The 576,716-nt window shown below is 35.9% G+C and overlaps 1 protein-coding gene and 1 non-coding gene across 2 annotated transcripts; one reads left to right on the top strand and one right to left on the bottom strand.

Annotated features, from left to right (window-relative positions):
- Positions 1 to 132,083: 132,083 nt before the first annotated feature.
- Positions 132,084 to 435,405, bottom strand: LOC125963493 (WAS/WASL-interacting protein family member 3-like). Its single transcript, XM_049705955.1, has 2 exons — positions 435,006 to 435,405; positions 132,084 to 133,348 (listed from the first exon to the last, which is right to left on the bottom strand). The coding sequence occupies exon 2, from the start codon at positions 132,788 to 132,790 to the stop codon at positions 132,344 to 132,346; it is 447 nt and encodes a 148-aa protein (XP_049561912.1). The 5' UTR covers positions 132,791 to 133,348; positions 435,006 to 435,405; the 3' UTR covers positions 132,084 to 132,343.
- Positions 161,277 to 161,349, top strand: TRNAG-GCC (transfer RNA glycine (anticodon GCC)). Its single transcript has one exon. It is a non-coding gene; the product is annotated as a tRNA-Gly (tRNA).
- Positions 435,406 to 576,716: the final 141,311 nt, after the last annotated feature.

The following is a 576,716-nucleotide window of genomic DNA, read 5'->3' as shown; positions in this document are numbered from 1 at the left end:
TAAGTAAATGTCAGATTTCCGTATAAAGAACACTATTGGTCATTTCTGAAGTGTAAATAATGTCAAGATTAAATGTATAATCTTTACAGTATCAAGAGGTATCTGGCTACAATTTCACCATATGTCATATGATTTCTCTTTCATGAATTTTGACTTTGCCTTTTCCTTGTCCATTTTCCTTGTTCTCCTCTCTCTATACTGTTTGAGCCTCTACTTATTCTCAGTTTCTTCTCCTTCACAAATTTAATATGCCTACAGATATCTCAGCTTCCTCAGTGTCTTGATATTTCCTTATTTAAATAAGAAAATCTAATTACTCTCCATTAGTTTCTCATGGCATTGCTCTGTATCAATTTCTCATATGCCCTTTGCCCCAAGTAGGCCACCTATCATTTACCCGAAAGTAATGTGTCCTAACCAGGTATGTACCAGCCCATCTAGCAAAAACATAACTACCTAAAGAGAGAAGCTATGATCAATGTGCCACTAGAAGATGTAAGTAGAGGCATTATCATGAATGACTTATTTGGTATAATAGTAATTACTTCCTTTTCAGTTATTTTTAATAAGCATTATAACTAGCATTCAAAATACTAGTGCTGAATATTACCATAATTAACTTATAAGTATTGTTTTTGTTCTCTTCTGAATCTTCAAAATTTGGGAAAAGTCATGGAACTGTGGCTACCTGTATCACTTTACTTTGATGATTGTACAAATCAAAACAAAACAAAACACACACACACGTGATTCAATAATTTGAGAAAGAAAACAGATTAGAATAAGTTGAGCCAGATTCAGTCCCTCTTTTAACAAGCTTGGTCTGTCCATATTATCTGGTCTATTTGATAAACATGATAGGTCAAATAAGCAAATTTTGGCATCAATTAGACAATGGGTCACAAGATCAAATGTCTTAGGCCAGGGCCCAGAACTCTGAAAGTCTACTGGCATCCAGGAATAGATGTGAGTTCTGTATACTTGTCACCAGCAAGAAACTGAGATAAGGAATATGTCAATCAATTATTTAAAAACAGACAACATTGCATTACACAGAATTAGACGCAAATTTTCTCCAAAACTAGCTCGACACATTATTTACTTTTAAAAGCTTTATTGAGATATAATTTGCATAACATGCAATTCATCTATTTAAAGTATAAAATTCAATGGTATTTAGTACATTCACCAGTAGGTGCAACCATCACCAGTCAATCTTAAAACTTTTTCATAACCTCAGAAGGAAACCCCTTACCCTGCAGCTTTCATTCCTTATACACACACACCCCATCACCCCTACGCAATCACTAATCTACTATATATGTGTATTCCTGCCCTGGATATTTTATATGAATGAAATTATGTAAATATGTGACCTTTTGTGATTGGCTTCTTTCACTTAGTATAATTTTTTCAACATTTATCCATGTTTTATTATGCATCGGTATTTCATTCCCTTTTATGTCTAAATAATATTTTCTTGTAGGAAATATTTTGCTTATCCATTTATCAGTTGATGGACATTTGGGTTGTTTCCACCTTCTGGCTATTATAAGTAATACTGCTACTAACATACATGTGCAAGATTTTGTTTGATCTGAAAAATTGTTTTCCAAAGCAGATATACCATTTTAGACTCCCACCAGCAAAGTATGAGGGTTCTGATTTCTCCACTTCCTTGTAACAATACTAATATCTTTTTTTTTAATTATTTATATCCTAGTGGTATGAAGCAGTATCTCACAGTGGATTTGCATTTCCTTGATGACTAATGATGGTGAGTATATTTTCATATGTTTATTGGACATTTGTTTATCTTCTATGGAGAAATATCTATCAAATTTTTTACCCATTTTAGGTGGGTTACTGGGTTGAGATCATTTATATTTTTTTACTAGAGGCACAATTATAAATTTCCCTGTTATAGCTGCCTCCTGTAAATTTTGTGTCTTCATTTCTATTCATCTCAAATGTTATTTCTGATTTCCCTTTTGATTTCTTCTTTGACCCACCTGTTATTAAGAAGCATGTGGTTTTATTAACACATATTGGTGAGATTCTTGATTTTTTTTCCGCTATTGATTCTGATTTCATTCCATTGTGGTCAAAGAAAATACTTCACGTTATTTCTAACTTTTTAAATTTATTGACGTTTGTTTCATGGCCTAGCATACAGTTTCTTCTGCAAAATGTTTCATGTACCATACAGAAGAAAGTGTATTTGTTTGTTGGGTGGAATATTTTAAAGATGATTGGTAGGTCTAGTTGGTTTATAACATTTTCAAGTCTTCTATTTCCTTGCTGGTCTTTAGTCTAATCTATCCATTAATGAAAGTGAAGTACTGAAGTCTCCAAATATTATTGTTGAATTGTCTATTCTTCTTTATTTATTTCACCCTTTCCTTCACACTTTTTGGTGTGCTTTTGTGCTTATAATTGTTTTGTGTTTATAATTGCTATATCCTCCTGATGAATTGACCCTTTTATCATTATAAAATGTCCCTGTTTATCAATAGTAACATTTTTTGTTTTAAAGTTTATCTTAGCATAACCACTCCAGCTGTCTTGTGGTTTTTGTTTGAAATATCTTTTTAAGTCTTTCTTTTTATTTTTGTGGTACGCAGGCCTCTCACTGTTGTGGCCTCTCCCGTTGCGGAGCACAGGCTCCGGAAGCACAGGCTCATCGGCCATGGCTCATGGGCCCAGCCGCTCCGTGGCATGTGGGATCTTCCCGGACCGGGGCACAAACCCGCGTTCCCTGCATCGGCAGGCGGACTCTCAACCACTGCGCCACCAGGGAAGCCTAGTCTTTCTTTTTTTTACTCTCACTCTGTATGTGTCTTTTGTGTTATTGCTGATATATTCAGACATATATCTACCATTTTCCTTTTTGCTTTCTGTATGTCTCATATCTTCCTGTTCCTCTATTCTTCCCTTACTGCTTTCTTTTGCACCAAGTAAATATTTTCTAATGTAGAATTTTAATTTATTTCATAATTTTAACTGTATTTTTGAGTTCTTTTTTACTAGCTGCTCTAAAGTTTACCATATATATCTCAACTTAACTGACTCAGCTTCCAACTTGTACTAGCTTAATTCCAGTATTATATACAAATATTATACCTATATATCTATTCCCTTTTCCATCTCATTGTTGTATTATCATCATGCATATTACATTAATGTGCAAACTCAACAATAAATTGTTATAATTACTTTTACCATCTGTAGTCATTTCCTCAGCCCTTGCTCTCATGTGCCTCTTTTGTGCTGTTACTGGCAAATATATTACATTTCTATATGTAGGCCCTAAAAGAAATTATAGGCCCTACAATAAATTATATATAAAAAATATATACATATTATGCAAAGACTAATATATAATAATATAAATATGGATTATATATTATCTATAACATATGTATAATTTTATATAATGGCTTTTTAAATGAAGAGAAAAATGACAAAAATATATATATTCTTACTGATTTATATAGTTATATAATACTCTTTACTAATGTGGATTTGAATTACCACCTGAGATCACTTCTCTCAGCCTCAAAAACTTCCTTTAGTATTTCTTGTAAGATGGGTTTTCCAATAACAGACTCTCTTATTTTTTCTATACCTTGGAAAGTCCTTAATATGCTTTCATTTTTCAAATGTAGCTGTACTTGATATAGGATTCATGTTTGACAGGTTTTTGTTCTCTTTGAGCACTCTGAATATGTTATCCCACTGCCTTTTGGCCTCCATTCTGGTCTTCTGTTCAAAAGTCAGCTATTAATCTTTTGGAATTTCCATGTAAGTATTGTGTGATTTTCTTTCCTTACTGCTTTCAAGATTTTTTCCTTGTCTTTGACTTTCAACGTTTTTATTATGCTGGGTCTGTTTGTGGGTTTTTTTGCATTTATCCTAGCTGGAATCTGTTAGCTTCATGAATGTGTAAGTTATTATTTTACAAAAACTTTGGGAAGTTTTCAGCTATTATTTCTTCAAACATTATTTCCTCTTCTTTCTCTCTCAATTCCTTCTAGCATCCTCATTATATACATGCTGGTGTGCCTACTAGTGCCCCATATTTCTCTGAGCTTTTTCATTTTTCTTCATGTTCTTTGGTTTGCATGGTTTCTATTTCTCTGTCTCAAGTTCACCTTTCCTTTCTTCTATGAATTCAAATCTACTGTTGAACCCATCTATGGAATTTTTTATTTCAGTTGTTTTACCTTTCCACTCTATCATTTCCACTTGGTTCTCTTTTATAATTTCTTTTATTGATATTCTCTATTTGATGTGACATTGTCATCATACCTTCCTTGACTGCTTTAAACCTTCCTTGACTTCTTTAATCCCTTATTCTGTTAACATAATGGCTACTTTAAACTATTTTTCTGTTATGTCTGATATCTGTTCACATCTACAGGCATTTTCTGTTGCCTGCTTTTTATCCAGGGTATGGGTCATACTTTCTTCTTTCTGTGTATGCATCATATTTTGTTGTTGCAGTAGTTGGAAACTGGACACTTTAAATAATACATGTGGTAGCTCTGGGAACTGGTCTCTCATTCTCATCAGGGATTTTTATTGTTATTTGTTTATTTGTTTAGTGATGATGAATTATTTTGGTGAACTATTTATTACCCCACTCCCCCACACACAAAGTGTTAAGCCTATGATATTGTTCCTCTGGGAGATACAACTTGAGGTGTGCCCAGGGGTCACACTGGGTTGACAGTGATTTTTTGTTTGTTTGTTTTGTTTTGTTTTTCCATCCTTTTATTTCAAATTTTGAGTGTGCCTCTTGTAAACAATATTTTTTTATTCATATATCCCCATGTGATTTGATAGGGCTTCTTTCCTCTCTTTCCCTGACAATGCCCAGCTGTTAAGCTCCACTAGTTGCCAGCTGATTGCTCTATTAGTTCAACAACACCTTCTGGCATAGATTACCTTATAAACTAATCAATCAAATTATGGCTCCTTTGAAGGGACAGTTTCTGAAGTCAGTGTCTGATATTTGCTCTGACCAGGAGGGCTTCTCTCAACTATCATATTCCCCATTCTTTCCCGCAAACTACATGATTTGCAGTTTAGCCTGTATCTTAAATTTCCTCCCAATTGCCTTTCACCACATTCTCCACTGTTCTTGAGAGCACTCTTAGGCTTGAGCTTCTCCATACTATGAAGTAATTGAAAGTTACTTTTGTAAAAGATTAAAAGCTCTCTCTTCTAAGGCCAGTCTTTTGCCAGAAAAATCAGTAAGCCAGGACTCTGGAGCTGGGGATGGTAACAATGGCAAGCTTCTCTCTGAGTGGCACCTCTGCTACAGAAATGGAGTCCAACTGAGAGCCAGAGAGAGAGAAAGTTCTGTGTTCTTGGCTGCATCAGTCTGGAATGGAGTCTCTGCCTTGTTAAATAATTATTAATTATTAGTAATAATTAATAATAAATAATTAGGAAACAAACCTAAGTTCATATTCAAATGTGATTATGCTGAGTTCTTAAGGTTTTCTTTAGTCTTTAATATTAAAATGAAAATCCTACATACAACTCTAATTTCATAAAAAATGTACATGGTGGGATGAATTATCAAGTTAGAATTAAGATAAAGTTGTTATACTCTGAACTTAGATAATTATTAAAATATAGGCTATAGAACTTCTGTTGGATGATTTATGATTGCCAGCCATGGTTAATTTTTTTAATTTTTCACTTAACATAGTAGGAAGCAAATCAAATAAATTTTCAACAATGAAAGACTGTTAGATGTGAATCCAGAAGAAATGACTCCTTCCACTTATTTTGTATCCTTAAGAAAATAATGAGATTTTTGAACCCTCAGTGTTTGTTCTATAAAATAATCTTAGCAGGTTATTTTGCTAAGTAAATGAGATGATACATGAATTATTAAAATACATGAATTTTATAAAATCATATATAAGTGGATTCTAATTTCTAGTTTATGTTTATTGACATAACTTAAATAATTTTGGTTAATATTTAGTGCATTTTCTACTATAATATACAAACTTGCCTCACCAGGACTGTAAGAGGGAAAAGGAAGTAATCAAATTGTCCTAAGGCAAAAAGAGCAGAACACAGCGTGTTGGAATATACTGACCTTGTAATGATTTCAGTACAAAATCATGTGTAATTAATGATGGGCAATAGATAAAACTGAGTTTGAGTTTTAGCTCTATCACTAAGTAGCTAGGTAATCATGGTTAAGGGGTTAACCTCTCAGGATCTATACTCTATCCATTCCAGTTCTACTGTATTATGATATAGAGTAATATTAGATAAGGAGAGGGGACAGCAGAAAAATCATTTGTGACTGATTGAGCCACATATCATATTATTACATAACATTTGGTACATTAACACTGGATGATAATGAAAACTCAGCATTTATATTTTCTACCAACACTATGGTTTCCAAAGTATTTTTATCAGTAATATGAAATATAGTCACATTGTAGATGGATGACACTATCTTAATTTTTCAAAGAGTAGGGTCAAAGAATTGTACCTGGGAATTGAGGGAAGGAAAAAAGATACATAAAAGTAAAGGGAAAGGGCTTCCCTGATGGAGCAGTGGTTGAGAGTCCGCCTGCCGATGCAGGGGACACGGGTTCGTGCCCTGGTCCGGGAAGATCCCACGGAGCGGAGCGGCTAGGCCCGTGAGCCACGGCCGCTGAGCCTGCGCGTCTGGAGCCTGTGCTCCGCAACAGGAGAGGCCACAACAGTGAGAGACCCGTGTACCGCAAAAAAAAAAAAAAAAAAAAGGGAAAGAAAAGAAGAAATACATCTTAGTCAATTAAAGAATGGAAAAGGTCAAAAAAACGCAGAAGTCTTATGATGTTTATTCCTAATAAGACCAAAGTTGGTTTAAAAAATAATAGCCCATGTAGAATGCAACTGAATTTCTAAGTCTTCTGCTGAGGTAAATGCTATGGCTGCAATAAATTCACATTTCTCAGCCTGAGATCCTGCCTATAACCTGCTGGTGCACTAAAGAATAGAATCAAGGTTAACATAGAAACATTAACTTCCAGCACTTTCAGAATTAGGTGGAATGATTGATTATGCAAAGAATAAGAAAACTCATTACTATACCTCTGAAGTTCATAATCTTTACTTATTTTAAATATCCCATTTTAAAATGTACGTTTAACGCAGTCACTAAAAATCACCCCATGTGGTGAAAATGTTTATATGTGTTTATGTGTATTATCTGCATTTTAATTTTCTTAAATTTTTTAATTGATATTTTAAAAATATTAATGCATGGAGTTATTTAAGAAACTTGAAGTGCTTTGATCCTGGCCCCATGGGCCTGTGCAAAGGTGCTTGCAGCTTCTGCCCCAGAGAGGCACATGGTCTATATAGTGGTTGCTGGGTGCCAGGGCCACTCCTGGGATACTGGAGGATGCTAAAAGAATTGTAGGCTTGGAATTGAGGTGCAAGGAGGTGAAGTGACAAGAAACTTACTGAACATAATGCAGCAGATTAAAAGCAGAGAGTTTAGGAAGGGGACCAAGATGGTGGAGTAGGACATAGAGCTCATCTCTCCCCACAAACACATTAAAAAATATATCTACATGTAGAACAATTCACGTGGAAAACTAACTGGAACCTGGCAGAAGAATTCCTACACAACCAAAGCTGCAAGAAAGATCTCCATGTAACCAAGTAGGACAGGAAAAAAAAGGCATGGGGTTGGAGGGATCTAGAAGGAGGAAAACATCTGCAAGGGCAGACTCTCACCCTGGTAAGTGAACAGGTCAAACCACAATCTAGGCATCTCAGTCCTGGGGTCCTGAGGAGAAGTGATGGGTCCCTTTGTTGTCTGGAAAATCCACTGAGACACATAGAAGGTCTAGTGAAGGCTAGACTCTACTTGGGAAGAGAGTGCGTGTGCTAGCTTGCTGACAATCAGGGAGGAGAGAGCCTTGCACAGGTGGCTACTGCCTGCCTCACTGCACTTCCCAATCTGAAGGTGCAAACGTCCTAGCCCCGGTTACTCCACACCACAGCCTGGCATGATATCTGGGCAGAGACTCAGTCTAGCTGCACAGAGACAGACCAGGGTGCCTGGAGTGTGATCTAAGTGGAACCCTGGAGGCTACTATCAGTGTGTGCACAGAGTGGTGAGGGTAGTCATGGGGTTATCTCCAGCATGCATATGGGGCAGCACAACAAACTTGTGCAGTGGCTACGTGCTGAATCTTGGGCAGACAGGCCCTGGGAGAGAACACATCTAGCTATGCTGAGACAGACTGGAGAGCCTGGGGTGTGGTCTGGTGGGGTGATGAGGTCATTGTCAATGTGCTCAGGAGTACCCAGGGTTTGTCTCCCAATGACAGTGCCCTGGTTCTACTCATTCCACACCACAGCTTAGTGCTAGATCTCGGGTAGACAGGTGTCCTGGGAGAAGTCTGCCACAGAGGCAGCCCAGATCTCAGGCAGCAGCACAGCCAGTGCAATCCCTGCAGCCAAAACACCCTAATCCAAAGCCCTAACCTACTCCATACCACAGCCTTGCACTAGATCTGGGATGAACACAACAGAGAAAGGTACTTGATCTTGGGCTGCTTCTAAGCAGAACCACAGGTGTTTACACACAAGGTGCATAGCTCCTCTGTGTCTGCACAGGCCTCACTTATTTCAGCAATCACCGCCTTTGGGGCAGGGCATGTACTCAAGGGCAACGGATCCTGATTGAACCAGACCCTCAGGATTTATACTTCACCAACTGGGGAGCAGACCCTTCCGCTGACAGGGCTGTAACAACCATGGAGCAGAGAGGAAGCCCTGCCTCATATCCATCATGGACTCTAGATACTACAACACCAAACTTATCTCCTATCAGGGGGAAAATGAGCAGCACACTCTGAGAAAAGACATGGCTGGCATCCAAACTGAAACCAGCCCTTGCACCAAAAACAGTGGACACACATAGTCTACCCCGGGACACTCCCACATAAATACACCATTTCAAGACCACAGTAGATAACTGTTTCTCCTAAATTAATAGAGACAGAGAAGGTTAAGTAAAATGAAAAGGTAGAGGAACAACTCCCAACTAAAAGAACAAGAGAAATCCTCTGAAAGAAAAAATAATGAAACAGAGCTTACCAGTCTACTAGACTACAAGTTCTAAAAGGAGATAATAAAAATGCTAACTTAATTAAGAAAGATTACTAATATAAATGCATAGCACTATAATAAAAAACTAGAAACTATAAAGATAAACCAATCAAAAATAAACAATTCAATTGCTGAGAAAAATAATCAATCTAGAAGCAATGAATACCAGGCTAAATGACACAGAAGAACAAATAAGTGATCTGGAAGATAGAATAATGGAAGTCACCCAATCAGAACAGCAAACAAACAAATGAAATAAAAAAATGAAATCAACATATGAGATCTATGGGATAATATAAAACATGTCAATCTATGAATAATAGGGATTCCAGAAGGATAAGAGAGAGAGAAGGGGATTGAAAATGTATCTGAAGAAATTACAGCTGAAAACTTCCCAAACTTAAAGGAGGAAACAGATATCCAGGTATAGAAAGCACAGAGAGTCCCAAACATGATGAACCCAAATGGACCCACACCAAAACAAAAGTTAAAAAACAGAGGATTCTAAAGTAAGTAAGAGAAAAACAAAGGGTAATTTACGAGGAAACCCACACAAGGCCATCAGCTGATTTTTCTTCAGAAACTTTGCAGTCCAGAAGGAAGTGGCATGATATATTCAAAGTCCTGAAAGGGAAAAACCTGCAACCAAGGATACTCCATCCAGCAAGATTATCATTTAGATTGGAAGGAGAGAGAAAGAATTTCTCAGACAAGCCAAAACTAAAAGAATTCAGCAACACTAAACCTATCTTAACAGAAATATTGAAGGGCTTTCTATAAATATAAAAGAAGCAAGAATCTATAGGAAAGGAAAAATCACAGCTGGAAAGGCAAACATATAAAAGGACCCATCACTTAAACAAGCCAGTACATACATTTAAAAACAATCAAAAAATTGTAAAACCTATTATAACTAAAATTAACAGTAAAAGAATAAGTATGAAGATATAAAATAGGACATCAAAATCATAAAATATGTGGGCAGGGAGTATTAAAATGTAGCTCTTTTAGAATGTGTTTGAACTTAAATGACGATCAGTTTAAAGAAAGTAGATATAGTTATGGGCCAACATACTTGAACTCCATGGTAACCACAAGTCAAAAATATACAATAGGTTCACAAAAAACAAAAAGAAAGAAACTCAAGTGTACTAGCACAAGGAATTATATTCAATATCTTGTAATAACCTATAAAGGAATATAACCTGAAAAAAAAGCTGAATCTCTTGCTGTACGTCTGAAACTAACATTATATTGTAATTCAACTATATTTCAATAAAAAAGAAACTTGAAATTCTTTAATCAAAAATCAATATATATCCCATTTAACTTACCAAGAAAAGGGCAATATAATCAATTCCTTATAAAAATTATGAGACTAATACATGTAATGTCTTATCAAATCATAGAAGTCTTAAATTGCAACAAAAATTGGTTAGCTAAGTAATATTTGAGGATGATGCAGATTCTCCCAATGGCTCAGCCAGTCCAAGTTTATGTATCTTTGAAATGCAAGTTAATCCATCAGGCTTTATAAAACTCTTGAAATAAGTGTCATCACTATTAAAAAATAATATCCCAAGTAATTGAAATAGTAGAAACAACAATTAACAATGCTCTATTAATAACAGGGCAAAGCATATCTTCTAGTAATATGACAGTGCTATGATTTTAGTTCCTAGAACATAATGTTTATATGAAATCTCATTGTCTCACATACTGAAAGTATCATAAAGTTACATTTTAATCTTTCTTGAAGGTACAAAAATTACTATTGTTTATGAATTCCAAGTGTACAAATATATAATGAATAGGGTGAAAGGTTTTCATCGGCTATGTAATATATCACAACTTTAAATATTATATAGATGAAGAAAATAGCAAGATTTCTCCATCTTTAGCTACTATTTTGCATCAGAAAAAATTGCATAACTTTTTTTGCATATACCAAAATGTGTGTTGCATTGTTAGAGCAAGATAGGAGAATATAAAAATATTAGAATCCATTAACGTAAATCCAATAATGAATTTGTTTCTTTTTTGATAAAAGTAATCTGGATAATCAATACAAATTAAAGTTAGCTTATTTTTAGACTATTAAATAATTTCCCCTTTGTTTTTAGTTATTTGTAGATTACATGAAAAAATAAAAATATATGACATATGTCCTTGTGTTCCCTATGTTTTTAAGATTTTGAACACTATAATATTTAAATAATGAGTAATATTTGTGATAAGTATAATTCATTTTATAAATTATAACTATATTTATATCATACAAGATTAAGTTAAAATAAAAGAGAACGTTATTTAGTTTAATAGCACTTGAGCTTATATATGTAGATATACAGATATATGAATAAAATTAACAAAATGGACATTTTTATAATAAAAAGTGATATATCCAAATACATATTTAGTAAAATATTTAAAACCTCACAATTTTAAGTTAAAGACATTTACCTTCCTTTTGCAACTCAGGTTGTTTCCATGGAAACAGCAGCTGGCACACAGAAGCAGAATGTTTATAACTTTGATATTTCAGCTGTACTTGTCAGGTAGATGATGGATATGTCATTTTTCAAATAAGCACCTGCAGCTTTTGGGTTCCAACAGGTTCACATACTCTAACATTTTACCTCCTGAAAAAAGTTTCAGTTCATGTTTCTGTATAAATCATAATTATGCCTGCTTTTAAAAGAGGCTTAATTACTCTAGGTTTATTTTAGAAAATGACTTTTTAAATGTAATAACTGAGTTGTGGTAACTTAGAATTATAATGATCTGCAGAGCCCTCAGAGTCACAATGAGGAAAATTATCATGGTAATTTGGCTTAGTTCAGACACTTACTGGGGGTAGATTCTGTCCAGAGCCACTTTGTTCTGTATGGCATCCCTACTCTAGTTCATTTCTCTTTGGCTGAAAATTCATGATTCTAGTTGGTTTTATTCTTAGTGGTAAATAACATCTGGGTAGTAGACTGGTTTACTGCTCTTTGCCTTTCCTTCCCCACCACCTCAACTAGCCAACAAGTATAATAAATTGCTGACTTTTTGACAACAGTCATATGTTGTTATTGACATATTTCCGCCAGACACAGACTATAAAGCGCTAATATTCTGCTGGTTCAAAAAATCCAAAGAATTGCTTATTTAGATGTTCATTATCCCTTCTTCCTGTCGCATTTAGAAAACTTGCCAAAGCCTAAATAATGTCCACAACAGAAACAGAAGTAGAGTGAAACAGAGATCACCTGTGCTAAATAAGAGGTTTCTCAATGAAAGTTTCAAGATTGTATTTTCAATTCAAGAAAATATAGCAGTGAAAGGAAACTAAAATTACATGCTTCTTAAAATATTACATTCTTAATTTTATATAAAGGACTCAAGCAAGATGAACTGAAAGAGTTGATAGATTAGGGTAGCACTTCAACATGAAAAAAGGTACTCAGAGCCTATAAACTTATACCAATATACATTTAGTCAAAACAGTCTAATCAGCTGGCCATGATAAGCAGTGGCTGTTTTTAATGGGAATTTACTTGCTATGGACAAGTGATCAATTTTCAGTAATTCAGTGGAGCTTATTGAGCAATGGCTGCACCTAAGACATTATCAGGCTTTTGAATAACAGAAAGTAATTAAAGAGAAAATAGTACCAATTCATAACAGCCCCAGAAATCTACATCTGAACCTGAGACAGGTCAATAGTTTTCATTAAAAATAGTGTGTCCAAACTTATGATGATGTTCAAATCTCAAATTCTATGTTGGCTTTAGACGACTTGTGTGTTCTGTTGAAGAATAAAAAGGCAAATGGACTTATCCAAACGTGTTCTGTGAATTAAGTAAAAAAACTAAAACACTTGTAAAACAAGTGGAAGTAATAATGAAAACTAAAAATGCATATACACTATGACCACGTAATCTCAATTTTGGAATTCACACCAGCAGAAATATTACAGTATGGCACTCTTTTCAGTGGGGAGAAAAGGAACAACTGACCATTGGGAAATTGTATGTAAATAATATATTTGTCTTCTCAAAAATATAGAGCTAAGGGCTTCCCTGGTGGCGCAGTGGTTGAGAGTCCGCCTGCCGATGCAGGGGACACGGGCTCGTGCCCCGGTCCGGGAAGAGCCCACATGCCGCAGAGCGGCTGGGCCCGTGAGCCACGGCCGCTGAGCCTGCGCGTCCGGAGCCTGTGCTCCGCAACGGGAGAGGCCACAACAGTGCGAGGCCCGCGTACGGCAAAAAAAAAAAAATATATATATATATATATATATATATATATATATATAGCTAAGTAAAAGAATTAATTATCACTGTTTCTGCTCAGTTGAAATTTTGTTCATGGTATTTTGTTAAATTATGTCCAAAAGTTGCAAATGAATGCATGTAGAATGTTTATTATTATGAAGATAAAATCATAACAAATGAAAACACATGTGTATATACCTATAAACATGTAAAAACATGAGAAAACTTCTAAAATAAATATACTAGGTTGGCAATATTTGGCTGATTAGGGATAGATAGGATTGGAGGAATAGGGAAGGAGCAGGTGATTGATATTTTCTTTGTGTATTTTTTGTCTCATTCTTACAACAAACACTACTTTTTAACTAAAAAATATGAAGAAATATATAAGAAACAAGGCAAAAGAAGGCACATATTACAGTTTTCACTCCATGAGTGTCACAAGCAAAATAATGTTACTGGATTGATGTATTTGAAAATGTTAAATGTCATGCACTTATTCATTCACTCATTAGATAAATGAGTCTGACACAGTTAAGATGCTTAGGAAACATCAAAGAATAAGACAGATAAATACCCCTGCCCTAGTGTACAGTATATTCTAGAGGGGGAAGACAAATCATGAACAAAAGAACATAATGATATGCAAATTATGTAGTATTTTAGAAGGCAACAATCGTTATGGAACAAACACTGAGTAGAACAGGGAAAAAGGATAAAAAATTTCACAGTTTTACTTTGAGTGGTCAGGTTAGGGCTTATTGGGAGGTGACACTTGAGCAAAAACTCAAAGGTGATGAAGGCGTGAGGCCATTGACCTGGGAGAAAAATATCCCAGAAAAAAAGGAATAGCCAGTACTTTTTGCATTAAAAAAAACTCACAGTGAAAAGTTAATTAAAAAATTTTACTCATTGTTCCACCATCAACTTTTCCTATGAACTCAGTCCTTTTCTTAAATGTCATGGTATCTATAACAACAATATGTAACTATATATAATGAAATACAGCACTTATATTTTAATTCATTGATGGTTTTACAACCACAGTTTTGTTTAACCCACACATTGTGCATGATTTCTATGAAACACATTACCAAATAGAAATCTGGGGATGTGAAAATGAAAAAGAAGTCCCTGCTCTGGAGGAACTTCCGTTTATATGAAAGAAAAAGTTATAAGGACACTATCACTTTTTGGTTTGCACACCTAGATAATGACACATTTTAATACATTTTTATAAAAAGGCTATTTTTAAAAGCTATTAGCCATATACAGTAGTAAACACTACATCCAAGCTGTGGTCTACCCAGCTAACAATAAACTATAACTCCCTTGACTGAACCCTAAATTTCTATTTTCTAAACTTAATATATTATTCCCACCTAGTATATATTTTATACATAGTGTCACGTTATGTGTTTACAGTGATTATTTTCATATGAAATCAATTAAACATGGTCTCCTCTATGCAATTAGGTGAGAATGTTTTTAACATAAAATTAACACTCAATAAAATAAAGATAAAAATAAGCATTGGCTGATTTCTTGCTAGAGTTGTTCATGTATTTATTTCTACAATTTTAATCACATCAATCTACACTGATAAGTTTCCAATGGAAATTTGGTTTGTTTATTTTATGTGTTCTATGGTTGGTTTTGGCTCATTTCACAAAAATGTTTCAAAAAAACCATTTTAAGTACAAAGGCAAGGAATTGGGCACAGCATAAACTACATGGCTTATGGAGGAGAAACACTCCAATTCTTTCTAGTTCCAGTTATGCTTTGAGAATATTATGGAATTTTAAGCAATTGAAACATCTTTTAAATTGTCAGCATCTTAATTTGTAAATGGGGATGAAATAATATCTTAACGAGTGGCTGTGATACTTCAATGAGATTTTGTGGATATTCTTCAGAATGCAGAGATTTTATGCAATTAGTGGTTGTTTAAAAACAAACAAGCTTGTTTCAAACATTGTCGATTTTTTTCTTTTATCTGTTTAATGTCCAATAGGGGTTCATAATTTTCTCAGTCCCTTTCTGTGACTTTTTTTTGTTTTTTTACAATATTCATGCCTTCATCTCCCTTAATCTCCTCGCTTGTCTTCCTGGCTTTTTAACATTCCTCATAATGGTTTCATGATGACAATGAATTTGTTTTTAGTACCTGAGAATGTGGTGCATCTGAACATGCATACTACTTCATTTAAATCACCTATATACATTTTCACTTTGCTAATTAATCGAGGAATTTAATTTGCTTTTTATAAGGGGTTTTAATATTTTAAATGATTCTTCTAATGGCACTACAAAAGAAGAGCAAACATTTGTGTAAACCAGGTTTTTATGCATCTTACACTTCTTAACATAAGATCATCTTGGGTAAGCAGTGAATCTTTGTCTTTTTTTTCTTTGAATACCTAAAACTTTTTCTAAAATTCAGTTTATTTTGGAGAATAAATTTTCTGATACTACGTTTTTACAAGGCTGTTTATATTAATAAATTTTGCTGCATAATAATCTACCCCTAACTCAGTGGTTTAAAACAATAAGCATTTATTAGCTCAGTAATCTGCAGGTCAGTGGGCAATTCTTTTAGTGTGGTTAGGTTCACTTATGTATCCTCAAACAGCTGCTAGATCATCTGTGATCTGGCTTTTTTTAGGAGAGCCACAGGTGTTATGTTATGTCTCTAGTCCAGGTTCATTTCCAATCTGTATAATCTATATGATTTTATTTCATTTTTATGCCTAATTACAGTGGCTAAAATCTTAGGTACTATGTTGAATAAGAGTGATAGAAGCAGACTTCCTTGTCTTGTTCCTGACATTACAGGGAAAGCCTTCTGTGTTTTATCATTAAGTGTGATGTTAGTTGTAGGTTTTTTGGTACATGCTCTTTATCAAGTTGAGGTAGTTCTCCTTTATTCCTAACTTGCTGAGAGTTTATATCATGAAGGCTATTGGATTTTGTCAAATTTTTTTCTGCATCAATTGATATTATCAAATAATTTTTCTTCTTTAGCCTATTGATGTGGTGAATTACATTGACTGATCTTCAAATATTGGATGAGATTATTTCTCCACCTCTGTAATCTGGGCTGACCCATTAACCAGTGATAGAAGTGACTCCTGCCACTGATGTCACATGAACAAGTCTGGGCCAGCCTTGGCATGGTCTTTCTCCATTGTCTGGATCCATGCATTATTTTTCTAGATTCCTGCCTCACTCCCAGTTGCCTTCACAATGTGTAAAGTTTGAGACTGAGCCCAATTCAGGCATTTCCCATCTGAATAAAGCAGGCACTTGACCTGGCTGTAGCTCTGGAGTGAACCCCACAAAAAAAAGGAAAGGAAGAAGTAAAACTGTTCTTTTTTGCAGATTATATGATTGCATATATAAGATATACCAAGAAATTTACAAAAATACTCCTAGAACTAGTAAGTCAGCAGTAAGTCAGCACAATATCAACATACAAAATTCAATTTCAATTCTATATACTAACAATGAACAGGTGGAAAACCAATTTTAAAACACAAACACACATAATTACTCCAAAGAAAATGAAATACTGAGGTATAAACTTAACAGAACATTTATGAATCTGTATGTTGAAAATTACAAAATTCTTTTTAAAAAATCATAAAAGACAAATAAATAGAGAGATTATTTATGCACTCAACACAGTAAAAATGTCAGTTCTCTTCAAATCGATTTACAGAGTTAATGCAACTAATAGAAATTCCAGCAAAGTTTTTGTAGATATAGACAAGCTAATTCTAAAATTTATATGGAAAGGACTGTCCCTAGAATAGCTAAAACAATAATAAAAATAATAAAGTGGGAATAATCACTCCCTCTGCTATTAAACCCTACTGTTCAGTACAGTGGTCAAGATAGACAATTTTGGCCCAGGGAAAGACATACAGATCAACAAAGCAGAAACAGATTAAAAAAACCCAGAAAGAGATGCACGCAAATATGTCCAACTGATTTTGCAAAAGTATACAAGAAATTCAGGGTAGGAATGATATATAGCCTTTTCAACAAGTAGCTCTTACACAGCAGTATAAAAACAAAGTACCTCTTTATGGGCAATAATCTCCTTGTTCCTTGGGGGGAAAATTAGTGATTTAAATCCGAAAAAAAAAAGAAAATTGAACACTGAATATCTTTTCCTTTGTGTTGGAGGAGGGGTTAGGTTGGTAGCAGATTCTTGTGTTATTTATTACTATGCTACCAAGAGGTGATCCTACTTAATTGTTGCTCCTGTTCTCACAAGTTCCATGAAAGCTCTGAGCTGCCAGCCTATGGACAAAATTCACTTAAAAACATACTAACCAGCTATTGTAAGGTTTGATGCACTATTATCATTATCCTTCACTAAGTACTTAATATTTTGATTAATTAAAAAGCCCTAGTTTGATGTTATTTCTATATTATGAATTATGGTACATAAATTTATAAAGGAAGGAATATTTTTAGGTAATACAATATAGGTTGCCATCTGTTTAACAATAACAGAAAATGCTTTGATTAGCGTCCTGTGAAGGAAATCTATGTGAAGACAATTTAACAGTGAGCTTTTAAATGTTGTTCTTTTTGCAATCACTTGGTTTTTCAGAAGCTTTTTTTTTTTTTCTTGCGGTACGCGGGCCTCTCACTTTTGTGGCCTCTCCCATTGCGGAGCACGGGCTCCGGACGAGCAGGCTCAGCGGTGGCCGTGGCTCCCAGGCCTAGCCGCTCCGCGGCATGTGCGATCTTCCCGTGTCCCCTGCATCGGCAGGCGGACTCTCAACCACTGTGCCACCAGGGAAGCCCAGGGAAGCCCTTTTGGAAGCTTTTTATTATGTACCAACTACAGACATGGAGAATATTTAGGAAAATTATATATTTACTGATATATCTAGATTTTGCAAATGTGCAGGTGAATATCACCAAATTAACAATATTATTAAATACAGAAATATGTAATGTTTGCAGTTACATATTGAGATTGTAATAGAGGAGCTGCCCACCCCAAAATACTTATCTCTAATTTAGTAGTCTCTAATTTTGGGAAAAAAATGAAAGAAAGGCAGCAATAAAAGTACTCAGAAATAATTATCAATTAATTAAAAATAGAGTATCATCTCTACCAGTTAAAATGCATATTTACTCAGTAATTAAGTACTCAAAAAAAAGCAAAATGCAGAAGTAAATTTTCAGATGATTATGAACTCCAGCCAACTATGTAATTTTAATAAACTGCCGAAGCCATAAATGTCCCTTTAATAGATGGGATAGTAAAAGGAAAGCCTAAACCAATATGCATTAAGGACAGATAAATTTGTTATTTATGAAAAGAGTCAATTAATAAAAGAACACCTAGAAAATTGTGAAAACTTTTAAAATCTAGAAAGATATTATTTTCAGTGTTCAATAAGTTTGAATGTCATTTCTGAGTCAAGAGGTTTCCGATAAAAAGTCTTATTGGTGGGGGCTTTCCTGGTGGCGCAGTGGCTGAGAGTCCACCGGCCAATGCAGGGGACACGGGTTCGTGCCCCGGTCCGGGAGGATCCCACATGCCGCGGAGCGGCTGGGCCGGTGAGCCATGGCCGCTGAGCCTGCGCGTCCAGAGCCTGTGCTCTGCAACGGGAGAGGCCACAACAGTGAGAGGCCCGCGTACCGGAAAAAAAAAAAAAAAGTCTTATTGGTGAAAAAATATGGAATATTAATGCAGCTGCCAGATCATTTTAGTGTGTGTGTTTAGATGTACATATATGTGTGTGTGTTTGTGTGTATATATATGTATAATGCCTTACTACTATTACTATAAGTAATAGAACCATATGCATTATATTAACTGACATTATTTCTTTAATTTTGCCCAGGTCATGCCAACATTCTAAGTTAAAGTGGCTGTATTGAATAGGGCCGTCTTTCATATCTAAGGTAAATATCCAAAGTTTGATTCTCAGAAAAATTCATTTAAAAAATAATTGAAGAAGGGAATGAGGAGGTAATGTTTAATGGGTACAGAGTTTCAGTTGCTGAAACAGAACATGTTCTAGAGATAGATGGTGGTGCTGGTTGCAAAAGAATGTGAATGTACTTAATGCCACAAAACTATACACTTAAAATGATTAAAATGGTACATTTTATGTTATGTATATTTTACCACAATTTTTAAAAAGTGATTAGCCACACAGATAGTGGGTACCTGTGATATGATGTGATGATGACAAAGTAAAAAACAAAAAACACCAAGCTGGGAGCCTTGAGGAAAGAATGAATAATTCAGAGACTTCTATCTCCAAGGTTAGAAAATTAAATTTATGTAATTCCCTTCCCTTTAATTACTTTTCTAATTTCTTCTCCAAATTCATCCTCTCACGTTTTATGTTTTGTTTTTAATATCTTTCTGCTAAATTATTTCAAATGTGTATATTATTAATAATTATACTATAAAGTTATTTTTATATTAAATTATATCATTCTTGGAACTGCAGTATTCAAGAAAATTTTCCCTAAGATTCTTGAACATTAGCACACTTTTTGCATCCTAATGAAGCAATAATTTTCCAAATTACCTGTATCTATACTACTATAACAGGCTTAGGCATTTCCAAACCTCTGAAACCACATATTTAAAAAACCACAGGGCTTCCCTGGTGGTGCAGTGGTTGGGAATCTGCCTGCCAATGCAGGGGACACGGGTTTGAGCCCTGGTCTGGGAAGATCCCACATGCCGTGGAGCAACTAGGCCCATGAGCCACAACTACTGAGCCTGCGCGTCTGGAGCCTGTGCTCCGCAACAAGAGGCCGCGACAGCGAGAAGCCCAGGCACTGTGATGAAGAGTGGCCCCCGCTCGCCGCAACTGGAGAAAGCCCTCACACAGAAACAAAGACCCAACACAGCCAAAAATAAATTAATTAATTAATTAAGAAAAAAACCCCCCACAGATCTCACTTATATGTGGAATCTAAAATTGTCGAACTCATAGAAGCATAAAGTAGAATCATGGTTAGAAGGGGTTGGGGGAGGGAGAAATAGGGGAGATGTTTGTTAGGCGATACCAAGTTTCACTTATGCAAGATGAATAAGTTTTGAGGTCTAATATAAAACAATGTGACTGTAGTTAACAATACTTTATTATACACTTGAGATTTTCTGTGTTCTCATCATACACAGAAAAAGTAATAATGATCTACAGTAATAGGTATATTAATTAGCTTGAATGTGGTGATTTTTTTCACAAAGTATATGCATATGAAATAATCAAATTGTACATCTTAAATATAAAATTCATAATTATCAAATATATCACAATAAAAATTAAATAAATAAAAACCACATGTTAATGTAAAAAGTAAAGTTGGAGAATTGAACAAATCCCCTTTCTCTAGGAAACCTGTTTCCATTTTTTCTACTTATTTTATCTGCTTTACATATACATAATACACTAAATTGTTGCACTTAGCACTAATCACCATAAGGTTTAAAAACTTACGATATAAATGCACTTAAGGTTCTAATTTTATTGGCAGTTTGGACACAGATACTATGGTAAAATAGAAATGTTACTTCTGAGTTAAGAGATTATATTGTTCTTATCAATTTTTTTCATTAACTTACTTGCTAAAGTTGATAATAAGCATATGATATGTTGATAGTTGAAACAGCATATTTAATTATGCATTTTTCATCTTTTGAAAAATACCATTTCCTTTCACTAAAGTCTGAGATATTATTTGCTTTTGTGTCAGTTTTTCTCTATGTATTTATACAATTTAATTTATTTCATTTGCAACTCTAATGTGGTAATTAGATGGCTAATTACAGAATATGTTAGTAAAAATAGGTAATATTTGAAAATACAAACCTCTGAGTTTAAGCATTTCATATCTTCATTCATTTTATGTTAATAGAGTTACATTAATAGATCTGAAGAAAATCCTATAATTTTCTCTACAAATGCTGAAAAGATCTTTGACAAAATCAAACATTCATGATTTAAAAAAACACTATTAAAAAACAAGAAAACACCACAAAAATGTTAAAAACTTCTGATGAAGTGGGAGAAAATATTTACAAACTATACTACAAAGGGCTAATTTTCCTAACATTTAGAGTATTCTTAAAAATGCAGAAAGGATGAAAAACACTAATAGAAAATGTGAAAAACACATGAAGAGACATTATGAAAAAAAGGTGTAAAAATGGTCCTCAAATATATGAAGAAATATTCAAAATCACTCTTAACTGGATACATGTAAATAAAACAACAGTAAATTCCATTCCCCGTGTGTCTAGTTAGTAAAGAATATATAACAACACATTCTGTGTAAGGCTGTGGGAAGACATGCACTCAAATATTGTTTGTGGGTATGCAAATTAGTATAAAATGTGGAGAATTTGATAATATCTAAAAAACTATGTATACGGTTAATCTTCTGATCTAGTAATATATCATCTAGGTATCTACTTAAATATAGACATCTAACAATGTGAAAATATATATGCATAAGGTTATCCATTTCAACATTGTTTGTAATAGCCAAATGTTGGAAAAATTCTAATTGTCCATACTTAGAAGAGTGGTTGAATATATTATGTTATGCCTACACTATGCAGCTATTAAACAAAGATATCTAGGAACTGATTTGGAGTTATTTTTAGGACATACTATTGAAAGAAACAGTCAAAGCATAAAGTAATATTAATGATATGCTTCTCTTCATGTAAGAAATAAGGATACATGCTCACTTGTGCAAAAGGAATTCAGAAAGAATAAACCATAAAATTAAGAAATTATTTACCTATAGAGAGTGGATGTGAACGTGGTGGAAAAAAAGATGGATAAAGAGGGAGAAATATTTCTTGAACTATACCTTTTTGTAGGGCTGGAAGTAACCAGGTAAGTAGGCAAGGTGCCTGGGGTCCTTATGCTTTGCCTTCTAGGTGCCTGACATACTTCACTCTAGCCTTGGTCCTGACTTTTTGTATAGCTTTGACACTTAAAACCATAGTAATATTTTACATATATACATACAAATATACCTACATACATACATAACTATAAATATAGAAGCAACCAAGATTTAGAGGAACCCAAGATGGAATACAAGCAGTAACAAACAGACCTATTTACATTGCAAATGAAGAACATAACCATACCAAACAAGGTGGGCAAAATAAAGTAATCTAAAGCTAAACCAAAAATAACTATAAATACTGTACTCTAGTTAATAAGTCTGTTTTGCATACAGATATGGTTGGCTACTCTGTAAATACTTTATATGTATACTAGTATTAAACAAATAAGTAAAGATAAGGTAGATATTGAGAGTCAGGTTTTCATGTTAAAGAAAGAAGTTACAAATAAGGGAAAGGGAAGACAAGAATGAATCTTGTGGTATTGGATTGGAGTCAGAGACATTAATATAAACTCATGGTTTTATTTATACACACACACACACATATATATACATATACACATATATATACTTACAGTTAGAGAAATAATTACATGTGTATGTGCATAAGTGGGTTAGCATAGCTGCATATATTTCATAGTTTTGCCCACTGAGAGTAGGCTTCTAGATTCATTGACATCTCAGTAGTAATAAGCACACCTAGGGCCAAGAGCTAGGTTTCTAAATACCATTTTCTAATTAAAGGAACAGGATTCCTTTAAGGAGAGTTTGAACCTAGGGCTGGAAGAGGGGGAAATATGAGTCTGGAACACCTTCTAATGCCAGATAATAATCAAGATCTCAAAAACGAATGGGGACATGTTAAAAGATAAAACAGCCAAACAAACAGAGCTCTCAATAGCCAAAGTGGGAACAATTTGAGGACCAACAACAACAAAAAAGCAGGTTTGAATTATATCCATATAATACAATAAAAATTAATGAGTCCATACTGATTTACAAACCTGTATGTATCCACACTGTTGTTATGTGTGTGCGCATGTATGAGAGAGAGTGAGAGAAAGAGAGAAACAGCTCTTAAGTACACAAGAATTCCAATTAATAAATGTAAAAGAGGTGAGAGAAACACACAATCACCATTAAACAAACACCACAGAAATAACTGATGCAGGCATGATTCACCAGTAAAATCAGTGGGCAAAACCTTGGAGAGAAACAGGATATTAACAGTCTCAAAGGATCTTCCTCAAGATATTTATTGATTACAAAAGGAAAAAATAGTGCTTTATAATGGAGAAACCCAGCAGATACCACCTTAACCAAGTTGTCAAGATTAACATCACTAGTAAAATACATATCAACATCAGGGAACGCCTGGTATGATGCACTGACAGGATATAACAAATTCATGTGATATTCTTACCCCAAATACATAACTTCAACCTAATCATTAGAAAACATCAACAAATCCAAACTGAAAGACAATTTATAAGATAACAGACCAGAATTCTTCAAAAGTGTGAAGGATATGAAAGACAGGAAAGAATGGGGAACTGTCAAACGTTAAGGAGACAAAACAATTAAATGCAATGTGGGATCCTGGACTGGATTCTAAAACAAACAAAAAAAATAGCATTAAGGAGGAAAAAAGCTGGTGAAATTCTCATAATGTCTGTAGTTTAGTTAATAGTATTATACCAATCTTAATTACTTGAATTTGATCATTGCATTATGGTTTTGTACTACAATGAGAAGCTGGAAGAAGAGCATATAGGAATTGCCTATACTATTTTGACAACATGTTTATAAGTCTAATATTACTTCAACATACAAAGTTTAAAAAATGAATGAAAACTCAATAACCTGTGGGATAATATCAAGCAATTTAATGTTTGTAATAATTAGAATCCTGGCAGAACAGAAGAAAGAGAATAGGACACAAAAATCTGTAAAGAAATATGGCAAAAAATTTCCCTATATTGATGTAAAATATCAACCTACAAATCTAAAATATCCAGCAAAGCCGAAGCAAGTAAAATCAAAGAAGGCTGTGCATAGATATACCACCATACAGAGGAACACTTTAAACTGTTGAAAACCAAAGCATCTCAATGCAGAATAAAGTTTATTTACATTTCCAATTATTTTCTACAGCTTGTCAATACTGTATGGAGAAAATACAAATTGTATACTTTTAAACAAATGCAGAGAGACTGATGAATTCTCTCTGACAGTTTATGACTTTTAAAATTCTCATTAGTCACTCAAATTTTTCTAAAACTATATGACAGGTAACAGAATAGCATCTTGGCAGCATACTCTATACTGTACATTTTTAATGTACAATGTACTTTTCTTGCACCAGGAATTCTTGTATTTTTTGTAACTTAGGATATTTATAATTGGATAACTTCATGACACGTATAATAAAACTTTGCCCAAAGCATGTTCCCCCTTTTTCTACAAAAGTCCTTTTCCCACATTTTCTTCATCTAAACCCTGAACCTATTATTACCCCTTTACTTATCATATCCTACATCTACTCTTAGCATCTTTTATTTCATCCATTCCAAAGAGTTTTTAAAATATCATTGAGAAGTTAAACAAAAAGGCGAAAGCTCAAAGACTATAAGTAATTAATTGTGCACATATAAGAGATTAACTTCTCTAAGTCATGGAGGAATTATGAACTGTACCCAAATTGGTATTAAATGAACATCTGACACTAACTCATTCATTACCAACCCTCCCTCCCCTTAGAGGTTGTAAATATGCCCAATAAGCCTAAAGTCATCCTAATTACTGACCTTTTTTAAACCATATTTTGCAATTTGTCTTTCTCTTAATATTTTCTGATCTCCTTGATTCTGTGATTCACCTGTCTGCTTAATTTCACTCCTGCTTTTTTGTGTTTTGACCCACTTCTGATCTAATATTAACATTATTTTTTATTATTTTGAATGCTTATCACTTTCATTCTGAGATTTCATCAAACATTCCTTGAACCATCTAGGCCTCTCCCTAATGTGAGAAGTTGGCAACTATCTGTCTCTAGGCTGGCAAAATTCACAATTAGAGTACAAACACATGGAGAACATTTTTGAGAAATATTAAAAGGAACAATGTGTGACTCAGCATTTTATTATAGTTTATGATCAAGTTAGGTACTGCCTCATGCTTTTTCTTTGAGTTGCACTTCAACTGCAAATCAGAGTTTAACTATTTGTCATACTTAAATAGAAAGGTTTAAACTATATTTAGATCTACTGATGCAGTATGAAAGGTAGTCACATCAGAATTATCCTCCATGAGTAATTTGGGCACTGTCATTTTCTCACTGGTTTTTAGGAAATGTGCCAAATTCTTAGTCATTAACTCTATTTCCTGTGGAGATGTGGTGGTAGACTTCAGGAGAAATGCAAATACAAGCTACAGCCATCTCCTCAGATTTGACAAGAGGAAAATCAACAGCTATATGACTCTGGACTTCTGCCATAAGCAATCTCAAATAAATAACTCTGAACTTAGGATATATGGGCATGTTGAAATTCAAATGAGGGCTTGAGAATTGCAAGGTTCATTTAAACACCCCAGGATGAAACATGTTTAACAGTGATCCCAAACCTCTAACCCAGATTTTCTGGGGCTCCTGCCTGCCTCTATGGAATTTAACCCTAAAGTTACTCTACTTATTCTGTGTATTAGGATTATGTGGATTAAAAAAGTATTTACTGTAAAATAATAATGAATGTGTTGTTGATAATAGAAAATATTTTTCCTCAGAAAATCATTAATTAGGCAAAAATCTACATAAAGGCATACGAATGATTTCATTTACTTAATGGCGTTTCCTTGATTCATATTTGTTACAACTGCCAGCAATTCCTAATGTGTGTAATAGACAAAAAAGAGGAACACATTACCTCCATTAGGAATTGTAAATAAGGTGACCATATAATTCATCACCCAAACCAGAACATTTCTGAGAATGATGAAAATTACTTTAGAATATCTCATAAGCTAGAAGTGTCCTGAGCAAATCAAGACATATGGTCCCTTGAGTTTTGGAGGATGTATAGACTTAGCTTTTTGAAAGTAGCAAATGTTACTCTCATTGGTGATTAATCTATACAACCAATCCTCCTGCTCTTACAAATAGATCAGAGTGTTCTAAATAAAACAAATAACATGGATCTGTGTTATTTTAATAGATTCAGTCTTATGAAGTTGTTTAAAATTCTTCTCATTTTTTGTGGCTTTTGAAAGATATTTGGCAATTATTTCTTGGTTTCTAAAGTTAATCATCTATTTAGATTTTACTCAAGTAATGGGAATAAAGATCATATTTAATAAAAGTTTAATTTGGATAAAAATCATATTTATATTGAATTAGGAGGGAAATTAGGATGTAAATTTATTTACATGGGATTGGGAGTGATATAGTTTTTATTCATAAATAACATTTTATAGCTAGTTTTCTTAAATATTTCTAAGGCTCAATGAACTCCACCGTTGTAGTGATTTTTAATATAGTAGACATTCCACAGTGTCTCACTGGAGGTATTTATTTATCTTTACATGTGTATTTATCTTTGATCCCTTACAATTACTAGAAGGATAGTCTGAGGGCTAATATTTCATTGGTAAAATTCAAGCTGGCTGCCACAGATTTGAGTAAGTCACATTCACTCTTTGATACAGAGGTGCAAAGCAGACATTTAACATTCAGTGGGGCATCCTATAGTCCTTACCCACACAGTCTTTGAGGCTTTCAAGAATGAAGCCAAAATAAAATTCCTTCCAACACCTCTTTTATCTTAGTCAGCCTTCATTATAAAACTTGAAATTACTTGAGATGACTGGCTATTACACTAAGATTTTCTGAAATTTGATTTCAAATTCTAGGTGGGAAAATGATTATTTTTGTCTCAGAACTAGAAGAAAATTGAGTTAAATGAATTGTTATTATTGCATCTAATAAGTATATTACATCCCTGAATCTCCCATAATTCATCATTCCATTCTTTAACAGGATTTGAATTGCATAACAACTGATATTCTGTTATATCCCTGCTATGATTTCAATGGCCCACAATGCAAAGTAGAGGCTGTCCTAGGTCTAATTATGAATTACGCAACTACTCTCTTTTAGTTTCAACATTGGTTCCAGGGACACAATTCATAAGAAAGAATCTACATTTTCTATTTTAAGAGTGATTGTTCTGGAAAGTTTTACTTTCTTTTCCAATGCCTACACTTTGAGAAAATATTTTTATTCTTTCCAAGTGTATATATTTTATATGATCGTGTGATTTTTGCCCACAAGATATCTTTTATGCCTCACCCTATGCCTGAAAGTTTTTTTAAAACCATGAAATTATTCTCAACTTTATCTTCTCACCCCAAATCAATCGGATTATAACAAAAGTAATTTACTTCCCTAATAATTCTAAATAGAAAACTCCCATATTGTGAAGAAATAACCATTTCTTATTCTAAATATAAATTATTATGTGATGGCTGACTTTTTGCTCTTTTGAAATTCTGTGATTCATGAAATGAAATGAAAAATTTCATTTTGAAATGAAAAATTCTTAAATTTTGAAATGAAAAATTCTCAGGACAAAAAAAAGTTTTTCAACTTGTTTTGGACAGTACAAAAAGTGCCACTAAGTGTAATTTTGAGGATTAAATATATTTTTGGTTCATAAAAGTAAGGTGTCCCTTGAGGACAATTCTATCCCCAAGTAGATTGGCAACACTACCATAAGTGGGTTTTTTGTTTTTCTTTAGTTCCTTGATATAATTATAATAGTTACTTAATGGCTAAATAAAATCTGAAATATCTAATTATCAATTTTATCTTATATTGAAGAAGTTGGCTTATAAATTGTCTATATTATATTTTCCCTTAGTTGTAAAATTAAGTTTACTCTTTGGGAAAATGCTCAACAGTTTAATAAGCATAGACCAGATATTTTACTATACAAAGTTGTAGTACAACTTTATGTTGGGAGAGTGGACTTAAAAGCACTTTTTGTTTTTTAATTGGGGTATAGTTGTTTTACAATATTGTGTTAGTTTCTACTGTACATCAAAGCGGAGTTCCCTGTGCTATACAACAAGTTCTCATTAGTTATCTATTTTATACATATTAGTGTATATATGTCAATCCCAATGTCCCAATTCATCCCACTCCCCCTTACCCCCTTGGTGTCCATACGTTTGTTCTCTACATCTGTGTCTTTTTCTGCCTTGCAAACTGGTTCATCTGTACCATTTTTCTAGATTCCACATATATGTATTACTATATGGTATTTGTTTTTCTCTTTCTGACTTACTTCACTCTATGACAGTCTCTAGGTCCATCCACGTCTCTACAAATGACCCAATTTCATTCCTTTTTATGGTTGAGTAATATTCCATTGTATATATGTACCACATCTTCTTTATCCATTCCTCTGTAAATGGACATTTAGGTTGCTTCCATGACCTGGCTATTGTAAATAGTGCTGCAATGAACATTGGGGTGCATGTGTCTTTTTGAATTATGGTTTTCTCTGGGTATATGCCCAGGAGTGGGATTCCTGGATCATATGGTAGCTCTATTTTTGATTTTTTAAGGAACCTCCATACTGTTGTACATAGTGGCTGTATCAATTTACATTCCCACCAACAGTGCAAGAGGGTTCCCTTGTCTCCACACCCTCTCCAGCATTTATTGTTTGTAGATTTTTTGATGATAGACATGCTGACTGGTGTGAGGTGATACCTCATTGCAGTTTTGATTTGCATTTCTCTAATAATTAGTGATGTTGAACATCTTTTCATGTGCCTCTTGGCCATCTGTATGTCTCTGGAGAAATGTCTATTTAGGTCTTCTGCCCATTTTTTGATTGGGTTGTTGTTTTTTGATATTGAGCTGCATGAGCTGTTAATGGGAGAAAATATTTGCAAATTAATCAGCGGACAAAGGATTAATCTCCAAAATATACAAACAGCTCATTCAGCTCAATATCAAAAAAATAATACTTCTGAAGTTATTTACATTGCAGCATTAAAAGGGTAGTTAATTGGTGACTTTGTTGACCTGAAAGGCTGGAAAGAGTGTAGTGTCTGACTAATGCACCTGTTGAATTATCTAAGATATTTTATCTCTCAGTAAAAGAGAGGTTTCAGTTATACACACCATTCATGCATGTACTGTACTGCCATTGAAAATTAAAGGTAGTTATGCTGTACTTCAGCATAAGGTAGTTCATGTACTTGCCAAAATGGGTGATACACAGGCACCTCTTCAGATGTCTGTGACTATGGAGAGCTCTCTGCCTACGTGTGATTGTTCACATCTTGGCTTCCACTTCTAAATGCAAATCCAACACTAAGGGACATTGTGAATATATGACACACGGGAAATCTGTTAATTCTGTGGACAAGTATTGGGCTTCTTCATGTATTCATCTTTTTAATGAGGCAAAGTGATACAACACAAAATGACGCTGTAATTTAATTAAAGTAATTTGTAGGAAGTTTAATTCAATTCTTAAAATGAGATTCTAATACCTATTTTATTCCAGTTACATCTCTTCACATTTAAAATGGTATTTAGAAATAAATTTTATTTAATGAGTGGAAACAGACGAATTCCTTCATTTGCTGGCTGGCTGGTAATAACTGAGTGATGGACTAAGTTATGTATTAATGATGCTAGGCCAATCACAGAACTACTTTCTTAAAAATACATTAATTAAAACACAATGTCTTCCCTGTTCACTTTGACCTACATTTTTGGAAGTAAGAAAATCTTGGTTTGACAACTGATTAGAATTCCATTAGGCATAAAAGGGGGGGAGTTTAAATCTAAGTGGATTGTTCATATTCAAGTTACTAAAATAGTAAAGTGAAATCCACAGCCATGGTATGTACTCAAAGAAAATATTTCCATCCACTATGTGGCAAAACAGTATCTTCTCACAGACTGGATTTACACCATTTTCTTGAATTTAATGGGAAGATTATTCAGAGCAAAATTCTATTTGTTTTGTTGTCAAGGCATACATCACTCATCCAGTGTGAGACAGAGCTAATATTTAAAGCAAAACTGAGCCTTTTCCTTATTCTTTATGACTGTCGATAGTCCCCAGATTCTCTACAGAATGGGGCTCTGTGTTCATTTTGTTTTAAGTTGCCCTATTTTCTAATCTTCTATATGAAAGCAATTTTAATTTGACTGAAAAATTGCAATGTAATAATGAAACTGTGGAATAATTTAGTAAGCTTTCTTATAGCTCTTCATGATGAAAGTAATGAGCACAAGTTTTTAAAATAATAGTTTGTATATAAATGGATTACTAATATAGAATCTTATAATCCAGATTAGATTATAATCCTTTTTCCTGTAATGATTCTCATATTTCTCACATATGCTAATGAATAATGGATAACTGCATAGAGACATGATAGAGTATTGTCAGAACTCATAAACTATAAGCGTCACTGATTTTCAGAAACCTTTTACAAAATTTTGAAATCTTAAACTTCTATTTTAATTCAGTTTAACAAACATTGTTTTATGAGTGATTAGGCGATTTTGGTGATACAAATATGCAACTTCCCAAATTGTTACAGCTTCCTGTTTCTAGCCTTCCACAATGGTTCCTCCACCTTGAAGTGAAATTGGCCTCTTAGAAAACTTGACGCCGTTCAGCTGTATTGAGTCCTGACAGCTATAAGTACATCATTATGATGCCAAAAAAAATTTTTAATTAACATATATGATAGAGGCCTGCAGCAACATGATTCCTAAAACAAGCAATCAAACAAACAATAAAAGCCAATATTCTAAATCTGAAAATAAGTTTAGGTTATATTTTTTGATTCACTCCTATTCTTCACACTTCTTGATGATGCTTCCTCTAGGTTTCTCCCCTAAATACACCTTCATTCACTCATTCTGTTTATATGTACTTGCATTCATTTTATAGCAGATGTATTCATTTTCATATCATACTACACTGATGAGAGGCATTTCCATAAAGATGACTGAATACCTCCCTGGATATTTGACTACTAGGAACTTTGAGAAGTCATTTTACCAATTTGTGATGCTAAACTATGGCCTATCTATCCCACTAGTTAGTTGTTTGTTACTATTATTATATGTAAATCATTTATAAATGAAACAAAGAATGTGATATTGGTAGAAATGTACATCAGGATGGGTGGAGAACAGTAATTATATGTACCTCTGTATTAATGATAATCTGAGTGCCTTTCATATTCATGAACTCTTAAGACATACAAAAGAATCTATAAAGCCACTATACTCACCCAAGAAGTTTACTAATTACAAGGCCTCACCCCACTCAACTTATATTTCATAGTTCTGCCTTTGTCTTCTTTTACATGTTTTAATACTGTCTCCTTTAGTGGGTCACGTAATTAGAATGTAGGTTTGAGGAAGTGAAAGTTTCTGTCATTATCTTGTTTCATGGACCTTGACCTAGTAGAGTAGAAAGAAGCATATGGAAATAAAAAGTAGCATAAAGATATGTGGGTTAGGGCAATGATTAAGATGCAAACAAGGATTTAGAATAAAGATAATCCACTTTATCCTGAGTTGATCAAGGGGAAATGATCTGAATGGGACTAAGAAGAAGTCAAAAATTCTGCCAAGAAATGTAGGCGCATGTATATGACAGGTGTGGGGATCAAGGAAGGGATATTGTGAGGGTGCTTCTTGTCAAAGAAACACAATGAACTTACATCTTAAGATATGAAATTAAAAAAAAAGAAGATGTGAAATAACAGGATGATGGGTCACTCAAATGTATTTAATGAGTAACTACGATAGATAACCTGTTTTGTTAAAGCTAGAAAATCTGTAGGAAGATTTTACATATATATAAAGTTTTATATATATATATATAAAATCTAGACATGTATATCTAGATTTTACCAACCATGTTCTTGAATACAAGACAGAGTAATTTGAATTTTATTTAGTACAATTATCTCATGGCAATGCTATACTGCCAGCACTAGAGGACTAAAAGTATATAAGCAAGAGGTCAGTTAAGAAGGCACTGCAATTGCAAATGCAGTACATAATACTATATAAGGTAGTGAAATGGCTATAGGACTAAAGGAGAAATAGATTTGGTAAAATGCAAAAAAAACAATCAATAAAACTTTATCACTGGTTCTGAAGAGTAAAATCGGTATTTATAGTTTAAGATAGAGCTATATTATTCTGTTACATTTTTAACTCTCAAATCATATCAAAGTGTTTGAGCATCCTTCCTTAATTATTTTATTAAATAGTGCATAAGCCAGCTGTAGTGACACAGTCCAGCATACCAGCGGGCCAATACCAACTTTGGGGAACCAAGAGCTCTGCAGCCAGAGACCACAGGACCTGGCTTTGCCTGCCAGCAGGCACTAACCTGCAGACTCCCTGAGCACTGGACCTACCCACTAACAGGCTGAATCCAGTCCCAAGCCCCCTAGGCCCTGGCCCCATCCACCACTAGGCAAACAACAGGTCTGAGAGACCTTGGGCCCTGCAGCCATGCACCCTAGGATCTGGTCCCACTCACCAGCAGGCCAACATCAGCTTTGGAACACCCCAGACCCCACAGCCAGCCATGTCAGGAACTTGCCCCACCCAGATCTAGGATCCCTCAGCTCCACAACCAGCCACACTGGGACCCAAGTTTACCTATCAGTGGTGCACCACGAACCCCAGGACCCTCTGCAGCTATGCAGCCAGCCACCTCATGACCTGGGCCCACCAACCAGCAGCTAGTCTATTTTTGTTTTAAAGTGTTAAACCTCATGGTAACAACAAACCGAAAATATAATAAATATATATGGAGAAAAGATAAAGGAATCCAAACATAACATTAAAGATAGTCATCAAATCACAAGGGAAGAGAGCAAAAGAAGAGCAAAGCAACAAAAAAGAACTACAAAAACAACTCCCAAACAAGTAACAAAATGGCAATAAGTACATACGTGTCAATAATTCCTTTAAATGCAAATGGACTAAATGTGCCAGTAAAAAGACAGAGTGGCTGAATGGATACAAAAAGAAGACCCATATATATGCTGTACACAGGAGACTCACATCAGATCTAAAAACATACACAGACTGAAAGTGAGGGGATAGAAAAAGTTATTCCATGCCCCCCCCCAAAAAAACAGCAGATTTAGCAATACTTAGACAAAATAGACTTTAAAACAAAACTTAAACAAGAGACAAAGAAGGACATTAGGTAATGATCAAGGGATCAATCCAAGAAGAAATAACAATTGTACATATATATGCTCCCAATATAGGAGTACCTAAATACATAAAGCAAATATTAGCAGAGGTAAGGGAAAAAGTTGACAGTAACACAATAATAGTAGTGAACTTTAACATCCTATTTATATCAATGGAGAGATCATTCAAACAGAAAATCAATAAAGAAACACTGGCCTTAAATGACACATTAGTCCAAATGGACTTAATAGATCTACATAGAACATTTTATTGAAAAGCAGCAGAATACACAATTTTTACAACTGCACATGGAAAATTCTCCAGGATAGATCACATGCTAGTATATAAAACAAGTCTCAGTAAATTTAAGAAGACTGAAATCATATGAAGTATCTTTTCAGACCACAATGCTATGATACTAGAAGTCAACTACGTGGAAAAAAAAAAAAACCTACAAAAACACATACATGTGGAGGCTAAATAATATACTACTAATCAACCAATGAAGGAATCAAAGAGGAAATCAAAAAATACCTTGAGACAAATGAAAATGAAAACACAATCCAAAATCTATGAGATAAGCAAAAGGATTTCTAATAGGGAAGCTTATGGTGATACATGCCTACCTCAAGAAACAAGAAAAATCTCAAATAAACCAACTAAGCTTACACCTAAAGAAACCAGAAAAAGAAGAACAAACAAAACCGTTAGTAGAGGAAAGAAATCATAAAGATCAGAGCAGAAATCAGTAAAACAGAGACCAAAAAAACCATAGAAAAGATCAATGAAACTAAAAGCTGCTTCTTTGAAAAGATAACAAAATTGATAAACCTTTAGCCAGACTGATCACAAATAAGAGTCCAAATCAGTAAAATCAGAAATGAAGAAGGAGAACTTAAAACTCACACCACAGAAAGGATCATAAGAGATTACTATGAACAATTATATGCCAATAAAATGGACAACCTGGAAAAAATGGAAAAATTCCGAGAAACGTACAATCCCCAAGACTGAATCAGGAAGAAATAGCAAATATGAACAGACCAATTATCAGTAATGATATTGAGTCAGTAATAAAAAAACAAAAACTCCCAACAAACAAAAGTCCAGGACCAGTTGGTTTCACAGATGAATTCTGCTAAATACTTAGAGAACATACCTATCTTTCTCAAACTATTCCAAAAAATTTCAGAAATGCTTCTGAACTCATTCTACAAGGCCCACATCAGCATGATACCCAAAACAAACAAAGACACCACCAAAAAAGAAAATTGCAGGTCAATATCACTGATGAACATAGATGTAAACATACTCAAGAAATATCAGCAAACCAATTTCAACAATATAATAAAAGGACCAAACATCATGATCAAGTGCAATTTATCCCAGGGATTCAAGGATGGTTCAATATCCACATAACAAACTGTTATGATACACCACATAACAAACTGAATAATAAAAATCATATGATCATCTCAATAGATGTAAAAAAAGCTTTTGACAAAATTCATCATCCATTTTTTATGTTAAAAACTCTCAACAAAGTCAGACTGAGTGTATCTCAACATAATAAAGGGCCATATATGACAAGCCCATAGCTAACATCATACTCAACAGTGAAAAGTGGAAAGTATTTCCTCCAAGATCAGGAACAAGGCAAAGAAGCCCACTCTCACCACTTTTATTCAACATACCATTGGAAGCCCTAGCCATAGCAATCAGACAAGGATAATAAATAAAAGGAATCCAAATTGGAAAGGAAGAAGTAAAACTGTCACTGTTTGTAGATGGCATGATTCTATATAGAGAAAGTCCTAAAAAAAAAAAAAGCCACCAAAAAATCTATTAGAACTCAGCAGAACTCAGAAAATCCTAAAAATGCCACAAAAAACTACTAGATCTCATCGATAAATTTGCTAAACTTGCAGAATAAAAAATAATATACAGAAATCTAAACTCTAACAACAAACTATCAGGCAGAAATTAAGAAAACAATCCCATTTACAACCACATGAAAAAGAATAAAATACCTAGGAATAAACCTAACTAAGGATGTAAAAGACCCATACTCAGAAAACTATAAGACACTGATGAAAGAAATTGAAGGCAACACATACAGATGCAAAGATATACTGTGCTCATGGATTGGAAGAATTAATATTGCTAAAATGCCCATACTACCCAAGGCCATCTATCAATACATATTCAATGTACTCCTTATCAGAATACCAATGGCATTTTTAACAGAACTAGAACAAATAATTCTAAAACTTGTCTGGAAACACAAAAGACCCCAAATCAATCTTGAGGAAGAAGAACAAAGCTGGTGATATCAAGCTCCCTGACTTCTAACACTACAAAACTACAGTAATCAAAATAGTACTGGCACAAAAACAGACACACAGATCAATGGAACAGAATAGAAAGCCCAGAAATAGAGACACATAGATCAATGGAACACTTATATGGGCAAATAATGTATGACAAAGGAGGCAGGAATATACAATGGAAAAAAGATAGCTTCTTCAATAAATGGTGTTGGGAAAACTGGACAGCTACATGCAAAAGAATCAAACTGGACTACTTTCTCACACCATATATAAAAATACAATCAAGATCGATTAAAAACTTAAATGAAAGTTGCAAAACCATAAAACTGCTAGAAGAAAACATTGGAAGTACACTCTTTGAAATCAGTCTTAGCAAAAATATTTTGGATCTGACTTCAAAGTCAAGGGAAACAAAAGCAAAAATAAACAAATGGGATTGTATCAAAATAAAAAGGCTTTGCTTAGTGATGGAAACTATCAACAAAACAAAAAAGCCTGCCTACTGAATGGGAGAATAAGTTTGCAAATGATATATCCTATATCAGGTTAATAGCCAAAAGTATACAAAAACTTGTACAACTCAACTTCAAAAACACAAACTACCTTATTAAACAAATAGGCAGAGGATATGAATAGACATTTTTCCAAAGAAGACATATAGCTGGGCAAGAGGCACATGAAAAGATGCACAATATCACTAATCATGAGGGAAATACCAATCAAAACAATAATGAGATATATCACCTTACACCTGTCAGAGTGACTATTTTTAAAAAGATAAGAGGTAACAAGTATTGATGAGGATGTGGTGAAAAGGGAACACTTGGGCACTATTGGTGGGAATGTAAATTGGTTCAGCCACTGTGGAAGACAGTATGGGGATTCCTCAAAAAATTAAAAATAGAATTACCATATGATCTAGCAATTCCACTTCTGGGTGTTTATCCAAAGAAAACAAAAACACTAATTAGAAAAGATATATGCATCCCTATGTTCATTGCAGCATTATTCACAATAGCCAAGATTTGGAAGAAATCTAAATGCCCATCAATAGATGAATGGATAAAGATGTGGTATATATATACAAACATAACAAATTAGAAACAGAGTCATAGATACAGAGAACAAATAGGTGGTTGCCAGAGAGTAGGGAGATGGGGGGAGGAGAGATATAGGTGAGGGACATTAAAACCTACTAATTTCCAGTTGCAAAATAAATGAGTCACGGGTATGAAATGTACAGTGTGGGGGGAATATAGTCAATAATTATGTAATATATTTATATGGTGATGGATGTAACTAGACTTATCATGGTGATCATTTTGAAATGTATAGAAATACTGAATCACTATGCTGTGTAATAGAAACTAATGTAGGTCATTTATTCTTCAAAAGGAAACCAACACAAACAAAGAAACACATAGAAAAGAGATCAGATGTGTGCTCCCCAGAGGTAGGGGGGTAGGTGGCAGAGGAATTGGAAGAATGTAGTCAAAAGGTACAAACTTCCAGTTATAGTATAAATAAGTACTGGGGTATAATGTACAACATGATAAATATAATTAACACTGCTATATGTCATAAATGAAAGTTATTAAGAGATTAATCTGGAAATCTCACCACAAGGAAACAATACATGTTTAAAAATTTCTTAAATTTTTAAATTTAAAATTTTTTTAACATTCATATGTGAGAAGAGAGATTCCTAGTTTTGAAAGAATGGAGTGTTTACCATTCACTTCTCTCAAAAGTCCATTGTAGTAAGTGTACATTCAAAATTTACTTTGTGGAAAACAAAAAAGATGGTATTTAAAGATAATTTATAACAGCAGAAACCACAACTCCATAAATACACTAAAGAAGGTTATGGTGAATTTGAGAGCATTTATTCCTGTGTAAGCTCTGAGAGGATCTAAATTTAGAATAGGCAAAAGAGAGGGAGTGGGCTATAAATCTGTTGGCAAGATAATATTAAATTTATGAGTTGCCTATACATACCATTATTTTACCAGTTTACCCAGGCACCACAGCATCTGTCAACTATACTCTGAGTTTTTCTAAACAAAATTAATATTTGTCTTTGGACAATATTCAGTTTTTTATTGGAGGTAAAGCATAAAGAAGATAAAAGCTAGAGATAACTTTGGTCATTCATAATGAAAATATGGAATGCAGGAGAAAAAGTAGTTCTATTCAGATATAAAGACCATTAAAGTACTCTATAACCAGAAAATAAAACTCTCTTCTTTTTAAAAATGTCAGGTCATAAATGTAAATATAATCTATGAGAGCTACCTATGTACTAATTGATAATACATTCTTAATTTGTAAGTGTGAATTTAGACTCAGCTCATACTTGAGAAAACCATTAGATACAAATAGAAAGAAAATTATTGAAAAATAAATCAATCAAATAAAAGTGCTAACCCTACAGATGAAAGAAACACAATACAAAGAATCATATATAATTCGCTAACCCTGCAGATGCAAGAAACACAATACAAGGAATCATATATAATTAGAACATAAATTTAGTGACTTAGAAAGAGTCTAGAGTATATTGCCTACAAAAACAAGAATGAGTTGCTGTGAAATAAGCACTATTAGAGAATAAAAGATTTAATTGTCAATGTATAATATATTTACATATGTAGTTATAGGACAAGTGAAGACAATCTTACCAGGACTTTTTGCAATGAAAAGCCCAATTTAGATACTAATATTCCAAATGTCTCAAGAACAGATCTACCAAGCCTCAAAAATCTTAAATTCTAAACTGTTTATACCAGCACAAGGAAACAGAAAAACTTCAACTTGTACATATACAACTTAATTTAGAGACACTCATAGTTGGTTCCAGGGTCTATAATTATTCTTTTTTAATGAAGGTGATATAATTCATCTTGTTATGAAACAAAAGAACAACAAAAGTAAGTATGTAGTTTTATTCATTAAAAAAAATGTATTGAGCAGAATACCTGAACTTGAGGTAATGAGAGAACTAGGGGGAAAAAAATCTCTGCTTAGTTAGGTACACTTAAATTACATGCAAAAAATATTGTAAAATTGTAACTGTTATTTGTAATCATATTGTATTTGGTGATATAAAAGCATAATCTGAGAAATGTTAACCTAATGATGGAGATGAGGAAGTTATAATAGAGCAAAAACCAGAAGAGGAGAAATTCATTAGATAAAGGAAGAGAAAACATTCTAGAAAGGGGAAACAGCATATGTAAAGGCACTTACAGTGGGATTGGATGTATGAGGAACAGGTAGAAAAGGCAGGAAGTGGCCAGATCATGCAAAGTCATCCACCATATTAATGATTTGTCTTTTTGTCCTGGGAGCATAGCAAACTTATTGAGGTACTTCAATCAGGTATAAAGGTCATGGGCACTGGTGTCAGCAATATAACCATACTTATATTTCTATAACATAACTCTGCCTGCTTTTAGGTGACTGTATTAAGGGTAGGCATGAATTGGCATCCCATTGCATTGCCAGCTGAGGGTCCTGGAGACGGGGATGCCTGGCCGTCTGAAACCATCCTTCCTTGACATATTCACTAGCTGTGCATGAAGGAGGAATCAAAGCCTTAGATCACTAAAATTATTAGTCATATTATAACTTAGTATGTACTACAAGTATGTTCACTTATATCAATCAGAAAATGAAAAAATAATGTACCAATGAGGACAATATCAAAAACTCTTACACTTTTATCATTGATGAATAACTGTTTTACTGGAGAGTGATTCTGAAGAATGTTCAATTAGATCTGTCTGTGTGATCAAATATTATCCTTCCTTTTCCAGAAAAAAATCTCCCTGTCAGGTCACTGTTTTCCGTAGCTTTGATAAAAGCTTAGTTCCTGATCTGATGCTCAGATTCATTAAATTCAAACTCTATAGCTTCTTCCTTTCCATTAGGAAACTGACATATTTTCAAGTATTATCCTTCAGAGTGGGGATAACTTGGCTGGTAAAAACTTTTAGGTTCTTGGAAAATCCTGAATGCAAACATAATGTTGGCAATTCCTATACAAAACTGGAAAAAGCAAAGATCAAAAACCAAAAACATATCTGGGGAAAATTACTCCCAGAACTAATTTTATAACAGAGATAATATTTTATTAAATGATCTCAAAGAATTTGAGATTTTAGAACTCATAAAATATGTTAATGATTCATAACCAGATAAAAGAGCTTGATTGATCTCTTCAATCTCCATTATCCACTTTACTGGCTGTATTTAGATTTTAGGCATGAGAGTAGAAGATTGAGTTGCTCCCAAAACTTCAAAGGCTGAGAATGTTATAAAGCAATTCTGACATAATTTTCTCCACTTGTCCCTTATTCACTCTTTTTAGATAATAGATAGGCAAGCTATAGAGCAAGGAAATTTGAGTAATATCCCTGAGGACACATGTGCTCATTGTATATCAGTATATTCCATATCATGCACTTAATACCATCTATAAGAAAGTAATGGCAGTGACAATTTCCCCAGAGATGATACAGGTGCCTGCTGAGATGGATCCTCAACGGGCTGGTGTTTGGCCTACGCTATGATCCCACAGGGTGGCTGACGAACGACAACACACTGCTCCTAATGCCACATGTAGCGTCCCCCTGCACTAACAGTGATCCCTCCTACTGCTGTGTACAAGTACAGCTGAAGAAGCTTTTGCTGTTCCTACGGCAGCCAGCAGTTTGAGTTTCAACTTTTTTCAAAATTTTATTTTGTCTTTCACTCATAGTGAGGAAGCTATTTTGAAATTCTAGGCAAGATTAAGGGGAAGGTCACGCTGTGGCTTTTGTGGCAGCCATAAGCACTAAACTAAATCCAAAAGGCCTTTTGAGCCTGAGGGATGCATTGCAGCATATGGGCTTCTTCCTGTCATTGCTGCTTTTTTTTTTTTTAACATCTTTATTCGAGTATAATTGCTTTACAATGGTGTGTTAGTTTCTGCTTTATAACAAAGTAAATCAGCTATACATACACATATATCCCCATATCTCTTCCCTCTTGCGTCTCCCTCCCTCCCACCCTCCCTATCCCACCCTCCCTATCCCACCCCTCTAAGTAGTCACAAACCACCAAGCTGATCTCCCTGTGCTATGTGGCTGCTTCCCACTAGCTATCTACCATCAGGCAGCTTTTCTAGGTCAGGCTCAGGCAGCTTTCTAGAGGATGCTGATTAAGAGCATGTTTCATTCTGGTATCTGGATTTTACTGGCAGCCTGTGTTCCACAGATACATACTTTTCTTTGTACCTTTATTTGATGTCAAGTGTATTCATAATTAAGCCACTTTTTTGTACACTCCTTAAACATTCCATTTCAAATCACATTTTGGTAACTAAAATTTTAATGGTAATGACAAGCTTCTGCTGTGGCAAAGCTATTGTGCTATTGGGTAAAAATCTATAATAGCAAAATTATACAGCATCATCTAGAAAACTAAGATTCAAGTCTGAGGAAACTACCAACCAAGGACAAATTAATAACTATATACTCACCTAAAACATTTATATAATTTACTTGCACTTGTACAAAAAGACTGATAATAATTTTATAAAGAAATTTGACTTTATAGAGAGAGATCCTATTGATTCTATTTCTCTGGAGAAATATACATTCTCTCTTCTCCACCTTAGTCTCTATCCCAGGAGACTGACCCATGTGAACTTCATCAAAAGGCTCCCTTGCACTCTGGCTTCTGACAGAGCTCAGCTAACTAGGGGACTTGTCAAGAGATTGAAGGAAAGGAGGAGAGTGAGGTTAGGTATGCCTCCCTTTGGCTCTCTTCCTGATGAGTAGCCACTGTATAACAGTGTCCCTTTACTGAAGGTTACTTCTCTCTGAATGCCCCTCTGTATATGACTCTCTCTTGGTTTCCAGGAACCACTCCCACCTCTCATTCTTTCTAGCCCCAGGTTGGTTACAATTCCACTAAAGCACAATGACACTGATTTATTCTCTGTAGCACCCCTATAATGGGTATAATAGTCCTTTTATTAAAATCTCTCTTTAGTTTGCCTTTGTTGAGTGTGCCCCTGGCTTTGGGTGGGACCCCACTGATACACATGGTAACAGAAACCCTCTTAAGTTGCTCTCTTTGTTTTGTCTATATTATTTTATTAATGATGATGGGGCCATTTAGAGATCATCCTTTCTTAAGTGATATAGGAAATAGTCTTCTCCATATTTTACCTGAGTAATCTCCTTAATAAAAGAAGGTTAAGAAAATAACTTTTGCCCTAGATAGTAGAAGATCATTTTCTACACATTTCCTAGTTAAAATTATAACGATATCAAATTTCAAAGGACTTATATGTGATTTCACTTGGTTTTCAGGGGGAAAAAAAGCTATCAAGAGATCCTTAGAATGTACCAGACTTTCATTTACTTATTATAAATAACACAAATTTAATGAATAATTAAATTATATTTCCCAAGGAATAATGAATGAGATAGTGATACTAAAGGGATTAAATGTGTCTCAATATTCAATAGTTTCAGCCTCCAGCTACTCTTTAATATGTCAAAAATACAAATACATGTATATGCCACATGAATTTATAGAGTAATATAAAAGGCAATTCTAGTGTAACTTTGGAGTTTATTTCATAATTAAAACACATCCATTTTTCTATTCTTGCTATGGAATTTTACTTTCTGTTCTATATTCATATAAATTCTCTAAGTTATGAAATTACTGAAGTTTTTCTGATACTGCCTTACTATTTATGGCTTTCATTTAACTGCTTAGATTTAAATAAATATTTTTTTCACCTCTGGTAGAAGCTGTACATTTTAAGTTTTAGTCAATTTTGTTTTCTGATAATATATTCTTCTTACTTGTATTTCACTAATTCCTTTAAGGAAAATGTAGAGCCCTTATAATAAAACATGACATCTTAAAAATAATTGCTATGGGGACTTCGCTGGTGGCACAGTGGTTAGGAACCTGCCTGCCAATGCAGGGGACACGGGTTTGATCCCTGATCCGGGAAGATCCCACATGCCACGGAGCAACTAAGTCAGTACACCACAACTAATGAGCCTGTGCTCTAGAGCCCGCAAGCCACAACTACTGAGCCTGCGTGCTACAACTACTGGAGCCCGTGCTCCGCAACAAGAGAAGCCACCCAATGAGAAGCCCGCTCACCGCAACAAAGAGTAGCCCCTGCTCGCCACAGCTAGAGAAAGCCCGCGCACAGCAATGAAGACCCAACGCAGCCAAAAATAAATTAATAAATAAAATAAATTAAAAATAAATAAATAAAAATATTTGCTATGCCTTAGTTTGTATACTTTCCTTTTTTGTAGTTCCTGACACAGTTTGAAAATAGTGATTATGCTCCTTGAAATAATGGGTATAATTATGTAATTTAATGTACTATATTATAATATTTATAAAGTATTTGATTGGATTTAAAATCAACATTTTCTGAATTCACACACTGAATTTAGTATCAAGTTAATATGTTGATTTTCTTTTACTTCAATTTCCCTAATTTTATCTGGTTTTAAAAGTGAATTCCCAGTCACCAGCTTTGTTTTTTGAAACACTTTCCCCCAACTAATATTCTCTATTCCTCTGATATTTTTCCATTCAATTGCTATAACCATTCTCTTTTTGTTTTGAAAAAAAAATCTTCAAAGAAACTTTCCATTATATCTATATCCAATGATATTTTGTCTTCTTTATTTTTTCATTAGTTTTTTTTTTTGGTAAGTTCTGCATATTGTTTTTTCCCTAGTACAGTATACACTGCTTTTTCTATTTCATTTTTCACTTTAGATTTCAATTATACTGAGAATCATAATTTCTCCATTTTATAATGGAAATCAGCAGAGAATTCACCAAATAAGTAATAGCAGATTTTTTACTAAGTTTTCACTTATGTGAATATGGCCAAAAAGGAAATGGCTCTATTATAATATTGAAGCCATTTAATTTTGGTTTTAATAGATTCTATGGACTGAATTGTGTCCCTCAAAATTCATATGTTGAAGCCATAAGTCCCAATGTAACTGTATTTAGAGATAAGACCTTTAGGAGATTATTAAGGTTAAATGAGGTTCTAAGGGTATACACCTAATCCAATAGAATTGGTAGCCTTAAAAGAATAAGAAGAGAGATCTCTGCCATGTGAGGACAAAGAGAAAAGGCAGTGTATGCAAACCAGGAAAAGAGATTTCACCAGGAACCAAATCGGCTTGTACTTTGATCTTGAACTTCCCAGCATCTACTACTGTGATAAAAAATTCATTTCTGTTGTTTAAACCACCCAATTTATGGTATTTGTTATGCCAGTCCAATATGACGAATACTACAGATAAAGAACATAGAAAAAATTTTGTATATTTATATGTATTTTTTTTCCTAAGCCAAAGAAGTTTATTAAGTTGTCAGATGGAATGGCTCAAGTCCTATACAAAGTATTATGCAAAAATGTTTAAATATCTTTATTGGAGTATAATTGCTTTAAAATGTTGTGTTAGTTTCTGCTGTCCAACAAAGTGAATCACCTATATGTATACATGTATCCCCATATCCCCTCCCTCTTGAGACTCCCTCCGACCCTCCCTATCCCACCCCTCTAGAACGTCACAAAGCATCTAACTGATCTCCCTGTGCTATGCAGCAACTTCCCACTAGCCATCCATTTTATATTTGATAGTGTGTATATGTCAATGTTACTCTCTCACTTCATCCCAGCTTCCCCTTTCCCCGCTGTGTCCTCAAGACCGTTCTCTAATTCTGCATCTTTATTCCTGCCCTGCCACTAGGTTCATCAGTACCGTTTTTTTTAGATTCCATATATGTGTGTTAGCATATGGTATTTGTTTTTCTCTTTCTGACTTACTTCACTCTGTATGACAGACTCTAGGTCCATCCACCTCATTACAAACAACTCAGTTTCATTCCTTTCTATGGCTGAGTAATATTCCATTATATATATATATGTGCCACATCTTCTTTATCCATTCATCTGTTGATGGACACTTAGGTTGCTTCCATGTCCTGCCTATTGTAAGTAGTGTAGCAAACAACATTGTGGTACAAGTATCTTTTTGAATTATGGTTTTCTCAGGGTATATGCCCAGTAGTGGGATTGCTAGGTCATATGGTAGTTCTATTTTTAGTTTTTTAAGGAACCTCCATACTGTTCTCCATAGTGGTTGTATCAATTTACATTCCCACCAACAGTGCAGGAAGGTTCCCTTTTCTCCACACCCTCTCCAGCATTTATTGTTTGTAGATTTTCTGATAATGCCTATTCTAACTGGTGTGAGGTGATACCTCATTGTAGTTTTGATTTGCATTTTTCTAATAATTAGGATGCTGAGCATCTTTTCATGTGTTTGTTGGCAATCTGTATATCTACTTTGGAGAAATGTCTTTTTAGGTCTTCCACCCATTTTTGGATTGTGTTGTTTCTTTGTTTTTTTTTTAATATTGAGCTGCATAAGCTGCTTGTACATTTTGGAGATTAATCCTTTTATATGTATCTTTAAAGTGAAGAATAGACAATATGAAGTGTTTGTGACAACCTGTAATTTAAATTTCTGAAATGTTATATTAGGATAAGATTTCTCTCTCATACATTGTTAACAATGAACTAAAGTTTAGTTTTTATTGAAATTTTATGAGAAAAGAACAATTTTATCATTACAAATAGTTGATCTTATCTGAATATGCATCTAGTGGAAGTATTGCCATTTTGAGTATGAAAAGAAGAGCTATTCCTTAAACTTTGGGTGTCATATAGATTGAAATGTAATATTATCAGAAAATATTGTTTTCTAAAATGCACCCTTATCTTTTTAAAAAATATAAAACTGATTAAGAATGAAACTAAATGGTATAGGATTATTTCTTGTGTATTTTATGAAAGCCACCAACAGCAATTTAAATAAACTGAGTTTTCACTGACTAAGTTTCCAAAAGGAGAATGGTAAATATTGTGCTCCCTTTGCTAGAAAATAAGAACATAAGAGACACCCAGTGTTTCTAGCTGGAGTTTTTGGCTGAGGTAGTGCTAGACTGCCATCTGGAGACTACTTAACCCAGATGCATCTTGAATGACTTTATTAATTTTTACATGCTTAGGGCTTTGCTGTTATTGTTTGTGTCTTTATTTTTGTTTTTTGCGGTACACGGGCCTCTCACTGTGTGGCCTCTCCCGTTGCGGAGCAACAGGCTCCGGACGCGCAGGCTCAGCGGCCACGGCTCACGGGCCCAGCCGCTCCGCGGCATGTGGGATCTTCCCGGACCGGGGCACGAACCCGTGTCCCCTGCATCGGCAGGCGGACTCTCAACCAGTGCGCCACCAGGGAAGCCCTGTGTCTTTATTTTTAAATGGGGTTTGTTTTGTGTCTACCATATTTTGCTGATCACACTTGGTGATTTCTATTTGCTTTATTAAAAACAAACATGGAAATGAAGAGATTTAAGCATTATAAAATATTTGAAATATTAGTTCCAAACTGATACATAAACATAAACAACACTATTGCCTGTGATAACATTTAATTCTACAGTCAATGTAATGGCCATACACAATGCATTATGGTATAATTTGTTTAAATTGTTGAGTAATTTAAATATATATTTTTGAGATAAATAGAGAAAATCTTTCACATATATGTTATTTTCTAAAGTACACACTTTTAAAGTAATTCTTTCTCTGGTAATAATAATCAAGTTCAGTCTTTTTTTTAAGATTAATTATATTTATTTAGCACCATCAAATATAATTCCTAACGTCAAGATGCTCATGGTTTATTGAAGACATAACGTGAATCAATGTATGCTCTGTAAAAGGCAAGTAGTTGCCTTTTTGTTGTTTATGAACATTTTTGTCTGAAATTCTTAATTATAATCTAGTTAAATTGATCTATCTTTTCCTTTATGCTTTGTGCTGCTTTAATAAATCTTCACTACACTGATGTATTGGAGATCTGATCAATTCCAAAATTAAGAGTAAAAAATTAATTCATTTAAAAAAATTTTTAAAGAGTGACTCCAGGATCACCAGAAAGGTTGGAGAATCAGAAACGTTCTAAAATGTTCCTAGCATCTTCCGTGGGTTTCAAAATAAAAGGTATGTTTTTATTTTACCTAATCTTTATGGTGGCCATTCTCTTTGACAAAATTCATCATTCAATCCAACATTATTTCTCCCTATTTTTGGCTGTGCTACAAGGAAGCAGAGCTAAGTGGTGGCCACAATTTCCAATTCATCTGGATTATCTCCTGATAGAAGTATTCCATTTTTGGATTTTCAATGCTCCAAAAAGCAGATCCCAGAGTAACAAAGAAGATTGTCAGAAATGTTGAGTATGAGCAAAGTTTATTTTTCCCTTTTTTTATTGGAACTTGGAGTATATATTTTCCATGGTATGAAAAGCAGTATATACTGGTGAATGTTTCAGAGAATATTTTGCAATCATTAGAATAGCACCTCAAACTTTCAAGATCTTTTCTCTGGACCATTGCTGTAATGAGATTTAATAGGTCATTATAGCCTTCTATATAGCCATTGCTGGGAGACTGAGGGAACATAAAAGCTATGGGTCTTAATCAATTATCTTCACATTTAACTGGAAAATAATTTCTTTGTACAGAAGATTATATGAGAAGCAATAATGATCCAAATATTCAGAAAATCCAAGAATGGCACTGCAGATGATGTAGGCATGTTTGCAGATAAAGAAAATGAAAATCTAAATGTCTATTCCAGTGGAGACAGATATATGATCTTTCCATAATGAAAAGTGTCCAGTGTAACCAACATTTAACCAATTGGTTAGCTAGTTCTCCTGGAAGATATTACCGTATTAGAGTGCAGGAGTGGACTTGCTGCTTATTAAAGGGAATGTCCACAGTACAGTGGTTTTGTTCATGTTGGGTAGTCATTTGTTGTCCTTGTATGCCATTTACTCTCTCTCTCAGAGCCATATATCATGTCAAAATTATTTCTCAAAAATAATACATTTACTTGCCTAAAAGGACTGGAATCTCCACTATACTTGTCTTATTAGGACTTGCCTCAGGTTCTATGTACTTTCTCACTAGCTACAGACATGCCAAGCACCATTGATTCTCTAGATAATAAGCTTGCTCTGTAGCCTACATTAGATTAAGAGACATTTCTTCTCCTTAAGAGTTGACAGGTTTTGAGTCAATTGTGCCATAGGTTTGAATGGTTTTCATAAATATCACATATGAACATGAATACTGGAGGGCATGGATGGCTGGGGACCAGCTACCAGACTAAGTTACCAGACTAGCTATCAATGCTTAAATGACTTTTTCCTTTTGATTTTTGACTTTATCCTTATCCCCCAGTGATATGTTGAAATTCTGACTTTAGTTAGAAATCTACAGATGACAGATAGTTTTATGGTACATGAAAACAATTGAATATGTGAACTCAAAGGGAATTTTTAAGGCAATGAAACTATTCTGCTGATATATAATGGTGGATGCATGACACTATGGCTTTTTCAAAATCAGCTGAACTTTACAACACAGAAAGTGAAGCTTAATATATGCAAATTAAATAAAAATCATTTAAGAGATATGAGGTTCCCAGGAGGAAATAAAGTCTGTGACAAAGAATGTAAGTAGTTTTACAGAGAATGAAATAACCTCACTGAAGGAGGTAAAAGAAAAAGGTGCTGACCAAAATAAATTTGGAACTGAGTGAAGAATGTAACACTAAAGGCAAAGGGAACTGCATATAAGCACTGTGTTCTAGTTGATAAAGTTGTTTTCCACAGTATAATGATTAATAATTCTGAAACCATTATACATGCATATTGAAACTGAACCATTAATAAGTGGATAGAAGATGGAGGAAGCCAAGTTTCATACTTTTGGAGTGACAAGCAATGCAAAAAATAAAAGCCTAGAATGATCTGTGTTGTAATAAATTAGAGTTGAAAACAGTAATAAGATTGTACTTTCTACCTGATTGAACTCCATTTATGAAGCTATCCCAGAAGTCCAACAGAATATTTTTAATCATATCTCATGCATAAATTTATTTACATGACTGTACTTAGCTGCAAGAAAGTCTTGCATATGTGTTTAGCTGAAAGCTTTGCCATCCTCATATAAATTCAGGGTTCTCTTACTGAGGAAGAAAGCTACAATTTAACTGAGTGATACCAAATACTCTCTACCATAGATGTCTTCCTCAGTCATAAAAAACAAACAAACAAAAAAAAACAAAAAAAACCTCTAAATTGTTTGAAGGTATAATTATTTAAAAAAACAAAAAGAAAAAAATATACATAACTGTTTTTTTCTAATTTAGGATTGGTCACATACTTTTATGTGTAAGATAAGGAATTTTTATAAAACAAAGGCTGATAAATGTACTTACATAAAATTTCAAGCTTATTTATGCCCCCCAAATATTTAAAATTAGTAGTAAACACAAATTAGAAAATACTTGCAACATATATTAAATATGTTCAATTTACTTCAGTATTCAATATGTCAAAAGCCCTTAAGAGTTACTAAAGAAAAATATCTATAGAGTCTATTCCACAAGCGTTGGACCTTTCCTAAAGTTTTAGAGATGCTATAGCATGGCACCTGACATCATAGCACTCATCAGATTCATTATGAAATATTTTAAAATACAAAGAATTACCAAATGAATGCCAAATTCCTCACTATTAGTAGTTCCTCTTTTGTTACAAAAACATGTTGTCATTCATTTATTTATGGCCAGTGAGAATTTATTGGATGTCTACTATATGGTTTGAAATTTTGGGTAGATTGGGAAAGGGAAATTTCAGGAATTAATCATACTAAAAATGGATTAAGAAATTCTAGTAATATGAAGTTACAGTTTCTCCCAATGTTAGAAGAAGGGAAAAAAAAAAAGAACACAGATCATTTGAGAAGTGAGATTTAGGATTAAAAAATTTTCCCGGGGCTTCCCTGGTGGCGCAGTGGTTGAGAGTCCGCCTGCCGATGCAGGGGACACGGGTTCGTGCCCCAGTCTGGGAAGATCCCACGTGCCGCGGAGGGGCTGGGCCCGTGAGCCATGGCCGCTGAGCCTGCGCGTCCGGAGCCTCTGCTCTGCAACGGGAGAGGCCACAACAGTGAGAGGCCCGCGTACCGCAAAAAAAAAAAAAAAAAAAAAAAAAGGTCCCACTTTTCATGTTATATTAATATATGGTCATATTATATTTGATGCTCTTGAATTACTTCATATATCTAAGTTATTTCTCTTATCTGGATTTCTTAACTTTCACTCTTCAAAATCAGAGCCTCTAATTTCTTTTGTTCAATTGCTTTCACATGCCCTGATTCCTAACTTGTCTTATTTTCTCCACTTTTGCTTTCCACTATCCTTCAAAATTGGTAAAGGCATAGTTTATACTGAACTTTCATTAAGTGACTTTAGTACCTTTCCTTCTTAAAGCAAAGAACTACAAGCTAAAAACTGTAATTTCTTAAAGCAGATATTTTGCCTATCACACAATTTAATAAGGATATCTTTGGAGTAAGATCAATGGTCAAGATTACATCCTGGAAGAAAAAATTTTACTTATCAACTTGGTTTCCTTTCATTAAAAAAAAAAGAAAAATTCTCTTCAGGAACTTTTGGGTCTTCAGTGAGAAACCCAGCATCACAGAACATTATGTCTTTTATAGATTTGTGTAATAGTTGGATAAAATGTCATTTTTTGATGTAAGAATATTATATTAATACATTTTGTTTATATTTAAATGATTACATTTGTTAGTGCTGTGATAGAAAAATAAAGAATCCAAATTATGTAGTAAAAATAGGCTTTGGGGATGGTAATACCTCTCACAATAAAAACATACAAGAATTTCTCTCACAGCTAAAGTAAATGACAATCTTCAGCTGAAGGTAATACTATCAGGGTACTTTAGATCAACTATGTGCTAGAATCAAGGAAGCAAGGGCATTACTATAAAGCAAGCAGCAAAGAGCTGTTGACTTTTTCCGGAACTATGCAAACATAGCAGTTTTTTGTGTTTTTTAATAAATTTATTTATTAATTAATTAATTTAATTTTTGGCTGCACTGGGCCTTCGCTGCTGCACACGGGTTTTCTCTAGTTGCTGAGAGCGGGAGTTACTCTTTGCTGCGGTGCACGGCTTCTCATTGCTGTGGCTTCTCTTGCTGCAGAGCACGGGCTCTAGGCGCGCAGGCTTCAGTGGTTGTAGCTTGCGGGCTCTAGAGCTCAGGCTCAGTAGTTGTGGCTCACGGGCTTAGTTGCTCCGCGGCATGTGGGATCTTCCTGGACCGGGGCTCGAACCCGTGTCCCCTGCATTAGCAGGCAGATTCTTAACCACTGCACCACCAGGGAAGTGTAAGAAGTTAATTTTCCTTTGTGAATTAGAAAAAATAAAACCACTAGATCAAGAAACTGCATAACTCAAAAGCAGCCCCAAATAAAAAAGCCATCAGAGGAAATGAAATAAGGCATTCTTACAGGTGTACCATGTATAAAAATAATAATTATGTAACATATATGTTAATGATCAAACTAATAAATAAAGGTAAATGTTTTAGTCATTGAAACAATTTACTGTATTTAAGCACTTAAGAACTGTGTTGCCACCAAGTTTCTGTTTCAAAATATACAGTAATACAATTAACCTAACACCTAAGACTGCATACTTTTAAGTGTTTGTTCTTCTAGGATATTAAAAAGGAACTGTGTAACAAACATTATCTGAATATAAATGATCAACACCAAACATAATATAGTTCTTATTTAACCCCCATTTGGTGTAGGCACAGTGGAAATGTTGTAAAAACTGGCGTGGGGGGATAAAAAGATTGGTCAGAATTTAAATTTCAGGCTAATCCATAAGAATGTAGAACAGAAAAAAAATTTACAAAATAGATGTAACTTGATATACTTTCCATTGGATTTAGTAGGCTATCATGAAGCAAACTCTAAACAAAACCATTACCTCAAAGTAAAAAGAAGAAAATGTAAATATCTTTGAGTCTTAGTTGAAGTTTATGTTCTGAAAGAAGGCTGATATTAGCTAGAACTGCAACACTATTTTAAAAAATTCTTGGTTTTTGCTTCATATGTGTATTTTAGTTATTAATAAGAGATAAGAGAGAAAATAATAGTAAATTATGAAGCCATGGGTAAGTATGTATGGCTGTTCACGAAATAAATTAAACTAAATGAATCAGTTGGATCAAGAATTTCCTACCACACTGTTTTTATCTGTAGCTAGCCATTGTCCAGTAATTCAGAAGATGTCTACCATTACCATGGACAGCACTTTTATAGTATATTAATTTTTTTCTATCTACTTTCCCCCTTACCACGTAAATAAATTAACCATCTGACAAAAAAATTTATTTTGTAAATGCTTTGTTTTAATTACTGAAGACGTGATTTAAAATTTAAGTAGATGCATCTGCTAAACCTGAGTTAATAGTGGTGGTGATGATGATGACCTTGGTAGTGAAAGCAGGAATGGTGATACTGATGAGAAAATTAAACCCAGATGGTTACATTTTTTCTGTTTTGTGCTTTTGTTTTTGTTTTTTTGAAGATGGTTGGTAGAATGAAAAGAATAGCCAAAATCATCGGAACAAAGCCTGAGTTCCAAGAAACTGCTTCCTCTACTGTTGTAAGCTGCTATAGATTTGTTCCTTCTCTGATTGCTACAAATGAGAGGTGTGCACCTAAAATGAAAAACATAAAACATATAGTAAAAGTCACCTTGTTTTTAAAGATTAAAATTTTCTGTGTGGATAAAATTTCAAATAAGACTACAGTGATTTCCACCTTGGAAAAAAAATCACTAAATGTTCAAATCCCTACAAATTTATTTCCACATATAGAACTCAGTATTTCACAATCACCTCTTAAGGATAATAAATTTTAAAACCCAAGAAAAGTTTCTAGAGAACAATTTTACAGCATTTATCACAGATCTTAAACAAATGAATATGCCCTGATCCAGAAATTTCAACTTTAGAAAATACTAATGTATATAAGTAGAGATCTAGTTTCAAGAATGCTTAACAAAGCATTATTATAGTAAGAAATCTGGAAACAATCTAACTATCCCAAAACAATTTGAATAAGTTGTCTTTCATCCTTGATAGAATATACCTAAAATCAGAAAGAAGTAGTAGAAGATGTATTGACATGGAAAAATATTCAAAATATGAGTAAAATAGCTTATACAGCTTATACAAGACTAAGCAACGAATGATCACATTTCATTAAAACTCAAAACTAATTGGAAAAAAATACTTTAAGGCTGAAGTTAACTGTCTCCAGCTAAATTCACCTGTAAAATGAGGAACTAGAAACAAACAAACAAAAAACTTTCTTCTGATCCCATGAGCATACTGTTTTACAAAATTCAAAATTACCCACGCAGATGTAATTTTCAAGATTGTCAATTTTTAACTAGTAATAGACAAGTTATTTCAATTATTTTTTTCAAGAAGATCAATTTCCATAAGTATTAACTGAAATTTTAAACTAATTCAGCAGACACTCAACATATGAGAAAAACCTGCTCTTTTTACTGGTATCTAAACAATTGAACTTAAACTGGAAGGAAAAGCAGAAAACTGTTACTAGAGAATCACTGAAATTCATGATACTGTATTTAAATGGATCTTTGTGTCCACTGATTAACTGCAAAATTAAGTGCAATCTCCTCAAAAGTAAGAATCTTTGTTGATCCTTGCTTCTTCCACAATAAATGTTGCTTTCAATGAAATGTAAAATTGGGACCAATTCTCTACTGAAAATTAAAGTTCAATATTTCAGTATTTGAAGAGATAACAAAGGAGAAAATTAGTTATAAAAAGGCACCTTGATTTTTCTTCCCTTCACCAGGAAAGACTGGAGTTTAAAAATCTTACTTAGTCCTGTATAATTAAAATAATACCCAGCAGAAAGTGCTCTTCTTTAAAGAGGTAAAACAAAAATATCTAAATCAACACAATCCAAAAGAAACTTCTGAGCATGTTTATGTAGTCCATGAACCATGACCCCAAATTATATATGATGGGGTACGTCTGCAAGGAGTACCCAACCAAGCCCAGCCGTACAGTTACATATGTAGGAGCTCTAACACAGCCTGAGTTGGGGGCCTCACCTAGAAAAATGTCAATTAAATGAAACAAAACAAAACAAAACAAAAAACCCTTTCAATGGCACAAGAGATATAATCACAGGCAATGTAATAAACTAATTTGGCAGATACAGTGCTATTCTCAAAATATAATGTAATCAAGGAGACGTTCTCTTTTATGGTCAACTGGCTGTGACCACTTCACTGCTTTCTCTGCTAAGTATTTGTACACAACTTGTTCCTGAACTAAATAGAAGAGAATGAGGCACCAAGTCCAAAATATCACTAAGCTGAGAAAATCTTTCATACACCCAAAAGATGAAGAAGCTGCACAGAAAAAAATGGACACCAATATAAAGCACGACATTCTTGCTGACCCAGCTTCTGTCCAGGCTACCTTCAGGTGTTCCACTGCCCAGCACCACAGGATGCCAAGTCCTGCTGCCTAATCCCCCCCGCCACACACACACACTGTTTCTTTATTCCAGTGAAGTAAATGGTCCTAGAGCTTCCTCCTACTTTGGACAAAATGTATTCCTATCTTTGTACACTCTATCATACCAAGCCAAAAACAGCATGAGACATGCTAGATAGGCCACAGAAGGCTATCTAGTCAAGTATAGACAAGTTAAAACCTTGCTTCAGAGTTCTGGGCCTAATACGCAACCAATATTTAAGTTTTTTTCTTTTTCTGGGCATTTTTCCTAAGTGCACACAACTTTGAGATAAAGAAAGCTGATTACCGGCAGGATCTAGGGGTCGTGGTTGCCATAATTACAGGTTCCTTCTCTTATATCTGATATAGTTTAATCGGGCAACTAATATTAATATACCCAAGGGGTTGAGAACTTAAAGAGGCTCCTAGGGCAATAATTCTCAATCCAGATGACAGAATATCTTTCGGAGAAACTTTTCAAACTATTCTCAAATCTAAATTCATATGCATTCTCTCACAACATTATTTCCTTCTCTATTAATGTTTCTATTAACTGTGTTTACCAGACTTTTCTGAAGGAAATATGGTGCTTGGATTTAGAAAAATGGTTAGAACTCACTCTTTTAATGTTTCAGGTTCTGCCTCAAGTAGACCTGGTGGGTATTTATTAATTTAATAAACACATATTTAGCACTACTATTTCCCTAACACTGCTCTAATAGGTTTAGATTATTAATTCATTTAACCTTATAATAATCATAACTAATTACCACTTTTTCATTTTGCAGGTGAAAAAATAAGGGATATTAGGATAAAGAAATTACCCAATGTCACACAGCTGGTAAATGATTGAGATGTATTTGAACTCAGTCTAAATCCCTGTGTCCATGCTCTTAACCCCAAACTTTGTTTGCAGTGTCCTGAATGCACAAAGAAAGGTCTATCATTAACAGTTGGAAAGAGCAGCAGCATCGTCTAGACCCTCCGAGAGTGACATGGTAGTCACCAGCAACGTGTGGCTATCTAAATTTAAATGCATAATCAAAATAATATAAAAATTTCTATGGACATCATACTATCCATATATCAAGTGTTTGATAAGCTACATGTTTTCAATGGTTAACATAATGGAAAGCACAAATAACGAACTTCTGTATCATCACAGAAAGTTCTACTGAACAGTGTTGAGTACCTCAGAACTTAGTTTATCAGCATTTGTTGTAGGAAAGTCCCACATCATAGGCATTGTTTCTACACTGGCAGGAAATCTGGTATACCAGTGCTTTTCAAGCTTCAGTGTGTATTTAAATCACTTGAAAATTTTGTTTAAATCCAGATTTTGGTTTACTAGGTCTGGGGTGGGGCCTGAGAATCTGTACTCTTAAAAAAAGAAAAGGTGTTGCCAATGCTACTGATCCATGGATAACACTATGAGTTGCGAGATAATAGTCAGAATCTTATCGTGAGGCATAACGGATTACTTCTTCTTTTCTTTTTTTTTTTAGTCTAAGGATCATTTTCCTTGGATATCTCAGATTGCAGAAATATCATTGCTTCTAGAGGTCAGAGCCACTTTGGGAAAAGTAAAAAGTATCTCCAGCATCACCTCTGGTGGCTATTAATCCAGAAACAATGTTAGTCTTATCTAGGACCAGGACAATATGCCCCGACCACAAACAGAGATGGATACTCCATCTTTGCACCACTGAGACTGTGCACTTGTAGAGGTCATAGTGTTTTTGTACTAGCACACATTTCCTTAGTTTCTTCTCTTCTCAATCAGGGCTTAGGAACTAAGATAAAGAAGTATTAGTAGTGGGAAAAAATAAAAGAATTAGATTTTGTTTTTCTACCTCTGGAGAAAAGAAGTTTATCCAAAGCCCAGTGAATTTATAGTTAGATAAAAGTGAGTTTTAAGAGGAGTTTGAATTGCAGCAATAAGGATGTAACTAGAGATTATCATGCTAAATGAAGTAAATTAGAAAGAGAAAGACAAATACCGTATGATATCACTTATATGTGGAATCTAAAATATGGCAAATTGAACCTATCTACAAAACAGAAACAGACTCATAGACATAGAGAACAGACTTGTGGTTGCCAAGGGGGAGGGGAGGAGGGAGAGGGATAGACTGGGAGTTTGGGGTTGGTAGATGCAAACTACTACATTTAGAATGGATAAACAACAAGATCCTAATGTACAGCACAGGGCACTGTATTCAATATCCTGTGATAAACCATAATGGAAAAGAATATTTAAAAAGAATGTCTCTATGTGTATAACTGAATCACTTTGCTGTGCAGCAGAGATTGGCACAGCATTGTAAATCGACTATACTTCAATTAAAAGAAAAAAAAAGGAGTTTGGTGAGAGGTAACATGTTGTACACTTTGATTTGGGGTCAAAGACCAAGTTGTTGCTCTGCTCACCATTTTCTTGCAGAATACCATCCCCTCATAGGCCTCAAGAAGCAGGATTGCTCATCAGGTCAGATTCAGATATTCCTGTGTCCCCTGGCCCAAACTATGCTAATATTAGTCATTATCTCCAGTAATTACTTTTCTTATTGAAGTATGATTGATTTACAACATTATATTAGTTTCAGGTGTACAACACACTGATTCAATATTTTTATGGATTACACTCCATTTAAAGTTATTATAAAATACTGGTTATATTCCCTGTGCTGTACAATATTTCCTTATAGCTTATTTATTTTATACACAGTAATTTGTATCTCCTAATCCCATACCCCCATTTTGCCCCTCCCTGCTTTCTTCTTCCCACTGGTAACCACTAGCTTGTTCTCTATATCAGTAAGTCTGTTTCTATTTTGTAACATTCATTTGTTTGTTTCATTTTATTAGATTCCATATATAAGTGATAACACACTGTTTGTCTTTCTCTGTCTGATTTATTTCACTAAGCATAATACCCTCCAGGTCCATCCATGTTGTTTCAACTGGAAAAAAATTCATTCTTTTTTATGGCTGAATAATATTTTATATATATATCTATATATATACCCGTGTGTGTGTATGTGTATATATATCTATATATATACCCGTGTGTGTGTGTATATATATGTGTATATATATATATATATATATATCCCACATCTTCATTCCTTTCTATGGCTGAGTAATATTCCATTGTACGGCATCTTCTTTATCCATTCATCTGCTGATGAACACTTAGGTTGCTTCCATATCTTGGCTATTGTAATTAATGCTGCTATGAGCATTAGGGTGCATGTATCTCTTCAAATTAGTGTTTTCATTTTCTTCTAATACTGTATATACCCAGGAGTGGAATCACTGGATCATACTGTAGTTCTACTTTTAGTTTTTTGAGGCAACTCCATACTATTTTCCATAGTGGCTGCACCAATTTACATTCTAACAACAGTGTACTAGGGTTCCCTTTTCTCCACATCCTCACCAACATTGTTGTTTTTGTCTTTTTGGTGACAACCATTATGATAGGTGTGAGGTGATATCTCATTGTGTTTTTGATTTACATTTCTCTGATGATTAGTGATGTTGAACATCTTTTCATGTCCCTGTTGGCCATCTGTATGTCTTCTTTGAAAAAAATCTCTCTTCAGGTCTTCTGCCTATTTTTTTAATCTGTTTGTTTGTTTGCTTGATATTGAGTTGTATGAGCAGTTTATGTATTTTGAATATTAACACCTTATCTGTCATATCATTTGCAAATCCTATACTATGAAAACTATAAACACTGATGAAGGCAATTGAAGATGATATAAAGAAATGGAAATATATTCCATACTCTTGGATTGGAAGAATTAAAAATGACCATACTACTCAAAGCTATCTACAGATTTAATGCAATCCCCGTCAAAATACCAGGGGCATTTTTCGCAATACCAAATTTCACAATACCAAGGGCATTTTTCACAATCCTAAATTTTAGGATTTCAAATAATCCTAAAATTTATATGAAACCACAAAAGACCCCAAATTGCCAAAGTAATCTTGAGAAAAAAGAACAAAGCTGGTGGTATCATATTGCCTGACTTCAGACTATACTATAAAGCTACAGTAATCAAAACAGTATGGTATTGCACAAACACAGACACACAGATCAATGGAACAGAATAGAGAGCCCAGAAATAAAACCATGCAATTAATCTATGACAAAGGAAGCAAGATACATGGGGAAAATACAGTCTCTTTAATAAACGGTGTGGGGAAAACTGGACAGGTACATATAAAAGAATGAAATTAGAACATTTTCTCACACCATATACAAAAATAAACTCAAAATGGACTAAAGACCTAAACGTAAGACCGGAAACCATAAAACTAGAAGAAAACATAGGCAGAATGCTCTTTGCCATAAATAGTAGCAATATTTTTATGGATCTGTCTCCTAAGACAAAGGAAACAATAGCAAAAATAAACAAATGAGAACTAATTAAACTTAAAAGCTTTTGCAAAGCAAAGGAAACCATCAACAAAATGAAAAGACAATCTCCAACAATTATTAGTTAGGAATATACAATTTTATTGTGTGTGCGTGTGGGTGTGCATAGCTGTGTATAATATGCATAATATGTATAAAATAATATATATTTATATAAATAGTTTCACTTGTGTAAAAGTTTGATAAAATTGTTGTATTTGTAGAAAATATTAAATTGTCTTTTCCAAATAAAAGTATCCTCTATCTAAAGAAATGGGCTAATTATTTAGATACAATGTGTGCATTTTAATAGCTATATGTAGCAAATATTTGTGATAACCTAAATCTGAGTTCTGAGAAGGTTTATGAAAAGTCTGACATATGAAAAAATGTATAAAAGCCATCCCTAAAATCCCCTCATTTTCTCATTCTGGCAGTAAAAATACGTAGTAATTTGCATCTCTGAAAAGGCTACAACAGTGCTAAGGCCTTCACTGTGATTATCATAAGCAAAGAAATATTATATTCCAATTACATACTCTTCCCTTAGAGGAAATTTGGATCTTGCATGTAAAAATAATTGTAGTTTGAGATGACAACATTTTTGAAAAATTAGAGCTATCCAGTGTTTTCTGGGATCAATATCTATTGCTTAAGGCTAATTTCATCCTTTTCAGGATGATCACATATAGTAGTGACTTCCACACAAACATTATTTTTCTCTTGCAGGCTTATTTACCAGCTGCTGTTCACCTGGTCTTAAATGGATTTAGCTGATACTGAATGAGAGCAGCTGGACTTCACTCTATGCCAAATATTGGGTTCAAGTCAATTTCATTCCTTGCCACATTCTGGGACCAGTAGCTAGCTTGGCATGCTCTTCTCATGGTGGAAGACAGGATCGCAAGAGGTCAAACTAACCCACTTGAGCACATACAAAGCCTTTGTTCACACAAAGTAAGTCACATGGATAAACATGTGGGATAAACTTTCAGTAGGAAAGTACAATGCTTCCATGGAAGGTGGAGGAGAAAGTTAATGTTTGCTGAGTATTAATATATTCTACTACACACGGTCTCTGACTTATGATTGTTCAATTTAGGATTGAGCAACTTTACAAGATAAGAAAGCAAACACACTCAGTATAAACTCTGCTTTGAATTTTGAATTTTGATCTTCTCCCAGGCTAGCAATATGTGGTACGGACTCTTTCCTGGTGCTGGGCAGTGAGTCTCAGCTTCCAGTCAGCCCCATAATCATAAAAATAAACAACCAATACACTTACAACCATTCTGTACCTATTCAACCATTCTGTTTTTCACTTTCAGTACAGTATTCAATAAATTACATGAGATATTCAGCACTTTATTATAAAATAAGCTTTGTGTTAGATGGTTTTGCCCAAGTGTAGGCTAATGTAAGTGTTCTGAGCACATTTAAGGCAGGTGAGGCTAAGCTATGATATTCAGCAGGTTAGGTGTATTAAATGTATTTTCTAATGATATTTTTGATTTACAAAGGATTTATTGGGTTGTAACTGCATCATAAGTCAAAGAAAATCTATATGTTTACTGACTGTCACACTTTTTAAAGGCTGAAGACACCCTCACTTCTGCCAAACTTGAGGTAATGAGTGTCAAGAACTGTGAAGGATCTGATATATTTATTCTGGTTGTAAGCTGACAACTTAGCCTGCCACAGTTTCATAGAACCTGGCAAAATAGGCAAGACTCCTGGATCAGCTGCCAAAGGCTTTATCATTCACAGTACAGCAAGCAGAATGAGCTTCATTTTTCTCATATGTTCCACTGTTCCCCTAAAGTCATACTGGGGAGATGAGATGGGCAGTCCAGGCAGATGCTGCACACAGAGTGGGTTTATGTTATAGCTAATGAACTCTGAGTTTAGGGAAACCCCAATCTTTTAAGGGAAGTACTAGCCAACCTGCCCAAGGTTTCCCTGAGAGGGAGACATTATCTTTATTATCCTACTCAGGAAACAAATCTGCTCTTCTTCTCCAAAAAAGGCACTATATCTTCCAAGAATTGTTTGTTATATAAATATCCTTGAATAAATATTCCAGAACAAAAACTGATACAAAACATGCATAAAGAACATGGAGAACTGTCTCTCAACAAGGAAACTGAAAGGTCTCTTACTTTCATGCCTTATATGCATGTCCTTAGAAATGTGATACCAGTTTATTATCATAGTAATAATATATAATATTGACTGTGAATTTATTTAATGCCAGGTATGACTTAAAGTATTTTTCATTAAGTTAGTGCTCACTATAACCCTATGATGTAGATGTACTGTCGTTATAATTTAATCAATAACAAAACTGAGTCAACAAACAATTAAGTAAACTCACCAGAGAAGCACAGTTTTAAAGTGATGGGTTGGGCTATGAACCTAGCTTGTCTGGCTCCAGGGTCATAGTTATTATGCTTCAAAACGGGATTACTTTCTCTTCTCCAGAGTTTGTTTATTTTTTGAATATTCATATAACAAGCAATGGCTCCCTTCAAATAATGGTTAATTGATGTTTCTGGAAGGTGGCTCTCCAATTTTGAGACAAAATGCCTCTCATGATCAGGAAGGCCCTTTACTAAGGCCCTTTAGTTCAAATTGTACTTCTAGGATTTCAGTTGAAACACAAACTGTGCTACTCAGAGATACAGGTCATGTTCACAGGAGTAAGTGTAGACAGCAAATATTCTAATATCACAGACCCTAGCAGATAATATTGTGTGTGTGTGGGGGGGTACTTTATAGTTCTTTCTCTGCCAAAATGTCAGTAGGAATGATTGTCCTCCAATGACATAACCTTTAGAAAACAACTGTCACAGATCATGTTAAAGAATCCTCTATGGAATGGCAATTATGTTACTCTGGTATTGCTCTATTCAACATTACCAACACCCAACCATATCATAAAATAAGCTTTTAAATCAAAGAGAAGTAACCAAGAGGTACTTTTAATCATTTACAAACAGTAAATATCAGATAAATATCAGGTAATATTTAACTTATAAATCATTCTTAATTCCTCACACATTCTTTGCTGACATCACATTTATCCTTAGGAAAGAAAGATATGGTTTTATGTTTTTTACTTGGTGTCCAAGATTGTCAACACCGTGGCTAATAAATTATGACTTCCCTCTATTCTTGGTTATACACAACATATTTCCATTTTCCTGCTATAACTGACCAAAGAAAGTGTGTTTTTTATTCACTCAAATATCTGTAATGGGACAAAAAATAGTACGAGGCTCACAGGAGACCTCTAAAAGAGGACAAATAGGAGGTGAGCACTATGAGAGAGATATATACAACTTGGAGAGATATGCAACTTGGAGCTGTGGTATCTCTCAGATATACACAAAGTAACTTGTGTACCATGGATAGACAGTGGAACTCCTTAGCTCATCTGAACAGAAAAATCCATTGCTTAAAAAGGGAAAAGGATGGGCTTCCCTGGTGGTGCAGTGGTATAAATATTCTTTCACAGACATATACTGCAAATAATCTCTTCTAACCTGTCTTATCTATATTTTTAAATAATATCTTTTGAGGAGCAGAGGTTTTGATTTTTATAAAGCCCAATCTACTTATTTTTGTTTTTAAGGTTATTGCTTCTTGAGTCTATATTAAAAATATTTTTAACCCCATTTGCACAAAGCAATCCTCTTATGGTTTTTTTTTTTTTTAGAAATTTTGAGGCTCTAACACTTACATTTAAATTTATGATCAGTTAATAATTTCGTGTATGGAGTCAGGTGGGCAAGGGTTCTTTTATCTTTTATACATTTACCCTGTTATTACAAAACCATTTGTTGAAATGATGTTTCTTTACATTTTTCATTGATTTGTCTGTCATAAAAAATTAATTAAACAGGTGTGTTTTTGTGTGTACATGGAATATCAGTTTTGTTCCTTTACATTATTTGTATTTTATGCCACTCTGTCTTATGATGAAACTAAGTTTGAAATTGGGTAGTATAAGTATTTCAACTTTGCTCTTCTTTTTCTCAAAAAAAATTTGATTATTCTAGAAACTTTGCTTTTTCATATAAATTTTAGTATCTGCTTGTCAATTTATATTTTTTAAAAAGCCACTTGTATTAAGACTGTTTTGTGCTGAACACATAATTCAGCTTTGAGAAAATTGATAATAATATCATTTATTTCAATTCATGAAAAGAGAAAATGGTACATTTATTTAGTTACTTCCACTTTAACATTTCTCAGTAATATTTTGTCATTTTCTAGAGTAATACTGCATAATTTGGTTTAGATTTATTCCTATGTACTAGGTATTGTCTTGGTGGTATTATAAATGGTATATTAAAATTATTTTCCAACTGTTCATTGATGCTATGTAGAAATACAATGATTTTTTTGTAATTCAGTACTGTGTGTCCTGTCACCTTCCTAAATTGATATGTAAGACCTAGTGTGTTCAGTAGAATCAATAGGATTTTCTACTTACAGAATCATATAATCTATGAATAAAGCAGCTTTACTTCTTTTCCTTAATAGCTTCATTGAGATATAATTTAATACCATAAAGCTCATCTATTTAAAGTGCACAATTCAAAGGTTATTAGAATATTCACACAGTTGTGCAATCAACACCATAATCTAATTTTAAATAATCTCCCTTTTAAATTTTATGTTTTTGATATCATTTTATTACCTTATTGCACAAAGATTTACATTAAATTATTTAATAAAAATGGTAAGAACAGATATCCTTGATTTTTTGTGATCAAAGAGAGAGAAAGAGTTTAGTTATTTACTACTTAAGTATGTGTGCCCTGTAGTTTTTCTTTCTTTTTTTTTTTTTTGCTGTACGCGGACCTCTCACTGTTGTGGCCTCTCCCGTTGTGGAGCACAGGCTCCGGACGCGCAGGCCCAGCGGCCATGGCTCACGGGTCCAGCCGCTCCACGGCATGTGGGATCCTCCCAGACCTGAGCACAACCCGGGTCCCCTGCATCGGCAGGCGGACTCTCAACCACTGCGCCACCAGGGAAGCCCTCTTTTTACTATCTTTTATCAAGTTTTTGATGCGTTTATGTTGAAACTTATTTAAATAACCTTAGATCTTATAGATAACAACTAAACTCTTTAAAAATTATTCACCAGATGTAAAAAGAAACGTAAAATTTGTTTTTTTTGTTTTTGAAGAAGGGCCTCTAATTCTATCATTGAATTAAAAAAAACACAAAAATACACAATTTTGTCTGGATATATACTAATTTATATTAATATATGATACAAATTTTTAAAATAATGTATACACTTGATGAAAAAATAATACTGTAGATGGGCTAATAATGAAAACAAGTGTGCCTTGGCCCCTACATTACCTAGTTTGTAAATTAAGAAAATATTTGATTTCTTGAAGAGTAATTTATTTCATATATAGCTCTAAAACATATGTTTAAATCACTATTTTTTGACTTATCCATTTAGGCATACCCTATTTATTCCCTAGTACAATATCTGAGGATTTATCACAAACCATCTCTTTCTTCCACTGTCACATAATTGTTATAACATGACTCTTAATTGTTCCATGTGTTTTATCTGTAATTACAAAATGTTAAAGATTTATTTCTTTTTCCATCACTTCTTGAAAACATATATGGACTTCTTACTTTATTATGTAAAATTACTATTTTTCTTTTGTTTTATTTGCAGCTTTTCTTCTTAACTGCTTATTCAGTTATTTCTACTTCTACTTTTACATTGTCAAGCTTTCTATCATTTCTATTCACTTGTATAATGTTAGTTAACACTTAATAGCATTGCTTGTCTATGGGTTGCTATTAAGTGTTCACAGTACACTTTAAATGTTTTCATGTCACAATTAGTTTTTAATATTATTTGTTGCACAAACAAGTAATGTGCTATGATTTCATTTTTTCTAATATAACATTTTGTGTTTCCTGAAGTTTTAGATTCCCATTCTTTTCTATAAAAATTAAAATTAACCTTTTTATCACCTTTTTAGGTAAACTCATATTGTTATGGATGATATAAAAATCTCTGGACTCCTCTTTGTTTCTTTATCCTTCTGTCATGATGCTCCTAAATATCTGTTTCTATATGAAGCAATTACTCTTCATGACTACTAAACATCTCTTATGGATTCTTCCCCCATATTTTGTACCTTCTTCTTTCTTGGTTATACTTAGATTTTACAGAAGAATATCCTTAAGAAGTTTCCTAATAAAGAGTGTGTGGGGAGTGAAATTTCTGAGCCCTTGCAAGTCTGAAAATATGGTTCATTTTTCCCTACACTTGATTAATATATTAGCTGGGTATATTATCCTACACCTAAAATAAATTTCCTTAAGTCTATTGAATCTATTGCCACATTCTATGCAAGTTTCTGAAGGTCATTATTTTTCAGATTATATTTTTTACTTTCTAGAAACTTTTAATATGCTGACCATTGATGTTCTGAAATTTTATATTACTATAATAAAAATTTTCAGTACACAAATATTATTTAATTTGTAGGGCTAGGCATTTACTGAGTTCATTAGATAAACTAATACTTTCATCCTTCAGCTCTAGGAATTGTTTTTACTTTAAAAAAAATTCATTCTTTCCATATTTTTGTTTATTTCCACATAAAAATCCTGCCATTTGGAGGAGACCTTCAAGATGGCAGAGGAGTAAGACATGGAGATCACCTTCCTCCCCACAAATACATCAAAAATACATCTACATGCAGGAAAAATCCTATAGAACACCTACTGAATGCTGGCAGAAGATCTCAGACTTCCCAAAACGTAAGAAAATTCCCACATCATGGGTAGGGCAAAAGAAAAAAGAAAAAACAGAGACAAAAGAATAGGGCTGGGACCTGCACCTCTGGGAGGGAGCTGTGAAGGAGGAAAAGTTTCCACACACTAGAAAGCCCCTTCACTGGTGGGGATGGAGGGAAGGGGGGAAGCTTCAGAGCCACAGAGGAGAGCACAACAACATGGGTGCAGAGGGCAAAGTGGAGAGATTCCCTCACAGAGAATCAGTGCCAACTAGCACTCACCAGCCTGAGGTGCTTGTCTGCTCACCTGCTGGGGTGTGTGGGGGCTGGGAGCTGAGGCTCAGTCTTCGGAGATCAGATCCTAGGGAGAGGACTGGGATGGGCTGTGTGAAGACAGCCTGAAGGGGGCTAGTGTGCCATAGCTAGCTGGGAGGGAGTCCGGGAAAATGTGTGGACGTGACGGAGGCAAGAGATCATTGTTTCCAGGTGTACAAGGAGAGGGGAATTCCTGCTCCATGTGCCCACAGACAGCAGAGGACCACCTAAGCGAGATCCAGAGAGCAGCATGAGCCACGGCTATCATCTTGAACCCCAGAGGTGGGCATGGACCCACCATTAACACTGCTGCCACTGCCACCAAGAATCCTGTGTGCAAGTGCAAGTCACTACCCACACCCATCTGGGATCCTGTGCAGCACACCATTCCCAGGGTCCCATGATCCAGGGACAACTTCCCCGGGAGAACACATGGTGTGCCTCAGGATGTTGCAACATCACACTGGTCTCTGCCACCACAGGCTCACCCTGCATTCCAATTATGAGTACCTAATGCCTCCCTCTCCCTGGCTTGAATAAGCAACGGAGCCCTAATCAACCGCTGCTTTAACCCCCTACTGTCAGGGTTAACCCCCTACTGTCAGGGCAAGGATGCCTGAGGGTGGCCTACATGCAGAGGCGAGGACAAAACCAAAGCTGAACCCCAGGAGCTCTGTGAACAAAGAAGAGAAAGGGAAATTTCTCTGTGCTGCCTCAGGAGCAGTAGATTAAATACCTGTGATCAACTTGATAAACCCTGCATCTGTGAAATAACTGAATAGACAATGAATGTTCCCAAAATTGAAGCGGTGGACTTTGGAAGCAACTGTAGACTTGTAGTTTGCTTTCTATGTCTGTTTTTGGCTTTACGTAGATCTTAGTTCAGATATTAGTGCTTGTTATCATTGGTGGATTTGTTTATAGGTTTGATTGCTCTTTTCCTCTTTTTTCTCTTTTTGTGAGTGTGTGTGTGTTTCTTTGTGTGATTTTGCCTGGTTAGGTTTCCTTTTACCATTTGTTTTGCAGTTCTATCTGTTCATTTGTTTTTGTTTTTTTTTTCCTTTTCTTCTGAGCCATGTGGCTAGCAGGGCCTTCATGCTAGGGCCAGGTGTTGGGTCTGAGTCTGCAAGGTGGGAGAGCTGAGTCCAGGACACTGGACCACCAGAAACTTCCTGGCCCCATGTAATATTAATCAGTGACAGGTCTCCCAGAGATCTCCACCTCAACACTAAGACCCAGCTCAACCCAACAGCCAGCAAGCTCCAGTGATAGATGCCCCAAACCAAACAACTAGCAAGATGTGAAAAGAACCCCACCCATTATCAGAGAGGCTGCCTAAAGTCATACTAAGTTCACAGACACCCAAAAACACACGACCAGACAGAGCCCTGCCCACCAGAAGGACAAGATCCAGCCCCACACACCAAAACACAGGCACCAGTCCATCCCACAAAGAAGCTAACACAAGCCATTGCACAAACCTCACCCACAGGGGGCAGACATCAAAAATAACAGAACTATGAACCTGCAGCCTGCCAAAAGGAGAACCCAAACACAGTAAGTTAAACAAAGTGAGAAGACAGAGAAATATGCAGAAGATGAAATAGCAAGGTAAAAACCCACCAGACCAAATAAATGAAGAGGAAATAGGCAGTCTACCTGAAAAAGAATTCAGAGTAATAATAGTAAAGATGATCCAAAAACTTGGAAAGAGAATACAGAAGAATAGGAGAAAATACAAGAAATGCTTAACAAGGATCTAGAAGAATTAAAGAGCAAACAAACAATAATGAACAACACAATAAATTAAAAACAGAAGGAATCAATAGCAGAATAACTGAGGCAGAAGAATGGATAAGTAACCTGGAAGATAGAACTGGAAATAACTGCCACAGAGCAGAATAAAGAAAAATGAATGAAAAGAATTGAGGACTGTCTCAGAGACTTCTGGGACAACATTAAACACATGAACATTTGATTATAGGGGTCCCAGAAGAAGAGAAAAAGAAAGGGTCTGAGAAAATATTTGAAGAGATTATAGTAGAAAACTGCCCTAACATGGGAAAGAAAATAGTCAATCAAGTCCAGGAAGCACAGACAGTCTCATACATGATAAATCCAAGGAGAAACACACCAAGACACATATTAATCAAACTATCAAAAATTAAAGAAAAAATATTAAAAGCAACAAATAACATACAAGGGAATCCCCATAAGGTTAACAGCTGATCTTTCGTAAGAAACTCTGCAAGCCAGAAGGGACTGGCAGGACATATTTAAAGTGATGAAAGGGAAAAACCTACAACCAAGATTACTCTACCCAGAGAGGATCTCATTCAGATTCAACAGAAAAATTAAAACCTTTACAGACAAGCAAAAGTTAAGAGAATTCAGCACCACCAAACCAGCTTTACAACAAATGTTAAAATAAATTCAATAGGCAGGAAACAAATGAGAAGGAAAAGACCTATGAAAACAAACCCAAAACAGTTAAGAAAATGGTAATAGGAACATACATATCGATAATTACCTTAAATGTAAATGGATTAAATGCTCTAACCAAAAGACACCTGACTGAATGTGTAAAAAAAACAAGACCAGTATATATGCTGTCTAAAAGTCACCCACTTCAGACCTAGGGACACACACAGACTGAAAGTGAGGGCATGGAAAAAAATATTCCATGCAAATGAAAATCAAAAGAATGTTGGAGAAGCAATACTCATATCAAAAAAAATAGACTTTAAAATAGAGATTATTACAGGAGACAAAGAAGGACACTACATAATGATCAAAGGATCAATTGAAGAAGAAGATATAGCAATTGTAAAAATTTATGCACCCAACATAGGAGCACCCCAATATATGAGGCAAATGCTAACAGCCATAAAAGGGGAAATCGACAGTAACACAATCATAGTAGGGGACTTCACACCCCACTTTCACCAATGGACTGATCATCCGAAATGAAAATAAATGAGGAAACACAAGCTTTTAATGACACATTAGACCAGATGGACTTAATTGATATTTATAAGACATTCCATCCAAAAATAACTGAATACACTTTCTTCTCAAGTGCTCATGGAACATTCTCCAGGACAGATCATATCTTGGGTCACAAATCAAGCCTCGGTAAATTTAAAAAAATTGAAATTGTGTCAAGTATCTTTCCCAAACAGCGCTATGACACTAGGTATCAATTACAGAAACAATTTGTATCTGTAAAAACTACAAACACATGGAGGGTAAACAATATGCTACTAAATAACCAAGAGCTCACTGAAGAAATCAAAGAGGAAATCAAAAAATACCTAGAAACAAAGGATAATGAAAACACGATGACCCAAAACCTATGGAATGCAGCAAAAGCAGCTCTAAAAGGGAAGTTTACAGCAATACAATCCTACCTCAAGAAACAAGAAAAACCTCAAATAAATAAACCTAACCTTACACCCAAAGCAATTAGAGAAACAAGAACAAAAAAACCCCAAAGTTAGTAGAAGGAAAGAAATCATAAAAGTCAGGTCAGAAATAAATGAAGGAAACAATAGCAAAAATCAATAGAACTGAAAGCTTGTTCTTTGAGAATATAAACAAAATTGATAAACCATTAGCCAGATTCATCAAGAAAAAAAAGAAGACTCAAATCAACAGAATTAGAAATGAAAAAGGAGTAGTTACAACTGACATGGCAGAAATACAAAGGATCATGAGAGATTACTACAAGCAACTCTATGCCAATACAATGGACAACCTGGAAGAAATGGACAAATTCTTACAAGTGCACAACCTTCCAAGACTGAACAAAGAAGAAGTAGAAAATATGAACAGACCAATCATAAGCACTGAAATTGAAACTGTGATTAAAAATCTTCCAACAAACAAAAGCCCAGGACCAGATGGCTCCCCAGGTGAATTCTATCAAACATTTAGAGAAGAGCTAACACGCATTTTTCTCAAACTCTTCCAAACTTTACCAGAGGGAGGAACATACCCAAACTCATTCTACGAGGCCACCCTCAACCTGACACCAAAACCAGACAAAGATGTAACAATAAAAAGAAAGTACAGTCCAATATCACTGATAAACATAGATGCAAGAATCCTCAACAAAATACTAGCAATCAGAATCCAACAGCACATTAAAAATATCATACATCATGATCAAGTGGGGTCTCTCCCAGTAGAGCAAGAATTCTTCAATATATGCAAATCAATCAATGTGATACATCATATTAACAAACTGAAGGACAAAAACCCTAGGATAATCTCAACAGGTGCAGAAAAAGCTTTTGACAAAATTCAACACGCATTTATGATAAAAACTCTCCAGAAATTAGGCATAGAAGGAACTTTCCTCAACATAATAAAAGCCATTTGTGACAAAACCACAGACCACATCATTCTCAATGGTGAAAAACTGAAACCATTTCCTCTAAGATCAGGAGCAAGACAAGATTGCCCACTCTCACCACTGTTATTCAACATAGTTTTGGAAGTTTTAGCCATAGCAATCAGAGAAGAAAAAGAAATAAAAGGAATACAAATTGGAAAAGAAGAAGAAAACTGTCACTGTTTGCAGATGACATGATACTATACATAGAGAACCCTAAAGATGCTACCAGAAAAGTACTAGAGCTAATCAATGAATTTGGTAAAGTAGCACGATACAGAATTAATGCACAGAAATCTCTTGCATTCCTACATACTAACAATGAAAATTATGAAAGAGAAATTAAGGAAAACTCCCATTTACCTCTGCAAAAAAAAGGAATAAAATACCTAGGAATAATCCTACCTAAGGAGACAAAAGACCTGTATGCAGAAAACTATAAGAACCCGATGAAAGAAATTAAAGATGATAGAATTAGATGGAGAGATATACCATGTACTTGGATTAGAAGAATCAACACTGTGAAAATGACTATACTACTCAAAGCAATCTACGGATTCAATGTAATCCCTATCAAACTACCAATGGCATTTTCCACAGAACTAGAACAAAAAATTTCACAATTTATATGGAAACACAAAAGACCCCAAATAGACAAAGCAATCTTGAGAAAGAAAAACGGAGGTGGAGGAATCAGGCTCCCGGACTTCAGATTCTACTACAAAGTTATCAAGTAATCTACTTGATTACTACAGTAATCAAGACAATATAGTACTGACACAAAAGCAGAAATATAGATCAATGGAACAGGAGAGAAAGCCCAGAGATAAACTCACGTACATATGGTCACCTTATCTTTGATAAAGGAGGCAAGAATATACAATGGAGAAAAGGCAGCCTCTTCAGTAAGTGGTGCTGGGAAAACTGGACAGCTACCTGTAAAAGAATGAAATTAGAACACTTCCTAACACCATACATAAAAATAAAATCACAATGGATTAAAGAGCTAAATGTAAAGCTAGACACTATAAAACTCTTAGAGGAAAACATAGGCAGAACAGTCTATGACATAAATCACAGCAAGATCCTTTTTTGACCCACCTCCTAGAGAAATGGAAATAAAAACAAAAATAAACAAGTGGGACCTAATGAAACTTAATAGCTTTTGCACAGTAAAGGAAACCATAAAGAAGACAAAAAGACAACCCTCAGAAGGGGAGAAAATATTTGCAAACAAAGCAACTGACAAAGGATTAAACTCCAAAATATACAAGCAGCACATGCAGCTCAATATCAATAAAACAAACAACCAAATCCAAAAATGGGTGGAAGACCTAAATAGAAATTTCTCCAAAGAAGATATACAGATTGCCAACAAACACATGAAAGGATGCTCAACATCACTAATGATGAGAGAAATACAAATCAAAACTACAATGAGATATCATCTCACACTGGTCAGAATGGCCATCATCAAAAAATCTACAAACAATAAATGCTGGAAAGGGTGTGGAGAAAAGGGAACCCTCTTGCACTGTTGGGGGAATGAAAATTGATATAGCCAGTATGGAGAACAGTATGGAGGTTCCTTAAAAATCTAAAAATAGAACTACCATATTACCCTGCAATCCCACTACTGGGCATATACCCTGAGAAAACCATAATTCCAAAAGAGACCTGTACCACAATGTTCATTGCAGCACTATTTACAATAGCCAGGACATGGAAGCAACCTAAGTATCCATCTACAGATGAATGGATAAAGAAGATGTGGCATGTATATACAATGGAATATTACTCGGCCATAAAAGGAAACGAAATTGATTTATTTGTAGTGAGGTGTATGGACCTAGAGTCTGTCATACAGAGTGAAGTAATTCAGAAAGAGAAAAACAAATACCATATGCTAACACAAGCATATGGAGTCTAAAGTAAAATGGTTCTGAAGAACGTAGGGGCAGAAGAAGACTAAAGATGCAGGCATAGAGAATTTACTTGAGGACACAGGGAGGGGGAAGGTTAAGCTGGGATGAAGTGAGAGAGTGGCATGGACATCTATACACTCCAAAATGTAAAATAGATAGCTTGTGGGAAGTAGCTGCACAGCACAGGGAGATCAGCTCAGTGCTTTGTGACCACTTAGAGGGGTGTGATAAGGAGGGTGGGTGGGAGGCACAACAGGGAGGGGATTTGGGGATATATGTATACATATAGCTGATTCACTTTGTTATACAGCGAAAGTAACACAACATTGTAAAGCAATTATACTCCAATAAAGATGTAAAAAAAAAAAATCCTGCCCATCAAAAGTTGGATTTTTTTAGATTGCATTTTCATGTTTCCTATCTTGGTACTGTATATGTTTCTTTTTCTTTCTGTTCTCTTTGAAAATAGTTCATCAACTTAAACCATACATTTTACCAGAAGTTTAATTTACAAGATGTTTGTGTTTAATTATTTTTTAGATTCTTTACTTGTTACAGATACAATATTCTTATTAATATCATTAAGAATATCTTAGGGTTTTTATGTTTCTCTGAAGATTTTATTTTGTTTATTTTGGACTCTATGTTCTGTATTCCAAGTTTTCCTCAAATACCTTGTGATTCTACATTACTTAAGAATGAGTCAACAAATATGGTTGCAAATGGGATTTTGTAGGGCTGGTCTAGAGATCTTCACTTTGGGGCAACTGGTCAAAAAATGGCCATTGCATTGGAAACTCTTAATGTCAAAATGCTGAGGTTTTTGTAAGAGGCTATTATTTTTTCCCTGACTGCAAAGTGTACTTCTAAGGTACTAGGAATATAACAGTCTGTTATTTTACATATTAACTTCCAACTGATTCTCTATTCTTAATCTTCCATCTCAATTCCACATTCCATATTGCCTGTTCATCCTCTCAAAGTTCTGAGTACTGTCAATGGAGCCCATATACAACTGATTTCTTTCTGACATATAGCACCCATTTTTTACTCTCAACTAAAGACTCAGTCTTATTTCCACCTTATGAATCCTTTTCAATGGAAGTGTCTGCTGATGGTGTGGCCCTCTGTTACATTCTAAAGAGCTTAAACCATTTAAAATATTTCCTTGCTATTTGTGATCTTTAGAGAATTTCCAGCCATTTTGAACATGAAGTTAATTTTTACTTTTTAAATGGAAAAATTTCCTTGCAAAAAGGAAAAAAAGCCATAATTATGGAAGTAAATAATTTTATGATCACATTGTCCAGTCTACTATTTATACTTTCATTCAAAAATATTAATAAATATTAATGTCTACCCACTCAATATTCCTGGTTACTACTACTACTATTTTTAATTATTCATATCTCATCAACTTCTTTGGATCCTATACGCTTAAAACATTTAATGTCGATAATATGTCTCAGCACATCTTAATGGCTAAAAAATGTATTTATATAAAAAGGCAAAAAGTATCTGGAAAAAAACACATCTGGTCTAGGCGGTCTATTTTATGAAAATTTCTAAGTAACAAAAGCTTTAAATTACTGAATATTTTTTGAATATGCTTAGTCAGACATGTTTAGTGTTTTACGTTGATTATCTCACTTTAATATCTTTAGTAGAACTGATACTAGAAAGTATTAATCTTATTTAAAGATGTAAAATCTTAGTCTTAGGTTGAAAAACATGTTCCAGGCTACAAAGCAGATAAAGATCAAAGCAAAAATTGGAACTCAAGATAACAGTTTCTGCAACTTCTGTTCATATCACATTATATTAAAATGTATTAAATTCATATAACAACCTTTAAATAAGTTTATCATTAGTTTTCTAAACCAATAAAAAACATAATTCCTAAGTAGTATACAATAAAATGTATTTTTAAAATAAGTTAGCAATATATAAGGCACTTTTAAATAGCTTTTTATCTTCTAAGTTAAAGAATATCTTTACATTTAATAATACTGATTATGAATCTCAGTTGTCAGTCTTTCTATCATCTGACCACTTTCAAACAAATAACAATGAACAACATAAATATACAGCAATCAAAATGTTTTATATAAAAATTAGACATCTATAAAGATACCAAACATGGAAAAATACATGTCTCTATTACCACAAAAAAAGATAATATGTGATTAAAATAAAGTCACAAAAAAAATTAGAAATGCATTCACAAACTTTCATAGTAAAGCCATCAGTTCTTATTCATTAAAACAAAGAATGATAACAAACTTGGAAGAGATATAATGAAAAACATTTTACTGTAGCTTGTGTCAAAAATATTCACAGTAAAGCAATTTGTTCCTGGAATTGTAAATACATGCATAGGAAAATAAGGTAATCGGGCAGAGCAGTAACTTGGTGCAGAACACAGTCATGTTGGCATTTTTGAATGAACAATTCCTGAAGTGATGCTATAGAGAATAAACTTTTCTGCAAGTGATGTGTCATGTGGTAAAAAGAAAGCTCCCACTGAAAAATGCTCATCCTTTTCTGCATTCATTATATCCTGAGATTGTTGAATTTTCAGGGCATATTTTTTCCTATTTCCACTCAAACTATGCTCTTTTCTGTAATGCAGCCACATTAGCAGACACAGCTTCAGACTCTTCATGCTGACAGGGATGCTGAAAATATTGTTGCTAAGCAACTGGATGCTGCACATTGGAACTCCATTTTTTCTGATGAAAGTGACAGGAGAAAGATAGTGACATCAATGGCTTTCTGATTTTTTTTAACTTAACAGCTGCAGTGAAAAGAGAAGATGATGGGCACAATGAAAGAAAAAAGTCAAAAGAGGAAGTTTGGACATCAAGAAAAGAACTGTGAAAGGAATGTTAAAAGAAGATTCGATTCATAGAAAGGAACAGAAAAGTATTAGAAACCAATCCAAAAAACAAATGAGAACTGTGTATGTAGAAACTTTCTTTGTAAATTAGATGGTCAACTAAGAAAACCAAAAATGAAATACAAAGTCTTGATCCTGAAGTTGAATGAATTAGTGCATCAAAACTTCCCTAGCCCTTCCAGATTCCACCTCTTTTCTTTTATTATACTTCCAGGTATAAATTTTATCTCTGAATCAGAAAACACGTCTGCAGTGAACATTTTTGGCCTTTGAAATTTACCAGATGGTACAAAGGAGATTCTGAATAATAATAAAAAGTTAATAGGGATAGATAGCTTTGAATCTCTCCAAGGAATTGAAAATCTGTGCTCTTATTCATCCTAATGAAGAAAGACCATCTAAGTAGTAATGACTTAGAAAGAGAGAAAAGAAAAGCCTTTGAATGGTTTTCAGTGCAATTGGACATGTACTGAACTGTGGATAACAAAGCGGTGATAGTCACGATAGATAGATGACTCTTCTTCCATTTCAACTTGAATGACTATAACATCAAACCAAAGTTGTAAAAAAAAAGATTAAAAAATCACAAATACCATTAACAGTAAGCTACAAATGATCTGTTTGAGATATTTTAGGTATGTATTTGTTCCTAATTTTAAAACTTTCTATGTGTTATTTAACTTCTCTCAACTTCAGTTTATGCCTCTGTAAAATGGCAATGACACCTAATTTTTAGGGTTTGAGTTGTAAATGAAATAATATGCCAAGCACCTACCACATGCCCTGACTTCTTTCACCAAGAAGTGCAATATATTCACTAATGCTTATAGTATAAAATGAAGTATTGAATATGTGATGTGCTACATTTTATTAATTTTGTCCATTAATATTGTTGCATACTCTACCACTGTTGGTTGAGCTGTGCAGCTAAGAAATACTATTCATTGATAACCTAAAGTTACAATTTCTAGTGAAAAAGTTCATCCTATTCTTCACTGGGAAAAATGCAGTGCTAAAATTTTAATTTATGAAATACTACATTCCCAGCTCTTCAATTCTTAAATATCTGGACTGTAAATTTGGTTCAGGAACTTTATCTCTTCTGGTCGGTCCAGCTCTGCCTTGAAACAGTGACTGGTCCATGTTCATGATAAACTGAAAGAAAATTAGAAACTTAGGAAGACAAATAGCAAACTATTGATTTCATTCTAATTATCTTTGTAACAGTTCGTTCCTGGCTTGGGTTCGTATTAATTACCCCTTGCAATCATATGGTATGTTATGTTCCTGGGACATGGCTCTCACCACCCTAAAGAAGGTGCATAGAATTAGGGTATCTGATTCTGGAAGCTAGATCCTTTGAATGGAGGCTTCTAAGTTACTATAAATTTAAAAATTGCCTATCTCTTCAAGTCAAGGATGAGACTTGACTGTAGATGGCATTTAACATTTTTCAAAGTTATTATAATTATTTAATTCATTTTTGCTAGTAACTTAGAGATATAAGCTATTTTCTATATTAACTATAAGTAAAGAAAGAAATATATGGAGTAGACTCTGTTTTCTGCAAACCTTTATTTTTCTGTGTTCTAAATCTGCATTGTTTTAGCTGTCTAAATGTACTTTGATTTTGATAGTTTTGGGGTCTTTGTTTTCCTCTACTCAAGATGCAAGCGTAATTTTTTTCATCAATCAACACACCTTTCATTTCGCTAATCAAAATCACTGTTTTCAACTCATTTAATCCTCATATCACCCCCAGAAATAGTAATTATTATTACTGTCAATGAATAGATAAGTAACTGAGAAAGCAACTTCTCCAAAGTAACAAGGAAAATAAAAAGCAAACTCATATAGCCTGCTCCCCCCAAAAAACCATGTATTTAATTAACTATGCTAAATAGCAAGTTAAGCCGTTGCCATGATTGACTTCTATTCATTTTGACATCATAATATATTCAAGAGGTTGAGTTTGTTCTTACCAATACCAGAAGTTATTTTCTTCTTGTGTAAGTAACTGTAACTCCTTTCTGTTAATTATTAAGGTCGATGAGTGATATGGTAGCAAGTGAAAGTCCCTGGCTCTACCCCTGGAACATAACTTGCACTCTTTATTCCTGTTTTCTTCAAGTACACTTAATCAAGTGCTTCTTCTGCATAATTTGCACACATCTTTGGGAATATGAAGATAAATGTGAATTAGAATGTGACCCTAATTTTGAGGAGCTCCCCAGATTGTTAGGGGCAATAAATTTGAAAGCAAATGAGTACAAGAGAGTGATACTGAGTTACAAGCATTGAATATATGGATGTGATGATTAAATCTGTCAACCTGACTGAGACACAGAATGCCCAGATATTTGGTTAAATATCATTTTGGTGTGTCTGTGAGGGTGTTTCTGGATGAGATTAACATTTGAATCAACAGACTGAGTAAATCAGATTGCCCTACTCAGTGTGGGGTGTGGGCCTCATCAAATCTGTAGGAAGCCTAAAGTGAACAAAGGAAAGGTGAGGGAAAATTCTCTCTCTGCCTGACAACTTAAGCTGGGATATGGGTCTTCTTCTGTCCTCAGACTGGAACATACATCATCAAAGTTCTTGGTTCTCAGCCTTTCAGACTAGGACTGGCTTTCCTGGGTCTCCAGCCTGCAGATGGCATATTATGGGATTCCTCAGCTTCTATACTTGCATAAGCCCATTCCTTATAATGAATCATGTATGTTTTGTATTTATATAAATATATATATATATATATTTATATATTTATATATATTTCTCCTATTGGTTCAGTTTCTCTGGAGAACCCTGACTAATACAACTGAAAAGTAAGAACACAGACATAGGGAGGGTCAGTTCCAAATCTGGGAGAAAGAAGGAAAATGATGAGGGCAGTTTTTATAAAGGAGGCCAAAAATGAATTAAATTTTATAGTGAAGTATTCATTACCAGAATTCCTTTTTTTCATACTTGTCTTTTTACCTTTCTTTTTTCTTTCTTCCTCCATTTCTTCACTTCTTTTCCCTTCCTTTCCATTGACACTTCCTTTGAGGTTTTGTATATCACACCGTAGTGGATAAACCCTAAGGTGACTCCATTCAGTTCTATAAGCTTATGTAATATTTCCCCCTGAGTGAAAACTGAACCTGCAACCTTCTTCTAGCCAATAAAATATGGTAAAAAGTGAAGGCATTTTGAAGACATAATCAAGATTCCAAATCAGTTCATTTTGAGATCATAAAAAGGAAGACTGTCCTGAGTGGGCCTACCTTAATCAGGTGAAAAATTCTTAAGAGGGACTGAGGCCTTACCTGAGGTCAGAGAGTCTCAAAAAATACAAAGAAGTCTTAATTCACATAGGAAACCACATTAGATTCTATTGTGCATTAGAATAGAATGCAGAATCTGCATTAGATTCTATTCTGTGAATTGACACTTACTTCAAAAAATAAAGCAAAGAATATTTATTTTCACTTCTAAGTTTTAAGTTAATTTTATATATTACTATATGACTTAAAATCTAATTTGCATTTTAGCACTATTGATCTATATCCTATTTTAAAATATAAATGGGAAGGAGTTAAGATACAAATATCAAAATTCTCATGAGTCTTAAAATCAAATCCTTTTCTGAACCTAGCATACACCCAACACAAATAAGAAAATGCACTCTATCATAACTGGACATATAATTGGTAACCAAATAAACAAAATACATATTTCATTTATTCCAATAAAAAGAATCACCAATAAAGGGCCGTAGGTCCCCTGGGGAAAGACTGGAAGAGGGATTAATAGTATAAATATGTGTCGGTATTGCAGGATTCTTTTTTAAGGGATGATGTCTTCCTCTTTATTCAAGGAATTCGGGGTCTTGAACTAACTCTAGTTTGAGAATTTATTGGAACTATGACTCGGTTATCTGGTGACTCAAGTCAGAATTCACTAGGTCTAGAGCTTTTCTTTTAAACAGATCAATTTGGACTGTAGCAGGCTGCTCAGTTCTCGGGACACCATTATCAACTAGCCAAAGCCAAAGGTCTGTGAGAGTCAAATTATTTTAAACGGCTTTGCTTTGTGGAAATAAAGGAACACCAACCAAATGACAAAGGCAGCGTCTATTTATTGAGTGCTTGCTAGAGCAAGAGAGCCACCCATCATCGATTATCTTTTGGCAGGGACTCAAAGGTAGGCAGGGGAGTGGGAAAGCTTTATAGTGGAAAAAAAAGGGAAGGTTTTGTGTATGCTCTGATTGGAGACCGTTGGCATGGGCTGGAGGTGGGCTAATTAGAAGTATTCTATGTGATTGGTTAGGAGTATGTACTTGACTTTCTCTGGTTGGTGCTAAGTTGGAAGCAGGGCCAAAAATTAGGGAAGCTGTCAGTCTTTAATAAAGTCCTCACCATTTGGGGGCCAATTGCTACAGAAGTTATTTTTTACCCTCCTGGATTGTTACTACAGACAGAAATCTGCAATTATGATTTACATCATGTTGGTTCCTGGGTTGTTTATTGTATATAACGGGTTGGTTTCCTGGGTAGATTGCTGCACAACTTCAGGTTATGGGTCATAGGTCTATTTTTATATATATATATATATATATATATATATATATATGATTTGACCATTGTCCATTTGTATATTCAGCCTCTCAGCTTCACTCTCCTTTATGGTAAGTAAGCCCATATTTTCCCTGGTGATTAGTGTGGACCCTGCTACCCCAGGATTCTAAAATTTCCATTGAATATAGGGATCCCAGTATGATGGAAGCAGATCTCACCGTGGCCTACAGAGAAAAGCCACCACAGATATTCAAGGGTGCTAGGGTCCCCTCATGAATTTCTTGCAGCTTTGATGAAGTAAATGCTCTCTGGACTTTCCCAGAGGATATAGTAAAGGGAAAAGTAGAGCAGGTCTTGCATGATAAATCTACTCAAGTATTCCAACAACCCTAAGCCTTTGGATACCTTTCTAAATATCTTCTGACATTTTAATTTATTGTAGGTAACTCTTGGGTTGATAATTCAGTCACCCAACCAAGCAAACTACTAGAGCCATTACCAGCTTCTCAAGCCTAGCCATGAATTCAGACTTTCTGCTTATGATGCTATATCAATAAATGTGTGCTGATTCAACTTATGTATTATTTATACTCTGACCCCACATCCTTAGCAACCACAGAATTCTGTCACTATAAATTGGCAAAGCGATGCAATTCTCTTGTTATGTAGCACATCTTCTCATGGGTCACATCTTGTATCTCACTCTTTAAGGCATGCTGGGAATTCAATCTAGTTAAAGATTTAGAAGCAGGAAAATGTGGTAGAGATAGATACTGGAAAGGATTAGCAATCTATTGTAATGAAATCACCACTGGAGAAACAGGTTCTTCGGGCAAGTAGGAAATATCCTCCATATGGAGAAGATGGAAAGGCTACTTCTGCTGGCAAAGAAAATTCTGTAGAATTTAATAGTTCAGGTTTTCCAGTTTCGTTGAAATCTGCCCATTTGGTCACATTCTAATTTTTAAGATCTCATCCCTTCCTGAGATACATTGTATGCTTAGGTGTATAATTTGTATTGTAAATCAGTCACCTGAAGGATAGATTTTGGATATTATGTTCAGAAAGCACAGCCTTGTGTCTACAAAAGGTAAAATTACTTTTAGAGTAATCACAGAAGCTTCTAGGTTCCTTATGTAGAACTTGAGTTGAGAACTAATGTAAAGGCTTGAGCTTAGCATTTTCTCTCCACATGTTCTCCAGTGCTCTTATGAGATATCAGTATAATCCTTCTACTTACTGACATTCTCTATGGCAACAAATGCCCTGTCACTAAGAATTTTGCCTTTTGTTGGTACTTGCATTAGATTCTATTCTGTCAGAAACACTATCAATACCAAAGTTTGTATTAGAGTTCTATGGAAGAAGCATAACCACTCCAATACATGCAGTGAGAGATATATTGCAAGGATTTGACATTATGCAGTTGTGGCTGCTGGTTAAATAATCTCTTTACTGTTGTTACCTTTGTGTCTGATACTGAATGTTGAAGTCCAAAGAGCAGAAAATCAAGATATTAAGAAGGAGAGAATAGAGACAAGCTTAATCTCATGAGAATAAGCTAGGACCCACGAGCACAAGAAGACTGGAATCTACAAGGAAAGACTGGAAATTTATGTTCAACCTACCATCTCCAACCTTATTAACCAGACATCCTAAAGGAGATGTTGGAAACTGTCTTTACAGTGCTAAATACACACCTGCTCCAGGAGACAGAGAAGCTGAAAGAGGTGGATCAGTTGCTGGCCCAAAGCTTTTCGACCCCAATGAAGTAAGGCAGCAGATAAGCAAAGATGTGTGAGGTACAACAAACACCTTCCCCAAACTTCCATGCATTAAAAACAAGATGGCTGTTGCTTCACTACTGATCTCAATCTCATGAAAAATGTCTCTTGTCACCCAGGCTAACTAGAAATGTGAAGGGAAGGGAATTCAAGGAAATAGAGTTCAGTCTAGCCAAGTTGACATATTACAAAGAGAGCACTGTAGAGAAGCAAGGTTAATCATGCACAAGTAAGTATGCCTAATAACTAGCCAATTAATTAAATTTACAAATTACCAGCATGTTTACCGTAACCTGTGTTCATAACTGCATACTGCAACCCTTTCCTTTGAATTCCTTTAAATATAACATACTAGTATTTTCTGGAAAATTTATAGAAATCTTCTGCCAGTCTAGTTATATCAATTTGTCTTTTGTCTAATGTTCCTTCTAACATTTCTCATTGATCTATTTTACCACTGTGCATTTAGGTATGGAATTAATTCTTATTAACCATCTAGGAATTAAGTGTATCTTTTTAATCCAACATATGTGCCTTTCATCAAATTATTAAAATTGGCTGTCACTATCTCATTTAATATGGCTTCTACCATGTCCTGAGGTAATTTTTAGGACTGTTCATAAATATACTTCTCCTCTTTTCTGTACATGTTAGAATTGCATATCACATCCCTCTTGAGTTAAGCTTGGATGTGTGACTTACTATGGTGAATGTACTCTGCCAAAAGTGACATGTATCACATTTCAGGTGAGGCTTTAAGGTCCCGTGCATAATTTCCCTGTTAGGAAAAGTGGCATTGCTCCAGATAATAGAAGTTCCATTAGTTTATGTGGGTAGCTGGGATAATTGGCCATGACCTTCACAACTGACCTAAACTTCCAGATTTCCCAAAGACAGTGTTCTGGCTATAATACCCTGCATTTTCAATGCTAAGGTAAGCCCTAAATTCTTACTATTAAATGGTTCCCTTTGCTTTCACTTCTGCTTTCCTAATTTAAAGATTGGCTAAAACGTTAACATTTTATAAAACGCTGGAAATTTAAGGAGTAGTGAACATAAACCTAGCACGTGTGTGTTTCGCAAAAGGTGAGATAGAAAGATCTCCTTGAAAACTTTTCTCTACATGGTATGGATGTTTAAGGGCTAGAAATTACCTCAGCCAAGAATGAGATGACTGCACCTGTACTCTTTATGGTCAGAGACGAGAACATAGCAATCACTATTTGTATAGATATCACTTACATTTTCTCATTCCATCTAGAGAAGCTCTGTCTAACACAGAAATCACTAGTCAAATGTAGCTATTGAGTATGTGAAATGTGGCCAGTCCAAGTTAAGCTGTGTTTTCGATATAAAATACACATTAGATTCAAAACCTTAGGACCAAAAGAAATAATAATAATGTGAAATATCTCATTGTCAATTTTTTATATTGAGTACATGTTAAAATGATGGTTTAGATATAATTGCTTAAATAAAGTTTATGATTAATATAAATTTCATCTGTTTCTATTTTAGATTTAAGTGTTTCTATGAGAAAAAATTTAAATTATGAACTTGACTTACATTATATTTCTATTGAATAGCATTAGTCCGGACATTGAGGATCAAATATTTCTATTATCTACAGAATGATTTCTAGTGAATTTTCCATTAAGTAATCATCACACTGAAGTTTAAAGTTTTTAGTACTTCTTCTTAAAGGAAACTCCTTTAAGAGATTTATTTATTATTGAGAATAAATTATTATTTATATACTTTTGAAAATTCTAGGGTAGTCTGAGCAGTATATATGTCTGAGTTGTGTTACAGAGCATTTGTTAATGGAGATGTTTGATATTTTATACTAGACACCCCAGAAATTGCTATACTTCAAGGTGTTATTAAAAATGGGATTAAAGATACCCAAAGTCGGACTTTATGTCTAGAGTGTCAATATCAGACTTCTAAGATGTACATTTCATTCCTTGTCGCTCAAATATATCTTTCAATTTGACTTAAAATTTATGACTTTCAAATATATCTTTCAATTTGACTTAAAATTTATGACTTTCAAATATATCTTTCAATTTGACTTAAAATTTATGACTTTCAAATTTGATCAGATGGCTGAAATTGTTTCTTATCCTTCACTGAACTTATTAGAAGTCCACACCACAAAGTTAGTGATATAAGTAATTGATCCAATTTCCTCTCTTCTCAAGTATATTTGCCTATATAACCCAAGTGCCAAATTTGAATTTTGCTGAGTGATCTTAGAAAGAGAAAAAATACTGTAAAAAGTATCTTTATCTGATAACAAATTGCAAAGTTTATGAAGGGATTTTCAGATTTCTTTGATAATGTTATATGCATGATTTATATTATATTATATTATATTTGTGTAATGAAAATATTGAGTGTTTTCAAAGTTATTCTAATGCTGGATAGAGATAAACATACAAACAATCTAGACTACTGATAAGAGTATCTCCTAGAAAACAATATTATGGCTAAGTTTAACTTTTGTATAACACTTTTTGCTTCTTCAAATTACTTTTACACATTTTCATAAAATAATTCACTTTAAAAACAGCATTACAATAAACTTCCCTCTTAGAACTGCTTTTGCTGCATCCCATAGGTTTTGGGTCGTCATGTTTTCATTGCCATTTGTTTCTAGGTATTTTTTGCTTTCCTCTTTGATTTCTTCAGCTATCTCTTGGTTATTAAGTAGTGTACTGTTTACCCTCCATGTGTTTGTATTCTTTACAGATGTTTTCCTGTAATTGATATCTAGTCCCATAGCATTGTGATCAGAAAACATACTTGATGTGATTTCAATTTTCTTAAATTTACCAAGGCTTGATTTGTGAGTTTATAGCAATACAATCCTACCTTAAGAAACAAGAGAGGAGCTTCAAGATGGTGGAAGAGTAAGACATGGAGATCACCTTCCCTCTCACAAGTACATCAGAAACACATCTACAAGTCAAACAACTCCTACAGAACACCTACTGAATGCTGGCAGAAAACCTCAGACCTCCCAAAAGGCAAGAAACTCCCCACGTAGCTGTGTAGGGCAAAAGAAAAAAGAAAAAGCAGAGGCAAAAGAAAAGGGATGGGACCTGCACCAGTGGGAGGGAGCTGTGAAGGAGGAAAGGTTTCCACACACTAGGAAGCCCCTTCGCTGGTGGAGACTGTGGGTGGCAGAGGGGGGGAAGCTTCGGAGCCGTGGAGGAGAGCGCAGCAACAGGGGTGCGGAGGGCAAAGCACAGGGATTCCCGAACAGACGATAGGTGCTGACCAGCACTCACCAGCCCGAGACGCTTGTCTGCTCACCCGCCGGGGCGGGCAGGGGCTGGGAGCTGAGGCTCGGGGCTTTGGTCGGATCACAGGGAGAGAACTGGGGTTGGTGGCGTGAACACAGCCTGAAGGGTGCTAGTGCACCACGGCTAGCTGGGAGGGAGTCCAGGAGAAAGTCTGGACCTGCCGAAGAGGCAAGAGGCTTTTTCTTTTTTTTTTTTTTTTTTGCGCTACGCAGGCCTCTCACTGTTGTGGTTTCTCCCGTTGCGGAGCACAGGCTCCGGACACACAGGCTCAGCGGCCATGGCTCACGGGCCCAGCCGCTCGGCGGCACGCGGGATCCTCCCGGACCGGGACACGAACCCGTGTCCCCTGCATCGGCAGGCGGACTCTCAACCACTGCGCCACCAGGGAAGCCCAAGAGGCTTTTTCTTGCCTCATTGTTTCCTGGTGCACGAGGAGAGGGGATTAAGAGCGCTGCTAAAAGGAGCTCCAGAGATGGGCGCGAGCCGCGGCTATCAGCGTGGACCCCAGAGACAGGCATGAGACGCTAAGGCTGCTGCTGCAGCCACCAAGAAGCCTGTGCGCAAGCACAGGTCACTGTCCACACCTCCCCTCCCGGGAGCCTGTGCAGCCCACCACTGCCAGGGTCCCACGTTCCAGGGACAACTTCCCCGAGAGAACACATGGCGTGCATCAGGCTGGTGCAATGTCACGCTGGCCTCTGCTGCCGCAGGCTCGCCCCACATTCTGTAGCCCTCCCTCTCCCAGCCTGAGTGAGCCAGAACCCCCGAATCAGCTGCTCCTTTAACCCCATCCTGTCTGGGCGGGAACAGACACCCGCAGGCGACCTACATGCAGAGGCGGGGCCAAATCCAAAGCTGAACCCCAGGAGCTGTGCGAACACAGAAGAGAAAGGGAAATTTCTCCCAGCAGCCTCAGGAGCAGTGGATTAAAATACTCCACCATAAACTTGATGTATGCTGCATCTATGGAATACCTGTATAGACAACAAATCATCCCAAATTGAGGAGGTAGACTTTGGGAGCAACGATATATATATTTTCCCTTTTTCTCTTTTTGTGAGTGTGTATGTGTATGCTTCTGTGTGTGATTTTGTCTGTATAGTTTTGCTTTTACCATTTGTCCTAGGATTCTCTCTGTCCATTTTTTTCCTTTTTTTTTTTTTTTTGTATAGTTTTTAGCACTCGTTATCATTGGTGGATTTCTTTTTTGGTTTGGTTCCTCTCTTCTTTCTTTCTTTTCTTTTTGTTTATTACTTTAAAAAAATTTTAATAATTTTTTATTTTAATAACTTTATTTTATCTTCTTTTCCTTCTCTTTTTTACTCCCTTTTATTCTGAGCCGTGTGGATGAAAGGCACTTGGTGCTCCACCCAGGAGTCAGGGCCATGCCTCTGAGGTGGGAGAGCCAACTTCAGGACACTGGTCCACAAGAGACCTCCCAGCTCCACATAATATCAAATGGCAAAAATCTCCCAGAGATCTCCATCTCAACGCCAAGACCCAGCTCCAGTCAATGACCAGCAAGCTACAATGCTGGACACCCTATGCCAAATAACTAGCAAAACAGGAACACAACCCCACCCATTAGCAGAGAGGCTGCCTGAAATCATAATAAGGCCAGAGACACCCCAAAACACACCACCAGACGTGGACCTGCACACCAGAAAGACAAGATCCAACCTCATCCACCAGAACACAGGCTCCAGTACCCTCCGCCAGGAAGCTTACACAACCCATTGAGCCAAACTTAGCCACTGGGGGCAGACACCAAAAACAATGTGAACTATGAACCTGCAGCCTGCAAAAAGGAGACCCCAAACACAGTAACTTAAGCAAAATGAGAAGACAGAGAAACAAACAGCAGATGAAGGAGCAAGGTAAAAACCCACCAGACCTAACAAATGAAGAGGAAATAGGCAGTATACCTGAAAGAGAATTCAGAATAATGATGGTAAAGGTGATCCAAAATCTTGGAAATAAAATGGAGAACATACAAGCAACGTTTAACAAGGACACAGAAGAACAAAAGAGCAAACAAACAGTATTGAACAACACAATAAATGAAATTAAAAATACTGTAGAAGGGATCAATAGCAGAATAACTGAAACAGAAGAACAGACAAGTGACCTGGAAATTAAAATAGCAGAAATAATTACCGCAGAGCAGAATAAAGAAAAAAGACTGAAAAGAATTGAGGACAGTCTCATAGACCTCTGGGTCAACAATAAACACACAAACATTCGAATTGTACGGGTCCCAGAAGAAGAAGAGAAAAAGAAAGGGACTGAGAAAATATTTGAGGAGATTATAGTTGAAAACTTCCCTATTAAAGGAAAGGAAATAGTTAATGAAGTCCAGGGAGCACAGAGACTCCCATACAGGATAAATCGAAGGAGATGCATGCCAAGACACATATTAATAAAACTAACAAAAATTAAATACAAAGAAAAAATATTAAAAGCAGCAAGGAAAAAACAACAATAACACACAAGGGAATCCCCATAAGGTTAACAGCTGAGCTTTCAGCAGAAACTCTGAACAGCAGAAACTCTGCAAGCCAGAAGGGAGTGGCAGGACATATTTAAAGAGATGAAAGAGAAAAACCTACAACCAAGGTTACTCTATCCAGCAAGGATCTCACTCAGATTTGACATAGAAATTAAAACCTTTACAGACAAGCAAAAGCTAAGAGAATTCAGCACCACCAAACCAGCTTTACAACAAATGCTAAAGAAACTTCTCTAGACAGGATACACAAGAGAAGGAAAAGACCTAAAATAACAAACCCAAAACAATTAAGAAAATGGTATTAGAAACATTCATATCACTAGAGTCTGTCATACAGAGTGAAGTAAGTCAGAAAGAGAAAGACAAATACCGTATGCTAACACATATATATGGAATTTAAGAAAAAAAAAACGTCATGAAGACCCTAGGGGTAAGACAGGAATAAAGACACAGACCTACTGGAGAATGGACTTGAGGATATGGGGAGGGGTGAGGGTGAGCTGTGACAGGGCAAAAGAGAGGCATGGACATATATACACTAACAAACGTAAGGTAGATAGCTAGTGGGAAGCAGCCGCATGACACAGGGATATCGGCTCGGTGCTTTGTGACCACCTGGAGGGGTGGGATACGGAGGGTGGGAGGGAGGGAGACGCAAGAGGGAAGAGATATGGGAACATATGTATATGTATAACTGATTCATTTTGTTTTAAAGCAGAAACTAACACACCATTGTAAAGCAATTATACCCCAATAAAGATGTTAAAAAATAAAAATTTTTTTAAATTTAAAAACAGAAACATTTATGTCAATAATTATCTTAAATGTAAATGGATTAAATGCTCCAACCAAAAGACATAGACTGGTTGAATGGATACAAAAACAAGACCCGTATATATGCTGTCTACAAAGACCCATTTCAGACCTAGGGACACATACAGATTGAAAGTGAGGTGATGGAAAAAGATAGTCCATGCAAATGGAAATCAAAAGAAAGCTGGAGTAGCAATACTCATATCAGACAAAATAGACTTTAAAATAAAGACTATTAGAAGAGACAAAGAAGGACAATACATAATGATCAAGGGATCAATCCAAGAGGAAGATATAACAATTCTAAATATTTATGCACCCAACATAGGAGCACCTCAATACATAAGGCAAATACTAACAGCCATAAAAGGGGAAATCAACAGTAACACAATCATACTTTGGGACTTTAACACCCCACTTTCACCAATGGAACAATCATCCAAAATGAAAATAAATAAGGAAACACAAGCTTTAAATGTTACATTAAAGAAGATGGACTTAATTGATATTTATAGAACATTCCATCCAAAAACAACAGAAAACACATTCTTCTCATGTGCACATGGAACATTCTCCAGGATAGATCATATCTTGGGTCACAAATCAAGACTTGGTAAATTTACGAAAATTGAAATCGTATCCAGTATCTTTTCCAACCACAACGCTATGAGACTAGATATCAATTACAGGAAAAAATCTGTAAAGAACACAAACACATGGAAGCTAAACAATAAAGTACTTAATAACCAAGAAATCACTGAAGAAATCAAAGAGGAAATAAAAAAATACCTAGAAACAAATGACAATGAAAACACGACGACCCAAAATCTGTGGGATGCAGCAAAAGCAGTTCTAAGAGGGAAGTTTAGAGCAATATATTCCTACTTTAAGAAACAAGAAACATCTCAAATAAACAACCTAAGCTTACACCTAAAGCAATTAGAGAAAGAAGAAAAAAAAAAACCCAGAAGTCAGCAGAAGGAAAGAAATCATAAAGGTCAGATCAGAAATAAATGAAAAGGAAACAAAGAAAACAATAGCAAAGATCAATAAAACTAAAAGCTGGTTCTTTGAGAAGATGAGCAAAATTGATAAACCATTAGCCAGACTCATCAAGAAAAAAAGGAAGGGGCTTCCCAGGTGGCGCAGTGGTTGAGAATCTGCCTGCTAATGCAGGGGACACGTGTTCGAACCCTGGCCTGGGAGGATCCCTCATGCCACGGAGCAACTAGGCCGGTGAGCCACAACTACTGAACCTCGTGTCTGGAGCCTGTGCTCCGCAACAAGAGAGGCCATGATAGGGAGAGGTCCACGCACCACAATGAAGAGCGGCCCCCACTTGCCATAATAAGAGAAAGGCCTCGCACAAAAACAAAGACCCAACACAGCAAAAATAAAATAAGTAAATTAATAAACTCCTACCCCCAAAATCTGTTAAAAAAAAAAAAAGAAAAAAAGGAAGAAGACTCAAATCAATAGAATTAGAAATGAAAAAGGAGAAGTAACAACTGACACTGCAGAAATACAAATGATCGTGAGAGATTACTACAAGCAAATATATGCCAATAAAACAGACAACCTGGAAGAAACGGACAAATTCTTAGAAATGCACAACCTTCCGAGACTGAACCAGGAAAAAATAGAAAATATGAACAGACCAATCACAAGCACTTACACTGAAACTGTGATTAAAAATTTTCCAACAAACAAAAGCCCAGGACCAGATGGCTTCACAGGAGAATTTTATCAAACATTTAGAGAAGAGCTAACAACTATCCTTCTCAAGCTCTTGCAAAATAAAGCAGAGGGAGGAACACCCCCAAACTCATTCTACGAGGCCACCATCACCCTGATACCAAAACCAGACAAGATGTCACAAAGAAACAAAACTACAGGCCAATATCACTGATGAACATATATGCAAAAATCCTCTACAAAATACTAGCAAACAGAATCCAACAGCACATTAAAAGGATCATACACCATGACCAAGTGGGGTTTATCCCAGGATGCAAGGATACTTCAATATATGCAAATCAATCAATGTGATACACCATATTAACAAACTGAAGGAGAAAAACCATATGATCATCTCAATAGATGCAGAAAAAGCATCTGACAAAATTCAACACCCATTTATGATAAAAACTCTCCAGAAAGTAGGCACAGAGAACCTACCTCAACATAATAAAGGGCATATATGACAAACCCACAGCCAACATCATTCTCAATGGTGAAAAACTGAAAGCATTTCCACTAAGATCAGGAACAAGACAAGGTTGCCCACGCTCACCACTTTTATTCAACATAGTTTTGGAAGTTTTAGCCACAGCAATTAGAGAAGAAAAAGAAATAAAAGGAATCCATATCAAAAAGAAGAAGTAAAGCTGTCACTGTTTGCAGATGACATGATACTATACATAGAGAATCCTAAAGATGCCACAAGAAAACTACTAGAGCTAATCAACGAATTTGATAAAGTAGCAGGATACAAAATTAATGCACAGAAATCTCTAGCATTCCTATACACTGATGATGAAATTTTTGAAAGAGAAATTAAGGAAACACTCTCTTTTACCATTGCAATAAAAAGAATAAAATACCTAGGAATAAATCTACCTAAGGAGACAAAAGACCTGTATGCAGAAAATGATAAGACCCTGATGAAAGAAATTAAAGATGATACAAACAGATGGAGAGATATACCATGTTCTCAGATTGGAAGAATCAACATTGTGAAAATGACTATACTACCCAAAGCAATCTACAGATTTAGTGCAATCCCTAACAAGATACCAATGGCATTTTTCACAGAACTAGAACAAAAAATTTTACAATTTGTATGGAAACAAAAAAGACCCCGAATAGGTAAAGCAATCTTGAGAAAGAAAAACGGAGCTGGAGGAATCAGGCTCCCTGACTTCAGACTATACTACAAAACTACAGTAATCAAGACAGTATGGTAATGGCACAAAAAGAGAAATATAGATCAATGGAAATGGATAGAAAGCCCAGAGATAAACCCACACACATACGGTCACCTTATCTTTGATAAAGAAGGCAAGAATGTATAATGCAGAAAAGACAGCCTCTTTCATAAGTCTTGCTGAGAAAACTGGAGAGCTACATGTAAAAGAATGAAATTAGAACACTCCCTAACACCATACACAAAAATAAATTCAAAATGGATAAAAGACCTAAATATAAGGCCAGACACTATAAAACTCTTAGAGGAAAACATAGGCAGAAAACTCTATGACATAAATCACAGCAAGAACCTTTTTGCCCCACCTTCTATAGAAATGGAAATTAAAACAAAAATAAACAAATGGGACCTAATGAAACTTAAAAGCTTTTGCATAGCAAAGGAAACCATAAACAAGACGAAAAGACAGCCCTCAGAATGGGAGAAAATATTTGCAAATGAAACAACTGACAATGGATTAATCTCCAAAATTTACAAGCAGCTCTTGCAGCTCAATATCAGAAAGCAAACAACCAAATCCAAAAATGGGCAAAAGTCCCAAATAGACATTTCTCCAAAGAAGATATACCGATCGCCAACAAACATATGAAAGGATGCTCAACATCACTAATCTTTAGAGAAATGCAAATCAAAACTGCAATGTTGTATCACTTCACACCAGTAAGAATGCCCATCATCAAAACGTCTACAAACCATAAATGCTGGAGAGGGTTTGGAGAAAATGGGACCCTGTTGCACTGTTGGTGGGAATGTAAATTGATACAACCTCTATGGAGAACACTATGGAGGTTCTTTGAAAAACTAAAAATAGAACTCTGATACGACCCAGCAATCCAACTCCTGGGCCTATACCCTGAGCAAACCGTAATTCAAAAAGAGTCATGTTTCTTTTTATGGCTGAGTAATATTCCATTGTATATATGTGCCACATCTTCTTTATCCATTCATCTGTTGATGGACACTTAGGTTGCTTCCATGTCCTGGCTATCGTGAATAGAGCTGCAATGAACATTTTGGTACATGACTCTTTTTGAATTATTGTTTTCTCAGGGTATGTGCCCAGTAGAGGGATTGCTAGGTCGTACAGTAGCTCTATTTTTTTGCTTTTTAAGGAACTTCCATACTGTTCTCCACAGTGGCTGTATCAATTTACATTCCCACCAACAGTACAAGAGTGTTCCCTTTTCTCCACACCCTCTCCAGCATTTATTGTTTCTAGATTTTTTGATGATGGCCATTCTGACTGGTGTGAGATGATATCTCATTGTAGTTTTGAGTTGCATTGCTCTAATGATTAAAGATGTTGAGCATTCTTTCATGTGTTTGTTGGCAATCGGTATACCTTCTTTGGAGAAATGTCTATTTAAGTGTTCTGACCATTTTTGGATTGGGTTGTTTGTTTTTTTGTTATTCAGCTCCATGAGCTGCTTGTAAATTTTGAGATTAATCCTTTGTCAGTTGCTTCATTTGCAAATATTTTCTCCCATTCTGAGGGTTGTTTTTTGGTCTTGTTTATGGTTTCCTTTGCTGTGCAAAAGCTTTTAAGTTTCATTAGGTCCCATTTGTTTATTTTTGTTTTTATTTCCACTTCTCTATGAGGTGAGTCAAAAAGGATCTTGCTGTGATTTATGTCATGGAGTGTTCTGCCTGTGTTTTCCTCTAAGAGTTTTATAGTGTCTGGCCTTACATTTAGGTCTTTAATCCATTGTAGTGAGCTGGATGGACCTAGAGTCTGTCATACAAAGTGAAGTAAGTAGAAAGAAAAAAACAAATACCGTATGCTAACACATATATATGGAATCTAAGAAAAAAAGAAAAGGTCATGAAGAACCTAGGGGTAAGATGGGAATAAAGACACAGACCTAGTAGAGAATGGACTTGAGGATATGGGGAGGGGGAAGGGTAAGCTGTGACAAACTGAGAGAGTTGCATGGACATATATACGCTATCAAACGTAAAATAGATAGCTAGTGGTAAGTAGCCGCATAGCACAGGGAGATCAGCTAGGTGGTTTGTGACCACCTAGAGGAGTGGGACAGGGAGGGTAGGAGGGAGGGAGATGCAAGAGGGAAGAGATATGGGAACATATGTATATGTATAACTGATTCACTTTGTTATAAAGCAGAAACTAACACACCATTGTAAAGCAATTATACTCCAATAAAGATGTTAAAAAAGAAAAATTAGAAACTAAAAAAAACAAAACAAAAAAAAGAGTCATGTACCACAATGTTCATTGCAGCTCTGTTTACAATAGCCAGGACATGGAAGCAACCTAAATGTCCATCGACAGATGAATGGATAAAGAAGATGTGGCACATATATATAATGGAATATTACTCAGCCACAAAAAGAAACAAAATTGAGTTATTTGTAGTGAGGTGGATGGACCTAGAATCGGTCATATGGAGTGAAGTAAATCTGAAAGAGGAAATAAATACTGTATGCTAACACATACGGTTATGAAGAACCTGAGGGCAGGACAGGAATAAATACACAGACGTAGACAATGGACTTGAGGACATGGGGAGGGGGAAGCCTAAGCTGGAACCAAGTGAGAGAGTGGCATGTACATATACACTACCAAATATAAAATAGATAGCTAGTGGGAAGCAGCCGCATAGCACAGGGAGATCAGCTCAGTGCTTTGTGACCACCTAGAGGGGTGGGATAGGGAGGATGGAAGGGAAATGCAAGAGGGAGGAGATATGGGGATATATGTATATGTATAGCTGATTCGCTTTGTTATAAAGCAGAAACAAATACACCATTGTAAAGCAATTATACTCCTAATAAAGATATTTTAAAAAAATAAAAAGAGAGCAGAATAACTGCATGCATTTCTCTTCCCTTTCAAAATGTCAGTAACCTGACAGTAATAAAGAATAAAGTATTGCTTATACATATAATGAAAATAGAAAAAAAAATAGTAGGCATGCAATTTCAATAAATTTTGAATAAGGGAACAACTGGCAGAATCTGTTTTAACTTATGAAAGCAATTACAAACAATGTTTGGAGTGAGAGAGACAAGTGAAAAGGGAGGCAATAATACCTACCATCCCCTGAAGGTCTGGCAATTGGTGGTCCACATACCACAAAATCAGTGGTCAGGAAACGGCCTAAACATCAGTAAATGTGTGAAAGTTTTGTGGTCAAACAGGACCACCTATCACCCTCTCTCTTCCAATGGAACTGATAAACTATCACCAACAGACTTCACATGTCTTGCATGCAAAATCCTCATAGTATAGTGTCTATTTCAATGCAAGACTCCAGACTTCTGAACCTAAACAGAAAGATAAAAATACAAAAAAGGCAGAGAACATCTCACAGGAAAATCTGGCTTGCCACCTAATCACCCTGTAGTAAAACCATTCACTTAATAAACTCAGCTCATGGCAATTCCAATCTACATTTAATGCCTTACTTTTAAGTTAAATGCTTTAACAAAGATAGCCAGATATTTGGGAAAAGGCCTTTATCATAAAGCAAAGAAACTAAAGCAAAGAAATTAAAAAGGCGGGCAATCTGGAGGAAATATAAAAATGTAGAAGGTAGAAAATATCTTTTAAAAAGTCAAATCTATAATTGATATCCTTAGAAAGATAAAGATGTTTTGTTCACAAAATAAGAATAAAATACAGAGATTAACAAGGAACTTCCAGATATTAAATTAGGATGTCTATTTTTTAAGTAAAAAGATAAAATTAATAAACAAAATTAGAGTAAAAAGACAAAGACTTTTATTACAGGATTTCCAACAAGAAAGAGGACAGAAAGAGAAAGAAATGACCTAATCAAAGGAATTTTACAAAAATATGTCCAAGACTTGAAGTCCAAATGTATTGACTGAATGGGCACACTTAACTACCAACTAAATGATTGAATGTAGATCACATCGGTGACAAAGCTTGAGTTGTAAATACTTTGAACCAAAAAGTATACAAAGACTCACAAATAGTATTCAGAATGGTATCAAAAAGTTCATTAGTATATTTTACCCTAGAAGACTTTGGAAATAAGCCTTCAGCATTCTGATGGAAGATTACTTCATCCTAGAATTCTATACATAGCCAACATAGTGATGTCTAAAAAAGTAATTTTGTCATTCAGCAAAATGAGAGAGTTAATGAAAATGAAGATAGGATTGAGGAGACTGGGAATTCAACAGATGGTCACAGAGTGAAAGAAATAGCAGGATGAAGACTTGCAGAAGGCTGAGAGAGATCCCAATCCACACTCTAGCATGAAGGCAGGGAAATATGTGAGCAAAGACTATTAAAAAATAATCTCAATTGATAGATTATTGATGTTTGGGGATTAAAAATGTATTGGTATTTGGAAAAATATCTGACAGGAGTTTTGGACTCAAAAAATTAACAAACTAAGCAAATACGGAAAAGTGAAATAGTACTTAATTCAAGGAAAAAGAAGGTTGTATAACAAAGGAATTACAGTACACTAATATTGTTCTTCAAAATGTGGTCCCCTGACTGGCTGCCAGTCCTCAACTGTGCATTACCATGTAGTTAAGAGATAAGTAGCTTCAGTAAATCAACTACATCAATAAGCACTTTGTTTTATTCCCAAAGGTATTCCTTTTTCATAAAAGATTTTCTCTAGGAACAAAGTATATCGATTTTATTTCCTACTTGGGCTCCTTTTTCTGTTGTAGCCCCTGCAGTTTGAGTATTAGTATAGCTTTCTGGCTATGAGTTTAAACAAAAATTCTGACACAAGTATTGTGAGGATTGAGGGAAAAGGAAATAAAAACAGCTAATGGTGAAAGAGCTATATTTTCCAATTACACAGCAGGAAGTTAACACTTACCTAAAATGTATGAATTAAAAACAGCAGTATAAGAAAAATATTAAGATATGCTGAAGAAAGTTTTTAAAAGCTAATGCTAACATTGGTTGTCTTTGCAAACAATAGTGAGGGTAAGTAAGAGTTGGGGAGGACAGTGATTGCTATTTTTCATTAAAGCTATTTAGCACTAGTATATCTTCAACCATATACATTTATTACTTTGATTAAAATTTAAATTGATTTTTAAATAAGAGTTTATAAAAACTTTATTAAGTTTGTTTATAATCAATTTCACATATATTGACAACTTATTTGCATATCAAATATCTGAACATTTTATGAAGGAAAAGAAAATAGCTGAACTATGTTTAAGAACTTTGACCAAATAAAAAAAGTAACAAAACATCAGATGAATCAGATATAAAAATAGAACTGCTAAGTAGCACTGAATAACTAGAAGAACCATTTGAAGATGAGAGGAAGAACAAAAATTATTAAAATTAAGGAGAGATACCATAAATAAATAATCACTAGCTTATAACAAATACAGAGAAGTATAATACAGGAAACATGTCTTAGAATCCTGAGTATTACAGAAATATATTGGGGACAAGAGTTAAACACATTCCATAAATATGAGAGTACTTTGTCAATAACTACTAAGAATTTCTGAAATAGCATACCTTGAATATTAATATAGAGCTTGTCACAATTTTATAACTACTAACACCTTGGAGCAAACACAAAACTTACTAAATTTAGGAGCCTGGATTTAATGGAAAAGTGAAGAAAAATATTTATTTAAACATGTGACTAGATTCTAAAATCCCTATAGAGAAGGACTCTTATTCTAAGAACTCTGCATCTTCTAAAGACCCAATCTAAAACAGCAACTTCAGTCTCCTGCTGAATGCTGACTAGATTAATTAAGGTAGGTAGAATCGACTGCTGTAATTGAATTACAGTCTTTTCTAAGAGTGGTTGTTGCCTTATTTTCTGTATTTTATCGACTCTTTTATGAGTTCTACTGCTAAATCAATTCTAATCACTGCATCAACTGGAAAAAATTCCACTTTCCACTGCCAGATCAATTACAGTCACACAATCAATAGCTGGTACGAAAGCCAAAAGAATGTTAAAAAAAAAAAAAAGAAAGAAAGAAAGAAAAGAAACTAAAACAGAACATAAAAATAATTCTATTCTGTATTAAGAGGAAAGTAAATTAATTTAACACATAAATATTCACATTGAATATAAAGTTCAATGATAAAAATTACTTGCGGTGAAATAGTATTTTCAAAGTAAGTATTTAACCTATCTTGATTTACCCTTAGTGAATCATTTCACAGTTTACAAAATTTTCTTGTGGCAGTTATATACATCAGATTGAAATTATTTACAATACCTAGATTTCACATTGAGCTTGGGACCCGCTGGCTCCTCTTCTATTTATTTCATCATTTCTTTGTCTATGTTGTCTCTCCAAAAATTATCTCCTTTCAAGGCAACACCACCCTTTCTTTCCCTGTTAAGAAGTAACTGCTAGCATGCATTCCCATTATCCTCAATGGTATCAAAACTTGATTAATAGGTTTCATTTCTTTTAACTTTTGTTATCCTAAATGACTGCAGTACCTTTTTTTTTTTTTCTTTTTTTTTGCTGTACGCGGGCCTCTCACTGTTGTGGCCTCTCCCATTGCGGAGCACAGGCTCCGGACGCACAGGTTCAGCGGCCATGGCTCACGGGCCCAGCCGCTCCGCGGCATGTGGGATCTTCCTGGACCGGGGCACGAACCCGCGTCCCCTGCATCGGCAGGCGGACTCTCAACCACTGCACCACCAGGGAAGCCCTGCAGTACCATTTTTAACTCACTAATAATGTACTTGTCTTGAACGTCTTTAATCTCTTCAAATATAATGACATTTACTTATATGACATAATTATAACTCAGATCATCTGTCAAATTTCCAACACATCAAATTTCATATTTTATTTTAGCTTTTGTGACTGTAAACACCTTACTGCTTGTATTTTCTTCTCCATGTTATCACTGAAAATTTATTAAGATTTCTGTTCAGTATCACAGTGATTTTCTAGCCACCACCACTTGCCTAAGTGGCTTGACTCCTGGAAGAGTCAGAAACCGGTAGAATTTCTTCCTTGATCTGCATTATTTTGATGAGCCTCAGGTAGCACCATTTTCAGTGCTGACATGCTGAAGATGGTACACTCATAAATAACATTAAAAGGGCATCGCACCATCAATTGTGTTCCCATGGTGCCCCAATATTAGTTAAAATACACTGTAAACATTTCGGCAGCATATAAGCAATTCTTACAGGGAGTCCTATATCATCACCAAATACTGTCTATCTTCTCTGGATTGCTGAGGTTCACAGAAACATAGAATTAGTGAATTCGGGTGAATTATCTTGGCTTAGGCTTTCTTTAGAATGTTACAAAACAAAACAAACAAAAACAAAACAAACACAGAAACAAAAAACCTTATCACTTAGAGTTCTTGGTGAGATTAGGATATGTAGCACCAAAGGTATTCTTCTAGTACTTGTTTGATATACTCAGTCTAGTTATCATTTTGTGGGTGGTGTCTTGTAGAGTGGTGGACGAAGACATGGAATCCTGGAGAGCACCCAACAGTTTCTCTCTCTGCCATTTTGTCAACATATATTCCATAATATCCCATTTAGTAACATTATAAAATTCTAGTTAAATTTATATCTTTTTAAAATATTTGAATAAACTTACACAAAATAAGAGATGTCCATGTCCTAATCCCTGTAATCTGTGAATATGTTATCTTAGAGGGCAAAAGGAACTTTGTAGATGTGATTAAGCTTATGGACCTTGAGATGGAGAAATTATCCCAGATTATCCAGGTGGGACCAAATCTGATTACATGGGTACTTAAAAGAAGAGAACTATTCCCAGTTGTGGTTAGAAGGAAATGTTATAAGGAAATAAGGTTCAAAGAGATAAAATGTTGCTGGCCTTCAAGATGGAGAAAAAGGGTCACAAGCTAAGGAGATGAAAAAAATAAGGAAATGGATGCCTTTCCAGAGCCTAGAGAAAGGAATGCATCCCTGATGATGACTTAATTTTAGCCCACTGAGACCCAGGTCAGATTTGTGACCTCCAAAAATGCAAGATAATAAATTTATACTATTGAAGCTTCAACATTATGAGAACTCATTATAGCAGCAACAGAAAACTAATATAGCCAGTAAGAAAGAGAATCCAGGGAAGAGATTCTGACTCTGCAAGATACATTGAGGGTACCTAAAATATATAGTGAATAAATGTTTTGGTTTTAATGGCCATATAAAGAGGATGAGACAAATATTTGAGTCCCTCTAGAATGGATAAACCAAAAATAAATAAAGTTTCAAACTTCAGATAAAAATTAGAAAATTTGTCTAGGTAAGACTTGGCTTTGATTTTAAATAAAATGAAATTCTCCCCTGGGGACTAGTTGCTGAAGGCCAGTTATTAAAAGGATAGCAAAGTTGAATTTACACAACTTATAAAAATAATTTTAGCAGTGGAGGCTAACACAACATTGTAAAGCAAGCATACTCCAATAAAAATTAATTAAAAAAAATTTAAAGCAAAGGCAAACCACAGTCCAATCTTAGAATGCTTTAGATATCAATATTATCAGATAAAGGACATACAATGAGTAGTATGTACATACTAGAATAAAGAGGGAATAAAAAGGATAAATAGGAAAAGACCAATAAAATTACCAGATATGATTTAAAAATATAACTTCTATAAAGGAAATATAATATCTGAAATTAGACCTAAGTGAAGAGAAAGTTAATTACTAAAAGATAGAATAAAAAAATTACCCCAAATGCAATAGAGGCAAAGAGAAGGAATATATGCAGAAGAAATCAAACAACTTTTTTCTTTAATTTATTTATTTTTATACAGCAGGTTCTTATTACTTATCTATTTTATACATATTAGTGTATATATGTCAATCCAAATCTCCCAATTCATCCCACTACCACCACCACCCTCTCCCCACTTTCCCCCTTGGTGTCCATACGTTTGTTCTCTACATCTATGTCTCTATTTCTGCCTTGCAAACCGGTTCATCTGTACCATTTTTCTAGATCCCACATATATGCGTTAGTATACGATATTTGTTTTTCTCTTTCTGACGTACTTCAGTCTGTATGACAGTCTCTAGGTCCATCCACGTCTCTACAAATTACCCAGTTTTGTTTCTTTTTATGGCTGAGTAATATTCCATTGTATATATGTACCACATCTCCTTTATCCATTCGTCTGTCGATAGGCATTTAGTTTGCTTCCATGTCCTGTCTATTGTAAATAGTGCTGCAATGAACATTGGAGTGCATGTGTCTTTTTGAATTAGTCTGTTGATGGGCATTTAGTTTGCTTCCATGACCTGGCTATTGTAATTAGTGCTGCAGTGTACATTGGGGTGCATATTTTCTCTGGGTATATGCCCAGTAGTGGAATTGTTCGGTCATATGGTAATTCGTTTTTATTTTTTAAAATTTATATTATTTATTTTTTATTTTTGGCTGCATTGGGTCTTTGTCACTGAACGCAGGCTTTCTCTAATTGCGGTGAGCAGGGACTACTCTTTGTGGTGGTGTACAGGCTTCTCATTGCAGTGACTTCTCCTGTTGTAGAGCATGGTCTCTAGATGCATGGTCTTCAGTAGTTGTGCTGTGTGGGCTTCAGCAGTTGTGGCACATGGGCTCAGTAGTTGTGGCTGATGGGCTCTAGAGCACAGGCTCAGCAGCTGTGGCACAAGGGCTTAGCTGCTCTGCGGCATGTGGGATCTTCCCCGACCACGGCTCAAACCCGTGTCCCCTGCACTGGCAGGCGGATTCTTAACCACTGTGCCACCAGGAAAGCCCTCATATGGTAATTCTATTTTTAGTTTTTTAAGGAATCTCCATACTGTTCTCCATAGTGGCTGTATCAATTTACATCCCCATCAACAGTGCAAGAGGGTTCCCTTTTCCCCACACCCTCTCCAGCATTTGCTGTTTGTAGATTTTCTGATGATGCCCATTCTAACTGGTGTGAGGTGATATCTCATTGTAGTTTTGATTTGCTTTGCTCTAATAATTAGTGAGGTTGAGCAGCTTTTCATGTGCCTCTTGGCCATCTGTATGTCTTCTTTGGAGAAATGTCTATTTAGGTCTTCTGCCCATTTTTGGATTGGGTTGTTTCTTTTTGTAATATTGAGGTAATATGAGCTTTTTATATATTTTGGAGATTAATCCTTTGTTCATTGATTCATTTGCAAATATTTTCTCCCATTCTGAGGGTTGTCTTTTCGTCTTGTTTATAGTTTCCTTTGCTGTGCAGAAGCTTTTAAGTTTCATTAGGTCCCATTTGTTTATTTTTGTTTTTATTTCTATTACTCCAGGAGGTGGGTCAAAAAAGATCTTGCTATGATTTATGTCAAAGAGTGTTCTTCCTGTATTTTCCTCTAAGAGTTTTTATAGTGTCCAGTCTTACATTTAGGTCTTTAATCCATTTTGAGTTTACTTTTGTGGATGGTATTAGGGAGTGTTCTAATTTCATTCTTTTCACATGTAGCTGCCCAGTTTTCCCAGCACAACTTACTGAAGAGACTGTCTTGAGAAATCCAACAACTTGTAATTACAGTTTCAGGACAGAGATAAAAAATGTTGGGGAGGGAGATAAAACATTTGAGGAGATTATAATTGATGATGTTTTCAGAATGGATAAAAGACATTTCTTTAGACTCAATAAGCACAGAAAATTCCAATAAGAATGAACAAAATATCTTCACCTAAATGCATTATAATAAAAACACAGAATACCAAATATATTGAGGCAATAATAGATATAGTAAGAATAACATGAGATATTAATAATAACATGTAACAGCTAAATACTTCATATGTCAGAGAAAAAAATCAAAATAAAGTGAGAAAATATCTATAATACATAAATACATATAAGGTCAATGAAAATATGACTTATAAAACTTTGTAGGATGCATCAACATCTGTACTTGGTGAGAAACATATAACATTAATTGATTATATTAGAATAAAAAGATGTTAAAAAATAATGACTGAAGAAACCAACAAAATAGAAATTAAAAGAGTAAATGAAAGTAAATAAAAGAAAACACATAAAATTAATATAACAGGGTAATATATAATAAAGGGTCATCCAGAACTTGGTTCTTTGAACTGATTAATAAATTTAACATAGCACTGGGAAGACTGAACAAGGATAATAAAGAGAAAATCCCCAAAAAGGATATATTTAGAAAAAAAGTAGGACATAGCCAGACATATTTGCAAACGATGCAATCAACAAGGGATTAATCTCCAAAATACACAAACAGCTCATGCAGCTCAATATCAAAAAAACAAACAACCTAATCAAAAAATGGGCAGCAAAAAAAAAAAAAAGGGGGCAGCAGACCTAAACACACATTTTTCCAAAGAAGACATACAGATGACCAAGAGACACACGAAAAGATGTTCAACATTGCTAATTATTGGAGAAATGCAAATCAAAACTTCAATGAGATAGCACCTTACACCAGTCAGAACGGCCATCATCAAAAAGTCTACAAACAGTAAATGCTGGAGAGGGTGTGGAGAAAAGGAAACCCTTCTACACTGTTGGTGGGAAGGTAAATTGGTGCAGCCACTATGGAGAACAGTATGGAGGTTTCTTAAGAAACTAAAAATAAAGCTACCATATGATACAGCAATCCCACTCCCATATATCTGGAGAAAAGCATGGTTCAAAAGAATACATGCACCCCAATGTTCATTGCAGTGCTGTTTACAATAGCCAAGACATGGAAGCAACCTAAATGTCCAACAACAGATTAATGGATAAAGAATATGTGGTACATTTATGCAATGGAATATTACTCAGCCATTAAAAAGAATGAAATAATGTCATTTGCAGCAACACGGATGGACCTGGAGATTACCATACTAGGTGAATTAAATCAGACAAAGACAAATATCATATGATATTGCTTATATGAGGAATCTAAAAAAATGATAGAAACAAACTTATTTACAAAACAGAAACAGACTCAGAGAATTAACTTACGGCTACCAGAGGAGAAGGATGGTCGGGGAGGGACAGATTGGGAGTTTGAGATTGACATGTACACACTGCTATATTTAAAATAGATAACCAACAAAGACCTACTGTATAGCACAGGGAACTTTGCTCAATATTACATAACAACTTAAATGGGAAAAGAATTTGAAAAAGAATAGATACACTTATATGCATAACTGAATCACTTTGCTGTACACTGGAAACTAACACAACATTGTTAATCAACTCTACTCCAATATAAAGTAAAAATTTTTTTAAATTGGACAGAAGATCTAAATAGACATTTCTCCGATGAAGACATACAGATGGCAAAGAGCACATGAAAAGATGTTCAACATCACTAATTATTAAAAAAATGCAAATCAAAACTACAATGAGGTTTCACCTCACACCGGTCAGAATGGCCATCATCAAAAAGTTTACAAATCATAAATGCTTGAGAGGGTGTGGAGAAAAGGGAACACTCCTACACTGTTGATGGGTATGTAAATTGGTACAACCACTATGAAGAACAGTATGGAGGTTCCTTAGAAAACTAAAAATAAAACTACCATATGATCCTGCAATCCCAATCTTGGGCATACATCCAGGCAAAACCGTACTTAGAAAAGATACATGCACCCCAATGTTCACTGCAGCACTATTTGCAATAACCAAGACATGGCAGCAACCTAAATGTCCATCGACAGATGAATGGATAAAGAAGATGTGGTACATATATACAATGGAATATTACGCAGCCATAAAAACAATGAAATAATGGAATTTGCAGCAACGTGGATGGACCTAGAGATTGTCATACTGAATGCAGTAAGTCAGACAGAGAAAGAGAAATATCATATGATATTGCTTATATATGGCATCTAAAAGAAATGATACAAATGAACGTATTTACAAAATAGGAATGGACACACAGACTTAGAGAATGAACTTATGGTGACTGGAGGGGGAAGGGAGGAAGCGAAGGGATAGTTAGGGAGTTTGGGATTGACATGTACACACTGCTATATTTAAAATGGATAAACAACAAAGACCTACTGTATAGCATAGGGAACTCTGCTTAATGTTATATGGCAGCCTGGGTGGGAGGGGAATCTGGATACATGTATATGCATGGCTGAGCCGCTCTGCTGTGCACCTGAAACTATCACAACATTGTTAATTGGCTATACTACAATATAAAATAAAAAGTTTAAAAACAAAAAGAATGAAATAATGCCATTTGCAGTAACATGGATGGACCTAGAGATTATCATACTTAGTGAAGTAAGGCAGACAGAGAAAGAAAAGTATCATATGATATCACTTACATGTGAAATCTAAAAAATGATACAAATGACCTTATTTACAAAACAGAAACAGACTCACAGACTTAGAAACCAAACTTATGGTTACCAAAGGGGAAATTTCCGGGGAAAGATAAATTAGGAGGTTTGGATTAACATATACACACTATTATATATAAAATAGGTAATCAACAAGACCTACTGTATAGCACAGGGAACTCTACTCAAATATCTACTCTGTAATAACCTATATGGGAAAAGAACCTGAAAAAGAATAGATATATGTATATGTATAACTGAATCACTTTGCTGTACACCTAAACTAACACAACATTGTAAGTCAACTCTACACCAATCTAAAATGTAAATTTTTTTTAAATAAAAATAAATGGCCTTTCAAAAGGAAAAAAGAAGAAAAAAGAAGAAAAGTGGGACATAGTCAGACATACACCAGAAATTTTTTAAATAACAAGACAATTCAGTGGACTAATTTTCTTTCTCTGAAATTTTTATGATATATGTGGACATTGCCTAAAGAGAACAAAAGTTGTAATAGGTACAATAAGAAATATTTGATTTTGTTTTCAATTTAAAATACCATAAATTGGAAAATGGGATTGTAATATAACTAATATATGGATATCAGCTTTTTAAACTATATTTTCTTCCCTCACTTGCCGTAGAGCACTGATGTATCACATTTAGAGTGATATTCCCAATTTAATTAATTTAACACTCATCTATTATATCCGGTCTTCTCGCTCTCCTCTGCATTACTCTCCTGAGATATTTTAAGGTAACCAGGGGAGGAGTGGAGAATTTGGAATACGCTTATATATCTGTATATGTATACATTTCTCTGGACTGCTTCCTACTGTTCCTCACTGTGTTCCACTGGCCCTTTTTTCTACACCTCATGATTTCCTCTCCATATCACTGTCCTTGAAAAAGTCTTTTTTGAATTACTGAACCCTTTCATTTCTGATTAACAGCTCCTTCAGTGGCCTTTTCTCTAGCAGTATTACTGCCTCATCTTCATTCCATTCTTTCCTTTATTCCGCACCTCTTCTCTTCTGTATGTTATTTAGACCTTTCAGGGATGGGCTAAACCAGGAAATGGCAAGAAACAGCTTTTAAAGTACATGTGAAATCACTGTTCTCTCCTTCACTTGAGGCTTGCTGCTAAGTGCGGCCCACACTCAAAACCTCTTCAAATTTCTCTCAGAAGTTCTATGCCCTTTTAAGTCTGGCCTACATATCAAATTTCTTATCCATCCAAGAGGTGTGTACACATCTTAAAAACAATTTTGAACTGGATTAAATTAGGGACTTTTTCACCCCAATAAAATCAATAGTTGTGGCTATCACAATGTCCTAGAACTCTTTTCAACAGGGAATAATCTCCCTAAAACCTCTATGACAATAGGCAGGTTATATCTAAAACACACAACATTTCTGCCCTAGTTAAAACACTGTACTACAATAGTGATTATTTGTCTTAGCCAAAATATGCAGATTTAATATGGGAACTAGATTATACTCTAACTTCTGTCGCTTTCTCTTATACTCATTCTATTTTAGACTCTCTGGCGGGGGTAGAGAATTTGTCATCTTTCACATTTGCTCCGTGCAGCGAGAGAGAGAAAACTCTGATGACAGAAGTGAACATAATTTGAAAATTCACCAAAATGTCATCTCTTGAACAATATTGATCCCTCAAACTTGCTACAGAAGTGAAAATTCCATTTTTAATAACTCTCTTTTGATAATTTTTTAAAGTCGTAGTACAAAAAAACTTTTATTTGTTGGGGTTTTTACTGTGTATAAAACACTTTTGAGGAACTTATGGTCTATTAATTTCTATAAGAATCTTCTGCAGTAGAACAGAGTAAATGCTTTGCACAAGATCAGTCAAGTGGATAGTGGCCATAAAAAATAGAATTTAGAGCATGTGTAATATGCAACACCTTATAGTAACCTACTTTAATTTTACTTGCACTCAGCCCCCAGCTAAATCCTGTTGTAGTTCTTTAAACTATATTTTAATAATTCTTCCTATTCATTTATATTACCAACCCTTTATTTCATATCATTATCAACTTATAGCTAGAGTACTGTCGAGTAATAACCAGCTAGCTGTTTTCTCCCTCCCTCCCCCAACAGCAGCTCCAGTTGTGTATCACGGCAAAGTTAAATCTTCCTACGATGCTGTGATTATCATGTGACTTCCTTATTGAAATCCTTCAATGTTCATTATTGCCTAGAGGATAAATTCTACACACCTTATCCTGACTTTCACCTTCTCCTTAGAGTGTTTAGTGTTGCAATATCACTAATTGTTTCATCCTGGAGACTCAAGAGAGTATACTGTGAAAGATTATTAACTTCGGAATCGGAGTAAGCTCAGCAAAATCCTCCTTCTGCCTCTTCCAGCTACTGGACACTAGCATGTTTGTATCCTCAATTAACTCAACTGTAAAATGAGGCTACCTGTTCGTAAGCCATAGTATTGTGTGGTTTGAATTATTATTTATCAAGGCTTCTTTTCTACTATTCCTTGACACCAAATTGTTTCATTGTATAAACTTAACGAATCACATAGAAATATTTTTTTTGCCACATATATCACCCTTATTTGCCTACTTGCATTATGTTATGCCCAATCAAAATCTCAGAATAGAAGGAGGCAAAGAAAAGTGTAAAATTTTAAAAATAAAAAAAACTCAGGTGAAATAGCTTTGAGGATTGTATTATTTAGCAATTTTTATCATAATAAATAAACAAAATGAATAATGAAATCAAAAGTATCTTTTTACACATTTAAACTACACTAACAACAAAGGTAATTTTTTTTTACCAATTTCTATGTTGGATAGAAGTTATTCATAGTAATGCTAACAAATATGCTCAAAATGCTTGCCTTAAATGTCAGAAAAAAAAATGAGGAGAAAAACAACTCTTGATATGGTCAAGTATGATGAGTTTTGGTTGTGAAATCACCAACCAGGGGAAGATATTAATCTTTGCTATAATAAATGTAAAAGTTGTCAGTGAATAACAAGATGACTTTCAGTCTATTCAAATATTAGTTTGCTGCATCAATCTGCCTACCACTTTTTTTTTTAGTTCCTTAGAATGGTAATGATATATTTCTTCTAGCCTCCATTAAACTTTTATAAGCTCAGTGATCCCAGATAATGCACATCTTCATTGGTTTACCAATTGCTTATTTTTATATTCTATCAGTAAGCATATTTTGCATTTACTAGCAATAACTCTAAATGTTTCAGTAGCTCACAGTCCATTAAATACAATTAGTATAAAATGTCTGCAGATGACAAAATGAGAAATTAAGTTATTAGCAAATCAATCAAAGAATATTGCAAGGATAGCAGAAGTGGATAATAACAGTTCCATGGCTGAGGAGCCCTTGTAAAAGCAAGTATGATTTTTTCAGCATCTGAAGATGGGGAACACTAAAATTACAGGTCCTTTTTTGAAAATGACTCCCACATTAGATGACACTTTATAGAAGTAGGATAGAGGAGTATCTTCACCACAAGGAAAATAGGTAGATTTTTATCATGGTAGAAAATGGTTATATGAGATAATGTGGTGAACATGACCCTCTTAACTATACTAGGTTCAATACTGAACTAAAATATTAGCAATTTTTCTCTCATCCTTATAAAGCTTAAGCACAATTAGAGAACTCTAATTTTTTTTCTGCTCATTTTCTGGCCCTAGCCAGCTGTGTACACAACCTTCCACATCTCCTTAATAACAACTTTACCTTTCCAGTTGTTCAGGTCATAAAACCAGACTTATCTTTGACACCTCTCTTTCCCTCACAAGCCTACATCCAATCTATTAGAAAATCCCCCTGGCTCCACCTTCAAAACATATCCAGAATCTTTTAAGTTCTTACCACTGCCGCTGAAACCATCATGACCTCAGCTTCCGCATCTATCCCAGCCTCCACTGATCTATATGCCCCTAAGTTTGTCCACCTCTCACCAATCATAACACAGCATCCAGAAGGATATGCTAGAATATGTCGCATCATGTTCCTCCTCTGTTTGAAACCCTGCAATAGGGAACCATTCCAATCAGAATAAATGAAACATTCCTTACAGTGACTTCTGATCACATCTTGTACTACTCCAGCCTTGCTCACTCTTGTTCCAGACACGCTGGCCTCCATCTAGTCCCTAGGATAGTCTAGTATGCTGTCCATATGCTTAGGGTCTTGATTTTAGCAGTTTTCTCAATCTGGGACACAATTTTCCCCAGATATCCATGAGATGAATTTCCTCACATCCTTCAAATCTTTGCTCAAATCTCCACTCTAACACTGTCACTCATTTCTTGTACTTCCATTCCTTGCTGCCTTCTAGGCCCTACACTCTCTATTCCCTCACTCAGCTGTAATGTTTGTTTTATGTTTCCACAGGACTTACTTCACTTCTGTCTTCCGTGCTGGAATGTAAGCTCCATGATGGCGGAAGTCTTTCTTAGTTTGTTCATTGATATACCACAAGCCTCCAAACAGGAATTGTATTTGAGGCATGTAATATGAAGGAATGATTGGTAAATTTATTAACTCTGTGTTAATAAAGCTTGATAATGCTATTTGTGCAAGAATTCCTACTAAGTGACAATTTATAATTCTCCCTTCTCTTCTCTGCCCAACAATTGAATGCCCTATCAATTTACAAAAAAAAAAAAAGGGGGGGGGCTCCATCCATTCACAGGAAATACACACAATAAAGAACTAGAGGTCTAACTTTTCAAAGACGGCATAACATTCACTGCTGTGTAAAATTCTAAACTGTATTAATTAAACAAATACAATAAAATATATAAAATGAAACATACTATACTACATTATATACTTCATTCTTTTTTTCTTTTCTTTTTTTTTTTTTTGTGCAAGGTACTGATCCTTGGAATCTTATTAAGTCATCTTATTTCATTCTCACAACAATGTCTAAAGCTATTATCAGCTTTTAAGTTACTATATGTGTACAAGTCATCTTGCCTGGAAGCAAATGAATGGAAAGAGGGAAGTTTAAGCAGAGAGGTGATATTTGATTCCTCCTTAAAGAATGAAGATTTCTCCAGTCAAATAAATGGAAAGCTTACCGGAGGGATACAAAACCAGCTGTGCAGGGCATGCTGGCATGACTAGTGTGTTTGTAGAATTTCAAACATTTGTTTATATTATGTGCCCAATAAACAGTAGTTACTGGAGTGCTGACTGTTTTTCCAGGCTAGCATAAAACTTCATTCTTTTTCTTAAAACTTTTATTGGAGTATAGTTGATTTACCATGTTGTGTTAGTTTCTGCTGTACAGCAAAGTGAATCTGATATATATGTGTATATATATATATATCCACTCTTTTTTAGGTTATTTTCCCATATAGGCCATTACAGAGTACTGAGTAGAGTTCCCTGTGCTATACAGTAGGTCCTTATTAGTTATGTTTTATATATAGTAGTTTGTATACGTCAGTCTTCAAAGTGATTTTTACCCCTGAGTATCCTCTTATTAGAGAGTTGATAATAGTTCAGTGAGATGAAGAATTAGTGCCTTTTCCCAGTTTGAAGCAGATCTAATGAGATTTACAATATGAATACAGAAGACCAGGTACTTTTGAGGTACCAGAAGACCAGGTACTTTTGACTCTTTCTCAAATAATATTGCTATTATTACTAGAATATCTTGTTCCTCCTGCTGTTGTTTTGTTTTCCTTTCTACTTTTTCTTCCATCCTGATTTTGTTCTTCTACACTCTGTACTTGCAATGCAATCCTCTTTTCTACACCTATCTGTACTGTACTTGCAATGCAATCCTCTTTTCTACACCTATCCTTTCTCTTTCTCTTCTTAAACTCTTCTACCCCTTGTGGCTCAGACACAAGCTATTGCATGTGGTCTTCTCAGGGTTTACCTATCTACAGTTGTAAGATTAAATAGTCTTTCAACGGCATACTTATTTCCATTTGGATAATGTCTTTGGGACAATAAAAGAGCTGCTTTATAGAAATTCAAATCTTCTTCATGGGCTTTAAAGCATCACCAGCACAATATTTGTAACATCTCATTGCTTATAATCCTTTCAGGTACACTACATAAATAATACAGATCTTCTTTAAAATACTGTCTATTTAATGCATTTCCTTTTTATAATCTTTCTATTATACCAATTAAGTTTTGCATTGCAACTGTAGTCTTTGCCCTCCCTTTATTCCTTTTAATAATCCAAGAATTCATAAAACCCCAGTGGTCTTTTAAAGCAGAATATTTGTATAAACATTCTTGCAGAGGGTTGAATTCATTGGCAAATTATTTCTCTTTGAATGGCCTTTACAGTTGTGGATATATACATGTGTATGTGTACATAATATATAGGAACACACTCTATTATTATTTACTTGTATCTTTTTATGCTGCCAAATGATCTGATACAAAATTTTGTTTGCACCACTCCATCTCCTTTAGGTCATATTAAATTGTTCATCATCTATGGGCTTTACAGGAAACAATGACAGCAATTCCAACCTCCTTTTACTTAATCAAGAGATTGACTAATATTATATCAAATGATACAGATTACAAAATAATGGTAGGTATAATAACAGTGAACTATTATTAGATTGTCAGATTGTTTGGAGTCTAGCTGACATTTCCCTCTTATTATTTCTTCATAGTCATCCAAAGCTAGGTTCATCTCACCTCTGGGATGATGCCAATATCAAACAAACAAATAATCAAGCCTCGATTATGAAAAGACGTTTGCTCACTAGTTCTTGTGGCATATGACTATATAAGCAATGATCAAAGTACTATCCAAATATCTCAGTGAATAATACATCCTATTTTTTCTCTTTTTGCCAAGACAATTCTGCAGTATTTCTTTAGGCTGAGAACTTGTTTATTCAGTTACAAAGTCCAATTTAAGACTGTAACAGCAAACACCTTCCTAGGCAATTGAAATGATAGAGACTATCTGTGTATATTTATTTGTCTAGGTTTTTGTCTGTGCATAAATTAATAAATATCACTACATACCCCCTCACAATTAAGATAGCTAACCATTGTAAGATGCACCAGTATTTTATATCTTCTAAGAGAAAAAAATGCTATCAGTTATAATTGTCAGATGCCACTGATTGTGAGATGCAAACTGCTTTCAGAAATGTTAAAATAAGAAAAAAAAAACTAATCTAAGCTTGGATGATTCAAAGGAAAGAATGTTACTCCTTTCTCTTATGAATAGAAAACACATATTTAGTAATACACAAATATGATTCACCTGAATGATGCTCAGATTGCAATTGGATATCATATTTTAGATCATATATTTGAAATCTCTTGAATATTAACCTCACCAACTTTAAGCTCAGCAGAATCTTATGACACAGTATTTTTCATTCAAAAGTATATCCTAATGTGACCACTTCATCTTAGTTTGCTCAGGATTTTGTCAGTTGTCACACTGAATGTCCTGTACCCCAGATGTGTTAGTCTGCTAGTTCTGCCATAACAAAATATCACAGACTGCATACTTTAAAAAACAGAAATATTCTTTTTCACAGCTCTGGAGGCTGGAAGGTCCAAGGTCAAGGTTTTGGCAGGGATCAGAGTCTGATGATAGCTCTCTTTCTGCCTTGTAGATGACCGCCTTCTCACTTCATTCTCACATGGCCCTTGCTCTGAGTGAGAGCAGAAAGAGAGCGATCTCTCTTCTCATGAGGCTAGGGCCTCACTTTTATGAACTTATTTAACCTTAATTACTTCCTAGAGGCCCTATCTCCAAATACACTCACTCTGGGGGTTAGGGCTGAAACACATAAATTTTGAGGGGACAAAATTCACTCCATAGCACCAGGAAAACCCTCAGTCCTGGGCAAACTGGGATGGTCAATCACTAAATTATGTTTTATTACATGAAAGATTAAAAAGAAAATAAATTTGGTTTTAACTCTTCCATGAAATCATTTAAAAATTAATGCAATCTTAATCAGAGATAAAACAGTTCTCTACAACTTATATTTTTCTTTGGTTAATTGACATTTACATTATTTAAATACACAAATAACGTTTTACATGTAGGATAGAAGATATAGGACATAGATTTAATAATCACTGACCACAGGGTAAATCATTGTGCCAGGATGTGCGAACCGTTCTTTCTCTCCTCGACACTCTCCTTGTTCTGCAGGGGCAAGAAGGCTAAAAAAATGTACATTTTATAAGCTACATTGCCAGCAGGGTTCCAATTTAAGTTTCTTTTGTAGAGAGACTTTGCACAAATTTTGCAAGACTAGATGAAGAGAATAAGATGTCATTATTGTCCCAGAAGCTTATAGCCAATAACTTCTACTGGAAAGAACGCGCTACTTGTTGCTGGCAGCTGAAATCACCAGTAGTTTCCTGGGATTCCTGTTTTCTCATTTCCTGCACCCTATCAGCAGCTTTTCTGACCTTCACTCCTATAAGCTATTAATTCTTTCTGTTAAATAGAAAGAGGGTTCCTTGAACTATCTAAAGTGTTTTCTACTGTGGTAAAGGAATTATAATGAATAAAATTATGTAAATTACTTTCTGGAAATAATACTGAAATAATTTTGTTTGGTTATTTGACTTTTCTTTTCCTAATAAAACATAAGAAAGAAGAAAATATTTTAGTTAATTTAGTGAGGATGAGTGTGATACTGGAAGATTGTTTTTCTCATACAACTTATGGCCTCCCATATTTCCTAAAGGTAAGGTAAAAATGTAAATTTTTAAAAAATAAAGCTATGGGTTTTAAATAAAGAAAATCAAAAGAATTATTTTCCTCACTGTGTTCAATACAATTATTTTTACTTTTTAAACACTAAATTTTATTTTCCAGAAGGAAAATTAAACTAATTAAAAATCTTGACAAAAATCACACACACAAAATAGGTTTTCCCATTTACTCCATCCCATCATCTTTTGCCCTGAGAAATGAGGTGTTCATCTAAATATCTTAGAAAATGAAACACCAGCTTAGAAAATGACAAGGAATCATATTGCTAGAACTACTTATTTATATATGATTTCCATTTAAATCTGTTTCAAATCAGTTTATTCCCATTTGAAAGAATCAAGGCAAAGAATCTCTCACTCGAATTAGGAAGATCAGCCCACTGTAGTAGCTAGGATATCTTCAGCAGTATCTTCTTATGTTTGCTTATATCTAAGAAATGATACCTTAGTTTCAAAAATAATTTCAAAATATTCCTATTATAACCTAATTTTCCCTATGCCCATTCCTCAAAGGAGAACTTTCTGCCTCAGAAATGAAGCAGAGCCTTTATTTTTTTTGGACACAGCATGCAGGGGTCTTATTTCCCCGACCGGGAATGGAACCCGTGCCCTCTGCATTGGAAGCACAGATTCTTAACCACTGGACCACCAGGGAAGTCCTGAAGAAGTCTTTTAAATAAAAATATTAATCAAGACAAACTGCTTGAAGGAGAATCTCTTTTCTAGATTTTGTCTTGTCAGCATCAAGCCAGCACAGCAGGACCACTATTTAGTATTGAATTATTTTATTTACTTATCATTAGTCACTCTGGCATTGTGTAGACTTGTTTGCATACTAACATGCTTAATTTAATTCAAATAACTTCCTACATTCCATAGCTCATAATCTTGTTGAAAGACTCTTTTCTCTGGGTTATCAATATAGATGATGCCATTACCTTTGTAATACAAATATATATCTCAGTTTACTTGTGATATTTTCAAATGTTACAACAAAGGTAAGATTAATATTCAAGATACAATTATGATTTGCTACCACATGCATATCTCTCTAGTAGTCCTCCATAAGTTATTGTTTGTTTTGAAAATTATAAGTCAAAAATCACAATCAGAAAACAAATTACACTTTTGAAATGGAGCCAAAGAGAAACTAGGCTAAAATTGCCTACATCATTGGATATTTTGGAAAGGATTTCATAGATTTCTTTGTGTGTACAATTACAGTTTATTTTTATACTGTTGACTCTCAGTTACTGTTGCTAAATATGGGAATCAAAGATATACATAGGTCAAGAAAGTTTATTCTCTAAACGTCATTTATGGTTTATTCTGAAATTTACAGTGTGACATTTTAATGCATCACCTTCTTAATCTCATTTGTATAGACTAATATAATCGGAGCACTTGAAGTAGCCAAAATTTTAATTTGAGTGTCTCCAAAATCAGCTATTTCAAACTAAGGCAAGACTTAATTTGTATTATACTTGTATAAAATCACACGTTCTCAGATATGGCACCCCATCCAAACTTAAGCATGTTATTTTGCTGATTGCTGGGGAGAAAACTAGTATTTAGGGGACTAGTACACATCACAGTATATGGCATGGAGGTTAGGTAAACAGAGAAACAGTCTTCTCCTTTCATATAGGTTATAAATATACATACATTTGATGGAATTATAAATATCTGTTCTCTTGTTTACATGTAGGAAACTGGATTGAAGTATGACTTAGATTGTAAATACAGGAAAATACAAATATTTCATATGATTCCATACTTAAATTTACTTTATGTTTACAACAACGCTCTGAGAAACAAATTGATGTCATTGTTTAAAAGACAGGATACCAGCTATCTGCAATGAAATACATACACTTTGTCAAAAAATTAGGACTCTTGACAAAAACTGATTGGTAGGCCCTAATCAAAAGGCTACACATGCACCTTGCCCAGGCACTAAAGCTAATTATAATTACTTGGAGTAGTCTATTTTTCCACTTTCTTTTCTTTTATTTTCTTTTTAAAATTTATTGAGGGAAGGACGTATTGGGAGGAAATATGTTAAATCTCTCACTATGTTTCACACAAACAATTTTTCATTCTTTAAAACAGATCACTAGGAGAATATCACTTAACACTTACTTAGCTAAAATGTTAGACAAGCCAACACCACTAGCCCATTTCTAGAAGCAAAGCAGTTTTTACAACAATATTAACAGTAACAATAATTACTAGCATGTATTGAGTACCTGCTGAAAAGCCATTATTATTAAAGCATTTGCATGCATGATCTCTTTTTGCTGTCTCAGAAATCCTGCCAGTGAAGTGCTATTATTATTTCCATTTTGCAGATAAAGAAAGTAATAGAAAGAATATTAGAGGAAAAAAGCCAAAGTGCTGTTCATACAGTATTCAACTTCAGAAGCTGAGCTCTAGAGCTCTGTAATAAGCAATAGAGTTTATTCATTATGACAGTGATATATCTCTCTTAAATTATTGTGCTTTTCCTTATCCTTGAAAAAGAGAAGTCAAGTATCATCGAGAAAAAACGGTATCTTTGATCAGTTTGAAGATCCTAGCAAGTGTGTAGCAAGGGAATGATTTTAAAAGGTAAGCATTGTGAAGAGGGGCATTTCCAAATTCTAAATCTCCTGTTTGACCAAGACAGGCTTGACTAAACATTAGACAAGCTTCATCCTGACTATAGGCCCCTTGATGCCTCTTTTTATACAGCATTTCCCTTAGAAATCTTGGAATTATAAATTCTTTCTCTGCCCCTTTCTCATTTAAATCATCTACAACTTGGGAATGTCTTTCTCAAGGACCTGGAATCTCTTCCTTTGAAATGCAATCATCAGGAAAGATAGGGACCCTATCTCCTAGTCTCTGTGGAAGCATAACTTCAATAAGGACAATTAGCAAACACAGATGGCCTAATTGCAGTGACCTCCTCCCCTCTAATATCTTCCAATACTTCCCATTAGCTTACCCCAGGGTTTCAAAATTCTCCCACCTTTTGTTCCAGCAGAGCTGAGTTCAATCTCTTTCCCCTATTGCAGTCATCTCAAATAAAATATTATTTGCTGTTTTTTAACATGTCCAATGCATTTTTTTCCCTTTACATGCTTTACACACCAAGAGCCAGGTCCTGAAGGCTGTAACTTAGTTATTATTTTCTTTTCCATGAAGGGAAACAGTGCAGAGAATCTGGATGAGGCTAGTGAGGTGAGAATCAAACTCCATGTTAAGAGTTTTGGTTTTCATTCTAAGAGCACCCACTGAAGGTCTTTAAGTTTTGGGTGCAGAGTGAAGGGGAAAGGAGTTGACTGTGACATAATATAACTTTCATGTTGAAACAAAAAAAAAACAGACAGTATAAGTAGAAGGAGCCCAGAGTGGTTTAAGTGTATTTGTAGGCTGTGATCAATCAGATGAGAGAAGATGATAGACCCAGGTAAGTCAGAATTATAAGTATACAGTATATATTTAAGAGGTAACTCTCAGGGGTGGAGGATGGGATTGAAAAAGGGATGAGGGAAAATAAGATGAAAGTTATTCTGAAATACAGTCTATATGCCTGGAACATTTATTTAGTATCCCAAACTTACACGTTTTATATAAATCTGGATGACTGATGTGTTAGTCAATATTCTCAAAACATTTTATACAAATAAGTAAAGGAAAATTAATTTCTAGAAAAGGTAGTCACAAAGATTAATCAAATCCATGTCAAAATTTGATTTTTCTAATTTCCTAAAGGTACAGATAGAATTTAATAAAATAGAATTAAGATTCTAATTTATCTCAGCAATTTTTTAAAGTTCCCACAATAAATCTGAAAGTTGCTTTTAGCATCCTTAACTAAAAAAGCCTTATAAAATATGACACTTCCACAATCATAACAATTGTCCTTTTTTCCCAAAGTTATGCATATTGATTTCTTTAATATTCAGAAACATGGGTTACTATGAATAATAAAGTAAAATGGATTATGTGAATATTTACTGTTTGATGAATGGAGGGTGTGATCATCTGAATCAGAGGAAAAACACTAAGAACACAGCATATCAATGCTCATTATAATTCATATCATAAAAGAATAAAAATGTGAATGTGATTAATATACTTTAAATATGAGAGCTGTGACTCCCCTATCCTTTCTTTCTTTCACTAAATTTTGTCATAAATAACCTTGCATGATCTCCTATAAAGGACCTAAAATTAAAAATATAATTGTGAGAAATTAAGAAAGCCCATTATCATTTCTAATAGAAGACTGAATATCCTTCAAAAGTCATTTACTGATCCTTTTGATTTGAAATAACATGATCATTATTCCGCAAATGACCCATGCATACAAACCAATAGAGAGGCCTATCCCTCAGAGTTCTATGATGAAACTGCATTTATAACTGTACATAACACAGCACATCTTAAAAATGAATAAAATCAGAATTTAAAACTTACATAACATGGTTTCACTTATGCCTAGTTTTTAATCTCTAAACAGCAGATTTCATCCTGCAAAATCCTTCCACGATGTTTCACATATAAACTTAGTTTCAATAATTCTAAAATACACTCATAATCCTTCCTCCCTACATACTTTATCACTGTTTATTAAACCATCTTGCTGCTAGTAACTAGGTCTTAAAATTGTTGATTCTCTTAGATGTTTCTCCACCCTTTAATATTTTATCAATTCCCAAATTCTGTTAATTTCTCTTTTTCACAATATTGTTCACCTCCATTTCTCCTTTCTCTCTCTAAACACAGCATACTGAATGAAACAGGTCCAAGTCCAAATCACTGAATGAGCACCTACTATACTTATATATGTGTGTCACAAAGTACAAAGATTAAGACCTAGCTACTTCTTTCAGGGGATTCATGCTCTAGATTTAGGTATGTAGGGTTTGTAATCTGAGAGATTACTATGCTGGCAAATTTGCCACTTTGTTAGGTCAATTTTTTCAAAATGATTGGGCTTCTTGTAGAAAAAGTATATAACCATTTCCACCTGGAAGGGTTTTTAAAAAACAAAGAACAAAAAGGAGAGGAAGAAAGAGATAGAATGTGGGCAATGCTTAGGAGGACATGAAACAATAGAAAACAGGAGGAAACAGACAATGGGGGGAGGGAAACAACATAAAAAAGAAAAAAGAGAGTCAGAGTTGTCCACTGGAGTCCCTGAAAGCCCCCAAAGTAAATCCAACAGGAGAATAAAATGGCTTTAGAGGTAATAATTATTTCAGCAAGAAAGTTAAGTGGACCATCATAGGAAATTTCTATTTAAAAACAGCATAAGACAGGAGAAAGCTAAACAGCTGACCACCTGGTCACATCTTTTCGAATAAACTCTTTTGTCAGTTCTTTATGTAAAGAGGGAATATAGGTTTAATGAAAACTACAGAGATTTCAGAGGCCTAGTAAATATGAGATATGAACAATATGAATATTTAATTCAAAAGATTAATCAATGTTTGACTTAATCTCAACCAAATAAGGTATGCATTGTATTATGTTTAAATTACTATTTTAATTAAATCTTCATTTAAGATTGATATCTAATGTTGATCTATGTCCACTATTATTCATTGATTGGCTAGAAGAAAGATGGGCAGAGACTCACAGGTGCATATTTGATCCCTCTGACTGTTGAAAGTCCTCTAAGAAATTATCGGATTAATACAGTTTGGTCAAATTACTGACTCATCTCAGTATTTCTCCACATAAATTCTTTTTTTTAAAAAAACATCTTTATTGGAGTATAATTGCTTCATAATAGTGTGTTACTTTCTGCTTTATAACAGAGTGAATCAGTTATACATATACATATGTCCCCATATCTCTTCTCTCTTGCATCTCCCTCCCTCCCACCCTCCCTACCCCACCCCTCTAGGTGGTCACAAAGCACCTAGCTTCCCTCTCTGTGCTATGCGGCTGCTTTCCACTAGCTATCTATTTTACGTTTGGTAGTGTATATATGTCCATGCCACTCTCTCAGTTTCTCCCAGCTTACCCTTCCCCCTCCCCGTATCCTCAAGCCCATTCTCTAGTAGGTCTGTGTCTTTACTCCCGTTATGCCCCTAGGTTCTTCATGACCTTTTTTTTTTTTTTTTTTTAGATTCCATATATATGTGTTAGCATACGGTATTTCTTTCTCTCTTTCTGACTTACTTCACTCTGTATGACAGACTCTAGGTCCATCCACCACACACAAATAACTCAATTTTGTTTCTTTTTATGGCTGAGTAATAATCCATTGTATATATGTGCCACATCTTCTTTACCCATTCATCTGTTGATGGACACTTAGGTTGCTTCCATGTCCTGGCTATTGTAAATAGTGCTGCAATGAACAGCTGTTGTACATGACTCTTTTTGAATTATGGTTTTCTCAGGGTATATGCCAAGTAATGGGACTGCTGGGTCATATGGTAGTTATTACATTTACATTCCCACCAACAGTGCAAGAGTGTTCCCTTTTCTGCACACCCTCTCCAGCATTTATTGTTTGTAGATTTTTTTTTTTTTTCTTTTTTTGCGGTACGTGGGCCTCTCACTGTTGTGGCCTCTCCCGTTGCGGAGCACAGGATCCGGACGCGCAGGCTCAGGGCCATGGCTCACGGGACTAGCCGCTCCGCAGCATGTGGGATCTTCCCAGACCTGGTCATGAACCCGTGTCTCATCGGCAGGAGGACTCTCAACCACTGCACCACCAGGGAAGCCCATGTTAGTAGATTTTTTGATGATGGCCATTCTGACTGGTGTGAGATGATATCTCATTGTAGTTTTGATTTGCATTTCTCTAATGATTAATGATGCTGAGCATTCTTTCATGTGTTTGTTGGCAGTCTGTATATCTTCTTTGGAGAAATGTCTAAGTCTTCTGCCCATTTTTGGATTGGGTTGTTTGTTTTTTTGATAACTGAGCTGTATGGTTGCTTGTAAATTTTGGAGATTAATCCTTTGTCAGTTGCTTCATTTGCAAATATTTTCTCCCATTCTGAGGGTTGTCTTTTGGTCTTGTTTATGGTTTCCTTTGCTGTGCAAAAGCTTTGAAGTTTCATTAGGTCACATTTGTTTATTTTTGTTTTTATTTCCATTTCTCTAGGAGGTGGGTCAAAAAGGATCTTGCTGTGATTTATGTCATAGAATGTTCTGCCTATGTTTTCCTCTAAGAGTTTGATAATGACCTTACATTTAGGTCTTTAATTCATTTTGAGTTTATTTTTGTGTATGGTGTTAGGGAGTGTTCTAATTTCATTCTTTTACATGTAGCTGTCCAGTTTTCCCAGCACCACTTATTGAAGAGCCTGTATTTTCTCCACTGTATATTCTTGCCTCCTTTATCAAAGATAAGGTGACCATATGTGCATGGGTTTATCTCTTTCTATCCTGTTCCATGGATCTATATTTCTATTTTTGTGTCAGTACCATACTGTCTTGATTAGTGTAGCTTTGTAGTATAGTCTGAAGTCAGGGAGCCTGATTCCTCCAGCGCCATTTATCTTTCTCAACATTGCTTTGGCTATTCAAGGTCTTTTGTGTTTCCATACAAATTGTGCAATTTTTTGTTCTAGTTCTGTGAAAAATGCCAGTGGTAGTTTGATAGGGATTGCACTGAATCTGTAGATTGCACTGGGTAGTAGAGTCATTTTCACAATGTTGATTCTTCCAATCCAAGAACATGGAATATCTCTCCATCTATTTCTATCATCTTTAATTTCCATCTTCCATGTCTTATAGTTTTCTGCATACAGGTCTTTTGTCTCCTTAGGTAGGTTTATTCCTATTTTATTCTTTTTTTTGTGATGGTAAATATGAATGTTTTCTTAATTTCACTTTCAGATTTTTCATCATTAGTGTATAGGAATGCCAGAGATTTGTGTGCATTAATTTTGTATCCTACTTTACCAAATTCATTGATTAGCCCTAGTAGTTTTCTGGTAGCATATTTAGGATTCTCTATGTATAGTATCATGTCATCAGCAAACAGTGACAGCTTTACTTCTCCTTTTGCACTTTGGATTCCTTTTATTTCCTTTCCTTCTCTGATTGCTGTGGCTAAAACTTCCAAAACTATGTTGAATAAGAGTGGTGAGAGTGAGCAAACTTGTCTTGTTCCTTATCTTAGTGGAAATGGTTTTAGTTTTTCACCATTGAGGACAATGTTGGCTGTGGGTTTGTCATATATTGCCTTTATTATGTTGAGGAAAGTTCCCTCTATGCCTACTTTCTGGAGGGTTTTATCATAAATGGCTGTTGAATTTTGTCAAAAGCTTTCTCTGCATCTATTGAGATGATCATATGTTGTTCTCCTTCAATTTGTTAATATGGTGTATCACATTGATTGATTTGTGTATATTGAAGAATCCTTGCATTCCTGGAATAAACCCCACTTGATCATGGTATATGATCCTTTTAATGTGCTGTTGGATTCTGTTTGCTGTTATTTTATTGAGGATTTTTGCATTTATGTTCATCAGTGATATTGACCTGTAGTTTTCTTTCTTTGTGACATCTTTGTCTGGTTTTGGTATCAGGGTGATTTTCCACATAAATTCTTAAATGTATTTAAAATTCCATGATCACTGCCCTACCTTTTTTCCTGAAGATCCAGCTTTGTTAGAATAAATCTCTTTCATAGCCTTTAAGGAGGTAAATAATCCTACTGAAGAATTGGATACCAGAAAATATTTTAAGCCCAATGGTATTTATACAGGCTTTCTCCCTCCCAAATGTTAGAGTATTTTCTTTCAAATTAACTAGCATATGCTTAATGTGTACTTCATGCCAGACTCACAGAGGTAGAGAGAGTGGTCTTATCTAAAGCCCCTCCCTGTGGATATGCCAAGAGTGGAATACAGGGGTCCCACTGTGACAAAATCCTTCTCCTGCACTCTTATTTTACATATTTTTATAACTCTTTACATTTTCCTCTATCTCATCCTTTTGTAAAGAGGCACTAAAGAACTGGTGTGAACTCTAATTATTCAAAATATTACAAAATATACTTTTTATACTTCCCTCAAAATCTCTCTTGATAAGAATTCATTTAAATAAGAAACAAAATAAAAATTAAACTCCTCACAAAATATTTAATCATTGTGACTTTCAAAAACAGAAAGTTTTAATGCTTAAGAAAAATAATACAAAATTTTCAAACTATAATTTATTCAAGCTTTTCAACATAAAATCCTTATTCAGCTAGCTCTGTCTTGTATGATATGAAGTTTTCAGTCTATAACTGTGTAATAAGAGAAGGTGATTCAGATACCTTGAGGCTCTTTTCATAAGCTAAAATATATTTTTCTGCATTTGGAATTTCTTTCTAGCAGGTATTCTATAACCCTAATATATGCTTCACACAGTAGCCACATCTGTTCCACCACAGGTGATACGGGAAATCTTCCACAGAATTGCTCAAACATTCAATAAAGCAGTTAGGCAGATGTCTTTGAGTTTCTTTGGTGAACAGTTTTGTTAGATTTCATGCTGATTATGCAACAAACAACTGCTGAAAGTGTGCAATGGTGAAATATTATTGACAATATTTTGAAAAGCTGAATTTAAATTTCAAATCCAACTTGTACAGCTACTTATACAGTGTGCCTAAAAGAGAATAAAAATAGAAAGATTGACTCTTTGGTGAGCTGTGTGGAAGAAAATTAGGTAATCATATAAAGCTCTTATATGTACCTACATATTATTAGGTATGTCAGAACTTTTTAAATGTGGCATCACACTCAACTAATGTTATCATTAAAGAAGTGGGACTTGATAGCTAATGTTGGTCTATTTTTACCTACTAAGATGAAAACAAGATAAAGAATCTCACTAAAGTGTCTGTCTCTATTCCCCAAGCTATCCTGATAATGGTTAATAGGATCTGTGGTTCCCCTTATAAGAGTGCAAAGCCTGGGTAATAGCTTAGAGTTCGGTGAACAGTGTTACCTTTTCTTTGCCTGAGTTGCTCTATATATAACTGAATGGATTAATGGCTTTGCATTGATGCTAACATTTTTTAAAATAATATCAGACATATTATTATGTCCTTACTCTGAGAGGCTTAAATTGTCTGCATAGTATTTTTAAAGGTAAGAGAAAACGATCTTAAGAATTTAGATTTTTGATATGATTGCCTTTTATACTTGACCTCTGAAGTGTGCTGCTCTAACTTTAGAGAAAGGATGGAAAAATTCTTCCATCTTGTTTTTCATCTTGTATGCAGATATTGTGGATTGAACACACTTTTATAAAATTACAGAGCTGTCCTATAGTTTCTTTCCTTCTGATTTATTGGTGCTAATGATATGCAAACCAAGGGTTCGATTTGTTATTCATTCATAATTGAATAATTACTTTCTCCTTGAACATTCTATATTTAAAAAACTAAAATAAAACCTTAACAGAGAAACTATCATTAAGTAATATGTTCATTAATTCATTTAACAAATATGTATTATGTGCCTATACTTTGCTAGTTACTACTCTAGGAACTGAGAACACAGTAGAAAAAACATTGATCTCCCCATGGAATTTACATTTTAGTGAAAGATGACAGATGATAAGTATAGGTAGAGATAGACAAATTATGTAGCTATATATATATATATGTTATGTATGGTATTTAAATAAATATAATTATATGTTAAATTTATATATTATAAATATATAAATAACATGTAGTAAATGTCTGTGAGTGCAATGTAGAAAAATGTAGAGGGGAACAGGAGAGATGCCAGGGTTAGAGAGCAAAAAGATAATTACATTTTGGAGTCAAATGCTTTGTAAAAATAATTTGGAAAAAGAGAATAATGCCTGTAATTAGTCAGTTTTGCTGTGTATGTATGTATACATATATGAATATATATTTTGAATATCAATATATAAATGTAGTTCTTCCATGCTTTATTCAGTTCAAATATGTCAACAAAATTGCTCTTCCACTTCTAGGGGAAGTGTTTAAAAGGCATGACTTCAAAAGAAAATCAGAGTACAAATAGAAACTATAAGATTAGAATTCCTCTTCTCCTAAGCAACCTGGAAATTTAGAGTCAGAGTTAGGAGAAGAAATACATAGGGCTGACTGGTACTGGTAATTTTAGATAGTTGAAAAGTGAATTCAGAATCTCTGAACTAGGTGAATTTAAGTTCAATATGAAAACAAATGAAGAATCAAGCAAGTCTAAGGGACTTGGTCTACAAACAAGCCCAGGGAAGACGTGAAACAGGCTAGGGGTCTGTTCTGGAAGAACTCTCCAGAGTGGAAGCTTTTTTATGCCACACCCACTTCAAGGCTACTAAAGGGACAGTACTTGTTGGAACATCAAATATGGAGGTATATCAGGACTTCTATGTAACAGCTCTAAAAGACTTCAAAGCAGTACCTCAGGGTCACCTTGGAACTGAGAAAGGTGCCACGAATAGACAAGTTCCTTGAAATACCACCCTGATCCAATCTGGCCATCACTCTTCTATATTTTTTGCTCATTTATGCTACGTTCTTTTGAAATGTATTTGTTAACATTGCAAAATTGCTTGTATGGAATAAAGATAAAAGAAATCAAAAGAATATGTAATCAATCAAGTACAATTTTCAGACATCTAGTTAAAGTATTATATAAACAGAATTCCTGTAAAAGTAGCTGTTCTAATCTCAGTCTTACCTTTTATCTAGTGATAGGTTATACTCTATAATAAATTCATAAGAGAGAATCTAAAATTTTATTTCCACAATAAACTAATTGATAGCAATTTTATGGATATTTTTATGTTTCTTCATAGAGTTAACAAAACTTTAGTATTTGTAATAACACTTAAGGCTTCAAGTTCAGAGTCTAAGGTTGTATACTCAAAAATCAGGAAATTTTATATTATCTTTTTAAGTGAAAACGCTGGTTACAAAGAGTATGAGAGTAGTTTAGTACACACACATAACACACACTCATACATGCATACACACACTACAAGGATCTATAAGTTTATGTATTAGTGGATTAATAGTTATTTCCCTTGGTGAATGTGGTTATGGATACTTTAATGTGATTTTACTATTTTCTGAAACATACTTCTTTATAAAAGGAAATAAACAATTAAAATGATAGGGGAGAGGGATGTGAGGAACCCGTTCTATAACAAAAGTATAAGGTCTAACCTTCTTTATATTTCTGTGAGACATGCTTATCTGTTTCTTAGTTAAATGGTTTGTATGATTCAATGGATGCGCTGCCTAGATTTTCTTTATGTCCTAACAGCACTAATACGCTGTCATTGTTCCTGTTATAAAGAACTCTCATTTACTTTCTTCACACCAACTAATTTACATTTCTCTCACCATGTATCATTAATTTCTTCTCTAAAGTCAAACCATAAGTTTCATTTTCATGTTGTTATTAATAGTTGCAGGAATCCCATAAAAATATTTTTATTCCCAACCACCTGTAAAAGTCATAAAATATTTAAATATTCTAAATTGTTAAAAACAATAACCCCATGAAACCCTACTATATAATAGCATCAAAATAACTAACTTTGATTCCTGATATGCCACTTCCTTTCTGAACATTTTGCAACACCATGCCAGAGATATTATTTAACTAAAACACTGCTGATTTGAACTTTCATTTTTAAGTACTTATATATTCTTCCTAAAATATAATTTGATAAGGTATTCTTAGCACTATATTTTGAGTCATCCTTGATAGATTGTTGGGAAAATTTAATTTACTAAAAAATCAACTTTTGCTACAATGGAATCCTCATAAAGTATGCTTCAATAACTTAGAAGTGGCAAAAATAAATTTGAAACGTCATAATTTTGTCTCCAAAGACAAGTGACCTTAATAATAATAAACAATGTGAATCCTTCCAATGTTCAGTAAATTGGCTTTGCAGAAAAATGTTGATTTTCACATTAACAAAATGAAATTCAGGTAAAAGAGGGAAAAAGTTTCACACTCTCTGAAATGGCTCTGAATATACAACCTCATTAGTTAACTAAAAAGGGAATCCTAAAAGGGATAAAACTTCTGTTTGTATCAAAGAGGCACAATTTATCACAATAGAAGACAAGTTTCCAAGGGTGCTTCAGAGTGAATGACAGTTTCATATTGTTGCATTCTTAAAAAATGAAATCACTACAAATAACTCAACTGTTGTGTAAACAAAATATATTCGCTCATTGAAGATGTTTTATCACTTCTGTTTACAAAGCAGAACTGAAGCAGACAGCATGAAATTAAGGTCAGAGTTGGATCTGAAACCAGCAATATGGTAATAATTGAATAGTATATATAGGATTCTTGTTTCCACTTCTCAGGAGAGCAAATTTCACTCTCATAGGCTTTACTTTTTATTCTTTTGGAAGGTTTAAACCTTTGATATCATATGTAAAATGATATAAGATGTAAATTAATTTTAGTGTAGAATTATTTCAAATAAGCCCTCTCAAAGCTAGGTGAATATGTAACTCATAAATGTGCAACTACCATACAGAAAATGTGTTGCTACAGTACAATTTACTAAATTAAATAGTGAAACATGATTTATATGATGTCAATTAGGTAAGCAGTAATTTGTGGAAATCTTGTCACAGAAGAAAAATGTTTCTACAAATCAGTTTCATTTCTATGGATCTAGTTTGTAAAAAAACTGGAAAGTTCAAAATATTACTCAAAATGTGCAATGTTCCACAAGATTATATCTTAGCACATAATTATTTTACACATTTTATTATTGGCATATTATATCCGTCTCTATATGACAAAGTGGTTTTTAAACAATATTCTAAAATAACATTTATATTAAAAATACATGGAATGGTTACTTTCTTTTTTTGAAAATGTTCCAGAAAATTTTTTTTCATTTTCATTACACTGAAAATATAATTCTGCTTACATATTCAAAAATCAAGCCTATCTAAAGTCAAATAAATATATTTCTGAGATACAAATAAAAGACTTACCCATTGAATAGGGGTGAAATGTTCAAGTGAATAAGAGAGTTTAAGAATTCATTCATGTATTAATACAACACAGTCTGCTAAGAAAGATCTAAATCGATGTTGCCTTTATTTTTATCTTACCCAACTGTTTCTCTTTATAAGGAATTCTAAGTAGTACCAAATTTTATAACATATTTCATAAGTTCCATTAAAATATTTCAAGTATATTTCTTATATCTATCCATGTCACTCAGAGAAATTGAAATTGTTTGAATTTATCTCAAAGATATCTATCTATATTACTCACAGAGAAAGTGAAACTGCCTTAAACTTATCTCTGAATTGTTTATTTATAATTAGAATTTCACCATTATAACAAATATCTTCACTGTATCAAATTAACACCATTGGTTTGTCACCTAACTTTTGTTTTACATAAAATAACAAAATGGTTTCCATACGGGGAGGGGTAAGAAAATATGTCTTGACTCATACGCTGAAGCAATAGTCAATCAAAAGCTGATTAATAAAAGAATGCATTTAACTAACATGATTAACGTAATGAATTTTCATTAATAATCTACTTGTGACTTATGTATAGAGCAAATCTAGGATATACAACATTTTGGCAGTCAGACTGACTATGAAGCGGCCAAATATGGCCTGAAAACACAATATTTCGGCCTATACTGTCTTTTAAATTCACATCTAATGCCCTTATTTGACACATATATGCTTTATTTACCAGTACTCCTTACCACAACCTTGTACTTGTGACACACACTGCCTTCTAAATGTGGTTACACACTTTCTTTACAGCCCTGGTCCTTGACAACATTTGAATTTGGGATGCACACCAGAATCTGGGCCTACAGCATTGATGAAGATACATGTCGGCCATCAAGGGTTTACAGTCTTATGTAGGGGACACCAAAAATAGCTGGTAAGATGACAGTAGCAAGGATATGGTGCTTTGGGACCACAGAGCATAGGAAACTTACCCAACCATGAGAAATCAGGAACATCACTCTGGTTGAGTGATAGCTAAGGTTAAAAAAAGATCAGGACTTGGTCATATCCATGTAATATAGGGAAAAATGATATCTAAGCAGAGGGAAAAATGCAAAAGCCTTGAAAAAAACATGACAAGTTTGGAGAGATGCATAGAGTTCAGTGAGGTGTGAAGAGAAAGGGCTCAGAGAACAGACATGTTAAGGGAATGATCCACCAGCCATTCCATTCACAAGGAATTCTGACTTTAGCTTGAGGGCAATCAGTGATGTTGGTACAGTCAGGAATGAGGATGAGATCTGATAATGTATATTGAAGGAGTTTCTGTAGGAGGATTCCAGTTTTAACAAGATCATCTTGACAATAGATGAAGAATAGTCCAAGAAACAAGACAGGAAGGAGAGAGAGGTTACAAGCTCTTAACTTTTGTAGGCAAGAGATAATGATTGGGATCTTAATAAAAATCATAACAAGCAGAACAAATTGGAAAGATTCAGGAAATATAAAGTACGTAATCTCAACAAGACTCTGTGCTTAATGTTGTATGTCAGAATAAGAAAGAAGCAGAAATTCAGTACTAGATTCTAATTCTGGTTTGGTAATTCACAATACCGTTCACTCAAAGAGAAGTAGGGTACTGGAGAAGGTTGAAGAAGATGACTTTTTTGAAGTGTTTGATTTTTACTTTGAAGTTACATGCCTGCAGAAAAAGAAAGTAGAGCTGTCCCTAGGGAATAGATCATCCAAGTCTGAAGTTTGGGAGAGAGACCTGGGCCAGAAGTATCCATTTGGGAGTAAATGATATGTAGATGGTAAATGAAACTACAAGAGTGGATGGAGTGAATAAGAGACACTAACATAGATAAGCAGAGGAAAAACAGCTCATATAAAAACATCAAAAACGATAGGCAGAGATGTAGGATTTAAAACTATAAGCATGTGGATATAATATAGGATTCTCTATTCATTTGGAATTGTAAACAAGCAGGACCCTATGAGGCTTTCCCAGAATAGACCCCCACCCATGTCTTACGCCTGCCTTTTGTCTGTAGAAAAACTGTAGTCAAAGAATAAATTTAATCAGAGAAGTGAGAAAATGACTGTTTTCAGAAAGGAAAACAGTCAAGCAAGACAAAATAGTAATACCTTAGCCATTAAACAAAGTCAAAGACCTTTAGTTCTTCCCCAACGACTATAGATAATATCCTGAGCCATGTCCTTTGAGTTGTTTTACAGAGATTGAAACCCCCTCCAGGTGGAAGAAGTTAACTGTATGCTGCCCATAAGCACGGAGACCCCAGACTGGTTGAATGCAGGTTGATGATGCCGACTCCCAATTACCTCACCACCAACCAATCAGAAGAATGTCCATGAGCTGATCATGCCCTGCTCCTTGAACACTATAAGACTCCTCACTAACCCCTCCAGGGTGGGACACACATTTTTGAGGACATTAGCCCACTGTGGCCCCCTTTGCCTGGCAGAGCAATAAAGCTGTTCTTTTCTACTTCATGCAAAACTCTGTCTCCACGTTTCAATTCTGCATTGGTGAACAAGAGGCCAAGTTTCGGCAACAGAATCCGTACTTTCTATCAAACAAAATAGATTTTCTCCATTAATTCCTCCTGACAAATAAAGGCAATATTAGTTTGTGCCCTAATTCTGATATTTGAATTATTCTCTGGCTCATAGTCACTCTTTGGATTTTCTGAAAATGACAGCAACAAATATAAACACCTATCACTTAAGCAAGAAAAGACTGATTACACTTTTCACTACAAATGCAGAGCAACACAGATCTAGAAGATCGTTAACTACAGCTAAAGCAATCTCATTGATGTCCTCTTAGCTCTTTAACTATCTTTCATTTCATTCATCCTATTTTAGGTATTCAACCTCCAGAGTGTAGTCAGCAAAGGATGTCAAAATTGATTATATGGTTCTAGTCTCCAACCCTTTAGATGTCACCCAATTAAGTTACATGTTTCAATTATATCATTACTAGAAGAGTTAGGGTTGCTATTCCAAAATGCCTTTAACACCTAGGGCTATTGACTGTTACCAATGACCACAAACTTGGTGGCTTAAAAACAACAGAGATATAGTCTCTCATAGTTCTTAAGGCAAGAAGTCCAAAAGCAAGGTGTTGATAGGGCTGCTCTCCCTCCAAAGACTCTAGTGGAAAATCATGTCTTGCCTCTTGCAGCTTCTGGCAGACTCAGGCATTCCTTGCCTTGTGGCTGCATAACTCCAATCTCTGTCATTGTCTTCACATGGGCTTTTCCTCTGCTCCCCGGTCTCTCCTTTGTAATCTTTTATAAGGATTTTTGCCATTGGATTTAGGATCCACCAGAATAGTTCAAAATGCTGTCATCTGAAGACCCTTAACTTAATTATATTTGTAAAGACCCTTTTCCAAATAAGATCACAGTCACAGGTTATGGGGATAAGATACAAACATATCTTTTGGAGGGCCACCATTCAACCCACTGCAATACCCTATATACAGTATTAGATCAAATCTGTCTGATGGTATGGGCTGTTCTTTCAATTACTGGTAATTGGAGAGAAGACTAATTTTAGAGTGCAAAGGGATCCTGAGATGCCAAAATTTGAGAATGGCTGCACAGCCTCGTGGAATGAGTTGCGTAGCTTCAAGAGATGAATAATTAATGCATTGATTTTCCAGTTTTTTATTTTTCAACATATTTAGTGTAGGTCATAAATGTCTAATTACTGCTTTCACTGAAGCCAACATGTTGATATGTAGTAATTTTTATTTTTATTTATTTTTTTTCTGTACGCAGGCCTCTCCTGCTGCGGAGCAAAGGCTCCGGACGCGCAGGCTCAGTGACCATGGCTCACGGGCCCAGCCGCTCCGCGGCATGTGGGATCTTCCCGGACCGGGGCACGAACCCATGTCCCCTGCATCGGCAGGTGGACTCTTAACCACTGCGCCACCAGGGAAGCCCAATACGTAGTAATTTTTATATCATTCAGTTCAAAATAGTTTCTCATTTCAATTTTGATTTCTTCTTTGACCTATGGGTTATTATATAATGCATTTTTAATGTCCAAACATAAGCACATTTTGAGCTGTACTTTTGTATTAGATTTCTAGTTTAATTCTATGTGGTCAAAAATAAACAAAGTTGATTGCATTCCTTTTAAATTTGTTGAGAATTGATCATAACGAATTATTTGGTCATTTATTCTAAATCCTCCTTATCCTTGGAAAAAACGTGTATTTTATTTTTTAATTTTTTATTGAAGTATAGTTAATTTACAGTGTTGTGTTAGTTTCTGGTGTACAGCAAAGTGATTCAGTTATACATATATTATTTTTCATATTCTTTTCCATTATAGTTTATTAAAGATATTGAATATGGTTCCCTGTGCTATACAGTGGGACCTTGTTGTTTATGTTTTATTTACAGTAGATTGTATCTGCTAATCCAAAACTCCTAATTTATCCCTCTCCCTCCCCCTTTAGTAACCATAAATTTGTTTTCTATTTCTGTTTTATAAATAAGTTCATTTGTATCATATCTTAGTTTCCACATATAAGTGATATCATATGGTATTTGTCTTTTTCTGACTTACTTCACTTAGCATGATAATCTCTAGGTCCATCCATGTTGCTGAAAATGGCATGATATTCTTTTTTATGGCTGAGTAATATTTCATTGTATATATATATATGTATATATATACATATACCACATCTTCTTTATTCATTCATCTGTTGATGGACATTTATTTATGCTTCCATGTCTTGGCTATTGTGAATAGTGTTGCTGCGAAGATTGGGATGCATGTAAAAAAAAGTGTATTTTAAATAAATATATAAATATATTCCTTGAGGACTTCCGGGAAGATGGCGGAAGAGTAAGACGCGGAGATCACCTTCCTCTCCACAGATACACCAGAAATACATCTACGCGTGGAACAACTCCTACGGAACACCTACTGAACGCTAGCAGAAGACCTCAGACCTCCCAAAAGGCAAGGAACCCCCCACGTACCTGGTTAGGGCAAAAGAAAAAACTAAACAGAGACAAAAGGATAGGGACGGGTCCTGCACCAGCGGGAGAGAGCTGTGAAGGAGGAAAAGTGTCCACACACTAGGAAGCCCCTTCGCGGGTGGAGACTTCGGGAGGCGGAGTGGGGGAGCTTGGGAGCAGCGGAGGAGAGCACAGCAACAGGGGTGCGGAGAGCAAAGCGGACAGATTCCAGCGCAGAGGATCGGGCCGACCGGCACTCACCAGCGAGAGGCTTGTCTGCTCGCCCGCCGGGGCGGGCGGGACTGGGAGCTGAGGCTCCGGCTTTTGTCGGAGCGCCGGGAGAGGACTGAGGTTGGCGGCGTGAACACAGCCTGCAGGGCGTTGGTGCGCCGCGGCTAGCCGGGAGAGAGTCCGGGGAGGGGTCTGGACCTGCCGAAGAGGCAAGAGACTTTTACGTCCCTCTTTGTTTCCTGGTGCACGAGGAGAGGGGATTAAGAACCCTGCTTGAGAGAGCTCCAGGGACGGGCGCGAGCCGCGGCTAAGACTGCAGAGCCCAGAGACGGACATGGGACGCTAAGGCCGCTGCTGCCGCCGCCAGGAGGCCTGTGTGCGAACACAGGTCACTAGCCACACGCCCTTCCGGGGAGCCTGTGCGGCCCGCCACTGCCAGGGTCCCGGGATCCAGTGACAACTCCCCCGGGAGAACGCACGGCGCGCCTCAGGCTGCAGCGTCACGCCGGCCTCTGCCGCTGCAGGCCCGCCCCGCACTCCGTGACCCTCCCTACCCCCCGGCCTGGGTGAGCCAGAGCCTCCGAATCAGCGGCTCCTTTAACCACGTCCTGTCTGAGCAAAGAACAGACGCCCTCCGGCGACCTACACGCACAGGCGGGGCCAAATCCAAAGCTGAGCCCCTGGGAACTGTGAGAACAAAGAAGAGAAAGGGAAATCTCTCCCAGCAGCCTCAGAAGCAGCGGATTAAAGCTCCACAATCAACTTGATATACCCTGCATCTGTGGAATACCTGAATAGACAAGGAATCATCCCAAATTAAGGAGCCCTGTGGATGAAAGGCTCTTGGTGCTGCAGCCAGGAGTCAGTGCTGTGCCTCTGAGGTGGGAGAGCCAACTTCAGGACACTGGTCCACAAGAGGCCTCCCAGCTGCACATAATATCAAACAGCAAAAATCTCCGAGAGATCTCCATCTCAACGCCAGCACCCAGCTTCACTCAACGACCAGCAAGCTACAGTGCTGGACATCCTATGCCAAACAACTAGCAAGACAGGAACACAACCCCACCCATTAGCAGAGAGGCTGCCCAAAATCATAATAAGTCTACAGACACCCCAAAACACACCACCAGACGTGGACCTGCCCACCAGAAAGACAAGATCCAGCCTCATCCACCAGAACACAGGCACTAGTACCCTCCACCAGGAAGCCGACACAACCCACTGAACCAACCTTAGCCACTGGGGACAGACACAAAAAACAACAGGAACTACGAACCTTCAGCCTGCAAAAAAGGAGACCCCAAACACAGTAAGATAAGCAAAATGAAAAGACAGAAAAACACACAGCAGATGAAGGAGCAAGATAAAAACCCACCAGACCTAACAAATGAAGAGGAAATAGGCAGTCTACCTGAAAAAGAATTCAGAATAATGATAGTAAGGTTGATCCAAAATCTTGGAGATAGAATGGACAATAGAATGGACAAATTGCAAGAATCAGTTAACAATGACCTAGAAGAACTAAAGATGAAACAAGCAACGATGAACAACACAATAAATGAAATTAAAAGTACTCTAGATGGGATCAATAGCAGAATAACTGAGGCAGAAGAACAGATAAGTGACCTGGAAGATAAAATAGTGGAAATAACTACTGCAGAGCAGAATAAAGAAAAAAGAATGAAAAGAACTGAGGACAGTCTCAGAGACCTCTGGGACGTTAAACGCACCAACATTCGAATTATAGGGGTTCCAGAAGAAGAAGAGAAAAAGAAAGGGACTGAGAAAATATTTGAAGAGATTATAGTTGAAAACTTCCCTAATATGGGAAAGGAAATAGTTAATCAAGTCCAGGAAGCACAGAGAGTCCCATACAGGATAAATCCAAGGAGAAATACGCCAAGACACATATTAATCAAACTGTCAAAAATTAAATACAAAGAAAACATATTAAAAGCAGCAAGGGAAAAACAACAAATAACACACAAGGGAATCCCCATAAGGTTAACAGCTGATCTTTCAGCAGAAACTCTGCAAGCCAGAAGGGAGTGGCAGGACATATTTATGGTGATGAAGGAGAAAAACCTGCAACCAAGATTACTCTACCCAGCAAGGATCTCATTCAGATTTGATGGAGAAATTAAAACCTTTACAGACAAGCAAAAGCTGAGAGAGTTCAGCACCACCAAACCAGCTCTACAACAACTGCTAAAGGAACTTCTCTAGGCAAGAAACACAAAAGAAGGAAAGGACCTACAATAACGAACCCAAAACAATTAAGAAAATGGGAATAGGAACACACATATCGATAATTACCTTAAATGTAAATGGACTAAATGCTCCCACCAAAAGACACAGATTGGCTGAATGGATACAAAAACAAGACCCATATATTTGCTGTCTACAAGAGACCCACTTCAGACCTAGAGACACATACAGACTGAAAGTAAGGGGATGGAAAAAGGTATTTCATGCAAATGGAAACCAAAAGAAAGCTGGAATAGCAATTCTCATATCAGACAAAATAGACTTTAAAACAAAGACCATTACAAGAGACAAAGAAGGACACTACATAATGATCAAGGGATCGATCCAAGAGGAAGATATAACAATTGTAAATATTTATGCACCCAATATAGGTGCACCTCAATACATAAGGCAAATACTGACAACCATAAAAGGGGAAATCGACAGTAACACATTCATAGTAGGGGACTTTAACACCCCACTTTCACCAATGGACAGATCATCCAAAATGAAAATAAATAAGGAAACACAAGCTTTAAATGATACATTAAACGAGATGGAGTTAATTGATATTTATAGGACATTCCATCCAAAAACAACAGAATACACATTTTTCTCAAGTGCTCATGGAACATTCTCCAGGATAGATCATATCTTGGGTCACAAATCAAGCCTTGGTAAATTTAAGAAAATTGAAATTGTATCAAGTATCTTTTCTGACCACAACGCCATGAGACTAGATATCAATTACAGGAAAAGATCTGTAAAAAATACAAACACATGGAGGCTAAACAATACACTACTTAATAATGAAGTGATCACTGAAGAAATCAAAGAGGAAATCAAAAAATACCTAGAAACAAATGATAATGGAGACACAACGACCCAAAACCTGTGGGATGCAGCAAAAGCAGTTCTAAGGGGGAAGTTTATAGCAATACAAGCCCACCTTAAGAAGCAGGAAACATCTCGAATAAACAACCTAACCTTGCACCTCAAGCAATTAGAGAAAGAAGAACAAAAAAACCCCAAAGCTAGCAGAAGGAAAGAAATCATAAAAATCAGATCACAAATAAATGAAAAAGAAATGAAGGAAACAATAGCAAAGATCAATAAAACTAAAAGCTGGTTCTTTGAGAAGATAAACAAAATAGATAAACCACTAGCCAGACTCATCAAGAAAAAAAGGGAGAAGACTCAAATCAATAGAATTAGAAATGAAAAAGGAGAGGTAACAACTGACACTGCAGAAATAAAAGAGATCATGAGAGATTACTACAAGCAACTCTATGCCAATAAAATGGACAATCTGGAAGAAATGGACAAATTCTTAGAAATGCACAACCTGCAAAGACTGAATCAGGAAGAAATAGAAAATATGAACAGACCAATCACAAGCACTGAAATTGAAACTGTGATTAAAAATGTTCCAACAAAGAAAAGCCCAGGACCAGATGGCTTCACAGGCGAATTCTATCAAACATTTAGAGAAGAGCTAACACCTATCCTTCTCAAACTCTTCCAAAATATAGCAGAGGGAGGAACACTCCCAAACTCCTTCTACGAGGCCACCATCACCTTGATACCAAAACCAGACAAGGATGTCACAAAGAAAGAAAACTACAGGCCAATATCACTGATGAACATAGATGCAAAAATCCTCAACAAAATACTAGCAAACAGAATCCAACAGCACATTAAAAGGATCATACACCATGATCAAGTGGGGTTTATTCCAGGAATGCAAGGATTCTTCAATATACGCAAATCTATCAATGTGATAAACCATATTAACAAACTGAAGGAGAAAAACCATATGATCATCTCAATAGATGCAGAGAAAGCTTTTGACAAAATTCAACACCCATTTATGATAAAACCCCTGCAGAAAGTAGGCATAGAGGGAACTTTCCTCAACATAATAAAGGCCATATATGACAAGCCCACAGCAAACATCATCCTCAATGGTGAAAAACTGAAAGCATTTCCACTAAGATCAGGAACAAGACAAGGTTGCCCACTCTCACCACTCTTATTCAACATAGTTTTGGAAGTTTTAGCCACAGCAATTAGAGAAGAAAAGGAAATAAAAGGAATCCAAATCGGAAAAGAAGAAGTAAAGCTGTCACTGTTTGCAGATGACATGATCCTATACATAGAGAATCCTAAAGATGCTACCAGAAAACTACTAGAGCTAATCAATGAATTTGGTAAAGTGGCAGGATTCAAAATTAATGCACAGAAATCTCTGGCATTCCTATATACTAATGATGAAAAATCTGAAAGTGAAATCAAGAAAACACTCCCATTTACCATTGCAACAAAAAGAATAAAATATCTAGGAATAAACCTACCTAAGGAGACAAAAGATCTGTATGCAGAAAATTATAAGACACTGATGAAAGAAATTAAAGATGATACAAATAGATGGAGAGATATACCATGTTCTTGGATTGGAAGAATCAACATTGTGAAAATGACTCTACTACCCAAAGCAATCTATAGATTCAATGCAATCCCTATCAAACTACCACTGGCATTTTTCACAGAACTAGAACAAAAAATTTTGCAATTTGTATGGAAATACAAAAGACCCCGAATAGCCAAAGCAATCTTGAGAACGAAAGAAGGAACTGGAGGAATCAGGCTCCCAGACTTCAGACTATACTACAAAGCTACAGTTATCAAGACGGTATGGTACTGGCACAAAAACAGAAAGATAGATCAATGGAACAGGATAGAAAGCCCAGAGATAAACCCACGCACATATGGTCACCTTATCTTTGACAAAGGAGGCAGAAATGTACAGTGGAGAAAGGACAGCCTATTCAATAAGTGGTGCTGGGAAAACTGGACAGCTACATGTAAAAGTATGAGATTAGATCACTCCCTAACACCATACACAAAAATAAGCTCAAAATGGATTAAAGACCTAAATGTAAGGCCAGAAACTATCAAACTCTTAGAGGAAAACATAGGCAGAACACTCTATGACATAAATCACAGCAAGGTCCTTTTTGACCCACCTCCTAGAGAAATGGAAATAAAAACAAAAGTAAACAAATGGGACCTAATGAAACTTAAAAGCTTTTGCGCAGCAAAGGAAACCATAAAGAAGACCAAAAGACAACCCTCAGAATGGGAGAAAATATTTGCAAATGAAGCAACTGACAAAGGATTAATCTCCAAAATTTATAAGCAGCTCATGCAGCTTAATAACAAAAAAACAAACAACCCAATCCATAAATGGGCAGAAGACCTAAATAGACATTTCTCCAAAGAAGATATACAGAGTGCCAACAAACACATGAAAGAATGCTCAACATCACTAATCATTAGAGAAATGCAAATCAAAACTACAATGAGATATCATCTCACACCAGTCAGAATGGCCATCATCAAAAAATCTAGAAACAATAAATGCTGGAGAGGGTGTGGAGAAAAGGGAACACTCTTACACTGTTGGTGGGAATGTAAATTGATACAGCCACTGTGGAGAACAGTATGGAGGTTCCTTAAAAAGCTACAAATAGAACTACCATGTGACCCAGCAATCCCACTACTGGGCATATACCCTGAGAAAACCATAATTCAAAAAGAGTCATGTACCAAAATGTTCATTGCAGCTCTATTTACAATAGCCCAGAGATGGAAACAACCTAAGTGTCCATCATCGGATGAATGGATAAAGAAGATGTGGCACATATATACAATGGAATATTACTCAGCCATAAAAAGAGACGAAATTGAACTATTTGTAATGAGGTGGATAGACCTAGAGTCTGTCATACAGAGTGAAGTAAGTCAGAAAGAGAGAGACAAATACTGTATGCTAACACATATATATGGAATTAAAAAAAAAAAATGTCATGAAAAACCTAGGGGTGAAACAGGAATAAAGACACAGACTTACTACAGAATGGACTTGAGGCTATGGGGAGGGGGAAGGGTAAACGGTGACAAAGCGATAAAGAGGCATGGACATATATACACTACCAAACGTAAGGTAGTTAGCTAGTGGGAAGCAGCCGCATAGCACAGGGAGTTCAGCTCGGTGCTTTGTGACCGCCTGGAGGGGTGGGATAGGGAGGGTGGGAGGGAGGGAGACGCAAGCGGGAAGAGATATGGGAATATATGTATATATATAAGTGATTCATTTTGTTGTGAAGCTGAAACTAACATACCATTGTAAAGCAATTATACTCCAATAAAGATGTTAAATATATATATATATATATTCCTTGAACATATAAAAGCTGTTAAACATTTAGCTTCCATTTACCCATTTATTCCCTCCAGTAACACCTTTACCCAAAAGTTTTTGTGTTTGAAAGTCTGTTCTTTTTTGTTTCATTTTAACCTCACTTGACTTCATTATTACTTTTTAATACAGCTAATCTTCAAATCATATTGTTTATATATCTACCACTTATTTTGCTCACCATTCTGTTTTTATTTTTAGACATTTCCTCTGGGATCACTTGTCCATTCCTGAAAAAATATTGCTTAAGTAAAAGACTTTAGGAAAAGTTCTCAGTTGACAAACTTAGATTTTGTTTGTGTAATAAAGTCATTATTTTCATTTAATTTGATATTTTTTCTGAGTAGATAATTCCAGTTTAGTATTTATTTTCTTTCAGATCACTGAAAATCTGTTTCACTGTTTAGTGACTTGTACTGTTGCTATTGAGGGGTGTGCCAACAAATTATTTTTGCTTTTTCTATTTCCTCTATTATTTTTAATATTTATCTTTTAAAAATTTTTATGTAGCTTTCATTATGACTTGTCTTGATGTATATTTAATCTTTACCTATTATGCCTGGAATTTGTCAGACTCCTTTAATGTATGGGTTATAATCTTTCCTCTTAGCCATTAACTCTTCAAATATTGATTCTATGCCATTCTTTCACTTCTCTCATTTCTTTCCTTCTGGAATTCCTATCAAAAATATGTTAGAGGGCTTCCCTGGTGGTGCAGTTGTTGAGAGTCCGCCTGCCAATGCGGGGGACGCGGGTTCCTGCCCTGGTCCGGGAAGATCCCACATGCCACGGAGTGGCTGGGCCCGTGAGCCATGGCCGCTGGGCCTGCGCGTCTGGAGCCTGTGCTCCACAACTGGAGAGGCCACAACAGTGAGAGGCCCGCGTACCGCAAAAAAAAAAAAAAAAAAAAAAAAGATTATCTGATTCTGTGGGTCTCCAATCTTGTCTCCTATAGATTCCATGTTTTTCCTTTCTGCTTATGGCTAATTTCACGAATCTATCTTTCAAATCACTAATTCTTAATTCTATTCTCAGAATCTGAAATAATATCCAACAGATATTAAGTTTCAGTTATATTTTTATTAAAGTTCTACTTGATCCTTATTTACACTAGCCATGTCATTTTTACAGTTTCCTGTTTCCTAGAGATATTTTCAATTTAATACATTTTTGAAAATTGAAATATGGCTTGTTTTATTTTTGGCAGTTCCACCATTTTAAGTCCTTTGAAGGTGTGTTCAGTAATATCTATTGGGTTTGTTCATATTTAAACATTATTCTGTGCTGGTAATCTTTGACTGGTTGCTGGACCTATACTTGTATATTTATTTGTAGCAACACCTAGAAACCATGGATGAATGTGCTATCCTCTTTAGAGGATTTGCATTTACCTTAAAGACTAAAAGCTCTGGGCTTCCCTGGTGGCACAGTGGTTGAGAGTCCACCTGCCAATGCGGGGGACGCGGGTTCGTGCCCCGGTCTGGGAAGATCCCACATGCCGCAGAGCGGCTGGGCCTGTGAGCCATGGCCGTGCAAGTAATGCTTGTCTCAAATCAGGTTCAAGCCCTTGAGGGCCCTTCTGTGTCACTACTCAGACATATGCCCAGAATTGTTTCTGTCATTTTCTTTTTTGCTTGTTTTTATAACTTTATTGAGGTATAATTCACATAACAAAAATGTGAGGAAAGGAAATTTAAATCTTTTGCATGTGAATAGCCATGTATCCCAGCACTATTTGTTAAAATGACTACTCTTCCACAACTGTATTATCTTGGCACTCCTGCTGAAAATCAGTTAGCCATAAATGCAAGAGTTTATTTCTAAGCCCTCAATTCTACGCCACAGATCAAAATATCTACCCTCACACCAGTCACACATTGTCTTGATTACTTACTTTGTAGTAAGTTTTAAAATCTGGAAATATGAGTCCTCCAACTTTTCTTCGTTTTCAAGATTATTTTGGCTATCCTAGATCCCTGCATTCCCTTATGTATTTTATGATCAGCTTGCCATTTTCTGCAAAAAGGAAGCTGGGAATTATAAAGATTGTGTTGTTGTACATCAAATTGGGGAGCATTTCCATTTTAGCCAAATGCAGTTGCCCAATAAATGAGTATGGGACATTTTTCCATTCATTTAGGTTGTTGCAAAGGTGTTGACAAAAGACTGGAACAAGTTAATAGGCCACAAAGCTTACCATTCTTACCAAAATTCAGTAATTGTTCTTGATTAAACACTTTGTGAGTTTTTGCAAACATCTGGTTAATTTTAGAGCTCTGAAAAAGTTAAATTTTAAAAATTTCCCCTTGGTTCTCATTATTTTACCAAGGAGTGGAGTTTTGAAGATTCTTACCTTGCCATTCTAGAAATGCTTCTTCCTTTCATTTTTAATGTCCTTTTGGCAAGGAGTGATTTTGTAGTCCAGATATAATGCCCCTCCACCCTAAAGTCATTGTCCCCTCTGACCCAACTCATTAAACTGTATCTCTCACAAGACTTCCTACTCTAAGTGGCTCTAGTCACAATCTTTGCAGGAAACTGTAAAAATGACATGGCTAGTGTAAATAAGGATCAAGTAGAACTTTAATAAATAAAAATATAACTGAAACTTAATATCTGTTGGATATATGTTAGCAGATTCTGAGAATAGAATTAAGAATTAGTGATTTGAAAGATAGATTCGTGAAATTAGCCATAAGCAGAAAGGAAAAACATGGAATCTATAGGAGACAAGATTGGAGACCCACAGAATCAGATAATCTAATATATTTTTTTTTTTTTTTGCGGTATGCGGGCCTCTCACTGTTGTGGTCTCTCCCGTTGCGGAGTACAGGCTCCGGACGCGCAGGCTCAGCAGCCATGGCTCACGGGCCAAGCCACTCTGAGGCATGTGGGATCTTCCCGGACCGGGGCATGAACCCATGTCCCCTGCATCGGCAGGCGGACTCTCAACCACTGCGCCACCAGGGAAGTCCTGAAAATGTATTTTATACAGCATTCCATTGAATGGAATAATCCCTGAAAACTGAGTAAGATCTCCTCAGGTGAGGATATGTGGAAAGAGAATTTTGAGCAGAGAAAATAATATGAGGGGAAAAAAAGCAAGTTTGAAAAAACTCTTTTTTTTCCTGAGTGTGGATAGACAAAGAGGCAAAATACCATTAATGCAATGAATAAGGATAATGGTGGCAGAAAATGTGACAGTGAGAGATTTTACATTAATATATTATCCTTAAAATAATAATTATCTAAGTCAACATTTTCAAAAGCTGTTCTGCTGATTAGAAAGGGAATTCAATATGGTAAAAATACTTAGGAAGCACTTTATTTTCTTTCTCTAAGATTTCACAATGACAATAGCCTATAAGTTAAGGTTTCTAAAACTTATTTATTAGTATTCTAGTTCAATAGTATTTACCTTAGGAAAATCTGGTTTGGTTATTGCATACCAGATAATTCTTCTGATTCTCTAGGTTTTAAGTAATATGTTTAAATTTTGATGAATTAAACATTAAAACACTCATTCTATTTTTTTTTTTTTAGGTTTTATGTGATGGTTTATGAATTACAATTTTACTGAAGACAAGACCTGAGAAGCTGTGTCATCTGAACTTAGGTCATTGAAGTCTTGTTAACAGATGTTATTTGCAATGGTATTGTTGTTTTCATTTTGTAAAGGTATTATCAGAGTGAGAATTCTACAGAAAGTGTACACAGTCGAGTTCATACAAAGTTCAATGCTTATAATAGACCCACTCAGGAGACAAATGCACATACTATGTATTTATCTGAGTCAGTACTATTTTATGGCCATGTGTTTCTATAAGATGAATAAAACACACAGGTGTGAATTATCTCTCCTTCTCCAGTGTTTGATAGTTTGAAAAAAAATTGAACCAAAGGGGTGGCATTTTTTCCTTTCATTGCAGCTAATTTTCTTTTAATTACATGTAGTAAGCTTGACAACTCAATTCTCCACATGCTTATTATTTATTATTACAACACTTTCATCTTCATCTTCCCTTGGAGAAATGGGTTTATGCGGTTTGCCCAAGTCAATATGAATTTGGAAGTTACGATAATTAATTCTATGCTTTTATAAAATATTTAAATATTTTGAAAAACACTGAAAACTTTCAGATAATTTTAGTACTTTTTGCTTTGCTAATTAATCATACCATTTTGATACTTAAGAGAAATGCAAGAAAATGGTCACGTCCAGTATTAATGTGACAATTATACCAAAGTTTTTCTTTTAAAGGTTATTTTCTCCTACATAGTTTGATAACCACATCCAACTCGTTTTGTGTTTTTGAATTATATTCCACCATACTTACCTTTTACTATAAGCTGAACAACTAAAAATGTCAACACTTTAAACCACAAAACCACATGAGATATTTTGCCTGGAAATTTGCTTTTATTAAAAGTGAAAGCATGGCACTTCCCTGGAGGTCTAGTGGTTAAAACTTCGCCTTCCAATGCAGGCAGTGTGGGTTCAGTCTCTCGTAGGGAAGTTAAGATCCTGTGTGCCTCAGGGCCAAAAAACCAAAAATCATAAAACATAAGCAATATTGTAACAAATTCAATAAAAACTTTTAAAATGGTCCCCATCAAAAAAATCTTAAAAAAAAAAAGTGAAAGATTTTCTCTTTATATCATTAGAAAATATGCCTCATATTAAAAGAGTAGAAAAAATGTGTCAGGAGTTTCTCTTTCACTCAGGAATTGCCATGGGAAAGTAAACAATTTACTTAAATTTATCTTGGAATGAAGGCTTTATGGAGTTTATATTCATCTCAAAGCGAGGTCTTGATATCTCAGAGTACATTGTTTTCATTAGCAGAGTTCACTCACCTTTCAGAAGAAAGATTTTAGACATTTTGGAGACAATAAATGGCCATTCACTTAAATACAATATTCCAGCCACTTGAAGCTAATTGTCCCCAAAGCATTAAATTCAATAATTTTTGCTATATTAAACTTCCTTATTGAACAAGCTGATATTAAAATACCACTAAGTATATTCACCTCTGTACAAAGATACAACTTCTTGACCTCTAAATCTTTCTGATCATAATATACAACTGAGAGTTGAATGACTGTCCTTGCTCCAGTCAAGTTCCGATTTTCTTTTATCTCCTTACTCTTCTCTCTTAATTTTATCTAAATCAAAGATTATGTACAAATTATGTTTCATTGAACTACTTAAAATTAATCTTTGGAAATACTTGAATTCAGGATTAATAATAATTAAGAGACAGATGTGCAGTATCTTACATTAACAGATTTTTTATAAAAAATCTATAATTTTTTGGATATATTATTTTTAAGGCACAATCCTAATAATAAATGACTTCAAATAATATCCTTCAAAATATTTTTGCATAATATTTAGTAAACAAGGAGTAGGAATTATGTTTCTTGTGAAATCTGGCTGCTTTGCTGTAAAATCTCTTGGCTATTTCTGAGATAATTAACCCTGTGAAGAAAGTGAAAAACATCTTGCTTTCTGGGAGTACTGTTTTGTGTTGTTTTGTTTTTTCCACAGATTCCATCATTGGCCTTCTCTTATTTTTATTATCTTGTTGTGACTTTCTCCCTTTCATTTTAAAAATATAAGTTGTAATTCAGGGCAATTCAATTCTCTCTCATGGTTTAAACTGCCATGTATACATTGATGTAACAAATCATAGTTCTATCACTTCCTCCACTGTGCCACTTACTGACTCCTAAATTCAAGAACTAATCCTCAAACTTGCTTTGTTTAATCTTCATTTAAGGGGAACATAATGCTAAAAATCTGACAATTATTTTAAAGCATTTCTCTCTTCTCCATTACTCAAATATTACGATTTATGCACTATTGTTTCTCATTCTGAGTGTTTCTCCTATTTATCTTCTCCTTTTGGTCTCACTTCTATAATCCAGTTTGGGTCTTCATTATTGTTTGCTTTGACATGTATAAAAGCCACCAAATAATTTTCTCTGCTTCCAGTTCCTTCCTCTCTCCAGTTAATCTATTAAAGACTACTAATGTTATATTTCTAAAATATGGACCTGATTATATTTTCACATGATAATTATAAAAGAGAAGATTTTAATGGCCCTTTAATATCTGGAGTAAATATTGTTAATCTTAAGCGTAGCCTATATTGTCTTCTATATTCAGGCCCCAAAGCTAATGCTCTATATACTGATATTTCCCCCATCAATCCATTTCAATTAACCTCTAGCAAGTTCAGGATAATTGCTATGTTTTGGTCTCATGCTTCCATGCAGTTGATGATATTTTATTTTCTACACAAAGTATTTTATATATAAACATATAATTCTACCCAACATCTCAGGTCATACATTATCTTTGTAAAGCCCTCCCCTTTTTTTTTCATAGAATTAACTGTCTCTCCCTATGCTTTCATAGCATTTGTGTATAGCCTCTCTAAAGCACTCATCACAAAATATTGGTGAGTTAATTTCTTTTTTTATTTGTGGTAGCAGGGTTTATATATTATTCATATTCATAGTCTATCACCTTAACACAATGCTTACCAAAAATACACATTTATTTCAATAAAAATATATTTAAAAAATTTTTAATCTCATGAGAAGTCTTGACATCTAAAGATAGTTACTGTTTATATTTCTATTCAAATGCTTTCTAAATGGTAATAGATACAAATGCTGTTTGTAGTGAAAAAATGTATTCTTCATTTAGCTAATAAAACCATAGCTACTGCCTAAATTACTTAGCCTCCCTCAAAGTTTCTGAGTACAAACCAGTAAACAATTAGTAAATTAATATATTAAAATGTACAATATTTTGTCATATCCTAACAATGTCATTGTTGAGTAAAAGTATATTGCAGAGGAGTAAGTGAAGGAGGGCAAGAGTGCCAGTATGTGGTTAGATATTTTGGGTGAGTAGGCCTCTGGTTAGCATTCTAGACATAGGAAATATTTTAGTGTGCTGCCTTGTTTCTGAAGTTTCTTTTTCTTCATTCAGTTCAGTATACCCTGGCCCTCCATTCAGTTCAGGACACCTAGGCCTTGGTCTCCCTGGCTAATGCAGCTTAACTAAGCTCATAAAAGGTGCTATCATTTTTATCAGTAAAGCTACCTCATTTCTTCCTTTTCAGAACAAACTTATAAGGACATCGAATTAAGAGTCAAAAACATGGATTCTTAAAGCATGCAGTAGACAAGAACAGGAAGTAGCACAAGAGCTACTTCCCAATCTTTTAATATTTACAAAATGTCTTCGTAAGCTTGAATGAGATGTAGATAGACAGATAAAATAATATATAAATATGTAACAAAATAATCTGACATTTAATATGCAAAGTTACATATGAATATAATTAGTTATAATTGAAAAGTATAAAGGGCTTGAAGCAGTCTTGTTATTTCAGAATTTAAGTTTAGGTTCTTCTAAAATATTTCAGAATTATTGGAGAGATTTCAAATGGATAGAACATTTCCAATAAATTAATAATTATCCAAGAAATGTGAACTGCAATTTACAATGACTGGAAATGTTTTAGCACTTTTTCTTAAACTCTGAAAAGCCTTTTAAGTTATTTTGTGTCACTCTTTGTACTATTTTTAAAGATATTTCAATTTCATATTTATGCTAATGAGATTTCAAATATAAGGAGCTCTTCAGTTATTCTTATTGTTTCATTACTATTTTCTCTATCTATGGCAAGAGAATGCACACATACTTAACAAAATATTTACAAGTTCCAAACGTATGGTGCAAAAGGTTGATTGAACAAAGGCAAATTCTAAAAGATGTTCCTGTATTCTAAGTGTGACCTTAAAAGCGACTGACCTCTTTTCAGTTTAATCGTAATGCATTAATTGTCTTATTGTTTTCTTTCCATAACATTTTCCATTTTCGTTTTGAAAGTAAGCATGTTTTCTATAGTAAGTGAATGGGAAGAGGAGAATAAAGGAAAAAATTTACAGTATCTCTTTACCTAACTTCTCCAAGTCTACTCTCTTAAAATAATGAATCTAACAGTTTGGTGTGTATGTACCTATACTATACCCCATAAACATATAAAACATATACATGTTATCTATCTACCTAACAAGGATTCTTATTTAATGTTTAATGAAGCACAACACATATGTGTAAGATGTTTAAAAATATACAACTCAATGAATTATGACAAGCAAATACCCATACGACCATCACCCAAACAAGAAACAGAACATGGATAGAGCCCCTAGAAGCTTCCTCCTGCTCTTATCAATAACCATCTTTAGCCACATTCCAATGCTAATTGCTACGCTGATTTCTAAGACTATATTTTAACTTTCTCTGTTTTTTAGGAAACTTATCTAGCAATATTTATTAATAAGTATGTATATTTTTGTGTCTGCCTTCTTTTGCTAAATATGTTTGTGACATACAGTTGTTACATAGAGTGATGTTTTATCAATTTTCATTGTTGCTTTTTTATTCCACTCTATGATATACCACAACTTAATTATTACTCTAATATTCTTGGATATTTGGGATGTTTCTGGTTTGGGACTTCTTATGGGTTGAATTGTGTTCCCTCAAAATTCATATGTTGAAGTCCTAACCCCAATACATCAGAATGTGATTTTATCTAACAATAAGGTCTTTACAGAGGTAATCAAGTTAAAATAAGGTCATTAAGAAGGTCCCTAATCTAATATGACTGCTGCCTTTATAAAAACTGGAAGATTGGAGACAGATACACCCACAGGATAAAACCCATGTGAAGATGAAGGCAGCAATCTGGGTGATACTTGTATAAGTCAAAGATTGCCAGAAAACCACCAGAACCTTGGCAAGAGGCATAGGAGAGATTTTCTCTCGGAGCCCTCAGAAGGATGCAATACTGCCAACACCTTGAGATCTTGGAGTTTTAACCTTCAGACATATGAGACAATTATTTCTGTTGTTTAAACCATCCAGATTGTGGCACTTGTTATAGCAGCCCTAGCAAACTAATACAGGACCACTATAAATAATGTGACTGTGAACATTCTTGTATCAGTCTTATTATATGCATAAACATGGATTTATATTGGGTATATAAATATGAGGGCAATTGGTGTGTGACAGGGAATTTTTGTGCTCAACCTCAGCAGATAATGCCAGTTTTCAAAATGTCTGTGTCAATTTACTACAAGGCGTGTGAAAAGATTTCCATTTCTTTCTATCTTTAATACAACAAGGTATTATAATGTATTTAATCTTAGACATTTTGATGGATGTTTTTCTGTGTATCATAATGATTTTAATAAAACTGCCATAGTTACTAGAAGGTTGAATACTTTTTCATATTTTTATTGGACATTTCATATATTCTTTTATGAAATACCTTTTCATATTTATTGCCTATTTTTCTTTTGTAATATTGTTCTTTTATCATATTGTGAAGATTCTCTATAGAGTCAAGAAATGAGCTCATTGCCTGTTATATATCTTACATTTTACATTTACATTTTAAGATATATCTTATATCTTCTCCTTATCTATATCTTGCATTTTCATTCTCTTAATAGTTTCTTTCAATGAATGAAAGTTTTTAATTTTAATGTAGTCCAATCACTTTAAGAAAATAAAACAAAAATTGTCAGACTCCCAAATCCTAAAAATAGTCTCCTTTTGTAACTTATAGAATATTATTTTGTGTTTTGCATCTAGCTTTTTCTTTCCTGTGTGATATATAGCAGTGATCAGATTTCATCAGTTTGCATATGGATATCTAATTTGCCTAGCATGGTTTAATACAAAGCTTTTTGTTTTAAATCAAATTTTCATATATGCATGGCTCTGTTTCTGGATTGTCTAATTAGTTCCAATTTTCTATGTGTGTATTCTTGTACTATAAAAAGCTACCTTCATACTATAGCCTTTTAATGTCTTTAAAATAAACCTTGATAATCAAGTTCTCAGAAAATGTTTCCACCTTCTTCAAAAGGGCCAAAAGGGCCATACCAATTCTATTTTTGACTTTTTGCATCTCTATAAATTTTTGGAAACATCGTGGCATTTTACAAATACTCACACACACTCTACTGAGATTTAATTCCTACCAAGGTGAATCCATAGATCACTGGTAAGAATTGATAGCTTTACAATATCGAATTTACTAATTCATGAACAAGGATCTTCTCACAGTTAAAATTTTTAATTTTTTTTTATGAAACTTCATTGATAGTTTCTGTGTAGAGGTATTGCACATATTTTGTTTGACTTATTAATTGAAGCTCTGTGCATTTGATGTTATAAATGGTAACTTTACTTTTTATTTCATTATAAATATTTATCTGTACACACAAAATATTTTTCTATTTAACCTGCATTGAGAAAACATGCTAAAAATCACTTAATTCTAATAAGTTAACTGCTTAATATTTTTGCATAAAAATGATTTCATCTGCTACTTGTGGAAAAAATTTTTTTTGAAAACTTTAAGTCTTTAAATTTGGGTTCTTTATTTTTGCCTCCTCACTGATTAGCATATGCAGTGTGAGGAACAGTAGTGTTGTTAGAGGGTACACTTGTCTTTGAACATTTCTTCTTAAGTAAGATATTTGCTATTTACATTTTACAGATATTCTTAATCAGAGGAAGAATTTTCTCTCTAACTTCTACATAGTTAGTAGTTTTAATCACAATTAGATGTGAAATTTATTAATCATTTTTCTGCATCTATTCCCATAGTTATTTGGAATACAGGCATACCTTGTTTTACTTCATTGAACTTTATTGCACTTCACAAATACTGTGTTTTTTACAAATTGAAGATTTGTGACAACACTGCATCAAGCAAGTCTATCAGCAGCATTTTCACAACATTTTCACTTAGCGTCTGTCTTACATTTTGGTAATTCTTGCAATATTTAAAACTTTTTTTATTATTGCACTTGTTATGGTGACCTGTCATCAGTGATCTTTGATGTTACTACTGTAATTATTTTGAGATGCCATAAACTGTGCCCATATAAGAAAACAAACTTAACCAAAAAGTTTTGTGTATGTTCTGACTGCTCCTCCAATCGGTCATTGCCCCATCTCTCACCTTTTCCTTGGGCCTCCCTATTCCTGAAACAAACAATATTAACATTAGGCCAATTAATAACCTTACAATGACCTCTAAGTGTTCAAGTGAAAAAAAAAAGAGTCCCACACATCACTCACTTTAAATCAAAAAGTAGAAATGCTTAAGCTTAGTGAAGAAGGCATGTTGTAAGCCAAAACAGGCCAGAAGCAAGGTCTCTTGAGCCAAACAGTTAGCCAAGTTGTGAATGCAAAGGAAAAGTTATTGAGGGAAATTAAAAGTGCTACTCCAGCGAACACAGGAGTGATAAGAAAGCAAAACAGCCTTATTGCTGATATGGAGGAAGTTACAGTGGTCTGGACAGAAGATCACACAGCCACAGCATTCGCTTAAATCAAAGCCTAATCCAGAGCAAGGCCCTAACTCTAATCCATACTAGGAAGGATGAGAAAGGTGAGGAAGCTGCAGAAGAAAAGTCTGAAGCTAGCAGGGCTCAGTTCATGAGGTTTAAGGAAAGAAGTCATCTCCATAACATAAAAGTGCAAGGTGAAGCAGCAAGGGCTGATGTAGAAGCTGCAGTAAGTTATCCAGAACATCTAGTTTAGATCATTAATGAAAGTGGCTACACTACACAATAAATTTTCAATGTAGATGAAACAGTCTTTTATTGGAAGAAGATGCCATCAAGAACTTTCATAGCTAGAGAAGAGAAGTCAACGTCTGGTTTCAAAGTTTCAAAGGACAGGTTTACTCTTGTTAGGGGCTAACGCAGCTGGGGACTTTAAGTTGAAGTCAATGAGCATTTACCATTCCAAAAATCTGAAAATTATGCTAAATCTACAGCCTGTGCTCTATAAATTAAACAACAAAACCTAGAGAACAGCACATTTGTTTACAACATGGTTTACTGAATATTTTAAGCCTACTATTGAGACCTACTGCTTCGAAAGATTTTTTTAATGTCACTGCTCATTGACAATGGCACCTTGTCACCCAAGAGCTCTGACGGCGATGTACAATGAGATTCATGTTGTTTTCCTGCCTACTAACACAACATCCATTCTGCAGCCCATGGATCTGGAGTAATTTCAACTTTCAAGTCTTATTATTTAAGAAATACATTTCATAGTCTATAGCTGTCATAGATGATGATTCTCTGATGGATCTAGGCAAAGTAAATTGAAAACCTTCTGGAAAGGATTAACCATTCTAGATATCATTAAGAACATTTATGATTAATGGGCTGAAGTAACAGTGGCAACATTAACAGGGGTTTGGAAAAAGTTGATTCTAACCCTCATGGATAAGAAGGAAGGGTTCAAGACTTCAGTGGAGAAAACAACTGTAGGTATGTTAGAAAGAGCATGAGAACTAGATCCTGGAGATGTGACTGAATTGCTGCAATCTCAGGATAAAACTTTAATAGTTGAGGGGTTGATTCTTATGGATGAAACAAGAGAGTGGTTTTTTTGAGATAGAATCTACTCCTAGTGAAGCTGCTCTGAAGACTTAAAATGACAACAAAGGATTTAGAGTTTAGGATTACATAAACTTAGTTAATAAAACAGTGAAAGGATTTGAGAAGATTGACTACAATTTTGAATGTCCTCCTGTGGGTAAAATACTATCAAACAACACTGCAGGCTACAGAGAAATCTTTGGTGAAAGGAAGAGTCAACTGATGTGGCAATCATCATTGTTGTCCTATTTTAAGAAACTGCCACAGCCACCCCAACCTTCAGCAACCACCACTCAGATCAGTCAGCAGCCACCAACACGGAGGCAAGACCCTGCACCCACAGAAAGTTTATAACTCACTGAAGGCTCAGATGACAGCAATTTTAGCAATAAAGTATTTTTAATTATAATATTACACTGTTTTTTTAAACATAATGCTATTTCCTACTTAATAAACTACAGTATAGTGTAAACATAACTTTGTTTGTGACTCACTTTAAGGTGGTATTCACGTTATAGCAGTGGTCTGGAACTGAATCCACAATAACTCTGAGGTATGCCTGTATTTTATCTGTATCTTAATCTTAATTTAGTTACTTTGCTTTGATGTATTTTCTAATTTTGAAGCAAACTTCTTTTCTTGCAAAAATCTAATTTGGTTTGTGTTATATGTGTGTGTGTTTATGTGTATATGTATGTTTGATTATACATTTTATACACTGTCAGATTTGATTTGACAATTTTTTTTTAGAATTTTCGCATTTATATTCAGGATTGAGACTGGCCTTTAATTTTCTCCCCCATTTTTTAAATCCCTTTCAGCTTTTGTTGTCAGAATTGTATTGAGCTTATAAATTAAATTAGGCAATGTTTTCTCATTTCCTATTCTATTTAAGTGTTTCTGTGTTTAACATTATTTAGTCCTTAACTATCTGAAAGGAGTCCCTGGTGACATTATATGTGCCTGAAATCTCCTTGAGGAAAAGTTTTTAATAATATATTCAATTTCTGTAATCTCTCCAATTTTCACTTTCTTGTATTGTTCAGATATTCTATCTTTCCTTCTGACAGTATTTATATAGAAGTGGACATTTCACCTAAATTTTCAAATTTACTGATATAAATTTACTTATGATATCCATTTATGGTCATTTTAATTTGTACTGATATCCCCTTTTTATCACTTTAAGGGTTTTTTCTCCTTTATCTTTTCTCAATTTTCCTTCATTAGGTAAGTGTATGCCTTTTTGAAGAAACAACATTCTTTTTTGGTATTATTTTCTTTTATATCATTAATGTCAACTCTAATTTTTATAATTTCTTCCATCTTTTATGATGTTGAATTTGCTTATCCTTTTTTGAGACAAATATTAATGCATTTTAATTTTTTTCTAATGTATGCATTTAATTCTTCAAATTTTTTTGAAGCACAGCTTCAACTCATCATATGCTTTTAATATGTTGTGTTCTGTCATAATTTATTTTAGAATATTTTTTAAGTTACAATGTGAGCCCTTCTTAGAACATGATATTTAGAAGGGTATTTCCTTTGCAGAACATAAAAAGACCCTCTGTTTTTAATATTTAGCTTAACTTCATCCATAAGTTTAACTGTACTCATAAGACGTTCTTTTTTTAAAAAAAATTTTATTGGAGTATAGTTGATTTACAATGGTGTGTTAGTTTCTGCTGTACAGTAAAGTGAATCAGTTATATATATATATATATATATATATATATATATATAATGTTCTTTTTGATTCCATTCCTTAGAAATATGTTGAGATTCTTTTTAAAGCACCACACATTTTAATTAAAATATGATATGTTAATGTAAACAGTAGTGGAGGCATTCTCTAGCTATTGAGCTCATGCGGCTCAATATGAAATAAACAAACAACCCAATCCAAAAATGGGCAGAAGACCTAAGCAGGCATTTCTCTGAAGAATATATACAGATGGCCAACAAACACATGAAAGGATGCTCAACATCACTAATCATTAGAGAAATGCAAGTCAAAACCACAATGAGGTACCACCTCACACTGGTCAGAATGGCCATCATTAAAAAATCTACAAACAATAAATGCTGGAGAGGGTGTGGAGAAAAGGGAACCCTCTTGCACTGTTGGTGGGAATGTAAATTGATACAGCCACTGTGGAGAACAGAATGGAGATTCCTTTAAAAACCAAAAATAGAACTACCATATGACCCAGCAATCCCCCTACTGGGCATATACCCTGAGAAAACCATAATTCAAAAAGCAACATGCACCCCAATGTTCACTGCAGCTCTATTTACAATAGCTAGGACATGGAAGCAACCTAAGTGTCCACTGACAGATGAATGCATAAAGAAGATGTGGCACATATATACAGTGGAATATTACTTAGCCACAAAAATAAATGAAATTGAATTATTTTTAGTGAGGTGGATGGACTTAGAGTCTGTCATACAGCATGAAGTCAGAAAGAGAAGAACAAATATCATATGCTAACAAATATATATGAAATGTAAAAAAAAAAAAAAAGGTTCTGATGAACACAGAGGCAGTACAGGAATAAAGACACAGACGTAGAGAATGGACTTGAGGACATGGGGAGTGGGAAGGGTAATATGGGACAAAGTGAGAGAGTTGCATTGACATATATACACTACCAAATGTAAAACAGATAGCTAGTGGGAAGCAGCCACATAGCACAGGGTGATCAGCTCAGTGCTTTGTGACCACCTAGAGGGATGGGATAAGGAGGGTGGGAGGGAGATGCAAGAGGGAGGAGATATGGGGATATATGTATAGCTGGTTCACTTTGTTATAAACAGAAATTAACACAACATTTTAAAGCAATTTTACTCCAATAAAGATTTTAAAAAAAGATGGGCACAAATATTAGTTTGAATAGGGAAATGGGAACACTTTCTCTGAGCTCAAAAAGGCAGACTCAAAGCCATGATTATGGCTGAACAGTTATTCCAGAGTATAGGTGTAGGAGAGAAAAATTAACCTAATGACCCACATGTAAAACAGACCATAACCAAGTGAATGAGATTTGAGGTTAACAGAGAGTTATCTTCTAAAATAAAGGAACCAGGTTATGACCGTAAGAAATATGTATTTGGTTTCTACCCCCAGCTCCTGCTCAGAGCTCCTAAAACCACTGTAATTTCCTAAATGATAAGAATGACAGGAGAATCTTTTGCTATAATATACGCAATAAAGATGAAAGGAGAATCTTTTGTTATTCATATCAAGGCCCTTTCAACAACATCTGAGTTTGTTAATGAGGTGACGTCTGCTAAGCTCCTAAGGATAGGGGGCTGGTTATAAGAGGAACCAATCAGATGATTAGAGGGTTGGAACTTTCATCCCCACCCTCCAACCTCCATGTAGGGGAAACTTACTGGAGGTTGAGTTAATCAGCAAAGACCAATGACTTAATCAATTATAACCTATGTCATAAAGCCTCCATTAAAAACACTTACTAAAGGTATTCAGAGAGCTTTCTGATTGGTAAACACAAGAAGGTGCTGGGATGGTGAGACTCCTAGAGAGGGTATGGAAGCTCTGCATCCATTCCCCATAGTTTGTCCTATGTATCTCTTCCATCTGGCTATTCCTGAGTCATGTCCTTTATGATAAACTGGTAATCTAATAAGGAAAAAATTTTCCTAAATTCTGTAAGCCACTCTAGCAAATGACTGAACCTGAATAGGGGGTCATGGGACCCTCCAATTTGTAGCCTGCTAGTCAAAAGCACAGGTTACGACCTGGGCTTGAGGTTGGCATCTAAAGTAGAGTGGGGATGGGGCACATCTTGAGCCCTTAACCCATGGGATCTTACACTATCCTTACGTAGATAGTGTCAGAATAAATTAAATTGTAAGACACCTATCTGATATGGCAGAATTACTTGGTGTGGGGGAAATTCTATACATATTTGGTGATGAATATTGTCTAAAGTGAAGTATTCTGTGAGTTGAGTATTGACAGTAGAGGAGAGTAGAAGGTGTTTTCCCAAAACAAAGAAGCATCCATAAATGAATAAATGATGCAACTTATTTACAAATTTCATATGATGCTTCAAAAAATTGATCTTTTAAGATAATTCCATGAATAAGTTGATCATTTTACTCATTAGAATCAAAAGTTCATTTTTCTAAAAGTTAAAATAATAGACTCCATGATAACTACTATTGTAAAGTCAGTTAAAATGTTCAAACAAAAATTTTTGTAGTGAAAATATGAATGCAACTTTGGTATATCTTGGCACGATGAGAAATGCCATGTTCTTACTAAATTAATGTACTTTGAATTGGTTGTGGTACAAACATAATTTGTTGCATCCAAAACATGACATTCTACCAATAAACACTGGAGTTATTTTCAAAGTGTAAAAATATATTATGTATACATAAAACAGTTGAACTACAATTTTTGTGACACAGCTAATATTGAAATATATATTTGCTAGTTTACATTTTAAATAAAGAAAAATAATTTAAACTATTTTATGAAAAAGAACCACATTTTATTTAGAATTAAGAATAATAAGTCTCTTTGGATTAATATATACACCATTAAATGTCTGAGCAACACCATTAGATAATTTGCCTATCTCTAATAATGATAGCTAAAAAGGAATCCAGGGTCTTAATAAATGAGTAGATTTATGCCAATATTTTGTGGCTGATATTGGCTTCAAGCTCAGCAGGAAGATAGCATTTTGTTCATTCACTAATTCAAAAGTTAGTTATTGAACTACTAACATATTCCCAGTACTGGGATAGATTTTGGGGACAAAACAGTGAACAAAACAGACAAAAAGCCATGTTCCCATATCTCTGTGGAGCTTATACTCTAGTGGTTGGAGATAGACAAAAAGCACACAATGTGTAAATGATATAGGATAGTAGGCAGTAAATGCTCTGAAAAAAAATAAAACATAATATGGGGATTGGGTGTGATTGAGCATGCGCAGTTTGCAATTTAAATGGAGTAGTCAAGATAGGGTTAATGAAATGTTTGACATTTAAGAAAAGGATTGCAAGAGGAGAGGGAGAGTTCCATGAAGATAGCTATGGAAGAGTGTTCTAGGTAGAATAACAGATGTTTACAGTTGCTTTATTCACAATTACCAAAACTTGGAAGCAACCAAGATGTCCTTCAGTAGGTCAATGGATAAATTAACTATAGTACATCCAGATGATGGAATATTATTCAGTGCCAAAAAGAAACTGAGCTATTAATCTATGAAAAGATATTGAGGAACTTTAAATGCATATTACTAAGGGAAAGAAGCCAATCTGAAAAGGCAACATACTGTATGATTGCAATTCCATGACATTCTGGAAAACGCAAATCTGTAAAAACAGTAAAAACATCAGTACTTGCCAAGGGCTATGGGGTGGGGACGGATGAAGAAACGGAGAGTGGAAGAATTTTATGGCAGTGAAAATATTCTGTATGATACTCAGAACTCAAACAGTTGCTTCATCAAAAGTAGATCATAATGGTAGGCTCCACATGCCCAAGGACATTATCAGCAGACACACACAGAAACCCGAATGGAACTGACTGGTGAAGATCTGTCTCTGTCAAAGCAGTCCTATAAAGCTGTAAAGAGGAACCTGATTACCCAAATGTGTAGATACCAAGGTAAGGAATCAAGGACAATGAAAACTCAGGTAACTATGATATCACCACAGGAAATTAATAAAGCTCCAATACTCACCCTAAAGAAATGGAGACCTATGAACTGTCAGGCAAAGAATTCAAAATAATCTTCTCAAGGATGTTTGGTGAACTACAAAAACATACAGACAACTAAGCAAAATTAGGAAAATAATGCATGAACAAATGAGAAATTTGACAAAAAAATAGAAACCATAAAATAAAACCAATCAGAAATCTTAGAGTTGAAAAATATAATTACTGAATAATTCAATAGAGACTTTCAAAAGTAGACTCAACCATGCAGAAGAAGGAATCAGTGACCTGGAGAATAAGACATTTAAATTTTCTGGTCAGAGGGACAAAAAGAAAAAAAAAAGTAAAGAAAAGCTGCAGGATTCATGAAACACAATGAAAATAAATAGTATTTGCATTATGCAAATTCCAGAAGGAGAAGAGAAAGAGAAAGGTACAGAAAGTATATTTAAAGCAATAATGGCTGGAAACTTCCAAAACTTGGGAAGAGAAATAGACTTTTCTTCTCTTATAGAGTTAGTTTAAATAAAACTTAAACTAAAAAAATAAGGCAATTTAAGAAAATAGTAACCAATAAAAAACAGGGGTAGCTATATTACTATCAGAAAAAATAGACTTTAAGTTAAAAATCCAGATCCAGGGACTTCCCTGGCGGTCCAGTGGTTAAAACTCCATTCTTTCACTGTAGGCGGCACAGGTTTGATCCCTGGTTGGGGAACTAAGATTCCACATGTCATGCTATGTGGCCCCCACAAAAAAAATCCAGGTCACTTAGCCCTAAAGGACACCAAATAGGTTGAACCTGAATAGGGCTATACCAAGACATTATAATTAAATTGTCAAAAGTCAAAGACAAAGAAGGAAACTTAAAAAGAAGCAAGAGGAAAAAAAAAAAAAAAGAGAGAGAGAAAGAGATGTTACATACAAGGGAATCCCCATAAGACTATTGTCAGATTTCTCAACATAAACTTTCCAGTCCAGGAGAAAATGGAATGACATATTCAAATATTGGGGGAAAAAAAACTGTTAACCAAAAATTCTATACTCAGAGATAAAGAAGGGATAAAGAATTTCCTGAACAAACAAAAGCTGGAGAAAAATCATTATCACTAGACTTGACTTACAAGAAATGCTAAAGGGAGTTCTTTAAGTGGAAGTAAAAGGACATTAATTAACATCATAAAAACATAAAAAGTTAACACAAAATTCACAGGTAATGGTAAATATACTGTTAAAGTTAGATTCTGTAATATGTTATTAGTGGTGCATAATACTTTTATGACTCCAGTTTAAAAGTTAAAAAATAAACGTTATAAAAATAACCATAACTGCAATACTCTGTTGTTAGTTACACAATATTAAAATACATAAATTGTACCAGCAATAACATAAAATGTGAGGAGAAGTAAAAGTTTAAACTTTAGGAATGTTGTTGAACTTAAGTTGTTATCAGCTTAAAATTGGGTGTTACAATTTTAAGATATTTCATGTAACCCTCATGGTAACCACAAGGGAAAACCTTATGGCTATTACATAAAAGAACATGATAAAGAAGTCAAAGTATACTGATACCAAAAGACATCAAAACACAAAAAAAGACAGCAGGATAAGAAACAAGGAATAATGGATCTCAAAACAACTAGAAAACAATGAACAAAATGACAATTGTAAATCACTGTTTACCAATAATTACATCAAACATAAATGGATTAAATTCTCCAATCAAAAGACAAAGAAAGGCTGAATGGATAAAAAAAGCAGGATCCAAAAATATGCTGCCTACAGACACAGACTTTAGCTTTAAAGACACACAAACCTACAAGGAAGGGATGGAAAAAGACATTTTAGGTAAATGGTAACAACAACAAAAAGCAGGGTAGCTATACTTATATCTGACTTTAAATGAAAAATAGTAAAAAAAGACAAAGAAGGTCATTGTATAATGATAAAGGAGTCAATCCATACAGAAGACATAACAGTTGTAAATATCTAAGCACCAAACATTGGAGCACCTAAATATATAAAGAAAAAAATAACACAGCTCAAAGGAGAAATAAACAGCAATACACTAACAGTTGGGGATTTTAATAACCCACTCTCAAGAATGGATAAGTTATCCAGACAAAGACAATAAAGAAACAGCAGACTTGAAAAATACTGTAGAGCAAATGAACCTAATAGACATATAGAACATTGTATCCAGCAACAACGGAATACATATTGTTCTCAAGTACACATGGAACATTTTCTAGGATAGACCAAATGTCAGGCCACAAAACAAGTCTTAGCAAATCAAGAAGACTGAAAGCATACCAAGTATCTCCTCTTATCACAATGGCATAAAACTAGAAAATAGCAAAAGGAAAACTGTAAAATTAAGCAACATTCTTTCGAACTACTAATGAATACAAAAAAGAAAAAATTAAAGGGGAAATTAAAAAGTTTCTTGACACAAACAGAAATGGAAATACAACATACCAGAACTTATGGCATTCAGCAAAAACAGTTGTAAGAGGAAAGTTCATGGCAATAAATGCCTACATTAAGAAGCAAGGAAACAATCTAACTCTACACCTTAAGGAACTAGGAAAAAAAGAACAAATTGAGCCCAAAGTTAGCAGAGGGAAGGAAATAATAATATTAGGGCAGAAATAAATAAAATAAAGAATAGAAAGACAATAAAAAATATTAACCAAACTAAGAGATAAACAAAATTGACAAACCTTAGCTACACTAAACAAGGGGGAAAAAAAAAGAGAAGACTGAAATCAACAAAAGTATAATGAAAAAGAGAACATTACAACTGATATCACAGAAATACAAGGAAAATAAGAGGCTACCATGAAAAACTATACACCAACAAACTGGACGACTTCTTTGAAACATACAACCTACAAAGGCTGAATCAGTAAAAAAGAGAAAATCTGAGTAGCCTAATTACTAGTAAATAGATTGAGCCAGTAATCAAAAATCTCTCAATGAATAAAAGCCCAGCACCAGATGGTTTCATTAGTGAATTTTACCAAACATTTAAAGGATTAATACCAATCCTTCTCAAAATCTTCCAAAAACTTGAAGAGGAGGGAACATGCCCAAACTTATTTTACAAGGCCAGCATTATTCTGATAACACAGCCAGATAAGGACAATACTAGAAAATAAAACTGTAGGCCAATATCCCTGATGAATATAGATGAAAAAAATCTCAACAAAATCCTAGCAAACCAAATTCAGCATCACATTAAAAGTATTATTCATCATGATTAAATGAGATTTATTCCTGGGATGCTGATGGTTCAACATACGCAATCAATCAATGTGATATATTGTATTAAAAGAATGAAAGAATAAAAATGATTTCATCATCTCAATAGACAAAGTATTTGACAAAATTCAACATCCATTCATGATTAAAACATTTAAAAATTAGGCATGAAAGGAACATATCTCAATATAATAAAGGACATATATGACAAACCCACAGCTAATATCATACTCAATGGTGAAATGTTGAAAGCCTTTCCTCGAAAATCAGGAACAAGACAAGGGTGTTCCTCTCACCATACCTATTCAACGTAGTACTGGAAGCCCTACCTAGAGCAATCAGGCAAGAAAAAGAAATAAAAGGCATCAGAATTGGGAAAGAAGAAGTAGAGTTAACTCTACTTTCAGATTACATGGACTTTATATATTTTAAAAATCCTAGAGACTGAACCAAAGAAATTGTTAAAACTAATCAATGAATTCTGTAAAATTGTAGGATATAAAACTAACATACAAAATTCACAGTGTTTCTATACACCAACAAAAAAATTCCTTAAAAAAAGAGAAATGATCACATTTACAATAGCTTCAAGAACAGTAAAATACTTAGGAGTAACTTTAACCAAGAAAGTGAAAGATCTCAACTCTGAAAACAAGACATTGATAAAAGAAATCAAAGAAGGCACTAATAAATGGAAAGGTATCATGTGTTCATGAACTGGAAGAATTAAATGTTAAAATGTCAATGCTACCAAAAGATATCTATAGATTCGAGGCAACTATCAAGATTCCAATGGTAATTTTTACAGAAATAGAAAAAACACTCCAGGGACTTCCCTGGTGGTCCAGTAGTTAAGACTCTGCACTGCCAATGCAGGGGGCACAGGTTTGATCCCTGGTCAGGGAACTAAGATACCACATGCCACATGGTGTGACCAAAAAAAAAAAAAAAAAGAAAAAGAAAAAACACTCTAAAAGTTTATGTGAAACCACAAAGACCCTGAATAGCCAAAGAAATCCCAAGATAGAAGAAAGCAGGAGGTAACACATTTCCTGATTTCAAGCTATATTATAAAGTTATAATAATTCAAACAGTATAGTACTGGCATAGAAACAAATAGACCAACAAATCAACAGCCCAGAAATAAACTCAAGTGTATATGATCGACTAATATTCAACAGTTGAGAAAAGACAGTCTGTTCAATAAATGGTGCTGGGAAAACTGGATAGTCACATGTAAAAGAATGAAACTTGACACCTATTTTACACCACTCATAAAAATTACTTGAAACGGATTAAAGACTTAAATGTAAGACATTAAACTCCCAGGAGAAAGCATTAGAATAAAGCTCCTTGACATGGGCTTTGGTAATAATTTTTGGAAATTACACCTAAAGCATAAGTAACAAAATAAAAAAGTGAGACTACATCAAACTAAAAAGCTTCTGCACAGCAAAAGAAACCATCAACAAAATGAAAAGACTACCTATGAAATGGGAAAAAAATTTTGCAAACTTTATATCTGATAAGGGGTTAATAATAAATATATAATAGCAAAAAATCAAATAATCCAATTAAAAATTAGGCAAAGGAAAAGTGAGTGGACATTTTTTTCAAAGAAGATACACAAATGGCCTACAGGCACAAGCATACCATGGAGATATTGGTGGTTTGGTTCCAGATCACCACATAAAAGCAAATATCACAAAGTATGTCATACAAATTTTTTGGTTTTTCAGTGCATATATAAAAGTTATGTTCACACTATACTGTAATTAAGTGTACAGTAGCATTATGTATAAAAAAACAATGTACATACCTTAATTAAAAAATACTTCATCGCTAAAAACTGCTATCCATTATCTGAGCCTTCAATGAGTCATAATCTTTTTGCAACAGTAGAATCAATGATCACTGATCATATCACCACAACAAGTATAATAATAATGAAAAAGTTTGAAATATATGCGGGAATTACCAAAATGTGACATAGAGACACAAAGTGAACAACTGCTGTTGGAAGAATGGTGCCAGTAGAGTTACTCAATGCACTGTTGCCGCAACTTTCAATTTGTAAGGAATACAATATCTGAGAAGCCCAACAAAACAAAGCACAGGAAAGCGAGGTATGTCTATACATGAAAAGATGCTCATCATCACTAGTCATTAGGAAAATGCAAATTAAAACCAAAATGAGATATCATCTCATGCCTGTTAGAATGGCCATCATCAAAAAGATAAGAGATAATAAATGCTGGTGAGGATATGGAGAAAAGGGAATCTTTATGCACTATTGAAGGGATTATAAATTGGTACAGCCACTGTGGAAAGCATTATGGAGGTTCCCCCAAAATTAAATATAGAACTACCATATAATCCAGCAATTCTACTTCTGAGAGTATATCTAAAGGAAATGAAAACAAAAACTCGAAAACATAGTGGAACCTTCATGTTCATAGCAGCATTATTTACAATAGCCAAGACATGGAAACAACCTAAGTGTCCATCAGTGGATGAATGGATAAAGATGTGGTGTATATATACACAAAAGAATATTAGTCAGCCATTAAAAAAAAAGGGGGAAATCCTACCATTTGTGATAACATGGATGGACCTTAAAGGGATTATGCTGAATGAAATGTCAGAAAGAAACAAATATTGTATGATCTCACTTACATGTGGAATAATAACACACACACACATCCAACTTATAGAAAAATAGATCAGATTTGTGGTTACCAGAGATAGTGGGTGGAGGATAGGGAAATTGGAGGAAGGTGGTCAAAAGGCACAATCTTCCAGTTATAAAATAAATAAGTACTAGAGATGTACAACATGTTGACTATGGTTAACACCACTGTATGACATCCAGAAAAGTTGCTAAGAGAGTAGATCCCAAGAGTTCTCATTACAATGAAAAATTTTTTTCTCTTTTTATTGTATCTATATGAGATGATGAATGTTAACTAAACCTACTGTGGTAATCATTTCACACTATGAGTGAATCAAACCATCATGCTATATACCTTAAACTTATACAGTGATGCATGTCAATTATCCCTCAAAACTAAAAAAAAAAACTAAAATAAAAAATAGTTTAAAATAGTCTCTGAAAAACATATATACATTTTTTTATGTAGATAAATAAATATATATACATATATTTTTATATGTAATTTTTATATAATTATGGAGTTTCTACATAGCTTTTCAACATCTCCTTTTGATCCTCTCCCTTTAAAATCCTATGTTCCAGACATATCAAATTATTGACACATGCTGAATGTAACATGCTATTTTCCTCAGTATTTTTGCAGAGATGCTACATGTACCTAAAACACCTTCTACTTTCCTCCTCCACTCACCCACATTCATCTGGCTCATCTTTGATTCCTATAGTGCCTAACTAAAAAAAAAAAGAATATATTTTTCTATATTCCATTTTCCAATTCACTTTTTATAGTTTATTTTGGTATCAGTGCTCACTGATACTTGGATTATCCATGAAAATACCTGATATAAATTACTTTTAATACCAAATAAATATAAAATGAATGGGAATATAGAACTACATCTTATGTATTTCTTCAAAGTGATAATTTAAAATAAATAGTTCAGAACTGAAAGTGAATATTTTGCTCACTTTTTTCAATTTGCTGGCCTGAGCCCTCATTTCATTTAAAGATTAAAAGCCATTTTCACCTCTCCCAGTGTCATTAAAAATAAATTAATATTTGTGAAGTATATTTTAACATTTATTTCAAATTAAACCTAAAAAATTGTAACTAGTAGAAATCCAGAGACAAGAGCCTCATTTTCATCATGTATCATTAAAAGGAGATTTCACTTAAGAAAACAAAAATAAATACACAGGCACAGACACACATGTACACACGCAAAATAAAAGAATCTGATATCATTGGTATGGCCTTGACTCAGACAACCATTGAGGAAGTTTCAGGACCTTGGAAGTTCACTAAAATGCTGCAGCTTTCCCATAATACTTGCTCTATCAATGTAGTCAATTTTTCTCCTAAAAAATAGAAATAATTCTCAAAATATACTAGATATTTGAAACTAAATTTTAGTGTTTATTAAATGCCAACAAGGAAAATAATTGTTAAAGTCATTATGAAACACCCTGCTTAAGAGGAATTGTTTCTAAGATTATAGATTCATTTTTACTTCATAGACATGTGATAAACCTGATTATGACTGAGGTCATATTTTAAGTCAACAAAAGGAATTTTCAATACAAATACTGGCCTGTAATCAAATGCTACCTTCTCAACCAAGTCTACTCAAACCACCCTCCTCCATATACCCCAAATTCTTAGCCCTTAGCCTGTTCTACTTTTCCCCATAGCACTTTGCTTTCTAATATCCTACAAAATTTATGTACTTGTAATATATATTTTTACTTATGTTTCCTCACTGGTATAGAAGCCTCAAAAAGGAAGGAAATTTTGTCTATTTTACTTCCTGATGTAGCTAAGAACAATATAATAGCGCCTCTGAATAAAATTAGGGCAAGTCAATCAAATTAAAGAATAAAATAGCAAAAGGGATTTTCTCTTGGTTGAAATCTAATATAATAAGCAAACAGAACTGTACTGATCCTATATCATGTCACAATTTAAACTTCTCTGTCATTAGAACAAGCCATCACCACCCATTACTCTACATCATCTTAACACAGCAGCAGAAGTAACTGTGTTTAACATGTCCTGGTTTCTGCACTTCAGAATACCATGGATTTACTACATCAGATACCTAGGTCATTTCATTTTTGTTTATTTTTACTATGAATTCTAAAAGTTTAATAGTAAAACCTACAGGTATAATATGTATGACTCCTTCTAAGATCCTCAAATTAAATGAAATTTTTACCCAGAAAATTTTAAAATATTGAAACTTATCTTTTTCTTGTTGAAGGTATCTTTGATTTATCAGTTTTAAAACTGTAATGAAGCAAAAAAATTACAATTATAGAAGAGGACCAAGATTTATTATTTGCTCTTTTTGATATGATGGATAGAAAATGAATCTTAAACTATAAAAAATGCATAATAAAATTACCAAAGTTTTTATGCTTTCCAAGCTAATAATTAGAAGACTAAAAGAACATCAGTACTTGATAGATGGAATAATCCTGTTATTTACACGTCAAGGTTTGTTTGACTTTGAACAGAAACAGTGTTGTTGATGGCTGTGCTTAAACTGTAATAAATATGCCACCCATGTTTCATTATTGAAAAGAAGCAAAATATGCCTGTGTTTGTTGGTTGGTGCATTTACTTTTTTTCTGAGAATTTTCCAGACATTTTACATCTTACTATTAACTCATTTTGAATATACTGCTTTGATTTGAAACACTAAGTCTTTCATCATAAGCCAAAGTGAGATTTATACAGATGAGATAAATATTTCCAAATATTACCTCATGAAAGTATTAATATCATAAAAAATAAAGGTGGGCATTGGTATGCTTCATAATGTTGAAAGTGGTGATAAAGTTCAACATTAAACTTGATAAATATTTTTTCTCACATATGGAATATAATTAAAACAAGATACATTTGCTGCTATATTCTGCTATTAATAAAATGGTGGCAGGGATAGAGGTAATCCATGAGCTCAGCATGTGTACTTCCAAGGCCAACCTAGCTACAGACAATGCTGAGTGCCCAATATGAGAGCAGCAGAAGCCCACACTAAGCCCTCGATATGGCACCTTTATCCAGGGGTGATCAGCCAGCTATCTTGTAGCCAGTTAATTACACTGTACAGCTTCTGTCATGGAAGTGATTTTTTTTTTCTCGTTTGAATAGGCATTTACTCTGGGTATGGATTTGATTTTCCTACATGCACTGCATTTGCCACAACTACCATCTGTGGACTTACAGAATGCCTCATCTACTGTAATGGTATTCCACACAGCATTGCTTCTGATCAAGGAACTCACTTCACAGAAAAATAAGTGCAGCAATGGGCCCATACTCTTGAAATTCACTGGTCTTACCATGTTCTGCACCATTCTGAAGCACCTGGCTTGAGAATGGTAGAATATCCTTTTAAAGACTCAGTTACTATGTCAGTTAGGTGACAATATTTCGCAGGCCTGGGGCAAGGTCTCCAGGAGACTGCATGTGCTCTGAATCAGTGTCCAACATATGGCACTGTTTCTCCCACAGCCAGGATTCACAGGTCCAGGAATCAAGGGATGGAAATGGAAGTGGCACCAATCACTATTATCCCAGTGACCCACTAGCAAAATAGTTGCTTCTTATTCCCATGACTTTATGTATTACTGACCTAGAGCTCTTAGTTCTAAAGGGAGGAATACTTCCACCAGGAGACACAACAGTGATTCCATTGAATAAGCAGTTAAGATTGCTACCCAGCCACTTTGGGCTTCTCATGCCTCTGAATCAACAGGCAAAGAAAGGAGTTACTGCTGTGGTTGGGCTGATTGATCCTGACCACTAAAGGGAAATTGCACTGCTACTCCACCATGGAGATAAGGAAGAGTATATCTGTAATAACAGGAGATCACTTAGGATATTAGTTTTACCATAACCTGTAATTAAAGTCAATGGAAGACTACAACAACCCAATTCAGACAGGACTACTAAAGGTCCAGACCCTTCAGGAATGAAGGTTTGGATCACCCTTACCCCCATCCCAAGTAAAGAACTACAACAATCTGAGGTGCTTGCTAACTGTAAAGGGAATATGGAATGTATTGGATAATACATAATAATAATGGAAAAAGGCAGTTTATAAATACCAGCTATGACCACGTTACCACTTACAGAAATGAGGACTGTTACTTTCCTGAATATTTCTTCCCTATTTTTTATGAATATGCTTGTGTTTGTGTGTATGTGTATGTCTGTCTACCTACCTATCTAGTAAATACCTTTGTTTTTTCCCTCTTTTATTCGCTTATCATATAACCTAAGATGTACTGACTTTACATCACATTATTTAAATTACAGGATATCAAGGAGAAGAGTAAACATTACCCAAGAACTTTTCATCCTCTGCTGTGCAAACGGTTAGTGTGTTTTCAGTTGTACACAGGATAGTTGCATCATGTTAAACAGAAGTATGATATTGTCATTTTCTTTAGAGATTAAGTATGGTTTAAGGAAGTGCATATGAGTATCAAGTTGACAAGGGGTGGATTCATCATGACTAACTTTATGTGAACTTGGCTAGGCCATGGTCTGTAGACTTTGGTCTGTAGATTACTATCCTGAATACGGGTGGACTTCATCCAATTGATTGAAGCTGCGACAAAGTGAGAGAGTGTCAGGGACAATATATACACTACCAAATGTAAAATAGATAGCTAGTGGGAAGCAGCCACATAGCACAGGGAGATCAGCTTGGTGCTTTGTGACCACCTAGAGAGGTGGGATAGGGAAGGTGGGAGGGAGGGAGATGCAAGAGGGAAGAGATAAGGGGATATATGTATATGTATAGCTGATTCAGTTTGTTATAAAGCAGAAAATAACACACCATTGTAAAACAATTATACTCCAATAAAGATGTTTAAAAATTTTTAAAAGGAGAGAAAAGAGGCAAAGCTCCCCTTAGAAAGAGAGAATTTGCCTCCAGGTTGGCTTCAGACTTGAGCTGCAACATTCACTCTTCCCTTGGTCTCCAGCCTGCTAGCCTACCCTACAGAGTTTGGGCTTGGTATTATGTAAACCAATTCCTGAAAATAACTCTCTCTCGGCATACACACGCACACACGCACACACGCACACAGTGCATACACACTCTCTATTAGTTCTGTTTCTCAGAGAACCCTGATTAATACAGGAAGTTGTCTCTATTTTATGGATAAAAAAGAAGAGGATGAGAATGAGTTGATTGACTTGCTTCCAATTATCTATTCAGCCTCGCCTCCCGGCAAATTACCCCCAAATAAGTTCCAACCCCAAAAAGCCATGCTTCTTCATGCTTCTGCAATTTTGTTCATTCTGCTACCATTCACTGGAATGTTATTCTGCCATGCCTCTGGAAACCTAATTCTCGCCCTTTAATGTTCAGCTCAATGTTTAATGTTCAGCTCAAGCAGCACTTCCCAGCATGGTTCCTTGACATCTTCCCCGGTAGTCCAATCTGGGTTACTTGCCATTCCTATAGAATGGCAATCTTTTGAAAACTGTGCCCTCTCCATTACCAAAGTAAACTCTAATTACTTGTTTTATTGTTGGTCTCCTTTAGTGACTTGTGATTTCCTTTGAATTAGTAAATTATTTTATTTCCCTAGTATTTTCAGTGCTTATGTTATTGTACTGTATGTTATAACCACCCATTCTTATGAATGCTGAATAAAAATAGGCTTAGAAAATGATTACACTCATTATACAGCTCTCTGTCCTAATTATACTGATGATAATAAGATACCCTTCCATCCCTGTTTTTAATGGGTTGGACTTCTAGTTATTCATGTGTTTTATTCCATTATCAGTGAAGTATTGTTAGGTTCTACTCTAGGATAAGAGAACATCTATTTTACACCATAAGCTCTTTTGTTTCTCAACCCTGATATTATGGCTGAACTTGAGTAAAACAATTTATATTTTTCAGAGCCATGCAGGCAAAAAGCCCAAAGTAGCTACTGAATGGAATAAACGTTAACAATGTTTAGCCACATTTCTGATGTAGGCAGAAATAAAATTGTCTAAACTATCTGAATCTAATCCCAGGTACCCATGAATAGAGCTCTGTTCCAATATTGGCTTAGGTTTTATGAAACTGTTAAAGAGTATTGCTTAATAAATATTCTCATTAATTGGCCTCCTGGTCAGCTCAGTTGCTCCTTTTTAAAAATCATCCTGTTCCCATATGGCTTCCTATTGTAAAAGCATTAAACTTTCTCAAATGTTTCATGCACTTTGTATTAATATCGGGGGCATTGTCAGAGCAAGTGATAGTAATGGTGAAAATTCCAGCATTATTTTAAGGAAATAAAAGTCATATAGTATATAAATCCCTATCTTTCCATTCACAAGCAAAGAAAATCAATCACATTAAGAGTGGTTGTATAATTTTAGATCTAATTAGGTAATGATGATATTGCAGTCGTTAGAATTTATAGAGTGTTTGGGGCTTTCAGGCATGGGTAAACAAAGTTCAAAATATATTTTCATTAATCAGCTCTCAGCTCCCTACCTGAAGTCACACCCAGTTAACATTTAAAATCTACACTTTCTTGTGATTTGATATCTTAGAATATAATAAATTTGTGAAACGAATCTCTCTGTGGAGAGTGTTTCCTGAGATCGCTTCCATTGTCAAAGGAATTAATTTGTTGACTCATTTTTCTTAAAACATAATAAACCTATTTTAAAAAATCTAAGAATCCAATTATCTTGTAGTATATCCACATAAGTTTAGGTTGGGTGAACTTGCAAATATTTAGAAAACTATATTAGTACTCTACATTATATGAACTAGACAAAAATGGAGCTCACTTATCAATAAAAGTGTTAAAAGAAATTTACTGGCTATTTACAATTGGCATACATTTCAGATTCAGAAGATTGTTTCATACATTCTTTCTGAAATGTTATTTAGCATAGAAATCTCCATAGAGCATGTAAACAAAATCTGGTTCCCTTGTTTGAAAGAGACTGGATTAGATCTGAGTATTCATGATTCTATAAATATTTATTTAACCTTCCATGATTGGTTACAGTCATATCATTGATACTTTTGTATAGCTGTTTTAGTATATATATAACTCTATATATTTGGGCTATATACCTCTAGAATGTAACCCACCTGAGAATAGCTAGGACTGTTCACAACTTCAGCAGTGCCTAGGATATCTCTGGACATAGTAAGCACTCAGTTTATAAACAGTTACTTTATAATAATGACTAATGTTATAGCACCAATGGCTACATTCATTTGAAATCATATAGTGTTTATGTAAGCATTGGGTAAACAAAGTCTGAATTTTTGCTATAGTATGTAGTCATTCTAAGGTTTTGGTTTTTTGTTTGGGGTTTTCTTGTTTCTTTGTTTTTTTCGGAGCCACTATATAGAAAACTGAACTGAGAAAGGTAAAAAGCAGAAGTCAAATAGTCTGTCTTCAACCAGGTTTCCCTTAAAAAGTGTAAAAATAAAAACATGCATGCTTAAGTCCATCGTTATATAGCTATACCAGCTATGCTTTGAAAAATACTATCTAAATGCTCTGGTGGCAGATTAATACATGACAGTCCTACTAAGTTTCAGAAATCAAGCAAGCAGCTAGGGAAACCAGTGAAATTTTCGCTAAAGGATACCTGCAGTTAAACAAACTGTACTTTCCATCTATAGCTTACAGAGCAGTGGACATCACCTCTTAATTCCATTCAGTTATTGAAATCCTCTAGATGAGATTAAATGAACAAGTTTAGTTTACTCTCTTCCCTCCCTCACAACCAGGACTCCAGGTTCTAAATGATTCTGACCAATGGCATGTATTAAGTAATTATACCCAAATTAGCCATTATATTGAAATTATCATTATTTTCCATTTCAGCAATGACACAAATATCTCAATAACATGAAGTTACAAAAATGCCTGTTGGCATTATACTAATACTGAATACGAAGGAAGCATCCATAAATTGATTGTATTTAGTTAAATTTGACTGTCACTTGCTTCTTTAGCCTCAACTCCAACAAATGCCCTGAAGCACAACTGAGCCCTTGTAGTTTCCAGCAATAAATGATGCTCTGCCCTGCTTCAATATCTTCACATACCTCCTATCTGTAAAATCACCTTAATGGTTTTTACCTAAATTCTGATTGTCCTTTTAGATTGGGCTCTGGCACAGGATTTCCTAAGAACCAGTGTCTATCTCAATTCCTAACTTAACCTGGCTTAAGGATCCCTGTTAGGTGCTCCCCTGGGGCTCAGTGTTTCCCTTATCAGAGATGTGTCACAGGGTTCTGCATTGCTGTTAACGTGCCCCTTTTTCCCACAATAAGTGTCTTGAAGTTAAAGAAAAATATTTCATCCATCTTTATATTGAATGTAATGAGAATAGTCTAAACTCAGTCTATGAATAAAGATTCAGTTTCTATGTTATTACTACCTAGAATTGTATCCTGGAAACTCTTCTCTTAAAACATTCTAATGATATGCTAAACTTTAATGTAATCTCAGCAATGGTTAAAGAGAACTTCTCTATATGATACTGGGGTTCACAATTATTTATCTTATTTAATTTCAGCCTAATATAGATTGATATATTAGGAACCACATACGAAATTTGTGATTACCATTAGTTTGCTGTTTTTTTTATTATTCTTTTTTTTTAACGTTTGGTAGTATATATATGTCCGTGCCACTCTCTCACTTTGTCACAACTTACCCTTCCCCCTCCCCATAACCTCAAGTCCATTCTCTAGTAGGTCTGTGTCTTTATTCCTGTCTTACCCCTAGGTTCTTTATGACTTTTTTTCTTAGATTCCATATATATGTGTTAGCATTCGGTATTTGTCTTTTTCTTTCTGACTTACTTCACTCTGTATGACAGACTCTAGGTCCATCCACCTCACTACAAATAACTCAATTTCATTTCTTTTTATGGCTGAGTAATATTCCATTGTATATATGTGCCACATCTTCTTTATCCATTCATCCGATGATGGACACTTAGGTTGTTTCCATCTCCTGGCTATTGTAAATAGAGCTGCAATGAACATTGTGGTACAGGACTCTTTTTGAATTATGGTTTTCTCAGGGTATATGCCCAGTAGTGGGATTGCTGGGTCAAATGGTAGTTCTATTTGTAGATTTTTAAGGAACCTCCATACTGTTCTCCATAGTGGCTGTACCAATTCACATTCCCACCAGCAGTGCAAGAGTGTTCCCTTTTCTCCACACCCTCTCCAGCATTTATTGTTTTTAGATTTTTTGATGATGGCCATTCTGACTGGTGTGAGATGATATCTCATTGTAGTTTTGATTTTCATTTCTCTAATGATTAATGATGTTGAGCATTCTTTCATGTGTTTGTTGGCAGTCTGTATATCTTCTTTGGAGAAATGTCTATTCAGGTCTTCTGCCCATACCATTAGTTTTTAATAAAACATAGGTAAGAGCTAACCCAACTACAGGTTTCATAGAGTACTAACATTCCAAGTGTTTCAAATCCTAACCTATCACTTATATGTTAAGAGTCATCCTGTCCCTATAAAATGTTTACCAAAGGTCTAAGAATTAGAGGGGAGTCTGATGCAGCTACATAGTAAATGCTCTTAATCTCATTCTCATGACCACAGAACTTCAAACTCTTCTTTAAAGCTCCCTAAAAGGAAGAGTGGGAACAAAATGGATGTAGTATTTTTAAAATAGAAACTTCATTTCCATTTCACCAAACCAATACTATGATTATAATTTTCCTGTCGCCTTGACCATATTTTATTGAAAGATCAATAAACACAAACAATCAAACCAGGGAAATAGCTAAAGTTAAATAATATACAAATATATTTATCCTTATGAATAAATATTTTTCATTTATTCTTATGAATAAATATTTTTCAAAGTCCCACGGACAAATATGCAAATATAATTTTGCTAAGACTCTAGCTTACATTACATATTACTTCCTAATCAATATCTTCCATGCCCTTCAAAGGAAATCATGGCTAAACGACCCACAGTTATATTACAATTTTTTTAACAATTAATTTTGTTAAAAATATATTCACACAAAATATACTTCAATTGCTTTTCGGGGGGACTACAATTTTTATCTTAGATCTTTCTGTTAAAGTATCCCATCCAGGATATTATGTTACTTTTACTTCTCATATCTCCTTAACTCATCTTGACTATGACAGTTTCACAGAGTATTCTTATTTGTGATGACCTTGACAGTTTTGAGGAGTACTGGTCAAATATTTTATAGATTGCACCTCAGTTGAGTTTTGCTCGCTGTTTTTCTCGCTATTAGACTGGGGTTACTTTTGGGGGGAAGAAGACCACAGAGGTAAGTTGTTATTTTCATCACATCATATCAAAGGAATCTTCTATCAACATGATTTATCACTGTTCATGTTGACCTTGATCACCTGACTAAGGTAGTGTTAGGCAGGTTTTTCCACTGGAAAGTTATTTTCTTCCCCCTTTCCATACTGTATTCTTTGGAAGGAAGTCACTATGCATAGCCCAAATTTAAGAGGTGAGGAGTTATGTTCCACTTCTTTGTGGATGGAGTTTCCACATAAATAAACGGAAATGAACTGATCAAGAGATTAGTCTGTCCCCTCCAATTATTTATTTATTCAATAATTTATGTATATCAGTGTGGACTCATGGATATTTGTTTTATATTTTGGGTTATAACCTAATACAACTTAATTTGGGGTGGAGAGAGGATTTACTAGGGAAATAAGTCTAGTTTGTTCTTGCTTAAGTTTTTCAAATTGTTCTTTAGCTTTGGCCAAGTATTCTTTTTAATAAAGCAATTTTTGAATCAGAATTTTGTTTGGAAGACTCTGTATAATAATTAATACTGTCCATTGTGCCTGGGAAATCTTATTCCCTTTCTTTTCTAAGGAGTTTCTCAAACAATTTTGTTCAAATTAAATGTTTCCAACAGAGCATTCTTGTTGACATTATGTCATTTAGAGAAATGGAAATACTTAGGATTGTAATGAGAGTATACACAAGAAGCAGGAGATTTTTCCTGGAAGAGGACAGGATTTAGACTTACAAGACCCCATGAAAGGTACTAATGGTAACTCTAAAGCAATATTTGTGTACTTTATGTCTTGGTCCCCCAAACTCATCACCAGCCACCTCCAAATACAGACCTAAAAATTTGCACTACCCAGTAGATGGAAAACTAGAGAAAACGTTCTTATTCTATCATAGCCAAGCTCTCAGGACAAAAGTTTGAGGTGGAAAATTAACCTCATCCAGTTTTATTGGTGTCCCTCAGCAAAAGGTTTACTCAAATAGATACCATTTTGATGAGAACCACAAACTCAACCAGTCTGTAAGGCCAGCTCTGACAACAGGCTTATAAGGCCTATGCCTAGTTTTAAACTGATTCAACCTGTGATTCTCTTTCTGATGACATGCAACACTGTTTTGTAGCACAATACAAAAACGGAAGCACAAAAGAGCAATATTGGAGGAAAAAGAATTGCCTGTTTCTTCCAAGGATGCTAAACAAATTGAAACGAATAACAAAACTTGAGTACCAAACTGAGACAATAGCCGAGGATTTTAATGCAGAGAGACTAGAGTTCAGACCTGAAGTGACTTAGTACATCAGCAGCAAGTCTACAAGCCAAGAGCAACAAGATGCAAGTGGCCTCTGTGAATATCATACCTGGTTGAAGATGAATCCACAGCAATGGGCAGTACAGACAGCATCTCCATGGAACCTCCAGGAAAACTGTGGAAATAAAAAAAGACCACCACATGAGAATACACAGAGGTTATTTATTCAGAGCTTGCTATATCAAGGGAATCAGCCATCATGACTCAAATTTGGCAGAAACGAAAAAAAAGGCAGGAGAGAGGGGGAAGATGGTGGAAGAGTAGGACGCGGAGATCACCTTCCTCCCCACAAATACATCAAAAATACAACTACACGTGGAACAACTCCTACAGAACACCTACTGAACGCTGGAAGAAGACCTCTGCCCTCCCAAAAGGCAAGAAACCTCCCACGTACCTGGGTAAGGCAAAAGAAAAAAGAATAAACAGAGACAAAAGAATAGGGACGGGACCTGCACCAGTGGGAGGGAGCCGTGAAAGAGGAAACGTTTCCACACACTAGAAGCCCCTTCGCGGGCGGAGACTGCGGGTGGCAGATGGGGGGAGCTTTGGAGCCGTGGAGGAGAGCACAGCAACAGGGTGCAGAGGGAAAAGCGGAGAGATTCCCGCACAGAGGATCGGTGCCGGCACTCACCAGCCCGAGAGGCTTGTCTGCTCACACGCCGGGGTGGGCGGGGCTGGGAGCTGAGGCTCGGGCTTCTGTCAGAGTGCAGGGAGAGGACTGGCGGCGTGAACACAGCCTGAAGGGCGCTAGTGCGTCACGACTAGCCGGGGGGGAGTCCGGGAAAAAGTCTGGACCTGCCGAAGAGGCAAGAGACTTTTTCTTACCTCTTTGTTTCCTGGTGCGCGAGGAGAGGGGATTAAGAGCGCTGCTTAAAGGAGCTCCAGAGACGGGCGCGAGCCGAGGCTATCAGCGCGGACCCCAGAGATGGGCATGAGACGCTAAGGCTGCTGCTGCCGCCACCAAGAGGCCTGTTTGCGAGCACAGGTCACTCTCCACACCTCCCTTCCGGGGAGCCTGTGCAGCCCGCCACTGCCAGGGTCCCGGGATCCAGGGACAACTTCCCCGGGAAAACACACGGCGCGCCTCACGCTGGTGCAACGTCACGCCGGCCTCTGCCGCCGTAGGCCCGCCCCGCACTCCTTACCCATCCATCCCCGCGGCCTGAGTGAGCCAGAGACCCCGATTCAGCGGCTCCTTTAACCCTGTCCTGTCTGAGGGAAGAACAGACGCCCTCAGGTGACCTACACGCAGAGGCGGGGCCAAATCCAAAGCTGAGCCCCTGGGAGCTGTGGGAACAAAGAGAAAGGGAAATTTCTCCCAGCAGCCTCAGAAGCAGCGGATTAAAGCTCCACAATCAATTTAACGTACGCTGCATCTGCGGAATACCTGAATAGACAACGAATCATCCCAAATTGGGAGCAACATAGATTATTTTTGCCCCTTTTCCTCTTTTTGTGACTGTGTATGTGTATGCTTCTGTGTGAGATATTGTCTGTATAGCTTTGCGTTCACCATTTGTCCTAGGGTTCTATCCATCCGTTTTTTTTTTTTACATTAAAAAAATTTTTTTTTCTTAATAATTTTTTTTTTTTTTTTTTGCGGTACGCGGGCCTCTCACTGTTGTGGCCTCCCCCATTGCGGAGCACAGGCTCCGGACGCGCAGGCTCAGCGGCCATGGCTCACGAGCCCAGCCGCTCCGCGGCATGTGGGATCTTCCCGGAACGGGGCACGAACCCGTGTCCCCTGCATCGGCAGGCGGACTCTCAACCACTGCGCCACCAGGGAAGCCCAATAATTATTTTTTTAATAATTTTATTTTACCTTACTTAATTTTATTTTCTTTTACCCTCTTTCTTTCTACTTTTTCTCCCTTTTATTCTGAGACGTGTGGATGAAAGGCTCTTGGTGCTGCAGCCAGGAGTCAGTGCTGTGCCTCTGAGGTAGGAGAACCAACTTCAGGACACTGGTCCACAAGAGACCTCCCAGCTCCACATAATATCAAACGGTGAAAATCTCCCAGAGATCTCCATCTCAACACCAACACCAAGCTTCACTCAATGACTAGCAAGCTACAATGCTGGACACCCGATGACAAACAACTAGCAAGATAGGAACACAACCCCACCCATTAGCAGAGAGGCTGCCTAAAATCATAATAAGTCCACAGACACCCCAAAACACACCACCAGACATGGACCTGCCCACCAGAAAGACAAGATCCAGCCTCATAAACCAGAACATAGGCACTAGTCCCCTCCACCAGGAAGCCTACACAACCCACTGAACCAACTTTAGCCACTGGGGACAGACACCAAAAACAACGGGAACTACGAACCTGCAGCCTGCAAAAAGGAGACCCCAAACACAGTAAGATAAGCAAAATGAGAAGACAGAAAAGCACACAGCAGATGAAGGAGCAAGATAAAAACCCACCACGTAACAAATGAAGAGGAAATAGGCAGTCTACCTGAAAAAGAATTCGGAATAATGATAGTAAAGATGATCCAAAATCTTGGAAATAGAATAGAGAAAATGCAAGAAACATTTAACAAGGACCTGGAAGAACTAAAGATGAAACAAGCAATAATGAACAACACAATAAATGAAATTAAAAATACTCTAGAAGGGATCAATAGCAGAAAAACTGAGGAAGAAGAATGGATAAGTGACCTGGAAGATAAAATGGTGGAAATAACTACTGCAGAGCAGAATAAAGAAAAAAGAATGAAAAGAACTGAGGACAGTCTCAGAGACCTCTGGGACAACATTAAATGCACCAACATTCGAATTATAGGGGTTCAAGAAGATGAAGAGAACAAGAAAGGGACTGAGAAAATATTTGAAGAGATTATAGTTGAAAACTTCCCTAATATGGGAAAGGAAATAGTTAATCAAGTCCAGGAAGCACAGAGAGTCCCCTACAGGATAAATCCAAGGACAAACACGCCAAGACACATATTCATCAAACTGTCAAAAATTAAATACAAAGAAAACATATTAAAAGCAGCAAGGGAAAAACAACAAATAACACACAAGGGAATCCCCATAAGGTTAACAGCTGATCTTTCAGCAGAAACTCTGCAAACCAGAAGGGACTGGCAGGACATATTTAAAGTGATGAAGGAGAAAAACCCACAACCAAGATTACTCTACCCAGCAAGGATCTCGTTCAGATGTGATGGAGAAATTAAAACCTTTACAGAAAAGCAAAAGCTGAGAGAGTTCAGCACCACCAAACCAACTTTACAACAAATGCTAAAGGATCTTCTCTAGGCAAGAAACACAAGAGAAGGAAAAGACCTAAAACAACAAACCCAAAACAATTAAGAATATGGGAATAGGAACATACATATTGATAATTACCTTAAATGTAAATGGATTAAATGCTCCCACCAAAATACACAGACTGGCTGAATGGATACAAAAACAAGACCCATATATATGCTGTCTACAGATTCAATGCAATCCCTATGAAACTACCACTGGCATTTTTCATAGAACTTGAACAAAAAATTTCACAATTTGTATAGAAACACAAAAGACCCCGATTAGCAAAGCAATCTTGAGAACGAAAAACGGAGCTGGAGGAATCAGGCTTGCTGACTTCAGACTATACTACAAAGCTACAGTAATCAAGACAGTATGGTACTGTCACAAAAACAAAAATATAGATCAATGGAACAGGATAGAAAGCCCAGAGATAAACCCACACACATATGGTCACCTTATCTTTGATAAAGGAGGCAGGGATGTACCGTGGAGAAAGGATAGCCTCTTCAATAAGTGGTGCTGGGAAAACTGGGCAGGTACATTTAAAAGTATGAGATTAGATCACTCCCTAACACTATACCCAAAAATTAGCTCAAAATGGATTAAAGACCTAAATGTAAGGGCAGAAACTATCAAACTCTTAGAGGGAAACATAGGCAGAACATTCTATGACATAAATCACAGCAAGATCCTTTTTGACCCACCTCCTAGAGAAATGGAAATAAAAACAAAAATAAACAAATGGGACCTAATGAAACTTCAAAGCTTTTGCACAGCAAAGCAAACCATAAAGAAGATGAAAAGACAACCCTCAGAATGGGAGAAAATATTTGCAAATGAAGAAACTGACAAAGGATTAATCTCCAAAATTTACATGCAGCTGAATAACAAAAAAACAACCCAATCCAAAAATGGGCAGAAGACCTAAATTGACATTTCTCCAAAGAAGATATACAGACTGCCAACAAACACATGAAAGAATGCTCAACATCATTAATCATTAGAGAAATGAAAATCAAAACTACAATGAGATATCATCTCACACCAGTCAGAATGGCCATCATCAAAAAATCTAGAAACAATAAATGCTGGAGAGGGTGTGGAGAAAAGGGAACACTCTTTCACTGCTGGTGGGAATATGAATTGGTACAGCCACTATGGAGAACAGTATGGAGGTTCCTTAAAAATCTACAAATAGAACTACCATATGACGCAGCAATCCCACCACTGGGCATATACCCTGAGAAAACCATAATTCAAAAAGAGTCATGTACCAAAATGTTCATTGCAGCTCTATTTACAATAGCCAGGAGATGGAAAAAACCTAAGTGTCCATCAACAGATGAATCGATAAAGAAGATGTGGCACATATATACAATGGGATATTACTCAGCCGTATAAAGAAACGAAATTGAGCTATTTGTAATGAGGTGGATGGACCTAGAGTCTGTCATACAGAGTGAAGTAAGTCAGAAAGAGAAAGACAAATACCGTATGCTAACACATATATATGGAATCTAAGAAAAAAAGTCATAAAGAACCTAGAGGTAAGACAGGAATAAAGACACAGACCTACTAGAGAATGGACTTGAGGATATGGGCAGGGAGAAGGGTAAGCTGTGACAAAGTGAGAGAGTGGCATGGACATATATACACTACTAAACGTAAAATAGATAGCTAGTGGGAAGCAGCCGCATAGCACAGGGATATCAGCTCAGTGATTTTTGACCACCTAAAGGGTTGGGATAGGGAGGGTGGGAGGGAGGGAGACATAAGAGGGAAGAGATATGGGAACATATGTATATGTATAACTGAGTCATTTTGTTATAAAGCAGAAACTAACACACCATTGTAAAACAATTATACTCCAATAAAGATTAAAAAAAAAAAAACAGGCAGAGGAGTAGGATAGATGTAGAAAGAGAAAGAGACAGAGACAGAGAGAGACAAAGGAGAGAGATGCTTCAAGTATGCTCCGATTGTAGGTTGCACATATAGGGAAACTGGAAGTGGACTAACTAGAAATGGGGCAACTTATGTGATGGGTTTCGGTAACATATTTGGCTCTATCTGGTTGGTCCTGTGTTGGAAGTAGGGACAAATTTGGCAAATCACTGAACAAGTACTGTCCATTCCAGACCAACTGCTGCAAAGGTTGTCATTTGGCTTCCTGGGCTGGTTGCTATAGAGGTTGTAGGTCATATGTTGTCAAATATGGTCTGACCACTGTCTTTTGTATATTCACCCTTCTGTTTTTCCAGATAAAATTTTGTCAAATTTAGTCATATTTAAGAATTATTTAACTGGAATAATTTACCTGGCATATATTAATATCCTTACACTACTAAGCATCCCTTATCAAATCAGTCAGGTTCTCCACATAAACAACCAGTAGCATATATAGGGAAATATACACACAGACACACACACACAGACACATATGTATATATGTATGATTTATTTCAAGGAACTGGCTTATGTTCAAGGTTTGGCTTAAAAAATCCATAGGGCATGCCAGCAGCCTGGAACTCTTGGGTAAGAGTTCATACTTCAGCTTTGAGGGAGAATTTCTTTTTTTTTTTTTCCCTCGGGAAAGCAGTTTTTCTCTTAAGGCCTTTCAACTGATGAGGCCCATCCATATCATCAAGAAAAATCTCCTTTACTTACAGTCAACTGATTGTAGATGTTTACCACATCTACAAAACACCTTCACAGCAACATGTAGATTAGTATTTGATTGAATAACTGGCTACTATACCCCAGGAAATTTGACACATAAAACTAACCATCACAGTCCACAACCTGGATTATTCTTTCCATTTGGTCAATTCTCTGCTTAAAATGATGGTTTTATTATTTTAAGTGAAGTTTTAGCATTTTTTGTAGGTTTCACTTTTCCTGTGTAAATTTCTTCTGAAAATGTGATGGGATCTTTATAAATTGTATATTATGACTGGTTATTACATTGGACAGCAATTTTAATGTAGTTATGTTGAACCAGCCACCTATTTGGAAAAGTAAATTTCATAAAAATGTTTGTCTGGATTTGGAAATGCAGATGCATCATTTGTTGAATTCTAACTTTTTTATTATATAAAGAGACATTAATAATTTAAATTATGACAGGTGCATTTAAATACCATTAGTCTCATCCAAAAAAAGAGACAAAACTAACATGTGAGAAATTTTTGTTAAAATTCTGGGAGTCTTTTTCTCTTTTTCATTGCTTTTCATTGAATTTTTATATGTGTAATAGAATATAGAATAATGGAATTGATGGTGTTCTAGAACAAATATATCAAAATTTAGGTTACTGGAGACACTTTCCTAAGTTGAATAGTGCAGAGAGCAGGCGATAAGACCAAAGACAGAGGGTAGACACCATCTCCTGAATATTAACTTCAGCACAGCATGATCATCCCTGAGACATACCTGCAGAGGGTTCGAATTTTCCACAAAACAATGAGACTCCATTACACCCTATATGAATTTTAATTCCATTGGCCATATTTTAACTGTTGATAATATGAACTCATTTTCATTTAGTTTTCTCTCCTCAGATTTTGCCATATATTAGTAGAATATAGATAGATGACCCACATTCAAATTTCTCAAGAACAATTTGAAAATAATTCTAAAATTTACTTCTATTTTTGGAGAAGAAACAAAATAAATGCCAAAGACCTACAGATGGAAAAAAATCTTTAAATTTTATTTTATTTCCTTTCAATGTCATTTATTACTTTCCACAGAAAGACAGGTCCTAAACATAATTCTAGAGTTACTTAAGTTTTAGACAAATTCAGACACTCCTCCCAAAAAAAGGTAGTAACATATGGTAATAAAAATCCCCAAAGTTAGAACTTCATTTTGCATCATTGCCATTTCTACATGGTTTTGAAAATAATACAAAAGTATGACTAAAGGAGGGAGCAATAGAATCACCATCTATATAGCTTAAGAAAACAGATGGTGTTGGAAAGCAACAGGATAAATATATAGAGTAACATATGGGGTGAAAATATTGTGTGTGGTGGTAGAGAAGCAGGGGGAAGGGAAGAAAAATACATGTGGTTATTTATATGTTATGTATATTCTGAAGTACCACAAGCAAGGTGCCATAGTAAAGAAGGGGAATTTACACTGAACCTGTTGTTTGAGTGCAATTCTCCAAATAAATGGACTTTTTAGTGTTATTGGAGAGGTCATTTTACATGGCCCAACCGGTTATTAAGAAAAGAACTGGAAAACTGTTCCTTCTACTGAACCCATTTGAACAAGAATTATAGACAAAATACCAGTGAGAACTATTTAACCAATGATTGTATTGGAAAGTACTTGCTCTACAAAGAGATATTCTTTGTAGATATATTCTCACAGTGTTTTCGTGAAGTCCCTAGTTTGCTGAGCTTGAATTAGATGCTTTTTTTTTTTAAGTTTTAAGACTTGCATCTCTGATTAGTAGCCATGGGTAAGCTACAGACAAAGAAAGTGAGACAAGTTGAATGCCCATGGCCATCAGAAAACCCACTGTCTACAGAAACACCTAGATTAGGGCACTAATTTTAGTGTATGAGTGGAGATGCTTCTTGAGTAAAAAGATTTCAGTGATGTTTCCTGAGTTTCTCCCAGGTGATGATGGTACAACTGTCAGAGGAATGGGGTTACACCGCCCTAAATCTGTCCCCTCAGTATCTACCCCCTTCTAACCTTTACTTTGAGGAATCATTCTAGAAAATCTTACCAACGTACAAGATTCTGAAAGCCTTCTAAATTACTGAAGAATAAATACAGATTTTAAGTTAGGGTTTTGGGGTAAATATATTGCTGTTCTTTGATTGCCATCAATCATGTTAAGACATAGATAGTAAATATTAGTCAGAAAATATCATTCCCCATTATTATTTTACTAAACTTATGATAAACAATAATTTTTCAATTTCAGCTAATTTGCTCTCATTTATCATCTACCCACATTAAAAATGCACACATAAAAAATGATTCATCCCAACAACAAAATGAAGTAGGATTTGTAAATACAAACAAATTATTTTAGCAACCAGCTCCCAAATTCTGACCTTTCTTTCTTAAATATTTTATTTTCCTTCCTTTCAAACTATATTTTCTTTTCTTTGCCTATGATATCTCTTCCTTATCCTCTATATTATTTATATCTCTGATATCTTTGCCCATATTCCCTATACATAACGATCAAGTAACAAATCGCCTGCACCTTTGCAGACACAGGTTTGTGTATCTATAGCAAGCCCCCTTCCTGATGACTAAAAAAACCAAAATCATTAATCCTATTTTTTCAGTCATGGTGCTATACCTCCTACTGATATAATATACTATGGATTGTAGGCAGATCTTGCCACCATAACATAATTAAGTGACATATTCTAACAGCAAGATCTCTGACAATATCAATTTCAAATGCTTTTAAATAAATAGATCTCATATGAAAAATGCAACGTACTTTTAATAAAAGAACCATCAAAACACATGTTTGTTGTGTATCTGCATTACCTATTCTGGCTCCATCAAAGGAGAGAAAAAGATTCTATGAACTTTAAGTAGCCTATCTGACAAAAGGAATCATTCGATCACCTGGGTAAGCATGTTTTCTTGTCCTACTGAGAGGAGATAAACAAAACAAAACAAAAAACAAAAGCTAATGTCAACACAAAATGTTAGGAAAATTTCTATCATTACAATTCATCCACTTTGCACTAAGCAAAGCAGGTGCAAGGTGCAGCTTGCAGGATCCTGATTCCCTGACCAGGGACTGAACCTGGGCCCTCAGCAGTGAAAGCTTAGAGTCCTAGCCACTGGACTGCCAGGGAATTCTCTGGAACATTTCTTGAAATATGTGCATACACATCCATTGATTATGTACTGAGAAGTGAAATTCCTGGGTATATTAGTCTGCTAGGACAGCCATAACAGAATATCACAATGACTTAAACAACAGAAATTTATTTTCTCACAGTTCTAGGGGCTGGAAATCCAATATCAAGGTGCTGGCAGGGTTGGTTTCTGGTAAGACCTCTCTGTTTTACTTACGGACATCTACCTTCTTGATGTGCCTTCATATAGCCTCTCCCCTGTGTATGCACACCCTTTGTGTCTCTTCCTATTCTTATAGAGACACCAGACCTATTGATTAGGACCCTATTTGTTTAACCTCATTTAACCTTAAATATTTTTTGAACACACTATCTCCAAAGACAGTCATGTTGACAGGGCTTAGGGCTTCAATGTATGAACTTGCAGGGGGGCGGGGGGCCAGATTCAATCTATAACACTGGGTCATGGTGACTATTTTTGTTCAATGAAAAAGGAATATCTTACAATTGCTTGGGGGGCAATTTGGATTGAGGCAAGTATAGGCCCTTATATGTCCAGGTCATAATTTTACAGGAGTATAATTCCTACAGAAGCTTATTTTGGAATTTTTAATTTTAGTGTCTGCCCTGTGTTTTATAACTCAAAATAGAAAAGCAACATATCACACTATTCCTCAGACATAGATCACTACATCATTTGATAATCCTATTATAACAGCTACAACTATGCTTCAGTGACCACACCAACTATAACTACACAATGTGCCCCATTGTCCAAACTCAAACATATATTACTATTTCACAGTTTACTTAGCTTGGAATATATACACATTCAGAAAACAAGACAGTACAGAAAATGCTGCAATCAGCATTAATTTATCCAAGTGCAGCCGAGGTTCTGAACCTTGATCTAACTTTGGCTGCATATCAAAACCACCTGGGGAGCTTTTAAAGTCCCTATGCTCATTCTAAACCAAGACAAATAAAATCAGAATCTCTAGAGGTAAGACCCATGCATCAGAATTTGTTTAAAACACCTCAGGTGATTCCTATGTACAGCTGAGGCTGAGAACCACTGATCTACAGCTTCAGATAACTACAGTTCATACTAGGATAATTTTATTAAGTCCAATTATTCACTCAACATTATTCTTAAACTCTTGCTATACTCCTCCCTTGCATGAAAAGCACAGCTGTACTTACATTAATGATAACATATTTCAAATCAACAACCTACATATGCATATAATATAATGCATTCAAAGGAAAAATGTGTATTATATTATTATTGAAAGAATCTTATGTTCTATATAAGAAATGTCCTACACATCGATGGTGCCGAAAGATTAAATATAAAATAATAAACTGAAATCAAAATTTAAAAATAAATTATATTTAGCTAAGTTTCGAAGAGAGGTGTGATACATTAACAAAAAGAGAGGTTAGACTAAATCATGTGGTACTAAATTAGAGTCAGACACATCAGAATGAACTAATATTTAGCTTAATATATAGACAGATATAAAAACAATTATAGATATGTTTTTCACATAGGTTATTATGCCTACATATATTTATAGTCTGTCTGCAGATAAGTCCTAGAAACAATAACATTCCATCAACAAGCACACCCAGTGTCCAGATCTTAGTTTCTAAATATCATTCTCTAATAAAAAGAACCAAGTTCCTTGGAGAAATGGCTGGTTCTAGGGCTGAGGCAGGCAAAATACAAGATGAGCATCTTATAGTACCAGAAAGTAAGGAAGTGCTCAAAATACAAAGGAATGAAGATGGGTTAGAGGAACAAAGGAGCCAACTCTAAAGAGACCCCCATGGCCAAAGCTGGAACAATTTGAGCAGCAAAACAAATAATGTAGTATTAGATTATAACCCAAAGTATAAAATAAACATACATGAGTCCATACTGAAATAAATAAATGATTGAATAAATAAATGGTGGGAAACAGTTGAATATTTCTTACAGAAGGAATTTATTTCATATATGTAGATATTCCTGCTTTGAGAGAGTGAAGCTTATAAAACACACACACACATATTCACATATACAAGCACAAACAATCACACACACACACTTTAGGGTGGGCTTGACTTAGTAACTTGCTTCCAAAGAACAGAATAGGTAAGGGGAGAAATAATAACTTATACTGGAGAAACCTGGCAAACAATACCTTAATCAAGTGATGAAGCCTAATATCCCCAGTGATGTTGGGTGCATATCATGTACCCCCTGATATAGTGTGATAAGAAGGGCATTTAACCTCTGTGGTATTCTTCCTATAAACCCATAAACTCGATCTAATTAACAGAAAAACATCTCAAGAACCCAGGTTGGAAGATGTTCTACAGGATGCTTGGTCAGTACTTCTCAACATTTGAGGTCATAAAAAACAAGGAAAGACTGAGAAATTGTCAGTGACCAGAGGAGACTGAGGAGACATGAGAACTAAATGCAATGTAGTGCTCTGGATTGGGTCCTGGAACAAAAAGAGAACATCAATGCAAAAAACTGGTGACATTGCAACTAAAACCGTAGTTTAGTTAAAAGTAATTTACCAAGGCCACGTTCTCAATTTTGACAACGGCACCATGGAAATGTAAGATGTTAACAATGGGGAAAATTGGACAAAGGGTACACAGGACTTCTCTCTACTATGTTTGCAATTTTTCTGAAAATCAAATATTATTCCAAAATAAAGGTTCATTTAAAAATCTATGTAATTAGAAAGATATTCCTCTCAGTATAAAAACATGAATAAACACATTTAACTATTATAGGTACTATGGAGATTTCTTCTTTTTCCTCTATTAAAGAGTATATTTTTAAAAGAAGGAAATATGATAGCCATTAAAACCTAAATTGCTCTTGCAAAATAAGTAAAATTGTATTTTATACTATTCCCAATGCAGCTTACTTAAAGACATGTGCTATACTTGTTCTCGGTATAAATCAAATATTGAAATTAAAAACCCATTTAGATAAATATTCCTTGGAGATTATTGTCACTATTATGTTTATCTGAGATTCCAAGTACATTGAAGCAGAGAGAGGAAATCAGTTGTCAAAATCTTTGTCTTGCCACAGATTTATTAGATGGAATTTTATTTCTCTCAACATTTCTTGAAACTGATTTCCATTGTGCAATATTATTTCTTTAGAAAACAGTTTAGTTTAATATCACCACAGCTCCAGCACATATTGTTTCTATTGAATTTTATTCAGGTCTTGAGAATCTTGGGTAAGGAAATGTTCCAGAAATTACATTTCAACTTTAAGTTTTAATTCTACTAACCCAAAATGGGCCTTAAGATTGTGTAAAAGACTGCTGCATAAAATGTAAAGCTTCAGCTAGTCAAGATCTAGATTTTAAGAGTCAGCTGAATGGCCTCTTCAATAATTTAATGCAAGAGGATGCTACAACCATTTTTTCACAGATTCATATAATTACAGTAAATTAAATGTTATAGTATTATATAAGGAACACCTTTTTTCACAAATGCAGTAGAACAAAGACAATCCTAGCTTTCATTTTAGTTTTTGAGTGTATACATGTTTCTATGCTCTCCCACCTCTATCGTATTTTTTCTTTTCATTCATTCTCTTCTGCTGTTTTCTATGTCTACTTTCAAATAAGAGTCATATTTTTTTGCCTAATGCTCAAATAATTGATAGATAAAAAGAAAATAAATGTTAGAAGTGAAATGATAATTAACTAAAAAGTAAATTTAACCAACTTCTCGATAACTACATTCATTCTGTAAATATCTGTGGGGGACTATTGCTTTAGTGATTCCTCAAAGGACCATGCTTCCCAGATTTCAAGGCTTATCTAAGCCCTCTCACTACTTGATTGATTTGACATAGAAAAAATCACTAGAAGTGACACTATGCCATTTCTGGGCTTGGCCCTTAATTTTCCTGATACCTTTCTACTTTCCCCTCTAGGATGCTGCTTTTTTTTTTTTTTTTTTTTTTTTTTTTGCAGTATACGGCCTCTCACTGTTGTGGCCTCTCCCGTTGTGGAGCACAGGCTCCGGACGCGCAGGCTCAGCGGCCATGGCTCACGGGCCCAGCCGCTCCGCGGCACGTGGGATCCTCCCGGACCGGGGCACGAACCCGTTCCCCCTGCCTCGGCAGGCGGACTCTCAACCACTGCGCCACCAGGAAAGCCCTAGGATGCTTCTTCTTGGAATTGTGCTATGAGGGAGCCCAAGCAGCCACATGGAGGAGAACTAAGGCTCCTGACTGATTGCCCCAGTTGAGATCCCAGTTAAGCCTCCAAATGACTGACAAACCAGTTAACCTAGAGAATCATGGGGGATAATAAACTGCTGTTTTAAGACACTGTTTGGGGACGGTTTGTTTTACAATAACAGATAACTAAAACAACTGTATAGTGAATACTTAGATTTATGGACAAGCCATTGTTACACATGGCTTTGAGGATGATTGCTTCTATTGTCAATGAGTCCCTGAGACAAGGAAAGATAAATGACAGTTTGGAAATAGCCCAGAAAAAGGATGAAATATGTTAATCCCTCTTATGATTGTGTTCTTCTAAGAGGAATTAGGAGGTCTTTGACCAGTAATTTAGAACTATAGTGTAGCACATTGCTACTGAAAAGATAGTTCTCAATTGGTAAAATTAGCATCACCTGGAAGCTTGTTAGAAATACAGAATTTCAGTTTCTGCAAACACCTACTAAATTAGAATCTGCATTTTAGCATGGTCCCTGGTTGACTAGTTTGTACATGGATCTAATAATGAGTTATCTGATAAAATTAACACAAAATTACATGATAGTATATGAATCTATCATTCCAACCAAATGAAAATTTCCTATCCAGACTAATGGTTCCCAAATAAAATTTACCTAAGTCAGAAATTAAAGTCTAATCACAGACTTCTCCTACCCTCATTTCATGCAGAAACTATAACTGTACTTCTTTAATACATGTTATATCCTCCTATGGCCTACATCCCCACTTGCCTGATCTATCCAGTGGTCAGTACCACATTTAGAATGGGCAAGTGAAACCCCTGCTCTGGATCTTATGCCTCAGGGTGTCTGTGCTTTGAAGTCTTTCCTCAAAACTTTAAGTCCTCCTCTGATGGCTGGGACTAATCATGGCCAACAGTACCACCCAGCAGGGTACACAGAGACTGGTCTATTGCCCATCTTGGCCCCAGACTGGTTCTCCCCTTCAACTCCATAATTGCCCCTTCTCCTCCTCTCACATTCCTCACCACATGGGATCACATGGGGTCAATCAGATACCTCAAGGACCTTTGGAATTCATGCCTCTGAAGTCATCCAAGGCCCTAGATACCAAGAAGATTGCTCCTGCTGACAGGTGTGATATTTCTTTTACGGAATTGCATAAGATTAGGCTACCAGAATGCTGCTGCCATATTGATGATTATTACACTAATTTGTCTCATTGGACATGGGATGAGTTCAGGTCCCTAGGGCTTAGATGCTATCAACAGCATGCAAATGACCCCTGAACTTAACTGTGTGTGTACACCCATGACTCAGCCCACTCCTGTTTATGTCCCCAACCTGGTGACACCTCCAGTCTGCAGCATCTGAGGGTGGCAGGAGTGGCATCAAGTGTCATTTATAGAATGCCTCCCTTCCCCACCCCTGTTCCTCCTCCCAGGTCAGTCATTAACTATGATGCATAAATGACACCATTCTTCTCACTCCACCCACAGGCCCCTCTCCTATGTTCCTGACTAGTGGGAGTATATGGAAAGTAGAGATGACAAAACTTTGAATGAGATCATATTCCAATATTCACTGATTATAGCCTAAAGAATTCAAGAGAAAACATAATCCTACCTTTATACTATAAAATGATGAACAGTGGTTTTAACATGACCAGAAAACAAGTTATCATTCATATACTGTTCTATTGTCCAGAAAAGACTTACATTTGGAGTCATCATAAGCTAAGCAGAGTAAAAACATTGGAGCAAGTCATTGGAAGCCTGCATTCATGGGTGGCATGACGAATGATGCAGTGTCATGACTAATAATATACCCTGCACTAAATAGTGTTAGAGATTGGCAGAGGCAAAATCTATGCTGTTTCAGTAAATCATGTCCCTGAGAGCCATGGTGTTGAATTAAAACGTGTAGCTACTATTTATTTACTCAAGGTGGGAGAAGTGAAATTAGCCAGAAATAACACACTTGACAATAAAGAACACAAAGAGGTGGTTCTTAGACCTGAATAGTAAGAGATGGAATCTGGACATTGCAAAAAAATCTTCATATGACTGATTGGATTAAGTACCACACCTTCAGATTGCAAGCTCATTGAGGGAAAGGATCATGTGTTATCACTCTATTTTATAGACATGATGTCTGATATACAGAGATCAAAAATAAATTTTAAATAAATAAATAAGTGAATACACATAAGTTTGTGATTGGACCACCTACAAATTATTTGTGTAACATTTAGTTTCATTGATAATACAAGATACTTACTGTAAAAAAAAACTTGAAAAATATAGCACATAATAAAGAAATTGAAAATCATTCATAATTCTTCCATAGTCATGTTGATATATTTCTTCCTAATTTATTTATAAAATATATGCACTTTTTCTAAAATTATAAGATAATTGCTGGACAATGAGAAAAAATCAATTTTTACCATTTTTCTACCAATTAGAGAGAATAGTGAGGATTAGAAGTAAAGTCAATCTAAAAATATTTTCTGGTTGAAGTTAAAGGGAGAAAATATCTATTTTAACACTCTTCTTGTCTTTATATTGTAAATGGAAGCAATTGTGGATAGACGGTACAGTAATGGGATGGTACAGTTCAGCTAGGTTTCATTGCATGGAGGGAGAAAGGAGAATGAGAAAATATTAATGACATTTCGCTGCACAATAATGTAAAATGCTATCCCCATCTTGGGCAGGGTAAATTTTTAAACATTTATAACAAATTTAAATTTGTTTTCCTTAACATAAATTTAAACTATGATATTACCAAGAATAATAACTTTTTTTAACTTGTGTTTGTATCTGTGTGTGTGAGAGAGAGAGAGACAGAGAGACAGAGAGAGAGGGGGAACAATTTCCTATGTATTGCCCAATAGTTTTCCATAAAAGACTGGAAATCCAATGAAGGAATGAGTGAATATACCCTCACAGGATGAAGGAGTAAATCAGAGTATTGACCATAAAGTGGAAATACCACTATAAACAATTCTGCCAAAACTGTCCTTTAACCTGAAGCACCACCTTTACTTGAACCCTGCCTTCGCTCTTGTGAATTATGGCAGTTAGTTGTATGGTTGTAGAGGTGGTGGGAGGGGGGAAGGTTGTGTACAAATCCCAGGGTGAGATCATTTCCTATGGGTATAAATTAGGTTCTTCTAAAGGGGGTGGAAGGCAGGTGGAGACTCTCAGAGAAGGCAAATAAGGGGAATCTAAATGAGACACTGAGAGTCACCCGTTAAGACATCCTGTATGAGGATTCTGCCATTTTTAATCTAATCTTGGAGTCCAGAAACAGTCATTTCTATTGATGACATTCAGCTTCCAGTTTCCATGGTTTTTTTTTTGGTTTTGTTTTTTCTTGAAATTTTATCTGGTTATTCCAAAAGGCACAGTTAAACACACAACTTCATAGTCTATGCAGAATTAACAGATTAGGCTTTGAAGAAAAGAAGTCCAGTTTGGCAGTATCAACACTGGATTGAAGAACAACAGTAGTCCCAGAATTCTATCCCTTCCTACTTCCCAAAGGAGTAACTTCTAGGTTGAAGATGTGCAAATGATTCATGTGGTGGCTCTTAAATTTTTACTGTACAATACATTGTGCCTAAAATAAGATGTAGCATTGTTCAGTGCACTTTAAAGATTTACTAAAATTATATGTAATATTTTTCAAGTTGCTGTATTCACTCATCATTACATTCACTCACATTGATATAGTTTATATACAGTCTTACTCGATTTACAATGGTGTTAAATCCTGATAAACCCATTGTAAGTTGAAAATATTGTAAATCAAAAATACATTTACTACATCAAACCTACTGAACAAACAATAGCTTAGCCTAGCCTACTTTAAACATGCATGGAATACTTACAATAGCCTAATGTTGGGCAAAATCATCTAACACAAAGACTGTTTTATAATAAAGTGTTGAATATCTCATGTAAAGTTTGAATACTGTACTGAAAGTGAAAAACAGAATGGTGGCATGAGTACAGAATTGTTTTTAAGGATATCTGTTGTTTACCCTTATGATCACAGAGCTGACTGGGAGCTACAGTTCATTCCCACTGCCCAGCATCTTGACACAGTATCCTACAACATATCACTAGCCTGGGAAAAGATGGAAATTCAAAATTCAAAGTACAGTTTCTACTGAATGCATATCACTTCACACCAGTGTAAAGTTAAAAAATCATAAGTAGAATGAAGCATGATAAGTTGGGAACTGGCTGTAGTTTATTTTAAACACAAGGTTGAGTAGCATTTTATAAATACCCTATGATTTATCTATCCCTCAGCTGTGGATAGTATCAGATTTACACCTTTTACTATTGCAAACAGTGATGAAATAAACATCCTTACTCAGATTACTTTGTGCACATGTAAGATGTTTTCTATGGGTTATGTTTCAAAATAGAATTGCTAATTGTATGTTATGTGCATTTTTAACTTGAACTAATATTTCAGAATTATTCTCCAAAGAGAGGCAATAGCATTGTGGGTGAATGCAGAAGGGGTTAAATACATATAAGTATAAATATAAATGTAGTAAATATATTTTTCCAAAATACAATTAGAACAGAGCTTCTCCAACCTGGTTGTACATTTGAATAACCAAGGAACTTTCAAAAATTACCAAACCCTAGGCTTGTACCAGAGATTCTGATTATAACTGAGCAGGGGTTGGTCCTTGCCATCAGCATGATTTTAAAGCCCCCCTCCCCGAGATGATTCTAGTTCGAAGTCAGGATAGAAAACTACTTCATCAGTCGTTATCAAATTTTAGCTAGCATCAGAATATCACCTGGACAGGGGGGCTTGTTAAAACATAGGTGGTTTGGCCTCACCCACAGGGTTTCTGATTCAAGATGCCTGGGGTGGGGTTTGAGCCTATACATTTCTAACAAGTTCCCAGTACCTACAGTTTGAGAACAGCTCCTCCAATCTAGAGTATGAAAAACAACCCTCGCAAGAGGGAAGAGATGCGGGAACATATGTATATGTATAACTGATTCACTTTGTTATAAAGCAGAAACTAACACACCATTGTAAAGCAATTATACTCCAATAAAGATGTTAAAAAAAAGAAAAAGAAAAACAACCTTGACATCTAGTACTAACAGCTAGGCTATGATGTTCCTAGTTAACCAATTTTACATACATCAAAATAATTTGAAGCCACTGTGCCCATAACGAACAAGATAAAAACAAAACCATTATAAAATTATGTCTCAACAGACAGAAACTGGAATTTGGTGCAAACCACAGACATGATCAAGCATCTTCCTCTCCTGACTAGTATTAGTAACTGCTCTTTCTTTATCCATTAAACTTTAGTCCCTCTCCTTTCTTTCTGCCTCCCATATAAAAATTACTAAATTACTCAATCATAGCATTAACCCCACTTTAATCCATGACCCAATTCAGCAAAAACTCCCCATATAAGCACAAATCACCTAACCCAAGCCTAAATCCTATAACCCTCACTCCAGTATGCTCTGAGTAAGACACCCATGTTTCTCCATGAGGTGCAGTCTCCCCTCCTGCAACAAGTATCAAACCCAACTTTGTTTGACTACAGTTGTTACTGGTAATCTTTGGAGGACACTAAGAAAGGTTAGCAATAAAGTGGGAATGGGGTTACACATACATATACGTGCACATGCACATACTCGGAACACTACTGTATACACTTAAAACATATTTTACTATTATACACATTAAATATTAATGAAAAATTAATAAACATAAACCTCAATTAAATAGAGGTAGGAGACCAGAAGACATTGTCATGCCTTGTGACAATAGCAGAGCCCAGCAGGAAAAAGGAAGACTCCTCTTCTTTCCTGGCAATGAAAAGCCATGGACTCTTTGTTTCTTACCGCTCTCCCAACTTCCTTTTCCTCTCTATAAAAGCATTCTCCTTTCCTTGTGCTGGGACTTACACATAGCTCGCCTGTGGTTGCAGATCCCAAATTGCAATTCTCTGCTGATCCCAAATAAACCCATCTTTGTTAGAGAAATATCTGGCAGTCTATTTGCTTCAGGTCAACCTTAGACATAGTCATTGTAGAAGTAAAGGGAATAATTCACAAAGGATAAAGAAGAAAAGCAATCAATCAGATATCCAAAGATATTGTCATATTGAGGATATCATCTTAGTTTTTTTCTAATGTAAATATTATATAATTAGTTATCAAACTATTTGTAATACCTTTTCCACTTAAAATATGTCAGACTTTTGCTATATTATTCAGTGGGAAATAACTAATTAATAATATTAATACTAATATTAATTAGTATTAATTTTAATATATACATTAAAGAATTTAACAAGTTCCAAATTTCATCTTTCAGAGCAGAAATTCAATAGATATTTTCTAATGTATATGTAAATTAGTATTAAATGACTCCAAAATCTTAATATTTTTCATTATTCTTTTCTTATTCAAGATAATTTTCTCCCTAATTGGATTCCAGAGTATATTTCTGTAGAGGAAAAACATCAACCTGAATTGAAGCTACTCCACCATTTAAGCTTCTTCTTTTAAATTTTAAGATATTTTTCTTTCCTATTGATGCCTATTCTTTGTTCTTTTCTCATAATTTGATGTGTTCATTTTTTTAAATTTGTGGGAAGTTTTTATGTATTTTCCATAACTAAACAATTTACATAGCATAATCATTTTCTATCAAACATTAGAAAGAAAGCTGTCATATTATCTTAACTATCTAGGAATAGTATATTTTTTGAGGAGCTTTTTTCATATTTTTATATTTTTCTAAGATTAATATATATTCTATGCTTTTTAAAGTAATGGAAGCACTTTTCCTTCAAAATATTATCTATAACTTTTTTACCATTATTTCATTAATAGTGACTGAGACACAATAAACATGTGCCAGTGATGCCCAGGACTTGGAAATTTTTTTCCCACATTGAAATTGCCAAAGAGTTTGCATGTCCTCCCTCAGGCTGTCACCTGAAGAATAAAGTGTTACATGCACATTCTTAATAGACTAGAAAGTCCCATGATCCTCTGCAGAAAGCAGCACCATAGCTGCCTGGGAATTCACAGACATTTGGCATGAGGTGTTTTTGTTTACTTATTTTTACTACAGTACCATATCTAAAGAAGGACGTAAGAGTTTCATGATAAAGATCTTTTACCCCCTCCATCAAAAACAACTACTCTGAACCAATCAATCATATACAGTCCCACTGGAATCTTTCCCTACTCCAAACTAAGAAGTCACGCCCAGGTGTAAAATTAGGATTGACTCTTTAAAGCAATTCATCTAGACTTACCAACTCTCTGTGGGCACAGGAACAGTTTTCCCTTTCCAAATCCCCTAGAGGGCTTTTTTCCCCTGTGCAATCCTTTCTTGATTCCATATCCCATGGATTCCTCAGTCTCTTTGACCCTTCTGCTCTCCTTACCTCTGATAGCTCAGCCTTCCCCTACCCCTTGTCAATCAGAGTTACAGTTCTTCTGTTCTATTTGTTGTATCACCTTTTTTGGACAGAGCTGGAAAGGGATTTTTATTTATTTATTTATTTATTTATTTATTTATTTTTGGCTGCATTGGGTCTTTGTTGCTGTGTGCAGGCTTTCTCTAGTTGTGTCAAGCAGGGGCTACTCTTCAATGTGGTGCGTGGCATTCTCAGTGTGGTAGTTTCTCTTGTGGAGCATGGGCTCTAAGCACATGGGCTTCAACAGTTGTGGCATGTGGGCTCAGTAGTTGTGGCTCATGGGATCTAGAGCGCAGGCTCAATAGTTGTGGCGCACGGGCTTAGTTGCTCTGCGGCATGTGGGATCTTCCTGGACCAGGGATCGAACACGTGTCCCCTGCATTGGCAGGCAGATTCTTAACCACTGCGCCACCAGGGAAGTCCCTGAAAAGAATTTTTGATATACAAGTTGAAGAAATGAAGGAGAGTTTCTCATTCTTGTTTAACTTTATTCAGGTTGCAATTCTTATAAGATAATTAGATTGTTCATGGTGCGAAGACTGACAGGTATTAACACCCAGTCCCTTATCTACTCCTTTCCCCAAAGCTAGGAAGCTCAAACATTTCCTTCAGTCTTTTCCTATTCTTTTCTTGGTTCTTATGTGAGTAAGAGGTATTTTAATAATCATAACTGTAAGCAGCTCTTTGCAGGAAACAGGCTTCAGCAAAAGCCCCCTTCCTTGTCAATTTAGCAAAGCTATATTGTTACTTTCAACCAGGGGCCCCCATGCTCTCCTCACGTCCAGCCTGAGCATACCTTTCAAATCTTTTAATCACACAATACCTTGCCTAACTTTTCAGTTCTTTCACTAGATCAGAGAAGTAGGAATGAAGAATAAGTAATTAACAGATGACCAGATCTCTTCCCTAGCTTCCACTTCAGTAATCTCCTGAACAAACTGTGTAACCAAACTATGTGAACAAGATAATGCCTAGAGGAAGATCATGAAGAATCAGAGTTGAGCATCCTGCATGCAGTGCGAAATGGCGATGACTCTGACCCCCTATCTCAATGATTATCTGAGATTACTTCCCTCCTTTCCTTTAAAACTTTCATGGCTGAGCAGAATCTTCAGAGGTGGTTCTTTGCGGACACTGAGTCCACCACCTCCCCAGATTGCCAGCATTCTGATTAAAGACAACTTTCCTTTGGGCTTCCCTGGTGGCGCAGTGGTTGAGAGTCCGCCTGCTGATGCAGGGGACACGGGTTCATGCCCCCGTTCGGGAGGATCCCGCATGCCGCGGAGCGGCTGGGACCGTGAGCCATGGCCGCTGAGCCTGCGCGTCCGGAGCCTGTGCTCCGCAGCGGGAGGGACCACAGCAGTGAGAGGCCCACGCACCGCAAAAAAAAACAGACAACTTTCCCCTCTACCAACGTTTATGAATTTGATTTTCAAAGCAGTGAGCAGCAGAGCCCGATTTATTCGGTAACATAACTGCACCTACATTCACTTGAACAACAGTAGTACACATACACTGGACATCATATTATTTTGTCAGGAAGGAAGAAGTTTTCCTCTACTCTTCTAAGTTCTGCTGGCTGGTCTAAGAACCAAACTGACATGAGACAATTAACAGGGAAAAATCAGACAAAAATTTAATAACATGTATACATGGGAGAGACCCAGGAAAACTGAGTAAGTCACCCAAATGGCCAAAGGCCTCATCTTAAATACCATCTTCAGCTAAAGACAAAAAGGGATGTTGAGAGTAGTGGTTTGGACTTCAAAGTAGAGGAAAGTCCACCGACATGGAGATGGAAAAGTTAATGTTTGGTAGATAAATGTTTGCTGGGCCTTACAGAGACAAGGGGACACAGAGTGGACTCTGATCTCTAGGCCCTGTCAAGTTTCCCCCTCCACATCTAGCCCAAATTGTTTGCAGACATTTCTGTTAATAGCTCTGTCTGGGAACAGGTCCTCTAAATTCTTTTAGGCAGTTAGGAGAAAGGTCATAGTTTCTTCCTGAGTCTTTTGGGTCTTGATTGTTTTCAGCTTGAAAGAATTCACATGCCAGAGACATTTCGGGATGGCAGATTTTGCTCCCCTACAGATCCAATCCACAAAATGTGCTTAGGAGATGAATAGACTCACAGATCACTATAGAAATACCTATAGTAAGGGATTATCATCTGAGGCTAAAACATAAAGAGAAAAGTTATTATTTTTTCATCTATTCATCAGTATCACTCATTCCTTTGCACAGTTGGAAGACACAAGAAAGCTACCAATCAGCCCTGTCAAAGCCTCTTTATTCACAAAGACCTCATTTTCATGAATCTTTTTCCATCTTTTTGTAACTTTTCCACTTGTTCAATAAGAAATACAGAATGTTTTTCTTTTTGAATGGTGTTATTTTTTAGCTATGCAGGTGGCATGTCTTCTTGCACAGGAAAACTTCAAGACCATCTTTGTATTCTTACCTTCTTTAAATATATTAATACTTCAAGTTTTCCAAATGATATTTCAAAAGGGAAGTGTGGAAGTGTTTAATCAGAAATGTAAAGCAATTTCTCCAGTAAAGATTTATCACTTCTCAAATTACTAGAAGAAAAAAATTTAAGTATTTTTTGTACACACACCTTTGTTTCTTGAGTATTTTGTTCCTCAGACAGTCTAATTCCCTCCATTCTATGAATTAGTTGTATTTTTCCACCTTAGGGAGCTCATCGCTGTTACTGACATCTGGTCCCTTATTTTATATAACAAAGAATTAATTTAATGTTCTCTTACTGATCATTAAGTTAATCTGTTTTTCAGAAGAATGTTTTTTTTAATACTGGTCTAACACTTGCTATTTACTTAAGAGGTTAAAAGTTAGTTTAATTGCCTGTTGAGACTAATACATTTTCAATAACATTGTTGCTTTTTAATAATTACAAATATAAATTTGGCCAAAATCCAATTAGACTAGAAAATAAAAACTTTTATTTCTAATAAAAGTTTAAAATAAATTATAATATTTTACTCTAATGATAAACCATTTGTAAATTTAATATCTTTAGTAAATATAGCATCTCTAATTTTTATGACTGAAAAAACTGACTTTTATAAACCTCTGTCCTTTCCACCAGACATAATTTTTGAGAAGAGACAGCATAAAGAGAACTCGATTTACCTAATAAAAAGGATTAGATTTGGGTATCCTTAGATTTGGTGTTCATCAATAGCTCCAGTGCATGCAAAAACTGTGTAACAGTAATTGCAAGTTTATTGGAGATGGTTTTAGATAGGTGCCAGGTCTTCTTTACAGGAAAAGCAGGTAGTTATAAATAGATAAGCCCAGAATTAAGCAACCTGGCTTAAAGTTATATATTCATGCTAAGCCAAGTATCTAGGATCAGAAGAGAATTAAGAGACCTCTAAAATTCTGTCATCTTGATTCACCTCAGCTTCTGAAAATCTTCTGAGAAATGACAAAACCATTTCTAGGTTTGAACTAAATTAGATTCACCAAGTACTTTGATCACATGTATTTAAGCATGGTTATTCTGAAATGTCTGGAATTTGTTATGATTTGTTACCTTAATTCTCAAATATAAGACATTTGGGAAACATTCACACTTAACTGTCCATGATTTTTTAAAAATCCTTGACTTTCTTTGTGAATTTTTGAACTAAGAAATAAAGACAAAAGAATAGATGTTAATTTATGCATGCCAAGTGCTGTGATAAAGAAACAGATGGAAACTCCTCCTGGTACACCTAGACAACTGCTGACTGCAAAATTTGATTTTACAATGTTTTTAAACTTTTTCTTCACTAAACAAGATAAGCATTGAGCCAAAATGAATAGGATCTGTTTCTAAAGCAGTTGCCTTAACAATAAATAAGCCAACGAAAAGTCAGTCCTGGCATCTCATGTAACCCTGTAGGGTAGACCGATGAATAAGGTCCAGGCCATGATACCTAGTGGGGGGATAGGGCTGAGAAATGCTGTGAGAATAGTCAGTTCTGCACACAGGATGAGAGGGCTTCTGTAACACATGGGTTTGTTCTTACAGGACTGTGTGATTCCTCACTTCTAAAATAGCAACTGGATATAGAGGCCCAATTTGAAAGATGCCAATGCATAGTCTAAAAAGAATTATTTGCATGTTATCTATTGTTATCTATTGTCAGCCCTATCTATCTAAAAGAAACGTGCTCAAGAGCATTTCACTGTGGTTCCAAGGTAGACCATGAGGGTAACTTGGGGATTGACCTCAGTTCTTCCTTATTTTACCACCCCAGACAAACCATTATACCGCTATATCTATCATTTATGTGCAAGCCCTCTGCCAAGAATTAAAACACATTCTTTTATTTAATGCCTCATAAAAACTTACCTATTAGATACTATTATTGTAATCCCCACTAAAAGAGGAGGAAAGTCAAACTAGAAAGGATATGTAACTTGCCCAAATTTACCCTGATATTAAGTTTCGGGGGGGGGGGAATGTAATTCCCAGACTGTTTGATTTGAATTCATGCTCTTAACCAGGGTCATTTAGTCACCATCATTAACCCTAAAAGGAGGTCAAATTTATCCTAGATTTGAAGATGAAGAAACAGCGTATGAGAGAATAGTGCCTTGCCTTGAGTCAGGAGAATTCAGAGGTTATAGAGAGTAGCAGTTCCTTCCTCCCTTCCCTTCCTGCCAGTCTTTTCTTGATCTTTCAACTTTTGTGACATTGAACTACTCACTGAAATTCATTGATTCCTTCACATCCACTGACTGTTTGGAAATATGTTCCTTTTAAGGGAAAATTTAAATGTACTTTAAAAAACTATCTTCATTGTATTACTGTTCATGTTTACTTTATTTAGGAGTTGCTTGAGTTTATTCCCCAATTCTGGCCAATTTGCTCATATTTCATATTTCTCGGGAAATAGTAGGCCACTTTTCTATTTTACTCATTCTGATGTCTTATGAGTAGGGGTCCCTGGATGCTGGCTGCTTCTTATAGGACTCAGAGAGCATTTGTGTACAATACTTAATCTACTTACATATATTCCCAACTTTATATCTTCTTGATCCTTTTTTCTTTTTTTTTTTTTTATATTCATTTATTTTTAATGACTTATTAGAACAAATACCTATAGATATCATTATATATATGATATATAAATTAATTATACAATATATCATGTATTAATTATTAAAACATACTCTGGTAAATATTATATATTCAATATGAAACAGGAGGAAAGGGGGCAGGGCACAACCTTTAAAAGAATTACATAGCCTGAGGACACAACATAAACTGATTAGAACAAAATAGGTCCAAGATGGCGGACGAGTCTACTTCCACTAGACCTTGAGCCTCAGTATACACTCATTGTAACACATCAGCAAGCTAAGCGACACACCCACAGGTGCCACGACAGTTCCAAGGATGACCATAAAGGTCAAAAAGTGGGCGGTGGCTCAATTCCTAGAAATCCCCACCCCTTCCCCAAAATAGCTCGAATACTCCTCCCACTCATCAGCGTATGAAATTACTCACCCCTATAAAACTAACAACCCCATACCCTGGTGCTGCCCTCGCCATTTAATTCTCACTTCTACCGCTTGGTAGCTGGATAGCCTTAGGCAAGTTTCATACCCTCCTGAAATTCACTTAATTCAGTCTGTAAAATGGCATAATAACTTATTATAGCATCCTTTTAGGAATTTTAAATCAGTTCTTGAAATAAAAGTACACAATATATAGACAAGTATGGATTCCTCAATAGATGTTTGACCTTTCATTTCTCCAGTACCCCACCCGCATCAAATAAAGAAAAATACTTTTTAAAATTTACGAATATTTCATTGTTGTAAAGTTAAAGCCATAAAAATAATCAAATGGCCTACTATCATACCGTTAGAAGAAAAAAAAAAGGTGTTCATGAGAGTTCCATATTAGAATACAAGTTTTCCTTAGGCACCTGTTTATGTATGCTATTCTGCTCTTTGCAATAAATAATTAAATTTAAAAGACTTAATTCCTCACTTTTAAGACCTTATTAGTTTACAAATTACATATTGACCTATGCTAAATTTTATACCGACCCATGCTAATGAATTCAGTACAGAAAACAAAAAACACTGCACTCAAGCAAACTACATATATATATATATATATATATATATATATATATATATAACTTATATGAGAATTGCTACTCCAGCTTTCTTTTGGTTTCCATTTGCATGAAATACCTTTTTCCATCCCCTTACTTTCAGTCTGTATGTGTCTCTAGGTCTGAAGTGGGTCTCTTGTAGACAGCAAATATATGGGTCTTGTTTTTGTATCCATTCAGCCAATCTGTGTCTTTTGGTGGGAGCATTTAGTCCATTTACATTTAAGGTAATTATCGATATGTGTGTTCTCATTCCCATTTTCTTAATTGTTTGGGGTTTGTTATTGTAGGTCTTTTCCTTCTTTTGTGTTTCTTGCCTAGAGAAGTTCCTTTAGCAGTTGTTGTAGAGCTGGTTTGGTGGTGCTGAACTCTCTCAGCTTTTGCTTGTCTGTAAAGGTTTTAATTTCTCCATCAAATCTGAATGAGATCCTTGCTGGGTAGAGTAATCTTGGTTGCAGGTTTTTCTCCTTCAACACTTTCAATATGTCCTGCCACTCCCTTCTGGCTTGCAGAGTTTCTGCTGAAAGATCAGCTGTTAACCTTATGGGGATTCCCTTGTGTGTTATTTGTTGTTTTTCCCTTGCTGCTTTTAATATGTTTTCTTTGTATTTAATTTTTGACAGTTTGATGAATATGTGTCTTGGCGTATTTCTCCTTGGATTTATCCTGTATGGGACTCTCTGTGCTTCCTGGACTTGATTAACTATTTCCTTTCCCATATTAGGGAAGTTTTTAACTATAATCTCTTCAAATATTTTCTCAGTCCCTTTCTTTTTCTCTTCTTCTTCTGGAACCCCTATAATTCGAATGTTGGTGCGTTTAATGTTGTCCCAGAGGTCTCTGAGACTGTCCTCAGTTCTTTTCATTCTTTTTTCTTTATTCTGCTCTGCAGTAGTTATTTCCACTATTTTATCTTCCAGGTCACTTATCCGTTCTTCTGCCTCAGTTATTCTGCTATTGATCCCATCTAGAGTACTTTTAATTTCATTTATTGTGTTGTTCATCGTTGCCTGTTTCATCTTTAGTTCTTCTAGGTCCTTGTTAACTGATTCTTGCATTTTGTCCATTCTATTGTCCATTCTATCTCCAAGATTTCGGATCAACCTTACTATCATTATTCTGAATTCTTTTTCAGGTAGACTGCCTATTTCCTCTTCATTTGTTAGGTCTGGTGGGTTTTTATCTTGCTCCTTCATCTGCTGTGTGTTTTTCTGTCTTTTCATTTTGCTTATCTTACTGTGTTTGGGGTCTCCTTTTTTGCAGGCTGAAGGTTCGTAGTTCCTGTTGTTTTTTGTGTCTGTCCCCAGTGGCTAAGGTTGGTTCAGTGGGTTGTGTCGGCTTCCTGGTGGAGGGTACTAGTGCCTGTGTTCTGGTGGATGAGGCTGGATCTTGTCTTTCTGGTGGGCAGGTCCACGTCTGGTGGTGTGTTTTGGGGTGTCTGTAGACTTATTATGATTTTGGGCAGCCTCTCTGCTAATGGGTGGGGTTGTGTTCCTGTCTTGCTAGTTGTTTGGCATAGGATGTCCAGCACTGTAGCTTGCTGGTCGTTGAGTGAAGCTGGGTGCTGGCGTTGAGATGGAGATCTCTCGGAGATTTTTGCTGTTTGATATTATGTGCAGCTGGGAGGCCTCTTGTGGACCAGTGTCCTGAAGTTGGCTCTCCCACCTCAGAGGCACAGCACTGACTCCTGGCTGCAGCACCAAGAGCCTTTCATCCACAGGGCTCCTTAATTTGGGATGATTCCTTGTCTATTCAGGTATTCCACAGATGCAGGGTATATCAAGTTGATTGTGGAGCTTTAATCCGCTGCTTCTGAGGCTGCTGGGAGAGATTTCCCTTTCTCTTCTTTGTTCTCACAGCTCCCAGGGGCTCAGCTTTGGATTTGGCCCCGCCTGTGCGTGTAGGTCGCCGGAGGGCGTCTGTTCTTTGCTCAGACAGGACGCGGTTAAAGGAGCCGCTGATTCGGAGGCTCTGGCTCACTCAGGCCGGGGGGTAGGGAGGGTCACGGAGTGTGGGGCGGGCCTGCAGCGGCAGAGGCCGGCGTGACGTTGCAGCCTGAGGCGCGCCGTGCGATCCCCCGGGCGAGCTGTCCCTGGATCCCGGGACCCCGGCAGTGGCGGGCCGCACAGGCTCCCCGGAAGGGCGCGCGGCCAGTGACCTGTGTTCGCACACAGGTCCCCCGGTGGCGGCAGCAGCGGCCCCAGCGTCTCACGTCTGTCTCTGGGCTCCGCACTTTTAGCCGCGGCCCGCGCCCGTCCCTGGAGCTCTCCCAAGCAGCGTTCCCAATCCCCTCTCCCCGTGCACCAGGAAACAAAGACGGACGCAAAAGTCCCTCGCCTCTCCGGCAGGTCCAGACTCCTCCCCGGACTCTCTCCTGGCTAGCCGCGGTGCACCAACGCCCTGCAGGCTGTGTTCACGCCGCCAACCTCAGTCCTCTCCCGGCGCTCCGACAAAAGCCGGCGCCTCAGCTCCCAGTCCCGCCCGCCCCGGCGGGCGAGCAGAAAAGCCTCTCGCCTGGTGAGTTCCGGTCGGCCCGATCGTCCGCGCTGGAATCTCTCCGCCCCGCCCTCCGCACCCCCGCTGCCGTGCTCTCCTCCGCGGCTCCCAAGCTCCCCCACTCCGCCCCCCGAAGTCCCCACCCGCGAAGGGGCCTCCCAGTGTGTGGACACTCCCCCTCCCTCACAGCTCCCTCCCGCCGGCGCAGGACCCGTCCCCATCCCCCCGTCCCTGCTTAGCCTTTTCTCTTGCCCTAACCAGGTACGTGGGGGGTTCCTTGCCTTTTGGGAGGTCTGAGGTCTTCTGCCAGCGTTCAGTAGGTGCTCCGTAGGAGTTGTTCCACACGTAGATGTATTTCTGGTGTATCTGTGGGGAGGAAGGTGATCTCCGCGTCTTACTCTTCCGCCATCTTCCCGGAAGTCCCCTTTTTTCTTATTTGTTTACTTGTGTGCTTAGTTTTGTACCCATCAGAGTTTTTAGTTGCAAGGAACTACTTGTTTGATTTAATCAGAAAAGGAAGTAATTGAAAGAATATTGGGTAGTTTACATGACCTCCAGGAAAGCAGGAGACCTCTGGGAAGGTTCAGACAAACTGGGAGACTAGTCAATTAGACCTAGAGTTGAAGACCCTGCTGCTGCTGCCCCTCAGCACAGGACATTGGCACCACACAGGCTGCTGGCCCCACGGGCAGTGCCACTCCTGAACCTGGATGCAGCTGCAGCTGGTCCAGCTGCAAATGAGTATGTACATATTAAGTACAAAAACTGCAGTGGTGGAGGAAACACAGCCAAGTCTAGAAAGATTTTGTGTTTTTCTGGGGAATACACAGTAACAAATGAAACCCATAGAACATATCATCTTATTCACTGGGTCAGGGGTCAGCAAACTTTTTCTGTAGAAGTCAGATAGTATTTTAGGTTTTGCAGGACATAGAGTCTCTGTAACAATTACTCAACTGCTTTTATAATGCAATAACAGCCATAGACAATATATAAATGGATGAGTGTGGCTGGGCTGATAAAACTTCACATCTGAACACTGAAATGTGAACTTCACATAATTTTTACATGTCACAAAATAGTCTTTAAAATTTTTTTTCAGCCATACAAAAACACTCAGTGGGCTAGATCTGATCTGCAGGTGGCAGACTGCCAATAGCTGCATTAGAGCATTATGATCTCTCTCATTAGTGGGGAACTTTAAATGCATTTACATGAATTACAAATATACTCACACTTTAGGCCCAAATGTGTGTGTCATTAATGCTCCAATCTTGTCCCTTCCAGGTCTGTGATCTACCCAATAAAACCATTAGGTGTATAGATACTAAGCTCATGTTAGCTTTATTTTCAAATACCTATAAGTTTGCTTTTGTTTAAACAATTAGTTTTCAATTTATTAAAGTTACCAACTTTAAAAAGGAGTTCTTTAGGCTATTAAATTTAGTGAGATAATTTTTCTTCTGTTTGCAAGAATAATATATTTTAAAAATCACTTTTTAGGGTGTTTGGTTCCATTTTACAATATTAAAGAAATACCTTCAAGTGTTTCACAACACACTGCATTTAAATGAGTTTGCCCATCCAGGAAGAACATAGGCACCATCCCAGTTAATTGAAGTTATTCACAATCAGGTGTCAGCTGAGTGTGAGACCTGGAGCTGCAGATATGCATATTGAGTATTCTCAGTGAGCCATTTTTAAAATAATTATTGTATCTTCAGCTATAACAGTCAAAGTGAGATTATCTAAGCACAGAAGCATATAACTCCTACCTATGTTTATCAGTGAAATGAAATTTTATCATCTGTCCTTGTTTTTACCCATTTATCTTCAATGACCCTTAAGGGATGATGGGATCCTAAGGTTTATTTCCAACCTAATAACAAAGGCTTTTGAATATCATGAAATATTACATTTTTTCATATATCTACTATCAATAAGAATAATTATTATGATATTCTAATTGAATTTTGGATAGCTCACATTGATTCATCTGACTTGTGATTAAAGTCCTGACAATATTCTAATAAACCCCGCTGAGATGAATAGTGAGCTGTAATGCTCAGAGTTCTGCTTTCAGTGTAGCTTTTTCTCTCCATTCTTCTTTAGAGCCACCTGTGGCTGGTGCCAATATATCCTACAGAGCCATCTGTGATTCACACTCAGTTTCTCCCCTCACCTCAGTTGAGCAGTCAAGGAAACATTCCATGAAACCACAGCTGGCACTGAGGGAGAGCAAGCGGTGTGGCACAACAGACATTTGGAAGATCCTACTTATGCCAACTACTTACACACACTGAAGCCCTACAGTAGGGATGCTGGCTGTAATCAAGTTTATGACTAGATGGATATGATAACATAAGAAGCCATGAATTTATCTGCTGTCAAATAGATAACTCTTTAGTGTACGTGAGGTAGCAGGAGTAAGCCAAGGTATATTTCTGAGGAGCAGAATGGTTATTAACCCAAGAAAGTTTGGCATCATTTCAAAACACTGGGGCCTTTCACTGTGATTTTCATATTGTGTTTGTTACAGATTCTATACAGTATCTTAATCAGCCATAGAAATTCCAACTACCAAAAGATCCAGTGGGTCATAAAGGATGAGTTGGCACAGATTATAGTGCAGCCTGGACCCATTAAAGATCCTTCTAATCAAAGCTAGCAGCATTTTAGGACACTAGGTCAACACTATGAGCAATACACTCAAACTTAGTATATGTTGAACACAAAATCAAAGAATTCAATGTAATATTTCTGTTGCTTAGAAGCAGAACCAGTCACTCACTTTAGTGGTGATATCCTTATGTGTCCCATTATAATGAACAGCAGAAATTTACTAACATAAGTATTACCATTCCGTTCCTGCTGCTTTCTGCTCTTCAAAGCCCATGATCAGTATATTATTAAAATAGTGAAGCAGCATGATACCTTGTCATGTGAGAGTGAGATTGTCATTGTCACTGCAGAAATAGGTAGTAGGTGTGGTCTAAGACATGATGGTGAAGGTGTACTGCTGTCCCTATTGGGTAAAAACAAATTACATTTAAAGTTCAAGTCTTCCTGGAAGAGGAAAAAAAAAGAAAATACAACCAATGAGATCAATGGTTTAATTTCACATATCTAAGACAACATTGATCTGTTCCTGCAAGAATACCACATTGGGCACAAGGTCTGCAATTAAAGTCACCAGCATATTAGACTTAAAACAATCCATCATCATTCTCCATGTCTCATTTATCTTCTGTATTCATCAAACTGGAGAATTAAATGTCAGTATGATACTAATAATCACACCTCAATCTTTCAAACCTTTCATAATTACACTAATCTCGCCATTCCCTCTGGAATGTGACATTATTTTCTCTTTCATTATTTGAAGAAAGGGCAAATCCAAGAACTTCTTCTAGAATCTTCCAACCTTTACTTTATTCACCTTCATAATTTATTCACCTGTGTAACCAATAGGATGATACTGATATTGCTACTTTCTGAAGAGACACATATATATCCTATTTCTGGATTTTTGACTACATATATATATATATATAATATATATATACACACACATGTATATCAAATATTAAATGTATATATATATATATAGCAAAATTAATTACCAGCAAAATTAAAACATCAGATCAATAAAATAGTATTTAATAAGAATTTATTGTGCATATAAGAACAGTTCATGAACTAGGACCTCTCAGAGCAACAGTGGAATGAGGCTCAGAAGTATTTTATTATAGGGTAGGTTATAGAGTAAAAATGCAAAGGCTGTTTATTCTTCAAAATGATTGGTTAGAGCATTAGACTTTCCCTAGTGATAAGGAATTGGTTAAAAGTAGTTACCTCATGTCAGTTTGGGGGGACCAGCTTAAGTTTCATTTATGATTTTCAGAGGTATTTGTAAGAAATAACCTACAAGCTAGATTCAGATTTGCTTACACAGCTTAAGTGGTTTCATCTGCTCAGGGAATTTTCAACTCTTATCTCCATTTTGTATTTAATTTTATTTACATTATATCATATTATATTATATCATATTATATTATATCATATTATATTATGTACAGCCATATACTCAGAAACTGAGAGAATGGCCATAGGAGTCTTTGGAGAAAATGATTCACGGTATGTATCTGTAAGGTTATAGCAAGGACCTTCCTCAAAAATACCTGGTAGGTGTGGGAAAAAGCAGTGGGGTTTGTCAGGTTCCCTGAGCAATCATCTCAGTCCAGCCACATATTCACCCCACAGGCCAGTGCCCCAAAATGACTCAGCTGTCGTGCCATTAGATCACTGGGGCTGGAAGAGCTGATCACACTCTGACTGATGCAGTAACTTGTAAACAGGTCTCTGTTTCTGACATTTTGGTGAACATAGCTGGCATAGTTGTCAGGATATGGAGTGACCACCCACGCAGCAGTCCAGCAACTCTTCTGACTCTATGTATGGTACCTAACGAACCCACTGTGTGAGCCTTCTGTTCAGTTGCATTGGAGCTGCAGGCAATGTGGCTGACAGGGTCTTGGTCCTCCAGCCAGGTGTCATACCTCAGCCTCAGAGGTGAGAGAGCCAACTTCAGGACACTGGACCACAAAAGGCTGCCTGGCCCCATGTAATATCAACTGGTGAGAGCTCTCCCAGGGATCTCTGTCTCAATGCTAAAACAGAGCTCCACTCAACGACCAGCAAGCTCCAGCGCTTCACACCCCATGACAAACAACTAGCAAGATAGGAACACAACCCCACCCATTAGCAGAGAGGCTGCCTAAAATCATAATAAGGCCAGAGACACCCCAAAACAAACCACCGGACGTGGTCCTGCCCACCAGAAAGATAAGATCCAGCCTCATCCACCAGAGCACAGACACCAGTCCCCTCCACCAGGAAGACTACACAACACACTGAACCAACTTTATCCACTGAGGGGAGACACCAAAAACAATGGGAACTACAAACCTGCAGCCTGTGAAAAAGAGACCCCAAACACAGTGAGTTAAGCAAAATGAGAAGACAGAGAAACATGCAGCAGATAAAGGAGTAAGGTAAAAACCCAACAGACTGAACAAATGAGGGGGAAATAAGCAGTCTACCTGAAAAGAGAATTCAGAGTAATGATAGTAAGGATGATCCAAAATCTTGGAAATAGAACGGAGAAAATACAAGAAACGTTTAACAAAGACCTAGAAGAACTAAAGAGCAACAAACAATGATGAACAACACAATAGATGAAATTAAAAATTCTCTAGAAGGAATCAATAGCAGAATAACTGAGGAAGAAGAACGGATAAGTGACCTGGAAGATAAAACAGTGGAAATAACTACTACAGAGCACAATGAAGAAAAAGGAATGAAAAGAATTGAGAACAGTACCAGAGGCCTCTGGGACAACATTAAAGGCACAAACATTCGAATTATAGGGGTCCCAGAAGAAGAAGGGAAAAAGAAAGGGACTGAGAAAATATTTGAAGTGATTTTGGTTGAAAACATCCCTAATATGGGAAAGGAAACAGCCAATCAAGTCCAGGAAGTGCAGAGTCCCATACAGGATAAATCCAAGGAGAAACATGCCAAGACACATATTAATCAAACTATCAAAAATTAAATACAGAGAAAAAATATTTAAATCAGCAAGGGAAAAGCAACAAATAACATACAAGGGAATCCCCATAAGGTTAACAGGTGATCTTTCGGCAGAAACTCGGTAAGGCAGAAGGGAGTGGCAAGACATATTTAAACTGATGAAAGGAAAACACCTACAACCAAGACAACTCTACCCAGCAAGGATTTCACTCAGATTCAACAGAGAAATTAAAACCTTTACAGACAAGCAAAAGATAAGAGAATTCAGCACCACCAAACCAGCTTTACAACAAATCCTAAAGGAACTTCTGTAGGCAGGAAACACAACCAAAGGAAAAGAACTACATTAACAAACCCAAAACAATTAAGAAAATGGTAATAGGAGCATATATATCAATAATTACCATAAATGTAAATGGATTAAATCATCCCAACAAAAGACATAGACTGGATGAATGGATATAAAACAAGACCCGTACATATACTGTCTACAGGAGACCCACTTCAGACCTAGGGACACATACAGACTGAAAGGGAAGGGATGGAAAAAGATATTCCATGAACATGGAAATCAAAAGAAAGCTGGAGTAGCAATTCACATATCAGAAAAAAGAGACATTAAAATAAAGACTATTACAAAAGACAAAGAAGGACACTACACAATGATCAAGCGATCAATCTAAGAAGAAGAAAAAAAATTGTAAATATTGATGCACCCAACACAGGAGCACCTCAATACATAAGGCAAAAACTAACAGCCATAAAAGGGGTACTCGACAGTAAGACAATCATAGTAGGGGATTTTAACACCCCACTTTTACAAATGGATAGGATGAACCAAAATGAAAATAAATAAGGAACACAAGCTTTAAATGACACATTAAACAATATGGACTTTATTTATAGGACATTCCATCCAAAAGCAACAGAATACGTTTTCATCAAGCACTCATGGAACTTTCTCCAGGGCAGATCATATCTTGAATCCCAAATCAAACATTGGTAAATTTAAGAAAATTGAAATTGTATCAAGTATCTCTTCCTACCACAACGCCATGAGAATAGATATCAATTACAGGAAAAAAAAACTGTAAAAAATACAAATGTATGGAGGCTAAAAAATACACTATTAAATAACCAAGAGAGCTCTGTAGAAATCAAAAAGGAAATAAAAAAATACCTAGAAAAAAATGACAATCAAAACACGACAACCCAAAATGTATGGGATGCAGCAAAAGCAGTTCTAAGAGGGAAGTTTATAACAATAAAATCCTACCTCAAGAAAAAAGAAAAATCTCAAATAAACAACCTAACCTTACACCTAAAGAAATTAGCGAAAGAAGAACGTAAAAAACCCAAAGTTAGCAGAAGGAGAGAACTCATAAATATCAGATCAGAAATAAATGAAAAAGAAATGAAAGAAACGATGGCCAAGATCAATAAAACTAAAAGCTGGTTATTTGAGAAAATAAACAAAATTGATAAACCTCTAGCCAGACCCATCAAAAAAAAAAAAAAGGGAGAAGACTCAAATCAACAGAATTAGAAATGAAAAAGTATAAGTAACAGAAGATACTGCAGAAATACAAAGGATCATGAGTGATTACTAAAATCAACTATATGCCAAAAAAGTGGACAAGGTGGAAGGAATGGACAAATTCTTAGAAAAGCACAACCTTCCAAGACTGAACTAGGAAGAAATAGAAAATATAAATAGACCAAACACAAGCAATGATACTGAAACTGTGATTAAAAATCATCCAACAAACAAAAGCCCAGGACCAGATGGAGTCACAGGTGAATTCTATCAAACATTTAGACAAGAGCTAACACCTATTTTTCTCATACTCTTCCAAAATATAGAAGAGGGAGGAACACTCACAAACTCATTCTACAAGGCCACCATCACCTTGATACCACAAGCAGACAAAGATGTCACAAAATGAAAACTACAGGTCAATATATCTGATGAACATAGATGCAAAAATCCTCAACAAAATACTAGCAAACAGAATCCAACAGCACACTAAAAGGATCATACACCATGATCAAGGGGGATTTATCCTAGGGATGCAAGGATTCTTCAATATACACAAATCAATCAATGTGATACACCATATTAACAAATTGAAGGAGAAAAACCATATGATCATCTAAATAGATGCAGAAAAAGCTTTTGACAAAATTCAACACCCAGTTATGAAAAAACCCGGCAGAAAGTAGGCAGAGAGGGAACTTACCTCTACATAATAAAGGCCATATATGACAATCCCACAGCCAACATCATTCTCAATGGTGAAAAACTGAAATCATTTCCACTAAGATCAGGAACAGACAAGTTTGTCCACTCTCACCACTATTATTCAACATAGCTTTGGAAGTTTTAGCCACGACAATCAGAGATGAAAAAGAAATAAAAGGAATCTAAATCCTAAAAGTACTAAAACTGTCACTGTTTGCAGATGACATGATACTATACATAGAGAATCCTAAAGATGCTACCAGAAAACTACTAGAGCTAATCATTGAATTTGGTAAACTAGTAGGATACAAAATTAGGGCACAGAAATCTCTTGCATTCCTATACACTAATGATGAAAAATCTGAAATAGAAATTAAGGAAATACTCCCATTTACCATTGCAACCAAAAGAATAAAATACCTAGGAATAAACCTACCTAAGGAGACAAAAGACCTGTATGCAGAAAACTATAAGACACTGATGAAAGAAATTAAAGATGATACAAACAGATGGAGAGATATACCATGTTCTTTGACTGGCAGAATCAACATTGTGAAAATGACTATACTACCCAAAGTAATCTACAGATTCAGTGCAATCCCTATCAAACTACCAATGGCAATTTTCACAGAACTAGAAGAAAAAAATTCACAATTTGTATGGAAACAAAAAAGACCCCAAATAGCCAAAGCAATCTTCAGAAAGAAAAATGGAGCTGGTGGAATCAGTCTCCCTGACTTCAGACTATACTACAAAGCTACAGTAATCAAGACAGTATGGTATTAGCACAAAAATAGAAATATAGATCAATGGAACAGGATAGAAAGCCCAGAGATAAACCCACACATATGTTCACCTTATCTTTGATAATGGAAGCAGGAATATACAATGGAGAAAAGACAGCCTCTTCAATAAGTGGTGCTGGGAAAACTGGACAGCTACATGTAAAAGAATGAAATTAGAACACTACCTAACACCATATACAAAAATAAACTCAAAATGGATTAAAGACCTAAATGTAAGACCAGACACTATAAAACTCATTGAGGAAAACATAGGCAGAACACTCTATGACATAAATCACAGCAAGATTCTTTTTGACCCACCTCTTAGAGAAATGGAAATAAAAACAAAAATAAACAAATGGGACCTAATGAAACTTAAAAGCACTTGCACAGCAAAGGAAACCATAAACAAGATGAAAAGACAACCCTCAGAATGAGAGAAAATATTTGCAAATGAAGCAACTCACAAAGGATTAATCTCCAAACTGTACAAGCAAGTCATGCAGCTCATTATCAAAATACAGACCACCGGGCTTCCCTGGTGGCACAGTGGTAAAGAATCTGCCTGCCAATGCAGGGGATACGGGTTCGTGCACCGGTCTGAGAAGATCCCACATGCTGCGGAGTGGCTGGGCCCACGAGCCATGGCTGCTGGGCCTATGCGTCCGGAGCCTGTGTTCCGCAACAGGAGAGGCCACAGCAGTGAGAGGCCCATGTACCGCAAAAACAAAACTAGAAACAAGCCAATCCAAAAATGCGCAGAAGACCTAAATAGATCTTTCTCAAAAGAAGATACACAGATTGCCAACAAACATATGAAAGGATGCTCAACATCACTAATCATTAGAGAAATGCAAATCAAAACTACCATGAGGTATCACCTCACACCAGTCAGAATGGCCATCACCAACAAATCTACAAACAATAAATGCTGGAGAGGGTGTCAAGAAAAGGAAACCCTCTTGCACTGTTGGTGGGAATGTAAATTGATACAGCTACTATGGAGAACAGTATGGAGGTTCCTTAAAAAACTAAAAATAGAACTACCATATGGCCCAGCAATCCCACTACTGAGCATATACCCTGAGAAAACCATAATTCAAAAAGAGTCATGTACCAAAATGTTCATTGCAGCTCTATTTACAATAGCCAGGACATGGAAGCAACCTGAGTGTCCATCGACAGATGAGTGGATAAAGAAGATGTGGCACATATATACAATGGAATATTACTCAGACATTAAAAGAAATGAAATTGAGTTATTTGTAGTGAGGTGGATGGACCTAGGGTCCGTCATACGGAGTGAAGTAAGTCAGAAAGAGAACAACAAATACCATATGCTAACACATATATATGGAATCTAAAAAAAAAAAAATGTTTCTGAAGAAACTAGGGGCAGGACAGGAATAAAGATGCAGGTATAAAGACGGACTTGAGGACACAGGGAGGGGGAAGGGTAAGCTGGGAAGACGTGAGAGAGTGGCATTGACAAATACACACTACCAAATGTAAAATAGAAAGCTAGTGGGAAGCAGCCACATAGCACAGGGAGGTCAGCTCGGTGCTTGTGACCACCTAGAGGGGCGGGGTAAGGAGGGTGGGAGGGAGATGCAAGAGGGAGGGTATATGGGGATATATGTATCCAAAAGCTGTTTCACTTCGTTATACAGCAGAAACTAATGCAACAATGTAAAGCAATTATATCCAATAAAGTGTTTAAAAAAAAAAAAGAATAACTGCTCATTCTTTCAAGGCCTGTGAATCTGTAAAGAAACTCAGGTTTTAATATCAGATAAATAGCCATGAATTTCAAGCATTTTGACTGAAGACACATGCCTTTTCCCACAAGTTGGGAATTAAATAGGACCTTAACATTTAGTGTAATCCTAGGGGTACAGGGGCCAAGATGAATTATTCCTTCAGTTGGGCCCTTTTGAGAATCATAAATGTCCTGCTAAGCATTATGTTAATTAATAGGTAAACATTGATAAAGTAACTCTGTGGAAGCATGTAGAGGTGAGCTTATTTTTTTCCCAAGATGGAAAAGTGGTAAAGACATTTATGAAAGTAAAGCAATATTCTTATCTAAAAGAATAAAACAGGAAATGTTATAGTTGAATAAAAACAATATTACAATGTGGTTAAACATAGGAATAATTAAACATGGGTAAATTACATATACATTTGGTGATAATCTTTATAATGGGTGGAATAGGGGAACTAGTTTGTAGACATGTATTTGTGTTGTGATCTTCATTAATGGCATGACCAGAATGGATTTGCTAATGTTCTTGTCTCTTTGTATCAGTAGCTCTGAATTCGAAATCATGGATGATTGTTTCTAACTGGCCAAGGCTAAGTTAAAGCTCTTGCCCATACTGCAAATCGTCTGTGTGCGTAGATGTGTGGAAGGGGGAATACTGAGTGGACCTGAAAATCAAAGGTCTTTCTTTTAGTTATAACAGGTGGTGACCTCTCTTTTCCTATAATAAACCTCTAGAATTTAAGTTTAATGAAGGCAGTGACCTTGCCTATCTTATTACCACTGCATATCCTGTCCAATGTTCACATAGTTAGCAATCCATGTATTTGTTAAATTAATTTGTATATGAATAAGTGGCAGCACTTGCCTAAATACTTTGAGGATTTTCAGATGCTCAGTCGCCAGAGAAATGACAACTGATATATGGTGTTTTCAACGTTGTTTTTCCTACATTAAACAGGCTTCTTGATTCTACTGCATTTATCTATACTTCCACCCCCAAAACCACTCTTTCCACTCTGATCTAGTTCAGCAGACAAAAAAAGAAAAAAAAAAAAAAATTGTGCGCTGGATATCTGGGCATCAAAAATTCATAAAGACTCCTTGCTCTAGAGATTACAGAAGGTATAAAGCATCTGCTCATATAATTTTTTAAAATTAGAAATAAATACGATCTTTTATAAATATGGTCACTCCTAGCCTTCAATGACTAAATATGGATAAAGTAATAAAATAACATCTCAATATGCATATCTCAGTGTATGCATTTGGTACATTTATTTTTTATTGATCACAGTTTGATCAAATGTTAATTATACTGTCAATTGCATGAATACATCTCAAATTTTTATTATGTTTAAATAGTTAAATCTTTTTATATATTTTTGTTTTCTTATTCTGTTTTGTAATAAAAAGAGAATATACAATCTATTTAAGTAATTTAAAATAGGGACAGATATTTAAAATATTACAGACAATTTTACGTAAATAATGTCAGAATCCAGTTGAGAAATTCAAGATGCTATGTGATAAGTATTCAATGACTGAATTGTCTATTACTCAGTTTGTAGTATTATCACTATTAAGCTACCCAATTCAGCTTTGCAAAAACATCCTTATGCTTTGCCTAGATGATAGGGGCTACCCACTCCACCTACATAAGTTAGGGAGAGTAAAGAACAGAGCACATACTTTACATCATCTTGTTACTACTGAATCATTAAGAAAGAGGGTGGATGGCAGTGAGACTGGAGATAGATGGGCCCCAGGCTGAGCAGATGGAGTTCGTCCCCTGTGGATAGAAACTCCATAACAGCAGGATAATAGAGGCTGGGTCCTGCCCAGATAAAAGATAAGAGACCACATATTTCCCATTCTTGGAGTCCAGGAGACCTTCCTGTCTATAAGCTCCTTGGAGGTCAAAAGGGGAGTGATGTCAATCTACCCATAGGCCTCATCTCTGGAATCCATCTTGACTAAGAGATGCATGCAGACACATGGGAAGATCCTGAGATATAACAACTACGGACTCAGAAACAGGTAAATCAAAATGATGAGCCAAAGGAAGCCCAGAAGAAATACCCCACATAAGTGATTCAAACTACTATTAACTCTCTCTCTGAGCCCGCCCATGTGTTTATCCACACGTACTCTTTTTCCTCCTAATAAAAACACTTTACTTGTTTCACTACTTTCTGTCTTTGTGGGAATTCTTTTTTGAAAAGCCAAAGAGCCAGGGCCTTGTCACTGGCCAATGGTCCCTGGTGGTCTAGTGGCTAGGATTCGGCACTTCCACTGCCGTGGCCTGACCTCAATCTCTGGCCAGGAATCGAAACCCTGCTTCAAGCTGCTGGCAAGCCGAGGCCACCCGAGATCAGCAGAACCAAGCTGAAAACAACTAGATTTCATAAGAAAACTATAATAATACCATATGTAAAGTAAGAGTTAATATAGTGTGAAGGTGTGGGTCATTCCATTAAGACAAGAAATGGGGGCTTCCCTGGTGGCGCAGTGGTTGAGAATCAGCCTGCTAATGCAGGGGACATGGGTTCGAGCCCTGGTCTGGGAGGATCCCACATGCCACGAAGCAACTAGGCCCATGAGCCACAACTACTGAGCCTGCGCGTCTGGAGCCTGTGTTCCGCAACAGGAGAGGCTGCCATAGTGAGAGGCCCGCAAACCACGATGAAGAGTGGCCCCCGCTTGCCACAACTAGAGAAAGCCCTAGCACAGAAATGAAGATGCAACACAGCAAAAATAAATTAATTAATAAACTACTACCCCCAACATCTTCTTTAGAAAGAAAAAAAAAAAAGACAAGAAATGCTCTTGTGTCCATTATCTCCTCCTCACAGAAATACAGTTAAATCTATATCATTCCTTGATAAGCTAAATAGTTGATGAAGAAATACTAATTTGAATCTCAGTTTCTGGAAGTAGAAATAGAGAATCAGGAAGAAGAAAAATTCAGTTAAGATAATAAAATTCTCTCCTAATTCCTGTGCAAATGTTTTCTGCTATGTTTCTCCACAGTTCTGGATGTCATTCTTTGCACAGACTTTTGCTAACAGGCAAAATATCAAATCAGCCTTTTCTATTGAAACACTTCTTTTTTTAAGAAACATACTATGAAATTGATCCTAAACTCTTACAATGATAAATAGCATTTCAAATACAATCATTCTGGTTCTAAAGTTATTTCAATTTGGACATCTAACTTTTGAAAGCATAAAACTGTAACTTAAATATGATACTGTAATTATATCAAAAAATCATTCTAACTTACCATGAGTGGGAAAATATGCTAAATGCTTTATATGGATTTCCTCATTTAATTCTTAAAGCTGTGACATTACTGTAACCATTTTATAGATGAAGTAACTGACTGAAGACTTTGAAAGGTTAATGACCCAAACAAATGAAATTAGTTTGATTTGTTGAGGTCCATTAAATTAGTTGAGGCCCCTACCAAGGAACAAAGAGAAGTTCTTTGCTTAAGGTGAATACAGAAAAGGTAGTGGGAAGGTGAGAAGTCTGACCAATACAGAGAGACTCAAGAGGAAGGCAAAAACCATGTAGAAGGGTGACAAGGATAAATTGTGTACATTACAATTTTGGCTCACTTCAGCCTGTTCCTAGACATGGCAAATAATTTTAGCATCCCCCTTTTGAAAGTAAGATTGCTAGTCTAGGGCTTCCCTGGTGGCGCAGTGGTTGAGAGTCCGTCTGCCAATGCAGGGGACACAGGTTCGTGCCCCGGTCTGGGAAGATCCCACATGCCGTGGAGCAGCTGGGCCTGTGAGCCATGGCCGCTGGGCCTGCACGTCCGGAGCCTGTGCTCCACTCCGCAACGGGAGAGGCCACAACAGTGAGAGGCCCGCGTACCGCAAAAAAAACAACAAAAAAAACCATTGCTAGTCTACACTTTATTCTATAAGTTACTGAAGATCATCAATGTTGTCAGGGAGAAAGAAATTTTCCTCTACCCTTCTGGTCTATGAATTAAATTGACATATGACAGATTAACAGGAGAAAATCAAACAAAAGTTTAATAACATGCACACCTGGGAAAGATTAAGGAAAACTGAGTAACTCATCAAAATGGTCAAAGCCCTTACCTTAAATACCATCTTCAGCTGAAGACAAAGGAGGATGTTGGGGGTAGTGGTTAGGCATTTCAAAGGGGAGGAAGGTAACTGACATGACATTGCTAGGTTCCTCCCTGTCTGCCACACCTAGTTCATACTATAGTTATATACTATATACTGTATATATATAGTATATACTATACTATATATAGTATGTATACTATATACATACTATAGTTATCCATGGTAATAGCTCCGTTCCTGGAACAGGCCCTCTATCTACATTCTTTTAGGCATTTAGAGGGAATGTCAAATTTTTTCCTAAATCTTTTGGGCCTTAAAAATAATCAGCCTAAATTAATCCTTATGCCAAAGAAACACATACTTGGGGTGGCAAATTCTGCTCCCCTACAATGTTCAAACACTTTTTATTTCTTGTTTGTTGTATTATGTTTTAAAGAAAATGCACAGTGGCATTTAACTAATATGTACTAAAGGGATTTCAGGGTTCATGTGTAATCTCTCATTTTCTCTCAATGCCAATAGAATAAGCTTTTTTTTCCAAGGGAACATTTTTGAATGGTACATCTCTAAAAGGCACTTAAGATGATTTAAATAGCACATATCGTCTTTGGCACTACACTATTGCTGCATGCCTTCAGTCAGTAAATAAGATAACATATCTAGTAAGATAAGATGAATTCTCAATTCAATTCCGACCATTACTAACATCTGTAAAGAACGTGGGTACTCGTGAAAACCCTATGACATCTATAGCATTATTATTGCACCTTTATAGATGAGGCAGTTGAATCTGAAACTAACTTGCCCAGTATGAGGAAAACAATAAGTGGCAAAGCAAGGTCTTGAACACTTTTCTTATCAAACCCTGTGCTTCATGCATAGCACTGTTGTGGGCCAGAGAGGCCCCTCAATACAATCCTCAATGGGATATTGGTTATTTTGGATTAAAGTTATGAAAGAAAGAGTCGATGCAAAAGGGATACCTTGGCCCTCTTCTCTGTCTCCCTGAAAGCTGGAAATAAGTTCCTCATGTGAAAGGTGTACTCCTGCATCTGGATGCAGAAGGACACCCTTATCACCAGAGATAGGGATAGGCAAGAAGCCTATATAAACAAACCCTGTAACTTCTTTAACTTACTACTGTTACTGAGTCCATGCTCTTGCTGCACATCACGACAGGCCAAAAATCGAGAGGTAAGTTGTTAGGGCAAGGAATATTGACTTTATTCGGAAAGCCGGCAGACCAAGAAGATGGTGGACCCGTGTCCTAAGAAACCATCTTGCCTGAGTTAGAATTCAGGCTCCTTTTATTCTAAAAGGGGAGAGAGTAAAGTCCAACATTTCCTGGTTCCCATCAGCCTCTGGAGGGGATGTGTTAATTTCTTCCTCCCTGCAGTCATTCACAGGTGGGCCTGGTCAGGATGTTTCCAGTGAGCTAAACAAAGGGATTTTAGCTTAGTGCTCATTACCTGGGAAGCAGGGTTCCCAGAGATGGGCCGTTATGTATAATTTAAGCTTACAGGCAACATCCCTTTAGTGATTAACTTGTAATAGAATACAACGGTTCTTCCCTATTACACTACCCCAAGCCAAAACCCTTCGCTAATTAAGCATCCAAAGCCTAAGTTCCTTTGTCCTCACAGATTTATTATTTCTTTGTCTAAAAAGTATGAAAGCTGTCTGCTTTGGCACTTCTTAGGTCCTATTTCTATGATACCTCCCTGCATGCACACAAATTAAAATTTGTTTCTTTTACTCTTGTTAATCTTTGTGTCAATTGTATTATTAGCTCAAGCACAAGAACTCACAATGAGTAGAGGAGGAAGCTTCCACCTCCTGGACAGCAGCATGCAGTTCACTTCAGACACCACACTGGGCTCAAATGAGTAAGAACTGAATTCTCTAACACAGAATGTGTCTAAATACAGGCAGAAAAACTCCTTGACAGAGAGGTGCAGGACTCTAGCTATAGCTTGACTAGATAGTTTCTAAAGAGCCTCTTAACTGAGAGGCTGAGTTAGGTTAACTATAACATCTCTGTGAATCATGATTATCTCAGTCTGAGTTGCATGTTCCATGATTTCATTGTTCTCAGGTTATTATACATTGACATTACAAGCTCAAAGTAATGTAGTGGATCTTCATGCAAAGGAGTGGCTTAAATTTTGTTACTATGCTTCAGAGTCTTGTTTTCTTTTTAACATCTTTATTGGAGTATAAGTGCTCTACAGTGTTGTGTCAGCCTCTGGGGTATAACAAAGTGAATCAGGCATATGTATACATACATCCCCATGTCCCCTCCCTCTTCGTCTCTCTCCCACACTCCTTATCCCACCCTTCTAGGAGGTCGAAAAGCACTGAGCTGATGTCCCTGTGCCATGCAGCTGCTTCCCACTAGCTATCTATTTTACATTTGGTAGTGTATATATGTCGGGGCTACTCTCTTACTTCATCCCAGCTTATCCTTACCCCTCGCCGTGTCCTCAAGTCCATTCTCTACATCTGTGTCTTTATTCCTATCCTGCCCCTAGGTTCATGAGAACAATTACTTTTTTAGATTCCATATATATGTTAGCATACGACATTAGTTTTTCTCTTTCTGACTTACTTCAATCTGTATGACAGACTCTAGGTCCATCCACCTCACTACAAATAACTCAATTTCATTTCTTTTTATGGCTGAGTAATATTCCATTGTATATATGTGCCACATCTTCTTTATCCATTCATCTGTCAATGGACACTTAGGTTGCTTCCATGTCCTGGCTATTGTAAATAGAGCTGCAATGAACATTGTGGTACATGACTCATTTTGAATTATGGTTTTCTCAGGGTATATGCCCAGTAGTGGGATTGCTGGGTCATATGGTAGTTCTATTTTTAGTTTTTTAAGGAACCTCCATACTGTTCTCCATAGTGGCTGTATCAATTTATATTCCCACCAACAGTGCAAGAGGGTTCCCTATCCCCCACACCCTCTGCAGCATTTATTGTTTGTAGATTTTTTTGAGGATGGTCATTCTGACTGGTGTGAGGTGATACCTCATTGTAGTTTTGATTTGCATTTCTCTAATGATTACTGATGTTGAGCATCCTTTCATGTGTTTGTTGGCCATCTGTATATCTTCTTTGGAGAAATGTCTATTTAAGTCTTCTGCCCATTTTTGGATTGGATTTTTTGTTTTTTTGATACTAAGCTGCATGAGCTGCTTATATATTTTGGAGATTAAACCTTTGTCAGTTGCTTCATTTGCAAAAATTTTCTCCCATTCTGAGGGTTGTCTTTCCATCTTGTTTATGGTTTCCTTTGCTGTGCAAAAGCTTTTAAGTTTCATTAGGTCCCATTTGTTTACTTTTGTTTTCATTTCCATTTCTCTAGGAGGTAGATCATAAAGGACCTTGCTGTGATTTATGTCATAGAGTGTTCTGCCTATGTTCTACTCAAAGAGTTTTATAGTGTCTAGCCTTACATTTAGGTCTTTAATCCATTTTGAATTTATTTTTGTGTATGGTGTTAGGAAGTGTTCTAATTTCATTCTTTTACATACAGCTGTCCAGTTTCCCCAGAAACACTTATTGAAGAGACTATCTTTTCTCCATTGTATACTCTTGCCTATTTTATCAAAGATAAGGTGACCATATGTGCATGGGTTTATCTCTGGGACTTCTATCCTGTTCCATTGATCAATATTTCTGTTTTTGTGCCAGTACTATACTGTCTTGATTACTGTAGCTTTGTAGTATAGTCTGAAGTCCAGGAGCCTGATTCTTTGAGCTCCGTTTTTCTTTCTCAAGATTGATTTGGCTATTCAGGGTCTTTTTTGTTTCCATACAAATTGTGAAATTTTTTGTTCTAGTTCTGTGAAAAATGCCATTGGTAGTTTCATAGGGATTGCACTGAATCTGTAGATTGCTTTGGGTAGTATAGTCATTTTCACAATGCTTATTCTTCCAGTCCCAGAACATGGTATATCTCTCCATCTGTTTGTATCACCTTTAATTTCTTTCATCAGTGTCCTTTAGTTTTCTGCATACAGGTATTTTTTCTCCTTAGGTAGGTTTGCTCCTAGGTATTTTATTCTTTTGGTTGCAATGGTAAATGGGAGTGTTTCTTTAATATCTCTTTCAGATTTTTCATCATTAGTGTATAGGAATGAAAGAGATTTCTGTGCCCTAATTTTGTATCCTGCTGCTCTACAAAATTTATTGATTACCTCTAGTAGTTTTCTGGTACTGTCTTTAGGATTCTTTATGTATAGTATCATGTCATCTGCAAACAGTGACAGCTTTACTTCTTCTTTTCTGATTTGGATTCCTTTTATTTCTTTTTCTTCTCTGATTGCCATGGCTAAAACTTCCAAAACTATGTTGAATAAGAGTGGTGAGAGTGGGCAATCTTGTCTTGTTTCTGATCTTAGAGAAAATGGTTTCAGTTTTTCACCATTGAGAATGATGTTGGCTGTGGGTTTGTCATATATGGCCTTTATTATGTTGAGGTAAGTTCCCTCTATGCCTACTTTCTGGAGAGTTTTTATCAGAAATAGGTGTTGAGTTTTGTGAAAAGCTTTTTTTGCATCTATTGAGATGATCACATTGTTTTTATCCTTCAGTTTGTTAATATGGTGTATCACACTGATTTGTGTACATTGAAGAATCCTTGCATTCCTGGGATAAACCCCACTTAATCATGGTGTATGATCTTTTTAATGTACTGTTGGATTCTGATTGCTAGTATTTTGTTGAGGATTTTTGCATCTACGTTCATCAAGTATATTGGCCTATAGTTTTCTTGTTTTGTGACATCTTTGTCAATTTTGGTATCAGGGTGATCGTGGCCACGTTGAATGAGTTTGGGAGTGTTCCTCCCTCTGCTATATTTTGGAAAAGTTTGAGAAGGATATGTATTAGCTCTTATGTAAATGTTTGATAGAATTCGCCTGTGAAGCCTCCTGGTCTGGTGCCTCTTTTTCTTGGAAGAATTTTTTTTTTTAAACATCTTTATTGGATTATATTTGGTTTACAATTGTGTGTTAGTTTCTGCTTTATAACAAAGTGAATCAGTTATACTTATACATATGTCCCCATATCTCTTCCCTCTTGCATCTCCCTCCCTCCCACTCTCCATATCCCAGTCCTCTACGTGGTCACAAAGCACCGCGTTGATCTCCCTGTGCTATGCGGCTGCTTCTTGGATGATTTTTAATCACAGTTTCAATTTCAGTGTTTGTGATTAGTCTGTTCATATTTTCTATTTCTTCCTGGATCAGTCTTGGAAGGTTGTGCTTTTCTAAGAATTTTCCATTTCTTCCATGTTGTCGATTTTATTGGCATATAATTGCTTGTAGTAATCTCTCATGATCCCTTGTATTTCTGCAGTGTCAGTTGTTACTTCTCCTTTTTCATTTCTAATTCTGTTGATTTGAGTCTTCTCTCTTTTTTTCTTTATGAGTCTGGCTTATGGTTTATCAATTTTGTTTATCTTCTCAAAGAACCAGCTTTTAGTTTTATGGATCTTTGCTATTGTTCCTTTCATTTCTTTTTCATTTATTTTTGATCTGATTTTTATGATTTCTTTCCTTTGCTAACCTTGGGGTTTTTTCATTCTTCTTTCTCTAATTGCTTTAGGTGTAAGGTTAGGTTGTTTGAGATTTTTCTTGCTTCTTGAGGTAGGATTGTATTGCTATAAACTTCCCCCTTAGAACTGCTTTTGCTGCATCCCAGAGGTTTTGGGTCATCGTGTTTTCATTGTCATTTGTTTCTAGGTATTTTTTGATTTCCTCTTTGATTTCTTCAGTGATCTCTTGGTTATTTAATAGTGTATTGTTTAGTCACCATGTGTTTGTATTTTTTACAGTTTTTTTTTTTTCCTGTAATTGATATCTAGTCTCATGGCACTGTGGTCGGAAAAGATACTTGATACAATTTCAATTTTCTTATATTTACCAAGGCTTGATTTGTGACCCAAGATATGGTCTATCCTGGAGAATGTTCCATGAGCACTTGAGAAGTAATTGTATTCTGTTGTTTTTGGATAGAATGTCCTTTAAATATCAATTAAGTCCATCTCGTTTAATGTGTCATTTAAAGCTTGTGTTTCCTTATTTATTTTCATTTTGGATGATCTGTCCATTGGTGAAAGTGGGGTGTTAGAGTCCCATACTATTATTGTGTTAGTGTCTATTTCCCCTTTTATGGCTGTTAGCATTTGCCTTATGTATTGAGGTGCTCCTATTTTGGGTGCATAAATATTTACAATTGTTATATCATCTTCTTGGATTGATCTCTTGATCATTAGGTAGTATCCTTCTTTTTCTCTTATAATAGTTTCTATTTTAAAGTCAATTTTGTCTGATATGTGAATTGCTACTCCAGCTTTCTTCTGATTTCCATTTGCATGGAGTATCTTTTTCCACCCCCTCACTTTCAGTCTGTATGTGTCCCTAGGTCTGAAGTGGGTCTCTTGTAGACAGCATATATACAGGTCTCTTTTTTGTATCCATTCAGCCAGTCTATGTCTTTTGGTGGGAGCATTTAATCCATTTACATTTAAGGTAATTATCAATATGTATGTTCCTATTCCCATTTTCTTAATTGTTTTGGGTTTGTTATTGTAGGTCTTTTCCTTCTCTTTTGTTTCCTGCCTAGAGTATTTCCTTTAGCATTTGTTGTAAAGCTGGTTTGGTGGTGCTGGATTCTCTTAGCTTTTTCTTATCCAAAAAGTTTTTAATTTCTCCATCGAATCTGAATGAGATCCTTGCTGGGTAGAGTAATCTTGGTTGTAGGTTTTTCCCTTTCATCACTTTAAATATGTCCTGCCAGTCCCTTCTGGCTTGCAGAGTTTCTGCTGAAAGATCAGCTGTTAACCTTATGGGGATTCCCTTGTGTGTTATTTGTTGCTTTTCCCTTGCTGCTTTCAATATTTTTTCTTTGTATTTAATTTTTGATAGTTGAGTAATATGTGTCTTGGCATGTTTTTCTCTGAATTTATCCTGTATGGTACTCTCTGTACTTCCTGGACTTATTGACTATTTCCTTTCCCATGTTAGGGAAGTTTTTGACTCTAATCTCTTCAAACATTTTCTCAGACACTTTCTTTCTCTTCTTCTTCTGGGACCCCTATAATTTGAATGTTGGTGTGTTCTATGTTGTCCCAGAGGTCTCTGAGACTGTCCTCAATTCTTTTCATTCTTTTTTCTTTATTCTGCTCCCTGGCAGTTACTTCTACCATTTTATCTTCCAACTCACTTATCCGTTCTTCTGCCTCAGTTATTCTGTTATTGATTCCTTCTAGAGTATTTTTAATTTTTGTAATTTTGTTGTTCATCACTGTTTGTTTGCTCTTTAGTTCTTCTAGATCCTTGTTAAATGTTTCTTGTATTTTATCCATTCTATTTCCAAAATTTTGCATCATCTTTACTATCATTACTCTGAATTCTTTTTCAGGTAGGTTGCCTATTTCATCTTCATTTATTTGGTCTTGTAGGTTTTTACCTTGCTCCTTCATCTGTAACAAACTTTTTTGTTTTTTCATTTTTTTTTTTTTTTGATGGGTCATGACGTATTCCTGTCTTACTGGTTGTTTGACCTGAGACATGCTGCACTGGAGTGTGCTGGCAGTTGGATAGAGTTAGGTCTTGGTGCTGAGATGAGGACCGCTGTGAGGCCTCACTCTGACTGATATTCCCTGGGGTCTGAGGTTCTCTGTTAGTCCAGTGGTTTGGACTTGGAGCTCCTACCACAGGAGCTCAGGCCCAACCTCTGGCCTGGGAACCAAGATCCCTCAAGTTTCATGGTGTGGTTAAAAACAAAAAAAAAAAGGAAGAAAGAAAGAAAGGATCAGTACAATATCAAAGAATAAAAAACAAAATAAAATTAGAATGATAAAAAATATATTAGGAAAAATAAAAGTGTAATTGAAATAACTGCAACAAGGTAAAATAAAACCACAACAGAAAAAAGAAAAAAAAAGGTGTGTGGGGGGAAACAAACCAAAAGGAGAGAGATCACTAACAAAGTATAAAGAATAAAATAAAATTAGAAGAATAAAAGATTAGGAAAAATAAAAATATAAAAGAATCAACAACAATGAATCAATGAGTTTAAACAGAACCCCAATGTAAAAGAGGAAAAAAGAAAAGAAAAAAACCCAAAAAATTTCCTTGGCTATGCGTGTGGAGTTTAGGTGGGGCATAGAACTTAGGCAGGGGTGGGGTTTTGGATGGCACAGGGCCTAGGTGTGGTGACATTCAAGCGTGGGGCGGGGCCTCTGCTTAGGACCTGCAAAAGGGGAGAAGCAGCATGTGGAAAGGAGGGCCTCTGGAGTGTGGAGTTCCGGAGCTTGGAGGTAGGGCCTGAGTGAGGGTGTGTGGGTGGGGTTTAAGCCCAGCTCGTTGGAGGGGGTCTCTGAGTGTGGAAGTAGTGCCCTGGGTGGGGGTGTAGGGGCAGGGCTTGGGCTCTGGGCGGCAGGAGAGAGGCTCCGAGGGCAGAGGATTAGGCCTGGGAGCCCAACAGATTCCCCCATGCCTAAGTGGACAGGGAAAGCACTGGCCCTGTTCCCTTCCATTACTTGGCGCCATTCCCCACTATCTCCCCCAGAGTGTCCCCTGTCGCCACTGGACCTCTAACCACGGGTGGGCCCCACTGGGTGTAGGAACTCCTCCCCTCCCCCAGTCACCCCTCACAGGTGCCGGTCTCAGAGGTCCGGCCTTCACTTTTGCTCCCTCTTCCCTCCCTCCCACTCCTTCAGGACCCTCGTGGCTGGTGGGGGCCTAGGTGGGCAGAGGATCAGGCCCGGGATCTCAACAGGTTCCTGGGGGTCCAAGTAGGCAGGGGAAACCTGGCCACACTCCCTTTTGATCCTCTGCCCTCCCAATGGTCCCCCAATTTCCCCCTTTGGGAGTGGGATCCCTTTCCCTCCCACAGCTGCCCCTTAGGGGCACCAGTCCCATCCCGCCTCCACTTCTCCTCCCCCTTCACTCCCCGCAAGCCTCACGTCCTACCCGGTCACTGGGGGTTCCTCCCACCCCCTTAGGTGTCCGTGGTCCCCCACCAGTGTTTGGTAGGTGCCCTAGTTGTAAGCAGACGTGAATTCTGCATCCTCCTAGTACGCCATCTTGACTCCACCCCACCGGTATGAATCTTTGTGTATCTGCTTTAGAGTTTTTAACACACGTTTATATACGTGATTTCATTTCATTTTTGCTACAACCCTGCATAGTAGAGAACATAACTGTTTTAATTTCTGTATAACAAATTTGATAATTAAGTCCCTGCTAGAAGGAGTGTGGCTTGGCCAGATTTCCATAATTAACAATTCATAGAATTGGGGCTAGACCTTAGTTCTTTCCCCTATATTTTCTGCCTTTGGGATCTGTACCCTATAGAATCCTCCCACCCCACCCTTAATTTTTCCAGCAACGGAAGAGGAACGTCTTTAAAGGTTACATTTCTCTTGTAATGTCCAGTGACTATTAAGTGTCATTTTGTTATCTGTAATTTTATGCTTGCTCTAAACCAGGAAAATGGAAAATTAACCAGGTAATGAACTGTTTTATCTCTGATGCCAAATAGTCCATGTTCTATTTGCCTCCTTTTAAATTTGCTGCTTCAGTGCTTTGTGGAGAGTCCTGGTCTTTATTTGTAAGAGCAGGCTGCAAGTCGTTAGCTGGAAAACAATTTGCCTTAGCCTTTGCACAGCTAGTGTTTTATATTTGAAGTGGTATTGACATAACACTTACAGCATTTGATAACTCAACTGCACAGACAAGAGAAGTTAACTGAGGAAAGAAAGAACAGCTGAGAATGTTGCAAGGCACTGCTATCTAATCAGGTGTTGCTACAGGACAAGCTAGAAGCTCTGCAGAAAGGAAGCCACCATGAAGAATCAGCTTGCATAGGATCAGAGAACATCTATTGCTCTGTGGCCTCTATATCCTTTTATATGTTGCCAATATTCTCCTACATACTATGTGATATGTTAATTGGGGTTGAAAAAGCAAGGGATCTAGACAGAAGCAAAGCTAATTCTACATTATTGAAACTCCTTTTTCTCTCAGAGGAGAGAATCTGTTTACTTTATTGTTCTAAGAAAGAACAATAAGCACATATTAACGCAACCCAGTCGCAACTTCCTAACTGCACAAAGAAGCCTCTAAGCTTCTTAGCTCAACAGAGTCTTTTAATATACCTATATGCAAGCTCTACACTGTGGTGCAATGCCATTCTAACTAAATGAGGGGCAAAGAGTCTCCTTTTTTATGCAAATGAGGTCACCACTGAGCACTCAAAATTGTAATTTAGCAGATGCCTGGCAACTGCAGGTTGCTAATAAAGGTGAACAAACATACGGGCAGTCGCCTCCAGGGATATAAAGCTTCAGATGCTGTGGAGAGCCTTGAAAGCAGAACAAACCCTATGCACACTGGAGGGGCCCTGAGTTGTCCCACCCTGCGTGTTTTTTTTTTAATTTTTTGGTACGTTGGGTCTTCATTGCTCTGCACGGGCTTTCTCTAGTTGTGGCAAGTGAGGGCTACTCTTCGTTGTGGTGCGTGCGCTTCTCAGGGCGGTGGCTTCTCTTGTTGCAGAGCACAGGCTCTAGGCACAAAGGCTTCAGGCTTCAGGGCTCTAGAGCTCAGTCTCAGTAGTTGTGGCACACAGGCTTAGTTGCTCTGCAGCATGTGGGATCTTCCCGGGCCAAGGATGGAATCTGTGTCCCCTGCATTGGCAGGAGGATTAACCACAGCACCACCAGGGAAGCCCCCCGCCCTGCATGTTGAGTCATGTTTCTCTGAGGCTGTTGTGTTTCCTGTAGTCTAATATTTTGCCAACACCTGACTTTATGGCAGGGATAGCAGCAGAGTCTGAGATAAATGAAAGAATAAACATCAGTAGAGGTAAAATGAAATATGTGTCATTTTAGACACTTTAAACAGTGAGAACCAGAAAAACCCAATTCAGGCCTGAAAAATTAAGAAATGTGTTCACAAAATTAGAAGTTCAGAGATAGAGCAAGTTCCAAAAGAACAGTCAGTGGGATCATTTTGCTCTCTGCTCTGTCTGCCTCAGCATCAGCTTTATCCCAAGGTTGTACCATCCCTCCCCCAAGTGGTTACAATGCGATCTCTGTGGCAATCAGGGAATCATACAAACTGAAAAAAAAAAATGCCATTCTCACTGGAGAACAAAACATTGCTTAGCCATGGACAACTAAATTTTCAATGAATTACTTCAGCTGAACATAAAGGGAAAACAACAACAACAACAACAATCAATTGCCTAATTTCTAGTGTAGCCTTGCAGATGGGAAGTGAACTTTCAAAGGTCATTTATTCTCTGAAAGCCCATTACTAACAGTTTATTATTTAAAACTTGAAATAACCCAGCAAAATAAATATTATTAACCCAGGTTATATAGATGAGAAAGTTAAGGCTCGAATGGAATTAATAATTGATATATATGGTCACAGATAACAATATCATCATGAAAAACTTCTCCAGATTCATTAGTTGGAATAGAACCAAACACTACAATGAAGAGAAAAATAGTCCTGTCTTTAACAAAGATTCATTTCATTAGGGCAACCAGAGATCCCTGTGCCGGGATATATGAGTTAGGAGGAAGAAATAGCCTCTTACTAATGGGACAAAATCAAGGAGGGATAATTTGAGCTGGGAACTAAAGGATAGTTGGAATCAGGATAGACAGAACTGAGAAGAAGGGCACCTGAAAGTACAGATTAGCTTGATCAAAATAAGCAAGTGGGGAAAGCAGAGATCAGATTTGGTAAATGGAAAGTAATCTAGTCTGTTAAAATGTAGAATAATTATAATGAATCAGATATTTCTTACTCACTGCTTCACGTTCTCTCCACTCATCTCTTATGTTGGCAATGAATGCAGCTGTTAGCGTCAAGCATTTTTGACCAGCATAGGCCAGCTTCTGGTAAGTGTAACTCAAGTGTACCTGCCCTGGCTGCCTACTGTGAGCCTCTTTCTTTCTGCCCTGAGGCTTCTCAGACACCTGGAAATCAGATAACTGCAGAATCCCTTGGTACTCAGATGCTTACAACTCAGAGGTCTGGAAGAATTAACAAGTACAGCAATCCTTTTCCAATAAAGCACTAAAGATTTTGGCTAAACACTTATCCCATCCATTTTTCCACTTGATGGATTTTTAGCTACACACCATAAAGTTTCTCTGAAATCCTGTAATCACAAGGTCATGGTCTCCAACTCCAGCTCTAATCTGCTTGCATCCTATCCCAGAATTTACATATCTGTCTCTCCCACTAATCCTTTGAGGTGTAATGGTTTCAAAATTCAGAAAGAATGAACAAATAAAAGCATGACAAATAGTGGTGTCATTTAGAGAACAGAAGTGAGCTAGAGGAATATCAGATATTGAAGAGAAGATGAGTTTGTTTACAGACTTAAGTTTGAAAAGTAAGTTATTCACATAAAGCTGTTAATACAAGACAGATTTGCATTTATATTGGAATTAAATGGAACAAAATGTGACAGTGTCACAAGAAAATGTTAGTTGAAGTGACCTAATCAAGTGGAAGACTATATAGAGAGAGAATAAAACAGAATCTGAAATAAAAGAATCATCAGAGAGTATGGAGAAGATCTAGACCTGCATAAAATTATTTTTCAAGAGAGGAAGGGGGTAATCAACAGGTATAAATGTTAAAGAAAGTCAAAGAAGAAAGGATGACAAAAGATGCTTAATTTGAAGACTAAAATGACTTTAATGATTTGAGAGTTTAATTTCATTAAAGGGACAGGAAAATAATACATATTACAAAATTCTGAGGAGTAAAAAAATGATAAGAAAGTAAAGTTTTATCAGTTCTGGTCTTCAGAAAATTTTTCACTGAAGGCATAGAAATGGGGCAAGCCAGGGGATGGTAGTTTTGAGACTTTGGAAAATATATGTTTGTTTGACACTCAAGGGAAAGGATCTAAAATAGAAGGCAAAACCAAAAGCACAAGGAACAGATCTGGTTAACATTAGACCATGTTTCTAGAAGAACTGGATGATAAGTAGCTCTCAACACAAACGGGTAAGAAGTTTACCTTGAAAATGAGATGATAACTTTCTCTGAGGTAATATGGTAAGAAAGACAATGGGTAAATGTTAAAAAAAAGATTTTAGGTAAGAAGATAAAAAGAAGATAAGGGTAATCATATTTGGTCACATTGGTATTTAAAGCAAATTTTTAAAATAAATAATTTAGAATTAAATAATTAACTCAAGCGCTATAAATGTCTATTCATATTCTGTTAGACTTAGGAAGCCCCCTGCCTTCAAAAATATAAATATATTTGTTTTATTTGTTATACACACACACACACACACACACACACACACACACACACACATAATGATGAAAGTAAAATAAATAGTGATTTTTGGAAAACTAATTGAAAGCAATTCCAAATATTAACTTGTTTCTCAATAAAATAAAACACACTTGAAATATAAAGCATATTTTAAAAATTGTGATGAGAGAAAAAGAAAGCACTGATTTAACTCTGAGAAGAAAATCTCTTCTCTTGACCCTTCTCCTTCTCTGCCTTCAATTCCAGCTATCCTCTAATCTCTCTCCATTCATTAGTAAGTTTCCACAGACAAGAAGAAAAAATCTGCTTTACTGACTTGCTAGGGCTACCCTTTTCACTCCTTGATACCTAGTCACATATACCTCAAACTTTGAAGTCATTTTAGACCCCAGATTTTTCAATCAAACACTAGGACCTCTGAGTACTTATCCAAAGAAAACAAAAACAGTAACTCAGAAAGATATATACAACCCTATGTTCATTGCAGCATTGTTTATAATAGCCAAGGTATGGAAACAATCTAACTGTCCAACCATGGACGAATGAATAAAGAAAATGTGGTATATATAATGGGATATTATTCATCCATAAAAAAGAATGAAATCTTGTCATTTGCAACAACATGGATGAACCTTGAACCTTAAGGGAATGGTGCTAAGTGAAACAAGTCAGACAGAAGAAAAATACTATATGATCTCACTCATATGTGGAATTGAAAAACAAAAAGAAAAACAAAAATTAAAAAAAAAAAAAAACCCAAGCTCATAAACATAGAGAACAGATTGGTGATTGCCAGAGGTGGAGGTTAGGTGTAGCTGGTAGATGAAAAGAGTTAAGGGGGTCAAAAGGTACAAACATCCAGTTATAAAATGAACAAGTCATGGGGATGTAAAGGAAACCATGGTGATTATGGTTAATAATAGTGTATTGCATATTTGAAAGTTGCTAAGAGAGTAGATCTTAAAAGTCTTCATGACAAGAAAAAAATTTTCACCTATGTATGGTGACAGATGTTAACTAGAATTATTGTGGTGATCATTATGCAATATGTGGGAATCATTTTGCAAATATCGAATCATTATTTTATACACCTGAAACTGAAACTAATATAATGTCATATGTCAATAATAACCACAACTGGGCTTCCCTGGTGACGCAGTGGTTGAGAGTCCGCCTGCCGATGCAGGGGACACGGGTTTGTGCCCCAGTCCGGGAAGATCCCACATGCCGCAGAGCGGCTAGGCCCGTGAGCCATGGCCGCTGAGCCTGCGTGTCCGGAGCCTGTGCTCCACGGCGGGAGAGGCCACAACAGTGAGAGGCCCGTGTACCGCAAAAATAATAATAATAATAATACCACAACTAAAAAAAAAAAACTAGGACCAATATATTCTACAATGATGCTTGGATTTCTTTCTATCCCTGCTTTCACTATTCAGAGCGATTTCCTTATTTACCCTCATCTAAGTTATTACTATACCCTCCAGAAGACCAATTTACTATAAGCCTTCCTTTCTAATCCATAAAACATCAGTAGTAGCTTAATACTCCCTCTATTGCCTAACAAATTAAATACGTAATCTTTTTCCTAGTTTAAAAAAAAAAAAAGTCCTTTATAAGGTAGCCCCACTAACTTCTAAATCCCGTCTTACATTTCTTTCAGATTTTTATTTTACAAAACTGGCAAACAGTATGACCAGCTGTTATTTGGAAACATCTCACAGTTTTCAACAGTTTCTTTACAGTGCAAGTAATCATCTTTTCCTGGAGTGCCCTTGTCTCACTCTTACCCTTAATTATTTCCTGTAACAAGTATAGCCATTCCCCAATCCTTTAAAATCCTTTTCAGTTGCTTTCACACTGGTACTTTTTTTAAACTACAGGCATGAACTTCATCTTTAGATTAAAGGGTTTTCCCTCTTTTTTAAGCATGTAAAGAACATAGATTGGAACTTTGTCACAATGATTACTTTATGCCTTGTATTGAAATTATATATCAAAGTGTGAAAATATATTAAATTTAAGAGTGAATACCCCTGTAACATCTACTTAGACTGCTACTTCCTTGAGAAAAGTGCTAGGTCTATACCTTATTTTTTCCCTATCACAGTGCCTCTTGCACATTTAAATTGGAATATATTTTACTAAAGCAGAATACACATGTATTCTGAGAACTTTACACTCAGTTAAATGACAAGATTTAGTGCTTCTAAACTCTTATCATTTTTACTTAACATTATTTGATTGTTTTAGGGGGGGAGGGAGGTCCAAGAGTGAGGGGATATATGTATACATATAGCTGATTCACTTCATTGTACAGCAGAAACTAACACAACATTGTAAAGCAATTATAATCCAATTAAAAAAGAGAAAAACAACATTATTTGATTTTATGTTGTTTTAAACTAGTGTATGTGGGACCTCCTCAGGCAGTGAGAAAATTGTTTTGTTAATTGTACCAGAAATTTAAAATTTGTTCTGTCCAATTTGTTGATTAAATTCTTTGCATCTGGAATATATTTGTTGAGTTGCACAATAATAATCATATCGTGAGCTAAATTGTTTATCTTTTTATCAAAGTACAGTTTCATAAGAAAAGTGCACAAATAAGTGTATAGTTTTACTATGCTGTGTATTCTTCTTTTGCTAATTAAACTTGTAAGATTCATGTTTTTTTAATTTTTCATAGCTGCAGTGTACTCATTCTATGAATATACAGATTTTTTATTGTCCTCTTATTGTCCTTCACTTCATAGCACTTCGCAAATACTGTTTTTTGTTTTTTTGTTTTTTTACAGATTGAAGGTTTCTGACAACCCTGTGTCAAGTAAGTCTATTGGCGCCATTTTCCACAGCATTTGCTAACGTCATGTTGCTGTATCATATTTTGGTAATTCTTGCAATATTTTCTTTTATTATTTTTTTTAACATCTTTATTGGAGTATAATTGCTTTACAATGGTGTGTTAGTTTCTGCTTTATAACATCTTGCAATATTTTAAAAATTTTCATCACTATTATATTTGTTATGGTGATCTGTGATCAGTGATCCTTGATATTATTATTGTAATTATTTGGGGGCACCAGGAATCACACCCATATAAGATGACAATCTTAACTGATAAATGCTATGTGTGTTCTGACTGCTCCACCGGCCAGCCATTCCCTAGCCTCTCTCCCTCTCTTTGGGCCTCCCTATTCCCTGAGACACAACAATATTGAAATTAGGCTTATGAATAACTATACAACGGCCTCTAAGTGTTTAAGTGAAAAGAAGAATCAATGTGGCAAACTTCATTGTTGTCTTATTTTTACAAATCGCTACAGCCGCCCCAATCTTTGGCAAACACCCCTCTGGCTATTCAGCTGCCATCAACACTGAGCAAGACCCTTTACCCCCCAAAAAATTATCATTCTCTGTAGGCTCATATGATAGTTAGCATTTTTTAGCAATAAAATATTTTTAATTAGGGTATATACATTGTTTTTCTTAGAAAATACTCTTGCACACTTCATGGACTACAACATAGTGTAAACAGAACTTTTTTTTTTTTTTTTTTTGCGGTACGCGGGCCTCCCACCGTTGTGGCCTACTCCCATTGCGGAGCACAGGCTCGGGACGCGCAGGCTCAGCAGCCATGGCTCACGGGCCCAGCCGCTCCGCAGCATGTGGCATCCCCCCGGACCGGGGCACGAACCCGTGTCCCCTGCATCGGCAGGCGGACTCCCAACCACTGTACCACCAGGGAAGCCCTAAACAGAACTTTTATATACACTGGGAAACCAAAAAATTCATGTGACTCACTTTATTGTGATATTCGCTTATTGTGGTGATAAGGGACTGAACTCACAATATCTCTGAGGTATGTCTGTATTATGATTTATTTTATAGTTGATGGAATTCTGGACGGTTTCCAACGTGAAGCTATTACAAACAAAGCTTCCACAAACATTCTTGTATATGTGTTTTATGGCATAAACGTGTGCACTTTTGAGGTGTATGCATATCTGGGAGTGAAATGGTTTAGTGAAAGCAACCCTTTTGTCTCTTTCCCATTTGTCTATCTCTGTTCTCCTTAAGTCTTAATTATAAAAATAATTCACTAGGTAACATTTAACCTAACTCCTGACTTATGCTCTACTAAATGCACACAATACCTTGCCTAACCTGCCGATTCTTTCCCTAGATTAAAAGAAGTAGGAATGAAGAATTAGGTAGTTAAAGAACGACTAGCTCTCAGCCCCCATCAGCTCCCTTAGCAATCCTTCAGGCAGACCATCTGAAGAAAGATCATGAGGAGTCAGCCATTCTGCACACAGTGGAAAATGATGCAGAACCTAACCTTCTGCCTCAATGATTAACTGAGATTACTGCTCCCTTTTTTTCCCTTTAAAAAACTGTCATGGCTGAGCAGAATCTTGGGAGTTGGTTTTCAGGACACAAGTCTGCCTTCTCCCCAGATTGCCTACCTTCTGATTAAAGTAACCTTTCCTTTCTACCAACACTTGCCTCTTGAGTATTGGCTTTTGGGTGGCAAGCAGCCAACCTGAGTTCGGTAACATTAGTAATAAGGTATATATATTTTGAGTTTCAGAAGATAGTGATAATTTTCCAAAGAATTTGAACCAGTTTACATTATTAAAACTTGGTAGAATTTTACACAAAACAAGATCTTAGTTCCAATATATCTCTTTCCAGTTCATGCATTTTTGTGTTCTATTTAAGAATATTTGCTTAACCAATGTTCATGAAAACATTCTCATAAATTATACTTTTTAAGCAAATTATTAAAAATGTTGACTAGTATTTGGTTTCTTTTCCTTTGGATCTTTGAGTATTTTTAAACATAGCTTCCTAGTATTTCACATTTATAAATGTTCTCACAGAAGCTCTGATCCTATAGCAGGTATTTGTATTGAATTTAGCTATTTTTTTCCCAAGCTGTTGATAAAAAATGCAGTTTCATAACTTTGCTTTCAATTGTATTTTAATGGCTCCATGTAAAATTTCAAAATGTGGATATTCAAATGAAGCTTAAATAATACAAATATTCTTTTTTTTTATTACATGAGAACTCATCTACTAGGAATTGTTTGCCTTTTCCAGAATGTCACTTTGGCAATACCTAAAACTGCCTAATTTTCATTATAATACTATTGCTCAAAGTCTTCTAAAATCAGAACTAATGTCACTATAAATTGTAGGTAGGCGTTACCATTTAAACAAAATTCTAGCAGGTTAATTACATGCCAAAACAAATGTATGATTGATAAAATGAATAGTAATCACACATATATGATTTGTTTTATTTTTCAAACATCCAAACAATGGGATAAATTAATAGCTAATGTCAATCACCATGACAGAACTGAAACTATTTACCTGAAATATGGTGAAGTAAATATTGAGAATGTAAGTGGCAGACACAATTTTCATAAACAGTGACTAAATCCAAATGTCTTACTATTTATCATGTTAAATATATAGTTAAGCACTTAGCACAGTGGCTCTCAAAACTCAAGAGTATATAAAAAGCCCAGGGGAGCTGGTTAAAAATACAGATTCCCAAGTCCTACACTTAATGATTTTAGCTCCATAGACCAGATGTTGGGTCTAGAAATCTGAATTTTATCTGGTACCTCAGAAGATATTGATACAGGCAAAGAGTACAAAATCCACTCAGGGTTGAACTTGTCCTGGGTAAATCTATAAAATAAAAGGAGTCTATTTACTGACATCCTTGTGGTTCCTATTTATCTCCTGCTCACCCTTTCTGCACACTTATTCATGGTACTGGCACTGACCAGACCCAGACTGAGCAATGTGTGTGGCAAGGGAGGCTCTCTCCTAACTGAGATTGACCATCGGAACTTACCTCTAATGAAACCCCCTGAAGAAACGTCTCCAAAATTGTATTTGTTATTATAAAAAGTGTTCTTAAAAGTACTTTACACTAAATGTTAATAGCTGATACATTTATTGATATTTTACTATCTTTACAAGGCCATTTCTATTCTAACAAAAATTAAAACTTTAATAATTAATAATGTAATATAAGGTCTCCTAGAAACTTGTTAGAATTGTGGGTAGAGGGAAAAGTGGCAAATGACAAGATTCTCATATTTTCTTGTGTGTGTGTGTTTACTTTGATATGTCCTATAGAAGTAGAAAGTTTGGCTCTGTACACACTGAACATTAAGTCCCTATAATGATAGGGAGCCTGGCTTGGAGTTGGTCTCTAACAAATATTCTTTGAATAACTGAAAGGAAAACTAGTTTGAGAAGCTAGGGTTTATAGGCTCTATGACAGGAGTCAGAGGAGGCAGGTTTGAGGGTACCACATAGACATGGAATGGATTCCCTGAAAAAATAGAACACTCTAGAGGCTATAGCTACAACTGCAAGCTGGAGAAGCAAGTTCACACAAAAGGTATCATTTTCTCTCGTTGAAGTCATAAGCACAGTTTACCTGCTAAAATTGAACATGTGTGAATAAAGTCTGAGAATTTGATAAATAATTGAATAGTTGTTATGAGAAATGGAAAATTTTTCATTTGCTTTCTCTTTTTTTGTTATTGTTTCTTTGGTTGGTTTTGTTTGATTGTTTTGTTTACATTGGGGCAAACAGAATTGCCTGGTGAATTAATACAGTTGAGTGGATAAACATAGAGTGGTGCCAATCTGTGGGTCTGTGATTGCCTACAGTGGTGCTCTGCAGCCTAAAAATATGAATAGATGTGGATGGCAGTACTGCTCTCTGCTGTTAGGTTAGAGAACTACTGAATTAGAAAGAAAAGGCAGCAAAAGGAGTAAAATTTATGATGAACACACAGAGTATAAAGGAAAAGAAGTAGAAACAGGGGTAGTTTGATAGTGAGAGAGACAACAAGGATGGATTTTAAGGGCATTATGTTAAGGGAGATAAATCAGACAGAGAAGGACAAATACTATATGGTATCACTTATATATGGAATCTAAAAAAGCTGAACTCAGAAACCAAGTAGAATGGTAGTTACCAGGGGATGGGGGATAAGGGGAAAGGGAAGATGTTGGTCAAAGTGTACACACTTGAAGTTAGAAGATGAATAAATTCTGGGGCTCTAATGTACAACATTGTAATTATAGTCAACGATACTGTATTATATAATTGAAAGTTGCTAAGAGACTCAATCTTAAATGTTCTCACCATAAAAAAGAAACAATAACTATGTGACATGGTGGAGGTGTTAACTAACTCTACTGTGGTCATCATATTGCAATATATAAATGTATCAAATCAACATGTTATACATCTTAAACTTCTACAATGTTATATGTCAATTACGTCTCAATAGAAATGTCAACTTGCATTTGAAGTGAGAGTAAAGAATATAGAGAACAAAAAATGTTGGAAGTTGTGGATGGAAATTTTAGTATTTATTGTTACACTTTCACAATAGAGTTGTTCTAGTTGTGTTCACTGAGATCCAACAGACAAGTGGATTACCTTACAGGTGTGATTTAGAGGTAAGGGGAGAGCATACCGACTATGAGGGAAGAGAATTGTATAGCTGTATAACATGAGTCACAATGGGAGAATGGATTTAATGACAATGGAAGAATGATGGAAAAGAAGTGGCAGTGGAGAAGAAAGATAATATCAACGTCCATCTTTTTAATTGACCAAGAGGTTTCCACTCAAGACATTTTATGAAGAATTATATCATAATAGAATCTACAAGTTTCAATTAAGAACAAAGACTGATAAAACATTTTTTAAAAAAGATTTGGGTTAGAATGAGATGACAACCCTGCACCCTGTCTCACAGCCCTGCTACCAGCACAGAGAAATACTGAATTACGTCTACGAAAACATATGTACCAAGGCTCTTAAGAAAGAAATATGCTTAGGAGCCAAATGAAAAAGTAACATAACCAAGATATGCAAGCCGACTCTGTCAGTTCTATTCCCACTGGCCTGGGAATAAAAATCCTAGTACTGTATCTTGGAAATGCAGGGGATGAAGGAACAGGTTAGTCAGCGCCATGAGAAAATGCAAATGTAAGTGTCTCCAAAAATCAGTCATATAAAAAGGGTTTGTGGACTCTTCTAGAGTGAGAGAGAGAGAGAATAATCAAATGCAATGATCCTGTTAAAAAAATAAAAAGCTTAAAGTAATATTCTAGAAAAATCACAGAAATTTTAACAAATCAGGATATTAAAGGAATGTTTATTAATTACTTTAAAATATTGGCAATTGTTGGATAAAGGTAGCATACACAAAACTGTTCATTATACTGTTCTTTTTTGTTTTCTTCGTTTAATAACTTTCAAAATAAAAATTGTTAACAAAAGCAGAAAAATAAAGTACAATGCTATCAACAATTAGCTATTCTGAGATAACTTTTTATTTTAGAAAATTTGATTCAAAGTAAAAAAAAAAACTTAGGTTACAACAGAAAATTAATTCTGGTAAACATTACCTCTTTTTTTAACAAGATAGCTGCCTTGTAGCTATTGTATTAAATAATATTTTACATATATAAAATGTACAGTACTGGAAGACTAATACTAAAATTATGGGAATTTTTATGCAGCTATGTTGTTTAAACCAAGCAATATATTTTGCTTGATTTCAAGGCAAACTTTAAAACCTTTTCAACATTTCATTTAAATTAGTTTCCTGCCAAAACCACTCTGCTTTAGGTAAAATATTCAATTGTTATTTCTTTCATATAATTTCTTAACCCACCTGCTGTATATGAACTCTTCACCCAAAGTATTTAAACTAAACTTTTACTTTGGGATTACCAAATTATTCAAACTTCATATTTCAGAGATATCCTTTCCTCATACCAACTTGTCTAATAGTATAATATTGACACATTTTGCTATGTTGAAGATACTCATCCTTATATGCTTTTTATGTTAGGATGTAACCTACAATAATCCATACCATACACTTTTTTAAATTGAAGTATTGATTTACAATGTTTCAGGTGTACAGCAAAGTGATTCAGTTATATATATATATTTTTTCATATTCTTTTCCATTATAGTTTATTATAAAATATTGAATATAGTTCCCTGTGCTATACAGTAGGTCCTCATTGTTTATATCTATTTTACATAGAGTAGTGCGCCTCTGTTGATCCCAAATCCCTAATCTATCTCTCCCCCCATTTCCCCTTTGGTAACCATAAATTTGTTTTCTATGTCTGTGAGTCTATTTACATTTTGTAAATAATTTCCTCTGTATGATTTTTTTTAGATTCCACATACAAGTGATATCATATGATATTTTTCTTTCTCTGCCTGATTTACTTCACTCAGTATGATAATCTCTAGGTCCATCTTGCTGCAAATGGAATTATTTCACTCTTTTTTATGACTGAGTAATATTCATACCATATGCTTTTATACAGTGTCTTTTCTCAAAGTAACTGCCATAGAATTCCTATTTCCAGTAATTGTTCAATGAATGATTCTCCTTCTGAAAGTTTTCATTTTATAGTAACAGGGATACTTCTTATTTTTATTTATTAAATGTTTGTTTAAATACTAATTTTATGACATATAGAAATGAGTAAATCTAATTAAATTTTCAATATCTTTATAATCATGTAATTCAATTGGAAAAAAAATGACAACTCAATTTCCTTCATCCATCATATGTTAAATTGGATTAATCCAGTAGAAGAAATATATTTATGCCTGAATAAGACTTAAGTATATATCCTTTTAGTCTTTTACTGTCTTTATGATGTGACAACAAAACAAATTATAAAAAATGAAAATTACATTGTTTGTTACTATACACTCCTAAACTTATGTCATACATCATGGAATTAATTGAATTGACTAGATCAATGAAGACTAGGCCAGTGCTATCCAACAGATTTTTCTGAAATGATGGAAATGTTCTATAACTGTGCTCTCTGATATAGTTTGGCTATTGAGTACTTGAAATGTGGCTAGTCTGACTGAGAACTGAGCTTTTAATTTCATTTAATTTTAATTAACTTAAATATACATTTAAATAGGCATATGTAGCTAGTGGCTGCCATATTGTATCATTCAGCATAGACAATAAAGACTATAGACATAAGATATGTTCTCTATTTATTTATACAACCTTTTTCTTTAAAAATACTTATATGTAAACATGCTTATGAAAAGTTTATAATTTCTAGGTAAGAATGTCATATCTTAGATCAATAATCATAATAATAGCAAATATTTATATCTACCTACTTCATGCCATGCACTAATATACTAATATTTAATCTTTATAACAGCCTTTGATACTGCTACTAGTATTATCCTTATTTTAAAACTGAGCAGACTGAGACACTGTGCACCTATGGTTGGTCACACAGTAAACAGCAGGGACGTGATTTGAACCAAGATGATCTGGCTCCAGAATTTTTAAACTGTCTCTGGTTAGAAATATTTCTTCCTAATCTAGTCATTTTCACTTATAAAATATACAGAAACAAATATACAGTTATTTGATATATCTTGTGCCTATTCTTTGAGATGAATTGAAATCAGTTTGGGAAGCTTTATTTTCAAATGACAGAGTGTTCTGTGCCCCATCTCTCCAGAGGTCTCATTAAAATGGCAGAATAGATATAAATAGACACACTCATAGATATACACATACACATTTATACACATACAAATGTGTGTATGTTTTCATACTTATATAGATCTTCCTAGACTTACTATGGGATTAAGTCCCAAAAAACCATCATAAATTGAAAATATTGTAAGTTGAAAATGCGTTTAAATACACCTAACTTACCAAATATCATAGCTTAGCCTAGCCTATCTGAAACATGCTCAAATCACTTACAGTAGCCTACAGTTGGGTAAAATTAACATAAATCATATTTTATAATAAACTGTTGAATATCTAATGTAATTTATTGAATATTGTACTAAAAGTGAAAAAGAGAATGGTTGTAAGGGTACAAAATGGTTGTAAGCATATCAGTTGTTTATATTCCTGACTGCCTGGTTGACAGTGAGATACAGCTCTCTGCGGCCACCAGCATCACAAAATATCCTACCACATATGACTAGTCTGGGAAAAAATCACAATTCAGAATTTAAAGTACAGTTTCTACTGAATACGCATCATTTTCACTTTACCACTGTAAAGTCAAAAAATAGTAACTCGAACCATTGTACCTCAGGGACTATCTGTATAATGAAACCATAACAGGATTTAAAAATAGAGAAGCCTGAGATTAGCAAATCCAAAACTTTAAGGAATACTTGGATTGATGAAATGTAATAACAGAGGCAACCATAGTCTGGTATAAATTCTTTCCAACAAGCCCTAGAAGATGCTTCAAGGTCAGAGTCAGCACACTGAAGAGCATCTGTACATCATCGATCAAACAGGAAGATAACTGAAGAACTATGCACAAAAAACTTGAGTTACTCATGCCATACCTTCTTTCAATTGCTGTCACCAGGGCTCACAGAGATATTTTCTAGAGGATATGAGACATCTACTATAGATTCCTATTATAAGTATTTGGGGGGAAAGGAGAAACAGATAGCAGAAAGGAAGAAAATGTAGCTCTATCTAAGAGTGAGAACTTCAAATATCTCTGCTGCCAAAGTAAAAGCATCCCTTACTTTGGCAACAGTGGGAGGAAAAAAACCTGCCTGTATGTAACCTACCCAAATGCCTGAAAGGGAATCCAACCACTTAACATCATCTCTTCACTTATGCCAATCTGCAGTGCCCCATCTAATTCAAGGAGGAGGCCTGTTGATAAATCAATCCTAATCTTTTACAGATGAAACAGTACCAGCCACTTCTATAAATCAATATAATTATTTGATTATTTTAAAAAAGAGGAAAGAACTTTATCGTTAATTTTAATTCCTTTGCTATTTGAATACTGTAACATATGCACGTGTTACTTTTATAATTATAATATCAATTACTTACATTCTAAAATATGTAATTCCTATTTTAAAATGGCTTTGGTTTGCTATACTTTTTATTCATAGAATTAAATTTTATCATAATTCATAACCAAATCAGTACACATGTTCACCTATGAGAGTTTTGTGCCATGCTCAAGGAGTTCTCAATATATGAGTAGCATATTTAATTAAGCAAACATTCATTAAGAACTTAACTATAACTGGAGCTCAGGTTTTTGAACCATGAGCCACCTGCTCTCCTTGCTTGGCCCTGTAATAAATCTTTCTCTGCTCAAAAAAAACCAAAAAACCAAAAACTATTACTTATTTTCTTTATCTGGATGTCTGGATATATCAAAATTGTCCTCTGCAGCAAAAGTTAGGAAACTTTTTTCTATAAGGGTCCAGACAGTAAATATTTTAGTCTTTGTGGGCCACAAGTTCTTCATTGCAACTACTCAACACTGCTATTGTAGCTTGAGAACAGCCATGGACAATACCTAAAGAATGAGTATGGCTAAGTTCCAATAAAACTATTTACAAAAACAAGTGGCAAGCTATATTTGGCACATAGGCCTTATTTTATCAACACCAGTTCTAAAGTAATCCAGACTTGTGTGCTTTCCTTCATGCCTACTCTCTTGCTACCTACTTGCACAATTTTGACCCATTATAACATACATGTCGATATTAAATTGCTGGGCATATTGTAGCAAAATTATGTACCAGTAGGTTTATAAATTTATTTATTTATTTTTTGGGGGCTGCGTTGGGTCTTCATTGCTGCACGCAGGCTTTCTCTAGTTGTGGCGAGCCAGGGCTACTCTTTGTTGCACTGCACGGGCTTCTCATTGCAGTGGCTTCTTTTGTTGTGGAATACAGGCTCTAGGCATGCCGGCTTCAGTAGTTGTGGCACACAGGCTCAGTAGTTGTGGTTCGCTGGTTCTAGAGCGCAGGCTCAGTAGTTGTGGTGCATGCGCTTAGTTGCTCCACGACATGTGGGATCTTCCCAGACCAGGGCTCAAACCCGTGTCCCCTGCATTGGCAGGTGGATTCTTAACCAGTGCATCATCAGGGAAGCCTTGTACCAGTAGGTCTAAATCATTCACAGTTGTCTCTGCTTCATGCTGGGCACATACGACTTTCCCAGTTTTCTCTCATCAGTTAATAGATTTATAACTGGTTTCATGACCTAGGTCCTTTACACTGATTAGAAACAGAAAGGTTTCCCACACTGTCCCTTCAGAGAATGTGAGCCACATTTTATTTCATTTTGCCTACCTGGAAAATACACTTGTGTTCAGTTCTGATTTCCTGCTGCTTATGACTAGAGTAAGAGGCCAAAAAACATTGTGAAGTATTTTGTTTTTTAAAAAAAAGCTTGCTATACTAAGATAAAAATGACATGCATTGTAATTCAATTGGGTCACTGACAGAATGACCTTAATTTCTATTCAGAATGCTCTGGTACAATTTCAGATATAGATGAGAGATAATGAGTCTACAATGAATATTGCCTACCAGCTTGATAAGACTGAGGAGATGAAGAGATAAGGAAGTTCCACTTCCTCTTATTTTCATGTTTAGCCCTTGGGGTGTTTTGTATGAGTATTGCTGTTGTTTTGTCTGGTAAAGCCAGGTTTATGGAAACATTGTGATGTGCTCGGAAGACAACTGACAACAATTGGAGACACACAATGAAGATGGAAATTTCTAAACAGAAATTTATGCTGATGCTAGGATAAAAAAAAGTCATTTGAATCCACTTAATGTTTAGCTTTAATGATAACACCACAGAGGCACATTATATAGTGGGCTTTTCCTTTATTTCTCAGAACTCAAAAGGAGGTGTGCATAGAGTTTTATGTTATAGTGTTTTATAGTTCTGCCCTCTAAAGTTTAGCAAAAGGGTCTGTCTTCAAGTGCTGGAAACTTAAGCCCTCACAGAAAAGAGGCTGAGTTCATAGTAAAACTGTGAAAAAATGAAGACATTTAAGGATGAGAATCTTTCCTTATATTAACTCTAGCACTGATAACTCCATGAGGCAAGATTTCCAATTTTAGTTACCAGTCTATAGAATTTCCTAAGAAAATAAAGTAAAAACAACAAAAACCTATAATCCTCTCAGAGATTAAACTGATCTGTATCGCTAAACTACTATTGCACAATTCCAATGACAATTCTCAGGCCCCATGATTGTGACAATAAAAAATGCATTGATAAAGTGGTGTGGACCCAGAAATGAAGTCTTCTGGTAGACAGGACTTGAACCAACTAAGTTTTTTGACCAATGAACCATTCCATTGCCAGAAAAAAATGACTTTTAGTGTTTCTGACCAGCATATGCAGCAAATGATATGGAGCAGTCATCATTATGGGTTTTTCCACTTTTACAAACAGAAAATTTTACATAGACTTTATTTTTAACCATATATTTTATTGGGAATTTTGAGGTCTTACATTTACCTGTTGGTTTCTATAAATGATGTATTAAAATAACTTTTCGGTTGTGAAGTTCAACCATAGGTTAACACCTAGTATGAAAGAGATGCCAAAATGAAAAGATAGAAAAAAGAAAAAGCCTAAGAGATATCTCTGAGAACTAGGAACAGGTATAGAGGGAGTGAGAGTTAAGCAGTTGGAATTTGTTGTTGGAATAGGATAATAAAATTATTTATTCTTCAGAATTTTAGATGATAACATGATCTTGAGAGTGACCATTACTGAAGCAGACAGGAGATAAGTGTAGAATATGAAGCAATCCAGAAATTGTGATGGTAGAGTCTGTTCAGAAGAAACAAAGATATTGGAAATGAAAAGAAAATGAGAAAAAAAAATACTCAGCATATAGATATAGACAAAGAGTTAAGTAGCAAGTTAGTAAATAGAATCATTTGCCCAGTTTAAAACAGAAATGAATTGAGGTATGGAAAATATAAAATAAAACAGGAAAAATAAAGAATAAATGCTAAAGTATAATATCTTATTAACAGGATGTTCAGAAAGAGAAAAATAATAAGGATATTTTTGAAAATTTGATAGTAAAAGATTCCCAGAACTGAAGTATGCTATATGTTTTCATAGTGCATATTTAAAAGGAACAAGGTTGTATAAGAAAAATAAATAAATTAAGAGCAAACCTTTCTATTTACATGGGAGTAAAATTTCTGAAATCGAGGATAAAGTGAAGCTTATAAAAAACTCAGAGATTACTAAAGTACCTGCAGTTAATTAGTATAAAATTGATAACTAATTTATCTTTAATGACACTGTAGGCAAACAATGCATAAAAGTTGAAAAAACAACCTCTGACAGTAAGTCAATTTGTAGCAGAGTAATATTTAAATAGTAGCTATTTTCAGACACATATATGATTCAGACAGTTTATCACCCAGAGACCTTGTCCAAAATGATTATTATATGCTATCCAATAAGAAAAAATATATATCCAGGAGGAAAATTAAAACATATAAAGAGCAAAAGTAACTGAATTTTTTTGTTGCCTATCCAATAATAATAGTATTTTCCCATAAACATCCAGAACTAAAATGCCAGAGGTAAAAATTTTGGAGCTGTGTTGGGAAAGGAAGAATAGAAGGGTAAGAGGTAGAAGGGAGCAAAAGGAAGGGAAATAATATTTTAAATAAGCACAAATAAAAAAATATGCTAAGGGATAGAATACAGTTAATATTTGTCTTTAGAATTTGTAGATAAAATAACAGAAAAATATATATCAGACAAATATTAACCAAAGAAGGAGAGAAGAAGAGGGAATAGCATGAGGAGGAGCAGCAGCTGAGGTGCCAATGAAGGGGACAGTGGTTAGTTTTGAAATCAACATATTTCTCCCATAAGCTAACATGTCAAGCAGACAAAAAATTAGAAGTGATATAGTTACATACCTTCAATCTTGTTATTCCAAAGAATTTATACCTAAGGAATAGAAAATAAAAATTTTCATCACATAATAAAAATATTAGGAAATACTGGCCACATAATACAGAATAGTGGCTGTCTCAAGAAATTATAAGAATTTTAATTTTAGAGTAAAAATTCTTAGTTTACAATGCAATTTAATTAGAAATCAATATTAGAAAGATAATTTTTATAATTCCATAAGAAGAAGAAAAAAACCCACCCATGTTTCACACACTCATCCCTGAATAATCTAAGGATACAGAGGAAATCTATGGAAGTTTTGGAAGAGAACTCCAGTGAAAGCACTACAAAACAAAATTTGCTGGAACAAACTAAAATTGACATAACAGGAAATGTTAGAGGGATAAAGAAAAACAAAGAGCTAATATGATTAACTATAGAAGGTAGAAAAAAGTACCATAGATAAAACATTTTATGTTTGAAAATATATAATAAAAGATTAGTAGTGAGAGAAAACAAAGCAACATGAATATACAAATTCATATAAATAGAAAATGGTAACTACAGAAAATATGGGCAGAGGCTATGAGGAGGCAATTCCTACATGAAACATAAAGATGCCACTCAGCCTCACTAGTACTCAAAGAAATGCAAAGTGAAACAAGGAGAAAACATTTTTCACCCAGTAGACAGACAAATTTAAAAGTATGATTGCACCTCCATTTAAGGGTATGGGGAAAAGAGAAACTCAAATATGTGGATGGTAAAGGTATATAACAATAATATTAAAGAACAATTTGGTAGTATAAGTAAAGTGAAAATTTACCTTTAGACCAAAGCAATACCCTTAGATATACATCCTAAAGAAATCTGCACATAGCACACATGGAGATACGTGTGAGGATGTTACTCATGCGTCCTAAGAAACAGCTTAGCGTACTTCAGTTGTGTCAATGGCTAGATAAAATATGGCATAACACGAGCTGGAATACTAAATAATTAATGAAATATATCACAAAATCTATGGATTTCTTTCAGCATGGATTATCTCAAAAAGTGCTGAGTGAAAAAGCAAGTTGGAGTAGAATATTGCATTAAACATGTACAATTTTTTTTTCTACAGCAGGATCTTATTAGTTATCCATTTTATACATATTAGCATATATCTGTCAATCCCAATCTCCCAATCTTCATCACACCAGCCGTCCCCCTGACCCCCGCTACTTCTCCCCTTGGTGTCCATACGTTTGTTCTCTACATCTGTGTCTCTATTTCTGCCCTGCAAACGAGTTCATCTGTACCATTTTTCTAGGTTCCACATATATGCGTTAATATACAATATTTGTTTTCCTCCTTCTGACTTACTTCACTCTGTATGACAGTCTCTAGATCCATCCATGTCTCAACAAATGACTCAATTTCGTTCCTTTTTATGGCTGAGTAATATTCCATTGTATATATGTACCACAACTTCTCTATCCATTTGTCTGTCAATGGGCATTTAGATTGCTTCCATGACCTGGCTATTGTAAATACTACTGCAATGAACACTGAGGTGCATGTCTCTTTTTGAATTGTGGTTTTCTCTGGGTATATACCCAGTAGTGGGATTGCTGGGTCATATGGTACTTTTTTTTTGGTTTGTTAAGGAACCTCCATACTGTACTCCATAGTGGCTGTATTAATTTACATTCCCATCAACAGTGCAAGAGTGTTCCCTTTTCTCCAAACCCTCTCCAACATTTGTTGTTTGTAGATTTTCTGATGATGCCCATTCTAACTGGTGTGAGGTGATACCTCATTGTAGTTTTGATATCATTTCTCTAATAATTAGTGACGTTGAGCAGCTTTTCATGTGCATCTTGGCCATCTGTATGTCTTCTTTGGAGAAATGTCTATTTAGTTCTTCTGCCCATTATTTGATTGGGTTGTTTGCTTTTTTAATATAGAGCTGCATGAGCTGTTTATATATTTTGGAGATTAATCCTTTTTCTGTTGTTTCATTTTCAAATATTTTGTCCCATTCTGAGGTCTGTCTTTTCGTCTTGTCTGTAGTTTCCTTTGCTTTGCAAAAGCTTTTTAGTTTCATTAGGTCCCATTTGTTTATTTCTATTTTTATTTCCATTACTCTAGGAGGTGGATCAAAAAAGATCTTGCTGTGATTTATGTCAAAGAGTGTTCTTCAATATTTTCCTCTAAGAGTTTTATAGTGTCCAGTCTTACATTTAGGTCTCTAATCCATTTTGAGTTTATTTTTGTATATGGCGTTAGGGAGTGTTCTAATTTCATTCTTTTACATGTACTTGTCTAGTTTTCCCAGCACCACTTATTGAAGAGACTGTCTTTTCTCCATTGTATATCCTTGCCTCCTTTGTTACAGATTAGTTGACGATAGGTGTGTGGGTTTATCTCTGGGCTTTCTATGCTGTTCCATTGATCTATATTTCTCTTTTTGTGCCAGTACCATACTGTCTTGATTACTGTAGCTCTGTCTGAAGTTGAGGAGCCTGATTCCTCCAGCTCCGTTTTTTTCTCTCAAGACTGCTTTGGCTATTTCGGGTCTTTTGTGTTTCCAAACAAATTGTGATATTTTTTGTTCTAGTACTGTGACAAATGCCATTGGTAATTTGATAGGGACTGCATTGAATTTGTAGGTTGCTTTAGGTAGTATAGTCACTTTCACAGTGTTGATTCTTCCAATCCAAGAATATGGTATATCTCTCCATCTGTTTGTATCATCTTTAATTTCTTTCATCAGTGTCTTATAATTTTCTGCATACAGGTCTTCTGTCTCCCTAGGTAGGTTTATTCCTAGGTGTTTATGCTTTTTGTTGCAATGGTAAATGGGAGTGTTACTTAACTTCTCTTTCAGATTTTTCATCATCAGTATATAGGAATGCAAGAGATTTCTGTACATTAATTTTGTATCCTGGTACTTTACCAAATTCATTGATTAGCTCTAGTAGTTTTCTGGTGGCATCTTTAGGATTCTCTATGTGTAATATCATGTCATCTGCAAACAGTGACAGTTTTACTTCTTCTTTTCCAATTTTTATTCCTTTTATTTATTTTTTTCTCTGATTGCTGTGGCTAGGACTTCCAAAACTATGTTGAATAATAGTCGGGAGAGTGGACATCCTTGTCTTGTTCCTGATCTTAGAGGAAATGGTTTCAGTTTTTCACCATTGAGAATGATGTTTCCTGTGGGTTTGTCATATATGGCCTTTATTATGTTGAGGTAGGTTCCCTCTATGCCCACTTTCTGGAGAGTTTTTATCATAAATGGGTGTTGAATTTTGTCAAAAGCTTTTCCTGCATCTATTGAGATGATCATATGGTTTTCTTCTTTAATTTGTTAATATGGTGTATCACATCGATTGATTTGCGTATATAGAAGAATCCTTGCATCCCTGGGATAAATCCCACTTGATCATTGTGTATGATCCTTTAATGCGTTGTTGGATTCTGTTTGCCAGTATTTTTTGAGGATTTTCGCATCCATATTCATCAGTGATATTGGTCTGTAATTTTCTTTTTTTGTAGTATCTTTGTCTGGTTTTGGTATCAGGGTGATGGTGGCCTCATAGAATGAGTTTGGGAGTGTTCACTCCTCTGCAATATTTTGGAGGAGTTTGAGAAGGATGGTTGTTAGCTCTTCCCTAAATGTGTGATAGAATTTGCCTGTGAAGCCGTCTGGTCCTGGACTTTTGTTTGTTGGAAGATGTTTTCCACAGTTTTAATTTCATTACTTGTGATTGGTCTGTTCATATTTTCTATATCTTCCTGGTTCAGTCTTGGAAGGTTATACCTTTCTAAGAATTTGTCCATTTCTTCCAGGTTATCCATTTTATTGGCATAGAGTTGCTTGTAGTAGTCTCTTAGGATGCTTTGTATTTCTGCAATGTCTGTTGTAACGTCTCCTTTTTCATTTCTAATTTTATCGATTTGAATCCTCTCCCTCTTAATCTTGATGAACCTGGCTAATGGCTTATCAATTTTGTTTATTTTCTCAAAGAACCAGCTTTTAGTTTTATTGATCTTTGCTATTGATTTATTTCTGCTCTGCTCTTTATGATTTCTTTCCTTCTACTAACTTTGGGTTTTGTTTGTTCTTCATTCTCTAGTTCCTTTAGGTGTAAGATTAGATTGTTTATTTGAGATTTTTCTTGTTTCTCGAGGTAGGCTTATTGCTATAAACTACCCTCTTGGAACTGCTTTGGCTGCATCCCATAGGTTTTGGATCATCTTGTTTTCATTGTAATTTGTCTCTAGGAATTTTTTGATTTCCTCTTTGATTTCTTCAGTAAACTCTTGGTTATTTAGTAACATATTGTTTAGCCTCCTTGTGTTTGTGTTTTTTACGTTTTTTCCCCTGTTATTGATTTCTAATCTCATAGCGTTGTGGTTAGAAAAGATGCTTGATATGATTTCAATTACCTTAAATTTACTGAGGCTTGATTTGTGACCCAAGATGTGATATATCCTGGAGAATGTTGCACGTGCCCTTGAGAAGAAAGTGTAATCTGCTGTTTTTGGATGGATTGTCCTATAAATATCAATTAAATCTATCTGGTCTATTGTGTCATTTCAACCTTGTGTTTCCTTATTAATTTTCTGTTTGGATGATGTGTCCATTGGTGTCAGTGAGGTGTTAAAGTCCCCCACTATTATTGTGTTACTGTCGATTTCCTCTTTTATAGCTGTTAGCAGTTGCCTTATGTATTGAGATTTTCCTATGTTGGGTGCATATATGTTTATAACTGTTATATCTTCTTCTTGGATTGATCCCTTGATCACTATGTAGTGTCTTTTTTTGTCTCTCGTAATTGTCTTTATTTTAAAATCTACTTTGTCTGATATGAGAATTGCTACTCCAGCTTTCTTTTGATTTCCATGTTCATGGAATATCTTTTTCCCACCCCTCACTTTCAGTCTGTATGTTTCCCTAGGTCTGAAGTGGGTCTCTTGTAGACAGCATATATATGGCTCTTGTTTTTGTATACATTCAGCAAGCCTGTGTCTTTTGGTTGGAGCATGTAATCCATTAACATTTAAGGTAATTATCAATATGTATGTTCCTATTACCATTTTCTTAATTGTTATGGGTTTGTTTTTGTAGGTCCTTTTCTTGTGTTTCTCACTTAGAGAAGTTCCTTTAGCATTTGTTGTAGAGCTGGTTTGGTGGTGCTGAATTCTCTTAGCTTTTGATTTTCGGTAAAGCTTTTGATTTCTCCATCGAATCTGAATGAGATACTTGCTGGGTAGAGTAATCTTGTTGTAGGTTCTTCCCTTTCATCACTTTAAATATATCATGCCACTCCCTTCTCGCTTGTAGTGTTTCTGCTGAGAAATCAGCTCTTAAGCTTATGGGAGTTCCCTTGTATATTATTTGTTGTTTTTCCCTTGTTGCTTTCAATAATTTTTCTTTCTCTTTAATTTTTGTCAATTTGATTACCATGTCTCTCAGTGTGTTTCTCCTTGGGTTTATCCTGACTGGGACTCTCTGTGCTTCCTGGACTTGGACTTGGGCTATTTTTGTCCCATATTAGGGATGTTTTCAACTATAATGTCTTCAAATATTTTCTTGGGTCCTTCCCCTCTCTCTTCTCCTTCTGGGACCCCTATAATGCAAATGTTTTTGCCTTTAATGTGTCCCAGAAGTCTCTTTGGCTGTCTTCATTTCTTTTCATTCTTTTTTCTTTATTCTGTTCCGAGGCAGTAAATTCCACCATCCTGTCTTCCAGGTCACTTATCTGTTCTTCTACCTCAGTTACTCTGCTATTGATTCCTTCTAGTGTATTTTTCATTTCAGTTATTGTATTGTTCATCTGTTTGTTCATTGTTTAATTCTTCTAGCTGTTTGTTCTTTAATTCTTCTAGGTCTTTGTTAAACATTTCTTGCATCTTCTCGATCTTTGCCTCCATTTTTTTCCCATGGTCCTGGATCATCTTCACTATCATTATTCTGAATTCTTTCTCTGAAAGGTTGCCTATCTCCACTTCATTTAGTTGTTTTTCTGGGGTTTTATCTTGTTCCTTCACCTGGTACATAGCCCTCTGCCTTTTCATCTTGTCTATCTTTCTGTGAATGTGGTTTTTCTTCCACAGGCTGCAGGATTGTAGTTCTTCTTGCTTCTGCTGTCTGCCCTCTGGTGGATGAGGCTGTCTAAGAGGCTTGTGCAAATTTCCTGATGGGAGGGATTGGTAGTGTGTAGAGCTGGGTGTTGCTCTGGTGTGCAGAGATAAGTAAAACACTAATCCACTTGTCTGCTGATGGGTGGGGCTGGGTTCCTCCCTGTTGGTTGTTTGGCCTGAGGTGAACCAATACTGGAGCCTACCCAGCTCTTTGGTGGTGCTGATGGCGGACTCTGGGAGGGCTCACGGCAAGGAGTACTTCCCAGAACTTCTGCTGCCAGTGTCCTTGTCCCCACGGTGAGCCATAGCCACCCCCACCTCTGCAGAAGACCCTCCAACACTAGCAGGTAGGGTTCGTTCAGTCTCCTATGGGGATACTGCTCCTTCTCCTGGGTCCCGATGTGCACACTACTTTGTGTGTGCTCTCCAAGAGTGGAGTCTCTGTTTCCCTCAGCCCTGTCATAGTCCTGCAATCAAATCCCTCTAGCCTTCAAAATCTGATTCTCTAGGAATTCTTCCTCCCGTTGCCAGACCCCCTGGTTGGGAAGCCTGATGTGGGGCTCAGAACCTTTACTCCAGTGGGTGGACTTCTGTGGTATAAGTGTTCTCCAGTTTGTGAGTTACCCACTCAGCGGTTATGGGAATTGATTTCATTGTGATTATGCCCATCCTACTGTCTCATTGTGGTTTCTCCTTTGTCTTTGGATGTGGGGTATCTTTTTTGGTGGGTTCCAGTGTCTTCCTGTCAATGCTTGTTCAGCAGTTAGTTGTGATTCCAGTGCTCTCGCAAGAGGGGGTAAGCACATGTCCTTCTACTCCACCATCTTGAACCAATCTCCTAGATAGATTCTTTCTATGTGATGGTTAAGATAGATGCCCACCTCTCTAGAACCACATTCTACCTGCTTAGCAACACCTGAGTCTAAATATATACAATTTTGAAACCACATATGACACAAAGTTAAGTATTAATCACTTATATGTACATCTATAAATAAAGGTAGAGATGGAGAATTGGCAGGTTATGTATTTTATTTGTGATAATGTGTTAGTATGATGAGAAGGAAAGTTATTGGAATGGGAGATTAAAAAAAAAATGAAAGAATTAAGGAGGATGACAAGGTGAATCAATCCAAATCTGTGCATATAAGATCCAACATGAAATGAATACCTCAAATGCATTAAAAATATGCAACATGAGCCAAGGAAAATTTTTTGTTTTTGATAGTCAGAAAAATATGCATGTATAACTATCACATAATAAATATCCTGGGTTTTGTCTTCTGTTTCTATTAATCTATGAAATGATTGTAAATATGACTTTATATATATATATATATTTTATATATATATATATATATATATATATATATATATATGACATTTTGCAATATTTCCAGCCCATATCAAACAGAAATATAACCAAATTGAGGTTGTTGCTCCTTATGTCTACAGAGTATGCCAGCTGGCTGGCTGGCTCAAGGCTGAGTTGTTAATTGTGCACAAGAGACTGCTGCCCTTAGACATAAAAATGTAGCAATTTCACTTTTTCAGGTAAGTAACTCCTAACAACACAATGGGAATTTAAGTGGACATGCTGAAATGCAAAAAAACAAAACTTCCTTCAAATAAATAGTGTAGAATGGTTTAAGTTTAGGCTAAGTAGAAGGCAGTAACATTTCTAAGTGGATGACTAGTATAGTTTTCAAGACAGAAACTTTCCATGAGGAAATGGATTGTGTACTACAGTGCAGAGGACTTGATTAGATACTTATGATAATGTGCTTTATTAATTACATTCAGACAGGTGCTGAGCAGAAGTAATTAAAAAACAAAACAACTTTGAAGATTCTTCTAGATTAAGGTTTAACTAATATTAATAAATTGAGATAAACAACTCACATAGTTATCCTGTGTGCTGTAAATGACTGATAAATTAATGAATGAATATTGGATCCGTTTCCATAGCTTCCCTAGTCCCTTGCTCTCTGCTATTTCTTATGCCTGTGCCTAGGGACATCCGTGGTCACTTCATCTCTTCTCCTGGCCTTGATGTTGCTTTTGTTACTGCCTCATAAAATAACTTTTCCAGTTATCCTTGACTTTGCATACCTGCTCAGTGTATATAGGAAAATTTTTGTCAAAATAACATCTTCTCATTCAATAATTATAATCTTCCTATTGAGTTGAAATGTGTTTAAAATTCATCTAATAGGCCAAAAATAGAGCCCTACGAATTTCTTACAATCTCTTATATAATTCTTGGATTATTCTTGACCTCATACTATAATATTTTGATTCAAATTCTTCCAAAGACAGGGTCAAAAGACAATGGATATGGCATCACACATGACATCCCAAGTCATCCATTCACATTAGCAAGTTCTCATGTACCCCCTAAACCAACTTGAAGCACTCGCACACTTCTTCCCCTAAATGAGTCTGTTTCATTTCAGGTAAAATGCTTTGGAGCTTAAGGATTGTGCTTACCACCAGACCTGTTCCTGTTCATTCTGATTGGGAGTTATCTCTTGATCTTTGAATAACTGACTGGGTACCTGGGCTAAAAAAATATTAATCCCATCATCTTGCCCCCAAATTCCTGGAGTAACACATAAACAATAAACACTTCCTTTTAACTTTACCTTGCTGTTCAAATTTAATCTTTATGTATAATTGAAGAAAAGTGTGGCTTATATTGTGACAGTAGAAACATCGTGTCCTATTGATAAAACAAATTTCAAAAGTATAATTCATTAAAGATCATTTAAAACATTACATTATGGGGCTTCTACGTATATCTTCCCTCCATTTATTTCCCTAACACATAGTCTACAATCCAGACAAACAAAACTAACTATAGTAAGTTGAATATGATATCTTGTTTTATTTGTCTATGTTTTGCATCTCCTATTTCTTATTTCAGTAGTGCAAAAAAAGAAAAAAAACTTTTAAAACTTTTTAGATGTTGACTCCCAATATGATTGGGATGTATTTTAAAGACCAGCCAAGTACACAAATATGTGCATGTATGCCTGTGTATACATATATAAGAAAAAAAGTTTCACATAAAAATCCTTAATCTTACTACTTGATACATCTCATAATTTCTATTCATCTATTTTTTTTTAAATATTGATCACAACTTACTGGACTGATTTTATGAATCTTTAAAGTATCATGTCTCTAAACTTAGGAGGAAAAAACCCAACAGAATTGACTTCTCTTTCCACTTAGGTATATCTGTGTTTCTTATCATCATTGTACCTAGTATCTACACTTATTATAGACATTACGCCTTATTAAAATTTACTTGACTGTTATCACCATGTACTCTTTAGATCAGGGCCCTTTTTAATTCATCTTTGTATCCCCAAATCTTAGCACAGTGATTGACATATAAGAGGTATTTAATAAATGTTTCTTCATTGAATTTGAGAATACTTAAACATTTCCCCAAACATATTTCAAATGCCTGAAATGAAAAAAGTTATATTACTGATATTTAGTTCAAGTAAAATAATACGGACTGGAGAAAACATGCTATATAGTTCATTATAATAGAGGCCCAAATTAGATAACATTTGAAAATATCTGATCCATTTAAGGGTCACCTAGTGTTATGGACTGAATGTTTGTGTCCCCCCAAAATTGACATGTTGAAATCCTACCCCGATTTAATGATATCAAGGGGTGGGGCATTTGAGAGGTAATTATGCTTAGATGAGGTCATGAGGGTTGAGTCTTCATGAATGGGATTAATGCCCTTATGAGAGTAAAGAGGGGAAGAGCTTGCTTCCCCTCTTTACTCTGCCATGTGCGTATACAGGAAGTTGGTAGTCTGCAATCTGGAAGAGCATCCTCACCAGAACGTGACTGTGTTAGCACCCTGATCTTGGACTTCCACCCTCTAGAGCTGTAAGAAATAAGTTTCTGTTGCTTATTAAGCCACCCAGCCTATAGTATTTTTATTACAGCAGCCTGAGATGTGTAAGACTCCTAGAAATGGCCAAGTTATCCTCACTAGTCTCTAAGAAGGCAGGAAGGGTTTTGAAATAGTTCCCTCTTATTTACATTAAAGATAATAAAATTAAACATTTTGATGTTTAGTTAGTTAGGCTTCAGTTATCTAGAAAATGTTCCTTGCCACACTGATTTTTTTCTTCGATTAGGCTAGAAATAGAAAAAATAGGGTTATGTTTTCTATTCCTCAAAATCTTTACTCAAAAATGCCTGGGTAAAAATACATTTAGAGTCCGATGTGTTTTAAAGTGATAAAATTAATTCTTTTTAATCTGAAATAATTTTGTAAGATATTACAGACTTTTATAAAATTTCAAGATTTTATTCCTAAAGCTTTAAGCCCTCGTGTAAGGGCAGATAAATGTAGTTAGATTAAATACAGTTTTTTTCTAAGATTTGGAGATGTCACAGTTACAGTTTACTGTCCTCCTATGAATTACTATGGATAAATGATTTGTGAACTCTGTAAGTCTATAACCCTCGGAGAAATTTTTACTCTTAGAAGCTGGGGAAATGTTTCTTAAAATGAGTTCATTGGGGGCTTCCCTGGTGGCGCAGTGGTTGAGAGTCCGCCTGCCGATGCAGGGGACACGGGTGTGTGCCCTGGTCTGGGAAGATCCCACATGCCGTGGAGCGGCTGGGCCCGTGAGCCATGGCCACTGAGCCTACACGTCCAGAGCCTGTGCTCCACAACGGGAGAGGCCACAACAGTGAGAGGCCCGCATACCGCAAAAAAAAATGAGCTCATTGAAATGCAAAGTTTTCTTCTCACCAAGTATCAGAAATAAACATAAGTGGACTAAGAAAGTGTTCTGGAAATGATATACAGTTGGCCCTCCATATCGATGCGTTCCACCACAGATTAAAAATATTCAAAAAAACAAAACACTCCAGAAAGTTCCAAAAGCAAAATTTGAATTTGCCACATATCTGCAACTATTTACACAGCATTTATTTTGTATTAAATAGTATAAGTAATCTAGATATGGTTTAAAGTATGTGAGAAGATGTGCATAGGTTATACACAAATACTACATCATTTTATACAAGGGGCTTGAGCATTGCAGATTTTAGTATTTGTAGGGTGTCCTGGAACCAATCCCTGATGGATACCAAGGGATGACTGTAAATCATTTTTTAAAATCTTTTAGCTGTCAGACTAGTATAGAATAGAAAACAATACTTCTAAAAATTATAACCCAGGTAAAAATTTATTTTATGGACATTTGATGCAAAACCACCAAGTGATAGCTTTCTTGATGAGAAATGTATTTACTTGATAGACAAACTAAATCAGAATTACAAAAACCTTAACTCAAAGTTAACTTTGAAATTTAATTTAAATTAAATTTGCATGTAGTCAACGTGAAAGCATTGCATATATTGACACGGAAAATTTTTCAAGCATATATTGCTTTTATCTTGGGGAAAAGAATAAAATTAATATATTACAGTACCCAAAATAAAGTGCACTTTGGGGAAACATGGAGTAAATTGCTTGAAATTACTATCATCATCAAAGTTCAGGCTAACAACAAGCTCTCAATGTCACAATTTAAACTGAATAATTTGTAGTCACATTGTACTCTCTAGTCAAGCACAAGTCTTGATTTTAGTATACAAGGCACAAATAAATGTATTAACAGGTAATTATCACAGTTAAATGTAGACTTTTGATGTGTGTATAAATTTAATGCAAATTAAAAGTTAAGTAAAATTACCTAAACACTACCCTACAAAGCTGAAGTACTTTTTTAAGACAATGTTTACTGAAATATATCATATATACCAAGAAATGCACAGACCATGAAATTACAGTTCAACAAATTTTCACAAGCTGCACATACACAAGTATAGACTTGTGTATGTGCAGAAAACTCAGTACAAAGGCTCTCATATGGCCCTCCCAGTTTCTTTACTTCTATTGCCAAGAGTCGTCTCCATCCTGACTTCTATCACAATCAGTTGGATGTTCTTGTTTTTATAATTCATATAAATTGAATCAGTAATTCATGCTCTTGCATAGGGTTTCTCTGATTCAACATCTATGAGATTCATCTTTCTACTTGAATGTAGCAATAGTTCATGAATTTTTATTGCTCTTTAGCATACCCTGAATATACCAAATTTACTTATCCATTCTACTATTAATAGACATTTGGGTTGTTTCCAAATTGGGGCAAATCCAAATAGTGCTGCTATAAATATTCTCCATATCTTTTGATGCATACATGAGGGTAAATACCTAGAAGCAGCATGCCTGAGTAATAAGATTTGCATATGACCAGCTTTTGTAGACACAATTATGCTTTTCTCCAAAGTGGTTTTACCAAATTACTTTCCTGACAGTAATCTATAAAATTTCCGATTACTCTACATACTGACCAAAACTTGGATTGTCAATTTTTAGGTTTCTTTTAAATTTTAGCCATTCTGGTAGATGTGTAATTGTATAATATTGTGGGTTTAATTTGCATATTATTAAAAATTAAGTTAAACAAATTTTAATGTTTATTGGCTACTTATTCTCTTTTGTCATACTCCAAAAGTCAGTTCTTCATATATTGTGTATGAGTTCTTTGATATATATTGAAAAATATCTTCTAATTTGTGCATTGTACTTTTACTTTCTAATGGTACTTTTGACAAATACAAATTAACTTAAAATAGCCAAATTTATCCATGTATATGATTAATGCTGTTTATTTCTTACTCAAGATATCTTTGCTGAACTCAAGGTCCTAAAGATCTTTCCATATGTTATCTTATATAAATTCTATTGTTTTAATTTCCACATTTAAACATCCAATTCATTTGGAATTGATTTTTGTGGTATGATGTAAGGTAGGAGGTGAAGATTTGCTTATGTTTTCAATTTTTTTCAAGGTAACTATCTAATTGACACACCATTCTTTATTGAAAATACCATCTTTTCTTCAATGCACTACATTATCATCTTTAAACCAAATAGCAGTTCTACGTGTGTGGGTCTGTTTACTGTCACTCAGTTTTCTTCTATTACCATATTTGTCTACCCTTGAATGAATAATAGACATTATTAACCAGCTTTATAATTAGCCTTTATGACTGGTGTGTTCATCCTTAGGCTTAATTCTTATGCTTAGGGAATACTGTGGCAGACAGAATTCTAAGATGGCCCTCGAGTTTCCCAACCCCTGGTATACATACCCTGCATAGTCCCCTCCCCTTGAGTGTGGACAGGACCTGGGGATACGGTGGAATAATTGCTCCCTTGATTAGTTTATGTTATATAGACAAAATGATGGCATTGTCATTCCCATGATTACATTACATTATATGACTATCATGTAGCAAAGTGAAGATTCTCCCGCTGCCTTTGAAGAAGGCTATGTGATTAGGTCATGAGGGCTACCTCTAGGAGCTAAGACTCACCCGTGGCTAACAGCCACCAAGAAAACAGGGACCTCAGCCTCACAGCTGCAAGGAACTGAATTCTACCAACAACCTGAATGAGCTTAGAAATAGATTCTTCCCTAGTCAGTCCTCCAAATGAACATGCAGCCTGGCTGACACCTTGATTATACCCTTGTATGACCTTAAGTACAGAACACATCTGAGCTGTGCCTGGTCTTGTGATCTACAGAAACTGTGAGATAACAAATGGATTTTGTTTTAAGCCACTACTTGTGGCAACTGTTTGCAGCAATAGAAAACTAATATCAGTAATTAGGTTTTTCTTGGTCATTTTCATTCCCATATACATTCTAAAATCATCTTATGAATTTCTAATTTAAAAATCTGCTGAAAATTTGAATGGAATCGTATTGAATTTGTAAATAAAATAGAGGAGATTTTAGTTTTTCTTTAGTTCCTTTTAATAGAATTTTGGTTTTTTTCAGCCTAGAGGACTTATATAACTTGTGTTAGACTTATGCCTAGTTATTTAATTTTCTTTAGATGCCATGGAGTTGAATATTTCAGCTTTATTTGCTAATTATTTTTTGAGAATATATAAAAATATTAAATTTTGGACACTGATTCTTATTAAGAAACTTTGATTAACTGTTAACTTTAATAAAGTCTGTAGATTCTTTTGGATTTTCTGTATACATTATAATGATATATTCATTCGTTTTATTTATTCTCTTACATTGTTTATATATTTTGTTTCCTAGCTTACTGCAATGGCTAATAACTCAAATATAGCATTGAATATCCTGAGTCTTAGCAGACATCCTTTTAATTTTCCTAGTCTTAGGATAAAAATTTTCAATATATAATCATTAAGAATGATAGTTTTTAAAATAAAATGTCAAATTAAGATAGTTCCATTCTATTCCAAATTTTCTATATTTTTATACAGTTTAAGTGTGGTTGAATCTATCAGATGCTTCTCCTGAATCTATTGAGATGACCATTTGCATTTTCTCCTTTATTTTTTTAATGACATAACAACGTAATAATTGAGTTTTGAATACTAAACCAAACTTGTATTTCTGGTATAGGTCCCACTTGGGCAAACATATTATCCTCTTTATCCATGCTGGAATTTATTTGAAATATTTTGTTTAGGCTATGCATGCATGTATGTTAAGATGCAGAAAGAAATTAACTTGTAATTTTCCTTTCTGTAAAGTTTTTTCATGATTCATTATAAAAACTATGCTAACCACTAAAAATGAATAGATTAGGAAATGCTCCTTTTTTCTATTCTCAAAAAAGATTCATGTAAAAATGGTATTTTATTATGCCCTTAACTATTTAGAAAAATTCACTAGTAAATTGTATGAACTTTACTTCTTTGAAAGAAGGACTTTTTTGTTTCAATTTCTTCAATAGAGGTAAACCTTTAATATAAATTTTAAATCTCAACTTGTGTCACTTTGGGTATATATAGCCATAAAATTATGCACAGTACTATTTTATTACCTTTAATATAGTTTATTATCTTTTTATTACCTTTTTAATATCTGTAGATCTAAGTCATTTCATTTTTATCCACTGAAATGATATATATATAAATTATTATATACATAATTATATAATACATATATTTTTATTAGTCTTATCAATCTTAGAAGGTTGTCAATTTTACATTTAAATAAACCAACTTTAAGCTTCGTTGATTTTTTTATTGCATATTTGTTTTCTATTTTATTGATATCTGTTCCTAACTTTATATTTTCTTGTACTAACTTTAGGATTAATTTGCTGTTATTTTTCTAGCCTTTAAGAGAGGTGCCTATATCAGTAAAACTCAGAAATTCAAAATTTCTAATATATGTCTTTAGGTCTATAACTTTTCTTCTGAAACACAAAGAAAATAATACAGGAAAAATTAAAATGAAGGAAGGTTCATAGAATGTAGAGTTTTCTATATTTACTAGAGGGTTATGGATGTCAAGGGAAAGAGCAAGGATCACCTCCAGAAGTGCTGGTTGAAATCACAGCATAATAAGATTGGAATATTTGATTAAGAAATTGTACTTAATTCTTATGTGATCTAATTGGCCCTAGAAAACATATCATCAGCTGTTTTAATAAGGTTATTTTTAGCAGTATGCAGAATACATTGGGGCATAGGGGCAAGTAATTGCAATTTCCCATGCAGAATGTTCTGCTGGTTCGCATTATTACAAAAGGTTCTCATGGACATAAAAACATGAAAGAAGTCTCACCAATCTGAGAAAGATAACTTAACATTTAAACTGTGAAGCCATTAATTAGATTTTAAAACAAAGTAAAGGGCAGAATCAACAATGTCTCTAAAGTTTTAGCCTGAGTAAAGATGGTAGAATGGGGTAGCTATGTCATCTAGGGAAAGAGGGACTTCTAAAGAATAATTGTCTTGAATGAGGCTAAGAATGGTGGAAATAAGAAGATTAAAAGGTTAAGGATTAAAAATGTTTCTGCTACCCCCTCTATTTGGTTTAGGATTGATTCCTTAAATGGTAAGTAAGGAGCAGGGACAACTCTTACTAGCAATTGCTCTGAAATGAACTAGACAACAAAGGTAGGAAATTGGGCACCATAATAATGTCAAATTACAATGCAAGCACAACAACAGGTTGTTGTTCCACAAAGCTAGACAGAGAGATGAAATGAAGATTTAGATTGGATGTGTTTCTCAAGGAATCAAGAAAGCTAAAGATGAAATTAGCAGCAAGCAATGAGGACTTGTTGAAGAACACTTTGGTAAATGATGGGCTTCCTCCAAGTCTTTCTATTTTTTTTTAAATAAATTTATTTATTTATTTGTTTTTTGCTGTGTTGGTCTTCGTCTTTGGGTCTTCACTGCTGCGTGCGGGCTTTCTCTAGTTGCAGCGAGTGAGGACTACTCTTCGTTGTGGTGCGCGGGCTTCTCATTGCAGTGGCTTCTCTTGTGGAGTTTGGGCTCTAGGTGCGTGGGCTTCAGTAGTTGTAGCACGTGGGCTCAGTAGTTGTCGCTCGCAGGCTCTAGAGCACAGGCTCAGTAACTGTGGCACACGTGCTTAGTTGCCACGTGCTTAGCGGTATGTGGGATCTTCCCGGACCAGGGCTTGAGCCCATGTCGCTTGCATCGGCAGGCAGATTCTTAACTACTGCGCCACCAGGGAAGTTCCCCTCCAAGTCTTTCTAAAAGCGAATTTCTCAATTTGAAGAAAGTCAAATCTCTACTTTCATTACCTCTGTTTTGGAATCATGAATGTTTCTCTAGCTAAAGCTAGAACATTTTCAAGGGTATGGATTAGTAGTTCTGAAGCTACTTTAGATATACACTAGGATTGGCCAAATAAGTAAACACAGAAAAAGAAAGCCAAGTTTCTCACTGTCAGAGAAGAAAGTTACAAATAAGGATAGGTGGAGGGCTAAGATGAACCTGGTAGAATTAGATTGAATTTAGAGGTATAAATATAAATTTATGTTTTTGTTAAAGCTATACATATACAGACAGACACAGAAATATAGATGTCTATGTGCTCATGAATTAGAATACATACTTATATTTCCTAGTTCTGTCTGATGAGAAGGCCTAGAAGCAAAAACCCCCTAGTAGCAGTAACAAGAAGCACACCAAGTACACATATCTTGAGATAGATATATTTATATGTGTGTATAATTTCATATATATATGAAATCGTGTTAGGTATCTAGAAATACATATCCAACAAAGGATAAGCATAGTCTCAATTATTTTTGTTTTAAAGTATTTGTGGTTATCTATACATAGTCATTGATTCTATCTATCACTCATCTATACTGCAATATAATTTCCCAGGCATGTGTTACATTCCTGTTTTATAACTTACACAATAAAGTTTTCTTTCCTCTTGCGTCTTATGTTCATGTGGGGAAGACAGATATTAAATAACAGAAATGAAATATATCTTCAGATTATGATAATTACTAACAACAAAATGGAAATGTATCATAAGACAGTAACCTGACTGGGTTGATGGGTTAAGAGTGGTCTCAAAATGATTAGGAATGACAAACCTCTTTAGCTTGGACACGTAAAGGAGATGAGTGAAAAAATTATTTTCTAGCTGGGGAAGTGGATTTAAGCCCTTTGTGAACAAGGCCTAGAAAATATTTTGATATATTGAACAAGTAGTAAGGAAACCACTCTGCCTGGATCTTAAAGCAGCAGGGGATGGGAGGGGAGTGGTAGATTATGAAATTAAGAGGTAGGCAGAAATAATTTTGTGAAACACTCAAAACCTGGATTTTACTTCAAAACTTCTAGCAAAGGCTCAAAATAATCAGAGATAAAAAATTTCCAACTTAGTACGGGCAGCAGAGGGTGAAAAATTTACTCTTATCTTCCTAAAACTAGAATCACATTTTCTTACACGCAAGGATATTTTACTTCGGGGGATTAACTTTCAAGTATAGAAATTGAGCAGAAGTATATAAAAAATTTTCCAATTTGGATTACATGACAATTAATCCCCCACCCCATTCCCAAACTGAGCCTGAAGCTCTTTCCACACAACATTTTTGAACACAAGTAAATACCTCTAGAAAAGTGTATGTACCTAAGGAATATAAATATCCTCTGGCTGCAGAAAATAAACACTACTGCCAAAAACATAAGTTATTAATAATGGGTTAGACACTGATTTTTCTTTAATTTAAAAGAGAAAGAAATACATTAAATGAGTATTTCCAAAAAGCTCTTAATTGTACCCTACTTTTATGAGAGCTGTTAGTATGATGTTTAACTCCGTAGAAGAGTATTTCAGGTCATTGCCTCTTTAATAGTGCTTTCATTGTTCATGGTTCTCTAAGAACAGCAGATATTAGTTAACAAATAGATGTATTCAGTAACTTTGTTGCCATTTGTGCCTTTCTTCATGAGCTGATTTTGGAAAGCCTATGATAAATGGTTATCTGTTTCTGTTCCTCATTAGGTTATCTCTGAATTCACTGTCTCCTGGTCTCAAGGACGATTGCAAGAAATATGACTATAAAACGGTAGCTTCTCATTACACCTGGAAGCAGTAGGAGTATAGTATTTATAATCTCATTATCTCAATGGATAGTTGTAGCTGGGCATATGCTCTCATTACCTCTACTGGGGATTGTAATGATATATATAGTCTCGTTTTCTGTGCTGTGGAATTGGAAAGTTACATTTAAAATTGAGGGTTCTGCACTGTAAGTAATACGAGGTGGGTGGATAACTGTTTCAAAGCTCATGTAGCTTTTTAAAATCTTATTAGAGTTTCCAGAGTTTCCATTTTTCATTTACATTTGATATTTGCTCCTCAAATTTTTACAATTAGAAAATTCTGGTAAAAGTAGGCAAATAAGAAAAGGAGATGAATAAAAATACCCCAAAAAATGAGTTAAAAATATAAGACAAACTATTAATATCATGGATGATACCCCCTCTTCTCCACCCCCATCCCACCCCCACCCACAAGATTGTCATTCAGGTAAAATACAAATGAGAGATAACATGCTTAACAGGTTCCCATGACAAAGAAATAATATTTTAGTTCTGACTTTCCTATTCTCATTGCAATCCTTTAGCTATCAGCTTTTTTACATAAGGCATTATTGGAAAATACATTTTGCTTATAATAATCCAAAATGTAAACAGTTTGGTTTTGAGCACTTTCATAAACATGATGTTATACAATCTCATAGCACTTTCAGGGTGGTAACTAAACCTCAGAAGGAGGGGCAAAGAAAAACTCACAGTTCACATAGTTTATAAATTATGTCTCCAAATAAACCATTCCAAAATAAAACCAAAAACAAGGGTAAAATTTTAGACCTCAAAGTGTAAATGGTGGTATATGTTTCCAAGTAGCCCACTAATGTGTTATACAAACAAATCTCCTGAACTGAAATTTTCCTACCTTTTATTGAGGAATTTAATAATTATTTAGACTCATGGCTTCAAATAAAGAGGAAGCATATAACATAAAGGTGGCCAATTCTAGCATTACTGGTAGGTTCCAACTCACTAGTCTTGGGAATAATTAAATCATTTCTCTTTCCCAAATTTACATTAAATTCTGGAGCCCTCACCTGCTCATATTAACAGGACATCAAATCTCTCATTTAATTTCTTCATTAAGATTATATGAGACATCAAATAAGATGAGACAATTTTCCTTTTCTATTCTCTAATACTGCATAGGATTAGGTTACTTTTATAGAATAAGAGAAAAATTATTCGTCCCAGATGTTATTTTAGCATAGATTTCAAGTATTTTAATGGTTATAATTTTTTCTCCTTAAAAATATCATTATATTTCCCCCCTAAAAATTATTTAATCTAATCTTTGCAAATAAATTCCAATACTTTTACATTTTCAATCCCTTTTTATAGACACGTTTTATTTCTTCTAACATTATATTTTTTTCTTGCTTTGATTCAACAAATAAGTTACTATTTAACCAAACTCTTCAGAGGAACAACTTCAAAAAGCCTAATAAAATATTTCTTTGTTTTCTATCTCATTAAGTACATTCCTATATTTATTAACCCTTCCTTCTACATTGTGTATGTTTATTTTTCTTTAATTAATGACTTTTATGGGGCTATTTAGATTATTGTGATTTTTATTACTGTATATAATTAAAGCTATAAATTTGTTTTAAATATTGCTATATTACTTCATATATTATGAAATATGTAAATTTTTCTTTATTCTTTAGCATTAAGTATATTGCTAAACTCTTATCTTTTTAGTTCCATCTCCCTCTTTACTATTTTAGATGTTATACATTCTATTAGTCTTTATGGATGGCAATACATTTTGAACTTGTATATTTGACATAAAAATTTAAAGTTCAGCACTATAAAAAATCTTAGAAAGTTTTAACTATAATTATCACCTCATGTCTTCTTTGATGTTTTTCCCATTACTTTTTTTTTACCTTGTTTTCACACTTCAAAATGAGTGACTATTTTCATTTCTTATGTGGATTTAAGTTTACTAATTTATTTGCTAATCTTTCCTACTTGCATCTCATTTCTTCCTTTGGAATTCAACTTCTTCCCCCTGAATTATTGTTTTCAGGTATGACAGGCTCACTCAGTCTTTACTTAATGGAAATATGTTTAGTTCATTCTCAATCTTGAATGCTAATTTAACTGAGTACAAAGTTCTTGATTGATAGTTATTTTATCTTACCAGTTTTAGCATTTTTAAGTTATTATTCCTCTTCCTTTTGGATTCTATTCTTGCTGTTGATATATCTGTTGTCAGGTTAATTTGTAATAGTAGGTCTTTTCTCACTGTCTTTGGTAAGACTTTTTCATTTTTGTGTTCTGCAATTTCACTACAATATTACAGGATGGTTTTATTTGTAAACTGTTCTGCTAAGGATTTCCTGTATTTGTTGATTGTGAAAATGTTTACTTTTTATATACTCCAGAAAATTTGCAGCTTGTATACCAGCATACATTTACTTTCACTAATTCTAATACCTTCCTGAATATGATGTTTGGAACTTGCCAACCTATTTCCCATATCTCTTACTATCTCAGTTAATTTCCACTCCTATATTTCTCCAAACTGCATTCTAATTCATAAGTCAGATCAGCTCCAGTTAACATATTCTGTTTTCAGCTGTGTCAATCTGCTGTTTAATTGATCCACTAAATTTTTGTTAACAATAGTGTTTTTTTCAATTATTTCTAGAGATTCCATTTGGTTCTTTTCCAGATCTGAATTTTTAAGTTTGCTTTCCTCATGGTTTTATTGTACAAATCATTTGGGTGAAGACATTTTTTAAAGAATAGTATTTCTCAACAGTGAAGAAAGAAGTTAATAATAGTGTTAAAAGTGTGATAATAATGATAATCATAGCATAAAAATTAGTTTCTCTATTTCCATTCTTGCTCCTTTACAGCCTTTGCTCAAGAAATCAACCAAAATATTTTAAAAATATGTACTAGAGCATGACACATCTCAGATTGTGGCTTCCCATCTCCTCTATCACATTTAATAAGATTCAAGTCCTTCCTATGACTCATAAAGCTCTACGTGATCTGGTCCTACCTATCTCTGTGATTTCAACTCATACCACTCTCTCCCTGCTTCCAGCCATACTGGGTTTCTTATTGTTCCTCAAATGTGCCAAGCACACTCCCTTCCTTGAAAATTTGCTTATGCTAGTCCTTCTCCTGGAACATTCTCCCAGATATCCTCTGTACATACAAGCCTTTACTAAAATTCATCTCATCCAAGAGGTGAAGCTAAATCAATCACTCCAGCTTAACTAACGCTCACTTATCACTCTCTATCACCTTATCATGCTATATCTATTTTTGTAACATTTATCACTATTTACGTATCAAGTGTCTATTATGTGTTAGATGATGTTCTAATGGCTAAGCAAAGCAGACAAAGATCCTTGCTCTCATAAAGCTTACATTTTAATTTCACGTCAGATTACACATTTATTTTTTATTGCCGTCTTCTGCCATAACTACCCACCTGTAAACCTGAAGTTTTTATCTCCCACTTTTACACACTGAGCCTCCAGAAATTCATCAATTAGAGTTCAGGTAAACTACTCTGGCCCTGACTTCCATGGAAGTTTCAGCTGGTAGGTTTCTGCTTTGGTTAGCTTGATTCTCTGTATCAGCATGTCAGTCTCTACAACTTGGGGAGGGGGGCAGCAGTTTACCCTGTGACCTCATTTCTCTTATGGAGCTAAGAAGAGTTGTTGATATTTTATTTTGTTCAGCATTTTATTTGTTGTTAGGATGGAGTGGTGTTTCCTAAGCTTTCTACATAACAAACTGGAAATTGGAAGTCTGCTTAAGGATGTTCAGAAATATATTTCTCCTAATAAAAATAGGACTATATATATATATATATATATATATATACACACACACACACACACACACACATACATATATATAAATACACATATATATGATTGTATATATAAGAAGTATATACATATATTATTGTCTTTATCACCTACCCCTCAATATCCTTCTTCCTGCTTTTGAATGTGTTTAGAATGTGATGATTGGAGCTGTTGCTGCCATCTTATAACCAGGAAGGACGACTTTGCTGACATACTAAAGATGGCAGATCAGAAAGATGAAAGGAATTTGGCCCCCAAGTTACAATCTTGATCTCTGTGCTACATCTGGGACTTTCCACCTCTGGAATCTTGTTATGTGAGATAAAAATAGGCCTCTGTTGTCTAAGTCACTTTTGATCAGTTACTCTGTGAATTTGCAGATAAAACTAGTCAGATAGATTCAGAAAAGAAGAATCAATGTTAAAAAATTAGCCAGTTTATGGTATTACAGCCTCTTTCATTTTAAACTATTAAATCAGTCATCTCTCTATGTTCTGCTCTCTCTCTATTATTCCTCCTAAGATGATATATTGGGGCTACAGAAAATATTACTATATTCTTGAGATCTCTGAAAAGAATAGAGTTCCATCTCTCCACTGTTTTCTGGCCCTTCTTAGGTCCCTGCTACTAAACTGGTGAGGATCAGTTTCTGCTGAGTACGACTACTCCTTCTGACCCTGGCAGCATTAGCATTTACTCTCCACCTAGTCACTATTCACCTTTTTGCTGTTTGAGAATAGTTTACTCTCCACTAGATAAGCTCCACAGGTCACCTCTTCCTGTTGACTCTGCCTCACATCAACTATTGTCAGTGCTTCATATCCCTTGAGTTTTGGCTATGACTTCTATTCAAATCCTACCAAGCAAGTGATGTCCCTGTGCTGTTGACCTCATAATCACATCTTGCTACATGACCCATGAGGGAACTACTTGATATCTTTTTGTGTCTCATTGGAAACAAAGTTCAAGAGCAACTCAAGGAAGCCAAAAGAAGACATTCATGGTGGCTAAACACTCTATAGCACAGGTAATATTCAGGTGTACTTATCCCATCTTGTTATATTTCAGTAAGTTTCCAAAGTCCAAAATAGATAGTTGAGGAATAAAAAGGCCCTATTTCTTTGACTTTGCCCACAATTCTTTTAAATACTCCCTCCTTCAGTAACTTCCATCCTGATAAGGGAGAGGAAGACACATTTATCTCAACACCTGCCACCCTTCCTCCATGCTCATTCTTCTTAAAATTTATCAGGGACCAAAAGAGTAGATTTTTCTACTTAATCATTTTTTTCCCACCTAGACTTCCTTAACACCTTAACTTCCACAATCCTACCCCTTCTCCAATGTTGTGATGATAAAATCATACTGAGGAGCATGATTTAGGGGGAAAAAAGTGAAAAGACTTAGCAGTTAAACAGTGTAAGTCTCTACAAGGTACCAAGAATTACTTTAGATGAGTAAGTTCCAATCTTGCTCAGCTTTTTCATTCATTTTGCCCAAAGTTCAAATTCCCAGGGAAGAATATCAGCTTAAGTTTCATTCCCATCGATTAGCTGAAACAGGACTTGGACAGACTCTCTTACTAGATCAACTGGTAGAAGGGTAATTTCCCACACACACAAAAAAGCTGTTTTCAGAAAGTTAAACAGATGCTGGGCAGCAAAATGGCAGACATCTATTACATGAGGAGAGATTTGGACATGGGATATTTTTCAACCTCTTTCTTCCTTTGAAAAATTTCCTCACTTAATAATCCTTAACATTGGGTTTCCCTGGTGGTGCAGTGGTTGAGAGTCCGCCTGCCGATGCAGGGGACACGGGTTCGTGCCCTGGTCTGGGAAGATCCCACATGCCGCGGAGCGGCTGGGCCCGTGAGCCATGGCCGCTGAGCCTGCGTGTCCGGAGCCTGTGCTCTGTAACGGGAGAGGCCACAACAGTGAGAGGCCCGCGTACCGCCAAAAAAAAAAAAAATCCTTAACATAATGCTACTGTCATTACCTTTACAGCAGAAGATATAGTTCCACATCAGTGAACAAAGAGAAATAAGGATTGTTTTACTAGTAAAATATTTTATTTTCTTAATCACTTTAGGGAATGCTAAGGGAACTCAGAAACATTAGAGTTCAACAAAGCAGCACAATTAACAAACAAATACAGGATGTGGATTTAGCTTTGGGAGCATCTCACCATCATCATTTAAAAATAAACACATATTTTTAGTTTTTTAAGGAAACTCCATACTGTTCTCCATAGTGGCTTTACCAATTTACATTCTTACCAACAGTGCAGGAGGGTTCCCTTTTCTCCACACCCTCTCCAGCATTTATTGTTTGTAGATTATTTTTTTAAAGACATTTTTTAATAAGATTTTTAATTTTATTTTTTTAGCTTTAATTGGCTTTTTTATATATATATATATATATATATATATATACACATCTTTATTGGAGTATAAATGTTTTACAGTGGTGGGTTAGTTTCTGCTTTATAACAAAGTGAATCAGCTATATATATATATCCCCATATCTCCTCCCTCTTGCATCTCCCTCCCATCCTCCCTACACTACCCCTCTAGGTGGTCACAAAGCACTGAGCTGATCTCCCTGTGCTGTCGGGCTTCTTCCCACTAGCTATCTATTTTACATTTGGTATTATATATAAGTCCGTGTCACTCTCTCACTTCGTCCCAGCTTACCCTTCCCAATCCCCATGTCCTCAAGTCCATTCTCTACATCTGTGTCTTTAATCCTGTCCTGCCCCTAGGTTCTTCATAACTTTTTTTTTCTTTTTTTAAATTCCCTATATATGTGTTAGCGTATGGCATTTGCTTTTCTCTTTCTGACTTTCTTCACTCTGTATGACAGGCTCTAGGTCCATCCACCTCATTACAAATAACTCAATTTCGTTTCTTTTTATGGCTGAATAATATTCCATTGTATATATGTGCCACATCTTCTTTAACCATTCCTCTGTCGATGGACACTTAGGTTGCTTTCATGTCCTGGCTATTGTACATAGTGCTGCAATGAACATTGCGGTACATGCCTCTTTTTGAATTATGGTTTTCTCAGGGTATATGCCCAGTAGTGGGATTGCTGGGTCGTACTGTAGTTCTATTTTTAGTTTTTTAAGGAACCTCCATACTGTTCTCCATAGTGGCTGTATCAATTTACATGCACCAACAGTGCAAGAGTGTTCCCTTTTCTCCACACCCTCTCCAGCATTTATTGTTTGTAGATTTTTTGATGATGGCCATTCTGATCAGTGTGAGGTGGAACCTCATTGTAGTTTTGATTTGCATTTCTCTAATGATTTGTGATGCTGAGCATCCTTTCATGTGTTTGCTGGCAATCTGTATATCTTCTTTGGAGAAATGTCTATTATGGTTCTGAAGAACCTAGGGGCAGGACAGGAATAAAGATGCAGACGTAGAGAATGGACTTGAGGACATGGGGAGGGGGAAGGGTAAGCTAGGCGAAGTGAGAGAGTGGTAGGGGCATATATACACTACCAAATGTAAAATAGATAGCTAGTGGGAAGCAGCCACTTAGCACAGGGAGATCAGCTCAGTGCTTTGTGACCACCTAGAGGGGTGGGATAGGGAGGGTGGGAGGGAGAAGCAAGAGGGAGGGGATATGGGGATATATGTATATGTATAACTGATTCACTTTTTTATACAGCAGGAACTAACACAACATTGTGAAGCAAGTACACTCCAATAAAGATGTTAAAAAAATTTAAAAACACATATTACTTCTTTACCCTGTGGGTAAAGAAGCAAGAGTTTCCAGTCTCAGTTACATAACTAATAGAGAATTATGGCAATAGAGTTTAATGAGCTTGGGTTCAAAACTTGACAGTCCTTGGGTCAGTTTCCCAATCTCTGAAATTGGGACAATAATAGTGTTTCCCTAAACTATCTTTTAGGATTCAAGAAAAATCAAATAATATCAATAAAATGTTTTAGAGTACAAATTATGTTTTTTATCATCAATACTAAAAGCCTGCATTAAATTAATGCTAGACATATGAAGACTTTCATCAAGAAATAATGCACTGAATATGGCTATGTAAAATTCATTATAAAATGAATCTTCACAGATAAACAATTTTTGAGTCAATATTGTATTTGTAACTCTCTCAAGGCTAACTTCAACATATCCAATTAAATCACTAAACTCTACTTCTCCCCCAGAGGAGACAACATTTAGTAAACTTCAAAAAAACATCTTTTTCTTGTCTTTCTGAAAGATAATCAACTGCCAGAGATTAAAAATAAGGCATATCAAAGATACATATCAACATACCAAATGGAGAATAATCTTATGTCTTCTGCAATGCAGCTTTACTCAAATTTTATAATCAAGAGTAAAATAAGCTTTGCTATTTTGTTGCCAATCCATTTTTGTAAAAGTGAATTTTAGATTACATATATTTTTTTGTTGAAAGGTTAAATATACAATTTGTTTCCCAAATTTAGCTTCAACTTATCTGAATTTCATAAAGAGTACAGAAGGATATTCTCTTTTCTCATAAAGGGTTTGGCAGAAGAAATTCCTACAATATTATGAACAGAGTCCTTAAATTACATTCCAAGGCAAAACAGATCTCTCCAGGATATATGATGTTCTAGGACCTCAGAAATTTACAGTTTTAAGAAGTTCCACCTTAGAGTATCCATTTTTCAGTCTGTCCCTAATGCCAATATACAAAACACAAGCAATTTATAATGCAGTAAACAGTCACTCAGATTGACCTTTCTTTGCTGAGCAGTTTAAACAAGGCCACTAAAACAATGACACCCTGAAAATAACCTCTTTCATCTGTGTATAAGCAATCAATATTAAGACACTAGAATGACTATAATGCCAAGATAAGTAGTTTAAAAAATTTGATCTAGAAATAATGACATGGAAAAGAATCTAGAGTGTGGAAATTTATTCTAGAAGTATGAAACATATGTAATATGAAAATGTATACATTTCTATATGAAAAAAAATGCAAATTAATGCATGAAATGATGATTGTGCTTAGTCATGTGACAAAAATCACTTGATCAAATAAATAATTACATAGGTCACCTAGTTGCTTTGTCCGGCCAAAAGCAAACCATGTCTTTTTCCTTTAATTTATAATTAAAAAATAATTATTTATTGCTTACATTTATGTATGTAATTTAGAAACCATAAATCTTATAAGAAAACTAATGTTTATTTTTTCTGATATAAATATGAGATTTACTTCATTAAAAACATGACATAATCTCACTTCAATTCACATAAATGAAATATACTGTTGACTATTTAAATATCTTCTAAGAATAGCATGAGTTATATTTGGATCAGCAACACAACAAATTCAGTAAAGAAAGTCATAGCTTAAACATAATTGTTTCTCAAAATAATAATATTCAGGATTTTTTTTGAATGAAGATAATAACAGTATTTATTATTTATTTATAGGTCCGATTTGAAAGAGCAGATAGTGATGTGTAGAGTCATGTTTCCAAGGAATATAAAGGAAAATTATAATTTAAATTAGGACTTTATCTGGAATTTGTAGAGGCTGGTACAATTTGCAAATATACTTTATTCCCCAAAAATGAAGAAATTGATATCCAAGGAGCAAAAATGTCATGAGTCTGTATTTTAGCAGAGGTTTATTTTTGGAAATAGCGGTTTTTATTAAACTAAATATAATTGTTAGTAATTTTCAATTTATGATCAGTAAAATATAAAAATAAAAGCAGCTCTCCTTTATTGAATATCTATTCTTTACCAAGCATTGTGCTAGTCACTAGCAACATGAAAGAATATCTCATTTAAAGATCTCATTTAAAGATCTCATTTAAAAATTATAACAATACAGTAAGTTGGATAATTTCCATATTATTGATAGGAACTTGAGGTTTAGAGAAACTAGCAACTTTTCCACGACAGTAACCTATATTATCCTGAAATATTAATTAGCATATTTAAGTATGGTAAATAATAGTCTCTTTTATTTCTTTGATAACAGAAGTACTAGTTAGTTCTTGTTTATTTATCTAACTCAACCTCCAATCTAGTCAGTGAGCTTAATTTTTCCCAAGACAGGTAAAGATAAGCAAATTTAAAAAGAAGAAGTACAGTTGACATATTATTTTTCATATTCTTTATCTCTACAGTACAGTAAAGAGCGAGAAAAGTGAGGCCATAGCATGAAGGAAGGAAGAGAATGGAATACTAGCCAAATTAATTTTCTTCTGTGATTTCTTCAGACTCTGAATTAACCATTTTTTCGTTTAATTTATTGTAAATTTACATAACAATTTAAGTTTTACATAGCATTTCAGTATAAGAACTAGACAATTCTCCTGCTGATAGATTTTAGAAATTTGGGAATTATCTATTCCTTTCTTTCTTCACAGCAAATAGAAACTTGGGGTGTAATAGGAATACCATGTACTTACAATATTCTTAAAAATATTTTAATGTGTTTTCATAACCATTATTTATTTTTTAAAATGCCTCTTGGAGGATGTGAAAGCAGATACAACTCCATTTTATAAAGGAAAGTTAATGATAAAGTTATTGTAAATAAATTCAAGAGTGTAATGAAAATTCACATGTCTTGATTATGTTCTTTCTTTTTGCAATTACATGCATAATTCAAAGATTTTACTTGTCATTTGATTTGGTTTATCAAGTATTAGTGAAAAGATATCCATCAAACATCACTGAATTTAAAATGCCATAAAATTTGACTATATACTTGAGTTGATTGATATATAGACATACCTCATTTTATTGCACTTCACAGATATTACATTTTTCACAAATTGAAAGTTTGTGGCAACTCTGTATTGAGCAAGTCTATCAGTGCCATTTTTCCAATAGCATTTGCTCATTTCATGTCTCTGTAGCACATTTTGGTAATTCTCCCAATATTTTAAACTTTTTCATTATTACTATATTTGTTATGTTGATCTGTGATCAGTGATCTTTGATGTTACTATTGTAATTGTTTGGGGGCACTATGAATTGCGCCCATATAAGACGATGAAGTTAATGGATAAATGTGGTGTGTGTTCTGACAGCTACACCTATTGGCCATTGCCCTTTCCCTCTTCCTCTCCTCTGGCCATCCTGTTCCCCAAGACACAACATTATTGAAATTAGCCTAATTAATAAGCTTCAAATCTCTCTAAGTGTTCAAGTGAAAGAAGAGTCACTTAAAATCAAAAGCTATAAATGATTAAGCTTAGTGAGGAAGACATGTCGAAAGCTGAGGTAGGCCAAAAGCTAAGCCTTGTGCCAAACAGTTAGCCAAGTTGTGAAGGCAAAGGAAAAGTTCTTGAAGGAAATTAAGAGTGCTGCTCCAGTGAACACAACAATAAGAAAGCGAAACAGCCTTATAGGTGAAATGGAGAAAGTTTTAATGCTCTGAAACAGAAGATCAAACCAGCCATAACATTCTCTTAAGTCAAAGCGTAATCCACAGCAAGAACCTAATCTAACTCTCTTCAATTCTATGAAGAATGAGAAAGGTGAGGAAGCTGGAGAAGAAAAGTTTGAAGCTAGTAAAGATTGGTTCATGAGGTTTAAGGAAAGAAGTCCTCTCCATAACATAAAGTTATAAGTGCTGATATTAAACCTGTAGCAAGTTATCCAGAAGATCTAGCTAAGATCATTAATAAAGGTGGCTACACTAAACAACAGATTTTCAATGTGGACACAACAGCTTTCTGTTGGAAAAAGATGCCATCGAGGACTCTGATAGCTAGAGATGTCTGTGGCTGGCTTCAGAGCTTCAAAGGACAGGCTGACTCTCTTGTTGGGGGCAAATGCAGCTGGTGACTTTAAGTTGAAGCGAATGCTTATTTACCATTCTGAAAATCCTAGGGCCCTTAAGAGTTATGCTAAATCTATTCTGCCTTTTCTCCGTAAATGGAACAATATAGCCTAGATGACAGCACATCTGTTTACAACATGGCTTACTATTTTAAGCCCACTGCTCAGGAAAAAAATTCCTTTCAAAATAGTACTGCTCACTGACAATGCACCTGGTCACCCAAGAACTCTGATGGAGACAGACAACGAGATTACTATTATTTCCATGCCAGTTAACACAGTATACATTCTGAAGCTCATGGATCAAGGAGTAATTTCAACTTTCAAGTCATATTGTTTAAGAATTACATTTCATAATAGTATAGCTGCCATAGATACTGATTCCATTGATGGATCTGGGCAAAGTAAAGTGAAAGCCTTCTGGAAAGGATTCATCATTCTAGATGCCATTAAGAACATTTGTGATTCATGGGAAGACATGAAAATATCAACATTAACAGGAGTTTGGAAGAAGTTGATTTCAACTCTCCCGGATGACTTGGAGAGGTTCAAGACTTAAGTGGAGGAAGTCATTGAAGATATGGTAGAGATAGCAAGAGAATTAGAATTATAATTGGAGCCTGAAGGTGTAACCAAATTGCTATAATCTCATGATAAAAATTTAACAGATGAGGAATTGCTTCCTATGGATGAGCAAAAAAAAGTGGTTTCTTGAGACAGAATCTACTGCCGGTGAAGATGCTGTGAAGATTATTGAAATGACAACAAAGGATTTAGGGTATTACATAAACTTAGTTAATAAAGCAGCAGCAGGGTGAGAGGATTGACTCCAATTTTAAAAGTTTTCCAGTGGGTGAAATACCATCAAACAGCATTGAGTGCTACAGAGAAATCATTTGTGAAAGAAAGAGTCAATTGATGCTGCAAACATCATTGTCTTATTTTAAGAAACTGCCACAGCTGCCCCAGCCTTCAGCAACCACCACTCAGATCAGTCAGCAGCCACCAACATGGAGGCAAGACCATCTACCAGCAAAAAGATTATGATTCACTGAAGTCTCAGATGATGGTTAGCATTTTTAGCAATAAAGTATTTTGAATCAAGGTTATGTAAATTGTTTTTTTTAGGCAATACTTTTTATACATATTAGACAGCAGTATAGTATAAACATAACATTTATATGCACTGGGAAACCAAAAATTTGTGTCACTAACTTTATGATGATATTCACTTTATCTCAGTGGTCTAGAACCAAACCCACAATATTTCCAAGATGTGCCTATAGTTAATGCTCTATTTTACTTAGTTTAAATACCTCCAAATAAACTGTGTAATTACATGTCATCAATGGCCTCTCAACAGCTAGTTCTAAAAATTTTTTTCTTCAAGTTCTCTTAAGCCTTCAAATCATTTGAACACATTTTACCACCAAAACCCTAACCTTTCACTTTCTTTCTCACCTCATCTGTTGAACCGCATTTTCTTTGTCTCTGTATCCAGCTGCTCTTGTTTATTCTGTTCTTGAATATAAATTCACAGGTTCATTCAGAGAATGTCTTCCTTTCCTTCACAGCTCCATAAATTCTCACAGATTGCCCTAGCACCTTCATGCAGATGACTCCAAACTTTTATTTAGCAATGATGGGTTTTGTTTTGTTTTGTTTTGTTTTATGAATATTTCATTGTTTTGTTATCTACCACATAATTACATTGCTATATAGTTTCTACCTTGAGTTTTGTACAAGAAAAAAATCATTTCAAATAGAAGGTTTGATAAATATTGGCAGGTACATTTTTCTACAAACTTTAATTTTTTCCTTTAACACATATTTAATCTGGGATATATTTTTATGACAGATGTTAGGTTAAAAAGCTTTGGTTAGTTCACTCTATTAAACAAAGTATGTATATTTTTAAGCTATGATCTTACTGAACTTTAATTTGGGATAATAATGTTTCAGTTAATTTGTTGGATTTACCCAGAAGATATTCATATGATTAGAGGATTATAGAAAAATGAGAATTTTATTGTCACTTTTCAGACATTTTAATTTTTTAAATATTTCTCTTATTTTTGCATTAGATAGATATAATACTGTGAATAACAGTAAGTAAAATGGTGATATTACGCACCCTCGAATTGTTCCAAAACAACTTGACTTTCCTCATTTTCAGCACCTTCCCTACCATTCTCCACACTAAAAGATTATTTTGAAACCTAGATCTGATTTTTCTTAATGTCTTCTAATGGCATCTCACTATTCTTTTTTTGTTTTTTTTTTTTTTTTTTTTTGCAGTACGCGGGTCTCTCACTGCTGTGGCCTCTCCCGTTGCGGAGCACAGACTCCGGACGTGCAGGCTCAGCAGCCATGGCTCACGGGCCCAGCCGCTCCGTGGCATGTGGGATCTTCCCGGACCGGGGCACAAACCCACGCCCCGTGCATCGGCAGGCGGACTCCCAACCACTGCGCCACCAGGGAAGCCCAACATCTCACTGTTCTTAGTAAAAGACTAGACCACTTAACTTGGCTTATGAGACCCTATCTGATCTAATTTACCATTCCCACCTCTTCAGGTCTATTTCTTTCCATACCATCTCCTCTCCTGGCTCCAGTCATCCTGGCTTCCTTTTAATGACTCACTTTCCACAAGACTTCTAACACTCACTATAAGGACATTGAACTTCATCTAGTTCGCATTCTCTTTCCCCGAGACATTTTCATGAAGAATATGTTAGTGGTACAATTTCTAAACTCTTCTATGTTGTGTCTCACACAAGATTAATACACTTTCTGTGTACAAAATTCTGAGATCACTATACTTCACATAAAAATATGCAAAAATTGTCTCAATAAATTTATTTAGAAAATTTTTTCAATTACAGAAAAAAACTTATCAATCTACTTCTTTTTTAAACTACAGAGTTTTTTTCTTTTTTTTTCTTTTTTGGCCTATATGCTTAAAGGATAGATTCATAGTCTCATAAACCACAGATACTTCATTATAGTAAGTTTATGGTGGCATTTGGTGAGATGCACTTCTTTCTTCAGCTCAGAGAAATTTTCTCCTGTTTTCTTCTTTCTTCACTAATTTCCCTTATCTTGTGTGTTTTTCTCCTTCCCCTACATTAAATCAGCAATGATACTACTGTAAAAAAATATATATCTGTAGTTAGGTAGTTTTTTTAGTATAGTGATTAAGAATGTGGCTCTGCACTCAGAATAAATGTATCTGAAAACTATCCCCACCATATTCTAGCTCTGATGACTTTAGGCCAGTAACTCAAGCTCCCTGCGTCTTAGTTTTCTCATTTGTAAAGAATTAAATGTTTAAAAAAAAAAAAAAGCACCTACTTTACAGGGTTATTGTGAAGATTACAGTGCTTGGTAGATTAAAAAATGGGAAATACAGTGCTCAAGGTTCAGAACGAACAAAAGGACGCATTTGATGTAAAGATATCTCACAGAAAAAATTAAATTAATTTTGGAAGGCATTTGTTTTCAATGTACTCTAATCAAAGTAATGGAGGATGTTCATAGGTCCAAGAACATGAGACCTATGATCAAAAATAAGAAATAGCAATAAACTACTAGAATTGGTCAAGTCCCATGAAATCTAAGAATTTCCTACTGTCTGTATGCACTCAATTTTTGTGCAGTCATACTAAGAAATGCAGGTCTCTAGACATATTGGCCCTTGCTACTGGTTCTTAGTTTTTGGCTTGAGTCAGAGTTTGCAAGTATCTGCCCTAACTAAGCTTAACCCAATGAATTACATAGCTGAAAGAAATGGAACATCTGTTCAACCAACAACAGAATAATTTTCATTTCTTTGAATGTGCCGTGTTCTCTCCTCTACATGGGCCTAATTGGGTATTATATATGGCATTTCCTCTGAAACTCTCCACGTCATTGCTTTCTTTACCTATTACTCATATTTCAGATCTCATTTTAAATAGTACTTCCTCTAAGAAGACTTTGTGACCCTATTAAGAGTACTTTCATATAACCATTATTCACTCTCTTAGCAACCTGTACTTCCCTGATCAGATAATTCATCATGCTTTACCATAATTACTTAATTTTCTGTTTCATTTGCTTGACTTTAGCCTCTTTCAGAAAAAGGACGGTGTCTGCTATGCTGTTAGGTCCCAAACAATCAGGATAGTGCTTAATATAAAATGTTAATAGATGCTCACTAAATACATAAAAGAATTAATTAAATGAGACTACACTGGGTATCTGAGATCTATTCTGTGTCTTCCATATTTTGTTTTTATGATTCATCAATTTCTTAACTTTATCTTCTATCTCACAAAATGGGTTTTCCTACTACCCTGTCTTATATTTACTCCCTCCAAGTGTGCTTTTTAAGCAAAAATAGTCAATCATATTTTCCTTGCAATTACCTTTCTTATACTTTTTTTCATGATTATGCTTTTATGCTCTTCAATCTAATCAAACGTCCTTCTGAATTTTATTAAAGAAATGAGTTGAAGTTTTATAAAGTTCTCTTCTTTGTTACAGGAACACTGTTTCAAAGGTCTGTGATTTCGTCCCAATAGAGCGATTGGTTCCTTTTCTCTGTGTCTTATACTAAGACTTTTACAAGTATCTGAATTATTTTCATATGATATTCATAAGATGTCACCAGGCCTTTGACCAGGGAATACACATTAACCTGGGTCCTGACTTGGTCCTGGCTGTCACACTATTTCCCAAGAGGACTCAAGCAGAGGAATACATACCAAGAAGTGAAGGAATTAAAACAGTATGCTAACTATAACTTGACCTTTGGTCCCAAACCACAATGCAGTGCACTAATGATGTGAAAGAACTGACATGGAACACTTTTTTTGGCTCAGCTGCAATAGACTAGTACCCAGATCAAAGGAAATAAAATGACCTATTTCCCCTAAGCCACACAAACATCAAAATTTTCAATTCCACTGAGATGAGATGTGCCAGCCCTTGATAAAACATATCTAGAGAGAGTAGGAAACAGAGTTCATCCCCAATGTCTATAATCTCCCACCCAGGCATTCCTAAACTGTAACAACTCTTGGCAAGCCTGTTATGTAAGAACAAGATGGAAAAGGAGGAAGCAACAAAGGTGGACACAGAGGAGGGAGGTAAGAAGGAGAAAAAAAGGGACAGAATGAAAGACAGAAAGATGCACTTCAACGAGCAGCACTGACCTGCTTACCATATGTGATTTTATTTTCCAAAGAAAGATGCAACAAAATCCCTCAATCTCTTAGATCTTCTCCAGTGTGACTTTTCCACTCTCCAAACAAAATTTGAAGTCTGTTTCTCTACTACCTTGAAATTGGGTAAGCCCTATAACTGCTTTGATTAATAGAATATGGCAGAAATGACACTATATCAAATCTACACATAGCCCTTATCAGGCCTAGCAGGTCCTGCTTCCTGATACTTCTTGCACACTTCTTTGCTCCTCTCAGAACCCAGTTACCATATTTTGAATAGCCAAAGTTATGTGGAGAGGCTATGCTTCAGTCAATAGGTCCAACTTAGCTTTCAGCCAACATCAACTGCTCGCCATATGAATGGGTCACCTGGGATGTGCAGAATTGATTATACTTTGATATATAAGAAATCTACAGTCTCCTTACCCACATGTTTTGCAAGCCAAGGCATTTGTGAGTCCTGCCCATATTCAAGGGTATGGAGAAATATTCTCCACCTTTTTGATGGGGTGAGAAGTTCACATATAATAATTATATCAGCTTGGACTGAAAAGAACAGAGACATTCATTAGAAATAGAAGTCTCTGAGCCCTCAGGTTTCTAATGCAAACATGGGCCATTTCATGTGGCGAATGAAGGATAACTCAAAGGGTGAAGCCAAGGTCCCCTGAGCACTACTTCCAAAGAGCAGGATGGAGCCCTAATCAAAGAAGTGGTAACATATGCTTGTGCTGGGTCTCAGAATGCTATGGATCAGTGCCTGTTCAAAAACATCCTATTCCATGGCATTATTGAGCAGGAGGGTCTACTGTGGATATCCTATGTAGATGAACACTGTGTGTTGGGTCTGAAGCAGATAAATAACAATTTTTATACGTTTCAGATCAAGAAGAACTACTTGAGAAACTGTTCCCAAGGAATCAGCACATGAACCTGGTTTAGATGTGAGATCTTGTACTCATGGATTTGGCTGCCATAATTATGAGAATTTAGTGAGCGTCAAGAAGGAGGTAGGTGTGTTTTGCTTGTGGGAAGGATGTGAAATGTTTTGGTAAGAGAGTAAACTGTAACTTATTGCATTTTCCAAAAATGGCTACAACAATATTTCCCATTCCACATGCTTTTATGCAATGTCAACGTCTCACCCCATCAAAAAGGTGGAGAATATTTCCCCATACCCTTGAATATGGGCAGGACTCACAAATGCCTTGACGAATAGTTTCATTATGTGCCAGGCTATACTGTAAGTTCCCTACATACAAACGAGTTCTGTTCCAAGAGCATGTTCCTAAGTCCAATTTGTTCCTAAGTCCAACAAACTTAGCCTAGGTACCCAATTAACATAATTGGCTATATATACTGTACTGTAATAGGTTTATAATCCTTTTCACACAAATAATACATAAAAAATAAACACAAAAAATAAAGAAAACATTTTTAATCTTATAGTACAGTACATTGAAAAGTACAGTAGTACCAGCTATATCACCACTGCTTTTAAGCTTGCTTCCAGACATCCTGGGCTTGAAATAAAGATACTGTACTACCATACTCTATACAGTACTATACAGTTAAGTACACCAAAGCACAACCACTTGTAGAGGGTGCACGCACGTGACAATATGTGCCAGACACGTGAACTAACTTATGTGACTGGACATGTGAACACAGGTTCACATCTTTGAAAGTTCGCAACTTAAAGATTTGTATGTAGGGGACTTACTGTATACCAATTGCTTACATTAATATCATATTTATTCTACAGATCAACCTATGAGGTATTATTTTTATATTATTTTTATTATTTGTCTTTTACAAGTAAGCTGATGCTTAGTGAATTTAAATATCTTACCCAAAGTCAAATACCTATTAATTAGTGGCAGATCAGAGATCCATACCCAGGTTTGTCTGACATGAAAGGCTATGCTTATTACTACTACCTAATATGTTGTGTAACTAGAAAGATTCTCACTATTCTGTAAGCAGAGGTGTTTGTTGTTCTTGACAGAAGTAAGGCAAGGAAGATTACTGAATAACTCCTAGAAACAAACACTAAGTCTAGTAAATTTTCTTACTCTTTTACCCCTAAAATAGAAAGTCTGTGTTTGCTATATTGGGAGGTGATGCCAGTTTATGCCACCAGTTAAGTAACCCAGCCTCTTGAAAGGAAGAGGAAGGTAGCTGAACCATGGGCTGTCCCAGTAGGTAAATGTTTTCTCTGTGTAGCCTCTCCTGTTTCTAGAGAGTCCTATGCACCAGGGCCAGATTCCATGACACAATATGACACCTTGTTCCTGGAGTTGCTGAAATAGTTGTTATCCCCAATGTATCAAGAAAGAGTCACAAAGGGGGGAGGTCACAATTTTTATCTTTATTGTCACATGTACCTTTGGTCCGCATACTCTAAATATATGTTGTGATTATCTATAGCTTCTCAGGTATTTGACTGCCATACAAATAAAGCACAGTTCATTTTGAAACCACTGATACAGTGGTTTCAGGCCGAAGCTAGATTTCCCAATCTGTCCTATGCATCACACTGTCTTCATCTCTGTGGTCTCCCAATAGATGTAACAGGATCTTAGTTTGTTTTCACATTTTTTAGGAAGGTGAGTTGTGAGTCAACGGTTGATGTCACCCTTCAGTGTCATGCCGTATGCGCTTGGTCTAGCAAAAAAGCATTGGTATTTATGGCCTGTAGATAGGACTCACTATTTTTTCAAGTCTTACATAAATTTCTGTTTTTATAGTGCTTTAATTATTACAACATTATTATATATAATCCTTTCAACAAGCTTAGGGTGGATGTTATTATCTACAGTTTTACACATAAATAAATTGAAACTGTGCTTGAGTAATATGTTCCAGGTAGTAGAACTGAGAAGTGGCAGGGTGAGAGTGTGCACCCTGGTCTGTCTGGCCTTTCTTACACATTCTCTAGTCCTTTACAAGATACAACCTGTCATACTTACATTGACAAAAAGAAAAGTGTGCTTTATAGAAAAGAACTGCTGTTTGAGACAAAATTCTTGAGTTTAAAAGTCTGCTTAGTAACTCACAGATTACATGACCTTAGTCTCTTTTAGACTTAATCATCTGTAATATAGGCAAATTATCATGAAGGGCTCTCTAATAAGACACCACCACCTGAAAATCAGGATATCCAAAACAAACAGTAATTTCTTCTTTAAAATCTGCTCTTTGTTTTTCCCACATTTTGTTACGGCAGAACAGCCCCAAGGGATTTAAGTTTGAGGTCAGTTATCTTTGACTCTTTTCTCACATTCATTTTTAATCAGTTACCTAATAGTATTAATTCTATCTTTAAAACCTATCAAAATCTTCTAGCTTTTTTTAATTTATATTGCCAAAAAGTATTTTCCTATTTCCTAGACAATTGTAACTACTTCCTTACTGCTCCCAGGCCAGAAATATTTCCAGAATAATGTTTCTAAATTCTGAAGCCATGTCTTCAACAAACTGGCCATACCAAAGCATCAGTTTTAAATTCTAGTGATCATGTATCTTCCACTGACTGAAACGAAAGTGAGTATTCTCTCCTATAGAGAACATTTTCCACATCCTCACGCTGTGTGCTAATGTTCACACTGCCCTCTCAACCTCTAACGCTTTCCTTTATCCCTGCCTACAGGAAACTTTGAAGTCAGGGCTCAGCTGCCACTTCTTCATATAAACTATTAAAGATAAGTCCAGATAGAGATAGCTTCTTCTACTGTGACTCTGTTTTATTTCATTATAAAAATTTATTTTTACTAAACTTATTAAAGCATTACTGAATTCTGCCTTGAACTAAAATGATTTGAATGTAAACCTCAGCTGAGTGTAGAACAACATAAATAACACTGCATTACTATTTCCCAAAGTCCTTATACATCATGTGAGTTTAAATTTGTTGAAGCTATTTTCCTTCACAATTTTTTTATCTTCGTCATATATTTTCACTTAAGCCCTTTTAAAAAGTCCTCTGCAGTCTTCTTATTCTGGAAAGATTCACTTTCAGGAATCAAAATATGAATGTGAGGATGCATCAAGCCATTTCCAGTGAAGCCCAGGAAACAAATTAAGATGTGACTTTGAGAAATAGCACCAGTCAAACATAATCCTAGAACTGGGCAAACAAGACACTTCTTGTTTCTTTGCGGAGACTCATTGCCAAGCCTGAAAATGATGAAGTGTTGATTTCTGTGAAAAGAGCCTCATGCACCTTGAGTTTTTAGGTGGGAACTGGCCATACGTATGCATCAACTTAGTCATAATTTTCTGGTTACTACACCACATAAAACTTACTGTGCCTTTTCCCTTTGATATTTTTTAATCTGAGTGAACAATATTTTCTTAAATATATCTATAAGGCATAAGTCAAAGCACATCTATAAAAATTCAGTGGCATTACTAAAACTGAGATATTTACAAGAAAATGTAAAATTTTTGTCAAAGTAATAAATGGCTAATGATTTCACCTTTGGTTGATTTAATGTTAATTTAACAATAATTGTTTATTATTTTAATAGTAATTAGATTTCTGCTAGAATTTTTTTCTTAAGGTACTTAAATGTGATTTAATTTTATGAACAAATTAGCAATTTAGGCCAAAGAAACCTAGCCATTTTGGTTCTGAATTGTACTGGAAACATGTCAGACATAGAGTATAATACACTGCCAAAAGGAAATTGGATTTTAAAGTAGGGTTATTTTGAAAATATATCTGAATTACCGTATCTCTAAACTAAATTCATAAGAAAATGAAATTGAAATGCAGACAAGTAATATATAAGTAGGAAAAATATCACTTGATAATGCAATTATTCCATATACCTTAAGAATTTTTAAGTATGCCTATGTGTGCATCAGATTATATATAGTACCTGTATGGATAATCTCTCAAGTCAATCATTAATATAGGTTAAAGTCTACTTGTTAAAACATCAAAAAATCAACATCGTGGGATGCTGCTATAATTCTCTACTGGTTTGTGACTGATTCTACTTTTGGCTCCCATTTACTTGTGAAAATTGTAGAATCAGCATCTCTAATTCATCCTCCTTAGGTCTCCAATTTGTACAGTAGCAGAATGAATGGAATTTGCCGCAGATTTAGTTATAGTGTCACAATGATTTATTTTCCCTTTAACATGAAATTTATATTTTTAATGTGAGAAAAACCTTTAAAAGGAAAAGAAAATAAGCTGTCTTTCCCTTTTGGTCAATGCCTAGAGTATTAATGGGACATCAAGATGTTCTCTTCAAAGTAGCGGAGCCAGCACACTTCAAATGCCTCTGCTGCCTTAGACAGCTAGCATTTCAAACCAAATTTTCTTAGCCCTTATTTGGAAAAAGGATAATAACACTTCTGTAAAGTCATTGACAGAGAAGTCCTCAAGTATTTAATAAATCTGTATTCAAGAAAATCACAGTTAATTGCTATAGCACATACCAAAAAATGTGTTTAATGCCCTCCAACCAAACATGGTTTTGAATATATATCTATTATATTTGTGGAAGATTTTAAAACATTTAATAGAAATACCTGAACATTTCAGCATGAATTTCTATTTAAGATTCCATTAAATGTTAGCAGAAGCATGCCCCAAAATATTTAATGCAAAAATAAAATTGCTACAGCATACTTGATACTGCTCAGGTATTCTGAACTAAAACCAGTTGAGATGGCAATAGACATTTACACTACTTAAAATTGATTTCAAAAAAATTAGAAAAAGAGGCAGAATGGGCAATTCTACCTTCAGTTTAAAAATATAACGATCTTAGAAGTGGTCACTCTGATCCTTACAACAAGGAAAACCTGGACAAATTGAAAACTGGTGACATTTCTTGGATCCATTAGAAAACTGAGGTCTCAGAGGAAACCACCACTGTTAAATCTGGACAGAAAGGTGAATCCAGAGAATCAGAGCCAAGATCTGCTTACCTGGAGCAGAAGCTGCTAGAGCCATAAGCTGGTGGGAACACTTAAATGGTAATTTTGATGAATTGCTACACAGAATGTAGACTAACATGAAAGTGAAAAACTTCTGGTGGTCTCAGAATTATGGGGTCCATACTTTCATGAGCATTCCTTCCAGGAACCCTATCATGTTCTTATGGTGAGTACCCAAGAAAGATCCATTGTAGCAATGGCAGTGGAAGAGGAAGAGTAACATTATGAAACATGTCCAGAGCTTTCTCCATAACAACGGCCTATTTATTCTCCATGGGATAGTACTCTGTTAGAGCACAATTTTGAACTCTTACCCAAACTGGGGAAAGGAATTCCTCCCAACTACAATCCCCACTAGACTTATTATTTCACCTGAGAATTAAAAATAGTAATCATGGCTCAGGATGGCAAGCAAATAGATTGAGAACATTGCAATCAGGGAAATGAGTAGGGGTGGGAGAAACACTTGTGAAGGTCTGAGATACAGGCCTACTGAACGACTGACACTGAATTGGATCGTAGAATGCTCCCTCTCCCCCACATTTTAGCACCACACTAAGGCTGCTCCAGGAGATAATAGCTGAGAGAGCTACAAGATGCTTACTCTTTCTGAGTAGCAGTATAGAGAAGCCCCAAAGTCAAGAGGAGAGATAAAAATAAGGACATCAGAGGAATCTGAACGCTCTGGCACGTACAGTTACAACAAACATTAAATACAACTCAGCTCCTAGCCAGATTAACATAAATTCTCACACTAAAAGCCTATTTACTTTACTTTCTATTACCCAGTATAATCTGTCTGATCTATAACCAAAAAAAAAAAAAATTAAAAGGCATGCCAAAAGGCAAGAAAAAAGCACTGTTTAAAGAGACAAAGGTGCCTTACTGGTATTGATTGCTAGTCTAATTCTAATCTAATTCTATTACAGTGAGAGAACTTACTGTGTGATATTTCAGTTTTCAAAATGTATTGAGAACTTATTTTGTCTTGAAATATATTTTGGTAATTGTTTTATGTGTGCTTGAAAAGTATTATGTTATCTGAGTTATTGGCTCCATCAGTGTAAATCAGGCCAGATTGGCTGACAAATCTGTTCAAATCTGTTGTTCAAATCTGTTCTATCAAATACTTCGAGAGAAATGTTAAAATCCTCAGCCACATTGGTGGATTAATCTACTTCTCTTTAATCCTATTAATATTTGCTTCATACTTTTCAGTTCTTTTATAAGTGGTAAACATTTTAAGCATTGTTGTGCCTTCCTGATAAATTAATCCTTTTTCCCTGATACTAATATAGGCAATGTTTTATTGTGTTTATTGTCTGCATAGCATATCTTTTACCATTTTTTGCCCCTCTATGTCTTGTTATCTGTCTCTTATACATATAATTTAGCTTTCTTTTTATCCAGCCTGAAAATATCTTTCTAAAAATTGGAATGTTTAGTTCATTTATATTTATCAGTATGTAGGATTAAAAATTCAGTGGTGCTATTAATTCATGTTTCATTTGTGTTCCTAAGTAATTTTTCTTTTATTTTGTCTTTGTGTTCCTCCTTTACTAACTTCTTTTTGGTTATCATTTCCTTTTTATTAATTTTTCATTTTAATGCCTCAATTGACTTTTTAACTATACCTCTTTGTATTATTTTTATAGTTATTGTAGCAACTATAATAAACATCCTTAAGTGGTCACAGTCTACAGAGTTAGCAATGTACCATTTCATATAAAACATAAGAACCTTAAAAAGTAAAATTACATGTATTACCCACATTTTTGTGTCACTGTTATATATTTTACTATATATGTATAATAAATCTCAAAATCAAAATTCCATGCTATTATATTTGCTTTAGGAGTTGCTGCTCAAGCAAAATAAAATAATTTTAATAAAGTGAAAAATAAAAATAAAAAGACAAAGCAATATCAGAATCTGATAGGACACAGATACTGGACTTAGTGAATTTAAAATATCAATGATTAAAATGTTAAAGGCTCTAATGGAAAAAAGTAGACAATATGCAGTGACAGATGGGTAATATTATCAGAGAGATGGAAACTACAAGAAGAAGCAAAAGTGAATGCTAGAAATCAAAACAAAGTAGCAGAAATGAATGTCTCCAATGGGCTCATCAGTAGACAATACAATTGAGGAATCAGTGAGCTTAAAGGCATATCAATAAAATTTCCTGAACTACCAAGAATGAACTATAATGTAAACTACAGACTTTGGATGATGATGTGCTAATGCACATGCATTGACTGTAAAAACTGTATCGCTCTGTTATGGGATGTTGATTGTGAGGAAGGTTGTATGTGTATGGAGACAGGGGGGATGTGGGAACTCTGTGTATGAGTTCCAATAAAAATTATGTTCCACTAAATTTTTCTGTGAACCTAAAACTGCTCCAAAAAAAAAAGTATCTTTAAACAAACAAAAACACCCAAAACTGAAGTATAAAGAGAAAATACTGGAAAAAAAAGTTGTAGCATACCTATAATTGGAGTAAGAGAAGAAGAAGAAAAAAAGAATGGAGCAGAAAAAAAAATATTTTAAGTAATAATGACTGATGACAAATTGAAATTGTAATTCAGTAATCATAGTTCAGACATACAAAAATGGGGTGATGAAGCCATTTAGGATCTGGCCCCAGATGCACCCATAGACCACTGAGAACTTGAATTTTCTCTGAATTGTATCAAACCCAAGTATTATCACCAGGTGTATTTGGAATAACATCCACAAGCTGCAACTTCATGGTCTTAAGTCCCTCCCCCCACCCCTTGTAACTATGCAACCATTTCGGACCCCAACCAATCTTTGCTTAACAAGCACCCTTCTTGCCAGCTCCAATCAGAATTCTTGACAAACAACTTATGTGACTAAGTGCAGCCTTGCAGCTTTTGCTTTTATAAGCTTCCTCCATTTTACAATCTAGCAGAACACAATTCACGTGCTTGTCGAATCTGTGTCTCCTGGGCTGCAGTCCTAACAAACCACAAATAAATATGCCTCTTTATTTCAGTCAGGTCTCCATTTCTGAAATTTCGGTTAACATGGTCAGGCTTCTATTAAAATTAATGGCAATCTCCAAAACACATATTATGGAAGTTCAGAGAACACCAAGCAGGATAAACATAAAACAAACAGAAAATCACCCAAGTGTAGTACATTTAAACTGTAGAACACCAAACAGAAAAAGTAAATAGTGAAAGAAGAAATAAACAAGGATTATAGTAAGTAATAGGAACAAGGATTATAGTAAATTTCTCATTAGAAATCGTGCAAGGAGAGAGTTAAGCCAATAAAGAGTTGAAAGAAAAAAAATACGCCAACCTGGAATTCTATATCCAGTGAAATTACTCTTCAAAAGTGAAGGAGAAATGAAGACTTTCTCAAACAAACATGAAACAGGAAATTAATTGCCAGCTGACTTACCTTTCATGAAATGTTAAGATCTTCAGGCAAATGAAAAATTATATGGGTCAGAACTTCAATCTGTGTAAATTAAAGAAGACTATCAGAGAAAAAATAAAGGTAAAATAAATTTTTTATTCTTAATTGATCTAAAAGATTGTAGTTTGCCTAAAGTAATACTAGTAAAAATGTACTGGGTGATTAGAGTATATCGGTAAGTGAAATGAATGACACTAATTACTATGGATTGAACTGTGTCCCCCCTCAAATTCATATGCTAAAGCCCTAATTTTCAATGTGACTGTATTTGGAGATAGGGCCTATAAGGAGATAATTAAGATTAATTGAGGCCATAAGAGTGGGGTCCTGATCCAATAGGATTAGTATCCTTATAAGAAGAGACATGAGAGAGCTCGGGCTCTCTTTCTGCCCTGTGAAGACATAGCAAGGAGGTAACCACACACATGCCAGGAAGAGAGCTCTCATCAGAAACTGAACTGGCTATCACCTTGTTCTTGGACTTCCCAACCTTCAGACCTGAGAGAAAATAAATTTCTGTTCTTTAAGGCACATCAAATATCACGTCTGTAGTATTTTGTTATGGCAGCCCAAGCAGACTAATACAGTAATATAAGAAGCAATAAGAGAAATTGGGAATGTTCTGAGTATCTACATACACTACATTTGAAGTGGTAGAGTGCTTTCTGAAGGTGGACTTAGTTAAAAACTATATTTTGTAAAATCCAGGGACACCACTAAATAATAGTTAAAACATTACAATTGATATGCTAAGAGAGGAAATAAAATAGAATCATATAAGCGCTTAATTAAAGCTAGCTAATAATCCAACTATAATAACAATAACTTTTAAGGTGGTCTGAAAATATCAACTGAAGAAACTGAAATTTTCAGAGTGGTTTAAAAGGAAAAAAGAAAAAACACAGAAATATGTTGTCTACAAGAAACATACTTTACATATAAATACTACATGTAGGTAAAAAGTAAAGGAATGGAGAAAGATATACTAACAACAATCCAAAGAAAGCTGGAGGAACTACACTAACTTCACATAAAGCATATTCAGAAGGAAGATTATCTGAAATAAAGAAGGGCATTGCATAATGACAAAAGGGTCAATCTTCAAATAACATAAAAATCCTAAATGTGGATGTACCTAACAGAGCATCAAAATACAGGTGGAAAAAAAATGACAAAACTGAAAAGAGAAATAGACATATTCACTATTACAATCAGAGACATCAACATCCCTGTCAGTTGACAGATAGATTCAGCATAGATTTGCATAACCTGAACAATAAACTTAATCTAATTGGCATCTATAGAATATTCTATTAAACAACAGCAGAATCCATATTTTTCTCAAGCTCATGTTGATATTCACCAAGATGGACCATGTTCTAGGCCATAAAACATACCTTAATTTTAAAAGAATAGAAATTATACAAAGTATATTCTCAGTCTGCAACGTAATTAATTTAGAAATCAGCTAACAGAAAGATAGATGAAAATCCCTAATAATTTAGAAATCGAACAGCACATTTCTAAATAATTTGTGGGTCAAAGTGAGATAGGCTGGGAACTGGGACCCTCTACCAGAGTGCTTGCACCTGGACAAATGTCTCCTTGAACAAGAGACTACAAAGAAACTATTAGGGACTAAAAATAACTGCACACTTACATGGTTGGGTCAGTTATGAACAAACCGACTGTCTTTCTTAGGTGCCAGGAGCAAAAGCAGGCTACTGCTTGTGATCTCTGCACACATCACCACCAAGGGGGTGGGCAGACCACTTAAGCTATGACTCCGGCCCAAGCCAAAGACCCACCCCCTCCTCCTTACCGCATTTAAGGAACCAACTGGCCAAGGGCACCTGTTTCTTGTTTTTGCTCACTCCTGCTGTAGCAGGAGCTCCATTAAAGCCTTGCCTGAAATCCTCACTGGCCTGTTGTCAATTTCTATTGATTAAAGAGTCCAAGGGCCTAGGTGGGTATCAAAAGAAGTCCCAAGAGAAATTGAAAAAATATTTTAACTGAATAAAAATTAAAATACAACTTACTAAAATTTACAAAATGCAACTAAATGTGGCTTAGAGGAAAGTGTTTAGGAATTTTGAAAACTCCTAGATCCCTCAAACTCTCCCCAGACCCTGGAAGTCTTGAAAACCAAGTGGCATCTCCAGCACAAATGTCTGGCAGCCCTGAGCAAGGCTTGCAGGAACACATTAGTTCTTATCGCTTAGAGAAAGACATTACATCCACCTGCCAAATCCTGGAAGGCCTTCTGGGAGGGGCCTCCCAAGACAGAACAGAGGACCGCACAGCGCGGAAGGGGAAAGCTGGCCGCGGACTCTCCTCCTCCGCTGCTTGGCCCCCGGGTACTTGCTTGGAAGGAGCCCCGCGGAAAGCGGGCCCCTCGCAGACCTGCTTGGCGAGGCTGCAGCCACCGGGAAGGATGATCCTAGTCCTGAGAACATGGACAGGCCTGCCCTCTGAAGTAAGGGCCACGTCTCCATGTCCTTAAAAGGAAGCGGCCAATGGCCAAATGGCTGACCCTTCCAGGAGTGGGCTTATATGCCTAGAATCTGACGTCTCTGAAGGTGCTGCCGGCAAAAGTACGCCCCGACCAAGGAACCTGGGAAAGGGGCCCGGCCTCAAACCTCCCTCTGCGAGACCTGAGGCGAGGCAGGAAGAGGCCCCAGAGCAGGCAGAGGAGGGTCCCATTCTCCCTCCTCCGCTGTCTTACAACCCGGACCGGGACAAGCTGGATGACGCAAACTTTAACCTGTTCCGAGATGGTGAAGAGACCCGGAACAGGCGGGCGGGGCCTGCAGCGGCTGGAACTCACCTCGGCGGAGCAAGGTACTTTCAGGCGCCGGTGGATGACACGCCTGCGCCGTAGACCGGGGCGGGGACCGCCAGCAGCGGCAGGCAAGCAGAGGATTCTTCCGCGCTCGGGCTCCGGCCAGCGGTGAGCCTAGGGCTTACCCGCGGAGCCACGCTGCCAGAGCTGCCTTGCGTCTGAATGAGGAGCACCTCCGCGACCCATCTGAGGTTCTAGGCACCGGGCGTGGTGGATTCTCTGGAGCAGTTTGGGGCTGATTCCGGTTTAAGGAATCAGCCTGGAGGAAACAGTCCTTAGACCGCGAGTTCCATGGGCTCCTTTAAGGAAGGCCTGTTGAGACCAATGCCCTGCCCGGGCCCGAGAGAAGCCTGCGCTCCACATGCCTTCCTCAGGAAGTCCGCTGGAAGCCAAGCTGGCAGAGCCTGGTTTCCTGGGAGCTCAGGATATTCCCGTGCCCAGCTGGCTCCTGTGTGTTTTCCTCAGCATGGGGACCAGCTGCTGCCCATGGGGCCCATGATGAAGGAGCAGGAGTGCGTCCACTCACTGGAGAAGACCATTAATAGAAGACAAAAGGCAGCAATGACCAGAATCTGGATGACCTCATTCCCAAGATGGAGATCTGACGTGGAAGTCAGGAAACTGGGAAGGCAGAGCAGAAATCAACGCCATACTATAATCCTTGCATATAAAGAGGTAAAAAGTATGACTATATTTACATTTGTTCTTAACTGTTCATGACCTATTTTTGGTTACCTTTACTATCAGAGAAATACTTTCAGATCTAGATTCCATGGGATTTGTCTTAGATTACTGTGAAAGGGTGTGAGGCAGGATTTTAGTAAGCATGAAAACGTAAAATAATAAACAACTTTGCCCCTTAGCAGTGATAGACCAAGATCCTAATATTTTCGCAATTTTCTTTATACTAATTTTGAAATGGAAGAGTAAGAGGCTGGAGATGCAAACAAATATAGATATAATTAAAAATTTTAAATTCTCTAATAAAAAGTAAATTTGGAACTGAGAAAACAAGTGTGTTTTAAGTATAGAATTTAAATTTGTTAAATATAATATTTTTTAATGACTTTAGAGGTCCAGGAGAATACGGCATACTTCTACCAATCTGAACTAACAGTTTAAAACAGTCCCAGGTGAGGGGCTTATTCATTTGTCCATAAGCATTTAGAAGAGACAAGTTTTTTTTAAATAAAATGAACCTGGAGAAAGTCAAGCTATTTGCCAAGATCCAGGTGCAATTAAAACGCTGATGGAGTAAACATGCATTTAGGTCAGGACCTTCATAATGGGCTATTGAGAAAAAGGTATCTTTTATGGCAGCAAAATCTGTACTTAAAACTTTTAGTAAGGACAAATTTACCATACTAAAGTAGACACCATAATGAAATCAACCCCCATGTACCCATCCTACAATTTTAATAATTATCAATTCATGGGACTCATGAGCTCATCCATTTCCCAACTCCATATCATTGTGAAGCAAATCTCAAACACCATGTCATTTTATCCATAAATATTTCACTGTATCACTCAATGATAGTTAAAAAAACATAACCATAGTACTATTATAATAAGAAAAAGTTGATTCTTATTATATTTAAGTAAGTAAAATTTCCAATTGTGTCATAAATGTCATTTCTTCTAGACAGTTTAAATCAGAATCCAAATGAAGCCCACACTTTGTGGTTTGTTGACATGCCTCATATTTCTTTAATCATTTTTTCCTTGCCACTTTCTTTGAAAAATCCAGGTACTGTAGAATCATGCTCCATCTGGATTTTGCTCATTGTGTTCTCAAGGTATAAACATCTTCCTCTATCTTCTAGATTTTCCATAAAATATGCATTCAACTTAGATCAAACTCCAGTATGACTTGGGGCATGGGGGAGTGGATTACTTTATAGGTGATAATTGACCATCAGTACTTACAGCCAATAAATTGATTAGGTGTTACAAAATGTTGATATTCTGATCATACCACTCACTCCTTCTTATATTATTACCTGGAAACTTCTTTTTTTTTTTTTTTTTTTTGCTGTACGCAGGCCTCGCACTGTTGTGGCCTCTCCCGTTGCGGAGCACAGGCTCCGGATGTGCAGGCTCAGCGGCCATGGCTTACGGGCCCAGCCGCTCCGCGGCCTGTGGGATCTTCCCCAACCGGGGCACGAACCCTTGTCCCCTGCTTCGGCAGGCGGACTCTCAACCACTGCGCCACCAGGGAAGCCCCCCTCATCTATTTTTCTTGCTTAATTCTTTCACCTTATTTTCCAAGTTTCAAAATAATGGATTGATTTACTTGTATTCTGCAACTTTGGAAAATTAGTATTTTTATGTATTAGTATTTTTATTAGTATTATCATCTCACTTCAATATTTTTGATATAAGGATTTAAAATATCTATTATTTTCAATGACGGGAAGTTATTATTGGACAAATTGTTCTATATTTGGGCAATGGAATCCCCTTCATGTTGGCTCTTGAGTCCTTTTGACACAACTGTTCCCAACCTGGATCCTCGGACTCTGTAATCAATAGAAATTGATTACAGGCCAGCCAAGGATTTCAGGCAAGGCTTTACTGGAGCTGGTGCTGCAGCCTGAGGGAGCAAAAACAAGAAACAGGTGCCCTTGCTTGCTCCCTGAGTGGGGGAGTAAGCTGGTTCCTTAAATGTGGTGTCAACGGGCGGATCAGTAGGTTGGCCAGGAGGCCTATGCCTTAGGTGGTCTGTCCACCCAACCCACTTGGTGGTGCTGTGTGCAGGGATCATGCACAGTAGCCTGCTTTTGCTCCTAGCACCTAAGAAGAGTGCAAGTGTGACTAGCAGAGGTCAAGAGGGTGGCAGCAGTCGTCCGTTTAGATCATAAATCACCACTGGAACTGACAGATTCAGAGAGAATGCAAGCAGGGGCAGTACCCAATAGAGGGTGCTGATGGCATAACCAACATTCCCTTAAATGTTCCCCTTCAAATATGATTTTGGCAGTGTTGATAAGTGAGTCTTTGTGCCATTGTCCCCTGATTACAGGGAGTAGTAAGGTGGACAGAATCAATAGGAGGGGCATTCTTGTGGTGGTGTGTTTCCCTAAGAGCCAATGCGGACAAAGGAGCTGCTTGCCTGGCGAGGGTGGCTAAGCAAACCAGCAAAATGCAAGCAAAAATACACTAACAAGAATGGCAAATAAGAATCCAATCCACCATTTCACTTTTTACTTAGCTATTGCTTGTGCTTGTCTATTGAATAGGTATCTCAGATCTTCCACTGGCTCACAGATGTATTGTTCCTCTGATGTGGCCTGCGAAGTTTTTGGAGGTAAGAGCCTTAATCTGGACAGATGTACCCAACTAGGTATCCCTTGCAGTGTCACAGCGGTGGGGGTGGCTAGGATTACTCTATAGGGACCCTTCCATTTTGACAATTGTTGATCTTCTGTGGATCCTTCCTTCCAAGTTTTAAGAAGAATTGGTCTCCAGGGTTAGTTTATGAAGAGACTGCCCCTTCTGCTGTATTCTTAGCAAAAGCTGGCAGTGCTTTGTTGGCATAGTCCAGGATTGTCTTTTGAATTTGTCCTAGATTAATAATATACTGCACAGTTTGGCTCATTTCCTCATCAGGTAGAATGTCAGTAGTAAGGAGAGGTCTCCCATAGGTCATTTCAAATGGGCTAAGCTGCAGACTACTCCTGGGGGCTATACAGACCCTGAGGAGTACAACAGGAAACAGGTTGGTCCAAGGTTCAAGAGTCTCTTGACAAAACTTTGCTAAAGTTTTCTATAAAGTATGGTTCATTTTCTCTACTTCCCCTGAAGGTTGGGGCTGCCAGGAGGTGTGTCGCTTGTAATCTATTCCCAGAGACATTGAGAGCAACTGTGTGACTTTGGCTATAAAAGAGGGCTGCTTATCACTCTGGAGAGATTTTTGGAAGTCCAAACTGAGGAATTACTTCCTTTAAGAGGAACTTACAGACTTCAGTAGTCTTTTTGGTTGGAGTAGGGAAGGCTTCAACTCATTGCATGAAGGTATCAACAAATAAAGGAGATATTTATATATTAATTGCCAGGGCATTTGGGTGAACTCTGCCAATCTTCCCCAGGGTATTTCCCTTCGTGCTGAACTGGCTTGAGTAATGAAGGGGTGATTGGATGGGCCTGTGCATTATTAAGGGTACACAAATCACAGGCAAGTGTTACTTATTTTGCTGGGGTTTTTTTGTTTTTTTTTTTGTTACGCGGGCCTCTCACTGTTGCGGCCTCTTCTGTTGCGGAGCACAGGCTCTGGACGCGCAGGCTCAGCGGCCATGGCTTACGGGCCCAGCTGCTCCGTGGCATGTGGGATCTTCCTGCACCGGGGCACGAACCCGTGTCCCCTGCATCGGCAGGTGGACTCTCAACCACTGCGCCACCAGGGAAGCCCTACTTTGCTGTTCTTTTAAGCCCCTTCCCTAAAAAGGTCTTTTGCATTAAGTTCCATCATGTATCCCTCCCCAAGTGGGTGGCATCATGTAAACTCTTAACACATTTCCACTGTTAAGCCTCAGGGATAAGCACCTTCTCATCCTTCATATACCAACAGGTGCTTCTTTTCTCATAACCCTATTTTTTCAGTGTTTTCTTGTTCTTGTTGGGAATACTGGGGAAGGACAGGGAGCCCGGGGGTGGGGGTGGGGCGGCGGTCAATCACTAGGGCCACAATCTGCTCAGGCTCTTGCACTCGAGCTAACTGTTTTGCAGTTTGATCAGCTTTTCTGTTCTCTTGGCTCACAAAAGATCCATCCCTCTGGTGGCCTCTACAGTGGATTACTTCCACCTGGGTCAGGAGCTGCACTGCCTCTGAAAGAGCCAGGATTAAATCTTTATGCTTTATGGGAGAGTTTCCAGCAGTTAACATCCCTCTTTCTTTCCAAATGGTGGCATGAGCTTACAGCACATGGAACCCATACTTAGAGTCAGTATAAATATTTAATTTCTTTTCCTTCCCTAATTGCAGAGCTCTCATTAATACAATTAGTTCAGCCTTCTGGGCCAAAGTCTGGGGTGGCAGGGCCTTGGCTTCTTTGACTTCTTCTAGACTGACCTTCTCATACCTCGCCTTTCAGGTTCCCGTTTCTATAAAACAGCTCCCATCAGTAAACCATTCAACCTCTGGGCTGTCAAGAGGTTCATCTAGAAGATCACACCTGCTGGAGTAAGTTTCTTCTGTAGTTTCTGTACACTGATGTGGTAAGTCTCCACTCTCAACAGCTGGAAGCAGAGTTGCTGGGTTCAAAGTTTGGCACATCTTTAAGGTAATGTTGTGGATGTCCATTAGGAGAGGCTGATATCTTGTTAACCTTCTCCCAGTCAACCAATGATGGCCTTTGACTTCTAGCACGGATTGTACTTGATGAGGGGTTAATACATCTAAGTTTGGTCCCAGGATGAGCTTGGAAGCCTCGTTAACAAACAGGGCTATAGCGGCTACTGCCCACAGGCAGCATGGCCATGCCAGGGCTACTGAGTCCAGTTGTTTTGAAAAGTAAGCCACTAGTCTTTGATCTGTCCCCAGCTTTTGGGTCAGGACACCTAGCACTATTTTTGACCTCTCACGAATGTATAGGGTAAAGGGGTTTGTATAAATTTGGAAGCCTCAGTGCTGGTGCTGTGCTCAATTTAGACTTTAGAGTCTTGAAGTCTCACCAGTGGTTCCTATTCCATTGAAGGGGTTTCGTTTCTTTCCCCTTCAAAGCCTCATATAGGGGTTTGGCTATAAGACCATTATTCAGAATCCAGATACAACAGAACCCAACCATCCCAAGAAAGCCTCAGAGCTGTCTCTTTGTGGTTGGAGATGATCATGCACTAATTGCTGTCTCTTCTGATCTATGGCCAGGGCTCAAACCAAATCTCAAGTATTGAATCTGTTACTGTGAGACCTGAGCCTTGGATGATGAGACTTGATACCCTTTTGCTGCCAGAAAATTTAAAACCTTAACAATATTCTGACCTGAAGCTCGCTTTGTCTCACTACTGATCAGTAAGTCATCAAGATATTTTAACGGAGTTCCATTCTCCCTCAGCTACTTTGTTAAAACATTTCCAGAAAGATGGGGGCTGTCCTGAAAACCCTGTGAAAGCACTGTCCAAGTGTATTGGGTAGCCTTCAAGGTGTTGGGGTTCCACCATTCAAAGGCAAAAAGGTATTAAGAGTCCAGTACAGGGGAATACAGAAAAATACACCTTTGAAGTCCAACACAGAGATTACTGAGCACCCCCGGGCATTTGGGTGAGGAGGGTGCATGGGTTTGGCACCATTGAGTGAATAGGGATGCCACATTACTGCTCTTAAGTCTTGCACAAACCAGTAATCCCCATTAGGCTTCTGAACAGAGAGACTCACTAGCAGGGCCTGATGAGTACGTGTTTTCAGAATTTGGTGAGCAGTGGTTGGATCCCCTCCAGGGCTTAGGGCTTTAAAGAATATCGTTTCTTCCAGGGGTATTTTCCCCTAGGCTTTAATCTTCTTTTTTTTAATTTTTATTTAATATTGGAGTATGATTGATTAACAATGTTGTGTTTCATGGGTACAGCAAAGTGATTCAGTTATACATATACATGTATCAATTCTTTTTCAAATTCTTTTTCCATTTAGGTTAATACAGAATATTGAGTAGGGTTCCCTGTGGTTTACAGTAGGTCCTTGTTGGTTATTTATTTTAAATATAACAGTGTGTATATGTCAATCCCAAACTCCCAATCTAAACCTGCTTCCCAGGCTTCCCCCCGGTAACCATAAGTTCGTTCTCTAAGTCTGTGAGTCTGTTTCTGTTTCATAAATAAGTTCATTTATATCATTTTTTTTTAGATTCCAAATATAAGTGATATCATATGATATTTGTCTTTCTCTGTCTGACTTACTTCATTTAGTATGATAATCTCCAGATCCAACCATGTTGCTGCAAATGGCATTATTTCTTTCTTTTTAATGGCTGAGTAATATTTCATTGTATATACGTACCACATCTTTATCCATTCACCTGTCAATGGACTTTTAGTTTGTGTCCATATCTTGTCTTTTGTCATCAGCACTGCAATGAACATTGGTTTATTTCTGGGCTTTCTATCCTGTTCCATTGATCAATATTTCTGTTTTTGTGGCAATACCATATTGTTTTGATGACTGTAACTTTGGAGTATAGTCTGAAGTCAGGGTGCCTGATGCCTCCAGCTCCATTTTTCTTTCTCAAGATTGCTTTAGCTATTTGGGGTCTTTTGTGTCTCCATACAGATTTAAAAATTTTTTGTTCTAGTTTTTTGAAAAATACCATTGGTAATTTGATAGGGATTGCATTGAATCTATTGATTGCTTTGGGTAGTATAGTCCTTTTCACAGCATTGATTCTTCCAGTCCAAGAGCATGGTATATCTCTCCATACGTTTGTTTCATCTTTTATTTCTTTATCAGTATCTTATAGTTTTCTGACTACTGGTCTTTTGCCTCTTTAGGTAGGTTTATTCCTAGATATTTTATTCTTTTTGATGCAGTGGTAAGTGGGATTGTTTCCTTGATTTCCCTTTCTGATCTTTCATCGTTAGTGTTTAGGAATGCAAGAGATTTCTTTGTATTAATTTTGTATCCTGCAACTTTACTGAATTCATTGATGAGCTCTAGCAGTTTTCTAACAGCATCTTTAGGTTTTTCTATGTATAGTATCATGTCATCTGGAAACAGTAGCAGTTGTACTTCTTCTTTTCCAATTTGGATTTCTTTTATTTCTTCTCTGATTGTCATGGCTAGGACTTCCAAAATTATGTTAAATAGAAGAGACGAGAATGGACATCCTTGCCTTGTTCCTTATGTTAGAGAAAATGTTTTCAGCTTTTCCCCATTGAGTATGATGTTAGTTGTAGGTTTGTCTTAAATGGGCTTTATTATGTTGAGGTATGTTCCCTTTCTGGAGAGTTTTTATTATAAATGGGTGCTGAATTTTGTCAAAAGCTTTTTATGCATCTACTGAGATGATCATATGGTTTTTGCTCTTCAGTTTGTTGATGTGGTATATCACACTAATTGATTTGTGGATATTGAAAAATATCAGGGATATTGCATCCCTGGGATGAATCCCACTTGATCATGGTGTATGATCCTTTTAATGTATTGTTGGATTCAGTTTGCTAGTATTTTGTCAAGGATTTTTGCATCTGTGTTCATCAGTGATATTAGCCTGGTATTTTCTGTTTTTGTGGTATCTTTGTCTGGTTTTGGTAGTAGGGGGATGTTGGTCTCATAATATGAGTTTGGGAGTGTTCCTTCCTCTGCAATTTTTTGGAATAGTTTCAGAAGGAGAGGTGTTAACTTTCTTTAAATGTTTGATAGAATTTGTCTGTGAAGCCATCTGGTCCTCGACTTTTGTTTGTTGGAAGATTTTTAATCACAGTTTCAATTTCAGTACTTGTGATTGGTCTGTTCATATTTTTTATGTCCTCCTGGTTCAGTCTTGGGAGATTGTACCTTTCTAACAATTTGTCCATTTCATCTAGGTTGTCCATTTTATTGATGAATAGTTGCTTGTAGTAGTCTCGTATGATCCTTTGTATTTCTGTGGTGTCAGCTGTAACTTTTCCTTTTTCATTCCTAATTTTATTGATTTGAGCCCTCTCCCTTTTTTTCTTGATGAGTCCACCTAAAGGTTTATCAATTTTGCTTATCTTTTTAAAGAACCAGCTTTTAGTTTCATTGATCTTTTCTATTGTTTTCTTTGTCTCTACTTCATTTATTTCTGTTCTGATTTTTATGATTTCTTTCCTTCTACTAACTTTGGGTTTTGTTTGTTCTTCATTTTCTAGTTGCTTTTGGTGTAAGGTTAGGTTATTTGAGACTTTTCTTGTTTCCTGAGGTAAGATTGTATTGCTATACACTTCCTCTTAGAACTGCTTTTGCTTCATCCCATATGTTTTGGATCGTCATGCTTTTGTTTTCATTTGTATCTAGGTATTTTTTGTTTTCCTCTTCTTCAGTGGTGCATTAGTTGTTTAGTAGCATATTGTTTAGCCTTCACATGTTTGTGGCTTTTTAGTTTTTTTCCTGTAATTGATTTCGTCTCATATTATTGTAGTTGGCAAAGATCCTTGATATGATTTTAATTTTTAAAAATTTACCAAGGCTTGCTTTGTGGCCCAGCATGTGATCAATCCTGAAGAATGTTCCATGTGCACTTGAGAAGAATATGTATTCTGCTGCTTTTGAATGGAATGCTCTATAAATATCAATTAAGTCCATCTGGTCTAATGTTTCATTTAAGGCCTGTGTTTCCTTATTGATTCTTTGTCTGGATGATCTGTCCATTGATGAAGTGGGTTGTTAAATTCCCCCACTATTTATTGTGTTATTGTCGATTTCTCCTTTTATGGCTGTCAGCGTTTGCCTTATATATTGAATATTAAATATTCAATATGTAAATATTAAATATTCCTATTTTGGGTACATATATATTTACAAGTGTTTATATCTTCTTGGATTGATCCCTTGATCATTATGTAGTGTCCTTCCTTGTCTCTTGTAATAGTCTTTATTTTAAAGTCTATTTTGTCTGATGTGAGTATTGCTACTCCAACTTTCTTTTGATTTCCATTTGCAGCGAATACCTTTTTCCATCTCCTCACTTTCAGTCTGTGTGTGTCCCAAGATCTGAAGTGGGTTTCTTGCAGACAGCATATTTATGGCTTTTGTTTTTGTATGCATTCAGCCAGTCTATGTCTTTTGGTTGGAGTACTTAATCCATTTATGTTTAAGGTAATTATTGATATGCATGTTTTTATTGCCATTTTATTAATTGTTTTGGGTTTGTTTTTGTAGGTCTTTTTCCTTCCCTTCCTCTTTTGTTCTCTTGTGATTTGATGGCTAACGTTAGTGTTGTGTTTCCATTCCTTTTTATTTTTTTGTGTGTACCTAATGTAGATTTTTGGTTTGCAGTTACCATGAGGTTTTGATATGGCTGTCTCTATATAAAGAAGATTGTTTTAAGTTGCTGGTCTTTCAATTTCAATTTCATTTCCAATATCCAGCATTTGTGCTCTCTTCTTCTCACAATTGCTGGTTTTGATCTCATATTTTTGTGCAGATTGTTTCCTACCTTTACTGTATGTTTGCCTCTACCAGTGAGCTTTTCCATTCATAATTTTCTTGTTTCTAGTTGTGACGTTTTCTTTTCCACCTAGAGAAGTTCTTTTAGCACTTGTTGCAAAGCTGGTCTGGTTGTGCTGAATTGTATTAGCTTTTGCTTCTCTGTAAAGATTTTGATTTCTCCATCAACTCTGAATGAGAGCTTTGCTGGGTAGAGTATTCTGGGTTGTAGATTCTTCCCTTTCATCACTTTAAATATATAGTGCCACTTCTTTCTGGCCTGCACAGTTTCTGCTGAGAAATCAACTGATAACCTTTTGGAAGTTCCCTTGTATGTGCTTTTCCCTTGTTGCTTTCAATATTTTTTCTTTGTCTTTAACTTTTGTCAGTTTGATTACTATGTTTCTCAGATGTTTCCTTCTTGGGTTTATCCTGCCTGGGACTCTCTGCGCTTCGTGGACTTGGATGACTGTTTCCTTTCCCCTATTAGGGAATTTTTCAGCCATTATCTCTTCAAATATTTTCTCAGGTCCTTTCTCACTCTCTTCTCCTTCTAGGACCCCTATAGTGCCAATGTTGGTGCCTTTAATGTTGTCTCAGAGGTCTCTTAGACTGTCCTGATTTCTTTTCATTGTTTTTTCTTTATTCTGTTCCATGGCAGTGATTTCCACCATTTTGTCTTCCAGCTCACTTATGCATTCTTCTGCCTCAATTATTCTGCTATTGAGTCCTTCTAGTGTATTTTTCATTTTAGTTATTATATTCATCTATGTTTGTTTGTTCTTTAATTCTTCTAGGTCTTTGTTAAACATTTCTTGTATCTTCCTGATCTGTGCCTCCATTCTTTTTTTAAGATCTTGGATCATCTTTACTATCATTATTTCTGAATTCTTTTTTTGGGAGATTGCCTGTCTCCACTTCACTTAGTTGTTCTTCTGAGGTTTTCTCTTATTCCTTCATCGGGGACATATTCCTCTTTTGTCTCATTCTGTCTAACTTTCTGTGATTGCAGTTTCTGTTCTGCAGGCTGCAGGGTTGTAGTTCTACTTGCTTCTGCTGTGTGCCCCCTGGTGGATAAGGCTAAGAGGTTTGTGCAGGCTTCCTGGTGAGAGGGACTGGTTCCTGCCCACTGGTGGGTGGACCTGGGTGTTATCACTCTGGTGGGCAGGGTCGTGTCAATGTGTGTGTTTAATGGGCAGCTGTGTGCTCAGGAAGACTTTAAGCAGCCTGTCTGCTGATGGGTGGGGCTGTGTTCCCACCCTGTTGCTTGTTTGGCCTGAGGCATCCCAGCACTGAAGCCTACAGGCTATTGGGTGGGGTCAGGTCTTGGTGAGAAAATAGTGGCCTCCAGGAGGGCTCACATCAGTGAGTACTCCCCAGAACTACCACTGCCAGGGTCTTTGTCCCCGCAGTGAGCCACAACCACCCCCTGCCTCCACAAGAGGCCCTCAAATACTAGCAAGTAGGTCTAGTCCAGTCTCTTATGAATTGCTGTTTTCTTCCCTGGGTCCTGGTGCACACAAGATCTTGATGTGTACCCTCTAAGAGTGGAGTTTTTTCCCCCAGTCCAGTGGAATTCCTGCACTCAAAGCCTGCTGGCCTTCAAAGCCAGATTCTCTGTGTTCTCCTCCCCCCATTTCCAGAACCCAAGGCTGGGGGACCTGATGTGGGGCTCAGAGAGAACACTCCTGCAGGAGAACATCTGGAGTATAATTATTTTCCAGTTTGTGGGTCGCCCATGCAGTGGGTATAGGGTTTGATTTTATTGTGATTGTGCCCCTCGTACCATCTCATTGTTGGTTCTTCTTTGTCTTTCGATGTAGGATATCTTTTTTGGTAGGTTCCAACACTTTTTGGTTGATGGTTGTTTAGCAGTTAGTTGTGGTATTGGTGTCTTTGTAAGAAGAGGTGAACTCACATACTTCTACTCCGCCATCTTGTCTCCGTCCCTCTAATCTTACTTCTGTTGGGGAAACACGTTTCACCCTTCCTGGCACTGAAATATCCCAAAGCCCTGGATGCACCTGTTCTCTAAGTTCTCAGGGAATGTCTTGGGGATCAGCATGCGGGCTGTCTGAGGTCACCTATAGGAGTATTCCCTGCTCTGGTTTGTCACCTTGTTGAACGTCACCTTGTTCTAAGAAAATACTGTCCCTCAGTTTATTTAGTAAGTCTTTTCCTTCTGAGGAGGGGGACAGGACATTCTGACATATACAAAAGTGAGTGAGCAATAATTATAGATCCAACTCCACAGGTAAGGGGAGATAAATCACCTTACCTTTGCCTGTCCGTCAACTCTTGTCACAGTACAGTCACAGTTGGAGAGGAGGCCAGCCAGCCAAGTTAGAACAGAGCAGGTGGCTCTGGTGTCCATAAGAAATTCCATTCTCCTACCTGCCACACTGAGGGTAACCCAAGGCTATGCTGGAGTGATGAGGTTGGATTGTGTAGGATCAGGCAGGCACTCAGCCCCATCCCTCAGCATGCTGGAATCTGAGAGATTTGGGAGGAACTGGAGCCAGCCAGGGTTGTCCTTCAGGCATCTCACAGGAGGGCACTTGGGACATTCCCCTTTCCCGTGGCCCCCCTTCCAAGAATAGGTACACTGATTTTAGCCCAGGAGGCTTCTCCACTCTCTGTCTGATCTTCTCGGCCCCCTAGGGTCCCCTCGAGGTGGTGGGTGAATCAGAGCATCCAAAAGCTTCATTTTGCTTACTAATTTCCTATCCTTGTTAGCCTCCTCTGTTAAATCTCATTTATTACAGACCTTGAAGGTCTCTTCTACCAAGGTTGACAGTGAGGTTTGGGGCCCAGCCTCAAGCTTTTAAAATTTTCTCCTGATATCAGGAGCAGACTGGGTGATAAAATTCATGGACAATAGCAACCTCCCTTCTGTGGAGTCAGGGTCTGTATCAGTGTACTTCCTGAATGCCCCTGTCACCTGGCTCAGGAAGACTGCCTGGTTTTCATCTCTTTCCTGTATAACTTCTCAGACCTTATCATAATTTACAGCCTTCACCATACACTTCTCATTCTTTCTGATAAACAAGTAATATAATGTCTCATTTTAGCCTGGTCCACACAGTCTTCATAGTCTCAGTGTGGGTCATGATCTCGATTGTACCACCACCTGTTTGATAAATCTGGTGGGGCAGATTGGTGGCCAATAGGCCATCTGCATGTTCTCTGGCCTTCCTTGGTATACGTTCCTGTTGTCTGGGGTGCAACAGTGGGCCAGAATAATTGTGATGTCCTGCCAGGTCAGGAAGAACCTTAACCCCAGCATGATAAACTCATCCCTAAACTTGTTGGGGTTCTCTGAGAACCTGCCAAACCTCTCCTTACAGATTCTTAGAACCCCCATCAAGAGGAGAGCATGCACTCTAGTACTTCTCCCATTCCTATCAGCTATTTCTGGAGGGGGTAAAGGCCCTGTGAAGCAAAAGTGGGAGCTAATTTTAACCTGATTGGAGTCCCATTGGGGACAGCACTGGGGGCTCTGATTTTGGGGTTTCTGATTTGAAAGGGTAAGGTGGAGGTCTAGGGGCTGAAAGCGATGTTAAAGGGAGGAAACAGGGTTCTGAGAAGAAGACTTAGTGAGCTGATGACTTATTGGCCATTGGAAGAGAGGGTCTGTGAGGAGGTCTGGCTCCCAGTCTTCTGGCAAATCGGAGAGGCTACACACACGCACGCACGCGCACGCAGCAAGAGTCCCTCAGACCAGGGTCTTGGTAACATTTCATAAAAGCCTCCACATAAGGGAGTGTTTACAAAATAGGTCCAGTTGTATAATGGTGTTAAAAGGGATCCATTCTGTGGCCAGTCCTCTCAGTCACCCAGGGCATATTGGGGCCAGGCTGTGTTGCAAAAGAAAATCCGCTTATTTCTTTTTAAATCATCTAATTTAAACTGTCCTCAATTGCTAAGAATACAAAAGAGGAGAATCTTTGGGGATTCCCTGGGCATTTCCCACATTTACATATAAGTCTGGGGGCTGACAACTAGAGATCCCGGGGGCCAGAGGGAGCCCTCGAGACCTAGAGTTACAAAACCAAAGGGGAAGATGGCAAAGGAGATCACAGAATTCCCATCCTCAGAGCTGGTGACACAAAACAGAAAGGTCTTAGGGGTCGTGAAGGGGGTGACCCAATACAGAGTCTCCAAGATGAAAGGAGACAGGAGTATAGGTATGGAGAGCAAGGGAGAGCAAGAGGGAGGAGAGGCAGAGGGAGAGAGATTACCATTTACCACCCCTCTGAGGGTGTCTATTCAGGCACTTCCAATTTGTTTCTTGAAAGGCCAGGCACCAGCCATTTCACACAGAAAAGTCTGCTGCTTCAGCCTGTTCCTGATGGGACTTCTCTTGATGACAGGAAAAAAAAAAGATGAGAATTTTGTGATGATCAGAGTGCTAGCCACTACGTGATGTGAGCGTTGAGCCTCTGTAACTCTCAGAAATCTCCCATCAGGGAGAGCTCGCTGGACCAAGATCTGCACAGTATGAGGTGAGCCTCTCTCACCTCTTTTTGTCACCCATCAGGGTGAGCTGTTGCCAGCCAGAGGGAGTATAGTGTCACAAGCTGCGAGGAGTTAGGCTGTAGCTGCCTGACATCCATTTTCTCAGAAGGTTAGAACACAGAAGGAGAGGAACAGAAAAAGAAGTATAGATAAAGAGAGGGAAAAGGACAGAGGGGCAGGGGAAAGTGTTGCCTGAATGAGGGTACTGAGGGGCCCGAAGGCAGATTTACTAAACACGGTGACACTGAAGCAAAAGGTTCAGGTGGCTGCATGTCAGCAGAGAGGAAGATTTGGCGGACCTCTGAGGGGCAAGATAAACAAAAGCCCCATGGGTGTCCCTTAGTGGTCACTAAAATATGTTACTGACCTAGGTTCTTAGACTCTTTAATAAATAAAAATTAATAAAAGGCCAGCAAGGATTTCAGACAAGGCGTTACTGGGGCTTGTGCTGCAGCATGAGAGCAAAAACAAGAAAACCTCACTTCCCAAGAGGAGGCAAGCTAGTTCCCTAAAGGGAGTAATAACAGGAGTGGATCAGTGGATTGGGCAGGAGGCTTTGCTTAGGGGGGACTGTCCCCCCCGCTTGGTGGTGCTGTGTGCAGGGATTATGCACAGAAGCCTGCTTTTGCTCCAGGCACCTAAGAAATGGTGGTTGGTTTGTGGCCTTTTTGTTCATAATTGCTCCAACTGCACATGTGTGCAGTTATTTTTAGCCCCTTATAGTTTCTTCATATTCTGTTGCTGGAGGAGAGGTTTGTCCAGTTTGACCCTCCTTTAGAGGGTCCCAGGTCGTGGACTATCTCACAATCATGACAGTTTTGGTTTTTTTTAGTTTCCTAGATTTCTTGTAGATAAAATACTCCAGGATCATCTTGTACATTTTGTATTCCAGATCTGACTCAGACAGTTCTCGAAGGAATACTGGCTGTTATTTTTTCTTTTTCATTGCATTTAAAGATCAAAACCTGGGTTCAAGTGGCCACTTTTTCTTAGGTCTTTTACTGACAGAGCTACAGACCATGCTTCTTTTTTTAAGACGAGATAGAATGAGTTTATAAAAGCTTTAAATCTATTACTACATACTGGTAAATAATTACAATATAAAAACTGAAGCTAACAGCCCTGAAGTGGACTGTGTTTTCCATCATGATAAGAAATTGGGACCCTTGGAAATTGACCCTTGATGGTCTATAGGGAATAATGACTTCATTTTTCTAACCCCTCCCAACCTTGCTAAATTTGACTGAAAGCAGTGAAATCTGAAAAAACAAAAAAACTAAAGTCATATTGAACACATACACCAAGTATATAACTTCACTAAAATTTCCTGTTTTTAAAACTCAGCAACTTTTTTTAAATTACAGAAAACGTCTGCCAATAGGAAATAAATTTATTAGCATTCACTGACTCAAGAACAAAATTATTTTCATCCTGGAAGAGATCAGTCATCTTACTATGTGCATTTTATAGGTAAGGGAACTTGCACAAATGGATTCAGTGATGTTTTCTCAATGAAAGTGATAGAGGTCAGTTATTTAAAGATAGTGCCATATCGCTTGCTCCTTTTGTTTTCCTATACCCCACAGGCTCATTACCTCTTTTTTAAAAAAATTTTTTATTGAAGTGTAGTTGACTTACAATATTGTGTTAGTTACAGGTGTACAGCAAAGCGATTCAGTTCTACGTATATATATATACTTTTTCAGATTCTTTTCTATTATACATTATTACAAGATATTGAATATAGCTCCCTGTACAATACAGTAAATCCATGTTGTTTGTCTGTTTTGTATGTAGTGGTATCTCTTAATCCCATACTCCTAATTTATCCCAGCCTCCCTTTCCTCTTTGGAAACCATAAGTTTGTTTTCTTTGTCTGAGTCTGTTTTGTATGTAGATTCATTTGTATTATTCTTTAGATTCCACATATAAGTGATATCATATAATATTTATTTTTCTCTGTCTAACTTACTCAGTATGATAATCTCTACGTCCATGCATCTTGTTGCAAATGGCAACATTTCATGCTTTTTTAAGGCTGAGTAATATTCCATTGTACACATGTATCACTTCTTCATTCATCTGTCAATGGACACTTAGGTTGCTTCCATGTCTTAGCCATTGTAAATAGTGCTACTATGAACATTGGGGTGCATGTATCTTTTCGAGTTAGAGTTTTCATCTTTTCCAGTTATATGTCCAGGAGTGGGATTGCTGGATCATATATTAGCTCCAATTTTAGTTTTTTAAGAAATTTCCATACTGTCCTCCATAGTGGCTGCACCAATTTACATTCCCACCAACAGTGTTGGAGGGTTCCCTTTTACGCACTCTCTCCAGCATTTATTATTTGTAGACTTTTGATGATAGTCATTCTGACGAGTGTGAGGTAATACCTCATTGTAGTTTTAAATTTGCATGTCTCTAATAAGTAGCAATGTTGAGCATCTTTTCATGTGTCTTTTGGCCATTTGTGTCTTTGTAGAAGTGTCTGTTCAGATCTTTGGCCCATTTTTTGATTAGGCTGTTTGATTTTTTGATATTGAGCTATATGGGCTATTTGTATATTTTGGAAATTAACCCCTTGTCAGTCACATTGTTTGCAAATATTTTCTCCCAGTCTGTAGATTGTCTTTTCATTTTGTGTATGGTTTCCTTTGCTGTGCAAAAACTTATAAGTTTGATTAGGTCCCATTTGTTTATTTTTGCTTTATTTCTTTTGCCTTGGGAGACTGATCAAAGAAAATAATGCTTCAATTTATGTCCAAGAATGTTTCGCCTGTGTTCTCTTCCAGGAGTTTGATGGTCTCATGACTTACATTTAGATCTTTAAACCATTTTGAATTTATTTTTGTATATGGTGTGAGGGAGTATTCTAATTTCATTGATTTACATGAGGCTGTCTAGCTTTCCCAACACCAGTTGGTGAAAAGACTGTCTTTTCTCCATTTTTTATTCTTGCCGCCTTTGCTGAAGAGTAACTGACCATAGGTGTGTGGGTTTATTTCTGGGCTTTCTATTTTGTTCCATTGATTTGTATGTCTGTTTATGTGCCAACAACACACTGTTTTGATTACTGTAGCTTTGTGCCATTGTCTGATGTCTGGGAGGGTTATGTATCCAGCTTTGTTCTTTTTCCTCAGGATCGCTTGGACAATTCTGGGTCTTTTGTGGTTCCATATAAATTTTAGGATTATTTGTTCTAATTCTGTGAAAAATGTCATGGGTAATTTGATAGGGATTTCATTAAATCTGTAGATTGCTTTGGGTAGTATGGCCATTTTAACAATATTAATTCTTCCAATCCAAGAGCATAGGATATCTTTCCATTACTTTGAATCTTCTTCAGTTTTCTTTATCATGTTTTATAGTTCTCAGTATATAGGTCTTTCATCTCCTTGGTTAGGTTATTCATAGGTATTTTTTAATGTGATTTTAAACGGGATTGTTTTTTACTTTCTCTAATATTTCATTGTTAATGTAATGAAATGCAACAGATTTCTGTATATTAATCCTGTATCCTGCTACCTCGCTGAATTCATTTATCAATTCTAAGTCTTCGTGTGGAGAAAATAGGGTTTTCTCTATAGAGTATCATGGCATCTGCATATAATGACAATTTTACCTCTTCCATTCCAATTTGACTACCTTTTATTTCTTGTCTGATTGCTGTGTCTAGGACTTCCAATACTATGTTGAATAGAAGTGAGAGTGGGCGTCCTTGTCTGGTTCTGGAATTTAATGAATGGGAAAGCTTTCAGCTTTTCACCATTGAGTATTATGTTGACTGTGGGTTTGCCTTAAGTGGCTTTTATTATGTTGAGATATGTTTCCTTGATACCCAATTTGGTGCGAGTTTTTATCATGAGTGGGTGTTGAATGTTTGGTAGAATTCCCCAGTGAAACCATTTGGTCCTGGACTTTTGTATGCGGGGAGATTTGTTGTTTTTTTTTACCAGATTCAGTTTCACTTCTAGTGATCAGTCTGTTCAAATTATATTCTTGACCCAGTTCTGAAAGACTGTATGTTTCTAGAAACTTGTCAGTTTCTTCTACGTTCTCCAATTTGTTGGCATATAATTCCTCATAGTATTTTCTTATGATTTTTTTGTATTTCTGCAGAATTTATTATTTCTCTTCTTTCATTTCCTATTTTATTTATTTCAGTCCTCTCTCTTTTCTCATTGGTGAGCCTGGCTAAATGTTTGTCAATTTTGTTCATCCTTTCAAAAACCAGCTCTTGGTTTTATTAATCTTTTCTATTGTGTTTTATCTCTATTTCATTCACTTCCTCTCTGATCTTTATTATTTCCTTCCTTCTGCTGACTTTGGGTTTTGTTTGTTCTTTTTCTAATTCTTTTAGGTGGTAGGTTATTGTTGTTTGAGATTTTTCTTATTTCTTGGAAAAGGCCTGTATCGCTATGAACTTCCCACTTAGGACTGCTTTTACTGCATCCCATAGAATTTTTGTAAGGTTGTGTTTTCATTGTTTTTCTCAAGGTATTTTCTGATTTCATCACTGACCCATTGCCATGTTGTTTAGTCTCCATGTAATCGATATTTTCCCCCACTTCTATTTCTGTGGTTGATTCCTAGTTTCATACCTTTGTTGTCATATTTTTATGATTTTTATGTCCTATTTTACATCTTCATGTTTATCCTTTTGCTATTCATTTTAGTTATAATCATTTTTACAAAATTTTTGATTGTTTTTTAATCTGTATACTGACTTATTTAATTATATTCAGTCCTCTTATATATTTGCCTTTCCTATTTTGTTTTCCCCTTTCCTATAGATTCTTGCTTCTTTTCTATTTAAAGAAGACCTTTCAGTATTTCTTTTAGGTTAGGTTTAAGTATTGCTGTGTTCTTTTAGGGTTTGGTTGTCTGAGGAATTCTTAGTTTCTCCTTCTATTCTAAATGATAATCTTGCTGGGTACAGTATCCTAGGTTGCAGATTTTCCCCTTTCATGACTTTGAATATATCATGCCACTCCTTTCTGGTCTGTGAAGTTTCTGTAGAGAAATCAGCTGGTGGCCTTATGGAGGGTTCCTTGCAACTCACTCCTTGTTTTTCTCTTGCTGCCTTTAGAATCCTCTCTTTATCTTTAACTTTGCCATTTTAATTATGATATGTTTTTGTGTGAGTCTGTTTCATTTCATCTTTGGGACCCTCTGTGCTTCCTATACATGGATATCTGTTTCCTTTTTTAGGCTTGGGAAGTTTTCAGCCATAATTTCTTCAAATACATTTCCAATCCTCTTTTCTCTTTCTTTTCCTTCTGGAATACCTATTATGGGTAGATTACCATGCTTTATATTATCCCATAGATCTCATGTGTTGCTTTCATTTCTTAAAAAATTTTTCTCTGTCTGCTGTTATAATTGGGTGATTTTCCATTATTCTATCTTCCAGATCATTTATTCATTCTTCTGCATTATTTAGTATGCTATTCATTGCCTGTAGCTTGGTTGTTATCTTGGCAATTGAGTTGTCTAATTTTGATTGGCACCTCTATAGTTTCTAGTTCCTTGTTACAGTGATCTGCATTTCTGTTGATAATCTTTCTTAATTCCTTTAGCACCTTTATTACCTTCTTTTTGAAGTCAGGGTCTGGTAGACTGGAGAGGTCTGTTTCATTGTTTGCTCTTTCAGCAGATTTCTCTTGTTCTTTTCATTGGGAGTAGTTCCTCTGCTTTTTCATTTTACTTAAATTTCTCTGACTTTGAATTTAGGAGAAACAGTTATCTACTGTGGTCTTGAAGGGCCGCTTTTATATGGGAGCATCCATGTGTAGACTGTTTGAATCCAATATTTTTGGTGCAAGTGCTCTTTTTGTTATATATGCCTGCCACGTCTTTACTCAGAGTGTGCAGACCATTGTCCCCTTGATGGGGGTGTGTTTGGTGTTGTGGTGACGAGAGCCTGCACTGGTTGTTGGGTGGAGCCTCCACTTTGCTCAACAGCTGTTCACAGCCGTGTTGAGGGTAGGGTCTGCTCCCCAGTTGTTAGAGTAGAAGCCCCTAGATCCAGTTCTAAGCTGCAGTATGGGATAGGTGGAACTGGATCAGTACTGCTGTGAAAATAGCCACTGTGTATTCCTCCTCAGGAGCTGTCTCCAGGACATATGATACTATGATGCTGCCTGCCACCCATTGTGTGCACCCACAAATTCCGTCACTGCTGACCCCACACCCTTCTCTGCTGTAGAATCACTGACAATTGGCCAGGCTGTCAGTACTGCTTCTGACAAGTCTGGGCTCTCAAAATCTGCAGCCACTGGAGCTGCACCCCGCTGTGAAACTGTTGACAGTGGGGCTCCTATGGCAGACCCATGCCCTACCCTTTGCATGCTGATGATGGGGCTCCTATGGTGGGCTGGCTCTCCATCATGTGCAAATCAACAATAGCAGCCTGGACCTCACTCTAGGCCCTTCAGGCTGTCTGTGTGCAGCCAGACTGAATCCTCTCCCTGGGTCTGTCCACTGAAGCCTGAATTTTGGCACTCAGCTGCTACAGGCACCAGCAGGAACCCTGGTGAAGGGGTTTCCCAGGGCAAGGGAACCTTTCCTATTTCACAGCTCCCTCCCAGGGGTGCAGGTCCCATTTGATTCCTTTTTTTTCCCTTTTGTTCTACCCAGTTACATGGGGATCTTTCTTGCAGCTTTCATTGTATAAGAGATCTTCTGTAGCTTTCAGTTAGTATTCTGTGAGAATTGTTCCACATGTAGTTGTATTTTTGATATGTTTGTAGGGGGAGGTGAGCTCCATGTCCTTCTACTCTACTCTTGATATTCTCCCCTATTTCTTTTTCCTTACTTTTAAATCTTGAATCTCTTGATATCCTTTATGCTATATGAATGTAAAACAAAACAAGAAAACATATTTTTTCAGGGGGTATATATTATTAATAAAGGAGGGAAAATATAATTGATAATCACTGGTGCATTCTGTTTTAAGTATTTGAAATAGATGTCTTTGAGCCAATGAGTTTCAAAATGTTTAACCTTCAAATTTGTTCAAATAAAACTTTAAACAATCCCTCAGACTTTAAAAAGAACTCTGAAAGACATTTTTCTAAATATTAACCTTCAGAGATTATCTGGACAGAATTTTCTTCTCCAGTCATGTTAAAACCACTGTAAAACTTTCCAATATTATAATAAACCTTGAATGGAGAAGCTGAACAGAGTTTCATTTTTTTTGTTTCTGAAACTTTCATTAATTAGAGTTAGCCTCCTATCAGGACAGAAAGAATACCTTTTGTCCATTAGTTTTAACTTTTAAATGGCAGAAAATTGCTTCAAGGCATATCATTAGATATTGGCGTGCCTACTCATTTTCTCCTGTCACCAGAAGATACCACTTGATCCCTGTCAGCACTTCAGCCTCCTTTCCATTCAACATATGATTAGCTAGGAGATGGGTCAGAGAGATACAGCTGCATGAAATTATACAACACATGCATTTGCACTGATTTTTGAGAGAATAGATTTTTGCTGCCCAGTAAATCAAACCTATAAAGGTTTGATTTAATTATGTTCCATAATTAACATAATACTCTGCTGTCCCTGTGTATCAGAAAATAAAGGGCAAATACTTTCTGTCAATAATTAGACCTTTTACAAGTTACTTCTTAAATCCTTACACTACCTATATCTGGTCAAGGTGCTGAGCCTCTGGGGAAGAGTACCATTATAGATAATGCTAAGTACTGAAAAGAACACATTAAAATAGAGATAAATTTATTTTGAAATTCAGTCCTTTTCTACATTTGCAATATTTTTCCATTTTAGAAAGAAAGTCCTTTTTCATATTTATAATACATACCTTGCCTCTAATTTCTAACATGCAAAGGATATAATTACAGGTTGTCATAAGGAATGCTATCAATGTTTTAAATGGATTAATTAAATGCCACTGCTACATTTTAAAAATATTTTTATGTACAACAATTGAAATTGTGAATGTTTGATTTATTCTCCACTTCTTTTCGTCAATTTTTAAAAGTATATTGGTATATGGTATCAGAATCATATAAATCTTTTTTATATTAAAACATGCTTTGTATTTTTCTGTTTTCATTGCACATATGAGTTAATAGCACCCATTAATAGGATAAAGCAAGTCAAAATAGTCAGAATCACAAAACACTTATTTCTGTATCCTGATAAATTTAATTTATGTAGTTTTTAGATAGATTTTCACTAAAAGAACATGCTTTTTTTTTCAAATATCTACACATAAATTGATATAATATGGAAAATTTAAGTGTCTGCATCATTTTGAAGTTGAATCTACAAGGCACTGAAATAAATATGTAAAGTTGCTACAAGGCAACTTTAAATAAATATAGAAATAATAGGCTGGAAAACGTTCCTGAAAAAAATATATTATTTGACTAATAGATAAAATAATCCACAAAAATGATCAATCAGCTTTCCCAGTATGAAACAAAGCTTGAGATGGATGTGTACTGACACATAAAAGTATAAAAAACAATGATTTTGATGGTCCATTTCCAAAGTCTATTCCTTGTAATTAATAAAACTAATCTAGAGAAACTATCTTATTTCAACTATTGGTATATCAGCAATCTTAGAGAAAATATTTTCAGCAAAGGTATTTGTAGGCTTTTGCTTTGGAGAAATAATACTGTTCTATTTGTTTTACTCAGAGTCCATCCAGTAATCTAAAGTTCACTTTTACTATATCAAACATTTTACTAGGATGTTCATGGTAGCAGCGACAGTCCCTTTATTTCCCTTTATTCTTCTGAAAGATATATTCTCTCTTTCTGATCTTTTAGTAACCTTTATAGAAATTTTAACATGCCTTCTAAACTTATCAAATTCTAAAATCAAAGTTACATATTGACCCTTCTGTTGAGCACTTTAGCTCCTATCCTCCCCTTCCTGACTTACAGGCTGTTGTTTTTGTGTATTTGAGTTCTATCTTATGTTAACCCAAAGAAATATTATTATTCCTTTTTAGAGTCAATATATGTGTAGATTTATAACTATATTTGACACTTTCTTTGCTCATCATATCTTTATGTATCTCAGGCCTTCTAGTGGGATCATTTTCCTCTGGCTAAATAATATCCTTTGGAATTTTATTTAGCAAGGTCTTCTTGGCAGCAAATTCAGTTCTGTTGTTGTTATTGTTGTTTTGTTTGGAAAAATGGGACCGGATGTTCAGTTCTAGGTTGATAGTTATTTTTTCTTAGCTCATTTTAGTTCATTGCTCGCTGCTTTCCATTGACACTTTTGAAAAGTCAGCTACTGACTGCTGCCATTCTTTGGAGGTGAACTGTCTTTTCTCTCAGGCTGCTTCTGAGATTCCTGTTTGCCTTTGGTGTTCTGTAGCTTCATTTTGATATATATCTGGTGAGAATTTCGTTAAAGGCTTTCATCTTAGAAGTCTGTGGACTTTCTGGGAGGCAGTGACTTCGTTGGTAAGCAGCTCTCCATGGGTCTCTTACATTCCTGTACATCTTGTGAAGAGATATTGGCAGCTTTGTTCTGGATTATCTTTTTAAGGGTGTCTGATACAAAACAGCCTTGGAATATAGAGAGAGTTTTCCTCCAGGTCAAAGGACAAATTTGTTTCCTGATCAGAATAATAAAAACGATGTGTCCCTCTGGGTAAATTGGGCAGGATTGCTAACATCACCTTTAAAATTTTGTGTTCCCTAAGCTCGGAGTTCCCCAGCTGTCACACAATATACTGTGAACACCATCCACCTAGATCTTCCTCTGCATCTCCCTTGTCAGATTTGGAGGTCAGGAAGAGCTTAAGCAAACATGAAGCTCCAGATCCCTACTGGTCCATGAGTAATAAAGTCCTTTCTCTGACCAGGGCATGTTGTGTCTTCTGTGGCCAACTAATTTGAGAGTAGTATAAAATCTCAAACCCTTCAAAGCTCTTGAAAGACATTTATTAGTTCTGCATAATTCTTGAAGCCATTATTTATTTGTTTATTCCCCTTGTCACATTCTTTTTCTTCTCTCCTTCTGGTACCCCAATGCAATATTGTTAGTACTTTTTACTCTATTTTTCTTCCTTGATATTTCTTCCATGTGTTTCATCTTTTTCTTTGCCACATTCCAGTTAATGTCTTCAGATATAATTAACAGTTCACTAAAACTATAATCTACTGTATTGATCTGTTAGGGCTGCCATAACAGAATACCACAGACTGGGTGGCTTAAACAACAGAAATTTATTTTTCTCACAATTCTGAAAACCAGAAGTTCAAGATCAACCATCAGGGTTGGTTTCTGGTGAGACCTCTCTCCTTGGCTTACAGACTATCATTTGCTCACTGTGTCTTCACATGGCCTTTTGTCTGTGCACATGCATCCCTGATGTCTCTTCCTCTTCTCACAAGGACAACAGTCCTATTGGATTAGGGCCCCACCTTATGACCTCACTTAATCTTAATTACTACCTCCTTAAAGGCACTATCTCCAAATACAGTTATGTTAGAACTTCAACATATGCATTTGGGGGTGGAGGGGACACAATTCAGTCTATAACATCTACTAATGGCCATTTTTCATTTAGGGGAACAGAGAGCAGACTATTTTATTTTCAGGAATGATGTACAAGAGACTCTTACATATAGCAGACACTATTGGGGAGAACAAGAGGTTAGGAGAGGAGGAGGGAAACTTTTACTTTCCATTGTCTTTTATGCACTTCATGTTATATATTTTTGTATGGCTTTAATTTTTACCATATGGTAGACAGACTCTAAGGTGACTCCCCATAATGCCTGTATCCTGGTATTTATGCCTGTGTATAATTCCCTGCTCTTATATAATTCCTTCTCCTTGAGTGTGGATGAGGCCTGTGACTTGCTTCTAACCAATAGAATAGGGCAAAGGCGATGAACTGTCACTTCCATAATTACATTATAAGAGATTTCATCTTGCTTGCAGGCTCACTCTAGAGGCTCTCCCTTGACTGGCTTGATAAAGTAAGTGACTATGTTGGGAGACCCATGTGCCAAGGAGTTGAGGACAGCCTCTAGACAACAGTCAGCAACAAGCCAGGGCCTTCAGTATTACACCTGCCAGGAAGTGATTTCTGCAGCAAGCTGAGTGAAATTGAAAGCAAATTCATTACATGTCGAGCTTCCCAGGGAGAACCCAGTCCTGGCCACCACACTGATTGCAGTCTTGCAGAATCCGTGGCCAGACTCCTGACCCACAGAAACTATGAGAAAAGAAATGTGGGTTGTTTTACACTGTTATGTTTGCAATAATTTGTTATACAGCTTGGGAAACTAATACATAATCATGCATATATAACTTTAAACTATAAAAATATATTTTATTAAGAGGTTACATCCTGTTTGACAGGCTAACAATAAAAATTTTAAGCTTTTTTAAAATTATGTATGTTTTTCATTTTTGGAATTTGTATTTTATTTCAGATATGCTTGGTCATGTTCTAATCTGTTTCCTTTTGCTCATATTTGTAATTCCTCCTTTCATTACTTTAAGAAGTACTTGTTTTAAACTATGTCTGATATTCAGTATCTCACATTATTGTGTTTGTGAACCTGCTTTGCATTGCTTCTGCTGGATCTAGCTCATGAAACTTTGTTTTCGTGTGAGTTTTCTGATTTCCTATGAGAGGCTCATGTTTCCTGGAACATTAAGTATGCGAATTATTTGAGGTCTGTGTGGAAATGGGTTTCTCCAGAGATGCTCTGCTTTTGCTTCTCCACAATCAACTCAGTCACTTCAAACTAAATTCAAAGCTTGAGGGTTTTAAGACAATCCGGTGGTGAAATCTCATGTTATGGCTGGCTTGTGGTTATTGTTTCCCTTCCATTTTTTAATCAAGTTTTAAGGCCAGCCTGACCACCTAAATTTTCAAAGTTTTCTAAAATGTTTCCTTTGCTTCAACTCACATTTACTCTCCAACTTATTGCAGTCAGTGTCTTCTGAATTCTTCTGAAACTACACTCAAGGACTACCAATAAATTTCATATTCAAAGCCACTGGCTTCCTTTAATGTCTTTATTTTACTGCTTTTAATGCTATATATCACTTTTTCCATGTCTTTTGTACTGTATTTTTTCTTGCTTCTCCTACCAACCATCTCCTTCTCTCCACCCCAATATCCTTCACATTCCTTATTCCTTTCCTGACTGACAAAATTCTTTCAATGCCCAATGTTCGGTCCTAACTCTCTCCTTAATTTTTCATGTTTTCTCCTTCATTTCTTGTCTTCAAATAGTAACTGCAATTTGATGTTACCCAAAACTATTAACTCCAATAATCCTGACATACACATAAGTCCAGATCTGTAGTCATAATAGCCTGTGTACTTTATTCATTAGATTTCTATCTAGCAGTCAAAGTGACCAAATATAAATTTACTCTGTTTTTCAAAGTCTGTCTCTTTTGCTTATTTTCAATAATAATAATAATAATATAAACAACTGACACTTATGTAGAAGGTACAATGTGCCAGATATTTCTCCCAGTGCTTTACAGATATTAAACTAATATAAAAAGAACCTGTAACATAGAGATTATCATTTTTCCTTTTTATAAATGATGGAACTGAGACACAGAGAGCTTAAATTATTTGCCTAAGTTGACACAGCCATTTAGTGGTTGATCTAGCACCCACTAGGCTCCAGGGTCCTTTCTTGGTAGATGTTCCCATAAAAAGCTAGTTAATATAGTAGGTCACCAATTCGTTCTTCCCAGACACTTACATACATACATGAATTCTATGTCTAAACTGTCCCGTTAACCAAACTGTCACATATCATAATAATCAATAGAAATAAATTAAAATTTTGTTGTAAATCCTAAGTCCTTAATTCTTACTGCTAGACTAATTAATGTGCTAGACATAATTAAATCAGCATAAATATCATAGTTGAATTTCATGAAAAAGATCAGTAAATGTTATGCCCATTAATAACTTCTGTAGCTATTCAAACAAATATAATGCAATACAGATAATTAAATCTTGTGCTTCGGGGAGCAAGTAGGTTTGCTTAAGGAACAGAAAGGAAAATATGCCTTTATTCTCTGCCCTAGGGAGAACAGTGAAATAACTGACTAGGTATATTAATGGGGTAGTAGAAAGGGTAACATCTGTCGTTCTCTGAAATATCAGATCTTTGGCTGAGGTAGAATTAACTGACTCATATCTGATATTGAATTATAATAACTTTCATTTACAACATGGTGGGAACAGCCTCTATTTTAATTTCATTTTAGTTTTAATTTACTAACTACAGTACAGAAAATGCATGCTGTCTCATAAATACAACACATATTACATTTTAGAAGGGCCTGACAGGATATTCTTCTAATGATTTATTTCTGTTTTCAAAGTTGATTTCAGTGGTATTGAGTTCTCAGAGCAAAAGCTTACTTTTTCTTTCTATGGTTCCCACACTAACCTGAATATGAATTATCAATAGACTATTGCAGGCAGCAGAAGTAAACATGTAGGTATTAGCATGATGAGTCTGAAAAACCAAACCAGTTATAGAGCAAAAATCCTCAATTGTAATTCATAGAACACTGTACTATTTTTAATACTTTAAGAATAAAGATGCTCTAGTATTGGTAGCAATTATCTGAATAGACCGTATTGAAGATTCAAATTTAATGCCTAAAAAAAATGATAATTTCTAATTTTCAATATATACCTGCTTGCACAATTACCAATCTGCCTACCTTAGTGGCCTCATATACTAATAGCGGTAAGTTTTAACAGGCTGAAGAACTCTAATTCCAAGTCTCAATTTCAGGTTGTGAGTGTATTTTTATTTTAATACCTTCCTAAAATTTAATTTTATTCCTATCCTCATTTTTTTTTCATGCCTGGGCCTCTGGGCTGTGCCAATTTGTATATTTGAATTAATGCACCAAATAATGTTTGAAAGTCTAATCTTATTAAATGCCTTTAAATCCAACACTTCCCCTGATTGGTTAGAGTTTATTAATTAACCCATATGTTATCAAAACCTTATGCTGGCTGCCTAGTTGGTTGTCTCTGTGGGTCATATGGACCAAATGGTTTCCTTAAAAAAACAGTATCGAGGCTGGAAAATTTATGTGAAGTTAGATTTCCAAAGTAGCTCACTTTTCCACTAACGCAAAATGCCATGAATTATAGAATTTATGGTTGACTAATTACTTAAGAGTTGACAGTTGTTGAGCTAAGGATTTTTCATCTCATTTTCCCATCCCTGAGTAAAGCTTTGTCACAAGCAATTTTAAAGAGGAGAGTGAAATGATTTATATGTTCCATATGCTACGATTGTACTAATGGTAAAAGGAATACTTCACCGGGTAGTAATAGGCCTAAGGAAAGAAGAAAGAAAATAACTGATAGTTAACTATAATAACACATCAAAATATGAACAACTTTCCTTCAAACAAAGATATAAATAAATTCCAGTGGCCTTATACAAGAGGAAGCAAAAGATACCAGAAGTGTAGGTATACTATAAACTGTATGGAATATAATGATACTTAAAAAGTGTATGTGTCTATGACTTATCCTGTCAGTTATGTATAGGACGTAATCAGTGATGAAATTAAGCAACAAACTATTTAAATGACACAAGTCTCAGAAGATACCCTACTTCTCAGGATTAAATAGGATGAACTCAAGATGGGAGATGATTTCCTTAGTCACCTCAGGTTGAGAAATAGCAGTTGGGGGACTTCCCTGGTGGTGCAGTGGTTGAGAATCCGCCTGCCAATGCAGGGGACACAGGTTTGATCCTTGGTCTGGGAAGATCCCATGTGCCACGGAGCAACTAAACCCATGCGCCACAACTACTGAGCCTGTGTGCCACAACTACTGAAGCCTGTACACCTAGAGCCTGTACTCCGCAACAAGAGAAGCCACTGCAATGAGAAGCCCACGCACCACAATGAAGAGTAGCCCCCACTTGCCACAACTAGAGAAAGCCCACACTCAGCAATGAAGACCCAACCCAGCCAAAAAAAACCCAGTTATTCTAGAGGAAAGGATTTCCTGCTCTAGAAGAGAATTATAGATAAGATCTTCTGAGTAAAGACAGCTAAAATAAAGCGTAAGACCACTCTCCCCAAGGGACTAGCCAGATAAGCATATTTATGGGATATTAGCCTTTACCATCCAATGCAAGTCTCCTTATGCATAAAGCTGCAAGAGAGGATTTGAAACAGGCCCAGTTGCTTACCCATTCTTTTTTTTTTAATTGAAGTATTCTTGATTTATAATATTGTTAGTTTCAGGTGTACAGCAAAGTGATTCAGTTATATATAAGTGATACCATATAATAATTGTTTTCCACTGTCTGACTTACTTTACTTAGTATAATAATCTCTCGGTCCATCCATGTTGCTACAAATGACAATATTTCATTCTTTTTTATGGCTGAGTAATATTCCATTGTATATATATCACATCTTCTTAAACCAGTCTTCTGTTGATGGGCACTTGGGTTGTTTCTGTGTCTTGGCTATTTTAAATAGTACTGCTATGAACATTAGGGTACATGTATCTTCTTGAATTACTGTTTTCTTTTTTTCTGCATATACAGTGTAGATAGGAACACTTGACAATAGGGATTAGAAAACCACATCACTTCTAAACCTGTGAACACAGATCTTAAGGAGAGACAGTCCAGTGCAAGGTTCTTCTGTTTATCATAATTGCTTAGTAATATTAACCTACTAAAATTTTTGCTTCTTTTAGTACCGGATGTAACCAATTTTTAAATTTACCTGTAAAAGTAATAATAATAACTTCTTTTTACATACAGTCAGGGTTTAAGACTTAGACTTACCTCCCCGAAACTTGGGTGGGTTTGTGGCTGTGTGTGTGACAGAAATAAGGAGCAGGCCCCTTTTAAAACTTGTGATATGTTTCTGAAAGAAATAGTACAATGTTGGCTGAATAGGTCTGTCATAATTACAATACAGTGATTAATAGGACACTACAAGTGCTGTTATAGCATTTTGTTGTACAAAAGAATGGTTGAATGCTTATTCTCAAAGTTTACTAAAATGAAAACTAAAATGAAAATTGCAAAACTATTATATCTGCTTAGCAAATGGAAATTGTTAACAGGTATATTCAAGAAACATTTCGAAGAGGAAAATCTAACCTAAAATTATTGTATTAAATATACCTTTTCTTAGCAATTAATAATATGTTCCTCTTATAATTAGTAATACAAAAGTTTAATAACCAGAATTCATAGTTGAAATTAGCATATATCATTAGCATAGCTATATAAGTGTATCATTATGTCATTAAAAATAGGACATTCTAACAGCATAAATATCTTTTAATGGTAGAATTATATATAAGAACAAAATTATAGTTAAAATATTTTATCAGCTTTCAAAACCTTTGTGTGTGTCATCATGACTATTTATTGTCTTAATGAAAATGTAGGTTTTTAATATGCCAAAAATGGGTATAAAATGAATTAAAACTGGTAATTCAGTTGAGAACAACATGGACACAATATACTGAGTCATTATGCTATGTCAAATCTTTATTGGAGATTTGCTATAGTGTATTATATATTCATTACAATAAGATTAGGTATATATTATTACTACCATTTTAAATATAAAGTGCAACCAAGAGTTAGTATTTAAAATTCTGGTTTAGCAACTCAGTATACTCTTAACCACTAGGCTATGGCTTCATTTTTAGCTGTACAGTTAGAGTAAAGATCATGTCTTCCTGAAAGCATCTGATTCTTTCTCCTTTCCTTATCACAGGACTTGGAAAAGTTTCACTCAATCATGACATCAGGTACAAAGTCCAGTATCTCTTGATCTGGTTGAGGTCTAGTTGCAGCGTCTCTTGATCTGAAGACCTGTGAACTAAAAGAGTCAAATTATCTGTTATATGATGGCAGAAAAGTGACAGGATAACTACAACAAACCCTCCCATTTGAAAGGGAAAGGATGGGAAGAATTTGGTAGTCACTGGTCCATAACAATTCTGAAATCCCACTTGACATTATCTGGGGCTAGAAAATATTCTGACTTAAATCCTGGGAATAGGTCCATAGACCATTGTTCTCAGCCCTGCCTTCTAGGAATTAATTTCTTTTTTTATCACCTCCTTGGCCAATTATGAAGAGAAGATTGGAAAACGTGTCTTTTTGGCAATCTGTTTAACCATCTGCAGAAATTTGGGGACCAAGAAGTATTTAACATCCCAAGAACTCTTAATCTCTTCTAGTTTAGGGTGGTGGTGCTTTTTGCTAACACAACTATATTTTACAAGGTTATGGGTTTTCTGTTTATTTTTCAGTTCCACTCTGCCAAAACCTATGTCCATAATTCTTTCCACAAACCTCTTTCTCTAGATTCAATTATGTGTGTTTTGGATGTATTAAAATACTACTTTATTCATCCTAGCATCACTTTTATCTTGCTGAATGGTATGTTGTTCATTTTAGAGGCATGATCTATAAGGGATGTTAATTAATTTAGAACTTTTAACAAAAGGTTTAATGATAACACCCTTCACTGGATCTTTATCCTGAGGTGATTTTTAGTGATAACCTCTGAGTTAGGCGTTTTCCTTGAGGCTGTGTCTTATTAGCCACAACTTTAATTTGTTGAAAAATAATTTCATTTAGCAGCTCTGCAATTCTGTATTGTCTCTACTACTTCCAAATACTGCTCAAAAACTGGCTGTTTCTTTTCAGATTTCATCATTTTTGGTACCTCTGTTTATCAGGCACATAATCCTCCAGTTGCAGGCAATAACTTTAGTAAATGTTTCAGTACTGAAATCCACAGGTCAAATTTTTCTGGTATCTCATAATAGTTTCCTCACTTTTTCTGGCCATTTATAGCAGTTTTCTTGCAGCCTACAGCCTTGATCAAAATCATATTTTGTTGAAATGGCACCTCATTTCCCAGTACCAACTTCTGTAATGGTCAGCTATTGCCATAGTAAAGCTGCAGGCTATATCACCCCAAAACTCAGTGGCTTAAAATAACACTCAGTTATTCTTATTCATGTGTCTGCAAGTCATGTGGGGGTGTCTCTGTTGTTACCAGCAAGTCTTAATTAGGTTTAGTTCCCAGCTACATGTTTGGTTTAATCTATTCTGTACCTCTCTCATCCCTCTGAGACAACCAACTCTTTTGAGTGTGGAAAAGAGGATACCAGCTCTTTCCCAGTAGCATAATCCAAATCGTGTGTGTATGTGTGTGTGTGTGTGTGTGTGTGTGTGTGTGTGTGTGTGTGTGTGTGTGTGTGTGTGTGTTTAGGTATTGTTCAGATCAATGTATTGGTGGTAGATGGATATAGCAACTTGTTGACTTTGAAGTGTTAGGCTTTATGTAAAATCCATTGCAAAAGATGGCTCTGGCTAGCATATTGGTGATATAAAATCCTTCTGTAGTTGGTGACAAGCAAAGGTAATAAGTATAGTGGATCTGCTAATGTCAGTCATTATATATATTATTATTCCTGATCAAAAAGATATTTTGAAGGAATCATTTAATGCCAAGGCCTGGAACTGGGGAGTAGAATAGGTTTTTCCCACTTAATCTGGCAGTGACAGCTGTCAAAATTATAAAGTACCCTTTATCTAGTGATCATATATTTAGCTTCTTGATCTTCAGGCAGAAACCAACATAAAGAGATTTCTTACTTTTCCCTCCACTGTATCTGCTGTTATAGATGTAGCTCATTTTGCAGGTGCAGCTATGGAAGCCATTGCTGCCTTGGCAGTGATCTCAGGAGCTCACACAGTCTGGAGGCACATGATCTTTTACCAATGGACAGGGTAAAGTAGCAGTGAATAGCACTAAAGTAACAGAGTAATGGTAATACAGTAACATGAAACCTTAAAACATTGTGTTGGATCTTTGCACGTATATCTGTATGTATTGCTAATGTAACTCTAAGCTGTCGGTGGTAGAATTGGGCAGAACGTCAAGCAAGTAACTATAATTGTGTGATTTACACATGGCCAAAAGTGATAAGAACTGAGTTATCTTCATTGAAAATCTAAGAATCCCTTCTAACTATGGAGTACAGACTTTGAAAGAACATCAGATTCCCTAAAGGGCTGTACTGTACGCAAAATTTGTGACCTGATACAACCATTTCAGAAATGCAAATTATTCACAGGCTAGTTAGAGAGTTATGCATCCTTCAGTCGTGAAGGAACTGGGTGTAGAAGCTTCTAGGCCCATTTCAAATAAGAAATGTCTTAGAATATTTTTTCTTAGTTTCAATATTCTTTAGGGAAAAAAATCCCAGTAAAACTTCAGACCAAGATAGAGCTTCCCAGGCAGTAGTGTATTAAATCTTAGAAAGTCAGCAGTAGAATGAACTGAAGATCTGTGGGAGAAGAAAATCTTTGTCTTATATCACCCTCTGCCACATTTGGACCTTAGGTAATAAGGAAAGGTCTAAGAAAACACATTTTATGTGTCACTAAGGTGCATTGCTTTCTGAGACAGGCACAGTGAATTGAGCCACTTCTCTATTACTGCTTGTCTGAACTTGGGGAAAATCTCATAAAACATTAAATCTTGATGTTCTTTAAAATGGTTATCATAATCGTACCTATTTCATAATGTGGTTGAGAAGATGAAATGACTTTATATATACAATGACATTACCCTAGTACATGGTAAAAAGCAAATACAGAAAAAATAGTACCACTCTGCTCCCTCTTTCCTCTTCTTTCTTTTTTTTTCTTCTACCCACTCTAGTCTTCTTCCTCTCTTCTGTATTTCCCCTACCCTTTTTATCCCCAAGAATCTGGATGCTTCTATAAACATTAGGTAGAATATTTATTTGATGAGTGCACAAAACTGAACCCTAGAGAAAAAATAATGAAAACAAAACTCATCTGAGACTTAGACACAAATACCTAGGGATTTAAAAACAAGGCGGAACAAATTTTAACAGCTATACAATGGGCTGTTTCTTGTGAGCATATAAACAGCATTAGAGTCAAACATTAACAAACAAAGTTGTGCAACATCTTGGTGTTAATGGCTTACCATTGAATAGATGTTCAGTTATGCATTCATATATTTAGAACACAGGTTGCAAAAAAATGTATAAATTTAAATAATTTCTTGTCTTTGATTTATTGACCACCTTTATTCTAAATCCTCTATTATAATTTAAGCAACTTCCAAGACATATCTTAGAAAAAATATTGGACCATGTATCTAATCCCCAAAGTACAAATCATAGCTAGTCTATTTCAAGCCTTTTTCTTAATAGCTAGAGTATTAGTGAAACAAACAGATATGTTTTATAGATATTCAGTTCCATAAAATATAGATTTGAGGGTGCTTTGAGGAAAACAGAATATTGTGTAGTGCTTTCTACTCATAATAATGCAAATTTGAAACTGTAGAGTTTACCTGTAAAGAAAAGAGATCATTGTATAGTGCTTCAAACAACTCAGAGCTTTATTTTTCCATGTTATAAAAAGTCAGAAAGGAGGCAGGTGCTGACATTTTTATCAACTGATGATGGCTGTCAGGGCCCAGGACTAAGGTCATCTTGGTTTACCTTCATAATGTGAAGAGAGATGCTACAATCCTCACATTAGAATCTGAAGCATGAAGAAAGAGGAGAAGCAAAAGAATAGAACAAAGGACCTTCCTATCAGGAAGCTGATTTTCCCCCTCTTTTAGGGTCCTTTTCTAGAAGCTCTCTAGTCAATGACTTCTGCTTATATGTAATTTGGTAGAACTGAATCTGGCTATTTCTGTCTGCAAGGAAGGTTGGGAAGTATAAATTTTTAGAGGTTGTTGGTGCTTACAACAAATCAGTTTGATTAGTAAGGAGTTTGATTAGTACATAAGGCTATTTATTATGTAAGCAATAAAGGGTCTCTCATGCAGTTCATACTTTGGCTCCCTAACATTCGTATATAACATTCACACGCATATGTCTTCCCACCTCCTCAAAGTAGATAGCCACAAAGCCCTATCCTTTTGGCATCCAGGTCAAAATATAAGATCTCTGGGTAATGTTTAATTTTTCTCATCAGGCCTGGCTATAACTCCTTGTGGTTTGATGATATGTAAACTAAATTACAAGTTACCTGCTTATGACACATTTGAAAAATGATCCAGGAGAATAAGGAAAATAAATATTAAACTACCATAAAGAATGGAGAATAATGGGAAATGAACGGCCCTCACTGATCTCTAGTAATTATGAAATCCTACTAGGAAGAGTATCAAGGATTCTGTGCCTTGTGAATAAAGAAATTTTCTTGATCAGACAGTCTGTCAATCCCGTGTTCTATGTACTAAGAATACCTACTTTAAATATTGTACTCAAAGGTACAGTTGAAGAGGATATTGGTATTATAGTGGCTGAGCACTGCTAGCATCCTATCACCTGTTGGTGCCAGTAGAGACACCCAGAATATACTCCAGATTTAAAAATCACTGGTTCTTTGGTCTCAGTAGAGAAACTTGTATCAGACTGACACTCCCAATGAATGCAAGTCTAAAACATGGATTTAAAACAACAAGCTTTAAGATTTGCATGACCAAGATCCAACAAAGAAGGGAAGGACATTGAGGTGTGGTGTATACTTCCTCCAGGTACCTGCAGGATTTCCCATGCTGTGAAGAAAGGACAAGTGTGTATGCGGCTAGGTACTTGGGAGAGTTTCACTGGGCTATGGAGGCAAAGACGGGAGTTCAGAAATGCCAAAGGGCAGGGATTTGAGGGGTCATGATACGAGAGAGAGAAATCATAGATGTGAGCCTGAAATTCTCCATTAACTTTTCCTCTAAGTATTTGCCGAATGCTAAACCTCTAATGCAATGAATAAAATGCTGAAAAATAAAACAAGCAGAAAACAGCCCTTGTAGGCTAAAAATCTAAGCAGGGATTTTGATTTTCTTATGGAGTTCACACAAGTAAATCTGCGTGTAATCTCCCTCTCTGCCAGAAGAAATACAGTCCTTTCAAAGCAATGAAGAAGTAAACATCATTCAAGTCCTCTACAATTTTCTCATCCAATATCAGGGATTCTATGAAAAATATTGGGTATGCCAATAAAAAGTAGTTTCAAGAGGTTCCATGAACTTTACATGAATCTGATATTAGTCTGTGTTTTGAATCTTATTTTTCATTTATTTGATTTTACAGTTACAGATTCAAGTCTGGTTTATTAAGTCTCTTGAACTTTCCTCTTTTTATGTTTTATTAGTTTTATAAATGTCCTAACCAATATACTACTTTGTTCCTAATTTTATGTTAGTTCCTAATTTTATGCTAGTCCTTTTTTGATCATATCACATAATCTTTCTGTATTTTCCATTTATTTTTTCTCTGTTCCTTGATCTTCTTATTCAATAATAAATATTCTCTTCACTTATACAACCCTGTGAATTAGGTACCATTATTATTCCTACCTGATGCAGAATCTGAGAATCAAAGGTTAAGTAACCAGTAACCAGCCCAGTATCACAAAATTGTGATTCGAACCTGGGCAGTCTGGATCCACAATCCATATACCTAACACTTATTCTATGCTGCCTCACACAAAATAAAGTGATGGGACTCTCATTATATAAAACAGAAATAGGAGGGAAGTCTTTCAAAATATTAACATTGATTATGTGTGGGTTTTGTGTGTGTACAAAATTATTAATGCTCTATCTTCACTATCATTTTTATTAAAGTTTTTCAAAATTTGTATAAGCACTGTTTTTATAGTTGAATATATTTACAAGGAAAAATCCTGAAGATCAGGAGTGGCATAAAATTATTCTGTCCTACTAGCAATGACTATAAAGAAGTGTTTTCTAGCTACAATGACTAAAATAGCAATAGTTACCTTAGGACAAAGCAAGTACTTCCGTTGTGGTTCATTCCATCAAATGCAAATATAATTTTATATATATCCTACAATTTTGGTTAAATATGAATTGGTTTTTGAAAAAATTGTAAGCGTATACTATAGCTGTCTATTCAGTTGGAAATAGTTCTTTTTAAGGTTTATCAACCATTTCAAGACACCACATTGTCATAAATTTTACTGGAATTAGCAATTTTCTTGTTATACTTTAATGCCCTTATTGAAGAGTTCTAGTGCATAAGCAATGTATTCCAATCACACTGTTAGAACGGAATTAAATATCAGAGTGTAGAATACTTCCCCCAAAATGCAATTTTAACAAGTTTTAACTGCAACATATGTAGTAAATCATTTTAATATATAACAGCAATAGTACTAAACATTTGGTAGGACAAACAATGCTTGGTAACTTAAACCACAGCAAAACTGAAAGTAGATTTTAAAAAAGTGCACTTTGTAAAAAAAAAAAAACAAAAAATCTATCAGCTTGTATAGCAGAAAAAGAAATTGAGCATGAAATCACACAATGGTATGAACAGTAACTGGTACCACAGGAGAGGAGTCATTGGAGATAAAAAGCTGCACACAGATAGATCACTTAAGCAGTTCCTGTGTCTGTGGCTACATTGCTTTTCTAAATGGTTCCTGCCATAACTCATTCACACTGATGAGACACATCCCTTCTCCTTGAGCCTAAACTATGCAGAAACTCATAAGTCATTCTGATGGTGACAGAAAAAGAAAAGCTTTTGTCCAAAGAACTTCTGATTAACAACCCTAGCAGCCACTAATTTTTAGATAAGTGTTTCTTAAGTGTTACAAATAACTAATCCAGCCAACCTGTTACATATGTTGCAATTTGTAATTATCAACCCAACCAAAACAAATCAAAATAATAAGTAATCAAATAAGTTACGGTGTGAAGTATACAACTGGCGCAATTTTTATTTATTTATTTTTAATGTAATTTTTCCAATTTTTCACAGGTGTAATCACAGAATCAGGGCTAGAGAAGCACATGTGCACCTGGACACAGAACAAAGTTCACTACCCACTTCTTTGGAAACACACTGCTTGTTCCATTCCCTTCAACATTTGTAAATAATGTTTGAATATAGTTTTGAGACTCCTTCCCAAACATCATACAAGAATAATGTATTTTAAAATGATCAGAAAATTCTCTAGTGTAATAAGAGTTTTGGCATATTATTTCCAAGGGGAGTATGAGGTGCTTCTAATAAATTTCTCTCTTAGAAAAAATGAGATAGTTACAGAGTAAAATATACATTATTTCTTTGACTCATTAGTATATTCTATATATGTGGCTTTTAAGTATCAAATATTTATGTATATATTGAATATGTGTGTGTATATTTTTATAGCTAGGCTGGGTCTCAGGCTTTGGAGTTAGCAATAATTATCTCTGGCCTGATTTTACAGATAATTTTTATTTTGTTCATTGAGTTATTCTATTTAAACATTTTTACACAATGGACATATATAATTAGAAAAATATTTGAAATCATACTGCAACAAAAATAGTCATTTTCATAGCAAATATTACAGATTTTTAAATTTAGATTTTGTAAATATAGATTGGCATGTACTGCTTTTATTTTCCAATTTTATTGAGATATACTTGACATAACATTATATAAGTTTAAGAGGTACAGCTTGATAACTTGATACATGTATATATTGCAAAATTATTACCAAAAAGAGTAGTTAACACATCCATAACCTCACATAATTACCATTTCTTGTTGTTGTTGTGGGAAGAACATTTAAGATTTACTGTCTTAACAACTTTGAAGTATACAGTATCGTGTTGTTAACTGTGGTCGTGATGCTGTACATTAGATCTCCAGAACTTATTCATTCTATAACAAGAAGTTTGTACCCTTTGACCAAATCTAATTTTCCCCAGCCCCTGGCAACCACCATTATACACTCTGTTTCTATAAGTTCAGCTATTTTATTATTATTTTTAATTAAGTTTTATTGGAGTATAGTTGCTTTACAATGTTGTGTTAGTTTCTACTGTACAGCAAAATGAATCAGCCATACATATACATATATACCCTCTTTTTTGGATTTCCTTCCCACTTAGGTCACCACAGTGCATTAAGTAGATTCCCTGTGCTATACATATGTTCTCATTAGTGATCTCTTTTATATATAATATCAAGAGTGTATAGGTGTCAATCCCAATCTCCCAATTCCTCCCACCCCCCTTTCCCCCTTGGTATCCATACATGTGTTCTCTATGTCTATGCCTCTATTTCAGCATTGCAAATAAGATCATCTATACCATTTTTCTAGATTCCACATAGATGCATTAATATACAATATTTGTTTTTCTCTTTCTGACTTATTTCACTCTGTATGACACTCTCTAGGTCCATCCAGGTCTCTACAAATGACCCAATTTTGTTTCTTTTTATGGCTGAGTAATATTCCACTGTATATATGTACCACATCTTCTTTATCCATTCCTCTACTGATGGACATTTAGGTTGCTTCCATATCCTGGCTATTGTAAATAGTGCCGCTATGAACATCGGGGTTAATGTGTCTTTTTTTTTTTTTTTTTTTTGCAGTACGCGGGCCTCTCACTGTTGTGGCCTCTCCCGTCACAGAGCACAGGCTCTGGATGCGCAGACTCAGCGGCCATGGCTCACAGGCCTAGCCGCTCCATGGCATGTGGGATCCTCCCAGACCGGGGCATGAACCCGTGTCCCCTGCATCGGCAGGCAGACTCTCAACCACTGCGCCACCAGGGAAGCCCCTATGTGTCTTTTTCAATTATGGTTTTCTCTGGGCACATGCCCAGTAGTGGAATTGCTAGGTCATATGGTAGTTCTATTTTTAGGTTTTTAAGGAACCTCCATACTGTTCTTCATAGTGGCTGTATCAATTTACATTCCCACAAACAGTTCAAGTGGGTTCCCTTTTCTCCACACCCTCTCCAGCATTTATTATTTGTAGATTTTTTTGATGATGGACATTCTGACTAGTGTGAGGTGATACCTCATTGTAGTTTTGATTTGCGTTTCTCTAATAATTAGTGATATTGAACATCTTTTCATGTGTTTGTTGGCAATCTGTATGTCTTCTTTGGAGAAATGTCTATTTAGGTCTTCCGAAAATTTTTTTTTTGAGGGGAGGGCTTCTGAGGAACCTCCATACTGTTTTCTATATTGATTGTACCGTTTTACATTCCCAGTAGCAGTGTAAAAGTGTTCCCTTTTTTCCACATCTGTGCCAACACTTATCTCTTGTCTTTGTGATAGTAGCCATTCTAGCAGTAGTGTTGCAATATCTCATTGTGGGTTTGATTTGCATTGCCCTGATGATTAGTGATGTTGAGCAGCTTTTCATGTGTCTTTTGGCCATTTGTATGTCTTCTTTGGAAAAATGTCTGTTCATGTTCTTTGCCTGTTTTTTAACCAGATTGCTTTTTTTTTCTATTGAGTTATATGAGTTCCTTATATAGATATTAATCCATTATCAGATGTATAATCTGCAAATATTTTCCCCCATTTTTTAGTCTGCCTTTTAAATTTTGTTGATTATTTCTTTTGCTGTGTAGATGCTTCTTAGTTTGATGTAGTTCAGCTTGTTTATTTTTGCTTTTAATGCTTATGCTTTTGGTGTCATATCCAAAAATCATTGCCAAGACTAATGTCAAGGAGCTTTCTGTTTCCTTCTGGGACTTTTATGATTTCAGTCTTACATTTAAGTCCTTAATACATTTCAGGTTAATTTTTGAGCACTGTGAGATAGGGGTCCAATTTCATTTGTGCGTGTAAATATTCAAAACCATTTATTGAAGAGACTGTCCTGAGTATTCTTGGCTGAATTGTCAAAATTAGTTGACCTTGTATGTAGGGGTTTATTTCTAGGTTTTTGATTCTTTTCCATTGGTATGTGTGTCTGTTTTTATTCCAGTACCATACTGTTTTGTTTACTATAGCTTTGTGTAGTATAGTTTGAAGTCAGGAAGTATGACTTGGCAAGATTTATTCTTTCTTAAGATTGCTTTGGTTATTTGGGGTCTTTAGGGGTTCCATTTGAATTTTAGAAATGTTTTTTCTATTTCTGCAAAAGTAACATTGTAACTTTAAAAGGATTGCATTGAATCTGCAGCACATATGCACTGTGACTGCAGGGGCTAGCCATCAGTGTGTTCTCAATGGTGGGTGCCAGTGATGAGAGTTGGAGCCAGCAGTGAGCAAGTGTGCTGCTATAGGAGCTGGCTGTCAGCACAGGCAGGAGTCAGGCCATTGACAGAAGTCAGGACAGCTTAGGGCACCTGAGCAGCTGCAAGGGCCAGGGTTTCAGCCTGCACTCATGTGGCATCAGGGGCTAGCAATGGGCATGTGTATGGCAGTAAAGGCTGGTGATGAGAGTTGGCGCTGGTGGTGTCCAGGTGCATAGCTATAGGGGCTAGCTACGGGCACATGCACAGTAGTGGAGGCGACTGACAGGTGTTGGGACTGGGAGCATTCAGGTGCATAACTGCAGGAGCTAGCTATGAGCATAGGCAACACTGCATGCCAGTGACATGAGTTGGGGCCAGGTCCTGGCCTAAGAGCAGCTGTGGAGGCCTTGGCTGTCAGTGTCCACTCCTGTGGCTAAGGGGCTCACATGGACGAACACATTACAGTAGAGATGGGTGACAGGAGTTAGAGCTGGCTGTATTCAATACACAGCTGCAGGAGCTATCTGTACATTCAACTAGATGTGTAGGCCAGTGACAGGACACAGAGCTAGATAAAGCCCACAAGCATGTAGCTGCTTCCTAAATATGGATGTACCTCCTTCTTTATGTAAAGCCAAATTGGCTTGGAAAGTTGCTAAAATAATATTTTACAAAAATTTAATGAGGAAGAAAAATACAGTATCCACAGCAGTCAATATTAACTGGAGGATGGCACCACAAAGAGATGATGCAGTTTTATAGAAGTGAAAAAAAATACGTGACTAGAAGAAATAGAATTTTAAAGAGTAGACCGCATTGTCTAAATTTTACTCTGCCTAATGACATTACATTACTTTGGCTTTCCTTTTAGGTCATAAGGCACTATGCTGAAATAGGCTGGATATCCAGAAAAAAAAAATTTTTTTTTAACAAGTAAAGCCATCTGGTCATTAATTTCCCTTGAAATTTCTGTGAGATGCTGAGGGCAAAGTAGCAGATGCTATCAATGAACTGTGTAGAGACAATAATCAAATCATCTCTTCTTGCTTTAACATATGAAAAAAAGAAAGAAAAGGGCATAAACACAGGAAGAGGAATTTAAATGTCCTCATAATTTTAATCCAAAAGCCAAAAAGATTATTTAGTTGAGCTTCAGATTTGCATTTATTTCTACAAGATTCACTAAAATTGGGAAATGTCTACTGAATGGGAACAAATATATTATGTTGATTTCTATTAGGATATAGAGTCTTATATGTATTCACAACCACAGTTATCCACCAAATGTGGATATTATTATTAATAATGTCATATATTAATGATGACAAATAATAGAATATTTTCTTTTAAGGCAGTGGTTTTCAACTCAGGGTGACTTTACTGCCCAGGGGACATTTGTCAGGGGCATTTGTCAAAAATGGAGACATTTTGGTTGTCACAACTGAGGGATGTTAGTGTCATCTAGTGGGTGGAGGACAGGGATGCTGCTAAACATCCTACAATGCACAGGACATCCCCCTACAGTAAAGAATTATGAGGCCAAAAATGTCAATAGTACCAAGATTGAGAAATCATGTTTCAACAAAAATATTGCATTTAAATTATTTTTAAATTTAATGTGGCTATAACACAATCCAATTCTCAAGTTATAAGAATTAGCAAATTTGATCATTTTTTAAAATAAAGAAAATATTTTTGCAGAATTCATTCTATAGACATCAGTGGGTTACAAAAATGGGGATAGATCCTGTATTATACAGTGATACTTTAGACACATATGACAGTATGACATATTTTTGTGCTTTCAATGCCTTTAAAAATATTTTTCCAAAAATTCATATATATGCATATATAGACACATATATACATATACATACATATAAATGTATGTATATGATTTAGTAATGAAGAGAAACCTTTCCTCTTAAGAGGAATTAGACCCTCAGAGAGCCTGAAAGAGGCAAAGATTTTTTTAGTTCTTATAAAACCCACCACTACAGAGACATAAATGTCCAAGAAACAAGGATAAGGCATCTGTTCACCTTAGGGAGAGTTAGAGGAAGGTTAGTGTTCAAAAGTTAACAACATGGGGGCTTCCCTGGTAGTGCAGTGGTTGGGAGTCTGCCTGCCGATGCAGGGGACGCGGGTTTGTGCCCCGGTCCGGGAGGATCCCACATGCTGCGGAGTGGCTGGGCCCGTGACTGGGACAGGGGATTTAGGCTTTGGATTAACAGATTTCAATCTATCTTTTTTTTTTTTTTTTTTCACTTTGTCCCTTCTATTATCACCCCTCTGTAGTCTTGATTATACCTATTATACTTCCCTTCTAGGGGAAAGACAGCAAACTACTGAAAAGAGTACTTCCATTAAAAAACAGAGAAGCATTACATTAAAAACACAGTTATGAGAGAGAACAGCTGCATTTTCATTATTATTCTAATTTATTCTCCGTTTCTTCACTCCAAGCCTAAGTGTCAAGCATGGACTGTTTTTTCCATATGTATTTCACAGAGTGTTCATCATCTTGCTAACTTAGTCCTAGTTCAGAGTTAAGTCAACCAGAAGAAAACATCTGCCCTGAAGGATTGGTGTAATTTAAATGGCACAATTTGTTCTCATCTATGTATTTCTTAGGTTTTCATAATACTAGGGTATATCAGCAGTTTTGAAGTTGACATTATTAAGTCACTATTATAAAGGAAATATTAAGTAGAGCTGGTTTGGTGATTCTATACAGGCGTATCTGTTTTATTGTACTTGGGTTTATTGCACTTCACAGATACTGCATTTTTTACAACTGAAGGTTTGTGGCCACACTGTGTTGTCAGATGATAGCATTTTTTAGTTAAGTACTTTGTGTGTGTGTGTGTGTGTGTGTGTAAGTACATCCCAAGTATTGCATGGGACATACGTGTATTTTTATTTTTTTAAATTTTTTAAACATCTTTATTGGAGTATAATTGATATACAATGGTGTGTTAGTTTCTGCTTTAAAACAAAATGAATCAGTTATATATATACATATGTTCCCATATCTCATCCCTCTTGCGTCTCCCTCCCTCCCACCCTCCCTATCCCACCCCTCCAGGCGATCACAAAGCACCGAGCTGAACTCCCTGTGCTATGCGGCTGCTTCCCACTAGCTATCTACCTTACGTTTGGTAGTGTATATATGTCCATGCCTCTCTCTCGCTTTGTCACAGCTTACCCTTCCCCCTCCCCATATCCTCAAGTCCATTCTCTAGTAGGTCTGTGTCTTTATTCCTGTCTTACCCCTAGGCTCTTCATGACATTTTTTTTTCTTAAATTCCATATATATGTGTTAGCATACGGTCTTTGTCTCTCTCTTTCTGACTTACTTCACTCTGTATGACAGACTCTAGGTCTATCCACCTCATTACAAATAGCTCAATTTCGTTTCTTTTTATGGCTGAGTAATATTCCATTATATATATGTGCCACATCTTCTTTATCCATTCATCCGATGATGGGCACTTAGGTTGTTTCCATCTCCGGGCTATTGTAAATAGAGCTGCAATGAACATTTTGGTACATGACTCTTTTTGAATTATGGTTTTCTCAGGGTATATGTCCAGTAGTGGGATTGCTGGGTCATATGGTAGTTCTATTTGTAGTTTTTTAAGGAACCTCCATACTGTTCTCCACAGTGGCTGTATCAATTTATATTCCCACCAACAGTGCAAGAGGGTTCCCTTTTCTCCACACCCTCTCCAGCATTTATTATTTCTAGATTTTTTGATGATGACCATTCTGACTGGTGTGAGATGATATCTCATTGTAGTTTTGATTTGCATTTCTCTAATGATTAGTGATGTTGAGCATTCTTTCACGTGTTTGTTGGCAGTCTGTATATCTTCTTTGGGGAAATGTCTATTTAGGTCTTCTGCCCATTGTTGGATTGGCTTGTTTTTTTGTTATTAACAATCTATCAACAACCTATCTATATTGAATCATAAATATTCAGTGAAGACTGAAATAATTGCAAAAATATTGTTTTTGTCTTCAACGTGATTATTAATTTCTGTGGATATTTGGAATCATAAGGACTAAAGGATTGATTTTAGAGTTGGCTTCTTCCATGCTTCTGCTACTCTTGCTTTCTTGACTTCTACTAGTCTGATTGCTATCAGTCCTCTTTTGTTAAGAATCAAAGAACATCATGAAGAATTACTTACTTTTTCCTTACAAAGATGACTTCCTTGTGACAGAGAAACTGTTTAGAAGTGCTATAAGTACATCAGCAGGGGGAAAGTATTGACTGCATTATATCAGTCTTCTGAAACACTACTATGAAATATTTTGCCAATCTATAAATTTTCAGAAAGTTTTCAAAAAGGAAACACCACCTTCTTAAAAGGCTGATTGGATTAATTATACAGATGCCAATAAAACACCATATGAGCCATTTGTATTTTATTATACATAATGCTAAGACAGAAATATTCAGTGCTGTTCACACTTGTTTGATTAAAATAATTTTCAGTTAAGAATGTATTGTTTTAAAACAATAAGAAGCTTTTGTGGTATCAATTTTGAAAAATGTGGTTAACAACATTTATCACAGGAGAGCAGTTTCTGAACACAGTCTGGATCAAGCAAGGGCAAATGCAAGAGTTTGCTTTTGGTTATTGGGGAATAAAAGGAAGCAGAATTTCCACATGGTAGTCTTTTATATATCCCTTTTATTACTTTGCACTTTATGTTGTTCTGTGTTTTTGTCATTAAATTACCTAAATATTTTCAAGAATAATTTATATTTTCAAGGAGCGAGTTTGGTTGGAATCTGAAAATTTCAACAAGTTGTCATATTGGAAAAGAACATAGAATTTTCATTTAAATGTAGAATATTATAGTGGAAATGTTTCCAGTTTAAATGTATGTGCATCTTTGCTTGTGATTTAATAAACCACTCAAAAGTGCTAAGGCTTTGTGTTCCCTTAGCTGTCAAACAGGCTGTAGTGTTGTAGTGTTTCTTGAGCACTGGAAAATAATCGAGTGGTGGAAGGCAGAGCATATTTAAACCTGCAAATTCAGATACTTCTAGGGGTGAAAAGGAAGTTTCCCCATGCTCTAGTCTTCCCCAGAGTAAGCAGCCTTCCTTTTCCATCTGTGTGGACTGAGAGCCATTCATCCCACCTGTCCAGTCCCTCTGTACCTAAAGGGTTCACTAATATCAGAGGGATCCCAGCTCCTCTCCAATGCTTACATGTTATCATCATTATCAAAGAAATTAATGCATATAACAGGAGTGTAGATAACAGATACCCGAGAGAGAGTGTGGATCAGGAAATATATACTGAAAAACACAGGAGATAAGGAAGGTGAGTGTTTTGGTGAGGAAATCAGAGTGAGAGTTACTGAGTGAGATGATTTTCAAGTGCTTAAGGTAGCAGGACCTTGGAAAGGGAAGACAAGAGGACTTATAGCTCATGCTGTGAGCTACAAATTAGCCTTCAGTTGACTTGGGGAGAGAAAAGTATATATTTTACTTCTAGATTGTATATAGTATTCTCTGAATTCAATACTGCAGTAAGATTAAAACATAAGGAGTTCCAGAATTAATTCAGGTACATCTACTTAATTATTTAAATTCTAAAAAGCAAATAGGTCCTTGCATTCAAATTGCCATTTTAACCAGAAGCCTATTGCTTCTATATTTCTAAAGTAACATAGAAAGGCTATATTTCCCAAATTTATTAGAAAAAATATTTGGGGCTCTAAATCTTCTAATAGTTACCTGAATATCTCATTTTATTGCATGTGTAGGAATACCCTATTTTGTGCTGATAAATAAAGCACATGGTTCTTATTTACTGTTAAAATCCAAATAAATATAATGTCATGATATTAAATTTCTAGGAAAGATGGATGGTTGTGATAAAAATATGTGTTATTGATTTCATTTTTTTCTCTCTGAATTTAGAGTGTAATTTTTTCTTTGTTTCTTCTGTATGCTTAACTATCAATCAGGAGGTTCCTATAAGCTAGGTTTGAGTTTCATGAGAAGAGTTGCCCCCAAGAATCTGTAACATGAGGTGTGAAAAATATGATTTACAACAAATATGTTCCCAAAGACAGACTCCTATGCTGAATCAGAATGCTACTGTCCTTTGAGCAACAGATAGAATTTCTAAGTGTGTGGCTTCAGTGCCCTTTTTTCCAATCCAAGAGCTGCTATTCACAAAATGTAAATAAGTGTTATTAACAAAGATCAACTGGAAATTGCTATGGACTGAATTGTGTTCCCCCAGAATTCATATATTGAAGACCAATGTGACTGTATTTGGAGATAGGGTTTTTTTTGGTGGTAATTAAAGTTAAATGAGGTCATAAGAGTAGAGCCCTGATTCAATAGGATTAATGCCTTTATAAGAAGAAGACAGATCTTTCTTTCTCCACATGCACACACTGAGAAAAAAACTGATGCGAGAACTCAGAAAGTGGACATTTACAAGTCAGAAGAGAGCTCTCACCAGAAACCAAATCGGCTGGCACCTTGATCTTGGACTTCCCAGCCTCCAGAACTATAAGAAAATTAATTTCTGTAGTTTAAGCTACCAGTCTATGGTATTTTGTTAAAGCAGCCTGAGCAGACAAAATACAAATTTTAGTATGAAGAAGTGGGTGCTACTGTAACAAATACCTAAAAATGTGGAAGCAGCTTTGGAACTGGGTGATGGGTAGAGGCTGGAAGAGTTTTGAGGTGAACGTTAGAAATATGAATGTTAAGGCAACTCTGGTGAGAGCTCAGAAAGAAAAAAAGGAGAGCTGGAGAGAAAGCTTCCATCTTCTTGGAGAATACATAAATAATCATGAACAGAATGTTGGTAGAAATGTGGATGTTAAGGGCCATTCTGGTGAGAGCTCAGATGGAAATGCAACATGTTATTAGAAACTAGAGGAAAGGTGAACCTTGTTATCAAGCGGCAGAGAATTTGGCTGAACTGTGTTGTAGTATTGTGTGGAAGGTGGAACTTGCAAACCATGAAACTGTATAATTAGCTGAGGAGATTTCCAAGTAAAGTGTTGAAGGAGAAGCTTGGTTCCTTCTAACCACTAACAGTAAAATGTGAGAAAAGAATTGAAAACAAAAATTGTTAAGCAAAAAAGAAACACAACTTGGAAATCTGGAAAATTGTCAGCCTATCCTAAAGTTAGAATGCTTGATCTGAAGGGAATACTAAGGGTATAGCTGTATAACTACTTGATAAAGAGATAATAGGTGTGACTTAGGGACTTAATCAGCTATCTCAGCAGAAGTCAGGAACAGAGATGGAATTATACCAGCATATACACTGACATTTTGAACTAAATGAGGGGAAAAAGTGTAAATGGAAGAAGACTGTTTGACTTCTTAGATCCTACAGGAATGGATCATACAGCAATTCAGCTGTGAATATGCACCATTCTTTTTAAAAAGGGAAGAATAACTCTGAAGGTGATTCACAGATCACTAGGGCTGCCTCGTTGGTTTTAAAGGATGGAGCCACTTCCTCTGTTTCAACAGGTCAGAAGGTCTCTGGATTGATGGCAGGGCCATCCTGTGGCACCTCAGGGATAGGGCCCCACTTGGTGCCGTTTGTGGGGAATAATCCCCACACAGCAGAGCCATGGAGGTAGGACTGTCATCCCAGTAGGTCCAGAAGGTGAGACCACCACCCCAGTGGGTATACAAGGTGGGATATAGAGCCAAAGAGGATTGTTCTGGAACTTTAAGATCTCGTGTTGCTTGTCTTGATAGATTTTGGACACTAGCACCCTTTTCTTCTTTCTGATTTCTCCCTTTTGGAACGGGAATATCTATCCTATGCCTTTCCCATCATTGTACCTTTGAAGCACATAGATTGCCTGGTTTCACAGGTTCACAGCTAGAGAATGTTTCCTTCAGATGAATCATATCTTGAGTCTCACCCATATCTGATTTAGTGTTATTTTGATGAAACTTTGGACTTGAGTTGATTCTGGGATGAATGAGTTAAGAGTTTGGGGCCTATTGGGATGAAATGAATGTATTTTGCATGTAAGAAGGACATGAATTGGGCGGAGGGGCAGAATGCCATGGATTAAATTGTGTCCCACCAAAATTCATATATTGAAGCCCTAAATTTCAATGTGCCAGTATTTGGATATAGGGCTTTTAGGAGACAACTAAGGGTAGATGAGGTCATAATGGTGAAGTCCTGATCCGATAGGAATAGTACCCTTAAAAAGAGGAAGAGACATCAGAGCTCTCTCCCTCTGCCATGCAATTACTCAGCAAGAAGGCCACAGTCTGCAGAAATCAGCTGGCTGTCACCTTGATTTTGGACTTCCCAGTCTCCAGAACTGTGAGAAAATAAACTTCTTTTGTTTACGTCACCCAGTCTATGGTATTTCGTTATGGAAGTCTAAGCTGACTAACAGAGAAATGCACAAAGAACCACTGTCACTTTCAAGACTGAAAATTGAAGGAAAATTTTAGATATATATCTAAAGGGAAAATTAGAAAGATAACCTAATGTATACAATATAAAGAGGTACAGCAAGTTGTGTCAGAGTGGTCAAATTTTCATGTTTTGTACCTAATTTTTTTTTTTCATGGATTATGCTTTTCATGTTGTATCTAAAAACGCATTTTAAATGCTAGGTCATCTAAATTTCCTCCTATATTTTCTTTTTTTTTTGGCGGTACACGGGCCTCTCACTGTTGTGGCCTCTCCCGTTGCGGAGCACAGGCTCCGGACACGCAGGCTCAGCGGCCATGGCTCACGGGCCCAGCCGCTCCGCGGCATGTGGGATCTTCCCAGACCACCAACAGGTGGACTCTCAACCACTGCGCCACCAGGGAAGCCCCCTCCTATATTTTCTTTTAGAAATTTTCAAGTTTTGAGTTTTACACTTACATCCATACATTGTGAATTCATTTTAGGAAAATATGTTAGTTCTGTGTCTAGATACATTTTTTATACAGATGTCCAGTTGTTATAGTACCATTTGTTAAAAATGCTGTCTTTTCTTCATGACATGCCTTTGCTCCCATGACAAAGATTAGTTAACTATATTTGTATGGTTCTATTTTTGGACTGTCTTTTCTGTTTATTGGTGTATCTATTCTTTTGCCAATATCATGCTGTCCTTATCACTGTTGCTTTATAATAAGTCTTGAAATTGAATAGTGTGAGTCTTTCAACTTTGTTCTTCTTCAGCATTATGTTGGCTATTTTAGATCTTTCACCTTCCCATATATATTTTGAAATCAGTTTTTCAATATTTACTAAATAATTTACAGAATTTTGATTGGGATTGTGTTGAATCTCTAAGTCAACTTGGAAAGAATGGACATTGTAACAACATTGAATCCTCCAATCCATGAACATGAAATATCTATTTATTTAGATCTTCGTTGATGTGTTTCATAGAGTTTTACAGTTTTCCACATATAGATTCTGTAAAAATCATGCAGGGTTTTACCAGAACAATGGAAAAAATCTTACTTACATTTAAAAGAGAACTTTAATTTCATGTGGAGAATGGGTCTGTAGGGTCCACAAAATTTCTAATGGGCTGGTTGGTTGTGCATAAGTGGCAAGGGAAAAAGAGGGATCAGTTGATGCAACTGAGTAGAGGGTACTGCCATCCACTGAGATAGTACAGATTATGGAATGAGAAGCTGGTTAGAAAGAGAAAAGGATATTTTTCAGGAAATGTTAAGTTTAAGGTAACTATTAATCAGCTTGAGGAAGAACCAAGGAAGGCAATAATTGAGTATATGTGTTTAGACTTCTGGGATGAATTCGTGGAAGAACATGAATATTTGAGAGCCATGCTACAGAGAAGGGGAACTATAAGCGCACTTAAAGCCATGAAACCAAATGATTGTAAAGAATCAGAATATGGAAGTAGAAAAGAAGAGGCCAATTCCCAGAGTCCTGGGAATTTCAATATTTAGAGATCAAGCCAGTAGGAAAGAAGCATCAGAAGAAACTGAGAGGACAATGAGTAGGAGGAAATAGAAGAGAAAGAAGTATCATGGAAGCTGAAAAAAGAAAAATGTAAAGGGAATTGTCGACTATAACTAACGTTGCTCGGAAGTCAAGTAAGATAAAAAGAGAACCTTGGCAATTGCATACTGTAGGTGATCTTGACTAAAGCATTTTCAGGGGGTGTTGTGGGACAGTAGCCCAATATGAGTTAGTTGAAGAGAACCTGAAGTGCAGAGGCATGAACAGTGATTACAGGCTAAACATTTTTTTACATAGAGTGCAAATGTGCAACTGTAACTAGAATAGAAGTTAAAGAAGTCATTTTGTTATTTTTATAAATAGAAAAAATTGGTTATATTCTTTTTTGGAAATGAACCAGTGGAGAGAGAGAGGGATGACAGCAGAAAAAAGAGAAAACTTTGCAAAATCTTTGCCAGTGAATTAATTTTGGAAGCTCATGCTAGAATGAGTGGTATACTTAGAATAACATATTGGTTATATATTAAAATCTTTGTTGTGTGATCAAATATTTGGTAAATGGGGAGATGCCAGCCCCTCTGAAAAATATATTCAGTCATTTGGCTTGAAGGGGAAGACTAGAAATAGACACAAAGCCACTGTTACCAAGGCTACTAGGGAGTGAAGAAGAAGAAAATATCATAAAGAGATTAAATATTATAGTGTGGTTGTGCATCCTTAAGCAGGAACAATGACGGGTCCAGCATAGCTTCCATTGGGTGGATGAGAGGCTCAACTACCGAAAGTAGTGATTTTTCCAGTGCTTTACTCCATAGGGCTTAGTACTATAGCAGGTACAGACAGACACATCAAAGGAATGCTTTAGATTCTAAAAATGTTTAAAGACATAGAATATCTCTATGAAGTTCTAGTTACCATAATTGTTAAAAGTATAAACATAAATCAAACATAGGTCCCTACAAAGGTTTGGGGATAATTGACTAGTCATACAGGAAAAATATTGTTATAAAAATTTAATTCCAGTGAAAATTGAAATGCAAAAATTAAAGCATAAGTACAAATTAAACAAAAATATACATATGTAATCTTACAGTGAGGAAGGAATTTCTAAGCTTAACATAGGCAAAAAATCTTTAAGGAAGTATATAAGACTCAATAACAAAGTATTTTTTTTAATTGAGGTATAGTTGACTTATGATATTGTGTTAATTTCTGGTGTACAGCAAAGTGATTCAGTTTTACATACATATAATAATTTACATGTGCTAATCCCAAACTCCCTATACATCCCTCCCCCAGTACTCTCCCCCTTGGCAACCACAAGTCTGTTCTCTGTGTCTGTGAGTCTGTTTTGTAGATAAATTCATTTGTGTCATACTTTAGATTCCACATATAAGTGATATCATATGTATTTCCCTTTCTCTGTCTGACTTACTTCACTTAGTATGATATCTCTAGTTGCATCCATGTTGCTGCAAATGGCAATATTTCATTTTTTATGGCTGAGTAATATTCCATTGTATACATATACCACTTCTTCTTTATCCATTCACCTGCTGATGGACACTTAGGTTGCTTCCATGTCTTGGATATTGTAAATAGTGCTGCAGTGAACATTGGGGTACATATATATTTTTGAATTATGGTTTTCTCCAGATACATGCCCAGGAGTGTGATTGCAGGATCATATGGAAGCTCTATTTGTAGTTTTTTAAGGAGTCTCCATTCTGTTCTCCATAGTGATTGTACCAATTTACATTCCCACCAACCATGTTAGCAGGGTTCCCTTTTCTCCACACCCGCTTCAGCATTTATTATATGTAGACTTTTTGATGATGGCCATTCTGACTGCTATGAGGTGATACCTCATTGTAGTTTTGATTTACATTTCTCTGATAATTAGACATGTTGAGCATCTTTTCATGTGCCTTTTGGCCATCTGTGTGTCTTCTTCAGAGAACTGTCTATTTAGATCTTCTGCCCATTTTTTGATTGGGTTGTTTTTTGGATATTGAGCTGTATAAACTGTATATCTTGGAGAGTAATCCCTTGTCGGTTGCATCGTTTGCAAATATTTTCTCCCATTTTGTGTGTTGTCTTTTCCTTTTTGTTTATAGTTTCCTTTGCTGTGCAAAAGCTTTTAAGTTTAATTAGGTCCCATTTGTTTCTTTTTGCTTTTATTTGCATTACTCTAGGAGACGGATCCAAAAAGCTATTGCTGCCATATTGCTGCCATTTATGTCAAAGAGTGTCCAGCCTATGATGTCCTCTAGGAGTTTTATAGTATCTGGTCTTACATGTAGGTCTTTAATCCATTTTGAGTTTATTTTTGTGTATGGTGTTAGAGAATGTTCTAATTTCATTCTCTTACATGTAGGTGTCTAGTTTTCCCAGCACCATTTATTGAAGAGACAGTCTTTTCTCCATTGTATATTCTTGCCTCCTTTGTCATAGATTAGTTAACCATAGGTGCATGGGCCTATTTGTGGGCTTTCTGTACTGTTCCATTAGTCTGTAAGTATTTTTGTGCCAATACCATACTGGTTTTTTTTGGTTTTTTTGTTTGTTTGTTTTTGTTTTTGCGGTACGCAGCCCTCTCACCGTTGTGGCCTCTCCCGCTGCAGAGCAGAGGCTCCAGACGCAGAGGCTCAGCGGCCATGGCTCACGGGCCCAGCCACTCCGCGGCATGTTGGATCCTCCCGGACTAGGGCATGAACCCGTGTCCCCTGCATTGGCAGGCGGACTCTCAACCACTGCGCCACCAGGGAAGCCCCCATACTGTTTTGATAACTGTAGTTTTGCAGTATAGTCTGAAGTCAGAGAGCCTGATTCCTCCAGCTCCATTTTTCTTTCTCAAGATTGCTTTGGCTATTTTGTGTCTCCAAACAAATTTTAGAGTTTATTGTTTTAGTTCTGTGAAAAATGACATTGGTAATTTAATAGGGATAGCACTGAATCTGTAGATTGTCTTAGGTAGTATAGTCATTTTGACAATATTGATTCTTCTAGTCCAAGAACATGGTATATCTTTCCATCTGTTTGTGTCATCTTTGATATCTTTCATCAGCATCTTATAGATTTTGGAGTACATGTCGTTTGTCTCCTTATGTAGATTTATTCCTAAGTATTTTATTCTCTTTGATGCAATGATAAATGGGATTGTTTCTTTAATTTCTCTTTCTGATCTTTCATTGTTAGTGTATAGAAATGAAACAGATTTCTGTGTATTAATTTTGTATCCTGCAACTTTACCAAATTCATTGATGAGCCCTAGTATTTTTCTGGCAGCATCTTTAGAATTTTCTATGCATAGTATCATGTCATCTGCAAACTGACAGTTTTACTTCTTGTCCAATCTGGATTCATTTTATTTCTTTTTCTTCTCTGATTGCTTTGGCTAGAACTTCCAAAACTGTGTTGAATAAAACTTATGAGAGTGGAGATCCTTATCATGATCCTGATCTTAGAGGAAATGCTTTCAATTTTTCACCATTGAGTATGATGTTAACTGTGGGTTTATCCTATATGGCCATTACTATGTTGAGGTAGGTTCCTTCCATGCCCATTTTCTGAAGAGTGTTTGTCATAAACAGATGTTGAATTTTATCAAAAGCTTTTTCTGCATCTGTTGAGATGATCATATGTTTTTTATTCTACAGTTTATTAATGTGATGTATCATACTGATTGATTTGCAGCTATTGAAAAATCCTTGCATCCCTGGGATAAACCCACTTCATCATGGTGCATGATCCTTTTAATGTATTGTTGGGTTTGGTTTGGTAGTATTTTGTTGAGGACTTTTGTGTCTATGTTCATCAGTGATATTGGCCTGTAATTTTCTTTTTTGTGGTATTTTTGTCTGTTTTTGATTTCAGTGTGATGATGGCCTCATAGAGTGAGCTTGGAAGTGTCCCTTCCTCTGCAGTTTTTCAGAATAGTTTCAGTAGGATAGGTGTTAATTCTTCTCTAAATGTTTGGTAGAAATTTGCCTGTGAAGCCATCTGGTCCTGAACTTTGGTTTACTAGGAATTTTTAAATCACAGTTTCAATTTAAGTACTTGTAGTTGGTTTGTTCATATTTTCTATTTCTTCCTGATTCAGTCTTGGGAGACTGTACCTTTCCAAGAATTTGTCCATTTCTTCTACATTGCCCAATTTATTGGCATATAGTTGCCTGTAGTAGTCTCTTATGGTCCTTTGTATTTCTGTGGTGTCAGTTGTAACTTCTCCTTTTTTATTTCTAATTTTATTTATCTGGGCCCTCTCCCTTTTTTTCTTGATGAGTCTTCCTAAGTGATTATTAATTTTGTTTATATTTTCAAAGAACCAGCTTTAAGATTCATCTTTTATATTGCTTTCTTTTTTTAAATTGAATACCTGAACTTTTATTATATTTATTTACTTTTTAAATTTTTATTTGGTTGTGCCAGGTCTTAGTTGTGGCAGGTGGGCTCCTTAGTTGTGGCTCGCAGGCTCCTTTGTTGTGGGATGTGAACTCTTAGCTGTGGCATGGATGTGGGATCTAGTTCCCTGACCAGGGATTGAACCTGGGCCCCCTGCATTGGAATCATGAAGTCTTAACCACTGTGCCACCAGGGAAATCCCTCTATTGCTTTCTTAGTCTCTATTTCTTTTATTTCTGCTCTGATCTTTATGATTTCTTTCCTTCTAGTAACTTTAGGTTTTGTTTGTTCTTCTTTATCTAGTTGCTTTAGGTGTAAGGTTAAGTTGTTTATTTGAGATTTTTCTTATTTCCTGAGATAAGATTGTATTGCTGTAAACTTACTCTTAGAAATGCTTTTGCCTCATCCCATACGTTTTGGATCGTCATGCTTTTGTTTTCATTTGTCTCCAGGTATTTTTTGATTTCCCCTTTGATTTCTCCAGTGATCCATTGGTCGCTTAGTAACATATTGTTTAGTCTCCATATGTTTGTATTCTTTACAGTTTTTTCCCTGTAAATGACATCTATCACATAGCATTGTGGTCAGCAAAGATGCCTGATATGATTTCAATTTTTTAAAATTTACTGAGGCTTGATTTGTGGCCCAAGATGCAATCTGTCCTGGAGAGGGTTCCATGTACACTTGAGGAGAGAGTGTATTCTGCTGTTTTTTGATGGAATATTCTATAAATATCAATTAAGTACATGTGGTCTAACGTGTCACTTAGGCCTGTGATTCCTTATTGATTCTTTGTCTGGATGATCTGTCCATTGATGAAAGTGAGTGATACGTTTCCCCCACTATTATTGTGTTACTGTCAATTTCTCCTTTTATGGCTGTTAACATTTGCCTTATATATTGAGGTGCTCCTATGTTGGTTGCATATATATTTACAATTTTTGTATCTTCTTCTTGGATTGATCCCTTGGTCATTATGTAGTGTCCTTCCTTGTCTCTTGTAACAGTCTTTATTTTAAAATCTATTTTGTCTGATGTGAGTATTGCTACTCCAGCTTTCTTTTGATTTCCATTTGCATGGAGTACCTTTTACCCATCCCGTCACTTTCAGTCTGTATGTGTCTCTATATCTGAAGTGGGTCATATATATGGGTCTCATTTTTTTGTCCATTCAGCCCAGTCTGTCTTTTGGTCAGAGCATTTAATCCATTTACATTTAAGGGAATTATTGATGTCTGTTCTTATTGCCATTTTGTTAATTGTTCTGTATTTGTTTTTATACATGTTTTTTCTTCCTTTCCTCTTTTGTTTTCTTCTCTTGTGAATTGATAAGTATTTTTAGTTATCTATTTTAGTGTTGTGTTTGTATTCCACTTTTTGCGTTTTCATATGTCTATCATAGATTTTTGGTTTGAGGTTACCATGAGGTTTTGATGTAGCAGTCTCTACAAATACATGATTGTTTTAAGTTGCTGATCTCTTAATTTCAAATGAATTTTAAATACCCTGCATTTGTACTCTCCTACTCTCACGATTACTGGTTTTAATATCATATTTGTCTATGGATGATTTCCTACCTTTAATGTGTTTTTGCCTTGACCATTGAGCTTTCCCATTTCATAATTTTCCTACTTCTAGTTTTGGCCTTTTCTTTTCTGCCTAGAGAAGTTCCTTTAGCATTTGTTGTAAAGCTGGTTGGGTGGTGCTGAATTCTCTTAGCTTTTGCTTGTCTGTAAAGATTTTGATTTCTCTGTCAACTCTGAATGAGAGCCTTCATGGGGTAGAGTATTCTTGGTTATAGGTTTTTTTCCTTTCATCAATTTTAAGCATATCATGCCACTCCGTTCTGGCCTGCAGAGTTTTTGCTGAAAAATCAGCTGATAACCTTATGGGGATTCCCTTGTATGTTATTTGTGGCTTTTCCCTTGTTGCTTTTAATATTTTCTCTTTGTCTTTAATTTTTGTCAATTTGATTGTGTCTTGGTATGTTTCTCCTTTGTTTTTTCCTATATGGGACTTTCTGGGCTTCCTGGACTTGGGTGACTGTTTCTTTTCCCGTATTAGGGAATTTTTCAGATATTATCTCTTCAAATATTTTCTTAGGCCCTTTCTCTCTGTCTTCTCCTTCTGGGACCTCAATAATGCAAATGTTGACACATTTAATGCTGTCCCAGAGGCCTCTTAGACTGTCTTCATTTCTTTTCATTCTTTTTTCTTTATTCTTTTCCATGGCAGTGATTTCCCGCATTCTGTCTTCCAACTCACTTATCCATTCTTCCTCTTCATTTATTCTATTGATTCCTTCTAGTTTATTTTTCATTTCAGTTGTTATGTTCTTCAACTCTGTTTGTTCTTTATATTTTCTAATTCTTTGTTAAAAATTTCTTATAATTTCTCACACACTGTGTCCATTCTTTTTCTGAGATCTTGGGTCATCTTTATGATTATTCTTCTGAAGCCTTTCTCTGGTAGATTGCCTGTCTCCACTTCACTTAATTGTTCTCCTGGGATTTTAGCTTGTTCCTTCATCTATAACATATTCCTCCGCTGTCTCATTTTGTCTAAATTTCTGTGTTTGCAGACTTAGTTCTGTAGGCTGCTGTACTGTGGTATTCTTGCTTCTGGTGTCTGCCCTCTGATGGGTGAGGCTGGTCTAGAAGCTTGTGCAGGCTTCCTGGTGGGAGGGACGGTGCCTGCCCACTGGTGTTGGAGGTGGGTCTTGGCCCTCTGGTGGACAGGGCTCTGTCAAGGAGTGTGTCTAGAGGTGCCTGTGGGCTCAGGATGTCGTTTTGCAGCCTGTCTGCTGATGGGCGGGACTGTGTTCCTGCTCTGTTTGTTGTTTGATCTGAGCCATCCCTGTACTGGAGTCTACAGGCTGTTGGGTGCAGTCAGGCCTTGGTGCTGATGACCCAAGAAAGATGTTTTCCTCCTCAAGAGTTCATATAGCTGAACACTCCCCCAAATCTCCACCACCAGTGTCCACATCCCCAAGGAGAGGCACAGCTACACCCCGCCTCCCCAGGAGACCCTCGAAGACAGGTAGGTCCAGCCCAGGCTCCTATGAAGTCATTGCCTTTGCCTTGGGTCCCTGTATACATGAGACCTTGTGTGTGCCCTCCAGAGTGGAGTCGTCACTTCCCCCAGTCCTGTGGAGCTCTTGCAATCAAGCCCTGCTTGCCATCAAAGCCAAATGCTTTGGTGGTGGTGGGGTCTCTCCCCAATGTCAGACCCCAAGGCTGGGAACCCTGACATGGGGCTCAGAACTCTCCCTCCTGTGGGAGACCTCGTGTGATACAGTTATTCTCCAGTTTGTGGATTGCCCAGTCAGGGGATATGAGATTTGATTATATCATGAGTGCATCCTTCCTACCATCTTGTTGTTTCTTCTTTATATCCTTGGATGTAGAATATCATTTTGGGGGGTTTCCAGTCTTTTTTATCGATGGCCGTTCAGCAGTTAGTTGTGTTTTTTGTGTGCTAGTGAAGGGAGGTAAGACCAAGGTCCTTCTACTCCACCATCTTTTTCACCCACCAGACAATTACTGTTCTTGATGTTCATCAGCCAGGTCTGGGAAGCATGGTCATTCCACTTCTGCTTCTTGTCTGACCCTCTTAAGAGACAGCCTGCTCCTCTTCTTTAGGTCTCTCAAAGATATCTGCATACCAAATTCAGAAATTCAATTTGCATATTGCCCTGAAAATTAAGTACCCTGTCAGAGATCATTATTTCGTTGATGGTATTTTATTTTTTGATGTGACTTTCAAAGGGATTTTTTTTTTTTACTTTATCTTTCTGATATTTCATTGTTAGTGTAAAGAAATGCAACTGGATGTCACCATCCCTTAAAGAGACCACCCAGATGCAAATGGACACCTTTTCCCATGGAGGTGGCTCGTCCTTAATGGAACTGACAGCTACTGTGGCTATAGGTTTGCCCTTCCCTGCCACCCTGCCTGCATTGCCAGTACCAGCCCCATATTCTAAGGACTTAGAATGCCTGATTTATTAATTGTATATATATAATTTAAAATATACATAATCTTCAACTCTGCAATTCTATTAGTAGAAATAGATCCCACAACAACAAATACAGTACAAACATAAGGAGTTATGTGTCAAAATAGTGATGATGGTTTTGTTTTTAGTAGCAAAACAACTAAATTAGGAAAAATTTTATAAGTGTTAGTTTATCTATAAAATGAAATTCTGAATAGTTGATAAAAATAATAATGCAGATATAAATGGAATAATATGGAATTATTATAATTATATATCTCTTAGATATAGTGTTAAATGGAAGAAGTTGCTAGGTATGTATAATGGTACTATTGGTATAAAGAAAATGTATGTCCATGTCTAAATTATTACTTATATTTATATACACACACATTCTTGTATATGAATGAAATTAATTGAAACATGACAACAGTTATTCTTTGTAATAAAGAGAGATTGGTGGTAGAAAATTCAACTCACTCCTCTGAGTTAATAATATTTTTATAGAGATAATGTTAATTAGTTAAATACTAATACTGTTTTAATTTGATCTTCAGTAAATATGGTTACATTTATTATATATACTGAAATACAGTTGACCCTTGAACAACGTGGGGGTTAGGGCAGTCTAACCCTCTGTGCAGTCAAAAATTTGCCTTAACTTACATTCAGTCCTCCATATATGCCATCCTATATTTGCGGATTCAGTCAACTGAGGACTGTGCAGTATGTATTTAATGAAATATGTATTTAATATGAAATTGTAATATGTAATCTGTAATATGTATTTAATGAAAGAAATTCATGTATAAGTGGACCTGTGCTGTTGCAACCCATGTTGTTCAGGGGTCAACTGTATTTAGTGTTTCTACCATGTTCAAATCTTGGTTAAAAAGTGAATTTGGTTGTTGTTTGAGAGAGAAATATGAGAATACAGGTATACCTATTGAATTAATAGTCTCTTGACTGGCTTCTAGGTAGAAGTAGTTGACCCCTGGTACATGACCCTAGTTATACAGAGACACGGACTGGGAAAAAGGATTTGGAAATTAGAGCTCCATTTTTGGAGAAAGGGAATTATGAAACAGTGAGTTAATTTAATATAAATGTATTAATTCTCTCCTATGTGCTTAGTACTGTGACGGATGTTGTAGAAAGAACAATGAACACAGCACTGGGCCTGCCCCATGAAGGTCTGCTTACCTTCTTAGGCTAGATCCCAACAACGTTCCTTCCATTACAATTAAACTGGAGGTTCAGGCTACTAAGAAAAAAAGAAAAGTCAAAATGTCTTAAAGTCCTCTTTCAATTACAGTGCTAAGCAGGGTTCAAATATTATCAACAACACACTGTGCCCAAAGCTGGTTTATCCAGAACCCCAATATGTGGGGCTCATTAGCTTTGAGGAGACAAGGAGATGTTTGCCACATCCCAAAGCTAGACTGTGGAGGAAACAGGCAACTGTTTTTTCATTACCAACTCTGAGATAAATTTTTCAACTCTTTTTAACATGAAATCACAACTCAATTTCATCATTCAAGGGATGTTGAATGCTGACATTTAGCTCACTTTTTTAAAAAATTTACTTTTTTATTGAAGTACAGTCGATTTACAATGTTATGTAAGTTTCTGGTATATATATATATATATATATATATATATATATATGTATATTCTTTTTCATATTCTTTTCCGTTATGGTTTATTACAGGATATTGAATATAGTTCCCTACCCCAATTGCCAAGTTTTTCTTTAATTTGTAAAAGAAGAAGAGAATGCAAAGATATGATCTCCATAAAAAGGTTTAAGCAAGAGATTTGGTGAATAACTTTTCTCCTTTTTTGGAGTGTCAATAACACGACATATACAGAATTCTTGTATCAGATGTTGCTGACTGCCTATGCATGTATTTAACCCTTCTTTTTGGCTAACTAAACCCCATTTTCAGGTAGCCACCCTTAAGAGAAGGACACTTACATTCTTAACTTAGGGATAAATAATCATTTCCATTACTCTGATGCATGGTTATCAAACATTTTGTTCTCAGTTTTTGTTGATGTGGGTTAATCAACATTTACCGTATTATAAATTAAAACCTGTGAAATTTTAAAATTATTTTTAATTAATTTACTTGAAAATAACCATGTGTATACCACATCAATATAAATAACATTTTAACAAAAAATAACTATCTCAAATGAAATTTGTGAGGCGTGAAATTGTTTTATACTTTTGTAAATCTCTTAATATTTGCCTTTAATAGACATCTTCATAACTACTTCTGCACTCAGTCTATTGTAGTATGTGGTTTTAATTTATGCATATGAAGAAAATCCAGTCTCATAGAGATGTGTAGTTGGAAATAGGAGAGGTATTTTAATCATCTATGTAGAAAATTGTGGCATTTCTTCTTTGATATTATACCAATATGCATCAAGTGGTATTTTCTTAGAGATTAGTTGTATTGTGGAATCTAAATACTTATCAATGAATATTTCATACCCTATTGCATTAAAATCCATTGGTCTTCTTGCAGTTTGAATAATTCCATAAAATCAAGTTTTAGCCATTGGAAAATATTTTGATTCACTGAGTTCATAGAACTTGAAAAATATTAGCATACTTTATTATGATAGTTTAAAATTTTACATTCATTAATATAATTTGTAAATATCACCACCAATATCATCAGGAATGTCTTTAAGTATGGGAAATTGTCAAGCTCATGCAGGCAGACACAAATTTTCCAAAATTCTAATTTTCACTTGAAAGTTCAAATTTTATCTTTAGCAACACATACTGTCAGTTTTCTTTGAAGTGACAGGTTAACTTTATTTTTTGAAAATGTCCACCAAATATCCAAATCTGAATTCCCATGTCTTTTCTGCCATTCTTTCAAGTAAAAATGGGGTTCCAACGAAAATGTACTAGTTCAGCTTATGACGGAATCAACAAGAGCTTTTCCTTGAGACAACCATTGTACTTCATTATGCAGCAGAAGTGTTTTATGCCTGTTTCCCACTTACACAGAATGTTAAAAAGTTATATACTGAATGGTTAAAGTCGAATAAAATAGTTTTTTTTTCTGTTTCACCAAGGACAGTCTTGAGTGAAACTGGTTTTGTTTTTTGTTTGTTTTTTTATCAGCAAGTGCATGGCAGTGAAGAATATGATAACCACTAGTATAGTTTGGAAGCACTGCCTTGATTTGTGCTAAGGTGCTGGTAGTTTTACACGCCATTACTTTAGTATGCTAGTAAAAATGGGTTTGACCTAACCTCCATGAAAAATTCTCTGAGGCTACACTGACCCATGGATTGATTCATTTGGTTGAGGAGTAGCATGTTACCAGTTAAAATCAGTAAGATATGAGGGAGAATATGCCAAAGGGTCTTTAGACTAGTTTCCTACCTCATAAGTAGGCATAATGAAAAATAGCACGTTTTATCCACAAGATATTTTCTTCTCTGGATACTTAAGTGTATGAATTTGAGTCAGAACTAAACCAACCTTAAACCATGTTGGTTGTTAAAGCCAAAGAAAAAGCTGACACTGAAAGAATGGGAAAAACAAAAAATAATAATAATAAGGAAAGAATCTGGTTCCTTGATGATGCCATTGAGCTACCATGAATTAACTAATCATAAAGCTGGCTAAACACCAAGTATTGTTATGTGAGACAGTAGGTAGCCTTACTATTGAGATACATAAGAGTTGAGATTTTCTGTTACTTTTAGTAAGAGGCATCCTGATGATAAGTGCCATTTTCCTTTTACCTAAGAAATGGAAAAACAGTCACTACATGGTTATAAGGGAAATTCTCCCTGGATCACTTATTATACAAGAAGTAAACCTAATCCCACAGGAAAATCTCTATGATTAAAAGTGGGAAATTATGTCAGATTGCTACAAAAACAAGTGTATTTGAAATTGGGATACTCCTCAAATTCCTTAGATTACCTATTACTAGAGTTAAGGTTATTTCTAGGTCATGGGATGGAATTAAATCTCTAGGAAGAAGCTAACAGTTTTCAATTTGTAAAATTATTAGGTATAAAGGTAGGGGAATTAAAAAAATCCACAAAGATCAATTAATGTTACCCACACATTTAGATGTTTAGTAACTTGGAGTGTTCATTTACCAGTTTTTACCTGTATCATAAGAGACTGAGATTACCATAGAACATGCAGGTTGGAAAATAAAATAAAATGTCCTGTAAACAAATTAGACAACATTTGTCATAAATTTTCTCTGTGTAATAACATTGATTTCAATTCAAGTAATACTCATTGCACTCACTGTTGCCTGGAGGTAAAGCACCTTAATGAAACTTGTCAAGTGAATTGATGACCAAAATAAGACAAAGGAAAAATACCTATACTGTGACAGTCCTTTGGTTTGCACAGGGGAAAGTTACCCAAATGCTAACATTTTAGTAAGTGTTGAAATTGTTTTAAATAAGCACATTAAGCACCACTTAAAATAGCAGGAAAAAATACATGTTTTCTCCCTTAAACCATGTATTAAGTGTAAAAATAACATGTTTATGATAAAGAAAATTTAGTAAGTGAAAGAAAGATGGAAAATGTTCATTCATAATCAAACTACCCAGTCAGTTTTCATATATTCTCAGTTTAATATATTTTTTAAAAAATTAGTATCTTTTTACAGTTAAAATCACACCACTGTGTATATATATATATATAAAATTTATATTTTATACCTTCTATATTATACTATTATTCAACTCAGTAAAATGATCACAAAGTAAAACACTGAATGAATTTACACAGTTGACTTAGCTACTTACCTCTTGTTGAATATTCAAATTGTTTCTTAGTATTAACTGTGACATATAATACTGAGGTGAAATCCTTTGGGATAGCTTTTATATCTAATAAACATATAGGGCTACCACTTTATTATGGTTTTCGAAAGCATAATTAACAGATCAAATAATATTAAAAATAACATAGTTATTTATATATAATCTAAATGCATTTTCAATATACTGTACCTATTTACACAGTATATTTACAGTGTGAGAATGACTATTAATTCCTTCTCATGATATTATAATTTTAATATTTGATGATAGAAGTTGAAGAGTTAATAGTATGATATTACCAGGTTCTTTAATATTTATACCCATCTAGACATTTGTGTCTAATATAGAAAATTCCTTGGGCTGTTCAAGAATCTATAAGATTACAAGGTGTATTTTATTATTTCTACTTTCATTTTTGTCCAATATTTAAAATTTTGACAAACATGAAAACTGAAATAATAAAATGATAAGGTCTAACAGGACCTGGTTAGCTAAGGGATTTGAATCACACAAGTGTAGTCAATGACTGAAATATGAAATACCCTAGAAGGAATCAGCAGTAGATTAGATGATACAGAGGAATGGATAAGTAAACTGAAAGAGTAGTAGAAATCACTCATGCTGAATAAAAAAAGGAAAAAAGAATTTAAAAAGATGAGAACAGTTTGAGACCTCTGAGACAACATCAAGCTTACTTACATTCACATTATAGGGGTCCCAGAAGAAGACAAGAGACTGAAAAGGGGCAGAGAATATATTTGTAGACAAAATAACAGAAAACTTCCCTAACCTAGGAAAGGAAACAAACATCCATATCCAGGAAGCACAGAGAGTCCCAGACAAGATCAATCCAACAAGGATCACATCAAGACATATTATATTTAAAATGGCAAAAATTAGAGAATATGAAAAGCAGCAAGGGAAAAGCAACAAGTTACATACAAGGGAACACCATGAGACCATCAGTGACTTTTCAGCTAAAACTGCATGATATGAGAGTGGCACAATATATGTAAAGTGATGAAAGGGAAAAACCTAAAACCAAGAATACTCTATTTGGCAAGGCTTTCATTGAGATTTGAAGAAGAGATCAAAAGTTTTTACAGACAAACAAAAGCTAAAAGAGTTCAGCACCACCAAACCAACTTTACAAGAAATGTTAAAGGGACTTCTCTAAGTGGAAAGCAAAAGACCACAACAAGAAATATAAAAATTATGAAATGAAAAATCTCATTGGTAAAGGCAAATATCCAGTAAAGGAAGAAGATCAACCACTTACAAAGCTGGTAGGAAGGTTAAAAGACAAAAGCAGTAAAATCATCTATATGCACAATAAGTAGTTAAGGGATACACAAAACAAAAGGATGTAAAATAAAATATGATGTGAAAAACAGTGAACATGGGGAGAAGGTAGTGAAAACAGGGTTGTTAAAATGCATTCAAGCTTAAGAGATCAGCAACTTAAATAATCATGTGTATTTACATATATATATAGCTATATGTAGATATATATAGCCATATATGTATATATAGAGAGAGCTATATTTAAGTGATATGGTAAACACCAAAAATCTATAATACACACACACTAAAGAGAAAGGAGTCCAAACATAACACTAAAGGTAGGCATCAAATCACAAGAGCAAAAGAAGAAAGGAACAAAAAAGAACTACAAAAACAACCAGAAAACAAATGAAATGGCAGTAAGTACATATCTATAAATAATTACTTTAAATATAAATGAACTAAATGCTCCAATCAAAAGATACAGAATAGCTGAATCAAAAGAAAGCAAGACCCACATACATATTGTCTACAAAAGACTCACTTCAGATCTAGAGACACAGACTGAAAGTGAGGGGATGGAAAAAGGTATTCCACACAAAGGGAAATAGAAACAAAGCTGAGGAAGCAATACTTATATCAGACAAAATAGACTTTAAAATGAAGACTGTAACAAGAGACAAAGAAGAACATTACATAATTATCAAGAGATCAATCCAAGAAGATATAAGAATTGTAAATATTAATCTATGCATCCAACATAAGAGTATCTCAATACATAAAGCAAATATTAACAGGAACAAATTGATAGTAACACAGTAATAGTAAGGAGCTTTAACATCCCACTTATATCAATGGACAGACCATCCAGACAGAAGATCAATAAGGAAATACTAGTGCCTAAGTGGCACAGTAGACTAGATGAATTTAATAGACCTATATTATATAGACTATTTCATCCAAGAGCAACAGAATACATTCTTTTCAAGTGTTCATGGAACATTCTCCATGATAGATTACATACTAGGCCACAAAACAGGTCTCAGTAAATTTAAGACTAAATTCATATCAAGCATTTTTTCTGAACACTATGCTATGTGACTAGAAATCGATTACAAGAAAAAAAAAAACACTGCAAAACACACAGGTGGAGGCTAAACAGTGTGCTATTAAACAATTAATGGGTCACTGAAGAAATCAAAGAGGAAATCAAAATATACCTGGAGACAAACGAAAATGAAAACACAATGATCCAAAATTTATGTGAAGCAGCAAAAGCAGTTCTAAGAGTGAAGTTTATGACCATACAAGCCTACCTCAGGAAACAAGAAAAATCTCAAACAACCTAACCTTACACCTAAACAAACTAGAAAAAGAATAACAAACAAAACCCAAAGTTAGTAGAAGAAAAGAAATCATAAAGATGAGAGCAGAAATAAATGAAACAGAGACATACAAAACAATAGAAAAGATCAATGAAGATAAGAGCTGGCTCTTTGAAAAAATAAACAAAATTGGTAAACCTTTATCCATAATCATCATGAAAAAAAAGAGAGGGCCCAATCAATAAAATCAGAAATGAAAAAGAAAAGTTAAAATCCACACCAGATATACAAAGATCCTAAGAGATTACGACAGTTATACACCAATAAATTGGACAACCTAGAAGAAACAGACAAATTCATGGAAATGTACTATCTCCTAAGACTGAATCAGGAAGAATAGAAAGTACAAGTAGAAAAATTACTCGTAATGAAATGGAATCAGTAATAAATTCTCAAAAAGAAAAGAAGTCCAGGACCAGATGGCATCACAGGTGATTTCTACAAAACATTTACAGAGAGTTAACACCTGTCATTCTTGGAAGGAATTCTTCTGAACTCATTCTACAAGGCCAGAATTTCTCTAATACCAAAACCAGAGAAAGCTATCACAAAAAAAGAAAATTACAGGCCAATATCACTGATGAACATAGATGTAAAAATCCTCAACAAAATATTAGCATACTGAATTCAACAATACACTGGAAGGATCGTACACCATGACCAAGTGGGATTTATCCCAGGGATACAAGGATGGTTCTATATCTGCAAATCAATGTTATACACTGCATTAGCAAATTGAAGAATAAAAATCTTATGTTCATTTCAATAGATGCAAAAACTTTTGACAAAATTTAACATCTATTTATGATAAAAACTCTCTACAGTGTGGTTATAGAGGGAACATACCTCAATATAATAAAGGCCATATATGACAAGCTCAGAGATGACTCATACCCAACAGTGAAAATCTGAAAGCATTTATTCCAAGTTCAGGAATAAGACAAAATATCCCCACTCTCACCACGTTTATTCAACATAGTATTGGACGTCCTAACCACAGCAAACAGACAAGAAAAGAAATAAAAGTAATCCAAAACTGGAAAGGAAGAAGTAAAACTGTCACTGTTTGCAGATGACATGATCCTGTACATAGAAAATGTTAAAGATGCGACCAAAAAACTACTAGAACTTATGAATGAATTCAGTAAAGTTGCAGGATACAAAATTAATATGCAGAAATCTGTTTTATTTCTATACACTAACAACAAACTATCAGAGAAATTAAGAAAACAATCCTATTTACAATTCCATCAAAAAGAGTAAAATACCTGGGAATAAATCTAACTAAGGAGGTAAAAGAGCTGTACTCAGAAAACTGTAGGATACTGATGAAAGAAATTAAAGATGACACAAGCAAATGGGAAGATTAACCATGGAGTGGAAGAATTAATATTGTTAAAATGTCCATGCTACCTAAGGCAATCTACAGATTCAGTGAAATCCCTATCAAAATATCAAAGGCATTTTTCACAGAACTAAGACAAATAACTCTAAAATTTGTATGGGAACACAAAAAAACCTGAATAGCCAAAACAACCTTAAGAAAGAAGAATAAGGAGAAGAACAAAACTGGTGGTATCACACTCCCTGATTTCAAACAATACTACAAAACTACAGTGACCAAAACTATATGGTACTGGCACAAAAACAGACACATAGATAAATGGAACAGAATAAAGAACACAGAAATAAACCTACACTTACATGGGCAATTAATCTAGGATGAAGCAGGCAAGAATACACAATGGGGAAAAGACAGCCTCTTCAGTTGGGAAAACTGGACTACTTTATCATACTATATACAAAAATAAACTCAAAATGGATTAAAGATTTAAATGTAACACCTGAAACCATAAAAGTTCTAGAAGAAAACATAGGCAGTACACTGTTTTATATCAGTCTTAGCAATAAATTTTGTATACGTCTCCTCAGGCAATGAAAACAAAAACAAATGTGACTACATCAAACTAAAAATCTTTTACACAGTGAAGGAGACTATTAACAAAACAAAAATGCTGCCTGCTGAATGGGAGAAGATATTTGTAAAAGATATAGCCAACAGTGGTTAATATCCAAAATATTTAAAAAAAAACAACTCATACAAGTTGACATAAAAAAAATTTAAAAATTGGCAGAGGACCTGAATGTACATTTTCCCTAAGAAGACATACAGATGGTCAACAGGCACAAGAAAAGATATTCAACAACACTAATTGTCAGGGAAATGCACGTCAAAGCCACAACGAGATATCACCTCACCCCTGTCAGAATGGCTCTTATCAAAAAGACAAGAAATAACTAGTGTTGACAAGGATGTGGGGGAAAGGGAACCCTGGTGCGCTGTTGATGGGAATGTAAATTGGTGCAGCCACTATTATAGACAGTATGGAGACACCTCAAAATATTAAAAATACAGCTGTCATACGATTCAGCTCCTGGGTGTTTCAATTCAACTCCTGGGTATTTATCAGAAGAAAATGAAAACACTAGTTCAAAAAGAATATATGCACCCCTATGTTCATTGCAGCATTATTTACAATAGCCAATTTATGGAAGTAACCTAAGTGCCCACTGATAGATGAATGGATAAAGAAGATGTGCAATATATATACATATAAATACACACACAGACACACAGAATATTAGCCATAAAAAAGAATGAAATCTTGCCATTTGGGGCAACATAGATGGACCTAGAGGATATTATGCTAAGTGAAACAAGTCAGAGAAAAACAAATACTGTATGATTTCACTTATATGTGGAATCTAAAAATCAACAAATGAACAAACATAACAAAACAGAAACAGAGTCTTAGATACAGAGAACAAGCAGGTTGTTGCCAGAGGGGTGGGGGTGAAGAGAAGAGAGAAATAGATGAGGGAGATTAAGAGGTACAAACATTCAGTTACAAAATAAATGTCACAGTATGAAATGTACAGTGGAGAATATAGTTAAATAATTATGTAATATCTTTGTATGGTGACAGATGACAACTAGACTTACCATGGTGATCATTTTGAAATGTATGGAAATATTGAATCATTGTGTTAGTGTAACAGGAACTAACATAGTGCTGTAGGCAATTACATTTTACAAACAAACAAACACACTTATAGAAAAATAGATTAGATGTGTTTTCCAGAGGCAAGGAGGTGGGGGAGGGGAATTGGATGAAGGTGGTCGAAAGATATACAAACTTTTAGTTATAAGTACTAGGGATGTAAGGTACAACATCATAAATATAATGAACATTTCTGTATGTTACATATGACAGTAGATAAGAGAGTAAATCCTAAGAGTTGTTTTCACAAGGAAAAAATATTTTTTCTATTTCTTTAACGTCATCTCTGTATGAGATAATGGATGTTCACTGAATTTATTTCAGTGATCATTTCATGGTGTATGTAAGTCAAATCATGATGCTATACACCTTAAACTTGTACAGTGCTGTATGTCAATTATATCTCAATAAAAATGGAAGAAAAAAATAAGATGTTACCTGGACCTATGGATTTTCAGAAACCCAGTGTCTGCAGCTCAGGAATTGAACTATATATTATGTATCTTTTAAAAAGTAAGGAACTTGGAAAATTGATGTGGAGTATTTGAAAAATAAGTCCCATCAACCACCTTTTTTATTACTTTAATAATAATAATAGACTTACAATATTGTTTTACTTTTAAGATGTACAACATAGTGATTCCTTATTTTTATACACTACAAAATGATCACCATGATAAGTGTAGTCACCAAAGTTATTACAATATTATGGACTATATTCCCTATGCTGTATATTCCTGTGACTTATTTATAACTAAAAGTTTGTACCTCTTAATTACTGTTTCACTTTTTTCACTCATCCCCCCCCATCCTCCTCCCCTCTGTCAGCCACCAGTTTTGTTCTCTATGAGTCTGTTTCTGTTTTGTTATGTTTGTTCATTTGTTTGGTCTTTTAGATTCCACATATAAGTGAAACCACATCAACCACACTTTTCACAAATTAATGGCTTCTGCATATGTTGCAAATTATTCCCAGGCTTCTGTGTTTAGGAGCTTATAATGGAAGAGCCCACAGGTACACAAAAGGACAGACAGGTCTTAGGCAAAATACGATGGTCCTCTTGTCAGGTGTATAATTCTAGTTAACAGTGTTCACTAATGACATCAGACAGCGACCGTTAATTATATGAAGTGATTTTAAGTAGATTGCTTTGAATAATTTGTTTCTTTAAATGATTAACAACAAGATTCAAAGCTCCTTCTGACGGATTTTGCACATGGTACCTGGAAACTAAAAGAAAGCAGTCTGTTGATAGACAATGGAACTCTGTATAAGGATCTGTGGGCTACTCTTTTATGCATTTCTGTGAATTTCCCCTTGTGTTTTGAATGGATGTCAAAGTAATTATTTGCATGCTACAACATGGCCACTATGGATTCCATCTTAAACTAAGAAAAATGGTCCACCTAAAAAAAATAGAAGACATATGAAAAGCAAAACAATTTTAGAAAAAAACATAAAAAATATTTTTTCATGAATTCAAGGTGGGGAAGGATTTCATACACAAGCCATAAAAGTGCCAGCCATTAAATAATAAACATGATTGATAAATTATACTATATTTTGTTAAGAATACTGCACATCAAAATACAAGTAAAAAAAAATAAGCTATAACTGGGGGGGGAGATCTTTTTCACACATGTAACCCTCAGAGGGTTATATAACTCTCTATAAAAGGGTTTTATATATTGCAGTTTTTATATATTTTATATTTATATAAAAAATATAAAAACTAAAAATCAATTATAAAATGAGCCAGTAGAAAAATGATCAAAACACAATAATAATCAGTATATAAAAGAGAAAACAGGAACAAATAAACATAAGAAATATTTTTTTATTTCATTAGTATTAGGAAAATGCCAATTATAGCCAGAGTGACATAGCATTTTATACAATCTAGGATGACAAAAATTAACAAGAGCTTCTGAAGCATGTGAAGGAAAGAAAACTCGTAGTGATGTTGGCATATAATTGGTACAGCTACACTGGAAATCATTTGGGAATTATCTTGTGAAGCTGAATATGGTCATCTGTTATAGCAATTTCACTTCTAGGACTATTATACAGATACATTCTTGCATAGGTGTACCAGGGATACAAGCAAAAATGTTCACAACTAACAGTAACTTTGTTATAAAAGATAGGAAATGACTCATTGTTTTGACAGTAGAATGCACACAGTGGGATGTAGAACAATGAAAACTCAATGAACCATTACCTGCAATAATTTAGATGCAATTAAAAAAATATGTCAAGTGAATTTTTTTCTGAAGGTATCATTAAATAAAACCCTCAACTTAAGCACTATGTTTTTAATGATTAATATATTTTAAAAAAAAAACTATAAAAATGATTTTCTAAAATGACAAAAATGGTGGTAATTGAGATATATACAAAGGTACTGGGTAGAGTCATTACTGGTAATATTTAATTCTTTGGCTGGGATTTGAGGTTATGGATTTATATTTAATAACTGATGATTATGTTAATTCAATTCTTGTATTTTACAAGTATTATATTTGAAATTAAGGTCAGTAAACCTTAATATATTTAAAAACATCCCATATTTGGATCTAGGACTGATTTGTTTTACCAATAGATATATGAAAAGACTTACACAGTAAATAACTGCTTCTTGAACAAAGATCATAGTCTTCCCTTTATCTGGATTAATTATTTCCTGTGAGAAACTATATTTCATTCTTTAATTATTGGTCAGGACATCTGAAGATTTAATATATAATATTTGTGGTAGTTTTCTATCACAATTCATTTTATTTAACCATTTATATTTGGCCCTTTTCACCATATAATTTAAAATATTCCTAGCAGAAAAATATTCCTAAGCAGATTAAGCCTCATTTTAACACTGATTTCAAAGAAATGATAAAAAGCCATCTCACTGCTTTTCTAAGTAAGTAAGTAGTATCATCTGTCATTATTGGGTTCTAAAGGCATGAACCTAATACAGAAATACAGGGGGATGCATTATTTTGTAATGAAATGATGTAAACTTTGCATTTTATTTTATTTTTCCCATGATTTTAAATAGTTTGCTGATACAATCCATACTTGCTCAGGTCTATATTTTTGCCTGCCATCCAGCTTATATTTCTAGAATAGTGTTGAGCAAGTGAAAGATAAAATCATTATCAATATAAATATATTGCTTTAATCATACTTTAATATTAAAAGATTATCACATAATTTTTAATGTAAAGAATCATTACATAGTTTCTTATTAAGATACAAATTATACTCTCAAGGAAAGATGTTTCTTCCACTTTTCAAGTATTTCATAGTGAGAGTTTATACTTTTCAAAATGGAAAATATTTTAGCATAGCAAGCAACTAGGAAAATAATTATTGTAATAAGTTATTATGCATAAAACTGGATATCTAAGTCAAAAAAATCTCCTGTCTGAAAACTTTGGTTAAAACTGGATAACAATGGTGAGGTATAATTTTTATAAATTACATAAATTTTTATAGGATATTATTTTAGTAATTATATTTTTATAAGAGAAAAAAATAAACAAGATTTCCAAACTATACATTTTCACTAGTCTCATAACTAAAATAGTCTTTACAATTGGTTGATATAATTTGACATTTCTGCTTTGCATAAAATAGATTTAAACATTAGGATGTATCCAGGTGATAGCAAACTGCCTTCTCATATTCTTTGTCTTCTGTTTTATGATTTGAACTTATGCTACTTAAATATTTTTTGAGATGAATATTGCATACAATAAAATGATCCTTCTAGGCTGAACCAACTAGATTAGTTACAGCTCAGGGGAGAAGTTGCAAAATAATATTTCTGTTGTTTCCTTGTGCTTTCCTATTTGCTGTTTTTATTTTTATATCAGTGAAAGCACATTCCACACAAGAGCTTTATAAAAAATAAAAATCATGCCTCCTGCAAAAGTACACTCTGTGTACCAAGCAAAATATTCTACCAATAAAATCTGATGTTTGTGTCTAGCTGTTAAAAGAACTTGATATTCAGAGAGTACATTAGAAGATACATGAGTCAAACTGAGTGAACCCAGAACTTCATCTAAACTAAATCTATTTCATCTTCACATATTAATATTTATTGAATTAATATGTCAAACTTAAATGAATTTAATCAATGTTGGTATGCTACTCCAATATTTGTTATATGTTAAATACCTACATATTTACTACCTTATTAGGGTATAATTACCTGATTATATTAATTAAAAATACAATTCAATTGCTGTTATGTTAAACTTACAGTTACATACTTTGTTTTACATATCTCAAGTCTAAAAATCATAAAAAAGAATCCAAATATCAGTTAACTTAGTAATTTGTAACTTTATTTGAAATAGTATTAACCCAGGAGAGTTTCTTCCTAAAGATATCATCTGTAGTTACTACCTGTATACTATTTGCCATTCTATTTCATTAATAATTTTTTCACAACACCCTTGTCTGTCAGGCATAGTTATCTGCAATGTACCAATTAAAACTGTTGGTCAAAGAGACTGAGAAATTTATCTGTGGATTTAAGTAAAATAAAATTCCAGAGTAAAAGGATCTGCTTTTTAACAAGTTTTGTGGACTTTCTAATATGACTTTTGTTTGACTTATAAATTTAACAATCACTTACAAGAAATGAATTAAATATGTAATATTATTTTGAAAGTTTAATGCTTGCTACATTTTTTTGTGATACAATAACATGCCACTCATTAGGCAAATACAGTGGTGGAAGGTTGCTCTCTGTATTAGTCCGCTAGGTCTGCCATAACAGAGTACCATAGACTGGGTGGCTTACACAACCAACATTTATTTCTTTAAGGTTCTGGAGGCTAGCAGTCCAAGATCAAGGTGTCAACAGGATTGGTTTCATCTGAAGGCTTCTTTATGGGTCTTGTAGATGGCCATCTTCTCCATATGGCTTTACATGATTTTTCCCCTGAGCAAATCTGTATCCTAATCTTTTATAAGAACACCAGTCCTACTGGATTAGGGCCCATCCTAATGACCTCATTTAGCCTTAATTACCTCTTTTTCTTAAAAAAAAATTCTTATTTTTTTAAATTGAGGTATAGTTGATGTACAATATTGTTACAGGTGTACAATATAGTGATTCACAATTTTTAAAGGTTATACTCATTTTATAGTTATTATAAAATGTTGACTATATTCCCTGTGTTGTACAATATATCCTTGTAGCTTACTTTATACAAAATAGTTTTTCTAAAATATGTTAACTCCAAATGTGAGATACTGAGGGTTAGGACTTAAACACATGAATTTTGTGGGTATACAATTCTTAACAATATTAAGGACTCTGGCTTTTGCTTTCTACATTGTATTTGCTCTACTGTGTGGATTATGTATAATGAAAACACATTACATTAAAATCTGAAAAAGTATTTTTAAAGGAATTGAGATATATTGAGTGGCCAAATAATGTCACCACGTTCATGTTAAAATATGTAAGCTTTATGTACAAACAAAACCACTTAAATCCTTCTCTCACAGGAAATTTGCTCACCTTTAAACACACATTTAAACATGTTTGGTTACGTGTTTTTCTAGCTTACTGCAAATTGCAAAACCAGCAAATTGTAAAGACAAAGAAGTATACCAATTAGAGGCTGGAAAATTGATAGCAATTTTAATTTGTGGAACTCTAAGAGGAGGGAGATGTTAACACACACTCACAAGCACATATGCATGTAGAAGTTTTCGGTCATTTAATATAAAGGCAAACATTTAGACACCCCAAATGTTTCTATAATATTACTATTTTTAGAGGGTATTAACATAATAATAATGGTAAACATCAGTCAATAAGAAAAATGTGAAAAAATGATCCATTGGTAAAGAACACAGATAATAAGACTACATTTATTGAGAGAACGTTAGGTTTAATGTGCATATAGATTCTTTTTATGTTTATAAATATATAAAACATTTTGTCTACAAGAAGTCTACTAATTTAATCATAATGTGTTATTTTTTTCAAGTTGCTAGATTGGTTTGCTAATATTTGGGAAGTTTTAGCATCTGTGTACATAAGTGAGATTGATGTGTATATCTCCCTTTCCATAGTCCTTTTATGGTTCCATAATCTCACAGCCACTATATCATAGAATGGTTTGGAGAATGTTTCCTCATTTTGTAGGCTCTGTAAGACTGGAGTGATTTCTTCCTTGAAAGATTAGAACTTGCCTTTAAAATTCTGAGCCTGGAATTTTCTTTGTGTGAAAAATAATATTAAAGTTTCTTTAGGAGAATAATTATTCTTCTCATATCAGTTTTTCTAAATTATATTATTCTAGGAATTTTACCATTTCATCTTTTAAATTTCATGGCATGATTTTTAAAAAATAATTTCCTTTCATTTACTGAATTTTTAGTCCACTTAAGATACTAGAAGTTTAGAACACCTTAATGTACAGGATCTTATGATTTCCATGCTATTGTTTAGTGTTTTATTTCTGTCATATTTTAATATGAATGTACTCATTAGCTACTATGAATGACTAATCACCCTAAAACCTAGTGGCTAAAAACAAACATTTATTTAGCTCACAGTTCATGGTTTTGAAATTGATGCTGGTCTCAGCTGGATATCCCCAAGTGTGCACAATCAGTGGACTCAGCTAGGTGTCTCTGTACCTGGGGTTGGCTGGCTATTGGCAGAGGGGTGTAGGTTCTCGTTTACATGGGCTCTCGTCTTCCAGCAAGCCAGACTTGACCTGTTCACATGGAGTTGGTAGAATTCTAAGAGAGAGAACAAAAGCACACACAGTCTTTTGTGGCCTAGGCTTGGAACTGGCCCATCACTTCTGCTATATTCTATTGACTAAAGCCACCACAAAAGATTTGATTCACGGAGTTAGAGAATACTCTCCATCTTTTAATAGGAGTAACTTGAAAATCACATTGCAAAGGGCAAAGATACAGAGAGGGGTAAAGAATTCAACATTTTAGTCTAGCATTATTTTTAGTATTGAAAACATTTGTTTATATTTATCTGCATTTTTAAAAGAATTCCTCTTCTTATTCTTTCTTCCACCTCAAATCATACTTTAAGATAATTATCTTTATTATTTTATTTTTAAAATTTATTTATTTATTTTTGGCTGTATTGGGTCTTCATTGCTGCGTGGGCTTTCTCTGATTGCGGTGAGCGGGGGCTACTCTTTGTTGTGGTGTGCGGGGTGGTGCGCGGGTGTCTCATTGCAGTGGCCTCTCTTGTTGCGGAGCACAGGCTCTAGGCACGCAGTCTTCAGTAGTGTGGCACGTGGGCTTCAGTAGTTGTGGCTCGCGGGCTCTAGAGCACAGGCTCAGTAGTTGTGGCGCACAGGCTTAGTTGCTCTGCGGCATGTGGGATCTTCCCAGACCAGGGATCGAACCCCTGTCCCCTGCATTGGCAGGTGGATTCTTAACCACTGTGCCACCAGGGAAGCCCCTAGGATAATTATCTTTAGTTCTCAAATACAGCAATTAGAATTTCCTTTAGTGAAATTTTCGTTTTGTTTTGTGAACTTTGAAGGTTTTATCTGAAATTTTGCAACCATTTTTAAAAGAGAGATTTTTCTGGGAACTCCATTCCATGTTGTCATCTCGCCATTTCTAAGAAAATTTTCAGTGTTACCTGGATTTCATTATTGAGATGTCTAATTGTCATTCTTTTGTAAGTCTTTTCTCTGGGGCTTCTTTAAAATCTTTTAGTTGCTTTTGTACTTCGTAGCTTCAGTGGAATATACGGGAATGTATTTCTTTTTAATTTATCCTGTTTGTACTTTATGTATCTGTGGATTTTCAATTTCATTAGTCCTAGGCAATTTCCAGCCCTTGCTTCTTCATTCTAGTCACCTATTTCTGTGTACTGAATTGACATCTCATTGCCAATTAGATATATGTTATACTTTCTCATTTCATTCTCTGAATCTTTTAATTTCTTCATATTTTTCATTTCCTTGCTCAATATATTGCATTCTAGATAACCCCTTAAATTTATCTTCAGATTTATTCATTTTCTCTAATCAGCTCTTTAAACCATCCAGTTTTTAATTTCAACACTTTTACATTTTATTCCTGAAAGTCCTTTCTCATATTTTCCTGAACATTTTTGGCAGTCTCTTGCTCTGATATCAATGTTTATTTAGTTTTTTACTTTTTAAAAGCATTTTATACTAAGTTATATACATTATGTATAAAAATGTGTAGTTCTTTCAGTTGACTGTCACTCATGATTTTACTAGCTGTTTAGTAATTATTGTAAGCTTATATTTTTCGAAATTCTATCCCTGGAAATCTTCAGGAGATTTTAACTTTCTCCATAGAGGATTTGTATGTTAGATTCCATCAGAAGCCAGGAGTCATTATAGTCTAAGAGCCATGTTGTCCTACCTTCAGGACCTTGGCATGATGTGGGATTCTCAGATCAGTTTCTTAACTCACAAGTTCCAGGGCTTAGAACCCTGATCACTGCAGAGCTAATATTGGCACTTACCTTTGGAGACACCCCATCTTATTGATCCCTGCTCAATTGCTTGCTTACTGCTCCCTCCCTTGTCTCAACTGTTATATTTGTGTATCTGCATATGTATAAGAGTTTGACCCTAGGGATTTAGATTATTTTCTAGTGAACTCAATAATGCAATAAGTTATATTTTTTTATTTCACCAAAGATACAGTTGTACTTTACCAGAAGGGCTCTTCAAGTATCTGCTCTACCATCCTGTCATGCAAATTATCATCCAGAATTCTTACATGCAAAGAATAATTTAAATGATAACATGTAATTATCAGTAAATTTAATTTATATAAGATAAATATATGATATATATGAAAAAAGTAATGTTTAATAATTTGGTATTATTATTTCCAATAATTATATCTCTGTTCTGAATGGGATACCAAATCTTTGGACATTACTGGGGGTGTGATTAAATCAACAGTGTATGTAATAGTCTTGAGATCAATGTGGGGAAGCAATGAAGCATAATAAAATGCACAAAAGTCAGATGACTTAGAAACCAAATCCTTTGAGCTAATTAGTTGAATTCTCTAAACTTCAAATAACTCCTTATGTAATGGTGATAATATTTTAAGTACTGTTTAAAAGATTAATTGAAATGCTAAACCAAATCTGAAATATGGCACATCTCAAATATTCAATACATAACATAGTGATTTGATAAAAGCTTACTTACTGAACACCTGTGTGCTAGGCATTACTTTGCTGTTTCTTTGGAGGCAGAGTATGACTTTGGAGGATTACAGATTCTTTCAGTTTTTGAAATCTTATCGTAGAGACAGTATAAAACCACATAAAATTAATTCAAGGAAAATAAATTAGTGAATACTCAGTTTTTAAAACTGTACCAAAGATGAGGTATGCTGATAATAAAGTAGGAGAATGAGGTAAAGAAAAGAAAGATTCAAGACGACCTTTTGTTAGGTAAGATGTGAAGACAGCATTCAGATTCTGATTTAAAAAGAAAACAAGGGCTTCCCTGGTGGCGCAGTGGTTGAGAGTCCGCCTGCCCATGCAGGGGACACGGGTTCGTGCCCCGGTCCAGGAAGATCCCACATGCCGCGGAGTGGTTGGGCCCGTGAGCCATGGCCGCTGAGCCTGCGCATCCGGAGCCTGTGCTGCACAGTGGAAGAGGCCATGACGGTGAGAGGCCCGCGTACCGCAAAAAAAAAAAAATTAATTAATTTAAAAAAAAAAAAGAAAAGACATCAATGTTGCCTTTCACTGCTCTAGACACACAACAATATTTTTTATGATTCTATATTCAAAGATTGAAAGATTGACACATGAATTTTAAAATTCAACTGTTTGCTAATTAATCAGATATTTGCTATTAAAAGAATTGTGAAAATGTATTATCCTTAGAAACTCTGTAAATTATATTCTTCATGGAAGAGATAATAGCAATAGTAATTTACTGAATATTCTGCTTGTCTCATAAGTATAGCTGTGGATGAAATATGTTAATTTAGTAAATCACAAGTATGTCATCATAGGAGTTTTCTAAATTTGTGATCCCAACAAATGTCTGTTTTAATTTCATTAAAAAATTATATAAGCAGATGAGCTCTGTTCAACTTTATTTATTTATTGCCGAAAATTGCTTTGGGCAAAATTTTCCAGTGCAAAGTAAGAAATGAGATGGAAAGCATTAATGAGCCAAAACAAAACTTAAAAATAAAAGAAAGCCTGTGGGGTTTCTTTCATTTCTTTTATAAACTATAAATATATTCCATCAGGTGAACTGTAGCAGAATTATAAGGCAGAAAAATGAGATGCTCCCTGGAGTCTTGTGGGGGGGTATTAATTTGAATTTTAATTGGAGTAAGAAGAATTTCAATTTCTACATTGCACATGTTGCCCCCTGCCTTTCAGTTTGAGGGTTTTGCATTACCTCAGGAGAGAGGAATGTAGTTCGATTTCATGTGCTCTCCTAAGTCTATTAGCTTCCTACTACCTCAGGTTTTTTTCTCCGTTTTTAAAAGATGCATATAAAATATTTTATGTAAGCATCCAGGGACTTCCCTGGTGGTCCAGTTGTTAAGACTCTGTGCTCCCCATGCAGGAGGCCTGGGTTTGATCCCTGCTTGGGGAAATAGATCCCGCATGCTGCAACTAAAGATCCCACATGCAGCAAAGAAGATCCTGCATGCTGCAACTAAGACCGAGCACAGTCAAAATAAATAAATATTAAAAGAAAAAAAAGGAAGTATCTGATAACTAATGAGCATACTTCCTTGAAAGTCACTGGTAAGTGCATGCATGCTGATGGCGGTGCTGGTGGTGATGGGATGGTAGTACAGAGGACTAGAACAAAACAATCTCTTGGAAAGAAGGGAATTCTCTTATGTAGTTACCTTGGCATTATCTCTTGTACTTGATTGATATATTTTGTGGTGATTTGGGCCTACGTGACACTTTTTCAGAGTATCAGTGCCAAAAGTCATTAAAATAAATTGATATTTCTATCTGTACTGTCATTTAGTGGGAACAAAGATGCGCTAAGAAAAGCAAGGGGTCAGGGGCAAATATACATAAGGAGGGAGGGAAAGGAATTTTATAATGTATCAAGAGAGGAATAGCAGTATTTCACTTTTTAATCAGCATTCTTGAGATATAATTTACATATTATAAATTCACCAGTTTAAGTGTACAATTTAATGTTTATTATTGTATTTCTCAGAGTTGTGCAACCATCATCATATCCTAATTTTCATCTTCAAAAGAAATCTCATATTCCCTAGAAATCACTTTTTGCGGTACGCGGGCCTCTCACTGTTGTGGCCTGTCCCGTTGCGGAGCACAGGCTCCGGACGCGCAGGCTCAGCGGCCATGGGTCACGGGCTGAGCCGCTCCGCGACATGTGGGATCTTCCCGGACCGGGGCACAAACCCACGTCCCCTGCATCGGCAGGCGGACTCTCAACCACTGCGCTACCAGGGAAGCCCTAGAAATCATTTCTTATTCCTCTTCCCCCTAGCACTAACCCCTGATCTACTTTTTGTCTCTAGGATTTGCTTATTCTAGAGTTTTTTTATAAATTGAATCATTCAATAATATGTGATCTTTTGTGACTGGCTTCTTATCATAATGATTTTGAGGACCATCCATGTTACATATAGCATATATCACTATTTCATCTTATTGCTGAGTATTATTCCATTGTATGGATATACCACATTTTGTTTATTCATTCATCAGTTGATGAATATTTAGGTTGCTTCCATTTTCTGGCTAATAAAACTGCTATGAACATTTACATACTAATCTGTGTGTATAAATATGTTTTCATTTCACTTGCGTAGATAACCAGGAGTGGAATTTCAAGGTCTATGTTTAACATTTCTTAGAAATTGCCAAACCGTTTACCAATTCAGTTGAGTCATTTTATATTCCTATCAGAAATGTATGAAAATTCACGGGGCTTCCCTGGTGGCACAGTGGTTGAGAATCTGCCTGCTAATGCAGGGGACATGGGTTCGAGCCCTGGTCTGGGAAGATCCCCCATGCCGCGGAGCAACTAGGCCCGTGAGCCACAATTACTGAGCCTGCGCGTCTGGAGCCTGTGTTCCGCAACAAGAGAGGCAGTGACAGTGAGAGGCCCGTGCACAGCGATGAAGAGTGGCCCCCGCTCTGCACAACTAGAGAAAGCCCTCGCACAGAAACAAAGACCCAACACAGCCAAAAATAAATAAATTAATTAATTAATTTTAAAAAAAAAAGTATGAAAATTCAAATATCTCCACATGCTTCTTTTTTTTTTATGATAGCCATCCTAGTGAGTAAGAAATGTTATCTCATTGTGGTTCTGATTTGCATTTTACTAATACCTAATAATTTTGAGCATATTTCATGTACTTATTGAGCATATTCATGTACTTATTGACTTACATAAGTCAAATGACTTATTCATGTAATTTGCATGTCTTCTTTGGAGAAATATATTCAAAACCTTTGCCTATTTTTAATTGGGTTGTCTTTTTATCATTGAATTTCTTATCATTTAATATCATTGAGTTCTTTATATATTCTGGATATAAATCTTTTATGAAGTATTTTCTCCCATTCCATGGGTTATCTTTTCATTTTCTTGATGGTGTTATTTGAAGTTTAAAAGATTCTAATTTTATGAAGTGTAGTTTATAATTATTTTTGTTTTATCACTGTACTTTTGATGTCTTACCTAAGAAATGATTGCCTAACCCAAGGTCATGAAGATTTAATCCTTTTTTTCCTAAGAGTTTTATAGTTTTGGCTCTGATGTTTAGCTCTATGATTCATTTTGAGCTAAATTTTGTGTATGGTATGAAGTATGAGTCCAACTTTATTCTTTTGGATATGGATATTTAGTTGTCCCACACCTTATTTTGCAGAGACTTCATTGCAGCTTGAATCTGCTAAAATACCAATTGTTTACTTTTGAAGCCTCTGTGAGCCTTACTGCTCTTATGAAGGAACAAACACATGCATCTTATAAACGTCTACATTTTTTTGCTATATGAAATACCTGGGATATTTACTATAGGAAAGTGGGCTTTATTCTTACTCCCTACACAAAAATATAATTCTTTGCAGTACTGTAGAATAACCTTATAGTATGGTGTTAAAATAACTAAAATATTTTGTAACATGTAAGTATTTGATAAAAGAAGAACCTAACTTGATCCACAGTCTAGTTTTGAACTATCAGCAGGAGGGTGAATGATTTTCTGTTTTTCCCTTCTTCTAACAGAGAACAGAAGAGGGAATCCTATCTAAAAGAAGTTATGTTAGAAAGAAAATTTCAAGGCTTCTGAATGTATTTTGTAAAGAACAGAGACTGAGTAGATGATTCTCTTGTTTAAGAGCAAACTTTAATGATTTTTCCTGCTTATAAGGATGTAAATGTTAGTGCCTTTTCTGGGAAGCTAAACTGCTCAACGAAAATGTTATAAAAGATTATCCACACTGTGAGCAGGTGTAACCTTTCCAGATTATGTTCTTTTGCCTTTAGAAAGAAATTCATTTTTCTTATTATGGTTTTATATTCTTTTATTTCAGAAAATCTGTGTGTGTATGTGTGTGTGTCTTATGCTAAGGTTACATAGTAGAGACCAAAACATGGTAGAAATAGGGAGGATCTTATTTTATCCTCATGATGTACCAAAGGTCCATACTCAGTTGATTTGCTGAAGCACCTTCATGGTGATACTCTTCTAGAGAGAATAGCTTTAACTCTGATTAACATATTGTTGAATATTCACATACTATGCATATACAGGTTGGGAGGAAGTTGCTTTAAGAAAAGGTTGTTAATTGGTATGAGTGAAGTTTCACTAACAAGGAAAGTGGAGGATTGAAAAGGGGGTGCAGAACTCCAAGGAGGAAAAAAGAAAGGAAAACAGAACTCATCAGAGGAAGCCAGTCTAGGAACTGGAGAGGGGCTGCAAAGGGTTTAACATTATTCCAAAATTTTCCTTGGCCTTTGTTGACTGGCTATTTATAATGTAGTTGCAAGGATACTTTTTCATCACTGCATTTTGAGATATTCTCAAATTTCTAATTAAAAAAAAATTTGTGGTGTTAGGAAATATTCAGAAACTATTATAAGCAAGGCATTAAACTCAGCTCCAGGCTGTGTGTAACCAGCAATATCATTTTGGGTAGAAGTCATGCTTTATTTGGGGAGCAGGTGACTGTGTGGACTTAGTGGTGTATTTGATATGTAACTGAGACCCTCCCAATCTCTTCCCCTCACATGTACTTGAAGAAGCTCATTCTGGAAAGGGAGGGATGTACACTTTGTTTGCTCATATAATGAAACATTAAGGGTGTAGGCTTCTTGACATCAAGTAATTACTAGGTAATGTTTTTAAATATCAGATTACCTCAATCAAATTTTCCTGTTTCCAATGTCACATCGTTTAAATTGTTCTCCCTAGGGAGGGAAGAGCAACAAAGTGATCTCTCTCCAAAAGCATTTTTAATAATCTTTCCTAACTTAAAAATTCTTCAATAACTAATAGTGACTTGCAGGATAAAATCCAAACTATTTTGTAGGATATCCAGGGCTTTCCAGCATCCCACCCCTTCCTTCTTTCTCATTTCCACATCTTCTCCTTCAGGAAAAGCTTCCTTTAGTCCATTTCCTACCGGTCTTGATAGGTCTGGTGTATCCTATCTTAGGATATCGTATTTCACCATAGCAGCATCTGCATTTTATTGGCCTTTACTTGTTTTTCTCCTTCACTAGTCTGTGAACTCCACAAGAGCAGGAATTATATCTTCCATCTCTATATTCTCTATGGTTGGTTCCTTGGCTAACATGCAGTAATTGACAAGGAATATTTTTGAATGAATTGGCTTTGTGGTCCTGATATCTATTTCCCTCTTATACCTTCTTCAGTGTTAAGCTGTGCCCTTAGCCATCCAGGTCCAGATGATATTGTCAGTCTCCTTTTTAGCTAGGTATGGGCGTATGAAGACATTCCAAACAATGGGAAGTGGGTGGAAATGTTGGATACAATTATAGTGTGAGATTAAATTTCTGAAAATGAAAACTCTTTTCTCTTTCTCCTTGCTGCAGGCTAGAAAGCAGATATGCTGATGAGCCAGATTTAACTTTCATGAAGGGGCATCATTCTAGAAAAGGTAGAACATGTAGGAGGAAACTTGGAAAACTTTATGGAGTAATTCCCCGTATTCTTCTAGGGCTGCTAACATACCTTTGGACATGAGGAAGAAATCTTTTTACTTCAGCTTAGCCTGTACTCTAACTGGCATATCTCGGAGTGCACTGGAGACTTTGTCTATCTGTGTTGCTTCTTTTGTGGGACTGAGCAGAGGTTCATTCTATTTGCAGATATTACTCATCTGCAAGAACCACCCTGCATCCTTCTCATCAAGGCAACTTCCCCGGGACTGATCTTTAAAACAGTCATGTACTTAATTTTGGAGATAGGCAGAAAAATATTTACTCTCAGGAGTTTTTGCCATAGTTCTTGCTTATCTAACATTAAATAGAAAAAAACAAGTCCTTCAGCTAGCAACTCTGCAAGTGACTAGGACTGAATTGTCCTCTAGCACTTCTAAGTTACACCATATACTCAAGATTTTATGGGATCTTTACTCATTTTTTTTTTATTTTAAACAAACTGTCCTCACAGAGTGATTACAGTGAGGATCTAGTATAACTAACCTCCACCTAACAGGCTTGTTGAATTATGGACATTCTGTTTTCTTTGCAAGCATGATGACTAAGGTTTATTGTATGCTGAATTTTTAATGATGCTGATGTACCACCATTTGGGCTGCAATCTTAACAAGAGTCACTTATACCTGTTCCTAAACCTGTCTATGCCAGTTAGGAGCCGCATAATACACTGGTGTAAAGCACCTACTCTGGAGTAGACAATTCGTGTTTAAGTCCTGGCCTGCTATGTGCCAGCTGTATGGTCTTGGGAAAGTTACTTCTGTTATGTAGTACTTCCTCATTTATTAAATGGGGATAATAATAGTAACTATGTCATCGGGGTCTTGTGAGGACTGTTTGTGTAAATATAAATAAATCTCTTAGAACAGTATAAAGAGAAATATGAAAAATTGGCAGTAAGTAAAATCACTTAAGTGTTAACTAATTGTACTCATGTAATTGAATTGACTATTGTATAAACTGATGAAATTTAATTATGCAAAGAAGTTGTTACATCTATAGAAATTAAGTCAAATCCTTTGGAATCATTCCAAAGAGATAAATATCACACACACACACACATATATCAGAGTCTAGTCAGGGAATTGTAACAGTTTGGGGAAAAAATTCATGATATTCCATAGGTGTTCTTTATTCAAACTGCTTTGCAACTAATATTAGATAAACTAAGAGGAATTAGAATAAGTGTTTTTTGTACAAGAAAGGCAATGCAAAGTCCCACTCTAGGGAGTCATAACCAAAGAAAAGGCCTTGATCCCACTGCAAAGAATCAATGAATGAATGCTCATTAATATGTTTTAGGTTATAGTAAAATTTTTAGGTCTGTGTATAGTTATTTTTAAAAATTTTATCCTATTAACCAAATAGTTATCAATCAACTGAGTAGTAGTGCTTCTGTGTTGCTCTTCTCTTAAAAGGACCCAGTCTTGTTCTCGTTATTCAACCAGTTCCTATTACCTTACTCCAGGTCATTTTTGTTGCTTTACCTAGATATAAAAGGAAAGAGTCCTCTCCCAAAATTTTGTTTAAAAAGTCACATTTTTTTCCTTTTTCACTAGATAGGTTGTAATTTGAAGATGGTTGTTCCAGAGATTAAATAATAAGATAATTAATAAGACAACAACAACAATGGAGTAGATAAAATCTGAATTTATTCAGGCATATAAATGGCCTACTGACCACCCCAAATCTCTTCTACTTAAATATTAAAATTCAAAATTAATCTCTACTGTTATAAGAAGGACAGAAAAAATATTTTCAGAAAATTCAAACCAGATTTTAGTCTTTATGGCAATTGTAAGAATTCATACTAATTATATTAAATCAATTTTGTCCATTTCTTTAATGTATTAATATTTGAAAAGGAATTCTTTTAAATTTAATATCAGAAAAATATGTTAAAATATGTGGGACTTGAGATTTAAAAATAAACATTAAAAAGTTCCTTCTAATTTTAAATATTAGTTGGTACAACTAAGTGTAAAATAAACCCTCCCATCTCTAAGGCATTCTTTCTCTTGCTCATTCTGTTAGTACAATTTCTAGCTCCATGCCTGGTACATATTAGACGTTTATTAAATACCTGTATATATAAATGAATGATGGAATCAATCAATCAATAAATGAATATGTGGTCACTGCTCTTACAGAGGTTACCATTTAGGGAAAAACACATATAAATACAGATAAGAAGACTATTAAAAAAACAATTTAGGTCATAAATGCTAAGTAAGTAAAAAATGCCAGGGAATATTCAGTCAACATTGAAATATTTTGGAATAAATAACTAAGGGAGACTAGAGCTTTCCTCTCTGGTATACTATAAAATTGAATTTAATGCATGTGCACCTGTTTTCATTTTTTAAAAATTTCACATCAGATCAGATATCTAAATATTCAGATATCTAAATAATTAAAACATACTTACCTAATAGGTTAAAGGAAGTTTAGGTTTAAAGTTTTTAGTGTTTCAGATTGCCTATCTACCTTTCATTAAAGTTATTTGATTATGCAAATTCATAAGCTTTATCAAAAGAATTTCCTTTACAATCAAATTTTGTAGTGGTCTTTTGGTCTTCTATTGGTTTTGGATGATTTTCAGAGTAACTACTGGAAAACTGGTTTTAGACTCTATAATGCTGATGCACACATCGGCAATATTCATTTCCCATGTGTTTCATATGATAAAGGCAACCAAACAGGCAATTAGTTTCTAATAAGGATAGGTTTGTTTGACATCTGCTCTTGACTTTTTTTTTTGCTTGTCTAGAGTCACTTAGAAACTATAGTTAGAAACTCTCTAAGCATAGAATAGATGCACTTCTAATAAGCCAGTACCTCATGCTTCACTAAATAGAGCAAACTGTCTTTTATTATAGTTTACAGTTTTTTGAACTTTGGTGAAAGGCAGTAGATTGTATACTTTGGTTTTTATTTTAGTTCTTTTCTTATAGATAATAATGCTGTTTTTAAAAGGTTATAGTTACAATGCAATTTGTAAAATGACAGACCTCGTAGTTCTTAGTTTTCAAAGAAAAATGTTCACTTATACTATTTATAAGATCAAAACTGACTTTCACATTTAAATTTTACATTACATGTTTTTCTAAGTTTTGATATGTAAGTTATTCATAGAAGGTGATAGTTATAGAGCTATAACATCATATCAAAATTTACTTAGAAATCTTGTACTTGATGATAATTCCAGGCATGGGACTAGTGAACTGCAGAAGCATTACCTTTTTTGAATCATTGGTGAGTATGTGAGAGCGTGATGGTCAAAATTCATCCAATTTTTGACAAAACCAAAATATCAAAGACAAAACAATTGTGCTAAATATTTCTGTAAGGATAAAGGGAAGTTTTTGACGATGGCCTTTTTAAAATTATTTTAAGATTTTGAGAGTAGTTGTATATTTTAAAGCAAGCTTTTCAGCCAGAACTAAAGAAAACAGATGTTAAGCATGCACAAGCATAATGATTGTGCTTTTCCACCTTTACTCTGCTAGGCTTTAAAGTCTTAATACAGTGAGTTTGAAAGTGGTGGCCAGAAGGTTTTTTTTATTATGTTTCTTACTGGGGCTCTACAGGATTTATTGCCACTACCTGAAACAGTGCATTTTCTGGTGATAAGAGGAAGTTTTAAAAACTTATTTATTTTTCTTCAGAATAGGTAAAGAAGAGCAATTCTCAAGGTCTATTGATAATTTTAATACCAAGCATTTGAATATGTCTCTATCACAGATTCTAATCTCATAATATACTCAAATAAAAAGGCTATTGTCTGATTCATGTAATAAATGCTCTACTTGCAATGATAGCTGGGTTGTGTCAAGACACTTTGATGAGATTCCCAAGGCTGTTGAGCTCAAAGAATTAATTTTAGAATCTCTACCTAAGACATATCAAAGGCAATTCAGGAAAGAATAATTGATAGAGAAACTGCATGATGAGTTCAAGACCTTTATTATTTATCAGTACCAGTTATTTTCCCAAAGAGGATATTTTGGAACAACTGTAATGTATGTTATATAAGACTATGGTATTACCTTGTTTTGGAGAATCTTCAAGTAACCATCATGTCCAAATGATAATGCTCATAATTAGCTTCTATTCCTCCTTTCTCATTATCTATAACCAAATAATCCTATTACTTTTACTTCATATATTTTCTTTATTTAAACTCCCTCTCTTAATTTCCAGTGTTTTTGTTTCTACCTCAATTCAAGCCTACTGCATAGTCTTGCAGAGGTTATTTTTCCAATAGCTTCCTGTCATTTCCTTTTTTCAAATATGTCAGTCTATTCCATGCTTTGTTACCAGAGTAATCAAAAAATAAGTTATCATGTGACTGTCATAGTCAAAAATTTTGAGAGTTCTACAGTAATGTTTCATATCATGGTTTTGGAGAAAAATATAATAAATTTAATGGTAATTTTGTGGGTATTTAAACTCCCTAAGCTGGAGACTTCTGGTTTCAACTCCAACATGTAAAGAGCTTATTACAACAAGAAAATAGCTGAATTAGACAAAAGTTAACACTTTTCTTGGACCCATCACAAAACTGAGATCACAGGGCAAACCACCACCAGGAAATATGGAGAGACAGGCAAATCCAGAAGGTCATGGCTGAGATATGCTTTCCTGGATGAAGCAGAAATCCCTGGAAAAATAAACTGATAGTGACATTTAAATGGTAATTGAGACAAATGGCCTGAGGCTGAGTGTGGACTAGCAGGAGAGTAAGAAACACTTAGGGACCACAGCCTTAGGAGAGTCTATAATTTTCTGTGTTTTAATTCCAAGAACCCTACAAGGTTCTCATTGTGAAGATCTGATTAAGGTTCCCTAATGACTCTGGGAGGGAGAGGGGAAGAGTAATCTAGGGAACTATGCCTAGAGCAGTCTCCATAACAAAGACTTGCTGTCAGGGCTACCAGACACTTGTTCCACCTGAGGAAAAGGTATTTTCCTGATTCCATCCCTCTCTAGTTTTCCTGTCTTACCAAGGTGGGGAGAAGTTATGCAACAATTGTGAAGGACACGGCCCACAGATACAGTTCCCCTGAAAAGACTGATTTTAATTATAAGACCATAGGAGGCTTTCCTTCTTCCACATCTTACCACTGCATCAGTAGGGCTCCAGTATAATAACTTTGGATTACAGATGAAAAAACCGACAAATACAGACTATCTAAAGAGGAGTTCTTACAGGAACCTAAAGGCAACAGGAGAAACAAAAACAAGGAAACTAGAGGAATTTCAAGCCAATGGCACCTACAGTAACATCAAACACAGCCCAACTCCTAGCCAGATTAACAGAAATCCTCAAACTAAAGGCCTATTTACCTCTGTTACTATTATCCAATACTTCATGTCCATCATTCAACAAAAAATTACAAGTCATGCCAGGAGGAAAGAAAACACATGGTCTGAAGAGACAAAGCAATCATCAGAACCAGAATCAGATATGACACAGATATTAGAATTATTAGATGGTAAAAATTTTAAATAACTGTGATTAATATGTTATAAGTTTCCATGGAAAATGTAGACAACAAAAATAAGTAATGTGAACAGAGAAATGGAAACTCTAAGCATGAAGTTTTAAATGCTAGAAATAAAAAATACAGTAATTGAAATTAAGAATAACTTTGATGAGTTTATCAGTAGACTGGACACAAATGAGGAAAGAATCGATGAGCCTGAAGATAGATCCATAAGAAGTCACCAAACTGAAAGAGAAAAAAAAGAAAAACTCCCCAGAACATTCAAGAGCTGTGAGTCAATTTAAAAGAACATCTTGAAAAAAGCCAGAGGAAAAAAGATCATTTTACCTATGGAGAAACAAGTTTAACAGCAAATTTCTCAACAGAAACTATGTGAGCAAGAAGAGAGAGGAGTAAAATATTTAAAATTTTTTTAAATGTTGAAAGGAAAAAACTCAGCAATCCAGGAGTCTAATTTAGTGACATTATTCTTCAAAATTGCAGGAGATTAAAGACTTTCTGAGACAAAAACAGGGTGTTTATTGCCACTGAACCTGCCCTGCAAGAAATGTTAAAGTTGGGGCTTCCCTGGTGGCGCAGTGGTTGAGAGTCCGCCTGCTGATGCAGGGGATGTGGGTTTGTGCCCCGGTCCGGGAAGATCCCACATGCCGCCGAGCGGCTAGGCCCATGAGCCATGGCCACTGAGCCTGTGCGTCCGGAGCCTGTGCGTCCAGAGCCTGTGCTCTGCAACGGGAGAGGCCACAACAGTGAGAGGCCCGCGTACCGCAAAAAAAAAAAAAAAAAAGAAATGTTAAAGTTGTTCACAGAAAATAAAGATGACCCAGGTCAGTAAAATGTATATTTTCTAAATGTATTAGAAAATATATTAGATTGTCAGAGTGGAAAAAAACACAACAAATATGTTATCTACAAGAAACTCACTTTAAATATAAAGACGCAGGTTAGAAGTAAAGGGATGGGGGTGCGATATACTAAAGTGAAAGGGAGCTGGAGAAGCTATGTTCTTTTCAGACGAAACAGGCTTTAGAACAGGAAATGTATTAGGGATAAAGAAGGGCATTTCATAATGATAACAGAGTTAATTCTCCAAGAAGACATAACCACCCTTAATAGTGTGTACCAAAACTTCCCAAGCCTGTTCCTGCATATGTAAAGCAGGAAACACCTGTTAAAGAATTTTGTAATAGTAGAAAATATGTAAAATGACTACTCAGTGGTCAATGTATCTTATTGTTTCTTAGTGTAGTATACTTGCCATCGACAGTCTGCCCCCACTTTCATTTCCACTCTCAATTACTACTAATCTTCCCTAAGCCTCCTTCCTGCAGCCACGCGGATTGCCAGTGGTTTCATGAATAAACCCACATTCTTGCTCAGGTATTCGCTTTTCACCTGTGCAGGTGTCCTTCAGCATTCACAGGGGTTTGGTTTCTGGAGCCACACTGTATACCGAAATCCATGCATGCTCAAGTCCTTTATATAAAATGGCCATAGTGCATTGAATACAGTTGACCCTCCATATCTGCTGGTTTGGCATACTCGGATATTGAGGTCCAACTGTATATTTACTGAAAAAAAGTCATGCATAGTGGACCTGTTCAGTTCAAACCCATGCTGTTCAAGGGTCAACTAATTTCTTATGAATGGAGTGATCTTCCCTGACACCAGACTCAACCTGTTCACCTTACAAAATCTTCACAAACTTGCAAGAAATTGATATGGTATTAATTGCTATGTTCTCACTGTTTTCATAAAAATTGTAGTTAACTTTAATAGAATTTATTTCATTGAATTATGTTTCATTCCCCTCATATCTTTTCCTCCCTTAGTAATGGGAATTCCTGATATAAAAGAACTGCATGGTATTTTTTACCCTTTGCACTTAGCAAAACAACTTGCACAGGACAGTGCTTAATAAGGAAAGGACACTAGATTACTCATCATTCCTAGAACAAACGATGAATATACATTTTTCATATCTTTGCGTGGATTATTTTTCTCTAATTTGGATCTTTGTTTCCTCACTATAGCTGATAAACTCTTATTCATAATTCATGATCCTGCTCAACTATAACTCTCTTCTGATTTCTTTTAGATGTTTTGTAATTGTAGATTCCATGTTTAGGTTTTTGATCCATCTCAAATCAGTTTTTGTGCCTGATGTGTGAAGGGGTGAATACTTATTTTGTCCCCTATTCTTTATTCCATTGCTTAAATACACCACTTGCTGAAAAGGTTTTTCTTTCCCCGGTGAATTACTTTGTTGCCTGTCAAAAATTTTTTGATTGTAATTATGTAGAGCTATTTCTGGAATGTCTTTTGTTCCATTGATCTCTGTCTGTTTTATTATGCCCACACCATAGACTTGGTTACAGTAGCTTTATGGTAAATCTTGAAGTCAGGAAGTATAAATCCTCAAATTTTCTTTTTCAATAATGTTTGACTCTTCTATATCGATCCTTTGCATTTCCATATATATTTTAGTACTAGTTTGTCAGTAATCACAGGAAAGCCTGTTAGGATATTGATTGAAATTGTGTTCCATCTTTGATTAATTTGGAGAAAATTGATATCTTTACAATATTTATTTGGGCTCTCTCAAATTTCTCTCAAATTTTTGTAGTTTTCAGAGTAGAGGTCTTGCTTGGCTTTCATTACATATATCCCTAGGTGTTTTATTTTTTATGATATTGTGAATGGGATTGATTTTTAAATTTTATTTTCCAATTGTTTGTTGCCACTTTGTAGAATATAATTGATTTTTATATTGATCCTGAATCCCAAGACCTTGCTGAATTCACCTATTACATCTAGGATGTTTTACTGTCTATGAAAAAAGAAGTTACTTTTTTCTTTCTCCCTCCTTCTCTCTCACTCCCTTTTTCCTTAGATGTACTAAGACTGCTACTCCAAAATACAGTGTTGAATAAAAATGGTGAAAAATTCAGAGCCTTTCCTTTTGCCCAATCTTAGTGGTGGTGAGGCATGTTTAATATTTCATTAATAAATCTGATGTTAGCTGAAAGTTTTCCACAGATTTTTTCTTCTTCAGATTGAGGGCATTTTCTTCTATTTCTAGATACTGAGAAGTTTTTTAATCATTAATGAGTGTTAGATTTTATCTAATACTTTTTCTTTTGGCCTGTTAAGATAACCCTATGACATCTCCTTTATTCTTTTTAATGAACTACATTCATTGATTTTTGAACGTTACTATAACCTTGAATTCCTGCATAAACTCTACTTAGCCATTATATATTTTCTAATTACACATATTTTAGATTGCCTGAAATCTTCCCACAGGTAACTATCATTCTGATCAGTTGTTTTTACATATTTCTTCCTAATTCCTTTGGCATAAACTTTATCAACCTGTCTTCCTTCTGCAATGAATTTAATTCTAGTGTTTGAATGTTAGGCCCACTTTGTATTGCAGATTCTAGAATTCTATACTTTAGTAGTTTTCTTTTCTCTGCTGAGAGCTGTTAATCCATACTTTATATCTGTCCTGTAAATCTTTGTACTTATGAAGGATAGTTATTTTATTTTTTAATTTATTTTTTTGAAGAGTAGTTGATTTATAATGTGTTAATTTCTACTGTACAGAAAAGTGATTCAGTTTATATATGTATACATTGTTTTTCATATGCTTTTCCATTATGGTTTATCACAGAATATTGAATATAGTTCCCTGTGCTACACAGTAGGACCTTGTTGTTTACCCATTCTATATATAATAGTTTGCATCTGCTAATCCCAAACTCCATGCCCATCCCTCCCCCACCCTCCCTCCTCTTTGGCAACCACAATTCTATGTCTGTGAGTCTGTTTCTGTTTCATAGATAAGTTCATTTGTGTCATATTTTCTGACTTACTTCACTTAGTATGATCATTTCTAGGTCCATCCATGCTGCTGCAAATGGCATTATTTCATTCTTTTTTATGGCTGAGTAGTATGTCATTCTATATATGCACCACATCTTCTTTAAGGTATAGTGATTTTATTTCTTTTATTTTTTAAATGAGCAGTATAAATAGTAACTTACTTATATTTTCCAGAAATTTCATACATATAAAATGTTTCTATAAACCCATTTATGCTCGTTTCATCAGGATTACTGATGGTACTGTTGAAATAGAATGTGACAAAATAATAGTTAAGTCTGGGTAACTGCATACAAACCAAGTATTTCTCTGTTCCTTTATATTTTTTGCTCCTCTCTAGAACAGATTTGTGTTTGCTAATTTTGTAATCAGGAGAGATAAATTTAAAAGACACGAGGAAAAAAAGGAGTTTTTTTTTTAATCCCTAGTACTTATTTAAGGGGATAGTTATTTTAAAGTTCATGTTTACTTTTACAGTATCTAGGTTATCTGTAAATTGGATTCTTTTAAGCTTTTTTCTTGATTGTAGGGTCCAGCTTTTTTCTTCATATCATTCTTTTGTTGCATGCCAGCCACTTCATGTAGAAGAGCCAGGGATATTGGGATACACTATTGTTTTGTTTTCTCAGAGAATGCAAGCTTTTCTGTGTCTGGTAGCTAAACTGAGAAAGTGATCATTCAAATTTTACCAGTTGTTGAATAACTTATATTAACTGAGTTATAGCTTTATGATTAAGCTCATTTCTGTTTAGCCCAACCCCAAACATCCAATCTGTGGCTGCTGCCACTGACATTAATGTCATAAAGCTGCTTTCTTTGTTTTATCAGAATTCAAATGAGGAATCAGGAGAGAGTTAGATAGAGGTATCCCCTTTGTATTTACTGGCTCCAGCTACTATTAGAATGGCTGATAGAGCTTTTCAAATAAGTTATTTCTGAAACTGTAAGTTATTTCTGTTTTTCACTCTTGACTGCACTGCCTTTATCTCAGCGAAATTGGGAAAGAGTGAGATCAGGAAGATTATTATACCAAGAAAATTTTTCTTGTATTTGGGGTTTCTCAGACTCCAGTCATTTCTGCTTGCTCAACAGTTACCAGTATCTTGCCAGACTTCTTCCCCCATGGGTAGAGTCACTGGATCTCTGGTAGGTCTGTCTAAACCCAGACCTAGTGTTTTCCCAGAAGCTGTTGAAGGAAGCTGCTGATGGATACCTCTATGGAGATCAGTTTATCAAGGCTTTCTTGCATCTACCACTCTTTGATAATCCTACAGATGAGTATGGTTTTCATGTTTTCTAGATTTTTCTTGGTGTTACCACAGAGATAAAGTTCTTCTTCACCCCTTTATATCCAGAAACAGAATTCTGCAGTATGTACGTCTGGGTTATCCTGATGTTGATTTTTCAGCCGTGAACTCTGTAGAGTCACCAGATCCTCAATATAAAGGGATAAATATTCCTCTAGACCCACCTTACTCAACAATACCTTGTGGAAAGTACACCGGAGCAACTTTTGTAAATATATTTTTTAATAGCCTTATATTACATAGTGTGGATCTATCATAATTTACTTAGCCATTCTCTTAAGTGAAGTGAAATCACTTTGTTTCTATGTATTTATAACTACAAACAATTCTGTGATAAATATTCTTCTGTGTATATTTTTAGATACTGACACAGTTCTATGGTATAGAATACTAAGAGCACGATTGATAATTATGTATAAAGTGATTTTAATAGATGTTGCTAGGTTTATTTTTTATTAGTAATGATGTATATTTTCACTCATAAAGTGGAGTGTCTTACATCCAAGCCAACAATTATCATTCTTATATAACTTTCATTATTTTGGTGGGTGTAAAATGGCTGCTCATAACTATTTTATTGTGTACTTTCCAGACTACTAGAAAATTTTGAGCATTTTTAAATTTACCTATTATCATTTGGTGTATTTTTTCTGTGAATTACCAATTCATAGCATTTTATACTTTTTCTGCAGTTGTCAATTATTAGGAGTTCTTTGTATATTATAGGTAAGAGTTCTTAATTTATTACCTAAATTGCAAATCAGTTTGTACATTTGTACACCTGAGTTTGTGGCCTGTAAAACTAAAAAATCCCCAAACCCACTACATATATAAATAGGTAGGACATATGAGTGTGTCTAGGACTGTCTCAGTTTGCTCCTGTCTTCCCAATGTACTGGCTGGTTAATGTCCCCTTTCATTCTCAAAAGTTTCCTCATATAGTAAGTTATATGGTTACCACATATATGAGGAATATTTGAAGGAACTAGAAATGTTCAAACTAGAGGAAAGAAATTCTTGCTTGCATATATTACCTGTGTATGTGTGTGTGTGTGTGTGTGTATGCACATGTGTGCAGTCTTTTCCCATTATAGACACTAAGATTAAAAATAAACCACTGTGTGGGAAACACAGGATGACAGATTTTAATTTACTCTAAGGGAAAAAATACACAGATTTCTCAAAGTTGGATTAGGCCACTTTGGGAAATGCTGAGCTCATCATTGCAGGCCGTAAATTTTACATTGAATAACTATTTAGTGAAACTAATATTATGAGATTAAGTTCTCCAGAAATCTGCTATGTCTCCTGAGTCTATATATTATGATTCCACATAACTGTTATAATGGAAGTAACTTTGAAAATGGTTAAAATGTATTTGGATATTCCATAGACGAAGTGATAGGGATTACAGGCTTTGGAAGATAGAAGAGATCTAATTATGGCTAGGCCACTTGCTTTCTACCTGGTCTTGATAACATTACTAGAAAACTCTGATCCTTGATTTCCTACTCTTATAAAGTGATAATAGTAATAATAACTTCACATGGCAATTTTAAACAAAGCTGTGAACATTAGTAGGTAGCCTAATGTTTGGTATGTAGTAACCACTGAATTCATGGGGATTACTCATTAATATTCTTAGCCAGGGTGTACTGTGCTGCACTGAACAAGAGGGTTCTCTATGGATTACTCTTGACATACTGACGTTTGAATTCTTACAGAATTCTTATAGAAGCTTGCTTATTGTGGAGTCATAGACTAAGGTTAGTAAAAAAAGTACTATATAAAATACTATATGACTTAAAGTTTTCTTAGGTATGGAAGCAGGTAATAAAACTAAACACAAATGCTCAAATATGGACAACTTGGCTTAGTGCTTTTATAGATCATACTAAACTATGTTTGAGGCCATTCCTGAATAACATGACCTTACAGATATAGGGTTTTATAACATCTTCTCTTTTTTTTAGAAACAAGCAAGCAAAAATGCACAAGAAAAAGAAATGCAAGCTCTATATTTGATTAAACTAAGGACATCTGTATCCTTAACAATCAGATATCCAAAAGGGCTGTTACAGGTGTAGGAAAAATGCTGAAAGGTGTTTTAAAAAAAAATTTATTGGAGTATACTTGATTTACAATCTTGTGTTAGTTTCAGGTGTACAGCAAAGTGAATCAGTAATACATACACATATACTTATTCTGTTTCAGATTCTTTTCCCATATAGGTTATTACAGAATATTGAGTTCCCTGTGCTATACAGTAGGTCCTTGTTGGTTATCTATTTTATATATAGTAGTGTGTGTATGTTAATCCCAAGCTCCCAATTTATCCTTCCCCATGATGTATCCCCTTTGGTAACCATAAGTTGGTTTTCAATATCTGTGAGGTTGTTTCTGTTTTGTAAATAAGTTCGTTTGTATCATTTAAAAAATTCAGATTCTACATGAGTGATATCATATAGTATTTGACTTTATCTGACTCACTTCACTTAGTATAATAATCTCTAGGTCCATCCATGTTACTGCAAGTGGCATTATTTCATTCTTTTATATATCTGAGTAATATTCCGTTGTATATATGTACCACATCTTCTTTATCCATTCCTCTGTTGATGGACATTTAGGTTGCTTCCATGTCCTGTCTATTGTAAATAGTGTTGCAATGAACATTGGGGTGCATGTATCTTTTCAAAGTATGATTTTCTCTGGATATATGCCCAGGGGTGGGATTGCTGCATCATATGGGAGTTCTATTTTTAGTTTTTTGAGGAACATCCATTCTGTTCTCCCTAGTGCTTGTACCGATTTACATTCCCACCAACCGTGTAAGAGGGTTCCCTTTTCTCCACACACTCTCCAGCATTTACTGTTTGTAGATATTGTTGATGATGGCCATTCTGACTGGTGTGAGGTGATACTTCATGTAGTTTTGACTTGCATTTCTCTGATATTAGTGATGTTGAGCATTTTTTCATGTGCTTTTTGTCCATCTGTATATTTTCTCTGGAGAAATGTCTATTTAGAGCTTCTGCCCATTTTTTGATTGGGTTGTCATTTTTGACATAGAGTTGCCTGAGCTGTTTGTATATTTTGGAAATTCCTTGTCAGTTGCTTCATTTGCAAATTTTTCTCTCATTCTGTGGGTTATGTTTTCGTATTGTTAATGGTTTCCTTTGCTATGCAAAAGCTTGTAAGTTTAATTAGGTCCCATTTGTTTATTTTTGTTTTTACTTTCATTAATGTAGGAGATGGATCAAAAAACATCTTGCTGTGATTTACATCAAAGAGAGTTCTGCCTATGTTTTCCTCTAAGAGTTTTATAGTGTATGAATTTACATTTAGGTCATTGATCCATTTTGAGGTTTTTTTTGTGTTTGGTGTTAGGGAGTGTTCTAATTTCATTCTTTTACATGTAGCTGTCCAGTTTTCCCAGCATGACTTATTGAAAAGACTGTCTTTTCTCCATTGTACAGTCTCACCTCCTTTGCCATAGATTAATTGACCATAGGTGCATGGGTTTACTTCTGGGTTTTCTATCCTGTTCCATTGATCTATATTTCTGTTTTTGTGCCAGTACCATACTGCTTTAGTATGACTGTAGCTTTGTAGTACAGTCTGAAATCAGGGAGCATGGTTCCTCCAGCTCTGTTCATCTTTCTCAGGATTGCTTTGGCTATTTGCGGTACTTTGTGTTTTCATACAAATTGTAAAATTGTTTTGTCCAACTTCTGTGAAAAATGCAATTGGTAATTTCATAGGGATTGCATTAATCTGCAGATTGCTTTGGGTAGTATAGTCCTTTTCACAATATTGATTTGTCCAATCCAAGAATGTAGTATATCTCTCCATCTGTTTGTGTCATCTTTTATATCTTTCATCAGTATCTTATAACTTTCTGACTACAGGTCTTTTGCCTCCTTAGGTAGATTTATTCCTAGGTATTTTATTCTTTTTGTTGCAATGATAAGTGGGATTGTTTCCTTAATTTCTCTTGCTGACTTTTTTGTTATTGTACTGGAATGCAAGAGATTTCTGTGTATTAATTATGTATCCTGAAACTTTACCAAATTCATGGATCAATCCTAGTAGTTTTCTGGTAACATCTTTAGGATTCTCTATTATAGTATCATGTCATCTGCAAACATGACAGTTGTACTTCCTGTTTTCCAGTTTGGATTCTTTTTCTTTCTTTTTGTTCTCTGATTCCTTTGGCAAGGACTTCCAAAGCTATGTTTTGTTCTGTTTTTTTTAAAACTATGTTGAATAACAGTGGTGAGAGTGGACATCCTTGTTTTACTCTTGATCTTAGAGGAAATGCTTTCATTTTTTCACCATTGAGAATGATGTTTGCTGTGGGCTTGTCATATATGGCCTGAGGTATGCTCCCTCTATGCCCACTTTCTGGAGAGTTTGTTTCATAATGTTGAATTTTGTAAAAAGCTTTCTCTGCATCTGTTGAGAGGATCATAAGCATTTTATTCCTCAATTTGCTGATGTGGTGTATCACACTGATTGATTTGCAGTTATTAAAAAATCCTTGCATCCCTGGGATAAATCCCACTTGATCATGGTGTATGATTCTTTTAATGTGTTGTTGGATTCAGTTTGGTAGTATTTTGTTTAGGACATTTGCATCTATGTTCATCAATGATATTGACCTGTAATTTTCTTTTTTGTGTTATTTTTGTCTGGTTTTGATATCAGGGTGACAGTGGTCTCATAGAATGAATTTGGAAGTGTTCCTTCCTCTGTAATTTTTTGAAATAGTTTCAGAAGGATAGGTGTTAACTCTTCTCTAAATGTTTGCTAGAATTCACCTGTGAAGCCATCTGGTCCTGGACTTTCATTTGTTGGAATTTTTTTTAAATGACTCTTTGAATTTCAGTGCTTGTGATTGGCCTGTTCATATTTGCTATTTCTTCCTGGCTCAGTTTTGGAAGGGTGTACCTTTAAAAGAATTTTTCCATTTCATCTAGGTTGTCCAGTTGGTGGTGTATAGTTGCTTGTAGTACTCTCTTATGGTCCTTTGTATTTCTGTAGTGTCAGTTGTAACTTCTCCTTTTTCATTTTATTGATTTGAGTCCTCTCCCTTTTTTTCTTGATGAATCTAACTAAAGTTTTATCAATTTTGTTTACCTTTTCAAAGAATAGCTTTTAGTTTCATTGATTTTTTCTATTGTTTTCTTCATTTCTATTTCATTTATTTCTGCTCTGATTTTTATGATTTCTTTCCTTCTACTAACTTTGGGTTTTGTTTGTTCTTCTCTAGTTGCTTTAGGTGTAAGGTTAGGTTGTTTATTTGAGATTTTTCTTGTTTCCTGAGGTAAGATTGTATTGCTATAAATTTCCCTCTTACGACTGTTTTTGCTGCAGCACATTGGTTTTGGATCGTCATGTTTTCATTGTCATTCATCTCTAGGTATTTTTTGGTTTCCCCTTTGATTTCTTCAGTGATCCATTGGTTGCTTAGTAACATATTGTCTGTCTCCATGTGTTTGTGTTTTTTACGGTTTTTTTTCCCCCTGTAAATGATTTCTAATCACATAGCATTGTGGTCAGCAAAGATGCCTGATATTATTTCAATTTTTTAAAATTTACTGAGGCTTGATTTGTGGCCCAAGATGTGATCTATCCTGGGGAATTTTCCATGTACACTTGGGAAGAAAGTGTATTCTGCTGCTTTTGGATGGAATGTTTTATAAATATCAATTAAGTCTATCTGGTCTAATGTGTCTTTTAGGCCTGTGATTCCTTATTGGTTTTCTTTCTGGATGATCTGTCCATTGATGAAAGTGAGATGTTGAAGTCCCCCACTATTATTGTGTTACTGTCGATTTCTCCTTTTATGGCTGTTAGTATTTGCCTTATTTGTTGAGGTGTTCCTATGTTGGGTGCATACATATTTAAAATTGTTATATCTTCTTCTTGGATTGATCTCTTGATCATTATGTAGTGTCCTTCCTTGTCTCTTGTAATAGTCTTTATTTTAAAGTCTATTTTGTCTGATGTGAGTATTGCTACTCCAGCTTTCTTTTGATTTCTCTTTGCATGGCATATCCTTTTCCATCCCCTCACTTTCAGTCTATATATGTCCCTACATCTGATGTGGGTCTCTTGTAGACAGCATATATATAGGTCTTGTTTTTGTATCCATTCAGCCAGTCTGTGTCTTTTGATTGGAGCATTTAATCTGTTTATACTTAAAGTAATTATCAATATGTCTGTTCTTATTGCCATTTTGTTAATTGTTTTGAATTTGTTTTTGTAGATCTTATGTCTTTCCTTCATCTTTTGTTCCCTTCTCTTGTGATTTGATGACCATCTTTAGTGTTGTGTTTGGATTCCTTTTTCTTTTTTTGTGTGTATCTATTGCAGATTTTTAGTTTGTGGTTCCCATGAGGTTTTGATATAGAAGTCTATATGTATATATATGATTGTTTTAAGTTGCTGGTCTCTTAATTTTCAATGTGTTTCCAATATCCTGCACTTGTACTCTCCTGTTCTCACAGTTGCTGGTTTTGATATATTTGTGTGTTGATGATTTACTACCTTACTTTATGTTTGCCTTTACCACTGAGCTTTCTCATTCAGAATTTTCTTGAATCTAATTGTAGCCTTTTCTTTTCTGCCTGGAGAAGCTCCTTTAGGATTTGTTGTAAAGCTGGTTTGGTGGTGCTGAATTCTTTTAGCTTTTCCTTGTCTGTAAAGCTTTTGATTTCTCCATCAATTCTGAATGAGAGCCTTGCTGGGTAGAGTATTCTTGGTTGTAGGTTTTTTTGTTTCATCAATTTAAACATATCATGCCACTCCCTTCTGGCCTGCAGAGTTTCTGCTGAAAAATCAGCTGATAACTTTATGGGGATTCCCTTGTATGTTATTTTTTTATTTTAATATTTTTTCTCTGTCTTTAATTTTTGTCAGTTTGATTAATATGTGTATTGGCATGTTCTTCTGTGGGTTTATCTTGTAGGGGACTCTCTGTGCTTCCTGGACTTGAGTGAGTGTTTTCTTTCTCATGTTTGGGAAGTTTTTGGCTATAATCTCTTCAAATATTTTCTCAGGCCCTTTCTCTCTTCTCCTTCTGGGATCCCTATAATGGAAATGTTGGTACGTTTAATGTTGTCCCAGAAGTTTGAGATTGTCCTCATTTTTTTTCATTCCTTTTTCTTTATTCTGTTCCATGGCAGTGATTTCTACCACTGTGTAATAGTTCATTTATTCATTTTTCTGTCTCGTTTATTCTGCTATTCCTTCTTGTGTATTTTTCATTTCAGTTATTGTATTCATTTCTGTGTGTTTGTTCTTTAAATCTTCTAGCCCTTTTTTAAACATTTCTTGTATCTTCTTGGTGTATGCCTCCATTCTTTTTTTTTTTGAGTTCTTGGATCACCTTTACCATCATTACTCTAATTTCTTTTTCAGGTAGATTGCCTATCTCAACTTCACTTAGTTGTTCTTGTGAATTTTTATATTTTTCCTTCGTCTGGAACATATTTCTCTGCCATCTCATTTTGTCTGACTCTCTGTGTTTCTGGTTTCCTTTCTCCAGGCTACAGGATCATAACTCCTCTTGCTTCTGGTGTCTGCCCCTGGTGGATGAGGTTGGTTCTGGGGCTTGGGCAGGCTTCCTTTTTAGAGGGACTGGTGCCTGCCCACTGGTGGGTGGAGCTAGGTCTTGTCCCTCTGGTGGGCAAGGCTGTGTCAGGGGTGTGTTTGTGAGCTCAGAATGGCTTTAGGCAGATTGTCTGCTGATGGGTGGGTCTCTGTTCATATCCTGCTGGTTGTTTGGTCTGAGGTGTTCCAGCACAGGTGCCTATAGGCTGTTAGGTAGGGCCAGGTCTTGATGCCAAAATGGCAACCTCCAGGAGAGCTCACTCTGATCAGTATTCCCTGGGGCCTCTTCCACCAGTGTCTGTGCACCTCCAGTGAGCCACAGCCAACCCCTGCCTCCCCAGAGGACCCTCCAAAACTCACAGGCAGGTCCAGCCCAACTGCCTATGTAGTCACTGCTCTGCTCTGGGTCCCAGGGTACATGAAACCCTGTGTGCACCCTCCAAGAGTGGAGTCTCTGTTTCTCCCAGTCCTTTGGAGCTCCTGCACTCAAACCCTACTGGGCTTCATAGCCAAATGCTCTGGGGGTTCCTCCTCCTGAAGCCAGAGCCTCATCCTGGGGAGCATGATGTGGGGCTCAGGACGCTCACTCTTGTGGGAGCACCCCTGTGATATAATTATTTTTCAGTTTGTTGGTTGCCTACCTGGCAGGTGTGGGATTTGATTATGTTGCAAAAGTGCCCCTCCTTCCGTCTGTTTGTGGCTTCTTCTTTGTCTTTGAATGTAAAATGTCTTTTTTGGTAAGTTCCAGTCTTTTTTGTCAATGGTTATTCAGCAGTTGGTTAGTTGTGATTTTGGTGTTTTTGCGATAGGTGAGCTCAAGTCCTTCTACTCTGCCATCTTGTGCAGAATCAAGGGGCTGCTTTTAGTTTGGATGCCTGCTGCTTCTTTCCTCAGTGTGTGCTGTTCGTTATTCCCTTGATATGGAGTGTGCAGGTGTGGCATCCCTTGTGTGCTCCTGGGATGGTGGGGGCAGAGTTTGGTGCCTGCTTACAGGTCTCATAGCAGTGGGGGCCTGTGCCTGCCTCTGGAGCCCACAATGGTGGCAGTGACTGCACCCACCTCTGGAGCTCCTGTAGGCAGTGTCCTGTTGCCTAGGAGTGTTCACAGGGAAAGAAGCTCTTATGGTGTTCCCACCGCTCTCTTCATGCACCCCCCCAATAATGGCACCTTTCCTCTCTGTGGGCTCAGGCTTCTTCTGAGTACACCCTCAGTTGCCACAGTGCAGCCTCTTCAGGTTGTCTCTGTGCAGGCAACCCTGGTCCTCTCCCTGGGTCTGACCTCTGAAGCCTAAGCTTCAGCACCCAACCCCCACCTGCACCAATGGACAAGCATCTCAGGCTGCGGAGTGCAGGACAGTTATGCTGACCTTCTGGTAGGTTACTCTTCATTTCACCTTCTGCAAATCGGTTGCTGCGCTCTCCTCCTAGACTCCAAAGCTCCCCCTCCATCCAGGCTGATCTCCCCGCTGGTGAGGGGACTTCCCAGGGTGCAGGGACTTTTCCTCCTTTACAGTGCCCTCCCTGGAGTGCAGGCCCCATCCCAATTCCCCTCTTTTTCTTTTTCCTTTTGTCCTACCTGCTTACATGGAGGTTTTCTTGCCCTTTCAGAAGTCTCAGGTCTTTTGCTGGTGCTCAGTAGATGTTCTGTGTGAATCATTCCACTTGTAGATGTACTTTTAATGTTTCTGTGGGAGAATGTGAGCTCCTTTGTCCTCCTTGGCCATCTTGGTCCTCCTGCCCCTAAAAGTGGCCTTCAATCAAGCTGACTGAGCGAAGTTCTTACCCTGTGGAGCAAAACAAGAATCTTTGTTTTGTGAAATGGGCATGGGTTACACAGACAGGATGTTTCATCCCCCTGACTCCATGGAGTAACAGGGAAAAATAACTGCGTTGGAAATGTGGCATAGCAAGATGTTATATGTAGCACTGTAGCTGGAGATCTCTTTTTAATGGGAAGGAATAAAGTTAAAACAACCTGGACATGAAGACAATGTATGTCATATCCCAGGGGAAATTCTTGCTAGTTTGTAAGCCTACTCTAGTGTCAATCTAATAAGTACTCTAGAAATAATGATAGAGAAACATTTCTTTTCATTTGAAGACAATAAAGGTAATAAAAAAGGTTAAAAAAAGTCAATGTAAATATATTACATGGAAAAAGAAGAAAAGGTCAAGATGGATAAAGAAAACTCACGCCCAAAACTTGTCAATGATCAGATAAACTGATTTAAAACACCAGCATGAATGAGCACAACTTAATAAAACAAGCATGAACTCATGGCTGAGAAATAAATGCTCAAGAGTATAGGGTGAGACCACAGATGCAGAAGTAGCATGAAAAGCAGAAGCCAGGGAATTCTTAGAAGATAAAAAAATTACAGAAATAAAGTTACCACTGGCAGTTGCATATACAAAGACAAATATTTGTGGAAAATACAATAAAAGTCATGAAGGACAGGATTTTTTAAAAAGTGAGCAAAAGAATGAAAATGAAGTAATTTATTTAACATCTTTATTGGAGTATAATTGCTTTACAATGGTTTCTTAGTTTCTGCTTTATAACAAAGTGAATCAGCTGTACATATATACATATTTCCACATATTTCCTCCCACTAGCATCTCCCTCCCACCCTCCCTATCCCACCCCTCTAGGTGGTCACAAAGCACCAAGTTAATCTCCCTGTGCTATGTGGCTGCTTCCCACTAGCTAGCTATTTTATATTTGGTAGTGTATAGATGTCCATGCCACTTTCTCACTTTGTCACAGCTTACACTTCCCCGCACCGTGTCCTCAAGTGCATTCTCTATGTCTGCACCTTTATTCCTGTCCTGACCCTAGGTTCTTCAGAACCATATTTTTACTTTTATATATTTTTTAGATTCCATATATATGTGTTAGCATACGGTATTTTTCTCTTTTTCACTTACTTCACTCTGTATGACAGACTCTAGGTCCATCCACCTCACTACAAATAACTATATTTTGTGTCTTTTTATGGCTGAGTAATATTCCATTGTATATATGTGCCACATTTTCTTTATCCATTCATCTGTTGATGGGCACCTATGTTGCTTCCACATCCTGGCTACTGCGAATAGAGCTGCAGTGAACATTTTGGTACATGACTCTTTTTGAATTATGGTTTTCTCAGGGTATATGCTCAGTAGTGGGATTGCTGGGTCATATGGTAGTCCTATTTTCAGTTTTCTAAGGAACCTCCATACTGTTCTCCATAGTGGCTCTATCAATTTACATTCCCACCAACACGGCAAGAGGGTTCCCTTTTCTCCACACCCTTTCCAGCATTTATTGTTTGTAGATTTTTTGATGATGGCCATTCTGACTGGTGTGAGGTGATACCTCATTGTAGTTTTGATTTGCATTTCTCTAAAATTTAGTGATGTTGAGTATCCTTTCATGTGTTTGTTGGCAATCTGTATATCTTCTTTGGAGAAATGTCTATTTAGGGCTTCTGCCCATTTTTGGATAGGGTGGGTTTTTTGATATTAAGCTGCATGAGCTGCTTGTAAATTTTGGAGATTAATCCATTGTCAGTTGCTTCATTTGCAAATATTTTCTCCCATTCTGGGGGTTGTCTTTTCATCTTGTTTATGTTTTCCTTTGTTGTGCAAAAGCTTTTAAGTTTCATTAGGTCCCATTTGTTTGTTTTTATTTCCATTTCTCTGGGAGGTGGGTCAAAAAGGATCTTGCTATGATTTATGTCATAGAGTGTTCTGCTATGTTTTCCTCTAAGAATTTTATAGTGTCTGGACTAACATTTAGGTCTTTAATCCATTTTGAATTTATTTATGTGTATGGTGTTAGGGAGTTCCTAATTTCATTCTTTTACATGTGGCTGTCCAGTTTTCCCAGCACCACTTATTGAACAGGCTGTCCTTTCTCCATTTTATATTCTTGCCTCCTTTATCAAAAATAAGGTGACCATATGTGTGTGGGTTTATCTCTGGGCTTTCTATTCTATTCCATTCACCTATATTTCTGTTTTTGTGCCAGTACCATACTATCTTGATTACTGGAGCTTTGTAGTATAGTCTGAAGTTGGGGAGCCTGATTCCTCCAGCTCCATTTTTTTCCCTCAGGACTGCTTTGGCTGTTTGGAGTCTTCTGTGTCTCCACAGAAATTTTAAGATTTTTTTGTTCTAGTTCTGTAATAAATACCATTGGTAATTTGATAGGGATTGCACTGAATCTGTAGATTGCATTGGGTAGTATAGTCATTTTCACAGTGTTGATTCTTCCAATCAAAGAACATGGTATATCTCTCCATTTGTGTGTATCATCTTTAATTTCTTTCATCAGTGTCTTATAGTTTTGTGCATACACGTCTTTTGTCTCCTTAGGTAGGTTAATTCCTAGGTATTTTATTCTTTTTGTTGCAATGGTAAGTGGGAGTGTTTTCTTAATTTCACTTTCCGATTTTTCATCATTGGTGTATAGGAATGCAAGAGATTTCTGTGCATTAATTTTGTATCTGCAACTTTACCGAATTCATTGATTAGCTCTAGTAGTTTTCTGGTAGCATCTTTAGGATTCTCTGTGTATAGTATCATGTCATCTGCAAAGAGTGAAAGCTTTACTTCTTCTCTTCTGATTCAGATTGCTTTTATTTCTTTTTCTTTTCTGATTGCTGTGGCCAAAACTTCCAAAATTATGTTGAATAATAGTGGTGAGAGTGCACAACCTTGTCTTGTTCCTGATCTTACAGGAAATGGTTTCAGTTTTTCACCATAGATAACGATGTTGGCTGTGGTTTTGTCATATATGGCTTTTATTATGTTGAGGTAAGTTCCCTCTATGCCTACTTTTTGGAGAGTTTTTATCATAAATGGGTGTTGAGTTTTCTTGAAATCTTTTTCTGCATCTGTTGAGATGATCATATGGTTTTCCTCCTTCAATTTGTTAATATGGTGTATCACATTGATTGATTTGCATATACTGAAGAATCCTTGCATTCCTGGGATATACCCCACTTGATTATGGTGTATGATCCTTTTAATGTGCTGTTGGATTCTGTTTGCTAGTATTTTGTTGAGGATTTTTGCATGTATGTTCATCATGTTACTGGGCTGTAGTTTTCTTTCTTTGTGACATCTTTGGTTTTTGTATTAGGGTGATGGTGGCCTTATAGAATGAGTTTGGGAGTGTTCCTCCCTCTGCTATAGTTTGGAAGCATTTGAGAAGGGTGTTAGCTCTTCTCTCAATGTTTGATAGACTTCGCCTGGGAAGCCATCTGGTCCTGAGCTTTTATTTGTTGTAAGATTGTTAATCACAGTCTCAATTTCAGTGCTTGTGATTGGTCTGTTCATATTTTCTATTTCTTCCTGATTCAGTCTTGGCAGGTTGTGCATTTCTAAGAATTTGTCCATTTCTTCCAGGTTGTCCATTTTATTGGCATATAGTTGCTTGTAGTAATCTCTCATGATCCTTTGTATTTCTGCAGTGTCGGTGGTTACTTCTCCTTTTTCATTTCTAATTCTATTGATTTGAGTCTTCTCACTTTTTTTCTTCATGAGTCTGGCTAATGGTTTATCAATTTTATCTTTTCAAAGAACCAGCTTTTAGTTTTATTGATCTTTGCTATCATTTCCTTCATTTCTTTTTCATTTATTTCTGATCTGATCTTCATGATTTCTTTCCTTCTGCTAACTTTGGGGTTTTTTTGTTCTTCTTTCTCTAATTGCTTTAGGTATAAGGTTAGGTTGTTTATTTGAGATGTTTCTTGTTTCTTAAGGTAGGATTGTATTGCTATAAACTGCACTCTTAGAACTGCTTTTCCTGCATCCCATAGGTTTTAGGTCATCCTGTTTTCATTGTCATTTTTATCTAGGTATTTATTTTTTGCTTTCCTCTGTGATTTCTTCAGTGATCTCTTGGTTATTTAGTAGTGTATTGTTTAGCTTCCATGTGTTTGTATTTTTTACAGTTTTTTCCTGTAATTGATATCTAGTCTCATAGCACTGTGGTCAGAAAAGATACTTGATACAATTTCAATTTTCTTAAATTTACCAGGGCTTGATTTGTGACCCAAGATATCTATCCTGGAGAACATTCCATGAGCATTTGAGAAGAAAGTGTAATCTGCTGTTGGATGGAATGTTCTATAAATATCAATTAAGTCCATCTTGTTTAATGTATCATTTAAAGCTAGTGTTTCCTTATTTATTTTCACTTTGGACAAACTGTCCATTGGTGAAAGTAGGGTGTTATAGTCCCCTACTATGGTTGTGTTACTGTCGATTTCCCCTCAAGTAATTTTAAGGTTTAGAAATAAACCAGTGTTGTTGATATAACAAGATCCTACCTTAAGCATAATTGGTGTCCCTGATGAAGAAATGAAAAATTAGCAGAGAAAATAAACATTTAATAATAATATTTCCAGTGGAATTTCCACAAATAAGATGAATTTTGTAGTTTGAAATGAATACTGTGTCCTGTGGAAAAATTCACACAGAATGAGTAAGACAAAGCCTGGTGGTGACTTTTTAAAAATATATATAAAAAAATTCTTTTTAGTATCTGAGCAAAGTGATCAAGATACCAATAGGGAAGTGGGAGGTAGAAACTAGTGGTTCTAAGATAGATAGGTTCAAGGATGTATTGTACAACATGGGGAATAGAGCCAGTATTTTACCATAACTGTAAAAATAAAGTAGCCTTTAAAATTTGTAAAAAATTTTTTAAAAATTTGAAATTTACAATAGTTTTTAAAAATAAAAATGCAAGCTGATCTTTTTAGAAACTTATTCCACACAAGATGTGGACCAATGCCCATAAATTACTCAGCAAAACATGACCTAGAAATCTGATGCACAGCTAAATCATCATTTAACTCTAGATGATATATGTATATAATTTTCACATGCGCAGGAATTAAATGACAGTTGTCATTGACACTATTTGAAGAAACTGTTCCTCAGTCAAAGGAGAGAAAAATGAATAAAACAATAATGAAATACTGGTGCTCAATCTTGAACCCATTTCCTGAAAGGGAAGGGATGGAAACAATTGTAGGTTTTTTCATAAAATTGGAAATAAATTTATATTGTGTACATATGATTTGATTGCATGCTAGGAAATTCAGGGAAATCAAACAAAAGTATCAGAGAATTTCGTAGTTACCAAGTTATGAAATTAATGTCAATGGTCTTTCCCTATAAAAATATTTAAAATAATGGGCCATGTGGAAATATTTGCAAGAGCAAAGGAAATGATGAAGTAGCTAGGAATAAAATTAAATATAAGTGTGTAAGATGTATGTGAAGAAAACCTGAATTATTTACTCACAGACATAGAAGAAGTAGTAGGCAGGCATACCTGTTAAGGATAGAAAGATTCAATGGTAAAATGATGTAAATTATTCCTACACTAATCCATAAAAGATACAAATAGAAACTTCTAAAAACCAGGAAAGGCTCAGTATAATATTTGGGAAAATAAACAATATTTTATAAAGAAAAATAAAAAGCAAAACAAGCACTCCTAAAGAAATGAAAACCATATGGTACTCATAAGTGACAAGTTCATCAAAGGAGAAGAATAGAGGGTCTGTAAATAGACCAAAGCCATACAGATACTTACTTTATTATAAAGTCAGCCACGTTAGATATCACCTGAGGCATTAATTTGATCCTTTTCTCACCATTTATGAAAATAAGAATTTCCAGATAAATCTAAAACCCTAAAATTTCTAGGTAATATGATGGGCGATTTTCTCCCATAATTTTAAAGTAGAATGCAGAATTTTTAAATTATTGATATATTTAACTGTTTAATATAAAAGAGGAAAAATTCTGCCTGTCAAAATTCTACTTATATTCAAGATATATGACAATCAAAAGGATAACTTTATTTATAGATGAGGAGTTGTTAAATTAGAAAAAAAAGTAGGAAATTGGAGAAAACACATAGTTCAAAGTAAAAAACAAATACAAGCACAGGCAACCATCTTTAAAGTCCTTGAAAAAGAGATGTGAAAATTAAAATTATATGAAAATTTTCAATTTTCACTCCAACATACTATATATGTAAGTGACTACTTCACGCTATGTCAGTGAAAACCATGGTTTTCTCTTTCTATAGTGATGAATTGGATTTTTCTGAATCCAACTTCAACTTTTCAGATACTTGGTGTGATGCTCAGGTTTATGTATCAACTTGGCTAGACTACACTCTTCAGTTCTTTAATCAAACACTAATCTAGGTGTCATGAAGATATTTTGCAGATGTGATTGAAGTCCATAACTGGTTAACTTTAAGTAGGAAAGATTATCCTAGATAAACTGGGTGGGCCTGATTCAGCCAGTGGAAAGGCCTTAAGAGCAAAGCTGAGGCAAAAGAAATTCCTGCCTGTAGATTGAAGTTTCGCCCTGTGCTGGAGAGTTCCAGCCTGCCCTTCCTGACAGGCTGTCCTAAGGATTTTGTACTAGCCTAGGCAGCCCCACAATTACATAACCCAATTCCTTGCAATAAATCTCTTATTAACAATATATATCTCCCACTGATTCTGTTTCACTGGTTGAACCCTGACTAATAGACTTGTATGTAATTGGCATAGTTGATTTTTTTCATAGGCAATGAGATTCCTTCACATAACAGAGGATTAAGTTCCTGAGCCCTGTTCCAGGTGGGTCTATACTTTAGTTTCTAAGTTTAAGTGTGGAAGGGAGCTTAAATGATGTACCATGAATGATCCTAATTTTGCCTTGGGACATTGATATCAACAACATGATATTTTAGGTAAGTATAGAGTACCTAGGAAAACTGAAGTAAATGAAACTCAAAGTGAGATGAGTCCAATTTATCATTCTATATTTATCCACTCTACTGTTGATGGACTTCTGTTTTTCAGATTTTTTTCCCTTATTTTTCTTATAATAAAATAGAAATGTTGCAAGGAGAATTCCTGCTCACAGCTTCTGGTACACATGTATAAGAGTTTCTTTACAGCAACGGTTCTCAACCCTGGCTGTATACAGAAGAAACCTAAAGAGCCTTTAAAAAAAGTAGTGATTTCTGGGTTCTGTCCTCAGAGATTCTGAATTAATTGGTTTAGTGCCTAGGAAAATAGGACTTAAAATCCTTCCCAGATCAGTCTAATGTGACAAAAAGGCTGACAACCTCCCATAACTTGTAGTGAAATTATCTGATTATAAGATGTGAATATGTTTATTTTTAGTAGGTAAAGACAAATTGTTTTCCAAAGTAGTTATATTATCTTTTTTTCTTACCATCCGTGTAAAGGACTTCCCTTTGTTTTCTTAGTCATCTTTGTCTTACTTCTTACCTTTTGCCAGTAAGGTGTTTATAAAGATAACACATTATGATTTATATTTCCCTGATTATACTTGATTTTATTTATATTTTAATATTTTATAAGGTTTATAAACATTTCAAGCTATCCTTTCTTCTAAATACCAGTTCCTATATTTTGCCTGCTGTTCTTTTGGGTAATTATATTTTTTATGAATTCACAGGAATTATTAGATATTGTGAATTCTAATTCACTGTCATTTATGCAGATACCTTCCCCAAGTTTGCAGAGTTTTTTTGTAGTAAAGAGGAAAACTCCTGTTTTGATGTCTTAACCCTAAACAGCTTTCAAGCCATCCCCTCTCTCCTGCCTTACATCCAAGCAAGCAAATAAGGAAACCCAAACCTTCCCCTGGTGCTTGTGTGAAGTTGAGACAAGTCCCTGCAACCTTCATCTGGCCCCATTTTCTAGCCACAGTACAATCTAAATCACCAGGTCGCTCTTGCTATCACCTCAGATAAGCCTGTCTCTGCCTTGCTCTCCCTAGAAAGTCCAGTTGTGTAAGTAACAAATCATTTCATATCCTTCTGGTGTTTGCAACAGATTAAAATTATTAACTATAATTATTAAAAATTATGTTTTTTGTTATAACTGTGTTTAACAAGCCTAAGTTTTTGGTTGTTCAACTGGATAGCTGCATTGCATCCATTGGTTTCCTTACATATTTTAGATTCTTGGTAGTCTGCTCATATTTATTAAGGAGGACCAAGAAGGAAAAGAATTGACAGCTGTAGTAGATATCACCAGCATAAATAAAATTTCTCCCTACAGTAATGTATGCAGATTATGATCATAGATATCTTCATTCTGATGACTGGGCAGGAAAAAGGTTTGTATGCGATTTTCTGATTGTCAGTTTTCTTTAGAATGTTAAGGCAGTTTGCTTTCTGGGTGTGGAGCCAGACATACTCCACTGTGTCCAGAATTTATCTGACCTACTGCTTGATTTTATCTCCAACAAATTGTTTACCAAACTTCTGTTTCAAATTGCATCTTTACTGACCAAGAGCAAAAGCTATTGGCAGCAATGCTGAGATCTGATATAACCAGTCTGTAGTTCTTTCGTTAGTAACCTAATGACAAAATACAAATTCTACTTTTATTTTTGTAACCTGATTACAGTAAGTCCCCTACATACGAACCTTCAAGTTGCAAACTTTCAACGAAGCGAATGTGCGTTTGCATGTCCAATCACATAAGTTAGTTCATGTGTCTGGCGTACACTGTCATGTGCATGCATCCTCTACAAGTGGTTGTGCTTTTGTGTACTTTACTGTACAGTGCTGTATAGAGTTCAGTAGTACAGTATCTTTTTTTAAATTTCAAGCCCAGGATGTCTGGAAGCAAGCATAAAAGCAGTGGTGATGTAGCTGGTACAGTACTAACCAGACATCACTGGATCATTTTTTCAAAAGGGTAGATAGAATTGAATCCAGCAAGGAACCAGAACTTGTGCCATCAATGTCAGGCATGAATGAAACTGCAGCTTGCCCTCTGTCTCCTATTGCTGATGATCCTTCAGCTCTACCATCATCTCCCACCTCCTCTTTCTTCTCCAGTCAGTAATTCTTCTTGCCTGTTCACTCGATGCCAGCCCCTGTATGCCAGCTGTTGTACTGTACTACTGTACTTTTCAAGGTACTTTACTATAAGACTAAAAATGTTTTATTTTTTGTGTTTGTTTTTTATGTATTATTTGTGTGAAAAGTATTATAAACCTATTACAGTACAATACTATATAGCCGATTGTGTTAGTTGGGTACCTAGGCTAACTTTGTTGGACTTATGACCAAATTGGACTTATGAACGTGCTCTCAGAATGGAACTCGTTTGTATGTAGGGGACTTACTGTACTCTGTTCCTGGGGTTATTCTAAGGTTTTTCTTTGATACCTTACTTGTTATGATGTCTTTTTGAACACTAAGTAGTTTTGAGTTCCTAATTTCTCACGAGTTTCTTTTAATATTCTTATATCCAACTTATTTTTCTAGAAATTCTTCAGCGTTTTACCTGCTAGTGACTCTCACCTCAGTTCTCTACCATGGCTATGGATGCATTTGTATTTTCATAGTCCTTCTGTCATTCCAGTGAAATTTTAAACTGGAGGGATAATTGCCTATCAGATACCTCGAATTGCCCTTTTACCATGAGTCTTACCTTTCTCCTTTTACTTGCTTTAGGTACTAGTTCTGTCCTTTAAGTTTGCCTACTTCTAATCTCATGATAATATTTCTGGCTTGCATTTCCTAAGTAGGCTCAATCTCTTCAAGACATATTTCTGCTTATTAGATCTTATGGAACTGTGCTTTATGAAAATATGCATCGTAATAACAGTCACAGACCCTATTAATTTCTGCCTACCACTGAATGTGTAGAGATTCAAGACCATCACTGCCATCTCTACCCCTGTACCCCCAAATGAAAACAGTACAGTAAAGTTCTAGGAACCTAAGCTACTTTTTTCAGATATCTTTTATGTAATTAGGCTATGGCATCTAGAGTTAAGTTCTTCTTCGGCTTGTTTTAATAATGTCTCATTATTTTGATGAAAGTGACAGTATGCCCTTTGAAGCCTAATAAAAGGGCTGTCCTTCTAATGCCTACCAAAAGCATCGTTGACACAGCCTACATGCTATCTGCTCTTATCTCTATTGAGTTTCCTGATCTCCCCATTTGTGAGAACTGATTTCTATTCTGTGGCTCCTTTACTTCTTGATTTTAACTACCTCTCTCTTTGATTTTTGTCCTGTTTGAGCTCAACTGCCCCTGATTTAGAAGCTTGTCTGACTCTTGTAGGGCTGACCTTGACAACACTTCACTCCTGCTTCTTTTCCTCATAATAACCTAGACCACTAACCTGGCTCTTTAATATGTGAAATGGGAGGACAACATGTTGAATTATAATGGAGAAGTTAATTGTGTAAAGGTTAAGTAATTAAGTTTGATAAGAGTTTTTGGAGTATAATGATATAATTCACTGTGGCCAGGGCTATGTTTGCTTCTTTTGGTGCAGTGTTTCAAGTTGAAAACACATTCATTCTCAAAATCTGAGCTTTGTATGTTTAAATACTGCAAGACTAAGATTAAATTGATTCTAATAATAAGCATCCCTATCTCAACTGGGAGAAAAGACAAAGTTATTCAATACTTGGACACCGAAGGCATGATATGGCTGATATAGTTTTCCTAATCTATAAAGGTTCAGTAATGCCATTTGCAGCAACATAGATGGACCCGGAAAATATCATACTAAGTGAAGCAAGACAGACACAGAAAGACAAGTATCGTATCATATCACTTATATGTGGAATAGAAAAAAAATGATACAAATGAACTTAATTACAAAACAGACTCACAGACCTAGAGAACAAACTTATGGTTACTGGGGGGAAGTGTGGGATTGACATGTATACACTGCTATGTATAAAATAGATAACCAACAAGGACCTGCTGTATAGCACAGGGAACTCTGTTAAATACTCTGTAATAACCTAAATGGGAAAAAAATTTGAAAAAGAATAGATACATGTATATGTATAACTGAATCACTTTGCTGTACACCTGAAACTAGCAAAACATTGTTAATCAACTCTACTCCAATATAAAATAAAAAAAAAACTATCAAAAGAAAGAATAAATAAGAACATTATAGCTGAACTCAGAAAACCCACACTCCAAAATATGCCTTACCTGTTGCCCTCAAAACATGATCTCCCATTTAAATATTCTCTCCCTTTCTCTTTAAATGTATGATGCTGAATTTGCTAAGGGATTATATAGATATTGACAGACAATTATTCATCATTTACAAAATAGAATATGCAGTATAAGGGGAAAGAGCAATTATAAAATAAGTAGTCACAGTTACAGTGAAATTTATAAAGGTTAAAGTAGAATAAATCCTTTGGAAATATGACATTTTAAAAATGTATTTTAATGAAACACACATCTCTTAAGTGACTAATGGAAGGAAAAATCCATTACATTAAATCTTCAGACTGCTAAGAGTAAAGATGGCAGAGTAAAAGGACATGGAGATTGCCTTCACCTACAAACACATCAAAAATACATCTACATGTAGAACAGTTCTGACAAAAAGAACTGAAAGATGGCAGATGATCGTTTTTACAACCAAAGCTGAAATGAAGATCCCCACATAAGTGGGTAGAACAAAAGAAAAGAAAAAGGAATCAAGATGGAACCTGCACCCCTGGGAGGGAGTCATGAAAGAAGAAACGTTCCCTTGCCCTGGGGACCCCCTTCATGGCTAGGGGGCCCACAGGGGCAGATAGGGAGCTGGAGTGGCCTGGTCATTGCTCAAAAGGAGTATGCAGATGCTGGCTTGCTAACAATCAATCAGGGCAGAGAGAGGCTGGCACCGAAGGCCATGTCACCTTAATTCCTAGCCCCAGACACACTCCAACTAGTATGTGCAGTGGCTAGGTACTGAAAATCAGGATTCAGCAGACAGACCCAAGGAGAGGACTTGGTTTGGCTGTGCTGGGACAGCCCAAAGGTCCTGGAGTGAGGTACCCACTACTTTTGTCACACACAGGACAGGGCAGGGGTCCACAACAGACGCCTCATCGGTGCATGCTGGGTGGGGCATGGGTCCAACATAAGACCCCCGCTATGAGTGTGCTTAGGGTGGGGAATGGCTCTGGTGGCACAGACATGCCAGGGGCAGGACTGACAGCCCACCCAATTGTCATCGATTCCACAGTGGGGACAGGGCTGGGGGGCTGGGCCAGTAGCAGTGGAATTTGTGAATGCACACAACAGGTGGCAGCCAGCATCACAGGATTGCACATCTCTGGGGGACAGCACCTGGGGAGGAATATGCAGTGGCTCCCTTCACAGGGGGAGCACACCCGTCCCACCTATCTCACTCCGCAGCCTAGAACCAGATCTGGGGGCTTCTACTCCAACAACTAGGGAGCAGACCCTGCCCCTGACAGGGCTGTGAATAGCTACAGAGCAAAATGGAGGCCCCACCCAAAATCCAGTACAGGATCTAGTCACTACAACACCAACACACCCCTATCAAGGGGACAATAGCCAGCAAACTCAAGGAACAATGTGGTAGGCATACATAACAAAAACAGACCTCCTACCAAAAACAAACATTGGATTCATACAGTTTTCACAAGGACACTCCCACTTTAAAAAAGTCCTTCAAGGCCACAGTAGATAACTGTTTCTCCTAAATTTGTAGATTCAGAGAAGTTCAAGTAAAATAAAAAACTACTCCCAATTAAAAGAACAAGAGAAATCCCCTGAAAGAACAATGAAACAGACCTCTCCTATTTACCAGACCCCAAGTTCAAAAAGGAAGTAATAAAAATGCTAAAGGAATTAAGAAAGATTATTGATAGAAGTGCAGATGACTGTAACAAGGAACTAAAACTATAAAGGCAAACCAATCAAAATGAGACAACTCAACTGCTGAGATAAAAAGCTAAAGGCGATGAATAGCATACTAAATAATGCAGAAGAATGAGTAAGTGATCTGCAAGATAGAATAATAGAAAATCACCCAATCAGAACAGCAGAGAGACAAATGAAAAAAAAAAAAAGCAACATACATGATCTATGAGATAATATAAAGCATGCCAACCTGTGCATAAAATGGATTCCAGAAGGAGAAGAAAGAGAAAAGGGGATCAAAAATGTATTTGAAGAAATTATGGTTGAACATTTCCCACACCTAAGGAAGGACACAGATATCCAGGTAGAAGAAGCAGGGAGGGACCCCAAAAAGATGAAAACAAACAGACCCACAACAAGACAAAGCATGATTAAAATGGCAAAATTTAAAGATAAAGAGAGGACTCTAAAGGCATCAAGAGAAAAACGAAGTGAGTTACAAGGGAACCTCTGTAAGGCTATCAGCTGATTTCTCTACAAAAACTTTGCAGGCCAGAAAGGAATGGCCTGATATTTTCAAAGTCCTGAAAGAGAAAAACCTGCAACCTAGGAAAATCTACCCAGCAATTATAATTTAGAATAGAAGGAGAAACTAAGAATTTCTCAAAGAAAAACTAAAAAAATACAGCAATATTAAACCTAACCTAAAAGAAATACTGAAAAGTCTTCTCTAAATAGAAAATAAGCAAAAATCTATAGGAAAGGGAAAATCACGAAAGGAAAATATATAAAAGGACTGAAGATCAATTAAATAAGTCATACATAAACTAAAAAACAATCCAAAAAATTTGTAAAAGTGATAACTACAATGAAAAGCAAAAGGATAAACATAAAGATGTACAATAGGACATAAAAATCACAAAATGGGGCTTCCCTGGTGGCGCAGTGGTTGAGAGTCCGCCTGTGGATACAGGGGACGCGGGTTCGTGCCCCGGTCCGGGAGGATCCCACATGCCGCGGAGCGGCTGGGCCCGTGAGCCATGGCAGCTGAGCCTGCGCGTCCGGAGCCTGTGCTCCGCAATGGGAGAGGCCACAGCAGTGAGAGGCCCGCGTACCGCAAAAAAAAAAAAAAAAAAAAATCACAAAATGTGGGGGAGGAAAGTAAAAAATGTAGATCTTATGGAATGTATTTGAACTTACATGACTATCAGTCTAAAGCACGTAGATATAGTTATGGGTTAACATACTTGAAAACCAGGGTAACCACAATTCAAAAACACATATTAGAATCACAAATACAAAAAGAAAGGAACTCAAGCAAAATATGAAAGAAAACTATTAAACCACAAAAGGAAAAACAAAAGAAAAAGAAAGGAACGACAAAAACAACTGGAAAATGAGGTTTAAAATGGCAATAAATACATACTTATCAACAATTACTTTAAATGTCAATGGACTAAAGGCTCTGGTCAAAAGACATATATTGGCAGATTGGATAACAAAACAGGAACCAACATTAAGCTACCCACAAGAGACTTGCTTTATGGAGAAGGACACACATAGATTAAAAGTGAGAGGATTGAATAGGGTTATTCATGCGAATGGAAATAACGAGAAAGTGAGGGTAGCAATACTCACTTCAGATAAAATACACTTTAAAACAAAGTCCAGAAAGAAAGACAAAGAAGGACGCTATATAATGACAAGGGGATCATTACAAGTAGAGGATACTGCATTCGTTAACATATATGCACCCTATATAAGAGTACCTAAATACATTTAAAAATATTAACAAATACAGAAGGAGAAACTGACAGGAATATGACAATGATAGGAGACTTTAACACCTCACTGACATCAGTGGGCAGATCTTCCAGACAGAAAGTCAATAAGGCAACAGAGATACTAAATGACACAATAGAACAGTTTGATTTAATTGATATCTACAGGACCATACATCCAAACAAACCAGAATACATTCTTTTCAAGTATTCATGGAACATTCTATAGGCTAGAACACATACTGGGACACAAAACACACCTCAAAATATTTAAGAGGACAGAAATGCTATCAAGCATCTTTTCTGACCACAATGACATGAAACTGGAAATTGATCATAGAAAGAAAAATAAGGAAAAAAACTGATTACATAGAGACTAAACAACATGGTACTAAAAAACCAATGGGTCAAGGATGAAATCAAAGAGGAAATCAGAAAATACCTCTACACAAATGACAGTGGAAACACAACCTTACAAAATCTATGGGATACAACGAAAGCAGTTCTAAGAGGGAAGTTCATAGTGATACAGGCCTTCCTCAAGAAATAAGAAAAATCTTAAATAAAAATCCTAACCTACAATCTAAAAGGACTAGAAAAAGAAGAATCAAAACCCAAAGTCAGTAGAAGGAAGATAATAAACCTCAGAGAGAAAATAAAATATAGATTAAAAAATAGAAAATATCAATAAAACCAAGAACTGGTAAGTCTTGAAAGGGCAAAATCAAGAAACATTTAGCCAGGCTCACCAAAAAGAAAAGAGAGAGGAAAATAAAATAAGAAATGAAAGAGAAGAAATAACAACTGATATGGTAGAAATACAAAAAAATTGTAAGAAAATACTATGAACAGTTTTATGCCAACAAACTGGACAACCTAAAAGAAATGGACAAGTTTTTAGAAACATACAGTCCACCAAAACTGAATCAAGAAGAAATAGATGATTTTAACAGAGTGATCACTAGAAGTTAAATAGACTCTAATTAAAAACAAACAAATCTTCCTGTGACAAAAATCCAGGACCAAATGGCTTCACTGAGGAATTCTACCAAACAGACAAAGAAGAACTTATACTGATCCTTCTCAAACTCTTCCAAAAGAATGAAGAGGAGGGAACACTCCCAAAAGCATTCTGTGAAGCAAGCCACCATCACCCTGATACAAAAACCAGACAAAGAGACAATCAAAAAATAAATAAAGATTAGAGGCAAATATCTTTGATGAATATACATGCAAAAGTCCTCAACAAATTATTAGCAAACTGAAACCAGCAACACATAAAAAGGATCATATGCCATGATAATGTTGGATTAATTCCAGGGTCACAAAGATGGTTCAACATATAAGAAATCAATGTGATACACCACATCAAAAAAAGAAAAGACAAACACTACATGATCATCTCAATAGATACAGAAAAAGCATTTGATAAAATTCAACATCCATTCATGATAAAAACAAAGTGGGTATAGAAGTAACATATCTCAACATAATAAAAGCTATTTATGATAAACCCACAGCCAATATTCTACTCAATGGTGAAAAGATGAAAGCCTTCCCACTACATTTTTCAAGACAAGGATGCCCATTCTCACCACTTCTATTCAACGTAGTATTGGAAGCCCTACCCACAGCAATCAGACAAGACAAAGAAATTAAAGGTATACAAATTGTAAAGGGAAGAGTTGAAATTGCCATTACATACAGATGACATGATACTCTGTATGGAAAACTGTAAAGACTCTGTAAAGAACTATTTGAACTAATAAATGAAGTCAGTAAGGTAGGATAAAAGTTTAACATAGAGAAATCCATTACTTATCATAATTATAATTGAAGGTTATTTATATAATTAATTGTCAGGAATCTGTTTCCCTACGAGATCTCAAGTTTATTAGGCAAGATTCAAGTGTGGTTTGTTCACTGCTATATAATTCAACAACTTAACATGTTGTCTAGCAGATGTTAAGTCTTTGATAAATTTGTATTAAGTAAATATTGAACAAAATTGTGCCTCACTTTGCAGTGTTTTATCAAAACAAAGTGAATCATGGATATGATGGCAAAAGAAAAAAGAGTAGCCTAGGAAAATGTATTGAAATGAGAGATTTTTTTGCTGGATTTTCAATGTATTTAAGGATAATATGAAAGCTTAGGATCATCATTTTAAAGAATTGTTTGTTTGAAAATCAGGTAACATTTTGTATTAAAATTATAGTCATAAATCTAGATGCAAGAGGAATTACACATTATCTTGACATTGTCTATCCTCCCCAAAATAAAGCAATAAAATTAGAATATATATTTTACATCTCCTACCAGTGTACCTGTGTTTTAGGATAAACAATTTAGAAAACTTTAACCAATAAAGTCCTGACATGCCAAAATTCATATCACAAATGTGACAATTTAGGGATGGTAAATGTTTTATAAAATAGAAAGTAAGGTGGCATATTAGTTAAGATATGCTAACTTATTTTTTAAAAACTAACCTAAAATCTCAGTGGATTGAGACAATAAAAGTGTATGCCTCATTCATGCAAATTATGGAATGGATATTGCTGGCTGACTGGCTCTCCTACTAGCAGTATTTCGGTAATCAAGGGTCCTTACGGTTTATGTTGCTATAGTACCCTAGGGCTATAGAGTCCTGTGCTGAATCTTCTTCATCCAGCTGGGACACAAGATGAAAAAGAATGTAGAAAATCTCGTGGGAGATCTAGGACTACAAATGGTGTTCACCACTTCTGCCAATATTCTATTAGCCATAATCAGTCATATTCTCCCCTTGCAACTACAAGGAAGGCTGGGAAGAGGAAATGGCTATGGTGACCACATGGCCAGTGTTTGCCACAAAGGGATTGTAAAATTTGGGAATAGATAAAGGGTTATTTCAAAATGCTAAAAAAAATATTATGGTGAAGACAAAATGCATGGTTTATAAAGGGCACATATTTCAGATAAACCAATAAGCATGGCTGTGAGCTAACTCTTACTCTTTCTATTTTAAAGTTTTCTATCCAAATATTGCTTTAAAGCATAGCATTATTTCAAGATGATTTTATAGTTTTTGATTCAACAAATAGCCTCTTATTAGATAATTTAAATCTGTATTCAAATGAAAAAAAGTAGCAGAGTAACAATGTCATTTTCTAAATATGCAGCTTACCAACAAATTTAAGTGGATTCATTTTAGGATCAAAATACTTTGATCCCAAAATGTTATACAAACATAATTGCCAAGCACCCTGAGACTGAATCCATTACGTTTTGGGTCACCAATCCATATACCAAGGTCATAGCCATCACTTCCAATTCCCATGGTAATGAAATAGCATAACCATTTTGAGTTATTAATGCTTCAAGGATTGATTGTTGAGCAGGAGATCAATGATGACATGACTTTGCCTTAAGTTCATCTTAGGAATTTTCTTGCTGTGTGAAAATCATCTAATAAATGCAGCATATTAACAGAGAGTAAATTTCTAGGAAGTATTCCTTCTAGACTTTGTGGGTAAATGGAAAAAGTAATTCATTTTCAATTATTTAACAGAAGCAAAGTTTAAAAATTTATTTGACGATTAGAGTTACAGAAGTTATAGTAAAATATAATCCCATGCTATTATTTAAGAAAAAGAAGGGAGACTTACATTTAAAAGCTAATATATCATGGCCTTAAAAGTTTATATGATATACAGAAGTTAAGAAGTGATCAAAATATAGCCAAATCATTTCGTAATAATGAAAATCTGATTTGCAGCCTGTCCTTCTGAAAGTCTTTAATTATTTTACGATGTTTCAAAAGAATGAGAAGAAAATGAGAAGTTTGAAGTTTATTACAGCAGTCTGTGAAAATATCTATTTTTTCTAATTAAGCATTATAAAAAGTTATGGTATAAAATTATAAATTAAAGCTGAAAATAGATAATTTATTCCTTGAAAGAAAACATAAATACTATATGAATTACACAGTACAATTGGAAGAATTCACAAGACTTTATAGATTACATGCATACATTATACCTTTAACAAAGGTAAAAGATTTGGCACATCAACAGAAAGAAAGCACAGTCAAGACTGGGGAGCCCAAGAGACTTCCAGGCACAGCTCCCTGAGATTCATTCTTATTAGCACAGGATGTGCTGCATGTTATAATTGTGAATCACCAAGATATGTGTGAGGAATCTTGGTTTCAGGAGAGTTTGGACATGTTTGCAGCAGGGTCTTCTAACAAAGCCAGGGTATATGACCTATTAAACCTGGGGTACGCCATTCATCAATACATCCCTAAAAAAAAATGTAAACAAACTAGCTCTGGGTATCTCCAGGAGAGTTTTGAAATTCACTAGCTACCTGACTCCTCCTTATCTTAGACAAGGGTCTGTATTAGTCATCCATGCTTTCCTGGAGATAAGCATAGAGCTACCTGTCTTAGCTGAGTTGAAAGACAACTCTGTCTTGCACAAACAGAAAGTAGATGCTTATACAACACACTGGCTTCTTGATACGCCACACTTAGACTGTGAAGTAAATAAATTTGAAGAGACATGTAAAGTTTAAACCAGAATTATTAATGTTTGGAAATGTAATAAACTCTGTTAAGCAATAAAGAAGTTTAAAGAAATAGTTCTTTAGACTACTAATTTGTAGGAGATAATCAAAACCCTCATATACATCAAATCACAAGTAGTCTGCATTTGTCAGTCAATGATGAGGTGGTTGTTACATCCCTTGTTCTTGCTCACCCAAATATTATAAGCTTTTACTGGACTTCCTAGACAAAGATAGTAAAGTAATATAGTTGAGGGGAAGGGGAAGACAATGTTTCAGATCTCCTTTTCACCCCTTTATTTTTATTCATTCATTTAGTAAATATTTATTACATGTACTTAATCAGGTTCTTGAGATATATTAGTGAAAATATGTAAATATTTGTACTCTTACAGCACATATATTCCAGCAGGGAGACAGAAAATAAAATAACTAAAACAATGAATAAGTCAACTGTACAATATATTAGTGTTTAAGTGCTATAAAAATGACAAAGAATAGCAGAGTAAAGAGAATGAAGATATACCCACATAAAAAGAACAGCTGCAGTATTAAACAGGGTAGGAGAGAAAGTGGCCTCATTGTGGAGGTGAAATTAGAGCTATCACTTGAAAACTGTTAGGGAGTTAGCCAGTGGCTATGTGGAGAAGACAGATGCTGCAGTACAAACGCAATACGATGGGTGCTTTCCAATAATGTTCAAAATATGGCAAGGAGACCAATGTGACTAAAGTGTAAACAAACAAAAAAGAGAAGAAGAAAACCAACTGGGGAAGAGATCAGAAACATGACTTGGCTAGGTAGGGGGAAGCAGAGAGAAGAGATAAGGATTCATAGATAATTTTAAGGACTTTGAATAAAATGATAATGATTTGAGTAGAGAGGTAATGTGATCTGAGTTGCATTTTTCAGTGGTCAAGGGTAGAAGCAGGACTACCAGTTTGGAGGCTATTATAGAAATTCAGGCAAGAACTTCTGATGAGACATTGCACCAAGTAGTAACACTGGATAGGATGAGAAGCAGTCACGGTCTAGATATGTTTTAAAGGCAGGAGCAGGAGACTTTCAAGATGGCAGAGGAGTAAGACATGGAGATCGCCTTCCTCCCAAAAAATGCATCAGAAATACATCTCCATGTATTTAGATATGGAACAACTCCTACAGAACACCTACTGAATGCTGGCAGAAGACCTCAGACTTCCCAAAAGACATACAAATTTCTTCCCGTTTTCTCTCTAGGTGAGTGTGTATGTGTGTGCTTCTTTGTGTAATTTTATCTATATAGTTTTGCCTTTACCATTTGTCCTAGGGTTCTGTCTGGTTTTGTTTCATTTTTTATTTTTTGTATAGTTTTTAGCACTTGCTATCATTGGTGGATTTGATTTTGATTTGATGGCTCTCTTTTTTCTTTTTAATATTTTTTATTTTTAATAATTTTTTAAATTTTTTATCTTAATAACTTTGTTTTTTTTCTGTCTTTCTTTTCCTCTCCCTTTTCTTCTGAGCCATGTGGCTGACAGTGTCTGGGTGATCCAGACACATGTCAGGCCTGTGCCTCTAAGGATGGAGAGCCGAGATCAGGACACTGATCCACCAGAGACCTCCCAGCTCCACATAATATCAAATGGAAAAAGCTCTCCCAAAGATCTCCATCTCAACCCTAAGACCCATCTCCACTCAACAACCAGCAAGCTACAGTGCTGGACACCCAAAGCTGAACAACTAGCAAGACAGGAACACACCCCACCCATTAGCAGACAGGGTGCCTAAAACCATAATAAGGTTACAGACACCCAAAAACACACCACTGGATGTGGTTCTGCCCACCAGAAAGACAAGATCCAGCCTCATCCACCAGAACACAGGCACCAGGCCCCTGCAGCAGGAAGCCTACACAACCCACTGAACCAAACTTAGCCACTAGGCCAGAAATGAAAAACAATGAGAACTATGAACCTGCAGCCTGTGAAAAGAAGACGCCAAACACAGCAAGTTAAGCAAACTGAGAAGACAAACACACAGCAGATGAAGGAGCAAGGTAAAACCCCACCAGAGCAAGCAAATGAAGAGAAAATAGGCAGTCTACCTGAAAAAAAATTAAGAGTAATGATAGTAAACATGATCCAAAATCTTGGAAACAGAATCCAGAAAATACAAGAAATGTTTAACAACGACCTAGAAGAACTAAACAGCAAACAAACAATGATGAAAAACACAATAAATGAAATTTAAAATTCTCTAAAAGGAAACAACAGAAGAATAACTGAGGCAGAAGAATGGATTAGTGAGCTGGAAGATAAAATAGTGGAAAAAGCTACTGCAGAGCAGAATAAAGAAAAAAGAATGAAAAGAACTGAGGACAGCCTCAGAGACCTCTGGGAAAACATTAAATGCACCAACATTCAAATTATAGGGGTCCCAGAAGAAGAAGAGAAAAAGAAAGGGACTGAGAAAACATTTGAAGAGATTATAGTTGAAAACTTCCCTAATATGGGAAAGGAAATAGTTAATCAAGTCCAGGAAGCACAGAGAGTCCCATACAGGATAAATCCAAGGAGAAACACACCAAGACATATTAATAAAACTATCAAAAATTAAATACAAAGAAAAATTATTAAAAGCAGCAAGGGAAAAACAACAAATAACATACAAGGGAATCCCCATAAGGTTAACAGCTGATCTTTCAGCAGAAATTCTGCAGGCCAGAAGGGAGTGGCAGGAAATATTTAAAGTGATGAAAGGGAAAAACCTACAATCAAGATTACTCTACCCAGGGCTTCCCTGGTGGCGCAGTGGTTGAGAGTCCACCTGCCGATGCAGGGGACACGGGTTCGTGCCTCGGTCCAGGAAGATCCCACATGCCGCGGAGCGGCTGCGCCTGTGAGCCATGGCCAGTGAGCTTGCGCGTCCAGAGCCTGTGCTCCGCAATGGGAGAGGCCACAAAAAAAAGATTACACAGCAAGGATCCCATTCAGATTCGACGGAGAAATTAAAACCTTTACAGACAAGCAAAAGCTAGGAGAATTCAGCACCACCAAACCAGCTTTACAACAAATGCTAAAGGAACTTCTCTAGGCGGGAAACACAAGAGAAGGAAAAGACCTATAATGACAAACCCAAAAAAATTAAGAAAATGGTAATAGGAACATACATATCAATAACTCCCTTACATGTAAATGGATTAAATGCTCCAAGCAAAAGACACAGACTGGCTGAATGGATACAAAAACAGGACCCATATATATGCTGTCTACAAGAGACCCACTTCAGACTTAGGGACACATACAGACTGAAAGTGAGAGGATAAAAAAGATATTCCATGCAAATGGAAATCAAAAGAAAGCTGGAGTTGCAATTCTCATATCGGACAAAATACACTTTAAAATAAAGACTATTACAAGAGATGGAGAAGGACACTACATAATGATCAAGGGATCAATCCAAGAAGATATAACAATTGTAAATATTTATGCACCCAACATAGGAGCACCTCAATACACAAGGCAAATGTTAACAGCCATAAAAGGGGAAATCAACAGTAACACAATCATAGTAGGGGACTTTAACACCCCACTTTCACCAATAGATAGATCATCCAAAATGAAAATAAGGAAACACAAGCTTTAAATGATACATTAAACAAGATGGACTTAACTGATATTTATAGGACATTCCATCCAAAAACAACAGAATACACATTTTTCTCAAGTGCTCATGGAATATTCTCCAGGATAGATCATATCTTGGGTCACAAATCAAGCCTCCATAAATTTAAGAAAATTGATATCATATGAAGTATCTTTTCAGACAACAACATTATGAGACTAGATATCAATCACAGGAAAAAGAAAGGTAAAACATACAAACACATGGAGGCAAAACAATATACACTACTAAATAACCAAGAGATCACTGAGGAAATCAGAAAATACCTAGAAACAAATGACAATGAAAACACAACAACCCAAAACCTATAGGATGCAGCAAGAGCAGTTCTAAGAGGGAATTTTATAGCAATACAATCCTACTTCAAGAAACAAAAAACATCTCAAATAAACAACCTAACTTTGCACCCAAAACAATCAGAGAAAAAAGAACAAAAAAAACCCCAAAGTTAGTAGAAGGAAAGAGATCATAAAGCTCAGATCAGAAAGAAATGAAAAAGAAATGAAGTATACAATAAAAAACATCAATAAAACTAAATGCTGGTTCTTTGAGAAGATAAACAAAATTCATAAACCATTAGCCAGACTCATAAAAATAAAATGGGAGAAGACCCAAATCAGTACAATTAGAAATGAAAAAGGAGAAGTAACAACTGACACTGCAGAAATAAAAAGACTCATGAGAGATTACTACAGGCAACTATATGCCAACAAAGGACAACCTGGAAGAAATGGACAAACTCTTAGAAAACCACAACTTTCTGAGACTGAACCAGGAAGAAATAGAAAATATAAACAGACTGATCACAAGCACTGAAATTGAGATTGTGATTAAAAATCTTCCAACAAACAAAAGCCCAGGGCCAGAGGGCTTCACAGATTAATTCCATCAAACGTTTAAGGAAGAGCTAACACTTATTCTTCTCAAACTCTTCCAAACTATAGCAGAGGGAGGAACACTCCCAAACTCATTCTACGAGGCCGCCATCACCCTGATACCAAAACCAGACAAAAATATCACAAAGAAAACTACAGGTCAGTATCACTGATGAACATTGATGCAAAAATCCTCAACAAACTACTAGGAAACAGAATCCAACAGCACATTGAAAGGATCATACACCATAATCAAGTGGGGTTTATCCCAGGAATGCAAGGATACTTCAATATACACAAGTCAATGAATGTGATAAACCATATTAAAAAATTGGAGAAAAACCATATGGTAATCTCAATAGATGCAGGAAAAGCTTTTGACAAAATTCAACACAAATTTATGATAAAAAACCCTCCAGAAAGTAGGCATAGAGGGAACTTACTCAACATAATGAAGACCATAAATGACAAACCCACAGCCAACATCATTCTCAAGGGTGAAAAACTGAAACCATTTCCACCAATATCAGAAACAAGATAAGGATGCCCACTTCATCAGAAAAGAAGAAGTAAAACTATCACTGTTTGCAGATGACATGATACTATACATAGGGACTCCTAAGACTACCAGAAAACTACTAGAGCTAATCAATGAATTTGCTAAAGTAGCAGGATACAAAATTAATGCTCAGAAATCTCTTGCATTCCTATACACTAATGATGAAAAATCTGAAAGAGAAATTAAGGAAACACTCCCACTTACCATTGCAAAAAAAGAAAAAAATACCTAGGAATAAACCTACCTAAGGAGACAAAAGACTTGTATGCAGAAAACTATAAGACACTTATGAAGGAAATTAAAGATGATACACACAAATGGAGAGATATACCATGTACTTTGATTGGAAGAATCAACATTGTGAAAATGACTGTACTACCCAAAGCAATCTACAGATTCAGTGCAATCCCTATCAAACTACCAATGGCATTTTTCACAGAACTAGAACAAAAAATTTCACAATTTGTATGGAAACACAAAAGACCCCGAAAAGTTAAAGCAATCTTGAGAAAGAAAAACGGAGCTGGAGGAATCAGGCTCCCTGAATTCAGGCTATACTACAAAGCTACAGTAATGAAGACAGTATGGTACTGGCACAGAAACAGAAATATAGATCAATGGAACAGGATAGAAAGCCCAGAGGTAAACCCATGCACCTATGGTCACCTCATTTTTGATAAATGAGGCAAGAATACACAATGGAGAAAAGACAGCTTCTTCAATGAGTGATGCTGGGATATCGGGACAGCTATATGTAAAAGAATGAAATTAGAACACTCGCTAACACCATACACAAAAATAAACTCAAAATGGTTTAAAGACCTAAATATAAGGCCAGACACTCTATTAGAGGAAATCATAGACAGAACACTCTATGACATAAATCACAGCAAGATCCTTTTTGACCTACCTCCTAGAGAAATGGAAATAAAAACAAAGATAAACAAATTGGACCTAGTGAAACTTAACAGCTTTTTCACAGAAAAGGAAAACATAAAGAAGAAAAAACCCTCAGAATGGGAGAAAATATTTGTAAATGAAGCAACTAACAAATGATTAATCTCCAAAATTTACAAGCAGCTCATGCAGCTCAATATCAAAAAAACAAACAACCCAACCCCAAAATGGGCAGAAGACCTAAATAGACATTTCTCCAAAGAAGATATACAGATTGCCAACAAACACATGAAAGGATGCTCAACATCACTAATCATTAGAGAAATTAAAATCAAAACTACAATGAGATATCACCTCACACCAGTCAAAATGGCTGTCATCAGAAAACCTACAAACAATAAATGCTGGAGAGGGTGTGGAGAAAAGGGAACCCTCTTGCCGTGTTGGTGGGAATGTAAATTGATACAGCCACTATGGAGAACAGTATGGAGGGTCCTTGAAAAACTAAAAGTAGAACTACCATACAACCCAGCAATCCCACTACTGGGCATATACCCTGAGAAAACCATAATTCAAAAAGAGTCATGTACCACAATGTTCACTGTAGCTCTATTTACAATAGCCAGGACATGGAAACAACATTTGCCCATAGACAGATGAATGGATGAAGAAGATGTGGCTCATATACACAATGGAATATTACTCAGCCATAAAAAGAAACGAAATTGACTTATTTGTACTGAGGTGGAATCTAAAAAAATAAAAGGTTCTGAAGAACCTTGGGGCAGGGCAGGTATAAAGATGCAGACGTAGAGAGTGGACTTGCGGACACGGGGAGGGGGAAGGGTAAGCTGTGAGGAAGTGAGAGAGTGGCATGGACATATATACACTACCAAATATAAAATAGCTAGTGTGAGGCAGCCATATAGCACAGGGAGATCAGCTTGGTGCTTTCTGACCACCTAGAGGGGTGGGATAGGGAGGGTGGGAGGGACATGCAAGAGGGAGGGTATAAGGTGATATATGTATAGCTGATTCACTTTGTTATACAGCAGAAACGAACACACCATTGTAAAGTAATTATACTCAAATAAAGGTGTTAGAAAGAAAAAAAGGCAGGAGCAACAGGATTTGATATGGGGTATGAGAGAAAGAAAGGAGTCAAGGGTAACACCAAGTTATCCTGAACAACTCGAAGTATAGATAACAAGTAAAATTGGGGGTAGAGGGAGTAATTGGCTGAACATATCTGGTGAGGGAAGATCAGGATATTGAGGTCCAATTATTTTGAATTGGGTGTGTTCAGGAGGGTATTGGTCTATTATTATCCTAGACTTTGGGAGATGGGTTTGGGCAAAAATGCATATTTCAGAGGCACTGGCATGTGATGATATTAAAAGTCACTGGAAGATATGAGCTCACGAAGAGAGTGAGGATACTTAGAGAAAGGGAACAATGATGAGGACCTGGCACTCACCAACATTAAAAATCCAGGGAGAAAGGAAATAACTATAAAAAGGGACCAATGAAATGGCAGAAGTGTATGGAGTACTTGAAGCCAAGTAAAGAAAGAATATCTAAGAGAGGGGAGAAATTAACTCTATAACTATACACAACACTAATAGTGCAGGTAAAATAAAAATTGAGAATTAACCATTGTATTTACAAAAGGGGCAGGGGGTGATTTGTAACTTTGAGAAGAACAAATTCAGAGGCATGGTGGGGGCCAAAACCTGAGACTGGGAGAAAAGGATTTAGAGACAAGGAGTAGAATTAACTCTCCAGGAATTTGGCTATAAAGGAGATTTTTTAAATGGGGCATTAGCTAGAGGAGAAAGAAGAATTAAGAGGAAGTTTATTTTTTAAATGAGAGAAAAATATGTTTTGTATTAATGGAAATGATCTAATAGAGAATGAAATTTGATGATGCAGAGAGATGTATTAAAGTCCTTATCATGCTAACAATCAACAAAGCCCTCTTATAAATCACTTACAAAAAATAACTTATTTATTCTTCACAATACTATGATGTATTATTAATATCCTTATATTTAAAAGATGTGAAAATTGAGACAAGACACAGAGAAGGTAACTAAGTTACTCCAGGTCATACAAAGAATGGCAGAGCTGGGATATAAATCCAGGCAATCTAGCTGTAGAGTCCATGCTGATACCAGCTGCTCCGTGCTAGTCCTTAGGGGAGACTTGCTGGAATAATGGTTTTGAGTAGGCTACAGTGAATGTGTTCTAGTGCACAAAAGGGGCCATTAGTGTTAGACTGAAACATATATAATAAGTTGGAAGTTGTTAGTGTCAATGTTAGAGTTAGATGTGATGTGATGGTGGGAGTTTTGAAGGTTCTCCCTCTTTCTCTCTCTCTTCAGAAACACAATCTTGAAACTATCACTAACCACTGATGCCTTCCTTTCAGCTAACAAATTGGGTTTACTACTCATTGCTATGAGGAATAATGTACACCATGGGGATCTGTGTGGAATCTTAGTAAGAAGGTGTTAGAAATTACTTATTGTAGGTTTTGGATTTTAGGGTGATTGGGGGGAAGGTATAGAAAGCAGAGGTTTCTTTTCAGTGTAAAAGAATACAGAGACAATTCTATGATTTGGTGTTGTAATAAATCTTACCTATATGGAGATCTAGATGATTTTGAGCATCTTTTTATGTGCTTATTTGTCATCAGTATATCTTCTTTTGTTAAGTAAGTGTTGAAATTATGGCACATTTTTATTGGGTTATTTGTCTTATTGAGTCATAAGAGTTTTTATATATTCTAGACAAGTCCTTTCTCAGATATATGTTTTACAAATATTTATGCCCAGTCTGGAGATTGTCTTTTCATTTTCAAAATGGTATTTTTTGAGAGCAAAATTTTTTTTAATGAATTTATTTATTTATTTTTGGCTGCATTAGGTATTCGTTCCTGTGTGCAGGCTTTCTCTAGTTGCAGTGAGCGGGGGCTACTCTTTGTTGCAGTGCATGGGCTTCTCACTGCTGTGGCTTCTCTTGTTGTGGAGTACCGGCTCTAGGCACACGGGCAGTAGTTGTGGCATGTGAGCTCAGTAGCAGTGGTTCGCGGGCTCTAGAGTGCAGGCTCAGTAGTTGCGGTGCACAGGCTTAGTTACTCCACAGCATATGGGATCTTCCCGGACCAGGGCTCGAACCCGTGTCCCCTGCCTTGGCGGGCGGATTCTTAACCACTGCGCCACCAGGGAAGCCCAAGAGCAGAAGTTTTTAATTTTGATGAAGTCCAATTTATTGATTTTTTTCTTTAATACCTCATGAGTTTTTGTCATATTTTGGAAATCTGTCATATTTAGGAAATCTTTCTTAAAGTTGCATAGTTTTAACTTTCATATTTAACTCAATGATCCATGGTAAGTTAAAAATGTTATAAGGTATCAGGTAAAGAGATCTTCCTTCTTTTCATTCTTCCCACTTTCCTTCCTTCCTTTGAGTGGCTGGTTAGATGGCTGGCCAGCTAGCTATCTAGTTTATGGTTCTCCAATATTTTTAGGACTGTATGCTGAAAATATTAAAAACCCATCGAATTGCCTTAGCATCTAGATAGGCTGACTAATGACCCCCAGAGATATCCAGATCCTAATCCCTGGGACCTGTGAATGTCACCTTATATGACAAAGAGACTTTGCAGATTAAGAATTTTGAGATGGGAACATTATCTCAGATTATCCAGACTCTAAGTATGATCACAAGAGTTCTTATAAGAAGGGAGGGTGAGATTTTACTACAGAATAAAAGGTGGCCATGTATTGGGGACAAAAAGTAGAGTCCAAAAGAGAAGATGCTAAGCCACTGGCTTTGAAGATAGAGGAAAGGGCCACAAACCAAGCAATACAGGTAGCCACTGGAAACAGGAAAAGGCAGGGAAACCAATCCTCCTCTAGAGTCCTGGAGAGAATGCAACCCTGGCAACACCCTGATTTTGACCCAGTGAAACCCAGTTTGGACTTCTGGCCTCCAGAACTGTAACAGGATACATTTTTTTAAGCCACAAAGGTTGTGATAATTTGTTACAAGAGCTATAGGAAACTACTATAGAATCTTTATTGAAAACAGATTTACTATGTAACTGAGAGTCTATATCTGGACTCTATTCTGTTCCATTTATCAGTTACCCTATTTTTTTATCAATATTATACTCTCTTGATTACTGTAACTTTAAAATAACTCTTGAAATTAAGGAGTAGCACATAGAAGTTAAAGAAGACTGTACTAAAAAACAAAGCAAACAAACAACACTCTCAGACAGTAAAAATAGTCCTACAAGAGAACAGAGTTCTCATACATGGACTCAAAAAAATCTGTGATTAACATGTCAAGGAATTAAATACCATGAGAGAAATTTTATCCCATAAAAGGAATAAAATGGAAGGTTTTAGAACTGAAAACACAATAATTGAAATAAGACACTCAATAAACTGGAATACACATTTGAGGAGAGAGTTAATGAACTGAAAAATTTGTTTGGAATAAAATATATAGACTAATCACAAAAACACACAAAAAAGATGGAAAATTCAGAAAAGAGTGACCCAGAAGAACTGAAGGATAAAATAGTGCAAAAACGCTGAATAAAATGTAAACACTGAGAAACTTCCCAAACTGAGTAAAGACATCAAGCCATATATTAAATAAGTTTTTTAAATACCATGTTGGATAAACAGAAATAACAACACACTTAGGCATTTAAGAATAAAGCTGATGAAAAAAACAATGAAAAAGAAAAAATCTTAGAAAACTGCAAGGAATAAAGTCATTACCTCTAAAGGAATAACAGAAAAACCAACAACACATTACTCAAAAGAAATAAGGAATGTCAAAATAAAATATAATGAAAACTCTAAATGAATGAGAGAAAAAATGTTTCAACATAAAATTCTCTATTAACAAAATATTCTTTAGAAATGAAGGCAACCTAAAGGAATATTCAGACAAACAAAAAGTGAGAGAATTCATTACCAGCAAATCTGCACTGAAAAGAATGCTAATAAGTGTTTCCCAGGCACAAGAAAATCACCCCAGATGAAAGCTAAGAAAGACAACAAAGGAATAAAGGCCAAGAAAAGGGTAGTTGTGTGGGTAAATGTATGAAGTAAAGAAATGCAGAACAAAACTGATTACAGATGAAAATTGATCACATTTCTTCTGTAAAAGTAATAAAATCAAACTCTTATATAGCATGGCCAGGCAATTTTCTCAAGAAACTTACAAATACACACTTACTATCATATAAATTACCAAGCTAACCATGTGGTGTTTAATATGTATACAGATTTAAACACACACACACACACACAAATAAGACATAACTCAAAAGAGGGAGTTAAAGGGTTGAAAGCCCTTTCATTGTTTAACAAGCTGTAACATTTCAAACTTAAAATGCCAAGAATTAATATTTTAGTTTCTAGGATAACAAATAAAATAGTAAAATATGGTGTATCTAACAAGTTAATATAGGGTGGAAATGGAATAACACAAAGCACATAACATTAAAAGTAAAGGGAAAATAAATTGCAGATTTTGTTCAATTTAATCTATATATTTCAGTAATTTTAAAAATATAAATGGACTAAAATTTCGAACTGAAGAATAAATATAAATGAACAAAAAAAAGGAGATACACTCTATGCTACTTATGAGACAAATCTTCAATATAAGGACAGAGTATGGTCAAAAATATGGAAAATATGCACAATAAGAATAATGTTAAAAACTTTATATAGCTAAATTATTATCATATACAATAGATTTTAAGACCAAGACATAAAGAAGTTATACCTGAAATACCTAACCTAGCAAGACTAGGTCACTCAAACCCCACACATTCCAAATAAATCTCTTTTAGAAAACATTTTTCCAAATAAAAAGTCTCCAGGACTGGCCCTTGGACATCCCCTGAAAGATATCCTCTGAGCTGTTGGAATATTCTACCTGATAATGTATTTTTGTATGCCTGGGGCCTTGGGCCATGCTAAGGCTAGTGTGACCAGGTAAGTTTATCCTAACAAAGTGACTTAAGGTGAATACCTGTTTTTGCTCAGGGGACTGGATGCTACATGCCTACATGACTGACCCTTAATAAAAACCTGGACACCAAAGCTCAGGTGAGCAGCTTCTCTGGTTAGCAGTACTTTGCCCTTGTTGTCACACATCACTGATATAAGATTTAATTGTGTCCCTGTGTAACTCCACTGGAAAGAAAAACTTGGAAGCTTGTGTCTGGCTTGCCTTGGACATTGCCCCATGTGTCCTTTCCCATTGCTGATTTTAATACATATCCTTTCATTTTAATAAACCATGACTGAGTATAACAGCTTTTTCTGAGTCCTGTGAGTCATTCTAGTGAATCATCAAGCCTGAGGATAGTCTTGGGTACTCTAACACAAACCCCATCTAAAATTTTAGAATCCCATCTTTCCTAATAAATGCACTAACATGCTCCTGGCTCAGGGTCTCTTCCCTCTGCCAACACGGAACTGCCCCGGAGCTGGAGGGGAGGGCAGCTGCGCTGAGGCTGCCAGCTCTGGAGGGGCCCCAGCGGCTGAAGCCGCAACACTCCTGCGGACGGAGGCCCGGTATGTAGGGGAAGATGGCAAAATAGTAAGAGGCAGAGATCACCTTCCTCCCCACAGATACATGAGAAATATATCTACATGTGGAACAACTCCTACAGAACACCTACTGAATGCTGGCAGAAGACCTCGGACATCCCAAAAGACAAGAAACTCCCCACGTACCTGGGTACGGCAAAAGAAAAAAGAATAAACAGAGACAAAAGAATAGGGACGGGACCTGCACCAGTGGGAGGGAGCCATGAAGAACGAAAGGTTTCCACACACTAGAAGTCCCTTCCCAGGCGGAGCCTGCAGGTGGCAGAGGGAGGAAGCTTCACTGCCATGGAGGAGAGCGCAGCCACTGGGTACAGAGGGCAAAGCGAAGAGATTTCCGCAAAGAGGATCGTGCTGACCAGCACTCACCAGCCCGAGAGGCTTCTCTGCTCGCTGGGAGTAGAGGCTCGGGCTTCGGTCGGAGCGCTGGGAGTGGACTGGGGTTGGCGGCGTGAACACAGCCTGCAGGGGGTTAGTGTGCCATGGCTGGCCGGGAGGGAGTCTGGGGAAAAGTCTGAACCTGCCGAAGAGGCAAGAAACGTTTTCTTCCCTCTTTATTTCCTGGTGCGCGAGGAGAGGGGGGATTAAGAGCGCTGCTTAAAGGAGCTCCAGAGACAGGCTCAAGCCACAGCTAACAGCGCGGACCCCAGAGATGGGCATGAGACGCTAAGGCTGCTGCTGCAGCCACCAGGAAGCCTATGTGCGAGCACAGGTCACTCTCCACACCTCACTTCCGGGGAGCCTATGCAGCCTGCCACTGCCAGGGTCCCAGGATCCAGGGACAACTTCCCTGGGAGTATGCACGGGGCGCCTCAGGCTGGTGCAATGTCACACCAGCCTCTGCCACCGCAGGCTCGCCCCGCACTCAGTACCTGTCCCTCCCCCCCAGGCTGAGTGAGCCGGAGCCCCCGAATCAGCGGCTCCTTTAACCACGTCTTGTCTGAGCGAAGAACAGTCGCCCTCCGGCGACCTACATGCAGAGGCGGGGTCAAATCCAAAGCTGAACCTCGGGAGCTGTGTCAACAAAGAAGAGAAAGGGAAATCTCTCCCAGCAGCCTCAGGAGCAGCAGATTAAATATCCACAATCAACTTGATGTACCCTACATCTTTGGAATACCTGAATAGACAATGAATCATCCCAAATTGAGGAGGTGGACTTTGACAGGAAGATTTATTATTTTTTCCCCTTTTCCTCTTTTTGTGAGTGTGTATGTGTATGCTCTGTGTGAGATGTTGTCTGTATAGTTTGCTTTCACCATTTGTCCTAGGGTTCTATCCGTCCGTTTCTTTTTTTTTCTTTAAAAAAAATGTTTTTTCTTAATAATTATTTTTTATTTTAATCACTTTATTTTATTTTGCCTTTCTTTTCTTTTATCCTCTTTCTTTCTAATTTTTCTCCCTTTTATTCTGAGCTGTGGGGATGAAAGGCCCTTGGTGCTGCAGCCAGGAGTCAGTGCTGTGCCACTGAGGTGGGAGAGCCAACTTCAGCACACTGGTCCACAAGAGACCTCCCAGTTCCACGTAATATCAAACGGCGAAAATCTCCCAGAGATCTCCATCTCAACACCAACACCCAGCTTCACTCAACGACCAGCAAGCTACAGTGCTGGACACCCTATGCCAAACAACAAACAAGACAGGAACACAACCCCACCCATTAGCAGAGAGTCTGCCTAAAATCATAATAAGTCCACAGACACCCCAAAACACACCACCAGACGTGGACCTGCCCACCAGAAAGACAACATCCAGCCTCATCAACCAGAACACAGGCACTAGTCCCCTCCGCCAGGAAGCCTACACAACCCACTGAACCAACTTTAGCCACTGGGGACAGACACCAAAAAAACCGGGAACTACGAACCTGCAGCCTGCAAAAAGGAGACGCCAAACACAGTAAGATAAGCAAAATGAGAAGATACAAAAACACACAGCAGATGAAGGAGCAAGATAAAAACCTACCAGACCTAACAAATGAAGAGGAACTAGGCAGTCTACATGAAAAAGATTCAGAATAATGATAGTAAGGTGATCCAAAATCTTGGAAATAGAATAGAGAAAATGCAAGAAACCTTTAACAAGGATCTAGAAGAACTAAAGATGAAACAAGCAAAGATGAACAACACAATAAACGAAATTAAAAATACTCTAGAAGGGATCAATAGCAGAATAACTGAGGCAGAAGAACGGATAAGTGACCTGGAAGATAAAATAGTGGAAATAACTACTGCAGAGCAGAATAAAGAAAAAAGGATGAAAAGAACTGAGGACAGTCTCAGAGACCTCTGGGACAACATTAAATGCACCAACATTCGAATTATAGGGGTTCCAGAAGAAGAAGAGAAAAAGAAAGGGACTGAGAAAATATTTGAAGAGATTATAGTTGAAAACTTCCCTAATATTGGAAAGGAAATAGTTAATCAAGTCCAGGAAGCACAGAGAGTCCCATACAGGATAAATCCAAGGAGAAACATGCCAAGACACATATTAATCAAACTGTCAAAAAGTAAATACAAAGAAAACATATTAAAAGCAGCAAGGGAAAAACAACAACACACAAGGGAATCCCCACAAGGTTAACAGCTGATTTCTCAGCAGAAACTCTGCAAGCCAGAAGGGAGTGGCAGGACATATTTATGGTGATGAAGGAGAAAAACCTACAACCAAGATTACTCTAACCAGCAAGGATCTCATTCAGATTTGATGGAGAAATTAAAACCTTTAGAGACAAGCAAAAGCTGAGAGAGTTCAGCACCACCAAACCAGCTTTACAACAAATGCTAAAGGATCTTCTCTAGGCAAGAAACACAAGAGAAAAAAAAAAGACCTATAAAACAAACCCAAAACAATTAAGAAAATGGGAATAGGAACATACATATCGATAATTACCTTAAATGTAAATGGATTAAATGCTCCCACCAAATAACACAGACTGGCTAACTGGATACAAAAATAAGACCCATATATATGCTGTCTACAAGAGACCCATTTCAGACCTAGGGACACATACAGACTGAAAGTGAGGGGATGGAAAAAGATATTCCATGCAAATGGAAATCAAAAGAAAGCCAGAGTAGCAATTCTCATATCAGAAAAAATACACTTTAAAATAAAGACTATTACAAGAGACAAAGAAGGCCACTTTATAATGATCAAGGGATTGATCCAAGAAGATATAACAATTGTAAATATTTATGCACCCAACTTAGGAGCACCTCAATACATAAGGCAAATACTAACAGCCATAAAAGGGGAAATCGACAGTAACACATTCATAGTAGTGGACTTTAACACCCCACTTTCACCAATGGACATATCATCCAAAATGAAAATAAATAAGGAAACACAAGCTTTAAATGATACATTAAACAAGATGGACTTAATTGATAGTATAGGAAATTCCATCCAGAAACAACAGAATACACATTCTTCTCAAGTGCTCATGGAACATTCTCCAGGACAGATCATATTTTGGTTCACAAATCAAGCCTTGGTAAATTTAAGAAAATTGAAATTGTATCAAGTATCTTTTCTGGCCACAATGCTATGAGACTAGATATCAATTACATGAAAGATCTGTAAAAAATACAAACACGTGGAGGCTAAAAAATACATACTTAATAACGAAGTGATCACTGAAGAAATCAAAGAGGAAATCAAAAAATACATGGAAACAAATGACTATGGAGACCCGATGACCTAAAACCTATGGGATGCAGCAAAAGCAGTTCTAAGAGAGACGTTTATAGCAATGCAATCCTACGTTAAGAAACAGGAAACATCTCGAATAAAGAACCTAACCTTGCACCTAAAGCAATTAGAGAAAGAAGAACAAAAACACCCCAAAGTTAGCAGAAGGAAAAACTCATAAAGATCAGATCAGAAGTAAATGAAAAAGAAATGAAGGAAATGATAGCAATGATCAATAAAATTAAAAGCTTGTTTTTTGAGAAGAGAAAAAAAAATTAACAAACCATTAGCCAGACGCATGAAGAAAAAAAGGGAGAAGACTCAAATCAATAGAATTAGAAATGAAAAAGGAGAAGTAACCACTGACAATTCAGAAATACAAAAGATCATGAGAGATTACTACAAGCAACTCTATGACAATATAATGGACAACCTGGAAGAAATGAACAAATGCTTAGAAATGCCTAACATGCCCAGCCTGAATCAGGAAGAAACAGAAAGTATGAAGAGACCAATCACAAGCACTGAAATTGAAATTGTGATTAAAAATCTTCCAACAAACAAAAGCCCAGGACCAAATGGCTTCACAGGCGAATTCTTTCAAACATTTACAGACGAGCTAACACCTATCCTTCTCAAACTCTTCCAGAATATAGCAGAGGGAGGAACACTTCCAAACTCATTCTACAAGGCCACCATCACCCTGATACCAAAACCAGAAAAGGATGTCACAAAGAAAGAAAACCACAGGCCAATATCACTGTTGAATAGATGCAAAAATCCTAAACAAACTACTAATAAACAGAATACAACAGCACATTAAAAGGATCACACACCATGATCAAGTGCAGTTTATTCCAGGAATGCAAGGATTCTTCAATATACGTAAATCAATCAATGTGATACACCATATTAACAAATTGAAGGAGAAAAACCATATGGTCATCTCAATAGATGCAGAGAAAGCTTTCAACAAAATTCAACACCCATTTATGATAAAAACCCTGCAGAACGTAGGCATAGAGGGAATTTTCCTCAACATAATAAAGGCCATATATGACAAACCCACAGCCAACACCGTCCTCAATGGTGAAAAACTGAAAGCATTTCCACTAAGATCAGGAACAAGACAAGGTTGCCCACGCTCACCACTCTTATTCAACATAGTTTTGGAAGTTTTAGCCACAGCGATCAGAGGAGAAAAGGAAATAAAAGGAATCCAAATCGGAAAAGAAGAAGTAAAGCTGTCACTGTTTGCAGATGACATGACACTATACATAGAGAATCCTAAAGATGCTACCAGAAAACTGTTAGAGCTAATCAATGAATTTGGTAAAGTAGCAGGATACAAAATTAATGCACACAAATCTCTGGCATTCCTATACCTTAATGATGAAATATCTGAAAGTGAAATCAAGAAAACACTCCCATTTGCTTTTGCAACAAAAAATAAAATATCTAGGAATAAACCTACCTAATGAGACAAAAGACCTGTATGCAGAAAATTATAAGACACTGATGAAAGAAATTAAAGATGATAAAAATAGATGGACAGTTATACCATGTTCTTGGATTGGAAGAATCAACATTGTGAAAATGACTCTACTATCCAAAGCAATCTACAGATTCAGTGCAATCCCTATCAAACTACCACTGGCATTTTTCACAGAACTAGAACAAGAAATTTCACAATTTGTATGGAAACACAAAAGACCCCGAATAGCCAAAACAATCTTGAGAATGAAAAACGGAGCTGGAGGAATAAGCCTCCCTGACTTCAGACTATACTACAAAGCTACAGTAATCAAGACAGTATGGTACTGGCACAAAAACAGAAATATAGATCAATGGAACAGGATAGAAAGCCCAGAGGTAAACCCATGCACATATCATCACCTTATCTTTGATAAAGGAGGCAGGAATATACAGTGGAGAAAGGACAGCCTCTTCAATAAATGGTGCTGTGAAAACTGGACAGGTACATGTAAAAGTATGAGATTAGATCACTCCCTAACTCCATACAGAAAAATAAGCTCAAAATGGATTAAAGACCTCAATGTAAGGCCAGCAACTATCAAACTCTTAGAGGAAAACATAGGCAGAACACTCTATGACATAAATCACAGCAAGATCTTTTTTGACCCTCCTCCTAGAGAAATGGAAATAAAAACAAAAATAAACAAATGGGACCTAATGAAACTTCAAAGCTTTTGCACAGCAAAGGAAACCATAATCAAGACCAAAAGACAACCCTCAGAATGGGAGAAAATATTTGCAAATGAAGCAACTGAAAAAGGATTAATTTCCAAAATTTACAAGCAGCTCATGCAGCTCAATAAAAAAAAAACAAACAACACAATCCAAAAATGGGCAGAAGTCCTAAATAGACATTTACCCAAAGAAGATATACAGACTGCCAACAAACACATGAAAGAATGCTCAACATCATTAATCATTAGAAAAATGCAAATCATAACTACAATGAGATATTGTCTCACACCAGTCAGAATGGCCATCATCAAAAACTCTAGAAACAATAAATGCTGGAGAGGGTGTGGAGAAAAGGGAAGACTCTTGCACTGCTGATTAGAATGTGAATTGGTACAGCCACTTGGAGAACAGTATGGAGGTTCCTCAAGAAACTACAAATAGAATTACCATATAACCCAGCAATCCCACTACTGGGCATATACCCTGAGAAAACCATAATTCAAAAAGAGTCATGTACCAAAATGTTCATTGCAGCTCTATTTACAATAGCCCGGAGATGGAAACAACCTAAGTGCCCATCATTGGATGAATGGATAAAGAAGATGTGGCACATATATACAATGGAATATTACTCAGCCATAAAAAGAAACGAAATTGAGCTATTTGTAATGAAGTGGATGGACCTAGAATCTGTCATACAGAGTGAAGTAAGTCAGAAAGAGAAAGACAAATACCATAAGCTAACACATATATATGGAATTTAACAAAAGAAAATGTCATGAAGAACCTAGGGGTAAGACAGGAATAAATACACAGACCTACTAGAGAATGGACTTGAGGATATGGGGAGGGGGAAGGGTGAGCTGTGACAATGTGAGAGAGTGGCATGGACATATATACACTACCAAACATAAAATAGATAGCTAGTGGGAAGCAGCTGCATAGAACAGGGAGATTACTCGGTGCTTTGTGACCACCTAGAAGGGTGGGATAGGGAGGGTTGGAGGGAGGGAGATGCAAGAGGAAAGAGATATGGTAACATATGTATATGTATAACTGATTCAGTTTGCCATAAAGTAGAAACTAACACATCATTGTAAAGCAATTATACTCCAATAAAGCTGTCAAAAAAAAAAAAAATGCCCTAACAGTATCAAATGGAACCTCTAAGTTTAGGGATTCAATTTGCATTGTACATTAGCTATGCAGAGGATTAGTATTTGTTTTTCCTAAATCTCTTATTAATTTCCAGCACAAACAAAATTTTCTTTGAAAGAAGGAAAATGTATTTGTGTCATCAGTTAATTCTATCACACATTTAAGGAAGAATTATTACCAATTTTAAACAAGCTTTGAAAACATGGAAAAGGTGATGTTTTTCAACCCATGTTAGAAGGCCAAAATAGCCTAGTCACGTAAGCATACCTAAGAAAGATAAGGGCATTACAAAAAGGAAAAAATAAGAATACAACATATCTCATAAGTATAAATACTAAATCCACAGATATATAGATAGGGACCATTTGGCACTACTATCTTGTCTTTATATTACATTTACAATCTTTTTTTATATGAAACTCAAATTATGGAATTCACCACATTTAGAAAATAAGAAAAACTACAAGTTTCTTAATAGACATAGAAAACGCATGTCTTGGAATTCAACATCTAAACTTCCATTCATGAATAAGCTAGAAAGCACAACAGCCAGAACACGGAAACAACCTAAATGTCCAACAATAGATGAATAGATAAAGATGATGTGGTACATATATACAATGGAATATTACTCAGCCATAAAAAGGAATGAAATTGGGTCATTTGTAGAGATGTGGATGGACCTAGAGTCTGTCACACAGAGTGAAGTAAGCCAGAAAGAGAAAAACAAATGTCGTATATTAACACATATATGTGGAATCTAGAAAAATGGTGCAGATGAACCTATTTGCAGGGCAGGAATAGAGACACAGACATAGAGAACAGACATGTGGACATGGCGGGGGGAAGGGGGAGTAGGACGAATTGGGTGATTAGGTTTGACATAAATACACTACCATGTGTAAAATAGATAAGTAGCAGGAAGATTCTGTATAACACAGGGAGCTCACCTCAGTGCTCTGTGATGACCTGGAGGGGTGGGTTGGGGGGAGGCTCAAGAGGGAAGGGATATAGGTATACATATAGCTGATTCACTTCATTGTACAGCAGAAACTAACACATTATTGTAAAGCAATTTTACTCCAATTTAAAGAAAATGAATAAGCTAGAAAGCTAGGAAGAGAGAAAAGTAAAGTTACTAAAAATAGTTGAATTATAATGTTTGAAATATGTTAACTTTATGATATGTGAAATATACTTCAGTAAGATTGTTTATTTAAAAAGGAAAAAATGTAAACCTAGAAATAGAAGGAAAATTTCTAATATGATAAATGATATCTATTCTAATAATTTACAACAATCATATTTAATGATAAAATATCAAGAATTGGTATTGCCATAATAATGATGCATGACACCCCTCTCCCCAACCTATTGGCTTAAAATAACAATTATTTATTTGTATTTGAACAACTGTGGATCATCACCAAAAGAACTTGCCTTCAATCTGGGGTTTTGTCTAGGTCTATTCAACATGACATACATACTTCAAAAACCAGGAAGCTGCTTGAGTCATTTTTTTCTCATGATGATGGTAGAAGTACAAGTGGACAAGTTCCACTGAGAAAGCTCTTCTAAAGCTTTTGCTTGTGTCACATCTACTAGTGTCGTATTTGTCAAAACAATTCATAGGACCAACCCCAACATTAATGGAGCAGAAAAGTATAATGAATCCATGGCGGAAAGAGAGTAAAGGTTTGCTTTAAAAAAACCCAGTGCTACATGTAATGCTACCTGTTCATAGCAGCATTAATCACAATAGCCAAAAAGGTGGAAATAACCAAAGGATCCATCAACAGGTAAGTGGATAAACAAAATGTGGTATATACATACAATGGAATATTATTCAGCCTTTAAAAAGAAGTAAATTCTGACACATGCTACAACATGCATGAACTTTGAATATATTATGCTAAGTGAAATAAATCAGTCACAAAAAGACAAATACTATTTGATTCCACTTATATTAAGTAGGTCAAATTCATAGAGACAGAAAGTAGAATGGTGATTGCCAGGGGCTGAAGGGAGGAAGCAATGGAGAGTTATTGTTTTTTTTCTTTTTTTTTTTTTTTTTTCCAGTATGTGGGCCTCTCACTGTTGTGGCCTCTCCCGTTGCAGAGCACAGGCTCCCGACGCGCAGGCTCAGTGGCCATGGCTTACGGGCCCAGCCACTCCACGGCATGTGGGAACCTCCCGGACCGGGGCACGAACCTGCGTCCCCTGCATCGGCAGGAGGACTCTCAACCACTGCGCCACCAGGGAAGCCCAAGAGTTATTGTTTAATGGGTACCGAATTTCAGTTTTGCAAGATGAAATAGTTCTGAAGATTGATGGTGGCGATGGCTGCACAACAACTTAAATGCATTTATCACTACTGTACACTTCAAAAATTATTAATATGGGGCTTCCCTGGTGGCGCAGTGGTTGAGAGTCCGCCTGCCGATGCAGGGGACGCAGGTTCGTGCCCCGGTCCAGGAAGATCCCACATGCCATGGAGCGGCTGGGCCCGTGAGCCATGGCCGCTGAGCCTGCGCTCCGCAGCAGGAGAGGCCACAACAGTGAGAGGCCTGCGTACCACAAAAAAAAAATTATTAATATGGTAAATTTTATGTTATGCATATTTCACTACAATTTTAAAAAACACCCAAGCTATCACAATCCATCTTCGCTACTTCTATTTAGGTACTACAGGTCTTTGCTAATGCAAACAGGCAAGAAAAACAGATTAAAGCCAAACAGATAAGAAAAGAAGTCATAAAAATGTTACTCTAAGTAGAGCATATGATTTGTTCATATAGAAAGTCCAAAAGAATCTACAGATAAACATTAGAATTAGAGTGGATATTGGAAGATTGTTGAATCAAAGGTTGATATACAAAAACCAAATGAATTTCTATATATTAAGGACAAAAGAAGATAAAATTATAAAATATACCATTAAAAATAGCATCAATAAATAACAAATATGTAGGAATATAGCTAATAAAAGGTATATAATACTTTTACATGGAAAATTATTGAGAGAAAAGTATAAAAAATTAAATAAATGAATGGATAAACTATTTTTATGGATTGAAGTCTCATTACTGTAAAGATGTCAATTCTCCCCCAAATAATTTATAAATTCAGTGCAACCCCCTACCAAATGCTAACAGTGTTTGTGTGTATATTTTTATGCATACATGTGTATGGAAATGGATAATCTGATTCTAAAATTCATATAGAAATGCAAAGCACCACAAAGAGAAAAACAAACAAACTTTGGATAAGAACAAAGTTAGGAGATCTGCCATATCACAAAACAAAATTTACTACAAAAGAACAATGATTAAGACTGTGATGTAGCCAAGGATAGAAATGAACAGAACAGAGAAGAGCATTCAGAAACAGACCCAAATCCATATATTCCCTTCAACTATAATAAAAGGGGTACGATAGAGAAAGTGGGAGAAGTGCAGTTTTTGCAAGAATTGGTGCTGGATCAATTTGAGGTCCACATAGGAAAAATGAAAATTTACTGCTACTTAATTTCACACAAAAATTAATTCCAGGTGGATTACAAATCCAAATGTAAAAGGTAAAATATACAGACTTTAAAAGTTAACACTCTAGAATAACTTCATGACCTTACAGTAGTAAAAGATTTATTAAACAGAACACTGGAAGCACTAAACAAAATGAAAAATATTAATAAATTAGAATATATTAAAATTTTGAACTTCCTGTGACTGACCTCTTTACAAAGAGAATGAAAAGGCAAGGATAAGTTTTTTAGAATAAATATAACTGCCAAAGGGCTTATATCAAGAATTTACAGCAAATTTTTTCAAATCGGTATGAAGAAGGTGACAACCCAATAGAAAAATGGACAAGAAAATTGAATAGAAATGTTTTAAGATTGTATGAACAGGTGACCACAAATTATGTAACTCATAAATTACATAATCCACTCTGATCAACCAACACTAATACAGCTATGGAAGGACAAATTCATGAGATACAATAGGTTTTACTCAGAACCCAAACCTCAAGAAAGAATACAAGACAACATGTACAGTAACAACATACAGGAGGCTTACAACACCCAGGTATGATTCTTAAGGTCCCACTCCCCATTTGGGTTTCATGTAGTCAAGGGAGAAGAACAACTGGGCCTAGAGTACTTGTAAAGCTATCATTTCTAGACACATTGCTATCCCTTTAGCCCCTTTAGGAGTATATGACTAGCTGCCATTTTCCAGTTTTTCTTTACCTCATCAATTACATGTCACTTGTCAGTAATCTATTATTCAATGAATAGTCTCAACAATGAGGTACAGGTTGGTACATAATATTTATATTGGATGCTATATACACTCCCATAAACTCACTGAGTTCATGTTGCAAGGAGGATTCAATGAATAGTCAAATCCTCAGGTTATCCTTGAGGTGAGAGGAAAGGCTGTTAACATCACATTCCATTAGTCATTAGGAAATGTAATTTAAACTACAATAAGATACTGTTACACACCCTTCAGAAGAGGTAATTAAAAAGTGTGGAAGATAAAAAACAAGGTCCTACTGTGTAGTAGAAGGAACTATATTCAATATCCTGTGAAAAACCATAATGGAAAAGAATATGAAAAAGAACATATATATGTATAACTGAATCACTCTGCTGTACAGCAGAAATTAACACAACATTGTAAATCAACTATACTTCAATAAAAAAATTTTTTAAAGTGTTGGAGAGGATATGGTACAACTGGAACTCTAACTACCAGTGGGATTTTAAATTTGTGCAAACATTTTGGAAAACTGTTTGGCAGTGTTCACTGAAGTTAAGCACACACATTCTCTATGAGACCTTATTTCCATTTCTAAAATATATTATCCAACAGAAACACATACCTAAGTATATGAGTGTTTATGCGAAATGGTACAGGTCTGGCATAATTCTGACAGAGGAGCTAAAAAAAGATACTGGCAGTCAGACTACAGAGCCATCCTTTTACTTATATATCCATGGTTATATAACCAACATATTCTGAAGAATCCTTAATCAACTGAAATTGGTTTCTTTGGTTATCATTTCAATGTCTAAAGACAGAAAAACATAACTGATCTCTTTACCTACTGCCGGATAAATCAGCATCTTACTGAAGGAAAGGAAAATAAATAAAGTATGCTATTTTAATTGTAGTTTTTCCTTCTTCATTTCTCTTCTTTCTTATATATAAATTCTGTTTTTGCATTTATTAGGAGAAACCAGTCCATAATTGTTTTTCTTGAATTAAAGGAAATAGCATGTAAATAATATATATGTATACCTTTGAGTTATTTGCTGACATAAACCAACAGACGTATACAGGAGGCAAAATTCAGGAGACGTTTCTTCCGGGAAGAGGATCAGAATTTATAATTTGGAAGAAACACATGGGATGCCTATGGGTGGTAGTAATGTTCTTTTTTTTTTTTTTTTTTGACCTGAGTAAGGATTACAAGAGTGTCAGTGTAGTGATAAATTATGGAGTTGTACATGCTTCTCTATATGTATGTTATATTAAAATTAAAAGATTATGAATACAGAAAAATGTTTTAAAAGATCAAGGAACTTTGTGGATATATTCATCATCTTAGTTAAAAAATTCAAGAAGTGTTTATCTTTTGAAAATGTGTTCCTTATATTTTTTCCTTCTCTTGCTAGAGAAAATTACCTCATTTACTAAATAAGTAGGCAGATTTTGGTATGCCTAATTCTAATATTAAAGGGTAACATTGACTATCAAAGGGATGCTTTTTAAAATGTGTTTTTAGAAACAACTGGAAACTACAGATTCCATGCAATCCCCTATCAAACTACCAATGGCATTCTTCACATAATTAGAACAAAATATTTTACAATTCATATGGAAACACAAAAGACCCCAAATAGCCAGAGCAACCTTGAGAAAGAAAAACGGAGCTGGAGGAATCAGGCTCCCCAACTTCAAAATATACTACAAAGCTATAGTAATCAAGACAGTATTGTACAGGCACGAAAACAGAAATACAGATCAATGGTACAGGATAGAAAACCCACAATTAAACCCATGCACATTTAGTCACCTAATTTATGACAAAGGAGGCACGAATATACAATGGAGAAAAGACAGCCTCTTCAATAAGTGGTGCTGGGAAAACTGGACACCTACATCTAAAAGAATGAAATTAGAAACTCCCTAAGACCATACACAAAAATAAACTCAAAATGAATTAAAGACCTAAATGTAAGACCAGACACTATAAAACTCTTAGAGGAAAACATAGGAAAAACACTCTTTGACATAAACAAGAGCAAGACCTTTTTTGACTCACCTCATAAAGTAATGAAAATAAAAAGAAAAATAAACAAATGGGACCTAATGAAACTTAAAAGCTTTTGCACAGCAAAGGAAACCATAAACAAGACGAAAAGACAACCCTCAGAATGGGAGAAAATATTTGCAAATGAAACAATGGACAAAGGATTAATCTCCAAAATATATAAACAGCTTATGGAGCTCAATATCAAAAAAACAAACAATCCAATTAAAAAATGGGTGGAAGACCTAAATAGACATTTTACCAAAGAAGACATATAGATGGCCAAGAGGTACATGAAAAGATGCTCAACATCACTAATTATTGGAGAAATGCAAATCGAAACTACAATGAGGTATCACCTCACACCAGTCAGAATGGCCATTATCAAAAAATCTAGAAACAATAAATGCTGGAAAGTGAGTGGTGAAAAGGGAACCCTCCTGCACTGTTGGTGGGAATGTAAGTTGATACAACCACTTTGGAGAACAGTATGGAGGTTCCTTAAAAAACTAAAAATAGAACTACCATATGACCCAGCAATCCCACTATTGGGCATATACCCTAAGAAAACCATAATTCAAAAAGAGACATGTATCACAATGTTCACTGCAGCACTATTTACAATAGCCAGGACATGGAAGCAACGTAAGTGTCCACTGACAGATGAATGGATAAAGAAGATGTGGCACATGTATACAATAGAATATTATGCAGCCATAAAAAGAAACGAAATTTAGTTAGTTGTAGTGAGGTGAATGGACCTAGAGTCTGTAATACAGAGTGAAGTAAGTCAGAAAGAGAAAAACAAATACTGTATGCTAACATATATATATATATACAGAATCTAAAAAAAAAAAGAAGAAAAGAAATGGTACGATGAACCTAATGGCAGGGCAGGAATAAAGACGTAGACATAGAGGATGGACTTGAGGACATAGACGGGGAGGGGGAAGCTTGGGTGAAGTGAAAGTAGCATCGACATATATACACTACCAAATGTAAAATAGATATTTAGTGGGAAGCAGCAGCATAGCACAAGGAGATGAGCTCAGTGCTTTGTGACAACCTAGAGGGGTGGGATTGGGAGGGTGGCAGGAGGCTCAAGTGGGAGGGGATAAGGGGATATATGTATGCATGTGGCTGATTCATTTTGTTGTACAACAGAAACCAACACAGCATTGTGAAGCAATTATACTCCAATAAAGATGTATTAAAAAATAAACTGGAAAAATACAAGCACATTCTTGATAGAAATAATGGTTTGAGATGAGTGTCAAATAATTGGATTTACAGACAGAGAAATAAAGAAAGAAGTATTTTCTTACACTTGAAGATTATTAAAATGCCAAGAACAAAATTCATGCAATGTTAATAACGATAGGTTCACACCTTCTATATTTTAGACACACATTTATCTGATACAAATGAAATATCCATGTTCTGTATGCCTTGTTTGACTGCTTTTCATTACAAGTCCTTCACTTGTACAGAAACTTTGACTGCACAATTATATGGCTCAGTGGTGTAATGAAATGCTGTTACAGTACTATAGGAGCTGTATCACAATTTCATAGGTTATACTACAACTGAAAAAATTTATAACGATACACTTAATGGGCATAAAGTATGATATATCTTACTTGTAGTTATTGTCAACTAATACCTTTCTCTAACTTAACACATATATATCCATGCTGTATACCTGAGATTTTTCTGTAAGATTTTTACATGTTACTGTTTGACAAGTAATGATGTATTCAATAAATACCCCTAACACAGTTTTACAGTACTGAGGAATTAATATATTAAAAAAAAATCAGCATCTTTAAAATCCTGAAATAAAGTGATAAAATATCCCAGACATAAATATATGTATCTCTCTATATAAATATAGACCTTTTCAAGTTATGTTTCCCTGAAAAATATACATGGAATTAATGCATAGATTTTTTTTCATATCACATTTTCCAGAAAACTTTGTGTACTCTAAAAGAGTGGTTTTCCCACTTTAATGTGCATAAGAATCTTTTGATGTTGCTTATTATAACACGTATTCTTATGCCCTGCATGCAGAAATTCTCTTTCAGTTCATCAGCAGTTGGATCTAAAACTCCACCCTTTAATAAGCAGCTTAGGTCATTGTGAACCATATTTTGAGAAACACTGTTCTAAGGATTCAGCCTGTATTCACAAGGAACAACGTCTCTTCAAAATATAATCCTAAAAATAAGAAGAAAACTTGAATTCTCATTAGCGTTTAGAAGAAGTGAAACAATATCACAAAAAGAAGCTCATTTTTCATTGGCCAGATTCTCAACCTGTGAAGCCAAATTAGAATTGGTTCATAATCATATATCCCTAAGAAAGATTCAAATAATTCTATGTAAATAAAAATACAGCTTACAAGAAAGTAAAGATTTTTCAAAAGTAAAGATTTAAATAAAACAGGATCATGAATGGAGCATTCTAATTTTTAAACTTGTCTTCAGTTAGCTCTTTGACTTAAAAGGAACATATAGATGACATAGAAATGAACAAAAAGGTATTTCTTCCTAGTTCTTCATTGGTTTTCCCTATGACTCTTAGAATATTCCTTACTGTATCGGGCTATTCTTAAAAAGCAAAACAAACAAACAAACAAAACAAAAAAACACAACAAAACAAAAAAAAAAACCACCACCACCTATGTCACTAGGATGCTAAAAGGCTTACCTAAGTTTTATATAGCCAAAAACCTTGTAATTTATAACGTATCATAAATGATAATCAAAAAGACATGTTTCACTAACCTTACGATATGATCTATATACTGCAACTAACAGAGGTCCTTCTCTTGACTCTCATCCATTATTCTGGGTATTCAGGTCAGTAAGGCTAGCACCTTATTCACCTAAGTTCAGGAGTTTAGAAGCATTGTTAATTTTATTTCACTTTATCCGCATATTTGGAAACTATCGCCTGCTTCTTTCAATTATATGTATAGGTTCATCCAGTGCAACTCCTGCGGGTCGTGTAATGCTGACAAGACTGCAAGAGTGCTAACTTCAGGTCCGTAGAGGAACTGTGATTATAGGCCATGACTGTTAAATAATATTTAGAAAATATATACATTGGTCTTTGCCCCTAGTTCCTGGCACAGAAATCCTGAAACCTGTGTAATTTCCTAAGTGATAAGAGCACTCAGAGCATCTTTTGTTCTAAAATTGGTCTTTGTCCCCAGGTGCTGACACAGAGCTCCTAAATTCCTCGGAATTTCCTGGGTAACAAGAGTGTGTTTTGTTCTAAAGAGGTGGTATGGGCTCCTGGATGGAACCAGAAATACCAAACCATGATTAGAAGCTTGGAACTTTCAAGCCCTACTCCCCATTCTCCAGGAAAGGGAGAGCTGGAAATTGAGTTAATGATGGATCATGCCTACAGGATGAACCCTCCATAAAAAGTTCAATAGTATTGGAGTTTGTTGAGTCTCCAGGTTGGGGAATACATTCAAGTGCCAGGAGAGTGGTATACCTCAACTCCACGGGGACAGAAGCTCCTGTGCTTGGGACCCTCCCAGACCTCACCCTATGTAACTCTTCATCTGACTTTTCATCTGTATTCTTTATCATACCCTTTATTATATAATAAATTGGTAAACATAAGTAAGTGTTTCCCTGAGTTCATGAGCCATTATAGCAAATAATCAAATCTAAGGGGGAGGAGGTCATAGAAACTTCTGATTTATAGCCAAGTTGGAAGGCTGTGGGTAACCTGGGGATCTACTACTTGTAATTGGCATATGAAGTGGGAAGCAGTCTTGGGAGACTGAGCCCTTAACCTGTGGGATCTGACACTATCTACCTGGAGACAGTGTCAGAATTTAGTTAAATTGTAGGACACCCTGCTGCTATCAAAGAGAACTGCTTGATGTGGGGAAAAAAACCTAGGCATTTGGTGTCAGAAGTGTTGTGAGTGTGGTAACAGCGTGAGAATAAAGGAGAGACAAACAGGAGAAGTGGGGTTTTCCTACTTAATAACCTACATAACCTACATAAATAATAATAACCTACATAAATATGCTATAATAACCTACATAAATATGCTATAAACTTAACAAGTCATATAACATGATTTGCAGCCTCTCAGCTTCTGCAAGTATTTATATACCATAACCACTTCAGATAAAGCTTTTAATATTACAGTAAGTAGCTACAAAATCAATTCTGATATTGTACTATAGATTTAGTCTACAAGAGAAAAGTACGGTTATGTTAAAAGCAGTAAGAAATGCTTACAAGAAAATAAAGGTTTTATTTCCATAAGTTTCCATAAAGTCTCTTTTAGACACCCCTTGTATTCTGAGTATTGATTTCTGGCTTGGCAATCTCCAAAATGAAAATACGCCAACAAGAATAAAAGAATTTTAGGATTAACCCAAATATGTATGTCAATTTATAAATCATTTACATAATACTACATTAATATATTAAGCTTATTTTAAAACATTCAAAGGTATTTTAATGATATGTTAAAAATACAGGCAGTTCTAATACCCCTCCAGCACAATATGCATCAGCACAGGCAAGAGCCACACCACTTTGGTGATCACCATTGTCACTACCATAAAGCTTCCTATTGAGCTTCCCAGGTTTTTCTTTCTTGCTGTCCTAATCTAACTCTAAGAGATATCTTCTTGAAGCTCAAATCTTTAAAAATTATTCCCACACTTTAGCATTGTCTATACTAGATGGTTCATGACAAACACTATGCATTTGGAAATATAAAATATTTCATGAATTTTAACATGCATTTATTGACCCTTCTCCAGTAATATTTAAGGTATATAATTTTTTGAAGTTTTTTCTAATTTAAGAGAGGTTTTTTTTTAATTATAAGTGTTACATCTCATTGCCTTGTGACTCTTTTAAAGAATGAGTTCTGGAAACTGTAAGTGAATCAAGTAAAGACATGAAAAATAGGACATATAAACGATGCTGAAATAATGACAGTAAGTTTCCTTTGGAAAAATAAAGAGAAGAATACAAATAAACACATTTAATATGGGGACCTCTGTGAACATACAAATGGAACAAGGAAAAATGATACAGCACTACATCCCATCCAGTGGAATCCCATCTCATACAGGGTAAATGTTCTAAAATCAGTTAATTCCTAAGTCGTATGTAATCAAATCATACACAAGGGAGTAATCCCTTTGACCATCCCATGAAAATTTTGTAATAAGAGATCATACTGCAATAATGCTACCAAAGCTAGCTTTTCCTCTAACAATGGATCAGACAGATGTTTTGTCAGCTGGCAACAGATGGAAGTTTTGACTGGCACTTAGAGTCATTAGTATCTCAATTTTGAGTCCTCAAACACTAAAATTACACTCAGGCTACAAGATACTTAAACAATGAGAGGGCTTCTGAAACTGACATTAAGCCCGCACTCATCCCAGCCCTCATCCCCAACAGCAAAAACCTCACTTTCTTCCTTAGGTTCACCTTGGGGCATAAGGGCCTTGAGTACAAAAGCAGTTGAATTTCTTTCATTATTTAATTTTCTCCACAACCTCTTCCCCTTCTCTTTCTCTCCCTCCAAGAACACATTGTTCATTCTGAAATTCAAAGAATGTAAATACATGCATGATGTAATTTCACACTCCATTGTGAGGTATGCAAAAGACAAGTGTTCCAGGGCAAATTTGGAATGGAAACTATAGAAATGATGAAATACAAGAAAGTATTTAATGATTACAATCTGTTGGGCATTCTGCTTATATGTCTTAGGGATGCCTAAATGTAGGTATATTTTTAAAATCTCTAAACAGCATTTAAATTTTTTATTTAATAAAGTTATTAATGCTAAAATCTTCACAATAATGTACACAGACCTGATTTTTTTTCAGTCACTTGCCTCCCTCTTCTGTACTTTAGTCCTTACAGCTTTTCATTTGTATAATGCATATAATTAGGGTATCAAGTTAGAATATTCAAATTTCGAGCATGATGCCCCAGTTTCTAACAAAACCCACTCTTTTTAGATGTTAACTTATTAAAGGAAAGAAAACTACCTCTTGTTTTATGCAATTTCAGGAATTCAGGGTGAATCATAACTATAATGACTAGTAATTTTATATACCTAGAGTCACTAGAAGAATTCAAATAGATGTTCAAGGGAAAATAATTGTCATACTTGTGTCACAGGATGAGGGAGACATTTATGCTTCTTTTGCTATTTTTTTATAGTTCAAATTTTATTTTGTTTCCATATGCATGGAAACAAATAAGAAAAACTTTGTATGTGTATGATTTTCATCTTCTGCTCAGGTTATTTACTTGTCTTATATGTTTGCATAGGAGGGATGGGGGAGTGGGGAGCAAGATAAGAGAGCAGAGATAAAACTGGAAAAATGTTTTGATCTTTTTCTCCCACTTTAATGAATGAGGAAAATGCAAGTTTTTGATTAGCTACATAGATTCCTGTCCCCTTATTTGCTATTAGTATTTTAGGAGTTATTTTTGGAAAATAGACCTCTATTAAATTAAAATTTTCTCCATATTAGGAATACTAAATATCAATGTAAATTTGTTATTCATATTTGTCTTTATGCAAAGCATGTTTTTTTCTCAGTTCTGTCATAAACTGGATTTCTCTTATTTATTAAAAGATGTTCAGATAAATCTAGCAATATGCTTTATATCTACTTGGTTCATCATTTACAGAACTTAAACACTTAATAAATGATAATTTCTCAAACTTCCAACACCAAAAATAAATGAAGAAGATTACTTCCAAAAGGTTTATTTCACCATACTCCTATGTAGACAAAAATTATTATTTTCATACTGTATTCAATCAGTGTGTGAACTAGAATTAGGTAGTTTTAAAGCCCATAAGAGTTTACATTAGAAAATGTGGCAGAAACCTGCAAACTGTCTGTCTAACCTCTTATTTCCAGGCCCACAGCTAGACTAAATTTCCCCAACTCCTTTATAGTTAGCTGAGTTCAGGTCAACCATACAACAAAGCACTAGCCAACAAAATGTGAGAATAATGTATACCATTGCCTAAATAGTACCATTAAAATCTCCTTCATCTATGCTGCATGACCTTGGCCTTCTGGCTAGCTTAATGATGACCAAAGTAATTTCAGAAGCTGCATGTTGATTGACAGATCCACAAGAGGTCATGAGCCTGGATCCCTGAATTACTGCATGAACTTTTCACAAATTAGAAATAAACTGTTTTTTTTTTTTTTCCCAGCTTCATTGGGAAATAATAGACAATACAATTGTATTTAAAGTGTACAACATGATATGATATGATACGATATACATTGTGGAATGATTGCCAAGATCAAGATAATTAATACATTCATCACCACCACACCACACACAGTTAATTCTCTTTATGTGTGTGGCGAGAACACTTAAGGTTTATTCTCAGCAAATTTCAAGTATACAATACCATATTGTTAATCATTTTCACCATGCTAGACATTAGAATCTCAGAACTTATTTATCTTACAACTGACAGTGTGTACACTTTGATGTACATCTCCCTATTTCCCACTCTTCCCAGCCCCAGGCAACCACTATTCTATTTACTATTTCTACAAAATCAGCTTTTTTTTTTAAAGATTTTACATGTAGGCGATACCAGTCAGTATTTCCTCTTCTCTATCTGGCTCATTTCACTTAGCATAATGCCCTCCAGCTTCATCCATGTTGTTGCAAGTGGCAGGATTTCCTTCCTTTTTATGGCTGAATAATATTCTATTATTCTATTTTATATAAAAATTATATATATATAAAATTATATCTATCACATTTTCTTTATATATATATATCTCACATTTTGTTTACCCATTCATCCTTTAAAGGACATTTAAGTTGTTTCCATATCTTGGATATTGTGAATAATGCTGCAATTATCATGGGAGTACAGATATTTCTTAGAGATACTTATTTCATTTCTTTTAGATTTATAACCAGGAGTGGGATTGCTGGGTCATATGGTAGTTCTATTTTTAATTTTGTGAGGAATTTACACACTGATTTCCATAGTGGCTGCACCAACTTACATTCCCACCAACAATACACAGGCTTCCCTTTTCTCTACAATCTCGTCAGCATTTATTATCTCTTATCTTTTGATAATAGACATTGTAACAAATATGAGGGGATATCTTGCATTTCCCTGATGATGAGTAGTGTTGAGCAACTTTTCAGGTAACTACTGGCCATTCATATGTCTTCTTTGGAAAAATGTCTATTCAGGTCCTTTGCCCATTTTTAATTGAACTAGTTGCTTTTTTTCCATTTAGTTGTATGAGTTTTGTTTATATATTTTGGATATTAACCCCTTCTGAGATATACAGTGTACAAATAATTTCTCCTATTCTGTAGGCTGCCTTTTCAATTTATTGTTTCCTATGCAGAAGCTCTTTAGTTTGATGTAGTCCTAACTTACTTGTTTTAGCTTTGGTTGCCTGTGCCTTTGGCATCTTAGCCAAGAAATTATTGCAAAGACCAATGTCAAGGGGCTTTTCCCCTGTGATTTCTTCTAGGAGTTTTATGGTTTTAGGTCTTACATTTAAGACTTTATATAATTTTTTGTGAGTTGTAAGATAGTGGTCTTGTTTCATTCTTTTGCATGTGGATATCCAGTTTTCCAAACATAATTTATTAGAGACTATCCTTAGCCTGTCATATATTCTTGGTCCCTTGTTGAAAAGTAGTTGATTGTTAACATGTCAGTTTACTTCTGGGCTCTCTATTCTGTTCCTAAGTATCTTAGTCTATGTGAATGTTTGTATGCCTGTAGCATATGGTTATGATAGCTTTGTAATGTAGTTTGAAGTCAGAAGTGTGATGTCTCCAACTTTGTTCTTCTTGCTCAGGATTACTTTAGCTAGTAAGGGTCTTCTGTGGTTCCACTTGAATTTTAGAGTTGTTTTTCCTATTTATGTGAGAAATGCCATTAGAATTTCAGTAGGGAATGCATTGAATCTATAGATCACTTTGAGTAGTATAGACATTAGTTATTCTAATCCAAGAACATGGAGGGCTATCTTTCCATTTATCTGTATCCTCAATTTCTTTTATCAATATCTTATCAGTGTACAGGTCTTTCACCTCCTTGTTTAAATTTATTGCTAAGTATTTTGTTGTTTGCATTGCTATTATAAATAGAACTGATTTCTTGATTTTTCTTTCAGATAGCTTGTTGTCAGTATATAAAAGTGCAATATATTTTTATGTTGATTTCTTACCTACAACTTTACTGAAATAATTTGTCAGTTATAACCATTTTTTAGTGGAGTCACTAGGGTTTTCTACATATAAGATGATGTCATCTACAAATAATCTTTCATCTTCCTTTCCAATTTTGATGCTTTTCTTTTTCTTGCCTAATCACTGTGGCTACCCCTACAGTACTATGTTGAATAGAAGTAGTGAGAATGGGCATTCTTATCTTATGCCCAATCTTAGAGAAAAGGTATACAATTTTTCATCAAGTATGATGTTAGCTGTGGGCTTATCATATATGGCCTTTGTTATATTGAGGTACATTCCTTCCACACCTAATTTGTTGAGAGTTTCTATTATGAAAGGATGTTGAATTTTGTTAAATGCTTGTCTGCATCTATTGAGATGACTCTATGATTTTTATCTTTCATTCTGTTAATGTGGTGTATCATATTGATTGACTTATGGATTTTGAAACATCCTTGCATCCCAAGAGTAAATCCCACTGAATCATTGTGTATGATTCTGTTAATTTGCTCTTGAATTTGGTTTGCTGGTATTTTTTTTTTTTTTGAAGATTTTCACATCAATGTTCATCAAAATTATTGTCCTAGAATTTTCTTTTCTTGTAGTGTCCTTATCTGGCTTTGGTATTGGGGTAACATTGGCCTCATAAAATGAGTTTGGGAGTGTTCCTTTCTCTTTAATTTTTAAGAAAATTTTGAGAAGGATTGGTATTACCACAGGGGCAGTAAATCTATCTGGTACAGGGCTTTTATTTGTCAGGAGTTTTTTGATTACTGATTCAATTCCCTTGCTTGCTATTGCTGTGTCCAGATTGTCTATTAATTCATGATTCAGTCTTGGTAAGTTGTAAATGATTAAGAATTTATCCATTGCTTTTTTTAAAAATTTTTATTAGAGTTGATTTACCATGTTGTGTTAGTTTCTGCTGTACAGCAAAGTGAATCAGTTTTATATATATATATCTCCACTCTTTTTTAGATTCTTTTCCCAAATAGGCCATTTCAGAGTACTGAGTAGAGGTCCCTGTGCTATACAGTAGGTTCTTATTAGTTATCTATTTTATATATAGTAGTGTGTATATGTCAATCCCAATCTCCCATTTTATCCCCCCTCCAGCTTATCCCCTGGTAACCATAAGTTTGTTTTCTACATCTGTTACTCTACTTCTGTTTTGTAAATAAGTTTATTTGTACCCTCTTTTTAGATTCCACATATAAGAAATATATTATGATATTTGTCTTTCTCTGTCTTACTTCACTCAGTATAACAATCTCTAGATCCATCCATGTTGCTGCAAATGGCAGTATTTTGTTCTTTTTTATGGCTGAGTAATATTCCATGTATATATGTACCACATCTTCTTTATCCATTCCTCTGCTGATGGACATTTAGGTTGCTTCCATGTCCTGGCTATTGTAAATAGTGCCGCAGTGAACACTGGGGTGCATGTATCATTTTGAATTATGGTTTTCTCCAGGAATATGCCTAAGAGTGGGATTGCTGGGTCATATGGTAGGTCTATTTTTAGTTTTTTAAGGAACCTCCATACTCTTCTCCATAGTGGCTGTACCAATTAACATTCCCACCAACAGTGTAGGAGGGTTCCCTTTTCTACACACTTTCACAAGCATTTATAGTTTGCAGATTTTTTGATGATGGCCATTCTGACCATCCATTTCTTCTAAGTTATCTAGTTTGTTGGTATATAATTGTTTAGAGTTGTCTGTTAGTATCCTTTGTGTTTCTGTGGTATCACTTTACTGTCTCCTCTTTCATTTCTGGAGTTGTTGTTTTTCTTGTGGTTTTTTTTTTTTTTTTTTTGATTCATCATTCTTTTCTCCTTAGTCTAGCTAAAGCTTTGCCCATTTTATCTTTAAAAATGCAACTCTTAATTTCATTGATTATTTCTATTGTCACTCTAGACTCTGTTTTATTTCTGCTCCAGTCTTTATTATTTTCTTCCTTCTGTTAAATTTTGACTTAGTTTGTTCTTTTTCTAGTTCCTTGAGGTTTAATGTTAGATTGTTTATTTGAAGTCTTTATTTTTTTATGTAGGGCTTTATCATTATAAACTACCCTCCTAGAACTGTTTGTACTTCATGCCATAAATTTTGGTTTCAATTTTTGTCTCAAAATATTTTTAATTTCTTCTTTGACTCTGTTCATAAGTGTATTGTTTAATTTCTATATATTTGTGACTTTTCCAGTCTTCCTCCTGTTATGATTTCTGGTTTCATACCATTGTATTTGAAAATGATACTTAATAAAATTTTAATCATCATAAATTTGTTAAGACTTATTTTGTGAACTAACATATGATTTATCCTGGGAAATATTCCATGTGCAGTTGAGAAGAATGTGTATTCTGTTGAGGTTGGATGGAATGTTCTATATGTCTGTTAGATCCAATTGGTCTAAGTTATAGCTTAATTTCATTATTTACTTATTGATTTTCTACTTGGATGATCTTTCCATTGTTAATAGTGGGATATTATAGTCCCCTACTATTATTGCATTGCTGTATATTTTTGCCTTAAGATCTGTTAATAATTGTTTAGTATATTAAGATGCTTTGGGTACATATATAATTTTATATCCTCTTGATGAATTGACCTCTTTATAATTATATAATGACCTTCTTTGTTGTTTGTTACCCTCCTTTTGACTTAAAGTATATTCTGTCTGACTTAAGTATAGCTACCCCTCTCCTTTTCTGGCCTCCAGTTGCATGGAATATCTTTTTCCATCCCTTCACTTTCAGTCTGTGAGTATCCTTAAACCTTAAATGAGTCTCTGTGTGTAGCATATAGTTGAGTCTTTTTTTCAATCCATTTACATTATATGTATTCTAATTGGAGAATTTAAACTCTATTTACATTTAGAGTATTTATTAATATGTAAAGCCTTGCTATTTTGATTTTAAAAATTGTTTTCTGATTGTTTTCTAGTTTCTTTGTTCCTTTCTTCCTCTCGTGTTGTCTTTCTTTGTGAACTGATGATTTTGAAGTGGTATGCTTTGAATTTTTCTCTTTATCATTTGTGCACCTATTATAGGATTTTGCTTTGTGATTACAATGAGGCTTTCATAATATATCTTATAGTTATAACAGTCTCTTTTAAGCTGGTAACAACTTAATTGAAAGTGCACATAAATGTTCTACACTTTTACTTGCCCCACACACATATTTTATGTTGCTGATGTCACAATTTATGTATTTTTATACTGTGTATCCATTAACAAAATATTGTAACTATAGTTATTTTTAACACTTTTATCAAGATTCAAACATATATACATTCAATTACCTAAAATTTATCCCTATTTAGATATTCTGCAAACACCTTAAACTCAAACCATTCATTTTAGAAAGGCATTAGTCAGAAGTGGGTGGTATAATGGCCTTTCTCAATGTTCTCAGTGTTCTAGAGCTATACCTATAGCAGGATAGAGCAAATGCATAGTTCCTCAGTAATCTTATTTTCCTTAACTACTGGCCTGAACAAGTCAGTGAAAATTATACTCTCCAAAGCCATATTGTCTTTGAATGACTTACATCTCTTTCCAGATGCCATGTACCTGCTTATCTAATATTGTTATATGTGGTATAAAGACCCTAACACCAACAGATCTTGCAAAGTTGGCATTTTCTTCACTTTTTAGAGTTTGATGATGGATGCTGAAGGTAAGATGACAAGACTTACCAAAAGAAAATAGGAATGAAATCCAAGGATAAACAGCAAAAAGTTATCCTTTTTCTCTAGTGAATCATCCCTCTACATCCCTTGTCACACAATATTGGTGGACTCAATATATGTTATACAAAGCTAAATTTGGGAGGGAACATTGTGTAATGTGGTATTAGGAGAGAAATGGTATAATGAGCTATATAAGTCCTGGTAAAAAATAGAGATATTTTGTAAAGTCTTGAAATTCAAAGTATTAGCTAATGAGATTAATAAAAACTCACCAATAACTTTCTGCCAAATTAATCTTTGCATTATTTAAACTCACACCATAATCCCAATCAATGCATCTACTCAAAAAAAAAAAAAAAAGATGGATAGACATCATCAGCATTAACACATTTATCTGAGCTATTCTTTGATAGGAACCACTATGAAACTTCTACACTAGATTATTATTATACCCAATATGGTATAATCTGCTGTATTAGTCTAACAAACAATGAATATTTCCTAAGTAATTATTGATACTATCAGAAAAGTCTTACTAGAGTAGCAATAAAAACAAAAAAAGAATGACCACTTTCCTATATTTTTAATATAGTTGAAAAAGTATTTGATGTATGGAGGTAGTTTATAAATAAGACTTTATGAAAAGCATAAGATGAATAGCAGAGACTATAAACCATATGTGAGTTCAGAAGAGGGAAGGAGTCAAAATACAATATCATAAAGGTGATATTTGAGTTGAATACAAAAAATGCTTAAGATTTATGTCAGATGAGAGGAAAAGAAAGAATTTTCCAAGTAAGTAATAGAAGTCAAGTCATAAATAATGGATATGTAAGATTAATTGCTTAGAGGAAAGGTTAATTTCAAATTAGGACACAGTTGTGAAGGATTATGAATGAACAATGAAGGTGTTTGGATTATATCTAAGGCACAATTTTTTAAAAAAATCACTCAAGGTTTTTGATCAGATGAATTATATTAGAAAAGGAGCAGTTTAAAAGATACAATTTTGGGAAAGGTTTACAAGTCATATAAAGAGGGACTATGATCCCTATATACATACTTTAGTCCATTACCTTAGAACAGAATGAGGATCCCCAGATGGTAAGATATTTTCAACAAACAAGGGCAGTGAGCCATGTACAACTTAACCAGGAAAAAAAAAAGTGTAATTAATTCAATTTACTATGCTATTTTCCATAACCATCTAAAAATAGGAAATCCTGAAGGAATAAATGGAGAGCAAAAAATAAAAAACAAAGTACAGAATAATACATGGGAATTTAGTCAATTGACCAGAATAAAAAGAAGCAAAAAATGCTCTGAAAGGACACAAAATGAAAAAAGAATTTAAGTCACATGATAAGGCAAGGTAAGCCAGTGAAGGTGAGAACAACTGTGTTTAACAATTAAGTAAAATTCAGTTTCACCTTTTTTTTTTTTTAATTCACTAACTGTAAACATGCTTGTATCTCTGGGCATTAGTATGTGTTGTTCCTTTCCAGGTAGATGAGTTATTTACAAATGCATTCATTCTTAGGCATTTCTGTCAAGAATCTACTCTGGCTGATGCCAAAATATCACTGCTACTAAAATGTTTTTGGTAGGCATGGCCAGAGCAACTGAAGGATCAATGTGTTATTAAAAATATTAGAGTACCAGTTATGTAACTGTGGCTCAGCAACAACTGCCTTATTTGGTGGTGGAGAGAGCCTAGAGTAATTGGCATATGCCCTTACTATCCATATAAAGGGCAAGAAGTTTCTGGTTTCTTTCTACCTCCAATTTAAGTCTTTTTTTTTTCCTTTCTAGGAACAGGCTGCAGTAGTTTTCTGATTAAGAACAACAGCACCTCCAAGAAGAACTAGGGAACATAAAAAGTAACAAAAGAATGCAGGAGAGGTCAATCATTTTGTGTCTGCTCATTTATTGTTATGCAGTATGTATCTTTTATTCTGAGTATTTGCTTCCCATAGTAACCCAAAGGAAAATAAATCTTAAAAAGAGACAAGTCGGGCTTCCCTGGTGGCGCAGTGGTTGAGAGTCCGCCTGCCGATGCAGGGGACAAGGGTTCGTGCCCCGGTCCGGGAAGATCCTACATGCCGCGGAGCGGCTGGGCCCGTGAGCCATGGCTGCTGAGCCTGCGCGTCCGGAGCCTGTGCTCCGCAACGGGAGAGGCCACAACAGTGAGAGGCCCACATACCAAAAAAACAAACAAACAAAAAAGAGACAAGTCATCTTTCTTGCAAAACTGCCGTCAGACCAGCGCTTTGTGGTCTGACCTAGCTCATCTGTATGTTCTACTCTGTCATAGTGAAAGGAAGCACAGAGGAAGTGAATTCCAGAGTGATTTTCATTGCCAGTAAATAGACCACAAACTGGAGATTATCTAACAGCTGAATTGTTGCTGCCCTACTCATCTGCCTCTCAAAATAACTTCCTTACCAAATAGATTGGGCGAGATGCACTGGAATTGGTCATGACATAATCCAGCAAGGTAAGAGTTAGCTTGAGCTAGCTTCAAAAATTTATTAGGCTTTTGAAACAAAGAAAAGATGAGAATGAAACAAAGAACATTACACATCAAAGAAAGAATATGAGGAGAGGCAGAGTAAGGCTCAAAGATCACCAAAGCCTAGCGAGACCTGTTTCATGAGAAGGATGGTAGGACTAAAAAATAAACATTATCCATAGTGTGAGAACCTTAGAATGTGAAGAGATCAATTTAGCTGCTTTATATGTAGTGCAAACTCTTCACTAAATCCTATGTGACTTGTGCAGATTAGGAAAGAAAATTGTATCCATAAAGTCTCTTTCCCATCACCTACAGTACAATGAATCTTGGTACCCTATTTAATACTGATCTATTTTTAATCTTATTGAGTCTTTAAGAGGTTTTGTGTTTTATCATACATTTCAAAGAAGGAAATAAACTGGTGCTAGCTCTTTGGAAGAAAGGAATTAAATCTTGTGTTGTATGAAAGAAGCAATTTATGTAACTACTGTAAAAGCACCCATATGAGGTTCCCTGACGTCTGCTGTACCTGTTTTAACTCATACTTTGGGGGGACTCATTTCTCTTACTCCCCCATTCCATTTGCCTCTAAATTACCATATCAAACAAGTTGTAATTGGGGTAATTTAGCACCCTATAGTAATACTGTTCACTTGGGAAAGGTAAAAACCACTTTCAACTTCATTATTTAGTAGAGTTAGTGAATAAATCATTTGGAGATTCTATTATTATAGGATTTTAAGCATTTTCTATCTTCTACTTTATCTGATCTCTATTATACATGTTATTTTAAATATGACTCTACTGATATGTATTGATGCATGCTAATATTTTTTTTAAATCCCCTGATGTTATGCCTAGCTAGTCAAATGACTACCTGCCAATATAACATGTTGATTTCCCCAAGGTCAAGGACAAATGGGCAATCATATATTTCATATTATCAAAAGCCACCCTCCCATTTAGTGTTCACTTCTTTAGAATATCTCTGAGGGACCGATCTCTATTTAAGTGAATTGCTTAAACACATTTCATTCAGGGCTGGAGACTCACATCTCGTAGTTCCAAAAACTTCTTTTAACAGTTCTTTCTGCAAATAACATCTTAGTTCCACTTGGCTTTTGGTAGAGCTACACAGTACGTAAGAGAAAACACATGATGTCGAGGGACTGTCAACCTAAAGGAAAAAAACCAAACTGGAAAGTTATGGCTCAACTAAATATACTCTTTGATAAAGGCAAGTGGATATTTAACTAAGAATCTGAGCCTGGGGAACAAAAATCAGGCAGATTCTTGAGGGACTGAAAGGTTAGGTGGCATAGAAGGTTAGGCTGAAACAGCTTTATGTGATGGAAAGCTTCACAATAAAGTGGATTTGGAAAGTGACTAGGTTCAATATTAGTATATCTGGAGGAGAAATATATATTCCCCATGTCCCTGTTGACACAATTCTCTCAGCCCTTACTTATAATTTGTAGTCTTTTCTAAAAATGAAATAATCTTGATAAGTGCTTTACAAATGTTTTAGAATCTCAGACTTGTTTCTAATTTTTTTCTACCATGTGTAATTTATTAGGAGGATATCAATAAATTATACACATATCTCTATATTGTCACTTCTCCTCCCCACAAAACATCATGTCAATGTTAAAAAAGGACAATATCTCAATTCCAGTTTGAACGATCATTCATGTTATTCTTTCCTTTCTGCTTCAAATGAGCCCTTGAATCAGCTGTTAGCCATTTGACTTTACACAAATAAATGTTTTTCTATTCTCAATTACTAAAATACAAAGCTACAGTCTGAGGACAGACTAAAATATTATGTATTATTTGTTGTTTAAAAATATTTCTAGAACTCTCTAAATTAAATTGGAAGTTTTTAGTTTATGAATTTGATTCCTTTTTTTCACTTTTCAAAAAGGCAAAGGAATTTTAATATCTTATAAAGCCACTATTTTTGTTTTGTTTTGTTTTGGTTTGTTGTGGAATGTTGGATGCGTACTAAGGAAATGAAAAGTTTGCTGGTTGATCTGCTCTGCTTAGGTTATAGGAATTATTTATTTCAAGAAAAGAAAGATACTGTTTCTTGCCTTGCATTCAACTTCAAGATGAAAAACTGCCCTCCATATAGTAATAACACCTAGCTTTCCAACTTTAGCATGTTTCCTTTATTTAAATTCTATCATTAGGCTTCGGATATGTGAGAAACTTCTCTTAGATCTATGATGTCCTATTGTACAATTTCTTAGCAGTACTTATCTTGGCTCTCAGAATGGGTCTCTTCATGTTAACTTGGAAGAACAGAAAGTCATTGAAAAGATAGAGAAGATGTGTCTATCTGAGGAAGTAACTAGCTCCAGCAAATAACACATTTTGAAGTTTTTAGAAAGGTTCCCTCTCTATCAGATACTTATAAAATTTTCTTTGAAAATTACAAGAAAAATTCTGTGGGTTTTTTTGTTGTTGTTGTTCCTAGATTCGACCCAGACCCAAGGCACTAATGTGGATTCATATTTCTTTAAGTTTTAACTTTCTGCAAAGTGAAAGTAATAAATAAAATGAAATCTGTTTTATTTGTCAAAGAATTCTTGGGACAAGACGTGCATTAAAATTGTTCTCCTTCACTTTATTTTCCCATAGTAGAAAGAGGATAGGCTTGGCACCAGGCAGAACTTTATTTTCACTAAACCAATAACTATCCTAGCTAAATAATCTTAGGCCAATTGTTTAAACTTGATGAGACTCATTCTTCTGAGCTTGAAAAACTGTCATCATGACAGCTATTGCGGAGACTTCTTGTGACAATCGAGTAATATATTGGAAAGCACCTGTCTCTGAATCTAGCCTGTGGGGAGATAACATGCCCTTACATTTCTCAGGGCTCTTGTGACAAGCCCTGACCTCCTGAGACACTGAAATGTATATAAGATAGGGAATGTGTGCTTTCAATTCCCCTAGAAGCATTTTGTTCTTAACACACCATAAGAAAGTTCTGCAGCCATTTGTGTAGTTAATTGCTTTGATCCAAAAGTGCCAGATGCTCTGGACTAGGTCCTTAGGTTAAGTCCCAAGGTGCCAGAAGGACAGGAGCACTATCTCTCTAGGTGTTTACATTTCAAGAGGTATGAAACCTACAACTTGGTGATATCTTTAGGTCTTAAAAGTAGGAGACCCATGGTTTATATGACTCTTAGAAAGACGCATTTATGGTTCAAAGATTAGAATGAAAACCTAAGATTCTTTCCATCCCATCTCAGGTTAAAGAAAGGGTCAGTTGTCTCTTTCCCATACATAAATGGAGAAAATCCAATGTTCTCTGTTCCTCAGCTATGATATACTTTGAAATTTGTATGCATAGATGTTTGACCTGTCTACACAGAGTTGCCCCTGGGGTAATTACAAGAGTGTGGGGAACAACATGATAATTATTTACTTTTTAAATAGATAATAATGTGACTCTGGTTCTGAATGCCTTGTGTGTGCACTCAACATAAAATTAATAAAAAATGAGTTTAAAAATCCAACAACGTTAATATCAGGGTTTCAAAACATTTTGCTCTAAAATGATTGGATTCAATCACCAGGTTGAGAGAAGTTCTCAAGCGAGGTTTGCAGTCATGTGTTCCTAGCGGGGAGGAACCACATTTCTATTTCTAAAATGTCTACAATATTGAGCAGGTGATGAACAGAGAACACAGGTTTCAACATCGTTACCACCAACACACATATACACAGAGATACAATAGGTCAATAATATTACCTGGGTGGAGAAAAAACCACTTAATTAGATGCAAGATAAATTAATCAATATTAATTGATTTGACTTAGAGTGCCTAGTAAATGAAAGTCACATCTATCTATCCATAGGTTTCTGTCACCTAGATATAGTTTTCAAACCATCAGTATTATACAGTGATGCACAGTGTCACTGGCATCACTTCTTCTATGCTTTAGGAGGTGGTTGAATAGGGGATATCATTTCCCAAGGTCATAAAATCTCACTGCTTTAAAAACTTAAGCAGTCTAGGAGGTGACATCCTGATGTAGAATCATATTCCCAGAAGCCTTAAAAATGCAAATTGTCGGGTGTTGCAGTGACCTTTCAGCTACACCTGTAACTTCCACCATACTGACTGGGAAACAGACAAGCAGCATGTTTAGTCTGTTGCTGACCTTGAGCTATTTACTCATTCACCAAAGCTCTATTTGAATTCAGTGTTGGCATTCATACTTGAACTTAGAGTAGGAAGAGAAACACTGCATACATATAAAAATGATTCATTTCTGAATTCAATTAACTAATAAACTGTTTCATTGTTCTTTTAGGTGTTTTTCTGTCTCTGGTTTGACAATTAAGTCCTTTTAAAATAATTTTTACTAAAATTGCTTAAATCAACCTTCTAAGAGAATTTTTCCTAATGGTATCTGTTTTTCTTAGCTTATAGCAAATTTCTGCCTATCCATTCAAAAAAATATATATTGACTACATTTTGTGTTTATAACATGCTAGACACTGGTGGGAACAAGAAGGGAGAAAAACTATTGAGAATTTTATAATTTCATTGGCAAAGAAAGTGAGTGCCAAAAGGGTGTGGTTCTGAGTACAAATTCTATAGTTTCAGAAAAGGTGAGATGATTATGGACTTCCATGGTCCTGGAAGTGTTCACACTAATGCAGAAAAATATTCCGAGCATGTGGAAATGGATTAAAAAAACAAAGGGATTGCCACAGTGGGGGTGGGGTGGGGGGGGTGAGATGAGTGAAGGGGGTCAAAAGGTACAAAATTCCAGTTATAAGATAATCATGTGGATGTAATGTCCAGGATGGTGACTATAGTTAATAATACTGTCTCGCATATTTGAAAGTTGCTAAGATATCAACACAGACCAAGGCAGGACCCATTGCCTCACATAGCCCTGAGAGAAGGCCCTCTCAATTCATGGTACCACTCACATTAAGAGTAGCCTAACTTCTGGGGCCAGACTGTACAAACATAAGTAATGTACCAACCTTTTCAAAACATGCTGAAAACTATGCTCTAACATTTGAAACATGAAATTGTTTCCTCAATTAAGACACTGCATTGTAATGAAAGTGTACCATTCAGCTTTGTATTAAGCCTATAGGTAACAGAATTTCTTGTTCCTAAAAAATGGCTTAGACCTTTTACTTGTTTCATTCTCTCTAACTGCTTGAAACAGGGTTAATTAAATTAATAAGTTAACCTTTTTAAATTAGAGAGAATTTTAAAATATATGATCACATTTGAAAATCTTTTTCCACCAATTTTTATGAGTACCTGCTATATACTAGGTACTGCTGTAGGTACTGCAGATTTTTCGGGCTTCTTTGAAATAAACCTTACTAACGCCATCTCTCTCAGTTTTCAGAACTTGAGTCAAAAAGAAAAAAAGATGAAGTAACTAATGCATAATCACACAACAGGGAAGTAATGAAATTAGGACATGGACACAGATCCTATGACATTAAATCTTGTGTTGTTTGAATTTCACAAGGCTCTTTTCCAAGCAAAAGTTCAATAAGTATATGCTAAACAGGAAAGTGGGGGACAGTTGAGGAAGATGGCGGAAGAGTAAGACGCGGAGATCACCTTCCTCCCCACAGATACATCAGAAATACATCTACACATGGAACTGCTCCTATAGAACACCTACTGAACGCTGGCAGAAGACCTCAGACCTCCCAAAAGGCAAGAAACTCCCCACATACCTGGGTAGGGCAAAAGAAAAAGGAAAAAACAGAGACAAAAGAATAGGGACGGGACCTGCACCAGTGGGAGGGAGCCGTGAAGGAGGAAAGGTTTCCACACACTAGGAAGCCCCTTCGCGGGCGGAGACTGCGGGTGGTGGAGGGGGGAAGCTGCGGAGCCACAGAGGAGAGCACAGCAAAAGGGTGCGGAGGGCAAAGTGGAGAGATTCCCGCACAGAGGATCGGTGCCGACCAGCACTCGCCAGCCCAAGAGGCTCGTCTGCTCACCCGCCAGGGCGGGCGGGGGCTGGGAGCTGAGGTTCGGGCTTAGGTCGGATCGCAGGGAGAGAACAGGGGTTGGCAGCGTGAACACAGACTGAAGGGGTTAATGCACCCCGGCTAGCCGGGAGGGAATCGGGGAAAAAGTCTGGAGCTGCCGAAGAGGCAAGAGACTTTTTCTTCCCTCTTTGTTTCCTGGTGTGCGAGGAGAGGGGATTAAGAGCGCTGCTTAAGGAGCTCAAGAGACGGGAGCAAGCCGAGGCTATCAGCGCGCACCCCAGAGCCGGGCGCGAGCCGCGGCTAAAAGCGCAGACCCCAGAGATGGGCATGAGACGCAAAGGCTGCTGCTGCCGCAACCAAGAAGCCTGTGTGCAAGCACAGGTCACTATCCCCACCTTCCCTCCCAGGAGCCTGTGCAGCCCGCCACTGCCAGGGTCCCGGGATCCAGGGACAACTTCCCGCGGAGAAGTACAGCGCGCCTCAGGCTGGTGCAATGTCACGCTGGCCTCTGCCGCCGCAGGCTCGCCCCACACTCGGTACCCCTCCCTCCCCCACGCGTGAGTGACCAGAGCCCCCGAATATGCTGCTCCTTTAACCACGTCCTGTCTGAGCAAAGAACAGACGCCCTAAGGTGACCTACACGGAGGGGCGGGGCCAAATCCAAAGCTGAACCCTGGGAACTGTGCGAACAAAGAAGAGAAAAGGAAATTGCTTCCAGCAGCCTCGGGAGCAGCAGATTAAATCTCCACAATCAACTTGATGTACCCTGCATCTGTGGAGTACCTGAATAGACAACGAATCATCCCAAATTGAGGAGGTGGACTTTGAGAGCAAGATTTATTATTTTTTCCCCTTACCCTCTTTTTGTCATTAGTTATGTGTATGCTTCTGTGTGAGATTTTGTCTGTATACCTTTGCTTTCACCATTTGTCCTAGGGTTCTGTCCGTCCATTTATGTTTGTTTTTACCTATAATAAATTTTTTTTCTTAATAATTATTTTTTATTTTAATTATTTTATTTTATTTTATCTTACTGTATTTTATTTTATGCTCTTTCTTTCTTTCTACTTTTTCTCCCTTTTATTCTGAGCCGTGTGGATGAAAGGCTCTTGGTGCTCCAGCCAGGAGTCAGTGCTGGGCCTCTGAGGTGGGAGAGCCAACTTCAGCACACTGGTCCACAAGACACCTCCCAGCTCCACGAAATATTAAACGGCAAAAATCTCCCAGAGATCTCCATCTCAACACCAACACCCAGCTTCACTCAACGACCGGCAGGCTACAGTGCTGGACACCCTATGCCAAACAATTAGCAAAACAGAAACACAACCCCACCCATTAGCACAGAGGCTGCCTAAAATCATAATAAGTCCACAGACACCCCAAAACACACCACCAGACATGAACCGGCCCACCAGAGAGACAAGATCCAGCTTCATCCACCAGAACACAGGCACTAGTCCCCTCCGCCAGGAAGCCTACACAACCCACTGAACCAACCTTACCCACTGGGCACAGACACCAAAAACAATGGAAACTACAAACCTGCAGCATGCAAAAAGGAGACCCCAAACACAGTAAGATAAGCAAAATGAGAAGACAGAAAAACACACAGCAGATGAAGGAGTAAGGTAAAAACCCACCAGACCTAACAAATGAAGAGGAAATAGGGGGGCTTCCCTGGTGGCGCAGTGGTTGGGAATCTGCCTGCCAATGTAGGGGACACAGGTACGGGCCCTGGTCTGGGAAGATCCCACATGCCACGGAGCAACTGGGCCTGTGAGGCACAAGTACTGAGCCTGTGCGGCTGGAGCCTGTGCTCCACAACAAGAGAGGCCGCGATAGTGAGAGGCCCGCACACTGTGATGAAGAGTGGCCCCTGCTCGCTGCAGCTGGGGAGGGCCCTCACACAGAAATGAGGACCCAACACAGCCTAAATAAATAAATTAAAAAAAAAAAAGGGGAAATAGGCAGTCTACCTGAAAAAGAATTCAGAATAATGATAGTAAAGATGATCCAAAATCTTGGAAACAGAATAGAGAAAATGCAAGAAACATTTAACAAGGACCTAGAAGAACTAAAGAGGGAACAAGCAATGATGAACAACACAATAAATGAAATTAAAATTACTCTAGAAGGGATCAATAGCAGAATAACAGGCAGGAGAACGGATAAGTGACCTGGAAGATAAAATAGTGGAAATAATTACTACAGAGCAGAATGAAGAAAAAAGAATGAAAAGAACTGAGGAGAGCCTCAGAGACCTCTGGGACAACATTAAATGCACCAACATTCGAATTATAGGGGTTCCAGAAGAAGAGAAAAAGAAAGGGACTGAGAAAATATCTGAAGTGATTACAGTTGAAAACTTCCCTAATATGGGAAAGGAAATAGTTAATCAAGTACAGGAAGCACAGAGAGTCCCATACAGGATAAATCCAAGGAGAAACGTGCCAGGACACATATTAATCAAACTATCAAAAATTAAATACAAAGAAAACATATTAAAAGCAGCAAGGTAAAAAAACCAAATAACACACAAGGGAATCCCCATAAGGTTAACAGCTGATCTTTCAGCAGAAACTGCAAGCAGAAGGGACTGGCAGAACATATTTAAAGTGATGAAGGAGAAAAACTTACAACAAAGTTTACTGTACCCAGCAAGGATCTCATTCAGATTTGATGGAGAAATTAAAACCTTTACAGACAAGCAAAAGCTGAGAGAGTTTAGCACCACCAAAACAGCTTTACAACAAATGCTAAAGGAACTTTTCTAGGCTAGAAACACAAGAGAAGGAAAAGACCTACAATAACAAACCCAAAACAATTAAGAAAATGGGAATAGGAACATACATATCGATAACTACCTTAAATGTAAATGGATTAAATGCTTCCACCAAATGCCACAGACTGGCTGAATTGATATAAAAACAAGACCCATATATATGCTGTCTACAATAGACCCACTTCAGACCTAGGGACACATACAGACTGAAAGTGAGGGGATGGAAAAAGATATTCCATGCAAATGAAAATCAAAAGAAAGCTGGAGTAGCAATTCTCATATCAGACAAAATAGACTTTAAAATAAAGGCTATGACAAGAGACAAAGGAGGACACTATATAATGATCAAGGGATCAAACCAAGAAGAAGATATAACAATTGTAAATATTTATGCACCCAATGAAGGAGCACCACAATACATAAGGCAAATGGTAACAGCCATAAAATTGGAAATCGACAGTAACAAAATCATACTAGGGGACTTTAACACTCCACTTTCACCAATGGACAGATCATCCAAAATGAAAATAAATAAGGTAACAAAAGCTTTAAATGATACATTAAACAAGATGGACTTAATTGATGTTTGTAGGACATTCCATCCAAAAACAACAGGATACACATTTTTCTCAAGTGCTCATGGAACATTCTCCAGGATAGATCATATCTTGGGTCACAAATCAAGCCTTGGTAAATTTAAGAAAATTGAAATCGTATCAAGTATCTTTTCTGACCACAACGCTATGAGACTAGATATCAATTACAGGAAAAGATCTGTAAAAAATACAAAAAAATGGGGGCTAAACAATACACTACTTAATAACGAAGTGATCACTGAGGAAATCAAAGAGGAAATCAAAACATACCTAGAAACAAATGACAATGGAGACATGATGACCCAAAATCTATGGGATGCAGCAAAAGCATTTCTAAGACGGAAGTTTATAGAAATACAATCCTACCTTAAGAAACAAGAAACATCTCAAATAAACAACATAATCTTAAACCTAAAGCATTTAGAGAAAGAAGAACAAAAAATCCCCCAAAAGATAGCAGAAGAGGGCTTCTCTGGTGGCACAGTGGTTGCGAGTCTGCCTGCCAAAGCAGGGGACACGGGTTTGTGCCCCAGTCCCGGAAGATCCCACGTGCCGCGGAGCAGCTGGGCCCATGAGCCATGGCTGCTGAGCCTGCACATCCAGAGCCTGTGCTCCGCAACGGGAGAGGCCACAACAGTGAGAGGCCTGCATACCTAAAAAAATAAAAAAGTTAGCAGAAGAAAAGAAATCATAAAGATCAGATCAGAAATAAAAGAAAAAGAAATGAAGGAAACAATAGCAAAGATCAATAAAACTAATAGCTGGTTCTTTGAGAAGATAAACAAAATTGATAAACCATTGGCCAGACTCATCAAGAAAAATAGGGAGAAGACTCAAATCAACAGAACTAGAAATGAAAAAGGAGAAGTAACAACTGACACTGCAGAAATACAAAAGATCATGAGAGATTACTACAAGCAACTCTATGCCAATAAAATGGACAACCTGGAAGAAATGGACAAATTCTTAGAAATGCACAACATGCCAAGATTGAATCAGGAAGAAATAGAAAATATGAACAGACCAATCACAAGCACTGAAATTGAAACTGTGATTACAAGTCTTCCAACAAACAAAAGCCCAGGAACAGATGGCTTCACAGGTGAATTCTATCAGACATTTAGAGAAGAGCTAACACCTACCTTCTCAAACACTTCCAAAATATAGCAGAGAGTGCAACACTCCCAAACTCGTTCTATGAGGCCACCATCACCCTGATATGAAAACCAGACAAAGATGTCACAAAGAAAGAAAAATACAGGCCAATAAAACTGATGAAAATAGATGCAAAAATCCTCAACAAAATACTAGCAAACAGAATACAACAGCACATTAAAAGGATCATACACCATGATCAAGTGGGGTTTATTCTAGAAATGCAATGATTCTTCAATATTCACAAATCAATCAACGTGATACACCATATTAACAAACTGAAGGAGAAAAACCATATGATCATCTCAATAATGCAGAGAAAGCTTTCAACAAAATTCAGCACCCATTTATGATAAAACCCCTGCAGAACGTAGGTATAGAGGGAACTTTCCTCAACATAATAAAGGTCATATATGACAAACCTACAGCCAACATCATTCTCAATGGTGAAAAACTGAAACCATTTCCACTAAGATCAGGAATAAAACAAGGTTTCCACACTCACCCCTCTTATTCAACATAGTTTTGGAAGTTCTGGCCACAGCAATCAGAGAAGAAAATGAAATAAAAGGAATACAAATTGGAAAAGAAGAAGTAAAGCTGTCACTGTTTGCAGATGACATGATACTATACATAGAGAATCCTAAAGATGCTACCAGAAAACTACTAGATCTAATCAATGAATTTGGTAAAGTAGCAGGATACAAAATTAATGCACACAAATCTCTGGCATTCCTATACACTAATGAAGAAATATCTGAAAGTGAAATCAAGAAAACACTCCCATTTTCCATTGCAACAAAAAGAATAAAATATCTAGGAATAAACCTATGTAAGGAGACAAAAGACCTGTGTGCAGAAAATTATAAGACCTGATGAAAGAAACTAAAGATGATACAAATAGATGGAGAGATGTACCATGTTCTTGGATTGGAAGAATCAACATTGTGAAAATGACTCTACTACCCAAAGCAATCTAGAGATTCAATGCAATCCCTATCAAGTTACCACCGGCACTTTTCACAGAACTAGAGCAAAAAATTTAACAATTTGTATGGAAACACAAAAGACCCCTAATAGCCAAATCAATCTTGAGAACGAAAAATGGAGCTGGTGGAATAAGACTCCCTGACTTCAGACAATGATACAAAGGTACAGTAATGAAGACAGTATGGTACTGGCACAAAAACAGAAATATAGATCAAAGAAACAGGATAGAAAGCCCAGAGATAAACCCACGCACATATGGTCACCTTATCTTTGATAAATGAGGCAAGAATATACAGTGGAGAAAAGACAGCCTCTTCAATAAGTGGTGCTGGGAAAACTGGACAGATACATATAAAAGTATGAAATTAGAACACTCCCTAACACCATACACAAAAATAAACTCAAATTGGATTTAAGACCTAAATGTAAGGCCAGACACTATCAAACTCTTAGAGGAAAACATACGCAGACACTCTAAGACATAAATCACAGCAAGATCCGTTTTAACCCACCTCCTAGAGAAATGGAAATAAAAACAAAAATAAACAAATGGGACCTAATAAAACTTAAAAGCTTTTGCACAACAAAGGAAACCATAAACAAGACCAAAAGAAAACCCTCAGAATGGGAGAAAATATTTGCCAATGAAGCAACTGACAATGGATTAATCTCCAAAATTTACAAGCAGCTCATGCAGCTCAATAACAAAGAAACAAACAACCCAATCCAAACATGGGCAGAAGACCTAAATAGACATTTCTCCAAAGTAGATATACAGATTGCCAACAAACACATGAAAGAATGCTCAACATCTTTAATCATTAGAGAAATACAAATCAAAACTACAATGAGATATCATCTCACACCGGTCAGAATGGCCATCATCAAAAAATCTAGAAACAATAAATGCTGGAGAGGACGTGGAGAAAAGGGAACACTTTCACTGTTGGTAGGAATGTATATAGATACATTCACTATGGAGAACAGTATGGAGGATCCTTAAAAAACTACAACTAGGGGCTTCCCTGGTGGTGCGGTGGTTGAGAATCCGCCTGCCGATGCAGGGGATATGGGTTCGTGCCCCGGTCCGGGAAGATTCCAAATGTCGCAGAGCGGCTGGGCCTGTGAGCCATGGCCGCTGAGCCTGCGTGTCCGGAGCCTGTGCTCCACAACGGGAGAAGCCACAACAGTGAGAGGCCTGCGTACCGCAAAACAAACAAACAAACAAACAAAAACTACAAATAGAACTACCATACGACCCAGCAATTCCACTACTGGGCATATACCCTGAGGAAACCATAATTCCGGAAGACTCATGTACCAAAATGTTCATTGCAACTCTATTTACAATAGCCAGGACATGGAAGCAACCTAAGTGTCCATCAACAGATGAATGGATAAAGAAGATGTGGCACATATATACAATGGAATATTACACAGCCATAAAAAGAAACGAAATTGAGTTATTTGTGGTGAGGTGGATGGACCTAGATTCTGTCATACAGAGTGAAGTAAGTCAGAAAGAGAGAAACAAATACCGTATGTTAACACATATATATGGAATCTAAGAAAAAATAAAAGGTCATGAATAACCTAGGGGTAAGACAGGAATAAAGACACAGACCTACTAGCGAATGGACTTGAGGATATGGGGAGGGGGAAGGGTAAGCTGTGATAAAGTGAGTGAGTGCCATGCACGTATATACACTACCAAACGTAAAATAGATAGCTAATGGGAAGCAGCCGCATAGCAGAGGGAGATCAGCTCTGTAGTTTGTAACCACCTAGAGGGGTGGGATAGGGAGGGTGGGAGGGACAAAGATGCAAGAGGGAAGAGATATGGGAACATATGTATATGTATAACTGATTCACTTTGTTATAAAGCAGAAACTAACACACCATTGTAAAGCACATATACTCCAATAAAGATGTTAAAAAATAAACAGGAAAGTGATATTTGAAGAATATGAAATTAGAGGCTTCACAGCTTTGGGGGAAACACTTGGAAGCAAGTCTGAGGAATTAAATGCCTGGATAGTCTATAGGAGAATGGAGAGAAGGTAAACTGATACATCCAGTCATTAAATCACTCATTCATTCAAACAGCATATGACAAACACCCACATGCTAGGCACTGAATAGGTAGGGTTACAGAAAGTATGAGGTTTGGGGGAGAATAACAGTGTCTGTGATGTCACATATTTTGATAAAAATAAGAAATGAAGACAAGCAAGCTAGCTGAAAAAAAGTCAACAGTTCTCCTTTAGGTATTTAAATTGAACTAAGAATGATTTATAGAGAATGTGCATTTGTCAACTCAATGCTGAAGTTCAGAAGTTATGTCTAGATATAAATGATTGAGAAATTGGCATTGTAATGTCATTTAAAATCATTACTATAAAGCGAGTCACAAAGGACACCATATTGTGTGATCAATTAAAAGAAATTCCCAAAATAGGCAAATATAGAGAAACAAAGTAGATTAGTGTTGTGTCTAGGACTGGGGGAAAGGAGGTGGGAAGATTGAAGGGTGATGGCTAAGGTGTACAGGGTTTCTTTACTGGGGAATGAAAATCTTATTAAAATAATTGTGGTGATAGATATATATTCTGTGACTATACTAAAAGCCATTGAATTGTACACGTTATTTTTTTTTCTTTTGAACTGTACACTTTAAATGGGTAAATTGTATGGCATGTGAATTATATCTTAATAAAGCAGCTAAAAACAAAAGCATAACTATAGTTGAGTTACCAGAGGGATAAGAAAGAAAGAAAATTCAAAGGACAAAAGAGACTGACTTTCAAGGAACAGTTATAATTAAAGGGCAAGAGGAAGAAGAATTAAAGGGCAAGTGATAGATAAGAAGGCAACAAATATATTCAAAAATCTCATTGAGCAAATGTGCTAGATTTGAAAGCTCAAAGATTATTGAGATAATTGATAGTGCCCATAAGAACACTTGTAGTGTCAGGAGCTAAAAGTTTCAGGCAAATAAGGCATAAAGGGGAAGTAAGTAAACTGAGTAAAAGGCATGTATTCAAGAATTTCCTAAGGGAAACAGAGAATGGCAGTTCTAAGTAGCAACAAGGATCTGCCCAAATTCTGGAATTTTGGTGGACTGGGTGAACTATCTAGTCTACAAGTTCTCAGAATAGAGTATCAGAGGGAAAATCCAAATCAAGTCCTTAGAAGAGTGCACAGAGTCAAGAACCAGTGAGAACAGAAGAAAAAGCCATGACCAAAGGGTCAAAAGCAGGATCATAACAGATGAATGGAGTCAAGAGCTACAAACTCTCCAGAAAGCAGCTGAAAACTAATGCAAGGAAGCATTTATTAAGACACAATAAATAATTGCTTGACCATTAATTATATAATGATAAAGAATAAAAATCTTAATGTCTTTCTTTATTGAGCTGATAGTTGAGTAGCAAAGGTAGATATTTAATAATCACTAATAAAAACGCAAAGTTCTAACCAGAGGAAGTGCTAAAAACAAGAGTTATCAGGCTCCTGAAAGACTATCATGGGGTGAATGATTCTAACATGGAGATAGGAAAGGCTACCTTAAGAAAGCAGTGCTTGAATTGCAATTTGAAATTAAATAGTCAAATAAAGAGGTATTTGGGGAAAGTATTTTGGATACAAAGGATTGAAGAGTGCAGTGTGACGGGAGTAAAGAAACCAAGAGTTTCTCTGGTGGTTACAGACCATGTAGGGTCTTACAGGTCATATCAAAGGAATCATCTTTAGCCAGAGAACAATGAGAAATTATCAAAGGATTTTAAGGATGGGAGGCATAGTAACATGATCAAATTAACATTTGCAATACAGAGAACTAATTAAAGAAAGGCTGAATGAATACATATAAACAGGACACTGGTATCATCCAGGTAACATATCTTAATAGCTTGAATAAGAGTGGTGGAGACTGTAGTGGAGGCAAAGAATAAAGGGACAAGTTCAAGTACTATTTAAGAGGAAATTCTGGCAGGATTTGTTAAAGCACTAAATAAGGATGAGAAGGGAAAGAGAAAAGGATGTCAGGCTTGTTCCTGTGCTTTTGCAGCTGGATGCTGACATTTTTTAGTTAAGTAACAATAGGAGGGGTAGGATTGGAAGAGAAAGATAATGAGTCCAGTCTTCATCTCCATATAGGTGGGTAATCAGAGCACTGGATATGGATCAAATCAACAAGGGAATAGTGAGTGAAGAGTGAGAAAGTAAGAAACCCCAGAACTGTGCCTTGAGATAACATGCAAAGAAGAAAGAGAAGGAATGGATACAGATTCAGATGAAAAGGTGGAGGGGAAGAAAAGTGTTTTCGCATGGAAACTCGGAAAAGGTAGTTTTCAAGAAGGGTGGTGATCAGTTTCACGTGATTCTGAAATGATGAATGAGATGTTACTGTAAATAGACATCAGGATAGGTAGCAGAGAGGTCATTGGTGAACTGAGTACTGTACCAGGGCAGCGAATGGGCATGAAGCTAGACTGCAATGAGGCAGGAGTCAGATATAATGAATAACGAAATTCTGAAAAAATATAAATAATAATGTTTTTTTTCTTGTGGTAAAAACCTTTTTTTTTTTTTTTTTTACCCTTCTGGCAAATTTCATCAAGAAAATAAGATAATATGGAGAATAATAAAACCATCTCTGCTCATTTAAAAAAAACTAGATAAAATAAACAATTTCTATGAATAAAGAGACCAAAATTAATTCAACATAAAGCAGAAGATATATACAAAACAATAACAATAAGAAGACACTAGAAAAGTCACAGACATAAATTCATTGAAAGACATTTATGAGTGATTTATAGGTGATTTCTTTCAAATTTACAAGGAAGATACACTTTTCATGATATCTAAACCACTCAAGAGTGTAGAAAATGAAAGAAATCTAATATCTCCTATTAGCTTTTTTTTCTTACACTGGAGTATAATTGATTTACATTGGTGTGTGAGTTTCTGCTGTATAACAAAGTGAATCAGATATACTATACATATATCCCCATATGCCCTCCCTCTTGTGTCTCCTTCCCACCCTCTCTATCTCACCCTTCCAGGTGGTCACAAAGCACCGAGCTGATCTCCCTGTGCTATGCAGCTGCTTCCCACTAGCTATCTATTTCACATTTGGTAGGGTATATGTGTCAACACCACTCTCTCACTTTGTCCCAGCTTACACTTTCCCTGCCCCGTGTCCTCAAGTCCATTCTCTACATCTGAGTCATTATTGCTATCCTGCTGCTAGGTTCTTCAGAACCACTTTTTGACTTTTTTAGATTCCATATATATGTGTAAGCATATGGCGTTTCTTTTTCTCTTTCTGACTTACTTCACTCTGTATGGCAGACTCTAGGTCCACCCACCTCACTACAAATAACTCAATTTTGTTTCTTTTTATGGCTGAGTAATATTCCATTGTATATAAGTGCCACATCTTCTTTATCCATTCATCTGTCGAAGGACACTTAACAATGCTTCCATGTCATGGCTATTGTAACTAGTGCTGTAATGAACATTGTGGCACATGTCTCTTTTTGAATTATGGTTTTCTCAGGGTATATGCCCAGTAGTGGGATTGCTGGGTCATATGATAGTTCTATTTTTAGTTTTTTAAGGAACCTCCACACTGTTCTCCATAGTGGCTGTATCAATTTACATTCCCACTAACAGTGCAAGAAGGTTCCCTTTTCTCCACACCCTCTCCAACATGTACTATTTGTATATTTTTTGATGATGGCCATTCTGACTGGTGTGAGGTGATACCTCATTGTAGTTTAACATGTAGTTTTACATGTAGTTTTTCGGCAGGTCCAGACTTTTTCCTGGACTCCCTCCCAGCTAGCTGTGGCCCACTATCCCCCTTCAGTCTGTGTTCACGCAGCCAACCCCAGTCCTCTCTCTGGAATCTGACCTTTGAAGCCCGAGCTTTAGCTCCCCACCCTCACCCTCCCCAGCGGGTGAGCAGACAAGCCTCTCAGGCTGGTGAGTGTTGGTCGGCACTGATCCTGTGTACAGTAATCTCTCCGCTTCGCCCTCTGCACCCCTGTTGCTGTGCTCTCCTCCGTGGCTCTGAAACATCCCCCCACCCTCCATCCACCCCCTGTCTCCACCAGTGAAGGGGCTTCCTAGTGTGTGGAAACTTTTCCTCCTTCACAGCTCCCTCCCAGAGGGGCAGGTGCCATCCCTATTCTTTTTTCTGTTTTTTCTTTTGCCCTACCCATGAACATGGGGAGTTTCTTGCCTTTTGGGAGGTCTGAGGTCTTTTGCCAGCATGCAGTAAGGGTTCTGTAGGAGTTGTTCCACATGTAGGTGTATTTCTGATGTATTTGTGGGGAGGAAGGTGACCTCCGCATCTTACTCCTCTGCCATCTTGAAGCTGAAACCTCCTTGTGGTAAAAACTTTTAAGATCAACTCTCTCAGCAACTTTCAAATATGCTATACAGTATTATTAACTATAGTTGCCATGCTGTGCTTTAATTCTCCATGACTTTATTTTGTAACTGGAAGTTTGTACCTTTTGACTCCCTGCACCCATTTGGCCCACCCTCCAACCCCTGTCTCTGGCATCCACAAAACTGTTCTCTGTATCTATGGGCTTAGCTTTGTTGTTGTTGTTTTATTTGTTTGTTTTTTAGATTCCACATATAAGTGAGGTGCTACAAGATTTGTCTTTCTCTGGCTTGTTTCATTTACATAATACCTGCAAGGTCCATCCATGCTACCTCAGATGGCATGTTTTCATTCTTTTTATGGCTGATTAATATTCCACAGTATATACATACACCACGTCTTCTTTATCCATTCATCCATTGATGGACACTTAGGTTGTTTCCATATCTTGGTAATTGTAAATAAGGTTGCAATGACTCTGAGTGTCCATATATACTTTTGAATTAGTGTTTCCATTTTCTTCAAATAAGTGTCCAGAAGTGGAATTGCTGGATCATATGGTAGCTGTATTTTTAATTTTTTGAGTTACTTCCATATTTTTTTCCACAGTGGTTGCACCAATTTACATTCCCCCCAAGGGTGTACAAGGGTTCTCTCTTCTATACATCCTCTCCAACACTTGTTATTTCTTGTCTTTTTGATAGTAGCCATTCTGACAGGTGAGAGGTGATATCTCACTGTGGTTTTGATTTGCATTTCCTTGATGATTAGTGATCTTGTTGGCCACCTGTGTGTCTTCTGTGGAAAATGTCTATTCAGATTCTCTGTTCACTTTTTTTTTTGCAGTACGCAGACCTCTCACTGTTGTGGCCTTTCCTGTTGCAGAGCACAGGCTCCGGACGTGCAGGCTCAGCAGCCATGGCTCACGGGCCCAGCCGCTCCGCGGCATGTGGGATCTTCCCGGACCGGGGCACGAACCCGTGTCCCCTGCATCGGCAGGAGGACTCTCAACCACTGCGCCACCAGGGAAGCCCTCTGCTCACTTTTTAATTAAATTGTGTGTGGGTTTTTTTTTTTTTTTTTTTTGCTATTCAGTTGTATGAATTATTTATATATTTTGGACATTAACCTCTTATCAGATATATAATTTGCAAATATTTTCTCTTATTTGGTAGGTTGTCTTTTCATTTTGTTGATGATTTCCTTTGCTATACAGAAGCTTTTTAGTTCAATGTAGTCTCACTTGTTTATTTTTGCTTTTGCTGCATTTGATTTTGGTGTCAAATGCAAAAATGCCATCACCAAATCTGATGTCAAGGAGCTTACAACCTATAATTTATGGTTTCAGGTCTTACATTTAAATCATTAATGCCTTTTGAGTCGATTTTTGTATATGGCATAAGAGAGTATTCCACTTTCATCCTGTTGCTGTGATTTGTGTGTCCAGTTTTCCCAGTGTGATTTATTAATGAGACAAAAATGATAAATCTCAAAACATATTTGATTCTTAAAGGAAGGAGATGATATAGTAGCTAGTAGTGATAGGGGGTTGGTAGTAAACTAAGGGAATTTTATTCATGTATAATTTGATTTTTTTAAATTAAAGTACAGTTGATTTACAATACTGGATTAGTTTCAGGTGTATGACATAGTAAGTCAATATTTTTATTGAATATACTCCATTTAAAGTTATTATAAAATATTGGCTATATTCCCTGTGCTGTACAATATATCCTGGTAGCTTATTTATTTTATATGTAGTACTCTGTATCTCTTCATCCCCTATTCCAGTTGGGGAGAGGGCTGGGGGGAGGAGCACAATAGGGAAAGGGATTAAGATGTGTTGTTTGATTTTTAATGGGCACAAACATGAAAATTTTTTTTAACTACTGGGGGGAAAATTCCACTTGAAAAAAAAAAAAAGGATTGAGTACATAAGACAGAGAAAAGATAGTGACAATTCCTGAATGTGAAGATGGAAAATGAGATCCAAAACACAGATGCAGGGCTTGACATTGGTTATTTAGCTTTGAATAGCCAGGGCTGTTTAAGACATTTATGAACCTGGGGGTGTGTGGTATATGAATGTAAAATTCTCGTTTAATGACAGAGGTTGTGATAGGCAAGATCAGGTAAAAGTTTCCTCATTTAAGATAAAGGATGTCTCTGAATGTTCCTAAGCAGGGAAAATGAATCAACCACAGAGAAAGGATGGAGGAGGTATGCAATATCTGTAGTTGCTACTCTGTGGAATAAGGTAAGCAATAAAGAAGAGAAGAAAGGGGAAAGGACTACTGAGCTGCATAAACTAATTGAAGTTCTTTTCTATTATTTTGGGGTTTTGTATGTCTCACCTACCAAGTCCACAACTTTCTACATTTGTCTAGTTTGCAATTTGTTAAATAAGTATAGGAAACTGATATCCCCAGATCAAGATTTACTTACTTTGAAAAGTAAACATTAACAAGAATATTCAATTCATAATCCTAATTCAGATGTATTTTTTTTCCATAGAACTTAGAATAAAATCCTGGAAACCTAGACATATGGTGCTAGAAGATCTTTTTTCACAATCCTTTATAATTTCTTTCCTGACCAAAATGTAGTAAAATTATATACTTCTAGTAACTGAACTGCTGCTTTATTACAAATCTATTCAGTATTCCACATAAAATCGTTTAGATACAGTAGTTGTACAATGACCTTCTTATAATATTATATTGTGCAAAAATGAGGCATTTTCCCATTTGCTGTAATATGGATGGACCTAGAGATTGTGATACTGATTGAAGTCAGACAGAGAAAGACAAATATCATATGATATTTCCTATATGTGGAATCTAAAATAACGGTACAAATGAACTTATTTACAAAACAGAAATAGAGTCACAGAGGTAGAAAACAAACCTATGGTTACCACAATGGAAAGGTGGGGGAGGGATAAATTGGGAGATTGGGATTGACATATACACACTACTATATATAAAACAGATAAATAACAAGGACCTACTGTATAGCACAGGGAACTCCACTCAATACTTTGTAATGAGCTATATGGTAAAAGAATCTAAAAAAGAGTGGATATATGTATATATATAACTGATTCACTTTGCTATATATGTGAAACCAACACAATGTTGTAAATCAACTACACTCCAATAAAAATATCACTGAGGAACATAGACGCAAAAATCCTTTTCCTTCTCTATGAAAAATGGGTAAAATAACATAATTATGTGATTATACTATTTATTTTCTAGAGTTAAATTGATCTTTTTTGATAGACATAAAATACTTTGTGGCATTTACATTGGACTCTGAGGTATAAACAGGAATATGAAATACATTAGAATTAATGAATTACAAATAAGAGTAAAGAAATATAAATCTCTCTTGAACATAATTCTCAATATCTTTTATAATGTGTCTTAGTCTGTTCAGGCTGCTATATCAAAATACTACATACTGGGTTGCCTATAAACAATAGAAATTTATTTCTCACAGTTCTGAAGGCAGGTGGATTCAGAGATCAGGGTGCCAGCATGGTCAGGTGAGATCCCTCTTCCAGGTCACAGACTTCTCATTGCATCTTCACACAGCAGACGTGGCAAGGTAGTTGGCTCTCTGGACCTCTTTTATAAGGGCACTAATCCCACTCATGAGAGTTCTGCCTTAATGACCTAATCACCTCCCAAAGACCCCACCTCCTAATACTATTGCACTGGCAGTAGCTTTTCAACATATGAATTTGGGGGGATACAAACATCTAGTCCATAGCACACTATAACATGTCTTCACCTATACAAGTTCAAATGTAAAAGGCAGCTTCATTTCTTTATGCCAAATAAATAAATTTGTATATACTGAACTATACTATTTGCAAGAAACAGCAAAGTTGATGGAGCATCTATTGTGCTAATTAGCTGGCAGACCTTCTCTTCTCTAATGGCACATCTTTCCCCATTCAATATAACCAAAACAAGATAGGAGTTAATCACATCTGTCAACTGTTAAGACTGTCATAATATTCTGGTTAAAAATGCCTTCACAAGTGTTATTATATTCCCTGGACAGTTTAGAAAGGCAGAGACATGATATTTTCCTATCTAGTAGCTTTAAATTATTTCATAACTGACCAAAAAAATGCATGAGCCAATATGTACATACTGCATCTCTGTTATAATTGGTCAAATAAGATGGAGGTTTAAATGTAATATACTCCTTTCTTCCTTCTTAGAAATGGTACACCCAATTACTCCAGCAAGTTGTTTCAACTAGCTTTGATGCTCTCTATAAATTGTGAGGGTCTTTTGGAAACTGTATAAACTAAGGTAACTTCTAATATCACATATAATTTCTATTGCAATTTCTGGATGTAAACCTTTGTACAGAATATTTTTGAAGTTCAACTATATAAAACTACTAGTAAAAATTTCGAGATTTTTCTTGAAGGTGATAATGACTTGCTTTTTCCTACATAAACATCCTGAATTGCCCCTTAGACAGCAAGGAGAGGTGAAAAAACTATGGGAAGAATGAGACCTGAAATTTAACCCCCACTCAACCATTAACCTACTTAGAGAACTGGTCTAGTGGATAGTGGACTTCAATGATGAGAGCTATCCTTAAATATCTGACAGGATGTCTTATGCAAAAGATATTAATCTATGTGCTTCCAAAGGTCTTTTAATTCAAGATGAAGATGCTTTCTAGATATCAAGCCTAAAATGGCTTCTTAAAAGGTAGTGAAATCTTTAATATTCAAAGAATGTCACATGAGGGTTCTGGTGACATAAACCAGGAGAAGAGTAGTCTAGATGACCTCTGTATTCTATTCCAAATATGAGATTCTATGATTCTGTGAGGTTCTCTGAGCCTCAGTTTCCTCATCTGAGAAAGAAGTCATTTTAGTTAAGGAGTAAGACAGTCAAGATTCAAATTGAGATAAGGAGATGATGAGAGAAAAAATACGAGCTCTGTCCAAGAAGCCCTACTAGGTACATGTACTATAAAACTTAATCTTCAAGTTTAACTATTGCTAACTCATGCTTCCCTTACTCTAGTAGCAAAAGGTACCTGGGCTCATTTCTGCAGAACTGTTAAATTAAAGAGGGGAAAGCACAATAATAATTTATTTCTTTTGGCTTGGTATTCGAATATTATTGTCATATGTCAGGAATTTGTTAAAATTTTCATCACTGAATTTTTTCTTGCTGTGTCTTTTCCACAGATTTTAAATTTAAATGATTCACAGTGCAATAAGAAATAGATGTATTTCAGGACTTCTCTGGTGGCTCAGTGGTTAAGAATCCTCCTGCCTCCTTCCTGGTCCAGGAAGATCCCACATGCCGCGGAGCAACTAAGCCCAGGTGCCTCAACTACTGAGCCTGCACTCTGGAGCCTGTGAGCTACAACTACTGAAGCCTGCACATGTAGAGCCCATGCTCCACAACAGGAGAAGCCACCACGATGAGAAGCCCATGCACTGCAACAAAGAGTATCCCCCATTCACTACAACTAGAGAAAGCCTGCACGCAGCAATGAAGACCCAATGCAACCAAAAATAAAATAAATTAATTTAAAAAAAGAAATAGAAGTATTTCAAACTTCCTGTTTAATCTGAAATGACTTTCTTATGCATTATGATTAAATAATGAATTCCCTTATAATTGACATGAAATGTGCAAATGTAGAATAATCTTATTATGGGTTATGACATGTTTTTTAAAATTTTTATTTTATACTGGAGTATAGTTGATTAACAATGTTCTGTTAGTTTCAGGTACATAGCAGAGTGATTCAGTTGCACATATACACGTATCTATTCTTTTTCAAATTCTTTTTCCATTTAGGTTATTACAGAATATTGAGCAGAGTTCATTGTGCTATACAGTAGGTTCTTGTTATTTATCTATTTTACATAAAGCAGTATGAATATGTCAATCCCAAACTCCCAATTTATCCCTCCCCCCACAAATATGATATGATACCCACTTCCACATACAAATATGATATCAAAACTAGCAATCGTGAGAATAGGAGAGTATGAGTGCAGGACATTGGAAATGCATTTGAAATTTAAAAAACAGCAAAGTAAAACAATCTCGTTTATATATAGACTGCTATAGCAAAACCTCACATTGACCACAAACCAAAAATCTACAATAGACACACACACACAAAAGAAAAAGGAATCCCAACACAGCACTAATGATAGTCATCAAGTCACAAGAGAAGAGAACAAAAGAGGAAAGGAAGAAAAAAGACCTATAAAAGCAAATCCAAAACAATTAACAAAATGACAATAAGAACATACATATTGATGATTACGTTAAATGTAAATGGATTAAATGCTCCAATCAAAAGACATAGACTGGCTGAATGGATACAAAAAAAGAACCATCTATATGCTGTCTAAAAGAGGTCAACGTCAGATCTAGAGACACATACAGACTGGAAATGAGGGGATGGAAAAAGGTATTACATGCAAATAGAAATCAAAAGAAACCTGGAGTAACAATACTCACATCAGACAAAATAGACTTTAAAATAAATACTGTTAGACAAGGAAGAACACTACATAATGATCAAGGGATCAATCCAAGAAGAAAATATAACACTTGTAAATATATATGCACCCAACATAGAAGCACCTCAACAAATAAGGCAAATACTAACAGCCATAAAGGGAGAAACTGACAGTAACACAATAATAGTGGGGGATTTTAACATCCCACTTTCATCAATGGACAGATCACCCAGACAGAAAATCAATAAAGAAACACAGGCCTTAAATGACACATTAGACCAGATGGACTTAATTGATATTTATAGAACAGTCCATCCCAAAGCAGCAGAATACACATTATTTTCAAGTGCACATGGAGCATTCTCCAGGATTGATCACATTGGGGGCCAGAAAACGAGACATGATAGATTTGAGAAAATTGAATTCATATCAAGCATCTTTTCCCACCACAACCCTATGAGATTAGAAATCAATTATAAGAAAAAAACTGTAAAAAACACAAACACGTGGAGACTAAACAATATGTTGCTAAATAATCAATGGATCACTAAAGAAATCAAAGGTGAAATAAAAAAAATACTTAGAGACAAATGAAAATGAAAGCAAGATGATCCAAAACCTATGGGATGCAGCAAAAGCAGTCCTAAGAGGGAAGTTTATAGCAATACTATCTTACTTCAGGAAACAAGAAAAGTCCAAATAAACAACCTAAACTTCCCCCTAAAGCAACTAGAGAAAGAAGAACAAACAAAACCCAAAGTTAGTAGAAGGAAAGAAATCATAAAGATCAGAGCAGATATCAAGGAAATAGAAAGGAAGAAAACAATAGAAAATATCAATGAATCTAAAATCTGGTTCTTTGAAAAGATAAACAAAATTGATAAATCTTTAGCCAGACTCATCAAGAAAAAAATGGGAAAGGGCTCAAATCAATAAAATTAGAAATGAGAAAGGAGAAGTTACAACTGACACCACAGAAATACAAAGGATCATAAGAGACCGCTACAAGAAACTGTATGCCAATAAAATCAACAACCTAGAAGAAATGGACAAATTCTTAGAAAGGTACAACCTCCTAAGACTGAAACAGGGAGAAATAGAAAATACGAACAAACCAATCACAAGTACTGAAATTGAAAATGTGATTTAAAAACTCACAATGAAAAAAAGTCCAGGACCAGATGGCTTCACAGGTGAATTTTATCATTTAGAGAAGAGTTAACACCTATCCTTCTGAAATGATTCCAAAAAACTGCAGAGAAACACTCCCAAGCTCATTCTATGAGGCCAGCATTACCCTGATACCAAAACCAGACAAAGATACCACCAAAAAAAAGAAAATTACAGGCCAATATCACTGAGGAACATAGACGCAAAAATCCTCAATAAAATACTAGCAAACAGAATCCAACAATATATTAAAAGGATCATACACCACCACAATCAAGTGGGATTTATCCCAGGAATGCAAGGATGTTTCAATATCCACAAATGAATCAGTGTGATACACCACATCAACAAATTAAATAATAGAAACCATATGATCATCTCAATAGGTGCAGAAAAAAAGCTTTTGACAAAATTCAACACTCATTTATGATGAAAACTCTCCAGAAAGTAGGCATAGAGGGAATATACCACAACATAATAAAAGCCATATATGACAAATCTACAGCCAACATCACACACAAGAGCTGAAAAGTTGAAAGCATTTCCTCTAAGATCAGGAAGAAGACAAGCATGTCCACTCTCACCACGTTTGTTCAACATAGATTTGGAAGTCCTAACCACAGCAATAAGAGAATATAAAGAAGTAAAAGGAATCCAAACAGGAAAAAAAGAAGTAAAACTGTCACTGTTTGCAGATGACATGATACTATACATACGTACCAGGAAACTACTAGAGCTCATCAAAGAATTTGGTAAAGTTGCAGGATACAAAATACACAGAAAGCTGTTGCATTTCTAGACACTAATAACAAAAGATCAGAAAGAGAAATTAAGGAAACAATGCCATTTACCATCACATCAAAAAGAATAAAATACCTAGGAATAAAACTACCTATGGAGGCAAAAGACCTATACTCAGAAAACTATAAGACACTGATGAAAGAAATAGAAGATGACACAAACAGATGGAAAGATATACCGTGTTCTTGGATTGGAAGAATCAATATTGTCAAAATGACTATACTACCCAAGGCAATCTACATATTCAATGCAATCCCTATCAAATTACCAATGGCATTTTTCACAGAATTAGAACAAAAAAATCTTAAAATTTTTATGGAGACACAAAAGACCCTGAATAGCCAAAGCAATCTTGAGAAAGAAAAACAGAGCTGGAGGAATCAGGCTCCCTGGCTTCAGACTATACTACAAAGCTACAGTCATCAAAACAGTATGGTAGTGGCACAAAAACAGAAATATAGATCAATGGAACAGGATAGAAATCCCAGAAATAAACCCACGCACCTATGGTCAGTTAATCTATGACAAAGGAGACAAGAGTATGCATTGGAGAAAAGATAGTCTCTTCAATAAATGTGCTGGGAAAACTGGGCAGCTACATGTAAAAGAATGAAATTAGATCATTCTTTAACACCATACACAAAAATAAACTCAAAATGGATTAAAGGCCTAAATGTAAGACCTGATACTATAAAACTCTTCGAGGTAAACTGGCAGAACCCTCTTTGACATAAATTTCAACAATATCTTTTTCGATCCAGCTCCTAGAATAATGGAAATAAAAGCAAAAATAAACAAATGGACCTAATTAAACTCAAAAGCTTTTGCACAGCAAAGGACACCACAAACAAAACCAAAAGACAACCCACAGAATGGGAGAAAATATTTGCAAACAATGTGACCATAAAGAGATTAATGTCCAAAATTTACAAACAGTTCATGGGGCTCAATATTAAAAAAAACAAACAACCCAATCAAAATACAGTATGTTTAAATAGACTATGGGGGACTTCCCTGGTGGCGCAGTGGTTAAGAATCTGCCTACCAATGCAGGGATCATGGGTTCGAGCCCTGGTCCGGGAAGATCCCACATGCTGCGGAGCAAACTAAGCCTGTGCGCCACAACTGCTAAGCCTGTGCTCTAGAGCCTGTGAGCCACAACTGCTGAGCCCACGTGCCACAACTACTGAAGCCCGGGCGACTAGAGCCCGTGCTCCGCAACGAGAGAAGCAATAAGAAGGCAGCGCACCGCAACGAAGAGCAGCTCCCGCTTGCCGCAACTAGAGAAAGCCTGTGTGCAACAACGAAGACCCAACGCAGCCAAAAATAAATAAATAAAATAAATAGACTATGTATAATTTAATATTGACAACATAAAACATTTTAAACATAAAGTAGTATATCCTATGCCATTAATCTCATGATTTCTTATAAAACTTTTTAACGGTACAGCATATATATCTCTATAAAATATGCAGCCCTTTAAAGTTGGATATAAATATCATTTGTATGAAGACTGTTCTCATAGCTGAGAAAATATTTATTATTTCTATTTCCAAATTCTTTAACCTGTCCAGCTTGACACTTTAGGTGATATTAACTGATAAGAAAGTCCAGAAACACAGAGATTGATTTTAATCTTTCCAAATGCTTTTTTTTTTCCTGAAAGGTATCCACATTTTGAAAAGAAGTTATTTTTATCCATAAAATCAAACAAAATATTGTATCCTCTAAAATTAGACTCTTTGTGGTAAAGGTAACTATACATTAAGATCACCTTAATGCTCAGTGTGTTTCTTCTCCATAATCCCAAGCATTTAACTTTTGCTCAGGGGAACAACTCATGCTGTTCATCCTAGAATGTCCTTCCCTCCTTTGTCAGCTTGGCCAGCTGTTACTCATCCTTCAAAGCCTAGTTCAAATGTCAACACGATGCAGCTTGCCTCAAAATCTTCGAGAATAAGCAACTGCTTCACCATCTGTGTTTTCAAAGATCATTATATTTATCCCTAAGAGTACTTTTGTTCTACTTTAGAAACATTTAGCACTTAAATAGTGGGTAACTATTTATAGGATAGTGCAATGAATTTTTTTTTTTTTCTTGGTACACGGGCCTCTCACTGTTGTGGCCTCTCCCATTGCGGAGCACAGGCTCCGGACGCACAGCCTCAGCGGCCATGGCTCATGGGCCCAGCTGCTCCGCGGCATGTGGGATCTTCCCATACCGGGGCACGAACCCGTGTCCCCTGCATCGGCAGGCGGACTCTCAACCACTGTGCCACCAGGGAAGCCCTGCAATGAATTTTATAGTATACCATCATTCCACATTTCTTAACCATCATCCCATACAAAACCATAGCATAACAAAATATAAACCAAATGTATTATTTTTCTATTGATGTGTACCAAATTAAACAAATTCAGTGGCTTGAAAAAACACCCACTTGTTATCTCACAATATCTGTATGTCAGGCTTTCTTTTCAGGTGTCACCAAGCTTAAATCACATGGCTCTCACAGGCACTTCACAGCAGGAATGTATTTCTTCAAGGTGAGCAGAATTCCATCTCTACTTCTGTCCAATTTCTAGATACACTTTTCCTGTTTTAGGAGCTCATGTGATTAGATCAGCCCCACTCAGGATATTACTTCTTTGAATAACTCAACTGATTAGAGACCTTAATTATATCCACAAAATCCCTTTTACCATATAACGTAATCATGGGAGTAATGGAGTAGAATGCCCCAGCAGAGAAGCATTTTCTCAGTGACATTGTTTACAATTGCCACTCAATGGTGATTAAATAGAGAATAAATTTTAGCTAGTTTCAGTATTATTTTTAAATTCTCCACAGACAATGTACTCCCTCATTGCCTACACTCTGGGTAGACGATTCTATTTCCCCCTTGGTACATTACTTGGTACTTTTGGTATCAAAAATTTACCTAATAAGATATTTGATATAGCTCAGGAGATTTTTTTTTTCTGGCAGAATATCACAAGTTTATCAACTGGCTTATTTTATTTTAGCTGCGTATTATTGGGGAGGAAGAAATTGTCCTCTACTCTTCTAAGTTCTTCTGGCTGGTCTAAGAATTAAATTGACATGAGATAGAATAACAGGACAATATCAAACAAGAGTTTAATGACATATATATGGTTGACCCTTGAACAATGCAGGGGTTAGGGGTACCAACCTTCCACAAAATCGCAAATCTGCATGCAATTTATAGTTGGCCCTCTGTATATGCAGTTCCTTTATATGCAATTCCTCTGCATCCATGGTTGTACATCCATGGATTCAAACAACCACATATGGTGTAATACTATAGTATTCTCTATTGAAAAAAATCTATGCATAAGTGGACCCACACAATTCAAACCTGTGTTGTCCAAGGGTCAGCTGTACATGGGAGAGACTTAGGAAAACTGAGTAACTCACCAAAATGGTCAAAGTCCTCACCTTAAATATCATCTTCAGCTAAAGACAAAAGAGGATATTGGGGTAGTGGTTTGGGACTTCAGAGAGGGGGAAAGCAATTAACATAGAGATGGAAAAGTAAATGTTTGGTAAAGAAATGTTTGCTAGGCCATATAGAAACGGTGAGACACAGAGCGAAATTTTAACAGACTTTTCTGGGCTCCTTCCTGTTTATCACACCTAGTTCATATTTTACTAATACTTATCTATGGTGATAGCTCCCTTCCTGGAACAGGTCCTCTATCTAAATTCTTTTAGATGGTTGGAGGAGAGTCAAATGTTCTTCCTGAGTCCTTTGGGCTTTAATTGTTTTCAGGTTGAAATAATCCACATGCCAAAGAGACATATTCTCGGATGGCAAATTTTACTCTCCTACAATATGAAAAAATAGAGAAAATGGAGCTTCAGAAGGCACTGTTAAATTTTTTATCAGAATTTAAAGGAAGTATAAGAAACAAGGACTTGCTTGCTTAAAATATAAAACTGTTTCTCAAACCTAGTCTTTCTAGACAGCAGAAGTTTCTCAAAGTAAGAAATGGCATCTGGGTAAAGATCAAATTCAGGGCTCTTTTTGTAAAATGTGGCCTCAAGATAAATTTAAGACTGAGAGAGCATCTGTAAGACCCTTTGTTGAGATTTCAGAAAGATTTAAGGCAGTTCCTTGTAGACCTTCTCAACTAGAAAAAATAGGACTTCTAAGAATAATAAGGGCATGCCTTCTAGACCCTCTCAGCTAGCTAAAAGGTTTTCCAAAGATCTTAAGGGTATGCTTCCTAGATTTTTCTTGCCTAGGAAAAAAGATCTGCTATGAATCTGAGAGATTGCCTTTTAGACCCTCTTAGTAGACAGGGACTCTTAAAAATCATGAGGGTGATGCAGGATAGAGAAGAAACTATCTCCGAAAGAAATGTGGGTGTGAGTCTATCTAATGGAGCCGACTTATAAAAGTACATAATACTATGATGTATAAAAACAAACATAATATTAACATAATTGTACCAACTTTTACTGAAAGAGACAGTCAAAATGAAAAGATGTCTCAGGCCCTTCAAATTTCTGTGAGCAGTAAGCAGACTGTGAAAGCTACTCAGCTAAGAGTCTGGGGCACGTCTTATGAAAAAGAAGGAATGACTCAGTTTGAAGCCAAGAGCCCAGAGCATAAAGCCAAAACCAGAGGTAAATAAATCCCAGGGAGCAGAACTGGGCCTTAAGCAGCCTATGTTACCTACACCCAAAGTAGGGTGAATTATCACCTGAGCCCAGCTGGATTTCAGAATTGCTGTACAACAATAACTTCTATGTGCTTTCTATTTACTGTTTTAGATGGATACGCCTGTGGCATTTATCATGTCCCCCTATTCTGTGCTGGGTGTGTGGGAGGCAGATAAATTGTATCTGATTTACAGACCTTCAGATTAAGAAGCATCTTATTGGACCAGTCTCATTCATACCTGGACCTGATGTAGATAATGAAATTCTAGACTTTAAACCTGATCCTGATAACCTGATAAGATAAAACTTTGGGAGTCTTGGGAAGGGCTGAGTATATTTTGCACTTGCAAAGGAAGAGAATCATTGGGATTCAAAGGGAGGCATATGAAAGTTAATCTCCAAGAAAGCCAGCCCCCCCAGTAAACCACACTTCCCAGTACATTCCCTACCCAATGTGATAGATAACTCCTACATTGGATTTTAGCTGATGCTATATATTCAATACATTGCAGCAGATATTACACTCCATGACTTCCAAAACCACCTTGCAGCTTCTGCATAGATCTCTTAGAATATTTAACAATGGGATGCTCCACTTAAGAATCCAGATGCCATGTTGTAAGAATATGAAGTACAAGCCACATAGAAAGGCCAAGTGTAAGTTTCTGTGTTCCCAGGTGACAGCACACATCATCTGAATGAACAGTCAGTCAAGGTCGAGCATGTAGCCCCAGTCAGGAGCTGACTGTTGCTACATGAAAGACTCAAAGCAAGAATCACTTATCTGAACTGTGAGAGGTAATAATAAATGTTGCTTAAGCCAGGAGACAAACCTTTTTTTTCTTTAAGAGGCCTATAATAAATATTTTAGTCTTTGCAAGTTACATACAGTCTGTCACATATTCTTCTTTCCTTTTTTTAAAATAAACAATTATTTAAATGTAAAGATGGTTCTTAACTCACAGGTCATACAAAAACAAGCCAGGGACCAGATGTGACCTATGGGTTATCATTTATGAACGCTGCTTTAATCTAATATTATAGAGTGTTTTATTACACAGCAAGAAATAAATGGATATTAAATGGTATGCTAAATTAGCCCATATGTTTTTCTATAGAGTCAGCTTCAGGGAAATAGGTATGATGTCTTAAATATCTATACAATTCCATTGTTCAAAACAGGGTATACTATGAATATTTGTTACCTATAATTCCTTTTAATTATCAAGCATGACTCAGTTGTAGTTCAAAATCCTCTTAAATATTTTCAAAGGTATTCTCTAAAATATTTCATATTCATAAAATAAATCTTCATGTAGTACACGTATAATGTTTTGAAAATAAATTGACAAAAATATCCTGCTAGTGGTAACTATTAATTTTAGGTTGATTTAGAATGCACAGTAGAGCAATTAAAAGGAACAGACTATCAATTATGCTACCATATGGATAAACCTCAAAAATACCATACTAAATGAAAGAATTCAAATGTAGATGATTACATATTTTATGTTTTTATCTTTATGGAATTTCCAGAAAAGTCAAATCTAGAGATAGAAACTAGATTAAGGGTTACCCAAGACTGGGGATGAGAGTAGAGTTAACTGCAAACTGGCATGAGAGAATTTAGAGGATAATGAAAGTGTTCTAAAATTAGAATGTAATGATGGTTGCACAACTCTATAAAGTTAGTAAAAATCGGTAAATTGGTCAATTAAAATGCATGAATTTTATGGTATGTAAATCAAGTTATGCCTCAATAAATGTGTCAAAATATACAAAAGATCCATATTTTAATTTCAGCAATACAGTTAAAAAGGCCAAATTCCTTTGTGTCAACTTGAGAATAAAAAAAGGTTTTAAGAAAGATATTTTTAGTACAAAGACATGTTCTGTGAAACTCTGCCAAAATAGATTTAATATTCTTCACTGCAACCATTTTTTCAGTTAACAAATTACTTCCTTTAAATTGATATGACTTTCACACTAACAAATATCACCACTATATCATCATTACTAGAGGAAAAGCATATTGCAGAAATTTTTTTTTCTAGTTACCTCACCCTGAATAATACTGAGATTTCAGAGAAGTAACAGAAACTTTTGATGAGGCTTGAGAATCCTAGTGAAAACTACAATTTCTAGTTATTTCTTTCCAGGCATTATTCCAAATCATTCTTTAAAATAATAGCAGGGATTACATTCTAATGGAAGTTAAAAAAAAAAAACTGTCATTTTCTCTGAAGCCTTGAGTAAGATTAACAGGCCCTGAAAGCCGCAAATCATTTCTTTGTAATTACAAATTCTAAATATATAGAATTGTTTTCAAACAATCAAGCAGAGTAGAAAAGGAAAAGATAAAGTAAAATCAATAAATTCATTAAAAAAAATTTTAGTAGTTCCTTCAGATCAGAAATATGTGCATAAAAAATAGCTAGGTTATAATCTATAATCTCATTTGCAATTCCTAAAACATTTTTTATATCATTGGGTCCTGTACCACTACAGAAAAGTATAGAATATACATACACAAAATGTTCCATCAATTTGCAAGGTTCCAATTTGCAAGTAGCCCCAAAGGCATCAATTTGCAAGTAGCCCCAAAATGCGTCCATGGACCATGTCCAGACTAAGAATCCATGGACTGTGTCCAGAATAAAAACCACTGACAAAATGTGAGTTGATGCTTGATTATTTTAAAAAGGTCAACACTGTGCATCAAGAGAGGTGCATAGCACTAAGTAAGGCATAAATATTGAAACCAAAGACTTTTTCCTTTAAACATATTCAGGCAGGGAAAAAATAGCCTTTGACTTTTTAAAATTGCTTAACCTCAGTAAGAACATATATAGAATTATGATGTCAGTCCTTGAAAGAGTCTCTGATAATAATCTGATATGTGTTTTCACTTGAGTTGTTCAGAATTTTCATTATTTTTCAAAATTAATAATCCTTTATCCCTGATACCATGATCTTTTTGGATATAAAGCCTAGATCCTAGAAAGCAAAAAACACGCCAATAATTAAATAAGAAGAAAAACTAAGAACTGAATAGACTGTGAATTATCAATCATAGAAAATTTTAAACAGAATTATGACATAAGAAGGATTAAAGAAAAATGAAAGTTAATAGTAGAATTCAAATGGATTTTGGAGGACTTTTGCTTCCAACAAACTTGGAGGGACAGAAATTGGATTTACATTCCTACCTTAGACAACTAGAAAACTGGACAAATATATAAAACAATGATTTTCAAACATTAGACAATAAGCAATTAAGGAGTGTTCTCCCTGTGAGAAGGAAAATCAATAAGATAAGACCTAAAATTATACCAGTTTATTGCCCAGAGTTACTTTCCAGTCCTCAACAAAGGGAGGAAGAAACTAACATAGAGCCTGAGGTCTCATTGAGTGGAGGGGACAAAGATCTGATTTTGAGAGGTCAAACTACTTAGAATATGTGGTGCAGAGCACCAAAGAATAGGGAACTAGCTTCATAGAGAGAGTTCTGGAAATCTTCAGTCCACTCAAATCTTTGGCTGAGTACAAATCTGCACATTCATAAGTGGAAACTACATAATCTGAGAAACAACCAAAATGAGGAGACATAATTCGCAGAGCTCACACAAAGCTGGGAGTAGTTTGCTTTCTTATAAGCCAGAATAGTGGGGCTTAAGACATAAGACATGGGGCATCAAGTTAAGTTCACAGAAGGCTATTTCTTTGTAGTGGAGTTTAATGACACCACAAGCCAAGAGTAAAGTCTTCAAAGCAGACCACAACTGACCTAAGTAACTGCATGCCAGAACAATATCCAACATTACTTAAACATAACAAAATCCCTAACACAAAAAACAAAAATTCCAGCACCTTGGATCTGAGCAAATATTTTGAAACATGCAAGGAAGCAGAAAATATAATCCATAACCAGGAGATAAGTCAAGAAATAGAAACAGAGACACAAATGACTGAGGTAATGGTATTAGCAGGTAAGGATATTAAAACAACTATTACAAATATTCTTCACATGTTTAAGAATGTAGTATAGAAATGACCATGATGAAGAGAAAAATGGAAGATATTTAAAGAGACCCAAATATAATCTAGGGATTTAAAAAATCAATACCTGAGATGAAAATACACTGGATGGGTTTAACCACAGATTGAAAGGTGTGGAAGAAAAAAATCAGTGAAGCAACAGAAATAGAAACTATACAAAATAAAATATGGACAGTAAAAACACCAAAACAAGAAAAAACAGAGGCTAAGTAGACAATATCAAGCAGTCAACATACTTACAATTTTAGTCCTGGAGAAATGGAAGGCAGATAAAAAATGAAGAAATAAAGGCCCCAAACTCCAAAAGTGTGAAAACTATAAGCCCATAGATCCCAAAGCAGGATAAAGACAAAATAAAATATAATAAGGCTCACCATAATCAGAATGCTAAAAACCAGAGATAAAGAAAAAATTCCTCAGAGTAGACAGGGAAAATATATTACATAGAACGGAACAAAGATAAGAATGATTACAGGATTTTCAGGAAACTCACACTAAAAGGCAATGAATGCTATCTTTAATGTGCTAAATTTTCTTAATAAACCTGTTTGCTCAGAATTTTATATTCAGAGAAAAAAATCTTACAAAAATGAACATGAAAAATAATTTCAGGAAAAAAAATTTAAGCTGAAACTATTTGTTTCCAGAAGACCTGCACTGCAATACATGTTTAAAAAAGCTTTTAAGGCAGAAGAAAATGGATATTAGATGAAAATTTGGATTTATCCAAGGAAATAGAAAGCACAGGATACTGTAAATATTATATGCTAGTAGATGTAAATGTTTTCTCACATTAAAATTATTTAAAAGATAACTGACATCTTGAAGCAAAAATAATAACAGTGAATTGTGTAGTTTGTAACATGTAAAAGAAAAATGTATGACAGCAAAAGCACAAGTATGAGAAGAGGTATAGGATATTACTGTAAGGTTCCTATAACACACAAAGTTGTATTATATTATCTCAAGGTAGACTGCAATAAGTTAAAAAATGGTAGTGTAAACTTTTAGAACAAACTCCAAAAACAAAGTTATTAAATAATAGATATAAAATGTAACATGAAATAATATTAAACTAATCAAACGGAAGGCAGGAAACCCAATCACATCAATAATTACATTAAATGTAAATGATCCAAACACTCCCAAAAATGACAGCAATTGTCAGACCTGATAAAAAGCAGAACCCAGATACATGCATTATATAAATAACTCACTTTAAAGTAAAAGAAAGAAAAAAATAAATGGATGGAAAAAGATGTACCAGACTAAGTAAAAGGAGGTTGAAATGACTATTTTACTATCTAGTAAAATAGATTTCAGCAAAGAATATTAACAGGGATAATGAAGGAAATTAGTTAATGATAACAGAGTAAATTCATTAAGAAGACATGGCAATATTAAATGTGTATGCAGCCAATATCCGAGCTTCAAAATACATGAAGCAAAAATGGACAGACTTTAATGAAGAAAAACATAAAATTATAGTTGAAGATTTCAACACTGCTCTCTCCATAACTGATAGAAGTAGACAAAAAATTAGTGAGGATGAGGAATAAATAAACAACACTATATTAACAAACTTATCCTAACTGACGTTTACAGAACACACCAGTAAAGCACACTTACCAAGCAAAGCACAGTAAACTTTCAAGTACACATGAACATTCACCAATATTGACCATATTTTGAGCCATAACATAAAACTACATAATTTGAAAGAACTGAAGTCATAAAAAGTATAAAAATAAACACAAAAACATAAGTATAAAAACACAAAATTTTTGGAATGAAGCCAAAGCAGTCTTCAGAGTGAAATTTGTAACATTCAATGCTTATATCACAAAATGAATAAGGCTCACAAATCAAAGATCTACATGTCCATCTTAAGAAATTAGTAAGTGAAAAGCAAACTGAACCCACTAGGAAGAAGAAATTAATAAAGATAGACATAGAAATCAATAAATTAAAAAGATGAAACATCAGTATAAATCCTACTGACATAAAAGGAACAAAAAGAGAATGTTATATACAACCTAATTCAGTAATTCAACAACTCAGATGAATGGAAAAACAACCCCAAACATGAAAATTACCGAAGAAAGTGTATCCATTGTCCTATTCCTTACGAAATACAAAGTAAACATAGATGTGGAATACTGTGTCCAGAAACTCCCTATCTGAAGCTATGCATTTGGGTTGAAATATCAAAGCTGTTTCTCTATGTCAAAGTGACTTAGAGGCTCCTGGCAAGAATGATATGTTTCCTTCATACTGATGTCATTTCAAACAGCAAAGTTTCTAACAGCTTAGGATTTTGGAGAACGACAGTTCTCAGTAAGAGTAATAGTCATTCAAAAAAGGAGTAGTTATGATACTTAATAGCTGTAGCATGTTCTTGGGAGAAATTGTCTCATACTAACTTTGCAGCCGGCTTTATCTATGTGTATTACTCCAGCTTGTCAATAAGAAAGTTGATTTTTAGTTTCTCAGTTCCCCCCTTTGAGCCAGCAGTATATAAATTCCACTATTCAGTCTATTATCCTGGCAGAGATAAAATAATTAAAGTCCAGCATTCATGAGAAAACTCTAAAGCCATAAGTCAATGATTTTTCTAATGTTATGTCCTGCACTCCAATTGCCTAATCCTCTCAAGACTAAAGATGGGACAGAAACTGGAGGCCAACCTAAAGCTTCCTTTAAACATCTTCAAATGGATTTGACCTTAGTAATAGAATATAAATATGTTTGAACATTATATGTCAATTTTCAGGATGGATTAAAGCTTGGGGGAAAAAAAGTTGCTTCACTTTGTGTTTCACATCTGAGTTATCCCTAACTGTCTACCTAGTGATGAAGAAGATTACTCCATAAAATTGTTACTAAGGAGATTTGTAAAATACTACTCATTATTCAAAATGTCTATTGCCCATATTATTCTCAGTCTTCAGGTAAGATAAAAAGGACAAATAGAACTTTCAAACTCAAGTCACCTGAACTTATACATGGAAGGTCCTGGAGTTCTGTTAATTCCCCCACTATTCAAACTGTACTCTTACTCCCAGGATAATGTTTTGTACTCTATCCTCACCAAAACTGAGCACTGCCACTTTTTAAAAAATGTCTGCCAATAGATCAAAAATGTACTTACTTTCCATATTTCTAACCAGTGAGGCCGAATTTTCACTTTCATTTTATCTTTTGTGAATAGCCTATTTGTGATATTTCCAATTTTACTATTGGTGAGTTGATTTCTATAATTTTTAACATATTATAGATATTAAAACTTTCTTCAAAGGCATTTTAACAAAATTTACTATTTCTACCAACATATAATAAAATCTCAAAATACAAAATAGTTTAAAATGGATACAACAATAACACTTCAGGTATTAAAATGAATTAAGTTTTAAGCATTGGGATGTTTCTGCCTGAATATTTCCAACCAGAGTTACCGTAAAAATCAATAATGATAAGCAATTACAAAAAACATAGTGCTGGATTTTATTTTACCTCTCAAATATGTTGAAACAGAACAGTTATTATAGAGGCATAAAAAGGAAAAGTAACCCCACCTATGTCTTGCTGACTGACCATTTCTAACTAAACATTCACAGCATTGAGCACAACAAATAAAAATTCCCTAAAATTTTCTTCTTCGCTTTACCTCAAATTCCTAGAAATCTGAATCTACCCTTTATTCTTTTCCTCCAGGCTCAGGAGAAATTGGATGTCCTGCCTCAGACCGCTCCGCCATCCCCATCTCTACCCCCAAATAGCCTCTATCCAGACATTTTTTCCTCCTTGTCTTCTCCTGGATTTGTTCATATTTCCCTCCTGGTGTTCAATCACTCCCTTTTCACTGGGTTCTTAGGCCTTACCTCCTAATTCTCATTTTCACCCATTATCCCCCAAATTACTGAACCTGCTCAAAATCCTGTCCATTCCCTTTCATTTTCCTCAACACGAAAATTACTGACAGTGCATACTGCATTTATAACTTCTGCTTCTTCTATTTCTCTTCTCTCTTCCACTCATGAAGTTGAGTTCTGATCATACCTTTATAAAAGTATTATCTCACCTCTACAGCATCACATACCTTCAGCAACCACACATCATATTTCCCTTTTCTCTACGCTTTTCTGAGTCATGGTTATCTTTCTTTAAATCTGGTTGCTTTTGCACAGACCTTTGTCTTGGCTCCTCCTACTCTGCTTATCATTTTCTTTTTTCTTCCCCCTCTTTTTTATATTGAGGTATAGTTGATGTACATGCTCATCCTCTTCCAAATCTTAACAATCAGATCTCTCTTTTCTTTCACCACTTAACTCCTTGCAAAATCACCAGTCAGATGCAAGTCCTGTATGATTGCTTCCCTCATTTTATATTTTTACCACTATCTTCTTTTCTGAGCTCTTAGTTTCTGGTTACATAATACTCTCAAATCTACTCAATACATTATTGTCAGAGCTATGTTCCTTATGCATATAGCATGAAGTTCAGACTCTCTTCCTGGTATTCAAAGTTATTTTTAGTGGAGGTATCTACATGCTTCGTTAATATTCCCTAACTCTCATCTCTTCTTCTCTATACAGTTATTCCCACAATAGAGCTAGTGATCTTCAAGGTTTTGGTTTTGTTCACAGTCTGTTACTTTAAAGTTTTCCATAACATTCACCTCTCATCCTCTTATCTGTCAGTCAGTTCTTCAAAACTCAACCATAAATTTCTTTCTCTAAGATGTCTATCTAGTTTTCCCTAGTCAATTATAAAATGCTCCTTTCAAAATACTCTGTTAGTACTCTTTTTTATATCTGTGGAAACACCTGGTATTTCATTGTACTTGAATTCTGTTTTAAAAGGTTTATTTCCTCTTTGATTTTAGCTCCCTGAAAGGCCAGTTCATGATGAACTGTTTATTTTTCCAAATTCCTGGATATGTTCTTTTGCATCATACAAGCACAATCAAATTTTAAATGAGTTGAGTACTAATGCTGAAAACGTTGCTAAATGATCTTTTTTTATGTCATTTGGATGACCCTGGAAGTTATAACTAAATAATCATTTGGAGCAATTAAAGGTATCTAAAATGTAATCATTTATTAGAAAATCTGTAAAATCAGTGTGATTCTAGAAATAATAATAAAGATTTCAACTAGGGCAAATGTCTATAGAATTTGCTGGAAAATATATTTTAAGAACTGAAAAAAGAATCAAATCACAGGAGTAATTTATATGAGTCTATGGGTAGACAAAAGAATTATGTAATTAATCTGCAACTTGAATGCAAATATGTGACCACCTGCATCTGGAAGTTGTAGAGTAACTTTAATAAGAATCCAGTCTTTGTCCTTGAATTTGCATTATCTCCAGAAAATTGAGAGGTTACCCCCAAAATTATATAGGAGGTACTCCCAACATTGGTTGAAATGATACATATATATTGTCTATAGTAGTTAAGCATCCAAAGGAAGATTTATAATTAACTATAAAATCAAAGCAATAATATTAATATTTGGGTAAAGAAATATATGAATATTTTGGCTTGTATATTTATAAAATTTAAGAGAATTTTTAATATTCATCATTTTAATAACTATAAGTTAAAATGCGTAATTGAATTATTACTTTAAACTTGTGATTTTAAGTTGAAATTGAACCCATTATGGCTATTAGCATATTAAGTGAATTTTACCATATCTATAGGTTCTATATATTAGAGTTATAAGAATTATTTAGTGCTTTAGAGTTTATCAGTCAGAAAATTGAAATATTTAAAAGAGAAATTCAATATACTATATTTATACATGATATTTAAATTATTTGAAATTTTAAGGAACTAAGTTTTTGAGTGGAACCAAATATTATTCAGCCAACTTTGGCAGTGGTTACTAGGATATGCTTCATTTTAGAAGTAGAAAATAAAAATTTTATCCAGTGGGAATGTAAATGGATGCAGCCACTATGGAGAATGGTATGGAGGTTCCTTAAAAAAACTAAAAATAGAGCTACCATATGATCCTACAATCCCACTCCTGGGCATATATCCAGAAAAGACAAAAACTCTAATTTGAAAAGATACATGCACCCCAATGTTAATAGCAACACTATGTATAATAACCAAGACATGGAAGCAACATAAATGTCCATCGACAGATGAATGGATAAAGAAGATGTGGTATATGTGTATGTAAAATATATAATGGAATACTACTCAGCCATAAAAAAGACTGAAATAATGCCATTTGCAGCAACATGGATGGACCTAGAGATTATCATACTAAGTGAAGTAAGTCAGACAGAGAAAGACAAATATCATATGATATCACTTATATATGGAATTTAAAAAAACAATGCAAATTAACTTATTTAAAGAACAGAAGCAGACTCACAGACTTAGAAAACAAAATTATGGTTACAAAAGAGGAAAGGCGGGGGAGGAAGGGATAAATTAAGAGTATGCGATTAACAGATATACACTACTATATATAAAATAAACAACAAGGACCTACTCTATAGTACAGGGAACTATATTCAATATCTTGTAATAACCTATAATGGAAAAGAATCTGAAAAAGAATATACATATATAGGCATGTATAAATGAATCACGCTGCTGTGTACCTGAAACTAACATATTATAAATCAAGTATACGTCAATTTAAAAAGTTTTCTTAAACAAAAAATTTTGTCCAAACTAGTTTAAGAATTAGCTTTTTGTTTAGAACTTCAGTAATTGAAGATTGATTTCTTAAACCAAAATTCCTACTCAGTAATTTTTACATGCAAGACCACCCTCAAGGACACATACACATACACATACACACAGGGCTTCACAATTAATATTTTACTAAAGATTTGAAAACACAGGCCACTAAATATGAAAAGATTTATTCCAGGTCACTCAAGCATCAGAGTCATAAGTGGTACTTAGACCTAAGGAAGTCTATGTCAATATTAAAGTGAACTAATTTACAAAAGTTCTAGGTAACATGTATAGCAATTTAAATGAGTTACCTCATTAATGAGGGAAACATCTCTAAGTGAGGTTACAGAATGAGGAACTGAAATTATTTATGATTTCATACACCTAACTTAGTGGACAAACACCTCCTCAGCTTCTGTGCATTATACCTCTTTTTGGCTTGTTTCAAATAGGGTGACCTGTTCTTGAGGAAAAGCAGTTGTTGTATTAAAGAAAATTTTTTCAGAACCAGAGGCACCACTTGAATGAATTATTTAATATATACTGACTGAAACCACATAGTGCTACTTCATAAAAAAAAATGGTCAGCATGACAGAAGCATTTCACCTGAAGGAAAGAACTGTCTGCAAGTACTTGAAGAGTAATTTCAAGGGGACTCTGCTGCTATTTCCTAGCCCCATAAAGCTCAGAGTTAAAGGAAAACAGTTTAGCCTAAAACAAAGATTTTTAAAATATCAGATGCAAAGATGAAAATATACATACCTCACACATAAGGGTGATTAAGGTAATGAAATTACTATTGAAAATGATTATATATAAAATTTCTGTCCTAGAGATCTTGAAGGGAAAACAGTCATCTGTTTTGGAAATTGAATGTAAAATCCTCCTTATCTGCATAAGGGTGAATTAGATGACATTTCATGTCAGAGTGTTTTTTCTTCTGTACGAAAGAAATGGGGTACAGAGAAATTAAAGGACTCACAAAAGCTTACAAAGAATGCTAATTAATGTATGGGGATATTTGGGAATGGCGTGAGAAACAGGACATTTTCACCTCGATCAATTTAAATTGCCACTTTTAAATAGGAGAGACCTCAGATCTTATATATGACAAATACAATGCAAATCACTTTCATTTATACACATTTTTTTATAAAATGTGTGACAAATTTTTCTTACTTTAATAATTTAGATTACCTCTAATTGGTTACTCATTCATATTTTTTCATAGCAAATGTATAGCTTCCTGAGAAAACCAATGAGTTTTTGTTTTATGCCTTTAAAAACTATCTTGCCAATAAAAAAGGATTGTGATTTCATCCACTGTGTTTTCACCTTTTCATTTCAGCTAAAATTGTTTCTTATCAAAATTTCATTAAACATCATCATGAAAAGCAGACATTTCCCTGTGACTGACCATATATATTTTCAGTGAATTCTTCCAAGTCCTTCCATTCAGAGCACTAAATATTTTGGGTGCTTATCATGAAAAGACTTTCTTCTACAAAGTGAGAGACAGATTACTCCAGCACCTTTCAGGAGAATAGACACCCTTCTACCTGTCTACTAGAATTCTGTTTGCTTGTCTAGTTGGAAATTTATATATGCATCTAAAATACAGCTGGCATTGGCTAGGTGTTAAATCTAAGGTGTTAAATCTAATGCTGTGAACAATTACGTACTAAAATATCCAGAAAATATCAGATAAAATGGTCAATTTATAACATTTGAGAAATTAAACTATTTCCAAGTTATCTATTGGGCTTAAGCACGCTTTACAGTAATTATAATTCAAAGAACTTGCATCAAAAATCTTCTTAATTATCCAGAAAAGGTTAAAAAGCTACATATATCAATCTAAATAATAATTTTATTCAGAGCTGCAAGACTTTTAAGTCTCTCTTTTTTCAATCATAAAGTTGCCAATCTAACAGTTGGTAACTTTTGAATGTAATGTTGAGTCTCAATTTGTATCTGCCTTCAATCACAGTGTACTGCAGTGTAGCTTAGTAAAAAATCCTTTCGTGGCTCATATTCTTTCCTCTCTAACTCTTATTACATCGTTTGACACTAATAGTCTTGGTTTCTTAGTCTATTTTTCTCTGAATTATACTTGTATCTCATTAAGAAGCAGCTGGGAGCCTATGAGTAACAGAATGGACTATTATACCAGCAGAACAAACTTACACCTCTCAAAAATGCTTACTTTTGACTCTAGAATATGGTAAATAAATGCTACAGACATTCAGACCTTATATACTTTTAATATAGACTGAATGACTATTTAAATCTGTCCTGTTACCTTTAATGAAGTCTATTTCTGACATCAAACTTAAAACCCACTGTAAATTTTACTTACTGCTCTTTTAGCTTCTCAACAAATATTTCCTTTATATGAAGCATGGACTTAACTCTGAGCCAAAGGAAACAAGGAAAAGCATACATGTGAAATGAAGAGGCTCAAGAAACAACATTAGGAAGAGAAAACAAAAATACATTCATTAGCGATGTTAAACAGGAGAGATTTATATTAGGCTGTTTATTACAATAGCACTCTAAGCTCTTCTCATTCTATGTGCAGTTAATTAGACAAACAGTGTATAGCAGTCAAGACATTAACGATGAGTAGAGCAAAAGCCCTCTTTTCTTTGTTAAGAAATATCAAAAAGTTATTCAAAGGATGGATGGTGAGAATAAACAGAGATCATCACTGTTTCAATCAAGAAGTTATGAGAAGATGAGAAAAAAGCTGCTCCGAAAAAATATTAATTGCATATAAAATAACTGTATTTCTCACGTACGTGGATTGCACAGCCTGCTACCAGTTTCATGACTTTTTCATTGCTCTGTTTAATTCATGTAAATATGCTTTGTCTCACAACTAGATTGTATGCTTTATGAGGGATAGCAGAACCAATTATAAATTTGAACTTAATTTCATTTCTCCCAAGATGTAGTGAAAGAGAGAAGTAATATTTTTGAATGAAAAAAACATTCTGCATATTAAGTAGTAAATCCTTCTAAAATATCAATTGACTGTTTTGTATACAGGCCAAGTAACAACTTGCAGATGTGCCAGATTCTAAACTTCCCTGAACAGTAGGAACTAGATTACATTAACTTCTACTAGTACATTCTGTCCTTCTGAATTTTTATAACTAGTTTCCTTAAAATACCAGTATTGTCAAAAATCACATTTAAAAACAATTATTTCAAATCATTTGTTGCAAAAGCAACATTAGCTCTGAGCTAACTCAGTATTTATAATTGATATAATTTTTTCAGGAAAGAATAACATGTTTACTATCACTGCAAGGCCACCCCCTGTATACCTTTACAACCTCTAGTTGTTCTAAACAAAGCACAAAGCTACTCAAACAAGTGGCTGGGTTGTGAGAGCACCAGCATTTTTCATAAGAGGTGCTATTTCTAGATTGCCAAAATTGTAGCCTACATGGAATAAATGCTGTATCTAAATCATCAATTGTCCTATATATTGCTTTCTTGCTTCATGGAAATTCACTCTGCCAAACGTCTATAATCCTTCTGACCTAAAAATATCACAATTTACACGTCAGACAACGGCATTCACAAAGTTAGCCTCCTTCCCCTCACTCTCTTCCGTGAGATTAAAGTTAATCAAAAGAAAAAGAAAACGAAATTAGATGTCTCAACATTGATCTTTAGCAAGATTACTTAAGATGGAAGTTTCTCAATTTTTGCTAATTCTCTTGAAATGCAATCACGGTATCAGATATGGGAGGCATTGCTTTCCTGTCCTTTCCTGCCTTATTAAATTCCTCCAAAGTACCACATCATATTGTGACATATTTCCCATCACCTATACATACATGCTCTATCAGAACTGACTGTCTGTAGCTCTGTGCTCCAGGCAATACCATGACCCCAAGTGGCAGATGCAATAATGCAGTGTTCATCGAGGGGGCAGAACCCAGGACATTGCAAATTTGGCATCTCGAAAAGGTCCAGATGCAGATGCAGTGTGTTGACATTCTCCACTCACCCGTTAGCAGTCTATCATCATAACGCGTGAATGATTAGCAGTGTTATTTTCCAAAACTTACTTTATAAAGAAGCCAAATTTTCTCAGACAAAGCAATTAAGTGAACCTACATTTGCACATAAACCTAATTCACTAATTGGCATGTTCATATGGATCTCCAAAAAGCATATACACCTGTTTCTCAGTGTGTGAGACAAATAATTACCTTTGTTTGCAAATCATTTTAATGAACTTTATGAGAAGAAAACTCATAATTTATTTTCTTTGGAAAGTTCTAGATTATCAAGGCACTGACTTTCACTTAATACGTCAGATGTGTTTAATTTTTAAAAAGGCCTTCAATGTAATGGAAATCTCACTGACTTCTAGACCAGGGAAGACGAAATGGAGAAAGAGGAGCAACAGGGAGAAGGAGGTAATATTTTACATCAAGAGAGGACTTCCAAAACTATGTCAAAAAGCTTTCTGAGAAAGTGGATGTGAATCTACTGCCTGAATGAGTCTGACGCCATCCATCACTGTCCAATGAATGACAGATTGTTCAATACAAGATGTTTGCTTTTTCTATGTTCCCATATTTGATACTTAAAGGAGACAGAAAAACACAGAAACCCTTAGAAGACTAACCTTTTACTACAGCAATTGCTTCTGAAACATGAGTGGCAGAAAGAAAGCTTAGAAGATTATTTTCTGAAAAACGTGTGGCATTTTATAAGGAAACTAGAGCATAAGGTGTTTCACATAGATAAATTATAAATCATTGGTACCATCTATACAACACACTGATTTAAATAACACAAATTACACTTTAAAAGTCATTGACAAGAAGTAACACTTAAAAATGTCTATAGGAAGTTACTTTTTAAATATCAGTGAGGTGGTCAAATAAATATTGATGCAATTATACAAATTCAATGGGATTGGCATATATAATTTTTCCAGATAGAATGGTGGCTTCATAAATATACTTAGTACTATTAAATTAAAATTTGGCCTTTGATACTTTAACTCTGCAATTTAGTTTCTATAATAGATGTTTCCAATGAGACTCAGTAGTTGAATTTCCTCCAGATTTTATGCCATATTTTAAGCATGTTTTGCTCTTTTTTTAATGAAGTATCTGAGGATTCTCATTTGGTAGTAAAATACAAGAAAGGTTATTTTTTGCTAGAGATCCAGCAGATTCCAACAGGAATGCAGTGTAAAATTGTTACTAAAAATTCAATGCTTAAAGCCATTATCTTAGTTTGAATTCCTCTGATAGCAAAACCTGAGACAAGGACCAGGATGCAGGTGATTTCATTGGGAGATAGTCTCAGAAAGCAAGAGTAAAGGAGTGGGAAGAGTGAGACAGGGAAAAAAGAAAAATGAATTGTCCCTTATTAAGCTGGTTACCTGTGTAAACAGCTGGGTCTCAATACCCCAGGGCCTTCTGAGGAACCATGGGGAAGGTGACCCAGAGCTGTCCCTCCAAGGAGAGAAGACTGGGGCCTTTATCCACCAGCCTACATCCTCCATTGGGTAAGTGTTACTTCAGAGCGTGTTATAACCCCCACAAACTCACTTCGACTGAGAAAATCCCCATGGCTTCAGGGAAAGCCCAGAGGCAGAAAAACATGGAATGTTATTTGTGCTTGAAGTGCACTGGGGCTGGGCATCCAACTGCAGCTGAAATCAGAAGTGGTGAAGAGATGTGATGCAGGCCTCAAAGGGCATCAGTTAACAACCATTAAATTTCTTACATCTCCTTATATATGTATTTATGCAGCAGTAAGGAGCTAGTAAAGGAAGCTGGGATAAAACTTATTATGAGCTTTGAAATCAGACCTGTATGTGAAAGCAGTCTCTACATGATTAGATGTTCAACATTGGGAAAATCCATCAGTCTTCCTAGGGGATGCTAGTACCCATCTTCTCAGGCTATGGTCATGATTAAATGAACTAAGGTATGAGAAACGTCTGACAGGGCTTCCCTGGTGGCTCAGTGGTTGAGAGTCCGCCTGCCGATGCAGGGGACACGGGTTCGTGCCCCGGTCCGGGAGGATCCCACATGCCGCGGAGTGGCTAGGCCCGTGAGCCATGGCCGCTGAGCCTGCACCTCCGGAGCCTGTGCTCCGCAACGGGAGAGGCCACAACAGTGAGAGGCCCGCATACCGCAAAAAAAAAAAAAAAAAAAAAAAAAAAAGAAAGAAAGAAAGAAACGTCTGACACACTGCAAATGTTCATGAGTGATAGTTCCTATTGAGTTGCCCCACCTATTAGTGATAACATCACACTCATTTCATGATTTATTGTTTATTCATCAGATTATCAGGTTTTTAAGATTCAGTTTAACTATTAGTTATTCAGGAAAGATTTCCTTAACTCAGTACACTAGGTTAAGCACCTTAAAAGAGACTACTGAATTTCTCCATAAACCTTCTTTTGTAACCCTTAAGGCACTTGTTACTAATTATATGTATTTATGCTAAACTGTTAGCTCCACGATGGAGGGAAATGTCCGCCTTGTTTTCTAGGGCTATTGACTAATATTTGTTGAATTGCATTAATCTCTCTTAATAATATACTAAGGTAATTCAATAAAGTTTTTACCCCTCAGCTTTATCTGATTGCAGAGATCATATGAAATCTTGGCTACTAAGAACACTTACAATATCATACATGTTAGCAATACAGTCTTTGTATTTTGGCAACAATACAATCTTGGCTGCCAAAAATAGATCTTGTTGCAATTTTTATTTTGACTCTAGAGCACACAGTTGAAATTAAGCCTGAGATAATCCTTATTATTCTTCCATAAGCATCTGTCTATCTCACCACAGAGCCACTGCCCCTTTCCACTTTTGTAGATAAAGATAAGAAAAACTGGTCAAGAGCCCAAGTGAGGACAAGCACCAAAACATAGGTGGAGAAGGGCTGGTGGGTGGGAATTTCTGCCCTGCATTCTCTAGAAGGATCTTTATCCACACCCCCAAATGAACTGGAGCAGATGGGACAAACCCCAGTTCTTTTATGCTTAGATGATGGAATGGGTACAAAGTTAGAGACTGCTTTTCTCAGGGGCCCATTTTCAGAAAGGAAAAACATCATATGTATCAGTCTTGAATCTAAACTTCCTGAGGAATCCCTGAAGCCTGATATTTCTTTGCATTAATTTCTAAATGAAAACAAAAGAGTAAACGCTAATGTTTTCTCCCACTCTAGGTCCCTCCTCTATCATTCAAACCACCACATTAACTTTTGCTGATGTTGTTCTTGTCTCTAATGCTTATCTGGATTTTCTGATTTGGTTTCCCAGTCCTAACTTGGGTTCATGTCTTTATTCACTTGTTTATATTTATCAAATATCAAGTATGGTTTGATTTAGTTTTCATTCACTGGACCCTCTCCTTATCTGCATCATGACACGTGACCCCATTCTAGTTCCCTCCACACCTGGACTCACTTAAGCACTCACCTCGCTGACACTGGATTTATCTTTTAAGTTCTCTCCTGGGTTTTGGAAATGATGATCTTGGCTTAGATAAACGATTTTCTGTTTGGTTTTGATCTCTTAGTTTCTAATTCATTGGGAATTAATCTATAACTGGTGAAGTTATTGGCGTAACTCCTCTGTCAGGATCCGACCCTGTCAAAACCACATGTCTGACTTGCCTTATTCATCAAAAGGGGAATTGATGTGGAATTAGAGTGACTAGGCTGTCAGCATTACTGATCCTCTCCCAATTACACTCATTTAATTATCTTCACTCATTGCTTGTTATGGCTTGGATGAATGTTCACTACACAGAATTACAGTGGTATTGAAAAAAACCATCCTGCTGGGTGTGCCATAAATGCTATGCTGATTAAACTTCGAGACTGTTATTTTTGCTCCAGGGATTATTAGCATGAAACAAATGATTTTGCATTCAATAAGTGCTCAATAAATATTTGTTGAGTTAAATCAAGTGTTTTCTAAATGTTCAGCTTTTGACAAGTCTAAAGTACAATACATGGTGGCATTATTTGGCATTTCATTTGGAACCAGCCTTTCTGTAGCCTGTAACCTTTTATGTAGGCTGTAATCACACTCATTCTATTTTGAAACTTGGACAATCACAAAGCTGGAGCTCACTTTGAAATCAACCAGCTTTTCACACAGCTGCCTTACCGTCTTGTGCAATATTTCAGACACAGAGAATATTCTGTTGGAAAAAGCCAAATGATGTAATGAGAATTCAGATAGTCCCAAACAGGGTTAGCAGAAAAAGTTTCACATTTGCAAAGTATTTTGATCACATCACGGTGCCTGAAAATACCTACAGTGGTTGGCAAAAAGATTACAGTAGTTTCAGACCACTAGAATCCATAGGGAAAGTACTCTGGTATAAATAAAGTAGTTTCTCAGAATAACTCACTTTAAAGTAGCATTAGAAGATCCTGTGAACTATCAGCTGATATGTATTTCTAAAGGAAAAAAAAACATTGAATGAAATATGTGTCTCAGTAGAAGGTATGAATGGCTGTTAAGGCACTGTGTGAAATGAAGATGGTCTTGGCTGGTACATTGTCAGTGTACATGGTGTCAACCCGTGAAGACCATTACCTAAAGCCAGGGTCACTGTCGTTGACACCGTTTTCTGGGAACGATAAGTCACATCAGGATTTGCTGTTCATGGAGATACCTCTAAAATGTTTCTCAAAGTAAAGGTGCCAAAGAAAAACAAATAAACAAAAATAAAAGCTTCTGTAAACAAAGTATTTTGGAGAATACGGGCTTCTGTATCCATTCCTTGGTGAATCAGAACACACATTAAAGCCTGGGAGAAACCCTGCAGTAAAGAAATCATTTTAACTTTATTTCACCTAGTAGGTCCTTCTTGTTTCTTTTCATTTAACCTTGTCAATATCTCATGAACATAATCTTCTTTATACACTTTGGGAGACACTTCTCTGGAATGTAATCCACAAATGTTTAAGAGGATTCCTTAAATATTTCAAGTGATTCTCCCCTTTCCACTGACAAGAAAAATACTGAAAGGCCCAAGAGTGCCTTTATTATATGCTTCAGAATTTGCAAACAACTCGTTTAATCAAGTAATCTATTATGGGCTCTGCTCTGATTGTAACTTCTATAGCTACTGAAGTGCTACTTTCTTGCTGAACACAGAACTCCAAAGATTCTCTGACTTGGGTTTTACAATTAAAGATTTGGCCTGTCAACTCTTTTTTACCTGGAGGAGAGAACAACTCTTACTTCTGTGTCTCCAAATAAAATTTATTATTAGTATTTAGGCAATGTGATCACTTAGTGTCATGGTTATTTTAATGTATATTATTCAAATGATTACTATGTTACAGTAGACATACTATACACTGGAGAATATAAAGATGATCATGTCACAGACCTTGACCCAGAAGAATTCAGAATGTAAAGAAGAAAGTTAAACAACCAAGCACGTCAGCATTCTGATACTTTGGAGGTCATTGCAAAATACTACAACACATAGATGTTATTAGCTCTGCTTTGAAGGACTTGGGAACAATCCAAGAGGTTGATAAACAAAAGATGACTGTGCATTCCCCAGGTCAAAAATTCATTTGTTTTTAATTAATATTTATTTAAAATATTTACTGAGCACCTATTTTGTGCCATACACCCTTCTACGCATTAGGGGCGCACAACAAACAAAAGGGACAAACACATCTGCCTCACAGAGCTTATTTTCTAGTGGTAGATATAAATTATGCATGAGAAAATCAATATATAAACAAAAATAAATAAAGCACATATTCATTTAGAAAAGGATAATTACTAGAAAATAAGGCAAGGCAAGAAAAGTAACCTGAAGAATCTGTGGCAGCAGACAAGGGTGAAATTATAGATAAGATGGCCAGGGAAATCCTCACTGAGGTGACTTTTTAGTAAAGACCTGAAAGAAGTGAAAGGACAAGCCCGGGGAACATCTGGACACAGTTATCCAGGTAGTGGGAGTTGTGAGGGCTAAAACTACAAGCTGTGAAAAGGCCTGGCATGTGCGAGGAAGTGAAGAGGCCAGTGTGGCTGCAGCAAAGGAGAGGGAGAGAGTAAAAGGAGATAAGGTCAAGAACTAAGGGGTACAGGTCAAGAAGGCCTTGTGGGCTGCAGTAATGACTCTGGCTTTTACTTAAGTAAGATGACGAGCCATGGGTGCTGCGCAGAGAAGCACCATGATCCAAGTTACATATAACTGAATGTTAAATATAGCACTCATATTGGCATGTTGAGAGTAGATAAAAGGAAAGTAAAAGCAAAATAAGAGAAATACACTAGGATGCTATTAAAATAATATAAATGAAAATTGATGGAACCTCAGGTCACAATAACAGAGTGGGATGGGAAGAAGTGTTTGGAGTCTGAGTATATTTTGAAGGATTTACTAGTGTATATAGAGCCTGAATAAAAAATATTAAGTCAAAACCACTCCACATTTCTTAATGGAGTTGCCATCAACTGAGTTATAGAAGACCCAGGATGAATCAGGTTTCTTATAAGAGAAAATTTTCCTTGAAGTTTTATGGCCCCTTATTTGCATGGGCCCCTTCCAAGTCCTGGGAGAGGGCCTGAAAATATGCTACATCAATCATATCTTTCTGTAAAATTTGCCAAAGTAAGATATTTTAGCCCACTGCGATTTTTCTTTACTTTGTATTCCTCTTTATCATAATCCTCCTCCTATCTGGTGGTGCTGGAATGGCCGCAGGTACTTTTGGGATCTAAATTAAGATAATTTGAGGATATTATTAGATTGAATTTAATGGAATATATGTATCACTTCTGTGTATAGTTGTTATTGCTAGCCATTCTCCTATACTCCCACTACTGATGTGATGATTCATCTGGCTTTGTGACATAAAGGTATAAGGCCAGAATTTGCAAATGAACATAGTCTACGGCATATAGGAATAAAACTATAGGTAATAGAGGAGAAACAAGGGTTGAAATGTACTGAACAAGATTTAGTCTGTGGAAAATATTTCTAGTAATCATGTATATAAGACTGTAGGCAGAAGATTCCATACTTATTGCCACCTAGTCAAAAGAGAAATTCCCTTCTATTCTGATTATACTCAGTGATGCAGTTTATACAATTATGACCACAGGAGAATATTTTATGAGAATCATACAAAATAGAATTTATCAGAATTTCTGTATCTGAAGAAGTACTACTATAAAGACAGAGTGTATGCATTCTAATGTATCATATCATATCTCAATATATCTGTCTTTACTACTATAAAGACAGAGTGTATGCATTCTAATGTATCATATCATATCTCAATATATCTGTTTCATCTTGTTTTCATGAAGCTTGGAGCTTCCTTCAAATGGTTCACAAAAGTGCCACCTTGAAACTGAACCTGAAAAATATGTGCTCCAATGACAAATATCCTATATATATTCATCACTAAATTAGTGGTTGTAGTATTGACTAGGCTCTTGTATTTTTGATTATCCAATTCATGAAGAGAAGTGAAATCATATTAACATAAGGGAAATATATTTAACTTTACTTCTCAGTTGACACAAAATAGTGACCTTAACAACAACAAATCCTCATAATATAGAACTGTTATAAACATCAGTGACAAACTGATTAATGTCCGTGAACAATTCAAATAGTATTTAAGATTGGAGAATACTCAAGAAAACTGTGTGTTCCTTGAAATCTTACAATTCAATAAGAAAATACTTGAAAAGGATTTTAACCAAATTTTACAATAATTCTAAAATTTTACATGGCATTTCCAATAACAGGTTGTGAAGCAAAAAGAACATTTCTAGCATATCCAAATAAGAAAATAAATTATTTATGTTAGAGGAATAACCGAATTATCTTTTTCTTCTCTCTAATAAAATTGATATTATAAAATTATTGGAACATGATGAGGTAATCAAAGAATAGAGGAGGGAAAGGATTATAGAGGTTTTTCAGGCAGTTTATTAATAAAAATAGTATGCTAGTTTTCTGGATTTGAAAAGCTTAAAGTATTCATAAGTTTATAAAATTTATAATTTATTAATATTTCTTTTCTCATCTATTTGTCATGAGAAGCATGACAGAAAATGCCTGGATTGCTTTGAATAGACTATTGGAAGAAATATGGATGTTAATGACTCTGTTACTGAAGACTCAGAATAAAGTAAGGAGCTTGGTAAAGAAAATCTAAATTGCCTCAGAAAATATATGAATCGTCATGAATAAACTGTTAGCAATATGGATGTGAAAGATACTGCCAATGAGAGCTCAGAATGAAATGAGAAATGTTAGCGGAAACTGGAGGAAAGCTGATCCTTTGTTAGTGGCAGTAAGCTTAGTGGAAGTGTGTCCTGCAGTTATGTGGAAATCAGAATTTGTAAGTGATGAACTTGAATATTTAGGTGAGGAGATTTTCCAAGCAAAATGTCAAAAATACAGAAGAACTTGCATATTTATTTGGGGAAAGTGTTAAATGAACTTCTTGATGTTTATAATAAAATTTGAGAAGAAAGAGATAAATTTAGGGGAAAATTGTTAAATGAACAGGAACCAGGACTTGAGGATTTGAGAAATTTTCAAGTTATCCAGATTGCAAAAGTTGCTAAAATTAAGAGAAAGTATGCTTTAGATGGAAAACCCAGAGCATGGTTGTGTAATTTTTGCCTATGCCTCAGAAAGATCAGAAGGTCAGAGTATTCAGACATTATGTCACATAAAAGGCTCTTTAAAGAGACTAAGGAGTATGGATCACAGATATCAGTTAAACCTAAAAGGATCTAGGAAGCTTAAGGGCATTGTCCCCCAGTCATGTGAGCAAAGCACAAGTGGGGATGGGTTTATCCAGGAAAGATCTATGGACAAGTCTCTTCCTATTGACAGGAATCTCTGTGACATACATAGGAGATTCACAAGGTTTTAAGTCCTTTATACAGCAGAAACAACACCAGCTTGGACTGAAAAGGACAAAGAGTACAAAATGAAAGAAGTCTGTAGCTGTGCACCCTCCTGTGCTCCAAATACTAATGGCAGGAAACAGGCGGATATAAAACTACTCAGCTGCAAACACTTGATACTTTTCATGAGAAAAGGATGACTCGGATGGGAGATGCTAGAGCCTAGAGGGTAGAACCATTAACCATAGAGGATTATCCCCAAGTCTTGAAATCTAATGGAGTTTGCCAGACTGAGTTTCAAAAGTGCTTGGGACTGGTGACTACTCTTTTCCTTTCATTTTATCCATTTCTGAACTGTATGTCTGTAAATATTATCCTATGCCTGTCCCATATGTATTATGGGTGCAGATAATTTGTTCTTTAGTTTCACATGTCCATAGATGGAGAGGAAATATGCCAAGAATAGATTACCAGAGAATCTCAAATGTACCTAATTTAGATGCTACAAATGATGATATTTGGGATTTTTCACCTTATGAGATTTAGATGAGACTTTGGACTTTGAGTTGATGCTGTAATGGGTTAAAACTTTGTGGGATATTGGGATGTATTGTATGTATTTTATATGTGGGAAATGTGGATCTTTTGCAGCCAGAGGGTGGACTGTAGTAAGTACAATAGAATAACGGTCCCTCAAGATGTCCATGTTCTAATGCCTGGAGCTTGTGTATATGTTACTCTATATGGCAATAGAGACTTTACAAACGTGATCAAGAATATGGACTCTGAGATGGAGAAATTATCCTGTATTTTATGTATATATAATCATATGAGTCTTTAAAAGTGAGGAATCTTTCCTGGCTATGGTCAAAGAAAGACGTGATGATGGAAGAGGACTCAGAAAGATGACATATGACAAGGACTTGACCTGCTATTGCTGGCTTTGAAGAGGAATGAAGGGGAACATTAACCAAAGTATTCTGTGGCCTGTAGAAGCTGAGAATGATTCTTAGTTTATAACCAGTAAGAAAACAGGGACCTCAGTCCTGAAATTACAAGGGACTAAATTCTCCCAACAACTCAAATGAGCAAGTAAATATATCATTGCCTCAGAGATGACAGAAAGGAGAAGAGCCCTACTGACATTTTTATTTAAGTGCAGTGTTACCTGGAGCAGACTTGTAACCTATAGAATTGTAATATAAAAATTTTATGTTGATTAAGCCATTAAGTTTTTCATAATTTGTTATGGCAATGACAGAAAATTAATACAGATGTTATTGAAAACTATAAGCTTGCTATTTATAAAATAGCATGAAATTCAGTGTGGCTGTAGCACAGAGTATTTAGTTAAGATTGGCTAGTAAGGTGATGAAGCTACCAAGAAGGATGGGGCCAGATTATGCAAAGCTTTTCATCTAATGGGATTCTTGGTTATATTAAATGGAGACCAACTATAGCCACTTTAGGTAAAAGAAGAAAGATTAGTGTTTCTATTACATAAAAAAAATTAAAAATAGGAAAGAAAAATATCAATAACCTGGTATAAAACTGTGCAAGAGGTGTAAACATACAGTTCTCAATAAAATGAAATGTAGATAGCCTTTAAACATATTAAAGGATGATCAACTTTTCTCTCTATCAGAGAAATGTACAAACCTACCGTGAGATATAAATTCCTACTTACACATTCAAACATCCAGAAATTTGACAACATGCTCTACTGGTGTGGCTGAGGAGAAACAGACACTCTCAAAGACTGCCGGTAAGAATGTAAAATTGTGCAACCCATATTGACAGCAATTTATCAATATCTAGAAGTACATATATATTTACCCTTTTCCAGCATTTGCATTTCTAAGATTCTTCCCCAAATGAGAAGATACAAAATGACAAAAGATATACTTTCGCATAGGTCTAGTCAACATGTTCTTTAATGCTATTAACAAGTTGTTTATTTTTTATTGAAGTACAGTTGATTTACAAAATTGTGTTAGTTTCAGGTATACAGCAAAGTGATTCAGCTATATGTATATTTATTTTTTTCAGATTATTTTCTATTATAGGTTATTACAAGATACTGAATACTGTTCCTTGTACTATACAGTAAATCCTTATTGCCCATCTATTTTATGTATAGTAGTTTGTACCTGTCAATCCCATACTCCTAATTTATCCCTCCCCCTCTTTCTCCTTTGGTAACCATAAGATTGTTTTCTATGTCTGTGAGCCTATTTCTGTTTTTTCTGTTTTTGTTTTTTTATTTTTATTGGAGCAATGTTGTGTTAGTTTCTACTGCATGGCAAAGTGAGTCAACTATATGTACACATATATCCCCTCTTTTTGGATTCCTGTTTCTGCTTTGTAAATAAATTTATCTGTATTGTTTTGGATTCCACATATAAGTGATAACATATAATATTTGTATTTTACTAACTTACTTCACTTACTATGATAATCTTTGTGTCCATCCATGTTGCTGCAAATGGCATTATTTTGTTCTTTTTTATGGCTGGGTAATAGTCCATTGCATGAATGTAGATAGGTAGATGATAGGTAGATAGATAGATAGATAGATAAATAGATATGGATACTACATATTCTTAAACCAATCATCTGTTGATGGACGGTTAGGTTGTTTCCATGTCTTGGCTATTATAAATAGTGCTACTATGAAATTAGGGGTGCGTGTGTCCTTTTTTTTTTTTTTAAATTTATTTTATTTATTTATTTTTCTGGCTGCACTGGGTCTCTGTTGCTGCACGCGGGCTTTTCTCTAGTTGAGGCGAGTGGGGGCTACTCTTTGCTGCGGTGCACTGGCTTCTCATTGCGGTGGCCTCCCTTGTTGCGGAGCGCTGGCTCTAGAGCACAGGCTCAGTAGTTGTGGCGCACAGGGTTAGTTGCTCTGTGGCATGTAGGATCTTCCCGGACCAGGGCTCGAACCCATGTCCCCTGCATTGGCAGGCGGATTCTTAACCACTGCGCCACCGGGGAAGCCCACGTGTGTCTTTTTGAATTATAGTTTTGTCCCGATATATGCCCAGGAGTGGGATTGCTGGATCATATGGTAGCTCTATTTTTAGTTTTTTAGGAACCTCCATACTCTTCTCCATAGTGGTTGTACCAATTTACATTCCCACCCAGTGTAGGAGGGTTCCCTTTTCTCCATATCCTCTTCAAATTTATTGTTTATAGACTTTTTGATGATGGCCATTCTGACAGGTGTGAGGTGATACCTCATTATGGTTTTGATTTGCATTTCTCTAATAATTAGTGATGCTGAGCATCTTTTCACGTGCCTGTGGGCCATCTGTCTTCTTTGGAGACATGTCTGTTTAGGTCTTCTGCCCATTTTTCAATTGGGTGATTTGCTTTTTTGATATTGAGTTGTATGAGCTATTTGTATATTTTGGATATTAACTCCTTGTTGGTACCATTGTTTGCAAATATTTTCTTGCATTCTATAGGTTGTCTTTTCGTTTTGTTGATGGTTTCCTTTGCTGTGCAAAAACTTCTAAGTTTGATTAGGTTCCATCTGTTTATTTTTGCCTTTGTTTGGTTTTTTTTGGCCTCAGGAGAGAGACCTAAGAAAATATTGCTATGATTTATGTCCAAGAATATTTTGCCTATGTTCTCTTGTAGGAGTCTTATGCTATCATGCTTTAAATTTAGGCCTTTAATCCATTTTTTAGTTTATTTTTGTATATGGTGTGAAGGAGTGTTCTAATATAATTGATTTACAGGTAGCTGTCCAGCTTTCCCAACACCACTTGCTAGAGAGACCATTTTTAATCCATTGTATATTCCTGCCTCCTTTGTCATAGATTAATTGATCATAGGTGTGTGTGTTTATTAATAAATTGTTTTTGACACACCTCACAGTGACTGAGACACTGTAGTCCTTAAAGATCCTATAGTTTTAAGTGTTGGCTTTCTGATTTTTCTGGCTTCTGCATTAATCTCCAAACTTGCTCAAAATGCTACTATCGCTTTTCCTTCTTTTCTTGTCTACCTTGCTTTCTGTCTCACTTCAACTTGGCTTGTTCCTAGAGTAAGAAATATGTGTATTTTCAATTACTTCCCTGAATCTTTATTCAATTTTACTCCTATTCCTCCTAAGTGTTGCTTCTATGACTTTGTTTTGACTACATAATTTGTCGTTCCTTCATTCTCGTTTTCACTTTTAAATATTCTTTCATAATCTACTAGGATCAATGCCAGCTTCTTCTAGAGATGAAAATGGGTAAGTTGATCTTTTTGATCTGATGTTTCCTAGAAAAGAATCACTTCTAAGTAACATAGGGAAATGGAGACTTTTCTCTCTCTGAACACACAAGACACCTTCCTATTAGAAACCATTTACTATGGACTTCCAGACAACTTTTCTTTCCACTATTACCTCTTATTGTAATTATTATAACAATCTCTCATTTTTCTATATTACATAAAATCAAATGTAAACTCAACCTTTGAGATATGAAACTCTTTCCTCCAGCATGGTTGGGATCAAAATTTATTTTTGTAATATTTAGTTTTTAATTTAATTTTTAATGCTGACAACTTAGAAATGTTTCCACTTCATAGTTTATTAATGATAATAATATTTAAATATTTATGATTGTTGTCAAATTTGAGAAACCCTCTCTCAACTTTCTTTCATATATAAATTGTACAATTTTACAGTGTTTCAAGTTTTATTGTACAGTGGCCAATCTTAAATATTCTTTCAATTGAAAACACTTATTAGCCAGTGTGCCAATAATTGGAAATGGTTATACAAATTAAATTTGCCGCCATATAGCTCCAACATGCTTTCTCTTCCACTGTTCATATACTTTCATTGTCCAGGGCTATAGAACATATTCATATTGCAATGAGATTTCTGGCCCTAAACTTCAGGCTCACAAGTCAGGCAAATCAGCACAGTGGGTGTGAAGGGTGATTCTGGACACCATTCCTTCACCAGGATAGCAAGCAATAAGTGAACTGTAAATGAAAATGATCATAAACCATAAAATGATCATAAACCATAAATATATCCCACTAAGCTCATCTTCTGCTTGGCTGCAACCCAAACATCCCATTCCAATACCACCTAAGTAAAGAAAAAGTATAATAAGCAGGAAGTAAGTGTGATAAAAGATGGTGGGTCCTAACTAATTGTACTTAAAATACTTTACTTTTAAAGAACATATATATATATATATATATATATATATATATATATAAAATTGAATCAACTTGCTCAAAGTACACCTGAAGCTAACATAACACTGTAAATTAACTATACTTCAATTTTAAAATATGGTTATTGAAAACAATAAAACAAAACACTTTATTTCTAAAAAGTTATAAAATTGTTCAACCATGTGACTATATTACTAGGACCTCTCCCAGGGGAAGAAACGGAATCTGAAGCTTAAGCTTTTTATTAACTTCACAATAAATCCACCTATGAATAAAATGTATAGTTTTATGAATAGGAATCAGAACTTCTAATTCTATTTATCAACTTTATGCACATGAAAATTCTCCAGAAGATAATGGAATATAATGCAATAAGATAATTCAATGTAATGCCCAATTAAAAATTTGTATAAGGCCATCAGATGGGAGCAGGGCCAGGGTGAAGGAGTGGTATTGATGAAAAGAAATGCAGCTAATAGAGAAGATAAATGAATCCAGCCTGGTGATTCCAATACTCAAAAAGTTACAATGGTTCAGACCTAGTCATTTTTTCAGAGTTTACCCTAAAGCAAGCCTGTTTACCTTCTTACACTGTAAATTGGGTAGAGGCAAAAACTGCTCAATTTATGTGAACCTGAGATCATCAAAGCATTTATCAGCTCACTCCACTATGAATTGTGACAGTATTAAAGTGTATGTTCTAGGCCTTAAGACACTGAAAAATCCATTCCAATAGCCCTCACTTGGAACACAATTTCTAATGTTATAAACAATCTCTTGCATGAAAATTTTAAAAATGTGTCTGTGAAATCTGGATAATTTATAGTTCTCTTTTTCTCTCTAGTCTAACGAAGTGAGCAAGAAGGCTGAGAATAATTTTCTGTTTTAAATACTGTAAGTATAAATTGTCCTCAACTAAATCACCCAATAAATGAACATCTTAAGCTTATAATATTACATTTTCCTGAATAAAAGCTCTGGACAGGAAACAATAAAATATTACAAAATCTAATTAATACATATAAGCTTAAAGCATTTTTACAGAAAAAGAGGGAGAGGTTTCATTTTATTTTCAGGAATAAAACATTATTGCAGAAGCTCGGTGGAAGATGGCAGAAGAGTAAGACGCGGAGATCACCTTCCTCCCCACAGATACACCAGAAACACATCTACACGTGGAACAACTCCTACAGAACACCTACTGAACACTGGAAGAAGACCTCAGACTTCCCAAAAGGCAAGAAACTCCCCATGTATCTCGGTAGGGCAAAAGAAAAAAGAATAAACAGAGACAAAAAATAGGGACGGGACCTGCACCAGTGGGAGGGAGACGTGAAGGAGGAAACGTTTCCACACACTAGGAAGCACCTTTGCGGGCACAGACGGCGGGTGGCGGAGGGGGTAAGCTTTGAAGCCATAGAGGAAACTGTAGCCACAGGTGTGCGGAGGGCAAAGTGGAGAGATTCCCTCACAGAGGATTGGTGCCAACCAGAACTCAAGAGCCCGAGAGTCTTGTCTGCTCACCCGCCGGGGCGGGCAGGGGCTGGGAGCTGAGGCTCAGGCTTCGGTTGAATGCCGGGAGAGGACTGGGGTTGGCGGCATGAACACAGACTGAAGGGGTTAGTGTACCACGGCTAGCTGGGAGGGAGTCCGGGAAAAAGTCTGGACCTGCAGAAAAGGCTAGAGACATTTTCTTCCCTCTTTGTTTCCCGGTGCTCGAGGAGAGGGGATTAAAAGTGCTGCTTAAAGGAGCTCCAGAGACAGAAGTGAGCTGTGGATAACAGGGTGGACCCCAGAGACTGGCATGAGACGCTAAGGCTGCTGCTGCAGCCACCAAGAAGCCTGTGTGCAAGCACAGGTAACTGTCCACACCTCTCCTCCCTGGAGCCTGTGCAGCCCGCCACTGCCAGGGTCCCGGGATCCAGGGACAACTTCCCCAGGAGAACGCACGGTGCGCCTCAGGCTGGTGCAATGTCATGCTGGACTCTGCCGCCGCAGACTCGCCCCGCATCCGTACCCCTCCCTCCCCCTGGCCTGAGTGAGCCAGACACCCGAATCAGCGGCTCCTTTAACCCCGTCCTGTCTGAGCGAAGAACAGGCGCCCTAAGGAGACCTACACACAGAGGCAGGGCCAGATCCAAAGCTGAACCCCGGGGGCTGTGCGAGCAAAGAAGAGAAAGGGAAATTTCTCCCAGCAGCCTCAGGAGCAGCGGATTAAAGCTCCACGATCAATTTGATGTACCCTGCATCTGTGGAACACCTGAATAGACAACGAATCATCCCAAATTGAGGAGGTGGACTTTGAGAACAAGATAGATTATTTTTTCCTCTTTTTGTGAGTGTGTATGTGTATGCTCTGTGTGAGATTTTGCCTGTATAGCTTTGCTTTCACCATTCATCCTAGGGTTCTGTCCCTCCCTTTTTTTTTTCTTTAAAAAAATTTGTTTTTCTTAATACTTATTTTTTATTTTAATAACTTTATTTTTTTATCTTACTTTATTTTATTTTACCCTCTTTCTTTCTTTCTACTTTTTCTCCCTTTTATTCTGAGCTGTGTGGATGAAAGGCTCTTGGTGCTCCAGCCAGGAGTCAGTGCTGTGACTCTGAGGTGGGAGAGCCAACTTCAGCACACTGGTCCACAAGAGACCTCCCAGCTCCATGTAATATCAAATGGCAAAAATCTCCCAAAGATCTCCATCTCAATGCCAAGACCCAGCTTCACTCGACGACCAGCAAGCTACAGTGCTGGACACCCTATGCCAAACAACTAGCAAGACAGGAATACAGCCCCATCCATTAGCAGAGAGGCTGCCTAAAATCATAATAAGTCCACAGACACCCCAAAACACACCACCAGACGTGGACCTGCTCACCAGAAAGACAAGATCAAGCCTTATCCACCAGAACACAGGCACTACTTCCCTCCGCCAGGAAGCCTACACAACCCACTGAACCAACTTTAGCCACTGGGGACAGACACCAAAAACAACGGGAACTACGAACCCGCAGGCTGCAAAAAGGAGACCCCAAACACAGTAAGACAAGCAAAATGAGAAGACAGAAAAACACACAGCAGATGAACGAGCAAGGTAAAACCCCAACAGACCTAACAAATGAGGAGGAAATAGGCAGTCACCTGAAAAAGAATTCAGAACAATGATAGTAAAGATGATCCAAAATCTTGGAAATAGAATAGACAAAATGCAAGAAACATTTAACAACGACCTAGAAGAACTAAAGAGGGAACAAGCAATGATGAACAACACAATAAATGAAATTTAAAATACTGTAGAAGGGATCAATAGCAGAATAACTGAGGCAGAAGAACGGATAAGTGTCTTCGAAGATAAAATAGTGGAAATAACTACGGCAGAGCAGAATAAAGAAAAAAGAATGAAAAGAACTGAGGACAGCCTCAGAGACCTCTGGGAAAACATTAAATGCACCAACATTCGAATTATAGGGGTCCCAGAAGAAGAAGAGAAAAAGAAAGGGATTGAGAAAATATTTGAAGTGATTATAGTTGAAAACTTCCCTAATATGGGAAAGGAAATAGTTAATCAAGTCCAGGAAGCACAGAGAGTCCCATACAGGATAAATCCAAGGAGAAACACGCCAAGACACATATTCATCAAACTATCAAAAATTAAATACAAAGAAAACATATTAAAAGCAGCAAGGGAAAAACAAGAAATAACACACAAGGGAATCCCCATAAGGTTAACAGCTGATCTTTCAGCAGAAACTCTGCAAGCCAGAAGGGTCTGGCAGGACATTTAAAGTGATGAAGGAGAAAAACCTACAACCAAGATTACTCTACCCAGCAAGGATCTCATTCACATTTGATGGACAAATTAAAACCTTTACAGACAAGCAAAAGCTGAGACAGTTCAGCATCACCAAACCAGTTTTACAACAAATGCTAAAGAAACTTCTCTAGGCAAGAAACACAAGAGAAGGAAAAGACCTACAAAAACGAACCCAAAACAATTAAGAAAATGGGAATATGAACATACATATCGATAATTACCTTAAATGTAAATGGATAAAATGCTCTCATCAAATGACACAGACTGGCTGAATGGATACAAAAACAGGAACCATATATATGCAGTCTACAAGAGACCCATTTCAGACCTAGGGACACATACAGACTGAAAGTGAGGGGATGGAAAAAGATAATCCATGCAAATGGAAATCAAAAGAAAGCTGGAGTAGCAATTCTCATATCATACAAAATATAATTTAAAATAAAGACTATTACAAGAGACAAAGAAGGACACTACATAATGATCAAGGGATCGATCCAAGAAGAAGATATAACAATTGTAAATATTTATTCACCCAACATAGAAGCACCTCAATACATAAGGCAGATACTAACAGCCATAAAAGGGGAAATCGACAGTAACACATTCATAGTAGGGGACTTTAATACCCCACTCTCACCAATGGACAGATCATCCAAAATGAAAATAAATAAGGAAATACAATCTTTAAATGATACATTAAACAAGATGGACTTAATTGATATTATAGGACATTCCAGCCAAAAACAACAGAATACACATTTCTCTCAAGTGCTCATGGAACATTCTCCAGGATAGATCATATCTTGGGTCACAAATCAAGCCTTGCTAAATTTAAGAAAATTGAAATTGTATCACGTATCTTTTCCAACCACAATGCTATGAGACTAGATATCAATTACAGGAAAAGATCTGTAAAAAATACAAACACATGGAGGCTAAACAATACACTACTTAATATCAAAGTGATCACTAAAGAAATCAAACAGGGAATCAAAAAATACCTAGAAAAAAAGGACAATGGAGACACAATGACCCAAAACCTATGGGATGCAGCAAAAGCAGTTGAAAGAGGGAAGTTTATAGCAATACAATCCTACCTTAAGAAACAGGAAACGTCTTGAATAAACAACCTACCCTTGCACCTAAAGCAATTAGAGAAAGAAGAACAAAAAATCCCCAAAGTTAGCAGAAGGAAGGAACTCATAAAGATCAGATCAGAAAAAATGAAAAAGAAATGAAGGAAATGACAGCAAAGGTTTATAAAACTAAAACCTGGTTCCTTGAGAAGATAAACAATATTGATAAACCATTAGCCAGACTCATCAAGAAAAAATAAGAAGAAGACTCAAATCAATAGAATTAGAAATGAAAAAGAAGTAACAACTGACACTGCAGAAATACAAAAGATCATAAGAGATTACAAAAAGCAACTCTATGCCAATAAAATGCACAACCTGGAAGAAATGGACAAATTCTTAGAAATACACAACCTGCTGAGTATGAATCACGAAGAAATAGAAAATATAAACAGACCCATCACAAGCATTGAAATTGAAACTATGATTAAATGTCTTCCAACAAACAAAAGACAAGGACCAGATGGCTTCACAGGCGAATTCTATCAAACATCTAGAGAAGAGCTAACACCTATCCTTCTCAAACTCTTCCAAAATAGAGCAGAGGGAGGAACACTCCCAAACACATTCAACGAGGCCACCATCACCCTGATACCAAAACCAGGCAAAGATGTCACAAAGAAAGAAAAATACAGGCCAATATCACTGATGAACATAGATGCAAAAATCCTCAACAACATACTAGCAAACAGAATCCAACAGCACATTAAAAGGATCATACACCATGATCAAGTGGGGTTTATTCCAGGAATGCAAGGATTCTTCAATATACACCAGTCAAACAACATGATACACCATATTAACAAATTGAAGGAGAAAAACCATATGATCATCTCAATAGATGCAGAGAAAGCTTTCGATAAAATTCAACACCCATTTATGATAAAAAGCCTGCAGAAAGTAGGCATAGAGGAACTTTCCTCAACATAATAAAGGCCATATATGACAAGCCCACAGCAAACATCATTCTCAATGGTGAAAAACTGAAATCATTTCCAGTAAGATCAGGAAAAAGACAAGGTTGCCCACTCTCACCACTATTATTCAACATAGTTTTGGAAGTTTTAGCCACAGCTATCAGAGAAGCAAAAGAAATAAAAGGAATACAAATCAGAAAAGAAGAAGTAAAGCTGTCACTGTTTGCAGATGACATGATACTATACATAGAGAATCCTAAAGACTGTTCCAGAAAACTACTAGAGCTAATCAATGAATTTGGTAAAGTAGCAGGATACAAAATTAATGCACACAAATCTCTGGCATTCGTATATACTAATGATGAAAAATCTGAAAGTGAAATCAAGAAAACACTCCCATTTACCACTGCAACAAAAAGAATAAAATATCTAGGGATAAACCTACCTAAGAAAACAAAAGACGTGTATGCAGAAAATTATAAGACACTGATGAAAGAAATTAAAGATGATACAAATAGATGGAGAGATATACCGTATTCTTGGATTGGAAGAATCAACATTGTGAAAATGACTCTACTACCCAAAGCAATCTACAGATTCAATGCAATCCCTATCAAACTACCACTGGCATTTTTCACAGAACTAGAACAAAAAATTTCACAATCTGTATGGAAATAAAAAAGACCCCAAATAGCCAAAGCAATCTTGAGAACGAAAAACGGAGCTGGAGGAATCAGGCTCCCTGACTTCAGACTATACTACAAAGCTACAGTAATCAAGACAGTATGGTACTGGCACAAAAACAGAAAGATAGATCCATGGAACAGGATAGAAAGCCCAAGATAAACACACGCACATTTGGTCAACTTATCTTTGATAAAGGAGGCAGGAATATACAGTGGAGAAAGGATAGCCTCTTCAGTAAGTGGTGCTGGGAAAACTGGACAGGTACATGTAAAAGTATGAGATTAGAAAACTCCCTAACACCATACACAAAAATAAGCTCAAAATGGATTAAAGACCTAAATGTAAGGCCAGACACTATCAAAGTCTTAGCGGAAAACATAGGCAGAGCACTCTATGATATAAATCACAGCAAGATCCTTTTTGACCCATCTCCTAGAGAAAGGGAAATAAAAACAAAAATAAACAAATGGGACCTAATGAAATTTAAAAATTTTTCCACAGCAAAGGAAACCATTAACAAGAACAAAAGAAAACCCTCAAAATGGGAGAAAATATTTGCAAATGAAGCAACTGACAAAGGATTAATCTCCAAAATTTACAAGCAGCTCATGCAGCTCAATAACAAAAAAACAAACAACCCAATCCAAACATGGGTAGAAGTCCTAAATAGACATTTCTCCAAAGAAGATATACAGATTGTCAACAAACACATGAAAGAATGCTCTACATCATTAATCATTAGAGAAATGCAAATCAGAACTACAATGAGATATCATCTCACACTCGTCAGAATGGCCCTAATCAAAAAATCTAGAAACAATAAATGCTGGAGAGGGTGTGGAGAAAAGGGAACACGCTTTCACTGTGTGGGAATGTAAATTGATACAGCCACTATAGAGAACAGTATGGAGGTTCCTTTAAAAACTAAAAATAGAACTACCATACGACCCAGCAATCCCACTACTGGGCATATACCCTGAGAAAACCATAATTCAAAAAGAGTCATATACCAAAATGTTCATTGCAGCTCTATTTACAATAGCCCGGAGATGGAAACAACCTACGTGCCCATCATCGGATGAATGGATAAAGAAGATGTGGCACATATATACAATGGAATATTACTCAGCCATAAAAATAAACGAAATTGAGCTATTTGTAATGAGGTGGATAGACCTAGAGTCTGTCATACAGAGTGAAGTAAGTCAGAAAGAAAAAGAGAAATACCGTATGCTAACACATATATATGGAATTTAAGAAAAAAAAAATGTCATGAAGAACCTAGGGGTAAGGCAGGAATAAAGATGCAGACCTACTAGAGAATGGACTTGAGGTTATGGGGAGGGGGGAGGGGGAAGGGTGAGCTGTGACAGAGCGAGAGAGAGTCATGGGCATATACACACTAACAAACGTAGTAAGGTAGATAGCTAGTGGGAAGCAGCTGCATGGCACAGGAATATTGGCTCGGTGCTTTGTGACAGCCTGGGGGGGTGGGATAGGGAGGGTGGGAGGGAGGGAGACGCAAGAGTGAAGACATATGGGAACATATGTATAACTGATTCACTTTGTTATAAAGTAGAAACTAACACACCATTGTAAAGCAATTATACCCCAATAAAGATGTTAAAAAAAAAAAAAGAGTCATGTTCATTGCAGCTCTATTTACAATAGCCAGGAGACAGAAGCAACCTAAGTGTCCATCTTCAGATGAATTGATAAAGAAGATGTGGCACATATATACAATGGAATATTACTCAGCCATAAAAAGAAATGAAATTGAGTTATTTGTAGTGAGGTGGATGGACCTAGAGTCTGTCATACAGAGTGAAGTAAGTCAGAAAGAGAAAGACAAATACCGTATGGTAACACATATATATGGAATCTAAGAAAAAAAAAAAAAAAGACACAGACCTACTAGAGAATGGACTTGAGGATATGGGGAGGGGGAAGGGTAAGCTGTGACAAAGTGAGAGAGTGGTATGGACATATATACACTACCAACTGTGAAATAGATAGCTAGTGGGAAGCAGCCACATAGCACAGGGAGATCAGCTTGGTGCTCTGTGACCACCTAGAGAGGTGGGATAGGGAGGGTGGGAGGGAGGGAGACGCAAGAGGGAAGAGATATGGGAATACATGTATATGTACAACTGAATCACTTTGTTTTAAAGCAGAAACTAACACAGCATTGTAAAGCAATTATACTCCAATAAAGATGTTAGGTAAAAAAAAAAAAAAAAGACATTATTGCAGAGCTCTTTGTGCATCTTAACATCTAAAGCTTCAGTAACATGGTCATTTAAGGCACATACAGAGTTAAAAAACAATCTAGTATACCAGACCCATTTACGTAACAGTTTTCTACTGGTTCCATAGATAGTTAAAATTTCTATTATACTCACGCTGGTCTTTATTACATGCCTTTTTATGAACACAATCATTTCATAGTCCATTTGGTTTGATTTTTGTCAGGAGACCAATTACAATTGGCTCTTTATTCCCAGAAACATCTCCATCCTTAATTCAAATGAAGAGCTCATGTTCCCAAGTACTTAGAGCAAAATTATTGGAGATACAGGAGATTGTGGCTTCAACTTCTGACTGTGAGACCTTGGAAAATATTTTATCGAGTTGTGCTTCAATCACTACAGCTTTTAAAATCAAAATGTGAGTGATGAAAGAAATAAAAATAAAACCCTAGATTATATTCAGGTGCCAAAGCTGAATTTTGAAAATCAGAAAACGCCATAAGTGCAAATACTCTATACTTACACTATATTTACCTACTCCCTTATAGACTACAATTTTGCCTCCCTAAAGACTCTATACCTACTTGGTGGCTAACTTTCCTCATTGATCCTGACCCCTTATGATAATAATTTACTAAAACTTAGGAAATTCCCTCAGTTTTTCCCATCCATACCTCCAGACTCATCTTGTTTTTTTCTCCTTGTTGAATACTGAGAATAACTTAGGGAATAAATGCCTATGTTCTGCCCCTACTTTACACTCTTTCCAGTGCTTTAATATACCCATAATGTTAATATTTATATCCACAGGGTATTCCCTGTCTATGGATTTCATATTTCATTCTGTGCTAATATGCAGATAGTTTATCTTCTTTCCCATTATGCGAAACCCATTATGTGAAATCTTGACATACATCCATGGCTACTCTAAAAATCTACATTTAACTTGGCTCACAGAGTTTAAAAGAAGTGTAGACCCCCCCATCCCAAGCTTACCCTCTGCCTTAGATAATTTCAACAAGTTATCAAAGAATGAAAAGGGACGACTATAAATTCTCAAATCAACAGTTTAAAGGCAGCCAATAAAATCTATAAAAATGCATCAGGAATCTATGCCACAGAACTGCAGACTAGAAATCACAAATAAATGTGCTCTTGCCTTTGTCATAGTTTTACGGACTTTCAACATCTTATCTGGAATCACGTTACTCTACTCAATGAAGTGCTGAGATACCCCCAATCTTTCTCAAAGTGGCTTTCTCCCCCATTCCACATGAATGTCCATTCAATCTTTCTATCTGGTGGGACTGTCTGAGCTGAGATCTTTTATGAGATCCTTAGAGAAGAAAAACAAGCTACTCTTCCTTGAAAGTTAACAATTCAGGGGTTTCACTGTATTTTCATTTGAGAAAAGTGCAGCAAAACTGCTCAGGCCTGGGGGACACGAATAATATCTCATATCTCTTTGATGTCCTAACAGAATCTAATACCATGCCAGCATGCAGTGTTCACTCAAATATACTAATGGCGTACAAACTACTCGATAGCATAAATTTAAAGTATGTGGCATTTCGCTATTGCCATGGTCTCTAATGCCTCCTGTGTTGTGGTGGCCAGAGCCCCTCAATGCCACAGAGGGAAAAAAATCAGTTAAAAAATTATTTACATTTTAAATTTCATATCAGGAATGCACATTTAAGATAAATCATAAATGGGTTCAGAATTTTTCTTTAACAGATTAAAATATTTTCATTCCTTTCCACAGAGACGTGCACACACCTACACAACATAGGCTGACAAAATGTAAGCAGACAGCTCTAGCAGAAAGTAAAATAAATTGTCTCCCATGATAGAACATCCCCAATAATTTCTATTTTGAGAGACTTTGTATAAAAGCTAGATGTTTTGTACAAGTTCATCTTGTCTGTAAGGATTCTGTGATGTATTTTATTTTTACAGTGTTTTTGAATGTCTACTCAATATATTATTGTGTTAGGATGTCAATCACAAAGGAACGAAGTTAATATAACAATATATGGGAAACTCTGGCATGTTGAAAGTCAAGGGTCTGGCACTGAAAAACTTTTCCCCCTGTAGAAAACAATTTTTTACTGGGTCTAAACCGTTCAGTTGAAATTTGTCACCAGTTAGCCTGACTACACAATAATTTTCTACATGCACACTCTTTCACACCCACTCCTGCCATTACCCCTCTTTTTATCTGCACAGTTTACCAATATAAAGAAATTGCCTAATTCAAGTACAATAACGGTCATCATTATCACATCTATTATTTCCTTATATGGCACCTCACATTCTTACGGTTCAATTGTCTTATTGAAATTATGTTGAACACTCACAACTACATCATTAATAAATTCTATTAAAGTTGCAGCTACCTATACTGTGTGGTTTTGGTGAGATCTGGTTTCCTAATGCCACTCTGGTCATAGGCAGATTTTGCTCTTAGCTCACTTGACACTTAGTCAATGCCCTTGCCTTTGTCTTGTAATTCAAGTACATAAAATGCAATTATAGATAAAATCCCTCTTGAGACTAGTTTTTCATTGTCTCTCCAAAGTAAATTTCCTTTATGCATTAAGTCATATCCCAGGACATTCCACAACACTGGCTGCCACTTGGATTCTTGTTCTCTCTGTATCAAAGTGGTCAATATATATTCTTACCCTAATACTTCTGAGTTCTAGTCAATTTCCCTCATACATTTGTAGTTACCATTTAAAAAAAAATAGGGTTCTTGATGTGTTCAAAGGTAATCAATAATTTACTTTAAGTAAAAATTTGAATAAAATAGATTATTTGGAAACTGAATAAACTGTAGACTATTTTTGGTATCCTAAACTTTCAACATTTAAAAAAATATTTTTCCCCTCTATGTATTGCTGCTATCAATTCTGTGGCTTTTGGCTATAACGGTGTGTTGATTTTCATCTAATCCCTATAACAACTATTTTATCTTTCTTGTTATAAGCCATATGGCCTTTGAATTTTTAGTTATCATTGTATATTATGGGCCTCACTCAATACCCCCAGATGACACTTTACTTTGTTTGTGGTGCATTTGTTTTTTCCCTCAGTAAAATAATTATTTTAACAGAAACAGGTGGATCAAAATTGTGATCTTTATCTTTTGTATAAAATTACATTCAAATCTTCTGCAGGTAAAAGAGCTATGTTACACATTTCAAAAATCTAGTTAGCTTTAGTTTCTAAATGTTATCACATTTTTAAAAGCTTCTAAAATCTTTCCCCCTTCTCTTTTCCTCTCTGCCTCCCTCCTTCTTTTCATCCCCTCCTTCCTTCCTCCTGCCAATAAATATTTACTGAACACTTATTTTGTACCAATAACACAGTAGATACTGATGTTATGGCTGGAATTAAGACAAGCACCCTCACTGGCCTTACAAGCTATTGAAATATGTTGACATATTTTTAAGTGTTAGGGTATAATTTTGGAATGCTTTGTAATTTCTTATAAACCCATTAGCTTAAACTAAAGCTAAATGTATCATAAGAGATTAAAATCACAATCAGATCATGTTGGAATTCTACTACTTTTTTTTTTAAGTTGTGGGCTGTTCTTTATTTTTTCCCAGTAATCTCTGTCTCTGCCAGTCATTCTGAGTTGGCTGCCATTTCCTTTCAGTCTCTGTCATCTTTTTGGTCCAGCAGGGTTTCTGATTCAATTTTTTTCATTTTTTTTTTTAAGATGATGTTGGGGGTAGGAGTTTATTAATTAATTTATTTATTTTTGCTGTGTTGGGTCTTCGTTTCTGTGCAAGGACTTTCTCTATTTGTGGCAAGTGGGGGCCACTCTTCATCGTGGTGCGCGGGCCTCTCACTATCGCGGCCTCTCTTGTTGCGGAGCACAGGCTCCAGACATGCAGGCTCAGTAGTTGTGGCTCACGGGCCTAGTTGCTCCGCAGCATGTGGGATCTTCCCAGACCAGGGCTCGAACCCGTGTCCCCTGCATTAGCAGACAGATTCTCAACCACTGTGCCACCAGGGAAGGCCCAGTTTTATTGAGAAATAATTGACACAGATCATGTAAAAGCCTAGGGCATACAGCATGATGGTTTGATTTGCACATTTTGTGAACTGATTATCACTGTAGGTTCAGCTAAGAACAATCATCTCATACAGATACAATAAAAAGAAAAGGAAGAAGAATAAAGAAAAAATTTTTTTTCCTTGTGATCCTTTTTAGGGTCTACTCTCTTAACTTTCCTACATATCATGCAGCAGTGTTAGCTCAAGTCATCATGCTGTACACTACATCTCTAGTATTTGTCCTGTAATGGGAAGTTTGTAACTTTTGATCACCTTCCTCCAATTCCCCCTCCCCCAAACCCCTGGCTCTGGTAATCATAAGTTTGGCTTTTTTTTTGCTATGAGTTTTATTGTTGTTTTCTAGATAGAATTCTATTTCTTATATACACCTGATGTTTTGGATCTACATTATTTGGAGGGGAACCACATATACTGATGGGCTTATTCTTCTGATATTTAAAGGTGGATGTCTGAGTAATTATGATGAGAATAAATCTGGATAAATAAGTTAAGACACAAAAAATATAATTGTCACCTCTATCTTTCCTATAAAAGAAATTCATCTGAGCCCTAAAGGTCCCTGAGATCCAGGGTCAGCACATACAATAGTTACAAGGGTGAGTGGAGTGTGCAAGGCTATGTCTCTCCACCTGCAGGATGAGGCACATATTGTTTCATACAAAAATGATATCTGATGGCCCAGCCTTGCTCCTAAGAGCCTATAACTTCCAAGAAACGGACTCCTTTTATTTGCTCTCCGGTAATCTGCAGGCTAATGGTGTCCTTGGTTATATCTTTGAAAGTTTATCTTCCTTTCTTCAACCCGCAAATCAACCGTAACTGCCATCTTAAGGTCTTCTTTACAACAGTAAAAATGGAATGACTATGTGCTTCTTTTCTCTCTGCAAAGGCTGGAAGCCAGAAGAAAGGCAGGAGCTCAAAATATTGTGGATTGTTTTGGCAGCCCAAGCAGCCAGCTGTTAACTGGAGTTCCATAGGACTAGCCAGGGATGTCAGCAGTTGACTCTGGCATCTATGTTATGAATGACGTCTTGGGATAAAATCCCCCTTCTAGTTTCTTGGCAGCTTAAGAACCTCAGATGGAGATAAAAACATGGCTCTCAATGCCTCGATGAGTGGCTGGAATATTTTGGACCTGCTTGAGCCAGTATGAGATTTGTGCACATTTCTGATTTTCAACCCAGTTTTGAATTGATATTCAACACCCAAGAAGTAGAGACTTACAATGAAAAACATCTTTAATTGGTTCAAAGCTTCCAAGTTCCATTACTGTGAAGAAAGAATACCTGTAAAGGTTTTTCTGATCTTTCAACTGCTCATGATTGCTTTTCCTAATCAAAAGTAGCAAGGTAAGAGTCTTTCTTATTTGCTGTTTGAAATACAGTACTAATCTTTGTAGACAAGCAGAAGGAAATTATTCTTTTCACTAGCAATAGCTGTTTAAATTTCAAAGATAGCAATAGCTGTTTAAATTTCAAAGATTATATTAAAAGGTGTGTCCTCATTCTGTTTACAGTATTCTAATCCTTTCCAGTAGCAGCTTGGATATTATATCACAGTGGGTTTTTGTTTTTAGAAAAAAGCAGAAATGTAGACTCAGGATGCTCAGTTTGTAAGATGGGGAAACAATGATTGTTATTAGGACATGTCTGAAAATGGGGCAGGAGATGAATAGGTGAATTAAGCCACCATATGCCCAGCCAATTAAGTTAAATCCTGTCACATTAGAAAATGCTAATGTGATTTAAATAGGAAATGTTTTGCCTAAGAACACAAAGATATGAAAATAGACATCAATCATATATTGCTGACTAGTTACAGCCTAAATTCTTTACAACTATGGAATAAAAACATTATTTTAGGAAAAGCAAACTAATTCACAATTACTTCAGAAAATTTCTTCTTACATCGAGGCCTTGTTGAAAACCTCACCTACCCACCCATGCACACACATATACATACGTGTGTGTGTTATATATATATATGTGTATATATACACATGTGTATATATGTATATGATTACTAGTAAATACTTCATTGCTAACGTACAAAGTCCCCAGAAGGAATAGACAATGTGTTTGGAAAAACCATGATAAAATGAAGAGTGCCTTCTACAATATTCTGCATTTGTAGTTGAAATTGTATATCTTAAGGAAAACAGTTAAAGGATGATTTTTTTTGGTCTGGAAAACTCTGTAGATCTTCTCTTACATCAGTTTTGTGAGGAAAACAGCATTTGAAGATTTAAAAATATTTGTTGTTTCACTCGACGGGATTCCGTGGGAGTAATTACATAGCCATATGGTGATGGCTTAAGAAATTACATTTTGTCTGTAATGTCTGAGATTCTATTTTTAGTCTCATTTTGCTTGACTTCAATTATTACATTACATACATTTTAAATAACAATTTGTTGAGCACTTATTATTTTAGGCATTGTGCTAAGGAATTTATAACATTGTCTTATTTCAACCTCACAACAATCCTGTCATGTACTATGAGTATCCTTACTTGACAGATGGTAAAATAATCTTAAAAAGTTATATAATCAGCCCAAAGCTATACAGCTAGCTCTCTAATGCCTTAATTAACTCCTAATCCCATGCTATTGAAAAATTACTGTATATATATATTCCTCATAATTTTCATTCATTCTCAAAATTTTCTGGTAATAAGTAGACAAATATCACTGAGGTTTTATTTACATGAAAGACAGCTAGGTCCACTACAAGGCTTACTCTCATGACTGACGACTGCCGTGTAGAAGTAAGATGACTTATGCCTTGTTTGTTTATTTAGGAATGAGAAGTATAGGACCTACATATGTCTGGAATAGAGCAAACTGAGAGCAAACAACTTAGTAATGTCTTTGTCTAATAATCTGCACTGTCAACTGTGCAGTGAGGACTTCGTAGCCACAATAGCCAGTGATGAGGAAAGGGAGATGGAAATGCAGGGATCCATTTTGAGATCACATCCTTCCAATTGGTCATAGTCAACCCACTCTCCTCTCCTGGATTACCCTCTATCCACACTTGATTCAGTGCAAAACAAATACCCTCTGACCAGCTATACTTACAGTAGAATTAATAGAGGGCAGATTCATAACCCCAATTAACATTGGCTTAAGTGTCAGCCTGACTAATAAAAGATAAATAATCTAAAGTGCTAACTTAAAATATGAAGCAATACATTTTTATGTTTTATTTTTATATGATGTATCACAATTTTTATGTTTTATTTTGTTATATGAGACTTCTAAATATCATAATAGTATGTTATTAATTTTCAATGATTTTCAAACTAGTGTTGAAACATCTTTAGTCAGTCAAGATGATGCTCCAAGATTTATTACCCATTCTTGTATATAAATAATGTCCATATCTATTTTAACATGAGCTAAAGGTGTTTACAGTTTGGAAGAAAGCCCCAATCTTTGGAGGCAGACAGAAAATTACCCTTTAGCAATTTTATGTATATTTGATGTTTACATTAGTCATTTTTTATATATTATCTTATATCCCAGATTAAAGATACATCATATTTGACAGTTTTCATTAATCTCCCTCAAATTTCATTATGACTGCAGAATTCTAATGAAGGTGTATATTCACTTGTCTTTTCCGATAACCTAAAAAATGTCATTTCATTTTTGGATATAAAATAGGGAAAATTTACTTTCCGGGTTAGTAAATATCCTGACCTAGATATTAAACCTTCTGAAGTACATAGGATAAGAAACAAAGTCAAAAGTTGTCCCTAGGGATGTTTATACTAGATGATAAGATTTCATTAGAATGACTGGCAAGTTTCAGCAATTTTCTAGACATACGCCAAAAAGACTTTTCCCTCAATCTCAACATAGCATAAAATTCCAAAGATATATTGTTTAATCAAATAATGAGGTTTGCATATCCACTTTAAAGGTAGTTCACCCAGTTTTCCAATTGGATTGTTATTGCCATCCTCACCACAATTGAATTTAGACACAATGGAGTGGAATATTTAAAATTAGAGTTAACAGCAAAGAAGTAATGGATGATTTGGTTATTTTTCAAATAATTGAAGAATGACTTTCCCTATATTCACTACTGATAAAGAAAAATATTCTGCAAAGTGCCCCTGCAAATGAAGTACCTTAAATGTTGAGCTCTAATCACCCATTTCTCCAGTATGTCAGTCTTAAAATATTGCAGAGCTGACTTCCCAGATGCCAGCTGGCAGCCCAATTTAAAGAAGCAGCAGCCTAGAGAAGTATACAAAAGAGCTTAAAAGCTATCTCCATGCTGCGTGTCATGAAGTCTGCTGCCATCTTATGCACAATCACAAAGAACACAATGCAATGAAAGAGTTAGTTAGGAACTTAGACAAAACTCATGGCGTGTGGCTAACTTCCTTTTTAACCCTATTTGTTGTAATATTTGTAATATGATGTTTGTGCTTTCAGACTGCATAATAAATTCATTTGAGGATTTTCTGAATATATTCATATCCTTCAATTAGATGAACAATTGAAAAAGTTATTCCTCTAAGAACGCATTTCATCAAAAACACGATTGCAATTTCAAAGCCATTGTTTGAAGCAATCAGTTAAATATCTGGGTTTTATAGAGGCTTCTCACTTTTTGGTTGCCCAAGGGAAGTCTGGCTACAGTATCCTACTGCTTTGAAATCAACAGAAGCAAGGAAATATAAAGGTAATTTAAATAAACCTATTGCTAAGTGATGCTCAGCAGACATAAATGAATACATTTTTTAGAAGCTATGAATACTTTATCATAACCATTGTTCTTTTTAATGTATTTCAGAGGCATTGCAGGTATTATAATTCCAAATGATTTCCACTTAAAGTCCTCACTGCATATGGTTTGCACTTAAACTGAAATCCCAAGAAAAGGCCAAGATGAGCATGATCACCACTACACTGGTAAGCAGAATAATAAAGGGCCTAGATGTGCAATTTATAAGCATGCAAACTGCAATATACATGCTAAAAGAATGTAGGATTAACTATATGACCAGAAAAGTTTAAGTATTTAGGGTTATTAGGTTTATTAAATAAGCATATTTCTTTTTTAACACCTCTTCCTTCTGATTCTCTGGTTGCCCAACTTCGAGATGTTTAATTACACGTAACTTGTTCAACAAAGGAGAAGAAAAAGGAGAGACATCTCAGTACTGCTGTAGCCTTATTCATCTTACAGCAGATCTATTTTTAGATTGGTGCCAACGGTCAAAATTCTATTTGAGGCATTTTAAGGTTCAAGTCAAAGTTAATTCGGAAGCACCATTCATCTGTCCATTCATTTGTTCATGAGGAACAGCACAGCAGATTGGTTAGAGGGGAGAGCATTTATTTGTCCAAATCCTAGCTCTACCACTTACTTACCCTGTGTCCTTTGATAATATGTTTAACTTTCCCCTCTATGCTTCAGGTCATCATCTTAAAAATGGGGACAATTACAGAACCTCCCGATTAAGGTTTATAAGAGAATTAAATGAGAATTCCATTTAGGTAGTACTCAGTTTAGACATGACACAGAGAAAAGCCCTCAAAAACTATTACTTTTAATTGCAAAACCCTTGTTTTATACTTATTATAGAACAGTGCTATGCTAGAAGCTGGAAACAAAATAATGTATGATATAGCCCTCCACTCAATAGATACAGCTTAGTCAAGGAAACAAAAGCAAATGATCATAAAGAGTAGAATATTTGTGGTAAAAAATATGCAGAGATTTATAAAGGTACTTCATATAGTCAGGGGGTTAAAGGAAACAAATCCCAGAAGATGCCATCTGGGTCTATTCTTAAAGCATAAATAAATAATTTCTGCAAAGTTTCATATTATTTATATTTAATTAGATCCTTTCTTGCTTCTAGAAGATTTGGTCCTTTTTCCAACTTCTTTCCTATCCTCTAATCTTTTACTCATCTGTATTAGCAGGTAGCTGAAAGAATATAATGTGAAACAGAGAGATACAAAGATGTTAACAAGAAAATCGATGAAAATTGGTCTTGGATAATAGCTTGCATCCCCCTTTGATATAATCTCCATGATGTTCTAGTGATAGGATTTCCTAGGCTTAAAACAGCTAAATGTAGTAAGTTCTAGAATTACACGAAAAGTGACCCAATATAACTTTCTAATAAAGCTAAGGGGGAAAAATCCATTTGGTAAAGAATTTTCTATTGTATGCCAAAAACTCCAAAAAACAGGAAGGATTTGAGGGGAAGACTCAGGAAAAATAACTGTTTTAAGTATAGGAGAACTCCATGAAGTCACAGATCCCCTGATTCCAATGGTCCCAAGAAGTCCAACTCTTTAAGTACACTTAAGTTGAAGTTCTAAAAGTCCCTAAGCCAGTAAAATCATCAATCACAAAAATTAAGGAAGTAATCACAATTGTCATGTCCTGTGTTAAGATTAAGCATGGACAAATTAACTAACTATATCAAGAGAGGACAAATAGGAACCAGAGAAAATTGTATGAAACTTGCCCCCATGTTGGAACAGGTACTCTCTTGGAAAATTTTTGGGTTAATGTTTAGGAAGGGATTGATCAGAACACTGTGGTAAAGGACAGGGAGAGACAGTATATAAGTGATGACTATGTCTTGCTTTAACTTGCCCTTTTGGTTCAGCACAAGACTCAGTCTTTTGAAAGTCGGAAAGTTTTTATTTTTTTTTAAAGCAATTATTTTTTTTTGAATTTTATTTTATTTATTTGTTCATACAGCAGGTTCTTGTTAGTCATCAATTTCATACACATCAGTGTATACGTGCCAATCCCAATCTCCCAATTCATCATACCACCAACCCCACCCCCCGCTGCTCTCCCCACTTGGTGTCCACATGTTTCTTTTCTACATCTGTGTCTCTATTTCTGCCCTGCAAACCGGTTCATCTGTACCATTTCTCTACGTTCCACATATATGCATTAATATAGGATATTTGTTTTTCTCTGTCTGACGTACTTCACTCTGTATGACACTCTATAGATTCACCCACGTCTCTACAAATGACCCAATTTCGTACTTTTTATGACTGAGTAATATTCCATTGCATATATGTACCACATCTTCTTTATCCATTCATCTGTCGATGGGCATTTAGGTGCCTTCCATGACCTGGCTATGGTAAATAGCACAGCAGTGAACATTGGAGTGCATGTGTCTTTTTGAATTATGGTTTTCTCCAGGTATATGCCCAGTAGTGGGATTGCTGGGTCATATGGTAATTCTATTTTTAGTTTTTTAAGGAACCTCCATACTGTTCTCCATCCATAGTGGCTGTATCAATTTACATTCCCACCAACAGTGCAAGAGGGTTCCCTTTTCTCCACACCCTCTCCAGCATTTGTTGTTTGTACATTTTCTGATGATGCCCATTCTAACTGGTATGAGGTGATACCTCATTGTAGTTTTGATTTGCATTTCTCTAATAATTAGTAATGTTGGGAAGCTTTTCATGTGCTTCTTGGCCATCTGTATGTCCCCTTTGGAGAAATGTCTATTTAGGTCTTCTACCCATTTTATGACTGGGTTGCTTGTTTTTTTGAATATTGAGCCGCATGAGCTGTTTATATATTTTGGAGATTAATCCTTTGTCCATTGATTCGTTTGCAAATATTTTCTCCCATTCTGAGGGCTGTCTTTTCATCTTGTTTGTAGTTTCCTTTGCTTTGCAAAAGTTTTTAAGTTTCATTAGGTCCCATTTCTTTATTTTTGTTTTTATTTCCATTATTCAAGGAGGTGGATCAAAAAGGTTTTGCTGTGATTTATATCAAAGAGTGTTCTTCCCATGTTTTCCACTAAGAGTTTCATAGTGTCTGGTCTTACATATAAGTCTCTAATCCATTTTGAGTTTGTGTATGGTATTAGGGAGTGTTCTAATTTCATTCTTTTACATGTAGCTCTCCAGTTTTCCCAGCACCACTTTTTGAAGAGACTGTCTTTTCTCCATTGTATACCCTTGCCTCCTTTGTCATAGAGTAGTTGACCATAGGTGCGTGGGTTTATATCTGGGCTTTCTATCCTATTCCATTGATCTATATTTCTGTTTTTGTGCCAGTACCATATTGTCTTCATTACTGTAGCTGTGTAGTATAGTCTGAAGTCAGGGAGTCGGATTCCTCCAGCTCTGTTTTTTTCCCTCAAGACTGCTTTGGCTATTTGGGGTCTTTTGTGTCTCCATACAAATTTTAAGATTTTTTTGTTCTAGTTCTGTGAAAAATGCCACTGGTAATTTGATAGGGATTGCATTGAATCTGTAGATTGCTTTCAGTAGTATAGTCATTTTCACAATGTTGATTCTTCCAATCCAATCCAAGAACATGGTATATCTCTCCATCTGTTTGTATCATCTTTAATTTCTTTCAGTTTAATTTCTTATAGTTTTTGGCATACAGGTCTTTTGTCTCCCTAAGTAGGTTTATTCCTAGGTATATTATTCTTTTTTTGCAGTGGTAAATGGGAGTGTTTCCTTAATTTCTCTTTCAGATTTTTCATCATTAGTGATAGGAATGCAAGAGATTTCTGTGCATTAATTTTGTATCCTGCAACTTTACCAAATTCATTGATTAGCTCTAGTAGTTTTCTGGTAGCATCTTTACGATTCTCTATGTATAGTATCATGTCATCTGCAAACAGTGACAGTTTTACTTCTTCTTTTCCAATTTGTATTCCTTTTATTTCTTTCTTCTCTGATTGCCGTGACTAGGACTTCCAAAACTATGTTGAATAATAGTGGTGCAAGTGGACATCCTTGTCTTGTTCCTGATCTTAGAGGAAATGTTTTCTGTTTCTCACCATTGAGAATGATGTTTGCTGTGGGTTTGTCATATATGGCCTTTATTATGTTGAGGTAGGTTCCCTCTGTGTTCACTTCCTGGGGAGTTTTTATCATAAATGGGTGTTGAATTTTGTCAAAAGCTTTTTCTGCATCTGTTGAGATGATCATATGGTTTTTATTCTTCAATTTTTTAATATGGTGTATCACATTGATTGATTTGCATATATTGAAGAATCCTTGCATACCTGGGATAAATCCCACTTGATCATGGTGTATGATCCTTTTAATGTGCTGTTGGCTTCTGTTTGCTAGTATTTTGTTGAGGATTTTTCCCTCTATATTAATCAGAGATATTGGCCTGTAATTTCCTTTTTCTGTAGTATCTTTTCCTGGTTTTGGTGTCAGGGTGATGTGGCCTCATAGAATGAGTTTGGGAGTGTTCCTTCCTCTGAAATTTTTAGAAGACTTTGAGAAGGATGGGTGTTAGCTCTTCTCTAAATGTTTGATAGAATTCACCTGTTAAGCCATTTGGTCCTGGACTTTTGTTTCTTGGAAGATTTTTAATCGAAGTTTCAATTTCATTACTTGTGATTGGTCTGTTCATATTTTCTATTTCTTCCTGGTTCAGTCTTGGAAGGTTTTACCTTTCTAAGTATTTGTCCATTTCTTCCAGGTTGTCCATTTTATTGGCATAGAGCTGCTTGTAGTAGTCTCGAGATGCTTTGTGTTTCTGCGGTGTCTGTTGTAACTTCTCCTTTTTCATTTCTAATTTATTGATTTGGTTCCTCTCCCTCTTTTGCTTGATGAGTCTGGCTAATGGTTTATCAATTTTGTTTATCTTCTCAAAGAACCAGCTTTTAATTTCATTGATCTTTGCTATAGTTTTCTTTGTTTCTATTTCATTTATTTCTGCTCTAATCTTTATCTTTCCTTCTGCTAACTTTGGGTTTTGTTTGTTCTTCTTTCTCTAGTTCCTTTAGGTGTAAGTTTAGATTGTTTATTTGAGATTTTTCTTGTTTCTTGAGGTAGGCTTTTATTGCTATAAACTTCCCCCTTAGAACGGCTTTTTCTGCATCCCATAGGCTTTGGATCATTGTGTTTTCATTGTCACTTGTCTCTAGCTATTTTTTGATTTCCTGTTTGATTTCCTCAGTGATCTCTTGGTTATTTAGTAACGTATTGTTTAGCCTCCATGTGTTTGTGCTTTTTACATTTTTCCCCCTGTAATTGATTTCTAATCTCATAGCATTGTGGTCAGAAAAGATGCTTGATATGACTTCAATTTTCTTAAATTTAGCAAGGCTTGATTTGTGACCCAATATGTGATCTATCCTGGAGAATGTTCTGTGTGCATTTGAGAAGAAAGTGTAATCTGTGGGCTTTGGATGGAATGTCCTATAAATATCAATTAAATCTACCTGGTCTATTTTGTCATTTAAAGCTTGTGTTTCCTTATTAATTTTCTGTTGGCATGATCTGTCCATTGGTGTAAGTGAGGTGTTAAAGTGCCCCACTATTATTGTGTTACTGTCGATTTCCTTTTTTAGAGCTGTTAGCAGTTGCCTTATGCATTGAGGTGCTCCTATGTTGGGTGCATATATATTTATAATTGTTATATCTTCTTCTTGGACTGATCCCTTGATCATTATGTAGTGTCCTTCCTTGTCTCTTGTAACATTCTTTATTTTAAAGTCTATTTTATCTAATATGAGTATTGCTACTCCAGCTTTCGTTTGATTTCCATTTGCATGGAATATCTTTTTCCATCTCCTCACTACAGTCTGAAGTGGGTCTCCTGTAGACAGCATATATATGGGTCTTGTTTTTGTATACATTCAGCAAGCCTGTGTCTTTTGGTTGGAGCATTTCATCCATTCATGTTTAAGATAATTAATGATAGGAATCATTATCGATATGCATGTTCTTATTACCATTTTCTTAATTGTTTTGGGTTTGTTTTTGTAGGTCCTTTTCTTCTCTTCGTTTCCCACTTAGAGAAGTTCCCTTAACATTTGTTGTAGAGCTCGTTTGGTGGTGCTGAATTCTCTTAGCTTTTGCTTCCCGTAAAGCCTTTGATTTCTCCATTGAATCTGAATGAGATCCTTGCCGGGTACAGTAATCTTGGTTGTAGGTTCTTCTTTTTCATCACTCTAAGTATATCATGCCACTCCCTTCTGGCTTGCAGAGTTTCTATTGAGAAATCAGCTGTTAACCTTTTGGGAGTTCCCTTGTATGTTATTTGTCATTTTTCCCTTGCTGCTTTCAATAATTTTTCTTTGTCTTTAATTTTTGCCAATTTGATTACTATGTGTCTTGGCGTGTTTCTCCTTGGGTTTATCCTGTATGGGACTCTCTGTGCTTCCTGGACTTGGGTGGCTATTTCCTTTCCCATGTTAGTGAAGTTTTTGGCTATAATCCCTTCAAATATTTTCTTGGGTCCTTTCTCTCTCTCTTCTCCTTCTGGGACCCCTATAATGCGAATGTTCTTGCATTTAATATTGTCCCAGAGGTCTCTTAGACTATCTTCATTTCTTTTCATTCTTTTTTCTTTATTCTGTTCTGCAGCAGTGAATTCCTCCATTCTGTCTTCCAGGTCACTTATCCATTCTGCCTCAGTTATTCTACTACTGATTCCTAGAAGGAATGTGTATGTTTTCATTTCAGTTATTGTGTTGCTCATCTCTGTTTGTTTGTTTGTTCTTTAATTCTTCTAGACCTTTGTTAAACATTTCTTGCATCTTCTTGATCTTTGCCTCCATTCTTTTTCCGAGATCCTGGATCATCTTCACTATCGTTATTCTGAATTCTTTTTCTGGAAGGTTGCCTATCTCTACTTCATTTTGTTGTTTTTCTGGGGTTTTATCTTGTTCCTTCATCTGGTACATAGCCCTCTGCCTTTTCATGTTGTCTATCTTTCTGTGAATGTGGTTTTTGTTCCACAGGCTGCAGGACTGTAGTTCTTCTTGCTTCTGCTGTCTGCCCTCTGGTGGATGAGGCTATCTAAGAGGTCTGTCCAAGTTTCCTGATGGAAGGGTCTGGTGTTGGGTAGAGCTGGCTGTTGCTTTGGTGGGCATAGCTCAGTAAAACTTTAATCTACTTGACTGCTGATGGGTGGGGCTGGGTTTCCTCCCTGTTGGTTGTTTGGCCTGAGGCAACCCAACACTGGAGACTACCTGGGCTCTTTGGTGGGGCTAATGGCAGACTCTGGCAGGGCTCACACCATGGAGTACTTCCCAGAACTTCTGCTGCCAGTGTTCTTGTCCCCACAGTGAGCCACATCCACCCCCTGCCTCTGCAGAAGACCCTCCAGCACTAGCAGGTAGGTCTGGTTCAGTCTCCTATGGGGTCACTGCTCCTTCCCCTGGGTCCCGATGAGCACACTACTTTGTGTGTGTGCTCCAAGAGTGGAGTCTCTATTTTCCCCAGTCCTGTCGAAGTCCTTCAGTCAAATCCCACTATGCTTCAAAGTCTGATTCTCTAGGAATTCTTCCTGCCATTGCCAGACCCCCAGATTGGGAAGCCTGACGTGGGACTCATAACCTTCACTCCAGTGGGTGGACTTCTGTGTTATAAGTGTTCTCCATTTTGTGAGTCACCCACCCAGCAGTTATGGAATTTGATTTTATCGTGATTGCACCCCGCCTACCATCTCATTGTGGCTTCTTCTTTGTCTTTGGATGTGGGGTATATTTTTTGGTGAGTTCCAGTGTCTTCCTGTTGATGATTGTTCAGCAGTTAGTTGCAAAAGCCAGAAGATTTAACTTGCTGTGTCACATTTACAAAATATCTTGTGGATACAGAAGATTTGCCACAGCTCAGACAATATCTGAAAATAATACTACAGTTTCTAAAGCTAAATCTAGTCTTTATATAGAACATCCATAAGACCTAGTGTGATATTTGTTTTCATTTTATAAACAGCTCTTCTAAAATATGTTTAAATAGCATTTTGCTTCAAGACAGTGAGTGAGGACCTTTTGAGATTCTATGAATTATTCCTCACTAGTCAAGTACATAGGGTGGTGAGGGAAGGCAAAAATAAATATTAAGGAGAATTTCTTAAGACTTCAAAATCCATATGGGAATGGGGTAAGAGAAGCAGGTATTTATATGCAACATGAAAGACCTAAAAGAACTAGCTCTGAGAAAAGCTTTTTGAGCACAAATTTTTATTTGTATGGACAATAAAGAAGAATCAGCCAATCCAGCAATCTAGTTCAGTCTTTTTGCTAAAGGACTAAAACAAAATCCTACTGCAGCACATATGCTCTTAAGAAACAGCTTGAATTAACATTACTTATGTTCTTAGAACTTTTCAAAAGGATATTTTAGAGTGAGAACCAAAATATACCATGTTTCTTGAACAAGAGTTAGAGGAGGATGGAGGCTTTGGCACATGTAGACTGAAGTTTAAAAGAAATGACCACATTTACAGTGGTGATGGGCCTTTGGGGAAAAATATGTATGGATGGCAGGTGGCTAATTGGGAGAATAAGCTATTTCTACAATTGGCTGAAGAAAAAAATGAAATGCAAAGGGTTGGAAAAGTCATGGGTGTAGAGCACAATAGAAAGGTAAGAATCAGCAATTTCTCTTTTAATTTCAAATGTCAAACATGGTTTAAGAAAAAAATGTGTTGCCTGAGGACGTCGGCATTCAAGGTGGTTCTCTAGGTGAATTCACCACTGTGCAGGGCTTCAGGTTCAGAAAGCAGGTTTTTTCAGCACTAAGAGAGGAGTCTGTATACAAATTAATCAATTTTACAGAAATTGATTTTTGAAAATCAGAGCACCTGAGCAAAGAACAGTAGTCGGCAATTCACAAAATATAAGTAAAAATGACAAACATCTGATAATATATTTAGCTTCACAAGTCAACAGATTAATAATAAAACCAAGTTGGTAATTTGCACATTTAAAAAAATATAATTAATGGTAAAGCCAAATTGTTGTCAAGTATGTTACAAAATGAGCATTCCCAGCTAGTCCTTTTGGGTACATAAACTGATACACATGTTCTACAGAGAAATTTAACAAAATTACCAAAATCCTTTTATGAATATTTATGGGCCTAAATCTAGGAAATTATCTTGTTACAATTAGTTGGAAAGTACATAAAGCTATATATACAAGGATGATCTTCAAAACATTGCTGAAAAAAGAAAGAAATGGTAATAACCCAAACTTGAAAACACTGGTTTGGATATAAGCTCAGGGAAGTAGAACTGGGAGAACTCTGTTTTACTAGGAACCTCAATTTATTTTAACTCCTCTGGAAAGAGACTTACTTTATGAACAAAAGGCAGATGGTCTACCATGGAAATGTAGGGAAAGGAGATCCATTATCAAAGACCCTTGGCTAAAGAAGGCAAAGTTGAACATTATGGCTATGTCTGAAATATCAACTGAGGAAAGATGGTCTCAGGAAAATTTATCTCAGAGTCACTTCTTAATATCATCTTACATTTTTGTTCTAATCACATGTCTACCAGAAAAATTCCTGATAATACAGTTGTCTATTTTTTTTTTAATAGGAAGAGATTGTATGATTGGCTCTCCAGAGAATTATGGTCCACTTGCTAGTTGGATTTATCCTTGAAATTTAATTAAATGATATTCTTTTTATTAAGCCACCTTTGCTGTGATGTTAAAAATTTAAATAAGCTTTTAATTTTAGAATAGTTTCAGATTAACAGAAAAGTTACCAAGTTGGTATAGTTCCCATATATCCCTCACCAAATTTCCACTATTAACATCTTACATACGAATATATTACGTTACTATCTTACATTACTATATTGCGTTTGTCACAACTAAGGAATCAACACTTACACATTATTATTAACTAAATGACACACTTTATTCATGCTTTGACTTCTTCATTGAATTTATTTAAGAAGGAAATGACGTGCTTAATCTTTCCATGTTATTTGGTCAATATGCTAAATGTAAAGTTTTAATAAATACTTATTCATTCTTCCTGTCTAAAAAAACAAAAAACTCAATTTTTTTCTTTATTTCCTAAAATATACATAAATGTATGTACTAAGTACCTCCATATTGTAATATTTAAAAACGTTCCCAAATCCCTGCACAGAGGAATAATTCTGCTCTGCAAATCAGGCAGTGATTTAAATAAAATAATTTTAATAAATTAAGATTTACTTTAAAGAATTGGCTCACAGAGTAGTGGGGGCTGACAAGTTTAAAATTCATAGGGCAGGCTGGCAGGACTTAGTCAGGAGTTGACTCCAAAGTCTTGAGGCAGAATTTTTTTTCTCTGGGAAACTGAGTTTTTGTTCCTAAGATCTTCAACTGATTGGATTAGATCTCCCCACAGTTTGAGGGCAATCCTCTTTAATTAAGCAAACTGATTACAGTTGTTAACCACACCTGCAAAATACCTTTACAAACACATCTAGATTAGTGTTTGATTAAAGTATTAGATACTATAGCCTAGCCAAGTTGGCACATAAAACTAAACATCACTGCAGGACACATAACTTCTGACCACATCCTGCTGGCCATAACTCAGTTATAAGTCACTAGAAAGATGATAGATAGTAGAAAGATGGATGAAGGGAAGGAGAGAGGGAGGAAGAAATCACTGTCTCTCAGTATTTTAATTTTAAAAAGAATGCTGGTTATCAATTAAAGCAGCTTTATTTTCTCATAAAGCTAAACTTTTACTAAACTTTCCATAGGAATTATTAAATTTAATTACTTAGAATAAATGTTTATATAATAATCAGCATTCTTTTTAGCAGTATTCTTTAATTGTTGCAGAAGATTTTACATCTGTATAGATCAAGGATTATTGGTCCTTGAACAATAGTCCTTTGTTGGAGCAAATCTACAAGAAAATACTTTATCATAATAGCAAAATGAACATAAAGTAATGAAAGTTTATTCTATAACACATATACCTTGGTTTATATAACACCTACTTCAGCACCTTCATGACAGTTGTCCTATATGTCATCAAATACCTTGTATTTTAGGGGACTCAACACCTAATTTTTAAAATGTAAACAAAGAAGAGAGAGCACATCTCCTCATCTCTACAGAGAAATAAGTCAGAGCAAAATCTCTTTTATATTTATTTCCATTATTCTGGCATTCTCACATCTATGATAGGTATGGGAATTAAAATTAGAGTTAATATTTGAAAGTTTTTCTTAAAAAATAAAAATTTTAAAGTATTCAGTTGTCAGGCTAGTTTTTTAAATAAAAACTAGCAATAGTATCCTTATATAGCCAAAATAAGCAGCAAAATAAATATCTAGAGACATTCTGTTGAAATGTCTCTAGGGTTGAAAATCAAATACTTGAACAGATTCTGATACTGAATGAAGATTTATCAGGTAGGGAAAGGAAGTAAAGAATAACATAAAGTGTAACTCCATGATCTTGCTAAGTTACTCTAGCACTAAATGGCTCAAATGTTCAAAGAGAAATCATTGCCAAACTCATATCCTTAGCTTTTCCTCAGGTGGACATCTTCACAGTGTTTTCACAGACTCCTTGGGTGAACCACTCAAAGATAATTCACTTGTCAAAAACTGACATATTAAAAGAGTGGGGGAAAAAATGAGACAAGATATTTTTTATAAAACCCAACTAGGTTTTCCCTCTTTGGAAGAGGAATTATCTGAATTCTTCAGCACCTTGGTGACCAGCAGAGTTTCTTGATGCATATTAGAATTACTTAGGGAGCTTTAAAAAATATTGATTCTAACTTAAACACTTGGAGTTAGGGTGGTGTTTGGCATTGATATTTTTAAAGCTCTTCTGATTGTTTTAATGAGCAGCCATGGTTGAAAGTTCTGAAGCAGTAGAAAAATAAATGAACCTCCAGTTAGAAACCTAACTGAACATATATGTTTGCCCCCACTTGTTGCTCCTCTGAGTCCCAGCGACTGTATAAATGTGTCCATCTGGCTCTGACAAGGACTTCACTCTTTGCAAACATACTACCTAAGCCTTTATTCTTTCTCTTAATTGTCCTTTTTAAAAGCCTTTTATTTGATTTGTTTAACTACTCAGAATTCTCATGAATGAGTTGGGGGATAGTCCTGAGATTCTCAGGGCCTGAATGTTTTGTCCTATTGTCATTTGAAAATGGGTAATTTCTAGTCATTCAACAAACCTGTCTGTCATTGTCCAGTTTTCCTATGTGTACAAAGGTCAGTGGGACCAAATAGCACCAAATACTTGGAAATTGTGGTAGGATTTTCCCCAAGACCAATTTAGAATTCCAGTGGACACCCTAGAAAACATAAGATACACATACAATAACCCACTGTGCTGTGTCTTAGAATCAAAGAGCTCATAGACTCCAAATATTCCATTATCAGTATTTTAAAAATTGGTATGGGAGATATTCAAGATGGCAGAGGAGTAGGTGGATGTGGAGTTCATCTCTCTCCTCAGAGCATCAAGAATACATCTACAGATGCAACAATTCTCAAAGAACACTGGCTGAAAACTAGCAGAAGAGCTTGGACACAAGAAGACTATAAAGATCTCGTCCTAACTGGTATCAAGAGATCAAGTTTCAACTTCTCAGATTCTTTATTTTGCTTGATAAAGTCTGCTGTAGAAGATCACTCTTTGAGGACCTTCAAAATGGCAGAGAATAAAGACATGGAGATCACCTTCCTCCCAAAAAATACAACAAAAATACATCTACATGTGGAGCAACTTCTACAGAACACATACTGAATGCTGGCAGAAGACCTCAGACTTCCCAAAAGGCAAGAAACTCCCCACGTACCTGAGTAGGGCAAAAGAAAAAAGAAAAAACAGAGGCAAAGAATAGGGATGGGACCGACACCTCTGGAAGGGAGCTGTGAAGGAGGAAAAGTTTCCACACACTAGGAAGCCCCTTCACTGGTGGAGACAGGGGTGGGCCAGTGGGGGAAAGCTTTGGAGCCACAGAGGAGAGCGCAGCAACAGGGTTGCAGAGGGCAAAGCAGAAAGATTCCTGCACAGGGATTGGTGCCAACCAGCTCTCACCAGCCTGAGAGGCGTGTCTCCTCACCCGCCAGGGCAGGTGGGGGCTGGGAGCTGAGGCTCGGGCTTCTTCGGGATTCAGATCCCAGGGAGAGGACTGGGGTTGACTGCATGAACACAGCCTGAAGGGGACTAGTGCGCCAGAGCTAACTGGGAGGGAGTCCGGGAAAAAGTCTGGAACTACCTGAGTCAAGAGACCATTGTTTTGGGGTGTGCAAGGAGAGGAGGTTCAGAACACCACCTAAACGAGCTTCAGAGGAGGGTACGAGATGCAGGTATCAGCAGGGACACCACAGACAGGCATGAAATGCTAAGGCTGCTGCTGCAGCCACCAGAAAGCCTGTGTGCAAGCAAAGGTCACTATCCACACCCCTTGCGGGAGACTGTGCAGCCTGCCACTGCCAGGGTCTCATGTTCCAGGGACAACTTCCCCAGGAGAACACAGGGCATGCCTTAGGCTGTTGCAACATCACTCTGGCCTCTGCTGCTGCAGGCTCTCTCTGCATTCCGTACCCATCCTTCCCCACAGGCGGAGTGAGCCAGAGCCCTCTAATCAGCTGCACCTTTAATGCCCTCTGGGCAAAGAACACATGCCAGAAGTTGACCTACATGCAGAGGTGGAGCCAAATCCAAAGCTGGGCCCAAGGAGCTGTGCAAAAAAAGAAGAGAACGGGAAATTTCTCCATGCAGCCACAGGAGCAGCAGATTAAATCTGAAAAATCAATTTGATGTACCTTGCATCTATGGAATACAGGAATACACAACGACTCATCCCAAAATTAAGGCACTGGACTTTGGGAGTAACTGTAGACTTGGAGTTTGCTGTACATGACTGACTAGTTTCTGATTTTTATGTTTATCTTAGTATAGTTTTTAGTGCTTGCTATCATTGGTGGATTTGTTTACTGCTTTGGTTGCTCTCTTCTTTTATTTTTATTATTTTTTAAACTTTTTATTTTAATACTTTTTAAATTTTTTTATTTAAATAAGTTTACTTCATTTTATTTTTTCTTACTTTCTTTTTTTTCTCCCTTTCTTCTGAGCCATGTGGCTGACAGGGTCATGGTGCTCCAGCGGGGTATCAGGCCTGAGCCTCAGAGGTGGGAGAGCCGAGTTCAGGACACTGGACCACCAGGGGCCTCTTGGCCCCACATAATATCAATTAGTGATAGCTCTCCCAGAGGTCGATTTCAAAGCTAAGACCAAGCTCCACTCAACGACCAGCAAGCTACAGTACTGGACACCCTATGAGAAACAACTAACAAGAAAGGAACAAAGCCCCACTCATTAGCAGAGAGGCTGCCTAAAATCATAAGGTCACAGACACTCCAAACACAAAACCAGAGGCAGTCTGGTCTACCAGAAAGACAAGATCCAGCCTCATCCACCAGAACACAGGCACCATTCCCCTCCACCACAAAGCCTACACAACCACTGAATCAACCTCACCAACTGGGGGCAGACACCAAAAACAATGGGAACTAAGAACTTTCAACCTGGGAAAAGGAGACCCCAGACACAGTAAGTTAAGCAAAATGAGAAGACAGAGAAATACGCAGCAGATGAAGGAACTAAGTAAAAACCCACCAGACCAAACCAATGAAGAGGAAATAGGCAGTCTACCTGAAAAAGAATTCAGAGGAATGACAGGAATGATAATTCAAATCCTGGAAATAAAATGGAGAAAATACAGGAAACATTTAACAAGGACCTAAAAGAACTAAAGAGCAAACCAACAATGATGAGCAACACAATAAATGAAATTTAAAGTTCTCTAGAACGAATCAATACCAGAATAACTGGGGCAGAAGAACAGAGAAGTGAGCTGGAAGATCAAACACTGGAAATAACTACTGAAGACCAGAATAAAGAAAAAAAAAATGAAAAGAACTGAGGACAGTCTCAGAGACCTCTGACACAAAATTAAAGGCACCAACATTTGAATTATAAGTGTCCCAAAAGAAGAAGGGAAAAAGAAAGGGACTGAGAAAATATTTGAAGAGATTATAGTTGCAAACTTCCCTAATATGGGAAAGGAAATAGTCAATCATTTCCAGGAAGCAAAGAAAGTCACATACAGGATAAATCCAAGGAGAAACATGCCAAGACACATATTAATCAAACAACCAAAAATTAAATACAAAGAAAAAATATTAAAAGCAGCAAGAGAAAAGCAACAAATAACATGCAAGAGAATCTCCATAAGGTTAACAGCTGATCTTTTAGCAGAAACTCTGTAAGCCAGAAGGGAGTGACAGGACATATTTAAAGTGATTAAAGGGAAAAACCTATAACCAAGATTGCTCTACCCAGCAAGGATCTCATTCAGATTCAACAGAGAAATTAAAAACTTTACAGACAAGCAAAAGCTAAGAGAATTCAGCACCACCAAACCAGGTTTACAACAAATGCTAAAGGAACTTCTCTGGCAGGAAACACAAGAGAAGGAAAAGACCTAAAATAACAAACCCAATACAATTAAGAAAATGGTAATAGGAGCATACCTATCGATAATTACCTTAAATGTAAATGGTTTAAATGCTCCAACCAAAAGACAAAGACTGGCTGAATGGATAGAAAAACAGGACCTGTATATGTGCTGTCTACAAGAGACCCATTTCAGACCTAGGGACACATACAGACTGAAAGTGAGGGGATGGAAAAAGATATTCCATGCAAATGGAAATCAAAAGAAAGCTGGAGTAGCAATTCTCATATAAGACAAAATAGATTTTAAAACAAAGACTACTATTAGAGACAAAGAAAGACACTACATAATGATCAAGGGATCAATCCAATACCAAGATATAACAATTATAAATATTTATGCACCCAACATAGGAGCACCTCAATACACAAGGCAAATGCTAACAGCCATAAAAGGGGAAATTGACAGTAACACAATAATAGTAGGGGACTTAAATACTCCACTTTCACCAATGGACATATCATCCAAAATGAAAATAAATAAGAAAACACAAGCTTTAAATGATGCATTAAACAAGATGGACTTAATTGATATTTCTAGGGCATTCCATCCAGAAACAACAGTATACACTTTGTTCTCAAGTGATCATGGAACATTCTCCAGTATAGATCACATCTTGGGTGACAAATCAAGCCCTGATAAATTTAAGAAAATTCAAATCGTATCACGTATGTTTTCCAACTACAACACTATGAGAGTAGATATCAATTAAAGGGGAAAAAAAACTGTAAAAAAAATACAAACACAAGGAGGCTAAACAATATGCTATGAAATAACCAAGAGGTCATTAAAGAAACCAAAGAGGAAATAAAAAAATGAAAACACGACAGCCCAAAACCTATGGGATGCAGCAAAAGCAGTTCTAAGAGGGAAGTTTATAACAATACAATCCTACCTCAAGAAGCAAGAAACATCTCAAATATAGAACCTAATCTTAAACCTAAAGCAATTAGAGAAAGAAGAACAAAAGAAACCAAAAGTTAGCAGAAGGAAAGAAATCATAAAGATCAGATCAGAAATAACTGAAAAAGAAATGAAGGAAATGATAGCAAAGATCAATAAAAATAAAAGCTGGTTCTTTGAGAAGATAAACAAAATTGATAAACCATTAGCCAGACTCATCAACAAAACAAATAGAGAAGACTCATATCAACAGAATTAGAAATGAAAAAGGAGAAGTAACTAACACTGCAGAAATACAAAGGGTCATGAGAGATTACTAGAAGCAACTATATGCCAATACAGTGGACAACCTGGAAGAAATGGACTAATTCTTAGAAAAACACAACCTTCCGAGACTGAACCAGGAAGAAATCAAAAATATAAACAGACCAATCACAAGCACTGAAATTGAGACTGTGCTTAAAAATCTTCCAACAAACAAAAGCCCAGGACCAGATGGCTTCACAGGCAAATTCTATCAAACATTTAGAGAAGAGGTAATGCATATCCTTCTCAAACTCTTCCAAAATACATCAGAGGGAGGAATACACCCAAACTCATTCTACAAGGCCACCACCACCCTGATACCAAAACCAGACAAGGATGCCACCAAAAAAGAAAACTACAGGCCAATATCACTGATGAACATAGATGTAAAGATCCTCAATAAAATATTAGCAAGCAGAATCCAACAGCACATAAAAAGGATCATACACCGTGATCTAGTGGAGTTTCTCCCAGGAATGCAAGGATTCTTCAATATACACAAATCAATCAATGTGATACACCATATTAACAAGTTGAAGGATAAAAACCATATGATAAACTCAATAGATACAGAAAAAATTTCAACACCCATTTATGATAAAAACCCTCCAGATTGCAGGCATAGAAGGAACTTACCTGAACATAATAAAGGCCATATATGACAAACCCGCAGCCATCATTCTCAATGGGAAAAATCTGAAACCATATCCACTAAGATCATGAACAAGAAAAGTTTGCCCACTCTCACCACTATTATTCAACATAGTTTTGGCAGCTTTAGCCACAGAAATCAGAGATGAAAAAGAAAGAAAAGGAATCCAAATTGGAAAAAAGAAGTAAAACTGTCACTGTTTGCAGATGACATGATACTATACATAGAGAATCACAGAGAATCATAGAGAATCTACCAGCAAACTAATCAATGAATTTGGTAAAGTAGCAGGATACAAAATTAATGCACAGAAATCTCTTGCATTCCTATACACTAATAATGAAAAATATGAAAGAGAAATTAAGGAAATACTCCCATTTACCATTGCAACAAAAAAAATAAAATACCTAGGAATAATGCTACCTAAGGAGACAAAAGACCTGTATTCAAATAATTTATAAGACATTGATGAAAGAAAGTAAAGATGATACAAACAGATGGAGAGATAGACCATGTTCTTGGATTGGAAGAATCAACATTGTGAAAATGACTCTACTACCCAAAGCAATCTACAGATTCAATGCAATACCTATCAAACTACAAATGGCATTTTTCACAGAACTAGAACAAACAGTTTCACAATTTGTATGGAAACAAAAAAGACCCCGAATAGCCAAGGCATTTTTGAGAAAGAAAAACAGAGCTGGAGAGGAATCAGGCTCCCTGGCTTCAGACTATACTACAAAACTACAGTAATCAAGACAGTAAGATACTGGCACAAAAACAGAAATATAGATCAACAGAACAGGATAGAAAGCCCAGAGATAAACCCACGCACATATGGTCAACTTACCTTTGATAAAGAAGGTAAGAACATATAGTGGAGAAAAGACAGCCTCTTCAATAAGTGGTGCTGGGAAAACTAGACAGCTACATGTAAAAGAATGAAATTAGAACACTCCCTAACACCATAAGCAAAAATAAACTCAAAATGGATTAAAGACCTAAATGTAAGGCCAGACACTATCAAACTCTTAGAGGAAAACATAGGCAGAACACTCTATGACATAAATCACAGCAAGATCTTTTTGACCCACCTCCTAGAGAAATGGAAATAAAAAGAAAAATAAACAAATGGGACCTAATGAAACTTAAAAGCTTTTGCACAGCAAAGGAAACCATAAACAAGATGGAAAGACAACCCTCAGAATCTGAGAAAATATTTACAAATGAAGCAACTGACAAAGGATTAATCTCCAAAATATACAAGCAGCTCATGCAGCTCAATATCAAAAAAGCAAACAACCAAATCCAAAAATGGGCAGAAGACCAAATAGACATTTCTCCAAAGAAGATATACAGATTGCCAACACACAAATCAAAGTATGCTCAACATCACAAATCATTAGAGAAATGCAAATCAAAACTACAATGAGGTATCACCTCACATCAGTCAGAATGGCCATTATCAAAATTTGTACAAACAATAAATGTTGGAGAGGGTGTGGAGAAAAAGGAACCCTCTTTCACTGTTGGTGGGAATGTAAATTGATACAGCCACTACGCAGAACTGTATGGGGTTTCCTTAAAAAACTAAAGGTAGAACTACCATATGACCCAGCAATCCCACTACTGGGCATATACCCTGAGAAAACCATAATTCAAAAAGAGTCATGTACCACAATGTTCACTGCAGCACTATTTACAATAGCCAGGACATGGAAGCAACCTAAGTGTCCATCGACAGATGAATGGATATAGAAGATGTGGCATATATATACAATAGAATATTACTCAGCCATAAAAAGAAATGAAATTGAATTATTTGTAGTGAGGTGGATGGACCTAGAGTCTGTCATACAGAGTGAAGTATGTCAGAAAGAGAAAAATAAATACCGTATGGTAACTTATATATATGGAATCTAAAAAAAAAAAAAAAAAAAAAAGGTTCTGAAGAACCTAGGGGCAGGACAGGAATAAAGACGCATACCTAGAGAATGGCCTTGAGGATATGGGGAGGGGGAACGGTAAGCTGGGACGAAGTTAGAGAGTGGCATAGACATATATACACTACGAAATGTAAAATAGATAGCTAGTGGGAAGCAGCCACATAGCACAGGGAGATCAGCTCAGTGCTTTGTGACCACCTAGAGGGGTGGGATAGGGAGAGAGATGCAAGAGGGAGGGGATAAGGCGATATATGTATATGTATAGCTGATTCACTATGTTATACAGCAGAAACTAACACAACATTGTAAAGCAATTATACTCCAATAAAGATGTTTTAAAAAATGGTATGGAGAATATCTTAAAAGATAGGGAAAATTAAAATTTCTTCCCATAGGGAGTCCTTTAAAAAGACTAATAAGAACATTGAGGATCTAAAATCCGAACTTGAAGTATCCCCTCCTTCTTACCCAACTCAGGGTTGTCCTGCCTCCTGGCTCCCTGTACATTGATTATCTTCTCCTTTGTGATCAGTGCCTCTTGCTGCACCTCCACTGAATCCTTTTCTCTTCCCTCTACTACCCCTTCCTAAACATAGTCCTCTCACTGGAAAATAACTCCTCACAGTGTCTTCTAATGTAAGTGAGGAAGAACACACAGACTCCAGTAGAATTATACCTTCAAACATTTTTCAAACTCAGACCTATAATCAGCTTTCGTAATTCTCAGACTGAAAAACAAAAATTTAATGAAGAACTGAGAATTGCCCTTAGGTCATATAGTATGAGACTTCCTGACCTTTCTTTACCAATTAATATATCTTCTTATGAGACCCAGAGATACAAAAATCTGATTTTATTTTTTTTAAGTAGAATAGATTGATTACAAAATTATATCAAGCCTATGGATCAGCATTCAAAATGGGTATAAAACAGTGCAAGATCTCTTAACTGCTATCTCTGATGTCTTTTCTATGAAAGCTGTTCAGTCAAAAATTCAGTCCTGTAAACAGGGAAAAATAAAAATTACTCCAGACTTTAAAGGCATACCACTACTACCTTTTGACATTATACCAATCTCAACAGAGGGAATATTATATCTACCCTATGTAGCTTCTTTGTTCATGATTTTAAAACTGAGGTGGCCGATGTTGTAAGAAAAAAATATAAGATGTACTATTTGCCTCCTGTCTGAATTACAAGAGCTGGCAAAAAGAACAAAGCAAAACAGAAAATATTTTGAAGATATTTTGACTATAAAAATAGAAAATATGCAGACCCAATTAATACCTCTTCAGATTAAGCAACAAGGGTGCTTTCATGTCTAATCTACACAAACATATTCATATTATAAAAGGGACGCTGGAAGAACATTAGCTCTGTCTTTACTCAGAAGATATCAAAAGACAAAGGACAAATTTGTCTAACAGAATAACATCCTACAAGAATGTAGCATCTCTATTCTGCCCCAAAATGCCCTTACCACAAAAAGGAGACATTTCCATGCAACTGGCAAAAACTCTATATTCCAAAACTAGCTGACCGTATGACCTTTTTATTATTCCTCCCTTGGAGCAACAAAAATATTTCATGGTAAGAATCTCAAATACCCCTCACACTTCTGTCTTCATCTCAACTACTTCCTGTCTCAACTAATTCCTGTCTGTCTGAGACATGGCAACATAATCAACATGCTTTTCTGCTTAGGGATTTCACTCCAGTGAATCTGCTGGGACAATACCTACTTTAGAAATGGGATGGCCCTATTATATTTGGATTAGACAGCCACTTTCTAGACAAATATTCTCAGTGTGTAGTTTGATGAAAGCATAGTTGTTACTTGAAACCTCTTCTATTAATATCTCAAGATCTGAATCTGTCTCCAAGAGCTTCTAGGCTAGAAACATTTCAGATGAAGGACACATAAATGAGGCTGAACTCTGAATGGCCTCAATCGATCTGGCTGAGCCCTTGAAATTAGCCCAAGACCCACTAAAATGAGTGACTGCTCTAAAAAGAGCTGTGGCCCATTATATTTGTGTACCTTCTGAAACAACTCATTAGTCCTTGTATTAGACCTTGCACAACTCCTGTTCTGCGCATCAAAAAGACAAGTAGATGCAGCTACTGATTTGCAGAAGTTTTAAAAGTCATTAAAAGATTGTGCTTCTCTGCTTCCCTGTGTCCCCCAACCTCAATATCATCTTTTCCTTGATCACTCACATAGCTATTTACTTTATGGTGTTAGATCTACACCCAACATTTTTCAGTATACACGTATACCCAGACTTACGGTATCTAGTATTTGCATTCACTTGGGAAAAATCAATAATATACTTGAATAGTTAGGCCCCAGGGTTTACAGAAGTACCCTCTTACTCCTTGCTTAATACTTAATCATAAACTTAGAGACATTCTGTTCCCAGGAATCCACTCATATACAATATGTTGATGATCTTCTATTATGCTCTCTGAGAGTCTTATAGAATTAATTCACTTCACTTAAGAATAGCATTACCATAAAAGAAAGACAAAGTGTCTACCAATGACCTCCCATTTTGTCAGACCTAAGTGCATTATCTAGGCTATAACATCAGACAAAATGGAAAGTCTCTTTCTTCTCAAATACTGGAAACTATTCATGACTTTCCCTGGGTAATTACTAAAAGGATTTCTTGGTCCCATAGGCTATGTGCATATCAAATTCCTAACTTTTCTGATATGATAAATGCTGACACACATAAGCCTTTTCCTTGGATAGACACTAGGTTGTCTTTAATAATTTAAATAACTCACATAGAAAGCTTCCTTCTTTAGACTCCCCAATTACTACAAATCTTTTTTTCTAATTGAACCTGGAAGATCAGGTCAAGTTTGAGGTGCACATACAATGGATATGAGAAACCTATTACTTATCACAGAGTCTCATTGACCTCGGAGCAAAAGCTAGTCCTCTCGTTCATGTGCAGTGGTAGCAGCAAAGTTAACCGGGACCTCTGCTGACTTAGTTTTAGAATATCTATTTTATCTCATGATTCTTCAGGCTACTCATACCTTACTCTTGACTAAAAACACACACCATTTTTCTTCTAGATTGACCTTGCATTTAGGAACCAGACAAAGAGGCTCTTAACTTGGATATAAATCTAATCTACTCAGTCCTGCTCAAATCTAACCCTCTCCCAGAAGCCAAATCTGCACAAATAGCTGAAACTGTAGCCCTTACTTGGCCCTTCTAGTAAATGGAAATAATAGAGCAAATGTGTATAAAGACTATACAAATACGATTTTGAGGTGAATCATAGTTTTTGTATGTTTTTTCCAGCTTCTAGAAGCCACCCATTTTCCTTGGCTCATGGCCTCCTTCCACCATCTTCAAAGCTAGCAACATTGCATACCTTTGATCATTCTTCCATAGTCACACTCAGCCCCTGACCATAGCCTGGAAAAATTCTTCCCTTTTAAGGAAGAATAAGATTAGGTTGAGCCCATGCAGATAATCTCATCTCATGATCTTAACCTTAATCACATCTGTAAAGTCCCCAAATCCACTTTTTCATGTAAGGTAACATATTCACATGTTCTGGGACATCTTTGAGGGACCATTATTCTGCTTACCACAACTGGAAATAACCCACATATTAATGTGGTAGTTTGCGTTATGTCAATTTAGTTAAATTGGAAACTATGTTTTCTAGAATTCTCTTCCCAGCATAGTTCCATGTAAGAAGAGTTGGCTAAAAGAAGGACTTCTCTGAGATTTGGAAGGAGTAAACAAAGCAGCTGTCATTATTCTCAGACTGTTATGGTCAAGTAGATAGACAACAAAAAAAAAACAACTGTCTACTTGCTGGCCTTGTTGATCAAAGTTGGCTCCTGGACCACCACAAATCACTTGGTCTGTACTGACGAAAATACCTCTCCACAGGTCCCGTCCACTTTGGTAGCTGGATGTGTTTGGCTTTTTGGTTCTACCTGAAAGTTTTGACTTGCATTATGATGCTCTTTCAGGAGAAACCTGGTTAGTGACTCTCTCTCTCTCTCTCTCTCTCTCTCTCTCTGACTCCTGAATTCTCCCTTCCAGAACTTTACTTTCCCAGCTACTCTCAAATTTGTGTGAAGTCTATTACTATACTAAATATTTTATTTTTATAATAATCATAGTTGTCCTGTTCCCCTAAAAGAATCCTGATGAATACAGCCAATAAAAAGTGAAATGGATTATTAAACTATGATATTTCTGTATGTAGAACATATCTCAAAATGAAAGAAAGAAAGGAAAGAAGGAAGGAAGGAAGGAAAGAAAGAAAATATCAGTGCATGAAATGAGTACCTGCTGCCCCAAATACATTACAAAACTTTAGTTTGAGTCTCAACCTGAGGGAAGACTTCTTTGCCTCTCTTTCACAGTGCTAATCCCTTGACAAAACCCAGCAGGTGAGTAACCTTAGTAAGAAGTAAGCATTTGCACCAGCACAAACTTCTCCCCCTAAGTGAACAAATTCTCCACCTGATAGGGTTTTCCTTACAAATAAAAACACCGCAGGATGAAGAAAGGGAAGGAAATTCTTTAAAAATGGATTTTATACGAAGAGTTTTCTCAGAACATAGAGCAGTGTCACTCTTATAAATGTTTCCCATTTATTGAGCTCTTACCAGTGCCCAGCCTTGTGCTTAAGCATCATTTCAATCCTCACAAAAACCCAATGGAAAGCAGACCTAGCTCCTCATTTTACATATGAAGAGACTGAAGTTCTAAGAGTTTAAGTAGCTTTCCACAGGTCACACAGTGAGTGTTAGATCTGAGAAGGAAGCTAGATCAGATCTTGCTAACTCTAAAGTCAGCGTCTAGGGCTTCCCTGGTGGCGCAGTGGTTGAGAGTCCACCTGCCGATGCAGGGGACGATGGTTTGTCCCCCGGTCTGGGAAGATCCCACATGCCGCGGAGTAGCTGGGCCCGTGAGCCATGGCCGCTGAGCCTGCACGTCCACAGCCTGTGCTCTGCAACGGGAGAGGCCACAACAGTGAGAGGCCCGCGTACCGCAAAAAAAAATAAAAATAAAGTCTGCGTCTAACTAATATGGGATCTAAGGAAAAAACAAAAAACATATATTTTAAATAACTAGTTTGCCTGGCTCCACAGTTAAGCTCTGAATTGTGTTCCATGACACCTGGCATTTGCTGCTTGCACAGTATTTATCATTCTCACTTTGTTCAAAGAAACCAGCCTCCCACCCTTGGGAATAAATTAATAAGAGGTATGGAAGGAGGAGTCAGGTCATGTGGAATAAAGCATAATGTACAGAGACGTAGTGAATCACAGAGGTTTGGTCCCCTGGCTCTGGAGCTAAGATGTATCTGAGTCTTCATCCCAGCTCTGCAGAAAGAGAAATGGAAGGAACAGGAGGAAAGAAATCTTTGACAGCTTTGATGTTTTATTATTACATCCACAATGCAACGAGATGAGTTGATCTCAAAAATATTAAATTTCATAATTTTTTTTCTCACTACCTATCACTGAGTAGTATTTTGTTTTCAACTTTTTAGTCCATGTACTCTTACAACAAACATTCTTTTTATAAACAAGGTCAAACTGCTTTCTTCTAGGCCAGACTGGATATAAACACATCACATTAAGCTATGGCTTGGGTCACACTGAAAAGCTCAGGTCATGGGAGAACAACTGTGTGATCAATGGCTTTGGATGGTAATGGGACATATCAAGAAAGAAAAAGAATAGCTTAGCCCAGGACTAGACTAAGTAAAATGCTACATCATATAATTAAAGCCATGGGTTAATACCAGGCTGAATATTTGGAGATAAACACATTCAGGAAAGTTGAATGCCAGGAACTGCATATATTTGGGTGGGAAGACCATTAACAGTAATTTCATACTGAAACCAAAATCAGAATGTATCTTAAAATAGCAACAGAGCAGTCAGCTGGCAGGGGTCCAAGTACGGGCAGTATGAAGACTGCAGGCAGATGGGCACTGCAGAAGACTGTTATTATTTCACCAAAGGAATTTTGTTAGAGCAAAGGTTAATCTGAAATCCTCTGTAACATATCCACTTTACACTCAAGGGCTAAAATTTCACTGTCTATGATATTTCCCATCCTTAATTTTACATCCACCACATTGTGTCATAGAGCCTAGTAGGGGTTCTGCAGAGAGATCACATGACAATATTAAGAGATCCCAATAATAAAATATCACCATTATTAAGGTTGCAGGATACAAATTAATGCACAGAAATCTATGACATTTCTATACACCAACAATCAAAAATCAGAAAGAGAAATTAAGGAAACACTCCCATTTACCATTGCAACAAAAAGAATAAAATACCTAGGAATAAACCTGCCTAAGGAGGTGAAAGACTTGTACTCAGAAAACTATAAAAAACTGATGTAAGAAATCAAAGATGACATAAACAGATGGAGAAATATACCATTTCCTTGGATCAGAAGAATCAACATTGTGAAAATGATTATACTTCCCAAAGCAATCTACAGATTCAATACAATCCCTATCAAGCTACCAATGGCATTCTTCACAGAATTAGAACAAAAAATTTTACAATTGGTATGGAAACAGAAAAGACCCTGAATAGCCAAAGCAATCTTGAGAAAGAAAAACAGAGTTGGAGGAAACAGGCTCCATAACTTCAAACTACACCACAAAGCTACAGTAATCAAGACAGTATGGTACTGGCACAAAAACAGAAACATAGATCAATGGTATAGGATAGGATGCCCAGAGATAAACTCATGCCCACATGGGCATCTAATTTATGACAAAGGAGGTAAGAGCATACAATGGAGAAAAGACAGCCTTTTCAATAAGTGGTGCTGGGAAAACTGGACAGCTACATGTAAAAGAATGAAATTAGAACACTCCCTAACACCATACACAAAAATAAACTCCAAATGGATTAAAGACTTAAATGTAAGACGAGACACTGTAAAACTCTTAGAGAAAAACATAGGAAAAACACTCTATGACATAAACCACAGCAAGATCTTTTTTGACCCACCTCCTAGAGTAATGGAAATAAAAAACAAAAATAAATAAATGGCACTTAAGTAAACTTAAAAGCTTTTGTACAGTAAAGGAAACCATGAACAAGACAAAAAGACAACCTGCAGAATGGGAATTTTCAAATGAAACAACAGATCAAGGATTAATTTCCAAAATATACAAAGAGCTCATGGAGCTCAATATCAAAAAAACAAACAATCCAGTTAAAAAAATGGGCGGAAGACCTAAATAGACATTTCACCAAGGAAGACATACAGATGGCCAAGAGGTACGTGAAAAGATCCTTGACATCACTAATTGTAGAGAAATGCAAATCAAAACTACAGTGAGGTATCACCTCATGCCGGTCAGAATGGCCATTATCAAAAAATCTAGAAACAATAAATGCTGGAAAGGGTGTGGTGAAATGGGAACCCTCCTGCACTGTTAGAGGGAATGTAAATTGATACAACAACTATGGAAAACAGTATGGAGGTTCCTTAAAAAACTAAAAATAGAACTACCATATGACCCAGCAATCCCACTACTGGGCATATACCCTGAGAAAACCATAATTCAAAAAGAGACACATGCCACAATGTTTGTTGCAGCACTATTTACAATAGCCAGGACATGGAAGCAACCTAAGTGTCCATCGACAGATGAATGGATAAAGAAGATGTGGCACATATATAGGAATGAAACTGAGTTATTTGTAGTGAGGTGGATGGACCTAGAGTCTGTCATACAGAGTGAAGTAAGTCAGAAAGAGAAAAACAAATACCATATGCTAATATATATGGAATCTAAAGAAAAAAAAATGGTACTGATGAACCTAGTTGCAGGGCAGGAATAAAGAGATAGACATAGAGAATGGACTTGAGGACATGGGGTGGGAGGGGGAAACTGCGGCAAAGTGAGAGTAGCATCGACATATATACACTACCAAATGTAAAATAGTTGGCTGGTGGAAGCAGCAGCATAGCACAAGGAGATTGGCTCCGTGCTTTGTGGTGGCCTAGAGGGGTGGTATAGGGAGGACGGGAGGGAGATGCAAGGGGGAGGGGATATGGGGACATGTGTATGCATATGGCTGATTCACTTTGTTGTGCAACAGAAACTAACACAGTATTGTGAAGCAATTATACTCCAATAAAGATCTATTTTAAAAACACACACAAAAAGAAAAATAACAGTAAAAACAAAAAAAACACCATTATAAGAGAGGCCACACATTTGAATATAAAATCCCTTCCACCGTAAAATTTTCTGTGAAAAACTAAATCTAAAAATTAAATCTTTTCGCAAGTTAAAAATCCAAATTTAAAGTCTCGAACAAAGGCCAAACTCAAAATATCTTGCTTTTGTGAATTAATTAACATTCGATAATTGTCCCCCTCCCAGCCCTCTAATTCTGCTCTGTCTCAGCTGTTATAGTTAGGCTTCTTTTAGCAGCTGAAGCCTTGGCTTTTCACTGGAATCAGTGTAGTCTTCTAGGAACTAACTTGTTGAATTATTCAATAATAAGTTTCTCCTGAGCCTTACTTTGCAGAATTCAGTGTTAGTAAGACACAAGATTTTCACAGCTCTGGCCCTATACCCTCCAAATTTAGAAAATAAGCAATTCCCTGCCCATAGAACCATTATCATAGGTTACAGTTCATAGTGCCCAAGGCTTAGAACCTCAAAAGTAAGTGAGAATGTAGTTGAAGTCAGCCTACAACTGTTTTTATCCAAAAGTTAGAATCCAAAAGTTATGAATATAAACTCAAACGGAAGACTTAGCCCATAAAGATTTTAATTATGCTAGTCTGTTTACCTTATCTTAGAAGGGGTAGAAATCCACCAACACAAATGATTTATTCTCCTAGAGAATTGCATTGGAAAAATTACTGTCTTTTCTCAATCTACAGAAAATTTATAATGGTGATACGTGGCACTCACTAATTATAATTTGAAATGTCTTTCTTTCTCAAGTAGTACATTTCCCTCTGGTACTGAATTAAGTGGGGGACCCACATGGAAACATTGTGTCCACTCTCTTACCAGGCAGGCATTTTCAGTTCTGTATCACAAGAGCTATTTCCCCTGCCTCTTGTAAAATTGTTCAGGACTCTCTCACCTGCATTCTAAGGAGCGTATCTTCTTCACGCATCTCTCCCTGTGTCATAACACACTGCTGTGTCATGAATGGGCTACTCATTACTGAGCACTCGTGTCCTCCAGGCAAGTCATAGCCTGGTACATTTACTCCAATGAACAGCAAATATATTATCGTGTTCAGTATGTGCAATGGCATGAAAAAGGCTGGGAAGCTCTGAAACCAATCCAGAACCAAATTACAAACACCTAGTGAGGTATCTCTTGAGCCTGCAGACAGCAATATGAGTCCAAGTTTATTTCCCTTCCTAACCCTCACTGCCATACACAGTGAAATGCAGTTTGGAACAGGCCATCTCACTGTACCTGACCAGACCTGTCACTATCAGCTTATGTTTGGAACCTCACCAGATCTCTAAAGCCTTCACAGGACTCAGCTGCTTCGCAAGTCAGAAGCAGCAAATACTCTCTTGTACTTTATATAAGCAGAACAGCTTCCCTATAACTGAGTCCTTGCCCCTGTTGTTTCAAACCCATAAGATTGATGATAGGGTGACCATATAATTTATTATACATTTTGGGTCATAAAATGGAGCACTAAAAAGCATTACCTGAGACTTTCTTGAGCAAACTGGGACATATAGTCACCCTAGTCACTGAGGAGCAAATCAACAATCAGGAAATAAGTTAATAAGGTTAAATAAGATCCTGAGAATAGGAATTACTGACCCAGAAATAGGATTGTTTCCTCGACACTGAGTCAGGGCTCCACCAACAGATGGAAGTTGAGAGGCCCAAGTTGGGAAGATTATATTACATTAGAAAGAGAGGTATTTTACTAATGGTTAGTCCTCCATCTTTATCTTCTACTTCTCAACAACTTTTGACCTGTTTGATTCTTGTTTCTTTATTGACAATCTTTATGTACTACCGGATAATCACACTTAACAGATTTTCCCATCAATTCCCGGCTTACACATTCTCAGCTGCCTTTATTGCCTCCTCCTCCCCTGTCAAACTTCCAAATGTCGGACTTTCCCTGAGGACTCTCCTTGACCCTTTACTTGGTGTTCTCTCTCTTTAGGTGACTTTTACCAAATGGTTATAAATTACACTTATGCTGATGACCCCCTAAGTTACATCTCCAGACTGGCCAATTCACCTTTGCTCCAAATTCATAAATAACTACTTACTTGTCATCACCATTCCAACCTAATAAAGCCCAAGTAAAACATAAATTCTACCCTGGGAAATGCACTTAGCTTCAGACCTTCTATTTCTCAATAAATAGCACACCATTCATCTGGTATCTCAAATGCAAAAACTTGGTTTGATCCTTGAGTACTCTATTTTTTTCTCACACTCATCAACTAATCAATCACTAATTCTTCCTGTCTCTACTTCAAATATACCTCCCCAGTTGGGTCATTTCTCATCTTTTTTAATTGCTACAACCTAGTCCAAACCATCATCATCTCTCACCTGGAATAATACATTAGCTTCCTAAGAGACTTCCTTGTCTCCCACTCTTAATCCATAGTGATCCATCCTCCCCAGTGTTTTTCTGGGCTTATATCATTACTTTCTCCGTTTCTAGAAACTTACCAATAGCATCCCATGGTAACCAGAATAAAATTTTACCACAGCTTCTAAGATCCTATAAAATCTGGCCCTTGCCTACCTCTCTGATCTAATCTCCCTTCACATTCACTACACTTTAGCCACACTCTCCTTATTTCTGTTTCTTTAAGAGGCAAAGATCATTCCCATCACTGAGGCCTTTGATCTTGCTATTTTTTCTGTTATGGATGCTATTCTCCAGAATTTTTGCACAACTGACTCCACATTACCCAAGTCAACGTTCTCAGAGATACCTTTCTTCACCATGCTAGCTACAGCTCTCCCCTCCCCTTGTCTGTCCTATCTTATTTTATATGTCACTTATCAACACCAGAAAACCGAAGCCAGAATAACCTCCTGCATGTGGGAACTCTGAATTATTCACTGCTTAAAACAGTGCCTGCCACCTAGTAAATACTCATTAAATAGTTTTTGACTGGCAAAAATGGAAAAATCTGTCATTCTGCAAAGTATAACAAAAATATCATTGAAACCACATCTCAAAACTGTAGCCTTTATATATATTTCCCCAGATCTTTATTTTCACAAGCAATCTCAATTCCAAACCTTTTGTTCATTCCCGTTCATGTTTTCATCTTCTCACATAAGTCTTATACAGCTTGCTTTATTTCAATAGCCCCAAAATCTACCATAATGGACCAATATTGTTTATAAGTTGGTAAATTTATAATATGCTTGCTTTACATATTATCACACTTTAAAATGTTTATGCAGTTTTTGGTCCCTCTTTCTCCGTCATTTATTTGCTTGGCAGTTGAACATAGATATCGGTCCTTCAGGTCTCCTTCTCTAAATACAACTTCTTTGTCTTGCTCCAGCCATAACCACATGCCACCCCCCACCCCTTGCCTCTATACCACCCACCACTTCCAACATCTGAAAGTTATAGAAATCAAGAAAAAAGGAAAAATAATTCCTTTCCTATTGTGCACCTACCTGCACTTGTTCATTCCCTGCCTATGTCAAAGAATGCCTGGATCTCAAGGATACCAACGCCTACACTCCCCTCCCAGCTCTCACTAACACTTGATGTTTTTACCCACAGTTTCATAAATATATGCAGGCACCTTGAAAAGCTAATACTATATCATCGATTTAAAATTATATTCCTTAAATATGTTTCAAATTTTTAGAGGGTGAAAGAAGACTGATTTTTGCATTGACGAAAACAGTATACAAAAACAACTTTGCTTCCTAGGTCTTATCCCCCGATTAAGTAGAATCCATGTTATGAAAAAATGCTACAAAGAGTTTCTTAGCTTTCCTGTTGCTCTTGTTGTCTTTTCAGTTTTCCTTTGCAGAGGTATGAACCAGACTGCTTCCTGAGAAGCATATTAGAGGAATTAAATTAAATTTTATGAAAATCACTCATTCCAGGTAAACTGCAGTAGACCCAGGCATTATTCCAGCTCAGATTTTACACAGACTATAGCATCTGACTGTGGAAAAAAGCATTTAGCCTATGCATCAGTACTGTGAGAATGCTTTAGTTTATTCTCTTCCTTTTCATTCAAGGGCACTGTCTACTTTGGCAGAAGTGTGGCCAATTTACATTTTTTCCAGTTATGTAAGGAGTTATGTGTGGAAACTTGGCTTAAACAGCTCTTTCATTTTAGTGATATTTCAGCTTCTCTTCTAGATGGTGCCCTGAACAATTGCTACTTGGCTGTCCTATCTCCAGATCTAACTCAGGTTTTACCATCTTGCCCAGTGTTTCTTCTTCCATCACAAACTGTACCAGTTGCACTAACACCTTTGGGCTGGCAGTACACAGCCAGCCATCCCCATTGCTGGCTTTTCTACTGTCCTAACCCCAACTCACAGAACACATTTTATGCCTACTTGATATATTGGATTTAGAGTTCAAAGCAGGTAGATCTATACTCAGGAACCTCACAGGACAGAAGAGACAGGAAGGCCAGTAAGGGAGGAACACAGTCTCAAAAGGAGAGAAGAACCAGACATGAGAGTGGAAAAACATGGTACCAAAGAGACACAGAGAATAGAGACAGAGATGGAAAGAGAAATTGATTAGCATTACATTGAACCAGGCAAAAAAAATTAACATAGCATTGTTTTTAGATGTAAATGACCTGGATCATAGAAAAATAGAATTCTAAATTGATTCAGATGTTTAAACCTAATGTTAATCAAGTCATATTCTTAAACCATATACTATTTTTGTCTAATTACCCTGCAGGAAAGTATTACATATTGTTAAATGTCAAAGAAACCTGAGTGAGTTTTAGATGATGATAACAATAAATCCATTCTCTCTGTGCTCTCTTCAGGGCTCCAGTGTTAGCTTCTGTGAACTAGCTCACAAAGTATGACTGCACCTGAGAAATGAGATTTCACAAAACCACAGGAAGAGTACCAATTCAGAGATTAAGAATTTTTTTATAATAATCCAGTTGATAAAAGCAGAATACAAAATATTTCAAGTACAAAAAGGGAATTGTTGGGCCAAAAAAAAAAAGGGGGAAAGCACGACAGATTTGTTTCAGCTTTAGTTCAAGTTTCCAAATCGTAGAACTTATTAGTAATTTGAGGTATTTGGTTTTTATGAATATCAAATCCTTTTATTTCAATTTGCTTCCATATAGACACCTATAATAAAAGGATTTGATAATCCATTTTAATGCCACACTACAATAACAGGTATTTTTTAACCCAGCAACCAACGGGAAAAAATATATTATAAAAAATCAGAAACAAATATAGCTGAGAAAGAGGTAGATGATAAATAACAAAAGAGAAAAACTGTTTGAAAATACTTCTTATCTATACTTTTTATCCTCTCAGCTATAAGAAAGCCTGTATTTTCTACCTCCTCTCTTACTAAGTTATGCTCACTTCTTTCTAGTCATTCCCACCCTCTAATGGCCACAATTTCATTTGTTAAGAAAACAAAAATATATGATTAAATAACACATACAAAGGTTTTCATAAACGTAAAATCCCATTAATCCAAGACTATAAGAAAATAAATATATTACATTTCATGTTATAGTAAGTGCTTTTAAGATTGCTGTGCCTTCTTAATTCTTGTTATGTCTTGGTACTCCTTGCATACACATATACACATGTGTATATGTGTGTATCTGTATCATATTTTAATTTTATTCTTCAAAGCATAAGTTGATGTAAAATAATCTTAAATAGCTCATTGAAAGAAAACATGTATTGTATATGGTTGAAAATAACAATGAACATGGGCATGTAATGTAGCAAATATACGTATTAGGCATTACTAATGCACTGGATGCTTTATAAATATAACCAAGGCAGCAAAACGTAAATTATGCTTATCAAAAAACCCATCCTGACCCAAGTTTCTGAATTTATAAAATTAGAATATATGCTTCCTTTCTCTGTGACCCTAAAGGCATTAGGAACCACTAAAATAATAGAACTAAAAGGAGTGGACACTGTTTTCCCACCTCCCCTGGAGAAGAAAGCATCAGAAGCATGAGTGGAATTTGGAACAGCACCTGAACATCATATCCAGAACCTGCATGAAAATCTTGAGCCTGAAAATATGCATCAGCATCCCTCATCCTCACTGAGGGCTCCTCAGTGCTCACTTGGTTGCCTTCCAGCATTCTTCCTTTCCTGATTTTATCAAGAATCCATTCATCTCTAGCATAGCCCAGGTATGGTGCCTCAGTAAATCTTACCCACCCAGTTTCAGAGGTAGCCCTAATTCATTTCAAAGAATTTCCATTGACCCCCCACTTGCCAGAGACTGGTTCAGGATAATCATGTGTGGCAAGCCACGGTCAAGCCTATCAAACTAAACCTGGCATAGGCCGGATGATTAGTAGTAAATGCAGCATGGAACAATATACTTAAATTCCCTTAGATGGTAACAGGTGGAAACAAGCGGTACATACTCCACCCTGACCCAAAATACAATAAAAGGCAACAAATTCAGCTGGTGTGGCAGATGCATCACTTTTCACAAGCTTCAGAGACCACCAAACTCTGGTGTACAGTCTTCAAGAAGAGCAAGGAGAAATATTGAGACCTTATGCTCCTGAAGTACACTTTATGAGTATTTTCTCCATTGCCTATTTCCAGATACAAGAGTAAACCAAACAAACAGTGACATAAACCAAGCCCTGTATTTTGTTGTCACCATTTCTCAAACACGAAACTGATGATTTAATCTGGCCCTGCTCTTGGATGAGCCAACAGATTGGTAAGTACAACAGGAAAGGACTGAAATAAGGATGAGGTCACCAGGCTATATGGCTACCCTACTACCCCTGGGATCAGGGTCGCTTGATCTGTGGAACCTGAGGGAAAGTTTCTGGAAAGATACAGGTTATTTAATGACAGAAGATTTGCTAGCTCTGCCAAATCCCTTCCTTAAGCCATGACCCATCATGCCAATGCTACTAAGTTATGGGCCTCTTGAGGGAAATTTAGGAATGTGTAATTGTGAAACACCCAAACCTAAGCAAGCTGGTTATTAAGGCTTGGAACCAGAGTCTGGACTCAGGGTCTGGAGCTGGGTCTTTCTCATAGAATTTTTCAGCTGTGGTGGGATTTATACAAATGCCCATGGACCTGGGAGCCCAGAGGCCAGGCCTATCCTTTTTACTTTCTGGCTTCTCTTCTTGGAGGGTTCTGGATGGGGGTTCCCAGCAGCAGTGGCAATCTCCCTTCCAGGGTCACCCTTGGGCCACAGTTTCAAGTAATATCTCATTCCTGTTGGACCTAATTGGTAATTCAAACTAATGTGAGTTCCTATTCAAGATGGCAATGTAGGAGGATACTGAACTCACCTCTTCCCATAAACACACTGAAACTATAGCTACATAAGAAACAATTTCCTCTCAAAGAAACCCCCAAAATAGCTGAGCCTATACATCAGGAAAACAAGAAAAAACCCACATCAAAATGGGGAGGAGAGGCTGAGACATAATCTGGCCATAAGCCCTACCCCTGGCACAGCAAGAAAAGATGCAAAAGGGACTCACAACCCTGAGCTTCTCCCTGAAGAGCAAAGGGTTTGAACCCCACATCTGGTACCCCAACTTTTAAGGCCTGCACCTGAGGGATGAACCCTCAAAACATCTAGCTCTAAAAGCCAACAGGGCCTTCATCCATAAGACGATAGTAATCTAAGAAACACTTCTTAATGGGCTCTTGTGCACTCACCTGACTACCTTCCCCCCACTCCATGCCCAGAGCCTGTGCAGAGGTAGGCTCAGTCTTCTGTGAAAGAGGCCTAGTTGCTTATCTTAAAGCTTGGACTTGAGGGGCAGGCACATCTAATTTAACACAAATCTAGGGGCCTATGGAAATGCTCTCCAAAGATGGAGGCTGGTGGGTGCCATCTTTGCACTCTCCCTCTGTCTTGTTCCAGATCACCAGTATCTTCCAGAAAGGAGCTTGTGCAAACTTCTGGTGCTCCAGTTTTTGCAGGTGCCACCCAAGGGACACCTCTTGATCACCTGGCTCTGACAGCCAGTGGGATCTACATTTCTTAGGTCCCACAGAGCTGTAACAAACAGAAAGAATTCTTAACAGCCACCTCCCAGGGCAGAAGACTGAAATACTCAGTGTCTGTGGAAGAGGCCTATTATCTTCATAGCTGCAGCCTGAGGGACAGGCTTCTAATTAAACACACGTCTAAGGGCTGACTGTAATCCTCTCCACAGACTTCAGAGGGCAGGTGCTATCTTTGTGCTCTCCCTGTGCCTTGATCCTTTACATTGGTCTTAGTGATGATTGTTTGGATTTGACACCAAAGCAGAGGCAACGGAAGCAAAAATAAACAAGTGGGACTACATCAAACTAAAAAGATTCTGCACAGCAAAGGAATTAATCAACAAAATGAAAAGACAATACACCAAATAGGAGAAAATATTTGCAAATCATAAATCTAATAAGGGGTTAATATGCAAAATATATAAAGAACTCCTACAACTCAATAACAACAACAACAAAAATCTGATTTAAAAATGGGCTGAAGATCTGAGAAGACATTTTTCCAGAGAAGACATACAGATGACCAACAGGTACATGAAAACTGCTCAACATCACTAATCCTCAGGGAAGTGCAAATCAAAACCACACTGAGATATCAGCTAACACCTGTTGTATGGCTATTATCAAAAAGATAAGAAAGAACAAGTGTTGGTGAGGATGTGGAGAGAAGGGAACCCTTGTATACTGTTGGTGGGAAAAGCTAGAATCAAATAAATCTAAAGAATTAACCTGAAGAATTCTATACAAATACTTTACAAACAAAGGAAGTCTATCTAGTTCGCTAAAAAGTCGCTTATATCATATGTATTTTTTCTATGAAACAAGTAAAAGATAAAATAATTTCTCACGGATTTTTAACCTATCAACAAATTCATAAGTACTTAAGAAGCATAATATATCTTTGTATAAGCATGAATTATTATTGTACTTCATTCCAGTAAGAACCCAATTTTAAAAAGCATTAGCCAAAAAAAAGCATTAGCAAAAATCACATTATTTTATATTTAATTTAAAATAATGGTAGGAGATAAAAACAAATGAAAAATAATTTTTATTTGATCAACTCCATCTAAATGAATGAAAATCCCT

The sequence above is a fragment of the Orcinus orca genome, chromosome 2 (genome assembly GCF_937001465.1).
Source record: "Orcinus orca chromosome 2, mOrcOrc1.1, whole genome shotgun sequence".
In the NCBI taxonomy this organism is placed as follows: Eukaryota; Metazoa; Chordata; class Mammalia; order Artiodactyla; family Delphinidae; genus Orcinus; species Orcinus orca.
Note: the sequence above shows the minus strand (reverse complement) of the source record. Positions and strands in the feature narration are given on the sequence as shown.

Bases quoted from the DNA above. Each gene is read 5' to 3' on its own strand.
- LOC125963493 (XM_049705955.1), bottom strand. From the start codon at position 132,790: ATGTCCGTCTCTGGGCTCTGCAGTCTTAGCCGCGGCTCGCGCCCGTCC.